Raw genomic sequence first — 576,716 nt, 5'->3', positions numbered from 1 at the left:
TAGATACACATTATTCAGCCACTGGATGATTTTACATATCATACTGTAAGCACTGTAATGCATTGGGCTAGATTAGCTAACAAAACCTTACTCACATGAGCAATCTTCACTCATGCCATACTCCCATTGGAATCAGTTAGACTTCCCATGTGAGCAAACAAGAATTTGCAGGGTTGGACTATTGATTTACACCCAATATTTGTTTACCTGCAGGTTTTAAGATGTGCATATACCCATGTTTCTGTCCAGGGTCTGTTGTGAGTGTACACTGATAGTATCTTTCTGTACAATTACCCATATTGCATGTATTGACATCTGAGTTTGCAAAAAAGTTGCCCTTACAGACTTGGAGATATAAATGAACAGTCTGGGTGGAGGCCCTTTGATAATGAAGTCTTTATCCAGAGTACAAGAGAAGGCGTTTTAGCTTTAACTGAGAATTCCTTTGTTTATGGAGTTTTGTTGCACTTTTAAACCAGAGAAATGTACTTTTTGTAGTTTAAAACCAATGGGCTCAAGTGCTGAGGTTTGTCCAAGTTGTGCTTAGTACATCATGGAACACAATATGGCTTTACGTTATCTCTATTCTTCCTCAAGCTGGGGGCCCGATGACCACTAGGGGCCTGTCCACACTAGCAATTTTTTTACTTTGAGATAAGTGATTGCTAATTAACTTGAGCTATCTAACACTTTTATAAAGACTAGTCTTGATACTGCCCAAACATTTCTAATAGATATTAGCCTGGATCAAACATTTGGGAAATATGCAGACTAGCCTTTACTAAAGTATTCATGACCTCAAGTTAATTACTTTAGGCTATGTCTACATTACACACCAGTGCCATTAGCATATAGGGTATGTGTAGCTACATGCTGCAGTGAAAAGCATTCTGCATCCACACTGTGAAAGGCTCTGGCATGGGAGAGACAGGAGGGAAAAGTTTCAGCAGTTCCCCAGTGCTGGAGCCTATCACTGTGGCTGGCCGTGAAAGGCTTTGACAGGGTGAGGCAGCTGGGATAGGCTTTTCTGAGCTGCCTCCCCCATGCCAGAGCCTTTCCCTGTGGTGGGGAAAGTCTCCCACAGCAGGAAGGCAACAAGACACTACACTGCTAAAAACAGCAGCATAAGTGGGGAGGCACAGCTTTGGCAAGTGGAGAATCATGAAGGGTATGTTCTCGGGCACATACCCTACCACTGCAGGTGTGTCCATACTCTACTCGCCTAAGCCATGCCTCACCAACTACACTGCTATTTATACCCATGCTAGTGGGGCTATGTGGGTATGAACACTACACACTGCTGAAAGCAGCACAAAGTACAGCTGTAAAGGTTAAAAATCTCCTGTGTAGACAAACCTTAGGATACAAAGTGTATTTTAAAATATGTTTGCTAACACATTTGAACTCACTTGATTTAAACTCTAGTGTAGACAGAACAAACTGGATTTGAACATGTCCTAGGTGGTCAAAGTGAACCTTGGGCTCTCCCTAGACTGCGCCTCACTGTAAAGTAGAGCAGCCTCTGCTGTATTTTTCACCAGCTGCCAGTATCCCTCAAGGGCCATTCCAGCAGTCAGGGATTTTGGGACCATAGACACCACACTCCTTTTACTTGACCATGCCCCACACACACTAGCTATAGAAGTCACTATTGTAGCCCTATACCAGTGGCTCTCAAGCTTTCCAAACTACTGTACCCCTATCAGGAGTCTGATTTGTCTTGCCTACCCTCAAGTTTCACCTCACTTAAGAACTACTTGCTTACAAAATCAAATGTTAAAATACTGAAGTGTCACAGCACACTATTACTGAAAAATTGCTTACTTTCTCTTTTTACCATATAATTATAAAATAAATCAATTGGAATATAAATATTGTACGTACATTTCAGTGTATAGAACAGTATAAACAAGTCATTGTATAAAATTGTAGTTTGTACTGACTTCGCTAGTGCTTTTTATGTAGCCTGTTGTAAAACTAGGCAAATATCTAGATGAGTTGATGTATCCCCTGGAAGACCTGTGCGTACCCCCAGGGGTACACGTATCCCCAGGGGTACACGTATCCCTGGTTGAGACTCACTGCTCTAAACCACTAAAGATTCCTTCAGACAGCAAGGAATCCAATGGCCAGATCTGCCAGGTTTATGGCTACCATGTGCAGCTGGAGTGACACAGTGTGGCCAGAAGTCTCCCAAGGATATGGCCCATTGCCTTTAAAAGTAAAACTAGTTTCGAGCATATCAGGCAGAGAGCAGCTTTTCAAATTCAAGGATGAAGGTATTTGGTAAAATAGACAGGACGTAAAATTAATCAGCCAAATTCATCCCTGGTGTAACTTCATTGATGCTGTTAAACTCCAGTCATTTTAGTGAAGTTATACTTAGGAAGAATATGGCCCAGTGTCTTTTTCATTGCTTGACAATTGTTTTCCTAGGAGTAGTTTAGTGGCTAAGGTCAGCAACAACATTCCTTGTGTTGTTCACAGCCAAAAGCTTTACCACTTGGACAATGAATGATTATATAATAAAAGAGACAAACTGTAAAAAACTGACAGTTGTGTTCTGTGGACAATCTCATTGACAGCTCTGAATAATCTGTATTACATAGAAATCTCCCTTGTTTCAACTATCACCAGAGAAAAGAGAATATACTAAAACCCCACTCTGAACAGTTGTATCATAATTGCTTAAATGTCACTTTTAAGATTCATACAGTGAATTTGGTTTTGTTTGTTTTCATGGCATGGATCGAGCATTTTTTCACGTGGCTAGTTAAGTAGTCCATCAGAGCACAAGCAACACACATAGGGTTTTAATTAATTTTCATCAGCATTGAACAGGATTTGGGAGATTCATATGAGCACTGTACAGGAAGGGATCAGTCCTGCAAGCTATAGAGTGCCTGCTGTGCGGTGTAGCGCCCTCGACTCCTGTAGAAACCTATACGCTTTGAGGGCAGTCTCCAGCTTGCAGGGTCTATGCTTGGCCAAATAGTATTTGCCAAACCAACATTTTGACATATTTAGGCCATTTTGGGGTCATGATACAGAAATCTTTCCCAATGTCTGTTCTATTATTATTTAAATTTATATTATGGCACCACCTAGGGAGCCCAAATGGGATTACATCCACGTTCTTCTAGAACTGCATATATGCATGAGACAGTCCCAGCACTGAAGGCTGTAATTGTAGTCAATGTTCACAAGTATTACCAGCTTGCTTGGACGAATAATTGTCAATGTCTGGTTTGTGATCTATTCATAAACTATTCACTGTAACTATGTGCTATTCATTATTCACAATCACTGGTATGTGATTGGTCACACAGTATTATTTTTGCTCTTTTGATTGGTCAATGAAGCAATAAAAGAAGGAGAATGAAGAGCAAACACCACATTTTTTGGGTAAAACTTTGAGAAGCTTTCTGGGTACTCACATATAATTCCAGGGTCATCTATACATGTTGTACATAATGAATACTATGACCCACTGAATTCAATGGGTTATTTATTTGTATATAAATATGATTTTTTCATTATTCAGACAGATCTAACTGGCCACAAACAATCCTGTAAAATTGTAACATCTTATTCATTATTTCATTAATCAAAACATATAGGCTATACTCACTATCTTGATAAACATGCTGATTAAAGATGAGTCAGAAATGGTTTTCCCCTCCCTTGAGGGTTTGAGATTTCACAGAAAATTTCCCATCCTGAATCCAGATGAACAAAAAGTGAAATGTTGGAATTTTTCATGAAACAATAATCCAAAAAAATTAAAAAATTGGATTGATCATTTTGAAAGGTTTCACTTTAATGTCAACTTTTTTTAGCCTTTTTTTCTTTCAAAACGAAAAATCATTTTGAACCCAAAACCAAAACTTTCCATTCTGAAAATGTCAAAACAGGCCATTTTGATCATTTCAAAATTTTTTCTTTCAGAATTTTTCAAATCAGGAGAGGTATCAAAATTGAACGTGTACCACAAATAGTATCAGTTTTGAGAAATCAGTATTTTCCAATGAAAAAATGTTTCATTGGAAAATTTGGAATGAGCTCTACTGTTAATGCTTCTAAAGCACATCAATTCTAGTAAAAGTATTCTCGTTCATTATAGAAGGCCCCAATCTTCTTATGGCCCAAAATAACACTGTCTATGAATCTTCTTGTTCTTGTCTAAGCTGTCTGTGGTAATCCCCATGTCTACCATTAACTGTATGTTTCAGTATTCCAAGAATTAGTTGTGCATTGTTCCGCCAGATGGATGCACATGTTATTCTGCCTCCACCTCCAGACATACCATTCAAATGCTGAGAATGGCTTGGAATGCTCTGCTGGTCCAAAACACCTAGTTATTTTTCCTTCCGTTTGTGATATGTGGAAAGACTCATTTATTTTGTATATAGTAATTAGAGCTGGTCAGAAAATGGTTTCAGTTTGTAAAAGCAGCTGCAATGTTTCGTGAGTTTTGTAGTTCAGGTTCCTCATGGTTCCTTTCTCCTTTATATACCAGGCTGCCTGATCATCTCCCATGATGCACCACAGTTTGGTGTGGAGAGTCGTGGGGTGGAGAGGCAGTGCAGTGTGGGAGTAACATACCCATGATGCATCAGAGGAGATGAAGTCGGGCTGAGGAGTCAGGCACACAGAGGAGAATGGAGACTAAGGTAACCAAACGTCAGTTCCCAGGAGGCAACACAGCAGCATTTTTCAATCAAACTATTTAGGTTTACAGCCTAAAACCATAAGCTTTTTGGGCATTTGGTTTTTCAAACTTTAAATTTTCCACAGAGAGAGAACACTTTCTGTGAAAAAAATGTATTTTGTAAAAAAAAAAAAATTTCCATCAAGAAACAGGTTTGATGGAAAATTTTCAAACAGCCCTAATAGAAGCATTTCCTTATGTTCTTATGAAATAAGCTGGCTTGCTGATTTCACAGCACTAGGTTGATCAGTGCATAAGAAACTGTAATTAACGTTTGAAAGAGCTTTGAATTATTCTGTATATTGGATATGACAAGCCTGGAGGTCCTTGTTCTCATTATAGACCCCATGGTACTTTTCTCAAGAGTAGGATTGTTTAGAGTAGAGGTCCAACGACTTGGCAGAGCATTGGCCGCTAAACCCAGGGTTGTGAGTTCAATCCTTGAGGGGGCCATTTAGGGATCTGGGGCAAAAACTGGGGATTGGTCCTGCTTTGAGCAAGGGGGTGGACCAGATGACCTCCTGTGGTCCCTTCCAAACATGATATTCTATGAACATTCCAGTATGATGCTGGCTCCTTAACTGTCCATTTTTACACACACAGAGTTTATTTTATATTTGTATATAATATCAATTACAACTGGACATTACCAATTACCAAATCCATTACTAAACAAATGTCAGTTGCCAATTAGAACTCTAATTACAAATAACTACTTAAAATACCAATTGAGCAAGCTAAGTACCAATTAACCAAAAGCCTCAATAAGCAATTAGAATAGTAGTTGCCAGTTTAGAATACCAACTACCACTTAAAATACCAATTTAAAAACAAATTACCAATTCACAATTTATAATATATAGTAAAAAAAATACAATGTAAATTAAATGGCAATAAAATAGAATATCAGAGTTGAAATTCTTTGACTCTATTATGTCATATCAGAATGTCCTGCCATGATATATAATATGGCATTGCATAGTATAAGTCAAAACATTTTGACTTTTATAATTAATAGGTTCATAGCGTTTAAGGCCCGAAGGGACCATTAGACCATATAGTCTGACCTCCTGTATATCACAAACCACTGAGTTTCTTCTAGATACCCTTACCCTAAGCCCAGTGACTTTAGTTAAACCAAAGCATTTCAGTCCTCAGAAGACTAAAGTGTTGTGAGCCATAGGCAGAGAACACAAGAGACTGAAGTACCACCAATGCCCAAGGCCCCTGCAAAGGAAAGAAATTGATTTGATGAGATGTGACTCTGTGATTCTAGCAGGTGATCCAAGCCCCATGCTACACAGGAAGGCAAAAACCCCAAAACTCCAAGATCTCTACCAATCTGACATGAGAGGAAAGCTCCTTTCTGACCCCAAATCTGGTGATCAGTTTGACCCTGAGAATGTGAGCAAGACACACCAGCCAGGCATCTAGAAAGAAGATTCTTAATATGGTACCACCTCAGAGCACTTTCACCCTGTGAGTGACCTATCCCCAGCTGTGGCCAATCTCTGATACTTTAGAAGAAAGGGGAGGGGGGGTAGGAGAAAGAATACATCTAGGCGATTGTGCATCAGGGAGGAAAAAATCCTTTCTGACACCTGCAAGTGACCAGTTGAAGCCCTGAAGGAGATTTGATTACAGTCATTGTCATAATGCAGAGTTGCAAGTGTTATGAGCATGGTGCAGGGAATCCAGGCAATCGATTCGGTTCTATCCGTTGCCAATGAAGGAAGGGGATGATCAGCGAGATTCATAAATTTGCAGATGCACAGATTCTAAGGCCAGAAGGAGCCATCACAACCACCCAGCCCAATGCTGGATTAAAGCATGTTTTTTAGAAAGCTCCCTGATCTGGTTTTAATGGTGATGGTGAATCCACCACCTCTCCTGGAAAGCTGTTCCAATGTTTCATTGCCATGACTACTAGGCAACTGTATTTATTTCAAGGTTGAATTGTCTAACTTCAATTTCTAGCTATTGGATCTTGTTATGCCTTTATCAACCAGGAGGAAGAGACCCCCACTATCCTATCTTTTCCATGTGTAAGTGTCTATACACAGATTTCGAGTAGCAGCTGTGTTAGTCTGTATTCCCAAAAAGAAAAGGAGTACTTGTGGCACCTTAGAGACTAACACATTTATTTGAGCATAAGCTTTTGTGAGCTACAGCTCACTTACTTGTTTTCCAGCCTCTGGATCACTGGTGTGGCCATTCTTTGACCTCTCTCTAGTATTCCCTCACCCTTCTTGAAGTTTGTGGACACCAGAACTGGACACAGTATTCTAGTAGCGGTCTTAGCCATGCTCTGTATAGACACAAGATTCCCTTCCCTACTTCTACTTGATATTCCCCTTTTTATATAATCAAGGATCGTATTAGTCCTTTTTGCCACAGCACTGCACTGAGCGCACATATTGAGGACTTAACTATAATTAATTAAATTATATTCTTTTATCAACTCAAGTTGATAATGTGAAAATGAAACTACTTTGACCTTATTAAAATGAAAATATTTTGATAAGGTTGAATCAAAATGTTTGTATTTTTCTAGTTTTGCAATACATTTTTTTATTCCAATTCAAAATCTTGCGGGGGGGGGGGGGGGGGAATTTTCCCTTTGAATGGGAATTTCAGGTTCTGACCAACTCTGCACTGGAGGTGGGTTCATTTCAGTGGCAAGTGACATGATTCCAGAATATTGTTTGGTAAGGCACTGTGGAATACCTCAGGATGAAAGTTATAACATAAATGTAAGTTGTTACTAATACTTGATCATATTTTCCCTCTAACATCGGTAGTCATGAGCCAGTGATCCACATTTTTACATTTTAGTTTCATATATTCTTTACCTGCCTTTCACAGGCTTGTTGGGAACTTTAATTCATTAATGTTTGTGAAGTACGTGGAAAACTGCATACTAAAAGCTGTACTGTTCTAAGGAGACCTGCTAATGATGATGGAGGATTCCAACTGTCACACGTTAGGAACAATGATAGGTAAAAGCATCAGGATTGCATACAGTCATAAGAGACAAATTTAAATTGAGGAAAGCTAATTATTGTTCCATTACCTGAACAATAGCATTAACTTGAATATACTGCTAGAAGAATTGCAGGTATAAGGTTTAAAAATGAAAGGTTTTCTACTGAAGTAGATAGGGTCTATAATTTTCATTTAAATTCTCTAGGTTCAAAACACCTGCAGTATATTTTACAGTGCCACAATACAAAACAAATATTCCTTCTCCAATGGAGCAGTTGATTTTTGAAATCTGTTCAGGATTAATGCTTAATGTTAATGTAAACATTTGGCATATCCAGACCCAGAAAAGTGTACAATCATATTTTAATGATAAAATTTTGAAAATCATAACGTTGGGGAAATGCTGCATATACTATGTTAGTACATTTACCAAACTCCTCCTATACACCAGCTGCAGAAATAGCCCAAACCTCACATTCAGCTACGATCAGACTCTTTAAAGCCAAGAGTCTCAAAGAGCTATGGCTTTACTACAAAAAAGGTGTGGTTTTTACATCAAGATAGTTGACTCAATGTAAAATCTTAATGGACACAAGCCCGGGGTAGATTCACATCTCAATATAGCTAGTTGAGATGTACTTAGAACCCCATTCCAGGGTTTATGCCAGCTAACTACACTGACATAAAAATTACCTGTGCCTTGTCTGCACTACAATTTACACTGAGGGCATGACTCACAGGGATTAAAAACCTGTGGTTGGTTCCGGTCAGCTAGGCAGCTCAGGCTCCAAGGCTGAAAAATTGCTGTGTAGACATTTGGGTTTGGGCTGGAGTCCTAGTTGTGGGACTCTCCACCCTCGCAGTGTCCCAGAGCTCAGATTCCAGCCTGAGCCCAAACATCTACACAGCAATTTTTAGCCCCACACCCTGAAAGCCCAAGTCAGCTGACCTCAGCCAGCAGCAGCCATGCCACAGGGCTTTTATGCCCATGTAGATGTACCCTAAAAGAGCTTTTTTAAGTTGGCTATCTCCATGTAAAAAACACATTTTTCTTTTTGCAGGGAAGGCAGATCTTCAGCTTTCTACTCCTGAATTATGACTCCACATAATTTAACACTGGAAGCAAATACATATGGGCCAAATTCTTTGCTGCTTTAACTCCAGTAAAGTTACCCATCCCCAGAGAATTTGGCCCAGTAAATCCAAGGGAAATCATTATTGTAATATCCTTTGTTTTACTGACATTCTTATCAATCTAGAAAAACAACAAGGAGTCCGGTGGCACCTTAAAGACTAACAGATTTATTTGGGCATAAGCTTTTGTGGGTAAAAAACCCACTTCTTCAGATGCATGGAGTGAAAATTACAGATATAGGCATAAATATATATATTGGCACATGAAGAGAAGGGAGTTACCTTACAAGTGGAGAACCAATGCTGCAGGCCAATTCAGTCAGGGCGGATGTGGTCCACTCCCAATAACTGAGGAGGCGGTGTCAATACCAAGAGAGGGAAAGTTGCTTTTGTAGTGAGCCAGCCACTCCAAGTCCCTATTCAAGCCCAAATGGATGGTGTTAAGTTTGCAAATGAATTGTAGCTCTGCAGTTTCTCTTTGAAGTCTGTTTTTGAAGGTTTTTTTGTTGAAGAATGGCTACTTTTAAATCTGTTACTGAATGTCCAGGAAGATTGAAGTGTTCTACTGGCTTTTGTACGTTGCCCTTCTCAATGTCTGATTTGTGTCCATTTATCCTTTGTGACGGGGCAAGGCCAGATGGCTATAGAAAAGTAGTGGGAGATACATATATTAGCTCCAGGCTAAACAAATCCCTGGTACCAGGATAAGTTAAATGGCTGCAGCTCCAGGTCAATTTAGACACCTGGGGCCAATTAAGAACTTTCCAGAAGGCAGGGAGAAGGCTAGGTGGATTGGGACACCTGAAGCCAATCAGGGACTGGCTGAAACTAGTTAAAAGCCTCCCAGGTGGGTGTAGATGTCAGGAGCTGTGGGAGGAAGTTATGCTGTTGGAGAGGTTGAGTAGGACACACCATATCAGGTACAAGGAAGGAGGCCCTGAGGTAAGGGTGAAGTGGAGCTTGAGGAAGTGGGGGCTGCTGTGGGGAAGTAGCCCAGGGAATTGTATGTGTCATGTCTCTAAAAGGTCTGCTACCATAGCTGATACTATTAGGGTCCCTGGGCTGGAGCCTGGACTAGAGGGTGGGCCTGGGCTCCCCCTTTGCTCCCCCTGATTAATCACTGAGACTGGGAAACAACAGAGACTGTACAAGGGAGGATAGTTTCTCCTCCCCTCCCTTGCTGGCTTATGATGGAAAATGGCTCAGTAGACTGTGACCCTTTTCTGTAGAGAGTGAAGGGTTATGTGGGGGGTCACAGTGAGCCTCTGAGGCCAGCAAAATCTGCCAGGAAATATGGGACCCATAGAGACAAGGACAGAGCTTTCTCACACCTTTTACATAGAGACTGTCTGGTTTGGCCAGTGGACATGGCAGAGGGGCATTGCTGTCACACAATGGCATATATCACATTAGTAGATGTGCAGGTGAATGAGCCCCTGATGCTATGGCTGGTGTGGTTGGGTCCTATGATGGTGTCACTAGAACCCAACCACATAGGACTGGACCTGATTCTGAAAATCCTCCTGTACAGAACTCTGTGACAACAAATTATATTGAAATTCTGTAAGGATCATGCTGGTCCAACTTTTTTATTTCATTTTATCAATTCCAATGACTCCTTATAAGATTTCTATTATTTCTTCTAATCTGTGTGAAGTTAAAACACTGAGTTTTACCCATCTCTGGATTAAGGTTATTCCAGATTTTACAATGACAATAAGTGTTTTTGAATTATAATTGCTACTTAAAATGAAACTCCCTCTGTTTGTGGACAGTCTAGTTCTAACAGAAACTGTCAATGACCAGGAAGGATTCAAACTCAGATGTGTTAGAAACAGGGAGGTAACTTGATAGTTAAAAGCACCAGGTTTTCTTTCCTTTTCATGAATTTGTTCTTTTATTTGTAATTCTCCACTGTTAACATATGGAAATCACTTAGGGACAGGTTTAAATCAATGCTGACACCCCATTATTTACCATTATTTGAACAAAAAGATGCATTTAAAGGTACTGATGGTAAAGCTGTATTTATAACATTTAAAGAAAGACATTTTATACAGGAACAAGGCTCTTATGATCCAAGAAAAATAATAGTGCTGGGCAAAGAAAGATTTCAAGATACTCTGTAAAGGTGGAGTCAGTGTTTTGTTTTTTTAATAAAGGCTGATGCATCCAATTATGACAGTGGCTCCTCAGTTTTAGGAAAGAAGCAATAGTGCAGAAAACCCTCTCATTTATAAGATAAAGTTAAAGAAATTAACTAGCCACATTGCTTACAGATTTATATATTAAACTGCTACTGAAATTTCATCCATTTACATCAATTGTTCTAATATTTGGCTGTGACAGTGCTTCTCTTCTGAAGATTTCAACACTTTACGTTGATGGACAAGTACAACTACTCCATTACTCCCAATTCACAGATGGGTAATAAGGCACAGAGAGCTTGAGAGACCACTTAGTTCAGAGCTGGGGATACAACTTCGGTCTTCAACTCCCCATCTACTGGCTCATGCTTCCTCCTTGATGAAAACACAATTAGACATCCAAGTACAAAGCCTTACGCTGAGTTAGCCTACTTCAGTGTACTGTACATTCCCATTAGAGATTAAAACACGTTATCCCATCTTCAGGCTTCCAGATGAGTTTTTAAGTCACAATGACCTTCCAAGTCTCTGAACACAAATAATGAAGTTATGGGAAGTAACATAAGAGGAGCCTACAGGAGACTTCCAATAATTTTTCACTGAGAACATGATTTAAAAGGATGTTGGCAAAGAAAGTGAGCCATTCTCGTAAGTGGAGAAGTTTGATAGGATTCCAGGTTTACCCCTCAGAGTTCGGAGTATTTTGTCTACGATAATTCAGAAACAGAAGCTATAGTTCTATTGGTACATTTCCTTTGTCTGGATATGGGAACAATGGGTGACATTAAAATATATACTAAATAAAGAAAGCCTTTTATCTGGAAAAACAGGTACATATGTTTTATTGACAGTTTTATTTTAGGGAGGCTAAAAATATTCTGCACATGAAACTACTGGCAACAGGAGGAAGAAATGAGATTCCTTGGAGGATTCTCTTGTTTGGTGTGGTTGTGATATCCAGGGATGTGATGTTGGAACTAGGATCAGATATGATGCTGACCATAAGATAATATTTACAATCACTAGCAGGATCCACAAGCTTGGAAGGAGTTAATTGCTTACCCCTGCAGATTAAAACTATCAATTTCTCATTCTACCTAAAAATCCAGCCCCAAATATTTCCATCATTACTCATCCCAAATTGAAGGGAGTGAAAGTTAAAACTATAGGACATGTTGCACATATAGACAAATGTTGCACTCTCCGTCACTTCTATCTGGTAATAATTAATACTAAAGAAATATTTTGATAATCAGGTTATACTTTTGAATCTTAGTTTGTGCAGCCATTAGAGCTTCAGCATCTGTCTTTGTGGCCCAGTACAAATGTATTTTGGCATCTCTCTCCTGTTTCTCTAAGTAGGGGGATCAGGATAGAAGGCCTTGAAATTGTGTGGGGTAGTTGCCTCACCCAGTAGCTTGCACAGAAGGTAAAAGATGGGGAGTATAGTGGCCAATTAACATAATCTCCTAAAGATCCAGGGACAGGCCATCAGAAGGAAGCTGCCTGTGATGATAGCCCAATGGGTCTGCAAATCTGCCGCTGCACTGACTTCCTCCTTGCAGATTCACAACAAGGATTGTATCTCAAACCAAGGCTTATACAGATGCCGAAGATACATTCTGTAGCTATTCTGCCTTGGGGTTGTCTATATTATGAATACATTTGTACAGTCAACATTTTAAATAAAACATAACATCCAGAAGAATCTTAGTACAGTGCTGTGAATACAAATCCTTGATCTCTGAGAAGGAGAATAAAACTGTATTACTTAGTATGAACTAGGGCTCTCAGTGATACAAAGTCATTAAAACACATTTTAAAAGGAGATTGTGTGGATAAGCCACACAATTTAGCTAAATGCTCCCCAGACGTGATTCTCTGTAATATATCAAAGAGGAAAGTACACAAAACAACAAACAGCTGCATTGTGTAGTCCCTAACAGTAAGTGAGCTGCACATTTATAAACCGGTCACACACATTTCACTGGATTATGCTTTTGGTTTCTGCATGCATGTTGGACATTTTGACCCAATTAATAAGTGGCAAGATACACAAACCCTCATCTACCAGAGACTGTTAACATTTAAATTGTTCAAGTTAAACGTAATTTGATCCAAGCCTTTCTGATTCACCTACATACACGTTTCTTGCTCACAGAACATCTGCACCACTTATTAATCAGGGAACTGATAGTAAAAAATCAGCCTTCAGCTTACTAAATAGCAACAGCCATCAGGTGATTCTGGCTGTTTTTCTTCAGAAGTTTTTTGGAAGCCGATCAGGAAATGGTCCTGAAGCATCACTGAGATGGACTTTCCATATGGTGGTGGGACGTTTCCTCGTTTTCCAGTCATGGTTATAAATGTGGTGAGCTGGAAACTGGTTTCCTATAAGTTAAAGCTCTCTAATCTTTGTGTAATACTAAGATTTATTCCTGATAGGATGATGAATCCCATCCTGCTAGAGCAGTTTGCATTCCTCAGCCACATAGGGATGGTGTAGAGCTGTCACATGCTCAATATGCACAGCCATTCAACTTTTTTTAAACAGACAGCAAAATCCTGGCTAAGCTCACCAAGAGTGTGCCAGAGTAATGGAAAGGTGGAGCAGAACAATAGCAATCAAGACTCTGGCACAGAGGAGGTTGCCTTAGAGGTGTGTGGGATCACTATGCTCTGCAGCCCTATCTCATCTCCTCCTCCTCTCCAGCACTTGCTATCCACCATAGCATGTGCCCAGAAAGCTTAGCCTCAAGCCATCCACTCCCACCCTCGTGAAGCTATAGGATGGTGTGAAGGTATATCAGCCAGCACTCTTCTAAAACTCAAGAGTGTATCCTCCTTCGTTCCTGAACAGATGCAGAGGGACAAAGAGGCTCTTAGACATCCCCTGCACCTCTAGTGCAGTCATGCAATGCATTACATGGATTTTACACACTAGCAAGAGTCATACATAATACAGTGACACTCTAAAGAGGGATTACACATGCATACTGCAGGACAAGTGTGCACAATTTTCTGTATTGGGTAGGGCCTACAAGACAGGGGAGGGAGGCTGCATTTCTGACATGAATGCTAAAAGTTAAGAGCAACATGAAAAAGCATACCCAATATGCCAGTTTGACAGCTTAGTCATTTTAGTACACGCCCTTTCATTTGGTCATCATTTGATGATGATCTAGGGAAGCAAATGCAATAAATCCAAATTAAATCCACAAAACCATCTGTTTTCTTATCTCTGTGAAGTCAGTGTATATGTTCCAATTATCTCTCTCAGTAAAGCCAAGAAAGTCTGGAAAATAGACTGAGCCCTTGATCATCTTAGTTGCACATTGCTTTCTAGGCAGCAGCCTGGCCTGGGGGATGCGTGTGCTCTGCTCTGCCCTGCCAGCCGGACCCAGACCCAGCTTATTTCCCATTAATGTATTTTGCCTTTGTTTCTTGGCTCCCAGATTTGAAAGGCACCATGGAGGCACCTTGCTCAGCCTCTGATAGGCAGAAGTCCCATGTCAAAGCACATTTTAATTTTGCTGTGAAATACTGCTTGGTTTTCCAAGATTAATTAAGATTAGTGACAAAGGAAGTCATCCAGGAAAGCCACAAGAGGGCTCCATAGGAAAATCTATTGGAAAATGAACCATTTAGGGTCCTGTTCTCATCAGCAATAGTACATTATAACTTCATATTTATATATAGGATTCTAAGTGCTTTACAGAGTTTAGGGATTACTTCTCCTACCACCTTGTTAGGATGGAATGTGCCAGCCATTCTGCATCAATAGGTCTTAAGAAGCAATGTGAAGAAGAATGCCATATCTAATTGAAATAACGGGGAATTTAAGTAGGCAGAATGTAATAACTCGCAATATAATTGGAATGCAGTAAAAACAGAGGAGCAACATTTTAAATTTTACCTGGAATCTTTTATGCCCACAAATGGCCATGGACACCGTTTTTATTTGATGTGAGAACAAGTCAAGTAGCCAGACCAATACAATGAATCAGTAGATTTGCTATGAACCTGCAAAACTCCTATGTGAATTAGGCAGCTTCATTTCAGGCTTGTGAGTATAATATTTTTGAATTGTACTTATTTCCTTTAAATGACATAGAAATAAAAGCAAAGATGCAGTGGCACTGACTCCAGAGACATTATCTGATGTGTCTGAGACATTATCACTCTACTACATTAAAATTTAAGAAGCCCATGGAATGACAAACGCATAGCTTTGTCTAACATATATTTGACTGATAGTATGCTTCTGGCATTCTGAAAAACAAAGGGAACTTTACCCATACTGAAAGATATTGACCCTCTGACCCAGGAGCACTCATTCACTTTGTAGTGGGAAAAAAATCAAAATTCAGAAAAGAGGCCTTTGGTGGTTCTTCCATGCTGGTGACCAACATCTTTGAGGAAAACACAGTTGTCTTATCTCGATCATTGCTGGCAGTGTGAAATATTACAGTTTGTGCTTTAGAAAAAACACTATGGACTCTAACTATGCTATTACATTAAAGCTGCACTCTGAGATAAGATGTTTGTTTCTTCAGACTTGCTCTCCTCCCAAGTGGTATAAAAATAGAACATAATATAGACATAACATAACATATAACATAATAACTGACATATTCAGAGAAGATTATTCCTATCATTTCTTTATGTGGGCTCTAATTTCACAAATTTTGTAGCTCAGATGTATAATAACACTTAGCACTTTTTATACAGACCACTGCTTAGCATTCTTGAATATTTTAACTCTGCTGCCACTGAAGGTGATGATAAAATTCCTACTGACTCCAATGGGAGCAGAGTTAAGACAATGGGAAGAGCTTTTTAAAATCCTACCTTTCATCTGTACATCTCCTAGATTCCAAGGACAGAAGGAACTATTGTGATCATCTAGTGGTCAGACCTCCTATGCAACACAGGCAGTAGGACTTCCCTGAATTGACTATTTTAACTAGGGCATCTCTTTTAGCAAATGTCCAATCTTGATTTAAAAATTTCCAGGGATGGAGACTCCACCGTAACCCTTGGTAAATTTTTCCAATGGTTAATTACCCCAGTGCTGAAAATTTGCATCTTATTTCTAGTTTAAATTTGTTATACCTTTCTAAATTGCAGATCCCTCTATTATCAAATTTCTGTTCCCAATGTAGGTACTTAGACTGTGATCAAGTCACCCCATAGCCTTCTTTTTGAGAAGCTAAATAAATTGAGTTCTTTGAGTCTTTTACTATACATTTACATATGTACATTTACATTTATATACAAAGCATTTTACAAAAGCGTATAAGTATTATCATCATCCCTATTTTGCAGATGGGAAAATTTAGGCACATAGGGAAAACTGACAGGCAATTCCAGAAAAACTACACTACCATAACTATTTCAGAATAACTCCCTGGGTGGACGCCCGATGCCAGAATTAAAGTGACTTTATCCCAGAATGACTACTCAACTTTGGAATAGTTATTCTGGAATACCTATGCCAGCCAATTTCCCTCCTGTAGACAAGGCCTACATAATTTACCCAAGATCACACTTCATTAGCATAGCAGGGGAACAGAACCAAGATGTCACTTCACATAGGTGCACACTGTATACATCAGTCAATCCCTAAATATATATATTTTAGCCTTTTAACTGGACTGTCAAAACTTTTACTACAGTGACATAACAAAAACATTATCATTATTACACTGTTTTTTTCTGTGGTCATTGACTCTAGAAGTTATTACATTTGATTTAAAATTTTAGTCAACATGTAAACATGATAAACATCAGTAAGCAAAGCAATATGCAGTACACCCGTTTATCCAAAATGTATGGTTTGTAATATCCAGAACATTCAGGAAAATGGTTGTGGATGGAAAGGGAACATTAGCCTCCTTTTGTTCAACGATTTTCTGCATAAAGGGGTTGTACTGCAATAAGGCTCAAATTACTTGTTCTTTGTCAGATATGAATTTCTGTGCAGTAACAGTTCATAGCAGTAATAAAATTACTACTATAAAAATTGGGAAAATATTAAGGAAAACAATAGGAACTCACTAAGGAACTTGGCCTCTGGGAGTAAATTGTCACATCACAGGAATAGTAGTCTTCAGTTATCTGTCTTATCCAATGTCCTGTCTTTGTACAGTACATCACAGTACTGTAAAATTGAGAGGGAGGTCCCCCCCCCCCCCCCAAATCCCATTATAGACAAGTATGGAATAACCTGCCCATAAGGGCAGTTACTTCCTAACCCCAGATAATCACTAGTTGGCATGCAATCAGCATACTTTTTGTACTGTTTAATGCAGATTTGGGATGTTCTTAATATCAATATCCATGTCCAATTCTTCTTTTGAATCCTGTTGACTTCTTGACCTCCATGATATCCTGTGGCAGTGCATTTAATGCTTCTATTTGACAAGCAAGTTCTGCTTATAGAATATTTTCTTACCCTCTCTAGTAAGAGAAAAGTCTATTTTGAACAAACAAAGGCATAAATACTTGGGACAACGCCAAAGGGACTGGGATTCAAAGGAAAGCCTATATTTTCATTAAGAACCGATGAGATGTTTCCTCTCCTCCTGTGAATATAATGACTCAATCTTCCTACTTCAAATGCTTACAATCAGAAAGGTTTTATGAAATCAGAGAAACCAGTGAATGAAGCAGTTTAAAAAAATGACAGGTTTCAGAGTAACAGCCGTGTTAGTCTGTATTCGCAAAAAGAAAAGGAGTACTTGTGGCACCTTAGAAACTAACCAATTTATTTGAGCATAAGCTTTCGTGAGCTACAGCTCACTTCATCGGATTAAAATAATTACTCAGACAATATGCAAAGGCATTAAGAATAATACAGCTTTTACATTTTATTATTGGAATCTTTTTATTCTTATCAAAGCTAGAAACTGCTCTTTGAAAAGACTCAAGCCCTTTATTTTTCCTCTTCCTTTTCCACTTACTGTGTCTGAACTTGCATTAGTGATGGGAGTATTTAAAATACCATTACTTATAGCTCATTAAAACAGAGTCTGTTTGTGTGTGAAGTGAGTGGGACTGAAGGAAAAAGAGCAGAACTTCAGCTTTGTATTAGCTTCCATAAGCCTCAGTGGTTCTGTCTCTCCACATTTCATGGCAACTTAGAGACTAAGAAATTATTGGAGCATAAGCTTTCGTGAGCTGTAGCTCACGAAAGCTTATGCTCTAATAATTTGTTAGTCTGTATCCATAAAAAGAAAAGGCGTACTTGTGGCACCTTGGAGACTAACACGGCTGCTACTCTGAAACCTGTCCGTATATCATGGTTACCATAAAAGCGATGGAACGGTGGCTGTACAATCATCATCAACGAAGCACTTCAGATGGAAAAATCCTATTGTCTATATCAAACCAAGCTTCACTCAGCAGGACTAAGTTAGTGAGTCTGAAGAGACCAGGCTGGCCTCTTTCTTTTTGAGGTGTCATCTAGGTTTCTAAGCCGCTGATCACACCTGCAGTTAATTTGTGTGGAAAGCCTGGATCTCCACTCCATTACCTTAGTTTTACATTGTGGCCACTGGAGTTACTCCCAGTTCACAGTGTGTAGTAAACTAGAAGAGAATCATGCTTTCTCTGCCTGATACCCACAATTCACATTTGTGTCTGTGCACTGGTCAAAAATAAGATGCCATCTTGGACTCTTAGATGCTCGGTAGCAAGGCTGCATTTGTATCATGGATTCTGTGATTTTTATATTTTAAAAAAGAAATCCCTAACTTTTAACATGGTGGGACCTTGATTGCATGTCATGGATAAAGACTCAAACTATTTCCCAACGGCTGCCAAGTTAAACTCTGGGCTACCTGGGAGGCTGGTAGGCCACACTGCGGTGACACAAAGGACCAGGCAATTTAACTCCCCGTGACCAGTTTCACTCCTCAAGGATGGTGAGATTTCCCCCCTCCCTGATAGTTGGGGGTGGGGGGGAAGGGATTTTGTTTTTAAATAGAAAGGAATTACTCAGCCCTTGAGGAATTCCACCATGATTTCAACAACTTCCATCTCACCATCAACCTCAGCCTGGTCCAGTCCACACAAGAGATCCACTTCCTGGACACTACAGTGCTAATAAACAATGGTCACATAAACACCACCCTATACCGGAAACCTGCTGACTGCTATTCCTACCTACATGCCTCCAGCTTTCACCCTGACCACACCACACGATCCATCGTCTACAGCCAAGCTCTGTGATACAACCGCATTTGCTCCAACCCCTCAGACAGAGACAAACACCTACAAGATCTCTGTCAAGCTTTCTTACAACTACAATACCCACCTGCAGAAGTAAAGAAACAGATTGATAGAGCCAGAAGAGTTCCTAGAAGTTTCCTACTACAGGACAGGCCTAACAAAGAAAATAACAGAATGTCACTAGCCGTCACCCCCAACTAAAACCCCTCCAACGCATTATTAAGGATCTACAACCTATCCTGAAGGATGACCCAACACACTCTCAAATCTTGGGAGACAGGCCAGTCCTTACCTACAGACAGCCCCGCAACCTGAAGCAAATACTCACCAACAACCACATACCACACAACAGAACCACTAACCCAGGAACTTATCCTTGCAACAAAGCCCGTTGCCAATTGTGCCCACATATCTATTCAGGGGACACCATCACAGGGCCTAATAACATCAGCCACACTATCAGAGGCTCATTCACCTGCACATCCACCAATGTGATATATGCCATCATGTGCCAGCAATGCCCCTCTGCCATTTACATTGGTCAAACTGGACAGTCTCTACGTAAAAGAATAAATGGACACAAATCAGATGTCAAGAATTATAACATTCATAAACCAGTCGGAGAACATTTCAGTCTCTCTGGTCACGCAATCACAGACATGAAGGTCGCTATCTTAAAACAAAAAAACTTCAAATCCAGACTCCAGCGAGAAACTGCTGAATTGGAATTCATTTGCAAATTGGACACTATTAATTTAGGCTTAAATAGAGACTGGGAGTGGCTAAGTCATTATGCAAGGTAGCCTATTTCCCCTTGTTTTTTCCTACCCCCCCCCCCCGACGTTCTGGTTAAACTTCGATTTAAACTTGGAGAGTGGTCAGTTTGGATGAGCTATTGCCAGCAGGAGAGTGAGTTTGTGTGTGTATGGGGGTGGGGCGGGTGAGAACCTGGATTTGTCCTGGAAATGGCCCAACTTGATGATCACTTTAGATAAGCTATTACCAGCAGGACAGTGGGGTGGGAGAAGGTATTGTTTCATGATCTCTGTGTGTATATAAAGTCTGCTGCAGTTTCCACGGTATGCATCCGATGAAGTGAGCTGTAGCTCACGAAAGCTCATGCTCAAATAAATTGGTTAGTCTCTAAGGTGCCACAAGTCCTCCTTTTCTTTTTTCAGGTAATTGGTATAACTATGGTACTGTGGTCACAACTCTGCATTGTCGCAGCCTGGTTATAGGCACTAAAATGTCAAAATAATGTTTATACGAAGCCCAAAACAATACCACTTTGCCAGTGTCTCTAAGGTTTCCATGTTTTCAAGGCAATGACAGAAGAGATGGCCACTCCAGCTGTCAGGAGATAAGAAAGGTTCCCACACTGCAGTTTAGCAGACATCAAGGCTGTGTGAGATCAGTGGCTCTTAGAACAGAAAAAAAGACCAGAGGCATGTTAAAATAACCATTTCAGGACTTTTTATGTTCATGTTTTAGCTGCTTAAGAAACTTCTGCTACATGGGGTTATTGCTTGTGTTGCAATAGTGATGCTGGACATAAATAGAAAGGACTTGGAAGCCTGATGAGAACTGAGCAAGATTACCAAGATGTTCTTTGCTGCTGGCTCTCACTTAGCACACTGGTGTTAGTGTCTGGCACAGTACGGTGGCTATTCAAGATCAGTAAGTTTAGGTGCTCAGTGTGCAGAAATAGCTAAAAGCGTGCTTGGACTGGGAGGGGCAGAAGCTGTAAAATCCAACCCTCTTATTGGAGTCAATAAGAACAAATTAAGGGCAGGTCACCCCTCAAGAAAATCTCTATTTTTAGAGCAGAGAACCCTTTTAGCAAGCGAAAATATATTTGCTTTGTTATGTATAATGTGAGACTATTATTCTTGCACTATCAAATGTTCATGAATGGGTAACTAAGGTCTAGACTTTGGCTAGTGCTAAGTGTTTGAGGAAGATAACAATAGGGTTTTTCTCATTCAGTTCTGTCGTGCTGAGTGTGTTTGTCACCAAGAACTGAAAAATTTAGTGGCTTAATGTATGAAAATGAAACATAAATTGTCATGACCTTATAGGAGGTTGGTACCTTCAGAAAGCTAGGTTGAAAAATATTTAAACTTAAGAAAAATATTATGGGGAATTCAATACATGCAGTTACAAAACAAACAAAAAGCCCCCAGCTGGACAGGATTTCATGGGCTTGCAGAATAAAAGCAAACCTTCCTGTTCCCTACTTGGCAGTTCTGAGTACAGTCTCATGGTTATCAGCATAGACTATTGTCAAGGTTCCTTCCCCACCCTGAACTCTAGGGTGCAGATGTGGGGACCTGCATGAACAACCCTCTACGCTTATTCTTACCAGCTTAGGTTAAAAGCTGCCACTACCAAAGTGTTACACAAAGAACAGGGAAAGTGCCCACTTGGAAACGTTTTCCCCCCAAAAAATCCCCCCCCAAGCACTACACCCTCTTTCCTGGGGAAGGCTTGATAAAAATCCTCACCAATTTGCATAGGTGAACACAGACCCAAACCCTTGGATCTTAAGAACAAAGAAAAAGCAATCAGGTTCTTAAGAGAATTTTAATTAAAGAAAAAGTAAAAGAATAATCTCTGTAAAATCAGGATGGTAAATACCTTACAGGGTAATTGGATTCAAAACCTAGAGAATCCCTCTAGGCTAAACCTAAAGTTACAAAAAGACACAAACAGGAATATACATTCCATTCAGCACAACTTATTTTATCAGCCATTTAAACAAAACAGAATCTAACACATATCTAATTAGATTGCTTACTAACTCTTTACAGGAGTTCTGACCTGCATTCCTGCTCTGGTCCCGGCAAAAGCATCACACAGACAGAGAACCTTTGTTTCTCCCCTCCCCCCAGCTTTGAAAGTATTTTGTCTCCTCATTGGTCATTTTGGTCAGGTGCCAGCAAGGTTATTTTAGCTTCTTAACCCTTTACAGGTGAAAGGGTTTTTCCTCTGGCCAGGAGGGATTTAAAGGTGTTTACCTTCCCTTTATATTTATGACAACTACCTCATACCAGTCTGTAATTCAGCCCTCTTCAGAACCTGAGGAATCAGGCTAACCTGGAAGTTGCAGGCAGTACCTGGGAGTTTTAGATGGTGTACATTGGTGTAGTTTCCACATAATGTGACAGGATCCTTAGCTCTGCTCCTTCCCCTTTGCGTCACTCTGGGGGTTCAAAGGGGCTGTAATGCTGGTTTAAACAGCTGGTAATTTCCCTTGGCATTGAAGAATCTCTGGGTGGCATAAAGCTGAGGTATGTCGCCTCACTCATTGGCAGCACAGCCCTATGAGGGCTGCTGTAGCTAGGCACAAGTTAGTGTAGTCCTGAGGCTGCCCTGAGCCAACCTGCCCTAAGATCAGGAGAGCCCCCAGGTGATGTAAAAGTACTTTCCTCCTACTCCATTTCCTGCCCCAACCATAGATTGCCTATACCTATGATCAGGCCAATATTTAATTTCCTTGAACTCCAGTACAATCCACAAGTATCGTGCTAACTGGAAACAAAGACAAGCTGTTTTTCCTGTGATTGTAACATTCTGCAGTGCTTGTTATTCCAGAAGATCCTAGAATGCCTTATAATACCAATAATCTAATCTTATCTATCTAATCCACTAATAAATTAATTCACTCTTACAATTCAGAAATTAAAATAACTCTTCTTTCTTTTTTATCTTCCTTCATCCGCAGGTGCATAGGGTGTCCACCATTTATTTTGGTCAAGTGCTGGTCTATTCAGGCTTCTGAGTGTCATGCTGATGGATTTAGCTTCTTTGTCTATTGTTCTGCATAATATTTCTCTAGGTTTCCCTCTTTTTTTTTTCTCTTTCCAAGTGGTGTCCATAGAACCAAATACTACTAGAGTTTTCTAATTATCCAAAGTTCTCAGGCTAAGAATTGTGTCCCCTTTGGTCACCAACTCATAGTCAGTTTGTTTTAATCTACAAAATGCATATTCAGTTTTGGTATAAACGTGTTTACTCAATTCCATTAGTTTTAGGTCATTCCAATCATGGGGATTTCACAACCTTCCTTGGAAGCCTATTCCAGAGCTTAACTACCCTTATATCTAACCTAAATCTCCTTTTCCTACCATCAGTGGATATAGAGAATAATTGATCACAGTCCTTTTTTATAAAAGATTTCAACACATTTAAAGATTATTATCAGGTCCCCCTCAGTCTTCTCTTCTCAAGACTAAACATGCCCAGTGTTTTTAACCTTTCCTCATAGGTCAGGTTTTCTAATTCTTTTTATCATTTTGTTGCTCTCCTCTGGACTCCTTCTCCAATTTGTCCACATCTTTCCTAAAGTGTGGCACTCATCACTGGCCACAGTACTCCAGCTGAAGCCTCACTGCCAAGTGCAGAGGGACAATTACCTCCATGTCTTTCTTAAGACATTCCAATTAATACATCCCAGAACATTAGCCTTTTCGCATCTGCATCACATTGACTCATATTCAATTTGTGATCCACTATAACCCCCAGATCCTTTTCAGCAGTGCTACCACCTTGCCAGTTATTCCCCATTTTTTAGTTGTGAAGTTGATTTCTTCCTTCGTAAGTGAAGTAATTTTCACTTGTTTTTACTGAATTTCATTTTGTTGATTTTCAGACCAATTCTCCAATTTGTCAGTGTTATTTTGAATTTTAATCCTGTCCTCCAAAGGGCTTGCAGCTTGGTGTCATCTGCACATTTTAGAAGCATACTCTCCACTCCATTATCCAAGTCATTGATGAAAATATTGAATAGTACCAGACCCGAGACTTACCCCTGCAGAACCCCACTAGATATGCCCACACCCATCCCCCAGTCTGACTGTGAACCATTGATATCTGCCATTTGAGTATGGTCCTTCAACCAATTTTGCATCCACATTATAGTAGTTCCATCTGGACCACACTTCCCTAGTGTGCATATGAGAATGTCAAGTAGGACTATGTCAAAAGCCCTACTAAAATCAAGACATATCACATCTTCTGCTTCCCACATCCACTAGGCCAGTAACACTGTTCTTGAAGGAAATTAGGTATAAAAATATGCAGGGGTGTAATCGGGAAGGCCAAGGCACAACTGGAGTTGCAGCTAGCAAGGGATGTGAAGGGTAACAAGAAGGGTTTCTACAGGTATGTTAGCAACAAGAAGATCAGGGAAAGTGTGGGACCCTTACTGAATGGGGGAGGCAACATAGTGACAGATGATGTGGAAAAAGCTGAAAGACTCAATACTTTTTTTTTTTTTTTTTTGCCTCAGTCTTCACAGACAAGGTCAGCTCCCAGACTGCTACACTGGGCAACAGAGTATGGGGAGGAGGTGAGCAGCCCTCAGTGGTGAAAGAACAGGTTAAGGACTGTTTAGAAAAGCTGGGCATGCATAAGCCCAGGGGTCCTGAGGGAGTTGGCTGATGTGATTGCAGAGCCATTGGCCATTATCTTTGAAAATTCGTGGTGATCGGGGGAGGTCCCGGACAATTGAAAAAAGCCATCTGTAGTGCCCATATTTTAAAAAGGGAAGAAAGAGAACCCAGGGAACTACAGACCAGTTAGCCTCACTTCAGTCCCTGGCAAAATCATGGAGCAGGTCCTCAAGGAATACATTTTGAAGCACTTGGAGGAGAGGAAGGTGATCAGGAACAGTCAACATGGATTCATCCAGGGCAAGTCATGCCTGACCAACCTGATTTCATTCTAGGATGAGATAACTGGCACTGTGGATATGGGGAAAGCGATGGATGTGATATATCTCTACTTTAGCAAAGCTTTTGATACAGTCTCCCACAGTATTCTTGCCAGAAAGTTAAAGTATGGATTGGATGAATGGATAGAAAGCTGGCTAGATTGTTGGGCTCAACAGGTAGTGATCAATGGGTTGATGTCTAATTGGCAGCCAGTATCAAGCAGAGTATCCCAGGGGTTGGTCCTGGGGCCAGTTTTGATCAACATCTTTATCAATGATCCGGAAGATGGGATTAATTGCACCCTCAGCAAGTTCACAGATGACACTAAGCTTGTGGGGAGAGGTAGATATGCTGGAGGGTAGGGATAGGGTCCAGAGTGACCTAGACAAATGGGAGGATTGGGCCAAAAGAAATCTGATGAAGTTCAACAAGGACAAGTGCAGAGTCCTGCACTTAGGAAGGAAGAATCCCATGCACAGCTACAGGCTGGGGACCAACTGGCTAAGCAGCAGTACTGCAGAAAAGGACCTAGGGATTACGGTGGATGAGAAGCTGGATATAAGTCAGCTGTGTGCCCTTGTTGCCAAGAAGGCCAACAGCATATTGGGCTGTATTAGTAGGAGCATTGCCAGCAGATGGAGGGAAGTGATTATTCCCCTCTATTCAGCACTGGTGAGGCCACATCTGGAATATTGCATCCAGTTTGGTCCCCCCACTACAGAAGGCATGTGGACAAATTGGAGAGGGTCCAGCAGAGGGCAACAAAAATGATTAGGGGGCTGGGTCTCAAGTTGCAGTGGGGGAGGTCTAGGTTGGATATTAGGAAACACTATTTCACTAGGAGGGTGGTGAAGCACTGGAATGGGTTACCTAGGGAGGTGGTGGAATCTCCATCCTTAGAATTTTTTAAGGCCTGGCTTGACAAAGCCCTGGCTGGGATGATTTAGTGGGTGTTGGCCCTGCTTTCAGCAGGGGATTGGACTAGATCTCCTGAGGTCTCTTCCAACCCTACTATTCTATGATTCTAGGTTGGTTTTGCATGATTTGTCCTGGACAAATCCATGCTGGCTATTCCTTATAACTCTATTATCCTCCAGGGGCTTACAAATTGATTGTTTAACAATTTGTTCCAATGTCTTCCCAGGTATCAAAGTTAGGCTGACTGGTCTGTATTTCCCCAGATACTCTCTGTTCCCCTTTTTAAAGATAGGTACTATGTTTGCCCTTCTCCAATTTTCTTGGAACTCACCCATCCTCCAGGAGTTAAAAAATAAAAGTACAGCAGCAAACATAGTATTTGCAAGGGCTTGTCGGGAATACAGGGGTACACTGTACTTATATTATACTATCTAACTTGTACAGTATAGGTTTTTATTAGATGTTTCCTCCCCATAATATATTTCAGCAATATGCATTTAAAAAATACAGTGGTATTTGTCACTTGCATCCATTTTGGTTGGTCATGCTGCTCTCTAGATACCTAATCCTGCAAAGTAAAAAGCACCTATCAACACTTAGCACCATCCAGGATGAGGCTGCAAAAGCCAGAGAATAGGCAATTTTCTGACTTTAGTTTTGCGTTATTTTTTTTCTCTGCTGCCTGCAGGGAGTGAATCAGGAGACTGATTACTCATGTTACACTAGCTGAATGTTTCCATATGGTGCCTGAGCAGGCTATATCTTGCGTAGGCAGAAAACTCCACTCTGATCACAGATTCATCTTATGCTGTTTAGGATGCCTGCACGTTATCTGATAGCTTATAAAATCCAATACTCTTTGGTACAAAAAAAAGGAAAACAACATATAAATAAAACATACAGCTGTAGAAGTAACTTCAGCCATTGCACAATGGAAATGCATACAGGAGTATTGGAAGTGTGCTCTAGCCTCCCAAACAGGCCCAAAGAGATTGACTATTAGAATTTTGATAGCTCAGCACTGTGGGCCAGAGTCTGCCACCATTACTCATGTTGAGTAGTACCTAACTCCACAAGTATCCATTTAGTTCAATGGGACTACTCACAGCCTTGGTTACTTTGCAGCACAAGTAAGGATATAAAAATCTGGCCCATTGATTACGGCTTATCTCATTACCAGCAATAGGATTGCATCCATGTCTGTTGCTTACATTTTGCACTGGGTGCCTTGCATTGCCACTGCAGAATTTGGTCTAATATGTAAGAACTGCAAAATTAATGCACCTTTTTTTTTTATTTTATCTTATTTGCTTTTTCGTCTCAGCAGTGGAGTGGAAGACCTCTCCCACAAAAGCCAAATACTCTGATATGCTGAGAGCAGTCTGCCTGATTCCTTCACATTCACTCTCTTCAATGAGCTGTAGCTCATGAAAGCTTATGCTCTAATAAATTGGTTAGTCTCTAAGGTGCCACAAGTCCTCCTTTTCTTTTTACTCTTGGCAGGGTTTCCAATACTTCCCACAAGCACGTGTTCTACTATTTACTAGACCCGACTCATAGGAAATTTTTCCTGATGTTCAACTTACATTTTCCTCTGCTCACCTTCACCTACTACCCCTAGATTGCCCCCTGGGGGAATAAGTGCCTCTCTGGAGCTTCAGTAAAACAACATGGAACTGATTCTCCTTTCACTCCCTACAGTAGAAAGATGGACCTGTGCTGGCAGATAAGAGATCTCTGTAGCACTGTCCCCCACCAAACTCACAAGACTTCAGCTGCTTACAGGGTCATCATTAGCTTACCCACATATCCTCTTCCCATTGTGGGACACCAGCTGAAGGAGTGGTTTCTGGAGACAATGTGTGGTGGGGGGAGGGGCAATCCTGGCAGCACAGCTTCTATTGGAACTAGGGTGTAGTGCCTCCTAGTCAGTGCAGGGTCACAGGGACTGCACACAGAAGGACCTGCCTTCTTCAGATTCTTTGAGATCTGGGAAAGTGGGAACAGAACTCCCTGCCACATCCCTGGGAAGAGAAAGGAGAAAATCAGGCTCTGCTCCATCCTCCCAATGGAATAAGGGGGGGGGGGAGGGGGAAACACAGTAAATACAAACTAGAGGGGTTTTCCATCTCCTCCATGGGAATGGAGAAACAGGGGATGTTAAGGCCCTGGGCTCTGTTGTAATTCACTTGAGAGCTAGTTGAAATGTCAATTCTGACAACATTTTATTTTGAAAAAAAAAAAAAATCTCAGAACAGTATTTCTATGAAGTTGGACTTTGTTAGAATGGATTTTTCATTTCAAAACACCTTTCATGTTGGCATTTATTTTATTTCCCATTCCAGTGCCAATCACCAATTATATTTTACATTGTATCATAATTTTAAAATTTTCAACTCTAATTTTGAAATGTTAAAATAAAATGTAAAAATATAAAATTCAAAATTAAATGTTCTGATTTTATCAAAACATTTCATTCACTCAAAACTAATTTTGTTCTCAAATTTCACTTTGTAGGAAATTTTGATTTTTTTCTTCTCAGTTTGGAACTATTTTATATGGAAATGCTGGAATTTCTTGCGGAATTGAAATTCTGAGATTTGACCAGCTGTAGTTCAGTCACATTAACAGAAATATAATATAGAAACAATGAAAGCTGATACTTTAGGCTTGTTTTTGAAGGAATTTAAGAGATTCAGGACTCCACTAACTAACTTTCAAAGGGATTTGAGTCTTTAACCCTCTTAGACTTATGCCTGTGTAGTGTGTCTTGCTCACATGTGGAGGGTCAAACTAATCACTATATTTGGGGTCAGGAAGGAATTTTCTCCCAGGTCAGATTGGCAGAGACCTTTGGTTTTTGTCTTGCTCTGTAGCATGGGGTATGGATCACCTGCTAGGATCGTCTGGGAATATCTCACCTAAATAACTCCCTACCACTGCAGCAGCCTCAGGAATTGGTAACCTTTGGTCTCTCCTGTTCTCTACCTGTGGCACGTTTAGCCTCCTGAGCAATTAAATGCTTTGGTCTAATTAAAGTCTTTGGGCTTAATATAGGAGTATCTGGGTGAAATGTAATGGCCTGTAATAGACAACAAGTCAGACTATATGGTGTGATGGTCCCTTCTGGCCTTAAGCTCTATGAAACTATGAGACTCCTTTGAAAATCAACATCTGAAAGCTCTTTTGAGCTAAAAACCCAGATTAAGTAGAAAGGAACAAGAATCCTCTTAACTCACAGTTTGACTCCTTTAGAGCCAAAAGGCACATGCTGTTCCTTTTGCCATTGCCGACTGGCTAAGTAACAGTTTCCCAGAAAAGGACCTGGGGATTACAGTGGACGAGAAGCTGGATATGAGTCAGCAGTGTGCCCTTGCTGCCAAGAAGGCCGATGGCATATTGGACTGTATTAGGAGGAGCATTGCCAGCAGACCGAGGGAAGTGATTATTCCCCTCTATTTGGCACTGGTGAGGCCACATCTGGAGTATTGCTTCCAGTATTTGCTCCCACTACCAAAGGGATGTGGACAAATTGGAGATTGCCCTCCAGTGGACTATGAAAATGATTAGGGGGCTGGGGCACATGATTTACTAGGAGAGGCTGAGGGAACTGGGGTTATTTAGTCTGCAGAAGAGAAGAGTGAGGGGAGATTTGATAGCAGCCTTCAAGTACCTGAAGGGGGGTTCCAAAGAGGATGGAACTAGGCTGTTCTCAGTGGTGGCAGATGACAGAACAAGGAACAATGGTCTCAAGTTGCAGTGGGGGAGGTCTAGGTTGGATATTAGGAAACACTATTTCACTAGGAGGGTGGTGAAGCACTGGAATGGGTTCCCTAGGGAGGTGGTGGAATCTCCATCCTTAGTTTTTTAAGGCCTGGCTTGACAAAGCCCTGACTGGGATGATTTAGTGGGTGTTGGTCCTGCTTTCAGCAGGGGATTGGACTAGATGACCGCCTGAGGTCTCTTCCAATCAAAATTCTATGGTTCTATTATTCTAAACCAAAAACCAAGGAGCAGAGGCCAGTGCCAATATTAACTCACTGCTAAAACTGTAGAAATGGCAGTTTACTGCCCTATTGCTTTGAAGCACACCCACACAAAGGGTGTGGTTTGACAAAACAAGGGAACCCACTTATTAACACCAAGGTTACAAAGATTACAAATGTTACTCCTGAGGGAATTCTGCACCTAAAAATTCTGCCCACAATATTTTAAAATTCAGCAAAACTCTGCATATTTTATTTGTCAAAATAACACAATCATAATTTTCAATTATTATGGTAATTTATTTCAAAATACCCATCAGCAAGTATGTCTAACAATACAGACAACAAAAGATTCAGGAAATGCCCCAGGTGTGGGGCATGCAGGCTCAGCCTGGCAGGATCCAAGCATAGAGAGGCTTAGTGTGTGGGGGATCTAGGTGTGGGGTTAGGGTTCTGTGTGGGGCAATCTGGGTGCGGGCAGCTTGTTGGGAGATCCAGGTGCAGCAGGGGATCGGGATGCACAAGGGCTTGTTGAGTTCCAGGTTCAGGGGAAATTGGACTCCCTGAGAGGATCCAGGTGAAGGTGGTTGGGACTGAGCAGGGAGTTGTAGGAGTGGGGCTTGGTGGGGTGTACAGCTAAGTGGGGCTCAGTGGGTGGAGGTCCAGGTGCAGGGAGCCCAACGGGGTGGAGCTTCCTGCAGCCAGACGAGGTTCCCAGAGGCGGGTCTGACGTGGCCTATGCAGGGGAAGAGGAAGTCCTGTTCCCCATCTTCCCCCCCCTCATCCCAGCTGGAACTCACAGTTGGAGCCCGGCAACTGTGAGAGGGACAGAGACAGCCCAGCCCTGCCCCCTGAGGCAGTGATTTATGTCTCCCCCATCTGCTCCAGATGCCCCTTCCCAGACTGCTGTCCAGGAGAGGTGTGTGGATCAATTTTTCTGCAGGGAAAGAGTAAAACCTGTGGGGGACATTAATTCTGCATTTGTGAAGTGGCGCAGAATTCCCCCAGGAGTAAAATGTCTGTGTGCATTTACAGCTCACTGGACATGAAAAGACAAGACAAAAATTGTCCCACCATAAACACCATGCTGATGTTGGTCACACCACCCGTCTGCTGCTGCCCTGTTACATTTTTAACCACATCATCAAACATGGCAGTCGCATATACAGCAGTATCAAATATGGCAGAAACACACATGACCAAGGGAATCGTGAGAAGTGGGATGCTTCACAGCAAGGAGTTAGCACAGCTTAGAACAGTTTTGAAATCCCAGTTTACCTTATGAATATCTGTAAATGTTTCTTTTTACTAATTCTTAACAATCTAAAAACTGAGCAGGCAAAGTCATGCTTGCATATCAGTGCCCAAGTAGAGACACCCTACAAAAATTTGGCCCAAAGCCTCACATTCTGGCTCAGTACACTCGTGCAAATTGACTTCAGTGGAGCTACTCTGGATTTGTCCCTGCATAAAAAGGATCAAAATGTAACCCAAAGAACCTAACATCTCTACACAGCCATTCAGGGATGGAAGGGCAAGCAAGAAAGCTTTCCCAATTTGTGTGGCTGCTCACAAGAGTAGTCCCTGCATCAAGGCCCTGCACCCACTCTGCACCAGCCCATGAAGAGGGACTAGAGGGAACAATCTGCTCTCCATCCAAGACCAAAAGCAGATGTGCAAGAAGTAGAATTTTGAAACAGTAGCAAACACAATGAAAAAATAACCCCTCTTTGGCTTTTTTTCTGCTTTTTCAGTACAGACTCTTTTGCTTATTGTTTCTGATACTAGTCTTCTCTCCAAGTATCCTTGCTCTTTTCCCAGAACAGTTGTAAGATTGAACCTAAATAAACATTAATCAATTTAGCTGGGGAAAAATTAATCAGTAGAGTTCTGAACCTATTTTTCTGGTTTACATTGCAGTGTTATACCCTGCAAATAATTCTGGTAAATTTCAAGTCTTTGTCTTTTTAACAGGGGAAATAAGCAATGCTTATTCTTTATCATAAGTAGAAGTACTATTATTTATAGTATGGTAGTACTGAAAGGCCCCAGGCTGCTGCTGGGCCCCATTGTGCTCAGTGCCATACACATAGGTATGGGCCGTGCCCTAAAGAGTTTACAATCTAATGCAAAATAAACAATAAGTGAGTAACAAACAAGAGGTAAGAAGTGGGAAAGAGAGCATGATAATGATGTGATCACCCAGCTACATAGGCTAACTATGTGCATAGCTGGATGGTTCTCAATCATTTAAGCATTTTATTTAAATTATCATTTTAAAATTTCCTGGTCTGACCACAACATCCTGTGCAGCTGAACATTTGAAACCTGTGCAACTCCCTGGAAAGTTATCTTGAGTCACCATTTATCTGTTTAATTGCTTCCTTTTTCTCTTCTAGACATACTAGTCCTCTACCTAGCATTATTAGTTCCGCATTTTAAAAAAAAAAAATCCCACAACTCATTCAGACCATGGGTCTCCTCCTTCTACATACAACCCCTCATGGGGTTGGGAGGCCCCTCATGGGGTTCTGCCCCTTATGGGGGTGGGAGGCCCCAGAACCTTGAGGGTTCTTCCACTTGCTGCTGCTGATTGGAGGGCAGGGTCACATCCTTTCAAATGTCGAGTATAAGAGGGCAGAAAACACATTAATCCGTTATGGAGCGTCCATTCTACTTCACTTCGCCCCTTTCCCACTCCTCCCACACCCAGTTATCTTTGGGGAGGGAGAGAAAATAGGATATTATAACCCTTGAAAGAGAGCGAGTTATGTCCCTTCCTCAAACCTGGCCAGTTACTCCCCTGAGATAGAATCCTGCTTGGAGCTTCCATTAGGATGGCATGGCAAGGTCCCCAGCACTGGGCAGTACCTACCAGGCACGCTTAACCCCTATGCTTGCTGCAGAGCTGAATCAGCATGACTGTTTCCTGGATGGATCTTTATTTCTCCAGAGCACAGATGACTGTTCATTTTCTTTATTTCTCCCCACCCTGTCCCCTACATCAGCAACACTTTGTAGGCTTCCCAGTTAAGCCTGACCCTTTGACCGTGTCCACTCCAGCATCTTTTCCACATTATATAAAAATTTTTTGGCAGATTACTGTAAACCTCACATCACCGGCATAAACAATTACCAAATCCAATAGACACACTGAAGCACCACAGGCAGACACTGAGTCAAAAACCTTGTGTAACCACATTTCTGGGGATATGCTTTAGTATACATTTTTTGCTACTGAACACATTATTTATTAGAAGCTTTCAGTAATTTAAAACTCTATCATAATGATTTAAGTCATAAAGGAATATTTATCCTCCTCACTTCCTTGTTAACACTGGTTTACGCACATTCTCTGGGGTTTATGTGAGATATTACAGCTGTGAGAGTTCAGGAAAATATACTGAGAAAACAAGGTCCCTTAGGAAAAGTGTCACAAATATAGACCCTGGGGAAAGGCTTTGTTGTTCACGCACAATTTTATTGCAAGTCTTCTGATTTCTTTTTTTCCTCTCTTTTTTTAAAGCCCCAGCTCTTGTAGTTGGAAGAATCTCGTCTTTCAGTATATTTCTAATCCTCTTGCTGCAGTGTAGACAAGGGCCAATGAAGATGCTGCCCTTGTTTGGTGAATCCCACCACTAGAACCTGGTACCAGTACTCAAAACAATTATTTGAAATCCTTAAGTTCTCTTTGGAAATTCAAACTTCTCCCTTTAAAACCATTTTGGTTCTCCACTGCCACAGCTCTGAGAGATGTCCATGCCATTTAAGCACAGGGGGTTCATTTAGCAAATGTTCTAAAAAGACTTAGGATTTGAAACAGAATTGTGATGCAGAAGAAAGGTAACGTATACTGTTGCTACTGCCTGGCTACAAATAGCTTAGCAGTGAACTGCAGAACTAATATAAACTGCGATAAGCAGGAATTTTTGTGCGGAATATCCCACTAACCAGGCTATAGGGGACATTCAGCATACACAAGCTTTTACTCCTCTCTCTAAAATTGTTTTTCCTCCCTTTGAAATCCTCTTGCTACTTCCAGTGTTACTGAAGATATCCCAGAATGTATCATTCTGTGACATCCCATGTATTATATGGCATTTGGAACGTCTCACTCTTGGATTCATAGCTTTCAGAGCTAGAAGGGACCCCAGTGATCATCTAGTCCAACCTCCTGCATAACACAGGCCATGGAATCTCACCCAGTATTTCCTGTATCAAGCCCAATATCCTGTTACTGTTGTAGAGCCTATCTTCTAGAAAGACATCCAGTCTAGACTGAAAGATTCCAACTGACAGCGAGTCCACCACAGCACTTAGTAAACTGTTCTATTCATTATTCTGACCATTTAAAACACTGTTTTATTTCCATTTTGAATGCGTCTAGCTCCTGCTAAGTCAAATCTTCAGCAAACCAGGAATTATCAAAAGCTGGGCTAATACACTCCCTACAGCTTCATACAGAAGTCTCTGTGTGTGAGTGTGTGTAAAATCCAGGTCTCAGTTTGGCAGCTCACCTTTAAGGGCTGTTTGAAAGGTGCTGACTGGATATTCCCGGAGAGTTAACAGGCAATAAGAGGTACAGCATGGACTCTGCCACTCCAGCTACAGTAAAGCAAGGTTTTCCACACCACGCTACCAATATGCATCAACAACACAAGTGCCAACTTTCCAAAGTGCTGGGGGGTGCTCGACTCTCGGCTCTGCCCCAGCCCCTGCCCCCACTTCACCTCTTCCCTCCCAAGCTCCACCCCTGCTCCGCCTCTTCCTGCCCAGTTCCACCCACTCCCCTGAGCGTGCCGCATCCTCGCTCCTCCCCACTTCCTCCCAGCCTTCTGCATGCCATGAAACAGCTGATTGTGGCAGGTGGGACGTGTGGGGCAGGAGGAAGAGGCATTGATCCATGGGGCCTGCTGGCTGGCAGGAGGCTCTGGGGGTGTGGGAGGGCTCTGATAGGGCAGCTGAGTACCCACCATTTTTTCCCCTGTGGGTGCTCAAGCTCTAGAGCATCCATGGAGTCGGCACCTATGCTCAACAATATGCTTCTTGAAGGCCAAGACAATATAACAGAGTTTAAAAAAGAACTAGATAAGTCCATGGAGGATAGGCCCATCAATGGCTATTAGCCAGGATAGGCAGGGATGATGTCCCTAGCCTCTGTTTGCCAGAAGCTGGGAATGGGTGACAGGATGAATCACTTGATGATTACCTGTTCTGTTCATTCCCTCTGGGGCTCCTTGCATTGGCAACTGTTGGAAGACAGGATACTGGGCTAGATGGACCTTTGGTCTGACCCAGTATGGCCGTTCTTATATTCTTAACACCAATCTGGAGGGAATCACCTCTTTGCATGAGAGGGCAGCAATAGACAACTGACCATGAACAACTGGTCTGAAGGTATGTCCACACAGCCTGCAGCAGTGAGCCTCCCAATCCAGGGTGGCTGACTCTGGCTTGCACTACTCTGCTAAAAATTACTGTGTAGACGTTTCAGAGTAGCAGCCGTGTTAGTCTGTATTCGCAAAAAGAAAAGGAGTACTTGTGGCATCTTAGAGACTAACAAATGTTGTGGCTCAAACTGGACCTTGAGCTCTGAAGCCTAGGAATGGGATGGTCAGTTCTGCTAGGCAGTGCAAGGTAAGACTGGGGCAATTATTCATCCTCTTTCCCACCCACTTTGGAGAGGGCTAGACTAACCACATGCAGTAGGACTAAATGGTATTTTTGTGATTTTTTTGCAACATTTTTTACAGGAAAAAGTCATTTTCATCTAAACTTCTTGTTTTTTGATAAAATCTCAGAACAACAAATTTAAAAAAAAATAGTTTCAGAATTGTGGGGAATATCCCCTTTTCTCTGGTTTTTGAAATTTTTGCCCTCCCTTTTTTTTCCCCAGTGGAAAAATGGAGACAGTGGGGGAGTAAGAGTGGGATTGTTTCCCCAAAATATTGAGATTAAAATTTTTATTGAAGGAAAGAAACCATGAACTCTTTTTTTCTGAACAGCTGTATTGTGCAGCCCTTGAGCCCACAGGCCAGATTTTGTTCAACCCTGCATAGACTGTTTTGGTTCATTGTTGGGAAGAGGAGAGAATCATAGAATATCAGGGTTAGAAGGGACCCCAGAAGGTCATCTAGTCCAACCCCCTGCTCAAAGCAGGACCAATTCCCAGTTAAATCATCCCAGCCAGGGCTTTGTCAAGCCTGACCTTAAAAACCTCTAAGGAAGGAGATTCTACCACCTCCCTAGGTAACGCATTCCAGTGTTTCACCACCCTCTTAGTGAAAAAGTTTTTCCTAATATCCAATCTAAACCTCCCCCACTGCAACTTGAGACCATAACTCCTCGTTCTGTCATCTGCTACCATTGAGAACAGTCTAGAGCCATCCTCTTTGGAACTCCCTTTCAGGTAGTTGAAAGCAACTATCAAATCCCCCCTCATTCTTCTCTTCTGCAGGCTAAACAATCCCAGCTCCCTCAGCCTCTCCTCATAACTCATGTGTTCCAGTCCCCTAATCATTTTTGTTGCCCTTCGCTGGACTCTCTCCAATTTATCCACATCCTTCTTGAAGTGTGGGGCCCAAAACTGGACACAGTACTCCAGATGAGGCCTCACCAATGTCGAATAGAGGGGAATGATCACGTCCCTCGATCTGCTCGCTATGCCCCTACTTATACATCCCAAAATGCCATTGGCCTTCTTGGCAACAAGGGCACACTGCTGACTCATATCCAGCTTCTCGTCCACTGTCACCCCTAGGTCCTTTTCCGCAGAACTGCTGCCTAGCCATTCGGTCCCTAGTCTGTAGCTGTGCATTGGGTTCTTCCGTCCTAAGTGCAGGACCCTGCACTTATCCTTATTGAACCTCATCAGATTTCTTTTGGCCCAATCCTCCAATTTGTCTAGGTCCTTCTGTATCCTATCCCTCCCCTCCAGTGTATCTACCACTCCTCCCAGTTTAGTATCATCTGCAAATTTGCTGAGAGTGCAATCCACACCATCCTCCAGATCATTTATGAAGATAAAAGGGAGAGGTTCCTTGTTCCCCTCCTTGTACTAATGTGCAGTGTTGCCCTAAGATTAATAACAGATTGACCTTATCCATTGCAGATCAAAAAGGTACTAACACTTAAAATATTAAAAAAGCAAGTTCCTCTTAAAGAAAAACAAGGCCAGCTGACTTTGCTTCTGTCAAATCCAGACACACCTCAGCTCATAGCTTTTTGTCTCAATCCATCAGTTTAACTGGTTTTGTAACTTGCATAACACGGTGAAAACTTTTTAAAAATGCTGTTGCATAAGCAGTGAGCATGTTTTCATTAACATCCATTTAATATGTTTTAAATGAAAGCAACTTTTAACTTCTTGAAGTGGTAATAGCAGCTTTAAACATCAGTAAATTTAGCAACATCATCTCCATTTAATTGTGTAAGAAAGAGAATATTTTAATTTCCTTACTGTAAACAGAGGGATGCTAAAAATACAGTAGTCATAATGTAAGACAACTTGCTAACTGAATACTTGAAAAATAAATTTATCTTAAGTGTTCCCAAGAAAAGACTTCTGTATTCTGCCTCGTAAATCTTGTTTTTGATAGAATGACTGGAAATCAGTAAGTGATTTCCAACTGTCATTTACAGGCTGTTAAGTTTCTCACAAACTATACACAAAATACCAAAATTATTAATCAGAGTAACAAATCAGAACATATTTTTTTCTGCATGCACCTGAAGTGTGCTTCGGCAAAGAAAGCAACAGAAAAACACATTCTTATGAGACAAAGGGAGACCAGGGTGTTAACTGTTTGAGCTGCTTCTACAGAATGAGACTGCAGAGTCTATGGGGAGATGGGAATAGGGAAGTGAGTTCTATGAAACTGACTATTTGGGACTTGACTTGAAAATACAAAGCCATTCCCCACTTCACACTTAGGGAGAACAATTTTTAAATCGTGATTTTAAAGGTCCATAGAAACTTCCCCAATAAAGATGCTAACATCTTTTTAATTTGCAGTAAGAGTGTGGCTAGACACGAGGCTACACAATCTGCAGGTCAATATAAAACAATTAATTATTCTTCATGTTTAGAGTCAGAGGTACCTTTTTTCCCAGTGCTTAAAGTGGTCTGAAAAAAGTGTAGGGAGGGAGTTTATCAATCTGGAAGCAGCATCTTTGTTAAGACAATCTTTAAATGCACTCCTCAAGCAACCTGGTTTGATTTTTTAATTTTTATTTACTTATTGTTTGCTGGGTCTGCAATCCCTGGCAACCCCTTCCTACCCACTTTAAACACTGCTTCCCCACCCTACATCAAATGAATATTCAATTGTTAAGCAAGTCTTTAGAACATCTACTGAAAAAATATCTTATTGATTGTATTCCATTCAGTCAGACAGTTTATAGAGGCAAACACACATTGGGATACAGCACATTAATTACATTAATTAATTAATTGAATTCATTTATTTGTATTGTGGTAGTGCCTAAGGATTTGGGGCCCCATTGTGCAAGGTGCTGTACAAACACTTAGAAAGACATGCTCCCAGACTGGAAGAGTTTTACAAGCTGTGAAGAGATGCTGATACCTTTTAGTCATGCAGTAGCACCTCATTCTACAACTGGTCTCCCTGACTTCAGTGCGGCTACTTGTGGAGTATTATGCTACTCAGCATGAGAAAGGATATCGGAATCTGGCTCTCAATACTGAAACAAAAATCATTACTAACACATAAGACTGAAGATGCTTAGGGCCAGATTGTTAACCTTTCGCTTACGCTGGTGAGCAGTTCTCACACCACCATGAGCGAGGGATTCACCATCTAGCTCTTTTGTAACAGGAGAAAGCAAATAACAGAAAAGCACAAGGAGCCATAGCCTAAAGGTCAAAATCTAATTAATCCCACCTGATGTGATTCAACAGGTACTTAGAGACCTTAAATTTCAACCACAAGTCTATCAAGAAAATCAAAATAAGTTTGAGACAGATCTCAAGGTACCTGCTGGGATCTAGCCTTTGGATCCTATAGTCTTACTTCCAAGTTTCCAGTTTCATTTTTCCCCTGCTGATCAATTTGTCTTTCCTGATATGTTGCCCTTAATCTTATCACAGTGTGGCTAACTATCAAAAGGTCTGGCAGTGAAAACCTCATGGGGCTCCAACCTTCCTACATCTTTAGACACTTCTAAATTGCATTTTGTATTTTTGTATTTTTTTTTTTTTGTCATCCCAGGAAAGAACACTGTCAATGCTACAAACATGACTTTGGTTAAAGAACTCTTAAAAAGGTTATCAGTAATGAACCTGTCGGCACCTTCCTCTACTCTGTAATCCATGAGCACATTGGTTCCAAAGTATTTCTGGTCTTCTTTCTGCAATATGAATAATCTTGTATGAGTCGTATGACACTCAACAATGCCTCCTATTGAATCAGTCTCTAATGTGTCTATTACTATGGTGTCTAGGTACCAACGTTACAGACAGCAGTAACTGCCATCCATTCCTTGCATCCCACTGGTGCCGTACTAAGATTTTGGGGTCGGACTTTCAAAGGAGCCTTAAGGATATGATTACCCAAATCCCACTGAATTCCATTGGTGTTCGGGCACCTAACTCCCACCTTTTGTAAATTCATTAAAGTGTTGGAATATTTCTGCATGCTGATTCCAGGGAAGGGAGAACAGAAATACAGATTTACATATATCGCCACATCCTTTCCAGCATTCAAATCTATTAGAAGACTTGCAGGAGCACTTAGCATGGATGCAGCTTATCATTTTTTTAGACATGTGATTCAATCAGACCCGTATCTCAAGTAGTCCAGGATTGCTAATGTAAAGCCCAGCCTTTCCTCCTTTCCATGTCAGCAAACATCTTAATCATCCAAATGACTGGATGTTTATGAATGAAAATCTGAGTGAATTGATATTCTCATCTAAGAGTCAGTCACACTGATTGCACTACCTAAGGTGCTAACTCATACGTTGACCCTCTTACCTGTCAGTTCTGCTATTCATGCCCCAGGAATGACTCACTCCTGTTCCAAAACCGTAAAAGGCAATACAAGCTGTGATTTCATGGCACTGTCTGCTTATATTTCAAAACAACCTTTCAAAATGATTTCCCCCCCCCTAATTTTTTTCTTTTAGCAAATGTCAGTGTTTAGGAGATAAGCAAGTGCTGGCTGCAGATGATGGAAGGGACTGAGGGGGCATGGATGGAGCGGACAGGGGGACTCATGTGGGCCATCAGAAAGGATGTAGTGTAAGGAGGCTACAGGAAAGGGAGAGATGCAGAGATGGAGACAAAGGAAAGCCTGTCTCTTTTCTACATTAAAAACTGTAATCATGTTCTATTTATAGTTTGTTGTTTTTGACCAGTGCATATACTATTTTTAATATGAGGGGACAAATTTAAGTTTGGGTGGATGATAGGGCAATTAGAATTGACTGGATTCTTTAACTGCTCGTTACCAGACTTCTTGACATTTAGGTTTGGGGTTTTTTAAGCTATAGAAAGTATAATTATTTTTGAAGTATTAGCTGGACTCCATAAATACACTTGCAACACTGACTGATTTTTATGCAGGGATGTGTCTGAAGTTTTAGTGGTAGCTGCAAGGGAACGTACAACTACACTTTGGCCCTCTACGTTGTAATGAAGTCACCAGAACATCCACAAGACCTTCAGAAACTATAATTTTTTACACCTATAATGAATTATTGATGTATTGACATCACTAATGTTAGTACCCTACCAAGGAAGCAAATGAAACACATTCATTATTTTGGTGTGTATATCATATTGGTCTGTGTTGTAAAGATACCAAGGGTCTTGGGGGAGAATCAATCTTTGCCACACAGAAAAGGAGAAAAGCAATGCAGAGAGTAGCATTGTTAATATCTAGGTGGTGGGCACACCACGGGATACCACATTTCAAACAAGGACAGTTCCCTTTAGTTCTCACTGCCCCCTGCTCTGCATGTACCTAAACAAGAGACAGCCAGAATGGGGCTCCTTGAGTGCTCAAGAACCAAGCTGAGGCATGAGTTGACAGGGAGTTTGGAAACAATCTCACCACCGCTGCCCCTCCACTGAGGACTCAGTCAGGTGCTGTGAAAGCCAAATGCTGCACTTTTTGAAAGGTAGAATAGTTGATGCATCTGAGCACACTCCCCACTGTGCCCTCACTCTCCCCTGCTTCCAGAGGCATTTGGCTTGCCTTTGCCCTCCACAAGTAGAATGCCTCTAGTGGCTACCACTTGGGTGCTACGCATCTGCACCTTCTTCCATTGCAGCTTTGGCTCCCAACAAGAGAATCAGAATGTAGCTCACTGGCCCAGTTACTGAGGTGCGCTTTGCACTCTGGATGGGTGAGACAGGCTGGCAGACAGCATAAAGTAGAGCAGCTTCAGGTCTACTCTCTTTTGTGCCTGCTGCCAACTGCTGCTAAGAGTTGCTTTGACACCCAGGGATCACTGGGATATACTAGCTTTGCTCCCCTTTACTGCAAATACCACCTATACTAGGAGCTGGAGGGAGATGGTGTAGGAGTGGCTGCTGTGGTCCTGTGCTGCCTGCCGTTTCCTCCCTAGATATGGAAACCTCAGTGTCCAAATCCATGGACTAACTGTCTGCTTGGTGCCTCTGGAGTGTCATGCAGAATGTGGACACAAGAACAAATGGATATAAACTGGCCATCAGAACAGCAACAGCACAGAAGTAAGGGTAGCAGTACCGCAAACCCCGCCCTACAATAACCTTGCAACCCCTGTCACAACTCCTTTTTGGGTCAGGACTCCTACAGTTACAACACTGTGAAATTTCAGATTTAAATAGATGAAATCATGAGATTTATGATTTTTAAAATCTTATGAGCGTGAAATTGACCAAAAGGGACTGTGAATTTGGTAGGGCCCTAAGCATATGGAACTTTGGTAGGATGGTTCTTCTCTAATTTTGTGCATCAGGAAATACTGATCATGTACAGTTGACCCATCTGATCTTTACAGAACAGCAAATATAGATGATGTGGACTTCTCTTTGCTTAATCTCACATCTTCCCTTACTGGGCTTCATTAATTGTTCATTCCTTTGTCTTACTCTGAAATTGTGAATGTTGGGATAGACTTTGTAGTAAGAATATATTAAAAAAAAAAAAAAAAACCCAACCAAAAGCAAAAAAACCCCAGAGACCCACTCTGAGCAAATCTTAAATTTGGATAAACCAACAACTTCAGAAGAACCAACCTGAATTTACATCAGAAGAGAATGTGGCCCCTGTGTTGTATGGTTTCTCGTAACTCATCAGCAACCACAGAAAAGGAAATCTCATTAAGCCAACTGGTAGGGATGCACATACTCTTAGCCCAGCAGAAGAATCTGTCCTATCTCGGGGCCTTTCCTTCTGCCCCTCCACCCCCACGAACATGATACAGTTCTGTGGTGACCTAGAATCCTATTTTCTACGTCTCCGACTCAAGGAATATTTCCAACACACCTCTGAACAACATACTAACCCACAGAGACCTTCCTACCAAGACTACAAAAAGAAGGATTCTGGGTGGACTCCTCCTGAAGGTTGAAACAACAGACTGGACTTCTACATAGAGTGCTTCCACTGACGTGCACGGGCTGAAATTGTGGAAAAGCAGCATCACTTGCCCCATAACCTCAGCCGTGCAGAACACAATGCCATCCACAGCCTCAGAAACAACTGACATCATAATCAAAAAGGCTGACAAAGGAGGTGCTGTCGTCATCATGAATAGGTTGGAATATGAACAAGATGCTGCTAGGCAGCTCTCCAACACCACTTTCTACAAGCCATTACCCTCTGATCCCACTGAGGGTTACCAAAAGAAACTACCCCATTCGCTCAAGAAACTCCCTGAAAAAGCACAAGAACAAATCCGCACAGACACACCCCTAGAACCCGGACCAGGGGTATTCTATCTGCTACCCAAGATCCATAAACCTGGAAATCCTGGACGCCCCATCATCTCAGGCATTGGCACCCTGACAGCAGGATTGTCTGGCTATGTAGACTCCCTCCTCAGGCCCTACACTACCAGCACTCCCAGCTATCTTAGAGACACCACTGACTTCCTGAGGAAACTACAATCCATTGATGATCATCCTGAAAACACCATCCTGGCCACTATGGATGTAGAAGCCCTCTACACCAACATTCCACACAAAGATGGACTACAAGCCGTCAGGAACAGTACCCCTGATAATGTCACGGCAAACCTGGTGGCTGAACTTTGTGACTTTGTCCTCACCCATAACTATTTCACATTTGGGGACAAAGTATACCTTCAAATCAGCGGCACTGCTATGGGTACCCCCATGGCCTCACAATATGCCAACATTTTTATGGCTGACTTAGTACAACGCTTCCTCAGCTCTCGTCCCCTAACATCCCTACTCTACTTGCACTACATTGATGATATCTTCACCCATGGAAAAGAAGCCCTTGAGGAATTCCACCATGATTTCAACAATTTCCATCCCACCATCAACCTCAGCCTGGACCAGTCCCCACAAGAGATCCACTTCCTGGACACTACGGTGCTAATAAGCGATGGTCACATAAACACCACCCTATACCGGAAATCTACTGACCGCTATGCCTACCTACATGCCTCCAGCTTTCATCCTGACCACACCACACGATCCATTGTCTACAACCAAGCGCTATGATACAACCACATTTGCTCCAACCCCTCAGACAGAGACAAACACCTACAAGATCTCTATCAAGCGTTCTTACAACTACAGTACTCACCTGCTGAAGTAAAGAAACAGATTGACAGAGCCAGAAGAGTACCCAGAAGTTACCTACTACAGGACAGGCCCAACAAAGAAAATAACAGAATGCCAATAGCCATCACCTTCAGCCCCCAACTAAAACCTCTCCAGCGCATCATCAAGGATCTACAACCTATCCTGAAGGATGACCCTTCACTCTCTGAGATCTTGGGAGACAGGCCAGTCCTTGCTTACAGACAGCCCCTCAACCTGAAGCAAATACTCACCAGCAACCATACACCACACAACAGAACCACTAACCCAGGAACCTATCCTTGCAACAAAGCCTGTTGCCAACTGTGTCCACATATCTATTCAGGGGACACCATCATAGGGCCTAATCACATCTGCCACACTATCAGAGGCTCGTTCACCTGCACATCTACCAATGTGATATATGCCATCATGTGCCAGCAATGCCCATTGGCCAAACTGGACAGTCTCTACGTAAAAGAATAAATGGACCAAATCAGACGTCAAGAATTATAACATTCAAAAGCCAGTCGGAGAACACTTCAATCTCTTTGGTCACTCGATTACAGACCTAAAAGTGGCAATTCTTCAACAAAAAAACTTCAGAAACAGACTCCAATGAGAGACTGCTGAACTGGAATTAATTTGCAAACTGGATACAATTAACTTAGGCTTGAATAAAGACTGGGAGTGGATGGGTCATTACACAAAGTAAAACTATTTCCCATGTTTATTTCCCCCCCACCCCCACTGTTCCTTAGACATTCTTGTCAACTGCTGGAAATGGCCCACCTTGATGATCACTATAAAAGGTTTTCTCCCCCACTCCCCCCGGCTCTCCTGCTGGTATTAGCTCATCTTAAGTGATCACTCTCCTTACAGTGTGTATGGTAACACCCATTGTTTCATGTTCTCTGTGCATATAAATCTCCTCACTGTATTTTCCACTGAATGCATCCGATGAAGTGAGCTGTAGCTCACGAAAGCTTATGCTCAAATAAATTTGTTAGTCTCTAAGGTGCTACATGTCCTCCTTTTCTTTTTGCAGATACAGACTAACACAGCTGCTACTCTGAAACCTGTCACAATGAAGAGTGTGGTTCTTGCTGTTCCAAGTCCTCTCTGAAACATGTCCACTCTCTCTGCTGCCCTCTGTTTCCTATATGGCAGTCAACATGAAATAAATTGTTTCTCCATAAGATTGGTAATGAGCTCAATTTTGTTAGTTCCCTGCCCTTCCAGAGTAACTAGAGGGAGCACACAATGCCAGCTTGAGGAAATGCTACAGAGTAGTGGCTATTGGTTTGCTACTGCCTACCATTTCTTAGTGCTTTTCTTTACAAGATTTCAAATCTTTTGTGGTAGGTCAGCTTTAAGTTCCAAACTACTCAACTAGTGACTGCTTCGTTACAGAGCTACATGTAAGATCTGTGAGCTGCTAAATTCAGCGTGTTGGTCATAAACTGTCTTTAGCAAAATCTGAAGGTAGAAAGTGTGGCCAAATTTAAAATGGCATCTGTCCAGTTTATTTTTGGACGGTCTATATTATTAAATACTGTCTGATAACAGGTCACTTGCAGGAGCAGCGGCTGGAAAATGTTGCCCATCCGGGCATCACTAATGAAAGGTATAATTTCTAACAGGGAAAAAGTCTAAATAAACATTTAGGTACTGCTGCCTGTTTCTTGCAGGTGGACAGGGCCTGAAAGGAAGCAGAATCAGATCAGTTCCTCTGTGTGTGAGATAGGAGCCAGGCTGCAGAGACTTTCCTTTGGGGCACACATGGAATACTCAGTAGCATCTCCCTCTGAAAGGCCATGGGAGGATGGTTTTATTTGGGGGTGAGGAGGGGATGTACAGTAGTGGGCCCAGGGAACAGTCATGGGTTTACAAATTATGTGGATCCATGGGCCAAACCCTCTAGGGGTGGGGGAGTGACTGCCCTGGTATGCTGTATGCTGCTGCCCAGATGAAGCTCTTCCAACACTCATAAAAAGTCCCCTTTGTGAAACCTATTCCCTCAGTCTTTGTGTGGGGGACAAACATTTGGCCTTTATAAGATGGATTGGGTTTTGTCAGTCCATTCAAGCTATCATAGCTGTAGCTCACGAAAGCTTGTGCTCAAATAAATTTGTTAGTCTCTAAGGTGCCACAAGTACTCCTTTCTTTTTGCAGATACAGACTAACACGGCTGCTACTCTGAAACATGTATATTATATTATCTTCTGGGCTGCTTGCTTATCTCTATCTCCCCATCCTGACAGTGAACCAAAGACAGGGAAATGAAGACCAATGTCTAGCTTGTGGCTGAAGGGGAATCAATCATCATGTGTCTTCTTTGACAATCATCTTTGCATTTCATTATATTTAATGAAGATGCAAATTGGTACAATTCATGACAAAAATCAATACTAGTTGTCTGTTGCATAGCCTGGTGGCAATTAATGAGCTAAAGCACTGAGAACAGATTGGCTTCTGTTCATGGAAATTCAGTAGGGTGTTGTATATCAGCAAATAAAACCTCAGTTGCTTCTGGGAACAAACCCTGCTCACCTCTTCTATGTGATAAGATTGATGGTGCGACTCAGGCAAGTAGGAGAGGGGTTTTCTCTAGCATTTTGATCCTGGTTCAGGGGCAATTTTTCTGGAAATATGTTTTCATATTCTTGTCATGTTTGTTTTTCAACATTTCTTGTGGATAGCTCTGCCTTTCTTCAGCAAACAGTCTGGGGGTGGATGTCTCATTTTTGTAACGGATTTGTTGCAGCACATACACTTTTGCATCCAAACCAGTGTTTTCGTCTGTCTGCAGTGACTCAGTTCATTTGTGTGCCTCTTATTAACTAAGGAAAAAGTCATATTTTCTGCAGGTGGCTGAGGCTTAACTAACTGTGCTAATATATACTTTTTGGAGCATTGTCTGTTTCACTTGTATGCAGTATAAGATATAATCACTAAACACTTTATTGTAGATACAGTTCTTTTGGTCCTTAATATTTGTCTTATGTAGAACTTCCTCCCTTGTATGTTTTCTATGTCTTATTAATTTCAGCAGTACAGTACATTTTATGATATATGTGTAATCATGGTAATTTTTCCTTTCATAACACTATTTAGCCTCCTTTTGTTATGGTACCCATTTACCACCTGCAATGTTGTGTCCAGATATGTTGCCAATGTGTGTCTCTGGAGTGTAATTTCACTATCCTTTCAAACAAGCAGCAACACAAATAAAGGGCTGAGCAGAACTTCTGATAATTCTCAGTATGAAATTCCTAGCAGCTCACTGTCACATTGTTTCTTATCCATTCTTGGCTTTGAACAAAAAATTCAGCACTATTTATTTCTGTTTTCACTGATACTTTCTCCAGTTACAGGACTTAAATGTCCATTAAGGCATTTCTGGTCCATATGGAAACATGACAATACACATTTACTGGACATTTCTGGCTCATATTGAAACATTCTGGCCTTGTAACCATGCTGGTTGCTAGCATATGTCTGTGGCTGCTTTTTTGTAAACTGGCAGCTTCAGCTGTAGTGGCTTTAGCAGGAGACTAAAGTCTGTCATATCTAGTTTTGAAAGTGTGTCCAGAGCATGTGTGCACATATGCACTGATCCCACTGTGACAATGTGTTTATGCACAGTACAGTAAATGCTATGCTGAATGACAGCAATGTTAACTAAATCTTTAAGCTTATGCATGGCTGGAGATTGTCTATCACTTTTCTTAGTCTGTATGACTTTGAGGGAATCCTCAACAGATATTTTATGGATCAGAAAATAGAATAAAAGGAATATAGATCTTCCTTGTTGTTCAGGCCCTGACTGTATCTAGTGAAGTCTTTGGCATTGTTTCCCATGGGTGATTTCTGAGAGTGCACCATGGACATTTTAACATAGAATTGGTGGCGGTTTTTTGTAATTTTTTAAAAATACACTCACTACTGGACAGGTGTGTTATTGGCTTTCTCAAGGATTCCTCATGGGGCTGGCAAAAGGACAATCCAGTGCTCCCTGGCTGCCCCACCCTTGGGCACAGAGACAGGGAGGTAATGCCCCATAGGCCACTGACCCCTTCTCCCCCGAAGACATCAAGGGTCTTTCTGCACTTATAACTCTCCCACTTAGTGTGTGTTTTATCCCTCTCTGTGTCCTGTCCGCAAAGTATATGCATTTGTTACTGCTCTCACTTCCAGAGAGTCTGGCATGCTAGCTCAAGCTATAGGGACTCATGCTTTTAGCACTGGAGATCACTGGTTCAATCAATGGGGTTGGCCAACATAGCAGCCCTGACACAGAATGTACTGTACATAGTAAGGGACGTGTATTCCTCTTGGTGTACGTTGGTAACTCGCAGTAGCTATTGAGAGTCAGTCACAGGTTACATCATTAGAAGAGTCTGATTTATGGGCAAAATGTTAGGCACTTCAGGATCCAAAACTGACTTTTATCTGACAAAAGTCTTCAGGATCATCAGAGCCAACCCTTCCCCTAGCTGGTACAGTGAGGATGAGCAGAGATGCTGCCCAGAACATCCCTCTGCCATAAGACTCCTGCCTTTCAGGCTAGGATTCCACAGGGCAGTCTGGTGAAGAGGGGGTGCTCTATATTATGATGAACAGAGCCCTAGCTGGGTGTTGACATCTGCTGCCTTTATACGTAGTAGGAGGCCGAAAATACCGCATCACCAATGGACCAAGCCCATGGGGATTTGGTGCACTGGCTCTAATGGCAGCAAGGTTCCCCCCAACACCTAGACCTCTCCTGCATTTGGAAACATGCTGCCCTCCTCCTTGCCTAGGGAAAAGAGGTTTCCATTTCTTCCCTTTCCCAGTTTGTGCTACAGCACAGCAGTGTGCAGGATCTAGCCTTAAATATCTGATTGTTAATAGAACTCCAATATTATCAGCAAGAAAAAGCTGATGTTTGTTGCAGCTCCTAATAATATAGTTCTGTCCTCTTTTACTGGTTCTTAAGCAGCAATTAACAAATTGTGTTATCAGATTAGTGTTGACATAACTGAACCTCACCGATTGTCTACACAAACAAGGAAGTAAATGAATGCAAGAAACCTGCCCTGTTAATATCTACTGTGTAGAAATCAGGAAATAATCAAACTGTGCTAACAGAGGCTAGACCAAATCAGTAAGCAAAATGTATTCATTATAATGATGACTTACAAAACAACAAAGAGTAAAAAAAAATCCTAAAACAAAACCTATGTGCTAGTTCTCTTTAGACCAACTATGATTAGCTACCTGTAAACATATGGGCAACACTACTTTCTGAGGTAGCAATTTTGCTAATGAGCGATAGTAAGAGAAGGAGGAAAGAGAGCCATGAGCAGCACAGTTATAGATAACGTTTCCAAAGCCACTGGTTGTGGGCTCATTTGAAGAGAGCAAGGTATATGGTATGATCTTGATTAAATCCCACTGAAATTGAGCCAGTCAGTTTTATTCATATAAAAGTCTATTTCCAGAAATGAAAATAGACACATCATTAATAAAATAAAATAAATGAATGGAAAATAATGTTTAAAAAAAATCAAACAAGTAGAACTGGCCTGAGATTTACTAACAGCCAGACTTTCAGTTGATCATCTACCTTCTGAATGTGAAATTCAGTATTATTAGGGCTGGGATTTTAAACATGAGTGAGATGCCAAATTCCCATTAAATTTGACTATTAGACTCTGAGGCAGGGGCTGTCATTTTCTGTGTCTGTATGGTGCCTAGCACAATGAGGCTCAACCTGGTTGATGCCTCTAAGCACTATTGTAATAAAAATCTGGTAATTATTTAACAGTTCCCCCCTTATACGCCCAAGGAAAATCCTAGTTTACGTAGGCTACCATTTCTCAAGCTATTAGTTGCTAAGTGAGAAACTGACAGGTGAATTCTTCTTGATTCCACCTGTGCAGTTCATCTGTTTATACAAAGCTTTCTGAAGGTGCAGGTATTATATTGACTGACAGGACTTCCTGTACTGTGCAGTTAGAGTTGGCATGATTCATCTAGATTTTCTCACGTCATTCCTGATTTTAGTAACTTGCTACCGCCAGGCTTGCTTTCTTTGTGCCATTTGTATTTGCAGTGACACAGTGTGCCTCATAGGGACTCGATCTAGGGAGTAAAAGACAAACACTTCTTTGGTATCCATATGAGATGGAGAAGTGGTTTCTCTGGCAACAATAAGCACTTAAAAGCTCTGAGACCTTTCCTTGCTAATGTGATAATGCTTCAGGAGTGAGTGTCAGTAATATGAATAATACAAACAAGCATCCCTCTCAAACATATTATGGCTAAGGGAAGCAGGGCAGGTTCTGTGGCTTGCCAGATATGTGCCTTATTTTGTGTCGTTTAGCACTTCTCTCTGGCTATGTCTACACTGATAAGTGTAAGACAAATTCTGTCATTCAGAGATGTTAAAAGAAAAACACACACCCCCGAAAGATGAAAGCTTTGTCAACAACAAGCACCAGTGTGAACCGTGCTTTGTCAGCAGGAGCGCTCTTTTGCTGACAATGCTAATGCTGCTCGTTGGAGGTGGAAGTTTTTTGCCATCAAGAGAGCTCTCTCCTGCTGACAAACAGCAGCTACACTGCACGACTTTTAGTGGCCTACAAGGAGTGGAAGATGGGAGTGATCAGAAAGGAAAGCTACCTTATTGAGGTCAGAACATGTAGGGATAAAGTGAGAAAGGCCAAAAGCCATTGTGACAGGTCGGGCCAGATGGCTACAGGAGAGTGATAGAAGGCAGATATATTAGCCCCAGGTTAAGTAGGTCCCTTTGCCCTGGGTAAGGTAACAGGGAAGGTTCCAGAACAATCAGGAACTTTCTGGAAACAATTAAGGCAGACAGGCTGATTAAAACATCTTCAGCCAATCAAGAAGCTGCTAGAATCAATTAAGGCAGGCTAATCAGGGCACCTGGATTTAAAAAGGAGCTCACTTCAGTTTGTGGTATACGTGTGAGGAGCTGGGAGCAAGAGGCACTAGGAGCTGAGATTGAGAAGGCGTATTGCTGGAGAACTGAGGAGTACACCAGGAGGAAGGTCCTATGGTGAGGATAAAGAAGGTGTTGGGAGGAGGCCATGGGGAAGTAGCCAAGGGAGTTGTAGCTGTCACACAGCTGTTCCAGGAGGCACTCTAGACAGCTGCATTCCACAGGGCCCTGGGCTGGAACCCAGCGTAGAGGGCGGGCCCGGGTTCCCCCAAACCTCCCAACTCCTGATCAGACTCAGGAGGAGTTGACCTGGACCGTGGGTTCATGAAAACGGGCAAACTGAGGGCTGCCATGACTCTCCGAGGTGAGCAAATCCGCCAATGAGTGCAAGACCCACCAAGGTAGAGGAGGAACTTTGTCATACCATGTAGAGTTGGACCTTGCAAAGGGAATTAAAACCAATAGTAAAGGATTCTATAGCCATATAAATAAGAAGAAAACAAAGAAGAAGTGGGACCGCTAAACACTGAGGATGGAGTGGAGGTTAAGGATAATCTAGGCATGGCCCAATATCTAAACAAATACTTTGCCTCAGTCTTTAATGAGGAGTTTAGGGATAAGGGTAGGATGACAAAAGGGAATGAGGATATGGAGGTAGATATTACCACATCCGAGGTAGAAGCCAAACTTGAACAGCTTAATGGGACTAAATTGGGGGGCCCAGATAATCTTCATCCAAGAATATTAAAGGAACTGGCACATGAAATTGCAAGCCCATTAGCAAGAATTTTTAATGAATCTGTAAACTCAGGGGTTGTACCGTATGACTGGAGAATTGCTAACATAGTTCCTATTTTTAAGAAAGGGGAAAAAAGTGATCTGGATAACTACAGGCCCGTTAGTTTGACATCTGTAGTATGCAAGGTCTTAGAAAAATTTTTGAAGGAGAAACTAGTTAAGAACATTGAGGTCAATGGTAACTGGGACAAAATACATGGTTTTACAAAAGGTAGATCATTCCAAACCAACCTGATCTCCTTCTTTGAGAAGGTAACAGATTTTTTTAGACAAAGGAAATGCAGTGGATTTAATTTACCTCAATTTCAGTAAGGCATTTGATATGGTTCCACATGGGGAATTATTAGCTAAATTGGAAAAGATGGGGATCAATATGAAAACTGAAAGGTGCATAAGGAACTGGTTAAAGGGGAGACAACAATGGGTCATACTGAAAGGTGAACTGTCAGGCTGGAGGGAGGTTACTAGTGGAGTTCCTCAGGGATCAGTTTTGGGACCAATCTTATTTAATCTTTTTATTACTGACCTTGGCACAAAAAGTGGGAATGTGCTAATAAAGTTTGCAGATGACACAAAGCTGGGAGGTATTGCCAATACAGAGAAGGACTGGGATATCATACAGGAAGATCTGGATGACCTTGTAAACTGAAGTAATAGTAATAGGATGAAATTTAATAGTGAAAAGTGCAAGGTCATGCATTTAGGGATTAATAACAAGAATTTTAATTATAAGCTGGGGATGCATCAGTTGGAAGTAACAGAGGAGGAGAAGGACCTTGGAGTATTGGTTGATCACAGGATGACTATGAGCCGCCAATATGATATGGCCGTGAAAAAAGCTAATGCAGTCTTGGGATCGCTGTTCCCCCTAAGCTGTGCGCGTGTGTGCGTTCACAGAGATCCTAAATCCCCCACACACGGCGAAACACTGTGAGCACAAAAATTTGCAGAGAAGCGCAAAAATTTGCACAGAAGAAATTTTTTGCGCACATGGTCTGTCAAAAATTAGAGGGAACATTGGGGATACATCAGGCGAAGTATTTCCAGTAGAGATAAGGAGGTGTTAGTACCGTTATACAAAGCACCGGTGAGACCTCATCTGGAATACTGTGTGCCGTTCTGGTCTCCCATTTTTAAGGAGGATGAATTGAAACTGGAACAGGTACAGAGAAGGGCTTCTATGATGATCTGAGGAATGGAAAATCTGTCTTATGAAAGGAGACTCAAAGAGCTTGGCTTGTTTAGCCTAACCAAAAGAAGGCTGAGGGGAGACATGACTGCTCTCTATAAATATATCAGAGGGATAAATACCAGGGAGGGAGAGGAATTATTTAAGCTCAGTACCAATGTGGACACAAGAACAAATGGATATAAACTGGCCAACAGGAAGTTTAGACTTGAAATTAGACGAACGTTTCTAACCATCAGAAGAGTGAAGTTCTGGAACAGCCTTCCAAGGGGAGGAGTGGGGGCAAAAGACATATCTGGCTTCAAGACTAAGCTTGATAAGTTTATGGAGGAGATGGCATGATGGGATAGCCTAATTTTGGCAATTAATTAATCTTTGACTATTAGCGGTAAATATGCCCAATGGCCTGTGATGGGATGTTAGATGGGGTGGGATCTGAGTTACTACAGAGAATTCTTTTCTGGGTGTCTGTCTGGTGAGTCTTGCCCACATGCTCAGGGTTTAGCTGATTGCCATATTTGGGGTGGTGAAGGAATTTTCCTCCAGGGCAGATTGCCAGAGGCCCTGCGGGTTTTTCGCCTTCCTCTGCAGCGTGGGGCACGGGTCACTCACTGGGGGATTCTCTGCACCTTGAAGTCTTTAAACCACGATTTGAGGACTTCAATAGCTCAGACATAGGTTAGGGGTTTGTTACAGGAGTGGGTGGGTGAGATTCTTTGGCCTGCATTGTGCAGGGGGTCAGACTAGATGATCGTAATGGTCCCTTCTGACCTTAAAGTCTATGATTCTATGAATTGTGAGCCAAGTCATCTAGGAGAAAGAATTGATATAGAATAATGTGAATGATCATTTGGAATGCTTTAAGAACTTTTTACGAGATATCCCAAAAACCACAAACCAGAAACAAGACTACACTGGTTAAAAATTCCAACCTGGTTTAGAGGAGAAATTAAAGCAGCTATCAAAAAAATATAAATCTAATAAATGAAAAAAGGGGAAACTGATAGCAATTTAAAGCTAGGAATTGTAGAAAATCAATAAGGGAAGCAAAAGGACATAAAGCCAAGTATATGGCTAGAGTTAAGGACAATAAAATCTTTTAAAAGGAGAGTTGTGGGGGTGGGGTGGGGTGTTAAGTATATTAGGAACAAAAGGAATCCTAACAACGTTACTGGTCTTTGACTACATGAAAATGGTAGAATTTTCAATAATGCAGAAAGGGCAGAAGTGTTCAATAAATATTTGTTCTGTATTTGGGAAAAGTTAGATGATGTATTCATATATGTTGATGATGATCAAATACTTTAACATCCTTCTGAGTTACTGTTGGAAACAGAAGCTAATAAAATTAGACATTTTACATCTGAAGGTCCAGAAAATTTGCATCTAAGTGTTTTGAAGAGAGCTGGTCAAGGAGCTCCCTGGACAACTAATGTTAATTTTTAATGAGTCTTGGAAGACTGGGCAATTTCCAGAGTACTGGAAGAAAGCTTATGTTGTACAAATATTTAACAAGAGTAAACCAAATGACCCAGATAATTATAGGGCTGTCATTGTGACGTGGACCCCAGGCAAAATAATGTAATAGCTGATACACGCCTCAGTTAATAAAGAATGAAAAGGAGGATAATATAATTAATACCAATTGTCATGAATATGGGGGGAAGGGTAGCAACCTTTATGTATGCAGTAGCATTAAATCCCTCCTTGGCAGCTGTACTGGATTGCCTTACCTGTAAAGGGTTAAGCAGTTCAAATAACCCAGTTGGCACCTCACCAGAAGGACAAATGAGGAAAGAAGATACTTTCAAATCTTGGGGGGAAGGATTTGTTTTGTTGTTCTGTGGGTTGTTCTCTCTCTGGACTGAGAGAAGAGCCAGCAGGTATACATTCTCCCCAAAACCATACCTGGAATAATTCAACTAAAACCATAGAAACTGTAAGTAGGGCAAGGAAATGTGTTACGTTATTTTTTATTTTGGCTTGTGAATTTTCCTAGGCTAAAGTGGTACTTTCATTCCAGTTTTGTAATTGTGAAGCTGAGCCCAGAGGGAAATCCTCTGTGTTTTTAAATCTGTTTATTACTCTGTAAAAGTTACCTTCCATCCTGATTTTACAGGTGTGATTCTTTTACTTTTTTCTTTATAAATAAAGTTTTTGTTTTAAGAACCTGATTGATTTCAGTGTCCTAAAGACAAAGGGTCTGGTTTGTGCTCACATTGCTAAGGCAATTCATTGGTATATTATTCTCAAGCCTCCCTAGGACAGGAGGTAAAGGGGCTTAGGGGGATATTTTGGGGGGATAGGGATTCCAAGTGACCCTTCTCTGAATATTTTGTGTAAATCACTTGGTATTGGCAGCAATATCAGTCTAAGGAATTAGTGCCTTAGAGAAGTTTTAACTTAAGATGGTAGAATATAAGCTTAGGGGGTCTTTCATGTGGGTCCCCACATCTGTACCCCAGAGTTGGGGGGGGGGAACCCTGACATGGTGGCAGCACAGTGGGATCATTTTGAACCAGAAGCACAGACCTCAGGATTTTAAAAGGACACATTTTTCCTTTTGGCTGCTTGAAAGCCAAGGAGTTGGGTTTTTTTTCTTTTCTTTGCTACTTGAGGAAGAACAGGAAGGTAAAAGGCTCAGCCTGAAAAAAACAAAAAACCAGGGAGGTTTTTTTAAGGGATACATTTATTTATTTTTTAGCTGAGAGCAGCTGGAGGGTTTTTTTCTCCTCTGCATGAGGGCAAAGTAGTTAAGCTTCAGCAAGGGAATTAAAAAGTTGGGTTTTTTTTTCTTTTTTCTTTTCCAGCTCTCGGGCTAGGCTACAGTAAGGGCAGGAAGGTTAGCAAAATGACTGAAAGTGAGGTCCAGAAGAAACTGGAATTAGCCAGATTGGAGGCTGAAGAGAAAAAGAAGGAACATGAAAGAGCCCTGGAATTAAAGGAGAAAGAATGGGAAGCTCAAAGAGTTGCTCATGAGAGCCCTGGAGCTGAAATGGCCGGAACAAGGCCGGTCTTGTGATGTGTGCCAAAGAGTGGGAAAGCCCCAAGACCAGGTCAAAGCCCCTCTCCAGCTTCTCCCCATAATTGAGGTTCCATTTCAGCAAGTAGCTGTGAATATTCTGGGTCCTTTCCCGAAGAAGACACCCAGAGGAAAGCGGTACATACTGACTTTTATGGATTTTGCCACCCGATGGCTGGAAGCAGTAGCTCTATGCAACACTAGGGCTAAAAGCGTGTGCCAGGCATTAACAGACATTTTTGCCAGGGTAGGTTGGCCCTCCAACATCCTTATGGAGTCACAAACTAATTTCCTGGCAGGGAACATGAAAAGTCTTTGGGAAGCTCATGGGGTGGACCACTTGGTTGCCACCCCTTACCACCATGAAACAAATGGCCTGGTGGAGAAGTTTAATGGAACTTTGGGGGCCATGATACATAAATTCATGAATGAGCACTCCAACAATTGGGACCTAGTGTTGCAGCAGGTTTCAGAGGAGCAGCCGTGTTAGTCTGTATCCGCAAAAAGAAAAGGAGCACTTGTGGCACCTTAGAGACTAACAAATTTATTTGAGCATAAGTTTTCGTGAGCTACAGCTCACTTCATCAGATGCATGCAGTGGAAAATACAACTGGGAGATTTTATATAGACAGAGAACATGAAACAATGGGTGTTACCATACACACTGTAATGAGAGTGATCAGGTAAGGTGAGCTATTACCAGCAGGAGAGAAAAAAAACCCTTTTGTAGTGATAATCAAGGTGGGCGATTTCCAGCAATTGACAAGAATGTGTGAGGAACAGTAGGGGGGAAAAATGAACATGGGGAAATAGTTTTACTTTGTGTAATGACACATCCACTCCCAGTCTTTATTCAGGCCTAATTTAATGGTGTCCAGTTTGCAAATTAATTCCAATTCAGCAGTCTCTCGTTGGAGTCTGTTTCTGAAGTTTTTTTGTTGTAATATTGCGACTTTTAGGTCTGTAATTGAGTGACCAAAGAGATTGAAGTGTTCTCCAACTGGTGTTTGAATGTTATAATTCTTGACGTCTGATTTGTGTCCATTTATTCTTTTACGTAGAGACTGTCCAGTTTGGCCAACATACATGACAGAGGGGCACTGCTGGCACAAGATGGCATATATCACATTGGTAGATGTGCAGGTGAACAAGCCTCTGATAGTGTGGCAGATGTGATTAGACTCTATAATGGTGTCCCCTGAATAGATATGTGGACACAGTTGGCAACGGGCTTTGTTGCAAGGATAGGTTCCTGGGTGAGTGTTTTTGTTGTGTGGTTGCTGGTGAGTATTTGCTTCAGGTTGGGGGGCTGTCTGTAAACAAGGACTGTCCTGTCTCCCAAGATCTGTCAGAGTGATGGGTCATCCTTCAGGATAGGTTGTAGATCCTTGATGATGCGCTGGAGAGGTGTTTTAGTTGGGGGCTGAAGGTGATGGCTATTGGCGTTCTGTTATTTTCTTTGTTGGGCCTGTCCTGTAGTAGGTAACTTCTGGGTACTCTTCTGGCTCTGTCAATCTGTTTCTTCACTTCAGCAGGTGGTTATTGTAGTTGTAAGAACGCTTGGTAGAGATCTTGTAGGTGTTTGTCTCTGTTTGAGGGGTTGGAGCAAATGTGGTTGTATCTTAGAGCTTCGCTGTAGACAATGGATTGTGTGGTGTGGTCTGGATGAAAGCTGGAGGCATGTAGGTAAGTATAGCGGTCGGTAAGTTTCCGGTATAGGGTGGTGTTTATGTGACCATCACTTATTAGCACCGTAGTGTCCAGGAAGTGGATCTCTTGTGTTGACTCGTCCAGGCTGAGGTTGATGGTGGGATGGAAATTGTTGAAATCATGGTGGATTTTCCTCAAGGGCTTCTTTTCCATGGGTCCAGATGATGAAGATGTCATCAATGTAGCGCAAGTAGAGTAGGGGCATTAGGGGATGAGAGTCGAGGAAGCGTTGTTCTAAGTCAGCCATAAAAATGTTGGCAGTTGCTCTTTGCCTACAGGGCTCTACCAATTTGGGCTTTTCACCATTTGAACTTGTGTATGGCTGCGAGGCTAAGGGGCCATTACAGTTGTTGAAGCAGCAATGGGAGGGGTTTACACCTTCTCCAGGAACTAACGTTCTGGACTTTGTAAACAACCTACAAAACACTCTCCGAGACTCTTTAGACCTTGCTAGGAAAAACATAAAAGATGCTCAGGAAGACCCCAATCAACCTGGATTTGTGGAAAAAAAAATCTTGGCAAACTAATTCATTTTAAAAAAATAAAGTTACAAGTTTGGTTGATAAAGGTAATAGTGTTGACGTAATATACTTAGACTTCTGTATGGCATTTGACTTGGTACCACATGACATTTTGATTAAGAAACTAGAATCATACAAAAATCAACACAGCACACATTATATCGATTAAAAACTGGCTAACTGATAGGTCTTAAAATGTAAATATAAATGGGGAATCATTTAGCTGATGTGTTTCTAGTGGGGTTCTGCTGGGGGATTGGTCCTTGGCCCTATGCTATTTAATATTTTATCAATGGCATGGAAGAAAAAATAATTACTGATAAAATTTTCAGATGACACAAAGATTGGGAGTGTAGTAAATAAGGAAGAGGACAAATCACTGATACAGAATGATCTGGATCATTTGGTAAGGGGGGGTGTGCAAGTAAACAGTATGCATTTCAATACGTCCAAATGTAAAGTTGTACATCTAATAAGCAAGAATGTAGGCCATACTTGCAGGATGGTGGACTCTATCCTGGGAAGCAATGACTCCCATCTCATTGACAGCAAGCCTAATGAGCATCCCTATATTCAGTGCCAATTAGGTTCATCTGCAGAGCAAGCACCCCTTCTCCATGCAGAGCATGAAAAGGTCACAGAGCAGAGGGGCAAGTTTGCCTTCATAGAGAGAGTGTGAAGGAGCCCAGCCTGAGGCAGTGACTAGCCTTCCCTCCTCCGCATCCTTTGTTTAGGGAAGACAGCGGCTCTAGATGTCTGCTCTCTGTCAGAGATCTGAGGAGCAGCACTAGGGACTGGAGACAATTAGTCTCAGAAGGACCCCAGGACTGAGCCCAACTCCTGCAGGAAACCGTGATCTTGCCCAGGAGAGGTGGTTCTGGAGGGAACTCAGGGCAAGAGATATACCTATATGATGGCCAAACCCAGATTGAGAGCTGGCTGACTACAGTGATCATGGTGGATCATTAACTGAACACGGGCTCCCAGTGCAATGCAGTGGTCAAATGTATGCAGTCATTGGATGTGTACACAGGGCAATATTGAGTGGGAGTAGAGAAGTTATATTACCCCTGTATTTGGTACTGGAGAGACTGCTACTGGAATTCTTTGTCCAGTTCTGGTGTCAACAGTTAAAGGGTGTTGATAAATTAGAGAGGGCTCAGAGAAGAGCCATGAGAATGATTAAATAATTGAAGATATGTCTTATAATGAAAGACCCAGGGAGCTTAATGTATTTAGCTTAACAAAGAGAAGGTTAAAGGCTGACTTGATCATAGTCTTTAAGTGCCTACACAGAGAACAAAAATTTGATAAGAGGGCCCTTCAATCTAGCAGACACAGGTATGACAAGATTTCATGGCTGGAAGTTGAAAAAGACAAATTCAGACTTGAAATAAGGAACTAAATTTTAAGCGAGGATAATTAATCATTAGACCAATTTACCAAGGGTTGTGGTGAATTCTCCATCACTGGAATTTTTCAGTCAGGATTGTATGTCTTTCTAGAAAGATATGTTATAGTTTAAACAGGTATTAATTCAGGGAAGTTCTATGGCCTACGCTATGCTATGCAAGAGGTAAGACTAGATGATCACAGTGGACCCTTCTGGCCCTGTAATCTATGCATTTGCCATGTAAAACTATACTAAACTCTAGCTGTCGACCAGCGTATGCCCTGCAGCATGATGAAGAATCAATGAAAAATAAGACTAAGTAAATTACAAATGGTTGTACTTTAAAAGCACTCATTTCTCAAGCCTCTGTGAGAACCATAACCTGAAAGCAAGTGTGTGCAGAATGTAACTGCACTGATTTTTGGAGATGGAAAAACAAGTCTGTGTGTGAGAGAGAATCTAATAATCTGCTGTTTTAATGGCTTCATGAAGAACGGAAGGTCACTGGCAGCAGGTGGCTTTCTCAGCCAAAGTGCAAACTACACATATAGTTTATAGTGAAAATTTAGCCTCATCCTGGGGCTTTGCTTGATTAATGTACAGACTCAAAATTCCAGCCCTTCTTTGCAGCTCTGGCTGCTCTAGGCTCTTCCCTGAGGACTATTCAACCCACACTTCCTGTTTCTAGATCTACCCCCACACTGCTTATATCCAGGGTAGAGCTTAATGAGCTGCACCTACAGCAGTGAGTCAGCAGTGACTTGCTGAGCATCCCTCATTAGGATCAACACCTGCTAAGGGGGCTGGCAAGGAGAACATACCATTCTGGAACAATAACAAACAAGCTGCAATTGCTCATTTTCATTTGTAAAGGAAACTTTACGTAGATAGCAAAAATGAATCCAGGCATTTTAAAACAAGGGGGGGACGGGGACTAAGGAATTCCAAAGAGCTGGCCAAGATGTTGGACTGTTTGTTTTCATTAGATTCTGTTCTATGAGTAGTACCCCTAGGAGCTAAGATAATACAAATCCATAAATAATAAGTAGCACCTGTCTGCTATTGTGGGTGCATAAGTAATGGTAAATATTAAAGCAGACTGGTTCAGTATTATAGACATACAGTTAAGGGTTGGTATCATTGTTTGGGGCATAGGGGGTGATTGGCATTTGATATTACAGTATGATATTGGGCTACAGATTTTCCATGTATCTTCCAGGGACAAAGTTGAGTTTCAGGATGTTGTGCCATTCATGACGTGGAATTGCACTGATGTGTTGTGATGCAACTTTATTTCAGAGGGCAAGATTAGAGGACACTAAAGCCATATGTAAAGGGCAATGTGGAGCTGCACTTCCTCAGGAGGAACATCACACACAACATCTTCTAGGGCTATTCCATGTGCACAATCAGCACCATTCATTCGGATGAAGCTTACTGCTCTCCTTGGTACGCTGACCCCTCTACAGGCTAGTGCAAAGTGAGAGGCGGTCACATGACTCTTCCTCAACCCTTTTTAGAACTTATTCCCTGAAAGGGGAGCAGGAATGAATGGTGTCTGTTCTCTCCAGAGAGCACTCAGTACAGGGGCTTCCACTATGAAAAGCCATTGTTCATCGATGAAAGGGATGCAGGGAAAGTAAAAGGCCTCTCTTACCCACAGAGCTGAACAAGAGCCATCACCATCTAACTCCTAATGTAAAACCATGTTGTTGCCGGCACCCAGTGCCAAGAGGCTAAACAACAGCCGAAGTTGGTTCGTTACCCGGTGTGCTACACCCAATAATCACAACGGGGTGGAGAAGCAGAAAAGTTTATTTGAAGCTTCAAATAGGTACAGGGAGATTTGAATCTCAAATCCTGTACACAGAGCAGGAAGTTACACAGGCTTTCATGCATCCTTTTTCCCAGCATACTTATCCAATAGCAAGCTGCCCCAAGTATCCATATAGCCAGCCAATCCAGTTCCCAGCTAGTTCCCTGGTTCTCTGTATCATTTATTAAACTATACATAAAGCTGCTTTATTCAGCATTGTTCTTCCATATCTGCCCTGTGTGGCCTTGTTGCAGATATTCTCAGCATAACTGCTGTGTGCGCCTCCAGGCGGGGGGGCCAAGGACACTGGGGCCTAGTACACAGAGCTGCTGCGAGTGCCTCCAGGCGGGAGGGGGGGCCAAGAACACGTGGGCCTAGTGCGAGGGGGCTTCATCGACACTCGTGGTCTTCCATCCCCTTGAGTTACCTAGTGGCCATGCCCCAGTGTCCCCAACAATGTCACAGTACTGAACTTCTTGAGCTCTTCAAGTAGTGTGTGGGTGGGATGATCCTGAAGATCTCAACCCTTTAACCACAGTCTCTTTGGGGTGTGGGATTCCGTAGTGGAGAAGGCAGGGATGGCTGCTGCCAGGGAACTGTAGCAGAAAGATTCAGTATTTGTTCTTTACCATTTGTAAGTCATTCAGTCCCTGGCTACAGCTTTTGAACTGTTTGAAAGAGCTTATCCTGCAATTAGGTGGAAATATGTGCTGGGAATGTCACATTGAAGGAGACAATACAGAGAAACTCTGCTAGTTAACTATTATCTTGGCTTGTTTCCTCATCAACATGCTCCAGAAATGCTGTCTGTATGCATACAAACTCAAGGTTGTACAAACAGTGTATACAAGAGCCACAGAACAACCAAATTCCTGGAACAGGGGTTGAATTTATTTGCTCAAGAGCAAAGATGCAACGTTTGGCCCAAATTTCTGAAGTACTCTTAACCCAGCCTTGACATTTATATGCCTAAAAACCAGGGTACACAATTTGGGGTCCAAATTCAGAGCCTGATACTATAAACACTTATTCCCAGGCATGACACTGCTACCAGTAGCAAGTGTTGAGAAATAAGTTGTACAAAGTGCTTTTTAAGCACTACACATGTGTTTATTACAATAAACATTGAAACATCAAAAAGGTCAAGGACAAATTAAGGCTGCTCAGGCTGCATTACAAGGATTAAGGACTCAAGTCACTCTTTAATTTGTAATTCAATTAAATTGAATGTCTGGAGTACCTTGCCACTGTGGTGAGAACAATGGTCTAGTGGATGGGACTCAGGACAGAGGCCTGGGTTTAATTCCTGGCTCAGTTACATATTTCCTGGGTAACCTTAGACAAATCCCTTAATCTACCCTATGGACTAACAGATGTATTGGAGCATAAAGTTTCGTGGGTGAATATCCACTTTGTCGGATGCATGTAGTGGAAATTTCTAGAGACGGGTATAAATATGCAAGCAAGAATCAGGCTAGGGATAACGAGGTTAGTTTAATCAGGGAGGATGAGGCCCTCTTCTAGCAGTTGAGGTGTGAACACCAAGGGAGGAGAAACTGCTTTTGTAGTTGGCTAGCCATTCACGGTCTTTGTTTAATCCTGAGCTGATGGTGTCAAATTTGCAAATGAACTGAAGCTCAGCAATTTCTCTTTGAAGTCTGGTCCTGAAGTTTTTTTGCTGCAGGATGGCTACCTTTAAATCTGCCTTTGTGTGTCCAGGGAGGTTGAAGTGTTCTCCTACAGGTTTTTGTATATTGCCATTCCTAATATCTGATTTGTGTTCATTTATCCTTTTACATAGGGACTCTCCAGTTTGGCCGATGTACATAGCAGAAGGGCATTGCTGGCACATGATGGCGTATATTACATTGGTGGACGTGCAGGTGAACTTGCACAAGTACAGACAGATATCTTCCTTTCCAAATGCAAACGGATGGACATCATACCAAATGGACTGAAGGTGAAAAATCCATTGCTATATACATACTGCACGGACCACAGTGAGAGATTATGCCACACACTATCAAAGAAACTGAGGAACCACCTGATCAGCATCCTATACAGCAAACAGGAAAACATCAAAAAAGAGCTCTCCAACCTGGAGGCTCTCATAAATAACCAATCTTCCATACAAACGGACTTTACTAAAATAAGACAGGAGATCTACATTACACACTTCACCTCTCTACAAAGGCAAAAGGACTGTAAGCTTCTAAAATCCTACCTGCCACACAGGGCCACAACAGTGGTACCCCAACTCACCCAGCAGTATCGTCAATCTATCCAGCTACACACTCAGCCCAGCAGAAGTCTGTCCTAAATTGGGGACACTCTCTTTCTGCCCCACCACCACCACAAACATGATACAGTTCTGCGGTGATCTGGAAGCCTACTTTTGCCGTCTCTGACTCAAAGAATACTTTCAAGATAACACTGAACAGCACACTGATACCCAGATACCCTCCCACCAACTGCACAAGAAGAAGAACTCCTCATGGGCTCCTCCTGACGGTCGAAATGACAGTCTGGACCTATACATAGAATGCTTCCGCCGACGTGCAAAGGTAGAAATTGTGGAAAAACAACATCTCTTGCCTCATAACCTAAGTCATGCAGAACGCAATGCCATCCACAGCCTCCGAAACAACCCTGACATTATAATCAGAGGCTGATAAAGGAGGCTCTGTTGTCATCATGAACAGGTCTGACTACCAAAAGAGGCTGCCAGACAACTCTCCAATACCAAATTCTACAGGCCACTTTCCTCAGATCCCACTGAGGAATACACTAAAACTGCACCATCTACTCAGGACACTCCTTACACTAACACAGGAACAAATCAACATACCCTTAGAGCTCCGACTGGGGTTATTCTACCTACTACCCAAGGTCCACAAACCCGGAAATCCTGGACACCTCATCATCTTGGGCATTGGCACTCTCACTGAGGGACTGTCCAGATATGTGGACTCTCTACTCAGATCCTATGCCACCAGCACTCCCAGCTATCTCCGTGATACCACTGATTTCCTGAGAAAACTACAATGCATTGGTGATCTTCCAGAAAACACGACCCTAGCCACCATTGATGTAGAGGCTCTCTACACAAACATCCCACACACAGATGGAATACAAGCTGTCAGGAACAGTATCCCTGATGATGCCACAGCACAACTGGTTGCTGAGCTCTGACTTTATCCTCACGCACAATTATTTCAAATTTGGTGACAATATATACCTCCAGACCAGTGGCACCACTCTGGGGACCCGCATGGCCCCACAATATGCCAACATTTTTATGGCTGACCTGGAACGACGCTTCCTCAGCTGGCATCCGCTCATGCCCCTTCTCTACCTATGCTACACTGATGACATCTTCATGATCTGGACCCATGGGAAGGAAACCCTGGAAGAATTCCACCACGATTTCAATAGTTTCCACCCCACCATAAACCTCAGCCTGGACCAATGTACACGGGAGGTCCACTTCCTAGACACCAGGGTGCAAATAAATGACGGTCACGTTAACGCCACCCTATGCCAAAAACCCACCGACTGCTACGTCTACCTTCATGCCTCCAGCTTCCATCCCAGACACACGACACGATCCATTGCCTACAGCCAAGCGCTGAGGTACAATCGCATTTGCTCCAACCCCTCAGACAGACGAACACCTACAAGATCTTCACCAAGCATTCTCAAAACTACGATACCCACATGAGGAAATAAGGAAACAGATCAACAGAGCCAGACATGTACCCAGAAGCCTCCTGCTGCAAGACAAGCCCAAGAAAGAAACCAACAGAACTCCACTGGCCATCACATACAGTCCTCAGCTAAAACCTCTCCAACACATCATCAGTGATCTACAATCCATCGTGGACAACGATCCCTCACTTTCACAGGCCTTGGGAGGCAGGCCAGTCCTCGCCCACAGACAACCCGCCAACCTGAAGCATATTCTCACCAGCAACTACACACCGCACCATTGTAACTCTAACTCAGGAACCAATCCATGCAACAAACCTCTATGCCAACTCTGCCCACATATCTACACCAGCAACACCATCGCAGGATGTAACCAGATCAGCCACACCATCACCGGTTCATCACCTGCACGTTCACCAATAAAATATACGCCATTATGTGCCAGCAATGCCCCTCTGCTATGTACATCGGCCAAACTGGAGAGTCCCTATGTAAAAGGATAATTGGACACAAATTAGATATTAGGAATGGCAATATACAAAAACCTGTAGGAGAACACTTCAGCCTCCCTGGACACACAATAGCAGATTTAAAGGTAACCATCCTGCAGCAAAAAAAACTTCAGGACCAGACTTCAAAGAGAAACTGCTGAGCTTCAGTTCATTTGCAAATTTGACACCATCAGCTCAGGATTAAACCAAGACCGTGAATGGCTAGCCAGATACAAAAGCAGTTTCTCCTCCCTTGGTGTTCACACCTCAACTGCTAGAAGAGGGCCTCATCCTCCCTGATTGAACTAACCTAGTTATCCCTAACCTGATTCTTGCTTGCATATTTATACCTGACTCTGGAAATTTCCACTACATGCATCGAAAGCTTATGCTCCAACACGTCTGTTAGTCTATAAGGTGCCACAGGACTCTCTGCCCCTCTTACAAATCCAGACTAACACAGCAACCCCTCTGATACTTAATCTACTCTTAATTTCACCTCAGTTTCCCTTTAAAATGAGGATAATAGTTCACTACATCCCTGTGAAAGAGAGAAGATAGAATCCATGATGCACTGTGAGTCACTCAGCTGCTATAAGAATGAGGAGTACTTGTGGCACCTTAGGGACTAACAAATTTATTTGAGCATAAGCTTTTGTGGGCTAAATCCCAAGTAAAACTATTTCCCCATGCTTATTTTTCCTCCTACTGTCACACCTTCTTGTCAGCTGTTGGAAATGGGCCATCCTGATTATCACTACAAAAGGTATTTTTTTCTCCTGCTCATAATAGCTCACCTTAACTGATCACTCTCGTTATAGTGGGTATGGCAACACCCATTTTTTCATGTTCTCTGTGTGTATATATTTTGTATTTTGCACTGCATGAATCCGATGAAGTGGGTTTTAGCCCACAAAAGCTCATGCTCAAATAAATTTGTTAGTCTCTAAGGTGCCACAAGTATTCCTCATTTTTTCTGATACAGACTAACACAGCTACCACTTTGAAACCTGTCAGCTGCTATAGTGATGAAGACCATATAAATACCGAGAGAGAGAGTGAAATAGCAACAAACTTCAACTGCTCCAACCAACTTCAAGCTGTGATGTTTTTTGTTTTTTTGGGGAAGGGGACACATTTTTCAGCAAGCACATGCATTTTTCTAGTTTATTTTGCATATTCTCAAACATAACTAATTGCTTTGACATCACTTCTGAGAGTGATTTTTCTGATCTATGCAAATTTAAACTTTGATATTCTCCCCACTCTGTTCTCAAATATCAAGGTGGGTGAATGTCTGCATTGAGGGGAAAAAACGGGAAGGGATGGAAAAGAAATGAGCAGAAGAGATAGTTGAAGGGCTAGATCCTGCAATCCTTTCTCAAGCGAAACTACTGAAGCAAGAGTTGTTCTAAGGGCCAGCAGCGCCTGCCCCTCTGCACCACTCCAGGAGTACAAAGGGGATAGGAAACTAAGTGAGCAGCTAAGATTCCCCTAATATGCAGGAACAATGTACTGCTAAAAGAGTTATTCCATTTGCAGGCAGGGGCAGTAACTACTCATGTCAGACTCTTCCCTGCTGCTGCTGCTCTATTTGTTGTGGGATTCAGCTGGAATCATCTTTTCATTTTACAGTTTTTATCACTAATTTCATTGGAGGATCCCTGAAGCATTAACTCCCCTCTGTTATCAATCATACTCTATTCCCCTAGCCCCTGTGGAAGGAGAGTACATAGGTGTGGTAGGGAAGCCAGTGGCTGGCTGGTTTGTGAGCATATGTTGTGGCAGGACAAGGTGGGTTGGGAGGCACAAAGGGTGACATCCGTTTTCCATCTCTAGCTGGAGAAGCTGAGAGTTTGGGTTAGATCTCTGAACTCTGTGCTCCTGGGCATTCCTACCCAACTGAAGGGATCATGTTGTTGCCGGCACAGAGTGCCCGAGGCAAACAGCAAGGTTCGTTGCCCGGTGGGCGTCACCCAATAATCACAACGGGGTGGAGAAGCAGAAAAGTTTTATTTGAAGCTTCAATATGGTACAGGGAGATATTCACCTCAAATCCTGTACACAGAGCAGGAAGTTACAGACTTTTATACATCCTTTCTTCAGCATACTTATCCAATAGCAAGCTGCCCTAAGTATCCATGTAGCCAGCCAATCCAGATACCAGCTAGTTCCCTTGTTCTCTGTACCATCTATTAAACTATAGATATAAAGCTGCTTTCATAGAATCATAGAAGGTTAGGGTTGGAAGGGACCTCAGGAGGTCATCTATAGTCCAACCCCCTGCTCAAAGCAGGACCAATCCCCAGTTTTTGCCCCAGACCCCTAAATGGTCCCCTCAAGGATTGAACTCACAACCCTGGGTTTAGCAGGCCAATGCTCAAACCACTGAGCTATCCCTCCCCCCTGTTCAGCATTGTTCTGCCATATCTGCCTTGTTTGGCCTTGTTTAGTTTCAGGCAGTCTGACTTTGCAACATATTGTTGCGAAATCCCCAGCATGACTGCTGCGAGTGCCTCCGGGTGGGGGGCCAAGGATACTTGGACCTAGTGCGAGGGGGCTTCATCGACACTTGTGGTCTTACATCCCCTCGAGTCACCTAGTGACCATGCCCAGTGTCCCCAACAATGTGGAGAAAACACACATGGCAGAAACTTGCGACTACCCTGAATCTCATTTTCTCTTGGGCAGTGTGACCGGTTTTAATCGGTCCACTGAGCCTCTAGGAGGCAGTGGAGAGCTACTGTCCCACTGGCAGGCCTTAGTCACACCTTTCGGTCACTGGGGAATTAGTGGAGAAGGTGCGCTGGCCAGAGTGTGCAGCGCGCCCCTCAGGTGGGGGAGCGCTGGCACAGGTCTGCAGCGTTCAGGATTCTGCTACCCAAGGTGGGTTGGCCGGGTTAGGGGAACGCAGGCCCACCCAACTCCACTGCGTTCCAGCCCAGGGCCCTGATGGTGGCGGGAGGAGAGGGTCCCGCCGCTGGGTCAGCAGAGAACTATCCACGCCCCACTGACCAAATACGCCCACCACACTGTGCAGTTCTGCCCCTGGGCTACTTCCTACCTGGTCTCTCAAGCGGGCCTCTCTGGTCCCTCCAGCTCGTCCGGGTATTCAGCTGCTGGCAGCTCCAGCTCCCACTCTGTGTCGGGCTCACGCTTGCCCGGGCTACAGCCTGGCCCCTCCAGGTCCTCCGGGCACTCAGCGGCTGGAAGTCCTGGTCACCTCCGTCCTTCCTCCAGGTCAGGTTCCTCCTGGCCCAGGGCCTGCCCTGGGTCGGCAGGAGGGTCTGGAGGGAGCAGCCTGTGTCTGTCTCCCTCCCTGGTGCTGCCCTCACTGGACAAAGGACCCCGCCCTTTGTACTTCCTGTTCCACCCCTCCCCTTCCAGGGATTGGAGTAAGCTTGGTCTGGTCCCGCCCACTCAGGCTGAGAGGGTGGCTCTTTACCCTCTGGTTCGGAGGGAAGCCACCCTGGCTCCCTACATACCCCCTCCCTCAAATCCAGCTCTCGACCATCGGAGCTGGCGTCCTCATCCTCTCCGAGGAGGGATAGAAAGTCCGCATTGGCGTTGTGCCTTCCCGCCCGATGGTGAATCATGAAGGCATAGGGCTGCAGAGCCAGATACCACCGCATCAGCCTGGCATTATTGTCCTTCATCTTATTAAGCCACTTCAGGGGTGCATGGTCTGTAACCAGTATAAAGAGGGCTCTGAGGACGTAGTAGCGGAGAGCATCGACCACCCACTTAACCGCTAGGGCCTCTTTCTCCACGACAGGGTAGTTCCGATCTCTGGGGAACAGCTTCCGACTGAGGTAAACAATAGGGTGTTCCTCCCCATCCACCTCCTGTGAGAGGACTGCCCCAAGCCCTACTTGGGAGGCATCAGTCTGAATGATGAAGTCACGATGAAAGTCAGGGCTGAAGAGTACTGGATCGCTACACAGCCGTTCTTTGATAGTTCGAAAGGCCGTCTTGCATTCATCAGACCAATGCACCCGGCGGGGGCTGTCCTTGGTCAAGAGCTCCGTCAGCGGGGCTGTAACGCTTGCAAAGTGGGGTACAAACCGCTGGTAATAACCAGCTAAGCCCAAGAATTGACACACCTGCCTCTTCGTGGTCGGCGCCGGATATTCCTGGAGTGCTTGGACTTTCCCGATGGGGGAGCGGACCTGTCCCCGGCCCAAGGTGTACCCCAGGTAAGTGGTTTTCTCCCGCCCGATTTGACATTTTTTTGGATTGGCCGCAAGCCCGGCTGCGCGGAGGTCCCGGAGGACCACCGCTATTTGGTTAAGATGTTTCTCCCAGTTATTCCCATAGATGACCACATCGTCCAAGTAGGCCGCAGCGTACTTTGTGTGTGGTTGCAACACCCAGTCCATCAAACGCTGGAAGATTGCCGGGGCCCCATGGAGGCTGAAAGGCATCTGGCTGAAATGGTACAATCCTGAAGGGGTGGCAAACGCTGTCTTCTCCTTGGACCTGGGATCCAAGGGGATCTGCCAGTACCCCTTTGTGAGATCTAAAGTGGTGATATAACAGGCCTCCCTGAGCCGGTCAAGGAGCTCATCGACGCGGAGCATCCGATAGGCATCAAATTTTGAAATGGCATTTACCCTCCGGAAGTCAATGCAAAACCGCTGGCTCCCATCCGGCTTTGGTATGAGGACGACGGGCTCTGCCACTCGCTCTGGGAGTGCTCAATAACACCCAGATCCAAATTGCCTGGACTTCCTCCTCTACGGCCTCCCGCATTCACCTAGGCAATGGCCTGGTTGTCTCTTGGACCACCACCCTGGGTTCAGTCTGGATCACATAGTAGGTGAGCATAGTCCGCCCGGGTTTCATGGTGAATGTCTTGGGGAATGCCCTTACTAAGCGGAGGGCCTGTTTTTGCTGCTCGATTGTGAGTGTCTCTGCTAGCTGGGGCTCACCATTATCCGACTCCTCGGGCGGTTGGGTCCCCAGGTCCAGTTCGGGGAGGTATGGGGCAATTAGCAGTCCTTCCTGTTCCTTCCAGGGTTTTAAGAGGTTTACATGATAAATCTGTTTTTCCTTACAGCGACCAGGTTGCTGAATTTCGTAGGTGACAGGCCCTACCGAGCGGAGGACCACATATGGACCCTGCCAGCGGCAAAAAGCTTTGATTCCCCCGAGGGGAGCAGGAGGAGTACTCGGTCCCCTGGCACAAATGATCGAGCCTGGGCGCCCCAATTGTAGTTCTGCTCCTGGGCTCTTTGGGCTGTGTTTAAGTTCTCCTTCACGAGCTCGCCCGCCCGCGCCAGCCGACCCTGCAGCTGTAAGATGTATTGTAAGAGACCCTGCATTGCAGACTGGTTGTGTTCCCAAGTCTCCCTCAAGAGGTCCAACACCCCGCGGGGTCGCCGCCCACAGAGGAGCTCAAACAGGGAGAACTTTGTGGATGCCTGTGGGACTTCTCAAATTGCCAGGAGTAAAGGAGGGAGCAGCTGGTCCCACTGGCGGAGGTCCTGGGTGGGGAAAAGTTGCAACATTCCCCTCAAGGTCCGGTTAAAACATTCAACCAATCCGTCAGTCTGGGGATGGTAGACCGAGGTCTGCAATTTCTTAATCCCCAATAGGGCACATACCTGACGGAACAGTTTAGAAGTGAAGTTGGCCCTTGATCAGTGAGTATCTCCTGTGGGAGACCCACTCTTGCGAAGATCTTCACGAGCTCCGCAGCGATAGTGCGGGCGGTGATATTTCTTATGGGGATGGCCTCAGGGAAGCGGGTGGCATAGTCCATCAGGACAAGGATGTATTGATGGCCCACCGTACTTTTGGGAAAAGGCCCCACCAGGTCCATTGCTACCTGCTCAAATGGTACACCTACGACTGGTAAAGGGGCCAGGGGGGCCTTCCGTACCCCTACTGGGGCTGCATGTTGGCAGTCCAGGCACGACACACAGTAATCCTTCACCTCACAGTGGACGCTGGGCCAGAAGAACCTGGCTAGGACCCTAGCCACAGTTTTTTCCTGCCCTAAATGGCTGGTAGCCGGGATGTCAAGTGCAAGCTTCAGGACAGCCCAACGATGAATGCGGGGGACCACGAGTTGGGTCCGGACCTCTTGGGTCTCAATCAACGCAGTAGAGCTGCTTGTGATGGAGTTCAAACCTAGGCCATTGAGTGGTGTGCTGGGCCTCCACGACCTCCCCATCCACCCAGGCCAGCTGCTCATAGGCAAACTGGAGCGTAGGGTCCTCCCTTTGATCTCGGCTAAAGTCCACTAGGTCAGGAGGGGGGCCAGCCATTTCCAGGACGTCCTGCCCGGGTGTGGGAACTGGGGCAACTCTGGGGTCGGACCTCGAGTTGGGGCCTGTCTTCGTCTCAGGCGGAGCTCCCTCGAACGCCTCTTCGGTAGGTAGGGATCAGAGCACCTCAATGAAGTCTGGCCAGTTGTGGCACAGAATAACTGGATAGGCAAGGGATGACGCCACTGCCACGTTCATTAACTGAGTTGCTCCGTTCTCTGTGATGGAGACCTGAACTGTGGGGTACAATTTCACGTCTCCGTGTATGCACTGAATCCGTACTTCCCCAATGGTCCACTTGGTGTTCAGGAAGAGCGCCCGGCAGACAAGGGTCTGCCCACAGCCCGAATCAACTAGACCAACCACGTGGGTCCCAGTGACTTCCCTGGGGGCTGTCAGTTTGGCCACGGAGGGCGGACGGGCCCGTCACTCCCCGGTGCACACCAGACCAAAGTTGCAGTCCATCGCAGGACAGCCCCGTTGCAGATGACCGTACTCACCACATCAAAAGCAAGGTCCTACCTCTGGGCGCCCTGGCCGCGTGTGTGCACTGGTGGGGCTGCAGAGTTGGCTGGGGCCCAATGGTCGGGGTAAGCATCCAGAGGCGGAGCGCGGTGTGGACTCGGGGCGTCGGGGAAAAATCGGTTCTGCCGCCATCTGGTCATCAGGTACGGTGTGGTGCGTCGGTTTGGGAGGTGGGCCCCCCCTTTCAAGTTTCTGTGCACTGGGTCCAGGGTTTGGGGGGCGGGCTGCCAGTCCTATCGGGGCCTCTGCCTCTAGAAAGTCCTCCATAAGCGCAACGACCGTGCTCAGACTTTGGGACTGGTTCTGCAACACCCAAGCCCTCTCCTGGGTCGGGAGGATGTGCACGAATTGTTTGAGGATGACCTGTTCAGTCACCTCAGCCGTGGTTCGACGCTCGGGTTGTAGTCATCGGCCACCTGCGTCCTTCAATTCCTCGGCCACAGCCCGGGGTCTGGTGCCCGGTGGGTAGACCTTTTCCCGAAACCATCGCCGAAACGTCTCCGTGGTAATGTCAAAGGCACCCAAGGTAGCCGTTTTCACTCAAGCATAAATGCAGGCCTCATCATCTGGGAGTCCACGGTAAGCCTTCTGGGCAAGCCCCGTCAGATATGGGGCGAGGAGGGTCGCCCATTGATCAGGTGCCCAACCGGCCACTGAGGCAACCCGCTCGAAGGTCACCAAATAGGCCTACGGGTCTTCCTCAGGCTCCATCTTGGCCAGACGGATCGGTGGGGCAGGAGGGGTCGGGGTGGCCGCCCTTTCCGGTTGAGCCCCACCGTGGCGCAGGCACAGGGTTGCAAGCTGCTGGAAGCATTGGGTTTGTTGTTCATGGTGCTGGGCCCCCAAGATTTGAAGCAACTGCTGCTGGTGGGCACCCAGCTGCTGTAGAGTTGGTTCTGCTGCTGTTGCTGGTTCTCAGCCAGGAACTGGATAAGCCTTTCCATCTCCATCTTTCAATTAGGGGAGCTACAGAGGCCCCCTCGTTCTAACCCCTTCCTGCAGGGATAGGGATCGCTGCCCACATTCTCCACTACTTGTGACAGGTTTTAATCAGTCCACCGAGCCTCTAGGGGGCGGTGGAGAGCTACTGTCCCACTGGCAGGCCTTAGTCACACCTTTCGGGCACTGGGGAATTAGCAGAGAAGGTGCGCTGGCCAGAGCGTGCAGCGCGCCCCTCAGGTCGGGGAGCGCTGGCACAGGTCTGCAGCGTTCAGGATTCTGCTACCCAAGGCGGGTTGGCCGGGGTAGGGGAACGCAGGCCCACCCAACTCCACTGCGTTCCAGCCCAGGGCCCTGACGGTGGCGGGAGGAGAGGGTCCCGCCGCTGGGTCAGCGGAGAACCATCCACGCCCCACTGACCAAATACGCCGACCACACTGTGCAGTTTTGCCCCTGGGCTACTTCCTACGCAATCTCTCAAGCAGGCCTCTCTGGTCCCTCCAGCTCATCCAGGTATTCAGCTGCTGGCAGCTCCAGCTCCCACTCTGTGTCGGGCTCACGCTTGCCCGGGCTACAGCCTGGCCCCTCCAGGTCTTCCAGGTACTCAGCGGCTGGCAGTCCTGGTCGCCTCAGTCCTTCCTCCAGGTCAGGTTCCTCCTGGCCCAGGGCCTGCCCTGGGTCAGCAGCAGGGTCTGGAGGGAGCAGCCTGTGATTGTGTCTCTCCCTGGTGCTGCCCTCACTGGACAAAGGGCCCCGCCCTTTGTACTTCCTGTTCCACCCCTCCCCTTCCAAGGATTGGAGTAAGCTTGGTCTGACCCCACCCACTCAGGCTGAGAGGGTGGCTCTTTACCCTCTGGTTCGGAGGGAAGCCACCCTGGCTCCCTACAGGCAGGTATTCCATTGTTTCCATGCTTGCTCTCCCTAGTTGCAGCAGTAACACCTGCTGTTTTATAACACTAGCGTTGTTAATACTGGTTCGTAAGAGTGCAAAGTTTATGGAATGAGGATCTTGACTTCTTGTGAAAAGGGATTTGGAGATTCCAACTCCAGCACTGGCTACTGAAATGTGAAAGAGACGGAGTTAGCATGGGGCAGTGTCTGTTGTCTCTACTTCCAGAATAATTGGGATCAGAAATCCAGTACATGACTTGTTGTTTGATTTGTGCAAACACCATAGTCCTACATATGCACACACGGATGTTTAATGTCCTTTACTGTTGCTTTTATGAGCTAAACAGACACTTCCTGTTAGACTTACTCCGAATAGAGGGAAGTGGCAGGTGACCATCACAGGTAAGATTTGTTTTGTATAAATCTTTGGAGTAGATTGTTGGTCTTCTGACCCAACATTGAGAAGCCTAAAATATTATTAGGGTACCTTAGGCCCTATGTCAGCTCCTCAGGGTAGCTGAGGGGGACTAAAAGGCATCAAAGAAGTAGAGAATTTCTCTAAATGAATGTCGATAACTAGCCATCTTTATAGGAAAGAGAACTATTTCACCTCCTGTCTCTTTCTCCTTTTTTTCCTTTTTAATTATTAATTTTTGTGGTATTGTGCTTGTTATACCCTAATAAAAATGGAAGAAATGTAAGCATTGTATAAGAGCTAGGTATTATTATTAATGTTTATAAGGGCCAAACTTGCAATATACAACCTCTGCCTTTATGTTTGAGCATCCGCACATGTAATTTATACATGCAAAAGGTGTTGATGCACACATTGTGCATAACTGTTTTCTGCGCATCCAGAGTCTATCACTCACTCCTGATAGCTCATGCAAAACTGTGTGCATAAATGAGTGTCAGGTCAGAATATGATTTTCATATTGAACAATATTAAAAATTAAGCATGTTTTTCTTCCTGAGATTCTGTTTCTGCTGCTGTTCCCATTTGATCCAGATTCTCTGAGGTAGGTAGATCAGCCTCACTTATCAAAAGCAATTGCACCTGTTGCACAAGAAGAAAAACTCACTGTTGTGGATCTAGATCAATGGCTCTCAACCTTTTCAGACTACTGTACCCCTTTCAGGAGTCTGATTTGTCTTCTGTACCCTCAAATTTTACCTCACTTAAAAACTACTTACTTACAAAATCAGAAATAAACATACAAAAGTGTCACAGCACACTATTACTGAAAAATTGCTTACTTTCTCATTTTTACCGTATAATTATAAAATAAATCAATTGGAATATAAATATTATACTTACATTTCAGTGTAGTAGTATATATAACAGCATAAATAAATCATCTGTATAATACTGTAGTTTCAACTGACTTCGCTAGTGCTTTTCATGTAGCCTGTTGTAAAATTAGGAAAATACCTAGATGAGTTGATGTGCCCCTTGGAAGACCTCTGTGTACCCCGGGTTGAAAACCACTGATCTAGATCAGTGGTCCACACACAGATCTGTGTAACCAGATGTGCAGATGAATTTGGTGTGTCCAAATGCATGATTGTTTTGGTACAAGTTTGCATGCATTTTCCAGGCACAAAAAAATTTCCCTCCTTGGGAAATATTAGCCCTAAGACCCTCCTCCGTGACAAATTCAACAATCAGCTCTCCTTGCTAACTGTAGTCACCACAATGATTTATTCCCTTATGCTATTTCTGTCTGAGTCATTAGACACTAGATACCTTACTATTCACCTAGTGGTTTTAGTCTTATGTCTTAAAATGATTAGTTCTGGTAATCTTAGGTGTTCAAAATCCACTGTCCTATTTATTTTTGGATTTGTAACAATAATAACAAAATGTGTTTCTCTTAATTTTCACCTATAAACCACATCTACTTCAATAAGCTAGTTGTTTTGTTTTCCCAGCGAAACTAAAGCACACACATACGTGGAGAACAATCTGATAGGGGTTGTGTGTACAATACATCTGCCTGCTTATGCTCAAAGAGCTTTCTATTGACTCTCACTAACAGCAAATGTATATAGATAGTTTCATTTAAAACATTGTTCACAATTAATTTTTTAAGGAAACACATTATGCATTCACTGAAATGTAGTAGGGCAGTGCTTGCAATAAACATGGCCCTGATTCAGGAGGGTACTTAAGTATCTGCCTATGTTTTACTCATATGCTTAAAATTAGTTTAAGTACCCTCCTGAATTGGGACATATGTTCAGAAGTTTGTATTTTAAAATTGTAACTATGTTTATGTCTACATTTGAGCTGGGAGGTCTGGTAGATGTCCCAGCACGAGCTCCACTCAAGCCACCCTGCTACAAATAGCAGTGTAGCTGGGGGCACCATGGGCAGTGGCTCAGGCTAGCTCCCGGAGTACAAGACCTTCTGGCCTTAGGCTATGTACTCAGGCAGCTAGCCCAAGCCTCCACCCAATATGGGGGGAAATGTTCTGTTATTCTCTATACAAATGAATACATTAATTGCATAATATATGGGGGTTTCAGAAACCAGGCATCTGTCTGTCAACAGCCATAGACGTTGATGTCAGTGGCTTCTGTACCTGTTTAGCAAACTGCAAATTAAAATCTCAAATGTGCCAGTCAGCGTCTGCCATCTCCCATTTCATTGTGTACACTTTAACCTGGTCTCCTGGGTTATGGAGCAGCCCAAACTCAATAGAAGGTTTAGAAGATGCCCAAACAAATGGCATGCAGATAGTGACAGCTCACCAAGGCCTTCTTCTGCAGAACCTTAATGTTGAGGTAGAGAAGAGACAATCACTGTTGAGCAGGAAGAACAAGGCCATAAGTAGGAAGGGGTGAGTGGCGCAGCCGCCTGGGGCACAGAGCTGCCAGGGATGCAAAAATGGGGCAGCCTGCAGAATCGAGTCCAGTGACCACAGCCAGAGCAGGCTCCCCAGGACTAGGACCCTGGCAGGGCGGCAGGCAGGCAGGGTTCTGAGTGCTGCTTAGCTTCTACTGAGCATGCTCACTGGGGGCAAATTCGGGGGGGGGGGAATGGGAAGGGTCTGAGCAGGGGGTGGAAACTGAGTGTGGAGGGGTGCCAAATAGCTGGAAGCAGGCACAGGAGAGGGGCTGAGGAGCAAAACTGAGGGAGAGGGCAGGAGCCGGGGTTCAGCTCAGGGGTGAGGCTCTGCCAGATGGTGGCAGAGGGCAAAGCCCTAACAGAATGAGCCATGTGCACGGTTTGCAAAAATAGGGTGAGGGGGCAGAGGGGCTTCTATGCTCAAGCAAGAAAACTGAAGGGGTTGCTTGTGATTTACAGTTAGGGGAAGCAACCCTAGAAAGAGAAAGTAAACATTGCACAAATAAAACATGCCTTTAGTCAACACTCACACCCTGCTCCCTCCTTGAGCTGTGTTTTCCTGTTACTGTGACCTGCCCTTACTTGTTGCTTCCCCAGCCTGATTCAGTTGTTATTACAGAGAACAGAATAAGGAGCCTCCCTCTGATCCACTGGTATAATGTTCCATTAACTGGTGCACTCACACGCCAGGGAATTGACACCTTCAGGGCAGACTGGGCCAGGATGCTCAACACACCCTGGCTTTTCTTTTTCAGTTGTGCCCAGACAGATAAAAAAACAGCCATTTCGTGTAGAGAGGAAGAGACCAACAGTGGAATCTGTCTTGGGTGGAGATCTAGAGTGGGGCTGCTGGTGAGCTATGCACTAGCGAAGAAACATATCCACTGTGACCTGTGTTTGTAGCATTCTGGGCTGTGGCCCAGACAGTCTGTTCCTGACACCCTTCTCCACGAGACCAGCGCTATCACCTCAGTGTTATGTCCACCTAGCCGCTATAACCATGGCATTGGCATTGTCACACACTGAAACACAGTATAACCTGATTTCACAATCACCACAGCCATTTACTTTCTTCTGTCTCCACACTTAGGCCTCTTATCAGCTGTCACAACATAGCTTCCCCAATGGAATGATACTTCCCACACTACCCTTATACAAATAAACTATGCTGCTGTAATCCTTCACCTTTAAAGGGGCATAATCACAATTTACTTGGCAGGATTCAACAGGAGAAATGATCAGGTATAAGCCAACCATAATATTGTACCAGGAAGCAAACAATAATCAATACTCCTCTTAGAAAAATAAAATCACAATGTAAAAGGTAAAAAACAGAAATCTTACAACCTCCCCCGCCCAAATGGCTGTCTCCCTTATATAAAGGCCAAAGACAGGGTGGCTTCTGCTTATACAGAGTCAGATGCTATGTTGGTAATTCAATTGCTAGATAATCCACCTCTGTGGTAAATTCATTTTTTGTTTACTTTTGGGACCCTCTTATTCTCAGATGTGTGATTGAGAGAGGAGGCTGCTTATTCTAGTCACAGGCTCCTGTGAGGTGATGGAAAACCACCTGTATCATTTGTTTATAAAACAGAAATGCAATTTTGTCTTTCTGAATGTTTCATGCTATTCAGCCATTGCAGTATCCATATTTATGTTACGATTATTTTCAGTCCATGTTTTTTTCCCCAATACCTATCAGTGAGTTTACTTAAAGGATATATACGAAGATATTATGGAGATGTTAAAGGACTGTGTGCAAATTAATGTGGCAACTAAAAGAATTATACAGTAGCTTCTTTGTCTACGTACTGTACCGATACACAAAAATAAGTGGATTATCATTACTCTATTATATCCTAACTCATATAATTTTAAAAAAACAGTAGGGGGCACAAATATGCTTGCTCACCCAGGGCACTAAAATGCCTGATTCAGCTCTAAGGAAGAAAAACTAAGATTCTGTGGCTCACCTGCTAAAAGTACTAGACAAATAAGAATAATTGGGAATTGGTCCTGCTTCAAGCAGGGGGTTGGACTAGATGACCTTCTGGGGTCCCTTCCAACCCTGATATTCTATGATTCTATGAATTCCCTATTCAAGACAAACCATCACAAGCAGTTTCTCAGACACTGAGAGGAAGCAGGTTATAGCGTGTATCCAGTGCTGCCTCCCCTCAGCTGCTCAGGCCTTGTCTACACAAGTTTGAACTGATTTAACTAAAAAGAGGTTTTAAAAACTGATTTAGTTAAACTGGTGCAAAATCTTGCTATGAAATACTCCTGAGTTCATTTAAACCTGGTTTATATCCAAATAGCTTAAATCAGTTTCTTACTGAGTTAAGCTAAATGGATATAACAAGCTTTTGGGGTTTGTCTTCTTTTTTCAGCTTTTATTAGCAGAAGGACACCTATACCTCATTCTTGCACTGTTGTTTTTTTAACTCCAACAGGCATCTAGTAGGTGTGCAAATAAAGGGAAATTATTTGAGAACAGTTCCTGTAGGATAACTTTTCAAACACCTAAAACAACCCTAGGTTAAATAATCTCACTTTCTATAACACTAGCTTGGAAAGATTAGATTTTTAATTGGTAAATGTCAGTAAACAGATTTTACCATACAGCAGGTGGGTATTGTAGTTGTAAGAATGCTTGGTAGAGATCTTGTAGGTGTTTGTCTCTGTCTGAGGGGTTGCAGTAAATGCGGTTGTATCTTAGAGCTTCGCTGTAGACAGTGGATCATGTGGTGTGGTCTGGATGAAAGCTGGAGGCATGTAGGTAAGTATAGTGGTCAGTAGGTTTCCGGTATAGGGTGGTGTTTATGTGACCATCGCTTATTAGCACCGTAGTGTCCAGGAAGTGGATCTCTTGTGTGGACTGGTCCAGGCTGAAGCTGATGGTGGGATAGAAATTGTTGAAATCATGGTGGAATTCCTCAAGGAGTTACACTACTTTCTGTTGTAGGGAAAGTCTTCTGAAGCATGATATCACGCAGGATGAAAGAGGCAGTGGATGTAAAGATTAGAGAAGAACAAGCTGGATTCAGGTGCAAGAGATCCTGGTGTAGATCAGATATTTAAACTGAAGATAATCATCAGAGGATGTATAGAATGGTAGCCTCCTCCTCATCTCCCCCACCCCATCATCAGTTTCAATGATTTTCAAAGTTATCTGATAGGCTGCATAGACATACATTGTGGAATATTCTTCAGACCTATAGAATCCCAGCTAAAGTTGTCAACATCATTAAGGCCATATATATATTCCTCATACAACTCACTTGACCTTTCCAAGCCTTAGTTAAAATTGATTAATATTTGAAAAGCCCTGTCAAAGGGAAGATATTACGCTAAAGTGTGCAGTATTATTTTTATTTTATTGCAATTATTGAACCAAGGGAGGTTGTGGAATCCCTGTCACTGGCGGTTTTGAAGAGCAGGTTAGATAAACATCTGTCAGGGATGGTCTAGGTTTAGTTGGTCCTACGTCAGTGGAGGAGAGGGGCAGGAAGATGGACTAGATGTCCTCTTAAGTCCCTTATAGTCTTACATTTCTATGATGCTATTTTTTCCTCTTACAGAGTCACCAAAAGAACCAGAAAGCAACACACTATAAACTCAACCAGGCTTATAAACAAGAGTGAATTACCAGGATCCTGACAAAATCTGCCCTGATTTCTGCTCTGTGACCTTGAGCAAAAGATGTGTGAGATCAGTAAAGATACAACAAAGAACTTAACAGAGGTTCACTCAATCCCACTAGGTCTGGGCCTGGGCAGCATCTCACTGATCACAGTCATCATGAATATTTTGGTCCTATATGCAGTGAAAACAGAAAGAAAGCTGCATACAGTTGGGAACCTGTATATTGTCAGCCTATCAGTCGCAGACCTTATAGTTGGTGCAGCTGTTATGCCACTGAACATTATGTACCTACTGAATGGCAGATGGGTACTGGGCAGACCAGCCTGTCTATTCTGGCTCTCAATGGATTATGTAGCCTCCACAGCCTCCATCTTCAGCCTTTTTATATTGTGCATAGATCGTTACCGTTCAGTTCAGCAGCCACTCAAGTATCTCAAGTACCGGACCAAAACTCGAGCATTGGTAATGATTTCTGGAGCTTGGCTGGTTTCTTTTCTGTGGATCATCCCAATTCTAGGCTGGCATGCTTTTGCCAATGATGGGAGATGGCAAGTGGAAGAATGGACCTGTGAAACAGAGTTCTCAGAAGTCACCTGGTTTAAAGTGTTGACGGCCATTGTCAACTTCTATATCCCATCTTTACTGATGTTATGGTTCTATGCAAAAATATACAAGGCTGTCCGGAAACACTATCAGCACCGAGAGCTCATCAATGGATCGTTTCGGTCTTTCTCAGAAAGCAAAAGTATACATCATGATAAGGTGCAGGAAAAGCAAAACATTCTCCACAAAAAGCCAAATAAAGGTATAAACACAGGTCTTTTGAAAGGAAGCTCTGCAGACCCTTGCTGTAATGTAAATCTCTACTTCCCTCAGCCCAAAGGTATGGGGGCGAAGCTTCAACACAGCAGCTTTGACAAACCCCCAAAGGCTCGCATTACAGAAGATGACAGCAAGGTAGTAAAACTGAGCTGTTTTCCCCTTGCCATTGCCCAGACTCAGCCAGGATCAGATAAAGTGGGACTGAAGTATGTGTCTGTCAAGAAGGGGCCTCGCTCACAGGCTCCAGAGTTAAGTGACACATCAGATGAGCACACTTTCATGGAGGGGGCCTCCTGTAAAAATGACTCCGATCCCACCCCGATCCCAGCAACTTCTAGGGCTGAGGAAAAGACTCACAAAGACTTTGCAGGCCTCAGTTACCTGAAGAGCACCTGGCTGAGACTGCGCACCCAGTCCATGCAAGGGGTGCATGTGAACAGGGAGAGGAAAGCAGCCAAGCAGCTGGGTTTCATAATGGCAGCCTTTATGCTGTGCTGGATTCCCTATTTTGTGCTGTTTATGGTAATAGCCTATTGTCAAAGCTGTTGCAACCACAGTTTCCATATGTTCACTATTTGGCTTGGTTATGTGAACTCCACTTTAAATCCATTCATCTATCCCCTCTGTAATGAGAACTTCAAGAACACGTTCAAAAAGATCCTTCATATTCACTCATAATACCACATCAGGCTGTTTTTATTTGGGGTAGAAAAAAAAGTGAGTCCATGATTTTTCAAAGAAAAAAACTTTCCAGTTTCAAGGGAAATTATGAATGAGGTAGAAAGGCTTTAAAAATGTAATCTGTAGAACTATCATGTGAAAACAGGAAACACGTATTTACATGACAAATAAGAGCTTTAAAGTTCAAAGTATTTAAAGGGGAACTGGCTTTGACCAGGATTCCTGAAAACTCAGGGCTCAGTCTCAGGACTGCTATGCTAATGTACATATTTTACAGTGAGTAAGACTTCCTCTTTCCATTATGTGGAACATAACTGGAGAGAGAGACAGAAATCTTCAGTGGTTATGAGCTAATTAGATATGGAAAGAAAAAAAGACTTCAGTTTATATATTCACTCTAATGTCTTCTGTAACTTACTTTTTTTTACGTTAACCTGGGAACATGCTGCTTGTTAAAGGCACTGGTCTCCTACAAGATATGGTATTTCATGTAGTCAAAGTATGACACTTGAACTGTTTGAAAATGTACCCTGTTTATTTATAAATTCCCCCAGAATCATGCACTTTTAGAGATACCAAGTTGCATTGTCATGTACTATAGAAACCTTTGATATTGTGTTTGTATTGATTTCCAGCAGCATTGTTCATTTTATTAGAAAAGGTATCAGTATTTTTTCTAAATGCTAAATATTTTTACCATATTTATAAAGACTTCTCTTCTAGCAAAGGTAACTAGAGTATGGTGGGTTTGAGAATACAATTGTTTCTAAACTTGCACTGTAAAGTAGATGGAGGATAATATACTTTTTCCTCCTTCCTACAACTAGGACATAGCCCTAGCAAGTTCCCCTAAAGCTGGAGCAAATATGCTGCACTACATTAGGTGAGCTCTTCACACAAAGCTGCATAAAGCAACTGATCTTTTCAAGGCAGGAAAGTGAATAATTAGAGTACATTTTCTCTTTCCCGTCATTTAAGTTTAATTGCATCTTACAAGCCACACTGTAATAGCTTAGTTCAGGAAATGTGTACTAGCCATGAATGGAACACTTGTGCCAAGAAAACAAACAGCTTGATTTGGAAGAACTGGAGAGGCTTGCAGTCAGAGGTGACACTAACAATCTGACACTTGCCTATGCATTGGCAGACTCCTTTTCCCCCTATAGCTACAGTGTACCAATAATCCCCAGAACCAGACATACCCTTCCACACAATAGGAGTGAACTCTGCCCCAGTGAGTGTATTTAGATATAGATTTCTAAATATGTATTAATTAAAGGTCAGAGGAAGACAATAAAATATAGTTCCTTAGAGCAGTAGTTTTCAACCTGTGGTCCGTGGAGGTCTGCAGATTGTGTCTAAGATTTTCAAAGGGGTATGCACCTCCATTCAAAAAATTTTAGGGATCCACAAATGAAAAAAGTTTGAGAACCACTGCCTTAGAGAATGTGTATGTGGTGGCATAAGTGAAAGGCTCGCTTACAGCCAGGCTTGAAGTGTACCCGAACAATTATACCAAAATTGGGTCATACAGAGGGTGGGGAGCATTTCTGGGCACATTTTATGTGACTATCACATCACGCTATGATGAGGGCACATCCTCCCCTGACAGGAATATTTGAAAGAATCTTTGCAAAGAGAATCTCATGTATTGTCCATCCCTTCAGGGTGGCTATTTCCATGTGTACTGAGATGGCTCTTGACCCTCTGCTATTATACTATGCGCTTCTATAAGAAATACAGTGACCAGACTACTTTAACAGGTGTAGTCACTGTTGTCAGTGCAGCAGCTGGGAAGGTGCTTCCCAGCACAAGCAGACAGACCCACACTACCTCTGCTCATGCGAGCGTGCTAAAACTAGCAGCATGGCTGCAGCAGCACGGGCAGTGGCTTGGGCTAGCTGCCCAAGTACAAACTCGCCTAACCCCCTCGGTAAGTACTTGGGCAGCTAGACCAAGTCACTGCAGCCAAAGTGCTATATTTAGTGCGCTAGCTCGAGCAGAGTTAGTACGCATCTGTCTACTGGAGCTGGGACTCATGCCCCCAGCCAATGTGTAGACATACCGGAAAGGTGGGTGTGTGGAGATGAAATATTTATGCATACCCTGCAGTCAGGAAGATGAATGGCCTCATTTTCAGAGCTATCTCCAAAATTCAGTGTAAAGTTTAAAAAGTGGCAGTCCTCCCCACTACTATCCTGGCACATTTGCCTGCCACAGAGAGCTGTTACTGTTTCCTGATTGACAAACAGGAGGCAGGTGCATTTGACAGTGTTCAATTAGCCTGTATTACAGTACAAGGGGAAGATTGTAGCTTAATGGTTAGAGGGTAGCTGGGAGTAAGGACTCCTTGGTAGTATTTCCTGCAGGGCCACAGACTTACTAAGTGACCTTGCACAACTCAGGACCTCTGTGCCTCACTCTCTTCATCTGCAAAATGAGTGTTAAGACTTACCTAGCTCACAGGGGTAATGTGTGTCTTAAGTAATGAGTGCAGAGTGTTTTGAAATCCTGAGATGAAAGGTGCAATGTAAATGCACAGTATTATCATCCTCCATCAGTTACCTTATCTGCCTTAAGATCCTTAACACTCTCAGATGTACTTAAAGAACTCAGTATTAAATGAAGACCCATTAAATGCGCACTTTACTAAATGGCTGGCTTGAGGTCCAGAAAACCACACCTTCCAATGAAAGACAAGCTAAATAGACTGAACTTATCAAAGAGGAGTGTAAGAGGTGACTTGATTGTGCTCTCTGAATATCTACACACAGAGAAGATATCTGATATGAGGGAGCTCTGTAATCTAGCAAAGGCTTCACAAGATACACAGACAGAAGTTGAAGGCAGAAAAATTCAATTTGGAAATGACAACTTTTTAACAGTGAAAACAACTTTTTAACCATTAGAACAGCTTACCGGGGCATGTAGTAAATTCACCACCACTTGGAGCCTTTCAATTGATACTGAATGTCTCTCTAAGACATGGGTGGGCAAACTACCTCCTGCGCCACTCTCAGAAGCAGCTGGCACCACATCCCTGAGGCCCAGGGGCGTGCAGAGGGCTCCATGTGCTGCCCTGTCCTCCAGGCACCGCCCCCCGCAGCTCCCATTGGCCGGGAACAGGGAACCATGGCCAATGGGAGCTTCGGGGGACGTACCTGGAGGTGTGGCAAGGGCAACACGCAGAGCCCTGTGCCCCTCCCTTCCCCAGGGGCCGCGCAGGGACATGGTTCTGGCTGCTTTGCATCGCGGCGTGGGGCCAGGGCAGGCATACAGGGACCCAGCCCTGGCCCCGGTGCGCGCTGCTGCCACCCCAGAGCTGCCTTAGGTAAACGGCACCAGGCCAGAGCCCAAACCCCTCCTGCACCCCGCTCCCCAACTCCCTGCTCTGAGCCCCCTGCCTGCACCTTGCACCCCTCCTGTACCCCAACCCCCTGCCATGAGCCCCCTGCCACACCCCGCACGCCTCCTGTACCCCAGCTCCCTGCCCTGAGCCCCCTGCCGCACCCCTCCTTCACCCCTGCCCTGTGCCGCACCCTGCACCCCTCCTGCACCCCACCTCCCTGCCCTGAGCCTCCTGCCTGCACCTCGCACCGCTCCTGCTCCCCAACTCCCTGCCCTGAGCCTCCTGCCTGCACCTCGCACCGCTCCTGCTCCCCAATCCTCTGCGGCACTCCGCACCCCAACCCCCTGCCCTGAGCCCCTTCATACACAACCACCCCTCCTCTGCCCCAATCCCTTGCCCTGATCCCATTCCTGCACACCACACCCTCTCCCGCACCCAAACCCCCTACCACAGATCTGCATACAATTTCCCCACCCAGATGTGGCCCTCGGCCCGAAAAGTTTGCTCACTCCTGCTCTAAAAGATATGCTCTAGTTCAGGGGTTCTCAGTCCTCCACAAACAAATGTCAGGAGGTTGTGAGCACTATACCCTTTCCATATTGCTAAAGGGATAGACTGGAGGGGGATTTAGAAGGGTCCTGCCTAAAGGCTAAGAACTAATTTATTGTGCTTGATATTGTTCTCTTATGCAGTGATGAAGAATAATTTCTTCCACTATAGGAATCACTGTGTTATGCAGAAGATCAAACTACGTGGTCGTAAAAAGAAAAGGAGGACTTGTGGCACTTTAGAGACTAACAAATTTATTTGAGCATAAGCTTTTGTGAGCTACAGCTCACTTCATCGGCTGCATGCAGTAGAAAATACAGTGGGGAGATTTATATACACAGAAACATGAAACAATGGGTGTTACCATAAACACTGTAACAAGAGTGATCAGGTAAGGTGAGCTATTACCACCAGGAGAGTGTGGGATGGGGGTGAAACCTTTTGAAGCGATAATCAAGGTGGGCCATTTCCAGCAGTTGACAAGAACATGTGAGGAACAGTAGGGGGGGAAATAAACACAGGGAAATAGTTTTACTTTGTGTAATGACACATCCACTCCCTGTCTTTATTCAAGCCGAAGTTAATTGTATCCAGTTTGCAAATTAATTCCAATTCAGCAGTCTCTCGTTGGAGTCTGTTTTCGAAGGTTTTTTGTTGAAGAATTGCCACTTTTAGGTCTGTAATCGAGTGACCAAAGAGACTGAAGTGTTCTCCAACTGATTTTTGAATGTTATAATTCTTGATGTCTGATTTGTGTCCATTTATTCTTTTACGTAGAGACTGTCCAGTTTGGCCAATGTACATGGCAGAGGGGCATTGCTGGCACATGATGGCGTATATCACATTAGTAGATGTGCAGGTGAACAAGCCTCTGATAGTGTGGCTGATGTGATTAGATCCTATGATGGTGTCCCTTGAATAGATGTGTGGACACAGTTGGCAACGGGCTTTGTTGCAAGGATAGGTTCCTGGGTTAGTGGTTCTATTGTGTGGTTGTGTTAGCCGACGGCCAAGGATGTTTGGTGAGGTGCCAGCTATGCCCGTTTATACCATCCGTGACTTTAACCGCTAGGACGCACTGTCCCTTCGCTGCGGGCAGCCCAGGCTAGGCTGACGGATGCCCCAAGGTCCTAACCACCCGTGACTTTAACTGCTAGAGCTCAGAGCTCCTTCGCAGCGGGCAGTCAATACTGACTGACAGGTGCCCCAATGGCAGCACTAAGAGCCTCTCCACACCCGTGACTTTAACTGCTAGAGCTCAGAGCTCCTTCGCAGCGGGCAGCCAGGATTGACTGACAGGTGCCCCAAGAGTTTGCCCCGTGGAGGCGGCACAACTCAACGCTAGGCTCTTAGTACTCTCACCTAATGGCCAGGCTTTAGAGCCAAAATGGCTGAGGTTCTTTAATTGTGTTGGCTGCTTTACAGTAAACCAGAGAAAACAAGTCAGGCTTATGCACAAATGGTTACCAAAATTTATTAAGCTAGATTCTAATCATGTGGTTACAAAATTGCTAGTGCCTATTTATTTAAATGTAGAGATGTTACACACACAAACAAGTTACAAAACTGAAGCCACAATCCCAAAGAAAGAAAACAAAGTATAGAGCTCTATTTCAAAATATGTGTACGCTAAAGATAGGAGATCAGGTGTGGGTGCTTCTTACCCTCCTTGCATCTCTCGATTCCAGCGGTGCCAAGCCAGGATCGGTCACTCAATTCTGCGGAAAGACGAATAAGGGACAAGGCTTAGGGACCCTCTTAGCTGCAGAAGCCTTGGGAGGCTGTCACTTATCTGACCAGCAGATAGATAGTGAAAAGCACTCAAAAATCATGGTGCTGTAGGTCCCCTACTTATACCTCTGTACTCCTTTATTCTCTTTCTCCTTTCTTATGCCAAATTGAGGCTGGTCTGTCTGGGTGACGCCAGCTTTCGCAAGAGTAGTTTACACTTGCAAAGAAGAGAAACAATAAGTTTCGACTACTGGACATTTCTTTTATCAGGGTAAATATTTTCCCACCTAGGATGTTGGTGTGTGTGCATCACGCTATTTAGTAGGGGCTAAGAGCCATGTCTGTCACAGGGCCTCTGCCTGCTGTGAGCTTAATCGTTGTATCTGTTCCCAGAGGCACATTGTAGCAGCACACCTGTGCTTTCACAGCTTCAAAGGCTGTGCTGGAATATATGTTAAGTGCCCTGTTCCGGCTTCCTCCTGTGTTTCCAGCAATGCTGGTCTGAGGGGGGGCTGGCTGTCTGGCTACAGGTTGCTGGTGAGTATTTGCTTCAGGTTGGGGGACTGTCTGTAAGCAAGGACTGGCCTGTCTCCCAAGATCTGTGAGAGTGATGGGTCGTCCTTCAGGATAGGTTGTAGATCCTTGATGATGTGTATGGTAACACCCATTGTTTCATGTTCTCTGTGTATATAAATCTCCCCACTATATTTTCCACTGCATGCATCCGATGAAGTGAGCTGTAGCTCACGAAAGCTTATGCTCAAATAAATTTGTTAGTCTCTAAGGTGCCACAAATACTCCTTTTCTTTTTGCAGATACAGACTAACACGGCTGCTACTCTGAAACCTGTCATTATACATGGTCATAGTGGTCCCTTCTTTTGAATCTATAAACCAGACATCATAGTAAAATAATTGAAAATTAAGGTTCCAAAATGATGTCCAGAATAGAGGATATACCTTTTATGAATTAGGAATATGTAAACAACCTTAGCAAATAAAAGTATATTTGTTAACTGTATTTTAGCATCTGGACATTTTTCCTGCATAAATCTCATTCATAATCTTATTGAATGGTAGCAAAACAATGAGACAGGGGCCAGTTGCCATCATCACCCTGGCTTTTATACTGCCTGGTACACAATGGATTAGAGTGCAATAGAAAAGTACGAAACTGTCCATTTTAAACTCCCTTTGATTTAGCTGAGTAACACCTCACTGTGCTAGTGGGATAGAATGTCTGCTGACACATCTATACAGCTGACTCTGGATGTAAGGGAGGTGAGAGTAGGCCTTAGGCAGAGAAAACTAGGGTTTGGGATGGGGATAGTCTGAGGGGAAGACAGTAAAGCCTGGTGTAAAGTAATTGGCAGCCACGCCTGAGAAGAAGGTTTTAGCTGCGGTGTCCTGTACTATTATTTTGAAAGAGTCTTTGTTAATAAGCCAGGCCCCATGAAGGGTGACTTTAGCTCTGAGTGTGTCACTTTGTTATGAGGGGAGTAGGAACCCTCACTTGCCTCCCAGCTGTCAGAAAATTATATCTGTGGGATTTCTTCTGTAGCAGCAGTGACATCTACTGGCTAGTTAGAAAAAAAGAGCCCCCTGGAGTACATTGTACATCCCACTATAGTACTGAAATGCAGAGGTCCAAAAAGCAATTGGATCCCAGCAGCTTGTTTGCATTTATTTTTCCTATTAAAAAGTTGAGGAAATACTGCCATGAAAAAAGTTAACCATCTTTGTAGAAAAGGAGGCTGCTACTTCCGCTGTGTGTGGCTGGGTTAGGGGATTACAATGTCACCAATACTCACACTGTTACTGCAAGTGTCATGATTCTGGCCCCTCTTTTAGGGGCTCTCATGAGAAAATGCTGATGGCCGAGGGAATTTTTCCTGAGCTGCGTGCTGTTTCCCTGCCCGTTGCTAGAGAGGGCCATCCGTACCCATACGCAAAGTACGCAGCTGCGTAGGGCACCCGGAAATTTGGTGCACCAAATTTCTGAGTGCCCTGCACACCTGCGTGCTGCTCTTCCGCAGGCTCCCGCCCCTGCTCTGCCCCAGCCCCGTCCCGTCCCCACCCCTGCTCCGCCCCCACTCCCCTGAAGATTGCAGCCAGGCCCGACCCTGCACTCACCGCGTGGTAAGTGGAGCGACCCGGTTCTAGCCTGCTCCACTCCCCTGGCTCCCAGCCGCACCGCCTGGCATGGCTGAACGCAAGGTGGGATGGGGAGGGGGCAGACTGCAGGAGCCACCCAGGGGATCTAAATGAGCCTGCTGGGACTGAGTTGGAGTGGCATGGGAGGGGCTATAGGAGTCTGCCAGAGGGGAGCAGAGAGGTCTCTGGGCAGTGGGAGGGGTGAGGGCAGGCGTCAGGTGCACAGTGGAACTGGTGCCTACATATTCATGTGTTCACATTTTGTATGTGTTATAGGTTGAAAATTCATCCTGTACTTGTCACATGCACACACCATGGGCAGGAAGAGGAAGTTCAAAAAAGTCAGAAAGTTGGCAAAAGCAACTGATTCTTTTTTAAGCTCATAAGTTTTAGGCCAATCATGATTTTTTTTGTGTTCTAACCCATGGTTTTCAACCTCTTGAAGTTGGCAATACTAGTTAGTAATGGAGTGTGACACTTTTCATCACTTGGACATTGATTTAGGTATTGATCAGATCACCAGCAACTAAACCTCATTACCACCTGTATGGGGTTTAGTTTGGTGGCCTTAAAATTAACATTGGCCCTATCTTGCAGGAGACTTCTTGCACTGCAAGATGAATTCCATTGAACAACATTGAGTTGTCCCAACATCTAAATGTCACGGAGACTAAACAACCTTCTCATGTGTAGAAACTATCACTCTGAAACACATTCACAGCGCAATTTGGAGAAAGCTTGCATTTGTCACTACGTATGTCATACCAACTGTGTCAAAGGGGTCTAGATCCTCTAAGGTATTTAGGCTTCTACCTTCCACTGAAATCATTGGGAGTCAGGTGTCTAAACACCTTTGAGGGTCTTGGCCAGGGTGTCTGCCTCCAATACTGCAGTCTGGCACATTTCTTAAGCACCAAACTCACTAATAGTTAATCAGCAAGTTATTGGTAACTGATCTGTTCTTTAACAGGTTTCGATTGCAGCAGGCACCATTGTTCTGAAGAAGTGTTGATATACACAGAAACTGTAATCCTTTAACAGATGCACATGTATAACAAGTGAGTTTCTATTAAACTTCCTGGATCTTTAAAGGTGATCCATCACATTTATGCTCCCTGATGCCATAAGGGAAATATTAAAAAAGCTAGAGTTGTGTTCTTTCACTTCCGACAAAAAAATAACTTTAATAAAAGTAACAATGATGAAACAAAAACTCATGAATGTGTGATTCTAAAGGAATTAAACTTAATACAATGAAGAAAATCTCTGCTTTTCCTTCTAAAATTGTCCTCTGCCAGAGAAATACCAGGTAATCCACCACAAAGGGACAATCCTTTACCTTTGAAGCCTCATCCCCATTATGTGTGCAGTTAAGTATGCACAACTCATCTCCACCATCTGAAACCATGTAGCCACTAAGCAGCCAATTGTCCATGTATTGAAAGAATATCACTTCTCTGTCAGATACAGTACATGTGCCACATGCTTCTTATGTGTCTGTTAGACAAAACGGACCCTCACTGGGCTTACTTTGGATAGAATCCCAAGTCATTTTAATTCATGTAATAGAGATTTTTACATAAGCAGCCAGGTTAAGTATGGAAGAATCATGGAGCCAAACACTTTGTACTCGTTTATACAGATTAGGTTGTGTAACAAAACCCAGTGAATGCACTTTCTGCTAGTAGAATCTTTACTGTCTTAATAGCTTTGGTCATGTAGATATAACATGTACATTTTCATATTAGAAACCTCAATAAAACCCATGGAAAAAAATTACATGATCTGTGGTCTGTTAACAGAATATTGAATCTCCATGAAACTGATGGGAGTCAACCCTATTTCTAACTACTATTATTTGAACACACTTCCTTTCTGGCAAAGAAGCAGGTGTGTGTGAGTGCATGTGGAAAGAACATGAGGAAAAGCTGTAAGAGAAAAATTATGAATCTATGCTATTATAAAATGTATTTCAGTGATAATACAAAGCTTATGACCTAGATAAGGACCTACAGTCAAGATTTTATGACTGTACCAGTTTACGAAGATAATACTAACAGAGGTCACACCCAGATAAAGAATGTTCCTGTATAGACTGTTTATATTCAGACTGCTACAGGACAAAGTCTATTGGATAAACTCTTTTGGAACATAGTATTAGCATGATTCTTAATCTTCTACTACCATTTTCATTCATTCATATATATATATATATAGTTATTTGAGAAACAGCTGCTTCATAAAAACGTGATTGGCTTACAATCTTGTGAAAAATGCTATGATTTCAATTCAGAACTTAATCATTAAAGGATGAGTTTTAAAAATAAGTTTATATAAACATAGTAAAATAATATTTGTATAGTCTGAAAGAAAGCTTTGGAAGTTCAGCAGGTAGGTGTAAGGAAGCATACTAGACATAAGGTGCATGTTACATTTAATTTGAAGTTATATGTTAGATTTAAGGCTAATTTCAGTCTTTTCATATGAAAGTGCAGTGCTGTGGACCCTGGAGCTATTCTATTTTTTTTTTTGTTTGTTTGGTAAATCAAATCACACAAATCATATTACTATTTATGAAGTGGGGGGAAGATACTCATCACTGAACCCGCATAGAGCCAGGATGTGGCACTGCCTGAGCTCTTCTACTCTCGGACTCTGGTTTTGCAGGGATTTGTTGTTTCTATAGCCCAGTCCTCCAGCCAGGTCAGTTTTCAGTTCAGTCCCCTTCCAGGGTAACAGAATAATCCAAACAAAGGGAAAAAAAACCCTAAAGTCTTACAACCTTTCTGCCAGGCCTTTAGCCCCTATCCGCTAGTCAGCCTTTGCCTCTTTTACTCCTGAGGCAGAGGCTTGTCCCCAGCCCACCGAGGACCATTACCACACCCAGAGTCTTTCTAACCGCAGTTTGTTGCTTAGATTTCCTAAACAAAACACAAAAACAGTTCCTCAGCCCACCCTGGGCTACAGCTCCCAGGGGATTTTCCCTTTTGCCTTTCGCAGTCCTTCCTGCTTCAGGGCCTATTACAGGATTCTTCTGTGCTCTTTCAGCTAAGCATCACTTAGGGACTTCTGGCGGCCATTTTTTCTTCAGCAAGGTCCCAGTTCTTTTCTCCCCTCCCAGGGAATTTCCTGCTGCTTCTGCTTCCTTAGTGGCAGGTACCCCACCCTCTTAACTGGCAAAACTGGGAAGCACCTCTCCTAGCACAGGGGTGCTACACCTGTTTTATTTAAAGGGACCAGCCACTTTGTGACACTTGTATTTCCTCTCTTGCTGGGGAAGGAGAACCGAGGCCCGCTCTCTCCTTTGTGTTCCAGCCCAGGGAGCCTGCATTCAGAAGCAAAGGATTATTCTTTACAATCCCTCTCTGCTTCCTTGGGCTACTCCTACTTCCTTGTTTTTTCATCATCATCTCTCACCAGGCTGCAGCCTCTATTACTCATACTCTGGAGTTCTGTATCTTCATACAGCTTCTTCCCCATTTGCTGATGGTCTCCTGGCTCCACAGTCCTCTCTTCTAGGATGCTTTGAGCCTGCCTTCATAGAGCGATCCCTCTCCTCCTAATTGATACTAAATTAGGTCAGACCTACCCTAACCCAGGTGTAACCTGGTGGGCTAATTAGGCCCTAAGGCTCCTTTTACCCCTTTATGTGCCAGTGTTAAGCATTACTTTCCCCCATTTTTAGCATCTCTATATTTCAGCAAGCAAACTCCAAAACAGGAATAAAAAAAAAACAAAAAAAACAACCCACAGGTTTACATTTAGGAATGAAGAACTGATATATGACCAAAGTTTATCATATGGTGGAGTGACTGAGTTGACGCTCGACACGCATACATTGATCTTCAAAAAACAAGAAAAGAAATTAATTATAACCAGATGAATGCAATAGAATTAAATTTACTTCAGAAGTAGAGTAAATGTTTGCAAAGTCAGACAAAATACAAAACCAATAACTATAACGTCATAATTTCGGAGGGTGGGGGGAACATGCATCATCAAAACCACATAATTATGTTATATGTATCCAGAAACACAGGAAGAAATCAATGTTTTTTGGAAGTAACAAGAGTGTCTCTCTGCCTCCCAAGTGGAAGAAAAAGCTCCTTTTCTAATACCAATGCCAATTCAACAAACATAAAATACGTAAATTGCCCAATTATTTGGCTGATGTGCGTATGAGATCTGTCAAGCCACAGGGTGGATGACAGAAAGAGGACAACAGATGTCATATAAGAAAACTATTGAGAAAGATGCCATGGTCATGGCAACCGACCATAATGGAGCAAGTGACATTAGACAGATGGACATGGAAAGACATTCCATTGCATGTCACAAGACACAAGAGGATCTAATAATAAAATACAGACACAGTAGGTGTGCTAGTTTAGACCAACTGCCAGTGTTTTCATAAGCAAATAAACTGTTTGCCCAACTCTACAACAGATGTACATTGTGTTTTATTATCTAATCATGCTTGCCCAACTTTGGAAAGCTCTTTAGAGATCCTTGAATGGTAGGCATGATATAACTGCGAAGCACCACTCGTTTTTTTTAAGTATTTCAAAGAGAAATTTGATCTGAACCACAAAGTTCTGATCAGGATCCATCCAAACTCTCCCAAAGTTTTGGTGTGTTCAGATTTAATGGGTTCTAGTTTGGATTCATTATAAGGCACAATATTCAGAAAGAAATTTAGACAGAAGTTTTCCCAAAGTTTGGAAGGGTCTGAATATGTTGGATTTGGAGTGCCATTTCATGCTCATCTTCAATTCTAGTACTTCATGTGTATTCAAGTTCACACCTAGGGACAATGGGCTGTTCCAACCCCTCCAGTCTCAGTTGTTGAAACAAGGCATATGGCAAAAGCCAGATTTATTCCCTGTTTATTTTTAAAGAGCTTGCCATCAGGTTAGATTATTATTCTCAAACCTTTACTCCAGATATTTTTCAATAATGAGCAAAAAGTGGTTTATGTCTGTCGGATACAAGAGACCAGTACTAAGAAATATACCTGTAACAATCCATCAACTCCAGCATGAAGCTAAACTTAGTTTTTGTTACAGTGCTTTTCCTAAACGTGCTGTGCATGAAGAAATCTGAAATGAAAGCTATATCGATTAGATTGTAACCTTTACTTGTTATACCAGAGATGAGAACTACATTCAGCGCTGGTCACCCACTGATCCACAGTTTCATGTGTATGTGGCTCTAATCTCACTTCCATTTCACAGTATGGATATTAAAAATTATATGCCAAGAAAATACAAACCTGCCAGGTGCTTTCCCCATGACACAGAGAACATATTGGTGTACAGAGTTCTGATTACTAGTGTTTGATTTCCTTTCAAGTGTGAAGGAACCAGCTGAAGTGACATGAAGAAGCTGGGTCACGCACGAGTGTCTTCTCTTAACTAGGGCAGCAGTATTTCTGGTAACATTTGAAATATGCTGACAATTGTTTGATAAACTATGTTATGAAACCAAAGAACTTCAGAAACTAAAAAGCTTAAAGGGGGCTATGGTCAGTTGGAAAATGGCTGACAAGAGCTAGTGCCAGCTGGCCAGTTTTGATAGGATGGTGTCAATGCGTCCACTCTATTTTGTGTAAAAAGAATAAATATCACACAAACAAGTATTTCATCAGATTGAGATAAAATAGATTCTTCATTTTTTCAGACCCAGGGAAAAAGGCTAAGACACTGGATGGTGACGTATCCAACAGGGTAGAGGTAACACTCGGTGCCAATAAAATAAACAGCCAGTGGAAGGAGAAACTAAAGAAGCAACATATTACAGATGGAAGGCCAGTAATGGGTTAGATTCAGGAAACAGGCTGATTGCCACAAGACTTACTGCTATTATTTTTAACATTGTGTTGTGCTATTTAATGTTTTTGAGGGATGCTGATTGTCAGCACTATATAGTGAGGTCCTCTATTTGCCCCATAACAGGTACAACATAATCAGCGGCATTTAAACTTCACTTGACACTGCCCCACCAATTGTCCCTGTATTTGGACTGATGTATGAAGTTGCTTCAGATAAGGGGAAGATGCACAGGTGACCATATAGTGAGACTAGAAATGGAGGTACAAAAAAGGATAAGGATTAAGAACTTTATGATAATAGTCTTCCTGGATGTTGAAAAAGAATGACATACTATGGAAGTAAGGCCCCCAGTATAAACTACCCAAAATTGGAATAAAAGGGAGAAAGCTTTGCTTGATAAGGGATTTTTAAGTGACAGAATGATACAAGTCAAAGTCCGAACAGCTTTATCAAAAACTTAAAAGCTTACAAATTGAACTCTACATGGGAGTATTATCAGCCCTATTTTATATTCCATTATGATAAATGACCTCCTGGAAAGTGGGCAGACGGGAATAGGTCTTTCCCTTTTTTCAAATGATTGTGCTAGATGGGCTAAGCACAAAAGACTTAAAATAGTCATGGAAAAGATAAATCAGGCACTCCAGAGAATTATTAAGTGGGGGAAATGACTGGGGATTTAAATTCTCACTTGTGAAAACAAAGGAAATGCTTTTAACTAGGAAAAACTGACTTATTTCTTTGTGGTGAGAAAAGTCAGATTGTTCAAAAATGTATGTTCCTAGGAGTAGTGTTTGATAATATATTAACTTGGAAAGGCCACATAGATAATATCATGCAAAAGTGTAAAAGTAGGATGCACTTACTTAAAAGTGTGGTTGGAAGCAAATAGGGTGCAGGTAAGAAGGTATTAATGGTATGTAGAGCATGGATATGATCAGTGTTAAATTATAGATGCCAAACTTTTGGTTCAGCCTGAAAAACAACTCTTAGAAACTTGGAACTGCTTGAGGCCCAAGTTCTGTGATTGGCATGTGGCACAATGATAACACCACCAGCAAGGACTGGCTGATATTGCATTGCCTTGCACCTAGTGTAGTCATCTTATGAAGAGTGGCTGACCAATAACTGAATTACTGTACTGCACTCTCAGTCTTGCAATATTCCTTTTATTAGAATATGACGCCCATAAATGGGCAGAATTTTTTTACTATGTGCACACCTAAGTTAAACTTTGCCTTTCATTATTTTGAGTATTTAGCTAAGACACTCTGCTTTCTTCCTTAGACCTAAAGAAGAGCTCTTTGTGGCTCAAAAGCCTGTACCTTCCCACAACAGAAGTTGAACCAATAAAAGACTTTACCCCATCTAACTTGTTTCTTTGCTTTTCATTGCAGTAATGGTCATTAGTACCAATGCACTTTCACTTTTGCTGGTACAGTATTTCATGTTTTCATTTGTTATAAAAAGCTAAGCAAGAGGAAATTACAAATCAAAAACGAAGCAAGTTCTGAACAGCCCGGCTACTAGAGTATTTCAGATTGACTGTGTTTCAGCAAGCCATGACATTTCCCTGGTGGCTGCAATTAGTGCTTTTCTTTAAAAAAAAAATATCCATAAGTCATAGCCCTTATGGATGCGAGGTCAGCATCACAACATAGCAACTGCTGCACCATGTCAGAGGCCCTGTCATGACATGATTAGTGGTGCAGGAATAGCTGGGACCTGCTGTATCTAATCAAGTACTGTGATGGCCTGGACTTTATTGCAATGCTGCAAGTTTTGTCACAAGCCAAGGCTGGGACCTGTCATGATGTCGCAAGCTCTGCAATGCACCCAACTGGTGTGTCACAACATGGTGAATTCTAGAATGTAAAAGGTTATCATGTCACAATATGCTGATTTCTGCCAGAGCAGTTCTATGTCACAATGCAATATGCTGAATTCTGCAGCGTGCCAAGATTACCATGCAGCAAATGTGTATGAGGGGGTGGAATGTTGGCAGTGACTGTTAGGCCGCCTAGACCTATAATGGGTGACAGTGCAATACTGCACCCAGTAAATGCCACACCTCTGTTCGGCGCAAACCCCAGGCATATGCACATCAGCTCACCATACTCCCTTTTGGTTATATGATCTACTTCAGTGTCATGGCTGAAAACGCTCGCCCTGTGGCACTTCAAGGGGTGGTGACATCATTTGACTGTGCCAGAAAGTGATGCCAGAAGTAAATAGCGGTGAAGCTGGTGAGTAGCCCGTAATGGGGAGGGAGCAAGAGTGGATCGCCTTCTCGCCTTTGATCGGGCTTGTTGGGAACACTGGGGCATGGCCACTAGGTAACTCGAGGGGATGGAAGACCACGAGTGTCGATGAAGCCCCCTCACACTAGGCCCCGGTGTCCTTGCCCCCGCCCCCTCCTGCCTGGAGGCACTCGCAGCAGCTCTGCGTGCTAGGCCCAAGTGTCCTTGGCCCCCCGCCTGGAGGCACACACAGCAGTTATGCTGAGAATCTGCAACAGTATGTTGCAGAGTCAGACTGCCTGAAACTAAGCAAGGCCAAACAGGGGAGATATGGAAGAACAATGCTGAATAAAGCAGCTTTATGTATAGTTTAACAAATGATACAGAGAATCAGGGAACTAGCTGGGAACTGGATTGGCTGGCTATATGGATACTTACTTGGAGCAGCTTGCTATTGGATAAGTATGCTGGGAAAAAGGATGTATAAAAGCCTGTGTAACTTCCTGCTCTGTTGTACAGGATTTGAGATTCAAATCTCCCTGTACCTTTTTGAAGCTTCAAATAAACTTTTCTGCTTCTCCACCCCGTTGTGATTATTGGGTGTAGCACACCGGGTAACGAACCAACTCAAGCTGTTGTTCAGCCTCTCGGCACTAGGTGCCGGCAACAGGCTGGTAGGATGGGAGTGGTGGCACAGGGAGCCAGGCAAGCGGATCCTGGGGGCCCTCCTAGGCAGGCAGTGCACCCCGTACCTGGCTGCAGGTGTCCTTGTCCTCTGGGGTTCCACTTTTCCTTGGCTCCCGTTCCCTGGGGGAGGGTGTTCCTGGTCCCTAGGGTCCAGCTACCCCCAGCCCCAGTACCTGCCCTTGTCCTGGCTATTCTGCTTGCTCAACAGGTGTTGGAGGAACCCAGGGTCCAGGCCCTAGGTCTCAGCGTGCCCCTCTGAGACAGCAGGTGGCGATACAAAGTCAGTGTCTAACTTTCCTAGCACTGCTCTGAGTTGGGTCTAGTTAGGCCTAGGTTGGAGAAGCCAGGAGGAATTCTTTCAGACCTCACCTGCAGGTCTTAAAAGCTACCTCTGGCACAGCCTGTCCACAAACTGCCAAATTACATTTATTTTCAAATTAAAATGTCTAAATCTTTTATAAAATCCAGGTTCAATAGAAATGTTTCCACTGTTAAAATGTCTTTAACAAAAATTAATTAACCAAACATAGCCATGCCAGCTTAGAGGCCCAAATCTTGCAGCAGTGAAAACTTGAATATGAGACTGGCATTGCTGAGTTTAGAGACAAGTTGAAAGAAATGCAAAAAGTGACAACTGGATGTTTTTTCATGCTTAAAAACATTGGGTGTTACTACAACACTTAAAAACATTGGGGAGGGATAGCTCAGTGGTTTGAGCATTAGCCTGCTAAACCCAGGATTGTGAGCTCAATCCTTGAGGGGGCCATTTAGGGATCTGGGGCAAAAATTGGGGATTGGCCTTGCTTTGAGCAAGGGGTTGGACTAGATGACCTCCTGAGGTCCTTTCCAACCCTGATATTCTATGATTCTAATAACAGATAAATTGGATTCTTTACAAAATCTGACTTTAAAGCTGAGTGTGTCTTATACATATGGTCTACCAGTGGTGTTCCTGTAAACACACAAGACTTCAGCACCTTGTCAAAATACTAGCTTTTTAACTGGAGAAGTGTTTGGATCATCTGGTGGCTGTAATCAAACATCTTTAGTTGCAGAGGATGTAGTGGTTGGGAAGTCAATTTAATTATGTCATGAATGTAGAAAAGACCTTAAATAGGTAAATTTCCATTTTTCAGTATGCTATAAATTTCTGTGGAAAACTTCAGTTTGTATCTCTATTCGGTTTATAACTTATTAAAAAACTTTTCACAGGATTGATTCTGAAGGCCCTTTAAGAAAACTATTTGCATTTCTTTAAAAGGAGTTGTTAATAACACAAGTCAAGGTGGAAAGGAATGTCTTGCAGAGGCTTTGTATGTTGCTTAAATGAATTACTTTCAATGTTATTGCTTGTACCATCCTATTAAATTGTATCCATCCGTATCTGGAGGAATAAGTACTCGAGCACAGATGTATTATTATTACTACTAGGCTGAGTAAACTAATACTTGCTTATTACTGTAGAACATCTATAGGATGAGCCATTCTTAGACTGATTCAGCAAGGTACTTAACGTGTGCCTAATTTCAAGCATGGGAATAGGCCTTTTTACTTCAAGTACCTTGCTGAATTGGAGTGTTAAGGAATTAAACCTGAATTTATTTTTTTAAAAGTCTTGATGCCTGGTTGCTTTATTTGGGATATTCTTAAAATAAACTTTTTTGGGACATTTCAGAGGTTGTTTAATATTATTTCTTTAAAAGAGTTTCCCAGTACGTGTATGCACCATCCACTAGATGTCTCTGTTCTGATATTTGCTGCACAGATATTGACAAATCACAAGTAATAGTGTTTGGCATAAATATATGACATTAGCAAAATATACATGTCTGGTAACCATGTGCCCAAGACATATCTAGGTTTTCAAAGGATGGGATAGGCCAAAAAAAAAAAATCATTCAGATAGACACTATGGTACACCATGCAAAATCAAGTAAAGCTGTCTTGATAGTGATAATTCCATAGTATGATAGAAAACCCACATTCTAACAAAATTAGAATATCTAAAAATAAGATATAGATATATAGATATTAAACCTTGCTGTATAACAGTAAATGATTTGAGACGCTATTAAATAAGACTTATCCATGGTACCAAAAAATCCAGCTGTTCCTAAAAATACATAAATGCAATGATACAGTCCTATATGTAAAAAGAAAAGGAGTACTTGTGGCACCTTAGAGACTAACAAATTTATTTGAGCATAAGCTTTCGTGAGCTACAGCTCACTTCATTGGAATGCATCCAATGAAGTGAGCTGTAGCTCACGAAAGCTTATGCTCAGATAAATTTGTTAGTCTCTAAGATGGCACAAGTACTCCTTTTCTTTCTGCGAATACAGACTAACACGGCTGCTACTCTGAAACCAGTCCTATATGTTTTCACAAAATTAATATAGTGTGGAGCACTATAAATAGAATGATGCAGCTTTCTCAATCTGAAATGAGAAAAAAATCAAAACCAAATAGAAGGATGCCCCTCAAAACTTACTAACAAGTAAGGAAGAACAGTTGTAAAGAGTAAACTGTGTGCGTGCATGTATATGTATGAGAAAGAGAGAGAGAGAAAGAGATTGTATACATACTCTGAACATAATGTTTGAAACCCTGGCAGAAATCACATCTGATGCTGAATCTGACCTCAATGGGTCAGAAGGGGATTGCATGATTTTACAGGAAGATACGATTTAGTGTTACATCTTTGCTGTATTTAGAAATAATAGAATAACTGAGTGCATGATACAGACCGGAAGGACTTTGCACGAGACAGATGTTGCGCAAAGAAAAGTGTAGCTGTGGTTTTCTGAATCTAGCTCTGTTAGATTTCAGAAATTCTCCTGGAGAAGGAACTGCCTTTCCAGACCAGCTACTGAAGGGGAGAAGAACTCAGAATCTTACAGAAGCCTTTCTGTTGCTGTCAGCACCCGTGAGTTTATGGGGTCCACAAACTAGAAAATTGTTCAATCTGAACAAAGATGTGATATAACAAAACTACAGAGCATTTTCTTGCAGTGTTGTAGGGAGATGGTGTTGGACGAGGATCATTGATCTGTTCACATAAGTCAGTGGGAGTTTTGTGAAAAATCAGTGACACAATATGGCCCTGTGAGAATATACTGTATAATCAAAGTGTCATTTTTGGAAGAAAAAGAAGAGTGCTTCTTAAACTTAGGGCTAGATTTTTAAAATTACTTAGGTGCCTAACTCCCATGGAAACCAACAGTGCTTGTATACTTTTAAAAATCTGCCCTTAATCTCTTAATTATTGCTATGTTTTCATTAAAAATATTTATTTCAATTTAATTGGGGATCTAAAGATTTTTCTATTTGGTATTTTGATTATAAGCTTTTTGCACTGTTGGTACACAACTTAAATGGAAGAGAGCTCATAAAACTACTTAGAAAATAGTGAGGTATTAATTTGATGAAAGGAAGTTTTGATACAAAAAGATATGAATAAGTGCTTTTGACAGTGGCAGGATGTGGCATTAGGTGGGTTGAGTGCTGATGATTTTGAAATAAAAGCAAACTCAGTTATCATGGTTGTAAAGTAATTTCTGAGATTTATAAAATATATTTTTTTAAAAGTAATGTCTGTTTTATATCTTTCTTATTTTTTTGTGGTTTCATTAACTTGTATTACAATGATTTTGTTTAATTTACCTAAACTGTTAAAGATGGAACACACAACTTAAAAAACCTCCCTATGTATTCAAATACTCCACACTGTTCTTTATGATTTCATGGGTTATAGCTTTGATATTTGCATTTTAGTGCCAATAGTGGTAGACATCAGGAGAAATGGCAAACATAAGAAATTGAAATTGTGGGGAGATCTGGTTCTGGGGTACAGCAAAGCTATGAATATTCTTCCTTGTAAAGGGGCTAAGCTGGGGCTTGACCCTCTCCGGGGCGGCGGGGAGCCACACCAGCTCGCTACACACAGTTGACTTTGGGGGAATTTGTCCGGCCACCGGAGTCTCCCTCAGCAGCCCTTGCGGTAACTGGAACGAGCACCATAGGCCCGGGCCTTGAGTCAGGGGGAAGTACCCAACAGTCAGTAGCTCAAGCCCTCAGGCCGGGGCTGAGCAAATAGTTCAGTGTTAACAGGCCCAGGCCCTGGGTCAGGGAGGGGCAACAAATAGTCAATAACTCAGGCCCTCAGGCAGGGGCTGAGCAACAAGCATGTGCATTAGCCCAGGCCTCCAAGGACCTGGAAGAGCGGGAGACTACCACCCACAAGTTGTGGGTGGCAGGGGGGACGCAGGCCCGCCCACTCCATTGCATCCCAGCCCGGGGCCCGAGCAGCAGCAAACGACCCGCTGCTGGGTCAGTAGGGATCCTGACCGCAACACACTGACATGGGTTCTGGCAGAGTTACAGCCAGACTAGGGTCGGCTGTCCCCGGGCTACTTCCTAACTCCCCTCCTTCTGGTACCTGGATCACAGTGGTGTTCTCCAGGGGGTCCAGAACCATAGGTTCCTCGGGGCAGGGGACTAGCGGCAGGTCCGGCAACTCCCCCAGATAGCTGGCGCAGGGCAGGTCCGGCAACTCCCCCAGATAGCTGGCGCAGGGCAGGTCCGGCAACTCCACCGGATAGCTGGCACAGGGCAGGTCCGGCCAGTCTTGGCGTGGACCTGGGGCCGCAGAATTTTCCCAGCCACGGGCTAGGCTGGCTATGTCTGGCCTCCCCCGAGGCTGGTCCTCTAGTGAGCTCTGAGGGCCCGCCCTTCTACTTCTGGGTCGCCACCAGTCCCTCTGAGGGGCGGGCTCAGAGCTTCCTGGCTCCGCCCACTCTGGTGTCTGGAGGGGCTTGACCCTATCCGGGGCGGTGGGGAGCCACACCACCTAGCTACATTCCTCAATTGTTTTCTGCTCTTAAATTAAGAATGATATTCTGGTTATTGTTCCTACAAATGTAAGGTGATGTCTTATCTGCAGAATGTGCCAAAACTCAGTATTTATAACACTTACATTTATTACACAGATTCTTAAGGGTCCATGATACGCACACATCTCAAGTTTTCCTTCTGTATCCCAGTTGGCTAATATAGAAAGAATTACCCTGCATTTATAAATTAGAAATGTCATATAGGGAGTAACCTTTATTAGTTCTGCTATGTTGTACTTCAAGCAGCGCTGGTTCTTTACTGTGACTGAATGTGATAATGCTACTTTTATTACAGAAATTATTCCACTGCAGTGGAATGGAAAAGAAAGAGGTCTCTGCTCTACCCCATGCCCACCCTCTTTTTTGCTTTCCTCCTCAACACCTGTTTTGCTGCTGCTCATAGTTTTCCCATGTAGCAGCAAGGAAATAAAACTGATATTATTTTTACAGTTCAGTTGTTTTCACCAGAGTTCTGAATAATAGCTGGAAGACAGACCAGAGTCTAGTTAATTTCATGTCACTGCTTGGCAAATCTGTGAGCAGCAACAGAGGCACTCTCTGCCTGAAGACTCAGGAAGACAACATAACGCCTGTTTACATTTGGTGTCTGGAAGGTCATCTTTCACAACCTTTTTAAATAAAAGTTTAAATTCTTCAGAAATTGGGTGGCTTCGGCTCCTATTTTCAGCAGGGGAGGATGACCATTTTCTAGTAGTGAGTGCATTTTTCAGGTCCTCTTTATAATGGAAAAAAACCTACAAAAATAGTAATAAAATGATATGCCTAGAAAAGCTGTAAAAACAGAAGAAAGAAAATTAGGCCATAAAAGTACAATTTAGATGGGATCCAGATGGAAGTAGGACTTAGAAGAACTCACAATAAATCTGAAAATAGTGACTACTGTGGAGGTGATATAAATGCAACAATTGGTCATAGTGTTACGAATTACACCTGGTAGGACACGCACACAAGTGCTACGAATTACACCTGGTAGGACACACACACAAGTGCTACGAATTACACCTGGTAGGACACGCACATAATCGCTACGAATTACACCTGATAGGACACGCACACAAATGCTGCGAATTATACCTGATAGGACACGCACAGCAGTGCTGCGAATTATACCTGATAGGTCACGCACAGTTCGAATCTAGGCTGAGGCACAGAAACAAAGTCCACAACTGCAGAGTTCCCAAAAGACACTAAGTTTATTACGCTCGAGCGTGGTGCCCCCCTGCTAGCCAGGAGGGGACCCTGAATGCAAATTATACAAAGGTTATATACCTTTTAGCAAAGCATGTTGCCCTCGTGCATCGGAAACCTTAGCCAATAAACAAACCCTTGTCTTATCTACCACCTATCCCTGCTTGGTGCATTCCTCGTGCTATACCAATATGTTAATTACACAGCATGGTCCTAAAGCTATGCATCAGTAACTTTTATTATCAGGATGGGAGGCCTCACATCAAGGCCAAGAGACAGGGAGTTAGAGACTGACAAAAACCAGATACTGGGAGTCAAGGCAGGCTGGAGACAAGGAGGAGGATTTTCACAGGGATTCGATATCTAAGGATTACTCCTCCTGGTGTATGATGTGCTGGCATTTAAACAATGGTGGGCCCCAAACCAAAATGGAGTCACATGTGCTAACTTTTCCTTAACAGTAGGTAGAACTAGCTGAAATTTTTCGCACAAAACATTTTCTATTCAGAAAGTGTTGATTTTGACAATTTTCTGATTTTTCCAATCAGGAGAATGAAAATGAATATTTTTATTTCAAGTCAATGTTTAAAAACAAAATTATGTTTTTCATTTCAACATTTACAATTCTTAACTGCTTGGGATTTTTAATTTGATACTTTCAATTTCCATTATGATTTATAATGGAAGCTAATTTGGAAATGTCAAAATTCCTTACAGCAGGAGGAAAATTCTGTTTCTTGATCAACTCTATAGTCATAGGCAGTTAATATTGCACTGTAGCTAGAAAGAACTGGGGCAGTGGGATAGCTGACTGCCTTTAAAGTTCGTATGCAGTGCAGGGCTGGATTAAACTTTTGTGGGCCTGGCGCCAAACATATTTGTGGGCCCCCATGGAGGCAATGAAGCATGGCGCGGGGAGGTCAGTCCCCAGAGCGAGGGGCCAGCCGGGGTAATGGGGCATGGCATGGCAGGGGTGGCCCCACTCCACCCAGCAGTTGCCAGACACACAGTGGCCTGCCCGGCCCTGTGCTGCCAGCCTACTCCTTCCCCTCTGGGGCAGGCCCATGTCACGCCATATAGCCGCCCTGCACAACACCCTCTGACTCCCGATGCCCAGCGCCCCCCCAGATTCCCCACACACAAATGCACAGGGCCCTGCACACCACCCATGCCCAATGCTCCCCTGCCCACGGCCCCACCACAATGGCCCAGCGCCCCCACAGAACCCCTACTCCCTAGTGCCCCAACACACACAGATCTTTCCCACCCCCTCACAGCCTAACACTCCCCCCCCCCAGACCTCCCAGAGACCCACTCCCCCAAACCCTCTCTCCTGGCTGCACTCACTGGCTCTTCTGGGAGGTGATTGTATCTGCTGGGCTGAGCCGGCAGCACAGCCAGGGCTGGCCCCGGGGCTAGGAATTGCTCCATCCCTTCAGGAGTGGTGCAATCAGTCAAGACACCTTGCCTGGAGGGGCCCAGCCAAGTCCCCCACACTGTCCCGTCCCCTCCACCTGGCTGAGACTGGCCAGGCTTCTGCACCAGTCCCAGGTGGCTCAGCTCTGGGAAGACAGATGGGGCCCCACAGGTGGTGGGAAGCAGAGACTGCCTGGAGCTGGGGTGCACTGGGTCCAGCCAGGGGGCCGAGAGGAGCAGGGGGGTGAGGCCAGGGGGCAGAGAGGAGCCCTCAGAGGACCAAGTGGTGGGCAGGGAAAGGAACGGGGTCTCACGGCGCAGTGCAAGCAGAGTAGGCCAGGGCCCCTTCTGAGCATGGGCCCAGCTCCATGGAGCCACTGGCACCATTGTAAACCCAGCACTGATGCAGTGTTGTTGTAATCATGTTGGTCCCACGATATTAGAGACAAGGTGGGTGAGATTATATTACCACATCCACTTTATCTCAGCATTTAAAGGGACACTATCAATCTCAAAATTGCACTTCTGCCTGTAAATATTTTACACACTTGTTAAATTACAATAAGTGAAAGAATAAAACCAAATTTTTTTTGCAGTCTGTTTACGATGTGCATTTGACAACAGCTTAATATACAATCATTTTCACCTTTAACTCTGTATATTCTGCTATCAGTTTCCCTTCTTCTTGATGTGGGGCTTTTGGGTTAAAACGGGGGAAAGAAAAATATGTAAAAATAAGTTGGTATGAGTGTAAAATCACAAACACTGGCAGAGGGGCTCAATGGATGGCATACTACTTTATTTTTTGGTCTAGATTAGATTTCAGGTTGATACCCAGCAGCAGGCTAAAGAGATGTCAGTTTTAAAAGTTGATTGTTATAAGTACGTCTTCACCTATGCTATATATACCATGATTGCAAATGAAAGCCTATTAATAATCAAATTGTCATTATTTGAGCTCTTAGTTGAGAATATACATTTCCCTCAGTTTAGAATATGAAAGTTAATAAAGTCAGATTTACATTCCTTTCCCTCTAAAATTGCTTCACTTTGAGATTCTTAGTGCTGTAAACTTTGTTTTAGATTTAGGGGGGGAAATGTTTATTTGCTGACTAAGCATTGTTTTCAGGGAGATTAGTGTAAAATTCTGAAAACATTAGTGTTTGCTTTTTTTGAAAGTTCATTTTTACAAAATTTTAAGTTTGTGCCAAATAAAAGTGGATAAAGGCCTTCTAAAATGTAAACATCCCTGGTTGTATGGTATAACTCCAATTTGATAAGTCTTCCATTATAGCAGTCAGCAAAATATTTTTCGGAACTGATTGTTTTATTCACAAATGAATAAAGGGTGGACACCAAGCTTTTTTTCAGACTTGCTATTTGTAGGTTTTGCTAATTTCACTCATTTAAGACAAAATGTTGAAATACATTAATGAAAGGTAGGGAGTGTTTCTTCCCCATCCAAATCAAATTTGTTTCAGAACTGGCTTTTTAGCAACACTTCACAGCTATGTTGATTATCAGGGTGGCCAAACGCTTTGAAGCGAGGCTGAGCGGGGAGAGGGACACTTCAGTCGGCTGCAGGCTGGCTCTTTACTTGCCAGGTGATTTTTGTTCTTATTCCACCTTCCCTTTCTCTTGGATTTTGTTGGCGCTAGACCCGTCTCTAGCTGACTCGAGCACATTCACGCATGGTAACAGCAGAAGCAAATGGAAGAAAGGGGTTGCTGCTCGCATGGGTGCTAAGCTGCGGAAAACAGGCCAATTGTTTAAATACGTTGGGCCGACCTTGCCTAAGATGGCGCCCCGGGCGAGGCTCGGGGTGGAGCTGGGCTGGGGGCGGAGCGGGGCGCGGTGATGGCGGACGGGGCTGATGGGGGCGGGGCGGAGCGGAGGATGTGGGGAGGAGTTGGGGCAGGTAGAGGCCGGGGGAGGTGAGACAGGCGGGCGGTGCTGGCGGACCGGGGCTGCGGGAGGAGTTGGGCAGGAGGCGGAGCAGGGGATGGTGGCCGAGGGGGCCTGGGGGAGGAGCTGGGCGGACTCGGAGGTGGAGCGGTCGGAGGGGCAGGCGGCGCGGGGGATGGTGGCGGACCGCGGCGGAGGTGAACAGGGCTGAGGGGCGGAGCCGGGCTGGGCGGGGGGTGTCTGTTGTTCTGACAGTCTGTAGAGGGAGCCCCCCCACCGCCTGTGCACGGTGCCCTGGGCGGGCGCGCAGCCCCCCCACAAGGCCGGCGCTGGCTACTGGGCCACATGTGGTTTCTGGAGTGTGCTTTGGCCACCCTTGAATCCGGTGTTTATTAGGTTTAGTTAGACCAGTTTTGTCTTTGCGTCTCTCTGGCACTGAATGAGCATGTTGAAGAAAAAATGTTCCCGAAGAAGCGAGAACTTAATTTACAGAAGGGGTGTGGGTGGGTGTGCGTGTGTCCTCTCTTCCGCAAATGAATTTCTCGCTTCTTACATAGAGAGAGGGCTTGGCTAGTATACTAAAGATTTTGTCATTTTGTGTGTTTGTTGTAAATGACATCTGTAGGTTTTGAAAAACAAAACACTGTTAAACCTCCAAAGCCAACATAATAGCTCTATAAGTAGCTATCAGGAATGACTCTTCTCACAGAATTTTTGTCTGTTTTTAACAGCTTTAATTGTATAAAATAATGGCAACTGCTGGTAGTGAGGCACATAATCCTCTGGAACCTGGAATCCCAAAGCTACAGTTTGTTCCCTTCACCAGTGCCTTGGATGCGGGATTCTGGCATGAGCTGACACAGAAGAAACTCAATGAGTATAGATTAGATGAGACTCCGAAAGGTATCAAAGGCTACTACTATAATGGTAGGTAAAAACTGAACTTTTTATTAGGCATACCAGATTTTCTCCCGTTGTCTTTTGTTTAATTATATTTCTGTTTATAAGAATTTGTAGTACATGTACAAAATATTCCACAGTCATAATAAGACACAGAAAAAAGATATGAGGGGTGTGTGTGTGTATATATATGTGAGTGTGTATATATAAAAAAATCTGTGGCTATATGAAAAACTAGAGATTCTTATTCTATTCATATTTATTTCAATGGGAGCAGGATTTTACCCTTGGTTCAGGAAACTATATTTGGTCTGTGAAAGCGGCAAAGAGTCCTGTGGCACCTTATACACTAACAGATGTATTGGAGCATAAGCTTTCTTCGGTGAATACCCACTTACACACTTTTTCAGATGTAAGAAGTGGGTATTCACCGAAGAAAGCTTATGCTCCAATACATCTGTTAGTCTATAAGGTACCACAGGACTCTTTGGTGCTTTCACAGATCCAGACTAACACGGCTACCCCTCTGATATTTGGTCTGTTGTTTTTACTGTGATATAGTTGCTGCTGCTGTTATTTAAAAGAAACTTTGTTTTTGTCCAGGTGATCCTTTTGGTCTACCAGCTCGTTTAACATTGGAGTTTAGTGCCTTTGATGTGTAAGTACTTTATGTGATTTTGCAGCTTAAAAAAAAGGGGGGGGATAATATAGCTACGCCTAATTTACAAATCACTTATGAATATGCTTGGTGTGCATCTTCTAAGAGTATTAGCAGAATTTTAATGAGGATCTACCCACATTTTGATATCTCAATTTGATTTTCACAATTGTCCTCACTAATGACTTTGAAAAGATAGGAGCTACCGCTGGAACTGTTTGTCTGCAGGAGATTGTAAATGTCACATTGAAACACAACAAAATCATCTCAGAAAACACTGTTTTAACATCGGGAACTGAAGAAAATTGTGGAGAACAAAAATTGTATGTACATAAGAATGGCCATACTGGGTCAGACCAAAGGTCTATCCAGCCCAGTATCCTATCTACTGATAGTGTCCAATGCCAAGTGCCCCAGAGGGAGTGAACCCAACAAACTTGTAACTTGATATCAGGGCTATTTTAATTTCTTATGGCAATATTACAACAACCAAATGTTCACTTATGCAGTGAGGAAGAATTCTACTGCGGGAATTACTGGGTGGAATAATTCTCCTACCTGTTTTTTGCAGGAATTCAGACTACATGATCAAAATGGTCTCTTTTGGCTTTAAATTCTACAGAAGTTGCATGTCCTGTATATTTATAATTTATCTTTTCTGATAATCATTAAGGCCTTGGTCCTACAAACACTGCAACTTTACACATGTAAACAATCTCATGGAAGTCATTGAACTATTCACATCCATTGAATGAAGCAAGCATAAATTATTTGCAGTATTGCAGCCTAATTTACTAAACCACAAATTTTACCAGTAAAGAAATTGAATAAAACACACTAATATATATAAGGAGCCTTGTCTAGTTAATGTTGCTATAGATAACAGAACCTGTGGATTTTCTGACTTTAACTGTTCAACATTAGTACTATGTTGTTTTATGTTCACTTTGGGATATCTTTATTTTTAATGTACCACTCTTGACTGAATCACCTTTTTTTTTTTTTTTTTTTTTTTTTTTTTAGTTTAAAAGAAAATTGATTTTTTAAAAAAGATGTATTTATCCCAGAGATTCCCCAAGGGGCTCTTCACTGAAAATCATAATGCTCATGGAAAATTTACATTATGATGTGACATAAGTTGGATATTCGGAAAAACTTTTTCACCAGGAGGGTGGTGAAACACTGGAATGCGTTACCTAGGGAGGTGGTGGAATCTCCTTCCTTAGAAGTTTTTAAGGTCAGGCTTGACAAAGCCCTGGCTGGGATGATTTAGTTGGGGATTGGTCCTGCTTTGAGCAGGGGGTTGGACTAGATGACTTCCTGAGGTCCCTTCCAACCCTGATATTCTATGATTCTATGATATTTGAACCTCCTTGCACCTTCTAGAGATAAGTGAGTAACTGCCATGATGTGGAAAATGCAGCAAGCAAGGAATGTCTTGCGGGCTTTTATGAATAATAGTAGTAATTTTATTTAAAAAGACCCTCAGTGAGCAATACACTTAATCAGATGCTTAAACTGATTCCCATTCGATAAAGCACTAAAGCATGTGCTTTGCTGAATCAGGGCAAAACGTCTCCATCTCTATTAGGGATCTGAAGTACAGCACAAAAATTTCTAAATTTAAATTTAAAGGCTATAAACACATAATGGAGTATTTGGGGAATACTCTTAAAAGGCAGAATTCTCATATGCTTTTGAAAAGTTGCGATGAATTCATTGAGGTAGGTCAAACCGTACACACGAGACTGTCTATCTTCATAATCTTTGTCAGAAGTATAAAACTAATATTTTCCGGCTCTTTCCTATCTCCAATACCACAGTGGCATTTGTCATTGTGTCATGAGGTGTCCTCTGCATTTCTAAGCCTTCAGTTGATCAAGTCATCCTAATAATTACTGAGTTGCATGTCTCTTTTGTCCCTGAATGCAAGCACATTTTTGTAACTGCCTACAAGCATTTTAAGTGGAACTGTCCTTGACTCACCTTCTGCCTCATTGTGATGTATATAGTCACCACTCTGCTTGGAAAACTCTGCATCCTTGGAGCTTAATGTGAGAGCTCCCATTAGTTACTGTTAATGAAAGCTCTGGCAAAAATGTTAGTATGTGGTTCCAAGAGTGTCATTGTCTCCTGTCTAGGAATGCTGCCACCCCAGCACACTGCTGTCCTGCTGTTGGAATGTTATATAACACCAACACTTTTGAATCTTTCAAATCCTGTGATAAGAAGTCACTTTTGGAAAAAGCAGCAAATGAGGTGAGGTTAACAATTAAATACATTTACAGAGAAAATAGGATTTGGGGAAAGCTAGTGACCATCCCCCACTGACCCATCTAACCCCTGCTTTGGGATACAGTTGCTTTTGGAGGAAGCAGTTTAGTGTCTTCTGCTTGCTTCTGATCACCTCTGGACAGCAACAGTGAGATGATGGTTCTCAGTAACCTCCATGCTGAGTGCCGCTCAGCGACACCCGCCCCCCCCATGTAATAACCTTGTGACCCCCTTAAGGATCCCGACCCCCAGTTTGAGGACCCCGATATATGAATAATCATAACATCACACAATATACAATAAATGAATGCAAAAATGAACTAATTGGCTACATTTGGGTTTGTTTAACTCTGCGCAGCATGCCACCTGTCTGCACTTCTAGACTTTTTTGTTCTTGTGATCCTGCCACTGGGATTTTTGTCAGTTTCAGTACCCTACATATCGCAAGGATGAGAGATCTAGGAGAACAAACCAACCCAAAGCTGCTGTGTTGGTTATGATTCATCCATATGAGGGGCTGTTGCTGTAGGAAAAACATGTTAATTGTTATCATTTTTATGTGAAATTATGTAAAACCTTCAAAATTTAAGCCTAGATATCTGCTGGTATAGGCTGTGTCTGTCATATGGGAGACGTAGTTCTGGATGAGCTCTGTGCTTCTGATCCTTACCTGGCAGAATGAAAGTGAAATGTAAAGCCTATAAGAGTAGAACTGTCATTTGTAATTCCCAAGACGCCAGGACAAACCAGAGCTTTGTTGAAATGCCTGCTTATGGGGTGAGCATTTATTAGAGCATGGGCTGAATTAAGTAGGGAAAAGTCTTGCCTAAATTACTGAGAATATTACTTAATCCTGCCTTGGCACAAGGGGGTGGAGTAGATGACCTCTTGAAGTCCCTTATAGCCCTACATGTCTTCTCTATGATTAGTTTGAGCTTTTAACATATATGGAAGAAGGAAAGGTGAATGAATCTCTCCATATGCTTCTTTTTTGTGATTTTTTTTGGTCCACTGACAGATATGGGAGACGATAAAATCGGGGACTGCCCTTGAAAACCCCATGCTCTTGAACAAATTCCTGCTTCTGACTTTCGCAGTAAGTAATGCAATTTATTCCATACTCTGAATAGTGAAACACAAATAATAATGAACCATGTCAGTGAAAAGTAGTAATATAACTACTGTAGTTACCAGACTGCATTTTGTACATTCATGTGCTTCTCTACAAATGTAAAGGATTCTTGGATTCCATATATAAAAATAAATAATGGCAATTAAACTCCTGGGTCAAGTGAGCACAATAAAAGTCAAGACTGATCAAAGAACCTGCAGGCTTGATTCACTTATTCCCTGAGCAATAAATTTGCTGGAGAGATGGGAAGATGAGAATAAGTGCTAAAAGAATATTGCTCAACTCTTTTATCACGGGTACAAGCACTCTTATCATAGTATAGCTCATTCAGTCACGGGCACCAACGTTTCGAAGTGCCAAGGGGTGCTCGACCCCCAGCTCTGATCCAGGCCTTTTCCCCACTCCACCTCTTTTCCCCCAATGTTCCACTCCTACTCCACCTCTTCCCGCCGCTGCTCCACCCCCTTCCCTGAGTGCGCTGCGTACTTGCTCCTCCTCCCCAGAGCCTCCTGCGTTCTGCGAAACAGCTGTTAGTGGCGGGGAGGGGGAGGCTCGAGGCTCTGTTTTGCGGGGCCTGCAGGTGGGCAGGAGGCGCTGAAGGTCAGGGAGCTGATAGGGAGGCTACCAGTGGGTGCTCAGCGCAGTGTTGGTGCCTATGCATTCAGTTAAATACTGCATAACAACAAGTTTATATTCTTCTTTTGCCTTTCAACCCAAAGGATCCCAAAATAATTCACAACCCACATACAAACACAAACTTTGCTTAGTAACAGTGAAGGTTGCATTAGAACACCCCAAGCACCCACCGTAGCCTCCAGTACTGCAGAAATACATGAATACAGAAATACAAATAATGAAAAGCAATACCCACGCTAACTTTAATCAACCTGCACTTGCAAAACCTTAATGGCCATCTCCTACTCTCTTGCATCAACAGATGGGCATGTGTGACTGTCCCACAGTCCGTTAATTTAGAAAGGTCTTCTGATTCAACATTGCTCAGGTCCAGTAAGTTAAAAGTTTTAACAAATATTGGTCTGGACAACACATACTAAAGAATTACATGCACTACACCTTAGACTGCTTGGTTTTATATTTAAAAGGGATTTGAAGAAAAGGTAGGACAGTCCAGAATTTTTTTTATCACATAGTGGTTTTTGGAATAGATTTAACTAAACTCTGGATGATCTTTCCCTTCTCTTTTCTCCCCACTCCTGCCCTTCAGAGTATTCAAATTAATTCTACAATTCAAAACACACAATTTTTAAATAACTTTGACATTGCTACGAAATTGAAAATTTGGCACAACCTTAACTGTGGTGTCACTTTTGTGACACCACACTGCAGAACTGAAATGTAGCCACTGCTGGGGTCAAAAGCAGCTGTTCGCTGATGCACAGCACACTGCACAGTAATGGAAAATGTTGATGAAGAGCAGCCGGCCAAAAATCTACACCTAAAGCAATAAATGGGACAGGATACTTATTGTCCGTTCAAAGCAGACAGAACCTTTCTGGAAACTGCACCAGGGTTTGCGCAAAGTAAGTTTCACTGTACTCCATTTGCCTACCTTTGAAGGGTGAGTTGATCTGATGGAAATTGAATGTTTCATTGCAAGTATCCTATGTGTTACAATGTTTAGATGACTAGACTAAGCTTCCTTCACTAAGTTGGGTACAAATGTTCCTCTTCTGATGTAGAGGAAAATGAGAAAATGGTTGTAATTATAAATATAGGTTGACGTTTTCAAAGCCAACTAAGTTTTAGCCATGCAACTCCCATTGAAGTTAATGGGAGCTGTGTTCCTAAATCCTCTAGTCTGCTGTGAAAATCTCAACCAAGTATCTTTAACAGTTCCAGTTAGCCTTATATGTCTAGGTTAAGTTTACTGCTTGCTGCACCTTCTCCTTGCCTTTTGTGCTTTCTCTCACCTAACTAACTAAGCATGTGCAAATATACCACTCCTGAAAACATATACACATGCACTGAATTTAAAGGACAGATATAGTCCTATTGAAGTTAGACCTGTGTGCATGTTTTTGCGGATTATGGCCATAGTTTCCTTTATTTTATAACTATAAAAAATTTGTTGTGGGTGTATTTCTCAGATTACAAGTACATACATTCTAAAATATCTGGTTGCCTGTGTTTCATTGGACTTCAAGGAACTTTCTTCACTATAGCTAAAAAATAGAAGTGTTATAATGTTTAATTTTTAAGTCTGATACTTTTACCTTCCATATGTTTGGCATAGCTCAGAAAGAGATTATTTTATGTTAGAACCTTTCCTTATATGAAAAAAATATACAAAATACTGGTATCAATTAAATGTCATGAGACGTTAATATATTAAACTGCTCTTTCTGATTAAAAGATTTACAGATTCCCAATATAAAAGCTGAATTATGCGTTTAATCAAGTTTCCGTATACTTTGTGTGTGTGTGTGTGTGTGTGTGTCTGAGAGAGAGAGAATGGATCTGTGTGGGTGTATCTCTGTTTCAAATATAATAATCTCTTAATTTACTATAGATACCACTGTATAGATTACAGAAAACCATGGCCTTTTTAATAAAGATATCCTAGAGCACAAATTATTTGATCTTTTAAAGATCAGGTCAAATTAAAACTGTGCAGAGATAATGATCTCATAAACGGTGCTTGCTTTCACTTAATGCCTGTCTGTGCTATAAGGGAATATTTAAATAAGGAAAAGTTCACCATGTTTATTCATGACAACTGTTTGTACAGAGTTGTCACTTTTGACAGCCTTTGGGATAAAAAAATGAGGATATGCAGACTCAGATGTTTTGGTCATGTAAAGCGCAGCTGTGTTGGTAAGAGAGACCAACAGATCAAGATGGAAGGAAAAAGACAGAGAAGCCAACCCAAGAAAAAGTGGTGGGATGTCGTAAAGGAAGACATGTTGGCATGTGGTAAGATGGAGGATATGGCATTAAACAGAGCACTTTGGTGGGAGAGGGCTTGTTGAGAGGACCCCAGTTGATGGAATTAACACGAAGAAGGAGAGAGAAAAGTTCAGAGGTAAATCGAGGGTGATTTGTAACTGGGCTGTACTCCACATTGGTCACACATTTGTGCTGACCATTTTAAAAGCTTTCATCCATCTGGTCTATTTAAGTAAAAAAAATAAAAACAAAAAAAACCCTAACCATATGTATGATAATGTGGCATATTTAAAACTCTAGCTTTGCTCAAAAATAGAAACAAAAACAGTTGGAATATGCAAAACTGATTTGTGTAGCTTTATAGTTTAACTGCATTATGGTGCTGTCCAATAAAATCAGTTTAACAGTAGAAGTGGAGTAAGTTATGTCTAGTGCAGGGATTCTGAAATATTTTATAGTGTCTCTCGTGAATACAACCTCTCCTTCCAATCTTGATTTGTGTGGAAATCCTTACACAACATATATCTGGCAACTGCAGCAATTGTTTACATTGAAAAGTAATATTAGGATGTTATTTCTTGTATGTTTGGCTGTATTTTAATGCAATTTAGTAACAAGAAAAAAAGAGAGCCAGCCTCATGTGACCAACCATCTATCCATGGACCACCAGTAAGTAACTGCTTCACAAACTTGCAGCAGTCCATGGAACACAGATTGGGAACCTCTCATGCAGCGGTTCTCAACCAGTGGCCCATGGGCTGCGTGTGGCCCAAGTAGCACACAGCTACAGCCCAGCTCAGCTGTATGCTAAAAGGCTGCATGGCAGGGTCTAGGTTCCCGGCTGCTCGGCGTGGTCAGGTCTGGGCTGCTGTGGCAGGGTTGGGGCTGCTGTCCCGCCCTGTGTGGCGTGCATCTGAGGCCTTGTTGCAAAATTCCAGGAGGTCTCTTGGGATCTGGGGCTGCATTGCTATATTTGCCAAGAAATTAAAAAGTATATTTAATAATAAAAAAATGGAATTAACTCAGTTTCCTATTGTGTAATTCCTTGACACAACTGTCATGGTCCCCTAGTCTGCAAACTACTTACACACATTCTTAACTTTACTCCAATGGGTCTGCATGAGCAAAGTTAAAGACCTGCTTAAGTGTTTGCAGGATCATGGCCATAGCTGTAACTGGGAGTGCTATAATCACTCAGTTTTTAAGTGGCTAGTTGGGTTAGTAATTATTTGTCTTCTAACATGTGCATATATATTTTTTTTCCTCTAGGATTTAAAAAAGTATCGCTTCTATTACTGGTTTTGCTACCCTGCTCTCTGCTTCCCTGATGGCATACCTATTGTTCAGCAGGCAGTCTGCCTAGGTGAAAGGTTCTCTCCAACTCAGGTACTCAAACACCCACTGTCAAATCTTTAGTACTGATCAATCTTCTTTATTGCTTGTAAAACTACATAGTTTGTCCTTGAACTTGGTGAGTTTTAAGTGGTGTAGCTAGTTTGTCTGAGTTATTGATTTTATACTTTTATTTCTTTTTTACATTATAAAATTCTCATTTTGATGTTTTATTGCCTCTTGCAACAATCCAGTTAGGTGAAGAAGTTGAGTATAAATCATGACTGGGCTCATGTTGGTATCTTTGGACAGAATATTGAATGTACAAAAGATTTTTAAGCATTTCAGAGACAGTGTGGTCTGGGAGAGTAGGTTGTTAATAGAGCTGATAAAGAAATAGTTTCCCCATCTTATGAGAACTTTTGAGATTCTGAAGAAGTTCCCCACTACATACTAGGGGGGAAAAAAAAAGTCAAAATTTTCACAAGATCTAAAATTTTTTTGTATTTCTAGCAAGTCGGTTGAAACATGTTCATGATTTTGAAATATTTTGTTTCAACTTTGACCATTTCAAAATGTGTTTGTACTTTTTTACTACAAATTAATGTAAAATTCTAAAGAAGAATCAAAAAACGGTTTTTAAAATGTCAAAACGGGGCAATTTAAAAAAAAATTCAATTTTTTTTAAAAATAGGCAGTTCATTGAAACCAATGTTTTTCCACAGTGGTTTTGGTTTATACAGATTTGGCATTTTCCAATGAAAAAATGTTTCATCAAAAAATTCCCAACTAGCTCTAGTTGTTAGCCTGGTGGGAATACAGAGCCTGGGGAGGGACTTGGTCAGCCTTAAGAGAAATTTATCTTGCTCTCTACTTTTGTGTGTTGTCTTTATTGAAAATATTAACTCTTCAGGGCAGTGAATGTTTTTTGTGTTTGCACACTACTTAGCACAATGGGGCATGACTGGGTACTACTGCAGTACAAATAATATATATTAATAACTTTTGAGTCTAGAGAACATCATGGCTATCCTGGAAAGAAGAATGTGGTTGAGGGTATTGTGGATGATGATTTATCTGACAGAAAAGGAGGCTGGTGTGATAGCAAGATTCTGTCATCAGCAGAAACATTTGACTGATGAACTAGAGGTCAAACTTGAGACAAGAAGGCGGTAGCAAAGAAAAAGCTGTTGCACTGGATTAGAAAGTGTAGACATGCAGAGGAATGGTCTCAGGAAAACAGTTTAAAAAATAGGGTGACTGTTTGGCAACAGCTTCAGGCTTCTTGGTTAGAAACTGAAAGTTCACAGGAATCCAATTATGTAATAACATTGATTTTAAATCAGTTTTCTTTAGAGTTATGTCTTTAATAACTGTTTCAAATTCTACAAAAAAAAAGCTAAACAATTATTTTATTATTCTGACTAAAATGATTGTAGATGGAGCATCTTATAGTGAAAGACGAAGATTGACATTGTAGGAGCATATTGAGGATACCGTAAGCCCTTTGTACTAAAAAGGGTCTTACCTGAATTTTGTAAATTGAACATGTATTTTTAAATGGTACTGTTTCATCTTAGTGTGTGGACTGTGGTGGAGCCCTTTTCATTGATGGCTCAAGGTGAGATTCCACCTTTCAGTTTTTTCTTTTGATTGAAAATACGGTGATAGGATAATCTAAAGCAGTGGTTCTCAAACTTATTTGATCGAGCCCTCCTTTTTTGTGTCTGTAGTCATTTACGCCCCCTCTCTCCCAAGTACATATACCTCCACCCAGCTCTGAAGGCAGAGCAGACAGTAGTGGCTGCTGGCTGGGCACCTAGTTCTGAAGGCAGCGCCACACCAGCAGCAGCCCAGAAGTAAGGGTGGCAATGTGAACAGTGATATTAGCGCCTCATTGCCACCCTTACTTCTGTTCTGCTGCTGTTGCTACTCCAGGGCAGATAGCCAGAGCGCTGCCTCCCCCACATGGGGGGTGGGAAGGAGAGCTTGAGCCTGGGGTTGCCTCCCGCTGAGGGATGGTGGGAAATAGGGGGAGAGCCCGAACCCAGGTGGCAGGGCTCTGGCTGTCAGTTCTAATGCGGTGGGGCTCCAACTTTCCCCTTTATCCCGACTTTCCGGGTGTGCACAGCTGTTCTGCACAAGCGCCAGCCACCTGGGGCTGACAGCCAGAGCTCTTAACCAAAAAAACCCACCCCACAGCTCTCACCTCCCTTGACACATTCCCATGCTTCTCAAACGCCCCATAGTTTGAGTACTGCTGGTGTAAAGCATTCTCATTGGAAATAAATCATCATCATCATCCTTCTAGTTCAGGAAAATGTTGGTTTAAAAGATATGCCTGGATTATTTGTAGAAGTACGGCAAAAAATGTTAACACATGACTGTGCAGGGAAGAAGGGAACTAGGTTATGAGACAGAGGGCAAGTAGGAACTCCTGAGGGGAGAATGAGTCTGTTAGTTCTGTGCTACTAAGGTAGAAAGAAATTGTAGAGTTACTCAGTTGTACCCTTTGTTTTAACTGGAGTGAGTTAGTGTTGAACCGTGAAGTGCTTTTAATGCCACTAGAAATTGGTGGGAAGCTGAGCCCCATAGCGAGGTATGTGGGAGAGAAGCTTGGTACAACAGCGCAAACATACTACACAAAGCATTTTATCATCTAACAGTGGAATACAGTTAAAATACACCTCTAGAAATGGTTTAGATGTAGTCTTACAGGAATGTTCTAGGTGGTTACTAATGAGCATTAGAAGAATTGGTTACTTTTACTATAGCAATTTGGATAATAACAGTTTTTGTATGTAGTGGTGTTGTTGTAGCCGTCTTGGTCCAGGGATATTAGAGAGACAAGGTGGGTGAGGTATTATCTTTTATTGGTCATGCTATTGTTGGTGAAAGAGACAAGCTTTTGAGCTACAGCTTATTTCTCTCACCAACAGCAGTTGGTCTATAAAAGATATTGCCTCAACCACCTTGTCTCTCTAATAACAGTTGAGTATTTTGAAAGTAGGAAAGAGAGTTTAATTTTTGTGGTTATTCGTACTTCCTTTTTAAACAGAATGGAGGACTAAAGACTGTTTCTCTCAAAAAAACATAGTTTATGTGGGATGGTAATCAATGGTACAGTTAAAGTGTAGATGTCAGGATATAAAGAAGCAATTGCAGCTGACCACTGAAAACCGATGTACCAAAGTAGATGGAATGGATGATGCTGATCATTATGCAGCATCATGATCAATGTTTACCAGCATCCGATCCATATTTTTGTATTTTAAGGACAAATCAGAGCTCTCAGCCCTCTCTCTCTCTCTCTCTCCAACAGTGGGACTATTATTATTTAGGGGACTTCCATATTTGCAAGTTGTTTTGGCCCTAAGAATAACACTGTAATTTTGTTTTGTCTTTTTTTTCCCCATATATCAGTTTGTAACAGTGACAGAAGTGCTTCTTCTGCCTGTTTTGCATTGAAGATTATATGGTTTTAACTTTTGCATATTACTCTCAAATGCTTGGTTATAAATTTTTTTTTAAAAACTACTGAATAAATGGTTAAAAACTGTTAGAATAGATACACTTGTGTTCAGCAAGTTAAAAGAAAAAAAGTATTACATATTCAGTTAAGGAAATATTTTTCGACTCCCACAAGCACTGCTGAATTAGGATAATTCCAACCATCTGTTGTGATGTCTTTTTTGCTTTCAGATTCAAGCGCTCCAGAAAGCATATGATGAACTTTGCCAGATGGAAAGAGTTACAGCCTTGCCTTACTTTTTAATCAAGTATAATGACAAGTCTGTTTTGGTGTCACTGCTTAAAAACTGGAATGATTTTTTCCAAGATCAAGAAGAAAAGGTAAGGGGAATTCTGTACATATGCTCGAATGCCAGAATATTTGTGCTGAATGTACAAACTGTTTAATCTCTGGCTAGAATACTATACTGAGATCCAGTGCTTGTCTACTGGTAGAGTAGGTCAAGTCTCTGTACACCAGTTGCTCCCATTGATTACTCCTGGACTTCAGAGAGTCTAGTTTTTAGGCATCTCAACCTGGGTATCCAAAAGTCCAGGCTTCCCAAATTAGTGGATGGTTTGAAAATTTGGTACTTGCGCTCTCTATACTCATTACCCCACCTATAAAAGAGAGATAATAAAACGTAGCTGTTATGAGGATGGGTTAATAATATTTCTTAGTCACTTTGAACACCTAGCATTATGTAAGTGCAAAGCCCACCTATATTATTATTTATTTGCTTGTATGCTGCATATAGGGGAGGAGTATGCAACAATTCATTTCTATAGATGCTGCACTAGCTTTAAGTACACCTGGAAATGTTATAACAGTGACCTTCTACGAAATAAAAATATATCGTCCCATTATAAATTAATAAAGAATGTTAATATGAATATATTCAGCTTGTATCTTTCAAAGTACCAGCAATAATACAAGAAAAACTGGCTCCTTTTTAAACTCTGCTGAAAAAGAAAATCTGTATTTGAACAGTGTAAAGTTAAGTCCTTCATAGTCCTGTAGATGTGATGCAGGCTAAACGTTGGTTAGATGAGGCTGGAATGATTTTTTTATGTTATGGGGAAATCATTCTCTGCATGTCTCCTTTTGAATGTGAAAAAAGCACTGTACGTTCCTTGGAGCCACAAGAGAATTTCCATCCTGATCATTCATAAAGCAGAAGGCATCAAAGCAAGGGTTGGCCAAGCTAGTTATACATTACGTAGTACTTATCTGTTTCATTTATCATCACGTTGTCCAGATGCCTAGCTTTGTTAGGTCCTTCTGAAATTCTTCAGAGCCCTCTTTATTTTGATTAACCTTAACTCAGAGCCTTGAATAGTTTTTCTTACTTTATAATCCTAAAAATTTACTGAGGAGCAAAGCTCCATAACAGAGGCTGAGGGAGAGGTAATTGTGCAGAATAGAAGTCTGTAAAGCAATTCATATCTCACACACAGGGAAGAAATTAAAATAGTCATTGAAGTAGTTCAACTCTGTTTTATAACATTTGAGCTCCTATTTCCTCTGTTTTTTCCATCCTTTTTCTAAAATAAGGAAATATTGTATTGTGGCTATGTAGGTATTTTGAAATAAGGAAACTTTAAAGACTGAATTTAAAAAGTGGCACTGTAAGTGTGATTTGAAATAATATTAGATCATAGATACAAGCATGGCCTGTCAGATGGGATCTCTCTCTATATGAGAGAAGCCTGTATCTTACAAAATAAAGTCCTTTCTTAGTGTTCAGTTTGGAGGGCAATAACTGAGTCTGTGCTTAAATCCTTGAATAAAGGATTGCCCTTGCAGTGACTTTACCTTTACATTGACTGACCCAGCATCTATTACCCTGTCTCCTTTTATACCATGATTATCCAGCATCTATTACCCTGTCTCCTTTTATACCGTGATTATCCACCATCGATCAACAGGAGGGCTTGCTTATGAATCAAGGCAATAATCTGACCACTTGGTAGGCATCTTAAGCAGTTTTAAAAAACCTGTTTGGGCTTAGATAGTTGAGGAAATGGATATGATGCAGTGCAGTACAAGTGAATGTTAGGTGGCCAAAATAAAGAAAACTGGCAGCTTTGGGAAGCATTAAACTGCGTAAAATGGCATATAATACGTCACAGTTTCGTAGGAGTTGTTAATTCTTTTTTAAATGCCATATGTGATTTCTTACTGACATAACATTTAAAATAACAAGATACACTGACAGCTATTACTGTGAATCTTGTGCTGTTATGCATAGAGTTTTCAATGGGGCTGTTTTGTTTGCAGGTGACAGTTGGAGTTTATGATCCCTGCAATTTTACCCAGTATCCAGGATGGCCGCTGCGGAACTTACTGGTCATGGTAGCACACAAATGGTACTGGTTTTATCTCTTATTAGATGAGGCCTTTTTTCGGCCTATCTGACTTACACAGCACACCCTGAACCTTAACTTTGCCCCGAAATATGGAAAACTATATGCAAAGTGAAAATAAGAAATTACTAGGAGTGTGTTGGAAATGGATCCCTTGAATAGGAAATGGGATTCCATAATACTTTAGAAATTTGTTATTTTGATCTTTCTGCATATTTTTGCAAATTTTAAGTGGGCAAAGGCAAGGGATGCAGCCTGTTGCTACTTCCATATAATCCTTCATTTCTTGGCTCCTTTCCCCACATTCTTAATGGTTTGTTTCTAGATTTTTGAGCCCTATTTTTAAATTCTTTCCACTCCAAATCTTTCTGAAATTTAATCTGCTACATCACATTCCAGAGCAGAGATTTATTTCTGAAAAGTTTGGTAAAAGTTTTAAAAAAAAATCATCTTTTGGGGGAATTTGGAGCAGAGGAGGTTTAATAACTGGGTTTATAAAGGGAAGCTGGCTTTAACTTAAACTAAGGGGCAGCTACTGTCACTTCATCATATAGCTGATTTCTACATGAGTAGAAGCAAAACCTGAAAGCCAGTCTAGTCTCTGGATTTATTTGTTGTGTGGTACAGAGTAATTGAGGATGCTAATGTGGGCAAGTGCCATTGGAAAGCTGTCTTGCTCTAGAGAATAAAACTGTCAAATGACCACCAATGGTACATGAGCTAAAGTCTGAAGAACACATACTCTAAAGTTCTTCTGCATTGCCAGGTTGAACATCTGTTTTTGTTTTATTTCACACTGTCATCTTTTGCATTATAAAATACCATCTATCTAACATTGGTTTGTTTGATTGGTTAACTTAAGCTGAAACGTCAAATTTTTGACCTTCTAGTAATGTGTAATGAGACGACAGACCGTCATTTAGCCACATTAACAGTGGCATTTTCCAGGCTGCTAGGTGAACGATAGCATAGGAGGGTATTTCCGTGTGCATATCACTTATCTGTGCATCCTGTGGGGATATGAGAATCCCCAATTCCATTATTTGCCAAACACCTAATTATTTTACTTTGGTGCTCAACCTTGAGTGAATATGAATAATGGGTGCAAAGCTAAGTTGGTGAAGGGGGAGGATACAAAAACTGAATCAGATGAAGGATTCTGAGGAGCGTGCTAAGTCATGGAGGAAGTAGGATGGCACCTCCTTCTACACTGTCATTGCAGCTTTATTGTACTCTGGGGCTTCTCTGGTCATTATGCCTCAAAACATATGTTGCTTCTAGTTCCCAGTAACATTGTGCAGATGGGTAGTTAACAGTGGGGAAGTCCCGAGTGCAATTTCAGGGGAGCTGCACCAGTTTCCATATAAGAGTGAACTGCTTTAGGTATTCATTAATCATATTGGGTTTCTTCATATTTGATCAGATAGAAGTATAGGCACATTATCATATGTGAATCCAATATCAATCGAAGATTTGTCATAGTCTGAGTTTCCAAAGGATTAAACCTCTATGACACCAGAGGACTAATAAAGCGAAGTTCCTGCTTGACTATCCTTCTTTTCTGCTGGAGGAGTTTCAGATCTTTTATAACTACCTTGCTATTTATTTATTTTATTATTTTAATGCCAGGGGTAGCCACCTCCATTCAGTTGAAGTGCTCTGCTTCAGAGACAGGACCATGCAAGGCGTGAGAGACCTAACACACAGCAGCATCTTTGAAATAAAGCTTCCACAGATGCCACAGAGCCCAGGTAATCCATTGTCAAAGGATGGCTTTCAGAATATGGAAACTAATGTTACTTGACTTCTCTTCTCCATGATCACTAAGAAGATAGAGGAGAGGTTAGTGCTGCTAACTTGTTGCTGATGTTAACCGCTACCTCAAAAATAGTGCATCTTAAGTATCAGAGGGGTAGCCGTGTTAGTCTGTATCCACAAAAACAACGAGGAGTCCGGTGGCACCTTAAACGCTAACAGTTTTATTTGGGCATAAGCTTTTGTGGGTAAAAAACCCACTTCTTCAGATGTATGGAGTGAAAATTACTCACCAGCAACTACACACCACACCACAGAAACACTGACCCAGGACCCTATCCCTGTAAGAAACTTCGTTGCCTTCTCTGTCCCCATATCTACTCTAGCGACACCATCATAGGACCCAGCCACACCATCAGAGGCTCATTCACCTGCACATCTACTAATGTGATATATGCCATCATGTGACAGCAATGCCCCTTTGCCATGTACATTGGCCAGATCGGACAGTCTCTACGTAAAAGGATAAATGGACACAAATAGACATCAGGAATGATAATGTACAAAAGCCAGTAGGAGAACACTTCAGTCTCCCTGGACACTCAATAACAGATTTAAAAGTAGCATTCTTCAACAAAAAACCTTCAAAAATAGACTTCAAAGACAAACTTCTGAGTTACAATTCATTTACAAACTTAATACCATCAGTTTGGGCTTGAATAGGGACTGGGAGTGGTTGGCTCACTATAAAAGCAATTTTCCCTCTCTTGGTATTGACACCTCCTCATCAATTCTTGGGTGTGGACCACATCCACCCTGATTAAATTGGCCTTCAATTTTGGTTCTCCACTTGTAAAGTAACTCCCTTTTCTTCATGTGCCAATATATATTTGTGCCTGTTTCTGTAATTTTCACTCCATTCATTTGAAGAAGTGGGGTTTTTACCCACGAAAGCTTATGCCCAAATAAATCTATTAGTCTTTAAGGTGCCACTGGACTTGGTTGTTTTAGTGCATCTTAAATTATTCAAATGTCTTTCTGAAGAAAATAGTTTTATCTTCCAGAAGGAAAGAGGATAATTTACTTTGAGAGTAAGATTTTTTTTTTCTTCTGCCATAATCACCGAGCCTTTATGCTCTCATTTTAATTACAAGCATGATACAACAACAGGTAATTTCTGTAACAGTGCATACATTATTCATGTATGTTATCATTTCTTATTAAAAGTGTGTTTAATCACTAGACTACCAAAAATACACACAATCGTAATAAGTGCATGAAACTCTCATTTCTGAGACTACAGAGTAGATTGATAAAACCACAAAAATCACAATTTTGGTATGTTTGGAGTTTGGGGTGTTTTTGTATCTATGTCTCGTGGTATGAAGACCTGAAGGAAATTAGAGCAATGCATTGTGAATTTGGGAAACCAGGACTCAGTTGCTATTGATAATATTGCATCAGAACAAAACTATTTATAGGTCCTTTCATCTGAGGGTCTGAGTATTTCACAAATAATAGTTAAAATAAAAGTCACCATGCATGCGAAGTCAGCAAGTGGGTTTATACCCAGGTAGGGACACCAAGGCATGGAGAAGTGAAGTGACTTGCCCAAGGTCACTTAGCCCCCAGTCCTGTGCACCACTTTAAACATGAGTGTAGCTCTTTGCAGGATCAGGACCTTAGCTAGTCTTTGTCAGAGCTGGGAATAGAACACAGATGTTCTGATTCATATGCCTCTCTTCTAGCTCTGAGAATCACACTGTTTATTACTTATAAGAAGCTTAAGAAATACCTGGGAAAGAACCGTGTAGATATTAAAATAGTTAACAAGCTTACAGATGGAGATAGAAAATGTAATATTAAATATTGCTAATCAAAAGAACCACACATTCTTATTCTTGTAAACTTTTTCCTCCCTTTCTCTCACTTCTTCCCATGTCTTTTCTCAGTCTCTAAAGTGCCTAGCACACTGTGGCTGCTCTGTGCTGAAAAAATACATCTGTAGATGCCAAATTTAATACTCACATACAGGAGGCTTCAGTTTAAAAGCTGATATAGGCACGTGTGTGGGTGAACAAGATTTTTGGTACTCTTGAGGGGATCTGGTGTTCTGCTGTCCCCTGCCCCAATGATGTCCTTAGGAGAAGACCCATCTGTCTTGACAATGGCCTGAGATTTTGAGGGTTAATTCCCAGCCAGACTCCAGAGACAGCTCAGGGAGACACTCACAGCTGGGAACTAATTAGGTGCAGCCAAGTCTGTTTAGGTTCAGTATGTTAGAGGTTATGTCCAGACTAGGAAAACAAGTTTAAAATCATGTTAGCTAAGACTTTTCAACTAACATGCTTTAAAACACTGGAATAAAAAGCAGTGCGTGGTGCACTCAATATGAAAAAAGGGACACTTTCTACCAAATTTTTGCCATATAATAGAATCTATATTGCAGTGAAGAGTTCAGTTATTTAACATCATTAATGAATTGACAGTTTTGGGAAAGGTGGTGGTAGGGCAGAGTGTGTGTGTGTGGTTTTTTTTGTTTGGCAAGGTGAAATTTGGGTTTTTAATATGGAGTTTTTTGTTTGTTTGGTTTTTTGAAAAGTAGATTGTCCAAAAGCTGTTGGATGGGAGAAAAACCAAAAAGGAGGCATGGGTCCAAGAATGGTGAATCTCAGTGAATGTATGGATCCTAAAAGGTATGTGGTGGTTTAAACACATTTATAATCTGATCAGGCCTGAAATATACCAGGCTTTGAGGGTATGGGGAATGAGAATGTAAGGTCCAAAGACTACCTGGATCTTAAATGTGCTTTGTCAGATAAGAAAATACAGTTGTGATAATCCTGCCGTCCATTTTTACCAGGTGCAATGTAGACTCCCATGAAAGGTCCCATTGAAGACAGTGGAACTTCTCAGAGTAGAAAGCACCATGCCTAGTAATAAGTGCTTCCAGAATGGGGCACTAATTTGGAAATCCAGATTAGTTATTTTTTAAAGTTAAATTGAATGCAAGCTGTATTTCTGTGTACCTGTGTTTCTGTGCATAGACGTATGTTTGTATTGTTGAAGTCTGTGATTTTACTTATTGTCCTTCCTTTTTAGTTTAACTTTATCAATGCAGACTCACAATGTACTTAATGGCTGGCAAGACATAAGAACAGGTTGACTGCTGTAAAGAATGTGGCCTTGGTAACTTCCATCATTGTGTCCCTTGGTTTTGATTGTGCAGGGTGCAGAATGGTCCTGTGAGAAGGTGCATGCCCTCAACTGCTGCTGAAGTCAGTGGAAGTTGAGGGTGTTTAGCACCTTGCAGTATTGAACAGTTTTAATTTTATGGATAGTTTTCCACTCCCTCTACTTCTGAGGTCTACAAGTGAATGATGGAAAAGGTAGAAAAGATACACACGGCCCTTCCTGAGGAGAAGCTGGAAGATGCAAAAAAATTAGTGTATGATGCATAGCTGTACTCAATGACTGGATGTGATGTAGTGGATCCCTCTGCAAAAATGAGGTGATAAAAACAAATCAAGACTTATGTGAGACTGAAAGAGGGGACCAGGCTGAGTGTAAGGAGGGCTGGTTCTGGCAGAAAGAAGGCTCCTGTTTGTTATGTGTCATTTATCTCCCTCACGGATAAGCTGCTGTGATCTGCTCTGCTCAGAACTTTAAAAGCCTGATGCATTGACCAGCGAGCAAATACAACATAGGCTGAAAATAAAATTGGTTAACTGCTTTGGTATCCTTTAAAGCTTTCACACAGTGATCAATACTGCACTCATGTATAATCATTCTTGTGCAGTGTGAGGGTGATTAGCTGAGGGGCATCAGAGAAAGAATTTAACAAAGTAGCAGGCTAGGGGATGGGACAGATTACCTGTGGCATTTGGATAGAATCTGAGGTGAAAGGCTGCTTCTCATTTTCAAACTTGGGTCAGAGGCTGTTCACCTTGAAATATAAAATGTGGGTCAGTGACTTGTCCAGCAGACTTTAGGGGCGTGATCCAATTCCATTAACTTCCATGGGCTTTGGACTTAATCCAAAATAATTAAATTATTTTTCCCCACCTTCCCTTACAGCATGGGGCATGGATTGCCTGCTGGAATCATTTGGGCATATCTCACCTCATCACTTTCCTGCCTTTGCAGAGGCCTTGAGCATTGGTGGCATTGTGGTCTCTCCTGTTTTCTGTCTGTGGCACACAGTAGTTTAGTCTCCTGAGGACTGAGATGCTTCAGTCCAACTAGTGTCACTGGGCTTAATATAGGAGTACTTGAGTGAAGTATCTAATGGTCTGCGCTATTCAGGAGGTCAGACTGGATGATCTAATGCCCCTTCTGGACTTAAACTCTATGAAAATAAATGTAATTTTCATGGACTGCCTTATTTGGTTTAAAGAACGGGAGTACTTGTGGCACCTTAGAGACTAACAAATTTATTGGAGCATAAGCTTTCGTGGGCTAAAGCCCACTTCATCGGACGCATAGAATGGAACATATAGTAAGAAGACATATACATATACATACAGAGAAGGTGGAAGTTGCCATACAGACTGTAAGAGGCTAATTAATTAAGATGAGCGATTATCAGCAGGAGAAAAAAACTTTTGTAGTGATAATCAAGATGGTCCATTTAGACAGTTGACAAGAAGGTGTGAAGATACTTAACATGGGGAAATAGATTCAATATGTGTAATGACCCAGCCACTCCCAGTCTCTGTTCAAACCCAAGTTAATGGTATCTAGTTTGCATATTAATTCAAGCTCAGCAGTTTCTCGTTGGAGTCTGTTTTTGAAGCTTTTCTGTTGCAAAATTGCCACCCTTAAGTCTTTTACTGAGTGGCCAGAGAGGATGAAGTGTTCTCCTACCGGTTTTTGAATGTTATGATTCCTGATGTCAGATTTGTGTCCATTTATTCTTTTGTGTAGAGACTGTCTAGTCTGGCCAATGTACATGGCAGAGGGGCATTGCTGGCACATGATGGCATATAGCACATTGGTAAATGTGCAGATGAATGAGCCCCTGATGGCATGGCTAATGTGATTAGGCCCTATGATGGTGTCACTTGAATAAATATACGGACAGAGTTGGCATCGGGCTTTGTTGCAAGGATAGGTTCCTGGGTTAGTGTGTTTGTGGTGTGGTGTGTGGTTGCTGGAGAGTATTTGCTTCAGGTTGGGGAGCTGTCTGTAAGCAAGGACTGGTCTGTCTCCCAAGATCTGTGAGAGTGAGGGATCATTTTTCAGGATAGGTTGTAGATCTTCGATGATGCACTGGAGAGGTTTTAGTGGGACTGAGGGTGACGGCTTGTGGCGTTCTGTTATTTTCTTTGTTGGGCCTGTCCTGTAGTAGGTGACTTCTTGGTACTCTTCTGGCTCTGTCAATCTGTGTTTTCACTTCAGGAGGTGGGTATTGTAGTTTTAAGAATGATTAATAGAGATCTTGTAGGTGTTTGTCTCTGTCTGAGGGATTGGAGCAAATGCAGTTGTATCTTAGAGCTTCGCTGTAGACAATGGATCGTGTGGTGTGTCCTGGATGGAAGCTGGAGGCATGTAGGTAAGTATAGTGGTCAGTAGGTTTCCGGTATAGGTTTGTGGTGTTTATGTGACCATCGCTTATTAGCACAGTAGTGTCCAGGAAATGGACTGCTTGTGTGGATTGGTCTAGGCGGAGGTTGATGGTGGGATGGAAATTGTTGAAATCATGGTGGAATTCCTCAAGCGCTTCTTTTCCAGGGGTCCAGATGATGATGATGATGTCATCAATATAGCAGTTAATTACTTATGGGCCTCTGGAGTATACAATTTTTCCTAGCATGAAGTATATGTTTAATGGCAATCTTGTCAAATACCTAATGAGTAAGTTTTTAAAAATAGGACAATTACTGATTGTCTTGTTGTTCTTGTTTCAGCATCTTTCTAATTCATTTGTAAGAACCACAGTAAACATTTTTATAAAAGTTTATTGTGTTACTATTTTTGGTGTATTGATTGATATATGAGAGGACAATAGGATAGAATGGCAAAATTTGCATAGGTAAATAATGCTGTAGGTAAACAGAGCTTCATCTTTTCCTTTTTTATTACTATATATCTGATTAACAAAATGTTTAGTAGAATTTATTCATAGTACCTTTAAGAATTCTCTGCAAGGGCCAAAGTATATGAGAGCAAATAGCATGGACTGATTAACGTCAAATCTGTTGACAAGGTTCTTTATTCATAGCAGGGAGTGTAATGCTGAAGCAGATTCTGTGATTTTTACTTTTCATTTTAAGTATTCTCAGAGATGCTTATACTGTATACTGATTTAGCTATTTTATTAGCTAGTGCAATGTTTCCCGACCTTGGATGTGCTCCTCTAAAGCTCAGTTAGATACAGATATGCAAGATAAATTGATCTCTCTGTTGTATATCTGCATTTAGCTCTGTAGTATCTAGGCTAGGGGTGGGCAAATATTTTGGCCTGAGTGCCACATTGGGTTTCCAAAATTGTATGGAGGGCTGGTTAGGGGAGGGAGGCTGTGTCTCTCCAAACAGCCATGTGTGGCCAAGCCCCAGCTTTCTATCCGACCCCCCTCCCCTCCCCTGACAACTCCCCCAGGACTCCTGCCCCATCCAACCTCCCTGTCCCCTGACCATCCCCGGACCCCCCATCCCTGACTGCCCCCACGGGACCCCTGCCCCATCCAACCCCCCATTCCCCGCCCTCTGACCCCCTCGACCCCTATCCACACCCCCAATCCCTGACGATACCCCCAAACTCCCCTGCCCCCTTACCGCGCTGCCTGGAGCACTAGTGGCTGGCAGTGCTACAGCTGTGCCACCCAGAGCACTGGGTCAGGCTGCGGTTCTGCAACTGCGCTGTCCGCCGCCCAGAGCGTGGCACGGAGGGGGAGGGGGAACAGTAGGGAAGGGGCCGGGGGCTAGCCTCCAGGGCTAGGAGCTCAGGGGCCGGGCAGGAGGGTCCCACGGGCTGGATGTGGCTCGCAGGCTGTAGTTTGCCCACCTCTGATCTAGGCACAAGTGACTGTGAGAGGAAGAGCTCACATGTAGCCTGCTAGCCTGAGCTTTTCAATTCTGCATCTGTGCTGCTTGGGTCAGCCCTGTGTGCACATTCACCCTTTACTAGAGACCCTTCAAAGGTGGCTATCTCCTTTTTGCCTGTAGAGAAGGATGATCCATTGCTTAGGATGCTAGCCTAACACCCAAGAGACCCAGGTTCAATTCCCTGTTCCACCACAGACTTCCTGTGTAACCGTTGTGACTTATTCTCTGTATGCTTCAGTTCCCCATCTGTAAAATGGGGATAATACTTTCCAACCTAAAGGATAAATACAATAAGGATTATGAATAAATATAGGCTAAATACATTCAGGATTGTGATGTAATCAGATACTTAATTGATGGGAGACATGTAAAAACCTCAGACAGGCAGAATATAGAAACAAAAACTAAAAAGTCAGTGAAGAATAAATTTAAAAATAGAGAAGACAAGGTTTAAAAAGAGAAGGAAAACTCATCTGAGATCAAGCGGACAGAAGGAGAGAGATGATCGCAAATGCTGGGGTATATCACAGAGGGATTTGGGGCAATGAGTTGGGGGGGAGCTCCAGCCCACCCCACCCAAAATAAATAAATACAAACTGAGAACCAGTGCTTAGTTGGAACAAAAGGCCAATGCTGCATTAGAGAGTATTCAGGAATGATGATGTTTGGTTTTTTTATTTCATTATATAGGTTAGCTGAGTCATCTGTGGATCTTAATCTTAAATTGATGTGCTGGCGGTTGGTGCCTACTCTTGACCTGGAGAAAGTTGTGTCTTCTAAGTGTCTGCTGCTGGGAGCTGGTACACTGGGTTGTTGTGTAGCCAGAACCTTAATGGTAAGTACCAGAGTTACTCCTGAAGGTAACTTGCTCTCTCTCGTAAAGTTTACTTTTTTCATCCTTGTGCTAAAGAATGGAAGAATACAATGAAATCAACATATATATGGGATGTGTGTATCACAGAAATGTTGCAGTTTTATGTTTTTTTTTTTTAAATTAAAAACTGCCCAGGTACAAAGTGAAATTTTGTCCTGAATAAAATAACACATGAGTTCACAAAATCAAATTCAAACCAAAATATTTGAAATAAATAATTGTGCCAGTGAGAGACAGTTCAGTGTGATCAAAAGGAATTTTTCTATAGCAAGCTTCTAAAACTGTAATAACAATCTGCAGTTAAACCTAGAATTTGAAAATGTGAACAAAAGTCTACTTACGCTTTTAATGTTATAGACTCAAAGGGGTTTCTGTTACATCCTTTGAACTAAAGTCTTACAGTGTTAAATTAGTCATTACCAATTACTTGGATTTTTTTATTTGTTTAGGGATGGGGAGTCAGACAGATCACATTTGTGGACAATGCAAAAATCTCCTATTCCAACCCTGTACGGCAGCCTCTATACGAGTTTGAAGACTGTCTTGATGGTGGGAAGCCTAAGGCACTTGCGGCAGCAGATAGACTGCAAAAAATATTCCCAGGGGTGGTAAGTAAAATATTTTGGTGGTTAAATCTCAACATATTAAGAAGACAGCTGACTTTAAATAGCTCCATAGTATTCCTTTGGTCTTCTCATGTTAATGCTTAAAGAGAAAAGGGGATCAGGAAACTGAAAGGCAAGGAAACAAAGTTTATACTGCAGTCACTGGCAAACTATAGGAGCTATTTTCACATGCAGGGAGCAAGGGAATGAAACTTGTGGCAATAAAAATATGTAACAAAATGAGTTCTAAGGGCTCATCTCAGCTGCCTTTCCACAGAGTCACAGTAAAGAAATGTTCTCCAGTTTCTCTTCTGAGGTGTGTTTTTAATGCGCTCTTAGAAATGGCTGATCTTGGAACAGTTCCACTGAATGCGTTTAAAAGCACTGAGCATTCCACACAATCTTGAGGCTCTTATCCATGTTCCCCTTTTCAGTCACATGTAAATAGTTTGGTGTTTAATTGCTTATGCACTTGCATTTTTCTTTCATTTTGAGACAATTAACACAAATCAAAACCATCTTGGTTATTGCCCTGATCTGTCTCCATTCATTTTCTGATATTTTCTCCTGCCAGACTTTCAAGTAATCATTTTTCTCGTATTAACATCTATTTGCAATTTGCTATAGAGAGAAGTCTACATTATATTTTCACAAGTGCATCTAAGACCATTGCTGCTGTTCCTTAAATGTCTGGTTTCCAACCTGTTGAAAAGCCAGAGAATTACCACTGGTAGTGTCTGTTAAATTACAGATTGGAAATTACCGGAGTGGGGGTTAAAAAACTAGTGGTATTGTATGTGTTCCATTATCAAGCTTGGGAATTTTAGATAAAATTATAATTAACAATATAGGCATCAATCCTGAAATGAGATAGCACAGGAGTCTGCTCACATGCAATCAGTGGGACCTTTTATGGCAGTATGGGTCCCTTCATGTGCATCCAATGGCCAGTGGTGCACAGGTTAGTACCATCTTTTCCCTGATCTTTTATGCAGAGTTTGGTAAAAAGTAAAAAAACTGGTAAAAAGTTAGGTGGTAGGAAGACTGGGATAACCTAATACCCGATCTAGAAGGGACTCTCTTACCTGCACATGTTTTTAATAAGAAAATCTTATTTTAAAATTATTTCCATCATTTAGAAAGTATCAAATTTTTCACCTTTATCTGGTAATAGTGCCTTTGGACTGAAATGACCTAGTGTTCTCGAGATCACCACAAGAGAACATTATTCATTTGGAATGATCAGTAGTGTGATTTCAGATTTGGAATTGTTTCCTTCTATATCTGAAAGTGTTTGTTTTCTTCTTGGCTGGTTTTCTCCCTAACTCTTTTTTTTTTTTTTTTTTTAATAGTAAGTAGCCTATTTGTCATTGAGTAGTCTGAAATACGTAGTTTTCTATTAGATCAAGTGATGAACTGCTGTTGTTTTTAGACATTTGGGAAAGGTTCAGAAAATGATTTGATATAACAATAGAGAATAGAGTTATAAAGATATAAAAGATGTTGATTTAAAATTGGAGCAGTTACATTTTCCCTACAAGCTTTACTGGAAATATATTCATAGTCTTCATCCATGCAAACACTTATCTACATAAGTTTATATACCTGATTGCCTGCATTGAGTTCAGTGGGGCTGTTCATATGTGTAGTTACTTATGTGCATAAGTGTTAGCAGGGTCAGTGTTTGCCCATATGAATAGATGAGACATGGCAACAAATGCTGAAGGTGTCCAAAAGAAATTGACCACTGTAAACTTAGTTTCTAAAGTATTAGAAATAATGATTTGGCAAAATATTTCAGTAAAGTTTGGTTAACATTCCAAAGAAACATCATTTGGGCTTAAATTTTGTATTTCGGCCAGTGTATCTAAGCTAGATGGAACACCACTGGACCAACGGATTTGGATCTTTTTGTTTGTTGATAGCAGAGTTAGACATTAGACATTGGAATTACAGGGTTGGAGTTCACAATAGTCAGTAAAAACAGCTTCTTCTGAAAGCCTCTTCAGAATGGAGGGCTGCGTGATGTTGAATAAATATGGGCATCTTTCCTAATATTTGCAGAAGAATCATGACATTCAAACAGCAAATGCCATTAAAAAGGAAGCATTGGGGGTTGCCAGAATGCATATAATGGAGGGGGGTGGGGGAAGAAAGTGAAATGTAAAGTAGTATAACACAATTCTACTAGGTGAGGTGAGAAGTTAAGGCAGGAGAGGATCTTGTGTATTACACTGAATATGTATTTTTATGTCTTATTCCTCTCTGTGGAGCATGCATTCAAAACTGTTCACAGGGTTTATTACCTATCTTATTAAAATGTGTTTTTTATATATATATATATGTGTGTGTGTGTGTGTGTATATTTATATTTTGCAGGTATTATATCTTGTAAATAGTAAAGCTTTTTTTAAAGTGTGAAATAGTATTATCCTGATTTCAGGTGTGAGAGCAAACTTCTGTATATTTTTAATGTCCCCTATTGTCCACATTTGCTTCTATATTATTTTTTAAGATTGATACTGAACAATTATGAGTAGAATTTGGCCCAATAATAGGGATTACTCGGGTATTCATTTCATGTGGATCCATGTAATTTAAAACATTGTTCTCAAAAGTGACATAGTCTCTTCTCTTCACAAAAGCAGTGTAGTGTCTTCCCTTCCCAACTCCTAAATAGTCTGTAATACTTCATTTATACTTCAGATGTCTGTATTTGTTCTTGGTTTAGCTGCTGCAAGTGATGACTTTTTTCTGAATCCCATAACCATGTGGGCTTTCCAGATATTTTTCTCACCTTGATCTGTGTCCTTAATATCTTCAGATTGTCAGTGTTCATTATTACTTCAATGAATTCAACTTCCTGTATGCTTGAAACCATTAACAATTCTGCACACTGTATCCATTGTGGCCTTGTTTAAAGGCCTGTACCCTGTTTGCTCTGATGTCCCACCTGACTTCCATTCTGTTATTAACATGATGTGAGAGAAGATGGCCTTATGACAAAGATAATTAAGAATATCCTGTTTCTGTAAGGAATATGAGAAGCTGAATTGTGAAAATGTCTGTTAGACTTTGGCATTTTTTTCTTCACTACTCTTTGGTTTTACGCCAGAGACTAAAAAGGCTGGCTCCAAAGGGGTGTCCCTTGTTTTAAGTGTCAATTTAGTATTTTGAAACAGAACACGTGAACATAAGATATTGAGCAGACAGTTGGTGAAGGGGGGATACTTTTAATAAAAGTATTCATGTGTCCCAAGACCAGTGGAGGAGCAGGGTAAGAAATGTGCATACGCACAGTGGCTATGCAGATTTCCATAAGAGATCAGCACTCACATCTGGGTCCAGATTTTCAAAAGAGCTCATTACATTGGATAGCAAATTCTTTTGTAGATCTGGCCATGACTGTGACAGTAGAAGCTGCAGAGCACATCTGAATATGTGGGTGTACAAGCAGTGTTGGGGGGGGCACAGTTCTGACACATGACTTATGGTGTCTTGCCTCCTGTTTTCTACAGAATCTTGCTGAAAGGAATTAACTATGGGAAAATATTGCTGTAAATGTATGTTTGAGATAATTAAACTTTACATTTAACCTTATGTGATGTCCAGCCAAACATGTAATGATTCTTTAATATATGAAGGTTTCAGAGTAGCAGTGTGTTAGTCTGTATCCGCAAAAAGAAAAGGAGTACTTGTGGCACCTTAGAGACTAACCAATTTATTTGAGCATAAGCTTTCATAGCTCACAAAATGAAACCTGTCAAATAAATTGGTTAGTCTCTAAGGTGCCACAAGTACTCCTTTTTTTAATATATGAATGTATTCAACTCCTTTTCTAATTATTATTAATTTCTCCTGTCCACCTTCATTATTAATAATAAAAATAAGGGTGTTTTAAATATTATTGAAAAGCATAAACTGTGAGACATTGCTCTGTTACAGCTGCTCATACCCTACCCAATTAAGTAGACCTTATAAAGAAGCTTCTTTCCAAATGTTCTGGAAATATGTTTTAATTATTCCAAGGACTACCATACTCAGCTGTACCAGCATATTTCTGTTCTGCTTCTATTTCTTGTTTGTAACGCCATCATTATTCATCAAATTCCCTACTGCCACTAAACTATAGTAATAAATTTGGCAATAGATTTGAGATGAGTTACTGAATTATAAGAAATGAAAGCTATGTTTGTATTTTATTTTAACTCTTAGGTTGCCATAGATGTTTACATGCACCCTATTATTATTATTTTTTATTTTGTTGTGCAGTACCACCTGAAGCCTCAAGGATCTCTGGTTCCACTGTCAGGCACTAAACAGCTGCAAAGACCTTATGAGCTAAACCTTACCAGCACGCTTTTTGTATGTGGCAAAATGGGAAAATACACAAATATTATACCAAATGAGTTTGTAATAATTCCACAGCACTCATATTAGTACTTTTTAAAATACAACAAAACCAAAACAAACACTTTGCCCGTGAAAGGAAGCACAAATTTGCTTCCGTTCAGATCTAACATGTGAGCAAAACGTCTCTTTATACACACAAGGACTTTCCTGAGTAAATATTTCCCAGTTGTTTGATTTTTGTTTTGTTTGCTGCTTTGATACTCTCATTTCCCCCCCCCCCTTTCTTTCTTCCAGGCAAAAGCAGTGTTTTTAAATGCTTTTGTAAACAGTATTAAAGTGCTGCTGCACCACTATAATTAAGTTTGCATCATGACTTCTGTTTAAAGGTTGACCCAAGTCCTCTTAAGAAATGGCACAATTAGTTGGATTCCTTTGAAATTGTGTGCGCTTCAAGAGGGTGCGGGATAGGATTAGTGACCCAAATATGGGGTTATTTGAGCTAGAGGTTGCAGAAATATAAGCCCCTGCAGCCATTTTTCAGAAAGTTTCTAGGTGTTTGTTTTTGTTTTGCACAGACATTAAGATCAGACTGTTGATGTAACATTGGTCAAAACAATCTCAATTGGTTGAGTTTTAGCCAACGTACTGCATAGCACCACTAAATCTTTGGTGGACCCAGGTTGAAAACAGTATTAAGGAACTTTACAAGTTCTGACACCCAACTGCTTCTCACCAATGGGGTATATCTGTTGGATGATGGTTGGACTATTTTTCTTTCAAACATAAATATTCTGGAACAGAGATCCTGGCTGTGAGTTCTCTCATTGGCCCTGCCACAAATTCCACCCTCCAACCATTTTGGAACATTACCAGGAACACCTTTCCACTGAAACTTAGTTGTCCTTTGTTTCAGGCACTGCATGTGAGTTGGGTTATAGAAGAGGGGGAAGTAGCAGCAATAGAGATACTTGTATACCTGATAGTGAAGACTTCAGGGAGATGCATTCCCTGCTTGTGGTGGGGGAGGCCTGGGTATTGTAGTGGAGAGGGAGCCAGGTTGGAGGGTAGAATGCAGTGAATGGGTCAGGGCAGGGTTGGGGAGGTTTGTTGAATCAGGGTCCAGCTGTGGCTGGCTCAGTATGCAGATTGTGGGACAGGAGATGTACAACTGCCTTAAGTGACTACTAATTTCTACCAACATTCTCATGTTAAAAAAATTGGAAATTTAGTGTCAAAAACTACATTAACACAGTTAAATTTGTTTGGTGGTAAGAGTGAATGGGTTGTAAAAGGAGATAAAGAATTGTACATTTTACCAGTTGGGGCTGGCAGAATAAAGGTATGTGTTTTAATAGGGCATATTTGGGCATTGCTGAAAGAGGGAATGGGCAACCTTAATTGTGAATTTCCTGGTTTTCAGAAGTTTGAATTTTGCTCAACACAACATTCTACAAAGGGATGACATACCCTCAAGTTATGTCAACTCTGTGTTAATGTATTTTTTTTGCTGTTGAATTAATAGATTAGTTTAATTGTTGTCTTAAGTTTATATTGTATATAAGCCTCTGTCTGTCACAGCTGTATGCCCTCGATCCAATTATAAAATATATGTACAGTGCTAAGAGTATGAACACTGAGAAATAAAGCGCATCAGAGAGTTGTTACTGAATATGTACAGTGTTGCACGTAGTACAGATGACATAGTACTGCCTGTTCTTAATTTCCAAGAGCCAAAATCTGGTCCTAGTGCACAGCCAAATTGACTGAGGTGTGTGCATGGGATCTTACTGTAAAGAATACCCCTCAGGTATTCCATGTCAGCTGATGCTTTCTTAGGGCCCTCAGTAGCCTTCATTAATCTTATGCCTTCCCCATTATTCCACCATAGGGGGAATGGACAAACCTGGCCAGCTTCCACCTTGGCCCCAAACCTAACCTGTACAATTTTGAGGCACACGGGTGGTGCAATATCCCTTTCATAGGTCCTGGTAAGTGTCCCTGCCTTGCCATGTAGTGGAACATTATTCGCTCTGCTTCAGTCAAGGAACTTCATATACACAGAGTGGGAGGGGTGGGGGTAGGAAGGGGTCACATTAACAAAAGATTTAAAAGGACATTGGCAAGATAAAAATCTACTTACTCAACAGCTATTCCTAGTCCAATGTTTGAGCAACATGCCAAGCACATATTCATCGGTTTACTGTAAATTGTCCTGGTGCTTTATCAAAATTCCTGTTCAGGCACATAAATACTTGTGAATAAATAGATTAGGTATCCAGGATTTTATATCAGTGAGGAAATAGCCAATACTGTCTTTGAGTGTTCAAAAGCCTGGACAATAATTTTAGGTTACTCTCTCCCTGTCTCTTCCCCAGTCATTGTTTCACTGCTGTGGGGAAGCTGAGGCTGGAATGTACATGCTGGTGCCATTGAAAAGGGAAGTATTGCCAGAATTACTTGTAATTTACATAGTTTTTAGAGAGGCATTTCTTCCTTCTGTTGTTGTGCAACATTTCTATAGTTTAAACTTACTAGTTGAGGTTTTCAAAGCCAGATAGAGAATTGAGACAAAGATGGTAAAATCCTGGTACCATTGAAGCCCTGGAAAAACACTGATTTCAGTGCCATCAGGATTTCACAGATTGCTCCTCCCATTAATTTTAGTGGGATTGAGTATCTATCCAATTTTCCTATCTGGCTTTAAAACTCTCAGCCACTGTTTCAACCTTTATGTCTCTCGTACTCATTAATTTTACATCCTGTCTCACTGAGAAGCAGAGTAACAATTTCGTACAAACTACAAATAAAACAGAAACCTTTGAAAAAGAGCTTGAGGTTTTTTTTTAAAAGAATATGTTCGATACTAATTATAGTGATCCGTTTAACTGTAAAGTAGGAGAGAGATTGATTAGTGGAATAGCAGGATTGATGGACTTTTGCCCTTTTGACAGATGTATGGTATGCATTGAATCATTCATTGACTGCTTTCCTATAGCCATGAAGGCTATTATTGGCCTATAGCATATAATTTTAATGTAATACCCTTCCCTGGACTAATCAAACATCAAATGCATATGTTTTCAGAATTCTGTCTCCAGTAAAAACATATTCGAGAAAAAGTGCAGAGTTTCATTTAACAGACCGGTTAGGTTAATGCAGAAATCCTGCTTTATATCTCTTTTTTTTCCAAAGGGTTTCACCTGTGACACTATCCTGTAGCTTAGATTTTATTTATGGGCCACATCAGAAGTAAGCATTTATTTTGGTGATGAGGGGGAATATGAATTGTGTGAGGCAGGGAATTAGAAATGCTACTAAAATGACAATGTTCCTGAAAAATTAATCCTAGCCTTCAGAAGAGGTGGTGGCTGTGCCAGAAATTATTTTTGATTAAGATTAGCTTTCTGTTTTTAAGAATATGATAGTTGAAACTAGATATAAAAATTTGATCAGCTGTGAAGAAAAGTATTGGAAACTCAGCATACATTACTCATTTTTATAATAGTGCACATATTAACAAAAGGCCAAATAACATGTAATGCAATACAATATTCTGATGTTTGTTTCATGTCCTGTTTCATTTGTACAGTTTGGGATAATTGTTCAGCTTTTAAAACTCACTTTTTGACACCTCAATAAACAATCGGTGAGCAGAGCTGGCCTTTTTTTTTTTTTTTTTTTGGTGGTGGGAAACAGTTTTCACCCCAATCACATTGTATGCACAGAGCCAGCCTGAAGTTTTGGAGTTTTGGGGAGGGTTGGTGATGCAATTTTTGGAGATACTTTTCTCCAGGAAGAATGAGATATTTTGGTTTGTATGTGTGTGACATCTTAAAGACCCTTCCTATCTGTTCATCCCAGCCTTCTGCTACAGAACTGGATTCCAGCTACTTGTGCTGAGGTCTGAGCACAGATGTTAAGATTTTAAAATAAATGTTGCAAGGGATAATTATTTAAATAAGATGAAAGTCTGTGGATACACTAGACATGCACATGCTTACGATCACCACCCTAATACTAGAGAGTTTTTGTGCATTGTGGTGGATTTGAGCATTTTACAGCTATTAACTACTGAATCATCACAACTTTTAGTGAGTTACCTATTATCACACCTATTTTGCAGATGGGAAAGTAATGGCAGAAAGGGTCAGTGCCTGATTTCCAGAGAGGCAGAGCACCCGAATCTCCCATTGACTTCAACTTGAGTTAGGGGCACTTCTACAAGTTAATTCCTAGATACCTTCGTTGATTCCTTGTCAAAGCTGTGATTAGCATGCAGACATCTCTTATCCTTGTGCTTAGTCCATTATACCATTTTGCTTTCAACTCCACTGAGTTTCCTGAGAGAGAGAGCCTGCAGGGGCCGCAGTGCTATCAGCAGCCCTTCCATGGCTATGTATGGATATGGGTTCCGTCCAGGTATATCAAAGGACTCGAAGCCATGGTTTTCATACCCAAATGGTTTGCGTCACTTCACATGTTCAAGGAGATCTTCAAGAAAAGAAGAATTAAAAATTCACCACCTTAAAAACAAAAGAAAACAAAAATTCTTTAAGATTCTCCTTTACCTGGTGAGGTTCCCCTCAATTGGGGAGGGGGAAGGAGAAGGAACCACAGCTACAGACTTTGTCACTTCTAGATTTTTGGCAGTACCATTTTCTTACTTTAAAGTGATATTGTTTTAAAAGCTAGCATGGGTATGGAGATACTATGTATATAATTTTTATTAATTATGTATATTATGGTTGTGCCTGTGGGCCAACCAAGAGTGGGGTCCCATTGTGTTAGGCACTGTACAAACGGAATAATAGACCGTCCTTGCCCACAACACACACAAGGAGAGTAAACAACATGATGGAGACAAAAATTGTGTGAGTTCTGAGGTTTTTTGGGGGAAAGGGGGCTTTGTGCAGGGGGATCAGCTAAATGGAAAGAAAATGGAAGGGGAGTGAAGAGGGCTGGGTAGGGAACAAGAGGGTAGGAAGGGCAGGTGTTATGTCAAGCGGAGGCAAAGAGACTGTGAGGGCAGGGGATAGGGAACAGTCAATCATCACAGGGTAGAGAAAGTCAGAACTTCCTACAGTCATGACTGGAACATCCAAAGGTGAAAGAGGTCCCTGCGTTAGCTGATTCTGCTCCTGTTGGAGTCTTTGGCTGTCTGTCCTTTACACTTTTCCCCATAAGCTCACATGGTGGAGGAGGAAGAAAGGGCACCTTGTGGGGCAGAGTTGGGGGTGAGTCTCCTGTACAGTTTTATATTACTCTGTGTATTTACTGGAATGTTTCATGAATGTGCTAGAATTTGAAGGCACTGTGTTTGAATTCAGTCAATTCATGTTTGCTTTTTCACATGACAGCAGCTTGGTCAGACAGGGCAATGAAGGTGGCACTCATTTCTGTAAAATACTGTGTATACAGGGTTACACCCAAATTTTGTATGTGTGGATGAGACTTTAATATGCTGCTCCACTATTTGTCATCTTATTTTATTCTCATTCTGTATTTTTATATAACTCTTGTTCTTCTTTTAATAATTTTTCTCTGCATTTGTAAAATTTTAAATGCTGTCAAATGGACTTTTGTTTTTCTGTATAATTAGACTTGAAAGGATTAGATTTTAATCAGTAAATGTCAGCAAACAATTTCACCGTACACACACAAACTGATGAAAAAATATTTCCGTTGATGATTGAAATTTACAGATAGGCAATGTCATAAATATAAAGGGAAGGGTAATCACCTTTCTATATACAGTGCTATAAAATCCCTCCTGGCCAGAGGCAAAACCCTTTCACCTGTAAAGGGTTAAGAAGCTAAGGTAACCTCGCTGGCACCTGACCCAAAATGACCAATGAGGGGACAAGATACTTTCAAATCTGGAGGGGTGTGGGGAGAACAAAGGGTTTTGTCTGTCTGTCTGTGTGATGCTTTTGCCAGGAACGGATCAGGAATGCAGCCTTCCAACTCCTGTTAAGTTAGTAAGTAATCTAGCTAAAAAATGCGTTAGCTTATTTTACCAGCCATTAAACAAAAGGAAATCTGTCTTTTTGTAACTTAAGGTTTTGCCTAGAGGGATTCTCTGTGTTTTGAATCTGATTACCCTGTAAGGTATTTACCATTCTGATTTTACAGAGGTGATTCTTTTATCTTTCCTTTAATTAAAATTCATCTTTTAAGAACCTGATTGCTTTTTCTTTGTTCTTAAGATCCAAGGGTTTGGGTCTGTGGTCACCTGTACCAATTGGTGAGGATGATTATTAAGCCTTCCCCACGAAAGGGGGTGTAAGGCTTGTGGGGGATATTTTGGGGGAAGACGTCTCCAAGTGGGCTCTTTCCCTGTTCTTTGTTTAAAATGCTTGGTGGTGGCAGCATATGGTTCAAGGACAAGGCAAAGTTTGTGCCTTGGGGAAGTTTTTAACCTAAGCTGGTAATAATAAGCTTAGGGAGTCTTTCATGCAGGTCCCCACATCTGTACCCTAGAGTTCACAGTGGAGAAGGAACCTTGACAGGCAAAGTAAGAAAAATGCTTCTTGAGAACTTACTAGTTTGATTTAAGAACACTTACTTTGTATATTTTGACCTGTGATGGTGACTATTTTTGTTTTAACGGTTATAAACCTTGAACTTCTTGAATCTCAACATATGCTGTTAAATAATTCTGACCCAGTTCCCATAACTTCCATCTACTGTTAAAATGTAAATAGATAATCAAAAACAATGCTTAAAAACAAACAGATATTTTCCATAGAAATTATATAAAAAAATTTGAAATCTGTCAAGCCAATATTTAAATATATGCTCTGCACCAAACTGAACACTTAGTTATTGCAATAGAAGTGAACATTGAGGTGCACCATCTACTGGTAAGTGAACTCAGCTACATTACCACCATCACTTAAAAGCACAGTTTTAAAAAAGAACATGTGTTTTAATAATCTTTTACACAGTCCCCAAATTTCAGTAGTTCGTGTACATGTGTGTACTTACACACTAAACTTTACACAAAATGTGTGGTGTATGGGTATATATACACACACGTATTTATAATGTGTTGTCATAGAAATTATAACCTACATTAACTTTGTATTTTGTCATGCCTGCCGTTAATCTTGTGGACTGTGTAATATTTCATTTGGACAGGAAAAATAATAGACAAAATTCAGCTAAAAATTCACTTCCCAAATACCACCAGCATCCTGCTGAAACAAAGCATTCATGTGTAAATGAGTATCTCATAGAAGCCTTTAATTTTGCAGGATTTCTTAGATGAGTAGGAGACATTTTGTGCTAGTTAATTCACAACTAGTTTTATTTTAAAAAAAGACAAGTGCAAAATGTTCTTAGTTATTTCCCATTTTATTTTTCAGATTAGAATATTAAAATCTATCCAATAATTATGGAAATCATCCATCCATAAAGATTCTGATTTGCATTATCCTTACGAGTGCGCATACATTTGAGGCCTGTGATACATTTGATACGTTATCTGTATTATGGGCAAAAATATAAAAATGACAGTGATATTAATAGGTTTAAGAAGGACTGTTTGATGCAATTTAAATAGCCATTCTTTTCAAAGACTTAAAAGATGAATAGCCAGTGTGCTTGAAATTCCATTATACCAGGAAGCAAGTGATTTGATTTTTTGGGGGGGCTATGTCAATGAAAAAAACTTTAGGTTCTGATCAGGGAAAAATTAGAAATTTCCCTGGATCCTGCTTTCGCACATGGCCAAATTATTTTAAACTAATGGAGCTGAGTCAGAGGATTCAGTGTTGATCAGAATTGCAAGTGTCTCCTGGAATGGAAACTTCATTCAAACTAGTCTCTTCACTTATTCTTCTCCAAAAGTTGTACACCCAGTTCTATAGGGAGGAAAAATTAGTCTTCCTCAGTCATGTATCATTTTGTAATGAAGACTTAAGTAATATCTGGATCAAACCTCCCTGAAACTGCTGTTCTGCAGCAAGTGCCTTTACATAGAATTCCCCTTAACAATGTGTGTTCATTTTTTTTTATGACAGGTTTCAGAGTAACAGCCGTGTTAGTCTGTATTCGCAAAAAGAAAAGGAGTACAAAAAGAAAAAGATGCATCCGATGAAGTGAGCTGTAACTCACAAAAGCTTATGCTCAAATAAATTGGTTAGTCTCCAAGGTGCCACAAGTACTCCATTTTTTTTTATGGGTATTTTGTTATAAATTCTTGAATTCTGCACTAGTCTATGCTAAAGCCTCCTGTTGTTTTTGTGCCTCTCCCTGCATACACACATGCTTGTTTGCTTCATCAGCTGTTATGTCTTGCCTTTAAACTGTAAGCTCTTTGGCGCAGGGACTGACATTTACTATATGTTTATACAGGGACTAGCACACTTGGACCCTGACCTGGTTGACTTCTCTAAGGCTGTGTCTGCGCTATGAGCTAGGGATGCGATTTCGCTGCTCATGTTCTCATCAGGCTGCCACGAGTATAAATAGCAGGGTAGCCACAGTAGCCCAGGTAATAGAAAATTCAAACCTGCTTGAAACTGGTGAAAAATAGCTGCATTGCTATTTATACTATCACTAGCTTGATGAGAACTAGTGCAAATATCTGTACAGGAGCAGGGGAATCCTATCGTTAGCACGTAGTGTAGACATAGCCTAAGTTGTACTGTAATATATATGGAGTGTCTTTTTCTATCTGATAGCAGATGTTTTACACCTTACCAGACAAGCAACGTGGTTCAAATGACCCTCCATGTATGTCCTTTTTGAACTCTCTAATGTATGTTCAGTTGAGTTCACCTTTTTCAAATATGGACATGGAGGAGACATGTTGTACGGTTCTGCTGCAGGATGAGGCTGCTGTCAGCAGCTCCGAAGTGGAAGCCTGCAAAGCATCTGACAATAGGAGCTATGAGTCTCAGAAGTGATTTCCTTCTATATCAAGTTAATATGTGGCCATTCAAATTATACAAGTATCACTGAAGACTGAAGAATTTTGTATTTTATAGAATTTGAAACAACAAAAGTACAGTGTATGATGCTTCCCATCTGTCTAACGGCAATTGGGTAAAGATTCAATCGCAGATAAAACCTAATAGAGGTCTTATTGTTCACTTTGTGTAAAGTAACTGGGGAGCTGATCTAAGACAAAAGCTATATGTGAATAAAATTAATTGCTCTAGTAGGTCAAATTTGGAGGTTGTTTTAAAGATACTTGTAAGGCATAAATAAAATGGTGCAGTCTTCTTAATCTTTACATTTAAGAAATGATGAGGCAAGACAATCCCCCGTGCAAAAACTTGGTACAAAAGTCAGTAGTACGGAATTTGATCTTCCAAGAGATACTAGGCTTAAGAATGGTTTTTATGAGGTGCAGCAGTTGCTAATGAATTTGCTGAAGGTTTAAGGCATTTCTGTTGGTGCCAGAAAAAAGTATTTAAATCAATAATTTACAGAAAGATGATGTGGGGTTTCAGAATAATTTGTAGAGGCAGGGTTCTGCAGCTAATATTGTACAGAATGATTTCCAATTTTGGCCTGAATAGTACAGTGGAGTTGTTCTAATAAAAGAAGAAAAATAGTGTAGTTGGTGAAGAATAATCAGCACAGTCTTTTTTTGAAAAATGCTCAAAATAGTGACTGCTTTAAAATGTTCACATTGTTTACTAATCACTGTGTTCAGCACTGTTCAAAAACTAATATCGACAGTCCCTGCCTTGATGATGGATTTATAATTGAAGGGTCCTATTTTGTAAACACATAGGCATATGAGTAACTTCATTCATTCTGTTGACATGCTGCGGGACTACTCAGGTGCGTGGTTGTAGGATCAGGTCCTTAAAGACATCAGGGCCATAACATATGGTTGAAACGTTGCATTGAGGTTTGTCCAAAATAGAGTTGCATACAGTCCAATCAACCCTTCAACGGTGAGATACACAAATATTTTTGCTTAGTATCTCTGTCCCTGTAAAAACAGGGCCACTGCAAAAGTGATTATTCTGTCTTGTAATTCTTGATTGTCCAGACTAGTCAAATGGAATGTGATCTTCTGAAAATCTGGTTGAAAAACGTTGGTTAAGTGGGCTAGTTACACAATAAATGGAACTATGCTGATTTGTGCAGACTGTTCTCTTCTATATAGGTTTTAGGGCTGTCAGGCAATTAAAAAAATAATTGGGATTAATCGCACAAATAAAAAAAATTAATCACTATTACTTGAGCGAGTAAAAAAAAGATAGAATACCATTTATTTTAAATATTTTTAATGTTTACTACATTTTCAAATATATTTTCAATTACAATACAGAATACAAAGTGTACAGTGCTCTCTTTATATTTTTGATTATAAATATTTGCACTGTAAAAACAAATTGTATTTTTCAGTTCACCTCATACAAGTACTATAGTGCAATCTCTTTATCATGAAAATTGAACTTACAAATGTAGACTAATGTAAAAAAAACCAAACCTACATTCAAAAATAAAATCTAAAACTTTAGAGCCTACAAGTCCACTCAGTCCTACTTCTTGGTCAGCCAATCACTCAGACAAGTAAAGTTCATTACAATTTGCAGGAGATAATGCTGCCTGCTGCTTGTTTACAGTGTCAACTGAAAGTGAGAACAGGCGATCGCATGGCACTGTTGTAGCTAGCGTTGTAAGATATTTACGTGACAGATGTGCTAAAGGTTCATATGTCCCTTCATGCTTCAATCACCATTCCAGAGGACATGCTTCCATTAACTTTTTTAATCACGATTAATTTTTTTGGGTTAATCGCGTGAGTTAACTTTGATTTAATTGACAGCACTAATAGGTTTTTATACTGCTTTCATTACCATAGTATGTGAGCCCGTTTTAAGTAGTGCATTAAACATTGTGACTATATATCTGTTGCATTGTGTTTTTTCTCTTGTCCTCCTTCCAGGGAAGAAGCAGTATGTGTTGTTTTGGCAGGGTATTAGGTTTGTGTTTTTGTTTTGTTTTGAAGTATACACGTTGCTGTGTATTTATATTTTAAAAGGCAAGGTTAAAGAAATGCGGGTCAAAGAAAACTGAAAATCTGACTCAACATGGTTACCATGTATGTGTATAATCTTAAAGACAAATTTAGCTTGGTGTAACTCCACTGAAATCATTGGAGGTATATTGGAGATTAATGTATACCATAATCCTTGTCTAATTTTTGAGTTTTTATTCTTAAAAATATTAATCTAAAATTTAAGCCAAGCAGAAATTAATCTTCCTGGTGCATTGTACTCAGGTGATGGAATGCTGGAGGTGCTGCACTGAAGCTATGTTTACTTACGTATGGTTGCAAATGATTTAAAATCAATTATTTTGGTGACACAGTTTTCAGCAGTCTTCTGTTTCCTGTAGTACTCTATTTCATTCCCCAGTATGATTTCTGGCTATTCATTCTAGCTGTTTTTTCCTTACATCTGAGAAATGTGGACTTTATCAAAGGCTGACTGCTCATAAGGACTACAGTAGTACCCAATTAACTCTTGTCTTGATCTTGACTGTTCCCACAATAATTTAGTGGCTAAGGGCATGAATAATTTGGCTGTTCTGTGAATAATATCCCTTCAGGTCTGTTTAATACATTGTTCTGAAGTGTCCATTTCCTATGTGTTTTCCCCTAGAATGCAGAAGGATTTAACATGAGCATCCCCATGCCAGGTCACCCCGTAAATTTTTCTGAAGTCACCATGGAACAGGCTCGAAAGGATGTGGCTCATCTTGAACGTCTCATTGATGCTCATGATATTATTTTCCTGTTAATGGACACTAGGGAAAGTCGCTGGCTTCCTGCTGTCGTTGCAGCCAGCAAGAGGAAGGTCAGTAGATATGCCTTGTTAATATTCCTGTAGTCATTCTGCAACTCTTACTTAATGACTTGCCATGTATGGTCAAAAGTACTTGACAGGAACGGGCAATCGCTGACCAATCGGCCGGAATTACATCATGCCATTGTAAGAGTTTTTGCACTAGGCATTTTATCAGTAGACTCAAAGACAAAGGTGCGTGATGAGGGGAAATGGCAACTTGTATGTTATGAAGGAAGACTGAAAGAACGATGATGAGAGTGGAAAATGATACAGGATGTCAAAATGTTGTTGACAGTTGCAAACTGCCTTTCCAAAGTAGACTTGTAACTTTTGAGACCTGAAGACAAACTATACATGCAAAAAAAAAAAAGTATGGATTAGCCAACATTTCAAAATCCAAAAAGCCAACCAACAACTTTGGATACTTCTCTGTAAACTCACCCAGCAATATACAATATCTGGGCTGATCATATCTATCCAAGGTATTTATGTGGCCAGCATTAGCATAACATCTGAGTGCCTTACTATTTGTAATGTAATTATCTTCACAGTCTCTGGTAAGGAAGTATTATCCCCATTTTACACATGGGAAAGTGAGGTCCAGAGAAAGTAAATGGCTTTTCCAAGGTCACACAGGCAGTCTGGGGAGGAGCAGGGAATTGAACCTGAGTCTTCTGAATCTCAGGCTAGTGTCACAACCACTGGAGGATCTTTCTTCCCTTGAAGGCAGTGGCGCTACATGTGTAAGTGTTTCCAGGATCAGGCTCTGAGACAGTCACTCTGTACGCGTTAGTTCTTTTACAGTCAGTTTACCTGCATCAGATTACAACATACAACGGAATCAGTGAATATGAACAAGTTTACCCATAACTACATGCTTTTAGGAATCTGTTCCTGTGTGATTCTTACTAGAATGTAATAAAAATTGAAATTGAGAATAGGAAAGAACCTAAAAAAGAGTGTGTTAAGTGAGAATTAACCGCCTCTCTGTAACTCATGGCCCTTTACCTTTCTTTTAGTCGTGCTCTCGAGTGTCAAACTGAGTTCAGGCTTCTCCTGAATGGAAGAATATCCTAAATCTGAGATTATAGAATCCTGCCACCAAAATTTTTCAACAAATTAATATTCCACACATTTGGTCAAATGGGTTAGTTAGGAAACTCTTAATTGCATTGCCCTGCGCATTTGATTCCTAAATTATTTTGAGCAAGACTTTGTTAAAGTAAGGTGTTTATAACAACAACTTTGTCATATTTTTAAGAGTTAATGCAAATTAAGTTTACACATCTAAAAGTTACAAAGTTGGAAAATGCACATGTTAAGGTTTTAAAAGCATGAGAATTGTACCACATTGCATGTTCCATATATTTTGTGGCCTAAATGTAATGACATTCACAGCAATACATTGTTACAAATTAAATACAAGAAAGAGTAAAGGAAAATAGTACATATATATGACACCGCCGAGTCTGTGTTAATTTTGGAACATTAACTTTTACACTGACTTTTTTGTGAATTTTAGCTGTGCAGTCTCAACTTTGCACGAACATAGTTTTTGCTTGTAATTTCTTAGTTGGTGGTCTTTTTTAAGAATAAGAAAGTGATTGGACAATAAGAGAGAATCCAGAATTGCTTGTGATACTTACAAGCAGGCTTTTTGTCTTGTAAGTTCCTTGAATGTGTGCATCTCCCTTGGAGTGTGCACCTGTAGACTTAACCAAACTTTCTCTGCACTTGATCCTGAACATTTTTAATGGCATTTTTAAATCCTAAACCAATTATGTTCCAACATAGCAATCCTCTTTGAGGATTATGTCCATGTCAAGTTTTTAAACGTCAACCCACTTTTCTATGCCTCTGTCTAGTAAGTGTGAGCAGAATTCTGTTTTGGTGGCATCCAACCATGGAATTTTTTTATTCTTTCATAATTAAAAATTGGTAAAATATTTTATTCTCAAAACTACAACAACAAAAATCACTTTAGAATGGAGCTCAAACATAAAAAAACTCCACAAAAATTGAATTCTTTAGGACTTTGTAAACATATGAACACTGGCCATTTATAATCAAGAAGATTTTGGTATCTCAACAATAGCCCTGATCGCCAGTGAGATCTGTGCAGTTGAAACTTCATGCCTGAATGGAGCCCCATTAAAGTCACTGATGTGCCTGAATCCTTTTATCCAGCTCCATCTTAAGGTACGGTGAGTAAAGGTCTGTGCCTAGGACTTCAGTTTCTGGAGTCTCCATAATGAGAGAAGATTCTTATTTTTCATTTACGAACACAATTTGTGTCTTGCCTCCTGGATGCAAAGAAAAGCTTGAAAATGTGACCAGAGAATAAGTGATGCTTGTTTGACTTTTCAGAAAGCTTGAAACCATAGGTCCAAGAGACATGAACTGGACCATTCATCTTAATGCTGAAACCAGCTGCCAGGCTCTGAGGGGATCGACCACTGTGGGAACCACACATGGTTGTATCTGGGGCTGCAGACTGACTTAATTCAAACCTGCCTCAGTCTGTGCCTGCACAAATATTTCTCCACCAGGAAACCCAGTAGTTTAATTACTTTTTGTTCTGAAATTGATTGCCACTTGTGGTTCCAAGATGTATCATTATTGTTTTCTTTGAATTCCTTGACAACACAGTACCCAACTGGTCACACCAGTTTCTTCTCAGGTGGCCTTTGTTCCCACATCCAAAGACATTAAAGAGCTATCTCAGACTGAATACTGTATTTAAGAATCAGCTGCATTGCTGTTTATAGGGAGGAACAGTTAGAGTAAAATAGCACGAGGACAAGTATGTTAATATGATATGAAGATAGAGGGAGGACATTTTTCATTTAAACAAGTCAGCTAAACTGTTTTGACTTTATTGTGGGGAAGGGAAAGAATCTAAAAGCTAGAATCTGAAGAGCCGCACTATACTGTGCGGTCTCTTCCCCAGCATTTTAATGAGACTATTGTGCGTCAAGGGACAAACTGAAGAAAATTTAGAGTTTAAAATAGTAGACAAACCATCAAATATGTCTCTGATCTGTCAGCTGGGGGTAAAGTCACTTATGGTCCACACTACTGAAAAATAAGAGGAATTTGATGAACGATTACGTCCTTTCATATTGACCTGCAAGTCTTCAGATGAAAATGAATGAGAAACTTAATGAGTTTTTGTATAATCCTCTTTCTTGATCCAGACTTTTCAGCAGTCCACACCGTGCTTTGGCAGTCGCATCTGAATTTCTCTTAGCTATTTAAATATTACACGCAAAAGACTACATTAAAAGACCATAATTAAGGTTGCAAATTCAAGTACTCAAAAGTTAAGAAATGGCAGAATTAAGGTTGCCTGTGCAACTGTAATTTGGCCACTTGTTCATATGCATTATCACATAGTCTTTAATTGTAATATCATACTATTTTTCCACGGGACCCCTCCCTCATTCAGTGCACAGAATGAACTGTGCTCACTTAATGAGCAGCTATTCAAAAAATTTTCACCTTGTCATTCAATATGTGGCCCTATGCCTTATTTACCATACACTCTTCAAACTGCTTTGGAGATGGAATTATTATACACTATCCAGATTCTGCAACAAATGAAGCAAGGGACCTACAGACAGCAGCTTTCTTTACTATGCAATCCTGATTTATCCCCAGAGCAGGTCCATCTCGTGCAGTGAATGAGTCCTCCCAGTTTCAATATCCCTCCCTGGATTCCTCTCCTAATCTCAGTGTCTGCCAGACTACCTATCTCTGCATCTTTGCTCTGACATTGCCAATTCTATCCCCACACTCGAGCTCTTAATCAGATCTGTCTTCCTTCTCCCTGCCTCAGTGCTTCTCCCCCCTACTTCCTAATCCAGTCTCATTCCCCCACACCCCCAAAATCTACTGCTCCTAGTCTGTCTCATTGCTAGCCAGTCCCAGGTCCACCCTTCCCAGTCCCATATTCTTTGTCCACCCCCGCCAGCCTCCAGTCCCTGTACCCAGGACTCCTTCTCCCAATCTGCTCCCTCGCTGCAGATCTGGTTGTTGTCCCCTCGGCATTCAAATCAGGTAGTGTCATCTTCCTTGGCTCAACAGGGGGTCATTGGGAGGACAAGTGAGATAAGCTCCTTCCTCTTAGTGCAGGTGTCTGGGCCTGGCCTGGCCTGTAGAAGCCCAGAGCTGCAGTTACTAGGAAGTCCTGCTCAGCCTGATGCTCAGTCTTTGGGGAATTTAGTTGCAAAAACTGAGAAGTCTATTGAGCATATACAAACTGTGATTTTTCAAAGTCTGATAAACTTGGCCAAATTTGGGTGGATTTTCACAGGCATTGTAAAAGGTGCATCTGTGACACAAAGGGCACCCCTTGCCAAATTTCAGCATACTTGCTCCGAGCTTTCTAAATGCTAGAGCTTTCAAAAAAGGTCACCAGAAGTTTTTAATATGGACAAAACAAAGTATTTTTCCCTAGCCTCATTCTTGAAAAGAGATGAGCCGTTTTGGCTGAAATTTTTCAAAAACATTCAGCTTGAGGTAGACACCTGACATTAAAAATTTCAGTTCAAATTGTTAAAGTTTGGAAAAGCTATAAGCAAGTGAAAACAGAGTCTTATGGTGGGATGTGTGAGGCAGCCTTAAAAATAGGTGGTGCTTCCAAGCCCTCCTATACTACTGGTGTTTGAATATGGGCTATTCCCTCTTATCAGAGGTCCTGTGTGCTTGATGTTGAAATGAAGTTGTAATCCTGGATTGCTTGCTGTTGAACTGGCTGTGTTGTCACAGATTCAGCACTGTGATGTCACTACACAGGATTGAGGAGGAAGATAAACAATTATATATAATAAGGAAGAAAAACCCTTGTTAGAAATGCACACATTTTTGAAAATCATCACATTCCTAGGACAATCTTTAAAATCATTACAGACTATTATTATTATTATTATTAATTGTATTACTATAGTGCCTGGAAGCCCTAGTCATAGACCAGGGTTATTTTATTTATTTTTTATTTAAATTAAATATAGGTTTATTTTATAAGATGAATGTATTTAAAATAAATGTGAAATTATTACAACATATGTCAAGGGCTAAACTTACTATTATCTATTTAAATAATTTAAATAAAATAACACAAATTTTAAGCAGGTTTCAGAGTAGCAGCCGGGTTAGTCTGTATTCGCAAAAAGAAAAGGAGTACTTGTGGCATCTTAGAGACTAACAAATTTATTTAAGCATAAGCTTTCATGAGCTACAGCTCACTTCATCAGATGCATTCAGTGGAAAATACAGTGCGGAGATTTATGTACATGTTTGCTGCTTAAGTTTTCAAGAAGGATTAGACCATTGAACTGGTAGAAGTCACTGGTGAAGCATCTGGAACCAGAGTTTGTTCAAGTGCTAAACCAGCTTCTGACAGCAGTTGCCTCTTCTGCTTGTGCAGAGAGAATATTTTCTTCACTTCATTTTATTCAACTAGTTCAGTTCAATCATTCAAAGTTAAGAATAAGTTAAGAATTGAAAAAGCAGGCAAGCTTGTTTTCCTCTCCAAATCTATGAATAAAAACTAGGTGTGAGAGGGTGAGATCTACTAGTTCTAAAATCTTGAAGGTCCTATTAACCAGAAACAATCAGTTCAATTCACTAACTACAGATAATACTTCCTTTGTTTAATAAATCAATTTTAAATGCAAAACATGTTTTGACAATTACTTTTCTTCTATATCCAGGATATTTAAGGTAGTTCTATTTAACTGATAAAAACCATTTTAAATGTTTTTTGTGCTTTTTAATCTAATTCAATTTCTATCCGAACAGAACTTGGCACAAATAATGAATAACAAAATTAATCATCATCTAGTAAATAAGAAATGTATCATTTAACATTTTCTAACATAAAAATGTAAAAAATAGGAATCTGAATAAATGTAAATTAAGCTACATAATTGCTTAAATAAGGTATGCACCTAGTTAACATAACGAAGCATGAAATTTAGTGTAAAGGCTATATTTTGTTGTAAATCAACATTTTTTTTTATTACCAACCAATGATGATCCTCTTTTCTTAAGGAAAATAACTACAATGTACAAATGCAAAACATGATTAAAATCAATTTAAATCAAGCTGTCCTGTTTGTTTGTTTAAATCATGATTAAAATTGATGAGTCAGATCACTTTGATTTAAATCATGTCACCCTGATACAAATACAGAATGTTTTAACACTGGCCATCTTTTCCTGAGGGCTCAAATCCCACTAAATAACTGACATTATGTTTACAATAATATACTGCAGATCCGTTAATTGCTTTTAGAACTACCTATCTAGAGTTGGTAACATTACAGTACTTGGCTTGGCTTCACAGTATGCCTTTCAACATGCTAATTGTGCAATTAACTTTACAGCCTGCTATGTCTCATCCATATTTTTAGTGAAACCTGCTGGTCTAGTTGTTGATCCTATAATCAGTCCTATTACAGGCATAATGGTTGTTTTCCCATATCCACGTAGATATTTATTTTTGATATTCGGTTCCATGCTCAAGTAAATCCCTGTTATGTGCTTTGAGGAGAGAATAGAATTGTGTGTATCCTGAGTGTTGGGTTCCTTTTCTGACTCTAAAGGAATGAGGGCCTTAAATAGGTAATTACTGGTATTGCTCATCAGAACTTCTCTTTTTTGGATGACAGATTGCTTTGTGTTGCATTTCTATTTTCACATAGGAGTGTTTAATGAGTTACATTTCAAATCACAATGAAATGAAAATACTGAATAGTATTTCAAATGAAATGAAAGACTGATCCTGCAAATAATTACTGTTCCTTAGGGTACGTCTACACTACCCGCCAGACTGGCAGGCAGCGATCGATCCAGCAGGGATTTGATTTTATTGCATCTAGTCTAGACATGATAAATCGATCCCTGAGTGCTCTTCTGTCGACTCCTGTACTCCACCGCCATGAGAGGTGCAGGCGGAGTCGACGGGGGAGCAGCAGCAGTTGACTCACCGTGGTGAAGGCACCATGGTAAGTCGGTCTAAGTACATCGACTTCAGCTACGTTATTCATGTAGCTGAAGTTGCATAATTTAGATCGATCCCCCCATGTAGACCAGGGCTAAGTAGTATTGCTTGAATCTACTGTTAAAAAAACAAACAAAAAAAAAAAAACCCCAAAACAAAAAAACCACAAATGGCATATTGGAAAACAAAAAAAAACACCCCAAAACAAAAAAAACACAAATGGCATATTGGAAAACACAATGTGAGTTGGAGCCAGAAATGATGTTGTTTAACTACAGTGCCTGATTTCAGTCTTAGTCACACCAGTGAGATCTGCCGTAATCCCGCTGACTTTGGTAGATCAAAATCTGGCCCTATTATTATAAATGTTACATTAGTTTATAAATGCTCCAATTCTCCCCACTTCCTTAAGTGAAGGGCCGTCTGTCTGTTCTGGAGATAGTGATATGAGGAGTGCCGCCTCTATGGTATGTTTCCTTAAGGAAGTTGGCAGGACTCTACTAGAATTTTGTGTCTGCTCCACAAAAGGACCCGTGGGGAATCAGGAACAATTTAATGCAAATTGACTTTCACTGCTTTTTTTTTTTTTTTTTAAATATGGAAGTCCATCTGAGAGAAGTTCCAGGGTCAGCAGCAACTGAGTTTGGTGCAGCTCCTGTAGGAGCTACAGTGGCCAGAGACCACTGAAAGTTTCGGTCACTAGGTAGCAGCATGCAGGCAAGGAGCCTTGTCATGTATGCTTGTGCCTCTGGGAAATGCAAGCAGTGAAGAAAGGACTAACCCATCTCCTGACGGAAGAATTACCAGGAAATTCCAGCATTGAATTACCAGGATTGAAACTTCTGGAATTTTCCACTCCTAGGCAGGCAGGAAGAACCTATGGGAGGCAGCATTTAGCACGCTGTTAATGATAATCACCTTGTTATGGAGTTTATATCACTTCTAAATCCAGTTCAATTGTTTCAACAAGTGAGAAACTAATTTTGCCATGGGTTTGTGAAAGAATCCTGCCAAAGTTCTCGTAAAGTAAATAAACAATAAATTGAAAACCTGTATACAAATGTATGGCTACTGATACTATCTGGGATGTGAAGCTGGCTGCTGTATTTGTAAACAGGCATACACATAAATTATGCCTTTTCAAACATTTTCTTAAATATAACATCTATGCTTGTGTTTGATATAAACAGAAGACTCAGGCTCTCAAAAAATACTTTAAAACAATTGGGTCATACAAGAGCCCTTTCCAAGTTGGAGATAAGTATTTGTCTTAACTAGGGGTCAGCCAATGAAATTAATAGACAGCAGGTTTAAAACAAACAAAAGGAAATACTTCTTCACTCAAGGCACAGTCAACCTGTGGAACTTGTTGCGAGGGATGTTGTGAAGGCCAGAACTATAACTGAGTTCAAAAAGGAATTAGATAAGTTCATAGAGGATAGGACCATCACTGGCTATTAGCCAAGGTGGTCAGGGATGCAACCCCTAAACATCTGACTGCCAGATGCTGGGAGTGGATTATTAGATGGATCACTTGATAATTGCCCTGTTTTGTTTGTTCCCTTTGAAGGATCTGGCATTGGCCACTGTCAGAAGACAGGATACTAGACTAAATGGGCCATTGGTTTGACCCAGTATTTATGTTCTGAATGTCTCATGGGGGGGGGTGGGAGAGGTATTTTTTTTACACTTTTTCCCCTTTTGTCTTTGGAACACAAATACACACAACTTCTTCTATAGAGAAGCTTGTTTATTGTTTACCCTTTCAGAAAACTCAATCCCCATCAAGTCTGAGCACAGCATTTCTGTAGGGCTCAAACTCAGCAATTCAACTCGCTTCATTAAACCTGGTGTCCATGTTGATGATGGGATCATTTTTGTATGTGTTCATCTAACTCCAGATAGTATTTCTGAAAATATATGAAGAAATTTGACATTCTTTAACAGTTTAACTGTGGTTTGTATTTTATTGTAAGTAATAAAATTCTATTTATAATTATCAAAACATATAAGCTGTTTTTTCTTCGGCTACATGTGCTCTTCTTTATTTTTTTTATAGCTGGTCATCAATGCTGCGTTGGGATTTGACACCTTTGTTGTGATGAGACATGGACTAAAGAAACCAAAGCAGCAGGAGTCTGGTGATTCATGTTCCAACAATGCCTCCAGCTCTGCTGATCTCCTGGGATCATCGCTCTTTTCAAACATCCCTGGCTATAAACTTGGCTGTTACTTCTGCAATGATGTTGTAGCACCGGGGGATGTGAGTAGAGATTTGTGCAAATAGTTATCATGGACCCATTGCATGTTTGTTTTTTATTGCATTAAAAATTATCCCTTTATGAAACCTCATTTGTCCCTGTAATTGATGTTTGTTTATAGCAAATCCCTTTTACTGATATTCAGAGAAATACTGCCACCCTGTATTCATTGAATGATGGGTATTAAAAAATGTCTTGTGTAATGGGGTAGCTAAGTACTTTCAAGTAAGTGTGTGTGTGTGTGTATGTATGTGTATATATATATATATATATATATATATATGTATATATATATATATATATATATATAATATAATTGCTTTTCTTTTTAGTCCACCAGGGATCGGACATTGGATCAGCAGTGCACAGTCAGTCGACCAGGATTAGCAATGATAGCTGGAGCCCTTGCAGTAGAGCTAATGGCTTCAGTTTTACAGCATCCAGAAGGGTGAGTCATATTTGAGGGAAAAGGGTGGTGTTTATAGGACAAAAGGTATTTTGGGGAAGGAACAGTTCTCTCTGGTATTTTTTTATTACACATTAAGTAGACTTAGAGAAGTCCTGTAAGTTCTGAATATTAATAAACATATACAGGTATATCATGCAATGCAGACTTCATTATTACAATAATACAGTTAGGTTTTTGGTTAGAAAAATTTGCTAATTTCTTGTTTGAAGAGAGGACATTTGACTTGCCTATTGCTTTTGTGCATTTGTTATCTTTAAAAGAAGTTTTGAAAACACAACATTTGCAGTAGGAAAAAAATGGTTGCTAATAATCTTAGTGTTCCAGCTGCATATTTCTTTGTAATGAGGACCTACCATAACTATTTGCTATGAAGCCCATCAGGGGTTTCATTGTAAGCCAAAAAAATTGCGATCTTTTTAGCTTAACCCAAAAGTTATTGGGCTCAAAGCAGAAATCACTGGGTGAAATTCTTTGGCCTGTGTTATGCAGGAAGTCCGGCTAGCTAATCATAATAGTCACATCTGACCTTAAAATCTATGAAAAGAAAAATAAATAAAGGAAGTTATGATTTAGGTCTGAGTAAGTGATATGTCTCTGAGGCCTTGATGCTGGAAAGGGATCCTTGCAGGCCTGTGGTGAGTCTGATAGGGACCTTCCAAGTGGGTTCCCTTGCAAGATCAAGGTTCTAAAGCGTAAGCTGGTTATGGAAGGAAATGTCTTAGAGCTGGAAAGGAAATGATGTTTTTTCCCCCATGAAAAATATTAACACAAATGAATTTTTCTCTCCTGGTCAACAGTTTTCTGCAATTTTTTAGGTTTTCAGGTTTAAAACTGGAATGTTTTGGTTTTTAACAAAAATGTTTTGTGAATATGTATGTCATTTTCTGTCAGACATTTCAGAAGATGATTTTCCACCAGCCTTAGGCTTAGTCTTTTGTTCTAATTTTCTTTCTTTGATTTTTGCCAGTGGTTATGCTGTTGCTAGCAGCAGTGATGACAGAATGAGTGAACCACCTACCTCTCTTGGGCTTGTGCCTCATCAGGTCAGTGAGCTAGGAATAAATAAGCTTCTTGATACATGTAGGTGTGGGGACTTATTTTGTGTCTTGATAAAAACATGACATAAATGTGCAAAATGAGGTATCCTAACTGAATAAGGAGATATATGGCCCAAAGCATTCTGGCTGCTTTGTGCTGTTTGGATCTGTGTGGAGGAGTCTTGTGTCTTTGACCCAACAATCCCTAGCTGCCAGGACTGCCTTCAGGGAAAGGAGGGATGGCCCTGGGTAGCCAGCATAAAGTAAAGCAGTCTTGAGACTGCTTTGCTTTACACAAAGAACCAGCAGCCAGCTAGCTTCAGTATTGATGGAGAAGGAAGCTAAAAAGATGCCTCAAAGTCACCTCTACTCACCCCTCTGACCCCCACTGTTCCTGAGATAAAACATAGCTCAGCTGCGGCCCAGAATCAGGCATATAATATTTCACTTACCATCATGTTCTTCAGAATATTTGAGTATATGTGGAGTAACCACCTTCAATTGTTTTCTACTTAACACAAACTCCATTATTATAAATTCCTCAGTAGTGTCCTGTAGGCTCTATTGCATATAGAGAAATCATCTCGATCTTCACTTACTGCATTTTAGGGCTTGGGACCCATAGTCCAATCCTTTGTAAAGCTTGATACCACTCTACCAAACTGGCCATTAGTCTACCAAGCTGGCCTACAACCCCTCTTGACTGTGATGCAGTGCTGGGGACTTAAAGCACAGCATTTCCAACGTGACAGCCTAGTTTCCTCTTTTGTCCAAAATCCTGTTTGTTCAACTGTTCCCAGTGTCTTTCTGAGAATTTTGGCTAATTGAGGTTGTGTGGTATCCTGAATGACATTAATAAAGGGTTAGATCATGTATTTCAGTGGCATTTGGGGGGTCTTTGTAAATTGTAAAATCAGACTGGACTTTAGTTTAATGTCCCAGAAAGAGAAGGTAAAATGATTGGTTTGTTTAACATCCAAATAATTAAAGGGAATGATCTTTACTAAAAGTACATATTCAGTTCAGTTTATATATTTTAAGTGATAAAAATATCCATACTTCCTGTTTGATAGTTGTGGAGTTTTAGGAGATGAATTGAAACAACTCACTTTCTCCAGGGATGTTTTTGTATCTGTCTCCTAGCACAGCATGCATATTATCTGAACTGAGTGCAAATAAAGATTTCTACATTTATCCAGAGGGGATTGTTTTCATTTTGAGATGATAAGGAGAAATAAAAGCCAAAGCAAAACCTCATTCTCTTTATGATCAAGGCATTCGTTTCCAACATGAAAACATATATACTCACAAATATTTGCTTTCTTAGTTAAAAAGTCCTGCCTTTTATTCAGAAAGATTTCTCTTTGTAATATTGTGGATATATCTCCTTCTAAGAGAAACGGGATAATATGGTGAAAACAGTATTTAGTTGAAGATGGGAGGAGAGGGAATGTGTTTAACAGTGACCACCATTTTTGAAGGTTAAATCTTCAATAAATAGTAATAGATTTGCTCTGACTTCATTGTGTATGAGTTTTAACCTTACACTTGTGACTATATGTATCAAAATATCAATCTTATGCTGGTGTACTCTGTAAAACAAAATTACATTTCCACCTTCTCTTAATACCGAATCAGTATTAATATGAAAATAATTTCCTGTTCACTGCCTTCCATGTTTGGATGCAAAGAAGATTGAAATTTTTCTTGTTTGTCACTAATGCTGTATTCTGCATGAAACCTGCTGTTCCTGCGGGTATTCTCCAGCCATTCATGTAGGTCAAAAATAATATTTTCTGTAAATAAAAATTGTGTATATATATCCTGTAAGTAGCCCATAGTTTGTGTTGCAAACCTTGCATGTATTCATTTGCCTCTTTGTCCTTTACTGAACTGTATTCTTAAGATATGCTCTTCATAAAATATTAGACTTGAGACTGAGTAAAACCTTAATTTAGTTATTGTTCTTGTGTGAGACATGGTTTTGCTTCTACATTTTATGTTAAATTTGTCTTTTCCATCCAGATACTGTTAAGCAAAAGTTTCTTCATTGGGTGTCAAATGTCAAAATAAAGGACTCTAGGTTTTCTAAGTACTATGGCAACTAATCCTATTGTGTATTTCTTATCTCTTTGAGCAATGCAACTGTCCAGCCATTCACTCATTTCATTGGATACTTTTTTCTGATTTTTAGTGTCTAAAGAATTACTTTATTGGCCACTCCTTTGTTTTATCTTCTTTAAGCCCAGTGAATATGCAACCGTATGTGGGGAAAGTATGGTAGCAGTATTTGTGTAGTTACTTGCTAGCGTTATTGCAAATTTTAGGATTTTTGTCTCCCTTCCAAAGGAGGAAATGCATTAAGTCAAGCTACTGTTCTTGTGTCTAGTAAAACTATTTTTTACAAAGTGGTCAGAAATCCTCTTTATTACAAGAGACATTTGCACATATAATAGTTAGCTGTGTTGCAATGTCTTCATGCAAGGTCAGCATTTTCTTTCTCACCCTGTCTCCCTGTGTTTGGACAAAGAGTTCCCTGTTGGTTAAGGAGATGTAATCCTATCATTTTGCCCCCTTTGCCCATACCATATTCCTTTAGTATAAAAGGAAGGAACTGCCTTAGTTTCCCAGTCTAATTTCTCATTAGGAACATTTTAGTTGGTATTTCTTATAACATTGCTGCATCTCTTTTTTTTTTTTCTCTTCCCTAGTTATACTTTTTCCTGTGGCTTTTAAGGACATCTTGGCTTCATTTTTCAAATAATTTTCTCTAATTTTGGGTGCTTCAGTCCCAAATTCTGATTGTTACTTGCATAAAATAGAAACTTACTTCATGAATAGTCTCAATTCTGATGGCAATAGAACTGCTCATAGCGTAAGGCATTATTATTCTTAGAGTAGTGTCACACACACCTTTGATCGGAGATTTTCACTAGCGGTGTCCGTTCAGCCTGCACATGCACTGCTGATATTCTCATGACCCTCACCAAGGCTATATCAGACTGCACAGGTGAAGTGTCCTCAGTTCCTTTTCAGCCATCTCTGCCTGAGACAGGTCTTAGCATGTCTGCATTGTGCGTGCTTTGGCTATTTGCTGGCTGCAGTCTAGCTTGGTATATTTTATTTTTTCGTTAGTAGTAGTTAGTTACTGGTTATTTGGAAGATTATTTTATTTCCTCCCAGTAGATCCTCCCTGAGAGTGGCATGCCTAGTTCAGCAGGTTTAAATACTGCATTATGGGTAGAGAGGGTAGCCCAGTCAGTAACGGACATGCTAAGTGCATTCACTGCCAAGGGGAGTCTCTTATCCCACAGAAATGTAATTTCTGTTTAGTCTTCAAATCCAGGGCATAGAGGAGCCAAGCTGTGACTGTTAATGATGGACTACTGCCTTTGCTCCACTTCAGAGTCAGACCACAAGAACCACAACCTCACTTAGTGCTGCAACTCGACTTGGTAGCACAACTCTGCTTGGTACTGCAAGACTTTAGGTACCCGAAGAATCCATTGTGATTGCTGAGCCAGAGTCTCCATTGCTTCTAAGTACGGATGGTCTCCTGGTATGAAGAACCGTTTGGTCTCCAGACCATTATACATCTTCAGTAATGTCTAACTCATCTCCCTTTTCATTATCATCAACCTCTGTTCAGGCCTCTCCTGCATACCCATACAGGAACCCCCTTTCTTGAAGAGACAGGGAGAATCATAGAAGATTAGGGTTGGAAGAGACCTCAGGAGGTCATCTAGTCCAACCTCCTGTTCAAAGTAGGACCAACACCCACTAAATCATCCCAGCCAGGGCTTTGTCAAGCCAGGCCTTAAAGATCTCTAAGGATGGAGATTCCACCACCTCCCTAGGTAACCCATTCCAGTGCTTCACCACCCTCCTAGTAAAATAGTTTTTCCTAATATCCAACCTAGACCTCCCCCACTGCAACTTGAGACCATTACTCCTTGTTCTGTCATCTGCCACCACTGAGGACAGCCAAGCTCCATCCTCTTTGGAAACCCCCTTCAGGTAGTTGAAGGCTGCTGTCAAATCCCTCCTCACTCTTCTCTTCTTCAGACTAAACAAGCTCAGTTCCCTCAGCCTCTCCTCATAAATCATGTGCCCCACCCCCCTGATGATTTTCATTGCCCTCCGCTGGACTCTCTTCAATTTGTCCACATCTCTTCCATAGTGGGGGGACCAAAACTGGATGCAATATTCCAGATGTGGTCTCACCAGTGTCAAATAGAGGTAAATAATCAATTCCCTCGATCTGCTGGCAGTGCTCTACTAATGCAGCCCAATATACCGTTAGCCTTCCTGGCAACAAGGGGACACTGCTGACTCATATCCAGCTTCTCAACCACTGTAATCCCCAGGTCCTTTTCTGCAGAACTGCTGCTTAGCAAGTAGGTCTCCAGCCTGTAGCGGTGCATGGGATTCTTTCATCATAAGTGCAGGACTCTGCACTTGTCCTTGTTGAACCTCTCAGATTTCTTTTGGCCCAATTCTCCAATTTGTCTAGGTCACTCTGGACCTTGTCCCTACCCTCCAGCATATCTACCTCTCCCCCCAGCTTAGTGTCATCCGCGAACTTGCTGAAGGTGAAATCTATCCCATTATCCAGATCATTAATAAAGATGTTGAACAAAACCGACCCCTGGGACACTCTGCTTGATGCCAGCTGCCAACTATACATCAAGCCGTTGATCACTACCCATTGAGCCCAACAATCTAGCCAACTTTCTAGCCACTTTATAGTCCATTCATCCAATCCATACTTGCTGGCAAGAATACTGTGGGAGACTGTATCAAAATCTTTGCTACAGTCAAGATATATCACGTCCACGCTTTTCCCATATCCACGGAGCCAGTTATCTCATCATAGAAGGGAATCAGGTTGATCAGGCATGACTTGCCCTTGGTGAATCCATGTTGACTGTTCCTGATCACTTTCCTCTCCTCCAAGTGCTTTAAAATGGTTTCCTTGAGGACCTGCTCCATGACTTTTCCAGGGACTGAGGTGAGGCTGTAATTCCCCAGGTTCTCCTCCTTCCCTTTTCTAAAGATGGGCACTATAATTGCCTTGTTCCAATCGTCTGGGACCTCCCCCCGATCGCCACGAGTTTTCAAAGATAATGGCCAGTGGCTCTGCAATCACACCAACCAATTCCCTCAGCACCCTCGGACGCATTAGATCTGGACCCGTGGACTTGTGCATGTCCAGCTTTTCTAAATAGTCCTTAACCTGTTCTTTCACCGCTGAGGGCTGCTCGCCTCCTCCCCATACTGCGTTGCCCAGGACAGGAGTGTGGGACCTCACGTCCAGGGACCTCATCGCTTTTGGTGAGAACAATGTTGGATGTCACCCCCTCCCCCATATGGTCCTCCATGCTCATATTGGGATCCCTGGGCAGCTAATTGGCAGCAGTTCTCCAACCCTCTCCCATCAAGAAGGTAGGAATCAAGATTCCACTTCCCAGCACACCACTCAACAGGAGGAAATGTTCAAGGATCAGGAGGCTAGGGCAAACAAAGGAGCTACCCCTCAGACTACCATCTTGTCCCCTCATCACTTGATGAGGCGGTGATGCCTCCACCTCCATCAAGGGCTGATGATTTTTGGCAGTGTCAAGACCTCATTAAACATGTGCAGACTCCCTGCAGATACCTATTGAGGAGGTGAAAGAATCTCAACACAAGCTATTGGATGTTCTTCACTCTGCAATGCCATCCATAGTTGCCCTTCCTATCAGGCTGTGCTGGAACCTGTGCAATGCTTTTGGCACACACTGTCCACAGTAACACCTATGTGTAAGAGAGCCAGTAACAAGTAGTATGTTCTCACCAATGCATCTGAGTTCCTCTTTTCCCACCCTCCACCCAACTCTCCAGTAGTTGATTCAGTGAATGAATAGAGCAACACTGGTGTCAGTCCATCCTATATGACAGAGACCAGAAGCACCTGGACCTTCTGGGGACAAAAACTTATTCATCTACAACCCTACATTTCCACATAACAAATTATCAGGTGCTGATGGCCAAATACAACTTTACAAATTATGCAAAAATTTGGTTCTCTAATTCAAAACCTCACTCCAGACCAAAAGGAACCATTTCAGGCTGCTATAGCTGAGGGATGGTTACTGGCCAGACCATCTCTCCAGGTGGCTTTGGATGCAGCAGTAATGGTAATGCATGGGGGCATCCTGGCTCCAGTTGTCTGATTTCCCCAGAGACATCTGGAATACGGTAGAGGATTTCCCATTTGATGGACTGAAGTTGTTTGCAGAGAATACTGACGAATTGTTGCATACTGTTAAAGATTCCAGGGCCACTACACTCCTGTGAACAAACAGTAGATTACAAACAGCCCAAAGATCCCACCTGGTGCAATGGTCTGGGTTTCAGAGACCAATAGTACCTCCTAGAAAGACACACAGGTTCTGGAGAAATTCTCTAATCCACCTGACACAAGTTTGCAGCATGCTTCATCTTTTTGAAGCACCAGTTTTGACAGGATGGTTAAGGGTTTGAGCCCTCTCATCTCTTCAGTTTGTCAGCTGCAATTGTTTGCCTCCTCCTCCTCCCACTGGAGACTGACTTTTCCATTCCTGACAAACATGGGAGCATACCACCTCAGGTCAAATGTGTGCTGGAAATATCACTGGGCTACATCATCCATTTTACCTCCCTCCCTCATTTGCCTGCCCTGTCCCTCTTCAGAGACCCCTCTCATAAGTTCTTACTAAGACAGGAAATAAACACCCTTCTTTGTATTGGAGTAATAGAGCTGGTTCCCGTTCAGCACAAAGGAAAGGACTTCTACTCAAGGTACTTCCTTATGCCAAAGAAAAACAGAGGGTGAAGACCAATCTTAGGTCTAAGACTCTTAAACAAATTTTTGAGGTCTCAAAAGTTCAGGATGGTGACTGACAGCTATTATTCTGTCTCTAAATTCAGGGGATTGGTTTTCAGCCCTTGACCCTCAAGACACATACTTCCACATAAAATACAACCATTCCACAGAAGATTCCTTTGTTTTGTCATAGGCTGGGATCACTTTCAGTACTGGGTACTCTCATCTGGACTTTCCTTGGCTCAATTGTGTTTTCAAAAGTTCTGTTGGTAGTGGCTGCCTACTTGCATCATCAGGCAGTCATGGTATTCCTGTACCTTGTTGATAGACTGTTCAAGGATTGGTTGTGCCAAGAGGTGTTGATTGCCATGTGGACAGCACGTTCTCTGTTCTTGGACTTGGGCCTTCAGTTGAATGGGGGGAAATTGACACTGACTCCCATGTAGAACATACAATTTATAGGGGCATCCCTGGATTCCTTGGCATCCAAGGTCTTCCTTCCCATGGACAGGTTCATGACACTATCAGACCTTGTCATAACTATGAAGGAAGCCCTCAGACTTCATCAGAAACAGTCTTTGACTTCTAGGTCACATGGCAGTTTGCACTTTTATGACAGAAAATGTGAGATTGTCTCCATTGTTTCCAGGGATGGCTCAGGTCAGTGTACTCACCAAAAAGAGACAACTGCACAAACAGGCATCAGTGCCTCAGCATGTGAGATACTCCCTAGGCTGGTGGAAGGTTCATCGCAGTGTAAGTTCAGGAGTTCCCTTCCTTCAAGTGGTGGTAACCGTAACGATAGATGCATCTCTTTTAGAATGGGTGGGAGCACACCTTGATGCGCTCAAGGTACAGTGCAGATGGGCACCCCAAGAAATCAACATCCATTTCAATCGGTTGAAGCTCAGAGTGATCAGAAATGCCTGCTTTCATTTTCTGCCTCTCATACAAAATGCTATCTATTCTGTTCAAGAGGGAGTGGGGCATTTAGGTCACAATTCCTTGGGGAATGCCTTCCTTGGATGAAGAAACTGTTTTACATGTTTTCTCCGAAGCCTTTGATCCTCGGAATGAACAAAATCAGACAGGACAAGTCCAGAGTTATCCTAATAGCGCCAATGTGGTTGAAGCAGGCATGGTTTTTTTCAGTTTCACCTAGCTCTTTGTCCAGCGGTAAGTCTTCCAGTCACTCCTCAGCTCCTCTCCGAGGACACCAGTCGACTGCTGCATCCCAATCTGAGAATTTTTCACCTTAAGGCTTGGCTCCTTGATGGTTCATAGGATTAGTCAGCCTGTTCTATAGAGGTACAACATATATTACTAAATAGTAGGAAAAATTCTACCAGAAATACTGACCTTCAAAAGTGGAGAAGATTTAGTCACTGATGCAAACTGCAGGGAGTTGTTTCCAAATCTGCCTCACTTCCAGTTATTCTGGAATATATGCTGCAACTAATGAAAATGGGACTGTCAGTTCTCTTAAGGTTCATTAAAAATTTTGCATACCACAGTTGAGGGGTTCTTGCTGTTAGCTCACACTACAACTCTAAGGTTTGTGAAAATCTTTTTTCACAGGTGAAAGTCCACTCTCCAGTTTGGGACCTTAATTTAGTTCTTAAAAAAATCTCATGAAACCTTCCTTTGAACCAATGGCAACCTTCTCCTCACTGAATTTATCTGTGAAGACAGCCTTCTTAATGGCTATTACATCAGCCGAAGAGTCAGAGAAATTGGGGCCTTAATGGCAGGCCCCTCTTATACAATATTCTACAAGGACAAGGTTTCCTTACAGCCACACCCCAAGTTCCTTCCTAAGGTGTCTTCTGAGTTTCATCTGATTCAGATAATTTACCTACCAGTTTTCTTTCCAAAACCACATAATTCCAATCTGGAGACTGCTTTCCATACTCTAGATGTCAGGAGGGTGTTTAGCCTTCTACCTATGTAGGACTAAATCATTTCAGAAATCTCTTAGACTGTTAGTTGCATTTGCAGATCTAAAGGTTCTGTGGTTCCTACCCAAAGACTATCAAAATGAATTTCTGAATGTATTATTGCTTGTTACGGTGGTGCGAGCATTCCACCCCCCTCTGGTGTGTTCGCTCACTCTACAAAGTCGCAGTTTACATCTGTAGCTCTACTTGAGAATGTTCCAGTATCTGAGATCTGCAGAGCTGTTAAATGGTCATTGGTACATAGGTCTCCAGACACTATATTCTAGTCAGCGCCTCTAGATCTGATTTTGGCAGTTTGCAATGCAGTTCTGGACTTGATTCCAAAGTTCCCTCCTGTTTATGTGGGATACTGCTCAGGAGCCATCTGAAGTGGAGCACTCAGAATCATTACTTGAATAAGAAAGAGGTTACTCACCCTGTGCAGTCACTGTAGTTGTTTGAAATGTGTGTCCCTATGGGTGCTCCATTACCCGCCTCCTTTCCCTCTGCTTCAGAGTTTCCTTCTGAGACTCTGCGGTGGAGAGGGAGCAGAGGGTGGTTCATTTGTGCTGCTTGATATATCCTCAGTGCAGGGCACAAGGATATCAACAGTGCATGCGTGGGCTGAACAGACATTGCAAATGACAAGCTCCAACCAGAGGTGCATGAGTCATGTGCACACACCTGAAATGGAGCACCCATAGGGAGACACATTTTGAAAAATTACATTTAGTGAGCAGAGTGAGTAACTTCTCTTTCAGTTTGACTAAGAGGATTGGAGTGTAGTCCTCAGTTTTTGGGTGCCCAATTTGAGACTTCTGTGACCTGATTTTCAATTATGCTCAGTTCCACACCATTCATGTGTAAAGTCTGGCTGCTTGCATAAATCAAAGCTGACAATGTAATAAAAATTAGGCTTAATACAAGAAAAGAATATTTGATATGGTATCTATTTTTAATAGAAAATAAAAGTAGCAAGTTAATGTAGTTACTTGCCTATATATAAATTCAGATATTGTATGTCAGTGCCACCAAGTGGTTAATTGAAATAATAAGCAACGCAGTGCAGAACTGAGATTGAAATATTCTCCTTAAAACTGAAAATACTGATAGGACCACCTTCTGCCTTCAGAGGAAATCCATCAACGTACATCTGAAGGCAGAATATGGCCACAGACTGCATGAGTACCCTGAGTTTGGAGACTCTCTATCATAAGAGGGTGAGTTCAGGATAATCTCCGCATAAGATCTGAATTTATTTGTAGTATTCTTATTTGTTTGTTCAAAACACAGAAGAGGAGGTAGTCCCTGCTACAAGGGCCATGTGATCTAAGTGGATAGACAAATAAACCCAGAGCATGGTCCTGTTGTATAGGTTATTATGGGTTTTAAATATAGTTTTATGATCAGTGCATGACACGTTTCTTTCTTAGTTAACTTAGGTTTGATCCTTGGAAGAAGGGGTTTGAAAGAAGAGAGGGTGATTGCTTTGTGCATGAGGCCATAGGTGAGAGAGAGGTGCAGAAATAAGGAATACCATGGAAAAAATAGGAGAAGGAAACAAAATGGGCGATAAGAGAGAGGATTCGGGAGAAAAAATCATTCCTTCCTGATCTGCATTTGTAAGCCTGTGTCAGATCATTAAAGTAACAACTTGAACCCAGGGTCCTGCGGTTAAATTAATTTGTTTTATTGTAATATCAAAAAAGGAAAAGTCAATAAAACTTTTAAGTGTTTATAATAATTTTGGCAGGAGGACACCAGAGTTAATCCCTGCCCACCACTCACAATGTACCATTGTAGTAATTCTCAGATAAGAGTGTAGTCTAAAAGAACATGACAGACCATAAATAACAAGGACCCAAACGGACACAGTACAGGCTCAGTGTAAGGGCTGGTCCACACTGAAAAGTTACATCAGCATAGTTACGTCTCTCAGGAACGTGAAAAATCCTCATCCTTGAGAGATGTAGTTAAGCCAACGTACCCCTTGGTGTAGACAGCAAGAGGTCAGTGAAGAATTTCTCTGTCAACCTAGCTGCTGCCTGTGGGGGAGGTGGGATTACCTACAGCAACAGGAGAACCTCTCTCATCGCTGTACTAAGTGTCTTCACTGTAGTGCTACAGCAGCACAGCTGTATCACTGCAGTTGTACCACTGTAGCTTTTAAATGTAGACATAGCATTCAGTGTCTATTTGGGCTCTTGCTTTTGCAATGGAGCTGTCAATTTATACCAGCAGAGGGACTGTCCCGTTGAGTCTTCGTGCAGGTTTATACTAAAAAGGTAAGTTCACCCAGCTCTGTCGCTCAGGGTTGTGAAAAATCCACACCCCTGAGCGAGGTAGTTAAGCCAATCTATCCCCCAGTGTAGACAGGGTTAGGTTGACAGAAGAATTGTTCTATCAGTCTAGCTATCTCCCTCTAAGGGAGGAGGATTAACTACAGCAGCGGGAGAACCCCTCCCATCGCTGTAGTGAGTGGCTACACTGAAGTGGTACAGCGGCACAGCTGCAGCAGTGGTTTAAGAATAGGCATAGCCATACTCTTACCCCAGGATTGTTGACATAGCAGATTGTGACTGCTCTTTTTATTTTAGAGTAGGGATTTACTCTAGTAGGTGTCATTGCTCCCGCTTATTCTTGTACATTCTTTTGTGTGCTGGTTGCTTGCTGCTGTGACCGCTAATAGCTCTATTTAAGCTATGCTTCATTTGCAGTAGGTATTTTGAAAAGCATTTAGGCTCTTCTCCTGGGTTGGCGTGCCTTTTTTTTTTTTTTTTTTTTTTTTGTAGTTAGTTCCCAGGAGATGCTGAGAACAAACGGAAATCAGGAGCCTCTGAGGACAAATTCAACTGTCATAGGTTATGTATGTTGCCTGATATCTGGCTTGCCCTGATGTCATTTTCCTACAGCTGTATAAAGTTCACTGTTTAAAAAGTATCAGATGTAGCCATTATGTAATTTAATGTGCAGTTATGGCTTTGAAATTATGATTCAGTGCTTAGTAGACAGGTTAACCTCTGCCAGTCTCTTGTTAAAGTGAAGTGTCTAGACTAAGCAAGTCTGATGAAATTGATACCATAAATGAATTGCTCTGCAGTCATTTGGGGCCAGCTGCTGTCAGTATGAAATACAATATTTTTATGTTGAACTTATCTTTTTTTTTGTCTGAAAGGTTTTTATTTTTGTTTGAACTGTATTCTATCTGTATTGGTTTTTAATGTAGCTCCCCAAAATCCAGTAACTGGTGTGAATGTGGGACCAGATTTTGACTCCCGCAAACCTGCTCACTTCTGTTAGATTGTTTCTGTAGTTTGGATAATATATTTTGTCCATCTGTTACTGTTACTTTTCACCAAAATAATAGAGCATGGATCCTCTTGATAAAGAATGTTCTTGGGTTCAGAGCTTTTTGCACAAAAGTCGTATGAGTACAAGCCGTCCAATTTGCCAGTTCAGACCTTTCTATATGTTACTTAAAAATGTGGCCTTCCTTCAGTTGCAACGTATGTTTGATGTAAAGGTGATTTGAGCAATGAGAGGCACTTTTTTGATAAACTATTGATTGTGAGTAATTATATTGTCACATATGGCTAACTTAATTGTATTGTTACAGTAGTTACCAAAGTACATGGCAAAATCAATGTAGTTTACACTGGAACGATGCTGTTACTTACTGTTCTCTGTTAGTATTAATCTATTACTACTGACCTGAGTGTACTCTGTGGCAGTGTTATGGGTTTCCCAGCATAACAGAATTACAAAATGGCCAACATAATAATGGTGAAAAGCAGTAATAATGTCAGTACCTCCCAAGCATTTTGGAAGCATCTATAGGAGGACTAACCATCAGAGACACGAAGGTGGTAGTGGGGTAAGGTAATAATAATAATGTATAAATATTAATGCAATGTAGAACCTGCTAAATAATTAGAATGATCTTGATATAAACAACTGATTTCCAATTCTGTATGAAGCAGAACATCCAGTGAGAGACAAGGTGAGTGAGGTAGTATCTTTTATTGGACATGTTGTGACATTAGACTTAATTTTGTGGCCCCTGCCACATAATTTATGTGGCACTGACTCCCTCTATGCCTTTCTCTCACCTCTCTAGTCAGGTTCAAACAGCAGCATCTCCTTTGTGTTTTGATTTATATTTTGCTAATGAACAGTTTAGTCTATGCTGTCCTAAATTTTCACTGTTCAGCAGGTTGCTGATTTTTATATTGATAGTGAATAGCAGAAGGTCTTGGGGGAAACTGGAGGCTTTGACAACCTGGTAGTGGAAATAAAGAAAGTGTGGAAGCTGTTTTTTGTTTTCTTTTCCCCATGAGAGAGACTGAGGCTTTTGGCATTGGAGAAGGGATGGGTCTCCTCTTTCCCTCCCCCTTTGGGACAGGACCAGATTTGACTTAAATTTGGGAATATGAGGGCTTGAATTTCCTGATCCCCATGCTGGTCACCTTTGAGAGCAACTAGCTGCCCCTCTGCATCCATCAATGACAAATAGGCATGTTTCTGCTAAAATGCTCAATAGTGAAATGGTTAATTACATTTAAATTGTCGTCATATTTCAGAAATAATACCCACTGAGATGAATAGGATAGTTCACATCTCAGAGAGCTATTGTTTCAGACTATCTGCAGACAGGTTAACATTTCCATTTACGTCATTATTGTATAATCAGATCTCATGCGGAAGGTTATCTTTTTAAAACATAATGGGTGAAATTCTGGCTTCACTGAGTGTTGTCAGTATCTACAATGGGGCTCAGATTTCATCCAATGTCTAGAGATGAGACATTTTTCACAAATGAGAAAGTAGACTCTGAAGCATAGTTGTGGCAATTTAAATATAATGGAATTATGTAAACATTTATGCAGCCTCACAAGCATTGTTTTGTGTGTGTGTATAGAGGGGGAAGAATATGTTGCACAATGGTCAGCTATAATAAAAAATGTTATAAGAACTTCTTTAAAACATTGAATTAGTTATTATTTTATTGTATTTTATTGTATTAGTTGTATAGCAGTGGCACCCAGTCACAGACCAGGACCCCATTGTATTAGGCGCTTTACACACGCACAATAAAGAGATTGTAAGCTCTCTGGAGCAGAGACCATCTAAATGCTTAATCCACTTTAGTTCAAAAACGTATTCCTGGTCTGAGCCTCTCCTGGAAACTTCATCTGGGAAAGCAAACTAAGAAGATAATAGAAAAAAATTAGTTCTGTATAAAAAATTCCAGTGTTCAAGCAGTTGATTACTTTAACAATTAGTCAAGTACAACATGACGTTAAGAATGAACTGCATTTACCAAAAAAGAGAAGAAAAAATGGGGAGAGAGGAAAAACACTTGTGTTAATTATTTGTACTGTAATAGTGCTAAGGTTCCTCAACCAGCATCCAGGTCATTCTGTTGGGTTTTTTGCAAACATATTGGAAGACCCAGTCCCTGACCCAAAGTCTGTACAGAGTGTATATCTTATCAGAACCAATTCTCTGGAAATTGTGTGTGTATTAGTTTTCTTTATACTTTTCTAATATGTCAAATAGGTCAGCAGCTGCCATTTGGTACGGGAATGCACAATACTTACATTTTCAGATTGAAGTCTTTATAAAGAGAGAGAAGGTAGGGAAATGCACAGGAAAAGAAAGTTATGACATGGCTGGCTGTTTTCTCAACATTAACTAAAAAGTTCAAACTGCAGGTGGTGCTGTGCCTCCGTTCATATTTAAATATTATCGCATTTGTATTGTCCTACCATTACATGTGTCTGTAGAAAAATCAACCAATTCACATATTGTACCAGTACAGATTTAATAGAACAGACTATTGAGGTCATTAAATTAGCACCCCTCTGATTTTGCAGAGGTATAGGATGATCATTCCCTTGCTGAACATGTCTAACTCAGCTAGAATTTTGGAAATACGCATGCTATAATTACATGATATGAATGTACATTTTATTTCTTTCCAGATTCGTGGTTTTTTATCAAGATTTGATAATGTCCTTCCTGTCAGCCTTGCATTTGACAAGTGCACAGCCTGCTCTCCCAAAGTAAGTCTGAGTTGCTTGTATTTTATTTCTGAATATGCAATGTTTTACAATCAGGTCATGTGGCATCTAAGGTTGGTTCACTCAAAGACGCTTCTTTTTCTTGTTTCTTTAGGATCTGGGATCTAACACAATACTTATTCCTATGTCCTGGGTACAGATTAAACCATTTTAGTCTGACTCCCCTCTCCCTACACTATTTTCTGGTTTTCCTTGGGTTGCGTAGAGATGTCAAGTCTGTCACCTACTGTCTCTCTACATCAGAGTTGCATGCTGACATCTAAAAAAATAAATACATTATGGGCAAAGTTAGGAAGCCAGTATAATGGGGCTTTTCCCTTTATCTTCAGTGAAAAGACACCAGGAACAACATGCTGCTGTACTGTTAATCCAGAGACACTATGACATAGTTTAAAATGTACAGTTGAAGAATCTTTCTTTTTTAATTATTTGAGAAATGATTTCTGAAGTCTGCTTCTGCCTCTTTTTAACACACTTGCACTGGGTGCCTGTTGCAATTAGGTAAAGTGTGAATAGCTGATCTTTCTTGATAAAAACTTGTATGTAGGGATAAAGTAAAAATTACCTTTATAACTGTGTAGTATTAAAGAGGTGCTTAGTTTTCATGATAGTGCTGACATCCTGACTTGACTAATGGATTACAGGAGTTGCTGGGATTCTGAAGTGAATCTTACCAGAAAACTGGTACATACCACTCATGTGTCTGTGTGAGGCCTCTTCCTTGCTGGATTGTTTTCCTGTATTGTATCCTTGAAAACTGTCTTTGGCAACATTTCTGGGACTGTGTAGTGTAAGTCCTAGTGGTCTTGACTGGGATATCTCGATATGAAGAGTCAGTGGTTTAAGTCAAAATTTGGCACACATGGAAATTCTGTTAATTCAGTCAAGTTTTGTGTACCCAGAGACTCACTGCAGGAATTTCTTTCCATTCTCTACACTAAACTCATCCTTCATATTTAAAAATACAGATCTTGAGGGGCTGAGGATTCTTTTTTTTTTTTTTTTGAAGTTTTAAAGTTCTGTCTTGGAGAAACTTCTGTTGATACAGTATACCGCTCACTCCTGTAGTATAGCTTATATGTTAGTCCAGGCCCTCAAGGACTTTTATGTGCATATTCTCTTCAAAAACTCCAGTGCTAAATTTACAAACTCTTAGTTCTGTTGGGAGCACATCTCTACTCTCTTGAGTGGCTAAGCAATATAGTGGTCATTAAAAAAAGTCATTTTCTCTTTATTTCCACTAGTATGTTTTTGCAGAGGTACTCTATGGGGGGTCATCCTATGTGTTTTTTTTATAAAAGAAAGATAATCAGTCTATCCTGTTTGTTTTGAAAGTACGGAATCTGATATTTCATACTAAATTTGTCTGTCCACCTAAGTAGCCTTTTCACCTCCTGTTCATCTACCCTATGACTAGAGATACTGACCACGTACAGCTTTGATGTACACATACTTGTGTACACACACAGAGACACACACACACACCGCCACCATTAAATTAAATGCAGGTATCCGTTTTTGTTAGCAAATGATTTCCTCTTGGTGGTCATTTTAAAAGAGCCCTGTTTTACATAAACAATCCTGATGATTTAATAAAAACTGACTTGGATTTTAGCAGCTGTGCTATTCCCATAGAGATCACTTTTCATGCGGTTTGAGTATTAAATTACTTTTGTGCTGAAAAGGTTGCTTCATTGGTACATGTATTTCCTTACAGTAGAAACACAGCATTTGTTTATTTGGCTAACTCCCTTTATTAGCATAGGAGTATGTCACCCCCTATTATCTGGATATCTGATACTAATACTTCGAAATGACAAATCCAATTATATTTTCATGGTTTTTTGTATGTGAATTTTTCTTAATGCATAAACTTAGCATAATTTCATCATGGCTCAGATCAGAGATGCCATTGATTTTATGTTCACTCTCCTGTGCTGTAAATGCTTTTGTAAAAGCTGTTTTTTGGCATTATTGCACCGATTTTAACATTATTAATTTTTATTCTTCTGTCCCCAGTCCCATTCTTGCATTATCATTTTACACCACCTTTGAATAAAAAGAAAAAAATTAAACAGCCACAGTGTTAAATTTTAACAGGTACAGCTGGTAGATGCTGAAGAGGCAGCTAAACTGCCTTAACATTTGGAGTTTAGATTTCATTTCACTTCACTTTGACCTAGAAGAGCCCCAGACATTCAAGCATCAAGTTATCCCTTATCTGTCCCAAATAGGCTGCATGCCAAGGAGGCTTTCATTTCTCTGAGGCAGTTGTTCAGGAATATTGGGATGATCACAGCAGGAAACCACTGGGTTTTTTTTGTTTTTCTGGGGGGAGGGCTGCTTTTTCTCTCCTATGATCTCCTCCAACCTTTATTAGTGCTGCACATGCTGGAATGGCAAGCTGACTACTGCAAAATTAGTGACCCTGCACTTTCAGTTTGATAGTGGGTACAAAAGAGCAGTGTAGGGGTACACTCTCTGTAGTATCTAAAAGTCTCACCACCACTGGCCTGCGGCAGAAAAGTCCCAAGTTCTTCAATACAGAATAAATCAGTTTATGATAACAAGTGTGTTTTTCGTGGGATAAAAGGTTACAGTTTATTAAATGTTGTGGAGATAAAGCTGTCTGTTTATTCCTCAGTTGAAATAGGGAGGAAAATCAGGCCACCTGCTCCTGGGGAGTGTTCAGATACTATGGTGAAGAGCACTATTACAAGTGCTTAAGTAGGTAGATGGAACAAGCAAGCAGTAATGCTTGTGTGTATCTTTGGATGTGCTAGTAGTTCCATTGACTTCAATGGCATTATTGTGCCCCGTGTGGAGCACCTTATTAGCTGATTGCTCGAGGAGACTAATGAAGAAGCATTTATTCTATAAAGCTATTACATTTCCTTTTTAATTATAACATCAGTGTTTACAGTACTGTTCGGTCTTCATTATTTTTTATATTTCATAGCAAATAAATAGGGCCCTACCAAATTCACGGTCCATTTTGGTCAATTTCACGATCATAGGATTTTTTAAATTGTAAATTTCATTATTTCAGCTATTTAAATATGAAATTTCATGGTGTTGTAATTATAGGGGTTCTGACCCAAAAAGGAGTTGTGGTGGGGTCACAAGGTTATTATAGGGGGGTTACAATACTGCTACCCTTACTTTTGCACTGCTGCTGGCAGCAGTGCTGTATTCAGAGCTGGGCAGCTGGAGAGTGGCAACTGCTGGCCGGGAGCCCAGCTCTGAAGGCAGAGATGCCGCCAGCAGCAGTGCAAATGTAAGGATGGCATGGTATTGCCACCCTTACTCCTGTGCTGCTGATGGTGGGGCACTGCCTTCAGAGCTGGGCACCTGGCCAACAGCCGCCACCCTCCGGCCACCCAGCTCCAAAGTCAGCCCAATACTGTGACCCCCCACTAAAATAACCTTGTGACCCCCTTGCAACTCGCTTTTGGGTCAGGACCTGCAATTTGAGAAATGTTGGTCTCTCCCCGTGAAATCTGTATAGTATAGGGTAGAAGCACTCAAAAGACCAGATTTCACAGGGGAGACCAGATTTCATGGTCTGTGACGTGTTTTTCATGGTTATGAATTTGGTAGGGCACTACAAATAAGCTATCTGAAACATAAACTTACTCTCAGCTGCCCTTCACCCATCAAGATCGCTGCTCATGCTTATTCCTAGTGTTTCAAGTCCATACATTTCGCATTTTTTTATTTTCTAAAAATAGGACTTCATTGTATCCTTACTAACGGGGTTGCAAACAGAGAACAACCCTTTCAACTTTAGTCTATGATAGCAGACACAATTAGGCTGAAAAGCTTTCTGGTAACACAAACAAGATAGTGCTGCAAATGTTACTAAAGGAATATGATTAAAGTGAGGAAAATGCAGTTAGGAGGCATTGATGAACCAGAGCCCTGATTCTGGACTTTGTTTCCTCTGGAACCTTGTTGACTTCCAAGAATTTGGTATGGCGGAGTATCATCCTCGTGTCTCAAGATATCTCTCAATCTTTCCTGATGATCTCTTAGAGAAGTGAAGATGATGATGACATATTTTATGTTTTAAAATGGTTGAATAAACATTATTTAACAAACATAACATTCCTGTGAGGTAGGTAAGTAGTATTTATCTGAAGGAAATTAAACATAGTCTGAAGCATAGTCTACACTGATGTGGCTACACTGGCAAACCCTCCTAGTGTATACACAGCTTATACTGACAAAAAGGTGCTTTTGGCAGAGGGTTTAATGCTGGTTTGGCAAGAGTGTGTGAGATACATACAAAGAGTCCCAGATAACACATACCAAGAAAATATGAAGACAGGAATGTGAGTGTGACACCTCCTGGAGGTACCCAAAGTTGAGGCATCTCGCTAACACCTGCCTTTAGCATGAGGAAACCTTGGGTGTGCCTGCTGGGGGGTCAGTTCCCCGACTCTACCAACCTCTGGCAACACAAGCACTGCATTCCAGGCCTCTACAGGCCCAGCTGTGTCTGTACATGTTAACAATAAGCACACTCGAATGCCTGAGCATTCAAAGTGTCCCCCTGCAGTTACCAACCCCATTCCACTGGATACTCACAGAATTCACAGACCCGCTACTCCCAAAGGAATAGTACACACCTGCTTACCAGTTATACCTCAGGATCACCACACTGCTCAACGCACAGTATTTAAATATTTTTTAGTAAAAACAAGTAGTAGTTTATTTAACAAAAAATTGAAGAAGCATGTAGAATTAATGGACACAACTGATTACGTATAAAATAAAATCATAACATGCTTTTTAGAGCCTAAACTTAACAAACAAGACATTTTTTCTCAAAAAGGTTAGCTCACCCAAAGTTTCTCTCCCAGTGTTAAACAGCCGGACCAGCTGTGGTCCTCCGCTGGCAGCTTGTCCCCTGGGTGAAGGATAAGTGGGTGTACCTCTGCACCTCCAGATGTATTTCCAACAATCTGTTGTCTTTGCTTGTAAAAGGGTAATTTTGCTTGTTTCCTGTCTAGAATCTCCGTCTAAGCATCTCCTGCCTGAAAGACCCTTGTTTATCACCTTCTTGTGACCAGCCCCAACTCAGACCTCAAGAACATAATTTACAGTATATAAACATAAGTTCTTACATATTATCGGTACACATATTTTGCAGTAAGTATGATGGGCACTGGCACACTGGTTTCAGTGGAGAACTAGTATGTGGATACCAGACTCAGGGAATCCCTGTAACCCTTAGGCACTCCTGTACCCTCTGCCTGTTGGCACCAGGAGGTCCCTGCTTCACAGGGTGAGCAATGGTGAAATTTATTTCTTTAGAGTTGAGTACTGGCAAACATGGTTAAAAATCTTAAAACCTACATCAGCACATAACATAACTTTAATGGTGATGTGATTATACTATGGAATGGAGGAAGAGGGGAAGATATCAATGGGCAGGATCAAGTTTTTCTTATTTGTGCAGGGGAGAAATAGTGGGCAGGCTAAACATGAGCATGAATTGGTAGGAATTTGGGAGTTAAGTCACTTTTTAATACACAGTCTGAAAGAGTGGGTCTCAATCAGGGGTACACATACCTGTGAGGGTATGCAGGGGTACATCAGCTCATCTAGATATTTGCCTAGTTTTAGAACAGACTATATGCAAAGTACTAGCGAAGTCCGTACAAACTAAAATTTCATACAGACAATGACTTGTTTATATTGTTCTGTATATTATACATTGAAATGGAAGTACAATATTAATATTCCAATTTATTTTATAATTTTATGGTAAAAATGAGAAAGTAAGTAATTTTTCAGTAATAGTGTGCTGTGACGCTTTTGTATTTTTATGTCTGATTTTGTAAGCAAGTAGTTTTTAAGTGAGGTGAAACTTGGGGTATGCAAGACAAATCAGACTCCTGAAAGGGGTACAGTAGTCTGGGAAGATTGAGAGCAACTGATCTAAAAGACTCTCTGGACTGTATAACAAAGTACCATATAGAGTAGAATGGGTGTATTTTGTTCCATAATTTCTCAATTAATCCATAGCAATGGGTGAAAACAATGTGATATGGTATGCACGCAAGAATCCAAGCAATTATACCAGATAAGCCTCCTTACCCATAAAAGCCCCACACTAAATAAGTGTGCACACGCAATATGGGATAGGGCACAATAAGCATATGCCCAATCTCAATCCCCACTGCTTGCCAGAAACTACAAACCAAGTGATGTTCTCACAGCATTTGTTGGTTGTTCAGGGAACTGGATACCTTTTGGAGGCAGTTGTGGAAGAAGTTTTTATATCATAGCAGTGAGGTCTATGAATGCTCTACACTCAAATCAAATTCAGACAGAGTCACGAAGATGCAGATGTATTTACTACTACTAGATGATGCAGGTTGTTACTATGAAACCAGGTAGCATACCAAAGTCAGCAATGCAAGACCAAAATTTGGGTTTCAAGTTACAGTGGTTTATGCTATAAAGGAAGTATGTTACTTTTTAAATATTGGTCAGATCACCATCAGGAAGGCTATGCAAAATATTTACAAGTAAGTTTTGCTAATAATGTCTTATTTGCTATAAGTCTCATGACAATCATGGATTCTTTCCAAGCTCTGAAAATGAGTACTATAAATATACTCTTTTTTTGTAAACAGTTGTTTTAGATCCCCTTTTCCATCCAATTTACCTAGTAGTTACACCTTTGAACTACTTATGCCATTCACAAAAATGTATATGTAGTAGTAAAATTCTAGTTGAGGAGTATTTTAAGTCATGTATTTTAACTATTTTAAGTCTGTACACCTTTTCTTTTCCTGAACTCATCTCTGTTATTTTGATGACTGTATTCCACACTCTGCAGAAGTGCTAAATTACCAGACACAAGGATCAGATTAATTCCTGGTGCAACTCTATTGACTTCAAAAGAGTTACATCAGGAGCAAATTTGCTGCTGAGGCGAGAAACTGGTATGCTTCTCAACGACAAGTTAGTACGAGATCATTCGATCCCAGTCGATGGCATCATCTTTTTATGTAATATCCAGAGATGACATGGTTCGTGGAAGGCTAGGAGTCATCTGGCATTTTGTGAGATTAAGCTACCCTCAAAAATATTTTCATATAGTCAAGGCTTGTTTTGAGTTCATGCAAGACTGCTCTGGGCTTTCAGTGAGGAATGTGTATTTTCAAAGCTTCTGACTCCAGGATGAGTAATTCCCACTCCCATAGATGAGTGGCTGGATTTGCTGTGCCAAATAGGGTATATATTTACGAGATTTTTAATTTTGTAAACTAGAGGGTCACATTGTTCACCCACTTAAGAATGCTGAGCAAACCCAGATCTTGTTACCTAACTCTGCCAAGATGAAAATAACTCTCTTTACTCCAGCAGTTCCAATTACTTTCAGTATAAGAGGCTATTTCCACTATGGAAGGCAAATGTAACAGTTGGATATGTGAGATAAGAATAGAATTTTAAATGCTGCTTGGAGTATAAATAATGTTTAAAAAACAACCCATCCCACAAAAAAGAACTTCTTGGTCCTGGATCTGGGCCCTATTGCCCAAGAGAAATGCAGGCTCTGTTCCCATTGAAGCAAATGGACTTATTTAGGAGCATTGAAAAAGCAAGTTAGAAAAATTGACATTCTGAAACATCATAATCGTAGAAGGCTTGATTCTGCGGGGGCTTATATTGTTAATTTTCTAGATGTTTATTGCTGGGGATTGCAATCCAGAAATAACTATTATTAAATTTATTGTCCCAGTATTTGTTCTGATATGTTAACTATTGAGAAATTCCTAAGTTTTTAAAGTGTTTTGCAAACAGTATCTTTAAGGGAGAAACTTCCTATCTTTAGTTATGATGTTATGCATTCTGTTTCGGCCTTGGAGTAGGAGTGTGGATTTTGTCTCCTTTAAGTGATTAAAGATGAAAATTGTATACTTGGTCTTGATTGCTTAGCAGTAATTCAATATTGTGTATATTTAGGGCTCAATTCAACTCCATTGAAGTCAGTGGAGAGACTTCCATTGACTTCACTGGGAGTTGGATCAGATTCTTATAGTGGAATTTTGAAAAACTCCTGAATCATATACTCTTTTGAAAATCATACCTTTAAATTGCCTTATATTTCTTCCCCACTCCAATTAGTGGATGACATACGGAAATACTCATTCCTGGTCATAGACCATTCCTATTGTGTAATCTGTCAGTGCTCCCCCATGTAAAACCCTTCTTTTGTGGGAATGGGAGTTCAACACTTCACAGGCTCAGGCACTTTAGAAGGCTTCAATGAGGTAGAAAACCAAATGAGAGACGAGACTATGGGTCATGCCCAGTAACAAGGATTCCTTTTCCCTCCCTCTAGCTCTCATTCACTTACCTCACCACAGGAAAATCTGTAGTAGTGTTGTTATCTTTACTGCTTGGGGCAGGCTGTGATTAGCAAAGCTACTAGACTGAGAATCCATCTTTAGCAAATGAGTAACATATTTTTGCCCTGCAGGGCAGATCTGAGGAAATTACTCTAGTTATTTGTTGTTTGTAGTTTTTTTAATCTGGTGAGGTTTTTAAAAGCTCCCTGATATATAAATGATATGAAGTGTCAGTTACACTTATACAGTGATAAGGGACAATCAATGACTTATTGCAGAGAATCCCAGATTGCTGTTAACAGAGCAGCTGCTGGAGCTGACTGGTCACTTGGTGCTAACTGGTTTCCTTGTTTCCAGCTGCTAACTTTTTATTAAGAGAAACTAAAAATATATAAAATGTTACTGTAATTGGCCTGATCACAAATGAGGGGAGGAGGTCACCTCATGCAATTGTGAGGTGAGAAGGGGATAGTCCAGGAGGCAACCTTCCTATTAAGTAGTAGTCCACACATGCATAGGAAACCCTTATGTAAAACTATGGGAGTTGGCAGTTTTCAAAGTTAAATAGCTTATTAAAAAATAACAAAATTACCCCTGCCAAAAATAATTAGTCCACATTATGGAGTAATTACTTTAAAAATTTTGTTTAACTAAGCTTGGTTTTTAAGTTCTGTCCTGCAAAAATATTATATTACTTCTAATGTAAAGATTTGTGTGGTATTATAAGCTCCACAAGGAAGCAAATTTTTCACAGCCAAGTTATAGAACATTGAAAAACTAATATTGTAAGAGACAACAAGCATGCAAGCTTTACTAGAGTAGTGCAAATGGCCTTGATACAATATCTTCATACAGCGTTTACACCACAATTCAGTCTCTCAAGCCCAATGATGTATTGTGCAATGTATGACGGTGTGTTTGTATGAATTCTTTTGACTCATGATTTCCTACCTCTGTCTTGTCTTCTCTCCCTGAAGCTATTGTGTTTCTTTTTGGGTAAATGAAAAATATCATAAAAACTCACTTTGATTTAAAGTACATTCTTACTGTCAAAGGTCTTTGAAGCAGGCACATGAAATAATAAAATCAGGGAGTAGTGAATGATTGTCTATAAACCAGTAACATATGTTGTGCTGTGACAGGGTTGATCTCCCCCCTCCCGTAATCATCCTTCCAAACTAGTGCCAAATGCAAGAGAAATAAGGTTTTGAATTTCTGTAGATTTCCTTTCCAGAACTCATAAAGTCAGATTTCATCTCACTGGATACAAGTCATTTATAACTGTTCCTCTCATTTCCTCAAGATTTTTGCATACTTAGGGGCTGATGCATTCTGTATGTTTTTATTATTACTTTTATTTGTCAGTTGGACCAGGATTCTTTGTGTGATTAATTAAGAAAATATGGGCAATGTGTGTGCATCAACATGGAAGCAATATTCTGGTGCAGGGTTGGTTTTTTGTTGTTTGTTTGGCCTATTGAATAATTTTTTATAAGAAATAACACTGGCCACATATTCACCAGCTGGAATTTGAGATTCCATAATTCAAGTAATTATTAATAACCACCATTATATTGATGCCTCTAATATAGCAAGAAAACATTGGCACAAAATAACTACTTATATCAAACACAAGCTGTCTTTCCTAACTGCACAGAGTGCCATCACTTTAACATCAAGGCAGGGTGCATTTGATTTAACTTAGATTGATTTAAATCATTATTTAAATCACTAGTCAGAAAGACTCTATTTAATCATGGATTTCTACATAAAAGTGCATTCCTGTTGGTTGTTATAACCTTAATACATATTCTTCACAATTCAGTGATAGATGTAGGTTTCATTTTTAGAAGGTACACAGTATACATTTTTAAAGTGATTTATTTTGAAAACTTTTCTGATTAGTTTTACAGCTATATCAGAAAAGGAATGATTGTTCGGTTATTTCATTTACCGAAAGTAACTGAAGCAGATATTTATGAAGTCATTGGGAGGTGAACTATCTCCAATTCAACAGGTTAATCATTAATATTTGGAGGATTTTCTTGCCATGTTGTATTAGGAGGAGAACATCACCAGACAGACATTAAAATTGTTTTATTTAACGAAAACAATATTATGTATTCTGGATTTTTTTCTTTAACCGAAAACATAATATTTTAACAAAACAAGCATATGAATTTTTGCATTTAGTTAAACGTTCAAGTTTTTTCAAATCAAGTTTGTTTTTGTTAAAATTGTTTTTAACTAAAATAGTTAAATGAAATATTTAAAAAAAACGCAGAAAATAAGACAGTCAGCCAGGTCAACTTGAGAAACTTAAAATATTGGCTTCTGCAGCCAACTCAGTCATCTTCACCTTCATTTTCCTGTTTGTTCTTCATCTGGAAAAGAAAAACAAGCTTTCCAGCTTTTTCAGATCCCAAATGATTTCTCAATTTGGAATGAATTAGTCCAAAGGAAGAAAATATTCTTTCTACACCGGCAGAAGAAACTACTGCAGTTAAAAGTGAGATTATCGCTTCAACAGTCTCTGAATCCAAGTGCTTAAGTGACTTCCACCAGTTCACTGGCGTGACTTTCTTTAAAACATTATCAGCAAACCTATATTTCTTGACTGGTTCACCCTTAGCTCTGAAGTTTATTATAGTTGGCATTATGGAGGGATGATTGCTGGATGTCCATGTCATAGCCAACTCCTCTTTTTCAGCAGTTTGACCCTAGTACCGAGTATTGAGATGTATAAATACTAGTACCGAGTATTGAGAATATTTGCAATAAAATGAGCTGGAGATAGTGCCTGTCCTATTCGTTTTTTTAATGCTTGAAATTTAACTGTCATTGCATATTTCTCGTTTTAAGATCTCTCAGTTCCTTCCAATTTCAACAGCATCGGCAATAAAACAGCTATTTCCCTGCATTTTGTTCAACGCTACAGAAATAGGCTTCAGGATACTTGGCACGTGTTCAACATTTCTCTTAAGCCCAATGTTGAGAACTTTGTCTGTGACAATGCCATCTTTTTTTGCATGATTTTGTTCACAGACTGTCATCAGATTAGGCCAGTTCTTGATATAGTGCTCAAAACAGTCCACTACTGAGTTTCATTGCATGTCTTGTGGGAGAGTTAGCTTGGTTCCTCCCGTTTTTTTCAGAGCAGCTGCTGCAAACTGGTTGTTTATGGAAGTATTTTGCAATTTCAACAACATTAGCCTTTATTTCTGGAACACTGAAGTCTTTGGCTAGGAGGTGCATCAAATGAGCACTGCAATCATATGTTAGCTTGGGACTCTCTTCATTCTCTCCTAAATTTCTTTTCATCTTGGATACATTTGCAGGATTATCTGTGAACAAGCTGAGTACTAGACATTTGAATTTCCACAGTTTGTTATAGCTTTCACTGCTGCTACTTGTAAGTATTCTGCTATGTGTGCATTTCCTGATGTATTAATTGTTTCATAAGGAGGACATTCCCTTATTCTGTTGTCACAAAAGCATATACAATGGGAGCATTGTGGATATTGCTCCTCCTAACAAGATTCAGGTTAATAATTTCACCCTCTAGACCTTTTGCACACTGCTCAATTTCTTTCATACACTTTATCCAGCAATTTGCCTGTGACATCTGTTCTGTTGGGTGGACTGTATCTTGATCTTAATGACTGAACCATGTTAATGAAGTGTGGGTTCTCAATCATACGGAAAGGAGAGTTTGTTACATAAACAAACAGGGCAATTTTTTTTATCAATTACTACTTTTTTGTAGTCTGCTGGTTCTTATCACAAACTTATCTGTGGTTGTTTATGGATGATGGAGATGTTTTTTCTTTTTGCTACAGGTGATATACTGTGGCTATGTGACATACATGATGTGACTGAAACACTATCATTGGCAGATAATTCTGAAACTATAGAAAATGATTGTGATCTTGAAGGTGGATAGTCTTCATAGTCCTGTATGTTGAGGATGGATTCTCCTAAACAAAATAAGTCAATGCAGTTATTTAATTATTATTACCATAATGCTTATTTAGTATTACTCATTGCATTCACTGACACTCAGTACTACTTTAAAGGTGAAATTGTAAAAGGAAGATCTGCCTATTTCAGCTACTTATTTTTTATCACAACTGCATCTAAAATGATAGTACCGTAGAGTAACAACTATATTTTTAGCTCAAACATGAGAATTCAAGAATAGTCTAGAAGGAAGACAGGCAGTTCTTAAAAAAGTATGAAATAAAAAAGTTTACCAACCTGAAGACCTGCGTGTTCAGACATGTTTCTTTCATCATCTTCAATGCAGTTTCCTCCTGAGAAGGAACACGTCTCATGATGTTGTTTCATTCGGGTAACCAGGCCTTGCATTTCTTTCTTGCACTGTTTGCATTTTGCATGCATTCCTGTCTTACCCACAGGTAGAGGAACTTCATTAAAATATTCCCAAACTGGGTCTCTCTTACAGCCTGCTGCCATTATAGGTTTTCCCTTCTAGTGAGAGAGTGGAATGGTAGAGCTCAAATCAATGACGGCTAGAAATACCTCAAGACTTCTGGAATATGCTGCTCAAACAGTTTCACTTTTGTTTTTACTGCCTGTCCCTCCCTTCTCACATTTATCTCCAGGCTTCTTCTCCTTGTCCACATCTATTCTGCCCCCAACAATCTTCTATTCATTCAACTTTTTGAAACTTTGCACTTCTAGAGAGAGGTAAGGGATTGACTGTGTGTACACAAAGTTTCAGGGGGTTGAGGTCTGTTATTTCACACATCTACATTTTATTTATTTATTTATTTAAAAACATTTTTGCTGTTAACAAGCATGTTCTTTCTGGAGACACAAATCCGCAGTTCGAGAACTGAAAAAGTAAGCATCTCTGATGGTATCTTCTAGACTGAGCACAGAGTCCCAGTGGGTAGATAGAAAGATTAACCTAAATAATCTATACAGAAGCCCCTGGAACTCCATAAGATTGGGTGCCTAATCAATGAACTACTGGAACTCATTTACAAAACTTTTCTTAAACATTACATGAATATATTGTCTCTTACTAAAAAAATTAGAATTTATAATCCCTATTCCATGATGAGATATCTTTGAGCTATAATGTATCTTAATTAAAAATATCTTTAGATAGGTTTTTTCCTCAAAGCATTTTATCAAAAAATCCAATTTAAATAAAAGAATCTGATTTATTTTTTGTTTTAGTTTTTTTAAATCATTGATTTATCCACGCTACATCAAGGCGTTCACATGAATAGGAAACCAGCTTCTCCGGGAGAAGAAAATCCTGTCATGAAGCTATTTCAGGATTATGGCTGTGTTTTCTATGGAGGTGATAAGCAATAAGCTATCTGATCACGGATAAGGCTCCGTGTTTGTCATGGAGATCACGGAAGCCACGGATTCCGTGACCTCTGTGACTAGTGCAGGAGTCCATTCAGCTGGCCTGGGAGCCACCTGAGCAGCTTGGGCAGCTCCTGGCCTAGGCACACTGGCTGCTGCTGGGGCAGTCTCTGGGTCTCACACCCCTCAGCAGCAGGTGTTTCGGTGTGGGGGGGGCTCAGGGCTGGGGATTTGGGATGTGAGGTGGTGCTTATCTGGGGGAGGGGGCTCCCCAGAAGGGTGACAGCAACTCCCCTCCCTCAGCTCCTAGCTCCATGTGCCGCCTCCACCCACAAGCACCACCCCCGCAGTTCACATTGGCTGTGGTTCCAGCCAATGGGAGCTGCAGAACAGGGGCTTGGGGCAGAGCAAAGGCAGCACATGGAGCTACGAGCTGGAGGTGCTCAAGCACCAGTGGTGTCTCCCGGGCCAACCCCCCCCGCCCTTGAGCACCCACAGTGCCCTCCAGACCATGCCTCCTCGAGCACCCAAGGCTCCCCCCGAGTAACCAGGCCACGTTCCTCAGCACCTGCAGTTGCCCCAGAATTGCACCCTCCCCCTTCAAGTTTTAGTGAGGGGTATATAGTAAAAGTCATGGACAGGTCATGGGCTATGAATGTTTGTTTGCTGCCTGTGACCTGTTCGTGACTTTTACTAAAAATACCTGAGTCTAAAACGTAGTCTTAATCATAGATCTTGGTGTGTGATGTTTATGCTTTGGAATTTTTTTTTTAATTTAAACTCCGTAGATTGGCAAGTTTACATGTAGGTGATGATTTTAGTCATAGACTAAATTTTCAAACATGTAGGCACTCTTGTGTATGGGCAGTTTCACCTCACCAATCTCCCAGGCATAGGCGCATACTCCAGGGCTGGAGCACCCACAGGAAAAAAATAGTTGGTGGTCAGTGCCTACCAGCAGTCCCATGGATCACCTCCTCTCCCTCCCCCCCCACCCCTGAGTGTCTCCCACTTGCCAGTGGCCCCGCTAATCAGCTCGTCCCCATCCCTCCCAGCACCACTGCAGATCAGCTGTTCAGCGGTGTGCAGGAGGCGCTGGGAGTAAGGGGGCAGAATGAGGGTGGGCCGTGCTCAAGGGAGGGGCCGAATGGTGCAGGAAGAGGTGGAGAGGGGTGGGAAGAGGTGGGGGATGGGGTTGGGCCTTGGTGGGGAAGGGGTGGAGTGGGTGGAGAGTTTGGGGTCAAACACCCCTGGGAAAATGAGGAAGCGGGACCTCTACCCCCATGTATGCATACAAATGGGTAATGCCTTAGTTAGATTTGTATAGTGTGCAAGTTTAACAAGTTAGGCCAAAATAGCACTGAGGCAGGCTCTGCAGCTTTTTTTATAATGGCACCTGTGACAGGTTTACCCCCCCCCCCAGGGTGCCACCTCATGTACTGGGATTCTATTGAGTCCACCCATTCCACCAGCCTGGGCTCCCTCAGCTTGTCCTGCTTTGCCAGGCCCTCAGGCCTCCTCTAGCACACACAGAGGTAGGGACACACCCAGCTGCAAAGGCATACAGACACTGAGAGCAACTCTGTGTGGGAAGACTCCGCTCGGGGATTGCCCAGCACTCAAGTACACCCCAGCAGGAGAGTAAACCCAGAATTGTATTGTCTTGCACTGCACAGAAATCTATATAGCATAAGCTCATGAAATCCATTCCCTCCCCCAATGTAGAGGAAGATATGCATAGCTTTTTGGCCCTTTCAGTTATGACTTACACAAACTGGTTTTAGAATAAACAAAAAAACAAGTTTATTAACTACAGAGGATAGATTTTAAGTGATTATAAGGAATAGCAAACAGAACAAAGCAGATCACTGAGCAAATAAAACAAAACACGCAAACTAAGCTAAATACACTAAATTAACTGGTTAATAGTAGCAAATTCTCTCGCTAAATATTGTTTTGTGCAGGTTGCACAGTTTCTTGAAGGTAAACTGCACTGCTTGCAGGTTAAATCTCTGAGTATTTGTTTCACAGGCTAGACCTTTCTCGCCTTGGCTCAGCCCCCCCAGCACCCTGCTGTGCCCTGCACTAGCTTAGTTCCTTTGTTTCTTCAGGTGTTTTCCAGCACTCTTCCTTCTTGGGCAGGGAGGCAGTGGAAAAGAACCAAGATTAACTCACTCCCCAGCCTTAAATAGGATTTGCATATGGCGGGAATCCTTTGTTTCCCAGTTTGAACCCCACCCTCTCCTACTGCAAAAATACCAGCCGTTCAAGATGGTGTCCAGCACCAGGTGACGTGATCACAGGACCCTGTAGTGTCAAAGCAGCATCCCAGGAAACTTCTCAGGAAGGAGGGAGATTAGTATCTTAAAAGTCCAGTTGTCCTTCCTAATGGCCCATCCAGGCTTATTGCCTACTGTCTGGTGGGCGTTCCCCAGGTGCAAGCATTTTTGTAATTGATACATAGTCCATATTCCTAACTTCGGATACAGAAATGATACACGCCTATGTAACACCGACAGACCCTGGTCGTAGGTGGGCGGGATTGAACCGGAGACCTCTGGAGTTTCGTGCATGAGCCTCTACTGTATGAGCTAAAAGCCGACTGGCTGTTAGCTCAGGCTGTAGCGCATACTCATTTTATCTTTCTCTCTTTAAGTGGTCTCAGTGTCACTAGATGGGACATAACACCACACCCAGAAGGTGTGTGGGTTACACATACAAATAGGATAATCACATTCCGTAAGTCATAACCTTTCCAATGATATCTCACATGACCCGTCTTGCATAAAACATATCTTAGTTATGCCATATTCATATAACAATATTTCTATGAAGAATATCGGATGTAATGTCACAGTACCATTATTTCTCATTCAGTGAGGCACCACTTGTTTTAGATCCAAATACGTCCAGTATTAAATGTCTCCAGATAAGTCTAAGGTTTCGTCAAACCTTAGATCCGGGAGTTTTTCGGTTATATGAGAATCTCCACTAACATAGCAATACAGATATAGATATAAGTAAGTTTCTGGCTCTCCTGGTAGTCGATGAAAGCTTCAAGATGTGATCCAATTGCTCCATAAAGACTCAGAAACCAGAAGAAAATTAAAAAGAACATTTAAAAAAAAGTATTTTTTTTTTTTTTGCAATTACATGATATTTTGTGGCCTGACTCATGATTTTTGAACTCTTAGGGTTGGTAAAACTGTACCACTTTCTCAGATGCCCTTTTGCTATTTCTTGGTGTTTTAACTATAAATTTGCAGCATAAACCTCGTATCAGTTCATGCATTCTTCTGCATTTCTTGTTATGTCCCTCATTTGGAATTTGTAAACATCTGTACCTGTTTTTCATATTTGAACTTTGAAAACTGAAAGCCATTGTCTGTTGGACAAATACCATTTTAAAAAAACACGCATAAATATGTATTTGCACAATTCAAGCTATACATTATATTAATAAGGTGTTTTGGGGAATTGTCTACATCTGTTTTTACTGGAGTAGGCTGTTAGAGTTCAAGCTTTCAGGACACATTTGATTTAAAAAGAAAATAGAAAAAAAGAGCGAAGGAAATTGAATTAAAAACTAAGATAAAATGTCATTAAGGATCTGGCTGCAACTGATGAAACTTGGTAAATCGATATGGCTAGGATCGAACTCTGTTCCTCAACCCTGTTTGGTCTAGATATTGCAGCTCGTCCAGATTATAAAATCGATTGTTCTTTGGTACCCTTTGCAATACAGATTTTAAATTATTGGCTTGATTTTTCAGTGGTTCTGAGTGCCCTCAACTTTAATTGAAGTCAAAGGAAGCCTGGGGCCTTAGAATCTCTGAAAAATCAGGCTATAAACCTTGGTTTTTTGGGGTAAATAAATCACCTCATATGGGCAGCAGGGATTTTCCTGTTGGGTTGACTCAGCATATGGAGATCAAAGACTGACATTTCACTTCCCTCTGCTTAGGGGACTGGTTCTGTGCAAGATAAAATTTGGTTCTTCTTTGAGTGCTTGTTCATGTCCATTCCAATCAGGTGTGTGTGCGCTGCGTGCATGCCATCCGGAAGATTTTCCCTTAGCAGCATCTGTAGGGTCTGCCTGGGTGCCCCCGGAGTTGTGCCTTCATGGTGCCCAATATAGCGCCCTGCTGATCCCCCCCCCCATCCCCTCAGTTACTTCTTACCCTCAGGTTTCAGAGTAACAGCCGTGTTAGTCTGTATTCGCAAAAAGAAAAGGAGTACTTGTGGCACCTTAGAGACTAACCAATTTATTTGAGCATGAGCTTTCGTGAGCTACAGCTCACTTCATCGGATGCATACCGTGGAAACTGCAGCAGACTTTATATACACACAGAGAATATGAAACAATACCTCCTCCCACCCCACTGTCCTGCTGGTAATAGCTTATCTAAAGTGATCATCAGGTTGGGCCATTTCCAGCACAAATCCAGGTTTTCTCACCCTCCACCCCCCCACACAAATTCACTCTCCTGCTGGTGACAGCCCATCCAAAGTGACAACTCTTTACACAATGTGCATGATAATCAAGTTGGGCCATTTCCTGCACAAATCCAGGTTTTCTCACATCCCCCCCACCCCCATACACACACAAACTCACTCTCCTGCTGGTAATAGCTCATCCAAACTGACCACTCTCCAAGTTTAAATCCAAGTTAAACCAGAACATCTGGGGGGGGGGTAGGAAAAAACAAGAGGAAATAGGCTACCTTGCATAATGACTTAGCCACTCCCAGTCTCTATTTAAGCCTAAATTAATAGTATCTAATTTGCAAATGAATTCCAATTCAGCAGTTTCTCACTGGAGTCTGGATTTGAAGTTTTTTTGTTTTAAGATAGCGACCTTCATGTCTGTGATTGCGTGACCAGAGAGATTGAAGTGTTCTCCGACTGGTTTATGAATGTTATAATTCTTGACATCTGATTTGTGTCCATTTATTCTTTTACGTAGAGACTGTCCAGTTTGACCAATGTACATGGCAGAGGGGCATTGCTGGCACATGATGGCATATATCACATTGGTGGATGTGCAGGTGAACGAGCCTCTGATAGTGTGGCTGATGTTATTAGGCCCTGTGATGGTGTCCCCTGAATAGATATGTGGGCACAATTGGCAACGGGCTTTGTTGCAAGGATAAGTTCCTGGGTTAGTGGTTCTGTTGTGTGGTATGTGGTTGTTGGTGAGTATTTGCTTCAGTTTGTGGGGCTGTCTGTAGGCAAGGACTGGCCTGTCTCCCAAGATTTGTGAGAGTGTTGGGTCATCCTTTAGGATAGGTTGTAGATCCTTAATAATGCGTTGGAGGGGTTTTAGTTGGGGGCTGAAGGTGACGGCTAGTGGCGTTCTGTTATTTTCTTTGTTAGGCCTGTCCTGTAGTAGGTAACTTCTGGGAACTCTTCTGGCTCTATCAATCTGTTTCTTTACTTCTGCAGGTGGGTATTGTAGTTGTAAGAAAGCTTGACAGAGATCTTGTAGGTGTTTGTCTCTGTCTGAGGGGTTGGAGCAAATGCGGTTGTATCGCAGAGCTTGGCTGTAGACGATGGATCGTGTGGTGTGGTCAGGGTGAAAGCTGGAGGCATGCAGGTAGGAATAGGAATAGCAGGTAGGAATATTACCAGCAGGAGAGTGAGTTTGTGTGTGTATGGGGGTGGGGGGGATGTGAGAGAACCTGGATTTGTGCTGGAAATGGCCCAACCTGATGATCACTTTAGATAAGCTATTACCAGCAGGACAGTGGGGTGGGAGGAGGTATTGTTTCATATTCTCTGTGTATATATAAAGTCTGCTGCTGTTTCCACGGTATGCATCCGATGAAGTGAGCTGTAGCTCACGAAAGCTTATGCTCAAATAAATTGGTTAGTCTCTAAGGTGCCACAAGTACTCCTTTTCTTCTTACCCTCAGTGACAGCTAGCTGGAACATTGCTCGCTCTTGCTTGCAAGCACTTTGGCAGTGTCCTCTGTAGTTAATTGTACAGTAATGTAAATAGTTAGTTTGTTTGGGGGGTTCCCCCCCATCCCCAACAACATCTTCCCTGCCTCCAGGGTATGCCCTGGTCCCCAAGGTTTAAACTCTGTGAGGACTGTGGCAAGCTTATACCCAAGAGTGACCCACACTCTTCTTGTCCGTGGTGCCTTGGAGAGAGCCACCAAAAGGACAAGTGCAGGATCTGCAAGGGGTTTCAACCTAAGACCCTCAAAGACGGGGAGCAGAGACTTAAGATCCTGCTGATGGAAGCGGCACTACGGCCACATTCCGACCCTGGCACCGCAGAACCCGCGCCAAGTACTTAATCTTTGGTTTGCAGTGCACTGGCACCGATGGTGTGCGAGCCGGTGCTGAACAAGGACCGTAAGGCCCCTCGGCACCGCCACGCCTCCAGCCATAAAAAGCCGTCTTCTGTGCGGCACCACAGTCCGTCCCCGGTGTCACTAAAGAAGAAAAGGCCGGATTGGGGTCAGTCCCCCGCCGCTAAAGTCCAAGGGACCTGTGGTATCTGCGATCACTTCGAGCCAGGCTACCTCATCCCTACAGCCCTCTAGGGTTTCGTTAACTCCTGCCCCGGCTGGGGTTCAGTTGAGTCTGAACTCCCCACAATCCCTGGAATGCCAAGGTCACCACCTCCAGCTCCCATCTACACCGGCAGCATTTGAAGTGGCTAAGGACTGTATATGCCTCCCAGTGCCATCCTCCCTGCAGAGGAGGGACAAGTTGGTGGTGACTGCGTGGCCCTACTTTCAGTCAAGGGGCAAACCAGCACTGATGGCTCACCAGTCCATCTCCCCGGCGCACCTCTCTCTGGCACGGCCCATCCATGCAGGGGAGCCACACCAATCCCCGGCCTCTCGGCACCGCTCTCCGGCAGCCCAGGGCACCGCTTCTCCATGGTGGTCCTGCTTGGAGACCTTGGAGATGGACTCGTATCGTTCCAGTAGGACCAGGAGCAGGAGGTCCAGATCCTGCTATAGCCATCAGCCGTACCTGACACCGTGGCCTCCGCAGTGGCAGCCTTCATCACAGTGGCCCTTTTGGACACCCTGGGCATATCACCAGAGCCAGGGACAGGTCCAGGGGCCAAGGTCCAAGTTGGCATCTGTGTCCTCGTCGTCCTTGGCTCCCCCGCAGGCAATGCCGGCATCACTAGCAGCAGCACCACTGACCAAAACACCGATACTGCTGTTACGCCCCACAGCTCCGGCACTGACCCTCCCATCAGCAACACCGCCGATGGCTTCAGCTTCAACTCCACTGGCGTCGACGAGATTGGCACTGCCGGGTCTAGCAGTTTCAGCACCAACCTCGGCACCAATATTTCCAACTCCAGAGGCCCAGGCACCACACACCATGGAATACCACGTGCCATGAGACCCACAGGGCGCTGAAGTCAGTGAGCAAGGTCCGCTGCTAGGCCTCTCTTTCTCATCCTCCCCAGATGAAGCAGTCGTGGGGTTGTCAACGGCCCCAGCTCTGGAGGATAACAGGGCACTCCAGCAGCTCTTATACCGTGCTGCCCCAAACCTGGACATACAGGCAGAGGAGGTGGTGGAGGAATCTGACCCAATTGTTGACATACTCGCATCCTCTGGTCCATTGCGGGTTGCCTTACCTTTGATAAAGACAATTGTTGAGATAAGCAAAACCCTGTTGGAGACCCCTGCTTCTCTGTCCCCTTCGGCCAAGAGGAATTAAAGGCGGTACTTAGAAGGGACAAAGGGATATGAACATTTATATACCCACCCACCCCCGACTCACTGGTGGTTGATGCAGCCAATCAGCGGGAATGCCAGGGCTTCCAGGGCCCCTCCCCTAAGAACAGGGAGGCGAAAAGATTTGACCTGTTCCGCAGGAAGGTCTGTTCTATCGGTGTCCTACAGCTCCGCATTGCAAACCAGCAGGCAATCGTGAGCAGATACGCACACAACACCTGCACTGTGATGGCCAAGTTTGCGGAGCTCCTGCTGCAGGACTCTCGTACTGAGTTCTCTGCATTAGTGGAGGAGGGAAAGCTGGTCTCCCGAGCTTTCCTACAGGTGGCATTGGACGCAGCAGAGGCAGCCTCAGGTACAGCAGCCACGGGGGTTGTAATGAGAAGGGGCTCCTGGTTGCAGGTCTCTGGTCTGCCCCATGAGGTCCAGTAAACGATCCAGGACCTCCCCTTTGAGGGTTTGGCCCTCTTCTCCGACAAAAGAGATAAGAGACTCCATAGTCTGAAGGACTCAAGGGCCACCCTAAGATCTTTGTGGCTCCATACACCAGCCACCCAGCATAGGCGTTTCCAGCAACAGCCTCCCTCCAGGTTCTATCAACCCCAGAACTGCCAGGACGCTTCTCGTAGGTGGAATAAGAATGGTAGAAGGAGGCAGCACCTCTCCTCGGAGCAGAGCTTTGGCCCTAGACTCCCCTTTTGACGGTACGGTCGAGGACTGCACACCAGTACCACAACTGGATCCATCCCTTCTTACCTTCTCGTCCCGTCTATCCCCTTTCTACCATGCTTGGTCCCGTCTCACCTCGGACCTCTGGGTGCTCCGCAAGGTAGAGAGGGGACACTCCATCCAATTCTGTGCCCTCCCACCCTTCCACCCCCCTTCCCCATCCCTCTTCAGGGACCCCTCTCACGAACAACTTCTAATGCAGGAAGTGCACTCCCTCCTCTCAGTAGGGGCAGTGGAAGAGCTTCCTCAGGAGCAAAGAGGCAAGGGCTTCTACTCTCAGTATTTCCTAATACCAAAAGCCAAGGGTGGCCTCAGACACATCTTAGACCTCCCGGAGCTCAACAAGTTTGTCAAGAAACTCAGGTTCCGCTTGGTCTCCTTGACCTCCATTATCCCCTCATTGGATCCAGGAGACTGGTACGCTGCCCTTGACTTGAAGGACACATATTTTCATATAGCAATAGTTCCACCTCACAGATGATACCTCATGTTTGTGGTAAACAACAGCCACTATCAGTTTTCCGTCCTGCACTTTGGCCTGTCAGCAGCACCTCATGTTTTCACCAAGTCCATGGCAGTCGTTGCAGCGTTTCTGTGCAAGTGGCAGATACAGGTTTTCCCGTACCTTGACGACTGGCTGATCAAAGGCTACTCCAGATCTCAAGTGGAGGAGCAGGTCAGCTTCATAAGAAGGACCTTCCTCAAACTAGGTCTCCTTCTCAACGAGGCCAAATCCACATCGTCCCTGGTGCAGAGGCTAGAGTTTATAGGCACAGTGCTCTACTCGACTCAAGCCAGGGCATACCTCCCAGAAGCCAGATTTAGGTCTCTGGGGGGACATCATATGGGGCCTCAGACAGTTCCCTACGACCACAGCAAGGAACTACCTGAAACTGCTGGAGCATATGGCTGTGTGTATCTATGTAGTACAGCATGCCAGACTCAGACTTCACTCACTCCAGCCATGGCTGGCATTGGTTTATTGACCGGCTTGAGACACTTTGGATAGCATTGTAAGCCTGCCCTGCCCAATATTAGACTCCCTCCTGTGGTGGCTCGACCCACAGGTACTCTGTTCAGGAGTGCCCTTCACCAGCCCCCAGCCATCCCTTTCGTTAGTGACAGATGCCTCAGATCTGGGATGGGGAGCACATTTGGGAGACCTCAGGACACAAGGTCTCTGGTCTCAGGCGGACCTAGCTCAGCATATCAATGTCAGAGAGCTGAGAGCGGTGTGCCTGGCGTGCCAGGTTTTTCGAGCTCAGATATCAGGCAGATGTGCATCAGTCCTTATGGACAACACCACTACGATGTTTTATATCAACAAACGGGAATGCAGTCTCCTCTCCCCTGTGCCAGGAAGCCCTCATGCTGTGGGACTTCTGTGTAGAGCATTCGATACACCTACAGGCATCATACCTCCTTGGGATACAGAACGAGCTGGCGGACAGTCTCAGCCGATTTTTTTTCACAGCCTCAAGTGGTCCCTCTGGCCGGACATAGCTCAATTTTCCATCTTTTGGGCTTTCCCCAAATAGACTTGTTCGCCACGTGCAGCAACAGGAAGTGTCAACTGTTTTGCTCCTTCATGAATCACAGCCCGGGTTCCATCGCAGATGCTCTTCTTCCATGGGGGGGCCGTCTGCTTTACGTGTTCCCACCAGTTCTGTTGGTCCACAAGGTGCTCCTCAAGATCCACAGGGACCGTGCCCTAGTCATATTGATAGCTCCGGCCTGACCACGCCAACACTGGTTCACATCGCTCCTGGAAATGTCTGTGGTGACTCTGGTCACCTTACCGCTTGTCCCGGACCTGATCACGCACTCAAGCCTAGAGTCGCTCCACCTCACAGCATGGATGGTCCATGGCTAAATGCCATGCAACTGTCCTGTTCTGATCAAATCAGACAAGTTCTCCTTGGCAGTAAAAAGTGCTTTGCCAAGTGGAAGAGGTTCTCTCTCTGGTTGGAGCAGCACCATAAGTCGCCGATGCTCGCCTTGGTGCCATTTATACGGGACTACCTCCTCCATCTTGAACAATAGGCTCTGTCTGTGTTGTCAATAAGGGTACCGGCTGCCAACTAGACATGGAGCCATTGATCGCTACCCGTTGAGCCCGACAGTCTAGCCAACTTTCTATCCACCTTATAGTCCATTCATCCAGCCCATACTTCTTTAACTTGCTGGCAAGAATACTGTGGAGGCTGTGTCAGAAGCTTTGCTAAAGTCAAAGAACAACACATCCACCACTTTCCCCTCATCCACAGAGCCAGTTATCTCGTCATAGAAGGCAATTAGATTAGTCAGGCATGACTTTCCCTTGGTGAATCCTTGCTGACTGTTCCTGATCACTTTTCTCTCCTCTAAGTGCTTCAGAACTGATTCCTTGAGGACCTACTCCATGATTTTTCCAGGGACTGAGGTGAGGCTGGCTGGCCTGTAGTTCCCAGGATCATCCTTCTTCCCTTTCTTAAAGATGGGCACTACATTAGCCTTTTTCCAGTCTTCCAGGACTTCCCCGGATCGCCATGAATTTTCAAAGATAATGGCCAATGGCTCTGCAATCACTTCCGCCAACTCCTTTAGCACTCTCGGATGCAGCGCATCCGGCCCCATGGACTTGTGCACATCCAGCTTTTCTAAATAGTCCCGAACCACTTCTTTCTCCACAGAGGGTTGGTCAACTCCTCCCCATGCTGTGCTGCCCAGTGCAGTAGTCTGCGAGCTGACCTTGTTCGTGAAGACAGAGGCAAAAAAAGCATTGAGTACATTAGTTTTTTCCACATCCTCTGTCACTAGATTGCCTCCCTCGTTCAGTAAGGGGCCCACACTTTCCATGACTTTCTTCTTGTTGCTAACATACCTGAAGAAACCCTTCTTGTTACTTTTAACATCTCTTGCTAGCTGCAACTCCAGGTGTGATTTGGCCTTCCTGATTTCACTCCTGCGTCCCCGAGCAATATTTTTATACTCTTCCCTGGTCATTTGTCCAATCTTCCACTTCTTGTAAGCTTCTTTTTTGTGTTCAAGATCAGCAAGGATTTCACTGCTAAGCCAAGCCGGTCGCCTGCCATATTTATTGTTCTTTCTACACATCGGGATGGTTTGTCCCTGTAACCTCAGTAAGGATTCTTTAAAATACAGCCAGCTCTCCTGGATTCCTTTCTCCCTCATGTTATTCTCGCAGGGGATCCTGCCCATCAGTTCCCTGAGGGAGTCAGTCTGCTTTTCTGAAGTCCAGGGTCCGTATTCTGCTGCTCTCCTATCTTCCCTGTGTCAGGATCCTGAACTCGACCATCTCATGGTCACTGCCTCCCAGGTTTCCATCCACTTTTGCTTCCCCTACTAATTGATGGGAGGCCACCACTGTTGGCAGAGCAAAGGAAATGGGTGGTGACATGATGAGATAAGAGAAGCACTTTGGAGGTAAGGACCAGAAGTTTGTTTGGTGTTAGAGAAGGGAGAGGAAGTGGAGGGTCTTGAAGAAGGCAGTGAGATGATCAGATTGATTGATCTAGGACAGTGGTTCTCAAAGTTTTGTACTGGTGACCCCTTTCACATAGCAAGTCTCTGAGTGTGACACCCCCCCCCTTGTACATTAAAAACACTTTTAAAAATATATTTAACAGCATTATAAATGCTGGAGGCAAAGCGGGGTTTGGGGTGGAGGCTGACAGCTCATGACCCCCACATGTAATAACCTTGCTACCCCTGGGGGGGTCCCGACCCCCAGTTTGAGAACCCCTGATCTAGGAAGATTATTATGTCAGCAGCATTTTGAATGGATCTGAAAGGGTCAGGATTGCAGGAGTAAAAAGAGGAGATGAGGGCCTGGATAGAAGTTTTGTCAGTCTGGACACAGATGAAAGGGTGAGTCATGGAGGTGTTAAGAGAAAAGCATCATGGTTTGACTAAAATCTTATTGTGAGGGAGGGCAAAGTTAATGATGCCCAGATTAAAAGAGGAGAAAGGGAAATTTAGAAAGATAAAACTTCCAGTTATTTTATATAAAGAAAAAATCAAAATATTATAATACAATAATGCAATTAATTTTATATACATAAAATACAGCATATATTTTAATATGAAATTTAATTTTAAATATGATCGGGCCTCAATTAAGAGGCTTTATAGTGTGTGCCCTTTCAGTGCTATGGGTTACTCAAAAATATGGGACATTATAAAGAAATTATCCTTCTGTAAGATGGTCTTGTGGCCTTAGAAGCTGACTTATAAATGCATATTTACTATTTAATAATGACTTTTAAAAATCTACTGATAATGCATTTATTAGTTATAAGTAATCTCCCATTTTATTTTCCCCAGATCTTTTAATATACTACTGTTTCAGGCTTTGCAGCTGTATTATTAATTTTAAAAAGCTTAAACATCACAAAAGATTAAAACATGATGTGATAAAAATGAACATCTAAATATGAGCAAGTTTGTACATCAGTGGTGGACATGGGGACTCTGGATATGGATTCAGTTCCGGACTCTGTCACAAATTCCTATGTGATTTTTAGGGCCAGATTTAGAGGTATGTACAGTGTACTGTATGGATAGTGCCATGCACAGAGAGATTCCATCCCAGTTGGGGAGGGGAAGAAGAGTTAAAAGTACTAGTAGCACTGTCTAGTTAAATTCTTAGGCCATCAATTTTAGATGTCATGAAAGGGTTTCCTGTAGGTGAAACATACAAGGAATCCATTTTAGAGATGGGACAAGCACACTAGGTTCCTGAGAACTTTACACACACAGGCATAGGTGAAGGGGGAAAATATTGTTGGGGGAAGGTTGGGCCAGGCTGGGAGAGACCTAGAGAGTGGGGTTCGAGGGCAAGCCTGCTCCGCACTCACCCCAGGCAGCGCTGATTCCTGTCTCATGGGGCTGGGTCCAGCTGTATCCGGACCCAGTGCAGGGGGAGGATTGGAGACCGAGCCTGTCCCACACTTACCCTGGGGTAGTGGCTGCTCCTATCCCTTGGAGGTTGCAGAGTGAGCTTGTCCAGGACTCATCCCAGGCAGCAGCAGCTCGTCTCCTGTCCTGTGGAGTTGGGCCTGGGGATTGCAGATTGAACCTGCACTCACCCTGGCTCCTGGACCTGGTGCACTGGAGAGCTAGCTTGGGCAGCAGAAATTCCACATGTTCCCCAGTGCTGGTGTGGCCCTGGCTCCCCATTCTGACACACTGGCTCTTGTCACTAGGAAGAAGCTGGAGGAAACCACTATAGTGTCATGTTGCACATATCAGGGCATGCAGACCTGGACATGCATGGGGGCAGGGAGGAAGAGAGCCAGGCAGTTGGGGAGTTGATATGTAGTTCGATTTGGAGGGGCTCGGCCCCCTCTAGCCCTAGCCACCTGCTACCTATACATACAGGGCAAGTTTACACAAACAGGATACATTAGTAACTTTAAAAATGTTTTCCTTCTCTTCTCCCAATCCCCTAAACTAAGGATTGGAATCTGAAGCAATCTCATAGTAGGATAAAAACAGCCAAACTTGGCAAGACACCTTTGAGGACATGCTGTATAGGAGGTTAATACTTTGTTTGCTGTCAATCACACACCCAAAGTAATCTACTTTACATTTAAATATTGACATTTATGAACACTTACAACCTGTAAGGAACAGACAAAACATTTTCAAATGGCTACAGATCCTTCCCCCCAACTCTAAATCAAAGTAACAATTTCTCATTTAGATGAATTTTTAACATAAAACATTTATACTTACATGAGCTGAGAATATTTTTTCCACACTGATTGCTTTCCTTTTAAATATTAATTACAGGAAAATAGGGAGGCAGTTATTTATACATATGGTATTTTCAGTAATTGGGCACCAGCCAAAAATGATGCCATAGCTGGCTCTTGGTCTATAACCATCCAACTATTTCAAAATAACCCCCTCAGGCTTGCACCTGGACTGCAGTCCTTTTCAGAAACTTAATTTTATGAATGAGATCATAAAAATAGTATAATGTATGTATGTAGGTGTATGTGTGTGTTTGTGAGTGTGTACTCAAACTCACTCTCATCCATAGTGGTGTGGTATGATGATTTTATTGGCATAAATTTGGGATGGTCACAGTTCAATGAGTGGTGCGGTCATAAGTTATTTATGCAAGTCATCATTAGTGATTTCTGATAAACTCTTCTATCACATCATGCATTTTTATATGCCCCCCACATGTTACAGTAACCGATTTTACAAATGTTTCAGTTCTTCTTCAAGTGCTTGCTCATGTCTATTCTACGTTAGGTGTGCACATGCTGTGTGCACTGTTGCCAGAAATTTTTCCCTTAGCGATATCCGTTGGGCTGTCTCAATTGCTCTCTGATATCAGGCGCTTATATGACAATATAAGGGGCACTACCTGTCCCACACTCCCTGAATTCATTCTTATTGCCCATGACGGTCACTAGAACAAATCCTCTTGCTTTGCCAAAGTGTTATTCAGTGGTTTCTCTTCAGCTTAGTTTATTAGTCTTAGTTTTAGTAGTAGTATAAATATTGTAAATAGTATTAGTGTAGATAGACCCTTTAACGTAGAAGGACTCCCTTCGCCCCTGGGGCTGGGCATGCCCTGGGCTTCAAACCCTGCACCTCCTGCGGCAAGCCTCTGCCGGTGAGTGACCGACACTCCAGTTGTCTGAAGTGTCTGGGAGAGGCTCATGTACAACAGTGTTGTGATATCTGTTGGGACTTCAAGCCTCGTACAAAAAAAGACAGGGAGGTTAGACGAAGGGCTATCTTAATATAAGCCACACTTAGCTTGGTGTCAGAGCCAAGCTGATCGAATCTGGCACTGAGCACTTCAGCTTCAGTGCGAAGTGCCCTTCCGGCACCGTTGGTTTCTCGGCGCCATTCTCCATCTCCGATACCGAGAAAAAAAGATAAGAAGAAATGGTCCAAGTGGCTGTTCTGGAACCTGTGGGGCTTTCCCCCAGTGCCAGGACTGCCGTCCAACCGTTCCTATTCAGTTGTGTCCGACTTTGGCACCAAACCCATACTCTGGTACTGAGCTCAGTAACAACACGTAAGACAATGACCTGGATAACATCCCCCAGGCCCAAGAGGAGGAAGGCCCCCCACCAGTTCAGGCCTCTTCCTTCTCCTCCCCAGATGAAGCTGTCTTGGGACCGAGCAGCTTGCTGCCCCAAGATGACTTTAGAGTCCATCAGCATCTTCTAAAAAGGGTGGCTGTTAACCTGGGGCTGGAGGTGGAGGTACTAAAGGAGTCATCACATAGCCTCATTGACATTTTGGCCACAGCAGCCCCATCCAAGGTTGCCCTACCTGTCAACAAGGCTGTTCTAGGTCCGGTCAGGTTCCTGTGGCAGATTCCATCTTCTCTCCCTCCCATGGAACCTTTGAAGTTGCACCTGAGGGTACTATATCAGTTCCCACATAAGATCCTGCCCCCCTTTTTGTTTTCTGACAGACTCTCTTACTTCAGCCCAGCAGGATTCCTCATCACCTCAGACTGCTGGGTGCGGTGGTGGACGATTTTCAGTTTTCTTCCACCCCTCCCTCTCACCATCCCATACCCATCCCTGTTCTGGGACCCTTCTTACAAGCAACTTTTAGCCCAAGAGGTTCAAGCCCTCCTGCAGATAGGAGCTGTTGAAGAGGTGCCTCAGAACTTGAGAGGGAAGGGGTTTTACTCCCAATATTTCCTAATCCTAAAAGCCAGAGTTGGTCTTGGACCTATCCGAGGCCTGTGTTGTCTCAGCGGTTATCACAAGAAACTGAGGTTTCACATGGTCTCTCTGGCCTTCATCATTCCCACCCTGGATCCAGGAGACTGGTACACCACCCTCGACTTCAAAGACACCTATTTCCACATTTCCATCTTTGGAGGCCACAGAAGTTTCCTCAGGATTTTCATAAACCAGACCCATTATCAGTTCACCATCTTTCCCTTTGGTCTGTCTGCAGCCCCTCGGCTTTTTATGATATGCATGGCGGTAATAGGAGACAAGGCGTTCAGGTCTATACATAACTGGATGACTGGTTGATCAAGGTTCCGCTCAGAGGCTCAAGTGAAGAACAGCATGAGCCTAGTCCAAACCACCTTCCAAGCACTGGGCCTATTAATAAACAAGCAGAATCAATTCTTGTTCGAGAACAGAGTTTATCAGGGCAATGCTAGACTCAAACCAGGCCAGAGCCGCCTTTTCAGAGGCTCAATTCCAAACAATGTTAGATCTGATATCCAGGGTCAAGGTCCACCCTGTTATGACAGCCTGGTTTTGCCTCAGACTTTTGGGTCACGTGGCCATGTGCGTTTACATGGTACGGCATGCAAGATTGCGCCTCAGACCCTTGCAGACTTGGTTGGCCTTAGTGCTTAGGATTCCCGCCCTGGTCCTCGCTTACTTCAACTTGTGGAAGGACCCCTGTCAGTAATTATGAGTGTTCCCTTTTTAACCCCCCAGCCTTCTTCAATTTTGGATGCATCAGATTGGCGTTCGATCACCTTGGGGCCTGTGGTCCCAGGAAGAGCTTTTCTTACACATAAATGTCAGAGAGCTCGGGTCTCGGAAATCAGGGCCCTTATATCAGAACCACTGTATGTAGTGTTCTTTAAGGACAAGGTTCAACTGCACCCCACCTGGCGTTCTTTCCAGAGGTTATCTAGCAGTTCCATAGTAACCAGGCTATTTTCCTGCCAGTTTTCCTCCCAAAACCACACAGGAATTCATAGGGGTCCTTTGGACATTAGACAATCCCATGCTCTCTACATTGAGAGGATCAAGCCTTTCCATAAATACATGCAACTCTTTGTGGCAATAGCGGATAGGGTGAAAGGCCTATCAGTTTCAGCCCAGAGAATCTCATCCTGGAGAGTCTCCTGTTTTCATGCATGTTACGAGTAGGTGGACATCCCTCCTTCTGCCATCTTGATCGCTTATTTTATGAGAGCTCAGGCCTCTTCAGCAGCGTTTGTGGCCCAGATCCCAATCCAAGACATCTGCAGGGCTGCAACCTGGTCGTCAGTGTTCCAATCCTCATGTCCATGAATTCTGAGCCCACCTCCTTCGGTACCAGGGCTCAAAATCCAAAAGGCAAGAACCCAACTTTGATTACTTTTTAAAATCTATTTCTTTTTAAGCCAAACTCACTATTTCGGGGGACCTGACTCATGATTTTTGAACACCTACGGATGGCAGTATTGCAGGAGTGCAAGGTGATTATAACCTAAAATCCCTGCTCCATCTAAAGGGCAGTAGCTGGCTGCCACTGTATGAAAATAAAGTATCCTTTTTATAACATTGCACCCACTAATCTGTCACCCCCCAGACTCCATTCTCCCATCCAAAGCCACAAGCAGCCTGAAAAGGCTCTTTTACAAGAATAATCAAACTCCACAGAAGTGTTTCCTCCTTCCCCATCAATATTGCACCTGCCTAAGGCCGAGGAAATGTTCAGTCTTAGACAAAAAACAGATTTTTCTAGACATGAAAACATCACAGCTTTAAGGTTTGATATTTCCTGTTACTGCAGGGCTAGAAAGAGAAGTGTCATACTATTGGAAAGAGAGGATTCCGACCTCTGGGATCCAATGGGATCCAGAACTTACTTCTAGAAAAGCTATCCTATGTCATTTTAGAGCTTTTCATGGCTTCCTCTGAGACTTGTGCAGTTAGCCTCTTGGTAACTAAGGTATTTGGATTTATAGGCAGATGGATATGAAAAATAAACCCAAGATTTTTAAAAAAACAAAACCAAAAAAATGGATACAAACCTTTCCATAACTGTTGTTCTTTGAGAAGTATTGCTCATGTCCACTCTACGTTAGGTGTGCACGTGCTATGTGCATCATTACTGGAAATTTTTCCCTCAGTGGTATCTGCTGGACCAGCTCCAGCACCATTTGGTGCTGTGCGCTGTTGGCCCCACACCCTCTCAGTCCCTTCTTGCTGGATAACTCTGACCAAGGGGCAGGACAGTGGGTTGTGGAATGGACATGAGCAACACTTCTCAAAGAACAGTTATAGAAAGTTAATCACCATTTTTTTCTTTTTCGAGTGCTAGCTCATGTCCATTCCACATGTCGCTTCTCAGTGAGTTAACATTTATAGTAATCTTAAACATAATTATATATTTGAAAACATAAAGCATCATGGTACCTGTTCTGGCTAGCTGACTTGCAGGTGCCTGCAAAACCTGCCAGTTTGTATAATTTTGTCTGACAAAATGTAACTTTCTGTGACCTTCTTTTCTTGAAATGGTTAAACTTTTTTCTATTTTTTGTAGGAGGGGTGGGAGACAGACAGAGGAGAGTTATAACAAAGGACCAAGACAAGTTCTTTACTCAAAACCGGTATCTGTTATTTCGAGCACAGCCTTAGAAAGTGACTTACAAACCCAATTTATGATTTAATAATGACTTTTAAAAATATAACTAGTAAATCCATTATCAGAAGAAGTAATCTCATATTTTATTTTCCCTGAAGCTTTTAATATACCATTGTTTCAGGCTTTGCAGCTGTATTATTAATTTTAAAAAAAGCTTAAACAGCACTAAAGATTAAAAAATGATGTGATAAAAATGAACATCTAAACTTGAGCCAGTTTGTGCATCAGTGGCAGGCAATTAAAATCAGCAGCTTGTATTTCATATTTTTACTTAACCATATGGTAAATATGATTATATGATATAGTACAAGAGACAGAGATTCTCTGATTGGATCTCTTTCTATCCAAGAGTTCAGACTTCTCTGTGAAACAGACTGTTAAAAGCATCTAATACCACAGTTATACATCTGTTTTGCATTTCAAAACAAGCTCTTTTACACTAAGTCCCCTATATTATTCCCCTATCATCAGATTCAATTCTTCTACTTTAGTAAAGAGACTGGAATATAAAGTACTGCTAATAAAATGTATAAGTTTCAAAAATAGTTTCGGTACTAGACTAATTAATCCTGGTGGTTATGCAGATCCACAACTTTTTATTCGATTAAAGAGCCATCATGTAAGCAGCTCATATGAGGCCAAAGCTCTGCAAAGTGAAGACTGGAAGGGAGGGTGTCTCATCAGCCTAGGAGAAAAGCTACAATCATCAAAGACACATGCAGATGCATTTGAAAGGGAAATTATTTTAAAAGATGGTGGATCGCTCTAACTCTGATAGTGGAATGGACGTGGAGTGCAAATAAGCATGCTACTTTGCTGGTCCCTCTTCTACAGGGGTCTGAAGAGGAGCGTGCTGTGTGGGAAAGAAATCGGAAGAAATAGAAGAAGAAAGGAGGAGGTGATGGGATAGTTCCATAGTTTCACAGTAGCTCATATTGGTGGACAGAAGAAGATGGTCTTTTTTTTGGTTGGTTGATTGATTGAGAGTGCAAAAGTACCTTAATAATAATAAATGATAATAATAATAATAATAATAAAATAATAATAATAAATGTCTATTTCACCATACAGACAAACCAGCAACAAAATATTTCCATCAACCATCGAAATTTACAGATATGAAAGTGAGAGAAATGCTGCTTGAGAAATTGTTGGTTTGTTTTAAGGATATTTAAAATAAACATCAATATTATCTGTTGAAATTATCAGAGAAGAAAATAGAATTTGTTCAGGCCTACCTACCACCAGTCTGAACTGAACACAAATGAGGGATTGTGAGAACTTCAGAAAGAAATTACGGGAAGAAAAAAAACAGCAGGGGAGAGGGCAGAAACATAAGTTGAGGGGCACTTCAAAAGTTTACTCTGTAATATTTGGTGGGTGAATAAAGAAGACACCCTGGCATCCCTCACTTAGGGAGTAAATGGACAGTGAATTTGTTTCATGAAAGTGGGATCTCAGCCGGGCTTGGCTGATAATGGCTCAAGGGAACTTTGCGTGAGATAAACTTCTTTTGACAGGAGGTTAGCCTGTTAGTTAAGTTTAGTCTCTAGAAAGTATGTTATGAGTTTGTTTTATATGTAACCATTTGTTTTATATGTAACCAAGAGCTATTACTCACTATCATTTAAATTCTTTGATAATAAACTAATACTTGTTTTCACTATAAATATATCTGAGTGCTCTGGTGTTAAGCAAAATGATGATCCTGCGTTCACTCTTACAAGCTGGTGGATACTGTTCCTGTAGGAACAGCAGGCCTGGTAATACCGTGAGTATTCCGTGGCTAATCATTGAATTGTAGGGCTGGAAGGGACCTTGAGAGGTCATCTAACTCAGTCCCCTACATTCATGGCAGGACTAAGTATTATCCAAACCATCCCTGACAAGTTTTGTCTAACCTGCTCTTAAAAATATGCAACGATGCAGATTCCACAACCTCCCTACGCAATTTATTCCAGTACTTAACCACCTGGACAGGAAGTTTTTTCTGATGTCCAGCCTAAACCTCTCTTGCTGCAATCTAAGCTCATTGCTTCATGTACTATCCTCAGAGGTTGAGGAGAATAATTTTTCTCCCTGTTCCTTGTAACAACCTTTTATGTACTTGAAAACTGTTACCATGTCCCCTTTCAGTTTTCTCTTCTCCAGACTAAACAAACCCAATTTTGTCAATCTTCCCTCTTAGGTTATGTTTTCTAGACCTTTAATAATTTTGTTGCTCTTCTCTGGACTTGCTCCAATTTTTGTGCATCTTTCCTGAAATGTGGCACCCAGAACTGAACACGATGCTCCGGTTGAGGCCTTATCTGTGTGGAGTAGAGTGGAAGAATTATTTCCTGTGTCTTGCTTACCACAGTCCTGCTAATACATCCCAGAATAATGTTTTCTTTTTTGCTGCAGCAGCAAACAAAATGTTTTTTTTTTTTTTCAACAGTGACTAATATTTAGCTTGTTCCTTTATAACCCCCAGATCCCTTTCTGCAGGACTCCTTCCTAGGGAGTCATTTCCCATTTTGTTTGTGTGCAACTGATTGTTCCTTCCTAAGCCCTGGTCTACACTAGGACTTTAGGTCGAATTTAGCAGCGTTAAATTGATGTAAACCTGCACCCGTCCACACAATGAAGCCCTTTATTTCGACTTAAAGGGCTCTTAAAATCGATTTCCTTACTCCACCCCTGACAAGTGGATTAGCGCTTAAATCGACCTTGCCGGCTCAAATTTGGGGTACTGTGGACACAATTCGATGGTATTGGCCTCCGGGAGCTATCCCAGAGTGATCCATTGTGACCGCTCTGGACAGCACTCTCAACTCAGATGCACTGGCCAGGTAGACAGGAAAAGAACCGCGAACTTTTGAATCTCATTTCCTGTTTGGCCAGCGTGGCAAGCTGCAGGTGACCATGCAGAGCTCATCAGCACAGGTGACCATGATGGAGTCCCAGAATCACAAAAGAGCTCCAGCATGGACCGAACGGGAGGTACGGGATCTGATCGCTGTATGGGGAGAGGAATCCGTGCTATCAGAACTCCGTTCCAGTTTTCGAAATGCCAAAACCTTTGTGAAAATCTCCCAGGGCATGAAGGACAGAGGCCATAACAGGGACCCGAAGCAGTGCCGCGTGAAACTGAAGGAGCTGAGGCAAGCCTACCAGAAAACCAGAGAGGCGACCCGCCGCTCCGGGTCAGAGCCCCAAACATGCCGCTTCTATGATGAGCTGCATGCCATTTTAGGGGGTTCAGCCACCACTACCCCAGCCGTGTTGTTTGACTCCTTCAGTGGAGATGGAGGCAATACGGAAGCAGGTTTTGGGGACGAAGAAGAGGAGGAGGAGGAGGTTGTAGATAGCTCACAGCAAGCAAGCGGAGAAACCGTTTTTCCCGACAGCCAGGAACTGTTTCTCCCCCTGGACCTGGAGCCAGTACCCCCCGAACCCACCCAAGGCTGCCTCCTGGACCCAGCAAGCGGAGAAGGGACCTCTGGTGAGTGTACCTTTTAAAATACTATACATGGTTTAAAAGCAAGCATGTGAAAGGATTACTTTGCCCTGGCATTCGCGGTTCTCCTAGATGTAGTCCTAAAGCCTTTGCAAAAGGTTTCTGGGGAGGGCAGCCTTATTGCGTCCTTCATGGTAGGACACTTTACCACTCCAGGCCAGTAACACGTACTCGGGAATCATTGTACAACAAAGCATTGCAGTGTATGTTTGCTGGCATTCAAACAACATCCGTTCTTTATCTCTCTGTGTTATCCTCAGGAGAGTGAGATATAATTCATGGTCACCTGGTTGAAATAGTGTTTTTCTTCAGGGGACACTCAGAGGAGCCCATTCCTGCTGGGCTGTTTGCCTGTGGCTAAACAGAAATGTTCCCCGCTGTTAGCCACAGGGAGGGGGGGAAGGTGGAGGGGGTAGCCACGCGGTGGGGGGAGGCAAAATGCGACTTTGTAATGAAAGCACATGTGCTATGTATGTAATGTTAACAGCAAGGATTACCCTGAAAGAGTGTAGCCACTGTTTTATAAAATGTGTCTTTTTCAGTACCGCTGTCCCTTTTTTTTCTCCACCAGCTGCATGTGTTTCAATGATCACAGGATCTTCTCCTTCCCAGAGGCTAGTGAAGCTTAGAAAGAAAAAAAAAACGCACTCGCGGTGAAATGTTCTCCGAGCTCATGCTGTCCTCCCACACTGACAGAGCACAGACGAATGCGTGGAGGCAAATAATGTCAGAGTGCAGGAAAGCACAAAATGACCGGGAGGAGAGGTGGCAGGCTGAAGAGAGTAAGTGGCGGGCTGAAGAGAGGGCTGAAGCTCAAATGTGGCGGCACCGTGATGAGAGGAGGCAGGATTCAATGCTGAGGCTGCTGGAGGACCAAACCAGTATGCTCCAGTGTATGGTTGAGCTGCAGCAAAGGCAGCTGGAGCACAGACTGCTACTGCAGCCCCTCTGTAACCAACCGCCCTCCTCCCCAAGTTCCATAGCCTCCACACCCAGACGCCCAAGAACGCAGTGGGGGGGCCTCCGGCCAACCAGCCACTCCACCACAGAGGATTGCCCAAAAAAAAGAAGGCTGTCATTCAATAAATTTTAAAACTGTAAACTTTTAAAGTGCTGTGCTTAAAATGCTGTGTGGCATTTTCCTTCCCTCCTCCACCACCCCTCCTGGGCTACCTTGGTAGTCATCCCCCTATTTGTGTGATGAATGAATAAAGAATGCATGAATGTGAAGCAACAATGACTTTATTGCCTCTGCAAGCGGTGATTGAAGGGAGGAGGGGCAGGTGGTTAGCTTACAGGGAAGTAGAGTGAACCAAGGGGCGGGGGGTTTCATCAAGGAGAAACAAACAGAACTTTCACACCGTAGCCTGGCCAGTCATGAAACTGGTTTTCAAAGCATCTCTGATGCGTACCGCGCCCTCCTGTGCTCTTCTCACCGCCCTGGTGTCTGGCTGCGCGTAACCAGCAGCCAGGCGATTTGCCTCAACCTCCCACCCCGCCATAAACGTCTTCCCCCTACTCTCAGACATTGTGGAGCACACAGCAAGCAGTAATAACAGTGGGAATATTGGTTTCGCTGAGGTCTAAGCGAGTCAGTAAACTGCGCCAGCGCGCCTTTAAGCGTCCAAATGCACATTCTACCACCATTCTGCACTTGCTCAGCCTGTAGTTGAACAGCTCCTGACTACTGTCCAGGCTGCCTGTGTACGGCTTCATGAGCCATGGCATTAAGGGGTAGGCTGGGTCCCCAAGGATACATATAGGCATTTCAACATCCCCAACAGTTATTTTCTGGTCTGGGAATAAAGTCCCTTCCTGCAGCTTTTGAAACAGACCAGAGTTCCTGAAGATGCGAGCATCATGCACCTTTCCCGGCCATCCCACGTTGATGTTGGTGAAACGTCCCTTGTGATCCACCAGAGCTTGCAGCACTGTCGAAAAGTACCCCTTGCGGTTTATGTACTCGGTGGCTTGGTGCTCCGGTGCCAAAATAGGGATATGGGTTCCGTCTATGGCCCCACCACAGTTAGGGAATCCCATTGCAGCAAAGCCATCCACTATGACCTGCACATTTCCCAGGGTCACTACCCTTGATATCAGCAGATCTTTGATTGCGTGGGCTACTTGCATCACAGCAGTCCCCACAGTAGATTTGCCCACTCCAAATTGATTCCCAACTGACCGGTAGCTGTCTGGCATTGCAAGCTTCCACAGGGCTATCGCCACTCGCTTCTCAACTGTGAGGGCTGCTCTCATCTTGGTATTCATGCGCCTCAGGGCAGGGGAAAGGAAGTCACAAAGTTCCATGAAAGTGCCCTTACGCATGCGAAAGTTTCGCAGCCACTGGGAATCGTCCCAGACCTGCAACACTATGCGGTCCCACCAGTCTGTGCTTGTTTCCCGAGCCCAGAATCAGCGTTCCACAGCATGAACCTGCCCCATTAGCACCACGATGCATGCATTGGCAGGGCCCATGCTTTCAGAGAAATCTGCGTTCATGTCCTGATCACTCACGTGACCGCGCTGACGTCGCCTCCTCGCCCGGTATCGCTTTGCCAGGTTCCGGTGCTGCATATACTGCTGGATAATGCGTGTGGTGTTTAATGTGCTCCTAATTGCCAAAGTGAGCTGAGCGGCCTCCATGCTTGCCTTGGTATGGTGTCCGCATAGAAAAAAGGCGTGGAACAATTGTCTGCCATTGCTCTGACGGAGGGAGACTGACGACACGGCTGTCTGTCTGTCTGTCGCGACTGACGACACGGCTTACAGGGTTGGCTTCAGGGAGCTAAAATCAACAAAGGGGGTGTCTTTACATCAAGGAGTATTTCAGGCAGGACTTCACGGAGGGTTCCAATAAGAAATGGTGCACCTAAGTTATCGTTCTTATTGGAACAAGAAGGTTAGCCTGGCCTCTGATTGATACATGGCTAGATTTACCTCGCTGCACCTTCTCTGTGAGTGACTGCAGTGTGACCTAGAGGAATGAGTCCCCTAGACAGGGGAGGGAGGGAAGCAAATGAGTACAAAACAAATCTGGTCTATTTCTTGTTTTGATCCACTCCATCTATGTTTTACATCTTTGGCTGGCAGCAGACGGTGCAGAAGGACTGCATGCCATCCACATCTCATGGCTGCTCGGCAGAAGATGGTACAGTACGACTGCTAGCCATCCTCATCTCTTGCCTGCCTGGCAGAAGATGGTACAGTACGACTGCTAGCCATCCTCATCTCTTGCCTGCCTGGCAGAAGATGGTACAGTACGACTGCTAGCAATCCGTATCGCCTGCCTGCTCACCATAAGATAGTTCAATAGGACTGACTGCAGGACTAAAGAGAATGACCTGTTCAAGTCACTCCAAATTTAGTCCCTGCGCCCATGTCTGTCCAGGTGCTCCCAGCCGACGTGGCCAGGAGCACCTTGGACATGACGATGACGGCTACCAGTCGTACTGTACCGTCTGCTGCCAGAAGGCAATGGGTTGCTGCTACTGTGTAGCAAAGCCGTACCGCGTCTGCCAGCACCCAAGAGACATAGGGTGAGCGGGCTCCATGCTTGCCGTGGTATGGCGTCTGCACAGGTAACTCAGGAAAAAAGGCGCGAAACGATTGTCTGCCCTTGCTTTCACGGAGGGAGGGAGGGAACGGGGGCCTGACGATATGTACCCAGAACCACCTGCGACACTGTTTTAGCCCCATCAGGCATTGGGATCTCAACCCAGAATTCCAATGGGCAGCGGAGACTGCGGGAACTGTGGGATAGCTACCCACAGTGCAACACTCCGGAAGTCGACTCTAGCCTCGGTACTGTGGAAGCACTCCGCCAAGTTAATGCACTTAGAGCATTTTCTGTGGGGACACACACACTCGAATATATAAAACCGATTTCTAAAAAACCGACTTCTATAAATTCAACCTTATTCTGTAGTGTAGACATACCCTAAGTGGAGTACATTGCATTTGTCCTCACTGAATTTCATTCTGTTTTCTTCAAGACCATTTCTCCAGTTTGTCCAGATCATTTTGAATTTTAATGCTATCCTCCATAGCAGTTGCAACCCCTCCCAGCTTGGTATCTTCTGCAGACTTTGTAAGTGTACTCTCTGTCATTATCTAAATCATTGATGAAGATATTGGATAGAACAGACCCAGAACTGATCCCTGTGGGACCCCACTCAGTATGCCTATCCAGCGTGACTGTGAACTACTGTTGATTACTTTCTGGGAATGGTTTTCCAGCCAGTTATGCACCCACCTTTATAAATAGCTCCGTCTAGGTTATATTTCCTAGTTTGTTTATTAGAAGGTCATGCAAGATGGTATCAAAATCCTTACTAAAGTCAAGATATACCCCATCTGCCATTTCCCTCCTGTCTATAAGGCTTCTTACCCTGTTGAAGAAAGCTACTGGGTTGGTTTGGCATGATTTGTTCTTGACAAATCCATGCTGTTACTCATCACCATATTATCATCTAGGTGTTCGTTGATAGTTTAATTATTTGCTCCATTATGTTTCTGGGTACTGAAGTTAAGCTGACTGGTCTGTGATTCCCTGGGTTGTCCTTATCCCCCCTTTAATAGATGGGTGCTATATTTGCCCTTTTTCAATGCTCTGGAATATCTCCTGTCTCCTATGACTTTTCAAAGATAATTGCTGATGTCTCAGATATCTCCTCAGCCAGCTCCTTGAGTATTCTAAGATGTATTTCATCAGGCCCTGGTGACCTGAAGACATCTAACGTATCTAAGTAATTTTGAACTCGTTCTTTCCCTATTTTAGCCTCTGATCCTACCTCATTTTCATTGGCATTCACTATGTTAGATGTCCAATCACTACTAACCTTTTGGTGAAAACTAAAACAAAGTCATTTAGCACTTCTGCCATTTCCACATTTTCTGTTATTGTTTTCCCCCGGTCATTGAGTAGCGGGCCTACCCTGTCCCTTGGTCTTCCTCTTGCTTCTAATATATTTATAGAATGTTTTCTTGTTACCCTTTTTATCTCTAGCTAGTTTAATCTTGTTTTGTGCCTTGGCCTTTCTAATTTTGTCTAATGATCTGCATACTGCAGCAGGGGCACTAAAAATTTTTGTAGTGAGGGTGCTGAGAGCCATTGAAACAAACTGTAAACCCTGTATAAAATGGAAACCATTCCAAGTCAAGGGGTACGGTAACACTACCAGCACTCCTAGTTCTAGCACCTATGAACAGCAGGGAATGCTCTGAGGACTCGGGGGGGTTGGTGTGTGCTTATTACTTCCTGTACAGAGAGCAGGGCCTGCAGAGGCATGGAAGATAGTGCTTGTGTTGCCAAAGGCTGGTGGTTTCAGGGAGTGGATGCATCTCATCACCACCTGCTGTCTCTCTCAACCCTCGGTATCCCTGGTGAGCGTCACAGTAATATATTTTAATAGATAAGTGTATATTTACATACCATATCTCAAATATTTGTCCTCCAGTAAAAGTCCTGTTCGGACCAATCATCCTGATGTCCTGAGAACTGTATTAGCAGCAAAGGAAATAATTCTAGTGAACCAAAAAAGAAAAACCACACCAACCATAGAGCTTTGGATTCCTGCCCTTTGGGACATCGCTAAACAGGAGAGAATTCCCTTTGTACGCAACAACAAATTGGGCACTTATTTAATCTGTAAATGCTTTTTGGAATTATGTTGTGATTAGCTGATGTCTGGACTGGATTTATTCCTGACTACCTGCAGAGTATGCTTGTGTGGTTTTTTGGCATGGGAGTTTGGGATGAGTAATTTTCTTCCTCAGTCTGTCTTCTACTTTCTTATTATGTTCTATAGCTACAAACACATCTGATGCTTCCACCTGAGGGCATGGGATATCTGCTAATAAGGATAACATGTCCTCATTGCATTTCTGTAGTACAGTGTATGTTGATCAGATACTGATGCTATGTCAGATACCAGTTGCTACCATTTCTCCCTTTTATAGTTTAATGTTTACTTATTTATTTTTAGTTCAGAAAACTGGTACAACTTTTAATTATAAAGGCTCTCTTGTGGTGATGAAATTTCAGGTTGCCTTGTGGATAAAATCCATGTGGCTCAAACCTCAGCTAACTGTATCTGAGGAGGAAGAACAATATTTGGAAGGGACAAATGCTAAGTCTTCCATGTTTGAGCTCAACCCAGCTCAAACATGGATGTGCTGGGAGAACTTCATGCCATAATCTCTGTTTTGGGTCTTTTTTCCTTCCTGACTGGCAAAGGCAAGTGGGTGGGAATTATAGAACCTTTAGTGGTGGAAACTGTCAGTGACACCTCTGAAGACTGTATGAAGTGTTGTTGTAGCAGTGTTGGTCCCAGAATATTAGACACACAAGGTGGGTGAGCTAAAATGTTGTTGGACCGACTTTTGTTGGTGAGAGAGAAAAGCTTTCGAGCTTATACAGAATTCTTCTTCAGGTAAAGACAGAGTGCCATTTAACTGGAGAAAGCATGTGCTTGGGCTCTGTATCTCCTGATGCTGACAATATAGCCGCCATTGACCACTATCTAATCTTCCATATTTGGTTAAGTTTAGGGACAAGTTTGTGGTAAGAGAACTTTGTGTACCTGGATACCTCTGACTTCCTAGATTCTTGTCAGTTGTGTTTCTGACCTGGGTACAAAATAGATACCATACTTGTCACATTGATTGACAGTCATCTTCTGGTGATGGATAAAGATCAGATGTTCAATTATTATGTTTTTGACACTGTGGGTTAAAAGGTGTTTAGTGTCTTGTTTCTGGCTGTAGTGGATAAGGCTGCTCTTGCATGGCTTTGTTCTTTTCTCTCAGAGAGCTCCCAGAGAACAATGTTGGGTGATAGCTCTTGAGCTTGGAGGTTTCTCTCTTGTGGAGTACCAACAGGTTCTGCACTGTCATCCCTCCTAATCACTCTGTAGATGAAGCTGTTAGCCAAGTGAGTGAGGACGTGCATTTTTATTTAGTGAGCAATGCAAGTTTTGTTACTCTCTTGCTTCAGTTCAGCTAGTGCTAAGAGTGGGTAATTGTCAGAGTCTATTTAAAATTAATTCTATTTTAAGAGTTTTAAAGAATGGCCAGAGCTTGGGATGGGCACTCTTTCATGTGATAGTTTATAAATTGAATAAATAAATATGGGCTGGGAATTTCAGGTGGAGTTTAAGGTGTTGACTTTGACCTATAAATAAATTCTTAAATGGTCTAGGTCTATCCTACCAGAAAGACCATTTTTCTTCCTTTGTGTGGTGCTACTACTGTTGAGATCAGTAGACATGGAGTTGTTGCAATGGCATTCTCTATGATAGGTTCCTTGACTTACCAGTTTCTTTTGGTCTAGTGCCTTGGGTTGTGAAACTTATAGACTCTATTCTTAGTTTGGTCCAAGGTAAAGTTTAATTTTCTGTTGTAATACTAGAAATATGCCAGTAGTCAATGAACTATTCAACTTAAAACATATTGTGTTAGCTCTTTTTTAGTTTTGTTGTTCAAAATCTTAGGACCTGTTACATGAATCATAGAATTATAGGACTGGAAGGGACCTTGAGAGGTCATCTAGTCCAGTCCCCTGCACTCATGGCAGGACTAAGTATTATCTATACCAGAGGTGGGCGAACTATGGCCCGCGACCACATCTGGCCCACGGGACCCTCCTGCCCGGCCCCTTAACCCCTGGCCCCACCCCTGCTGTTCCCCCTCCCCCGCAGCCTCTGCTCACTGCGCTGCCAGTGCAATGCTCTGGGTGGTGGGGCTGCAAGCTTTTGCTGGGCAGCACAGCTGCAGAGCCTCGGCCTGACCCGGTGCTCTGTGCTGTGTGGTGGCATGGTTGGCTCCAGCCGGGCGGTGTGGCTGCCTGTCCTGGTGATCTGGGCAGCTCGGCTGTAGTGCCGCCAGCCACTGGTGCTCCTAGGCGGCACGGTAAGGGGGCAGGGAGCAGGGCGGGTTGGATAGAGGGCAGGGGAGTTCGGGGTGGTGGTCAGGGAGCGGGGCAGTCAGAAGGTGGGGAACGGAGTTTGAATGGGGGCAGGAGTCCCAGGGGAGGCAGTCAGGAAGGAGATGGGGGTTGGATGGGGCTGCGGGGGGGCAGTCAGGGAGAAGGGGTGGTTGGATGGGGCAGGGGTCCTGGGGGGGCCCATCAGGGGAGAGGGGACGGGGTGTTGGATGGGGTAAGAGTCCTTGAGGGGGCGTCAAGTGGCAAGAAGCAGGGGGGATCGGATGGGGGCAGCGGCTGGGCCATGCCTGGCTGTTTGGGGAGGCACAGCCTCCCCTAACTGGCCCTCCATACTATTTCAGCAATCCAAAGTTGCCCTCAGGCCAAAAAGTTTGCCCGCCCCTGATCTAGACCATCTTTGACAGGTGTTTGTCTAACTTGCTCTTAAAAATCTCCAATGATGGAGATTCCGCAACCTCCCTAGGTAATTTATTCCAGTGCTTAATCAGCCTGAAAAGTTAAGAAATTTTTCCTTATGTCCAACCTAAACCTCCCTTGCTGCAATTTAAGCCTATTGCTTCTTGTCCTATCCTCAGAGGATAAGAAGAACAATTCTTCTCTCTCCTTCTTGTAATAACCTTTTATGTACTTGAAAATTGTTATCATGTCTTCTCTGTCTTCTCTTTTCCAGACTAAACAAACCCAATTTTTTTCAATCTTCCCTCATAGGTCATGTTTTCTAGACCTTTAATCATTTTTGTTGCTCTTCTCTGGACTTTCTCCAATTTGTCCACATCTTTCCTGAAATGTGGCTCCCAGAACTGGACACAATACTCCAGTTGAGACCTAATCAGTGCAGAGTAAAGCAGAAGAATTACTTCTCATGCCTTGCTTACAATACTCCTGCTAATACATCCCTGAATGATGTTTGCTTTTTTTTGTAACAGTGTTACAGGGTTGACTCACATTTAGCTTGTGATCCACTATGATCCCCAGATCCCTTTCCGCAGTACTCCTTCCCTAGGCAGTCATTTCCCCTTTTGTATGTGTGCAACTGATTGTTCCTTCTAAGGCCTGGTCTACAGTACGTGGTTATTTCAGAATTAGCTGAGTTACTTCAAAATAAAACTGATTTGGTTCACACGACCAAACCAGTTTTTTCGGTTTAAAGGGCTCTTTAATTTGATTTCTGTACTCCACCTCGGCAAGTGGAGTAGCGCTAAAATCGAGATCGCAGTTCCGGGTTACAGGTACTGTGGATGCAATTCAACGTTATTGGCCTCCGGGAGCTATCCCAGAATGCCCCCTTGTGACCGCTCTGGACAACACTCTCAACTCTGATGCATTAGCCAGGTAGGCAGTAAAAGCCCCAGGAACTTCTGAATTTCCAGTTTGGTCACCATCAGCACAGGTGACCATCAGCACAGTCCACCATCACAGGCTATCATGCAGAATCCACCATCACAAGAGACCACACAGTCCCGATTCGCAGACGAGCTCCAGCATGGTCCAAACGGGAGGCACTGGATCTCATTGCATGTTGGAGAGACGAATATGTTATGGCAGAACTACGTTCCAAAAAAAGAAACGCAAATACGTACGCTAAAGTCTCCAGTGCCATGACGGAAAGAGACGCAGAGCAGTGTCGTACAAAAACCAAGGAGCTCAGGCAAGTGTACCAAAAAGCCAGGGAGGCAAATGGGCGCTCTGGATCAACCACATACATGCCGCTTCTACTGTGAGCTGCATGCAATTATGGGAGGTGACGCCACCACTACCCCATCACTGTCCGTGGACACCTGCAAGGAGGGAGTAGCATGGAGCGAGGAGGATGAATTTTTGGAGGTTGAAGAAGAGGAGGAGGAGGACAGTACACAGGCAGCAAGTAGGGAATCTGTTTTCCCCCCTAGCCAGGAACTATTCTTAATGCTGGAGCCAATAGCCTCCCCCCACTCCCAAGACATGCTCCCGGATCATGACCCTGGAGAAGGCACTTCTGGTGAGTGAGAGCTTGATCGGAGCCATGTGATGGGGGGAAACCCAGCCGCGCTGGGCTGTTTGCGTTTAGTTTAATGGGCTCACCCCTGCTCAGAGTCCCATCAGAGCCACGCAGTGTGTGTGGGGCGGTGGGGAGGGAGGGTGTTGTGTGAAGCGATCATTCCAGAGAGCCCGCAGGCCCTCCTTTTATATGGCAAACCCACCAGGCATTGCTTGCTATGGGAAAGGGGTCCTGGCAGATTGAAAGCATTGAAATGAATGTGGAAGAAACAGAACCCCACGTGCCCCTAGGGCTTACAGTGGTTGCCTGCAAGCGGAATTCTGTTGCGCAGCCACATGTGATGGCTTACTCACACCAAAGTGGCAGGCACTTCAGTATAAGAGGAAAAATGAGACCTTGTACAGAAAGAACATGTGCTGTGTACTATGAATTGGCTGTTTCACTGAGAAAGTGTCCCTTTTGTTTTCTAAAATATATGTTTTAAAATACTACCCTCCCTTTTTCTTCTCCCACAGCAGGTGCAAATGTTTCAACATGGCCCCTATGTACTCCTGTCCCAGAGGCTGGTTCAGATTAGAAGGCGGAAAAAACAAATTTGGGATGACATGTTTGCCGAGCTCATGCAGTCCTCCCGCACTGATAGGGCCCAACTGAATGCGTGGAGGCAAACAGTTACGGAGTTGCATAAAGCGTTGCATGAATAAGAAGAGAGGAGGAATGTGCGTGATGAGAGCAGGCAGGATGCTATGGTCAAGCTCAAGGGGGAGCAAACTGACATGCTTTAGACAGGTTCTAATGCGGGAAAGGCAGTAAGACCACAGACTGCAGCTGCAGCCCCTGAATAACCACCCTCTCTCCTCCCCAAGTTCCATAGCCTCCTCACCCAGACGCCCAAGAACACGTGGGGGTGGGAGGCTATGGGGACCCCCACAGTCAACCCCAGAGGATTGCACAAGCAGCAGAAAGCTGACATATCCTAAATTTTGATTTGGTTTCTGGACTTGTGCTTCCCTCCTCCTCCACCCCCCAACCCAATACCCACCCACCCACCCCCGTCTAGCTTTTGATTTCTCTCAATGTTTTGTGCAACAAATAATAAAGAACGTTTTTTAAACAATTGTGACTTTATTTCCTTTCATATGTATAGGGGGTGGGTAACTTTAAGAGAAACAAACACAACTGTCACACTGTACCCTGGCCAGTCCTGAAACTGGCTTTCAAAGATTCACTGACGTGCAGCGTGCCCTGCTGCGCTCTTCTAAGCGCCCTCTTTTCTGGCTGTGCGAAACTGGCCGCTAGGCGAGTTGCCTCAACCTTCCACCCCTCCATAAATGTCTCCCCCTTACTCTCACAGATATTGTGGAGCACACAACAAGCAGCAATTACAATTGGAATATTGGTTGTGCTGAGATCTAAACGAGTCAGTAAACTGCGCCAGCGTGCTTTCAAATGTCCAAAAGCACATTCTACCACCATTCTGTACTTGCTCAGCCTATAGTTGAACTGCTCCTTACTACTCTCCAGGGTGCCTCTGTACGGCTTCATGAGCCATGGCATTAAGGGGTAGGTTGGGTCCCCAGGGATAATTATTGGCATTTCAATATCCCCAACAGTAATTTTCTGGTCTGGGAAGTAAGTTCCTTCCTGCAGCTGTTCAAACAGCCCAGAGTTCCTGAAGATGCGAGCGTCATGTACCTTTCCCGGCCATCCCACGTTGACGTTGGTGAAACATCCCTTGTGACTCACCAGTGCTTGCAGCGCCATGGAAAAGTACCCTTTGTGGTTTATGTACTGGCTGCCCCGGTGTTCCGGGGCTAAGATAGGGATATATGCATTCCGTCTATCGCCCCGCTGCAGTTAGGGAACCCCAGCGCATTAAAGCCATCCACAATAGTCCGCACATTTCCTGAAGTCACTACCCTTGATAGCAGCTGGCCAATGATTGCATTGGCTACTTGCAGCACAGCAGCCCCCACAGTAGATTTGCGCACTCGAAACTGATTCCCGACTGACCGGTAGCTGTCAGGCATTGCAAGCTTCTACAGGGCTATGGCCACTCGCTTCTCAACTGTGAGGGCTGCTCTCATTTTGGTGTCTGCGCTTCAGGGCAGGGGACAGCAAGTCACAAAGTTCCATGAAAGTGGCCCTACACATACAAAAGTTTCTCAGCCACTGGGAATCATCCCATACCTGCAACACTATGTGGTCCCACCAGTCTGTGCTTGTTTCCCAGGCCCAGAAACCTTGTTCCATGGCATGAATCTGGGCCAACACCACCATGATCTCCCAATCGCCACATGTCGTGCTTCTAGGAACGTCTGTGTCCATGTCCTCATCACTATTGTAATCGCGCTGTCATTGCTTTCTTGCTCGGTTTTGCAGGTACTGCACATACTACTGGATAATGTGCAAGGTATTTACAATGGTCAAAATTGCAGCGGAGATCTGACTGGGCTCCATGGCTATGGCGTCTGCATGGGTAATCCTGGAAAAAGGGCACGAAATGTAGGAGAGCAGAGTGGCAGTGGAACAGGTGCTGTTTGGTTCACGGTAGCCGAAAAAAGGCAGGAAATGGTTGTCTTCTGTAGCTTTCACAGAGGCGGGAGCCCAGGACAGACAACATGGAGAAGCTCGGAAGCGCGGCAGTAGCGGGAGACCAGAGTTGGCAGCGGAAGCTGTGCTGCTCGATTCACGATGGCCGAGCAGAGTTGGCAGCGGAAGTGTTCGATGAGGAAGAGAAAGAGTGGATAGTAGAGAGGAAATGACAAGTGGATTCATAGTAGCAGGAAAGCAGCGGTGCACCGTCTGCTGAAAGCAGTATGGCGTCTGTACGCCAAAAAGGCGCGAAACGATTGTCTGCCGTAGCTTTCACAAAGGGAGGAGCAACTGACGACACCCAGAAACACCCATGAGAATATTTTTGCCCCATAATGCACTGGGAGCTTAACCCAGAATTCCAGTGGGTGGCGGGAACTATGGGATAGCTACCCACAGTGCACCGCTCCGACATTCGATGCTAGCCTTGGTACTATGGACGCACTGCGCCGAATTCACGCACTTTAGTGGGGACATAGAAGACCAAATGTATAAAATAGCTTCCAAAAATTCGAATAGAATAATTTTGAAATAATTTCATACTGTAGACGTACCCTAAGTGGAGTACTTTGAATTTCTCCTTATTGAATTTCATCTTATTTACTTCAGACCATTTCTCTAGTTTGTCCAGATCACTTTGAATTTTAGTCCTATCCTCCAAAGCACTTGAAACCTCTCCCAGCTTGGTATTGTCCGCAGACTTTATAAGTGTACTCTCTATGCCATTATCTAAATCATTGATGAAGATATTAAACAGAACTGGACCCAGAACTGATACCTGTGGGAACCCACTCGTTATGCCCTTCCAGCATGACTGTGAACCACTGATAACTACTCTCTGGGAACGGTTTTCCAGCCAGTTATGCACTCACCTTATAGTAGTTCCATCTAGGTTGCATTTCCGTAGTTTGTTTATGAGAATGTTATGTGAGACAGTACCAAAAGCTTTACTAAAGTTAAGATATACCACGTCTACCGCTTCCCTCTCATCCACAAGGCTTGTAGAAGAGTGCTCTAGTAGCGATGTCTGTCTAGGGTTGATATTATAGATTTTCAAGACACTGACATTGTAGTGTCATGTTTGCCTTCCTAACCTAAATATATCATCGTAGGATCATGTGAAGCCATCAACATGTTCACAGGAAAGAGTGTATGTATAACAGAATTGAGTTTCAACTCTAGAAAAATAAAATTTAAGATCAATTTATAGCAAAAGGAGATTTGGTCATAATAGCATAACATTTGTATGCAATTTAAATGGGTTCTGTTATAGTTTAACAGATCCCAAAATAATATACCCTAAGCTCATAGTTTTATGAATTAACATACCTTATTTTATTAATATTCAAATTTTATCAACAGACCTTTTTTTAAAAAGTACATTTAATTGGAACTTTCATACTGATCACATTACAAAGAAGCATTACAACAACATACAAAAAAATTCCTCCACTTCCAGGTCATCCATCGAAAACCAATACTGTGCACTGAAAATGTCAGTACAATCATGCAAGCTGCTCATTTGCAAGTGCACATAATGCAAACATAAGTATTCATGCATAGCTATCCTGGCAAATATAAAAGGGCATAGAGGCATACTTGAAATAAAGCAGGGCAGTTTGTATACAGAACTCTGGCTGCTGAAGGAATGATACTGGGCCCAGGAGGGAAGCAGCAGCAGGAAAGGTTCAAATCTGAGTTGAGTCACAATTCCTGGGAACTTTGGAGATGGGCATTTGGCTAGGATCTAATGTTGTCTGGGTTTAGGAGGGTAGAAGTTAACAGAACTTGGGAGAGGGAAATTAGGCTGGTGCTGTATTTCACTGAGGGCAAGAGGAAGCAGCAGGGGGACAGGGATTTGACATGTGTAACTATTTGTTTATAGCTTCCAAGTTGTTAGTAGTAACAAAAGAAAATACACATGATTTAAAAACTGATTTAACCCTTGAGAGTATCCTTTTATTAATATCAGAGGGGTAGCTGTGTTAGTCTGGATCTGTAAAAGCGGCAAAGAGTCCTGTGGCACCTTATAAACTAACAGACATATTGCCACAGGACTCTTTGCCACTTTTATTAATACTTTGTTACTTGAGCCTGTATTACCTTTTTCCACTTCCTTGACATTTGATTATCCAGAAGTAGTGTACATCCTTCAAATTTTAACTGTGGGCAAGGACCAATATGTTATGTTATCATCTGCTTTGTATTTGAGATGCTTCTAATTTTTCAGGATAATGCTAATTTTTCAGTTTATGGCAAGTGGACTGTGTGTTGCTGTTACATACCATGAATATAATTTGGCCTATATCTTTAAAGAGATGTCATATAAACTTTGTATTGTGGTTCCAACAAAGTAAATTAATAACAACACATATTGGATAATGATGATAACTCTGCAGACTACATGTCTGAAAGCAGTTCAAGTTTATAAATTGACTTCTATATGCAGTGTTTTGCGAAGAGCCAGATGCAAGAAACTGCTGCACATCTGGTTGTTTTTAATAGACTTTTGGAATGGAGAATAGTCATTAAAATATATATATGTATATTCAAAGAGTAGTTTGAAAAGGTATTGCAGTATATGCTAGATAATGTTAAGAAAGGCACATCTCAAATGGAAGTCTGTTTCCCAATTCTCTTCGTATACATTGTGAGCACTTAGCTAATAGTGTTGTTTTGATTTCTAAGGAGTGAATTTTGAAAAGATCATTATGTAAGAAAGGAATACTTGTACATTTGTAAGCAGTTGTCTTCTTACTCAGATTAACTTCTCACACAGACCTATGGACTGAAGAGAAAACACAAAACCCCTGGTATGATGGAATACATCTCTGGAGTATTAATAACAGTTTCTCCAGATTTCCTACTAGAACATATAGTGCTATTAACGTCTCAGTGTTTAAATGTGTATGGCTTGATTTAAGAAAAAGCTTAATTCTTCATTCTGTTGTATCCATTTATTTGTCCTTCCTCAGATTAACGCTGTTAAGAGATTATTGATGTCAGCATTCAGAGATTTCCATTTCAGTTCATCTCCAAAAGTACCACCTCCAGAACTGTTTAACTCTTTGATTTTTGCACCAGCTTTTCTCCTCTTTAATATAATATATTTTTCATTCTTTCATAATTGTCTGTAATACTTGGAAACCTAAGTATGCAGTAGCTACTTGTGCTGCTAAATAAACATCTAACAATAAGATTTGAGTCAATCTCCCAGGCTCCTTAGCCAATTAAACTTATAGTGCGGTCAGCAGAAAACTATTAGATTCCCCTGGGGCAGTTTGCCGGAAGTTCTAGAGTACAGTATGGGAAAGCCCTGTAGACATGTTTTGCTGCATCTCTAATGATGAATGCTGACAGTTTTGCAAGTTCCCACAATTTCTGCTACAGCAATGCAAGGCCTGTTTGTGCTCCTATGCTTCTGAGGAGGGGTTGGATTAGAAAAGAATGAAGTTATTGAAGAGGGGTAAGAGGTGATTTTGGTTTATTTTAAGTGGTTGGGCAAGAAGGACTTCTTTTCTGAGTTGTACATTTTTTTAATAGTACATATACTAGGAGCATTGAATGGATGCTTCATTTAAAATAAAACAAAATATAATCACTTACATTGAGTCTCACTTAGTTGAATCTATTTAGTGATTATTAAAGAGTACTAGCTGCAGCACTTCCAGCTTCTTTTGCAATCCAGGGAGAATGAGCTACTTCAGTTTTAGGGGAAGCTACCTACCTTCTGAAGCAGAGTGAATGTGATTCATAGGAGTTAACAGTACAGTTTCCAGTTGTTTCACCACAAAAACATTGAAAAGTGGAATATGAACAGTACATAACAGGATAATTTTTTACTAAACATTTCAGCTTTGCGTCATTCTCTTGTTTCTTATCCAAAAGTGCTTAGCATTTTACTTAAGATGTGGTGATTGGGAGGACTTTTCAAAATGGACAGGAAAAAAATATGTGAGAGAAATGGTATATGCTATGTATGTATATCAGATATAGGAAGAAATATAGTATTTGATTAGTATGTGATTAAAAAGTCATACCATTAGGAAATTAAAAATCCTATGTAAAATAGAACTCTTGTCAAAGGAATGACATGTACACTCTGTTGCGATGGCTAAAAATTTGGTCCCAGTTGCACACGACATACAAAACAGAACAAATAAAGTGTAATGGAGGTTTCCACCAGGTTCTACAGAATCTGCAAAATTTTCCTGCATGATTTTAAAGGAGAATACAACTTTTTTTATTGGCATTTCTTGTATGGGTAGTTCTGAAATGAAAGATTCTCTGCAATGGTATGAAAATGTTTGTAATACTGTCAATGCTTCTCCTCATCCCTACCCCACTGTGATTTTCTTCATTAGACATTGCACAATAATTGTATGGGTGTGCAAAAAGCTTGTCCTTTATTTCATAGACTATATGTAGCAATGAATAATAGTAAACCTTTTACATGTTATCTTTATATCCTTTTCTGTCTGTTTACTTCACAGGTCATTGACCAGTATGAAAGAGAAGGGTTTAATTTCCTTGCAAAAGTTTTTAATTCCTCACATTCCTTCTTAGAAGATCTAACAGGTCTGACTTTATTACATCAGGAAACTCAAGATGCTGAGGTAAGAAAATACACTTCAGACTTTAGAGACTAAACACATAATGGCAAAAGGTACCTCATCCTTAATATTCAGCTTTATAAACATGGGAGCAAATGATTCACTGTTAGAATTCATCAGTGACATTTGTGCGTGTCACACTGTGCAGTGAGATAACAATATAACATCTTAGGGTTACAGGGTCATAAATACCCTTGCAAGAGTGAGATAACCAGTTCTTCTAAGATCACAAGACCTATAGTACAATATATATGTTCACAGCCAATTAGACTTCTGTTAGAGGAAAAATAACCACATTTCTCCTTGAGTTTTTGGGGAAGTTAATTGTAAGAAAAAGTAGCTGCCTAGTGAGTAGTGTCAATGTGTGATCCTTCCTAAAGAAATCAGTTGTCTCTTAAGTCAATCAAAAGTTAAGTTCTATTTTGTTATGGGGGATGTGGAAAATATGCCACTACTATCATAGTGACCAAGAAAAAATGAGACACTTTTTGGCTTATGGGAAAATGCAGTGGATAAAGATCTATAAAATTTTGACTGTGTGCCACTTAAAATCAGACAGATAAAAGTTCTGAATAGTGTGTTGTTTTGATGATTGGTGACCCTTTTGATGCCTATAAATGTCTATACTGTTGTACATCTATAATTAATCTTGCAGTATGGTATAGTAATACCACATGAATGTTTTTAAGGTTGGCTGTAAGAAGTGATTATTCAGTTATTGTAGCCTGTATAAAAGGTTTTAGCTGTTTTTTCAGCTGGAAATGGCTCATCAGTTTTGCTTAACAAGTTTGCTGGGATAATGATGACTTGGCTCTTGGTCTCATGTTTTAACCTTTTGAAATAATTGCAGCAGATGCTGGAGACAAGAAACCATGTAATACCTGATGGTTTATTAAATCAGATTGTTAACCCCCCAGAAATCATTACTTGCAATGATAGGATCCAACAAAGCGAAACAAGCACCGTACAGTTTTTCAGATGCTACTTATTAGCACAATAGTGGTGATGCCTTGGTCTAATTGCCATACATCAGTAATTTTTTCAGTTTGCTTAGAAGACTGTGTGGCTCTAATGACATCATTAAAGGGAATAGTATTTGAATTGATTTAGAATGTATCCTTTCACATTTATTAGTCCATGAGTATCGTCTGCAAGTTTCAGAATGTATTCAGGTGTTTCCACTTGTCAGTTTGTGGATATTCTATAATCTGCAAAATTATATAGAGTGATACAGATTACTATGAAGTTGAGGCAGTTTACAACTTCATACATCTATAACTATAATTTTCACTTAAATTGGGTGATTATTATAAAAGCAGAAAGTATGTGATTAAAAATGTGTGGGCAGCAGAGTAGATTACATGCATAAACATTTAATAATATGGAGCATAACATGAACTGTAACTCACAGATTTTAAAAACTGGTTTTTGTTATTGCATTTCAGAGTAATTACGTAATATCAATATTTTCTGGCATAAAGAACTAATAGCTTCTTCCAGCAGAATGATTAATCCAAGAACTGTGATAGTATATTAAATTGTATGCAATAATTAAAGTAGTATTAATTTTTTATTTCAGTTAGTGAACTTTAAAAAGTCTCCTCAGTGCCTAATGTTGGCATGAATTATACAAACAGACCCTTTTCATGAAAGGAAAAATAAAAAAAAAACAGATTTTTAAAAATGTTGTTTGTGTGTGTTTCTCTTCTGAGCAAAAAGAGTGACTCAGCATAGGCCACACCTTTAATTCTTATTCTGGACTGTTGTCTGGTGTATTGAATTTTTAAAAAATTCTCTTACAGGTGAGACTTTTTTAAAGTGCTATTTTACATTCATTGTTTCTATTTATGACATGATACTATCAGATACAGAGCTCAGTTTAACCCTATTAATCTCATGAAGAATCATGACTGAATCCTGTTTTCCAGTTTGCTTATATTGTCCTCATATTTGCGCTAGAAATCTTGCTGTTCAGAATGGAAGAATCTTAGCATTATGGTTTTGCCCATACGTCAGTACAGATATCATTTATTCATGGGGAGCCAGTGTGATCTCAATGAACAATCCATTGCACTGCAGTAATTCCCATTGCTTACTGATTAGGGCCCAGATTCTGCAAAGACTTATACATGTGCTTAAATTTGACATCAGTGGAATTACAGTATGGAAAGTTAAATTTATTAAGCCTGGATTTCCATAAGCTCCATTTTATATAGTAGGTTCATTGAGGTTGCTGGCATGAAAATTAGTTTATGATGTGAAAGCGTTGCAGATGTTACAATCAGCTCAAGTACCACAGTACTGTACATGCAAATAAACTTTTCCTGATTACTTCCCGCTCCTTTTGAGAGACAACAGAAATTCTTGGATAAAATTAGAATTGCTAAACTTTGGAATAAATAAGATCTCCTGTATTTTATGAGAACCTCTGTGGCTTGTGGTGGTCAAAACTGTGTTTCTATTACCCCAATGAAATCAGAATGTTCATGAAAAAGAGGGTCCAACAGGCTGAAAATTAGAACTTAGAGCCTGTTTACCTGGAGAAATAACTGCTAACACCTTTCTTTGATTTGTAATTCCTCCTGTCTTATAATGCTCTCTTTGTTGCATTTTTGCCACTGCTGACATTTTCATGATAATAAGAAAGGATCTTTTTTCAGAGTACAAGGTTTTGTAAAAATTGCTTTACAGAATGTGCACAACTGAGTTTGTGTTACTATTTCTGTTAATGTTTTTTACCCTTAATGACCCGCCTGTGGAAACTGTTTGTCTGAGGTCAGTTTACTTGAACAACAAGGCTGATATAACTTGTTCTGGGGAGCATTGCCTGATGATTTATGAGGCTCACTGAGGGGCATGGTTATTGCTGAGCTACCTTTTGGGGAGACTGTGCTATCCTAATCTTCATATGTGTTTGCATGATTATTACATGTAAATATTATTTTTAGATTGACTCCAGGTAGTCTTATATTTGATATGACTGTATACAAGGCAAGACTAAATGGAAAATTTTGTATATTGTAAGATATGTGTGTTAGGGTTTTTTCCTGTGAGTTACAGAACTTAATTTACATAAATATCTTCTCACTCGTAACTATACATATATGATTGCTCCTGTTACAGGGCTGCTTATCTTCCAGGACTCATTAGACTTCTCATGGAAGTTTTGTTAGATACTATATGGTACTGGAGACCATAAAAATCAGCTTTTAATAACTAAAAAGATTTTCCTTCCTTCCTTGGTAAAGTTAGTCCATTGCCACAGTTGCAATTGAGGATTAATGTATAAACAAGTTTGAAAGCTTAATAGGAAATAGTTTTTGAGTTTTATGAATGGACGAAAAATATTGTAATAATTTTCAAACTATGGATAAACAACCACTTTTTTTCCAAAGTCTCAACAGCTGATCAGCTGTTGTGATCTGTACAGGATGTCATGTTTGTCTTTCTCCCAGAGGATAGAAGTGACTTCATCTGTACAAAGTGCAAACTGGTCTCCATATTGGAAAAGAAGGTTAAAGGACTAGAGACACAAGTATCAACCTTGCGTTACATCAGAGAAAATGAAGACTTTCTGGACAGAAGTCAGCGTTTGGTTCTGGAGGCACAACATGTTGAAGAATCAGAGAGGGCAGCGCAGAATGCGGAAGAAAATTGGCAGCATGTGACCTCCAGAAGAAGAATGAGGAGAACCCATGTACCCCCTATGCAGACAGTGGTAAGAAACCATTTTCAGGCGCTCTGCACAGGTAGTACTGCAGCTAATGATTTGGAAGAGCCATCTGAGGGAAAGGATCAAAAGGAGACCCCATCGACCAGAAGGCATGAGATGCATTGTCCTAGGGATGTGGGTTCCACAACCACCACTCCCAAGAGGAGGAGATGGGTGGTGGTGGTCGGGGACTCCCTCCTAAAGGGGACAGAGTCGTCCATCTGCCGACCAGACTGAGAGACTTGAGAAGTGTGCTGCTTGCCTGGAGCTAGAATTCAGGATATGATGGAGCGTCTACTGAGACTGATCAAGCCCTCGGACTGCTACCCCTTCCTACTTCTCTATATGGGCACCAGTGACACTGCCAAGAATGACCTTGAGTGGGTCACTGCAGACTACGTGGCTCTGGGAAGAAAGATAAAAGATTTGGAGGTGCAAGTTGTGTTCTCATCCATCTTCCCTGTTGAAGGAAAAGGCCCAGGTAGGGACCATCGAATTGTGGCGGTAAATGCATGGTTACGCAGATGGAGTTGGAGAGAGGGCTTTGGATTCCTCAATCGTGTAGAAGGATTGCTAGAAAGAGATAGGATTCACCTAATGAAGAGAGGGAAGAGTATCTTCGCAGGCAGGCTTCCTGACCTAGTGAGGAGAGCTTTAAACTAGGTTCGCCGGGGGACAGTGACCTAAACCCTGAGGTAAGTGGGGAATTGGGATACCGGGAGGAAACGCAAGGAAGAGGGTGCAACGGGTGGGGGGCCTCCTGATTCATACTGAGAAAGCAGGGCAATCGTCTAGCTATCTTAGGTGCATGTACAAGAATGCAAGAAGCCTGGGAAACAAGCAGGAAGAATTGGAAGTCCTGGCACAGTCAAAGAACTGATGTGATTGGAATAACAGAGACTTGCTGGGGTAGCTCACATGACTGGAGCACTGTCATGGATGGGTAGAAACTGTTCAGGAAGGACAGGCAGGGGAGGAAAGGTGATGAGTTGCACTGTATGTAAGAGAGTGGTATGATTGCTCAGAACTGCAGTATGAAACTAGAGAAAAGCCTGTTGAGTCTCTTTGGGTTAAGATTAGAAGTGAGAGCAACAAGGGTGATGTCGTGGTGGGCGTGTCCTATAGACCACTGGACCAGGAGGATGAGGTAGACGAGGCTTTCTTTGGACAATTAACTGAAGTTTCCAGAACACAGGCCCTGGTTCTAATGGGGGTCTTCAGTCACCCTGACATCTGCTGGGAGAGCAATACAGCAGTGCACAGACAATCCAGTAGGTTTTTGGAGAGTGTTGGGGACAACTTCCTGGTGCAACTACCTGGAGGAACCAACCAGGGGCCATTCTCCTCTTGACCTGCTGCTTACGAACAGGGAAGAATTGGTAGGGGAAGTAGAAGTGGGTGGCAGCCTGGGCAGCGGTTGAGTTCAGGATCCTCACAAAAGGAAGGAAGGAGAGTAGCAAAATATGGACCCTGGACTTCAGAAAAGCAGACTTTGACTCCCATATGGAACTGATGGGCAGGATCCCCTGGGAGGCTAATATGAGGGGAAAAGGAGTCCAGGAAAGCTGGCTGTATTTCAAAGAAGCCTTATTCAGGGCTCAGGAACAAACCATCCCGATGTGCAGAAAGAATAGCAAATACGGCAGGCGACCATCTTGGCTAAACAGTGAAATCTCTGGTGAGCTTAAACACAAAAAGGAAGCTTACAAGAAGTGGAAACTTGGACAGATGATTAGGGAGGAGTATAAAAATATTGCTCAAGCATGCAGGGGTGTAATGAGGAAGACCAAAACACAACAGGAGTTGCTGCTAGCAAGGGATGTGAACAGTCACAAGAAGGGTTTCTACAGGTATGTTAGCAACAAGAAAAAGGTCAGGGAAGGTGTGGGACCTTTAATGAATGGGGGAGGCAACGTAGTGACAGATGATGTGGAAAAAGCTGAAGTACTCAATGCTTTCTTTGCCTTGGTCTTCACAGACAAGGTCAGCTCCCACACTGCTGTCCTGGGCAACACAGTATGGGGAGGAGGTGAGCAGCCCTCAGTGGTGAAAGAACAGGTTAAGGACTGTTTAGAAAAGCTGGACATGCACAAGTCCATGGGTCCAGATCTAATGTATCCGAGGGTGCTGAGGGAATTGGTTGGTGTGATTGTAGAGCCATTGGCCATTATCTTTGAAAATTCGTGGTGATCGGGGGAGGTCCCGGACGATTGGAAAAAGTGCCCATCTTTAAAAAAGGGAAGGGAAAGAGGAGAACCTGGGGAACTACAGACCGGTCAGCCTCACCTCAGTCCCTGGAAAAATCATGGAGCAGGTCCTCAAGGAAACCATTTTGAAGCTCTTGAGGAGAGGAAGGTGATCAGGAACAGTCAACATGATGAGATAACTGGCTCTGTGGATATGGGGAAAGCAGTGGATGTGATATATCTTGACTTTAGCAAAGCTTTTGATACAGTCTCCCACAGTATTCTTGCCAGCAAGTTTAAAAAGTATGGATTGGATGAATGGACTATAAAGTGGATAGCAAGCTGGCTAGATTGTTGGGCTCAACGGGTAGTGATCAACAGCTCGATGTCTGTTTGGCAGCTGGTATCAAGCAGAGTGTCCAAGGGGTTGGTCCTGGGGCCGGTTTTGTTCAGCATCTTTATTAATGATCTGGATGATGGGATGGATTGCACCTTCAACAAGTTCACGATGACACTAAACTGGGGGGAGAGGTAGATACGCTGGAGGGTAGGGATAGGGTCTGGAGTGACCTAAAGAAATTGGAGGGTTGGGCCAAAAGAAATCTGATGAGGTTCAACAAGGACAAGTGCAGAGTCCTGCACTTAGGACGAAAGAATCCCGTGCACTGCTACAGGTTGGAGACTGACTGTCTGAGCAACAGTTCTGCAGAAAATGACCTGGGGATTACAGTGGATGAGAAGCTGGATGAGTCAGCAGTGTGCCTTTGTTGCCAAGAAGGCTAACAGCATATTGGATTGCATTAGTAGGAGCATTGCTAGCAGATCGATGGAAGTGATTATTTCCCTCTATTCGACACTGGTGAGGCCACATCTGGAGTATTGTCTGGTTTTGAGCCCCCACTACAGAAAGGATGTGGACAAATTAGAGAGAGTCCACCGGAGGGCAACAAAAATTATTAGGGGACTGGGGCACATGATTTAGCCTTCAACTACCTGAAGGGGGTTTCCAAAGAGGATGGAGCTCGGCTGTTCTCAGTGGTGGCAGCTGACAGAACAAGGAGCAAAGGTCTCAAATTGCAGTGCGGAGCGGTTTAGGTTGGGTATTAGAAAACACTATTTCACTAGGAGGGTGGTGCAGCCCTGGAATGGGTTACTTAGGGAGGTGGTGGAATCTCCATCCTTAAAGGTTTTTAAGGCCTGACTTGACAAAGCTGTGGCTGAGATGATTTAGTTGGTGTTGGACCTGCTTTGAGCAGGGGGTTGGACTGGATGACCTCCTAAGGTCTCTTCCAACCCTAATCTTCTATGATTCTATTATACATAATGTGAAAACAGCTTGTCCAGTTAGCCTCAAACTTTCTACTGAAAAAAACCCTTATCTGGGCAGAGAGGTAAGCAACAGAGGTTTTATGCAAAAAAACAACCATGTATGAATATAAAGTTAGTCTCATGAGTGGATCTGTCACAATCAGATTTGTAATGTAAAATGTCTTCCAGCCTTAACTATGTAGCCACTTTTGTGACTCAGTGATATGATTTCATATGCAGAATAACCACAACTGTCAAATTATATATTGATGACATCCTGTAATATTAGCAGGCCCTCATCTAATAAAATATATCCAGTCACGTTCTGTTTAAGGCCCTGATTTAGGAAAGGCATTTGATCACATACTTAAATTTAAGCCCATGCTTGTGTCCCTTAAGCACATGCTTAAGTGCTTTCACTGCATAGGAATGGACTTAAAATCACATGCCCTAGTGCTTTCCTGATTCAATACCTAAATGTAGCTTAAACAAGTTGCTTCTTAAAGGTTTAACACATTTTTATGTACCCAGAGAAATTTTGCGTCTTAACATGCAAAAGAAACAGGTAAGCGGTTGATTTTCTTCAATCAGTGTATGTTCCATTTAAGAAATATATATCCATTACGTCAGTTATACTCAGACCTCAGTGGTTCAGGAGCCAAATTAGTGATCAGCATTTCTCAAAAGAACCACAGTAGTGTGAATTCATTTTTCATTTCCTATAATACTATAGATTCAATTTAAACACTATGATGGGAAATATTTAGTGTGTGTATGTGTGTATAATTAATATATATATGTGTGTGTGTGTGTGTGTGTGTGTGTGTGTATGTATATATATGTGTGTGTGTGTGTGTATGTGTATGTGTATATATATATATATATATATATATATATATATATATATATATATTCTCACAGCAAAATGACTGACCAAATATTATTATTTCATTAATTACAATTGGTGAATAACATAGTAAAATCATCCTGATTGGTTAATAACTTAATTGTTTAATAATTAAATCACAGTGTTTTAATATCATGTGATGTAAAGAGCTGCAGGAGACACATTAAAGAGCCACTTGCAGCTTGCAAGCCTTAATCCGAGTATCGCTGCATTATGTGAAGCATTTCAGATGACATTTAGTTTTATGAATGCATTAGAATCATAGACTCATAGAATATCAGAGTTGGAAGGGACCTCTGGAGGTCATCTAGTCCAACCGGTTGCCCAGAGCAGGACCAATCCCCAACTTAATCATCCTAGCCAGGGCTTTGTGAAGCCTGACCTTAAAAACTTCTAAGGAAGGAGATTCCACCATCTCCCTAGGTAACGCATTCCAGTGTTTCACCACCCTCCTGGTGAAAAAGTTTTTCCTAATATCCAACCTAAATCTCCCCCACTGCAACTTGAGACCATTACTCCTTGTCCTGTCATCTGCTATCACTGAGAGTAGTCTAGATCCATCCTCTTTGGATCCACCTTTCAGGTAGTTAAAAGCAGCTATCAAATCCCCCCTCATTCTTCTCTTCCGTAGACTAAACAATCCCAGTTCCCTCATCCTCTCCTCATAAGTCATGTGTTCTAGACCCCTAATCATTTTTGTTGCCCTTCGCTGGACTCTCTCCAATTTATCCACATCCTTCTTGTAGTGTGGGGCCCAAAACTAGACACAGTACTCCAGATGAGGCCTCACCAATGTCGAATAGAGGGGAACGATCACGCCCCTCGATCTGCTGGAAATGCCCCTACTTATACACCCCAAAATGCTATTGACCTTCTTGGCAACAAGGGCACACTTTTGACTCATATCCAGCTTCTCATCCACTTTCACCCCTAGGTCCTTCTCTGCAGAACTGCTGCTTAGCCATTTGGTCCCTAGTCTGTAGCGGTGCATTGGAATCTTCCATGCTAAGTGCAGGACTCTGCACTTGTCCTTGTTGAACCTCATCAGATTTCTTTTGGCCCAATCCTCCAATTTGTCTAGGTCTCTCTGTATCCTATCCCTACCCTCCAGCGTATCTACCTCTCCTCCCAGTTTAGTGTCATCTGCAAACTTGCTGAGGGTGCAATCCACACCATCCTCCAGATCATTAATGAAGATATTGAACAAAACCGGCCCCAGGACCGACCCTTGGGGCATTCCACTAGATACCGGCTGCCAACTAGACATGGAGCCATTGATCACTACCCGTTGAGCCCGACAATCTAGCCAGCTTTCTATCCACCTAATAGTCCATTCATCCAGTCCATACTTCTTTAACTTGCTGGCAAGAATACTGTGGGAGACCCTGTGAAAAACTTTGCTAAAGTCAAGGAACAACACGTCCACTGCTTTCCCTTCATCCACAGAACCAGTAATCTCATCATAGAAGGCAATTAGATTAGTCAGGCATGACTTTCCCTTGATGAATCCATGCTGACTGTTCCTGATCACTTTTCTCTCCTCTAAGTGCTTCAGAATTGATTCCTTGAGGACTTGCTCCATGATTGTTCCAGGGACTGAGGTGAGGCTGGCTGGCCTGTAGTTCCCAGGATCCTCCTCCTTCCCTTTTTTAAAGATTGGCACTACATTAACCTTTTTCCAGTCTTCCGGGACTTCCCCCGATCGCCATGAGTTTTCAAAGATAATGGCCATTACCTTCCCTACACATTGTATGATAGCTATGTGTAGATCTGCTTTTATTCTTACTGTAGAGTGTAAGTGCAGTAAAGCATGCAAGATTTCTGTATTTACTGGATAGGTAGTTTGCAATGTTTATTAATATTATCCATCAGTCCTGTAATATTTGAGTGTTAACAATACCACTTTATAAATGTTATAATTCATCTTTTTAAAACTACAAATATAAAATATAACATTAATAACTCAAAAAACCCGAGGAGTGCTTGTGGCACCTTAGAGACTAACAAATGTATTTGGGCATAAGCTTTCATGGGCTAAAATGCACTTCATCGGATGCATGCAGTGGAAAATACAGGAGGAAGATATATATGCACAGAGGACATGAAAAAATGGGTGTTGCCATAACAACTGTAATGAGACTAATCAATTAAGGCTATTAGCAGGAGAAAAAAAACTTTTGTAGTGATAATCAGGATGGCCCATTTCAAACAGTTGACAAGAAGGTGTGAGTAACAGTAGCGGAAAAATTAGCATGGGGAAATAGTTTTCACTTTGTGTAATGACTCAGTATACGATAGGAGCAGGAATTTGAATTGCACTAAACTGGTAAATAAATTTTACTCCACTTTGGAACAGAATTTGTCATCCAAAGTACTAGCTTTAATATTTTAGACCACAAAACATTTCCCTCTCTAATAACATAAAATACATAAGAAAAGTATTATAGCCATCTGATATGACTTCATTGGAATGGCAATTTACTGCTTGGCAAAGTAAATAATACAATTAACACATGTTTCTGCTGGGTCTTTTGAAATGACACTAGGTTTCTGGCTTCTGCATCTCACATCTGGTTTTAATATGGGTCCTGTGGAACATTTTTTGTTTTTTAACAGTTAGATATTTATGTACAGCTTCATCAACAGTCCAGATGACACACATAGCTTTAGAGGCCAATAGAAGCTGTGGGAAACTCCCACACCAGCACTGAGATCTTATTTCCACAGGAGACAGTTCACTTTGGGAGCAGCCCTGAAGCACTTTTTCTGTCCATTCCTAACCTGGTACTGGTCTGGGTTTGTGAGCCTTGCTCAGCATGCAACTAGTCTTTATAGGCAAAGAGGAATAGTCTGAGCAGTGTTTACTCATTATATCAAAATTGGAGGCATAGGGTCAGAGGCAAAATGAACCACTTCCAGGATTTACCTTGGCCTGGCCCTACAATAAATGGCTGCATATTAGAGCGCATCTCTAAAAACTGCTACTTACTTGCCATCCAGTTCAGGCATAACTGCAGTGTGTGTAATGTTTAGTTGGTTTAGAAAACTTATTGGATTTAATATATTCTAAAATAACAGTTTTCTTGATAGAAATATGACCACTAGGTAGTGCAGAGTAACCTGTATTGATGTGCTAGCGTGCAGAAAGTAAAGACTGACTCTTTAGTAATGTTCATGAGTGGGATTATCACACTGGAATAGAAGAATTAATAACATTTGTAGAGGGTTTTTGAGATCTTCTTGGTAGTCGCACCCCACCCCCAAGAGCTCACTCACATGTAGTGGCCATCTCTTTCAAAATCAGCTGCCACTGTTTGTTAAGCAAAACACTTAAGCACATGCTTAACTTTAAGCATGTACTTAAGTGCAATGTAGTCATTGGGAGTAAAGCCCATATCTAAGTGCATTGCTGGATTGGAATGGGATAACTCAAATGCTTAAAGTGAAGCATGAGTTTAAGATGTTTGCTAAATTATGTCCTACAATATCTCGGGTTGTATTAGGGCTGTCTGGAAAAACAGGAATTCCATTTAAAAAAATTTCAGAGGTTTTGAAATTAGTTTTTATTCTGCATCACAAGAAAAATAAGTCCTTTTGAATTTTTTTGTGAAAAAAGGAGAGAGAGGAGGGCACCCACCCCAGACTAGCCAGTAATTCAATTATGAGGGCACTCATGTGGTATGTGGGAGACCCTGGTTCAAGTCCCTTCTCTGCTTGATTTGGAGTGCCCTAACTGCCAGGCTATAGAGTCAGACTGTGTGAGTGTCTCTCCCTCTCCCCCGCTTCTGGAACTGTTCCACTGTAATTAACTATTTATTGAGCCAGAGGGAGAGAGAGACCGTCTTTGCCTGACAGTTCTTCAATATTTAAATCCTCTGAATCTTTGTCAGAAGATTTTTATTGTATTGTACATTATTGTTATTTTCCTTTCAAAGCTGAATCTGGCTATAAAATTAAGTGTCAGCTGAATGTTATCTATTACTTTGTGAATGGTACTACTGCTATTATACAGCTGAAATAAATATTTTCTAAAGCCCTCATATTGCCCAATCCTCTTCCTGTATTTTCACAGCTATTCCTTCTGTTTTCATGCACACGCGAGCATATACACATATGCACACGCGAGCATATACACATATACACACACATTTTTTGCTTGAGTTTTCATTTTTTGAACATAATAAAATTTTACATAGGTTCACTGCATTCAGAAATCTTGCAATGAAATGCTGTTTGACTTGCTTCCAGATTAAAGTTTAAAAACAATTGGAAGCCCTCCAAGTTATGTTTTTAATAGTTCTGTAATGTGCATGCCTAGATGTTGTTTGCTTATACAGTCACACTCCACTGAAGTGTTTCAAATCCTGATTAGATTGTTATTACTGCTGTCATTGGATAATGAAGTAGTCCAGAAGCTTGGTGCTCTGTAAAAGTAAGGTGTGTCCAACATTTGCAAAAATGTCAGGGTGGTAATTTGTACATTTCCCTTCAACAACGATTCATGAAATATTGACATTATTTAATTATTCCCTTGCAGTAGCAGTGCATTCTTCCTGTTGTGGTTTGCTATAAAATGACTAGAACAAAAAAGATTTATATCTACCTTTTACATATCCTCACATTGTCATATCTACAGTATTTTTGTTGCTTACATTTTTACAAGAAACTAAAATTTTTCCATTGATATAAAATACAGTCCTTATTGATTTTAAGTGTTTGCACAAAAATACTGTGAAGAATGTTATTTCTGCTGATAAAACCATTCTCTGATCCCATTCCACTGTTATATCTGACTGTCAGAACAGTAATCTAGCCAAGAGTTTTCTAGATATTAGCAAAATGTGATGCTTGTGTGTTCCCTGTTGACTTTACAGTAGCACTCAACCAATGTAATACTTAAATACCCTTCCCAGAGCTGCAGTGATATCAACAAATAATGTTGAGCACAAATAGTCATCTTTCATGATTTGTATGAAGTGTGTGTAAACTGAAATATTTGTTGTCAATAGGGCTGTGTGAACAGCAAGGTAAATGTTTGGTAGTGTATTCAGGTGGCTAATCGTTGCTGTCTGCTGCAGATTGAGAGGGTGAAGGGAGTCAAATGGTTCTGTAGAAATGCAGGTGGAAAGGGTTACTGGTGATGGAGCACACCACAGAAATCCACCATGGCAGAGCTCAAAGATAAGGCAGAATGGCAGGGCAGGGGGGAATAAGGATCCTATAAAAATGAGAAGGCCAGAGCCTGGGGTGGGATAGACAGGACAAATATTCATCAGCCAAATCTCACTAATATTTAGCAAAAAGAAAAGGAGTACTTGTGGCACCTTAGAGACTAACCAATTTATTTGAGCATGAGCTTTCGTGAGCTACAGCTCACTTCATCGGATGCTGTAGCTCATGAAAGCTCATGCTCAAATAAATTGGTTAGTCTCTAAGGTGCCACAAGTACTCCTTTTCTTTTTGCGAATACAGACTAACACGGCTGTTACTCTGAAACTAATATTTAGGGAGCAAAGTTAGTCTAGCAGCGAAAGTTGTTGACCACAACAGTGTTCGCAGCTATAAAAATAGCATACGGAGATAGAAAGGTAAGAGACTCCACATTCCTTTGAAGTGTGAGATCTGTACCTCTTTCAAAAGCAGATCTAGGAAAAATGGAAATTAAATTTAGCCTTCCCCGATGGCTCAAGCCATGCAATTAGCCTCTGTTCCAAGTCTGGAAAAACAGTACATCAGCCTTGGAGTACACTTAGTGCCCTGTCAACATCCACATCCTGGTCACCGAGATCCTCATGGGAGAAGAGCGCGGAAGGTACCAACAAAGCTCTAAAGAGTCGGGGTCCTGGATCTCCTAACAGAGATTCGAAGAGAAACTAGTCATTTCAGAGACCATCTGATCTGGAGACCTCAGGACCCAGCGCAAAGCTGGTCCAGTACCAGGAGTTCTTTGAAGACTACAAGCTAGCATCTGTCCCTCACCAAGTACATGACTCACTCAAATTGTGGAGGGATCCCTCCAAACTCTGTTCTAGAGTCCTTTTCACCCAGCCTTCTATAACATTACATGCATCCCTTGTGGGATATCGACTGCACCGAGGGACCATTGCATAATTTAGGGCAGGTGGTCTGCCTAAAAGTGCTTCCTGCATATCAGTATCCTGCAACTGAGAGAAATCAGGAATGCCTACATCCACTCTTTCTGTTAATCAGGAACGAATCTGTCAGAGTTGTGACAGACAACGTAGCCTGCATGTTCTACATCAATCATCAGGGCAGCATGAGATCTCCCTCTCTTTGTGACTAAGCAATGAAGCTTTGGAACTGGTGTGCAGCCAATCACATTCTCATCTCAGCCTCTTACCTTCCAGGCATACAAAACGCCACGGTCAACGATCTCAGCAGACACTGCTGTCAACATTATAAAAGGATTCTCATAACTGTTTTTCTGATGTGAGGGTTTCCAGAATTGGCCCTACTGCATCACCACTGCCAACAGGATGTACAAAAAATTCTGTTTGAACGGAGGACTGTTCAAAAGGAGGTCCTTGTTCCCTAAGAGATCCCTTCCTCACTCCTTGGATGAAGGTAGTTCTCTATTCATACCCTCTGATACCGTTGATTTTGAGAGTGTTGAACAAGATCAAATGATAAAAAGTATGCCTGCACTTAAAATGCTACTGTGTAGATGCTCACTGCAGTAACAGAAGGTGTTCTCCCATTGCCATAGTTAATCCACCTCCCCAAGAGTTGGTAGCTAGATTGAAGGAAGAATTCTTCTGTCAGTCTAGAGCTGTCTACATCAGGGGTTAGGTTGGCATAGCTACGTCTCTCAGATGTGGATTTTTCACATTTTTGAGAGATGTAGCTATGCTAGTGTAAGTTTTCAGTGTAGACTAGCCCAAAGCTGGAGTCATTTTAGTTGTACAGAACTGGACAAGACAAATCTTGTACCCTTATCTGATCTGCCTAGCTTTCTGTCTAGCATTGAAACTTATGTCTGTTCGCTATCTGCTGCCTCAGGACTCTGGTTGGACTTTCCATCCTGAGAATTCATCCACTCTTAGCCCTGGTCTACACTGGGGTGGTGGTGGGGGGATTGATCTAAGTTACATGAATAACGTAGCTGAAGTCGACGTACTTAGATCGACTTACCGTGGTGTCTCCACCGCGGTGAGTTGACTGCTGCCACTTCCCCGATGACTCCGCTTGCGCTCTCGCTGTGCTGGACTACAGGAGTTGATGGGAGAGCGCTCGGGGATCGATTTATCATGTATAGACTAGACGTGATAAATTGATCCTCGCTGGATTGATCGCTGCCTGCCAATCCGGCGGGTAGTGAAGACATACCCTTAGTTTGGTTCTTTAATTGTTCTTGGGAATATAAACTTCTTGTTTGGCAGAAATACAAGTAGCATCGTTAACCAGCAGAAAGATATCTATGCAAAACATTTACTTTCAAAAATGGAAGAGATTTCGCTGCTGATGTGTCCAGCAACAGGTTTCACCTGTTCAGTCTTCCCTCTCCACTGTTCTCAATTACGTGTTGAAATTTAAAAAATCATCTGTAAAGTGTTTCTCAGTGTTTGCCCACCCTTTGATGGCAAGATTCATCAAGGGTTTCATTAGACAGCTTACCCCTGTATGGGATTTCAACCTGGTCTTTAATTATGTTATGACACCTCCTTTTGAACCACTGGCTACCTGTTCTCTACTTCATCTGTCTCTAAAGACAACTTTCTGGGTGACAATCATCTCTGCCCGAAGAGTCAGAGAAAGGGTTATAGGCGTTGTAATGACAGATTCTCCCTTGACGGTATTTTTCAGGGGAAATGTTTTAATATGATCGTACCCTAAATTTCTACTTAAAGTATCTTCTGAATTCCCTGTTTACCAGGTATTCTTCCATTTTGTTCTGCAAAGCCACACCTGAACAGGAGGGAGGCTGCTCTTCACACCTTGGATATCCCAAGGACATTAGCCTTCTACCTGGACAGAACCAAACCATTCAGAAAGTCTCTCAGACTGTTTGTTTTGTTTGATGACAGATCCAAAGGATTGACAGTCTCCACTCTGAGACTCTTAAAGGTGGATCTCTCGGTATATTATTGTGATGGGTTGGACCCCCCATCCGGGATGCCCCCAATGTTCTGAGGTCTCACTGAGCCTGCCCATTCCACCAACCTCGGCTTCCTCACTGTGTCTATGCTGTACCAGGCCCTCAAGCCTTCTCTAGTAAGGTCACACCCAGCTGTTGACACAGACTGAAATTAGCACTGTGTGGGAAGAATTAGATCAGGGATTTACTCAGCACTCACATGCACACCCCCTTTGGGAAGCAAACCCAAAATAATATTGTCTTGCGCTATATAGAAAAATCTGCACAGTGCAAGCTTATAAAAATCGCCCTCTTCCTCAGTGTGAAGAGAGATATGCACAGCTTTTTGCCCCCCTTCCCTCTAGATATGAATTGCACAAACTGGGTTATGTTATAAACAAGAAACAAGTTCATTAACTGCAAAAGGTAAATTTTAAGTGATTATAAGAGATAGCAAACAGTACAAAGCAGATTACTGAGCAAATAAAACAAAACACACAAACTAAGGTTAATACACTCAAGAAACAGGTTACAAAATGTAATTTCTCACCCTAAATGTTGTTTTAAGCAGGTTGCAGAGTTTCTGTAGCTTAGAGTTCCAGTTATGTCTCTTTACAGACTGGACCCCTATTTCAGCTTGGACTCAACCCTTCATTTCCCTTCAGGTGTTTTTAGCAGTCTTCCTTCCTGGGCAGGCAATGGAGGAGAGTCCTGATTGATTTATTCCCCAACTTTAAATAGAATTTACCTAAGCCTGGAACCCTTTGATTCCAGCGGAAAAATACTACCAGTGTCCAGTACTCCGTACCAGGTGACATCATCAGATGACCCTGCAGTGTCAAAGCAACATCCCAGGAAGCTCCTCATCAGGAAGGTGGGAGATTAGTATCTTCAGAGTTCTATTGTCCTTCTTAAATGGCTCATTCAGAATGATTGCTTGCTGTCTGGTGGGTGTTCCCTGAAGTACACACATAGTTGTAATTGTTACATAGTCAATATTCTTAACTTCAGATACAGAAATGATACATGCATACAAATTGGATAATCACATTCAGCAAATCAAAACCTTTGCACTGATGCCTCACATGACCCATTTTGCGTAAAACATATCTTGGTTATGGCATATTTATATCATAACAATATTTTTATGAAGAATTTGGGGTGCAGCATCAGAAGTATCTCTTGTTATGAGGCTGCCAACATTCAACCTCCTTCTTTAGTTACTGTCTATTCCACAAGGTCCCAATTTATTTCTGTGGCATTGTTGAAAAATGTTCCATTTGTTGAAATTTGCAGGGTTACAAATTGGACTTCAATACATACTTTTGCCAAACATTATGACTTGGTTCATGCTTCTAGATCAAATGCTGTGGTTAGCAATACAGTTCCATCTTCAATTTTAGAGCCAACTCCAAAGCTCCCTCCTCCTGGGGATATTACTCGGGAGTCTGCTGAATTGAAGTACCCATAGGGACACTACGTGAAGGAAAGGTTACTTGCCTTGTGCAGTAACTGGAGTTCTTCAAGATGTGTCCCCCTAAGGGTGCTCCACTACGCACTCTTCTTCCCCTCTGCTTCAGAGTTCCATCTCACAGGACTTTGTGATAGAGAAGGAACTGAGCACAGTTCACTTGTACAATGCTATATATCATTTGTATGAGGATGTCTGGAGTGTACTGGTACTGAAAATCTCTGATCACAGGTGCTGCACACCTGAAGTGAAGCACCCATAGGGGGACACATCTCAAAGAACTCCAGTTACTGCACAAGATTGAGTAACATCTTCTGACATGAGCATTGTAAGTGGCCTTGTACAAGTCAGTTTATCTATTTATGCCGTCTGTAAAATGGGGGTTACAAACTTCAAACAAACCCTTCAAAGAACTCATTTGTTTATAAATATTCTGAGATCCTCTCATAGAATTCTGGGAATGAAAGGAACCTCGAGAGGTCATCTAGTCCAGTCCCCTGCACTCATGGCAGGACTATTATCTAGACCATCATAGAATCATAGAATATCAGGGTTGGAAGGGACCCCAGAAGGTCATCTAGTCCAACCCCCTGCTCAAAGCAGGACCAATTCCCAGTTAAATCATCCCAGCCAGGGCTTTGTCAAGCCTGACCTTAAAAACCTCTAACGAAGGAGATTCTACCACCTCCCTAGGTAACGCATTCCAGTGTTTCACCACCCTCTTAGTGAAAAAGTTTTTCCTAATATCCAATCTAAACCTCCCCCACTGCAACTTGAGACCATTACTCCTCGTTCTGTCATCTGCTACCATTGAGAACAGTCTAGAGCCATCCTCTTTGGAACCCCCTTTCAGGTAGTTGAAAGCAGCTATCAGATCCCCCCTCATTCTTCTCTTCTGCAGGCTAAACAATCCCAGCTCCCTCAGCCTCTCCTCATAACTCATGTGTTCCAGTCCCCTAATCATTTTTGTTGCCCTTCGCTGGACTCTCTCCAATTTATCCACATCCTTCTTGTAGTGTGGGGCCCAAAACTGGACACAGTACTCCAGATGAGGCCTCACCAATGTCGAATAGAGGGGAACGATCACGTCCCTCGATCTGCTCGCTATGCCCCTACTTATACATCCCAAAATGCCATTGGCCTTCTTGGCAACAAGGGCACACTGCTGACTCATATCCAGCTTCTCATCCACTTTCACCCCTAGGTCCTTTTCCGCGGAACTGCTGCCTAGCCATTCGGTCCCTAGTCTGTAGCTGTGCATTGGGTTCTTCCGTCCTAAGTGCAGGACCCTGCACTTATCCTTATTGAACCTCATCAGATTCCTTTTGGCCCAATCTTCCAATTGGTCTAGGTCCTTCTGTATCCTATCCCTCCCCTCCAGCATATCTACCACTCCTCCCAGTTTAGTATCATCCGCAAATTTGCTGAGAGTGCAATCCACACCATCCTCCAGATCATTTATGAAGATATTGAATAAAACCAGCCCCAGGACCGACCCTTGGGGCACTCCACTTGATACCGGCTGCCAACTAGACATGGAGCCATTGATCACTACCCGTTGAGCCCGACAATCTAGCCAGCTTTCTACCCACCTTATAGTGCATTCATCCAGCCCATACTTCCTTAACTTGCTGACAAGAATACTATGGGAGACCGTGTCAAAAGCTTTGCTAAAGTCAAGAAACAAACCCTGACAAACATCCCTGACAGGTGTTTGTCTAACTTGCTCTTAAAAATCTCCAATGATGGAGATTCCACAACCTCCCTAGGCAATTTATTCCAGTGCTTAACCAGCCTGAAAAGTTAAGAAATTTTTCCTTATGTCCAACCTAAACCTCCCTTGCTGCAATTTAAGCCTATTGCTTCTTGTCCTATCCTCAGAGGTTAAGAAGTGCAATTCTTCTCTCTTCTCCTTGTAACAACCTTTTATGTACTTGAAAATTGTTGTCATGTCCCCTCTCAGTCTTCTCTTTTCCAGACTAAACAAACCCAATTTTTTCAATCTCCCTCATCGGTTATGTTGTCTAGACCTTTAATCATTTTTGTTGCTCTTCTCTGGACTTTCTCCAGTTTGTCCATGTCTTTCCTGAAATGTGGCACCCAGAACTGGACACAATACTCCAGTTGGGGCCTAACCAGTGCAGAGTAGATAGGAAGAATTACTCTTGTGTCTTGCTTACAACACTCCTGCTAATACATCCCAGAATGATGTTTGCTTTTTTTGCAACAGCGTTACACTGTTGACTCATATTTAGCTTGTGGTCCACTATGACCCCCCAGATCCCTTTCTGCAGGACTCCTTCCAGGGCAGTTATGTCCAGTTTGTCCAGATCATTTTGAATTATAATTCTATCCTCCAGACCACTTGCAACCCCTCTCTGCTTGGTATTGTCCGCAGACTTTATAAGTGTACTCTCTATGCCATTATCTGAATCATTGATGAAGATATTGAACAAAACCAGATCCAGAACTGACCCCTGCAGGACCCCACTCGTTATGCCCTTCCAGCATGACTGGGAATCACTGATAACTACTCTCTGGGAATGGTTTTCCAACCAGTTATGAACCCACCCCCGTCATAAAAGAGGTTACTGAGCAACTCCATAGACTGGAAAATTTATTATTCAGTTCATTAATCTCCAGTTGTTGAAATAGTTAGACTAATTAAAACTTTGGACATGCTATAGGGAAGAATCAGTGTGTCATATGCTAGAGAACTAAATTAGCACAAATTATGAACCTTTCATACAAGCATTAGCAATTATTTGATCTGATGAAATATTTTACCTAGAAGTATTGCAGTTTATTCTTGATAAGAAGAATAACAGAAACTGTAGCTAGTTAAAAATTCCAAATATATGAAAATATATTAAGAACAGAACTACCAGAAAAAAGGTGGAATGCTTGTACAGTATTAATGACATACAGGTCAGCAGCAGGTGGTTGTTTGAGGTTTTTTCATGGGTTATGGTAAAATTGTAAATTGCTGTCATGAGGCCAGAACACTGATAGAGTTTAAAATATGTCTGTATAAAAATTCACTGTATATCATAAAACTGTATAGACATTTACAGCTGTTTAAAAGTAACATTTTTTATCTCATCAGTTTGTATAGAAGGGAAAAACAACTATGCCACAAATGGCAGTCACTACCTCAGTTTATATGAGGTGTAAAAAATTAGTCTTAGTAAATGTAACACTATTCCTGGTGCTGTGAAAACTATAGCACATGTAACTCCTTGCAAATTTAGTGTGGTTAGTCTTGATTCTTTATAATGTGTTGTATTGCTTTTGAGTACTGTTTTTGTCTGTGTTTATATCTGGTATTTTGTATCACCTTAAAACAATAATGCATGTTGGGTGAAACTATTATTAAACATTGGACATTTTCTACCAGTAGCAATTAAAGTTACTTCTTTCTTTTCCCATGGTAACTATAGAGAATACCTCTAATACCATAGCAAAGGAAAGTACTGTGGTATACTAAACATCCATTTTTAAACGTGCTCACTGAATAACTAAGATGAACATTTAAACTGAAAATCTGAAACTTGAGTTTGTCATCACAGTAAATTGGTATTTTAAGGGCCAGGGATATTTTTAGCTGGTGGTGAATAAAATATAAAAAAAAATTCTTTTCAGTTTCTTTGGCAAATAGTTTGACTGAATTTCCTGTGGAAGCTAATCACTCCTTCAGAGCACAGCTTCTTCCTTGGTAGTAGTTGTATAATTCCAGTTCAGGCATTAATCATGCTTAGCACCATCTTCTTCCAAAGGACTAAGACTATGACACTCCACTGCTCCCCAATTGTCAGTATATAACAATCTGGCAAAAAGGAATGGTGTTAATGGGACTGACCACGCCTAACAACCTAACATGAGTTCTTTACTGACTCTTGATATTGTCAGAGAGGGAAGAATGGTTTGAGCAACTGAAAAAACAATCTGTATAACAGGGCAGGGTGTCCCTTTAAGGCAAACTTGTAGTCTAGCTCTAGCCCTACCAAATTCATGGCCATGAAAAATGCATCAAGGACCTTAAAATCTAATATCCCCCCATGAAATCTGGTCCCCATGTGAAATCTGGCTAATGTAGGGAAGGGGCAGGGCTGGGGATTCTTACCATGCGCCAAAGGCTCCAGATGGCATTCCCGGCCTGGGACTTCCTGTTCCCCTCCAGGGACTGTTCCTGGGGCCGGGTCAGACCCATCTCCGGGAACATCTTCCAGCTGCAGAAAGCTTCATGGCTGCTTGCTGGGAGCTTAGAAGTAAGGACGATAATACTGCCACACCCCCCCCCCCATACAATAGCCTTGCAAACCCCTTCCCCCCTCAGCTCCCTTTTGGGTCAGGATCCCCACTGTTACCATGCCATGAAATTGCAGATTTAAGTATTTGAAACCATGAAATTTATGATTTTTAAAATCATATGTTCATGAAATCGACCAAAATGGACTGTGAATTTGGTAGGGCCCTATGTATAAGGGACTCTTGTAAACTATGACCTGAAGGTGTAGGGTAAGGGATCTGGATGTATAGGCAGCTGGGTCCATCCCTTAGAAGAGCGGGAGACTTTGAGAGAGCATGGTCTGTTGGTAGGGTTCTTTGGAGGGAGGGCCTTGAAATGTGCCTGCAAATGGCAACTCACTTAAACCTCACTTTGTCTCAGTTTCTCTGTCTGTATTCTGCACCTGACATGCTTCACTGGACCCTTCTGAGAAAGTTTTTTACAAGGCTTAAACAGTCCCTGGGTATTGCTGCTGTGAAAGCTGGATTTTTCCCTCCTTTTTTGACTTTGCACAACAGGCTATGTTTTCCCATTTTTAATATAGGTGAGTTGTTGCTCTGGCAGAACACACAACTTTCTGGTGCTTGACTGGCCCAGACATCAGTGCATATTTCTGCAGCATAAATTACAAAAACTTATTTCATGTCTTCATTTCACCTGTTCTGTATTCAAATGAGGAAATGTTGCCCAAGGTTGTCAAGGTTCCTCCCCCACTCTGAACTCTAGGGTACAGATGTGGGGACCTGCATGAAAACCTCCTAAGCTTACTTTCACCAGCTTAGGTTAAAACTTCCCCAAGGTACAAATTAATTTTATCCTTTGTCCCTGGATCTCCACTGCCACCACTAACCTCTAACTGGGTTTACTGGGAAACGTAGTTTGGACACGTCTTTCCCCCCCAAAATCCTCCCAACCCTTGCATTCCACTTTCTGGGGAAGGTTTGGTAAAAATCCTCACCAATTTGCATAGGTGACCACAGACCCAAACCCTTAGATCTGAGAACAATGAAAAAGCACTCAGTTTTCTTACAAGAAGACTTTTAATAGAAGTAAAGAAATCACCTCTGTAAAATCAGGATGGTAGATACCTTACAGGGTAATTAGATTCAAAACATAGAGAATCCCTCCAGGCAAAACCTTAAGTTACAAAAAAGACACACAGACAGGAATAGTCATTCTATTCAGCACAGTTCTTTTCTCAGCCATTTAAAGAAATCATAATCTAACACATACCTAGCTAGATTACTTACTAAAGTTCTAAGACTCCATTCCTGTTCTGTCCCTGGCAAAAGCAGCATACAAGACAGACACAGACCCTTTGTTTCTTTCCCTCCTCCCAGCTTTTGAAAGTATCTTTCTCCTCATTGGTCATTTTGGTCAGGTGCCAGCGAGGTTACCTTTAGCTTCTTAACCCTTTACAGGTGAGAGGATTTTTCTTCTGGCCAGGAGGGATTTTAAAGGTGATTACCCTTCCCTTTATGTTTATGACAGAGGTGTTCTGAACATTCTCTTGTCAAGCATTGCAAAACTGTCATGATCTCTACCAGCCCAGGCACAGACTCTGCTCACTCACCGTTTGCTGTGGTGATTGATACTTAAAAATCTAATAACTTTCGTTCTTCTTCGAGTGCTTGCTCATGTCCATTCCATGTTAGGTGTGTGTGCTCGCCACATGCACTGGTGCGGGAAGTTTTTCCCTCAGCAGTATCCATAGGGGACCGACTCTGGCGCCCCCTAGAGTGGCACCCGCATGGCACAGTATGAGGGTGCTGCCGGCTCCCCGCACCCTCGGTTCCTTCTTGCCACCAGTGACAGTGCTGGAACATATGCTGCTTTGGCTAGAGTTGTTTTGGTTTCTGTTCTTGTGAACTTTGAAAACCTGTAATACAGTTGTATATAGTTAGTAGTTTCTTAGTTACCCTTAGTAGTAATTCTCAACTTTTTGTTAGTCCCAAACTGGACTCAGCTGGGGGACGGGGCACACCCTAGTCCCTGGGCTTTAAACCCTGAGATCATTGCAAACAGCCTATGCCCATCAGTGATCCACATTACCAGCTCCCTAAGGTGCTTAGGCGAAGGGCACATAAGTGACAAGTGTCGTATCTGGAAGTCCTTTAACCTAGAATGAAGAAGGAGCACGATATCCATCTGAAAGCGCTCCTAATGGAGTCGGCACTTACTCTGGCACCAGAGCACCATGACCCAGCACCAGTCCCCCTCCACGGCTCCGGGGAAGAAGCCAAAAAAGACTGGGAGGGGAAGATCTCCTACCTCCCGTAAGGAAAAGGAGAGGGCTGGGGGTGAGCCACGACCCGTGCTGGGCAGCTCAACACGCCCTTCGGGAAGTCGGGCCCGAGCTCAAGTCAAGCGGTGCAGCCCATTCCATGCTTCATCTGTCACCACAGATAGTGGTGCAGGCCCTAGCCAGCTTCAGGTGCCATTGACGCCAGAAGTTCTTCGAGCAGCTCAAGAGATCCTGACACTCCCAGTGCCAGCCACACCAGCTCCAGCGGAACTGCTCCCCATCTAGAGGGACGTCCCGCCAGTGTTCGTCTGCCCAAAGCCATCACGCCTCATGACTGGAGAGGCAGGCTTAGCAGAGCCCTTTTCGGTCCCCGCACTGGGGGCACTGATCGAGGGACTCCAGGTGTACCTTGCCGGTAGATTGGCGCACACCCTCTGAGGTACGTGCCACCTGGCAAGGATTCCAGGACTGGCCCCGACAGTCTCCAAGGGCCTGGTACTGATCCCGGGACCGATTGAACACCAGAGACTGCCAATCGCCGGGCTGTCATCGCCTGCCTTCAAGAAAGAGGTCACCCTACTCAGGACGATCTTCCTGGCAACCAGCCCATAGTAGCTCCCGGTCCTGTTCGACGTCCCAGTACCAGTCGAGTAGCGTGAGGCATGGATTGCAGGTATCTGACACAGATCCGCCAAATGCCGTTGGTCCCTGAGAGCCCAACCAAGACAGTCTCGATCAGATAGCTCGGCTTCGGGACACAACAACTGGCACTGGTTGGACAAGAGCCGCCGCTCAGCCTGATCCTGGTTCACCCATACCAACCACTCTGCTCAGTACCAACTGCTCCTGCTCATAGCGAGGTTCCCTGACTGCGGGATAAGCCCTAGTACCAGTGGTGCCGATAATGTAGTCAAAACCTGTCCCATGGCCCCAAGCACAGTGGCCGTCGCCATGGAATCCATGGAACCCTTGGGGGTTCACCCAACCTTCCCATGCTGCCCAATTGGTGTTGGGAGCCTCGGAGAGGCCAGCAGCCTTGGTACCCTGTCCTGCTCCGGTGCTCAAGGGTTTGGGGAGGGTAAGACCCCACAGGTCCAGGAGGACCCAGGGGAGCAAGCTGCTGGACAACCAGTGGGTGTGCAGGTCCCCGTGGCACCGTCCTCATCATCGCCAGACAAGGCTATCACGGGGCCCGCTCACCCAGTTCCTCAGGATGATGCCAAAGCACACCAGAAACTTTTGAAGAGGGTCGCTTCTAACCTGGGGCTTCAGGCAGAGGAATTGGAGGAGCCCTCAGACTCTCTGTTTGAGGTCCTCTGCTCCTCGGCTCCTGCCAGGTTGGCTCTACCCCTTCATGAAGGGATTTCTAAAATCATTCATGACCTGTGTCAGACTCCCTCTTCCCTGGCTGTTATACCAATAAAATAAAAACCAGCAGGAACTTATTAAAGGGGAAAAGGCAAAATGCCACATTTATTGTGAGTACAGAAAGAATCCTAGTAAGCAGTTATAGCTATAACATTCCATTCAATCTCATATTTATTCACACATTCATTCATACACACACAGGTTCTGCAAGGTTGTTATCATAGTTACCAGCCTTAGAGTTGCTCATGCCAAGCCACTGGCCAGGTGGCCTGGACATGAGGAGGGAGCAGGGCCTTGTCAGATGCTCATCTGATGCTCCTGGAAGTTGGTTTGCAGAATCAGACCCCAAAGTTCTCACTTTCTAGAGTCCATTTTTATAGCAATTTCTTCCTATGCCAGTCTATGGGAATTGCTTCATCATGCTGTTGCTGAATCAATCAGCAGATGGCACATTCCTGACAGCTCCATGCTGCCAGATGTTATCTTGTTCTTTGGTTCTCCCATTCTTGAGGGTGTTGGGTGGATTCCAGTCTGCCCTCCGGGCGTCCTCTGGTTATTTCCACTTGACGCCTTCTTCGGCTGATGGACACTGGATTCTTAGGCTGGCACCTCCCTGATCATTCAGTTATTATCCACACCAAGCATCCATCCACATGCATCCTCTATCTCTATTTTAATCACAATTGTTAACAAAGCGAGATGAATACAACAGAAGGGTGGGGAGTCTCTGGGTGCTGTTTCTGTTGTTACAGAGTATTGTTTTGAGTCTCTCTCTGTGTGAGTAGTTGTTGTTACAAAGAATTGCTTTGAGAACAGACTCTGTCTTAGAATGTACTAACACAATTAGCAGCTTGCAAGTTTCACACATAGAGGGAGAGAAACAGTACCAAAAACCAAGAGACCTCTTAATTAGTAATACCCTGGAATTTAAACTATGGGGAATCAAACTCATTTGTGATTTTAATACAGAACTTCTTTAATGTGATCCAACATGGCCCCTATCTCCAAAAGGGCCTACCACAAGTACTTTATGCCAACCAAAGAGCATGAGTACTTATACTCCCACCCAGCCCCCAGTTCCCTTGTGGTTGAGACGGTTAACCACAAGGAGAGGCAAGGACAACTGGGGCCACCCCCCAAAATGAAGATTCGAGGAGGCTGAATGTCTTTGGAAGTAAGGTTTATTCATCTTCCAGCCTTCAGCTGAGAGTGACCAACTACCAACTCTCCTTGGCTGATATGACTTTAATATGTGGCAAGCTGTGGCCAAGTTTGAAGGGTCGCTCCCTGAAGCTTCCAAGAAGAAGTTCTGAGCAATTCTCGATGACGGCACGATTGCAGCCAGGGCAGCCCTCCAGGCAGCGTCGGATGATTCCTGCACCACCTTGAAAACCCTGGAGTTCTACATCCCAGCCCTGGCGTATAAGTGGTTCAAACTGCAGCAGCCTCAGGGCCAGAAGAGCCAGCCTCAGCAGGACCAGCCTTGTAAACGAGTCAAGGGTTACAAGCGCCTCCCGAGCCACCGGCCTCTGCCCAGTCGGGCTCAACCCGTAATAAGCAGGGGGTCAAATAGTCACTTTGAGGGTGTGTCCGAGGGCAACCTACCAGACTATTCCCTGGATCCATCTTTCCCAGTGTTCTCCGACTGCCTTTCCCCTTTCCTTCTGGCGTGGACCGTTATAACTTCAGACTGCAGGGTCCTCAGCACAGTGGAATGGGGTTATACCCTCTAGTTCCTTTCTACCCCCACTTCCCACCCACCTTCCCTGTCCCTCTTCAGGGACCCCTCTCACAAGTGTCTCCTCATGCAAGAGGTAAAGGGTTTACTGCACCTGGGTGCAGTGGAAGAAGTTCCTCTCGAGTACAGGAACAAGGGGTTCTATTCCTGGTACTTTTTAATCCCAAAGGCCAAGGGTGGCTATGGCCCATCCTGGACCCGCAAGACCTCAAAAAGTACCTACAGAAGCTAAAGTTCTGCATGGTCTCTCTGGCTTCTATTATCCCCTCCCTGGGTCTGGGAGACTGGTATGCTGCCCTCGACTTGAAGGATGCATACTTCCACATAGCGATCTTTCAAGAACACAGACGCTTTTTCCGGATTAAGGTGGGGCCCCACCACTACCAGTTTACGGTCCTCCTGTTCGGCCTGGTGACCGAGGTTGTTTACCAAGTGCAAGTCAGTGGTAGCAGCTTACCTCAGGCGCAGGGCTATCCAGATCTACCCGTAGTTCGACACTGGCTCGTCAAAGGTGTCTCCAGCTCTCAAGTCCTAAGGAATGTTGCGGTGCTTCAAGCCATGTGCCACTCTCTGGGCCTACTGGTGAATGACAAAAAGTCAACATTAGTGCCAGTGCAGAGGATAGAGTTCATCAGAGCAGTCCTAGACTCTACCTGCGTCAGAGCATTCCTGCCGCTGGAAAGGTTCCACACAATGGCGAACCACATCGCATTCCCTCTGACTACAACCAGGATCTGCCTGCACCTGCTGGGCCACATGGCAATGTGCACTTGTGTGGTCTGCCATGCCAGGGTCCAGATGTGGCCCCTGCAAAAATGGCTGGTAATGGTCTATTCCCAGTCCCGAGACCTCCTGAAGAAGATCGTTACCATTCCCCACGCGATACTTACCTCACTGCGATGGTGGACTGACCACAGGACAGTCCTGGAGGGGGTTCTGTTTAACAACCCCCCTCACTCTGTCGAGTTGGTGTTGGACACCTTGGAATTCGGCTGAGGGTCACATCCTGGCAACCTCCAGAAACATGGGATGTGGTCCCTGGAGAAGGTGCGGTTATACATAAACGTCAAAGAACTCTGAGCGGTCTGGCTGGCATGTGGAGTCTTCTTGCCCCACTGTCAGTCAGGCAAGGTGGTACAAGTCCTAACGGACAACACAGCCTCGATGTTCTACAACAACAGGCAAGGGGGAGCACGCTCATAGGCTCTCTGTCAGGAGGCGCTCTGTCTGTGGGACTTCAGCATCAGCCATGAAATCCACCTGGAAGCTTGTCACCTTCCCGACATCAGGAATATGTTGGCAGAACAGCTCAGCAGAGACTTCTCCTCTCACCACGAATGGTTGCTCCATCCAGAGGTAGCCTGCATGATCTTCCAAAGGTGGGGAACTCCGCAAGTAGACCTGTTCGCTACCAGACAGAACAGGAAATGCCACCGATTTTGTTCTCGACAGGGTCTGAGCAAGGACTCCCTCTCTGGTGCCTTCCTCCTCTTGTGGTCAAGAAGCCTGACGTGCGCATTCCCTCCGATTCCACTCATCAGCAGGGCACTGGCAAAGATCAAGAGAGACCAGGCATAGGTTATTCTGGTTGCCCCGGTGTGGCCTCGCCAGCACTGGTTCAGCATTCTCATGAGTCTGTCAGTGGCCCCTCACTGGCCACTGTCCAACCGACCGGATCTGCTGTCGCAGGACCACAGTTGGCTCTTACACCCCAACCTCGGGTCTCTCCACCTGTTTGGAAGGAATCTAACGAGTCCTTGTGGAAAGTAGGAAGCCCTCAACTAGACTGACTTACCTGGCTGTACTGGACTACCTGCTCCATTTGAGGAACCAGGGCCTGGCACATTCTTCCGTTAGAGTGCATCTTGCGGCCATTTCTGCTTTTCATCTGCCGATCCAAGGACAGACCATGTTCTCCCATGACATGACGATCAGATTCTTGAGAGGGCTGGAGAGAGACTTCCTGCAGGTGTGGGTTCCTGTCCCGCAGTGAGATCTTAACTTGGTCCTCTCTAGGGTCACTGGACCATCCTTTGAACTGCTGGGTTCCTGCTCACTTTCCCATCTGTCATGGAAGGTCCAGTTCCTGGTGGTGGTGATGTTGGCAAGACAGGTCTCGGAAATTAAAGCCTTGACCTCAGAACTGCCGTACATGGTCTTCCACAAAGATAAGGTTCAGTTGCGGCCCCATCTGGCGTTCCTGCCCAAGGTGTTCTCCACCTTCCATATGAACCAGGACATCTTCCTCCTGGTGTTCTCTCCCAAACCGTACAAGCCCTGGACGTCCGGAGGGCCTTGGCTTTTTACTTAGAGCATACCAAGCCTTTCTGTAAATCGACTCAACTGTTCATCGCTACAGCGGATAGGATGAAAGGTCATCCGGTGTCCTCGCAGAGGATTTCCAATTGGATCACCTTGTGCATAAGGACCTGTTACAACCTGGCGAGGGTTCCGCTGGCACCAATTGTCAGAGCCCACTCAAGAGCTCAGGCATCTTTGGTGGCCTTCCTGGTGGACGTCCCTATCTAGGACATCTGTAGAACCGCAACGTGGTCCTCTGTCCACACATTTACCTCTCGTTATGCCATAACTCAGCAGGCCAGGGATGACGCTGTGTTCGGCAGAGCTGCGTTGCAATCTCTACATGTCCATGAACTCCTACCCACCTCCAGGGGTACTGCTTTGGAGTCACCTAATATGGAATGGACATGAGCAAGTACTCGAAGAAAAGAAAGTTACTTTTTCTGTAACTGGTGCTCTTCGAGATGTGTTGCTCGTGTCCATTCCATGACCCGCCCTCCTTCCCCACTGTTGGAGTTTCTGGCAAAAAGGAACTGAGGGTGTGGGGAGTTGGTGGCGCCCTTTATACCACGCCATGTGGGTGCCACTTCAGAGGGTGCCAGAACTGGTCCCCTACGAATACTGCTGAAGGAAAAATTTCCAGCACCAATGCATGTGGCGAGCACACACCCCAAGTATGGAATGGACATGAGCAACACATCTCGAAGAACACCAGTTACGGAAAAGGTACTGTCTTTTTCTCATCTAGCAAATATATTACCCTATTCATATCAGTAGAATTTTGCTATGCTGTCTTAATCTCTACACCCCGAAAGATATTTGAACCTTGAAAGTAAAGTAATATCCATGAATATGTCTATAAACTGATGTAGAATTAATAAATTGCATTCAAAAACTGTAAAGAACTTTCAGGCACTTAACTCATACCTTAAGTTGTGGGTTAAGTCTCTGGAAATCTGGCCTTTCAGAACAAATGAGCAACTGGAGTTCTAAAAACTCTGTCTACAGTGTCAAGTCCAAACACCTTCTGCTCCTCAACTTGGTCTGTAACACCTTTTACTGTTTTCCCTCTTTTCCCTTCTTCCTCCCTCGTCTCTAATATGCTAGACCATCTAACCACATATGTTCGAGATATAAAATTGCTAACTAGCCACTAAGGGCCAATGATAATAGCAATAGACCTATGAGTGTAATAAAAACATAACTTTTATAACATTCTTACCCCCATCTAAAATTGCTAATATAACATTTTCACATCTTCATCTTTAGGCCTGAACAGCAAAAATTTGGTGATATGTTGCTACAAGAGGTATAAAGTAGTAATATTGGCAGCCCTTTCATTTTTAGTACTGGGTCACAGTTCACAGCAAGAAAAATGGGTAGCAAAAATGAGATTTTTGCCAATATCAATAAGTACAGTGGTGTGAGAAGTCCTATCCTATATATTTTTAATCTACGAGAAGTATATTCTGCTTCTTATTATTATTTATGTTAGGGGCTTATTCCTTCACCTGCTCACTTCCCTGGTCCTTCTCGCATGAACAGAGAGCAACAATACCCGAAGTCCAAAGGCGCAAACAATTTGATGTTTATTGGGGTGAACTTCCAGCAAGCAATGACTCCAGTTTCCTTCCTTAGTGTCCCCCTTCCCAGCTCTGACACCACAGAACCTTGCCTATGTCCCTGTTCCCATTCTCCCCTTTAGCAAAACATGATTCCATTTCCCCCACCACCATTCCCCATTCCCCACCTTTCCTCCTGATTGACTGCAGACTATATAGTAAAACTTGAGTTCTGCTTAGCTATACCTTAACCAATCATTTTACTGAAATTTAACTAACCAATCCTAACATATTGTAACATGATTATTTAATCAATTATATCCCACCACCTTAATTTATATGTTAATTTTATATTTATAATTTTTATGTTTATTTTAAAATTAATTATACAGTAGACAGAGACCATGCAAATAAACAATAGCACAGTGGGAACTATAATGATAAAATAATACAGAAGTAAGGATTTCACAACTACATCTATAAAGACATAAGGGTTTTCCCAGCTGTATCTATTGATAAGTGAGTTCTTACCAAACAGAAAACTATCAAACTAAATTTCCTTTTACATCTTCTAGGCCAGTGTTTCCCAAACTTGGGACGCCGCTTGTTCATGGAAAGCCCTTGGCGGGCTGGGCCGGTCTGTTTACCTGCCGCGTCCGCAGGTTCAACCGATTGCGGATCCCACTGGCTGCGGTTCACCGCTCCAAGCCAATGGGGGCCGCAGGAAGCAGCGGCTGGTACATCCCTCTGCTCGCATTGCTTCCCGCAGCCCCCATTGGCCTGGAGTGGCAAACCGCGGCCAGTACGTCCCTCGGCCCCGTGCTGCTTCCCGCAGCCCCCATTGGCCTGGAGCGGCGAACTGCGGCCAGTGGGAGCTGTGATCGGCCAAACCTGCGGACGCGGCAGGTAAACAAACTGGCCCGGACCGCCAGGGGCTTTCCCTGAATACGCGGTGTCCCAAGTTTGGGAAACACTTCCTAACAGCCCCAGATTGCCTTATTTCAATATGACTAGTTTGGAATGTGAGGATGTGACCATATACTTCCCAGTTTATGGCTGCCTCTGCTGCTTGGTCAAAGGCATTAGCCTAAGAACAGGGCCTCCGACTGTCACAGTGAGAGAAGGCCCTTACACAGATTCTTTCTTTTATACCTCTTTTACTAGCTAAATGATAAACATATACCTAAATTCTTAACATATAGGCCTTTACAGACAGGCCTGAATATCTATATCCTAACAATTTATATATCATGAACTATGAACTTACATCTCAGTGACAATGGAGAATGAAAGGGGGTCGCTAAATGCTTTGTAATTCATTAAAATTTAGCAAACATAATGTTTGTGCCACAATTTTTGTGAATAATTTTTTTTTAAATTTGGGGGGTTTTTTACAGTATTTTATTTTATTACAGATACCAATAAGACTTCACTGGATGATGTTGGAAATTGTTTTGTAGTGACTGACACAAGGCTAGGACTTATCAAATATAAATTCTGTTCTTTGTTCTGCTGACGGGCAGATTGTGTAAACTTGGGCAACTCTTTTAAACCACGCTTTGCCTCAGATTTGCTATCTGTATTCTGCTCATGATATGCCCCACTGAACCCTTTCAAGAAAGTATTCTACAAGGCTCAAAAAAGTCCCTGGTTAATGCTTCTGTGAAGTCTAACATCTCTTTTCTCCTTGGTTATTAAATTAACCCCATGCAGACCACCAAATCCTCCCCTCTTGAATAACAGTGCCACTATTGCCTGTGTTCCACAAACACAGAGATAACTGTTGAAGGATCTAGACAGTGATATACTGTTGAGAGTCTCATCTATACACAGGTTTCAGAGTAGCAGCTGTGTTAGTCTGTATTCACAAAAAGAAAAGGAGTACTTGTGGCACCTTAGAGACTAACAAATTTATTTGAGCATAAGCATCCGATGAAGTGAGCTGTAGCTCACGAAAGCTTATGGTCAAATAAATTTGTTAGTCTCTAAGGTGCCACAAGTGCTCCTTTTCTTTTCATCTATACACAGTGCACCCTGCCTGACCCTCAAGTATGTGGCCTGGTAAATTTGAGTATCCAGGTAGCCTGTGAATCATGCAGTGCAGACCTGGCAAAGGGGATAGCCATGGCCTGACCATAGTAACCATTAGGGGCCAACTGTTTGGGTGTGTCTACACAGCCCACAGGAGTGAGCCTTCCTGCCTGGGTTAACAGATTTGGACTAGTGAGCTCACGCTAGCTGTCTAAAATAGCTATGTAGACAGCACTTTGAAGGCTAAGCTGCATCTTCAAAGCACTGTCTCCACAATTATTTTTAGAGCACTAGTATGAGCCCCGCTAGCCCATGTCTGTCAGCAGGCTGTGTAGACATAGCCATAGGGGCTAATGGGACTAAGCCCTGGTAGTGTCACAATTGTGTATTGACATTGCAGAGTTGGGACAATATTATCATTTGGACAGAAATAGGAATTGTTAGATCAGACTAATATCCTGTCTCTAACAGTAGCCAGTACCAAAAAACTTGCAGTAGACAGTTGAGGAATAATTTGCTAACAAAGAATGATTCTTCCTAATCCTTATTAGTTAGAGGTTTGCTTGTGCCCTGAAGCATGAGGGTTTGTTTAAATAATTATTACAGACTAATAATTATTAGTCTGTTTCTCTCTAAGCACAACGGTAGGCGCTGTATTGCACAAATGGAAAGGGCAGCAGCTGATTAAGGCTTCAGTCCTGCAGAAAGGATGTGTTACAGGATACCTGTACCTCCATAGACTCATTTGTGTGACCTTTAAATGATAGGCATACTGGAATGTGGCATTTTCATGCCAACAAATCATTTTTTTTGCATAGCAACGAACAAAAATGGAACATTAGAACATGGTGAAAGTAAAGAACTCCAGAAACACGCTGAAATAATATTCTGAAGCATATGTTTTATTTAATAAAGAAAATGTCAGAGTAAACAAACTCTGTCAGCCTCAATTGTACTGGTGTAGTTAAGTTAATGTTGGATATCACTTTCTAGTACCAACCCCATCTTTTCATCGTATGAGAAATTTGTTTAGGCATTGTATCATATTGTGTATTTCAGGAGTGGGCTCATTTTATAAAATGTCCTGCTATTTATTTACAGCTGTTTATAATTCTCATTTGGCCTGGGCCACAATTTTGGTGTGGTATCTGAAGCACAGATGAGAATTTAAAATGTGCATATTTAGAATATTTTTAATAGTTCATTCTAGATGGGGGTTTCAAAAAAAAAAATATATATATTACCTTTTTACATAGTAAAGAGTCATTTTAAAAATTTGAGATATTTAACGGGGGGTAAATCTATCCTATTCCAATAAGTTCTATTATGGTGAATAATGAATAGGTTGTTTGAGACACATTCTGTTACTCTCTTGTGAAGACTAAGAAATTACACAACATGCAGAAACATGTTGATAAACCTTTTTCTATAATTAAGAACATAAATTATACAATGCGTGTCTGAGTGCAAGTGAGCAGTTGCGCAGTATATGAGCCCCTGTAGATTATTTGATTTAGGGGGAAAAAAAAGTTGGTTGCTGCTGAACAAATTGCGACCAGATGTAGATTTCAATAAGCACAGACCGTTGCTGCCTTACCCAAAGGTGCTGTGAATTTCTGCAGGCAGGTCTGCATCCAGTAAACTGCTGAGGGTCTGAATGTTAATAGAGTTACTGTATTATGTATGAATATACCCACAGCGCCTGGTGTTTAATGTACTTGAGAACTTTCCTCATCTTATAAAGTCTTAAATGTTGTCCTGAAGAGTATTTAATTGTTAACAACCATGTTTGCATTCTTGTGACCACACTGTGTGTATTTCATCTGGAAACATCTGTAAGACTTCTCTTTGGGATTTCATGCTAGAGTGAGCTATGTGAGGGTTGTTACATTATAAATTACATTATCAACTAAACAAAGTGCATTGACATTTTATTATAATTACCATCCGGTTTTAACCACAATATTTTGCTACACGTGAAGGAGCAATTTTCTTATGCTTTTTGTCAGTTTTATAATCCGTACCAATTTTTATAGGAATAAAAGTATAGGTAATGGTAATACACAGCGAAGCTACCTTATTTATATAAATATTGCAAGATTGAAAAGTTTAAAGAGAGATTATTCAGAATTATGTAAGAGCTCCCTTTAACACTAAGGCTTACTATGCATATTAATTCCTGGACATAATGTAAACATGTAAAATATGTATGATTTAACTTTTCAACTGCAAATCAAGACCAATTTCTGTATTAAAAACCCAATTTGAAAACTCCTTATGAAACTCTTCTTGTTTCACTTTGAATTAGTGTGGGATTCTGGTTTTTAGAATGTGGAATAATTTCTCACTAGCATGATTTGTTGAAAGGTTTACAGTATTGCATATACTACAATAGTACAAAAATCAATTGAAAATTAACACTAATTTTGAGATATTTCTCTGATGTTAATGAAGCAGCCACTCAGCAACATAAAATCTGAATTCCTTTGAAATGAATACTGACTGCAGTTATTCTTGTATAATGATTTCTTTCTACTTGACTGTATAATTTGCATGGTACTTTGTCCTTTTGTGTTTATTAGTTCCATTAGTTCCACAGCAGTTCCATTTGCCCTATTTTTGTGGAGGTTCTCTTAAAGTTTCCTATATAAATGCAGTGTTGTAGCTGGATTGGTCCCAGGATATTAGAGAGACAAAGTGGATGAGGTAACATCTTTTATTGGCCCAACTTCTGTTGGTGAGAGACAAGCTTTTATGCTACACACAGCTCTTCCTCAGGTCTGGGAAAGGTACTCATAGTGTCACAGCTAAATACAAGATTGAACAGATAGTTTAGCATAAGTAGTTAGTACCTATTCTAAGAGACCATTCCAGATGAAGTGGTGATGCATAAATTTGGTAAACTGGCTTCTACCTGAAACTTTCGATACAGTGATGTACACACTGATTTGGTTTTGTTGTAACAGAATTGGTTATATCCATCAGAGCCCACCTATAAGCATAAAAGTTGTAAAGTAGATGGCATGCTTCCATAGTCGAGAACCATTGGCATAGGTCAGTTATTCTGGTTTCTCTCAACAGTGACTACTGTTGGTTGGTTTAAGTATTAAGTTGCCTAAAAGGAAAGGCCTTGTCCTCCTCAATGTAAGATGCGCCTGACTTCTTGGAAGAGGCGTTAAAAATGTTGCAAAAGGATACATGTCATAATCCCATCCAGGGAAGAGGTAGAGCATTAAAACTGGCCCCGTTATTAGGTAGGGGACAGTTGGGTAAAGAAAATTTATTTAGGTTGGTTTTGCATGTGTTTTGGATGACTTACCCATTTAAAAAAAAAAAAAAAAAAGGTCTCCAGGTTATTAATTAAATTTAGAGAGCTTAACTAATTGCTTTTGCTATTTATTGAAAAAGTGTAAAAGTTATTTAGTCTTGACAGTCAGCCTCTAGACATGCAAAGCATAATTCTTCCATCTATTTTTTCCTACTTCAGCTTATTGCATTCTTATTGATACCATAGTGGCTCATATTGCTCACTGATACAACTTATGATTATTGTTGCTATGAATGCCAGTGGCCTTTTGATTAATGGGTCCAGAGTACCCATTGATACAGTACATCAAATCTGTTGTGAAATATTCCATTTTCTCTAACGGGGTGCTAGTCACTGAAGCAATAAATCAGAATTATTCCTTATGTACGATATATCATGGAGCAAATCAAGGCATATTGGTGGGGTGTCACAAGGATATTATGATACAGTTTTCTTAGAGCAGTAAGAATGTATAACCTTAAAAGAGAAGCATATCTCGGGTCTTAGTATATGATTAAAATATCATCTTTTGTTCAACCATTTTAATTCTGCAAAGCAAACTGTTAAAATACTGTGATATCACTGCATAGATTATATAGTGAATGGTCTTAGTGAGGGGGAAACTGCCAATTCCTCTCAGCATGTTAAAAGGAAGAAGAAATAACTCCTAACTTAAGAATATGTACTTTCATTGTTTTTATAAGAATTCTGCTGGGTTGAAAGCCTGAGAATGGAGTGAAAAGGGTTGACTGAGATGCAGTCAGGAGGAGAAAATGGATCGGCCAATGGAAAAACCCATGTGTGCCTGTAACTAGACAAGGAGCAGAAGGTAATGGAGATCAGAACTTGAAGCTCTAGAGCTATGAAAGGATAGGCATATTTTTAGAAGGGCTTCTGTATGCCATTTTGTAAGCAAAAGAAGAGTCTACAAAGTAAACATTGCTAAATAAATATTTTTCAGAACAAAAAACCTTTACCACAATCACAGACTGTCAGTAAATCCTGGATCAAAGAAGGGAGGGTGGGTTGAATGCAGTGCCTTAGACTTTGTTCTTTTAATTTTGTTGCTCTTTGAGCATATTAAAAATTCCTGGATATACAGACAAATGGATGTCAGTGGGAAAGGTTACATATAGAGAAATAGGATGGGGTAGAGAACCATTTCAGGGTGACCTACCCTGAATTCAGCAGAACCAGAATGGCCTCCTGTCCTGTCAGTTGTAAACCAAATTCAACAGCTGAAACCATTTCACAATCCCATTGCCAAACAGAAGGTAATACATTGCTCCTGCAGCTGAGGTTATTGCAGTGGGAAGGAACACTATGTAGCTTGAATGTAGTGAACAGAGCTACCAGGGTACAGAAATTTGGACGGATCAGTTACCATGGAAGAGTATTGGGCTGAAAGAAAATGAGACTTGAGAAACCACTACTGGAACCACAAGGGCAGGGAGAAAGCCAGCACAGAACCAGAACCAGACAGAGTTTAATTTAGAAGCCAAGAGGAGAAATGCCAGGGGACCACATAAGCCATGAGAAATTAAACCAATACCATTTTGTAAGACATACAACAGAGTCTGCAGTGTCAGAAAAGAGAGATGAAGAGGGAAAACCAAACAAAGCTGGAAGAGTTATTCTAGCATAGAAGTTGAATTAATAGGAGCAACTACCTAACTTCCATTAGAACACGGCTTTATATTGCCAGTGTGCAATGCGTAAATATCAGACCTTATTTCTACATTAAAATTATGGACATTAAACTTGATACAGTTGTGATGATGCACTCCATATTTTTATAAAAATATGTTTATAAGTGTGGATATGATGTAACTGGAATATACTTTATGCAAAAGGTCTCTTGTAAGGTATCATTACAAAGCTTATAATCTACTGAGTGTGGTCATCCTATTTGTATGAATGTATTATTCTTGTATCTGAAACTAGGAATATAAAATATAACTCTGAGGTCCTATTGTAATTATGCAAAGTGTGGGCCATTAATGGTGGTTTGGAATCTTGATGGTTCCCATTAACCAGGATAATTGGTTGTAAATGGCTCCGTTTACTTCTAAGCCTTCCTGTTTTGCTGGGTGCCAGCAAGTGAGTAATGAAGTTTCACAGGACATGTCACATGATACTGGAATCCATCTTAAACCTGGGGCTTTTCCATTTAGAAGGAAGGGGGGAACCCAGAGAGAGAGACAAAGGATTCCCACCTTGTGCCAAAGCCATAAAAGGGGGTGGAACAGAACAAAGGAGGTCCCAGACATGTGAAATCCCCTGCTTTTCACCTTAGGGCTTGGCTACACTTGCAGATGTAGAGCGCTGGGAGTTAAACCAGCCTTCGGAGACCGCAGCAGGGAAAACGCTGCCGTGTGTTTACACTGTCAGCTGCAAGCGCACTGGTGTGGACACATTAGCAGCTCTTGCAGTGCCACAAAGAGCAGTGCATTGTGGTAGCTATTCTAGGGTACAAGTGGCTGCAGCCTGCTTTTCAAATGGGGGGGTGGAGTGTGACAGGGAGTGTGTTGTGTGTATGTGGGGGGAGAGACAGTGTGTTTTGGAGGGCAGAGAGAGTGTCAGCATGCTGTCACGTAAGTTCAGACAGCAGCAGACCCCTCTCTCCTCCCCCCCGCCTCTCTCTCTCACATTCACAGCAGCAGCATTCCACAGTAATGATTTGCTTTGTCCCGGAGCAGATAAGCATGCTGGATGTCAGAAACGGAGCTTTGAAAGGGGATATCCGCATGCCTGCAGCTGAGTTCAAAACAATGAGAAGAGTGGCCACTTGACTTCAGGGGATTATGGGACATTTCCGGAGGCCAATCATAGTGTAGTTATGCAACTTAATTTCCTGTTGCAAGTGCTGGAGGAACCAACTAGGGGCAGAGCTCTTCGTGACCTGCTGCTCACAAACTGGGAAGAATTAGTAGGGGAAGCTAAAGTGGATGGGAACCTGGGAGGCAGTGACCATGAGATGGTAAAGTTCAGGATCCTGACACAAGGAAGAACGGAAAGCAGCAGAATACAGACCCTGGACTTCAGAAAAGCAGACTGACTCCCTCAGGGAACTGATGGGCAAGATCCCCATGGAGAATAACATCGGGGGAAAGGAGTCCAGGAGAGCTGGCTGTATTTTAAAGAATCCTTATTGAGGTTACAGGGACAAACCATCCCGATGTGTAGAAAGAATAGTAAATATGGCAGGCGACCAGTTTGGCTTAACAGTGAAATCCTTGCTGATCTTAAATACAAAAAAGAAGCTTACAAGAAGTGGAAGATTGGACAAATGACCAGGGATGAGTATAAAAATATTGGTCAGGCATGCAGGAGTGAAATCAGGAAGGCCAAATCACACCTGGAGTTGCAGCTAGCAAGAGATGTTAAGAGTAACAAGAAGGGTTTCTTCAGGTATGTTAGCAACAAGAAGAAAGTCATGGAAAGTGTGGGCCCCTTACTGAATGAGGGAGGAACCTAGTGACAGAGGATGTGGAAAGAGCTAATGTACTGAATGCTTTTTTTGCCTCTGTCTTCACGAACAAGGTCAGCTCTCAGACTACTGCACTGGGCAGCACAGCATAGGGAGGAGGTGACCAGCCCTCTGTGGAGAAAGAAGTAGTTTGGGACTATTTAGAAAAGCTGGATGTGCACAAGTCCATGGGGCTGGATGCGCTGCATCCGAGAGTGCTAAAGGAGTTGGCGGAAGTGATTGCAGAGCCATTGGCCATTATCTTTGAAAACTCATGACGATCAGGGGAAGTCCTGGAAGACTGGAAAAGGGCTAATGTAGTGCCCATCTTTAAAAAAGGGAAGAAGGATGATCCTGGGAACTACAGGCCAGTCAGCCTCACCTCAGTCTCTGGAAAAATCATGGAACAGGTCCTCAAGGAATCAATTCTGAAGCACTTAGAGGAGAGGAAAGTGATCAGGAACAGTCAGCATGGATTCACCAAGGGCAAGTCATGCCTGACTAATCTAGTTGCCTTCTATGACGAGATAACTGGTTCTGTGGATGAAGGGAAAGCAGTGGACGTGTTGTTCCTTGACTTTAGCAAAGCTTTTGACACGGTCTCCCACAGTATTCTTGCCAGCAAGTTAAAGTAGTATGGGCTGGATGAATGGACTATTAGGTGGATAGAAAGCTGGCTAGATTGTCGGACTCAATGGGTAGTGATCAATGGCTCCATGTCTAGTTGGCAGCCGGTATCAAGCAGAGTGTCCAAAGGGTCGGTCCTGGAGCCGGTTTTGTTCAACATCTTTATTAATGATCTGGAGGGTGGGATGGATTGCACCCTCAACAAGTTCACTGATGACATTAAACTGGGAGGAGAGGTAGATACGCTGGAGGGTAGGGATAGGATACAGAGGGACCTAGACAAATTGGAGGATTGGGCTAAAAGAAATCTGATGAGGGTCAACAAGGACAAATGCGGAGTCCTGCACTTAGGACGGAAGAATCCAATGCACCGCTACAGACTAGGGACCAAATGGCTCGGTAGCAGTTCTGCAGAGAAGGACCTAGGGGTTACAGTGGATGAGAAGCTGGATATGAGTCAACAGTGTGCCCTTGTTGCCAAGAAGGCCAACGGCATTTTGGGATGTATAAGTAGGGGCATTGCCAGCAGATCGAGGGACGTGATCATTCCCCTCTATTCGACATTGGTGAGGCCTCATCTGGAGTACTGTGTCCAGTTTTGGGCCCCACACTACAAGAAGGATGTGGAAAAATTGGAAAGAGTCCAGCGGAGGGCAACAAAAATGATTAGGGGACTGGAACACATGACTTATGAGGAGAGGCTGAGGGAACTGGGGATGTTTAGTCTGTGGAAGAGAAGAATGAGGGGGGATTTGATAGCTGCTTTCAACTACCTGAAAGGGGGTTCCAAAGAGGATGGCTCTAGACTGTTCTCAGTGGTAGCAGATGACAGAACAAGGAGTAATGGTCTCAAGTTGCAGTGAGGGAGATTTAGGTTGGATATTAGGAAAAGCTTTTTCACTGGGAGGGTGGTGAAACACTGGAATGCGTTACCTAGGGAGGTGGTGGAATCTCCTTCCTTAGAAGTTTTTAAGGTCAGGCTTGACAAAGCCCTGGCTGGGATGATTTAATTGGTGATCGGTCCTGCTTTGAGCAGGGGGTTTGACTAGATGATCTCCTGAGGTCCCTTCCAACCCTGATATTCTATGATTCTACGAACACATCGTCCACACTGACACCCGGGTGTTTCAGCCGGGGCACAGCAAGCTTTATGCTTCTTGTGGAGGTGGATTTCCAGGAGCGCTCCAGCTGCAGAGTCCAGGCGCTCTACACGCCTTCACAGTGTGGACACCTCAGGAATTAGGGCACCTGGGGCTGATTTAATGTGCTCTAACTTGCACGTGTAGCCAATCCCTAAGATGCCTGCTGGAACTAACGAGGCCTGTACCAGGGCATAGGATTGGGCCCAGACTAGGAAGGTGTCTAGTCTGTGAAAGAAGCTTATTGGAACATCTCTGAGGGTGAGATTTTACCTGTATTCAGTTTCTTAACTGTATTAGGCTTAGACTTCCGTGTTTTGTTCTATCTTCCTTGGTGACTTACTTTGTTCTGTCTGTTACTACTTGAAACCACTTAAATCCTACTTTTTATTCTTAATAAAATCACGTTTGTTAATTAATTAACACAGAGTAAGAGATTAATACCCGGGGGAGTAAACAGCTGTGCATATATTTCTAAGAGTGCTACAGAGGCTGGACAACTTATGAGTTTACCCTGTATAAGCTTTATACAGAGTAAAATGCATTTATTTGGGGTTTGGATCCCATTGGGAGGTGTGTGTCTGGGTGCTGGAGACAGGAGTACCTGCTGAGTGGTTTTCACTTAAAGCCTGCAGTTTTGGGGGCGTGGACCAGACCCTGGGTCTCTTGCGTGTCTGGCTCAACAAGACAGGGTTCTAGAGTCCCAAGCTGACAGGGAAAACGGGCTCAGAGGTAGTTTCAGCATGTCAGGTGACAGTCCCGAGGGGGTCTCTGTGACTGAACCCATCACAACAGTATTTGTGTATTTCACAAGAACAGTGAAAGCAATGATATGACATTTTCACCACTTGCCCTATAACTTCTGGGTACATGGGTGCTGTCTAATTATGATTCAGATTCCTGACACCTGTAGCCACCTCACAAGCATAAGGTCTCACCATAACTCTCACCAGCCTAGTTACTCATAACAGGGTGACACCAAAACCCCTCCAGTCCTGAGTCTCCCCAGATCCGTCTTTCCCGAGTTCTTAATTACCAAACACTTGGAACCCCCCCAGTTATCAGTTCACTTTGGGATACACAGTCCACAAAGTTTGCCCCCCAGAGACCACCTTGGGTTGAAAATAAACAAAACATTTATGTACTAGAAAAATCACAGATTCAAATATGAAAAAGTAATGGAAAGCAAACATATACAGAGTACACATAAAATAAACATAAAAACACAACCTCAAGCTTTGCATTTCTATATTAAATAAAATCCCTTTTCTAATACAAGTTACCTATTGCCTTTGAACAGTTTCCCAGTGCACCCCTTAGCTATAGAGGGGAACCAGCATGCATGGACAGGTTGCCCCATAGAGGCTGTCCCACAGTTTCTGGATGGATTTCACTTCAAACCCCTTTTATTTTAAATGGGTTTGCAGTTTTTTTTCCTTCAGTCCCTACAGTTATTCAAAGTGGGTAAATTCTCAGTTGTCTCAATGTCTTTCAGTTAATTCTGATGGTCCATCATATGTCTCTTCCTGTTTTGTACAATGGATCATTAGATTAGTCTGGTTTTCTATAAACACTTGGCTTGGGAGGTTCCTCTTGCTCTCTGATCCCTCACCACTATGCTGTAAGGTGAAGCTGAGGTTTGTGAGCACAATTCTCTAAGTATAGAAATTCAGAACCATAACCTGAATACATATCTCATAATGATTATTAAGTTTAGAACATTACAAGCTTTCATAAAGTACTTTACTCAATATATTTTCACAGTACAATAAGATTGTATACAATCAGTTGATTTAGCTGCTTATTTGGAGGGTTTAAACCTTCAGTTCTCCTCTTGGGCTGTCTGGAACCTGATTTTTCACAGATATTCCATATAGTAACATGAAAAGTATTTAATCTGCTTTGAGCTGTTTATATATTTTAATCTTTTGGCCTGGAATTTTTCACTACATTATTAATGTAAAATCATAATTACAATAATTTCATAAAGATGGGTATAAAATCAGTGTGAATTGCAAGTCTCCAGAGGTAGTAAGATAGTTATCTCTATTAATTACTTGCACTGGATAACAGAAAAAAACTAGCACCTTTAGTAATAATTTATATCTTACATTTATATAGCATCTTTCATGATAGCTGTTTAAAAACTATGGCCTTAATTCAGGACAGTGCTTAAGCATGTGCATAAATGCTGACCTGAATAGGAATGCTTTCCAGAATTAGGGGCTATATGTAGATACGACTTCATACACCTTTTCAGAGGAACACAATAAATATTTAATGGCACACAGCAGCTCTGCACAACTGCTGCTGATGAGAATTTAAGAGTAACTGTCGTCTTGAGAAAAGTGTCAGGGGATCTGTAAGTGGTGAGGACAAGGAGTTCTCAGTCACTCATATGTTGTCATTTTAGCCAGGTATTACTCTCTCGCACCATGTTAGGTCATCAATTCATTAATGACTCTCGGAAGATCATCATCTGCTGAAATAATACAACTTCCTGTAGCCCAGTGGAAGTCTCCAATTATTGACCGAGCCTGATTCCCATATATTATCAGATCTGACAAGCATAAAACAATATGGCAGATGAATAATACAAATACTATATTTTAGAATAGCTGTAAATATATATGTAGATGAAGTTTGAAATTCCAAGATGCTTGTTTCTTCTGCAGCTAAGCAAGCAAGAAGAAAAGTAAGACAAATAGAGAAGGGGAGCATCTGATGAACCTGAGAAATATTAAGTCATTACTTTCCCCCCCAAGGGATGGAGTTAGGAGATACTGTTTAGAAAAGGGATATATTGTTGAAAAGATTATTTGTCTAGTGTCTACTGAAACTGTGAGCCAACAATAGCAAAACTAAACTAAAAGGATGGGGAAAAAATAGAAAAGGAAAAAAGAAAACTACTGCTGGACGAGTATGTGAAGGCATAACAAAGCGATTCAAAAATATTAGAGTGCAACAGCTGTTTTTGCTAATATGGTTCTTGGACCTTTTTTTTTTTAATTTCATCGAAGTTTCTAATTCCTTTTGTCTTCTAGCTTTGGGTAATTAAAGTATAATTCTTGCTATCCCATGAGTCATTCTTCCCACAAATAAAATCTCCTTGAGTAGCACTTGTAAAAACACACATTTCATATTCATTGTATTAGTTGGCAATTGTGTAGCTTTTTTTTTTTTTTTGTGGGTGGGTAATTTATATGCACTAATCTCTTGATCTGTCTGTGCCACACATACTGCACGCTAAAACAGTGACAGTGTATATAGTGTGTGATACTTATCAACTTTGTATCAGGCAGTCAAGAAGTATGTATGTTCTTTGTAAGAATAGAATGCTAATTATGTATGTTCGATAGTTGATGAAAATAATGTTTAACTCTCCTCCGTCCCCGCCCCCCGACTAACAAGCCAATGATTATAAGTTCCAGATATCCTCCACATGTCTTCAAGCGCAGTCACTCATATGGTAGTTATCTTACATTCTTAGAGGTTTGGCCTCCAATGATGTATGAGTTAAACTCCCAGTAGTATTAATAGGAGATAATGGTTAGAGGCTTGTTGAGAGGAAAATGAGCTATTTAATGTTTCCAGCCTCTCAAAAATACTGTCTAAATGGGCTGACTCACCCCAAGACTGTGGAATATTAATCAGAACAAAAAATCCCACACTCAGCTATGTGACTCTTGGGTGTTTCAGGTAGAACAATTGAAGAACATTTATTTTACTTTCCATGTGGAACTGGCTGCTGTGCGGTCTATTCTAATAATCTCATCGTAGGAAGTTATGGAAGTTTTATTATGGAATTGTCATGGCGGTAGCCTTCTTTGTTGCTTGTACAGTAGCCAAGGTTTGTTCTGATAGAACAGCACACCAGGCAAGCTCCTGTGAAGGAACTACATAGTGAACCAGTGTTGAAGAGCTATAGATTGGAACTCACCCCATGAGTCTTAGGCCTTTCTATGACTTCAAATCCTTGTGGGATTAACAGGCAGCAGAAAATATTATTTTCTTGGGACTTTTATTCCCACCCCAAGAGTGGGAGCCAGAGCCTGGTTTGGGTAGTGCGGATCCCTTTCCATGTACAGATAGGGTACCATACGTCTGAGTTTTCCCAGGCATTGCCTCTTTTTTGAGGCTCCATCCTCTGTCCCGGCGATTTTTCAAATAACAGGAAATGTCCAGGATTTTTGCAGAGCAGACATTTCAGCTCAGAAAGAGCCTCAATTGGTCCACTTCCTGATTGGTCCCTCCCCTGCCTCCGCAGCTGATTGGTCCCTTCTCCTGCAGCAACAGGTACCAGATCCCGGCCACCCAGGCACCGGCTTCCAACACAGAATACAAGTATACAGTGCTCACTTGATATTATTTTTGATTAGAGATAGTACACAGAGCTCTTCCTCAGGTCTGGGAAAGGTACTCAGATTGTCACAGCTAAATACAAAATCGAACAGATAGTTTAGCGTAAGTTGTTAGCGCATATTCTAGGGACCATTCAAAGTGAAGTGGCCTGTTAACACCCCTGTAGTCATAGGACAAAGTGGAGTTAGTGGGTTACAGATTGTTGTAATAAACCATAAATCCAGTATCTTTATCAAAACCATGATCTGTAGTGTCTAGCTATGTCTAGTTATTAATTGGTCTTAATAAAGACATTGATGTTGTCGGTAGCTACCGGTGTGGTGCTCTGCTCTTGTTTGACAACAATAACAGTCAGCTGCGTGCATGTTCCCTCTGTGTGCTGCCCCAGCTCTGCACAGATAGCTAACACAGCAGACTCCGAGAGAACCCCCAAAAACCACAGACTTTAGTAAGTTACGGAAGCACCCGGCCAGGTTTATTATCAAACGAAGCACAGTAGTAGTTCCCTATAAACTCTACAGGGCATACTACGAATTTGTGCTCCATGGCAATGGACACAGCTCAGTCAGTGGCGGGACACTCCACTGCCCCCTAGGCTGGACAAAGATATGCGCTGCTTGACCTACTTTTATACTGTTGCAGGACAGATTACTCCTCATAGTTCAAATGAATCTATCCATCAGGTTGTCCTTTTGACCCTGTCTTTAAGATGCACCTGCCTGTTCCTTGTTATGTCTGTGGAGTGTTCTGATGCCATCTTGGTGCAAGTTCCTCTCATTAGCACTTATGTGTGTGTGTGCATGTGCTTCTAACAACCTTTTCTTGCCAACTTCTATGAGTGGGACCTGCCTCTGGCTCACAGCCCAGCTTTGCTTATCACTGCCTGGAAGTACTTTCGTTCAGGCTTTACTTTGGTTCAGGCTTCAGGCCTCAGATTGGGCCTCTGATACAAGAATTTATGTTTTAGGGCCTCCTCTTACTACGACTGGATTTATGGCTGGATTTAAGTAGGTATGTGTTCAGGGCTCACATGCAAAAAAGTTAAGCAGATACTGTAAGTATCCTGGTGTTAATGTATCAGAGAGTTTGTTATTTTTTGCTGTTGATTATTTGTATTGCAGTAATTCCTTGGGGCCCCAATCAGGGTCAGGGCCACACTGTGCAGGTCACTGTCTACACATAACAAAAAGGTTTTGCCTGACCCAAAGATCTTCCTATCCAAGAGCAGCAGGTTAATACAGCAAACTAGTGATAGGCAGGCAGACACTAGACACTTCAAGTACTTTTTGTAATAGGTTTTAACAGCAACCATCCTGTATAGTCTTAGTATCTCAATATCATCTTTGGTTCTACTAAAGATATGTATGAGGCTTCTTTTAATTATAATATTGATGGCTATACCTTTATCTAACGAATACTATTTTCAGCCTCAGCATTTTTCCAGTGAAATGAAATTTTCCAAAAAGCTATCTAACCATCTGTAGCTCAAAATTAAATCAACAAAGCAGAGAATGTGTTCTTTTCATTTTGCCTATGAATGTACATTGTTGCTAAATAATAAAATAGACCATTTACCTCCCTGCTTATCTAGGTTCTTGTATAGCCACATCTTAGCACTTCTCAAAAATTAATATTATCATTAATTCCTCCTCTTCTTCGAGTGCTTGCTCATGTTGATTCCATTCTAGGAGTGCACGCACCCACGTGCATGGCTGTCGGAGACTTTTGCCTTAGTGGTACCATAGGGCTGGCTGTGGCGCCCTTTGGAGTGCTGCGCTCATGGTGTGGTATATCAAGTGCCACCGGCCCTGCACCCTCTCAGTTTCTTCTTACCACCCGTGGTCAGCAGTTTCTCTTCATCTGTTTACCCTTGTGCTTCTCTGTAAATAGTTTGAAGCGTTGTTAGTTAAGTACCTATTAAGTGTTTAGTTAGATAGCGTCCCAGTGGGGACCTCGCCCCCGGCGGGGCATGCCACCATTTCTAGGTTTCAAGCTCTGCTCGTCCTGTAACAGGCCTATGCCTATTCGTGACCTGCATGAGAGTTATTTGCAGTGCCTTGGGGAAAACCGTATAAAGGAGCGCTGTTGTATCTGCCAGAACTTTCGTCCATGGACTCCGAAGAAGTGTGACATCCACCTCAGGGCCCTTCTGATGCAGGCTGCCCTGCGTCCAGCTTTGGAGCCAGCGCGGCCCGAACAAGCACCCAGTGCTTCAACTTCGGTGAAGGGTTCGGCCACAGGGGGTTCCTCCCCCAGAAAGGACCTGCCACCGACTCTGGGGATCAGTAAAGGGCCTAAGCAATTGGCACATCTGGCCCCCTCTTGGGCCCAGCAGTGGGAGAGTCCACAGCACCTCCGCTGCGTGCAGCAAGGGACCCGGCTAAGGCTCCCTGTGAGGGCAAGCACACCAGAAAGGCCTAGAACACATCACGTATGTGTTGCCGGTCTCTGGACGCACAACAGAGCCAGAGGTCGCCACCTTCTTGGTCTCCGCGTTGGCCCAGGTCTCTGGCTAGCCGCTACGAGTCGCTGGCACCACATGTTCAATCTCTGTTGTCGCACCAAGGTTCGCCCAGGCATAGTTGATCACCCCAGTACTGGTCCTCGTCTCGCCGTCGGTCAACGTTGCCGAGACCTCGAGGGTGCTCCTCAATGTGCCGCCACTCCCCCTACTTCTGGCACCAATCGGACTGGTCCCAACAGCAGTCTCTGGCAGACTCAAGCCTCCACAGCCCCGCCTTGGTCACCGGAGGGAGACAACTTCTTGGGCTCAGAGGTGCAAGTCAGTCCCTCACCCAGACAGCATGAGTGGGCTCCGGAGGGCACATCAGTGGCTTTAGTGCTGACCTGGCACCAAAGCCATCTTGGAACACATGGGGTGTTCTTTTCATGCCGGTGCCCCACGCTCACCAGCCCTTGGTCTCTGCATCAGATAGACCACAGGCAGCGCTCCTGGCACCTGTTGCAGCAGGCTCAGTGCAGGACGTCCCGGTGACCACCTCGGGTGAGGAACCAGTACTTACCCCAAGGCCGCCCTCCCTAGTGAGAGGAGACACTACCGAGGCCTCCCTGACCATCCAGTCATCTTCCTCCTCCCTGGAAGAAGTGGTAGCTGGACCATCCAGAGCTAGCCCACTGGACAGTTTCCACAAGCATCAGGCTCTGCTGTGCAGGGTGGTGGCTAACATGGGCATCAAAGTAGAGGAGACAGAGGGGCAGACGGACACACTTTTTAATGTTCTCTCTGTGTCTACCCCTACCTGGGTCATGATCCCGGTTCACGAAGGAGTCCTGAATATTGCCAAGGCCATCTGACAGACCCCATCTTCCATCCCGCACACCTCGAAAAGGGCGGAAAGAAGTATTTTGTCCCTGCAAAGGGGTTCGAGTACTTACATACTCATCTGCCAATGGGTTCGTTGGTCGTGTCAGCGGCCAGTGAACGGGACAAATGGGCCCACCAGTTCTATCCATAAGAATAAAGAAGAGAAAAGACTGGACTTATTTGTCCGGAAGATTTATTCTACGGCTAGGCTCCAGTTTTGGGTGACAGATCACCAGGCCTTCTTGAGCCACTACAGTTTTAACTTGTTTTAACTCTCTCCTCAAGTTCAAGGACTCCATGTCCCAGGAGGTGGCGCACGAATTCGCCACCCTGGTGGAGGAAGGGACCGTGGTTGCTTGGTCCTCTCTCCAGATGGCCTGGGACACTGCAGATTCAGCTGCCCAAGCGGTTGTCTCGGCGGTAGTCATGTGGCACAGCTCCTGGCTCCAGACCGCCGGCCTGTCCCAGGAGAAGCAGGCCTCGATTGAGGACTTTTCATTCAGTGGTGTCGGCCTGTTTTCTGATCAAACAGATGTGTGTCTGCACAGCCTAAAGGACACAAAGGCAACCCTCTGCTCCCTGGAGATGCACACACCTCAGTCATCTAGGCAGCAGTTCCAGCCTCCCCCACCTCCTAGGCAATGGCAGCCTTGGCAAGGGCCTACAAGGAAAAGGGACACTGGGTTCAACTGCCGCCGCCCTTCATCGTCCCTATATCTTGCGCAGCCTGGCCCAGCGAAACACCATGGGGGCCAGAAGCACTCATTTTGAGGGCGTGCTTGGGAGCGACGCACCAGCCAACTGCCCGGATCCTTCCTGCCATTTCTTCAACCACCTTTTCTCTCACCACTCGTCCTGGTCGTGGGTTACCTTGGACCGTTGGGTCCTGGACATGGTGGCTCGGGGTTACATCCTGCAATTTTTGCCCCCCTACCCCTATCCCTCTTCAGGGACCCTTCTCACCAGCAGCTTCTTGTTCAGGAGGTCAAGACGCTCCTACGCCTGGGGGCCGTGGAGGAGGTTCCTCGGGATATGCATGGAAGAGGATTCTACTCCGCTATTTCCTAATCCCGAAGGCAAAAGCGGGGCTCAGACCCATCCTGGACCTGCAGGGCCTCAACAAGTCTCTGCTGAAGTTGAAGTTCCACATGGTATCCCTGGCTTCCATCATCCCTTCTCTGGGTTTGGGGGACTGGTATGCCGCTCTCGACTTAAAAGACACTTACTTTCATCTTCCTGGGGCACAGATGTTTCCTGAACTTTATAGTGGCAGGGTGCCATTTCCAGTTTACAGCAGTGCCCTTTGGCCTATTCTCGGCCCCCAAATTCTTCATGAAATGTGTGGTGCCGGTGGCAGCTTACCTGAGTCATCGAGGGGTCCAGATCTTCCCATATCTCGATGATTGGCTCATCAAGGGTAGATTTCCAGAGGAGCGTTGATCTGGTGCGCTCCACCTACAGCGGCCTGGGTCTCCTAATAAACACAGAAAATCCACGTTAGCACTGGTTCAATTTATAGAGTTCATCGGTGTGGTTCTCGACTTCTGGTGGGCCAGGGCATTGCTGCCAGAAGCACGTTTTCAAGCCCATGTCAGACCTGATCGCTCACACCACGGCGCACATGTGCCTGCGGCTGATGGTCCACATGTCCGCTTGCACCTATGTGGTAAACCATGCCCTGCTTCATCTGAGGCCCCTACAAACGTGGCTGGCCTCAATCTACATTCCCAGCAGGCACCCCCTGGACCGAGTGGTCACGGTGCCGAGCCAAGTCCTCTCATCTCTCCACTGGAGACAGGATCCCAGGTTGGTGCCACAGGGTGTCCCTTTCGCGACCTCGTCACCCTCGCTCCTTTGGTCTCGGACGCGTCGGACCTGGGCTGGGGGGCCCATCTGGGCGACCTCAGCACCCAGGGCCATTGGCTGCAACATGACCTAGCCCTTCATATCAATGTCCGGGAACTCAGAGCAGTTCGCTTGGCATGCCAGGCTTTCCTGCCCCGCCTGCTTCTGTCCCCACATGTCCCTGCATCCCGACTCAGCCACCCCTACTCTCAATCCTCATGTGTCCCTGCACCCCCATGCAACCTCCCCTCCTCCCACGTCCCCATGTGTCCCTGCATCCCCCACTCGGCCACTCCCTGCCCTTGTCCCTATATGTCCCCCACACCTCCTCAGTGGTCCTGCACCCCACACGCCATCTCCATGTGTCTTTGCACCCCCACTCTCTTTCAGCCCCCACACTAGTGTGTCCCCCCCTAGCCCTTCTGACCCCAGTCTGTGTGACCTCCCAGCAGCCCTGTGTGGCCCTCTCTGTCTGTTCCCCCCTTTCCCCCCAGTATCCTGTGCTTCCTCACCTGGCCCTGTGGACAGGGTGCTGTGAGCAACACAGCCTCTCCTCCTCCCTACGCGTGTCTGTCTGAGCCAGCTGCCTTCTGGTCTGGCACCACAGCAGCCCCTGTTGGGAGAGTGGCATAACTGCAGCACCTCTCCAGCAGAATGTATTTTCTGCTGAGGGGGAAAAAATCTGTGGGGGACAGAGATTCTGTTTGTGCGCAGTGGCGCAGAATTCCCTCAGGAGTAATGTTATGTCTTTGTTAATGCAACCTAAATAGAAGGTGGAACGTTACCTCACCCATCAGTCTCTCCAGTATATTTTAGAGCAGGAAACCAATGTTGTGTGTTTAATTGACTGTAAATGGGAAATAATTGCTGTTAAATGTGTGTTGTAGTAGCCACGCAAGCTACTAACAAACTTCAACAGGACTTTATTTTTTAAAGTGGACCCCCCCTTCCTGTTTCCTGTCCTTTCAGACTCCCAACAGTCTGTGCTCCGAATTCCAATAATTACAAGCAACATCTAAACACTACGAAGTGCTCATTTATATTGAGTTAATCAATAAAGGTTTGCCAATAAACAGGATTTTCCATTATATGAGTTGAAGTTAAGTGAACTTGGCTGTGCAAGTGTCATTTTTTTGAGATTTAACATTGGAATTATCCTTTCCTACTCATACATAACTAATAACTAGTGGAATAGGTCATTTGAGTATGTCAGAAAGGCCTTGAATACAACATATCTTAAAATATTTGGAATTTTTATAGAATTTTAACTTATTAAACAAAAAATATTTTCTATAATTAAGAAATGTTTAATTAATTGAAGACTGGATCTTGTGAGCAATGAGCCACTTCTTTGTTTTGCAAAAGTGAATGAAAATTTGCCAACCCTGTCATAAAATTTACTCATCTGTCCTTCACTGTGATTATTAAAAAAACAAAAAAACACCACACACAAAAAACTAAAACTTGAACTAAGAAATTTCCAGTTCCCTAGCAAAAACAATATTAAACTGAAAGATTTAATGGTTTGCTCTGGTACTAAGAAGATGCCTTCTCGCTCTAGATAAATATTGTAGAAATATTGATATGTCTTTAAGTATATGCACTATAAATGACCAGAGACTTCATCTACCTTTCTGTTTAGTGTGAGACTGCATTCTGATTAGCATGTCTGTTTTGGAAAGAGTACGCGAAGCATTCTAATTTCATGCTTAAATATGGAACTGTGATTAATACTTCAGGCATGTAAGGGAGAACAGTAACATTAAGACTTGTTACTATAGAGAGACGCTGTTACAGACATCACAAGACTTGTTATACAAGGAAACATGATTACTGTGGATTAAAGAACTTGCCAAATGCTTGAAGGATTTATGAATGCTGCTACCCTGGGTGTTACATAGTTATAGTGTTATCATTTAGTTATTTAAACCATATTTAGATGCAGATTTAATTAAGTGCAGTAAATGCGAATAAAATGAATCAGCAAATTTGACAGCTAGTAACTGAGGCCAAACTGATGATGATTTTTTATTTTATTTTATTTTATTTATATAGCTCCAAAACCGTGCTAGGCAATTTACAGACAGCAAGAGTACAGAGCTGAAGAGCTAAAACTCCATTAAATAAACAATTCACAAATGGGCAAGGGATGCAACAGAAGAAGTGGTAGAGCCATAAAGTTTAGCACATTTTGTAATGGTTTTTTGTTTGCTTTTTTGCTAGTTTGTTTGTTTGTTTGTTGATTTTGTCTGCTGTCTGACTTAACATTTCTTTCAGGATAGGAGAGGAAATAGAGTCTTTAGACTTCCTAGAAGAGTTTTTGAAATACTTACATTCTTACAACCATATTTCTGTTTCCCAGAGACAAGACTACTGCTTACAGTGTATTTAATAAAAGTAATATGCTCTCAACTATATTAGATGCTAGGTCAGTAGTATGATTCAGGAATTCAGCTGTCAAAACATGACTTTCAGGTCCCCTTTGCCATTGAGGTATAGGGCTGGATGAAACCCAGTATGAGATTGGATTTCAGTAAGTCCAGAAAGGTTCTTACCAAGTCATTTTTAGCCTTGTGGATGTAGGGCAAAAGTACATCGAGAATTGGAAAAGACTACACATACAAGCATGGATGATCATTTAATACCATGTTTTTCTCCACAAATAAAATCTGATTATTTACGGAAGGCCCCCAACATTTTGTTTGCTTACAAATTTTATTCTGTAGGAAAGATGTCTAATTTATAGAGTATCTTGTACCTTTTTAAATTTCAAGATTTGTGAGTACAGCTACAACACAAGCTCCTGAATCTAGGTAAATAGATGACAGAGTGGAATCATGGTGCATGTCTTCTGGTTTTAGTGAGGAAATGTGCATAAAATACCATTAAGAATATTTGAAAATAAAATATTAAATACAGTTTGGAAAACATCAGAAATGGGATACTTCCTTATAAAAAGGCAATTGTTTTCTTCTTTTACAGTCTGTCAAATGAGTACATATTTCAAGCCTACAGTACATATAAGGGGATCCATCTGGTGGAGCACATTTGAGATGTAATTGTTCAGAGTTGTCTGATTAGGCACAACTCTAATTGTCTAATTAGGCAATTAGAGAATTGGACAGGGAATACTGACGAACTTCATACTACATCAACTGCGGCACTGCTGTGTAGCTACCAGGTAGTATATATAGCTAAGCACCTCATTTTCATAAGAATTGTGTTTAACACTATCTCATCAGAGATATCCAAACATCCTGCTATCTAGACAGGAAGGAAACAGAGTTTGACTTATGGATGCCACTGTGGAAGCAATCTAATGCACATGTGCATGCATGCATAGCCTGTGTTCCAACTAACGTTAGAATGCATTAACTTTGCACTCCTTGCTGCACAGCATCCAGTGTATTGCAGAATCAAGGTCTTAGAGTACCAAGAGTCCATTTTGGGAGTAGGATTTGTGTAGGTATATGTAGATATGTGTCTGACACAATTACTGCCTAGCAATATGTTCATTAGTGTCAAACAAACAAGTCTGTCGGATTACTGGGAAGAAGGAGAAGAATAGTTGGCAACAATTTAAGTTTTTAGACTTTCCACTCCTTACCCTATTTCAAACAGACTAAATTTGCACTACAGTATTCCACACAATGCTTTTAAGATGACATGGTATTTTTTAAACTGTGTGGATTAAGACCCTGGTTCTCTCATTTATGCTTTGACTGAAATAATTACTGAGTTTAACATTATGAAATCCATTGTAATTTTATATATTTTTCTGAGGTGCTTTAATAGGTGGCTTATGTCTAAACGGTTATATTTTTTTTCTCATTGGTTTTTGCTTTTCTTTGATGGCATCAGCCTCAAGCTTTTCTTTTTATCTGTATAATATGTTACGTCTCCTTCTGATATGCTTAAAAGTATCTGCATTGTTTTACTACAGATGTCAATAAAATCAGATTGTAGTGTGTAACCCCTTATCGTCTTGTACAATTCGTTACCAATCCCTATATCCCAACATTTTCTTACATCTCAATTTCATCAGCTATTTTTAAAAAGTCTAATTTTCTCTTATTCCAGCATTTTAAAGCTTTTCTGCCTTCCCATCCATTTACTTCATTCCCCATCTGTTTTGAACCTTTGATTTGAACCTCCTATATATTTGTTACCCATGTCTAATTCTTTGATGGTTAATATTCTCCATCATTCATGCAACTTAACTGCATCTCTTTTCCACTCTGGATTGCTGTTTTGCATCACTATTTTACAGTTATCTCCCGTCTTTCTCATTTAAAGAATTATATAAACAGATACAGAAAATTTTCTTATATTTTACTGTGTGACTGGATCTGTGATCTTTCTTCAAATCTTCTCTTTTCAACATCCAACTTTACAAAGCTTCTAGAGATATTTCATGGTCAACTCTGAATCTAGCCCCTGTGAGTGGGCCGAGGGTAGAGTAGGTGGTGGGCTTTTTTCTGGACTGGCTGGCAAAAAGGTAGTGGTTCCTCTAAGGGTCCCCACCACCCTCAGGAGTAAGGAGGGGATGACTGATGGGCTTAGGTAAGCCATTATCTCCTGCATCCTTCTAGCCTGAGCACCCTCTGATGTACCTGAGTTACTCAGGGACATTGGGGTACAGCTCTCTCAGTGGAAAGTGGAGATAGGTAGATAGATATATAGTGACTGATGTTTGGGACGGAATTCTTAAATATATAGGAATCTCGCTGGGGTTGTGGGGGAGGCAGTCAAACTAATTGCTGGCATTTCCTTATGGCAGGTGCTGAGTGCAGATATTCATTTCATAGGTGGGCTGGTTCCCTGATAAAACCAGAATTGGAAGTGGACTTAGGGGAAGGCATCCCCTAATTCAGCGGAGGAATGGGCTTGGGTCTCCTAATACTGTAGTGAGGAAACAACTGGCTAATAGGTATTTTGATAGTGCTAATTATCACAAGTACCTAAAAGGAAAGTGTTATCTAATGGTTCATAGGCTCCCTGTGAAATTTAAGGAATTTGACTCAGAGTACCACAATATTTGCATTCAACTGAAACTGTGGATAAAATCCTGGTCCCATTTATGTCAATTGGAGATTAGCTACTGACTTAACTGAGAGCAGGATTTCATCATGTGTCTCCATTTTGGGTCAGGAAGACAAATGGAACAATTATTAAACAAAAGAGAGAGAAATTATCCATTCAAGTTTCTGAGGCATCAATGAACCTCATCTTTAATATGTCCTATAAATACCATAATTACAAAACTATAGCAAATGTGGTATAAATCTTTGGTGGGTTCCACTATTTGCTTATGGAATGATGGTAGAATATTATAGTGATACTTGGGAGATATGTGATCCCTAAGTCTGTCTGTCTGTCTCCTTTATTAACCCCCCCTCCTTTTGTCCCCAAAATAAGATTTAATGGAAATGCTGAGGGATTCTTAAGACACTAGCAATCATTACAATTTTAGATCTTACTGGATTTCAGATCTCAGGCAGCTTGTTAGATCTATTCTTTGCTCCGCTTTTTTACTGGTTGTTCCAAACCAGTTTATATTTTTACCACATTATGAAATTCATTGTCAATGGCAAAACAGCAGCATTCACTCTCATTGGGAGTGAATTAAGGGGTTAAGTGGAACTTAAGTGGTTGTTATACCAATAAAATAAAAACCAGCAGGATCTTATTAAAGGGGAAAAGGCAAAATACTACATTTATTGTGAATACAGACAGAATCCTAGTAAGCAGTTAGTTATAGCTATAACATTCCATTCAATCTCATATTTATTCACACATTCATTCATACAAACACACACACACAGGTTCTGCAAGGTTGTTATCATAGTTACCAGCCTTAGAGTTGCTCATGCCAAGCCACTGGTCAGGTGGCCTGGACATGAGGAAGGAGCAGGGCCTTGTCAGATGCTCATCTGATGCTCCTGGAAGTTGGTTTGCAGAATCAGACCCCAAAGTTCTCACTTTCTAGAGTCCATTTTTATAGGAATTTCTTCCTACGCCAGTCTATGGGAATTGCTTCATCATGCTGTTGCTGAATCAATCAGCAGATGGCACATTCCTGATGGCTCCGTGCTGCCAGATGTTATCTTGTTCTTTGGTTCTCCCATTCTTGAGGCTGTTGGGTGGATTCCAGTCTGCCCTCCGGGCGTCCTCTGGTTATTTCCACTTGACGCCTTCTTCGGCTGATGGACACTGGATTCTTAGGCTGGCACCTCCCTGATCATTCAGTTATTATCCACACCAAGCATCCATCCACATGCATCCTCTATTTCTATTTTAATCACAATTGTTAACAAAGCGAGATGAATACAACAAAAGGGTGGGGAGTCTCTGGGTGCTGTTTCTGTTGTTACAGAGTATTGTTTTGAGTCTCTCTCTGTGTGAGTAGTTGTTGTTACAAAGAATTGCTTTGAGAACAGACTCTGTCTTAGAATGTACTAACACAATTAGCAGCTTGCAAGTTTCACACATAGAGGGAGAGAAACAGTACCAAAAACCAAGAGACCTCTTAATTAGTAATACCCTGGAATTTAAACTATGGGGAATCAAACTCATTTGTGATTTTAATACAGAACTTCTTTAATATGATCCAACATGGTGAAAAGATCTTGTGCTGGCTTTCCACATGGGATGAATTTCACTCATAGTGAACAGCAGAAATATATTTTATAATTTTAAAGATCAGAGAAAAAACAATGCAAACAATGTACAAAAAAGACTATCCGAGTTTGGGTTATTTTCAAAGTTAAGAGAAAACTAGGATAAACACAGGGGAGGAAAAAAGGAAAAATAACCACACAATATTTGACTTCCCTTTTCCAGAGGCATAAGAATAAAAGGTTTGTTTGGTCTATGAAACTATTCATTTCAGATCCTTATCTGTACTTCTGTCCTTTTATATCTTTTACATTTGTTTTAAAATTAAATTTCCATTGAGATATCTTCCTCTTTACTTTCTTGAATTGCTTATGTTGCCACCAGCTGTTGATTGGATAAACACAAGTCTGAACTCAACACTAGTTAGTAAGTGAAGATGGAAATAAATTTTACAATATATTTATTTGTAATGTTTATATATACACAGGTATAGGTCTATATCTGGGGTATTAAATATCTTAAAAGAAAGACTTTAAGAAAATCCTTGCAGTTAATCTTCAGGAATTCTGTAAATGCCCTAAATGATTTACAGTACACAGGCATAAAGAGGTAACTAAAGAACAAAGCAAAAAATATTCTCTCTCTTACGGGTTTAAGTAAAATGGCATTTTTAATATAGCTTTTTCATATTTAATTGTCAAATCTATAAAGTAATAGGACATGAGTACATTTGCATTAGAATAATGCTTTAGTCACAAACAGTGCCAAGTAGGATTATAGGCAAACAGCACTGCAGAAAAAGGGAGAAGGGTTTGAAAGTGTGTTTCTCGAAATTGAACTTTAAACTATGCCTGACTACGAGCTATCGTAAGTAAAACAAGTATGGACATTTTTCCTTGCTTAACTAGAGGATAATTACTGGAAAATACATGTCTGTACAAGTAGTATTATAGGTCATTCAGTATTTTTCACTAGTAAGAGTTGATTGTAAAGGTAACAAAGGGATAAACACTGGTATAAGTCAGTTTTTGTTTTGAATTTCTACAATACCATATACTTCATCTCACATTTGAATTAATCTTGAAGCAGTAAAGTATTTGATCTTAATCTGGAGGTGAACCCTTTATGAAGGAAAAAATTTCAAATAACGATTTCTGCTGTTAAAATAGTTTACAGTTTGATCACAGTAATTGTTTATGTAGTGCATTTGAGTTGCCAAAGTAAGCGGTAAAGATAAAAGAGCTCATAAGTATCAAGACTACTTTGGATGTCATCTTAATTACTTGCACAGTTGCAGTGTGAAATAAAGGTAATAGTAAAGTAAGAGATTCAGTTTGTTTCTGAAAATATTTTTCTCAACACAAAAATTGCCAAAATAATAGCAAACTTTACTGTGTGTCAGAGAGCCGAGTCTGTCATTCAGAAATAAACTGTTCTGAAGCATTTATTTGTTGATTTTCAATCCTACTGTTGTAACATGAGTTATCTAGAGTTGTTTAGTGTCCTGGTCATGCAGGAAGAAAGATAAGAGCAAGGGTTGTGATTTAATTAGGGCACAACTTTATTACTTAACTCATCTGGGAACTAATTTGCAATAACATGTACGGTGCAGGTTATGATTCCTTTTCTTAATCACTTGCACCTGGTGGAGGCCTGCCATCAGCCTCCCATCCCTCCATGGCTGGTCCCAAGGCCATTGCTGGGACACACTGCCCCTCTCTCCATCCCTATGTGAAAGTTAAGGGGATGGGGAAAAAGGGGTTTTGGGTATCCTCTCTATCTAGGAATTAGCTAATTCTATCTAAGGATGTTTTATGGCTCAATAATGTGCATAGATCAGCATGAGTGATAGTTTTAATTTACGGTGAGGTGAGGTGGGATGGGGACCACATAAGAGTCCAAGACTCTCTCTAGGCTGCAGAAATCTTTCTCATCATCTATCCTGTTTCACAAACTGCAGCGGGTCATGCTGGAATTGCTATGGGAAGATGACAGGTTTCAGAGTAACAGCCGTGTTAGTCTGTCTTTGCAAAAAGAAAAGGAGTACTTGTGGCACCTTAGAGACTAACCAATTTATTTGAGCATGAGCTTTCGTGAGCTACAGCTCACTTCATCGGATGAAGATGCTGACAGTGTTGGAGGGAGAGTGGCTGTGAATGGGCCCACTATGCTGGGGAGACATCCTGGCACTTGATATGGGAGATTAGGAAGAGTTAGGGAGGAGGGTGCTGTAGCTATGGTGTTGTAACTCCGTTGTGCAGACTTAGACTGTAGGAACATTCTCATACCTGAACCCTAATCAATGTGACATGCGTATTGACTCTTTTAACACACACTACTAAGTTTTATGCACTTCATAGCAGGTGATATGTGTAGGCTAGATATGTATATGCTGTAAAAATCTCCATGTATGTTATGTGACTCAGAGTTAAAGATACAGGATTGTTCAAGGTGAAATTTTTACAGGCACTTGTTGTTAAGTAAGTACATGAACTGCAAGGGCAATCTAAAATTTAAGTAAGTTACTGTAATACATTAATTCCATATTTTTGAATTGTTGGTTATTTTTCCATTTGGATTAGATTATTTACTGTGGCAACCTTAGTGCCATAACATTCATTTATGGGTTATGTTTGTTTCGCTCCCCTTTTTTTGGGTGAAGAAACACAGTGATTGAAAGATTCAATTTGTTTCTCCATATTTGTGTATTCACATTTTTGTGTTAAAAAGAGAAATTATTTTTCCTTGTTTGTGGTACTGCATTTCATCAGTTTATACAGTCCCATAGTCATTGTGAAAAGTTTAGATTTACTTTATATAATTTGAGTTGATTATACATTCAATGCATTGGTTAACTGGGTTTTTCTGCCCCCCCACCCCCTTCCCGAGTAACTTACTTATCTTTGGAGTCTTCAATTTCTAAAACTCATACAACTCAAATTTTAATATTGGAGCTGGCATAAATGTAGCACATTATATGTTTTTAGACCCTGTAATCAGCTTTCATGGTTTATGTTCTTTTGTTGTGCTAGCTTTAGCATGTCTGCAATATTAAAGATCTCTTTCCCCGCCACCCCACAAAAAAATTTAAGCCAGCTGCCTTTGTTGTGGAAATGTTCTTATCTACAATTCAAATCTCTGTATATCCTGATACACTAATCAGTGTAGTAGAATTTCTAGACTCTTAGGGAGGAGGTAAACTTTTGGTTACCCATAGTTCTTCACAGCATTTACTTTAGCAAAGTCTGAGAATCTTGTTTTTTATCTCTGGCAAGTGTGTATCTGTTCATAGAAAAATACTGGAAGTTCTTGGAATTGCAGAGATTTCAGAAATTTTCCTTGGCTAAACAGTGACAGAAGCTGCCAGTTGATCAGAGTTTTACGTGGTATTTTTCTGATGAGAACTTCTCTACATTCTGAGCTGAGGTCATCCAAAACATTTCAATAAGGACTGTGTGTTAGACTTCAATTGTTGTTACAGAGATAGGATATGGATTTGCGACTTTGGTGGAACACTGATCTGATTTTATATAGGTTCATATGCCACTCTTATGACCATAGTATCTAGTATCTGAGCACTTTCATAGCTACATTTGTTTCCCTGACACATTACAATGGAGAGAAAACTCTTTTGCAGCATATTAATAATTTTAGGAGACTATTCTAATCTAAGATGAAAATCAAATGTTCAGCATGTAAACAGGGCAGTCCAGACAATGGGTATTGTATTTAAGGCAGTCTTATCTAAGGTGGTTTGTTGTCCTTATTTTTTCTGATTTTCCATGTTTAGTTTTTGCTAATTTTTAGGAGTAAAAATTGTTAGAAGTAAAACTATTGGAGTAAAATAAATTATTTTAATTGGTATCCAAAGATATTTGTCTTTAAATTACATTTGAAAAATCAGGTCCTTTTGAAATCCATCATTCTCGTGAATGGACTCTCTGTGAGTCTGGGACTTTTTAAAGACCCTCTTAAAAAACAATTGTCAGCATCGCACAAACAGTGCAGTAATTTCAGGTCATTTTGATATCTATTTTACAATATTCTATTCTCAAGTATTTTCTTCCATGTGGGACTTTGTAGTGCTTTATCTAATTTAACCTAATTTAACACATGGAAGTCCTCCTGATCGTATCCTTATACCAGCAGATGGGGAAAGGAAAGCGTTCGGAAGTCAGTTCCATAGAGAAGGACTGTAATTTGCTGTGCAGTTGAGCTCACAAGGGGCCTGATCCAAAGGTTATTGAAGTCAATGGAAAGACTTCAGGCCCTTCACGCTTTAGCAACTGTCAGAGCCTCTTCACACAGCTCTGTTTCTTCTTTCATTTGATTTTTAGATGTGGGGTTTTTTTAAGTTAATTTGTTGTCTTACTTTATTTTGCATTGGCAGGATTTAATAGGTAAATTTTCTCTCTCTCTCAATTCTTCTAATTTTCCTTGTCTTTCCTGATCCCTCTGGAGTTATCCCTGTGGATCAACCCACTGTATCAGTATCTTCAGTCAGTGTTGGCTTCTCTTGCTATCCTTGGGTAAACTATTGCCGATCACAGTTTGCATGGACATAGCACATCTAGATTAGGGGTTTTCACCAGTGCAGTTACATGAGCATAACTACAGCAGTGGCTAAAACCCTATTATGGCTGAGGCCTTAATTTTGTGGGCTTTGCAGAAATATGTGTCTTAAGGAGAGAGGTGAGGATTGGCACAGAGGGATTGTTAGCTTGTGTAGTGTACAAGGGGCAGTGCTTGTGTGTCTATTCAACCTCAGACTGTTGTTGGCTTTTGGAGAAGATTTCCTTTAGTTACTTCATAGAATTAGAAACAATATTCTTTCCAAATGCCTTCCCTCTCACCACTGGAATACCTTTTCTCTCAGTGGATAGTCCAGGATATACTAGGGTCACCGGTTTGCTGTCAGAGTGATGGAGACCGCACTCCAGAGATTTCATACTCTGCAGTTTGCAGGATAAAAATGGCCTTGATCTTGCATCAAACTGTACTAATGTCCATGGACTGAAATGCATTCTGAAGTCATTCAGAAAGCTGGTTTGTTGACTGAACCACTGACAGACCTGTAGCGGAACAACAGGCAGTATAGATCAGGTTTGGGAAGAACAGGAAACCTTGTATTCTCTCTTGGCATAGCAGACTTTGAATCTTGGACAGCTGATTGTATCAGAGTATGAGCAGCTTTAAGACTTGTAGGATTAAGGAAGAAGGGACCATATCAAAATTTGGATGGCCTGAATTTGGATAGTGTAACAGTGAGCTACAGGCCAGGTTAAGCCAAAAACCTCCTTGGGTTGCTGTTGATGCTGTGCACCAGCCATAACATTCATGTTGCCATTCAGAATCTCAGAAATATGTTTTATTGGATCAAATTCTGTTGGTGAGAGAGAGACTCTTTTGAGGTTACATGGAGCTCTTCTTCAGGTCTGGGAAACATACTCCAAGTGTTACAGCTAAATACAAGGTGGAACAGATTGTTTAGCATAAGTAGTTAATACATATTTCAACATGCTACCCAAATACCCCAAGAGAACCTGCTTCAATACAGAAAGAAAACCACCACTGACCGCACATCCCTAGTTGTCACCTACCCCCCAGCACTGGAACCCATATGGGGTATCATCAAACACAACTTGATGGGGACTCCATACTGAAATAAATCTTTCCTGAAACCCCTCTTCTGGCCTTCAGACACATCCCCAACCTCTGCAAGCTCATCATCAGAAGCAGACTCCCCACAGACCAGGACACACCAACTCACAACAGCACCAGGCCCTGCCAGAACAACAGATGCAAAACCTGCAGACATATCTCCACTGCTACAATGATCAACACCCCCACAACACACCTTTCAAGATCCATGGATCCCACACATGCTTATCACACTATGGTGAACCTCATCCTGTGCACTAAATGCACCAATAAGTATGTATTTGAAAACAGATAATCAGTACGCTCTTCCATGAACTCAGGCAGGAAAATGGTAAAAGACAAAAACACCCTATCACCTGTGGGTGAACACTTCCCACAAAGAAATCACTCTGTATCTGACCTATGAGTCCTCATCCTCAAAGGAAACCTGCACAACACTTTCAAAAGATGAGCCTGGGAGCTTAAATTCATAACTTTGCTAGACACTAAAAATCATAGACTTAATTGACTTAACGTATGGCTTATTACAAGAAACTATAGCCCACTAACAACCCCATGTCCTCCCCCAGCTGCCTTTTCCTGCCATTCATCCTTCAATTATAGGGGAGGGGAAACAGGCACTTCACCTTGAATGGTCCTTTGAAATATGTGTTAACTACTTATGCTTAGAGCCCTGTGCAGATACAGAATTTATATCTGCTTCTGATCTGTGATCCACAAAAATGGTCTGCAAATATAAAGTGGGTATATACAGATTTTCAGGGCTCTACGTACAAAATTTGTATTCGCATCCAATCTGCGTTTCGCAAAAATGGTCCGCAGATATCTGCATCCATCTGCGGATATAAAGAGGATATCCGCGGATCTGCAGTGCTCTACTTATACTAAACAATCTCTTCCACCTTGTATTTAGGTGTGACACTGAGAGTTTATTTCCCAGACCTGAAGAAGAGCTTTGTGTAAACTTGAAAGCTTCTCTTGATCAACAACAGAAGTTGGTCCAATAAAAGATTCTACGTCATCCACCTTGTCTCTCTAACATCCAGGGACTGACACAACTACAACAATATTGCAAACAAAAGATAATATTGTAACAGATCTTAGTGAGTGCCCCTTGACAGCCACCCATTACTAGGACTACTGTGAAGGGAATCCAAGATTCTGTGCTGTGGATCCTCAGAGTTTTTCAAACTCCTGGAGCCTGAATGTAGTCCAGTTACTGCCCCAGTCTCAGGATTCCTAGACACATTCCCAGGCCACAGACCGTCTGTCTGGCAACCGCCTCTGGAAGTTGAAACTCACTGTTCAACCATCTAGCCCCTTGGGCACAGCACTGACTCTTCAGACTCTCCTATATTTGAACACACCTGTCTCACAGAACTCCATCTGATGTTACAAAGCTTCTGGTTCAGAGTTTCTTCAATGCTTGCAGTAACTTTTGATCATAACATGACTGTACTCCCTTGTTTAATTCTGACCATATGGATTAGAGGTTTGTCTTAATCTTAGATACAGATTAGGATTCTTTCTTTTTAAACATACTGCCATAACATTTTGGCTGATTTCCAGTTTTCCTCATTAAAGCTTTCTTTATTATGGCTTTTCAAGACAGCAGCCATTAAATGGTCGTTATGTTTAGTGGGCACTTGATTATAATTATTTGCTGAAAGTGGGAATCAGTTATTGCTATAATTCAGTACTGTAATTAAAAGAAAGCATGTTTGTACCTGCCAGGCTCTTTTGAGAGTTCTGATGTGGGGCAGGTGGGTGAGGGAATCATGGAATACCAAGCTCAAGTATTCATGTTAATAAGTTGTTTTAAACCTTTAGTCTGTCAATACTTAAAGTTCTATATGATAGAAGTGTTGTTATTGGCTCAATAACTAAGGTTTAGCCAAGGTTTGCAGTTATAATGGGGATATAAGGACAGTTTCAGTAGTCAAAATACCTTTCATATGTGTGTTTTTGTTTAAAAAGGGAGTATGCAGTTACAGTTTGGGATGGCGAATCAGGGCTTCTTGACTCTAATCCACATCTGCTATTGCCCCAGGGTATGGCATTTGTCAAGTCATTGAATTTGCCTTCATCAGTTTCCCATCTGTAAAATAGGAGCTATAGAAGGAATATTACTTGACTCACGGGTTTTGAGAGATTTATATTATTATTAATATATGTGAGTATTTGGGGCCAGGTTTACCTGTAATGCTCTGGCTGCTTTTGTGCTGCTCCAGCAAGGCAAAACAGATATAAACCTGTTATACCTGTTTGGCTAAACTGGGATTATGGCCATTTTCTGATTTTGGAATACCCCAGAATAGTCGGAATGTATCAGTGAATCTGGCCCTTGTATCCATTAATGAGTGGTGTTATAGAAGTACATAATATTGCTATTAGAAAACATAGAATAGATATTTGGTGTGTTGAAATTATGCTACTTAAATGATTATTATTTTTTCCACACTCATGTTTGGGCCCACCATCTGAACCCTCTGCTTTCAGAATTCGTCTTTGAAATTCTGTGCCTGGAGGACTTTGACTTCTGTGTGTGGAGGGCTTGTGGGGCCATTCCTTTTATTTATACCTTTTCATTTTAACTTTGATAAGCATGCTTTTGCTTGAAAACAGTTTTACAATACTACCATAAAACAAGTTGCAACACAAAATATATCAAAATAAACATCAAAATGATATAAGCACTGTATAGGAGAGTTTAAATTTAAATTTAGCTAGTTTAAAGTTTAAATTTAGTTGTTTAAATTTAGCTGTGTCTGCACTGACTCATACCTGTTGTAAAGCTTTCCATGCTTTAATGTACACACACGTGTGTGCATGCACACAGACAAACAATTATATAGGTTTTTTAAGTTAAAATACCTATACAGTTCTGACAGAAGGTATTGGAAAATAAAACGCAAAATTAATTGTACATGTCACAGTTTAACTAAGGTAGATTACATTCTTGGCTCTACGATCAGCAATGCAGAACATCTGCCTCAGATTGCACCAAGACGTTTAAAAATTAATGTAAGCAGCAAATTTAGAGAGAGAGGGATTAAAACTCAGTTCACATGATCTAATCAGCATTGCTGATGGGGTAATTCTGAATCAGCACTTTTCCTGAGCAAATGGGCAAGACAACCTTTAATTTGCCAACCCCTCCTTAAATAAATTCACAGTTTCCTATCTTTGTATTTATTTAATCTTCCAAGACCTCAGTGATGTGATGCTCTGAGTACTTTTGAGATATGTAAGCCTTTCAGGATAAATTAAATAACTCTGTAAGACAACACTACCTGAACAATTTCTTCCTTCTTTTATACAAACTTTTTTTTTTAAGAAGTTTGTTGATTTTGGAAGAAGTAAAAGGTGTTTCTTGTGAATCTAATCTTCTCAATGGCAAGCTGTTGTGCTGTCTCTGCCAACAGTTTATTTCATAGGTGTTCAGTGCCAATTTTCTTTTCACATATGTGCAATAACAGTTTGGCACATGGTAAACAAAACATACACAGCAACAACAAAAAAAGATTTTGTATTTTTTAAAGGAAAAGATTTAGTTTATAAACTATTTTTTTCATTTAGGCAAACAATTAAGGTTAAAATAAGATATTATGAGATATTCCACAGTAAATATGTGACTTTTGAGAAATGAGAGTTCAAGGTAATGAAGTATTTTCATTTTATTAGGTTTTTCTTGGAAAAGTACAGTATCATGTGATAACACTCCACAGTGTGTGAGAGCAGTTTGCCAGTACAAAATCCAAACATCACAAAGTAATTTCCAAAGACCAGATGTTTATCAGTTCCCTCTCATGGAACAGAACAGCAAGGTCCTTATTCTTAGTTTGTCTACTGGAACTCCAGCTCACTTTCACAGTTGGCTTTCTTATAGAATGACTCTGAGAGCGCTGATGTATGAACCACAATAGAATTACTGTACATTATAAAGTATAACTCTGTGAGAAGTGAAGTGAGAAGAATGGTTGTATGACTACATCTTCAAAAGTCAAAGCAATAGCCAACAGAATATAAAGTGAGAAAATCAACTGTAGTTATGGCTCTATTCAACAAATACTGCATTTTGTGTGACTGTGACTCTCGTCCCAACGAGGCTTGTCTAACTTTTATGAGTTAAGAATGAATGGTTCCTTCTGTTTTTTCTGGAAGATCCTCCGAGCCTGATGACATCATCTTCCCCCTCCCCTACTTTTCTTGCTTTTCTGCCTCCCATACTCTCTGCATTCATTTATTTTTTTATTTTCTGTATATTCATAGATTATGAGGCCAGAAGGGACCATAGGGACATCAGATGGGGACAAAAGCATTCTTGGCTGCTGATGCTAGCAGGCTGTCCAAAGCAGATGAAGCTCTAACAGGACCAATAGGTTGCAAACCTGTGTAGGCAGGGGCTGCGAGTTATATACACTCATGGTGCCCAGGCTCCAGCAATATTCAGGGCCCGAGGGCCCAGCTCCACCAATGTTTGGGGCCGGGTCTCTCCCCTGCCTGCCACCGCCCCCACACCTCCCCCGAGTGTCCCCCGGCCTCCTCTTGCTGCCCCCGCGCACCTCCCCCGGCCCCAGAGCCTGCAGCTCACACTGACTGCTCCACCGGCTCCCCGTATCATCTGCTGCTGCAGGGTCCTAGTACCCCCATTCACTAATGGCAGAGGCTGCCCTTACCCTGCCCTTCTGCCCTACCCCTGAGCCTCTCCAATGCCCCAGAGCCCTCAACCCCAGCCCCAGACAGAGCCCTCATCCCCCCCACACCCTAATCCTCTGTCCCAGCCCTGAGCCTCCTCCCACACCCCAAACCTCTCATCCTCAGCCCCACAGCCCTCACCCCTGCACCCCCTCTATCGCCAAACTCCCTCCTGCCCACAAACTCCCTCCCATAACCTGCACCCCCTCCCACCCCCAACCCCAGCCCAGAGCCTGCACCCCTCATCCCCTCCTGCACCCCTGCCCCAGCCCTGAGCCTGCACCCAGCACCCAAACTCCATCTCAAAGCCTGCACTCCAGACCCCCTCCCCCACTCAAACTCCCTCCCAGAGCCTTAGGCAGGTGGGGGGCAGAGTTTGGGGGGGCGGGTTCTGGGCACCACCAAAATTTCTACAAACCTGCCACCCTTGTGTGTAGGTAATAAATGGCATTCATACTTTCCCAATCAACCCAGCAAAAATAACTGTTGCTGCTAATTCTTTAAGTTCTTACCCCCAATTTACAAACATTACTTCAGCCTTCTTTGAATTATGTCTCAACTAGTTAGCTCTCATCTTAACTCTATTCTCTGACAGGCACTGAGTAAGCTGCTAAACTGCACCAATGGGTCAGATGGGACAGAAATACAGAGTTGGATGTTACCACACACCAAAGGCACTTTCACAAGCCTTAATATAGAGTTGCTGTGTTTGAGCCATTACACTTGAAGGAATGTTTTTATGCATTAGTTGTCATAAAAGTAAGAGATTTTATTTAGCATTCACATTTTCATTTTTCTCCGTTTGCCATGTATTTTAGTTATTCCCATAAATCGACACACACAGTAAGATGAGCACAAAAACAGAGATTTAAAACAGTACTTTTATTGAAAACATTGTTTCAAGTAACTGCAAAGTGATTGTTTTTCTTTTCATTTGCTCACTAGAGCACTAACTCTGCCATAATAGGCTTTGTACTAATCTTGTAAAACAATTCTAGAGAAAACTCTTAATCACTAATAGGCAAATGCATATTTCAGTAAGCCTTATATAATGAAGTCTTCCTTAACTAGAGATTAATAGTACAGGTAAATAGGTTAATTTTTTTCATATTCTGTTTTCTAAACTTGGGAACATTCTTTTGAATTGGATACTAGACTAGGAAAAAGTTTTCAGTCACTCTAGTTGCTCTGTAAAAGAAGACGAAGAAGCTTCATTGAGCTGCTGTGACCAAAACCATAGAATTCACCTTTTGGTTATAAGCTTATAGGAAGTAACTCATAATTAATCTTTAGTGGAGCTGGAGAGAAACCCAGATTGGCAAAAACAGCTTGCAAAGTTTGAAAATCTCTGTTAGGGTGACGTTACTGATGACTTCAGAGGGCCCCTCCTTTACAATCCTGTGATCTCTCTCCTGCACCCTGAACTAATGTAGTTCTACAATTAATCTAAACTTGTATGAAATCAATTCGTCATGGTCATGCTATCATATAATTTCCTAAAGATGCACTCAATCCCCAGAAGTTATGTTTTGCTCTACCAGCCCCTCTTTCTTTATTGAGGCAAATTTTTTCTCTTTCATGTAGTACCATTCGCATCCAGCCGTGAGCATTCCTTTCAGGAAGTACAGAATTAGTATGACCCAGGAAACTCTTGATGTGTACTGACGGCAGGCACAGGAGGGGATACATAGAGTTTTACAGAGATCCCCTGGGTCACTTATATGCATAATAATTCACTACAGGGTGAGATGTGAGGTGTCTACTGAAAGCCAGTAACACACTTGTCGTCATAGCCATTGTGAAGTTATGTAAGGATAATATTTGAGGAGTTATGTACCAAGACTGGAAATTATGTCCTTAAGATCTCAGAGTTAAAGCAGGTCACCAGGAGGTGACAAACATGTTCCTTTCAGATAGGCAGGAGACACTTGTCTGTCTGTCTGTCTGGTTATATGCAACTTGTGTATTGTGTTCACAAATGATGCCTACTCACATGCTAAAACCACTTGCTAATCAAGATTAAGAAATTAACAAGATTATAATGATTTTAATGTAGCGTGAACCAAAATTATTTTAATAGTGTAGTACAAGTTTTATTGTACCAATGATGCATATTTCAAGGCAGTCTCAGTTGACAAATTAAACTACAACTAGAGCTGTATTATCAAAGCCCAGTGTGCATATTATTCAGCTGGTTCTTTGCTTTAATGCAGAGCTTTCATTGAATCTCTATTGCATTTTCCTAAAAAACTACTGTACTTCTGTAAAATACAAATCAATCACTTCGCTTAATTCTGAAAAAGCTATCATTATTACTCCTAATCTAAAATATTTATAGGTTGATATAGTCAAAGAGAATTTTGATCATGGTACCACCTCTCTAACTCTACAGAACAACCAAGGGACAAAACTAATGTGGTGGTGGATTTATAACACCAGCTGACACCATAATTATGAAAATAAAAAAAAAATCAAAGGTGGACAGATGGGTTAATGCACAAAAGTTTTATACGCAAAGGAAAATTGAATTTTGGCTTTGACTTCACTCTAAGGTAAATTCAAATTGTATATTGCACTGTGAGCAAGTATCTAACATTGAAATTACAATTTCTCACACACAGACCTTATTTTATGACTTTCTGCCATTTCTGTGGTGATTATTGTGTACACTAACACACAGCTAAATTTGTTTGACATTGGCAGCTGTGTTTTAACATTAACAGAAAAAAATAATTGGAATAGGCTGGGTTTTGGTTCATTTTAATTTGGAAAAAACAATCCTAACACATAATTTCAGCAAACAGTAAGGACACGTTTTATACCAACATAAAGGATTCTATTCATAATCAATATACTAAGGTCATTTTCATGCAAATATCATTTTCTTTCTCACTTTCCACCCCTTTTCCATAAGCCTTTTTTTCTTATGAAGCATATGGAGTGACTACCTGAAGGATACTGGTTCAAACCTTCTTATTGCAATATTAGAATTACTAGTTTATTATTGACTTCATTTATTTATTTTATTATTTGATGTTTTCCAGAATGATTAAAGAAAAAAAATGGTCACTTAGCTTCTCAGTCCAATGCTAAAAATCTAATGTATTTTTTTCATTTAGTAATCATAACAATCTCAATATTTTTAATATAAATAACTAATATTATTACAGCTATTTTCAATGGGCAGATACTGTTTTCTCTGCTTCTTTTTAGGGGTATTCATATTTTAATGTATCCTTGCAATTCTACACAAAAGCATTTGGTAATAATCCTGCTTCATGTCAATAACTGAAGTTACCTTGATAACTTTTCTTTTATGAGCTAGTTCAATAATTATTACTTTTTAAAAAATTTAAATCCCTTGTGTACATCCTTACGTTTGAATTCTCTTGAATGTAGCTCCAGACGCTTGGTTTTGTAGAAACGGGGGGGGAAGACTCATTTCATCTAAAGTTGTGCGTGCTGCCCTTAGCAGCGCTCTTCACACTTATTAGAAAAACAATTGAAAAACCTTAAGATCTTCAAACTCAAAGCCTTGAAGAATGCCTCAGCCTATGTAAAGGTGAACTACTCTGTTATGCCATGATTTCATAAGGATACTATTCTAGTCAAGCAAAAAAAAAAAAAAAAAAGATTTTGACAGACGACTGATCCAATTTCTTCTTGATTTGGGAGAATGATTTCATACCCCAGAACTGTCTTTCAAGGACATCATACACCAAACATCTTCAGTATAAAGGTGCTCTTTAATGAATTTAATGTAGACTCTTTAGACATGTATGGCCAGCTCTTCAGTTGATATAAATTAGTGTAACTTGATTGATTTCAGAGGAATTATGCCAATTCAGACCAGCTGAGGATCTGGCTGAGAATGTCCCTCAGCTCTTTGCTGATATGACGAAGCAATGACAATTTGCTACACAAAGCCAAGGAGAGACAGTTATTTCTCTTTTGTCTTGTAGTCCTTGAGTTTGAGCAATGCCGGTCAATATCTTCTGGATTGTGAATTAACTTGTAATGAAGGAAAACATAACTGAACATTTTTGAAAAAAATAACATCTTACTCATCTTTTGAATGCTTTTGCTCGCATAGCTGACCTTTTTTGAGCTGTCCACAGTAACTTTTCCATGGTATATTAAAAATGATTCAGACTCCATTAGCTTTTATGAGTATTTGAAATGTTCTTCCTGTTGTTCATTACCTTTTGCTGCTTGTTATTGAATTTCATCAGCCACCAAGCCTAGATTTTTATTACTTTCTTTGGGGAGTTCATATAGTTCTCTTTCCTCTTAGAGAGACAAGTTAAGTGAGGTGATCTTTAATTGCACCAACTTCTGTTGCTAAGAGAGATGAGCTTTCAAGCCATATAGAGCTCTTTTTCAGGTCTGGGAAAGGTACTCCCAGTGTCACAGCAAAATGCAAGGTGGAACAGATTGTTTAGCATATGTGGTTAACACATACTGTAAGGGACCAGTCAAGGTAGAGTGGCCCGTTAACACCTCTGAAGTCATAGGAGGTGGGTTAGAGATTGTTGCTATAAGCCATAGATCCAGTGTCTCTGTTCAGTCCATGATTTTTAGTGTCTAGCAGATTTATGAATTTAAGCTCCCAGGCTCATCTTTTGAAAGCGTTGTACAGATTTCTTTGAGGATGAGGACAATAGGTCAGATATAGGGTGATCGCTTTGTGAAAAGTGTTCACCCACAAGTGATAGTGTTTTTGACTTTTATCATTTGAAAGTGTAGTGATTGTGTGGTTGGCCTCCCCACAGCTGCCAGGGCTCCCTAAGTGGCTCTTACTAGAGCCTACGACAGTGGTCCCCAAACTGTGGGGCACACCCCCTAGGAGGGCACAGAGGAACGTTCGGGGGTGTGTGTGTGCGGTTATCGCCCACAGGGAGTGGGGAAGGAGCACCACCTAGCCCTGCTCTGCCCCCAGACCCACTCCAGCACCACCCCAGCTCTGCCCCCAGATCCAGCCATGGCTCTGCTCCAGGCTGCTTCTCAGCCACACCTCCGGCCCCGCTGTCGGCTGTGGCCCCACTCCTGGCCCCTTACCGCAGCACCCAGCCCCACCGTGACCTCCATCTCCCACTCCTGGCTCTGACCCCGACTCCCAGGGGTGTGCGGACCAGGTAAGGGGGAGGGCACAACTGAAAAAGTTTGGGGATCTCTGACCTAGGGTAACCATATGTCCTGTTTTGGCCCCACATGGCCCAATTTTTTTGGCAAAATTGGGCATTTGTCCTGTTTGCTCTTGCTAACTGATCACCAGTTGGCAAGAGCAAACAGGACAAACACCCAGTTTTGACAAAAAGGGGGTTGCGGGGGAGGATGAGTGGCAGGGTTAGGGCCAGCCCTGCGTTGGTGGGAGAGGACTTGGGCAAGTGGCTCAGGCTGGCTCTATGCGGGAGGGGGAGGGGGTTGGAGAGGAGGCTTGGGCCAGCTCTGCATGGGGAAGGGTGCGGGGAAGATGATAACACTACACAGGCTCCGTTTTCTGGCCTGGCCAGGGGTATGACCTCAGGGGGGAAGAGGAGGAGCAGGGAGGGGGAGTGAAGGAGCAGCAGGGGGCAGGGTCAGAGTGCTGGTGCTTCTGCTGGGACCCCTGGGAACGGGTCCCATGGGCCTGTGTGGTGATCCATGGGTTTCTTGTCTGTAGGGTTCCATTATTTAAGCTGATTGTGGTGTCCAGGAAGTTGATGTTAGTGTGGAGTGTTTCAGAGAGAGTTTAGTGGACGGGTGATGGTTGTTGAAGTTGTGGTGGAAATCTTTGAGGGAGTTTAAAGCATCTGTCCAGAGGATGAAAATATCATCGGTGTATCTCAGGTATGTAATTGGTTTCATGCTGCATTTGTCCAGAAATTCTTCTTCAAGGTGACCCATGAAGAGTTTGGCACATGGGGGAGCCATCCCGGGTACCCATGGCTGTTCCCATAGTTCGGACAAAGTGTTTGTTGAATGTAAAATTTTTATGAGTGAGGATGAAATGGATGAGTTTGTTGATGTGTTTGGGGTGGACATCTGAGGGTTGCCCATTGTCTTGTAAATATTTGAGGCAGGCAGCTATGCCATCATTATGAGGGATGTTGGTGTATAGGGAAGTAACCATTATGGTGGTGAGGATGGTGTTATGAGAGAGGTTGTTAATATTGTGGAGTTTGTGGAGGAAGTCAGTTGTGTCACGGAGGAAGCTGGCCCTTTGTGTGGTGAGTGGTTTGAGCATGATTTCTATGAGTGCTGATATTCCTTCTATAAGAGTGTCCTGGCTACATTTGATGTTGGATTCTCTTGTTTGTGTATCTTGGGAAACATGTGGAAGGTCCTTGGGGTGGGTTCGTGGGGGATGAGTTTGTAGAGTTTTAATTGGATTTCTTTGGAGGAGGATATGATGATATCCTTAAATTCCTGGGTAAATTGTGGTGTGGGGTCGTCTTTGAGTTCTTTATAATAAATGGTGTCAGAGAGTTGCTGGTTGCCCTTGTTAACATAGTCATCATGGTTAAGGATTACAATGGCGCCCACTTTGTTTGCTGGTTGGATCCTATCTGGTGGTTAGATTTTAGGAACTGTCTGGCTGTCATCTTGGCTGTGGAGAGATTACGGTGGATGTGATGTTTAAGGATTTTGCCGCCAAGTTTTTTCTTGAAATAATCAGTGTAGTGTAGTTTTGTCCACTCTCAGGTATCCAATCAGATGATTCTTTTTTCTTATGATTGTCGGTGGGGATGTGGTAATTGTGAGTGGTGTCATTGTGGTGAAATAATTCTTTGAGGCAGAGACAGCAGAAGAATTCTTCTAGTTCTCTACCTAATATTATGTAGTGGTTCTGTAGTGGGGCAGAAGTTCAGTCCCTTAAAGAGTACAGATAATTTGTCTCCAGTGAGGGGAACTCTTTTTCTTTTGACTAACCTTAACAAAACAAAACAAAACAAAAAAGTGTCATCAGTAAATCAGACCACCTCACTCTCCACCCCAATTCTGGGCCATTTGAATAATGCTGGTTCTTGTACAGCTCTACAGAGACTTAACTGATAATTAAAGCAAAGAGAAAGCTCATGCAAAATACCTGAAGGTAATAAATTAACTTTTGTATTTATGGTTTGTTGTGTTTTGTTTCTAAGGAAAGAATTTAAGAAATCAGACTACAAAAACTGTGATGGGGAATCAGCTAAAATTTTTTTTCTTCTCAGTCTAATATTCAAACTCCATCCCAGTGCATCTATCTTCAGTTCCATGTAGTTGAAAAATAGGGATAAAATATCTCACACTGCAAGCAAAAATTCACATTCAGGCAGTAGGTATTCTCCCTTTTGAAAACATTTAAAATCCTTATTTTTTGCATGCAAATAGCTGTATAGGTGCCAGTCTAACCATGTGGACACACAAATCTCAGATTTGCACAAGCAGTTAGAGTTGTGTCCGTAATGCAGGGGTGCATTTATACATTTGTTTACCGATATTTCTAAAGCAAGCGGGAGAGAGACAAAACAACTTTATAAAACTAACCTTGCAAATCTCACTAAACCAGCAAAAACAAGATCCTTGCAAAGATTTTATATCATTGTAAGGATCTCAACAGTGGGTCTGAGCTCTCTGCTATGAAAGATGGTACATGAAAAAAAAGTGTTAACAGAACCCAGTGGTTAAAATAGTGGAGAATCATGTGTTCCGTCTCTGGGCACAGTAGATATTGATACTTGGAAATATTTATTCTTTCATATTGGTTCTACTTCAGCAGTCTTAAAAAGAAGGAAAGATAATCTGTGGATAGTTATTTTCTGTTTGCAAGTTTCCTTTATAGTGATTTTCCTAATTAAATGTGTTGGACATTTTTGGCATTAGGAACTGAAATTCATGTCACTTGGCTCTGAAACTATTCTTTTGCCTGCTTAGGGGAAAAATCTTTTTATTGTTAAATTCAATATTCTTATTTGCTTGTTTAGCCTTGGTCTTAATAGCCTCTTAGGCATTTTTAATTGAATTTTGCCTTGTAATCAAAAATGAAGATTATACCTGTTCATTGTTTCATTCTTCTACAGTTCACTTTTGTTGGAATGTTTACCAGTAAGTCACATCTTTGAACAGCCGTAGTGAAATCCAGATTCTAATTAGGAAGAAGGTTAGCAAATAGTAAAGGGGCAATTGCTCAAACAGCTCTGATTATGAGGCAGATAGGCTTTATTTGTGTGCAGCCAAACATGAATAATTCTATTCTGCTCTGGGAATAATTTCTATGCCTTTAATGCACTGTATATGCTCTTACAGAAAAGCAGGCTAACATCTAGTGCAGTGGCTTTCAACCTGTCCAGGCTACTGTACCCCTTTCAGGAACCTGATTTGTCTTGTGTACCCCTCAAGTTTTACCTCACTTAAAAACTACTTGCTCACAAAATCAGCCATAAAAATACCCTAGTGTTACAGCATACTATTACTGAACAATTGCTTACATTCTCATTTGTACCATATAATTATAAAATAAATTGATTGGAATACGAATATTGTACTTACATTTCAGTGTATAGTATATAGAGCCATATAAATAAGTCATATGAATTTTTACTTTGTTCTGGTTTCGCTAGTGCTTTTTATGTAGTCTGTTGTAAAACTAGACAGCTATCTAGATGAGTTGATGTACTCCCGGAAGATCTCTGCGTACCCCCGAGATACACATACCTCGGTTGAGAACCACTGATCTAGTGTACACAGTGGAAATGCAGTGTGGCATCAAATATGTATTTCTCCCTAGCTATCTCATTAATCAGATATATCTAATAAAAAAGTAAACCAAACCAATGTCAAAGGAGCTCTTCATTTTTTTTTTAAATTGAACAAGTTATTATGGAGTAGCCCTAGTAGCTCTATAGTTTAGGTTTTATTAAGATTTACACTTAAATCAGAGCTTAAAAACTTTTAGTTTACATACATTAAATACCCACATTAAACTACCATTGGAAAGGGAAGGTCCCATTTGAATTGTGTTCAGTACAAACATACATAAAAAATTGTTTGAGTGATACTAGTGTTAAATTAGAGGGATCCCCTAAAAATATGCTTGGTTGATAAGAGATTGAGGGAGAATATACATCTTATTGCTGGCAAGTTTCTCTTGATAAATATTCTGAATTTTCCCTTTCTCAAGTTAGTCCCATTGCTATGGGTTATTGCTCTCACTCGCCCACCCCCCAAAATGCTGCAGTTAAACATTCCTCTCCCTCCTTTGTTTGCAGACTGTTATAGTGACTTCTGAAATAACCTACTGGTTGTCACTACCCAAGGTATATGTGTATATTGAGGCAACAGTTTTCAAAGGGGCCTAAGGGAATTAGGTGCCCAAATTCCATAGAAGTGCAATTGCATTCCAGTAAGCTAAGTCTTAACTTTTTAAGTATCTTTCTTCATAAAGAAATCCCTCCAGCTCCCTAGTCATTTTTGTTGCTTTCCTCTGAACTCAGTCCAAATTGTCAGTATCCTTCTGGATGCCCAGAATCCAGTGCTGTATTCAAGAAATGCTGGTGCCCCATCCTACAAGAATGTGAGTCTGTCTCAGCTCTCAACTTGAGAGCTAGTCTCTTTAGCTCAAGCTGTAGATACTCATGCTTTTAGCCTTGGTTCAATCCTTGGTGTCTTAGCAAGATGGCATCAATCACACTTGCACTATAGCTGCATACAGAAAAGGTTACCTCCCTCGTCTGTGATATGAAGCTGTCAAGGTTCCTTCCCCACTCTGAACTCTAGGGTACAGATGTGGGGACCTGCATGAAAACCTCCTAAGCTTACTTTTACCAGCTTAGGTTAAAACTTCCCCAAGGTACAAATTAATTTTACCATTTTTCCTTGGAATTTCCACTGCCACCACCAAACTTTAACTGGGTTTACTGAGAAAACGTAGTTTGGACACGTCTTTCCCCCCAAAATCCTCCCAATCCTTGCACCGCACTTCCTGGGGAAGGTTTGGTAAAAATCCTTACCAATTTGCATAGGTGACCACAGACCCAAACCCTTGGATCTGAGAACAATGAAAAAGCATTCAGTTTTCTAACAAGAAGACTTTTAATAGAAGTAAAGGAATCACCTCTGTAAAATCAGGACGGTAGATACCATACAGGGTAATTAGATTCAAAACATAGAGAATCCCTCTAGGCAAAACCTTAAGTTACAAAAAAGACACACAGACAGGGATAGTCATTCTATTCAGCACAGCTCTTTTCTCAGCCATTTAAAGAAATCATAATCTAACACATACCTAGCTAGATTACTTACTAAAAGTTCTAAGACTCTATTCCTGTTCTGTCCCCGGCAAAAGCAGCATACAGACAGACACAGACCCTTTGTTTTTCTCCCTCCTCCCAGCTTTTGAATGACCTCATTGGTCATTTTGGTCAGGTGCCAGCGAGGTTACCTTTAGCTTCTAACCCTTTACAGGTGAGAGGATTTTTCCTCTGGCCAGGAGGGATTTTAAAGGGCTTTACCCTTCCCTTTATATTTATGACAGAAGCCGTCACAAAAGCATCCCAAGTTGATGTTGATATTCTCATTTGTAATGATACCCCATTGCAGACTTGTCTGATTTTCTGTGTGCTACTCTCAATACATCTCTTCCAATGTTAATTCTTCCTGTGTTTCTTCACCCTTGAGTATACTGCACAGGCTTGGAATGGGTTGTCCCCCAGATGTGTAAGCCTTCTTTCTTCCAAGTTAAATATGTTCATTTTCTGCCTCTGTTTCTAATCTCTTTACATCCATTTGTATGATTTCATTGGCCATGTCTACACTACAAATTTATGTTTACTCAAGTTATGTCAACATACAGCTGCTGCAGTTATTACATTGTTTGTACACGTGGACACTTGGCTCCTTGTGTTGATGGTGCACACACCAGTCATGCTTGTGTTGATGCAGAGAGCAGTGCTGCACCATGGGTAGATAGCCCACTGTGCAACTCAGCACCATCCAGCACACTAGGTCTTTTGGGAAGTTTTTGCAATGCATGATGGGGATGACTGGGAGCATGGAGTCAACTTCCCAATTGCAACTGTCTCCATCCCGTAATGTTATATGTATCCCATAATTTTCGCACCTTTTTTGCTTTTTATCAAAATCCCACAAACCTGTGTGGCCCTCGTCACTGTTCACCATTTCTGACAGACTCATGGAGCCTGCACAGCTCTGCACTATTATCATGAGCATTGTAAGCACAGGGTGAATGATCCTAGAGTATTTGCAGAGCTGCAAGAATGTCCAGATGAGTGGGGAACATGACGGTTTATTGGAGAACAGATTGCTGTGGGACATAGAGAGAACCAATTCAAGGTTGTTGGTGACATTTGTGGAGCACCACTTCTGGACCCAAGAAACAAGCACTGACTGGTAGGATCGCATCATAATGCAGGTTTGGGATGATGAGCCGTGGCTGCAGAATTTTTGAATGCGCAAGACAATATTCCTGGATTTGTGTGCTGAGCTCGCTCCAGCCCTCCAGCACAGGGATACCAAAACGAGATCTGCATTGACGGGAGAAGCAAGTGATGATCACACTGGGAATATGCAATGCCAGATTGCTACTGGTCAAGTGGATATCAGTTGGGAATCGAGAAATCTGCCCCAGGGGCTGTGGTGATGCAATTGTGTAGGGTCACTAATTGCCTCCTGCTACTCAGGACTGTTACTCTTGGTAGTGTGCAGGACATAGTGGATGGATTTGCAGCAGTGGGGTTCCTGAATTGCGGTGGAGTGTTATGTGCATGCCGTCTCCCTATTTTGTCACCGGACCACCTTGCCACTGAGCACATCAACAGAAAGGGCTACTTTTCTACTGGTGGATTACAAGGGGTGCTTCACTGACCTCACTGTGGGCTGGTCAGGAAAGGTGCATGATGCTTACATCTTTAAGAACTCAAGACTGGTCAGAAAGCTACAAGCAGGAACTTCCTTTCCCAAATGGCAGATTACCACTGGGAATGTTAAAATATCAATAGTAATCCTGGGGGACCCAGCCTAACCCCTGGCTCCCATGGCTTATGAAGCTGTACATTGGCTATCTCAACAGCACCAAGGAATGATTTGACTACTGGCTCAGCAAGTGAAGAATGACAGTTGAATGTGCTTTTGGTCGTTTGAAGGGACACTGACACCGTTTACTCACAAGATTGGATCTCAGTGAGAAAAATATCCCAATGGTTATAGCTGCCTGCTGTGTCTTGCAAAATATCTGTGAAGCAAAGGGGGAAAAGTTTCTGTTGGGGTGGAGGGCAGAGGAGAAGTGCCTGTCCGCTGAATTTGAACAGCCAGATACAAGGGCTATTAGAAAAGCTGAACACAGAGCTATGTGGCTCAGGGAGGCTTTGAAAGACCATTTTAACAGAGAGCTTGAGTAGTGTGTGGTGTTGTAGTGTGCTCTACCTGGCCCTGCTCTTTTGTGACCTGAGAGGAATCATGTGGTGATTGGTGAGCATGTAGGAATATAACCTTATCAATGCACTTATTAATTTTGTTTGTGAATGAGTCTGAGTTGTGTGACAGGTAATTAGTTGCTTTCAGCACAGGCAGCATATATTGTAAACTAATACGATGAACTATGTTCCAAATAATTGAATTTTATTCTATAACAAAATTAGTGGGGGGAAAAAACCCTGCATAATTTTAAAACAAATGCATTAAAACCTTAATAAAATGCAATAAATTAAGAGACCAGAACATATGAAGGGGAAAGAACATTCATGCCCTTTTCAGCTACACATACACCAACCATGGCTTTCACAGGTCAGTGTATGTGAAACTGTGATTGTTTTTAATGCAGCAACCCCTGATGCCCTTGGAATGTTGGGAGGGGGAGGGGTTGTAGGGAGGTCCCAGTATTGAGTTCTCAATGGGCTGTAGAGGGAGGAGAGCCTGGGATTGTTGAACCTTGTGTTTGCTGCCTGAGAAGCCCCATTATGTCCTGGTGCATCTCCCTCTCCTTTTCCTGCTGGGACTTGTGTGCCTTTCTTTCTTATGCACTTTCCTTCTGCAGCCTGTCCACAGTGTTCATCTTCCAGGCCCTCTGCTGAAAGTTTGATGCAGCACTGGCTTTCAGGATCTCACTGAACATGTCATCCCAAGTCTCCTTCTTCCTCCTTATCTGGCTCAGGCATTCCATGGGTGTGGAAGGGGAAACCCTGAAGGCCCCAGTGGCAGCAGCTGCAGATAAAATATGTGCCATTGTCAGTGTATTCACTATGGAAAGCAAAACTTAGATCCTAAACTCACTCCCCTTGCTCCCCAAAAGTCTTAAGCACCACCTTCTAACTTATACTTGGAATTGCTGGTGAATGACACCAGTCACAACACCATCCAGGATGAGCCATGGCCTACTGGGGAAATGAGGAGGGAATTGTTTGGTTGCATGATTCTAGTAGTATAGACCAATGGCACTGAATACTGGCACCATTTTCTACAGGCATTGGTGATTTTAGCTGATATCTCACTCCTGAGTGTAACAAAGGCAGAGAGAGGCTACTGCTGTCCCAAAGCTTCCCTGGCCCATATGCTGCTAGCATGTGTACTGCAATGATGTCTGCTGAAGTGATTCCCCCCTGAGTGGCGTGGGGAAGTGTCCTACCGTGGAGGAAGAAATAAGGTAGCCCTCTCTAGAAACCATTGGCAGAGGATTGCAGAATACCTCCAGGAAAGTTTCATAGAGATCTCTCAGTAAGGTTAAAGGGACATCCGTGTGTACATAAACAAACTGTTCTGCATGCCCCCCACTGCCTAATTCTAGAGGGGAATGAAAAGCAGATAGCAACTCTGCCTCTCTTGGTCGTACCACTCCCTTTTCTAGCACAAGTAAATTAATAAAAAGTCAAAAGCTGTGTCATGCTACCTTGGGGATGCCATCCCTGTCACTGAAAATTTGTCTACAGACTTACCTGAGGTTCCTTCCCCTGCATTGGACTTGCCTGAACTTGACTGGCAGGATTGGCTTGACCGTTGTGGAGTCAAAAACAGTTCTTGGCTTGCTGGGCAACTGGATTTCCTAGTCATCTGTCCCACAGAATCCTCTTCCTTCTTCTCTTCCTCACCCACTACTTCCTCCTTCTCACTGTTCATGGCAGGGGCCTGTGACTCGGGCTCCTTGGAGGCATCCACGGTGCTGAGGGAGTGGGTATCCACCAAGTATGCCATACAGCTCTTTGTAAAAACAGCAGTTCTGCGACTCGGCACCAGATAACTTGTTGGCCTCCCTGGCCTTCTGGTATGCCTGCCACAGCTCCTTGACTTTCACATGGTACTGCTGTTGGTCCCTCGTACCCCTTCTGCATCCCCGAGCAACCTGCTCATCAATGTCACTGTTTGTATGGCTGTTTCGGAGCTGTGCCTTCGGAGTCTCTTCTACCCACAGGCCCAGAAGATCCAATATGTCCTGTCTACTCCAGGCAGGAGAGCGTCTGAAGCGTATATCCAGCTTGGGCAGTTGCACTCCGCAGATGAGAGGGGCTAGATGTCCTCGCCAAGCCTAGCAATCAGGAAAAGGAATTTTAAAAATATGTGGGGCTTTAAAGGGGCGGGGAGGGTTGGTGGGGGTTACCAGTCTCTGTGATCCCGCGGCAGTGGGACCCACAGGGATCTTCCACCAACACTACAAAAAGAAGGATTCTGGGTGGACTCCTCCTGAAGGTTGAAACAACAGACTGGACTTCTACATAGAGTGCTTCCGCCGACATGCATAGGCTGAAACTGTGGAAAAGCAGCATCACTTGCCCCATAACCTCAGCCGTGCAGAACACAATGCCATCCACAGCCTCCGAAACAACTCTGACATCATAATCAAAAAGGCTGACAAAGGAGGTGCTGTCGGAATATGAACAAGAGGTTGCCAGGCAGCTCTCCAACGCCACTTTCTACAAGCCATTACCCTCAGATCCCACTGAGGGTTACCAAAAGAAACTACACCATCTGCTCAAGAAACTCCCTGAAAAAGCACAAGAACAAATCCGCACAGACACACCCCTAGAACCCGGACCAGGGGTATTGTATCTGCTACGCAAGATCCATAAACCTGGAAATCCTGGATGCCCCATCATCTCAGGCATTGGCACCCTGACAGCAGGATTGTCTGGCTATGTAGACTCCCTCCTCAGGCCCTACACTACCAGCACTCCCAGCTATCTTAGAGACACCACTGACTTCCTGAGGAAACTACAATCCATCGGTGATCTTCCTGAAAACACCATCCTAGCCACTATGGATGTAGAAGCCCTCTACACCAACATTCCACACAAAGATGGACTACAAGCCATCAGGAACAGTATCCCTGATAATGTCACGGCAAACCTGGTAGCTGAACTTTGTGACTTTGTCCTCACCCCTAATTATTTCATGTTTGGGGACAAGGTATACCTTCAAATCAGCCATACTGCTGTGGGTAGCTGCATGGCCCCACAGTATGCCAACATTTTTATTGCTGACTTAGAACAAAGCTTCCTCAGCTCTCGTCCCCTAACGCCCCTACTCTACTTGTGCTACATTGATGACATCTTCATCATCTGGACCCATGGAAAAGAAGCCCTTGAGGAATTCCACCATGATTTCAACAATTTCCATCCCACCATCAACCTCAGCCTGGACCAGTGCCCCCAAGAGATCCACTTCCTGGACACTATGGTGCTAATAAGCAATGGTCACATAAACACCACCCTATATAGGAAACCTACTGACCGCTATGCTTACCTACATGCCTCCAGCTTTCATCCAGACCACACCACACGATCCATTGCCAAGCTCTACGATACAACCGCATTTGCTCCAACCCCTCAGACAGAGACAAACACCTACAAGATCTCTATCAAGCGTTCTTACAACTACAATACCCACCTGCTGAAGTAAAGAAACAGATTGACAGAGCCAGAAGAGTACCCAGAAGTCACCTACTACAGGACAGGCCCAACAAAACAAATAACAGAACACCACTAGCATCACCTTCAGCCCCCAACTAAAACCTCTCCAACGCATCATCAAGGATCTACAACCTATCCTGAAAGACGACCCGTCACTCTCACAGATCTTGGGAGACAGGCCAGTCCTTGCTTACAGACAGCCCCCCAACCTGAAGCAAATACTCACCAGCAACCACACAACAGAACCACTAACCCAGGAACCTATCCTTGCAACAAAGCCTGTTGCCAACTGTGTCCATATATCTATTCAGGGGACATCATCATAGGGCCTAATCACATCAGCCACACTATCAGAGGCTCGTTCACCTGCACATCTACCAATGTGAGATATGCCATCTTGTGCCAGCAATGCCCCTCTGTCATGTACATTGGCCTAACTGGACAGTCTCTGCGTAAAAGAATAAACGGACACAAATCAGACGTCAAGAATTATAACATTCAAAAACCATTTGGAGAACACTTCAATCTCTCTGGTCACTTGATTACAGACCTAAAAGTGGCAATTATTTAACAAAAAAACTTCAGAAACAGACTCCAATAAGAGACTGCTGAATTGGAATTAATTTGCAAACTGGATACAATTAACTTAGACCTGAATAAAGACTGGGAGTGGATGTGTCATTACACAAAGTAAAACTATTTCCCATGTTTATGTCCCTCCCCTACCCCCCGCCACAATTGTTCCTCACACATTCTTGTCAACTGCTGGAAATGGCCCACCTTGATTATCACTTCAAAAGGTTCCCCACTCCCCCTGCTCTCCTGCTGGTAATAGCTCACCTTACCTGATCACTCTTGTTACAGTGTGTATGGTAACACCCATTGTTTCATGTTCTCTGTGTATATAAAATCTCCCCACTGTATTTTCCACTACATGCATCCAATGAAGTGAGTTGTAGCTCACGAAAGCTTATGCTCAGATAAATTTGTTAGCCTCTAAGGTGCCACAAGTCCTCCTTTTCTTTTTGCGGATACAGACTTACACGGCTGCTACTCTGAAACCTGTAGTTATCAGTAGTCTGTCAGGAGGGCTGAGACTTGTTGTTAATGGGCTGGGAGAGTAGGGTCAATTTACAACAGCTTTAACACTGTGGTACCCAATAGTCACTTTTCTCCAGCACAGTACATTGCCATTTATCATACATAGTTTTCAAGTCGTGTGGCAGTTTTCCTCTTCAATGGAATTAATTTTTCAAAAGATAATTTGCAACACATTATGAAATGCTTTACGAAAATCTCTCTCTGTATTACATCTGCTATGTTTCCTCCATCCACTAATTTTAAAATTCAGGTTTCTCTAGCAAAAAATATGCTTTGTGAAACAATTATGCTTGTTCATAGTCCATTAATCTCACTAGATATTTAGATTTTTTTAATTTAATATTTTTGCATTATTTTACTAGGAATAGAAGAAATTAAACTAACAAGAAGGTAATTACTCAAAATACCTTTTTTTCCTATTTTGAAAGTTGGTGCTTTGGCTTTTTTCTAATCCTTCAGTATCCTTCAGGAGGTTATAACCATATGAAATATAGCTAGCTATATTTATAAAGCACTCATTATTGTGTGAAACTAGATCCATATTCTACTAAGTAAAGGCTATTATAATTCTGACAGAAACACATTGGCATTATAATTTTTGTATACTATTTTTTTATAATGTTCAATTTTTAAATCTTAATGCTCATAATTTATTTCAACAAGCCTGTAATTCCTGAATCTATTTTAATCATTAGCAGCATATTTAAACGGCACTAAACTCTCATATCAGACTTCCTGCTTAAAACATAATGACCAAATCATTCTGATAAGAATCTTAAGTGTATATCCATATGGAAATACAAGAGTTGTCCGTGATTTTATCGCTCAAATAAGCTTTTAATATCTACTTTGTAAATCAGTTGAACATTGTTGTTTATGTTCATGGATTATTCACAGAGTATTATCATACAGCATGGATGGGTAACTGATCTTGATACAGTATGATATAAAAATAGAGACGTTCCTTTGCAGATGGTTATTTACATAAATGAGGCTTTCTGAGTTGGTTTTCTCAGATGTTCTTGTCAACTGCTGGAAATGGCCCACCTTGATTATCACTACAAAAGATTATTCCCCCCCACCCCCCGGCTCTCCTGCTGGTAATAGCTCATCTTAAGTGATCACTCTCCTTATAGTGTGTATGGTAATACCCATTGTTTCATGTTCTCTATGCATATAAATCTCCCCACTGTATTTTCCACTGAATGCATCTGATGAAGTGAGCTGTAGCTCACGAAAGCTTATGCTCAAATAAATTTGTTAGTCTCTAAGTCACAATACTCCAGTTGAGGCCTAATCAGCACAGAGTAGAGCAGAAGAGTTACTTCTCGTGTCTTGCTTACAACACTCCTGCTAATACATCCTAGATTCATGTTTGCTTTTTTTGCAACAGTGTTACACCGTTGATTCATACTTAGCTTGTGATCCACTATGACCCCCAGATCCCTTTCCGCAGTACTCCTTCTGAGGCAGTCATTTCCCATTTTGTATGTGTGCAACTGAATGTTCCTTCCTAAGCTGAGTGCTTAGCATTTGTCCCTATTGAATTTCATCCTATTTACTTCAGACCATTTCTTCAGTATGTCCAAATAATTTTGAATTTTAATCCTAACCTCCAAAGCACTTGCAACCTCTCTCAGCTTGGTATCATCTGCAAACTTTATAAGTGTACTCTCTATGCCATTATCTAAATCATTGATGAAGATATTGACCTGAACCGGACCCAGAACCGATCCCTGCGGGACCCCACTCATTATGCCTTTCCAGTATGACTCTGAACCACTGATAATTACTCTCTGGGAATGATTTCCAACCAGTTATGCCCCCACCTTATAGTAGCTCCATCTAGGTTGTATTTCCTTAGTTTGTTTATGACAAGGTAATCCAAGACCGTATCAAAAGCCTTACCAAAGTCAAGATATACCATATCTACTGCTCCCCGCCCCGTCCATCTCCATCCACAAGGCTTGTTACCCTGTCAAATAAAGGTATCAGGTTGGTTTGATATGATTTGTTCTTGACAAATCCATGCTGACTGTTACTTATCACTTTATTATCTTCTAGGTATTTGCAAATTGATTGCTTAATTACAGAATTAAGCTGACTAGTCTGTAATTTCCCAGGTTGTCCTTATTCCCTTTTTATAGATGGGCACTATATTTACCCTTTTCCAGTCTTCTGGAATGTCTCCTGTCTTCCATTACTTTTCAAAGATAATTGCTAATGGCGCCGATATCACCTCAGTCAGCTCCTTGAGTATTCTAGGATTTATTTCATCAGACTCTGGTGATTTGAAGACATCTAACTTGTCTAAGTAATTTTTGACTCATTCTTTCCCTATTTTAGACTCTGATCCTACCTCAGTTTCACTGGCATTCACTGTTTTAGATGTCCAATTGCCACCAACCTTCTTGGTGAACACCGAAACGAAGTCATTAAGCACCTCTGCTATTTCCACATTTTCTGTTATTGTCTTTCCCCTCCTCACTGAGTAATGGGCCTACGCTGTACTTCGTTTTCCTCTTGCTTCTAATGTATTTGTAGAATGTTTTCTTGTTTTCTTTTATGTCCCACGCTAGTTTGATCTCGTTTTGTGCCTTGGCTTTTCTAATTTTGTCCCTATATACTTGTGTTATTTGTTTATATTCATCCTTCGTAATTTGACAGAGTTTCCCACTTTTTGTAGGACTCTTTTTTCAGTTTTAGAAGATCTCCTGGTTAAGCCAGGGTGGTCTCTTGCCATACGTCTTATCTTTCCTACACAGTGGGATAGTTTGCTCTTGTACCCTTAATAATGTCTCTTTGAAAAACTGCCAACTGTCTTCAATTGTTTTTCCCCTTACACTTGCTTCCCATGGGATTTTACCTACCAGCTCCCTGAGTTTGCTAAAGTCTGCCTTCTTGAAATCCATTGTCTTTATTCATAGAATCATAGAATATCAGGGTTGGAAGGGACCCCAGAAGGTCATCTAGTCCAACCCCCTGCTCAAAGCAGGACCAATTCCCAGTTAAATCATCCCAGCCAGGGCTTTGTCAAGCCTGACCTTAAAAACCTCTAACGAAGGAGATTCTACTACCTCCCTAGGTAACGCATTCCAGTGTTTCACCACCCTCTTAGTGAAAAAGTTTTTCCTAATATCCAATCTAAACCTCCCCCACTGCAACTTGAGACCATTACTCCTCGTTCTGTCATCTGCTACCATTGAGAACAGTCTAGAGCCATCCTCTTTGGAACCCCCTTTCAGGTAGTTGAAAGCAGCTATCAAATCCCCCCTCATTCTTCTCTTCTGCAGGCTAAACAATCCCAGCTCCCTCAGCCTCTCCTCATAACTCATGTGTTCCAGTCCCCTAATCATTTTTGTTGCCCTTCGCTGGACTCTCTCCAATTTATCCACATCCTTCTTGAAGTGTGGGGCCCAAAACTGGACACAGTACTCCAGATGAGGCCTCACCAATGTCGAATAGAGGGGAACGATCACGTCCCTCGATCTGCTCGCTATGCCCCTACTTATACATCCCAAAATGCCATTGGCCTTCTTGGCAACAAGGGCACACTGCTGACTCATATCCAGCTTCTCGTCCACTGTCACCCCTAGGTCCTTTTCCGCAGAACTGCTGCCTAGCCATTCGGTCCCTAGTCTGTAGCTGTGCATTGGGTTCTTCCGTCCTAAGTGCAGGACCCTGCACTTATCCTTATTGAACCTCATCAGATTTCTTTTGGCCCAATCCTCCAATTTGTCTAGGTCTTTCTGTATCCTATCCCTGCCCTCCAGTGTATCTACCACTCCTCCCAGTTTAGTATCATCCGCAAATTTGCTGAGAGTGCAATCCACACCATCCTCCAGATCATTTATGAAGATATTGAACAAAACCGGCCCCAGGACCGACCCTTGGGGTATTCCACTTGATACCGGCTGCCAACTAGACATGGAGCCATTGATCACTACCCGTTGAGCCCGACAATCTAGCCAGCTTTCTACCCACCTTGTAGTGCATTCATCCAGCCCATACTTCCTTAACTTGCTGACAAGAATACTGTGGGAGACCGTGTCAAAAGCTTTGCTAAAGTCAAGAAACAATACATCCACTGCTTTCCCTTCATCCACAGAACCAGTAATCTCATCATAAAAGGCGATTAGATTAGTCAGGCATGACCTTCCCTTGGTGAATCCATGCTGGCTGTTCCTGATCACTTTCCTCTCATGCAAGTGCTTCAGGATTGATTCTTTGAGGACCTGCTCCATGATTTTTCCAGGGACCGAAGTGAGGCTGACTGGCCTGTAGTTCCCAGGATCCTCCTTCTTCCCTTTTTTAAAGATTGGCACTACATTAGCCTTTTTCCAGTCATCCGGGACTTCCCCGGTTCGCCACGAGTTTTCAAAGATAATGGCCAATGGCTCTGCAATCACAGCCGCCAATTCCTTCAGCACTCTCGGATGCAACTCGTCCGGCCCCATGGACTTGTGCACGTCCAGCTTTTCTAAATAGTCCCTAACCACCTCTATCTCCACAGAGGGCTGGCCATCTCTTCCCCATTTTGTGATGCCCAGCGCAGCAGTCTGGGAGGTGACCTTGTTTGTGAAAACAGAGGCAAAAAAAGCATTGAGTACATTAGCTTTTTCCACATCCTCTGTCACTAGGTTGCCTCCCTCATTCAGTAAGGGGCCCACACATTCCTTGACTTTCTTCTTGTTGCCAACATATCTGAAGAAACCCTTCTTGTTACTCTTGACATCTCTGGCTAGCTGCAGCTCCAGGTGCGATTTGGCCCTCCTGATAACATTCCTACATGCCCGAGCAATATTTTTATACTCTTCCCTGGTCATATGTCCAACCTTCCACTTCTTGTAAGCTTCTTTTTTATGTTTAAGATCCGCTAGGATTTCACCATTAAGCCAAGCTGGTCGCCTGCCATATTTACTATTCTTTCGACTCATTGGGATGGTTTGTCCCTGTAACCTCAACAGGGATTCCTTGAAATACAGCCAGCTCTCCTGGACTCCTTTCCCCTATTGTGCTGTTCTCCCTCCTACCATTCCTTAGAATCGTGAACTCTGCCATTTCATGGTCATTTTCACCCAAATTGCCTTCCACTTTGAAATTCTCAACCAGTTCTTCCCTATTTGTCACGTAACTTAGCAGAAAAAAGTAATAACTACTTAATGTAAAATTTCATCATACTTTAACTCATACAATTACAACAAGTACTTCAGTTTAATGGGGCAAATTATAATATATACAACTGAAGTTTCCTTTGGTTTATTTTTTTCTATGGGAGCAGAATTCCCTTTAGATTTTATTTTATCCTCTTAATCCTTTCCCAGTCTACCTTATATCAACCATTACATCTTTTTCCAGAGCTGAGTCAGTTCTGTTCTTTAACTCATCAGCACTGTGGGATCATCTGTGTTAAAGTAGGACATTCTAAAATGACAAGCCAGTTTGAATTTAGGGTTAATGTACTTTCTGTCAGAGCCTACAGATCTCCCAGTGCATTGGTGAGGAGCACCATAAACACAGTGCCCACACCTGTTCCTATTGAAGTCAATGGGAATTTTGCAGCTGACTTTATAAGAAGTAGAATTTGGCCTTCAGAGAGCAAACTGTTGAGCCTGAATTTTGGACTTTTAATCTTAATTAATATCTGTATGATTGTCAGATTGTCCTCTGCCAACGTAAACTCAAGCAAATACTGTGCTATCAAAGCTAGGAGGCTCATTAAATTAAACTAGTGTTTTAATTTCAAACCCTTCTGTTGAAGTGGAGATAAAATAAAAATAATTGCATGCATTTCTCTCCTACCTCACAGTATTTGTTGTGGTTAGCCTGTGTAATAAAATATATAGCTTGTTGCTCAGAGAGAGATTAAGAACTGATTAGAGACAGAATTAGCCAAAATCATGTATAAAGTCCTGTAGTTCCCCTATGCTTTATGTTTAAATATGTATTATTTTTTAGTTTTCTCTGTGAAGAACTCTGTACCTACACTGTAGAGCATAGTTTATATTAAATGAGACACATTAAAGTGCAGTATTTTGAATGTGAAACATGTAGATTTCAAGAAGTACTCTACAAATTAGCAAGTATGGGTACAGTGACTGAAACCATATAGGATCGTATTACCTATTTTGGAGAACCTTTTTACATATTCACTTTTTTGTTCAATAAGCTGTTTTGCATAGTTCTAACAGACCATTTAATTTATAAACGCCTTGGAAAATCAGGCTGAATTTTCATATCTCCTGCTCTCCACATGAAACTTTAAAAATTGATTGCAGCTAGGGCTCATGGAATCTGAATATGAGTCAGCTTAGTTTTTCCAGATCAAATGGTAATCTTTAGAAGGGCTTTAGAAAATATAATTAAGAGAGTAAGCCATGCTGCGTTTGTTATCGTAGGCTTCAGTATGAAAAGCATACACAATACAGTAAAAGCAAAAAAGGATATTTTACAAACCCATTAGCCACTAATGCCCAATTTTAAGTAGACATTGGGCATTCCTGCAAAAGTTTCATTAGAAACATCACTAGTGTACCTATATGCGCTGTTTGTGAGTGCACGAATTCACGGAACTTTGAAAGCTTGAACTTGTGTGGTCAATAAGCACTATACAAAAGGGTGCAATAGTTCTTACAGTTTTTCGGTGAAACTTCAGGATGTGTTATGCTATTGTAGTGTAGACTTTTTGCAATATGGAAATGCTAAAAAATCATTTATTCAAGGTTTCTGTGGCCTTTCTCAACCTAGCACAGTGGGGACATTATTTTGTGGAACCAGAAATATAATTGACTTTAGATACTTTTAACTGTTTTCCTTGGGCTAGAAAATTAACTTTTCCATACTCTAAATAGTAACCCTATGAAGAAGTTAGTGTTTCCTGTTGTTAATTCGAGTTCCTCTCTGTTGATTGAGTTGTGTGATTTAACATTAAGATGAAATGATGTGTGTTCTTTCTCATGCTTGGGATGTGTGTTCTTTGTGTGTTCTTTCTCATGCTTGGGATGTGTGTTCTTTCCCTCCCAAGCATGAGACATATTACCCTGTTACAGGAAACACCACCCACTATTGTTTCCAAGACTTTACAGCTCTTATGCATATTAGGTAATTTAATTGAGATATGGTAATTAAAACCAGATGTTATTCTGGTCCATGAGAAGAACTCTATTATGCTTTTTTCAAATGTATGTTCATTAAAAATAAATAAATAAATAAATACCCGGGGGGGAGGCATCAACACACTTGTAAGATCAAAGCCATTGAGTATACTGACTCTTCTAAAATGATACATGTATTTATACTACCTGTTGTGTTAGCAATTTTCCATACTACCATCCCCGCTCTCCCTCCCCAAAGTATTGATTTCTTAGTAGTCATCTATTTAAAGATGCTAACTCTGTTGTACTCTTCTAGACTTACTGTAGTGGCCTGATCTGAGAGGGCATTTAAATTTCCAACATACTGCAGAAGCATACTGTTTGGCTCCTTTTCCAAAAGAAGACTGTGTTTATAAGGCAGGAGTGACTTTAAGATGGCTATAATGTCAAGGGAATTAAGATATCCTATGGAATAATCATTTCTCCATCTAAAAATGGAGACAGCAAGGGATAGCAATAGGTAGAACACTGTGATCTCTCAGAAGACCATAGAAATCAAAATTTTGAGGCTTGTCTACAAAGTGTACTATGCATACTATGGGGGTATGATGTCTAATTTGCATGTTGCACACTAATTGGTCCATTTGGACCCAGCTGATGCACACTAAAAGTTCCCTAGTGCACTTTAACATAGTACTGCCTCAAACTACTTTTTCAAAATACTTTGCTGAAGCTCACTGGGGAACTCTTAGTGCATACCAGCAGGTCCACGCAGACCAATTAGTGCATAACCTTAGTGCACTTCAGCAATCACAGCTCCGGAGTGTATATTGCCGCACCGTGTGGATAAGTCTTTGGTGAATTAATGCATGCAAATCATTCAGTGAGATCCAAACATGATTACAAGGAATGCAGGACTTTGTAGAGGATTAATTAAACATGTTCAAACAAGACTTTTAAGAACTTCAAATAAGCTACACAAAGTTTCTGCTTTAGACTGACCTGTACACCGATCAAAATACATTCTGCTGCCAATGAATAAATCAAAATGGGAATATGTGACAAAGACCTGTTGCCTTAGTCTACTTTCTGGAAGCCCCCAAACACCATTCATAATTTACCCTTTATCATTTCGTGTTCGGTGCTTACTATGGTGTGGTCACCATTGAATTCTTTACAGATACATTTGCAAGTAACAAAATGTTACTGTGGTATTGTAAAATGGGAATATCACAAATACTGTTGTAATATTTACCACCAAGAGCCAGATTTTAAAAATTGAATAGCAAATTGGATTAAATGATCAGTCTTGTTCTCAGGGTTATTGTTGACTTTGTATTATTGGAAAATACGAACAACAAAATCCTGAACAATTTTTCCAGTTTTGGGTTTATAATCTTTAGCTCTAATTTTTTTAAAATAAACAGTAGAATTAGTTTTGAGAAGATAATTATTGTTCCTCTAGTACTGTAGCTTAGCTTAAACTGGGGGTAGGTTTTTTTGTCAAGAGGCAGACTGTGGTAAATTCAAGCTGTTTCCAAGTTATTTATTAAGAAGACTTACAATTACATTGCTCCAGACTTACCAAAACTTTTATTCCATTATTCAAATGTTTCTTGTCTTATTTAGTAATGTTTTAGTAGTGTTGAGCCTTCACATGCATCTGTTTCAAATGTCTGCATTGACTAGACTGTAATATAATGAAACCTATAGGGTGTGTTGTAGCCTTGTATTACTTCAGCAAAGGAGCATCGCTGCATAATTGAACTCAGAAAAACTAAAACTGAGACAGTGAGTTTGAAAATAGATGTTGTGACTGGCCATATCATTTCTTATCATTTTATTTTATTGAACCTGGTACTTTTCCAAAGCTGTTGCACAAGTAACTGAGTATCTGATCCTACATCATTTACGTGAATTACAGAACTCCTGCTTACTTCAAAGGAATCTGAATCAAGATCTGAGTCACCATAGGACATGCTCTGATTTTCATAGAATCATAGAATATCAGGGTTGGAAGGGACCTCAGGAGGTCATCTAGTCCAACCCCCTGCTCAAAGCAGGACCAATCCCCAATTAAATCATCCCAGCCAGGGCTTTGTCAAGCCTGACCTTAAAAACTTCTAAGGAAGGAGATTCTACCACCTCCCTAGGTAACGCATTCCAGTGTTTCACCACCCTCCTAGTGAAAAAGTTTTTCCTAATATCCAACCTAAACCTCCCCCACTGCAACTTGAGACCATTACTCCTTGTCATATCCCACAAGCTAAGGAGAGTTAAGCATGATCTCGGCTTATTTGAAAATCAAAACCTAAGTGCTTGTGGTATTGTCACTTGAGCAAATGGGACATTCCTTCTGAATCAGCACTGAAGCAATATATTAGCATGCTGTTAGAAGGCAGTGTTCTAGTGAAGGTGCCATCTTTCATGACACTGATTACACATTCCACTGTAGTTTCTGCAATACTGGGGTTCTTATGGTTTTCCTGATTTTTAACAAACAAGAAAAACTACTCCTGAAGTTAGTTGTCAAAATTGTTCATTTCCGTATTTAAAAATTATTGTGCTCTCTGTCTTAGTGCAATGCAGAATGGTTACTACGTTCATGGAGGTGGGTGTATTTCATTGGTTTTGTGAGTGCTCGCTGTAGAGCCTCTTCTGGATCCTTTGAGGGTGAAAAGTACTATATAAATTAAGATGATTATTAATCAAAGTACTTTTATCCCATTCGCTACCAGAAGCTGGGACTGGGCATTTGGATATGGATCACTTAATAATTGCCCACTTCTGTTTAGTCCCTCTGAAGCATTTGGCACTTTCCACTGTTGGAAGACAGGATGCTGGGCTAGATGGAGCATTGGTCTGACCCAGTATAGCCATTCTGATGTTCTTATGTTAGGCTTTTATGCTACCCTCCCTCCTGTTCACACCTACTCCACTCCATCAATGATACTGCCTAGTCCACCTATTTCTCAGCTTTTGGCACAAATGTATCATTACCTTTTTCCAAGCCACCTTTCGCATAGCGTACCCTTCATGAATTTATATGTGAAGACACTAACCCTCTCCTCCTTCAAATCCCAATTCAAGGACTATTACACAAGAAATCAACCAACTGATAATCATAGAATCATAGGACTGGAAGAGACCTCGAGAGGTCATCTAGTTCAGTCCCCTGCACTTGTGGCAGGGCTAAATGTTATCTAGATCATCCCTGACAGGTGTTTGTCTAACCTGCTCTTAAAAGTCTCCAATGATGGAGATTCCACAACCTCCCTAAGCAATTTATGCCAGTGCTTAACCACCCTGACTGTTAGGAAGTTTCTCCTTATGTCCAACCTAAACGTCCTTTGTTGCAATTTACGCTCATTGCTTCTTGTCCTATCCTCTAAGGTTAAGAAGAACAATTCTCTCTCCTCCTTGTGACAAGCTTTTATGTACTTGAAAACTGTTAACATGTCCCTCTCAGTCTTCTCTTTTCCAGATGAAACAAACCCAATTTTTTCAATCTTCCCTTATAGGTCATGTTTTCTAGACCTTTAATCATTTTTGTTGCTCTTCTCTGGACTTTCTCCAGTTTGTCCACGTCTTTCCTGAAATGTGGTGCCCAGAGCTGAACACAATACTCCAGTTGAGGCCTAATCAGCATGGAGTAGAGCAGAAGAATTACTTCTCGTGTCTTGCTTACAACACTCAGAGGCTCGTTCACCTGCACATCTACCAATGTGATATATGCCATCATGTGCCAGCAATGTCCCTCTGTCATGTACATTGGCCAAGCTGGACAGTTTCTATGTAAAAGAATAAAGGGGCACAAATCGGACGTCAAGAATTATAACGTTCAAAAACCAGTCAGAGAACACTTCAGTCTCTGGTCACTCGATTACAGACCTAAAAGTGGCAATTCTTCAACAAAAAAACTTTAAAAACAGACTCCAATGAGAGACTGCTGAATTGGAATTAATTTGCAAACTGGATACAATTAACGTAGGCTTGAATAAAGACTGGGAGTGGATGTGTCAACAAAGTAAAACTATTTCCCCATGTTTATTCCCCTCCCCCGGTGTTCCTCACATGTTCTTGTCAACTGCTGGAAATGGCCCACCTTGATTATCACTACAAAAGATTCCCCCCTCCCCCCTGCTCTCCTGGTGGTAATAGCTCACCTTACCTGATCACTCTTGTTACAGTGTGTATGGTAACACCCATTGTTTCATGTTCTCTGTGTATATAAATCTCCCCACTGTATTTTCGACTGCATGCATCCGATGAAGTGAGTTGTAGCTCACAAAAGCTTATGCTCAAATAAATTTGTTAGTCTCTAAGGTGCCACAAGTACTCCTACTCTTGCTAATACCTCCTAGATTCATGATGTTTGCTTTTTTTTGCAACAGTATTACACTGTTGATTCATATTTAGCTTGTGGTCCATGGTGACCCCCAGATCCCTTTCCGCAGTACTCCTTCCTAGGCAGTCGTTTCCCATTTTGTATGTGTGCAACTGATTGTTCCTTCCTAAGTGGAAGAGAGAACTTTGCATAATGATGGCTTGAGGAGCCTATATGGACAGTTGACATTCACATTTTCTCTCTCTGAGTAACAGCAATTCAAATGTATATGTTTATCAATAAATATTGTCTGTATTTTATTGTATCCCTCTGTGCTGCACCCTTTATGTTATTTGCATTCTACTGCCCCAGTTCTGCGATATTTTGCACAAAGACATACTGCTATGCTCAAGGAGAAGCTCACTGACTTCAATGGGGTGTCACACAAGCACAGCAGTTCTACCCACGTGGATTGCAATGTAGGACTATGGCCTTAGATGGTAAGCTTTTAAGGGTGAAGACTATGTTTCGGCATGTGCTTGTACAGTGCATAGCAAATTATGACCCATATTCTGATAGGGTGCTACTGTGGTATAAATCTAAATTTGAAACTGCATCCTCCCCTCGCTGCCATATACCATGTAGGGCACGAACCAGGTTTCTCCATCCCTGAATAGAATGGCTAGCTTGTTGTGTTTCTATAACTTAACTTTTTTTCATGAGGATAGGTGGTTGGCCTATCATTCGACTCCCAACCTGGAGAACCAGTGGATTGTTTTTCATTTGCTCCCTAACCTTTGACCTTTCCAGCTTGGATGGCCCCAGTGGAGTTAGAGCTCTAAGGATCACTGGTAGATTCTTAAATTCCAAGGCCAGAAGGGACCATTGTGATAATGTAGTTTGACTTCCTGTATAACACAGACCAACAGCAGGATAGCTTCCCCAAAACAATTCCTAGAGCAGATCTTTTAGAAAAACATCCAGTCTTGATTTTAAAATTGTCAGTGATGGGGAATCCACCACAACTCTTGGTAAATTGTTTGAATGGTTAATTGCTCTCACCGTTAAGAATGTATGCCTTTATTTCTAGTACACATAAGCCTTCTCACTACATTAAGGTGCAGTCTCCAAGGAATGATTACACTATAAATATTAAATACTGGTAAAGAGCTTAGCAAACATTGGGGAAGATATCAGCTGTATGCATTTGGATTTGAAAGTAGATTTTCATTCTACTTTATTTTTGCCCTTTTCATATTTGCTTCCTGTGAATGTCATTTTTCAAGCTTCACTGACATGAAAAATAAACTCAGCATGACTGCTCAAATGTTCACCAAAATATGAATTGTCTATAGAATTATATTAAAAATTCATGCTGTATTATTTAGTTGTGTAAGTCAACTATTCAAAAAATGCAAATAAATATAATGCAATTTATAACTAACATACAGGTCAAATCATGAGATTGGATTTGCAACAGACTATTTGCAGGCTGTTCAAATAGGGGTGGAATTTTAATGAAGATGTTGGTGAATAATGTAGAATAACATAACGTTGAAAATTTGCCATTTGCTCACAAAGAGGCAATATTCAACTAATTTTTGTTAATTTTCTTAGTTTATTAATAAAATAATACAAAATATGATAGTGCCCCCTAAAGAACATTTCAAGTCTTTGAGCTCTAGCATTGGATTCCAGTGGGCCATTCTTTTCTCTCCTGTTGATTGGAAAAAAAGAAACCAAATACCTTCTAACCGGGAGTCACCATTGCACATCTCATCGCAGGTGCCAGTTGTGCCTAACAAGCGAATAGATAGGGCTTACCTTTACTCTGCTGTATGGCTGTGTATAGCAGAAATAGCTGGGAGGATAGAGGACTTTGAGATGTAAACTCTTTCTGTCATCTGCCCAACCCATCAGCTGAGGCTCTCTGTCCTGCCAGTGTGAGAGAAGACCACCATCCCAACTCACCTCAGGAGCTACAGAGTGGAGAAAAGCCTGCTCACATCCCCAAAAGATAAACAGGAAGACTCTACAAGATTATTGGAGAATCCCACAAAGTCCTGCCAAGTGAAGAGAGATATGAAGTAAGCACAGCCAAATGTAGTGAGGTGGCCTTTTCTCCTTTGAGTCTGCCTGCTCCAGAGGTAGCAGGCATATTTAATCAGTGTAAAAAGAAAAAAACCTATTGACTTGCACTACATATGTTTTATGGAAATATGCTTATGAGTATGAATATGATGTAACTGGAATATGCTTTAGGCAAAAGGTCTCTTGTAAGGTATCATTACAAAGCTTATAATCTACTGAATGTGTTCACCCTATTTGTATGCATGTATCATTCTCGTATCTGAAGCTAGAAATATGAAGTATAACCTCTGAGGTCCTGTTGTAATTATGCAAAGTGTGGGCCACTAATGGCGGTTTAGAATCTTGATGGCTCCCATTGCTTGGACAATTAGTTGTAAATGGTTTATTTACCTGCAAGCCTTGCTGTGTTCATGTGAGCCAGCCCAGGAAGAACAGAGGCTGGGTCTCACAGAACATGTGAACATGTCACCTGATACTGGAATCCATCTTAAACCTGGTGCTTTTCCATTTAGAAGGAGGGGTTGGGACCCAGAGAAACAAAAGATTCCCGCCTTGTGCCAAAGCTGTAAAAGGGGGTGGAACCTTTGTTCCAAAGGGATTCCAGTCATGAGAACACCCCTAGAGTACACCTAAGATGTCTGCTGACACTAACAAGGACTGTATCAGGCAAAAGGATTGGGCCCAGACTAGGAGGGAGTCTAGTCTGTGAAAGCAGCTTATTGGAACATCTCTGAGGGTGAGCTTTTACCTGTAATCAGCTTCTTAATGTATTAGGCTTAGACTTGTGTGGTTTTGTTTTATATTCCTTGGTGACTTACTTTGTTCTGTCTGTTATTACTTGGACCCATTTAAATCCTACTTTTTATACTTAATAAAATCACTTTTGTTCATTAATGAACCCAGAGTGAGTGATTAATACCGGGGGGAGCAAACAGCTGTGCATATCTCTCTATCAGTGTTATAGAAGATGGACAATTTGAGTTTACCTGTATAAGCTTTATACAGAGTAGAACGCATTTATTTGGGGTTTGGATCCCATTGGGAGCTGTGTGTCTGGGTGCTGGAGATAGGAAACCTGCTGAGCAGTTTTTAGTTAAAGTCTGCAGCTTTGGGGGGCGTGGACCAGACCTGGGTCTGTGTTGCAGCAGGCTAGCATGTCTGGCTCAACGAGGCAGGGTTATGGAGTCCCAAGCTGGCAGGGAAAATGGGCTCAGAGGAAACTTCAGCACATCAGGTGACAGTCCCAAGAGCCTCACGAATGTTACTGTTTCCATATTCTTTTCAAATCGTTTCTGTCTTGTCCCTGAAGGGACTTGCTTTGAATTAGCAAATCCATCCATTTAGCTTCTGTGTTACAGACTGACCCATTCAAGTCTTATGTGGAAAAAGCAGAAGATTTCAGATCTTCAGACTCCACTGCTCTTTTGTTGTGAAGGATCCAAACGAGCAAAAAGCTGTTAGATATTCTATAGCCTGGTGGGTAGATTTGGCTACTTTGAGATAAAAGATAGATAGATAAAAGGAAGAAGCCTGTCTCAACATATTCTGTGATGGCCATGGCTGCTGCTTCTGCCAACAGAGAAGCTGCCACAGTGTTCAGAATGTGCAAAGTGGCCACATGAAAACCATTTGCAAAACGTAGACAGTGGGGCTTCAGCAGACAGCTTTCTTGTTCAGTCACAATATACTTAGAGTGTCAGTAGTTTAAAAACAAAAGCAGGGTCCTTGTTACTGTCCCATCTTCCAGTTTGTAACTTTCTGATTCATCTTGCTACTATGATAGTTTAGAACTTACTACTATGGATTGCTAGTGCTCAGAACTCAGAGGGATTTTTGTTTTTATTGGTTTAAAAACCCAGCTACTTTCCAAGCTGTCTGTCATTGTCTTTAACTTTACTAATTGGATTACCTAATCTTTTGTAATTCAAGTGGATAATCTACATGTTCCTTGAGAGAGGTTCAGTAGTGAACCCTGGTAGTCAGGAAATTCTTGTTTGATAGGTCTGTTTGCCAGCTAGTGAGAGGAGCAAAGAAGCCTACTAGTGTAAACTGCTAGAACTCTATCCCAGAAACCCATTTCACAGGAAGGAAAAAAATATTTACATTACTTCCCAGTCAAAGGACACAGTCCTTTGTGCCATGGAAGATCATGAAGTTTTGAACCCTAAAGAAGCAGATTCTAAAACAGGATTCCTACTTTTTGATCACTTTTTGATCAGAAATGAGAAGTCTTCGTATGGTTAGCCAAGAAATGGTATTTCATTCAGCTGTAAAGACAGGTGATCTCTTGCCTAGCGGCAAAATGTGTTGAAAAGCAGACGTCCTAAAAATGAGAAGTACTTGGGGATAATATAATTGAAATTTCCAGATGAGAGTATATAGATATAGTATGTAAAAGTTCTTTGAGTGCTTGCTCATTTCCATTCCAGGTTAGGTGTGTGCATGCGGCATGCACCATTGCCGGAGATTTTTCCTTCAGTGGCATCCATCAGGCCGACTCTAGCATTCTCTGGTGCTGCACACTTACGAGCCAGCGTAAGGAGCACCACCAGCCACACACCCTCGCAGGTCTTTCTTACCGCCTGTGATAGTTGCTGGAGCAACCCCTCTTGCTTCAGCAAGGCTTCTTCTCAGTGATTTTTGTACTCTATTTTCATAGTTTGTTAGTTTTAAGTAGAGTTTAGTGTATATATATTGTAGATAGTGTTAGTGTAAATAGTTAGAAATCCCTCTCCCTATCTTTGAAGGCCTCTCTTTGCCCCCGGGGCTGGGCATGCCCTAGTTCCTGGGCTTCAAACCTTGTGCCTCCTGTGGCAAGCCTGTGCCCATTAGCAACTCACACTTCAGTTGTCTGAAGTGTTTGGGAGAAACACACTTGAGAGACCAGTGCCAGATCTGTCAGGACTTTTGACCCCGTACAAAAAAAGGACAGAGAGCTCAGACTGAAGGCTATCCTTAATGGAAGACGCACTCAGACTGGTCTCAGAGCCAAGCTGCTCCAATTTTGCACAGAGCACTTTATCCTCTGTACAAAGTGCTCCACAGGCACTGCGCACTTCATGGCACCATTCCTCAATCTCCGGTGCCAAGGATGAAGCACAAAAAGCAGCTTACCAACAGAGGGTGGTCACTGGTTCAGAGGAAGGACAAACATGGTGAAGCCAATGGAATGTAACCTGCACAGGGCCGCCACTCTATCACCGGTCCCACAGTGACACCATCAGCTCCACCCAGAGCATCAAATCCAGTGCTGGACACTCCACTTCGGCACCAGCAGATTGACAGTACCATCAACCCCGGAGGCCTTTGTAGCTGCCAGGGACTTATTGATGCTCCTCGTCCCACCAATTCTGATGTTACAGCCGATGGCTCCGACAACTGTGAGCAGGAGGAAGCCTGGGGCTCCAAGCTCCTTCCCAGCACCAGGCCTCCCAGGATTTTCTAGGGGCAAGCCAAGTCTGATACCATCTTCATGACCATCTCTGGTCCACCGCTTATCTCCAGACCCTCGGCACCGAATGGAGGCAGAGGTTACCTCTCCAACGTGGTCACCTCGGGGGAACTCTTCATCCGAGACCGAAATAGAACCCTTTGTCTAGACTAAGGGCCACCACTGGTACCCAACCTATGTGCCGCTGGAGCTCGGTACAGGTCCTCCCACCTGCATCTGGCCAAGTGAACAGTGCCATACTGGAACCCTTAAACTAGCAAGCCCTCGTCAGGAGATATGACTACAATCTCTGGAACTCCTTGTCCAAGTTCAAGGATTCTCTGACTCAGGGCAGGAATTCTCTGCCCTCTCAGAGGAGGATAAGAATGTAACTAGGACCTCACTCCAGGTGGCACTGAATGCAGCCAACACGGCAGCCAGGACAATAGCCTCCGCTGTCACCATGAGACAATACTTTTGGCTTCAGTCCTTGGGACTCCCTCACGAGGTCCAGGAATCAATCCGGGCTCCTCATTATTTTCGGAGCAAATGGACACGAAGTTTCACAGCCTGAAGGATTAGAGGGCCACCTGGGTCTCTACGCTCCGTCTACTTCAAGGAAGCTCTTCAGGCCCCAACGGACACCACGCTTCTTGGCTCTGCCTCTGAGATAGGAACCCTATTAAAAAAAGGGGGGGAGAGGTTACGAGAGATGTCAGCCCCTTCCTTCCACCTTAGCATCTCAACTGGGGTTGCACAGATACTCTTGTGGGCCTAAGCAGGCCTTTTGAAGGTGCACCTGAGGGTGCTATACCAGTTCCTGCCTCCCCTTTGTTTTTGGACCTGCTGTCCCATTTCAGCCTGGTGTGGTCCTGAATAGCATTGGACTGCTGGGTGCTAAATACAGTGGTATTGCCACAACAGACATCTCAAGAAACTGAGGTTCCACATGGCCTCCATTATTCCCTCCCTGGATCCGGGGAACTAGTATGCAGCCTTCAACTTGAAGAATGCTTACTTTCACATTTCTGTCTTCCATGACCACAGAAGATTTCTCATATTTATTGTAAACCAAACTCACTACCAATTCACTGCTCTTTCCTTTGGCCTGTCCGCAGCCCCCTGGGTTTTTGTGAAGTGCATGGAGGTGGTAGTTGCCTTCCTCAGATGGTGAGGCTTTCAGGTCTACTCAGACTTTGACAACTGGCTGATCAAAGGTCATCGAGAGGCTCAAATAAAGAACAGCATCAGCGTGGTCCACGCCACCTTCTGAGCACTGGGCCTGTTGATAAATGAGCAAAAGTCGACTCTTATTCCAGTTCAGAGAATAGAATTTATCAGGCAGTGTTCGACTTGATATAAGCCAGAGTCTTCCTCCCGACTACTGATATCCAGTGCCATGATTCTCCCCATCACAACAGACCAAGTTTGCCTCCAGTTACTGCAGCACATGGTCACAAGCACTTACATGGTCTGGCATGCAGAGCTGCGCCTCAGGCTCCTGCGGACATGGCTAGCTTCAGTTTACTCCACGAACAGACACCTCTTGGGCTCCATGCTCACTGTTCCATCCCTGGTCCTTGCCTCCCTCAACTGGTGGAGGGACCTGAGGCTGGTGATGATGGGAGTTCCCTTTGTTGCCCCCCAGCCATCAGTGTACGTAGTCTTGGATGTATCAGATCTAGGTTGGGGGAGCCCACCTCAACAGCCTCAGGACCCAGGGCCTGTGGTCCCAGGAAGAACTCTCCCTGCAGGTAAATGATAATCTGCATTCGGGCATGTTATGAGCAAGATAGCTCAGTGGTTTGAGCATTGGCCTGCTAAACCCCGGGTTGTGAGTGCAATCTTTGAGGGGGCCATTTAGGGATCTGGGGCAAAAATTGGGGATTGGTCCTGCTTTGAGCAGGGGGTTGGACTAGATGACCTCCTGAGGTCCCTTCCAACCCTGATATTCTATGATTCTATGATAAGTGATTGTTCCACCTCTGGCCATCTTAACCTTTCACTGCACAAAAGCTAGGGCCTTTTCAGTAGTGTTCCTTGCACAGGCTCCATTCCAGGACATTTTCAGGGCCGCAACCTCGTCATCAGTGAATGCCTTCACATCCCGCTACACCATCACCCAACAGGCTCGAGAGAATACCAGGTTCAGAAGAGCAATATTGCAGTCAGCATATCCTGAGGTATTGCTTGTGGGTCACCTGACAGGAAATAGACATGAGGAAGCAAAAATGGTTACTAACCTTCTGTAACTGCTGCTGTTCAAGATGTGTGGCTCATGTTCATTCCACAACCCACCCTCCTATACCTCTTTCAGAATTGGCCGGGAAGAAGGAATAGAGAAGGTGTGTGGCCAGCAGCGTCCCTTATACCAGCGCATAATCACATGGCACCAGAGGGCGGGTGCTAGAGCCGGCCCAACGGGTACCACTGCGGGAAAAATCTCCAGCAACTGTGCACATGGCGTGCGCACACCTACCATGGAATGGACGTGAACAACATGTCTCGAAGAACAACAGTTCCGGAAAGTTAGTAACTGGTTTTTGTCCTTGGAAGACGAGTACCAACATCTTACATTTATATATATAGTAAATAAAAAATTGAGATGACTGTACCCTTTTCTAGTACCTCGAAGAATGTATGTCAAACCCATGTAATTCACATTATAGTTCCCTATCTTGTTTCAGTATCTTTATACTATGACACAGATCATTTCAGTCATTTTCATTCTATTTACATACAGTGTTATGTTTGTGTATGTAAAATACAAAGATGAAGTAATGCTAAATCTTAATTTTTAGTACTGTTTGGGTTTTTCTTCCAGGATGTTTTGACTATATTCCTTTAAGTGTTTTCCGTCCTTAGATGATTGATGTCAGCAAGAGTCAAAACATCACTGAAAAAATTCAAAATGGCATTGAAGGACTATAAAATATTTTTGACAATCAAAACCTCCAAGAAACTCTCTGAAATTTGTATTATAAAACATGACTAACAACATGACTGACATTGGTAGCTATTAGAACAATTCTGCATTCTAAGATAAAATTTTCTTAAGATATTCCTATTTAACTCAAAGAGCAAGGCTATAGTTTTTGAGAGACCAAAATTCCACACCTCTTTCATATGATTATGATTTGGTGATTTGAAAATAGTACATTTGAAATTATTTGGACATAAATAGAATAATTCCTGCATTGATGCAAGATAAACTTCTTCCTCTCTAATGTACTCCAGTTGAAGTGAAAAATATGGCCACCTATATATGACACATTATCCAGACAACCTCGCAAATGTTCCTTTAAAATGAAAATTGTAGGGCATTACCAAGTTTCTAGTTTAGTACCTCAAGAATGAACCAAAGTATAGTGTGCCTTGGGAATGACGTTAGAGAGAAATGGGTGCTTTTAATAGGGAAAATCTCTTTTATTCATATGGGAGCATCAAATGTTTATTTTGTTTATTTTTTATTTTTGTCTTAATGAAACATTATTTACAGTGTCACCTTAATTCTTATTTCCTTTTACATACTATGAAAGACATACCCTGATTACATTAACACAGAGCATACAACAAAGACTTTAAGATGGTCCTGAAAACAAATCTTCACCTTATGATGTAAGAATAATTATACTGAACTTGATCTGTAATTAATGCCAAAGCACCAGTTACTAAATCCAGCTGACATATAGAAAGTAGAAAACATAATGAGGTGAGATAAGGCTGTGCTTTGATTGGCTAGAAAGTTTCTGTTCCCACTTGTCTGGTACTAGCTGCAGGTCTTTTTCTCCCCCTGTAGCCATAAGCACTTTGTCATGTTGACACTGGCAATTGAACCATCATGATTTAAAATTAAGTATGAAACAACTTATTTTATCATTTCTGATATGCAGCCTAGGGCCAAAACAAGCAAAGCAATTTTAAAGGACTAGGTTCAGAAGTAGATTGGAATTCCCATTGTACAGCCCTTGGGAATATTACTTCAATAATCAACTCTAAAGCAAATATTTATTATAATGACATCTGGTGATCTTCCTATAATTGTTCAAATGAGCTCCCTATTATTTGTTAGATAATTAGCCCTCTTGCCATCCATCCTTGCAATATGAAAATTAGTTATAACCTCTTGAGACATCGGGAAACAACTATATCATCTCATCTACTATTTGAAATTACAATATTACGTACCTTCTTACCTGCAAACTCAGGCTAGGTCACCATTTGTATGCTGCTTTAGCAGAAGACAATATTTGCTGATTTTATTCTGCTAGCAAAAGAAATCCCAACATAGAAAAACACTTGTAGGAAGTTTAGAACTGGGGTTATGTATTATGTACATTCCAATTGTCATACTCTCCACTGAGATTCTCCTGAATGGCATTAAGAAAGGAAACATACAGAAAATTGAAAGATGCTACTGTAACAGTGTTAGTTAGGAGCTATTGTAAAGATGTGTTCTTGGGGTTGCTTTGTGGAGGACAGAGGGTTGGGGGATGGAGACGGAAATTAGAATTCCTAAAAGATGCTGAATTGACAGCCCTGGAGAATTAAGTCTACCGCATATAGACAGAACAGGTATAACATAGGCAGGAGCAATGCAAATAACTCCGCAATGCCTCATCAATGTGTTTAAACCATAACAAGAAAACGAACATCTGTAGGAACCAAATCTGTAGGAACCAAAGGGTAGATGATTCTCCTTCTCTACAAGGCCTTGGTTCCTCTGCTGAGACTGCCACTGAATGCTGCCAGTTGTAGTGGTGGATTTTTTTCCCCCAATATAGACACTAGTCTGCAAGAGCTGGACAGAGGTGACCAGAAGTTTTTCTCTTTAGAATTATCAGAGGTATGCAAAAGTATCGGTAAGTCATCCATTTCTTTAAGTGCTGTGACAAAGTTCCTCCTCTACCTTGGTGGGTCTTGCGCTTATTGGCGGATTTGCTCACCTTGGAGCTTCATGGCAGCCCTCAGTTTGGCCATTTTCGTGAATCCACAGTTCAAGTCAACTCCTCCTCTGTCTGACCAGGAGTCGGGAGGTTTGGGGGGAACCCGGGCCTGCCTCTACTCCGGGTTCCAGCCCAAGGCCATGTGGAATTCAGCTGTCTAGAGTGCCTCCTGGAACAGCTGTTCAACAGCTACAAATCCCTGGGCTACTTCCCCATGGCCTCCTCCCAGCACCTTCTTTATCCTCACCATAGGACCTTTCTCCTGGTGTCTGATAATACTTGTACTCCTCAGTCCTCCAACAGTATGCATTGTCACTCTCAGCTCTGAGTGCCTCTAAGTGAGCTCCTTTTAAAACCCAGGTGCCCTGATTAACCTGCCTTAATTGATTCTAGTAGCTTCTTGATTGGCTGCAGGTGTTCTAATCAACCTGTCTGTCTTAATTGTCTCCAGAAGGTTCCTGATTGTTCTGGAACCTTCCCTGTTACCTTACCCAGGGAAAAGGGACCTACTTAAGCTGGGGCTAATATATCTGCTTTCTATTACTCTCCTGTAGCCATCTGGCCTGACCCTGTCACAGTGCATATTTGAAAACTATTTGTTCTTTTAAGTCTGAGGACTGAAAACATGCCTACCAGAATCATGATAGATTTCATGATTCTAAGGAAAGAAATGAGTGAGAGCAGCAGAATAAGGACAGTGGACTTAAAAAAAACAAACAGACTTTAGCTATGAAAGGTATAACTGCAAATTATTGCAATATGATAAATGAGAGGAAGAAATACTAAGAGGCCAGTATGGCTCTATAAGGAGCTCTTACCTGAAAATGCAAATGGAATCCTACAAAAAGTGGAAATATGGACAAATTGGTAAGGGTGAGTACAAAAGAATAGCACAGCATGTAGGACAAAATCAGAAAGGCTAAGGCAAAAATGAATTATACTTAGTAAAAGACATAAAAGGCAATAAGGCAAGATTCTTTTAATGCATTAGGAACAAGAGAAAGATGAAGGAAAGTATAGGTCCTCTACTTGGCGGGGAAGGAGATCTGATAAGTGATGGACATCAAGAAGGCTATGGAGGAAATATCCATTAATGGTGGCTAGCCAAGATAGCAAGGGACACACCCCCATACTCTAAATGTCCCTAAACCTTTATCTGCCAGAAGTTGGAACTGGATGACAGAGGATGGATCACTCAATAATTGCCCTCTTCTGTTCATTCCCTCTGAAGTATCTGGCGCCGGCCACTGTCGGAAGAGAGGATACTGGGCTAGGAAGACCATTGGTCTGAACCAGTATGCCATTCTTATGGTAAAACGCTCCTCATAATGCCTGTTGTGATAACATTTCTGTTAGATTATTTTCTCAAATTCCTGCATTTTATACAATGAATTTAGCTAAAGGCTAACCTACATGCTTCCCACTGTTCCCTCCTTTTCCAGTAATATATATAATATGTGTGTTTTTAGAACTCTTTCACTGAAGTGCTACACACATTCAACTAAATGCACATGGAGACCAATAATAAAAACAATGAAGTTTTAAAGATTTGCTGTAATGAACAAATGTGTACAAAATCAATAGAAGAATTTTGTTGACATTTAACAATGTCTTACTTAAACCTTGACTATTCTAAAAAAAAATTCGTGTTGTGATTTCACGTTTTGAAATTCCAGGATCATTTAATGGAAAGATCAAAACAGCTCAACTATTCCTTTTCAACTACTCCTCTGGACTGGTACTGTATGACAGGGTATTTGGTGCATCAGTTTAACCTGTAACACAATTAGATTTTGATTATAATCTACATCCTATTCACTAAAGAGTAATCATTTCTTTTATCTGTGACTGCAAAAGCATTTATGGACTTGAAATGTGTAGTAATTTTTCAAAAATGTTTATTTAACCTGTAATTTGTTCCCATAAGAAATCTGATGCCTGGGGTCTTTCCCTTATAACATAAATACACCAGGTCACTGTACTGAAATTAACTCTGAAGTCAGTGTTCGTCTTCTGAATATTGGATCTATCTGTCTGAATGTGGGTGGGTGGGTGCTGAGAAATGTTTAAGAACACTTTATAAATATGTCTGAAGTGAATATATTTGAGAGATCCTGATTATTAACTGTTCTAAGTATCAAAGAGGCCTGTGGCACCCTAGAGACTAACAGACGTATTGGAGCATAAGCTTTCGTGGGTGAATACCCACAGGCATCCAACAAAGTGGGTATTCATCCACGAAAGCTTATGCTCCAATTCGTCTGTTAGTCTATAAGGTGCCACAGGGCTCTTAGTCTGGATCTGTAAAAGTGGCAAACACAGCTACCCTTCTGGTACTGTTCCAAGTATGTGAGAATTCTACAATCTCTGATACCACAGACTGGTTAGTATTGGTAGATATTGACCTGCCAATGACTGTGTGTGTGTATTAATCATACCTTGCAAAATATTTTTTTAATTGGGCTTGCACCCTTCTTTGTTGCCTTTTTTATTTTTACGGTGCATAAATCTGACAGGGTTTAAAATGTTTTGTTTTAACCTTAGGCTAGGTCTACACTAGAAACTTTTGCAAGTATAATAATGTTGGATGGAAATGTGATATTTTGTCATTTTATAACCAGCAAAAAGCCCTAGTGTAGAAAACAGTTATACTACTTATATAGGCAAGAAAGTCCTTTTGCCAGTACAGCTTATTTTGTTTGGGAAATTGGTACAAGCTATACTGGCAAAATAATTCTTGCTATACCCTTGCTATACGCCAGCAAACCCTTTCTAGTGTAGACAAGGCCTTTCAAATAGAATATGAAGTCTGGTCTTCTCTGGAGGAACTCTGGCTGATCTTACGGGTTGCTTATTGTGAGCACTTCACACCTTGCGGAAGGAGTGAGGGTGGGGAAACTTTAACAAAAGGTTATTAGGTTAATAAAATTAAGTTTTATACAATCTGATTAAAAAGCTTTTCCTTTCTCAGCGACTCAACTCATCAGATCTTGTGATGTCACCATTTCACTAGGCCTCCAGTCATTACAGAGTCTTTCAGCCTAGACAAGTCCTAAATTTGTAACGGAAAAACATGTCATAGTATTTGTTTTTGGATAAAATATGTTCAGGCCCTCTTTGTGTTTCATAAAGGAAAAACAAGGATACAAGCCCATTTTTGTTTCCTTTGCAGGACACTTTTACTTTAAAATTCATAAACCCCTGAGGTGACCTCTATATTATAATTCATCACACATCAATTTGATACAATATATCATTATAGAAGAGGATGGTATTAGCACTCTTTTTTTTATATTCAAACTGATTTCTCTTGCTGTGCTGCAAAATTATGTCCATAAAATACCCAGGCTTGCTGTTTATCTGTAGAATAAAGATACATGTGTGTCAAACAACAAAAATGCATATTATAAATTCCTAAGGTTTCCGGGGCCTGTAACCAAATGTTCAGACTGCTTGGCTGTCACTAGCCTAAAAAAAAATCCCAACAGCATCATATCAAAAATGAATGAATGTGCTGGGAACCTCTTTGACAAACACCAATAGCCAGAGCTTATTTAAATATCTATAAAAAGAAAAGGAGTACTTGTGGCACCTTAGAGACTAACCAATTTATTTGAGCATGAGCTTTCGTGAGCTACAGCTCACTTCATCGGATGCATAGCTGTAGCTCACGAAAGCTTATGCTCAAATAAATTGGTTAGTCTCTAAGGTGCCACAAGTCCTCCTTTTCTTTTTGCGAATACAGACTAACCCGGCTGTTACTCTGAAACCTGTCATTAAATATCTATATGATCAAGAGTGGGGCCACCACTTTTCTAAGAAGTTCATTTGCCATTAGCAGATCTCCTGCTTGCTGTCATACATACAATAGATACACAGATTCTTACTGAAATCAAGGATACCAAGGGGAGGGGTGGTTATGATTGGGACGATGATTATATGTATTTTTAAAAGGGGGATGTCTTTTGAAGGATCTGGGTGCCCCTGCCCTGAATTAGGAAAACAAATTAAATCACCCACAGAACATGAAATTCCCCTCTTCCCTACACATCTGATTTTTCTCAAAGGTCCAGCTCTGCCACAGCCCATATAAATAGATGTGCCTTGTAATATGCTCTGAAAAGTCAATAGATTTTGGCTACTTTGGCTCAGAGAAGGAAGCCGGTTCCAAAGCTGGGGACCCCTCACAGAGAATGGTCTACCACCAGCTCCCTTTCTTTTTAAAGGGAACAAAGGCAAAGCCAACTCAGGAACCGCTGCAATTTGCATCTGTGCTAGTATGACATGAGGGAAGAGATGGTCTCTCAAGTAACAAGATCCCACATCATTATGTGTTTTAAATATTTAATTGTTATGTATTATGTTATATTAAGACTTGTTTGGACTTTATTCATGTTGAAGTTTTTTAACTCAAAGATACCCAATAAACAACACTCGCCACATAACAGTGACAAGCACTGCATGTCTCATGGGGCTCTGAGACTATTCTTTGATTATTCATTTGTTAGATTCCATTAAAGAATTGTTTGCATATTAGCCAGGTATAAGGACAGTCTGAGTGATCATGCCTGTGTGTGTGTTTTGTCTGGAAAGGAGCTGGAAGGCCAGCAATGAGAAACACACTGCACAGATGTTGTAACATCCTTCCCATTTTAGCAGACATGACTAAACACACTTTGTCTGTTCTGAACAATTAAGATGTTTGTCAAACCAAGTTCTCAGAGTGCGTAGGGCCCTGTGCAAGCTCCAGCATGTTCAAGAGTGTTAGGAGAGATGTTACTCTGTGTAAAAAGTATTACCTGTCACTCTTCTCTGCTTCTTTCTTGCACAAGGAAAAATACTTCTGGGCTGGTGTTGATTCCAGTTCCCTTAGCGCAACACTTACACTGTGAAACAAAGCAAACTTTGCTTTACTTGAAAATAAATATAAGAAAAAACAAAGATGTTTTTATGACCTCATAGCTTTCCTGCTAGCATGACTCAGAATACAGCTTCTTCTGCTAAGAGTGCTACATAATTCTAGCTTAGTGTAAAAGCCATTACAAGTAAATTTAGAGATCTACAATGATAATCCACATGATATAAACAGAATTTAGGACAGATATTACATCAGTTGAAGTCAGTGGGAGTATTCTCATTGAATTAAATGGGTGCAGGTGAAGGATCGTTACCTGTACCAGGAGAAAGAAAAGGAGTATTTGTGGCACCTTAGAGACGAACAAATTTATTTGAGCATGAGCTTTCCTGAGCTACAGCTCACTTCATCGGATGCATTCACCGAATGCATCTGATGCTCAAATAAATTTGTTCGTCTCTAAGGTGCCACAAGTAGTCCTTTTCTTTTTGTGGATACAGACTAACACGGCTGCTACTCTGAAACCTGTACCAGGAGAGTGCTTGTAAACACTTAGCATGAGTAATCATGAATTCTGCAGAGGTTCTCAAGAGCATTAAGAGACAAATGAAAATTCAGTTTATCAGGATGAACAATATCTTCAGTAATATTCAGCGAGGCCCTGATCTGCATGACTGGACCATTATGCCTTCCTGGAGCCTCAGTGAGGCTAAACATGGGTTCAAAGGTGCTCCCACACACATCCACTTACATGATAGGGGACCTTTACTTTACAATAACAGCAGCAGAATTACCCTAATATTTCAATGACTGAGTATGGAATGTAGAATAACATTGAATTAGTGCTTCCCTGTGCATTATTAAACCCCGTTTAGTACGGTTTCGCAGTCATGGAACCCTGCTGAACACTGATACAGGAAGTGAAGTGAGGATTGTTGCTTGGGTAGACATAAAAACTTTTTAACATTTCCTATAAAAATTAATGCTGCTTATTCATTTCAGCTGTGAAGATTGAAATCTGTAATTTAATTCAGCAGAGGTGTAGCACAGGCAGTGGCTTTTTAAGCTTTCCTGTATAGTCCCACCAACGTGTTTGTACCCTAATCTAAAGCGATCACTTTTATTAGTGGGGAGAAGAACAGTTCTTGATAGCCATTCAACCCTGACCATTCTGCTGGGGCAATGGTGTCTAACTGGAGTTGTGTGGTGACAGTGCTGATATAGACATGTTTCCATTAGGACCTGGAAACAGGCTACCTATCCACCATGTAAAACATGTTTATAGAGCATGGCAATAGGAAAACTAATGTTGTGAAACTTTTATCCTTGGGTAGGGAGATTTTGAAATATCAAGCACTTTCAAAAGAAGCAACTTCAGTTAATTTAGCATCCAGTATCAAAACTAAGGTAAGACTGTTGTCATCTATTTTAAAAATCCATCAGTGGTGGTGATTGACACTATAGAATTCCTTTCTATTTTGTTATTTTATTTGTAGCTTTGTAATGTACATTGTGAGGATACAGAACCAGAAAGGTCAATAAGAGCACAATCTCCCTGTTAGCAACGCCAACCCCCGAGTACCGAGAGCAACAGTAACCAGAAACCGGATTGTTTAGGAGGCAGCCATATGGGACTACAGACGTAGTGCTCACCTCGCTTAGTTTTCAGAAACCACTCACTAGAGTGAGAGAGGCTTGGTGCAGGTCTTTGGACTGAGCATAGGGCACCGGCTGAAAGCCAACAGATCCAGGGGATCCACAGGGAAGGCACACCAGACTTCAAAAGCTACAGCCACCCTGTAAATATGAATTAATTCATGCACTACATCTTTTCAGAAGTCTGGGCCTGATCAGAAGAGCACTGGTCCTATTCCCCAAAACTCCATGGAGAGAAGGCTCTCTGCAGATTTGAGTTTAGAGGAGAGTTAGATAGCAGGACATCTTCTCTCTTCTAGGCAGCCATGGAGTTTCACCCACACAGAGTTCACCTTCTGTAAATGGAGGAGACTGTCCTGACACAGAAAGTTAATGGTTACTTTTAAAAGCATGTAGATGAGCAAGTTATGCTGCATGACTCAGCCCATCCTCAGCTCATGTGAGGACTGTCAGTGCCCTCCAGAGGGTTCAAATATTTATACTCCCACCCACCCCTTACTCTCTTGTTGTGGACACTGCTAACCAGCATGAGAGACAGAGTTTCCAAGGGCCCTCCCCAAAAAATAGGGAGGCTAAGTGTCTAGACCTTGTTGGGAGAAAGGTCTATTCTACAGGGAGTCTGCAGCTCCGTATCTCAAACCAACGTGCCTTTGTCAGCAGATACTCATATAACACCTGTGCAGTGATGTCCAAATTTACAGAGCTCCTCCCTTTGGACTTCTGAACTGAGTTCTCGGCCTTGGTGGAGGAGGGGAAGCTAGTCTTCCGGACTTCCCTCCAGGCTGCATTGGACGCTGCAGATGCTGCCACTAGGATCATGGTGACTGGGATCACCCTGTGGACCTCCCATTTGAGGGTGAGACTCTTTTTTTCTGAAAAGACAGACAAGAAGCTGCACAGTCTGAAAGACTCACAAGCCACCCTCAAGTCATTGGGCCTGCACACCCCTGCCACACAGTGGAGACACTTCTGACCGCAACCTCCTCCAAGATTCCAGCAGCAGAACCAACAGGACGGTTCTTGGAGGAGGAATAGGAGTGGAAGGAGGAGGCAACACCCATCCTCAGGCCAGGGCTCTGGCCAGCCCAAACTGCCTTCTGGCCCCAAACCGGCCTTTTGAACATGTGGTCAAGGACGGCTCACCAGATCAGAGACTGGATCTACCCCGCCTTACCTTTTCTTCCTGACTATCCCCTTTCTACTGTACATGGTCCCATATCAGTTCATACCTCTCAGTGCTCCGCATGGTAGAGAGGGGATACGCTATCCAATTCTGTGCCCTCCTGCCCTTCCACCCCCCTTCTCCGTCCCTCCTCAGGGACCCTACTCATCAGCAACTCCTCATCCAGGAGGTGTAGTTGCTCCTATGGCGTAGGGGCAGTGGAGGCGGTTCTTCAGGATCACCGGGGTGCAAGGGCTTCTATTCCTGGTATTTCCTAATATTGAAAGCCAAAGGCGGTCTCAGGCCTATCCTGGACTTGCAAGAACTCAACAAGTTCATAACGAAACTCAAGTTCTGCATGGTCTCCTTGGCCTCCATCTCCTCACTAGATCCAGCAGACTGGTATACCGCCCTTGACTTGAGGGACGCGTACTTTCACATCGCAATCACTCAGACCGACAGGTAGTACCTCAAGTTTGTTGTCAATGGTACCCACTACCAATTTACTTTCCTACTGTTCAGCCTCTCAGCAGCACCTTAGTCTTCACCAAGTACACGGCAGTCATTGCCGCTTTCTTGTGGAGGCACCAGGTACAGGTGTTTCCGTACCTCGACCACTGGCTGATCAAAGGCCACTCCAGGACCCAAGTGGAAGCTCAGATCACATTTATCAGAGCCACCTTCAACAGCCTGGGTCTACTCATAAACGAGGCAAAATCGACTCTGTCTCCTATCCAGAAGATAGAGTTCATAGGCGCAGAATTGGACTTGACCCAAACGAGGGCATACCTGCCACAGGCAAGGTTTCAGGTCCTCAATGACATAATCGGAACCGTGATGCAGTTCCCCACCACAGGAACTACCTGAAACTTCTTGGGCACATGGCTGCCTGTACCTATCTGGCGTAGCACACCAGACTCAGACTTCGACTGCTCCAGTCGTGGCTCACATCTGTGTATCGCCTAGCGCGAGACAGCTTGGCCAGGCTCATTACCCTGCCTTGCCCAGTCCTCGACTGCCTCCAGTGGTCGATCAACGATCAGGAGGTGTTCTCAGGAGTGCCCTTTGCTGCCCCACAACTGTCTATGTCATTGGTGATGGACACATCAGACTTGAGCTGGGGAGCTCATCTGGGAGACCGCAGAGCTCAAGGCCGTTGGTCGCAAGCAGATCTGGGTCTCCACATCGATGTTAGAGAGCTGAGACCGGCGTGCCTAGCATGTCACACATTCTGTCTTTACCTACCCGGACAGTGTGTATCAGTCATGACGGACAATATGACAGCAATGTTCTATATCTACAAACAAGAGGGTGCGTGCTCCTCTTCCCTGTGCCAAGAAGCCCTCATGCTCTGGAGCTTCTGTGTAGAACATTCACCTGCAGACGTCGTACCTCCCTGGGATATAGAACAAGGTGGTGGACCACCTCAGCAGGTTGTTCCACAGCCACGAGTGGTCCTTCACCTGGACATCGCAATTTCAATCTTCCAGAGATGGGGGTTTCCCCTGGTAGACCTCTTCGCCACACGATGTAACAGGAAGTGTCGGCAGTTCTGCTCCTTCCAAAATCACAGCCCAGACTCCAGCGCAGATGGGTTCCTCCTCAATTGGGGAGGTTCTCTCTTATACGGCTGTCCACTGATACCGCTCATTCACAAGGTGCTGCTCAAGATCCGCAGAGATGGAGCTTGGGTCATACTCATAGCACCGGCCTGGCCCTGTCAGCACTGGTACATATCCCTCCTAGACATGTCCGTGGGAGCCCCGATTACCTTGCCGCTTTCCCCGGACCTTCTCACACAAGATCATGGACGTCTCCAGCACCCGAACCTCCAGTCGCTCCGTCTCATGGCGTGGAAGCTCCATGGTTAAATCCGATGGAGTTTTCTATTCAAACCAGATTAGACAGGTCCTCCTTGGCAGTAGGAAACCCTCGACGAGGGCCATGTACCTTGCCAAGTGGAAGAAATTTTCAATCTTGTCCACAGTGCTGGCTTCAGTGCCACACATTCTGGACTACCTTCTCCATCTGAAGCAGGAGGGTCTCTTGTTGTCTTCTGTAAGGGTGCACTTGGCCACCATCTCAGCCTTCCACCTAGGAGTGCAAAGCTGCTCTGTGTTTGCTACCCGCATGGTCAGCCGATTCTCAATAGGTTATACCCTCACGTCTGTCAGGCGGTCCCTGCCTGGGACCTCAACTTAGTCCTTTCTAGGCTCAAGCAACATGCTCCCTGCACTACCTCTTTTAGCAACATGCTCCCTGCTCTACCTCTTTTAGCAACATGCTCCCTGCTCTACCTCTTTTAGCAACATGCTCCCTGCTCTACCTCTCTTATGAGGTCACGTTCCTGGTAGCATTAACCTCAGCCAGGAGGGTGTCTGAGCTCAGGGCCCTAACATCAGAGCCTCCGTGCACTGTGTTCTAGAAGGACAAGATTCAGCTCAGGCCTCACCTTGCTTTCCTTCTGAACATTGTGTCGCAGTTTCACACCAACCAGGATATCTTCATTACGGTTTTCTACCCTAAGCTTCATTCCAGCTGCAGGGAGCAGAGACTTCACTCTCTGGATGTCCACAGGGTGCTGGCCTTTTACATTGAGAGGACGAAACCATTCAGAAAATTGGTCCAGTTGTTTGTGTCAGTGGTGGACAGGATGATGGGTCAGCCTCTGTCATCCCAACTCATCTCGTCATGGATAGCGTCCTGTGAGTGCTATAACCTGGCAGGTGTTCCTGCACCTCCACCAGGGCACAGGCTTCACCTACAGCGTTCCTGACTCAGGTTCCCACCCAGGAAATGTGCAGAGCAGTGACGTAATCCTCCATACACACTTTCGCCACTAATTATGCGATTACCCAGAAGGCCAGAGACGATGCGCCCTTTGGAAAAGCAGTACTCCAATCAGTGGACAGCTGCGACCCCACCTTCTGAACTTGGCTTGTGAGTCACCTGATTGGAATTCTTCAAGATGTGTTGTTCATGTCCATTCCAATACCTACCCTCCTTCCCCTCTGTCGGAGTAGGTGGCAAGAAGGAGCTGAAGGAGTGGCGGGTTGGCAGGGCTCTATATTGAGCGCCGTGAAGGTGTGACTTCAGGGGGTGCCCAGGCCGACCTGATGGATGCTGCTAGGGCAGAAACCTTCTGGCCACCATGCACGTGCGCGTGCACACACCTGATTGGAATGTACATAAACAACACATCTCGAAGAACAACAGTTATGAGAAGTGAGTAACCGTTTTTTCTTTTCAGCAAGAGACAGTTCATTTATAATTTTTTTTAAAGAAAGATGAAATCACTGTTGTATGTAATAATACAAAACAGTTCATCTTAAATTGGGTTGGGTTTGAGGCATCTAATGTTTTTTTAATTTTTCGGGGTGTGGTTTGCAGGTTGTTGGATTTTTTTAAAAAAATTTATTTGGTATGGTTTTGGTTTGTTGTTTAACTATGAAAATTTTGTTTCTATGTATTCAAAGAGGATTTAGTATGACCGTTCAAAGGAGGACAAAATGCCAAGGGAAGGTCATGCCTGACTAATCTAATCGCCTTTTATGATGAGATTACTGGTTCTGTGGATGAAGGGAAAGCAGTGGATGTATTGTTTCTTGACTTTAGCAAAGCTTTTGACATGGTCTCCCACAGTATTCTTGTCAGCAAGTTAAGGAAGTATGGGCTGGATGAATGCACTATAAGGTGGGTAGAAAGCTGGCTAGATTGTCGGGCTCAACGGGTAGTGATCAATGGCTCCATATCTAGTTGGCAGCCGGTATCAAGTGGAGTACCCCAAGGGTCGGTCCTGGGGCCGGTTTTGTTCAATATCTTCATAAATGATCTGGAGGATGGTGTGGATTGCACTCTCAGCAAATTTGCGGATGATACTAAACTGGGAGGAGTGGTAGATACGCTGGAGGGCAGGGATAGGATACAGAAGGACCTAGACAAATTGGAGGATTGGGCCAAAAGAAATCTGATGAGGTTCAATAAGGATAAGTGCAGGGTCCTGCACTTAGGATGGAAGAATCCAATGCACCGCTACAGACTAGGGACCGAATGGCTAGGCAGCAGTTCTGCGGAAAAGGACCTAGGGGTGACAGTGGACAAGAAGCTGGATATGAGTCAGCAGTGTGCCCTTGTTGCCAAGAAGGCCAATGGCATTTTGGGATGTATAAGTAGGGGCATAGCGAGCAGATCGAGGGACGTGATCGTTCCCCTCTATTCGACATTGGTGAGGCCTCATCTGGAGTACTGTGTCCAGTTTTGGGCCCCACACTACAAGAAGGATGTGGATAAATTGGAGAGAGTCCAGCGAAGGGCAACAAAAATGATTAGGGGTCTGGAACACATGACTTATGAGGAGAGGCTGAGGGAGCTGGGATTGTTTAGCCTGCAGAAGAGAAGAATGAGGGGGGATTTGATAGCTGCTTTCAACTACCTGAAAGGGGGTTCCAAAGAGGATGGCTCTAGACTGTTCTCAATGGTAGCAGATGACAGAACGAGGAGTAATGGTCTCAAGTTGCAGTGGGGGAGGTTTAGATTGGATATTAGGAAAAACTTTTTCACTAAGAGGGTGGTGAAACACTGGAATGCGTTACCTAGGGAGGTGGTAGAATCTCCTTCGTTAGAGGTTTTTAAGGTCAGGCTTGACAAAGCCCTGGCTGGGATGATTTAACTGGGAATTGGTCCTGCTTCGAGCAGGGGGTTGGACTAGATGATCTTCTGGGGTCCCTTCCAACCCTGATATTCTATGATTCTATGACACTCTAAGTCTCCCTAGAAAAATGCTGTTCAGTTGCTACTTTATATAGGCAAAGAAGAATCGCTGCTATTTAGAATCTAAACAGTTCTCAAAATTTTGTAAGCTGAGGACCTCTTTTTTATTTAAAATTTTGTCATGGACCCCCAAGACTACCTCTAATCCCCCCAGGCCCTGCCCCCACTGCACCCCTTCCCACCAGCCCCAACCCGCCCACCCATTCCAGCCCCCGTTCCACCCCTGCCCCTCCTCTTCCCTGCCTCTTTCCACCCCCTCCCTCGAGTGCCCCTTCCCTTCTCCTTCCTCCCAGCACTTCTGGCTTGCAGGAGGCACTGAGAGGGAGGGGGAGGAGTTGATCAGTGGGACCCAGTTTGAGACACACTGGTTTAGATGATAAAAAGGTGATGTTAAAAGTTTTTGAAAAGAGCAAAATAGCTATTTGAAGTGAAATATATAAAATTAGTGAGATACTCTCACTACCTAGAAGATTATTTTCTGTTGCTTTGGATTTACCCTAGTGTAACTGAGAGCAGAATTTCTCCCATTCTTTTGTAAAATAATATCCTGGACCAAATTGTCCTCCCAGCTACATCAGTGTAAATCTAGAATAACTTCTCTGAAGTCTGATGTCAGAGAATCATAGGAGAGGATGTCCAACCTAAACTGTCCTTGCTGCAGTTTAAGCCCATTGCTTCTTGTCCTATCCTTAAGGATAAGCTGAATAATTTTTCTCCCTCCTCCTTTTAACAACCTTTTATGTACTTGAAAACTGTTATCATGTCCCCTCTGTCTTCTCATTTCCAGACTAAACAAACCCATTTTTTTTCAGTCTTCCCTCATAGATCATGTTTTCTAGACCTTGAATCATTTTTGCTGCTCTTCTCTGGACTTGCTCCAATTTGTCCACATCTTTCCTGAAATGTGGCACCCAGAACTGGACACAATACTCCAGTTGAGGCTTAATCAGCGTGGAATAGAGCGGAAGAATTACTTCTTGTGTCTTGCTTACAGCACTCTTGCTAATACATGCTAGAATTATGTTTGCTTTTTTTCCCAACAATGTTACATTACTGACTCATATTTAACTTGTGGTCCACAATGACCCTCAGATCCATTTCTGCAGTACTCCTTCTTAGGCAGTCATTTCCCATCCCACTGATGGTTCCTTCCTAAGTGGAGTACTTTGCATTTGTCCTTATTGAATTTCATCCTATTTACTTCAGACAATTTCTCCAGTTTGTCCAGATCACTTTGAATTTTAATCCTATCCTCCAAGCACTTGCAATCCCTCCCACCTTGGTATCGTCCGCAAACTTTATAAGAGTACTCTCTATGCCATTATCTAAATGATAGATGAACAGAATGTTGAACAGAATGGACCTAGAACTGATCCCTGCAGGACCCCACTCATTGTGCCCTTCTAGCTTGACTGTGAACCACTGATAATTACTCTCTGGCAACAGTTTTCCAACCAGTTATGCCCCCACCTTATAGTAGCTCCATCTAGGTTGTATTTCCCTAGTCTCTGTTTCCAAAGGCTGACTTAGCTAAGTTTCATTGGCTACGGGTATTTTTTGAAAGAGGAAGAAACTGCTCTTGACTTACAGAAAAATTCTTTTACATCTTCAGTTTTAGTGTTATTGTTAGTGCCTAGGAACCCCAGTCAAAGATCAGTGTGCCATTATGCTGGATGATCTACAGACATGTAACAAAGAAAACAGCCCCTTCTCCCAAGCTTATGTGCCAGAGGGGATGCAACTGGTAGTCTGAACAGACAAATAGTTTTGGAAGGATAGTTTTGGAAGGATACCTAAATCTTGGCCTGCCACTTGTCTAACCAGTTCCAGATGGAAGTGATTTGTAGGCATCACAGCAGCAGATTTAAGATTTAAAGAGGGATTTAAGAGAACAAGGTATATGAATTTTGGTAGAGAGCTGTTCCTGTGCATGTGGGGCAGCACAAGGAAAGTGCAGAGGTGACTGAAGAAGAAGTGGGCAGTTGAGAGTCTCATTAATGGCAAAAAGAAAAGGAGTACTTGTGGCACCTTAGAGACTAACCAATTTATTTGAGCATGAGCTTTCGTGAGCTACAGCTCACTTCATCGGATGCATGCCTGCCGTTCCACGGCATGCATCCGATGAAGTGAGCTGTAGCTCACGAAAGCTCATGCTCAAATAAATTGGTTAGTCTCTAAGGTGCCACAAGTACTCCTTTTCTTTTTGCGAATACAGATTAACACGGCTGTTACTCTGAAACCTGTCATTAATGGAAGTAAACATGGGGGTCAATAGCTCGAAAATCTAGTAAGTCAGATAGGTATTTGGAGCTAAATGGCGAAGGGATGGGGTTGCCAGGTGTCCAGTTTTCGACCGGAACACCTGGTCGAAAAGGGACCCTGGCCGCTCTGGTTGGCACTGCCAACCAGGCTTGTACAAGTCCAATTGGCGGTGCAATGGGGGCCCGGGGCTAAGGCAAGCTCCCGACATGCCCTTGCCCTGTGTTCCTCCCGGAAGCAGGCGCCAGGTCCCTGCAGCCCCTATGCGCTGGGTGGGGTGGCCAGGGAGGCTCCACGCACTGCCCCCACCCATAGCACTGGCTCTGCAGCTCCCATTGGCCGGGAACTGCAACCACGGGGGGTTGCACCTCTGGGCACAAAGGCAGCGTGCACTGCGCAGAGCTGCCTGGGCCCATTCTCCTAGACCTGGCGGTCGCTTCCTCAAAGCCACGGTAAGCGCCGCTGGGATCCTGCATGCCAGTCTCCTTCCCCAGCCCACAGTCCCCTCTCGCACCCCAAACCCCTCATCCCAGGCCCAACCCCAGCTGGAGGGGGGCCCCCCCAACCCCTGCCCCAGTCCGGTGAAAGAGAGTGAGGGTGGGAAGGAGGGAGGATGGGGGCGGGGCTTTGGAGAAAGGGCAGGGGTGTTCGTTTATGTGTAATTAGAAAGTTGGCAACTCTACGAAGGGACTGAAGTCAAGTACAGGAACCTTGTGTTTGATATGGTGTAAAAAGTGGAGTCAGAAGAGAGGGATGATACGGTTGGAATGCAGAGCCCAAAAAAGATGATACTAGCTGCAACCTTTTGAATAGATTTGAGGGGGAGATGTCTGTAATCTTGGCAGAAGATAATGTGGGCTTTTAGAAACATGTTAACAGTCTTGACGGTCAGAAAGTCATTCCCGGAAATGTTTGTGTAGATAGAAGCGGCATGATATATGGCTCCAAACAGAGAACGAAGTCAGAGATGATGTCCTGATTATGGACTTCAGTGACTGGAAAGATGGTGGTGTTCGGGGAGATTTTCAAAGGCACAAATCTTCTCCAACATCACAATTTTCCCAGTAACGCAGGCCCATAATCTGGGCATCCTCTTGACTCCACTTTCTCACCCGTATTTATACCTTTTGAAAATCTCCTTCATTATCATTATCAAAATCTTTCCTTGTTATCCACCCACAGAGAAATGGAGAGGGGAAGTCTTGGGAGTTGAGAAGATCACTAGCTCAGTTTTGGCCTTATTGAATTTTTTATAACACTTTTTTAAAGGTTATATAGAATAGTAATTTATTTAAAATACCCTAAGTGAGGCATCAGAATGAAGTTTCTCAATTACAACGTGTTAATAGATTTTAAAAAAATATTTTTTTTACAATTTTTGTAACCAGTTTCTGGACACCAGAATGTTTAACCCATAGAAGGTGTGTTCTGTTTTGCAGAGAAATGAAAGAAGTACAACTCCTCTGATCTGCTAGTGATTATGTTTTTGAAAAGTATTGACCTGGGAGGAAAAAACTTACAATGCTCTAGTGTTATTAAACCTTTTCCTTCACACAATTGGTGAATAAAAACTTAATTCTGTATGCCTTTCTGTAAGGGTAGTACACAAAACAAGATCTATATTTAGGGAACTGGGTTATATGTTGCCAAAGTAAAGAGATACATGATCAGAGTCGCTCTTGTAAGCTGTTTATTTTGGATAGAATCATTTGCCAGGGTAAGTCCTCACATTGCAGCTATACAGTACAATCTTCTGCTTCCCTGAATCCCACACATTCAAATTAACATTCTGAAAATGCTTATTAGAAAATTTGTCATTTTCAACAGAGAAGTCACAAATGATAGTCTTCTGCTTCTCTTTTTGGTACATATAAAGGTTCTTCTATGGTTTAGATGACACCAATTCTTCGGGTTTTGTTCTGAACAAAAAATACAATCACACAATCTTTTTTAATTTCCATCTACAATATTAGTATTTCAAAGACCCCAAAGCTTTTTACAAATTGATAAACAAGTATCACTTTATTCACTATTAAAAAGCAGCTCAGTCTAGCAAAAAGTGCAATGGGATCTTATATGACTGGAAATGATTAAGGCAGGGATGTCAAACTCATTTCATAGAGAGGACCTGATGATACCCTGCCACTTGGCATGGGCTAATTTTGCTAGACAGCTGAACAGCGATCCTGGTTGGTCATTAAGTACAAACTATTGTTACTCGCTGGGATTCAGACCCAACGTCATGTAGACATGAGGAGGAGACCGCTATGGGTCGACCACCATCATCTTAAAAAAAGAAATGTATATAAGTCTTGTCTGGACTACAAGTGTATGACTTGTAGAGTGCACTGGTATGTTGTGCTCTAACTCCCCTGTATGGACCCTGCTGGCACAAACTAAATATTCCTTAGTATGCATTGATGTAATCCTGTTTGAAACCAGAACAACATTAATGCACACTATCGGGGTCTACATGTGGGGTTGTTAAGAGCCTGACACACTGATGCGCTTTACAAATCTCACCCCTGTAACCTCCTGTAGTGCAGACTCCAGGGTTGTGTAGGCAATTCATGGCAATTCAACAGGCCAGATGAAACTGTTCCACAGGCCAGATCTGTCCCTTGGGCCATATGTTTGGCATCCCTGGACTACTGCCTTCTTTTTGAATATCATCTGAAAGCCAGTATCCCGAGCAGTTTAGTACTGAACCAATTCCTGAGCATGGTGGTGTGGACGCTATCTCAGAAGGAAAAGTGCTATCTAGTGAATCTCCAACAATGCTTTCTGGAACAGTAGAGTATTTTCTGGAGATCTCCCAATCAAATGCTGGCTTGGCCTTACACGCCCTCAGGTGAATGAGCTGACAAGGTCACAACCCACAATGGTGTAACTGCAAGCTCTGCTATATTTTGTATAATGCATACTTATAAAAAGATGTTTGGTAAAATATACATCATGTTTAAATTATAATACTGTTTCATGGAAAGTGAGGGAGCATCATTTTGCAAATTTATTTCCATTCTTTTGAATTAGTAGGGGAGTGGGAGTGGTTTGTGAAGGAAGTGGGAGATTGAAGATAACATGGAATTAGGGCTGCAAAGAAGGAACAACAGTCTTAATAGTGCAGGATATCTGCTGGCAATATTCTGATGTATTTTTTAGAAAATTCATGTAGCAGCCATGGTGCATATTTCTATTTCATGCACACACTAAATACATTTGGAGCCCTCAGCTCAAACCATTAAAAGTAGCTTCTCACACCATCACTCACAGTGGGATTAATGTGTTCTTTCTGCATTCCCTGTTGATCCAATAAAATGAATATAATTGCATTCGTATAACAGTCAAAAAGATTAAAGGAGTCCCATGTGGGGGAAGGAGGATTCTGAGCCAAAACAAGCTGTTTGGCTTGTAAGCAGTTGGAAGCCTTTAAGGTGCTGAAGCACATCTGCAACATACTCTGCAATACAGAGCTACGAAGCGTGGTTTGTTACACAACGCACGTAACTATGATAGTGTAGAAATAGTACATGTGTTACAGCACCTCAGTAGGCTTGTGTGCACTGAATAGATTCAGTTTTAATAAAAAAAGAATTCTTCAGCAAGACAGTTGTTACTAATGGATTGGGTCTGTTTCATTTCTCCTCTTGAGAAATCAGTTTCCAATGTAGTCCAAATAATGTAGTATGACAAAACACGTAGGTACCTGTTAATTCTTAATTGGTAAGTTAGTCACTACAATTAAAGGAACAAATTATTTAGGGTGTTCAGAAAGGCCGTATCTGAATGCATTAGAAGAAAAAATGCTGACAGTCTGAAATAAAGTTAATCTATAAAACCAGCAACTGGTTAAAGAGTAGCCTTGCTAGTGCACTCTGGAAATGAAAATAAGACCAACAGGAGAACAAGTGGGTTTCCACTTTGTTAAAACAGCTCTAGGGGGACAGATAAAGAAAGGAAAGGGAACAGGGGAAGCTTTGTAGCTAGGTCATATAGAGAAAGTATTTGCAAAAGACCTGTTAATCCTACAAATGTTGAATTTAACAGATCAAAAAATCTGAAGCAATTTTAAAGAGGCTATAGAGTCACGTTAGACTCTCCTGTGTTCAATACTGGTGTGGAGATAAGTGTCTTGCTACTAATTTTCAATGGCCACGTTTGTTTAGTGGTTTCCCTGTTAATGGAAATGATTTATATAAAAGCAGATCTGTGAATTGTGGAACCTTGCAATTGATTCTATGATGGGCTTGTGGCTCCATACCCTGTCTCCTGAGGCGATAGCGAATTTTTTTAGTAAACTTGAGGTTGATTATAATCTGTAGAAAATGCTATTAAATAGTTTGTTTCTAATACGTGTACATAGCAAATATTCCAGATAGTGGACCTAATGTCCAAAGAGGGTTATATTACACTAATGCACAATATGTTCTTTCATGTTAATGTTCTATTTAAAGGAATAGGGGATGCAGTAGAACTAAATCCAATATAACTCTCAGTCTATAGTATTTCTAGATATTACAGATATTTGAATTGTGAGCAATGGCCCAATGGGGGCAGGGGATGAGAAGGGTCCACATTATTATTATTAAATGATTTAAAAAACGTTTTAAAAAATGCATTTGTTTCTACATCTCCATTTTTATGGCACATAGAATGTAATTGTCCAAATCAGAAGGCAGCCATGGCACAGGGTTGACATCCTTGTTCTTGGGGGAAATGACAAATGATCTTTTTTAGTTCCTTCCATCATTACCTTTGTTTTGTGTTTTACCTGAAAATTGCCCTGTGCTCCCTACTTGATCATCACCACGTCCTGAGGAGCCTGTGGGTCTTTGTTTTTAGATGGGGATTTATTATTGATGGGGAGGGCAGAAGAGAGATGCTTCCCATCCTCCCATTCAGAGGGGTCTTTACAGTGTAATACCTGGCACTCTTCCTTTACCACACCTTCATCACAGGGGCTGACTACGTGGGTTGACAGTATTGCAGAGACAATGTCAATCTCTACCCCCAAGTCTGCCACATCCTGCTTGTCCCTCCAAGATATAATAATTGGAATGTATGGCTGGAAGCGACTTGGGAAGTCATCAAGTCCAGCTCCCTGTGCTGAGGCAGGACCAAGTAAACCTAGACTATCTCTGATAGGCGTTTGTCCAACCTGTTCTTAAAATCCTTTGATGATGGGGATTCCACAACCTCCCTTGGAAGCCTATTCCAGAGTTTCACTACTCTTGTAGTTAGAAAGTTTTTCCTAATATCTAACCTAAATCTCCCTTGGTGTAGATTAAACCCATTATTTCTTGTCCTACTTTCAGTAGACAAAGAGAAAAATTTAATTAGAGTCCTCTATATAACAGACCTTAATATATTTGGAGATCCCTCCTCAGTTTTCTCTTTTCAAGACAAAACATGCCCAATTTTATCACCCTTTTATCATTTTTATTGCTCTTCTCTGGGCTCTCGCCTATGTGTCCACATCTCTTCTCAAGTCTGATTTGGACCCAGTACTCCTCACCAGTGGTAAGGAGAGCAGGACAATTACCTCCCCTGGCTTACACACAACACTCCTGTTAATACACACCAAAATAATATTAGCCTTTTTTGCAACTGAATCACATTGTTGACTCTCAATTTGTGATCCATTATAGTCCTCAGATCGTTTTCAGCAGGACTACCACCTAGTCAGTAATTCCCCATTTTGTAGTTGAGCATTTGATCTTTCCTTCCTAAGTGAAGTACTTTGCTTGTATTTATTGAATTTCGTCTTGTTGAATTTAGACCAATTCTCTAATTTGTCAAGGTCTTTTTGAATTTTAATCCTGGCCTCCAAAGCATTTGCAGCAGCTTCCAGCTTAGGGTCATCCAGCAAATTTTGTAAGCATACTCTCCACTCTGTTATCTTAGTCATTAATGAAAACATTGAATAGTACAAGACCCTGGTCTGACCACTGTGGGATCCCACTAGATATGCTCTCCTGATTTCACAGCAAACCATTGGCAATGGTGATGGACAGTTACATGAGCTATCAAGGGTTTCCATTCCCTTCCTGGCTACTTCATTCCTTGTAGCCATCACCTTGGCGAGGAGAGTAGGGGAGCTTGGATGGCTGATCCACCATACGCAGCGTCCTAATAAGATAAGGTGACACCACACCCTCACTTCCTGCCTAAAGTTTCTTCAGAATTCCACATTAATTAGGAGATTCACTTACGGGTGCTTCACCCCAAGCCTCTATACAATGCACATAAAAAGAATCTCACTTTTTACCTACACTTTGGGGCTTCTCCTCAACTCTTCATCTCAATTGCACAAAGAATTAAAGGACATACAGTATCCACACAACAGCTGTCTGTTTGGGTTTCCGGGTGCATCCTGTCCTTCTATGAAACTGGGGTTTATCCAAGGGTAATTGGTCACTCCATTAGATCTTGATCTATATCTGTGACTCTCCTGAAAAATATACCTATCTCAGACATCTGTAAGGCAGCCACCTGCTCTTCATCACGCACATTTTCTCATCGCTACTCTCTTCTGCCTGCTTCCGGAATTGATGATGCTTTCGATGATGCTGTTCCATGATCTGTATTGAATCCACTACCTGAGCCTCCTCCTCCATGACGAGGTACTGGTTGGGAGGCTCCTGAGCACCAAAGGGACGCTGCTCAAAGGAGGAAGAGTAGTTACTTGCCTTACGCAGTTTCTGGAATTCTTCAAGATTCGTGTCCCTGTGGGGGCTCCACTACCCACCCTCAGCCTCAAAGTCTCTTGTTGGACTTGGTTGAGAAGAAACTGAAGTGGTGGCAGGTCCACTCCTCCAGTATACTCTTGTGTTGGAACACATATATATCCAGGATGCAGACACAGTTGACAAAAATTTCCAATCAATAGTGCATACATGTCCGGACATCCTGACATGGAGTGCCCATAGGGGGAACACGTCTCAAAGAACTCCAGTAACTGTACAAGGTAACCTCTCCTTTCTATGTATATATTTCTTTTCTTCCCCCTTAGTTATTTCCCTAATATTTCTCTGGAATAAGCCAAAATTCTGATTTATCCTAAGGACCAAAGTCTGTGCTGACTGATGCCCCGCCCCCCAATCTCATTGAGATTGATGGGATTGCACACTGCAGATCAGGTCAGAATTTGGCTCTAAGTATTTTTTCATGTGATGTAGACATCCTATTTTTTTCTTAATTTGAGATTCAAATTCTCATTAGAGTTTTAAGGAGAATGTCAAATGAGAAGTTGTCCTAGATGGATATGAAATTTCATAATACCCCTTGTATATGAAAGATATTAGTTCATATTCCAGTATGTAACATCGTTAGTTTCATAAAAACTATATGCAAGGGTTGCTTACCATTTAGGTGATAGGAGGATGGACAGATCCCATATTGGAATAGTAACCACTCATGTTTTCATAGTCAGCGAGTCACCTTCATTGATTAAATCTGAATAATTTTTTTCTGGAAACCCAACTGTGAATAGCCTTTTCATTGATAAGGATTCTGTGCTCTGAAAAACAGTTTGCAGGTCTCAGACGAAAGGTGTGTGTCATAAAGTTAGTTTCAAAGATGTTGTGAAAGAGGACAAGTCCTTCCTTGATTTATGTGAAAAACAAATGAAGTGTGTTATAATTATAATGGAAAAAAAGGCATTGCACCAGATCTGTTTCCTCTGTAGAAGTAGTAATAATGTAGTTACACTGATGTATTAATTTACCTTCAAAATATGTTATAAGAGCCCATGGACCATCAAAGATAAGTTTGTATTCGCAGCTACATTATTCATCTTTTTTTTCTTTCAGGCTTTATGTCCGTAGTAAAAACAGTTCAGTAAGTTCAGAGTATTAATATTATTTACTTTATTTATTTTGATATATGAAGTGGACACCCATTAGAAGAGGAATGAAGTGAAAATTTGAATATGTGGAAAGTTCATACTACAGTATGTTATATATGGCAATGTTATAAATAAGGAAAACTCCAGCTCTTGTAAGATCTGTCTATTTATCTGTCTTGTGTTTTTTCTAGTTCTCATTTGATTTAAATGTTCTGATGCCAAGAGGATTGTACTTGGACACATGGGATTGAAACTCTCATGGACTTAAGTAGAGCCAATAGTTCACCTGTGTGGTATTACAGGTGATGTGTTATATATAGATTTTAGTTTTTCTTCTTTAAACCAGCATGGCACATCTCCAGTGTAAAGTATCTGTGGTAGAAACATATAACCCTTGCATTATCTTTTTCTTTTTGTTTAAATGAGTCAGAGTTTGTGTTCAGAGGGTCTGTATAAGGACTAAGCTTAATAGTAAAATTCTTTTCATTTCAATCTGACTTTGAATATTGTTCAAAGAAATGTTCTGATTTGCTAGTTGACTTCTTTGGCGATATCATAGCTATGTTTAAAATTCTCCACAAAACACAATTAGAACATCACCAGATCATCAAATCTACTTGAGTTCTGTGTGACTCCAGGTTTTGAGAGCCAGCATGATAGACTCTGTACTAGATACAGTTCCTATTAAGAAAACATCACTCCAACAAAATAAACACGGTGCCCTGGGAAATGGCATTTTCAGTACTAAAGCACCCCTGGATAATAAGTCCCATCTGTTTTCTGGGTGTTTTGCTTTTGTTTCTGTGGTTTTGGTTTGGGATGGGGGGGGCGGCTTGTTTTCATTTTGTTTTTTGGTTTCTTTGCTTTGATTTTCCTGTTGTCGTAAGATGTTAGGGCGGAAACGTTTAAAAAAATATTAGGGAAAGGTTAGTAGGCGTATTTTTCACCTCTTTGTCTATTGAGGTCTTTTAATGGTGATTTTGAAGTAAAGAACACTCTTTTTTGTAAATGTATACTTGATATTATGACACCATGAAGCCCAGGCTTTTCTGTATTTTGTATAGAAGTGATTGCAGTTAAAGGACATACAATCACTTCTGTACATTTAGATTTCTCTCCTATTCCTAGCCTCTCTGAGAGCTTCTAATGTGGAGAATTAGAATTCAAATTGTTATAGCCAATGCTCAGATGGATGAACTAATGCCACTTAGGTACAGCAGAAATGCCCATCATGGCTGACAAGTCATGTCATAGACTCTGTCGTGCATCGGGTATGAACCCCATAACAAAGCTAAGCACTTTATATTTATGTCATTAATATTCCTTTTACAGCTGCCTTCTTGCTGCTCATTTACTTTTGTTCCTGGGGGCAAAAAGGGGATAGGGGAATTGCAAAATATTTAATGTGCTCAAGACACATTTTCAATGCTAATAAGATTAAGTGTCATGCTTCTTCATGTGGTAAATATCCATGATAGATGAAAGCAGGGTGCTGAATTTGATAATTATTTTCCCTTAATCCATAATATGAAGTTCTGAAGAGATTTAATGTTGTAACTCATATGCATTTAATTAATTTTAAGTTACAATCTCATTTGTGCTGCTGTTTCTGAAAGGTGATATCGTCAATTAACTGAAAAAAACATATTGTTAGAATCACACCAGGATTGTTAGCATAGCCCAAGGTGTATAGCATACTGTGAGGGATCACAGGCCTCGACTGCAGTCCTCCGGCTCCGCAGTCAGTGCTTACACTGTGGCTGCCACGCAGCACCTCACCCAAATCAGTGGAGAAGGGGGCTAGCAAAGCTCTTGCTCACAAAGAGCCATGCCCATGAAGCTTCTGATGTGGGGAGACAGATTTATAATATTTATATGGAGTCCTTGTGGCACCTTAGAGACTAACAAATTTATTTGGGCACAAGCTTTCATGGGCTATAACCCACTTCATCAGATGCATGGAGTGGAAAATTCAGTAGGCAGGTATAAATATACAGCACATGAAAAGATGGGAGTTGCCTTACCAAGTGGGGGGGTCAGTGCTAATGAGGCCAATTCAATTAAGGTGGAAGTGGCCCATTCCCAACACTTGACAAAAAGGTGTGAATATCAACACAGGGAGATTCCACAACCTGCCTAGGTAATTTGTTCCAGTGCTTGACTACCCTTGGGGTTAGGAAGTTTTTCCTAATGTCTAACCTAAATCTCCCTTGCCACAATTTAAGCCCGTTGCTTTTTGTCCTGTCATCACTAGATAAGGAGAACAATTTATCACCCTCCTCTTTATAACACCTTTTACATAATTAAAGATTTATGTCCCCCCTTAGTCTTCTCTTCTCCAGACTAAACAACCCCAATTTTTTTCAGTCTTGCTTATTACCTTCATGCTACTACATCCCAGAATGATGTTCATGTTTTTTGCAACAGTATTACATTATTGGTTCTTATTTAGTTTGTGATCACTATACCCCCAGATCTTTTTCTACAGTACTCCTTCCTAGGCAGTGATTTCTCATTTAGTATTTGTGCAGTTGATTATTCCTTCCTATGTGTAGTACTTTGCATTTGTCCTTGTTGAATTTCATTCAGACCCCATTTCTTCAGTTTCTCAAGATCATTTTGAATTCTAATCCTGTCCTCCAAAGTGCTTGCAACTCCTCCCAGCTTGGTATCATCTCCAAACTTTTACAAGTATACTCTCCATGCCATTATCCAAATCATTTATGAAGATATTCTATATAACTTGATCTAGGTCAGATTAAATGGGGGTCTTTCAGGGATATGCCCCTCCAGGTTGTGAACCACTGATAATTACTATCTGAGTATAATTTTCCAACCCAGTTGTGCACCCACCTTATAGTAGGTTGTCATAAATATAAAGGGAAGGGTAAACCCCTTTGAAATCCCTCCTGGCCAGGGGAAAGCTCCTCTCACCTGTAAAGGGTTAAGAAGCTAAAGGTAACCTCGCTGGCACCTGACCAAAATGACCAATGAGGAGACAAGATACTTTCAAAAGCTGGGAGGAGGGAGAGAAACAAAGGGTCTATGTCTGTCTGTATGCTGCTCTTGCCAGGGACAGACCAGGAATGGAGTCTTAGAACTTTTAGTAAGTAATCTAGCTAGGTACGTGTTAGATTATGATTTCTTTAAATGGCTGAGAAAAGAATTGTGCTGAATAGAATAACTATTTCTGTCTATGTATCTTTTTTTGTAACTTAAGGTTTTGCCTAGAGGGGTTCTCTATGTTTTTGAATCTAATTACCCTGTAAGATATCTACCATCCTGATTTTACAGGGAGGATTTCTTTATTTCTATTTACTTCTATTTTTTATTAAAAGTCTTCTTGTAAAAAACTGAATGCTTTTTCATTGTTCTCAGATCCAAGGGTTTGGGTCTGTGGTCACCTATGCAAATTGGTGAGGCTTTTTACCAAACCTTGTCCAGGAAGTGGGGTGCAAGGTTTTGGGAAGTATTTTGGGGGGAAGGACGCGTCCAAACAGCTCTTCCCCAGTAACCAGTATTAGTTTGGTGGTGACCAGTCCAAGGACAACTGGTAGCGGCCAGTCCAAGGACAACGGGTGGAATATTTTGTACCTTGGGGAAGTTTTGACCTAAGCTGGTAAAGATAAGCTTAGGAGGTTTTTCATGCAGGTCCCCACATCTGTACCCTAGAGTTCAGAGTGGGGGAGGAACCTTGACGTAGGTTCATTTAGGTTATATTTTCCTAGTTTGCGTATGAGAAAGTCATGTGGAAAAAGAGAGAGACTGAAGGCCCATCAGAGACCACAAAGAGTAGGAGCACTGAGGGGGAAGAGGATAGTGTCATTAGACTGCCCAAACCAAGAGACCGGGGAATGCCTCAGGCCCCATACTGATGTTATGCCTGCTGGGAGTGGGGACACATAGCTGCACCGTGTCCCGATGCCAAGGAGCCTATGCAGTGTAACCTGGGGAACCAGGCAGACCCATGCTCCCTAATTCACCTGGTGGAGGTTGCACTAACCCCGCATATATACACCAGACCACTAAAACTGAATGGGGCAAAAACCACAGCACTGGTTGATTTGGGGAGTGCTATCACGCTTATTTCAGGGAAGCTTAGTCAGCTGCTGCAGGCAAAGTGCACAGCGGTGACATGCATGCATGGGACAGTTAGTTATTACCCCACCATCTCGGTAAAAATTGAAATCCATGGGAACACTACTGAGGTAGTAGCAGGTGTAGTCCCTAAACTCCCATACCCGGTGCTCAGAGGGAGGGACTTTCCAGGGTTTGGAGACTTATTCCCGGTAGGGGGATTGGAGAAAGGGGGAAACCCTGAAGTTAGTGAGACATCCACAGTAGACTGTCAACCCCCACTCTTCTCTGAAATATCCTCAGATTTGTTCTCCACTCCCAGGCAGGATAGAAAGACGAAAAGGGAAAGGAGGGCAGCTGAGGCCTTGGGAACCCAAATACTGACCCAAAGCCAGAGGGTTGCTCTGGTAGGTAGGTGGACCTGAGCTGCTGAAAAGGAGGCCGCCCAGGAGGGAGAAGCACCAAAGTCTGATCCCCACCCTAATGCCTCTGAACCAGTAGAGGCGACAGAGACTGGCCCCCCAGATCTCAGGCAGATTAGCCCCAGGAGAGAAAATTTTGGACAGGAGCAGGCTGATGACCCAAGGTATTACAAAATTAGGAAGGAGGTAACGGAAATAGATGGGGTCCCTGTGGAAGGGAAAACCCAGGGACCAGGACCCTACTTCATAATGAAGAAGGATCTCTTATACCAGGTTGCACCAGTACAGGGGCAGAAGGTACAGCAGATCCTAGTACTTCAAAAACACCAGAACACTATATTAAGCCTTGCCCATAGTCATTTTTTGGGGGGACATTTGGGGGTAGAGAAAACCCAGGCATGGGTCCTAAGACAGTTCTTCTGGCCCAGAGAACATGAAGAAGTGCGGAGGTACTGTGCGTCTTGCCCAGAGTGTCAGCTGCACAGTCCCCATCCCCACTTGAGGGCACCTTTAGTACCTCTTCCCATCATAGAGGTCCCCTTTGAGTGAATAGCCATGGACCTGGTGGGACCCCTGGAGAAGACGGCTTGAGGCCACCAATATATATTTGTTGTTTTGGACTATGCTACTTACTACCCAGAAGCCGTCCCCCTGCAGAACACGGCCTCTAAAACGATAGCCAAAGAGCTGGTGGGGATCTTTGCCCAAGTGGGGCTACCAAAGGAGATATTAACAGACCAAGGAACCCCATTTATGTCAAAGCTAATGAAGGACCTCTGTATCCTGCTCCATATACTTACCCTGAGAACTTCAGTCCGTCATCAGTAGACGGATGGGCTGGTAGAAAGGTTTAACTGTCTTGTCTGTTTAGATTGTAAGCTCTTCAAGGCAGGGACTGTCTATTGCTCTGTGTTTATACAGTGCCTACCACAGATAGTGGGGTCCCACTCTTGGTCGGCCCTTAGGCACTGCTATAATAAACATGATTAACAATAACAATTGAATGAGGATGGTTTCCTGAATCAGAGCCTATGGTTTGTTGTATCTGAAGTTTGAGTAGAGTTGTGTGCTCTTATGTGATACTCAAGCATTACATTTAATACTAGGCTGAATTTCAGCCTTAACATTCAGTTTAATTCTGTTCATGTTGTTTTTTTTTATTCTTTAACATGTTTGTAATGTGTATATATATGTATACTATGATACATATTATACACTTAACATTTGCATGTATATATGTGTGTGTATTTATATTACATTTTCCTGAGCAGTGAGTGCATTATATGAATGGAAATAGCCACTTTAACATTCAGTTGATCATTTGCATGAGCAGTTACAGTAATACACATGCACGCGCGCATACAAAATCTGTGAGGACAGGCTTGTGTTCTTCCAACTCTGCCTATAAGGCCATAACTAGCTATATATATTTGCATTATATATTTTAATCCCATCAGATAAAAGTCACTACATATTACCACCCATGTACACACACAAAAAACCCACCTAATACTTTTGTATCTTTGATCTCACCAGAAATGAAGTTACAGGTACCTTTTTTGTGAGAAGGAAATAAAAAGTACTTATTGTCCCTTTAATGTTCTGAAATTGTTTTGAATCAGTGACTGAGAAATGAATGAAGAGTTAACCTGATACATTGGGGGGGTTTCCCCTTCCTGTTATGCAGGAAAATAATACTTGTCATTTCAAGAAATCAAGTGTGGAAATGCTTCTCTAATCTTGAATAGATTTAATTTGCATCTGAAATTTAAGAATCCCTAAAGTGAAGTTTAAACATAAAGTAGGTACTTGAACATAACAGGTGCATTCAGATAATCTGTTCAGATCTGTACAAACTGGGTAGGTTTGACAGCTGGTTCATTATTTGCCTATTTTATTACCTCCCCTGTCATTACCTATAGCTTCACGTAGATTGATTAACCCAGGTGTGCTGTAGGAGAAAGGGAGCTCAAAACAAAACGCAAATTCACAGCTTTTATTGGACATAAGGTGCGAGGCATAACACAGTCGTTTAGACACTCCTCTTTTATATCTTTTCTCTTTTTAAAATGCTGCTCTTAAAAAAAGTCACAATAAACTAGCTCCTTTCTTCTTGCCCATCAATGAAGGGAATGTAGCTGTTTGCGTTTAGCATTTTAAACAAATACATTGAATTTGAATTTTGAAAAGGGTAGTAATCATTCATTTGCTTTTTTCCACAATATTTGGATTTCCATCTACTTAAAGCACATTTTCATGGGAAGATCTGTTGCTATTAACTAAGAGCATATGACATTTATAACTTTGCTGTCAGGGTTGATGTTTATGTAATTCAGGTCTAAACATAATATAGTGCTGCTTTCCCTCTAGAGGGATATTTTGCCATTACAGCTTGACATGCTTGACATTAGCCCAGCTAATGTGCATTTTCCAGCTTGCTGTCATTTAGTTGAGTTTTAAAATGTAGTTATTCATTTTTGTATAAAATTATCCTTCTCCTCTTCTAGTTCACCACCTGCCCCTACATGCTCAGTTTCCTTAGAAATAGCTTTGACCCAAGCAGGCCACTCCATTCTTCTGTAACCCTCAAAAATCAGGCTGTGACCATCTTAGAAGCTTTTCAGTGAGAATATATACACCAGCCTAAGTGTCGACATTCAGATCAAGATCCATATTATGCTGAATGATTCTTGCACTGTTCGTTTGTTTTTGTGCTTTCTCTCTGCAAGCTTTAACTTAGTGTTGAGCTACTTTATTATTGCCTCATCCTTCCTCCTGATGTGCACATCATCTTCCTTTCCACTCATTTTCCCAGGTTCCTTACAAAGATGAAGCTGCATAATTGTCTAGCCTAACATATTGTGTCTAATCTGGGCTTGATGAGCTTGCTCCGCCTTTGAATTATGAGCTGCCTTGAGGTTTGCTTAATTGTTCCCCCACACCAAATCCCCACCAAATTTTTTTGTTGGTGTGTTTTTTCTTTTAAAAACCTAGCTGTGAAAGATACTGAAGTGAATCATGGTGGCGCAATATCTGGTACAAGCAGAAAACTAGTCATAGCAGCAGAGCACCTTAGTATAGGACAAAATTCTGGCTGCTCCCACAGTCTGCCCAGGGGCTGGCCAAAATTTTGTAATGCTATGATCCAGACACAGGGTATTCTTCTGGACTAAGTGATCTGTCCCTGCTGTATATAAAGCCTATTCTTTTGGGAGTAAGATATTACCATCCTTTTCAAATATATTCTGTCTCAATCCAGGATGTTTGCATAATGGTTTAATGTCTGTAAAACTCAATTCAGATCTTTTGCAAACATTTTCAGAACTTCTAAAAAGAAACTTATTTTGGTAGGAAAATATGTAATCATCTAGTTAAATGTAATTCTTTTATATTCTTCAGCCTTTCATCTCAGTGGTTTCTAAGAGCATGGTTTGTGGAGAGATTACAATTAGGAAACATTACCCTCTTTAACTGAGTGTAATTGGATGCATTCTACAAGTAAGAAATGTTACTAAAGTACTCTGCATTAAAGCATTGTAGATATGTAAAGCTGGGCACATGTCCAGATATTACCATCCAATGTCCTTCCTATTACTATGTCATAAGATTTTACACTTCCTAGCTTTCCATTGAAGCATCTAATTGTCAAAAACATGTGGAAGACAGTGCCCTTTCCCCAACGGCAGAAGAAATAAACTGAAATGCAGTTGTGAGTATTTTTATTTGTATTGTGGTAGAGCTTTCAGGCCCCATGTACTAGGCACATTCTACTAAGAGTCCCTGCCCCATAGAGCTTATGGTCCTAACAGAGTATCAGTTGGTATTTTAGCTTATCAGGATGAGATAAGAAACTCAAAATCCTGACTCTCTAGGCAAGTTGTAGATTCCACTATACTCTTTAAGAAGCAGTGGTAGGATGTCCAGTCTTAGATCCTGGCTATTTTCTATTTTTACCAATTTCCAAAAAAAATCGCTTCTTCTGCTCTTTAGTTAAAACACAACTTGGGGGCAGGTGGTGTTAACTGAGCAAATATTTTGTAGCATAGAAGAAAACTTAAGGTTCTTTTAAAATGTACATTTTAGAACCTTGTATAGAAGATTTAAGATAAAATAAATTATAGTATAGAAAATTCAGTATCTAGCTTTACCTGAGAGGAGCTAGAAAATAAAAAATTAAGGCTGAGCAAGGTGACTGGAAAGGTAATGGGATAGGGAGCCTTTCACCTCTAAAGTAACAGTTAAAATCCACCCTAGGTCAGGAGCGATTAATAAAGATGGCTTCCTAACAGCTGTCCAGAGGCCTGTCTGAAATGAGTCAGAAGTTTCAGTCCATTTCCTAAAGGAGATATGTCCAGATCATAAAAATCTCCAGTACAGCTGGCACCCTTGCCATCTACTCTCAGTAAAGAGGTCAAGAAAGCATATAGGGCAAACTTACTTGGAGACAGTGAATAAGGATGTGTGTTTTTTACCCTTTCACATAACACAAGAACCAGGGTCAGTCAGTGAAATTAATGGGCAGCAGATTTAAAACAAATGTAAGGAAGTACTATTTCACACAGTTCACAGGCAACCTGTGGAACCCATTACCGGGGATGTTGTGAAGGCCAAAAGTATAAATGGATTAAAAAAAGAATGAGATAAGTTAATGGAGGATAGGTCCATCAATGGCTATTAACCTCTGATAGCCAGAAGCTGGGAGTGAACGACAGGGGATGGATAACTCAATAATTGCCCTGTTTTGTTCATTCCCTCTGAAGCACCTGGTACTAGCCACTGTTGGAAGACAGGATACTGGGCTAAATGGACCATTGGTCTGACTCAATGTGGCCATTCTTAAGTTCTCACCTGCACTGTTCAGAAGAAGAAATGAGATACACTGCTAGCACAGTGAGGGGAAGCTGGATAGGACCATGATATATTCCTTCCGTGGACAAAGAAAACTTTTGGAGCATTTAGTCTGGCTTCCTTCACTATGTTTGTTTAAAAGAAAATTGTGGACACCCTGTCCTCAACTCATCCCACTGTGCAATCTATAAATGTGTTTAGTATCTTTCTTTAACACACAGAAGAGTGAGGGTTAAAATCTGTCCTTGTTGCTATTACAAAGTTTGAAAAACTCAAACTGGGGTTAGTTGAGGATGGAATATCAGCCTGAACTTTGAATTTCTTGCCTTTTGTCAGCTTGATTCATACCATAAACTCTATTTAAAGATAATTCTTTCATATTTATTTTCCACATCCTTGACCCTGAATGGTGAATTGGACATTTGTATTTTCATTGGCAAACTCTAAGTCGCTCATCAACTCTCTTTTCCTTTTGTAAACAAACTGTTCCTTCAGCATTTTCCACAAGGATTTTTATACCACCATTTTGCAACCACTTTTAGGAACTGAGAAAATCTTACCATTTAAAGAATGTGTTTTACAGAGAGCTGTGTGTAGACATTACTAGGTCCAGATTTTGGTGGGGCTTTGTCAGTAAATATCCAAATTCTAGAAAAGTCATATTTTGCAGGGTTAGATTTTATGGAAATTATATGTAAATGTCAATTACAGTCTGTCTGAAAATACAGTTGTTTTTATTTATTATTTGTATTGCAGTAGTGCTTCAGGGCCAACCAAGAACAGGACCCCATTGTGCTAGGCACTGTAAAAATTCAGTGATAGTCAGTGCCCTGAAGAGTTTACAGTCCAAATAAATGTTGGCATCTTACGCTTCTGTTGGCACATGTTTTTCCATCAGTCAGGATGGAAAAGTAGAGAATAATCTTGTGGCCAGCCTAATGTCAACACACAACACTTCCAGGCAGATAACCTCGGCCTGATACTCGATAGAGACAGCTAAGAAACAGAAGATCACTAAGGTGATGCTCATAGTTCCTAGATTCAGCTATTATGGTGGGCTAACCTTTTGAGGTCCAAGGCCTGTGCCTTGGAAATGCCAATCTTATTCTTGTAGTCAGAAGAACCTGACATGGTAGTCTGTCTATGGGATTTAGCTGGGACATGCATTGAATGGTCCAAGTTTTAGATTAATTTCTCGCACACTTAAGGGTAAAATTATGACAGCCTTTCAGTAAAGCCAAGGACAACCTGCTAGGTAGTCTTGCTACATTCCTTAAAGTCCCGCTTTAAGGTATGATTCCTACAGGACCAAATTCATTCTCTGATATAACTCTTTTAAATTAAATGGAATGAATTTGACTCAGTCACTGTAAATGGTAATCAGACAGGGAGAAATATATAAAATCTACAGCTTACATTCAAAGAGCAAGGATTTGGGGAGGACATTTTTTTTTAGTGTAAATTATTCTTATTCCTTTGCAAACTAATTTACTTTTCATGAAAATGGCCACACTGGGTCAGACCAATGGTATATCCAGCCCCGTATCTTGTTTTCTGATGGTGGCCAGTGCCAGGTGATTCAGAGGAAATGAACAGAACAGGCAATCATCGAGTGATCCCATCCCCTGTAGTCCACTCCCAGTCAGAGGCTGGGGACACCCAGAGCATGGAGTAGCCATTGATGGACCTGTCCTCCTTGAACTTATCTAGTTCTTTTTTGAACTCCATTATAGTTTTGGCCTTCACAATATCCCCTGGCAACAAATTCAACAGGGTGACTGTGTGTTGTGTGAATTAGTACTTCCTTTTGTTTGCTTTAAGCCTGCTGCCTATTAATTTCATTGGGTGACTCCTGGTTTTTGTGTTATGTGAAGAAGTAAATAACACTTCTTTATTCCCATTCTCCACACAAGTTGCGATTTTATGGACCTCTATCATATCCCCTCTTAGTCATGTCTTTTCCAAGCTGAAAACCCAGTCTTTTTAATATATCCTCATACAGAAGCTGTTCCATCTTTGTTGCCCTTCTCTGTACCTTTTCAAATTCTAAAGTATCTTTTTTGATATGGGGTGATCAGAACTGCATGCAGTATTCAAGGTGAGGGCGTATCAAGGATTTATATAGTGGCATTATGATATTATCTGTTTTATTATCTATCCCTTTCCTAATGGTTCCTAACATTCAGTTAGATTTTTTTGACTGCAGCTGCACATTGAGTGGATGTTTTCAGAGAACTATCCACAATGACTCCAAGATCAATTTGTTGAGTGGTAACAGCTAAGATCCCATAGTTGGGATTATGTTTTCCAATTACTTTGCATTTATCAACACTGAATTTCATGTGCCATTTTGTTGTCCAGTCACTCAGTTTTGTGAGATCCCTTTGTAACTCTTGCCAGTCTGCTTTGGACTTAACTATTTTGAGTATTTTTGTATTGTCTGCAAATTTTGCCACCTCACTGTTTACCTCGTTTTCCAGATCATTTATGAATATGTTGAACAGCACTGGTGACAGTAAAGATCCTGGGGGATACTACTATTTACCTCTCTCCATTCTGAAACCTAATAATTTATTCCTACTGTGTGTTTTCTGTCTTTTCACCAGTTACTGATCCATGAGAGAACCTTCATTCTTATCCCTTCGCTCAGTGGTTCTCAAACTTCTGCACTGGTTACCCCTTTCACATAGCAAGCATCTGGGTACAAGCCCCTCCCCTTATAAATTAAAAACACTTTTTTATATAACATCATTATAAATGCTGGAGGCAAAGCTGGGTTTAGGGTAGAGGCTGACAACTCGTGACCCCCGGAGGGGTCCCAACCCCCAGTTTGAGAACCCCTGCCTTAGTTCTTTATCTTTTCACATCTCTAATTGCAACTTGGGGGGGGGGAGGAGGGGAAGGAGAATGGTTATTTAGTATAGCAGACTTATTTTACAACTAAAAAAATTCAAACATAAGTTAGTGGCCTTTACAGTAAACCTTAGACCAGACCTATGGTACTTTCCACTATTACGGCATACTCTGTTGTGGGGTTTCCTTTTCGATTATTCCATTTTGTTATTTGAAACTCCATGAACTTTTCAGAAAGAATGCAAAGATTTTGAACTTATGGGTATGAAGTCTGGGGCATCCACTCACTGACCCTCCAAAATAAATGGTGGTAAAACCTGCTAAATGCACCAGCATTTCCATGAAAGAACAGGCATGTCTCTAGTGTGCACTCTAGTGAATGTACACAGGTGCCATTGCAAGTTTTTGCATTTTTTAAAATGCAGCACTCTGTGTCCTAACAACTGATTGAAAATACAGAACTTACCCTCAATTTGTATGGCCTCTAGGACTCCAGGTTCCATTGAGATTCTGTGAATATGTTAACCTTGTTTTCCAGGTTGGGTTTCCAGGATATGTCTTGGTCATAACCAAAGTAAATATACAATTACATCTTGCTGCATAAAATATGTTTTTCAGTAAATTATTGAATGGTTAATAGAACTTCTTAAAAAATGAGGAGGAAAACAAATTCACACATATATATATATATATATTATATCTTGAATTAAATTTGCTGTTCTTTGTGGGTCATACTATTGGTTATTCTCAGATATATGCGTGGCCACTGATTTTTCCAGATGATATCACAAATTCCTAAAGTTTTATATTGAAAATGTATTCTTTATTATTCAACATTTGTTATTTTCCTGGTAACAATTTGTCAAGCAATCAGCAAGCAGAAACAATATCAAGTGACCAGCCACACACCCTACATAATGAATAGCAAACAGCCAAAGGGATAGCTTAGAAACAACCAATGAAAATTATTCATCCAGACTATTATAGGAATAAGTACAAGTGCCAAAATGTGTGTGCAACTAAAGAGATTGGTTTGCAAATGATTTACTGATCCAAAAAACCTAGACTCCACTGATTAGTTGTGGATTGGATTAGTGGTTTTATAAGGTATTTTGAAAGCATATTTGAGTGAAATATCGCTTGTTTTCTCATTATAGATTTGGGACATGAGTGATGATGAAACAGTCTGAAAACCAAATGAAGTGGAAGATGACCTGCTTTAGGCTGCAATGATGTCTTTTATCCATCATTTGACAAGTTAATGATTGCTTACACATTTTGATTTACAAATATAAACAAATATAATCTACATCTGTGCTATGAATGGGACATTATCTTGAACTAAAATAATAGTTCTACTGTGGATGTAATTCTCCCCTGCTTTTCATTTTTATCCTATGCATGAGATAACTATCTTGCTAGAGCAATGTGGTTATGTTTAAATCCTCTTTCTATTTTTTTTTCAGTTTCTAAACATAGCTTACATATAAAATATGCCACTTTAAATAGCCTTTGGTGTTTTCATTTGCCCCAGTTTTCATTTTACTTGTCAATATATAGGCCTAAATAACATTGTATTTTTCATGTTTCGATGATTTGTGGCATTTTATAAGTATTTAATAGTCAGGCTATAAGAAAATTCCCCTATAGATGGGAATTAAATCACATTGTTATTTAAGGGAATTGGGAAAAGGTAACCGAACATCCACCTACAAATTTTTAATGTGTTAGATCATGTTGTAACATGCTAGCCCCCCTCCTTATTATAATGGAGTTGGTCTTGCATGTGCAGATGGGAACAGACAAAGCTTCAGAATCTTCTTAGAGTCCTGTAAAAGACTTGAGCTTTAGCGTGATTCCACACTGTGGATAAAGCATCATTTGACATTGCGTAGCTAGTGAAGACCAAACTCTGTTTATATCCTGATTAGGGACTATCATGCTTATAGCAAGATCCATTACACAGTGAAAATTGTTTTGAAGTTAGGTCCTTAGCTAGATAAAAGTGTATAATGTAATTGTTTATATATATATATAAAGGCAATGGTTCTCCAGCTTTGTCATTCTTAAATCCCACCACCTAGCATGTTCATAGACACCAAAACAGTCCTAACTCTAATCTTCCATTGGAGGCATCTGAAATGTTTCATTCTTGCTGGTGCACAAAACCATAGTTTGAGAACCACAGAGAAAAAGTATAATTTATGAAACTCAAAATTTTAAAATATCAAGTGTATTACTACTCTAAATGTAAAGAGAAATATATCTATTGTTTTGCATCTTGAAATAACTAAAAAAAAATTGTTTTAAGCCTCTTTTACAGCTTAAATCTGGTTATTTGCATTGTTTCATTCATGGAAACTGCATTATTGTTTGTTGTCTTCCAACCATTCTTTCCTTTGCATATAAAACCATTCTGTCCTTAGCCTTAAGAAAAGGTAAAGCAATCCATCCAATTAGTCAATCTGTCAAATGAACTTGTGTTCTTCCTCTACCTTTAATTAAGTTCCAAGTCCCTGAATGTAGAAGTCAGATCAACTTGTTCATTTGCCTGCTAAGCTGACATACCATTTGAGGGAAGTTCTTTTAGGGTCAGTTTACCCAGGAGGGTCAGTTCACCCAATTTTGAACATAAGTGACGTTTTAATGAAACACAGCGCCCTCTTCATGGGATGTCTAAAATGTTATCTCCTCTTATGCAAACTTACATTTTTTTCAAATAACCATAAACAAATGTCTCAGCTAACTAATGCCAGTGTAGTATAAAATATATTCTATTAATCTAGCTATAAAGTAAGTTATTGAGTCATACTTATACACACACACACACATCTGATATCTTGACTGTTTGATCATGAACAGTAACGCTGGGAAATTGCAGCTTCCATTGGTATGCATGGGAAAGTATGGTCTTTTGATGAACATAAACTAACAAAATACATATTCTAAGGTTATTTATAAGTCCCTGATTCTCATGCATTCGAAGGAGCTGTAATTTTTATAGTCTGGCTGTCATCAGACTGGAGTTTGGGCTAGGAAGTATCAGTATGATGGCAGTTTGCATAGAGAGACCAGCATCTACATCATTCATAGTTACAGAGATTGTGAAAAAGAAAAATCTAATTTGAAATTGAGCAGACTTGATTATCTGAAACTCCAAAAAGGGTCTCGTCGTCCTCCCACCCCCCCGGTTTTATTAATAAAATTGAAGATTCCCTCAATTATCTGAAACTATGATTGTCCAAATAAAGTTGCACTGTATTTTTAGGTAGTAGGTATCCCTTTAACTATTGAAGTATAAAGATCTAAAACTCAGGGTTAATATGACATTTCCTTACCTCTGTAATTTCAATAACGTACAACTGTGTCAGACTGTGCTTCTTTCTGAACATACGCTTCCCAGATGTATCTGATGTTCCAAAACACTCCAGTTTGACTTGGAAAAACTTCCGTTGTCTAACTTTACTGTTTTCTTTCTCCCTGAAAACCAAAATTGTTCTTATTTTGCTTCTAAAATGTTTTAAGCATTTACTGAGGAGGGAAATTGTGAAAACATATATTCACATGAGTGAAAACATATATTAAAATAGTATAAGCAGCTAAGTACTGTTATTTACTGACTTGTACACACTAGCAGCATGGTTTTGGCTTAGCTCTCCCATCTGCTGCTGTTGCTGCTAAATGGAGGAAGTTGAAATTTGAACTTCATGCAGGGAGTGGGAGGGTTAATTTTATTTTTGCTGGAATGAGCTCATAGGCAATGAAAGGGCAAAACTCATCCCTTCATTCTACAGGCCAACAGCCCACCCTTCCTTTAGGACATTTACGCAGTCTGGCTGGGGTGGTAGAATGTGTAGCTTCCTCTGAGGTTGCTGTTATTACCTCTTCACAAAACTTCTAATGTAAACATAGTGAGATCATAAGGCAGTGCAGGCAGCACCCTAGAGAGCAACTGTGCCATCTGCACAACACATCTGAGGCCAAATTTAATTCTGTTGTAACTCCACTGACTTCCATAGAGATTCATCAGATATGAATTTGGCCCTCGGAGAATTAACATCTGAAAATTGCAGCCTAGATCTCACTTTCAGACATCATCAACTAAAGATAATTTTTTGTTGGTACCACCCTGTCAAAGATGTATTTGCTGGGTACAGTCAAAATGCTATCCTGTCTTAATAGTACATTAATGAAAAGGAGAAACCTGATATTTTCCGTTTCAGAGTACATTTTGGACACAACCTATTTTAAGATATGGCTAAACCTACACCCATCAGGTTAATTCCGAGTGCTGTAATCCCAATTTCATGATTTGCTGCTGTTCATGCACTTGCCATATGTGTTTGTAATCTGTGTTTTAGGAGTGAAATTTACCCACCAGGGCAAATCTTCAGCCGGTATAAACTGTCATCGCTCCATTGAAGTTAGTGGAGATGTGACCACTTGAACCAGCTGAGAATCTGCCGCATGGGACTAGCTCAGGGCCCTTCACATGGCGACATTGCCATAATAAATAAGGCACAAATACAACGTGGGGACAAATAAAAGAACCTCTTTGCACCGTGGAAAGACTCTCCGTGCCAGCTTCCATAGGCTGGCCTGAAAAAACACAATGGAATGGACCCACGGGGTCTGTGTTCACACAAATCCAGTGGCCCCAAGATCTAGGGTGAAATCCTGGCTTCATTGAAATCAATGACAAAACTCTCATTAACAGAATTTTCACTCCCAGTGCATCTGTTGCAGAGGTGCTCTGGCTGCTACCCCTGCCCATGGGCTTATGTGAGCTGAGGAAGGTAGGTTTCAACGCCCTCTGCTTCCTGCCTATATAGAGCCTGGTTACCCATAGCTCTATGCAGGAGGGAGGGATTTGACCCTGAGTGAACTCCAGTGCTATAAACTGACATATCCTTTTTGCTGATTTTGACACTCTTGTTCCTCTTCTTTCACTGTGCCCTTTCTAAATAAATCTTCTGTGTGTAAAGATTGACTATATTCACCTTTTATCTGAGATGCAAGTACCATTAATAGAATATAGCAATATGTTATATGTTTCTTCCCCATCCATCCTACTTGCCTGTTAATTTTTAAATAACTATTATTGGTGTGGGGGGGTTGGACATAAAAATTTAACATACATAGTAGAATCCTCTTGTAGTGACATAATTTTTTCCCCTCACAGAATAACTTCACTCTAGGTTTAGCTAGAATTGCAATTTGCACATTGCAATACATTGAAACTGTGGATCATAGGGCTACTTCACTTCGAAGAGTTTCCCTATTTCCAGCTTCCCGGTGAGCTCCATTGCACTTCCTCCTGCTCCATCCACCACACATCAAAGCATGTGAGAGTGCTAAGGAATCAAATCCATAGAATGTACAATTAGCTTTAATTTCCTAAGGCAGAAAAGGATCTTCAGTTACGGTTCTGCTCTGAAAAGTGGCACCTTCTTCTTCAAGTGATCTGCTCTTTCTGTGTCTATAGCTTTATGAAAGCACTAGGGACAAAGATAAGTTTTTACTCTGGCTAACGCTGCAGCTCCACCACTACTTCAAAAAATGAATTGAATTCAGTTGTTAACCAGGTTCCAATTTCGGAGGCAGATTCTTCCCATAAGGACACCTGTGCAACTCTTTTGAAGTCCATCAAGGTGCACAGGTGTCACTGAGAGCAGAGTCTGTATACAGTAGAATTACTAAGATATGACCAAAGGCAGATTTCGAAATGATAGGATTGCTCAATTGTAACTGAGTTCAGAATTTGGTTATAGAACCTCTATTAATGGCAATAATATATGAAAAGATCTGTAAGATCCCAGGAGATATTTCCAGAGTTGGTGAGCTTGGAAAAAACCTGACCACATTTGCAATGGAATCACTGAGATCCATAAAGATTGTAAAAAAGGCTCTGTTGGACCATTGATCATAGCCGTTTTTCAGAGTATAGCCACGTTTTTAAGTGTTCAAACCTAATTTAGTCTCCTCTCAGTTATTAGAGGGACAGAAGGGATAGGTCACATTCTTTCAAAAATAAATGTGTTCCAAATAAAAATATAATTGACCTTTCTTCTCATTCTGCCAATATAAAAGAGATGTTTCTATTCTATATATAGAAAAAGAAACACATTTCTCTATCATGGGCGCAAGTAGCCATTCAGTTACCTTCCGTTGATTCAAAGTTTGCTACACTATATCTTCATGTGTTAGGAGCACCTCAGAAGGTAAAGAAGGAATAAACACTGTGATGTGTATTTTTCTTGATGCATTATCTGTATTTTAAAATCTAACATTTTTTTAAATGGTAATGCAATAGTTTGCTTAGAGACAAATAAGGAGCCATAGTCCAAGGAAAGCAATTAAAGAAACATGGGAAGGTTGGTAAACAAGAGCAGGCTTGATAAGAAATATAGTCTGCAAGACTTTCCTAGTCCATTATCATTTCTGTCCAAATCTTTTGACAAGGATGGGATCCTCAGCTATTTTGTTTTTCAACATTTTCCAACTTCATTGCAGAGGTTATTGTCCTTGGGGAAAATCCTGCCAAATGATAATGAAATTTCCTGTCTAGGAGACTTCTTGCACCTTCTTCTGAAGCATCTGGTGCTGGCCATTGTTTGAGACAGGATTCTGGACTTAGATGGACCTTGCGTCTGATCCAGTCTGGCAATTCCTATCTTCCTAATCAACGGAGACCAAATCTAGATGTCCCATTCTGATACCAGGTTTCTTTCTTGCAGCTGATCAAAATCTCTATGGAGGCTTGGTAGGGTTTAAAAATACCATGGTGCTACATGCATGTGTGATGCATCTTTCCAAATCAGTACAGGGTTTCTCTGCCTTACTTCAGGAATTCAGCATGATCATTAAAAAGAATTGCATATTTATTTTCTCATTTGTGCAGCATGTTCAACTACTGAAATGAAAAATATATTCCATGGAGAACGCACCTTCATCCATTATCCTTAGTAGTACCAACCTTTGGCCCCTTGCCATGGACAATGGCTAATCTTCCAAATATTTTTGGACTTGTTTTAAGCATTGAGTCACTGAGACATTGGCCCAGATAGCTCTTGTGGAGCTCTTTACTTTGTGGCAACACTAACTGCTTGTCTAAGATAGGCATTTTAATTGTTATTTTAAATAAAATACTAAAAATAAAAATCCCTAATTAAAATATGTTCAGTAATCTAACAGAAATGCCAATAACACATGCATAATGCTGTATTGCTAAGCAAATGTGTGATCTTGATTTGTATCCTTTCTCTTCCCGTCACACTCCCTTACCCTACCTTCTGTTTTCCTCGTCTTTAGTTGTGCCATGTCTCTGTTTAGTCTCCTATCTTGCAAAAACTTAATCAAGTGATTAACTTTAACTTACCTTTGCAGGATCAGGGCCTTAGATTATGAGCTCTCTGGGAAAGGGGGCAAGTCCTTTGAATTTTTTGTGAAGCACTTTGCCCGCTTTTAGGCACTATGTAAAGAATAATAGGAAGAATGAAATCCAATCTCGTTCTCACAGACCAGGTCAGTAATGTTTCCTTCCCCCTCTTCCCTGCCCCCTTTTCTTGGACTTAGTATTGTGTGAACTGTGTTATTTAACTTTGATTCATGCATCCCTGCCAAGAGTAGACAGTGCTGTAGGAAGCTAATTGGTGCGCCTGAAGGTGCAGGATGGCTTCTCATTGCTCTAGTTTCCAAATCAAACCGGTATGGGCTGGATGTGGGTGTGGAGGAACACATCAGGAACTGATCCCAGCTAATGGAAACATGCCTAACGTAAGAACTGAGTGGTTCCAAAACCAGTTCAACCTTGGTGGAAATTAACCCTTAGATTGTGTTTTGACAGCTTGCACACTGATGCCCAGTTACTTCACTTTTTTCCTCAGTGATTACTGGGTTGAAGCAGTGTCCGTTCATTGAAGGTAAAATATGAATGAATGTGTGTGTGGGGGGGAATATTAATAACCTACATTTATATTTTAGCCACATTCCCCTCCCAAATTAGTGCAAATAAAGAGTAAAGGGATTCTCTTAAATAGATTTGTTTGGTTTGCATGTCCTTTTTTTAAAAAATTGTACATATTTTTAACTCTCTGAAGTCTCCCTCTTAAACAGTAGTTCTGTAGGAGTTGCCACTTCCTCAGGAATCTATGACTCAGAGAGTGTATAAATAAAATGACATCACTGCCAAGCTTTGTTTGTATTACCCATTTCCTAAATGGAGACTCTGTTGTTCTAACTTTAATGCTTGCATCAGTTGTTGTTGGTTTTTTAAATAGTAAAAGCATCCTTGCCAACACTGACTAATACATGTTCAGTGCATTTATCTTTTTGAATCCTTTAAATCACCTATTTTGAAGTTCACTTAAAGCAGTAGACATCATACTTTAATTCAAGATATTATTCATGACTAAAATAATTGTAACATACAAGATATTGTTACACAGTATTCCTAATATACTATCAATGTGCAATGGAGGAAACAGCTGAGAGTGTGAGCATAATTTTTTTCCATTATTATTCTAACAAACAATGAAAAGAAAAACAATTGTTTCTTCTGAATCAACTTATTTTTACCATGGAAAACAGGCAATAGGTCTCTCTGGAGGAGAAGTGTCATCCAGTAGGTAGAGGCTTTCACTTTTTATGTCCCATACTTTAGCTTCTCATTCAAATATTTGTAAATATTTCTACCCCCTGCTCCCAATGAGCATGTAGCCTCAAACCACTGAAGGGTAAGAGTTAGATCCCAATTGTATTTTTCCTGAAAGCAACACTTTTCAGTTCGAACTGCCTTTTAATACACCATTGACATAGATAGACCCCAAATACATCCTACTTCTTTGTTGGGAGTCACAGGTGCACCGAGGAAATGAGCTGTTCTCCCATGGGATTCCTGTCTGCTGCATTCTTCTGAGCTCAAGGCCAAATCTGCACTTCCTAGGCAAAATACCCTGTGATACCACTGCAGAATGTGGCCATCAGACTATCAAGGGCAATTTGCTCATTGTGAAGAGTTAGATTGCTTGTCCAGGTCATTTTATTCACTGCTTTCAGGAAAGAGCATGTTGCACTGGAGTAACATGCAGTGATTTTTGTTGTAGAGTAATGAAGCAGTGTTTCTTTGTTTAAACAGCAGCAAAAAATGCTATTCCAGGAATAGATGGACTTTAGTAAGGCAGAGTCTGTGCATCCTCTGACTGTCCTCTGATTATGTCAGTTCTCACCAACTAGGAAGGGCTAGCCTGGTTAGAGCTTAATAGGTGACCTCCAAAGAAAGCCCAGGTGCTCCTAGGTGGTGATCTTTCTTCTGAGTGAGTACCTTACCAAAGTACCTTACTCAGTAGCTTACTCAGTACCTTACCAAACCCTGGCACAGTGTTAGGAAGAACTGTGCTGTCACAGCAGTTATCTTTCAGATGAGAAACAAAACAGAGGACCTAAAAACATCCCCTAACACCTTCTGTAACGTAAGGGGGATTTGTCAATCCTGGTGTCCTAGCCAGGTTCATTTTGGGCAATTTCATTGTCTACCCGAATTGCTGCTGCAGTTTCCCTGGTGTTCTTTGCTGTCTGTCAGACTATCATGTAGGGTTGCTGTGTTGTTAACAGAAAAATATCTTAACAATCTTAATTAAATCTGCTGCATTCCACTCCAAAGATGACTGTTTTTCAGTGATTGTTGAAGCAATAGTAGTATATTGTCATTTGTACTGTGCTTTAGTATCCTTTGAGATGATAGGTGCTACATAAATGTAGTAATCTGATTATAGTTTGGTCACACAGATATGAAATAGTGCTACATATTTTCTGTTCCAAATAAGAGTTGGGTAGTTTAGGTTGCTATCATACAGCCAGGTTAAACTCTAATCAGACATTTCCTTAATTTGTACATGAGCATAACCTATCTTCTTCCCAGGCATTTATTGCAGGGTAGTGCTCACTGGAAATATCTTCTCATTCCACCCTTGGATAAGCACCCTAGAAAGTTCACTGGAAAGGAAGATGTGCCTTGACAAGGACAAGGAGGTTTTATTGTGTATTAATGTGAGCAGAGGTTGCTCTTGCATGTTGGGCTTCTGAGCCTCAGCATTTGTGATTTTATGTACAGTAGCATGTCAGTTTGTGGAATGAATGAATGAATGTCAATTTTGCAGTATTAAATCTACTAGGCAACCAGTATATGGAATCCAGTCAAAATATTATTGCTGACGTATTATGATGTACACCATGCATAACTAGTGCTTTCACAAATCCTAGCAGTAAAGTACTCTAGTTTCTTAAGCACTGTACTGCATTGAGTGGTAATGCAATTGCATCAACCAGCTCAGATCCAGCTTGACAGACTTAAAATAGGCTTCTTGGAAATTGCTTGTTCTTGTTTGTAGGGATGAGAAGGAGAACAAGTCAAATTATGCTCACGTGATAAAATTATGTTGTGTACAAATAGAGTTTGCCTGTGTTGCTGTTGATGTTCTAGCACTGTTACCGACAAGTGAGAGTATCTGTTACGTTAGTCAGCTGCCTCATAGAATGATAGCAGCTGTAAATCATGCATAGAATCTGATGGGGACTAGTGTCAAGCACCTGGATGCCTAAAAATGACTTGGAAATGGAGATGGAAATATATATTAACTTGAGATGCTGAAAATGAATGTGATGTAAATGTCATCTGTATCTTGCACGTAGGAGGCAATCAGTCTTCCCACTATGACAAACAGTGTTGTGCATTGTTTTTAACCATGATCTAATAAGATTTAGTCATTATATTGTTATTCAGTGTTTCTGATTTCCTGAATGATTGTGACTTCAGAAAATTTCTCAATCAAGCTATTGTACACTGGTATTAACAGTTTTGAGATAATATGAATTGTTCATTTCTGTGACTTCTAAAGATATATTTGTATCCAAGGTAACTTTATCATCTCCAAAAGCTATTACAGAGTTGGGGAGCCAGCATGGCCCAATGGATAAGACACTGAACTGTGAGTAAGAGACTCTGCCTCCTGTTCCTGATGCTGCCACTGACCTGCAGGGCAAGTCACTTCACATCACTGTTTCCCCATCCTTTCTTTTTCTGTCTTGGGTTTTTAACTTGTAAGTTCTTTGGGGAAGATACTGTCTCTCACTATGATTTTTATAGAGTGCCTAGCACAATGGTCCCCCAATCTTGGTTGGGACATCTAGACATTACTGTAATATAAATAATAATAGTATAAATATCTCATCTCTAACACAAGTCTATTAATGCCTTTTAATTCACTTATTTTAGCCAAGATTTTCCAAAGTGACTAATGATATTAGCCGTCTCAATCTGTGAATTCCCAACTTGAGACACCTTACAGGATCTTGATTTTCAGAAAGTGCTGCTGAGCACTCACCTAATGAAAACCAGCCTTCTTAAAAGGTGTCTCAAGTTGGGCACCTAAAATCACTAGCCACTTTTGAAAATCCTTGGCCTTCTATTTTATGTAGGGTGACCAGATGTTCTGATTTTATAGGGACTGTCCTGATATTTGGGGCTTTGTCTTATATAGGTGCCAGTTACTCGCCCCCACCCCCCGTCTTGATTTTTCACCTTTGCTATCTGGTCACCATAATTTTATGGCTCAAAGAGGAGCATGATCTCAGATTTGAAGACAGTCTTACCATTTAGTATGTATTTTAAAAATTGCAGTCTATGTTTAAAAGAAGATTGAATAAATGAATCTACTGTTAACTTTTAATATTGATTCCTGGTTTGTATTGCCGTTTGTATTGCTTGAGGTGTTCTATTCTCTGGATGATGCTCTTTCTGGAGTGGTCAGGGAGCTACAAGTAACTAATCAACTGAAAAAGTGAGGAGCTGTAATAGAATTTTTACTAGCCCTGAGTGTGTAAAAGTGCCACAATGTAGACTGTCATGTTGCTCATCCAGGTTATATTTCCTACCATCGTCATCTTTAAAATCGCTGAGTATGTTGAACCTCTTAAATGATTGGGCCAAACTCATCTCGAGGGTAAGTTGCTTCAACTCCCATTAAAGTCTTTCGGATAAATTAATTGAGGGTGTAAATGTAACTTGCTCCAATTTGGCATTCACGTGAAGAACTAATGTATTTTCCATGGCAAGGGGGCAGAAAGAGTGCAGTGGGAAAGATAACTAACAGGAGCTTATAACATCAATCTCTCTTTCACATGCCACACGTTATTCCTACTCTGACTTTTGTTTCTTTTGCCACCTCTGCATACACCTTACACTCATTTTCCATAGCGAGTGAATGCCAAATTGGTGCAAGTTACACCAATTCAACACTTATATATATTTTTGACCCACTGATATCTCATATGTAACTTGCTTTGCATTTAAAGCCACCAGTGAATTTGGACCACTAGCCAAATTGATCCATCTCCACTGACTTCAGTGGACTTAAGCCAAGGATGAATTTGGCCTATGTTGTTTGAACATGGGGGGGGGAGGGGGGATGTGTGGAGGTTTGCTGGAAAACGGTGCTTTTCAAACAGAGAAATACCCTTTCTAGCTATTTTGGTCTGTGTTACAGTTTTGAAACACTGTGCCCAGGAAAAATGAACAGCCAAAGAAACCCTATCTACATAGATCAGGGAAAGTGTTAGAACCTCGGAAGCAACAACCTTGTGAGCCTGCCTGCTGTTAGCACAGTTTGCACAAACATAGTTAGATGTTGTCTGCTCACAGAGATTGATCTGGTCTCACTGTAAATCTGACAAAGAGAAGACAACTGAACCCGAGTCAAAGGTTTGATTCTCAGAGTGAAATCCTGGCCGCATTAGCCAGGGTTTCAACTTCAGTATCTATAACCAAGCTATGAATTTTCACCATCAAGTAATTCAAAATGGACTTGGAGAAAATCTTGGCATGGGGCTTCTCTTTAGGGTTCTTGTCCCTTCAAGTGAAAGAGCTGGGTCTCTCAGCAGGAGAAAGCTGGCATGTTGACTTTGACAGTGACAAAGCAGAAGGACTAAGTAGCAAGAACAGATGAAAACTGGTGTTTTCAACATATTTTGGTGTTCCCCTTCTTTGTGGTTGATCCAGAGGCCAGTACGTCCTCTCACCAAACATAAACATGCTTCCAAAACACCTGCATCAAATATGTCTCTCCTCTGCTGCAAGTCAAAACATCAATTCTTTTTATATACTTAAAATCTAAATGAGCAACTTCGTAAATTCCTGAAAGATGCATTTGGCTTGTGGTAACTATAAACAGTCTATCACCTAACACAGCATACAAGGATCTAGTGCTTACATTTGGAAATTCACATTCATCATCCTCATTTAACCTTTTCTCAGTCAGTCGGAGTTTTTTTTTATATAACTATATCATTCTACATCGTATCTATATGAGAGAGAGAATAATAGTCCTTGAGTAATGATATGTTGAATGATTGTTAGATAATTGTTTAGATTGTTAGATAGATTGTTAGATAACTACAGAGATGTAAATAAGGTGTGATCAGCTGTAATATGTTGGAATTCTTCAGATTTTATCAGATTTTATAGCATAGCTGATGGCTAAATGTCCCCCAGTTAACCTCGTGAAAAAAAGAAATGTGGAAGAAATTGATCTTCATAAAAATATGCCTGAAAACAAAATGGCCACTTATTTGCCAAAGCAGTAAGGTAACAACTTCTTTGAGTGATGATCCTGTCAGGGTTCCCTCCCCACTCTGAACTCTGGGGTAGAGATGTGGGGACCCGCATGAAAGACCCCGTAAGCTTATTTCTACGAGCTTAGGTTAAAAACTTCCCTAAGGCACAAATTCTTCCTTGTCCTTGGATGAGTGCTGCTGCCACCACCAAGTGAGTTAGACAAAGATTCAGGAAAAGGACCACTTGGAGTTTCTTTTTCCCCAAAATATCCCCCCAAGCTCCTTCACTCCCTTTCCTGGGGTGGCTTAAGAATAATCTACCAACTAGATAGGTAAACAAGATGAGCACAGACCAGCCCCTTGGGTTTTTAGGACACTAAAAACCAATCAGATTCTTTTAAAAAACAAAAAACAAAAAACAAAAAAAAAACCCACCAGAACTTTATTATAAAGAAAAAAAAGTAAAAGAAGCACTTCTGTAAAATCAGGATGGAAGGTAATTTTACAGGGTAATAAGATTCAAAACACAGAGGATTCCCCTCTAGGCAAAACTTCAGAGTTACAAAAACAGGGATAAACTTCCCTCTTAGCACAGGGAAAATTCACAAGCTAAAACAAAAGATACTGTAACGCATTTCCTTGCTATTACTTACTATTTCCGTAATTTTAGATGTATCATTCAGTAGGAGCTGGATTACTTGCTTGGTCTCTCTCTGTCTCCCAAGAGAACAACAACCCAAAACAAAAACCTTCCCCCACAGATTTGAAAGTATCTTCTCCCCTTATTGGTCCTTTTGGTCAGGTGCCAACCAGATTATCTGAGCTTCTTAACCCTTTACAGGTAAAGGAGGGATTTTATGCTACCCTTAGCTGTATGTTTATGATAGGTCACTGTTGTGTTCTACTGAGGGTTATGTGCATCCACCCTCAGTGGAATATAGATAGGGACTACACATCTTGAGGAACCTCCAGTTACAGGCAAGTAACCGCCTCTTCTCTCAATGTACGCACAAGAGCTATCCAGACTGAAATCCTTCACTACCAGCAGGAGGCATGCGTCTTCAATGTACCCACTGAGATTATTTCTGGTGGAAGAGCCATATCACCAAAGTGCCAAGCACTTCTGGAAATAAGGCCCTTTTTGCCTTAGGTTCAGTGTATACGATTTACCCTAATCAGCTACTTCTTTCCCAGAGTTATACACCCTAAAAGACAAAACTCCTAATAAAGCCTTTCTGACCAACAGTATAATCTGCCTCACAGCCTCCACCATAATTGGATCCCCACTAATCTTTGGTCTGTCTTCCCTCTTCTAGCAGAAAGACAGGAGACATAACGAAGGGGCAGAGTGGAAAGGAAAAAAGAAAAAACATGACACAGAGAAGAAAGAGCCAGGAAAAAGAACATCTGGAGAGGGTCAAGAAGGACATCAGTCATGAGAATCATTATCTTCAGTCTTTGCCCCAGACACCAGGGATAGTGGACCAGGTAAGCCCTAATTTTGGGGATTCCCCACCAAATGTGTTGCCAGAGGTTTTGGGCAGTTTGGGACCCATTTATTTTCTTTTCATACTTTTGCTCTAGAGACTTTTTTTCCACTGACATGATTCTTTCCTTCCCCTCCACCCTCATTGCATGGTTGCTGGCAGGTGTCAGCACATTCACACCCCCGCTATGCCAAGCTATTTTCGGGCCTAGTCCTGACTTCCTCATCTGAGTTCCCCCCACAAGTTGCTCAAGCCCTGGGGATTTTAAAGATCTCTGAAGCCCAGTTGGAGCAGTCTCTGTGCTCTGCCCAGCCCACCAGTCCTGGATCTCCCAGGTCAGCCAGCTCTCTGCTTCTGCCTCTCCCTTGCAGCAGCAGAGCACCACTGCACACTTCTCACCCCTCACATCAAACACTTTAGACCAGGAGGGAAACACTGATTATTTGTATCTAGAGAGGAATTAGACCTTCTGCATCTTGGTCCTGACGGATCCTCACACAGAGGATATTCCTGCAGTACCAGAACCCTTTGTTCCCAGGACCTGGCTGCTTTGGAGCTTGAGGTTGTGAGCTTGCAGCCTAGTGAGAAGGTTTTAAAGAGGGCACTTACTCACTTCAAAGGCTAGGCAGCTTTGTCTTGCATTGTGCATTTCCTAACTTTGGTGTGGGACCTGATGGACCAGCATTTAATTCCCACTCTGGCCATATATCTTTAGTAATTCACAACCTGGAAGAAGGTCTCAATGTATATGAAGTAGGTGATAGATCTCTGACTTAATTTGCAGCTGTCGTTCAAATACTGTTATGTTTTTCCTCCTAACTGATGCATAAACTATTATTTTATACATGCTATATTTTCCTCAGAAGCCAAGGAAATTAAGACAGATGAAATACAGTTGTGAGCCCCTTTAACCTTATCTAAAATTACCTTGTCCCCCTACTTTGAATTCCTGACCCAACCTCCTCCCTGTATCTGAGTGCTTTTGATGGCCCTGAATTGCTTTAGATTTCACTTGTATCTTAATCAAATTCCATATTTACATTTTCAAATCCTAAAATGCAAGCGCAGTTTATTGGTTTTCCCAGGACTGTACTGCTACCCATTTATCAATCTGTGTGCTTGACTAGTTGGATAGATCACAGTTTTGCCAACTTTCACAGTTTTACCACCAATCTTATGATATTTGGTCCTTTTCTAAAAGCCCCAGCTCCTGGAATCATGTTGTCATGTGAGAATCTCAGGTTTTGTCTTCTAAAAAGTACATATCTGGCCCTGTGGTTTTGGAGAAAAGTTTGCAAACAGAAGTCAAAACAAAAACAATCCCAGATTTAATGTTTTTTTAAATCTCAGAATTTTAAAGCTGGTCTCATGATTTTGGGGCCTAACTCGTGACTTCAGAATGTTCTGGATTGACGGTACTGCAGGATATACTTCCAATTGTGTGCAAATGCATTTGCAAACTGATCACTGATATATCGCAAATTACTAGTACAATGATGGCACAGGTTAATTATATAGTTACTATGAGACAGTACGTGCATGTAGATGATGATGTTTTTAATATTCACAGAAGCTACTACATTACCTTCTGACATTTATGCAAATAATTTGTCACCAATATACATAGGTAGGAGGTTAGACTGCTCAGCTGTTTGAATGTCTTGCCTGGATATTGATCTATTTTCCACCCCTTCCTACTATGCAGAAAAAAGACTAGACTGAGGCGAGTGCAAGTAATACAGAAACAGTGCTATTGCTTTTTCCCCAATAGTGTAAAGACAGGAAATCAGTTTGTGAGTGGCGGTATAACAGTGCAAAGAAGTGCTGAAGCTGGGCTAAAGTGGTGGGATTTTCTAGTAGCAGGATCACATATTTGGCAGTAATTATGCATTATTTCCTTTCTATACCAGACAGCTAATCAGATTGGATTAACTGATCATTTTATTTCTGTTGAGTTCTGGAAATTGGCATTCTGACTATAGACTGCTAAACTATTAATAGTTCAAAGGTGAAACTTATTTTTTATTCAGAAAGTCAGTTCAAAGAACTAGTGAAATACTGTACATGAAAACTATGACAAGTTTTGATAGGAACTGGTTTACAGGCAGTTTGTTTGCAAAGCAGGTCAGGAAAATCTTTTAAAGTTGTATTTTTTGGACATAGTTTGTAATATAAGAACTCCTGAATTGGCGTTGGTTAATGATCAGTGTAGTGGTTAGTACAGCTCTTTATAAACTCCTTATTAATGATGGGTCAGTTTCTGCTCTCGTTATCACTGGCCAGTGCAATAACCACAGGTACTAGACCTGAGGGGGATAAAGGAATTGTTGCGTTTCCATTGCAAGATGAAGATCCTGCCAGCGCTGACCACTACCCCTGAGGGCTGTGTGGAGATGCTCTCCCATCTCCTTGGCTGGCCCACCACCAAGCCTGTGTAGGGGATGAAGAGGAGGAAAGCTCTGTTGCAAACTCCTTTTGACTGCTCCTCTGCCTGTTAAGGGGATACTGAGGGTGAAAGAAGGTTGAATTGATCTGGTGTGAGGCAGGTTCAATTGTATTGATGATATGGGGATGAAACTGATTTTTCTCAGTTCTCACTCTCCGCTCTGAGTGCCTCTTGCTCTCCGCTCCTTACACGCACACCACAAACTGAAGTGAGCTCCTTTTTAAACTCAGGTGCCCTGATTAGCCTGCCTTAATTGATTCTAGCAGCTTCTTGATTGGCTGCAGGTGTTCTAATCAGCCTGTCTGTCTTAATTGTCTCCAGAAGGTTCCTGATTGTTCTGGAACCTTCCCTGTTACCTTACCCAGGGAAAAGGGACCTACTTAAGCTGGGGCTAATATATCTGCTTTCTATTACTCTCCTGTAGCCATCTGGCCTGATCTTGTCACACTTCTCTTTCCTTAAGGATGTGTTTAGTGGGTGTGGGCGGGCCCACTATTGACTCTGACCTTAAGCATTCCCTCAGGCATTTATCACACTTCCTCTGAAAATTGGTAGGGTTCAGACATCAGCTAACAGGGTGCAGAGTCATGACTGGGAGTTGCAGCCTCCCCAGTGAAGGTAGGAGGTGGCCCTGGATGAGAAGGGGCTGGCATGGGTGATGACTTGATGCCTCCCCTGCCCCCAGTAACCTGACTGGGACCTGGTGGAGTAGGGTGGGCCCATTTCCTCTACCCCCGCTGTCAACCTCCCCTGGGGTGGCAGCCTCCCCACCTTAGGCCAGGAGGCCTGCATTTGTCTGCCTGACCTAGGACAACAGGCGACAGTCTGGTGCTCCACCCTACCTGAGGGCCTGAGCCTTTGGACTGTTGGGTGTTCTGCCCTACCTAAGGGCCAGAGCCATAGACTACTTGTTTGCCAGACGCAGCAGCACAGAGTGGCCTCCCTCCACACCTGAGTCTGAGGGACCAGTGCGTACCCACATTAGTACACCTAGTCTGTAGCTTGAGGACTTTGACTTTGAGTTCTCAATCTTGTACCTTTAAAAAAAGACAGTTATTCACCTCTTGTAACTTGTTCTTTGAGATATGTTGCTCATGTCCATTCCAATTAGGCGTGCACAGTCATCGGAAAGTTTTTCCTGTAGCAGCATTCGTCGGGTCAGCTGTGGAGCCCCCTGGAGTGGCGCCTTTATGGCACTCAATATCTAACCCTGACGACCTGGCACCTCCTCAGTTCCTTCTTGTCGGCTACTCTGACAGAGGGGAAGGCGGGCAGGTTTGGAATGAGCAACACATCTCAAAGAACAACAGTTATGAGACGTGAGTAACCGTTTTTTCTTCAAGTGATTGCTCCTATTGATTCCAATTAGGTGACTCTCAAGCCTTACTTAGGTGGTGTTGGAGTTAAGAGAAGAACGCTGATTGCAGCACCGCTCTGCCGAAAGCCGTGTCATCTATGGCATGCCGGACGATGGCGTAGTGAGATGTGAAGGTATGTACCAAGGACCAAGTTGCTGCCCTGCAGATTTCTTGGATTGGGACCTGGGCCAAGAACACTGATGATGAGGCCTGGGCCCTTGTGGAATTTGCCAGAAGAGCCAGTGTCAGTACTTTGGCCAGATTGTAGCACGTGTGGATGCACGACGTGATCCAGGAGGATATTCTTTGAGGTGAGACCGGGAGCCCTTTCATCCAGTCTGCCACTGCTATGAACAACTGGTTCAACTTTCTGAATGGTTTAGTACACTCGATGTAGAAAGCTAGTGCTCATCAAACATCAAGGGAGTGCAGCCTCTGCTCCCAGTTACTGGCATGAGACTTAGGGTAAAAGACAGGCAGGAAAATGTCCTGACTGGCGTGGAAGTGTGACACCACCTTGGGGAGAAAGGCCGGGTGCAGCCTGAGTTGCACCTTATCCCTGTGGAAAACCGTGTAAGGTGGGTCTGAAGTGAGGGCCTTTAGCTCAGACACCCTCCTCGGAGACATAATAGCGACCAGGACAGATACAGTAGGGAGCAAGTTGCCAGTGGTACGAATGGGGGCCCCATGAGCCTGGAGAGGACCAGGTTAAGGTCCCACACAGGAACAGGCTGCCAGATCTGGAGATAAAGGCAGTCCAGACCTTTGAGGAAGCGGCCAACCATAGGGTTGGCAAAGACGGATCAACCAGACACTCCTGGGTGGAAGGCCGAAATAGCAGGAAGGTGTACCCTTATGGAGGATGCCACCAGGCCTTACTGTTTCAGGTGTAGGAGGTACTCCAAGATGAGAGGTACAGGCGCCTGGAGGGGGGTACGACACTGGTCACGCCAACGTGAGAATCTTTTCCACTTCGCCAGATACGTGGCTCTAGTGGAGGGCTTACTGCTGCCGAGGAGGACCTCCCTTAGTTGTTCTGAGCACAGAAGCTCCATGGGGTTCAGCCATGAAGCTTGCAAGCCGTGAGGTGGAGGGACCACAGGTTGGGGTGATGGAGGCGACTGTAGTCCTGAGTAAGTTGGGGAGGAAAGGTAATGTGACTGGTATGTCCACTGACAGCTCTAGTAGCGTGGTGTACCAGTGCAGGCGAGGCCATGCCGGAGCTATCAGAATTACGTTTGCTTCCTCCCTGCGGACCTTGAGCAGGACCTTGCGCATGAGAGGGAATGGGGAAAAGGCATAGAGCAGGCAACATCTCCAGGATAGCAAGAATGTATCTGTGAGTGAGCCCGGGCTGTGACCCTGGAAGGACCAGAACGTGGGGCACTTCCTGTTGTATTGAGTGGCAAACAGGTCAACCTGGGGAAATCCTCACCTTTGGAAAATGAGGTGTATGACATCTGGCCAGATGGATCACTTGTGTATGCAGAAGGACCTGCTGAGGTAGTTTGCCAGCATGTTCTGAACTCCTAGTAAAAAAGATGCTTCCAGGTGAATGGAGTGGGCTATGCAGAATTCCCACAGCTGGAGGGCCTTCTGGCATAGGGTAGAGAACAGGCTCCACCTTGCTTGTTGATGTAAAACATGGCAGTGGTGTTGTCCATTAGACCTGCTATGCACTGGCCTTGCAGTTGGGCCTGGAAGGCCTGGCAAGCTAGGCACACTGCCCTCAGCTCCTTGATGTTGATATGTAGGGAGAGCTTGTCCTGTGACCACAGGCCCTGTGTATGGAGGTCCCTCAGATGTGCACCCCCTCCCAGAGCCAATGCATCTGTAACCAGGGACAAGGAAGGTTGAGGGTTGTGGAAGGGGACTCCTTTGCACATCACTTGGGGGTTGAGCCACCAGCAGAGGGATGTGAGGACCTGCCCTGGTACCGTGACCACTGAGTTCAAGCTGTTGCGCCCCAGGCGGTAGGCCGAGGCGAGCCATGCCTGCAACGGTCTGAGCCCCAGCCTGGTGTGCCGGGTCACATAACTGCAAGCAGCCATGTGGCCGAGGAGACTCAGGAACCCCTTGGTGTTGTGGTTGGGAATTGCTGTAGGCTTTGAATTATGTCTGTGATGGCTCGGAATCGGGACTCCGGCAGAAGGGCTTGCACCTGAACAGAGTCTAACACCGCCCCAATGAATTCTATTCTTTGGGTTGGTTCCAAGGTCGACTTCCCCAAATTGAGGAGGAGACCCAGTCGCTCGAATGTGCACCTGACCAAATGGATTTGTGACTGCACCTGTGCTCTCGTGCAGTGCCCGAGCAGCCCGTCGTCAAGATAGGGGAATACCTGCACCTGCTGACAACGGAGGAAAGCAGCCACAACCGACATGCACTTGGTGTGGAACACCTATGTGCTGGACGAATCGCTATGTGGAAATATGTGTCCTTCATGTCGAGAGCAGCATAGCAGTCTCCCCGATCCAGGAAGGGGATAATGGTGCCCAGGGAGACCATGCAGAACTTCAACTTTACTATGAATTTGTTGAGTCCGCGCAGATCTAGAATGGGTCTGAGACTCCCCTTGACTTTGGGGATTAGGAAGTAGAGCCCCTTGCCCCTTAGCTCCTGAGGAACCTCCTCCACCGCTCCCATGGCGAGGAGCGCCTGCACCTCCTGGATAAGGAGTTGCTTGTGAGAGGGGTCCCTGAAGAGGGACGGGGAAGGGGGGTGGGAGGGAGGGCAGGAACAGAACTGGAGAGAGCATCCCACTTCCACCGTGCGGAGGACCCAGCGGTCTGAAGTGATTTAGGACCAAGCACAGTAGAAGTGAGACAAATGATTCAAAAAGGACGGGGAAGGATCTGGGAATGAGTGTGGTGCGCCATCCTTTGGCACCCCTTCAAAAGGCCTGCTTAGAACCTGACAGTGGTTTGGTCTGTCCCTGTCCCTGTCCGGAAGGGGGGTTGGAAAGCTTCCTGCCCCTTCCTGTAAAATTCTTGCCTTGATCGAGGAGGGTAGGAGCGCTGCTGTTGCTGTTGGGGCTTGAAATGTTTACGTTGGGTTGCCAGGGTGTGCATACCCAAAGATTTCATGGTAGCCCTTGAGTCTTTTAGGAGACCAGAGTCGGTCTGCTCCACAAACAGGCCCGCCCCATCAAAAGGCAGGTCCTGCATCGTCAGTTGAACCTCGGGCGGTAGGCCTGAGGCTTGCAACCATGAGATGCACCTCATGGCGATACGTTTCGTGCCACCAAGTCTGCAGCATCCAGTGAGACTTGTAAAGAGGTCCATGCCACCACCTTGCCCACCTCCACTGTAGCTCCAACCTCCTCCCTGAACTCAGTTAGCACAAGCTCCTTGACCTTGAGCATTGAGTTCCAGGAGTTGAAGTTATACCAGCTCAGAATTGCCTGCTGGTTGGCAATCCTGAGCTAGAGCCTCCCCGTGGAGTACACCTTAGGTCCAAACAAGTCCAGGCGTTTGGCCTCCTTGGACTTAGGTGCTGGGGCTTATTGCTCCTGCCTCTCCTTTTCATTTACTGCCACCACCAGTGAACAAGACTGCGGGTGCGTAAAGAGGTATTCATACCCCTTTGAGGGTATGAAGTACTTCTTCTCAACGCCCTTGGCAGTGGGAGGGATGGAGGCTGGGGTCTGCCAGATGGTCTTGGCATTGGTCTGTATAGTTTTGATGAGGGGCAGAGCCACCCTCAAAGGACCTCTGGGGCCAAAATGTCGACCACCAGGTCCTCTGACTCCACCACCTCCTCATCCTTCTGACCCATGTTGCATGCCACCCCGCGAAGGAGGTCCTGGTGGGCACAGCAGTCTATGCGAGGCAATCCGGAGACAGAAGTGCCTGCAACGGCCTCGTCTGGGGAGGAGGACAAGGAGGCTAATGGGGGAACAGGGTCCTCCCATCTCTCCTGCTCATTGGGAACCTCTCGACTTGTCTTTCTCACTGGACCAGTCTCAGAAACCGGAGTTGGAATTGGTTCTAAGGGCAGGTGGGGGCACGGCACCTCCTCAGCACCCCTAAGGATGGGATTCCAAGTGGTGCCGTGATTCTATCAGTGGCAAGGACTGGAGCGTCACTGCTTTGCCTCAAGACGGTGCTGTACGATGTGGTACCGGAGGCTTGGCGCAAATTGTGGGTGACCTCAGCGCTATCATGGCAATGAGGTCACTTGTAGCCGCAAAGGTGTCCAGGATGGATGGCAGCTCCACCTCCTTGATGATCTGGCCCGGGGAGTCAAACAGCACTGACTCAATGGTCCCCCTTGTGGGTCTGAAGTTGACGGTGCCGTCTCTGGAGACTTTGGCACTGGGTACTCCTCACAAGGACGTGCCCCATTGGCTGGGTCCAGAGGGGTGGGGCTCTGGGACGGAGAGCTGCTCCTCCCTTGCTTCCGGTGCCGCTTCTGTGCCGGATCTATCCCACCGATTTTGGCGCTGGGGAGCGGCGGTGCCATGGGTCTCTGCCAGAGTCCGTCCACAGTGCCACTTCCACCACTGGGTGTTATGCACCGAAGAACTTGGCACTGGGTCCTGCCGCGCCGGGAGGGTCTACGTGCCACCTCCATAAGGAGCTGCTTGAGGCAAAAATCTCACTCGTTTTAGGTTCTGGGGCGAAACCTTTTACAAATCCTGCACCGATCGGCTTGGTGAGCCTCCCCAAGACACTTCAGACAAGCATCGTGGGGGTCGCCCATTGGCATGGGCTTGAAGCAAGACTTCCAGGGCTTGAACCCCTGGGACTTGGGCATGAAAGCCCTCCCAAGAAAAAGCGGTCGGGATGGAGGGTAAACCCCCAGCCCAACTGCTAAGTACAACACTAAATAAAAATTAAACTAATTAAACGTATAACGAACAAAGAACAAACTAGGCTAGGGAAATGTGGTAGAACTTGCTGAGCAAGAAGCCACAGTTCCAACGATCGTCACTGGCAGTAAGAAGGAACTGAGGAGGCGCTGGGTCGGCAGGGTCATATATTGAACACCATGAAGGTGCCACTCCAGGGGGTTCTATGGCTGACCCGATGGGTGCTGCTAGGGGAAAAACTTTCTGACGACTGTGCACACGACATGCGCACACCTAAATGGAATCTATAGGAGCAATCACTCGAAGAACTAAAATGATTTCATGTTTGCTTAGGTCGCTACTCATTCAGGACATCTCTTTTAACACATGGTCCAAAAGTCACATCTTTATCATTGTTAGGAAAGCATTGCGCTGTTCCTGTTAACCAGTGTTTCTAGTTAGACTAGCTATTCTTTATACTTTCACAAGATCCAATCCGTTCATTCTCCAGAGTCAAAGGTGCATACCTTACAGAACAACATCTTTGTTCAAGTTCACCTGAAGACGTTATTGTTTTGCTTTAAAATAAATAGGATTACTGGTTTCGGTTACCCATTTGCTAAAACAGTCCCAGTGGTTAAAAAGAAAAGGAGTATTTTTGGCACCTTAGAGACTAACAAATTTATTTGAGCATAAGCTTTTGTGAGCTACAGCTACCGTGCTAATAAACAATGGTTACATAAACACCACCCTATACCGGAAACCTACTGTCCGCTATTCCTACCTGCATGCCTCCAGCTTTCACCCTGACCACACCACACGATCCATCGTCTACAGCCAAGCTCTGCGATACAACCGCATTTGCTCCAACCCCTCAGACAGAGACAAACACCTACAAGATCTCTGTCAAGCTTTCTTACAACTACAATACCCACCTGCGGAAGTAAAGAAACAGATTGATAGAGCCAGAAGAGTTCCCAGAAGTTACCTACTACAGGACAGGCCTAACAAAGAAAATAACAGAATGCCACTAGCCGTCACCTTCAGCCCCCAACTAAAACCCCTCCAATGCATTATTAAGGATCTACAACCTATCCTAAAGGATGACCCAACACTCTCACAAATCTTGGGAGACAGGCCAGTCCTTGCCTACAGACAGCCCCGCAACCTGAAGCAAATACTCACCAACAACCACATACCACACAACAGAACCACTAACCCAGGAACTTATCCTTGCAACAAAGCCCGTTGCCAATTGTGCCCACATATCTATTCAGGGGACACCATCACAGGGCCTAATAACATCAGCCACACTATCAGAGGCTCGTTCACCTGCACATCCACCAATGTGATATATGCCATCATGTGCCAGCAATGCTCCTCTGCCATGTACATTGGTCAAACTGGACAGTCTCTACGTAAAAGAATAAATGGACACAAATCAGATGTCAAGAATTATAACATTCATAAACCAGTCGGAGAACACTTCAATCTCTCTGGTCACGCAATCACAGACATGAAGGTCGCTATCTTAAAACAAAAAAACTTCAAATCCAGACTCCAGCGAGAAACTGCTGAATTGGAATTCATTTGCAAATTGGATACTATTAATTTAGGCTTAAATAGAGACTGGGAGTGGCTAAGTCATTATGCAAGGTAGCCTATTTCCCCTTGTTTTTTCCTACGCCCCCCCTCCCCCCCCCGATGTTCTGGTTTAACTTGGATTTAAACTTGGAGAGTGGTCAGTTTGGATGAGCTATTACCAGCAGGAGAGTGAGTTTGTGTGTGTATGGGGGTGGGGGGGGGGGGTGTGAGAAAACCTGGATTTGTGCTGGAAATGGCCCACCTTGATTATCATGCACATTGTAGGGAGAGTGGTCACTTTGGATGAGCTATTACCAGCAGGATAGTGAGTTTGTGTGTGTGGCTTTTGGGAGGCGGGTGAGGGGGTGAGAGAACCTGGATTTGTGTAGGAAATGGCCCAACTTGATTATCATGCACATTGTGTAAAGAGTTGTCACTTTGGATGGGCTATCACCAGCAGGAGAGTGAATTTGTGTGGGGGGCTGGAGGGTGAGAAAACCTGGATTTGTGCTGGAAATGGCCCAACCTGATGATCACTTTAGATAAGCTATTACCAGCAGGACAGTGGGGTGGGAGGAGGTATTGTTTCATATTCTCTGTGTGTATATAAAGTCTGCTGCAGTTTCCACGGTATGCATCCGATGAAGTGAGCTGTAGCTCACGAAAGCTCATGCTCAAATAAATTGGTTAGTCTCTAAGGTGCCACAAGTACTCCTTTTCTTTTTGCGAATACAGACTAACACGGCTGTTACTCTGAAATCTTCCAGATGATGTCTGCAGCTGTAAGTACACAGAACTTAAGTCGCTAGCTGGCCCATTTCTCCGTCCAAATCATAAAATCATCCCAATTGAGTCTAATTGGCATCTTCTGGGCATCTCAGCAGAGCAGGAAAGAATTAAGGGGGCATGGAAACAAAACTAACCTTTTACTCCTAGACGGGATCCCTCCACGAGAGGGTTAGGGCAAGTTGGCAGATCAGGGAAATGTTCTGTTGAGGGAAGAAGGCTGGCTGTCATTCTGACGTCTTTCAAGTTAGAAGGCACAGCTGAGGTGAGAAGGCCTCAAATTTAAGCTTTTCTTAGATTTCTTTTTTTAATTCTTTTTGTGTGTTTTATTTTCACAACAAATGCTTCAATGCTCATATCTGTATTTTAAAAAATAAAATGAAATACATGGCAGTATCCATAAGCAACCCTACAGTAACAAACCTGGGAATATGCATGATGCGTAAAACCGTCAGGTTAAATTCATGGAGTTCAGCTTCCAAAAGCTCTTATAAATAAAATAAAATTTTTGCAATAGTGTCAAATCTGTAACAGTGTTCCCCTTCCATTTGGTGCCATAGGTTAATGAATGCAGTATTTCTGAAGAAATGAATGATCTGGAACTTCTAGCAGTCCAACCTCAATCAGAGCCTTGAGGAAAATGTCACTTAGAAAGTAAATTTTGATCATCGTGACATTAATTTCAGGATGTACTTGATTAATTAAATTATAGACAAGCATATAGGAGTGTATACTGGTTCAGCACAGAACAGATTTTTTTTCCCCAGCTATGGAAAGTTTTCTTATTAACTGTAAAATGTAGTTCTCAGGAAACTGTAATTGCACCACTTAGTTTTCAAGAAATAGGATGGCAGTTGAGTTGTATATTGTTTATACAACTTATATTAAATGTCATAGCTATACATATGGATAACAAATAAATTACTTCAGTAGTTCAAGATGTTGAGGGTTTGTCTTCTCATTGTTGAACATGAAAAGGCAGTGTTGGCTCTAATCATGAGTTGCAACACACACAATTAGACGTATGCTGCTTGCATCATATTTGCCAAAAGTGAGTAAACAGTTTTCAAGATAAGCAGATTTTCAACTACTGAATACAGCAGATGTGTGGCTTACTCAACTTCATGTTGACAGATGCCTTTGTATCTGTCTTTGTGTTAGAGAGAAGACAGATGTCTTGCTTGGCATTTATGAAAGCTGCTTCATAACAAAATAAAATGTAAAACCAGAGTGAATAATCCAATAGTGAACAGCCTAACTAGTCATCCTATAAGCAAGAAAGGCTGAAATGGTTTTATGTCAATCTTATGAAGTGTGTTCTTACTGGAACTGAGTAACTGCTTTGTCATAACTTAGAATTTCTCTTTCAGTAGACTACTTTTGTTTCTCCACCTCTGTTGAGCCATAAATTCATGAAAATCACAATGTTCATTTATGATTAATCCCACGCCAGCTGTGGCTAACAGAGACACATGTTAGTTGGTTATAAATACTCCTCTGAAGTGATACAGTAATTAGCAAACTATGAAAGACCATATATTAAAGTAATGTTGTATGATAAATTGGTCTCCTAATTCTACCACGAAGAGGAATGTGAAAATTTCATATTTAATGACTCCTGGGGATACTTTTGTAGGCTATCTTCAATATAATGTTTTGTACTCCTCTGAGTCCTGCACTGGGAGTGGGACATATGAGGAATAATCTTAAAACCAAATGCAACAATCCCTATACACCCCTCTACGGGGCAAAGGGTTTAAGATGAAAAAGTCTGTGTATATTGCAGCTCCGTGTATTTTTTGGGAAAAGGGGATTGTTCATAGGGCATGCTTCCCTCTAAGCCCGGCCCATTTTAAGGATGAAATCTATAAAGGCCTATTAATGGTAGTCTGACTGCAGCATTCATTCCCCTTCATGGATGGAGCCATGAAGAAGAATTGGCGAGGCAGCGGTACTACAGAAAAGGATCTAGTGGTTATAGTGCATTACAAATTGAATGAGAGTCAACAGTTTGCTGCTGTTGAGGAAAAAACAAGTGTCATTCTGGGATGTATTAACAGAAGTGTCATATGTAATTGTCCCGCTCTGCTTGATGCTGGTGAGGCATCAGCTGAAGGAAGCACTGTGTCCAACTCTGGGCACCACACCTCAAGAAAAATATGGATAAATTGGAGTCCAGAGGAGAGCAACAAAAATGATAAAAGGTTTAGAAAGACCTGTGAGGAAAGGTAGAAAGAATAGAGTATATTTAGTCTAGAGAAGAGATGGTTGAGGGAAGACATAACAGCCTTCAAATATGTGAAGGACTGTTGTAAAGAGGAAGATGATCAGCTGTTTTCCATGTCCACCCAGGGTAGGAAAAGAAGTAATCAGCATAGTTTGCAGCAAGGGAGGTTTAGGTTGGATATTAGAAAAAACTTTTTAACTGTAAGGATAGTTAAGCACTGGAACAGGTTACCTAGGGATGTTGTAGAATCCCCATCAGATTAGACAGACACCTGTCAGGGAGGTCTAGGTTTACTTAATCCTGCCTTCGTGTGGAGGATGGACTAGATGACCTCTTGAGGTCCCTCTCAGCCCTGCATTTCTGTGCCTGCCCAGTAAGAACCATGTCTGATATTTTTTTTTAAAAATGGTTACATTAATATTTTCTATTCTGGAAGTTATGCTGCGAGTCTGTAGGTAAAACTAAGTAATTGTGAGCAGATCTGGGAAAGGGGGCCATTGCCCTGCACATGGTAACAGGAGAGCTTCCTTCATGGAACTGGGAAGAGAGGGAACCCTGATTCTCATTTACACCAAGGTCCCTTTACAACACGTAGACAGTGTGACTTGCAACCATGTCTAGATCCCTTTTCTCTGGAAGGGCAGTGTAAAGAGGCCTTTGTGTTAATAAGCACTGCGCTCAAAGTATATTAATTTTGCAAACGTGATGGTCAAATGTAGTCAGTGGAATGGGGCAAGAAAACTTATTAAATGCAAATCAATATACTTGTAAAACTTGTAACCAGAAAAATCAAACCTAATCTAGGAAAAGACACTGAGAATGCCTCTGTTATAGTCAGTTAACCTGTCCTGAAACTGGAAAAAATGGCCGTTGACTCAGAAACAAAGATGACATTCAATGGTGTATGCTAAATGAGTTAATAACAAGGAGAGGGAGAGACCTAGGGTACATCTACATTGCAGCCTTGGGTGTTAATGGCAGTGAGTGAGATGTGCTGGTAGCGAAAGAGGTTCACAGAGTAGTTGTGTGCGCACCAAATGGCCCTGAGATCTGGAACAGTGGATCCATACGTACCTATGGATTCCATTGACTCTTTGAGGCCTGAAGGCAGCACTTGCTATGCCCCCCACATGGCTATAAACTTCTCCCCTTTCCTGCACAAGGAGAGCATATATCCCTGAAACATGGTGACTAGTACTTGCTCTCCTCCCCCTGGATACACAGGCCCCCTTGTGCATGTGTCATGGGAAAGAGCCCAATGGAACCAGAAGGGAGCATTCTAGGACTGAATGACAAGAGAGCTATTAGTTAGCGATCCATACATGACAAAAAATGAAACCCACAACTAAAGACTGTTGCTCCTTTTAGATGCAGGAAAACACATTTAAAGGAGAGAACCCATTTGAACTTCCAGTAAGGGATAGTTACAACTCCTATTACTTTGACCTTGTTAAAATATAGTAATTCCTTGCTTAACATTGTAGTTATGTTCCTGAAACAATATTAAGCAAATCCAATTTCCCCATAAGCATTAATGGTAAAAAGGAGGATTAGGTTCCAAAGAAATTTTTTCAACAGACAAAAGATATTATGTATATACACACACAGTATAAGTTTTAAACAAACAATTTAATACTGTACACGGCAATGATTGTGAAGCTTGGTTGAGGTGGTGGAGTCAGAGCATGGGCCATTTCTCAGGGAATGCCTGGCTGCTAAATGATGAACTAGCAGTTGGCTGAGCCCTCAAGGGTTAACACGTAGCCTCACACTCTACAAGGTTGCAGAATGAGGGGAGGAGACACAATAGACGCATGGCAGTGGCTGCAAAATTCCCTGAGGAAATGGAACATGATGATGAACCCACGCTATCCCACTGGAGCGCACCATTCCCTCCACTTTCTAAAGTCGTGGGGTGTGGTGCATATGTGTGTGAGAGACACACACGCATTGCCCCTGTAATTACACTGACCCCACTCTTAGTATATTGCCTTTTTAAGAAGATCAGGAAGTTGACAGCTGCTGCCAGCAAGCTCCCTCTGTCCTGAGCCCTGTCTCGTGTGTCCCCCCTGCTATGTGGAGATGGGGCACAGGGAACTTAGGGGAGCTGATACAGGGGCTGCCAGTCCACCCTGGTTCCAAGACCCCACCAGCTAGCTCCAAGGGGCTGCTCTTCCTGCAAGCAGTGAACAAAGCAGGCAGCTGCCAAACAATGGTATAAGGGAGCATTGCACAACTTTAAACGAGCATGTTCTCTAATTGATCAGTGACATAACGAAACAACGTTAACCGGGACAATGTTAAGTGAGGAGTTACTGTAGGTGCATTCTCTGATGTGGGACTTGGAGTGTGCATGAACAGTATAGATAACTAGTTATATCTAGCATGGCTTTGTCCTCTTGGGAGGCCTTGATTAAGTGTTTACTTTAGAAAAACCCTTAAGTACATATGACATGCTGTTAGTTAAATATATATTTGGATCTGCGGACAGTCAGTATTCTCTCTCCCCTAAAGGAGATGGCCTAGCTGAAACCAGGGGCCTCAGTTTTGGAGTGGCAGTTTCCTGTAGTGCTGGAAGATGCAGATTAGATCCTTGTTGAGGAATGGTGGGATTTGAAACCAAAAATAATGACAAGAAGCAGATTCGTCTCAGCTGAGAATGACTGGGCCAGCCCTGGTGAGTAGAACTCTTACGCAGGCCATTTAAAGTCCCTCTTACATGTCTTGTCATGAAAGTGCTAGACAGGCAGCTTTCTGCATTGCCATGGTATTTAGATATTGGGGGAAGTCACCATTCACACAGCCATTGTGGATTTTAATTCAAAATATGGTCAACCTTCTATAATCTGTAAATGACAGTTACTACTCTGCTATCACAGGGGTGATTTAGGAGCAGGGTTAAAAGAAATCTAAAGGGAATTCTAGTGAAATCTGATCCCCTCGTGTAAGGACATGGACAGTTGCTAATGGAAAAGTTGCTGGCATCTAAACTAGAACAGAACTTGGTCTGTGTCTAAACTGCCCCAACATTCAGACTACAGGGTGTGAATAGCAGGGCACACCAAAGTGCTGTGCTATAACTCTGCCATGTAGATATTACAGGTGCAAACTAAAAGGATCCTAGTTACTGTAGTCTTGTTTGAAGAGGATTAAAGTTACGCGAACTAGGAACCTTTTTGTTTGTGCTTGCAGCATCCACACAAGGGTGTCACAGCACACCACTTAGATGTGTGCTGCTATTCACACACCCATAGTCCAAACTGCGGGGCAGTGTAGACAAGCACTGGGTATTTACTTCAGTTACTGCTGCTGTATTTGGCTACAGCTTTATATGGAATATTGAGACTTGCCAAATGCATGCTGCCCCACTGGAAAAGCATAATTTGATGGATAGGTGTGATAACCATTCAGCAGTGACACTGTTAACAAGTTTGACAACTAAGAAGGTATAATTAAGGTTAAAAGTTTCACTCAGTAAGATGGGGGAAGTTCACACCTGTCCTGGTGCTATTGTTTCAATCTGTTGCTATACTGTTGTCAGCTTTTTAAAGGTTGCTTTTGCAGCTTGAAGAGGTAGAAATATTTAAAGCTTAGATGCCAGTGAAACATTCAGAACAATCTGAATTTGATGGGTAGCCTATATGTTTGTCATCCATGATGTCTTAAATTAAAATTCTGGTATGAAACTAATTTAGCAGAAGGAGATGCAGATTCATATTGTGTTTCCTTGGGGTCTATAGAATAGCAACTTGAAGATGCAATTCAAAAAAAGCAGCAGTAAAATTAAAGAGAAAAATGCTCTTCAGAACCATGCTGTCGTCACCAAAAGGAGATACAAGCAATAGACAAGGAGACACGTCATGGTTTCATTGGTTTTTGTTGTTTTAGTAACATAAAGTTACTAAATATATTGTTGCGTACAGGTTCTGTTTGTTCATTCTTGAATAGGCAATGACTGCCCCATCAAATAATATGACTTTAGGTATGTCTGTATTGAAATCAGACTGTGACTGAAGCTCAAGTAGATATATCCAAGCTAGCTTAACCTAGTTATCTTGGGTCCTGGAGCAGTGAAGCTGTAGAAGCCCCCCTAAAATTTCAGGTAGGTAGTCAGGTGGCCTGGGCAGAAGCGTGCACTGCTTAAAGCTAGTTCTGCAATCATACCCTGTGATTGAAGTCTAGACATACTCTTTGTTGACTGCTGCTGTGGTTCCTTGATGCACATTATTATAATCCTGTATGATATAGTACTACACTAACACACACTAGAGAAGGTGTGGTGTGCACTAGCAAGGTCCATATGGGCCAATTAGTGCACATCGGGATTTTTACACCCCTTCAGTGCTATCTAAAGTGCTGTTCAGACAACAGACCATTGTAGCTGGCTCCCCTTCCAAAGGTCACTTACTTTGTGTATTTAGGCTTCTTTCCATGGGTACAGGTTTCAGAGTGGTAGCTGTGTTAGTCTGTATCAGCAAAAAGAATGAGGCCATCCTGATTATCACTACAAAAGTTTTTTTTTTCCTGCTGATAATAGCCCACCTTAATTGATTAGTATCATTATAGTTGGTATGGCAATACCAATTTTTTCCATGTTCTCTGTGTATATATATCTTCCTACTGTATTTTCCATTGCATGCATCCGATGAAGTGGGTTTTAACCCACGAAAGCTTATGCCCAAATACATTTGTTAGTCTCTAAGGTGCCACAAGTACTCCTCGTTCTTTTTCCATGGGTAGTTACAGAAAGGGATATTTTTCAAATGTATTAAGCTAATTAATTTTGGTGTGTTCTCATAGTCTCCTACACCCAGAAATATTTAACAACCATGTTTGCATACTTAATTCCTGGCATATTTTTTCAGAAGTTTAGCTGCTTTGAACACAATTTACAACACTGTTTAACATCACTCCTATTGAACATCTAAGGCAACATGTCCTCAGTGAAATAACTGTACTGTTTTGTTCTTCTAGGGCAGTATCTTTTTTGCAGACACACTTCCACTAGAGCCTGAGCTGAAATTTGTCTCAGTCTCTGAAGAACGTTATTGAACATCAGGTACCAGCACATTTATTTTTAGGGGATCAGCTTCCAGTCAAATTATTTTCCACTAAAATCCCCTCCTTAGATCAGAGCAGATTTTAACCACATTTTTTAAAACTGTACTGAACACAAGTATCCTCCTCTCTATACTTCTGGTCAGCAGGGGGAGAGTTTTACAGTGTAGATAAGCTCCAAGAATGTGACGGATGGGACAAAGTGGAAAAAAGAAGAAATGAATTTCTCTTCGCTGCTTGTATAGCAGAGATATATATGTGACTGGCCCATTCTCTCTTGCTAAAACAGTGGCTGCTACTTGTTAAGCTGCATTAAATATGAACAGCTGCTTTCTAGTCCCCTATGGAAATGATATGCTGAGATCTCGGTGACTTGATCAATGGGAATTGTGCCAAAAATATTTCAATAGTTTCCCTAGTTGCAGGCCTAGCCTCCATTCAGAATGTAGCTATCTTGTTCAGGGCTGTAAAAAATTCACATCTCCCGAGCATTGTAGCTATGGTGACCTAACACCTGGTGTAGACAGATGGAAGAATGCTTCTGTTGACCACCACCACCACTCAGGGAGGCGGAGTTCCTACAGCGACAGAGAAACCCCTTTCATTGCTGTAGGAGGTGTCTATGGGTTATAGTGGCAGTGCTTCTGCCCCCCCTCCCCCCCAATGCACACATGTCCCTAGTGATGTGCTCACAAAACTGTTGGCATTCTTAAATACTGCTGCAGGAACAAGCCTTTTTTGGAGTCTGCCACGCAATGGTCCATTGCAACCACCATAACTGTGGAAAGTGTTACCTGCCTGCAACTAATTTCCCTTGCCGGAGGGAAAAAACAACAGCTACCCAATGCCATCTCTGCCGGCATGTCTCAAAACGTGGTGGGTAAACAACTCTTGGTGCAGGTCAGAGCCATGGCATCTTTTGTATGATCAATATCGTCCCATATACGTGTCCCTAACTGCTATTTGTCACTGGCTATGTTCTCAGCAGGATATATATGCTGCATGGAAAAATGGGGTGCAAGAAGGACAGAGGTCTAGTAGGTCTGACTCCATCTACCAGGGAAAGATCACAGTTTGATGCATTGTTCCCTTACTCCAACCCTAGCAAAGGTAAGATGGTCATTTTCAATTCTTCCTTTTTAACCAAATTACAAAGAAGAGTATGCACACACCTGTGATTTAAGAGCACTTTATTGTTCTTTAAGGCTACTTTTTAAGTACAAAAAAAGATGGCCTGCCAAACCTTTTTTTCTTTTCCCCAGGTGAAACAAGGCCACAAAAGAATGGTATATTTACAAACACGGAGAGAATCTTTCAGACTGAACTGTAGCAGATAACATGGCTCTGTGAAGAAACTTCACTATGCGTTATTATGGTGAGTTTACTTTCCCCCCCCAACCCTTTGGCTTTCATGACATAATTGTGTTTAATATATTTGTTTTTACTGGACATATCACATTAAATCTTTATTGCCCCACATCCATTTACCTATCTCAGATAAGTAAATGTGACCTTGTAAAACAGCTATTACTGAAAATATTAGCTTTAAAAACATGTGTGTTTACAAAGAAATGTAGAAGGAGTCACATTTTCCACAGAGTCCATCTACAGTATTAGTATTTTACTGTTATAATGCTCAGTAGCCTGTAGCAATAACAAACTAGTGGCTATTAATGCTAATGCAGTGTTCTCATAGAATAACTGTGTTCCTGCACTTTTTTAATGTATTACAGACAAATCTACAACAAAAAAAGATCAACTTTTTTCTCCAAACAAAAAATGAATGATTACAATAAAGGAAAGGGAAAAATTAAATAGCTACATATCATTAACAAATTAATTGTTCCTCAAAAAATACCTACAAATTTCTCTGTACATTCTTTACGCACAGCGTAACGATGGTCTTAAAGTTACCTATATAAAAAAGTGTTCTTTTAACAATTTTCCTACAGAGAGTAGGGTACTGAATGCCAAAGCAGGTAAGCGTTGACTACCCAGTAAGATGGTAGTGAAATGTGTGAAACTGGGGGCTTGTTTGTGTGGTGTTTGTTTTTAAAAAAAATTGAGCAGCCACCCTCTCAACATGAGTAAGAGCCAATCTTCTGATATTTTCTCAAATTAAAATAGCTTAACATCAAAACAATTTAAAATAAAAGCCACAATGGACCCAATACTGTAACAGTCCATAATACATCACATGTAGTTCATCTTCCAACTAATCATAACTTGCTCTATTGAACCAGTCTCTTCAGGTAACCCAGTATTTAAAAAAAAAGCACTACTTGTAACTGTACTGGGATGATGGAATGTATTGGGGGGGGGAGAATAGTTACATTTAACAAAAAGATGAGAAGCACTTTTATTACTAACACAGCTGTGTTTTTATGCCTGCCTCTATTACCTAATGTCTAGTTAGTAGCTATTTATACAGGTATTACTGCATTTATTATCATTTGCTATATTAAGTTTTCTACTGGAGGAATGTATGCTGCCTTGGCCTAGGTTTATGAGTAAGCTTAAAAATTAAAGCTCATATTTCACAAACTGTAACAATCTGTTGTCCAAGATATTTAAAGGTAGCCGTTTCTGTAGCTAATTAAAGTTGGATTACACAGACTTCTAGTTTTAGGAAGCAAATTCATGTTAAGCAGACAGTAATGCAAACATAAATGGTTATTCACTCATGCGCAAAGCTATAGCATCCTGTACCACGCATCATATATTTCTAGACTGCTTCATTTATGAGGCCTGTCCTGAGGCTGTCCTCTCTTGCTGGCTGCTAATAAAGTGAATCAGAGTACAACTGTACCAGCAGTAAGTAGATCTAGGACTGTTACTGACAAAAATAAACTAATTCTGAAGAAAAGCTAATAAGTATTATGTTTCTTACGGTCTATACATTAATAGATACCAGCTATTTTTCATAACATGCATCTTTAAGCACTATTGAACTCTCCATCCTCAGCTCTATTCTAACAAACTGCAGTGTTTAGAAAAAAATTAAATGCCCGTGTGGTCTGTAAATTATGCAGTCCAGTTGCAAGCACTAAGCACCTGAAATCTAAAGAAAGACCTATAACCTGTACGAGACTTCCCCTTCCAAAGCGGTTTAAAACAAAAAATAACTGACAGAAATGTCACTTAAACCCTTTTTTTCAGCAGTTTGCCTTCAGGATATTAGCATCATGCATAAAGTTGCCATGCAACTTTAGTCCTCCTCCAATAGTGCAAATCATACATGACAGTTCTTTTCAAGTATATACATACAAAATTACTTCACCGGGGGGGGGGAGAATGGAAGCAAACCAGGCAAATTGTAGTGTCAAGAAGCTAATAGAAGCAAAAGCATTTGGGTCAACCAACTGTGTGTAATGGCTTTTTTGTGGATTAGCATGCTTTTTTTTTTTTAAATGGGTAGCAGATGCTTGCATCAGAGGTTTCTTTGGTAACTGAGGCAGGAAAAAAAGGATGCTACATCATATAGATCTTTATCAAATAGTTCCTGCTATCATCTTTAAGGGCACCCTTGTACAAATACCAAACAAGTACACAAAAACGTGTTGAAAACTAATCTCCCCTCACCCCAACACAATTCAAAGCTCAGTCAAACCATGCAAATTCAGAAGTTTGATGATCTTCATGAGACCACAGAGGGCGAATGATTATGATTGACCATGTGGGAAGAAGGGGAAGATTGGCCCCGCCTTGAGGCAGACTCAGGACTGCTGGACACTCCATCCTTTGCGGCTTTAATCTGAAGCCATGTATCCCCAAGTGCTTTGGCAAAGTGGTCATCAACTGATCCTGTGATGGACACAGAGTTTGCCACTGGCTCCGGCTCCTTGTAATTCTTGCCAAGGCTTCTGCGGAAGTGCTCTTCCACCACTGGATCACAGGCAGTGGTAGCTAGATGGGAAAAACAGGCAAGGCAAAAACAACATTTGAATATAGACTCTAGCTACTAGATGCTGCTTCCAGATTCTTCCTTCCTCCCATTTTGGTACCAGCTGGACTTTTTTCATCATTTTATTGGAGGACGACTTAAAAATGCAGAAGCAGATCAAATGTTAAACTAGAAAACATTTTTCTTGTTACCTGCACCTGCCAAAATTTGGCCTAGCACTTTTTATACAGAGGCCCCCAGCTTTCTGATAACGTCCTTTAGTCTGGTAATATAAATTTTAAATAGTTAAATGTCCAATTTTATAGGGAAAAAAAATCCCATGGAAAAAGTGTTCATTTTCCATTAATTCCACTCGAGCCCATCCTTTAAGGACCTGGTGCACAGTCAGTTGAAGTCAATGGACTTTGGCTCAATCCCTGAATTACTTATGGGTGAGCTGAAATGCTTTCTACAGTAGCTGCCAAGAACTAGGTTCAAGGTTCCACTTTTCAAGTAAGTCAGTGAACGGCAGGAACACTCTGCATTGCGTTACGCATCAGTAACATAAAAACCCACTGTAGGAGAAAGCAAGCATCTGAGAACAGATCTTTGCAGGTAAATAAAGGAGGAATCATTTTAAACCTTCTTGTGTTAAAAAATACATGGTTTTGTACATAAGCTTTTAAAAATAGGTTAAAAATCTCATTCTGTGTTGTCTTATCCTGCCCAATTCCTTTCAAAACAATGGGCTGTTGTTTACAATGTCACCTGAAAGTGAGAACAGGCGTTCGCATGGCACTGTTGCAAGACATTTACGTGCCAGACGCACTAAAGATTCATATGTCCCTTCATGCTTCAACCACCCTTCCAGAGGACATGCATCCATGCTGATGATGGGCTCTGCTCAATAATGATCCAGAACAGTACAGACCGATGCATGTTCATTTTCATCATCTGAGTCAGATGCCACCAGCAGAAGGCTGATTTTCTTTTTTGGTGGTTGGGTTCTGTAGTTTCTGCATCAGTGTTGCTCTTTTAAGACATCTGAAAGCATGCTCCATACCTCATCCCTCTCAGATTTTGGAAGACACTTCAGATTCTTAAACTTTGGGTTGAGTGCTGTAGCTATTTTTAGAAATCTCACATAGGTACCTTCTTTGCATTTGGTCAAATCTGTTGTGAAAGCGTTCTTAAAACGAACATGTGCTGGGTCATCATCCGAGACTGCTAGAACATGAAATATGTGCAGAATGCGGGTAAAACAGAGCAGGAGATGTACAATTTTCCCCCCCAAGGAGTAGAGTCACAAATTTAACTAACTCTCTTTTTTTAACGAGTATCATCAGCATGGAAGCATGTCCTCTGGAATGGTGGCCAAAGCATGAAGGGACATTTTGCAACACTGGCTACAAAAGTGCCATGCGAATGCTTGTTCTCACTTTCAGGTGATATTGTAAATAAACAGGCAGCAGTATCTCCCATCAATGTAAAAAACCTTGTTTGTCTTAGCAATTGGCAGAATAAGAAGTAGGACTGAGTGGACTGGTAGGCTCTAAAGTTTTACACTGTTTTGTTTCAGAGTGCAGTTATGTAACCAAAAAAAAAATGCATTTGTAAGTTACACTTTCACAATTGCACTACAGTACTTGTATGAGGTGAATTGAAAAATACTATTTATATTATTTTTTATTACAAATATGTACTGTAAAAATGATAAACAAAAGAAAGTTAGCACTGTACACTTTGTATTCTGTGTTGTAATTGAAAATGTAGAAAAACATCAAAAAATATTTAATAAAATTCAGTGGTTATTCTATTGTTAAGTGCAATTAATTTTTTGAGTTAAGTGTGTGAGTTAACTGCAGTTAATTGACAGCCCTAATTATTTCTTATCCCTGCCCTGAAATGAAACTAATATCTCAGAAAGGCATACATATTCAGGTGTTTGATAGTTACAGTATTTATATTGGGTAAAATTTTCAAAAGCACCTGAAGTAACTTAGGCTCTTCCTAAGTCCTGTTTTCAACAGTAATTAAGGCCTGGTCTACACCTGTACATTTTGTACCAGTATACCTATTTTGGTTAAGAAAGACCCGATGCCCCCATAAAGGTGCTTCCACTGGTATAGTTATTCCAATGCTCATCTGGGAATATCTATTTTGGTAGATGTACTTGCATATAACTGAAATCACTTCTGAAAATGGTACTTGGCTGCTTTTAAAAATATTACCTATTATGTTTACTGCCTAATAAACACACCATGTAAGATAAGAACAGGGGGATAAAGGGAGCCATCCAGAGAGCAAGGCATTTACATTTCCTTTTTAACCCCAAAGGAGGATGGATGAAGTGGAGCAAGCTCACACCACTAACACAGAAAATTTGAAGGATTTAAACAAAAATTTTAATCAGGGGTGAGCAAAGTGTATGGAGGGCCATGAATGCTCACAAAATTGGGGAATGAAGGCTCTGGCTGGAAGTGGGGCCAGAAATGAGGAGTTCAGGGTGCAGGGCATTCAGTTGTTTGGGGTGGGGGCTCTGGCTGGAGGTGCAGGCTCGGAATGAGGGATTTAGGGTGTAGGAGAGTGCTCCGGGCTTGGGCTGAAGGGTTCGGAGGGCGATGCACGGAGCCTCCTTGCTGTCCCTAAACACAGGAGCTGGGGAGGGGACATGCTGCCGCGTGCGGAGCAGCCGCTGACCCCGTTTCCCAGCTGGAGTGTGGAAGCGGGGCAGACCCCATTCCCCAGCAGGAGCTTGAGGGCCAGATTAAATTGGCCAGCGAGCCGTAGTTTGCCCAGCCCTGTTCTAATTGAACTGAAAGTAGAAACCTACACTGGGGGAATGTTTAGACTGCCAAGCAAAGAAGGTAGCTTCCTTTCTGCATTTATACACAAAGAGGAAGCTTGAGAGTACATCTAGCATCATCAATCCGGAGTGAAACCTGCCTTCTGTAGTTGCAAAGGCCTGTGTCCATAGCAGAAACATAACCATTCCATGGTGCAGTAAGGGGAGAGCCTGGGAAGCCTGTACTGCGCAAAGTGAGTGGAGGGCAAGGAAGGCTCCCTAAGCGTGCATGCTGCTTTACAAACAGATCACTGCGCTAGACAGTTTACAGGGCATGAGAAGGTGGTTTAGGATTTAATGCCCACCTCCATTTGCTGCATGTTTATTCTTGTTTTTAAAACCTTTGCCAAACAGTGCCCCTGCTCTGTTGTCACTATTTGATAAATAACTATTTAGAAATGGCACCCACTGACTTGAGGCACAAAACTCCTTTAATGGTGCTCTTGCTTGCACAAGGGGCTGCCTATACAAATCCAGTTGCAACACAAGGCCCCATATTTTTACTGCTTTTTATTCCTGCTAGCGCTGCAGCTCCAACACAGCTAAGAGGGAGCAAGCTGGATTTTGTTCCATCTTGCACATCAACAGAACTGTCTACCAATTTCCAATCAGTTACATTTCTGCAACACCACTGTGGAATGGAGAGAACCCAGCCTGGCTCTCTGAGGCTAGGTAGAGTTTGTAGAGCTAAAAGAAAAAAACTTGTTTTCATTTTGATACGGAAATTAGTGATAAACATAGAATCCCATAATTCTATATTAGAAGGATGGAAAGTGATCACAATAAAAAGCCCTTCCACATAGTTGACTGTAGCAGAAGGGCTACCTCATTCATATCTACTGCAAGATACAATAAGCCATAGCTCCCAAACCCTGCCATTTATTCAGTACAAATGGTGAAGTTTTAAAACAGGTTTGGATAATTTGGCCATCTAGGAATGTTGAAGCTCAAAGCCCCAAGAAAGGAGAGAAAAGGTGAAGCATAACTTACTGCTCGATGGTCTTCTATAACTGGCTGGCATGGCTGAACCACAGCTACTGTGGGCTATGGGGCAGTGAGAGAGGTTACAGTTACGGTTGTTTGCAGAGGCACATGTGATTACAGATGGACGGTTCTGAGAGGGAAAAGAACAGAATTGTTATTCAGCAAGGTCACTGGTACAGACAATGCTAGCAGTTGTTCATCACTTAAAAGCACACATTAACTGAAATAATCTTAGCGGGGGCCTGTCAGCTGTGAGCAAATACATTTCATTATGTAAGAGAGGAGGAGAGAGTTATCTGGCTACAAGTAATCCCTAAAATATCTAATAGATTAACGCCAAAATAATACGCCACACAGCAAATCCCATTCTGTACATGATACTGCAATATTAGAACAAAACCTGGAATGTTTTCTTTTAGAAAACATTTGTGAAGACAAAGGTCTAAATATCCTGATAAAAAATAAAATTACATCATAAAAATGACTGTGCATGCAGCAGAATTTGACCTACCTCCCTTCACAGCAGACGTACTCATTTTAACTCTCTCATTAAGTAAAATACCAAGGCTCCTCATATTGGTCTCTCTCATTTTAAAAGAGTCAAGCTCTCCTCTTCCAGGACTGCATCTCAACACTTAAAGTAATCAAAACACAAAGTCTTGATCTCACTTTGGTATGAGTGTAGTGCAGAACTGACTGTCAACAACATACTGGGGGGAATTTTATTAGCTGCTGTAAAGCTTCCACAGTATCTTCCTTCTGAAGAACCTGAAGTACTTTGCAAACATTATTAATAGGTTAACCCTAGTAGTTAGGTAACCTAACTTTTATATTTGAAGAAACTGAGGCAATAAAATCAGCTGAATTACTCGCCCAGAATCATGAATTCTCAATCCTGTGCATTACTCCCTATATTGATGTAAAGCATGAAGAGTAGAAAAAAACTCCAAGCGATATCGGAGTCCTGAAAACAGTGGAACAGAAATAGACCAAAATGGCTCGGAAAAGTTTCTCTGGCTCAAGAAGCCATACCTCTTCTGTTGCTGTGGCTTTCCAGCACTGCCTCATAAGCAACACCCTTTCTCCACTTCCAAAAACGCATGCAATTCCCCAAAACTGTTGTCACTGGGCAACCCTGGTAACACCATTATTAAAAACTTCAAACTGGTCCATTTCTGAAGTACTGAGTCATTTCAGTTTAACATTCAGTGGGAAAGGGGGGGGGGGGGGCGCCTTATGCAAAGGAATGGTCCTGGTTTCTCTAGGTGGCTGCCTGAAGAAAGGTGTGATGAAAAACACACACACTTTAAAATATTTTTGCTTAAAACTTTTGGTATATTTTATGATGCAAGTTCATTTTGCTATGCCCAACTTACATGAATACCGCATTTCTGGAGCACATGACTTGGCTTGCCTGAATCAGCGCAGTTGGCAAATAATTTTCAGTTCATGCCTCACTCTCAATCAGTCGATATGCAAACTGTACTAAACCTATCCTCAACAGAAAGTCAGTGGAAAAGAGAAATACCAGGGGAGGGAATGGCTTTCATTGTTTAAAATACGTTCAGTTTAGGCACACTGAACAGAGATTTCATTTCACTGCGAGATCAAAGTAAGACTTTCTCTGAGTCAAATGCCAGCTACATAAAGCAAAGCAATATTATTTTTTTCACTATTTTTCTAGACATAATGAGCTAAAATGTCCATTCACATCCTACTGCATTGATAGCAGGGGGGAAAGCTTCAGTTACTTGACTCCTTTGTACGCAAGGCACAGTGGACACAGATTTCATTTTACATGCTGCATAGTTGGCAGTACTGTGTTTCTTCACCTTGCCTAAGATGATATTTCCCCAAAAAACTGTATTTTATACATATGCAGAAAAATCTATATATGGCTACATGAGTTTAAGAATGGATTTATGGGTGAATGAGTTTTCTTTCTGCATCTTTTCCAGACTTCACAAGAATGCCTGTGCTTGCACTGCCTATTACCACTGTGAATATATTAAAATGAGAAGTACAGAGGAATTAGTAACATAGTGACTACAGTTGCTGAACCTCACTGGCCAAAACCTGTGTTTCTATAGCCACATTAGACACAGAAGCAGATACAGAAACGTGAGCATGTATTACAGTTGTATGAACTTGGTTAAGGTGTAATCAAGCCACAGCCTCCTATTGCTATTTTCCATACACAGTTTCTATACTGTAATCTTAGCAAGGACTCGCCTCACCTCACCATCCCATTTCCCCAAGACACTAGATTGCAACTAAGCTCAAAATGTCAAAGATAACAAAACAAAAATCTGGCCAGCGTGCTTGGGTATTATCCAGTACAAACACCTCATAAGAAACAGCAGAGTATGTCAGTGCTGGCTGCCAGGTTGAGAAACAAGAGTGATATTATCAAAGAGAACCAGTGTCGTCAATGGAAGCCTGTCCCTTCCTTCTCTGTCATCACTGAACAAACTGTTAAGAGGCAGAGAAGAACTGTTGTACATAGAACAATAGCTGTAGAATCTGCACATTGAGTTATACAAGATAGCGGCAAACCTAGGGACAGTCAGGCCATTTCCACACAGCAAGACTTTAAAAATAACAGCCCTGGTTGGATGCCTGCACAAAAGCTGTCGAGAAAGAACTGCAGTGCCAGTCTACAAAAGGGAGAAGAGAAAAACCACCGCACCGACCATAAAATATGAGCTGGTCATCCAGCCAAAAGCTTATTTGTAAGTTGTAGTGGAAATGTTCCCCACTGAAAGATTCATTCACATATATGGATTTACTCTTTGCAATAAATCATGATAGGGGAGCAAGGAATGGCTGGGTACATGTGCCAGCTTATGTTCCCATGCTGCAGCTAGCCACAACTCACTACGGTACAACTTTTAATAAGTCATTGGCTGAACAAGATAGAGGCTTTTGATTCCCACTTGAGAGAAGGGCTATGGTGTTGGGGTGAAAGTGGCTTTTACATATAAAAGAGAGGGATTATTATGTAGCATGCATGAAAATCCACCTCTCTTCACAATGCAGGGATTCTTTAAAAGAAGATGTTGCTCCCAAACTGACAAAGAACAACGACAGAACTAGAATTCCGTGCTTGTGCGAGTGTGTGTCACTGCGTGACCTACCTGCTTCATGCCTTCTCCTTTATGTGGCATGGGGTGGAAAGTAAAGCCATTATGGAGAAGAAAGAGATCTCCAATAATAGTTGGGGAACAGTATTAGACAATGGCACAACATACTATGTACAGAGAAGATGGTGTCATTAGTTCCACACATAAACCTTTTCACGCTGATTAAATTTGTTCAATGACTTTCTGCATTCAGGGTGGGGCTTTAATTCAGTGATGAGAAGAGCCTTTCAGCAATCTGTATCTCATTGGGTTACAGAGTTGTATGTTATTCCAGCCTCTTCCTCTTCTTTTCATGTTTCTTTCCTTTCCTTCCCCTCTTCAGTATAGCCACAGCAGAGAGATTTTCAAAGGCACATAGGCATCCTCAAAGAGAGTGGAGCGCCCTTAGTGCTTTTGAGTTGATCAGTTTTATCTAGGGCTATTAAGAGCCCTGCAAACTATTATTTGAACACAGTGAATCAGATCACTCAATAAGTTTGCATCTCTAATTCAAACACATGCACTTACAAGCTTATCAAAATATAAAATATGTGGGTGAATGGAAGAGAGTTTAGGGAAGCGATTTGCTTTCAAACAGCCAGCCATTTATCTCATGGAACACACTGAATCTTAACAAAATTAACTGTGAAACTTAAAAATAAAATCAAATAAATAAATAAAAAACCCGACAACCAACCATGTTTTGCCTGAACAGTATTGTTGCCTACCTATTGTAATTCATAACATACTTTGCTTATGTCTGGGAAGTCATACATGTGTGTACAGCAAGGTTTCCTACAACAACCCAGAGAGTCTTATCCATCTAGAAGACAAGTACCTGCTGCCGTTCCACAGAAGTCAGCGCAGGTGTCATGCTGACTGTTCGCGTTGCATCCATGCTGTTTTTGGTCAGTGCTAGAGGTTGATCCATGGTCAAGCTTGGGATTGAGGCATACATGTGATTGGCATGAAGGCTCATTGTTGGGGCAGCAGCCCGTTCTATTGGACTGCGACTCCTGTCTCTGTGCTCCTTTCGATAATCCCCATTGGCAGTCTTGTTTCTAGCAGTTTAAAAAGAAAAAGGCAGTCAATTGTTTTGTTACCACCATTTCATAAAACCACATCACATAACTCTGGGAAGTGCCCTGCACTCCTATACAGCTGAAATGACATTTGCAAGACAGAGGCCTTTTCAAAAACACCAAGAGACGTGTGCTGCTCAATTCTTCGCGATAAGGTATAAAATAGATCAACCCATCCCCTGTCCATCCCACCATCTCCTGTAAAACACACACTTTTATTAAAGAGTGATTTATGCTTCCAAGCTCTGTCAGGAGATAGTGTCGCATTTTCCCCTAGATTTCCTGATACTTATTTAATGCTTTAAGAATTGAGCCATATTCTGGCTACTGATCATACTTTAAGGCCAGAAACCTACCAATTTAGAATCCTATAAAGTCTACTCCCCTTCCCCACCTCCTAGCAATAGCTTTCCTTAAGCAATGCTGAAGTGTATGGAAAGAACATGTATCAATCACTGCCGTTCTCTGCAGTGGGCAAACGCTCCAGCAGCCGGACACTACACTGCTAAAAACAATAGAGTAGACACTGGGGCACTGGTTGATTGTGTAAAGAGCCATATACGGTATATATACCCTGGGGATTCAGGCATGTAGGGCAGTTTACTCACCTAAGCAGTGCCTCACCATCCACACTGCCATTTAGATCTGTGCTAGCTGGGGTATGCAGTGTGTGTACTCTGCATGCTGCCATAAGTGTAGATTACCTTAGGGCCACCTAATTAACATCAGAAGTAACTCCGCTGGAGGTAGTGGGGTTGTTGAAACATGGAACATTTAAAGAGCAGCATCCATTGTTTATTTCTGTCTCAAATGGTTGTATTTTCTTTCACCACGTTTCTTTAATTAGCAAGAGCAGTTCCCACAGAAGATTAATTACAACCAACTGGTGAATTGTCTCCTCAACAGATTCACTCACGTAATTAAGACTTCAACATTTATTGCACTTTACAAATAAATGATTTTGTATCTTCTTTTGCTTAATAGATGTGTATTTGCTATTCATCAGGGGAAGTTGCTAAACAGACAAACCATTCAAAAGGAAACTAATGTGAGAGAGAGAATTGCGCTTTCAACTTGATGAATTATGACATACAGTAGGACATAATCACACATCCACATAAGCATTTGTTTGATTGGCATTCTGGAAAGATCAGTATTTTAAAGGTTAAACTTTATCAAAAGCCCTGTACTGTGGTTCTGGCACATCAAGTTCATACCAGGGATGAAAGAGAGTTAAAAGAGAAAAGTGGCTTTATGAAAAGGCAGGAGAAAAACTTAGAGCAAGAGCAGATCTTATGGAACAAGACTGCCAGATACTCAACAGGGATACTTATTAAATAAATCCATTTAAAAACTTTGTCTTACCCAATCATAACAAAATAATACACAAGAGAGACTTTGCAGAAATGCTGGTATGACTGGAGGGTTGGGGCTGCGAGGGGTGGGGAAAGAGAGAAAACAGCTTTTACCATAATGGTGAGATTATGCCAAAATCAAGATGTGAACATTATTATTCAATGCTGAAACAACTGACCAGTACAAGAAGCCACTGCATCTTCTAGAGGTCTGGTATGGTTAGAGCTAGCAGGAAAAGGGAAGCTAACAATTGAGAAACTGAAAGTTAAAATCCCACATAACAATTGTAAACAGATGCAAATAAGGAATCCTGAGACCCGCTAACAAGCAATTTAGCCAGCCTTCTTACACAAAATCTAATAGAAATAAAAATGCAAGATTTACGTGAGAGGGTAACCTTTACTTGACTTACCCCTCTACCTGTTTTTATATAGGATTTTTTTTATATTTTAGTTTGTATAGAGGTATTTAATAACTCTGTTTTGACGCCAACTTCTCCATAGTATTCAGAATCAAAACTACACTTAGATTTACATTATTGTTCTGAACTGTGGCTACCTTTTGTTCACATGTGTGCCAGTAAAAGATGGCTGATTACTCCTCTGGAATATTTAACATATAATATTTAAAGTATAGGAGGGACGAGGAGGTGGGGAAGAGAGAAAGAGAAGGAGAAGGGTATCAGCCACCTCTTAATGGACTGCAGCATCCATCTATGTTAAGAAATGAAAATTTTTTTTCCTTCTAAACTTTCTGTATTTATACTGACCTAACTGTGATTGATGATGAAGCTAGATATTGGCTCTAGGGCCTCATTTGGTTGAAAAAGGCTGTTGTACTTTTTCCATGAAAGAATGGGATTCCTGGTGAGAATATGATTAGCGACTTCAGCACCAATTCTTCCTTGCATTCGGACACAGTGTAAAGGAGCAACCGGCTACTGCTGCCCTTATAACCAAATACTTAAGAGATCTCATCATAGAAAGCAGTACACAACACACTGGGAAATGTATTCTTATAGGTCTGTGTTTGTGTGCTTTGGTCTATGGCTTTGCCAGCCTAGTAACATTTCAGTACACAAGACAGTCTGCAATATCAGCATTCTAAAGAAAGACGTTTCGGATTGGATTATACTGAGCTAGTGACTGGTATGAGTAGAGACTGGATGGGAAGCATAGCAGTTTCTATATTTGAAGTACAGTAAACTGCTCTTAAAATACAGTACTGAAAATGACCACTGAATGCACAACACAAACAAGCTATGATCTTTCCTTCTGTCTGAAAAGTTTAAACACTGAACCTTATACAAAGTCTCCACTTAATGAGATTTTTTTGTTCAAAAAAAAAAATCAATGTAATGAGTTAAACCTGGGCAATAGCAATGAAATGGTCTCGTCAATAAATCATTACATTAAAACACGTTCTTAAAAACAGATTAAGTCTAAATACAAATTATGAGCTAACCTCTAATTGCCTTGCTCACATAAAATAGTCCCTTTGAACCACAACAATACATTTAAGCCAGTGAAATTACTTATGTGATCAGTGTAAACAGAATTTGGCCCTACATTATTTTCAAATTTAAGGAAAATCTCTAACGTTAGATGCCAACAGAGAGGGATAATTTTTCCTGCTGCAGCACAATACCATCCACAGCTGCAAACCAGAAAGGCTACACTTGGGTGTATGATCACAACTAAAGCCTATATGGTCTAGTACAGTTTGAAGTATTAGCGTTGCTTGGTACAAAACCAAATTCTTCCTGCTGATAAATTCAGATTTTCACTGGCTGAAGAGAATACAATATTATATCCCCTAGATTTTATTTGTCTGTGTAATGAAGACACATCAATTCTCAAAGGCAGAAGTCTCTTCACCACAAAGAGCTGTTTCTGCTGTGAAAATGGAACTGTAGGTTCACAGTTTTGCCCAATGTTTGGGATTTCCATGCCAGAATATTGAATTTGCTGATCAAAATGGCAAAACTTGACCAGTTATAGGAAACTCAAAAATGTCAGGTTTTTCCATATATTTACATGCAACTCAAATAGCATATATATTTCTATTCATTTTATATAAAGCTTAAATGCAAACAAACATATTTAACATATATAACTTCCTGTCTGTATGTTTCTATAGAACTTCATACCCATTTATACAGGATTCCAACAGAAAAACCTGTCCAGAGGTGGTGGGCCATAGGCTACAGACTTGGAGGGTAAGTAAGTATTGCTAAATTCCACTCCAAGTGAGGAAAGGGAGCAAAACCAATGTGGCATTATCCCTCCCTATGATGAGGACCTCCACAGGCTTGGGGGAGAAATAGGAAAGGTGGGGATGGAATTGGGAGCATCTGCTATATGTGGATAACAACTCTACAAAATTTCCATAGGAAATGTCTGCCGGAGTTAAATTCTGCTCCTTTAAGTGTCTGCACCTGCTCCACTCCTTCTACCCCTCTTGGGCACGGAGATAATGCACAGCCATAAATGGTGAGAAATTGGTAGGTAGCATGGCTCCAGAATGAGCCTTGCTGTCAGGCAGGATTTATGGGGGACTATGAGGAGCAAGAAACAGCAGCACAGAGACTGGCCTGAGAATATTGGGATATCCAGACAGAGAGGAAAGCCATGCCTCATGCCCCTCTGTGGACCCACATCCCCTTCTCACACTGTGAGGATGATCACCTCTGGGCAGGGTATGCTTTGGCCCATTGTATTTAAAAATACTTTTCTTAAGTAATTCACATGAAAATCTATGCAGCACTGACAACGATGAGAAATTTTTGCTACTTCTAGTTTTACAGAGGAAATTCACCATTTTTGTTTGAGTCCAGCACAGATCTTTAAGTACCACACAGACTAGTAACACAAGAGCACTACACAGGCTAGAGTATACTTCCATTTCAGTACTCCCAGGATTAAGATTAACACTAAATTCTTCACTTCACTTATCTTCTCAACTCCTTTTTCACAGGATCAGAGGTGCCCATGATTTTTCGCTGCTCCTTCTGGTCCATGGTATGGGTTCTTAGGTCTTGGAGTTCCAGTCTATTTCTCCTCAAACATCTCTTGACAAAGTCTTTCCATCATATCCTTGGTCCTTCATGTCCATTCTTGCTGTCTTCTTCCTCCCATGCTTTCTTTGTTGGTCATTCTTCTCCCATCCTTATCGCACGTCCAGCCCACCGCAAATGTGTGCTCACCAGCCTATCACTAAGAGTCCAAAGTTCATCTCTCCCCCTGCCCAATTTTTTTCAGGTGCACTCTGTTTACTCTCTGCTTGTCTGCCATTCTCCATTTATGTATTATTTTCTACTACCTAAATCTTCTTTTCTTCCATCTCCTTAAGACCAACTGTCTCCATGGAGCAAGCATGGACAAACACACACAGCATACACTTTTCTTTTCAGTTTGTTACCTAATTGCCAGTCCAACAAGTACTCTTGCCAGCTTTTTCACTGCCACCCATGCTCAATTTCAGTTCTCCAGATCGCTCTCCGGTGGCACTAAGAATACTTCCCAAGCAAACAAATTCATTCTTCTGATTCAGCTTCTTTCCTGAAACTTCAATGAACAGGTCTTCTACCACCTTCCCTACTTGCATAACTTCAGTTTTCTTTGTGTCTGCCTTTAAACCATGATCTTTAAAAACACAGATGCCCACTTTGATATCATATTTACCAGTTCCTCTTTTCAGCCATCGAGGCCAGATCGTCAACATACATTTGTTTTCTCTGCATCTCCACAAGCTCCGTTCTCCTACAAATTAACGCCATAACTAAGATGAAGAGAAGCTGAGTACACTGCCTTGTCTCAATGCCGGTCACCTCAAAATCGTCCGAAATTCCATGTATTGGTACCTACCACCTTAGCTCTTGACCCTTGATACAGTTCCTCAATCATCTCTACTTGTAGTCCCCTCCCATCCATCTCAATACTCTAAAAACCAGCTCCGATAGAACCAAGTCAAATGCTTTTGCAAGATCAATTAACGTTGCATAGCAGTTAAGCCCTCCATTTATCATTCTATCAAACTTCTGTCTCATGGCAAATATTAGTACTCCTTCACTTCCTAAAGCCACATTGTTCCTCTCCTATATTCTCCTCCTCCTTGAACCTCAACCTTGGCTTTCAAAACTCTCTCAAGGACTTTCAGAGCCTGACTTAACGTGATGATGCCCCGATAGGCATTTGGATCATTTGCACCACCCTTTCCCTTCTAAAGAAGCACAATCAATCCCGTTCTCAGGTCATCTGGTATCCTAGCTTGATCCCAGCAAACACACAGTAATCTGTGAAACTGCTTTATTTCAGTATCTCCAACTGCGTGATCTTATTAACAGTTATCTTGTCTTTGCCAGCTGCCTTACCATTCTTCATCTTATTCAGTGCTCCTTCGGTCTCCTCTACAGAGATCAATACCCCCAAAATTGTCACGAGTGCTTGCACTCACAACTCTCTTGTTTAACAGTCTTTGGAAATATTTTTTCTTTTTAGGGTTAGTCACTACACAATTCCCATTCTTCACAAAAAGATTTCTTCAGATCTTGATTTACACTAAATTTTAGCAACTTTAAATTAAACTTATGGCAGGAAAAAAAAAACTATCTAACCATATAGATCTCTTAGATTCCATTGGTATGGTGACTGTTCATATACTTGATCTGAATACAAGATTAGCTTTATTGATATTAGTACAGGGAATGAATCAAAGCCCTTCACATTACTATTATGTAATTTTAAATATATATATTTTGAAAAATTTACATTTACAATGTATTTGTGCAACTGAAAACACTTCCAGTTATGAAACTAGAAAGAAAACGGGCTTGATATTCTCATTACTGGTAACTCAAAGATGTTTCAAAATTTGGAAAGCTTAAATTTCACTTCATTTGTAAAGTTTAGTAGCACAAGCAGAAACATCTTATACAGGAAATAGTTGTTTTGTTGTTGCTTACAAGCAATGTTTACACTAATAGTATGAAAACAATTATTCTAATAAGTTACACGAAAATAGTATTCAATGAATATTGTATTTATTTCTTTTGATTTTTTTTACTCCCATTTAAATTATATTTTGGAAAACTGCTCTATGCTTGTTTAGATACTTAATGCTCTTGCCAAAGGGGCCATCAGAATTGCTTCCATGTCTGAAGATAATTGTATTTCACCAAAATGAAGTAGTTCTGTATATCCAGGCTTCTTAAACTAGTAGGGGTAATTGCTGGCTATCTTTGAAAGCTAAAGATTTGTAATGCATAATGAATGACACTATTTAATTGACCAAGCACAGAATCCCTCACTGTCTCCAAGCCTCTCCACCCCTTACAAAATTATTATGGGTCAAATCCTCAGCTGGTCTCAGTGTAGCACAGAGGTGAGCAAACTACGGCCCATGGGCCACATCCGGCTCACAGGACTCTCCTGCCCAGCCCCTGGGCTCCTGGCCCAGGAGACTAGCCCCCGGACCCTCCCCCACTGTTCCCCCTCCCCCGCAGCCTCAGCACACCATGCTGCTGGTGGAGTGTATTAAACTGCTCCGCGTAGGAATGTGCTACTGGTAGCAGTTACGGAGAGCAATTTACTACACTACACCAGCACAACGCTCTGGGCGGTGCGGTTGCAGCGCCGCCAGCCACCAGTGCTCCGTGCTGTGCGGTCAGGGAGCAGAGGAGGATGGACCGAGGGCAGGGGAGTTCGGGGTGGTGGTCAGGATGGAGTCGGGGCAGTCAGAGGGCAGGGAACGGGGGGTGGTGGAATGGGGGCAGGGGTCCCGGGGGGACAATCAGGAAGGAAGGGGAGTTGGATGGGGCGGTCAGGGGCAGGGGTTCCAGGGGTCAGGGAGCGGGGTGTGTGTAGATGGGGCAGGGGTTCTGGAGGGGCAGTCAGGGAACGGGGGGGTTGGATGGCCCGTCAGGGGGTGAGAAGCAGGGAGGGCGGGCGGATAGGCAACGAGGGCACAGCCTCCCCTAACCGGCCCTCCATACAATTTCCGAAACCCGATGTGGCCCTCAGGCCAAAAAGTTTGCCTGCCCCTGGTGTAGCATCACTGATTACAATGGAACAACTCTGCTTTACTCAAGCTGAGGTTCTGGCCTGGTGTGTGTAAATTTCAGTGACAGAATGGGTTAGGGTTAGGGTTAGGGTTAAAAGAGAGCACCCTCACCCTGAAACCTTCTATCTGCTTTCCAGATAGAAAAATTATACATTGCTCAAATCTTCAGTCCTTTTTCCCAGTGCTTAAAAACAGACATTGTTTTCCATGTTTCTCCCCAGTGAATCATAACCAAGGCTCCAGTGCTTACCAAGCATCATGTGCTTAGATCGATGTCATACCAAAACCACACACATCCTGACTGTTCGATGAAAGTCTGCTTCAATTTGGTTCTAAATAATGTTTGCTAATTGAAAGCAATGTTTCAGTCCTGTGCGTTAAGCAGTTCAAAGGTAGTTACCCCACATTGTTCTCAACGATTTTTGAATTGTATAACCTTTAAATGCTGCTGCTGCTCTGTGTACTGGCAGAGAACTGTGGTAATTCACACCCATCCTAGAGGAACAGACTAACTCTGCCAACTGTTTAAGGAAAAGAGAAAAGAGAGGCCCAGTGAAGGGGACAGCTTTGCTTACACTGACTTCCAGCATGCAGTTTCTTAAGGAATGGATGCCAAAATGTTACTGTATCTCCAACTGGAGAAATCACAAATGTCCCAGAATCCCTTTGGCAGAAAAAGTTTTTACTTGAAATGGTTGTACTATAAAAGTATATGGCACACGCAGAAAGAACAAGATTCCACTTACACAGCTTTTTAATTTACTTTCCAAGATGTTCTTCCTTATACACGCACTATGCATTCTATGGCTAAAAGTAAACCAATGTCTATACCTTGACACAAGACTCAAACATTATTTTAATGTTTTGACAGGAAGTTTCAACATCTTTCTTTGATAGTCAAATTGCTAACACACAGGGGTTGCCATTAAAGAGTCAGCATTTACTACCAATTACAACGGTCACATGACATTACCACTATTAGAAAAAAGAAACTATTGTAACTGTTTCAGAGTAGCAGCCGTGTTAGTCTGTATTCTCAAAAAGAAAAGGAGGACTTGTGGCACCTTAGAGACTAACAAATTTATTTGAGCATAGCATGCATCAGAGGAAGTGAGCTGTAGCTCACGAAAGCTTATGATCAAATGAATTTGTTAGCCTAAGGTGCCACAAGTTCTCCTTTTCTTTTTGTAACTGTGTAGTAATGCTGCACAAATGTTGACATTTCAATGGTTACTACTGCACACACAATCTTTTGAGTGTTGAAAGAACCCAAATGCTTCTGTTAAACATTATTTAAGGAATTCCGATCAACTGGTAGAAAATATCTTTCCACAGTGTTATTAATGCAGCTTGTATTCCCCCCACCCTCTTCAAAATATACCTATTTACATACTTCACCTAAAACATAGCCAGGTGAGGAAAGGAGCACCTCGGTGCCATTTCACTAATGAATAAAACTTGGGGGGGGGGGGGGGAGGAGGAAGTGTAACATTGTTCCTCACTAATTAAGAACCTTTAATTAAAAGGAAAATTAGATAAGTTGCACTATAAATGCCAACCTAATTATCAGAAGAACCACTACAATCAGCTAACATAAGCAAACATTCTTTGTGCCTGAATAGAAAAATACAGCCAGGTCTACTTTGCATGGCTAGTAGCCCATACACATTCCTGTTTTCCCTAACATGCTACAGAGATTTTTTTCCCCCCTTAATTCTAAACATCTTTATTCTTCCCTGTTATTTCATTTCACAGCTTAGTAGTCAACCCTAAAAAGCCTCAAAAGTAGGCAATTTACACCAGTCTAGGAATTTGTGGGTTTTTTTTTTTAAAGCATCACTACCCCACAGAATCTGAACTTCAGACTGGTTTTCTGAGAAGGATAATTTTATTTTGTTAGCGAACAATGTAATTTTTGTTGTATATTGTTCCCTTGGGGAAAATCTGCTGATCTACCCTGAATTTAAAAACCCTGTTCTGTACTGGCCAACGCATCCAACCTGAAACTAACTACTGATCTTCCACAACGGTTTTCTTGTAGCACCACTGTGGCAGTTCTGCCTCTTGCCACATTTTCGGAGAGTGAATTTATACTGGTGTACTCTTCTAGAAGTGCAGTTTGTGGCTCAAATGGATACAAAGATGGACTTTAACTGTAGCCAGCAAATTTTCCATTTCTTCTCCAATTCAAAACCATTTATAAGGAAAGAGGCAGGTGGCTCATTTTCATTTTATAGCATCAGGCTGGAAACACCACTCAATAAAAGGCACCTAGCATTTTTAGGTGCTCTCCAGAAGCTTGTCCAGCAATCAATAATTAAATTTTACTTTTCCAGACTAGAACTTTGATTATCTTAGACTGCCAATCAGATTTTTCCTATCTTGAATGTCAGATTCACTTCGGAGATTTGACCATTACATTAGTGAACTGAACCAAAAACAAAATATGGAATACAAAAAAGATGAGGCTAGAGGTAAGGATCAATGAAAGTTTGTGGAAGACAGATGTGTCCTTTTTGCTGAAGCAGAATTTTATGGTTTCTACCTTCTATTACTTGTACTTAGCACACTTTTCCTGTGTTGCCGCCATTGGATGTCAGTAGCCATTTTAGTGAACAGTGCATTTCTATGTAAATATGGAGTGTCAAAATACTGAGACGTGAATGTGTTTTCTGTCATGTATTTTCATATTACTTAGACATCCTGTAATGCAGCAGCTATTTCAGGTTATTCTTATCTATTCACTGAAACAATCAGCTCATTAGCTGTTTGGAATCATGATGTCCAATTGGATACTTAGATGCAAACCTAATCTCCCTTGGGAATAATTTCACAGCAAAAATAGAACAGATTACCATGAGTTGTAAAAAACAGTAAAGAGTTTTCCATTGCCAATATATGCCATAAGAAAACACTTTCAGGAGGAATGAGGAGCTACCTATTCATGATGAGTTACTATTCATAAAAAAAAGTATGTAAGAAATGCAGAATGCACAGAAGCTGAAATACAAATCTAAGGTACAATAAAACAATGGACACAATCGTGGATCCCAACTCTAATTTCATCATAGAAAATATTGTTTCTTTCTCTTCAGTAAGTGCTGGTAGACTGACAAATGTTTTAAATGGATGTTTTTGCTACATGTACTGACATTCCCATATACAGTAAGTAAAGCACTATGTCCCACTAGTTGATAAATTATTTTGCTTTTTGTTGATTCTTGTAGAGTATGGCTAGAGATTCTCTAGGACATACTGTAATGTTATGGTGTGTGGATATGTGTATTATGCCAAAATAATTTGAAATAACAGGGAAAGAGCTTCAGAAATAATGAGCGCTGCCAGGTTTGCTGAAGGAACTGCAATTAAAAAGCCTATCTTGACAGAGAGTCTATCTCGAAAGGAAGCTCCCAGTCTACTCATTCAAAAGGTAATGGAAGAGTTTGCAAGAGGATTTAGTTTTAGGCCTTGGATAGAATTTGATGTTGTAGGGGTGTACTGCCCTCTTTCCACTATAAAAAGGGGACCAAAAAGCAGCTATGGTTTGACTCTTGATCACTTCCTGAAGCATGGATGGTACCATCACATGGCATTTCAATATTATCACATCAGTGAGGAAAAGTGTCTGAATACAGTAGGTCATTGTTGCAGATAGTTTCCTGAAATGTAGGACTCCTCCAGGAGAGTACCCATACCCATAACCCTGTTACTTAGACTGCATCCAGATGGAAGTCAACAGTTGGCCATGACTTTCATCTCTCTGAGCCAGGGAGATGGGATGGGGATGAAGTTTTGCTGGAAATTTCTAGTTATCACATGAATTGTAGGGGTGGAAGGGACCTTGAGAGTTCATCTACTCCAGTCCCCTGCACTCATGGCAGGACTAAGTATTATCTTTCTAGACCATCCCTGACAGGTGTTTGTCTAACTCCACACGGGAAGAAAATCTGAATGTGTAAGTGGCACGCAGGAAGAGCAACGAGAGGCAGAAAAGCAGTTAGAAGCTCGGAGGGGTACTGGAGAGTTCCCCAGGGACAGCTGTAAAATGATTAATCTGTATACAAATGCAATGCCTCACAAATACCTTCTGCAGGCATCTCCTCTTGCATTCTACCCGTCATGGGTCATGGGCCGTCTTTCATAATTCAGCCACGTTAAAATCCTTTTGAAGTCTTACTCTTGGCTCATGCAACAGACATTTTACCCCAAGTCACTGGAAATTACTGTAAAACAGCTTATGATCACACAGAGAAAACTGTTGGCCAATCCAAGGAAGCAAGTTTACATATAAAATACACACAGCAGTGCTGTATCTGATTGCAGTAAAATTAACTGCATGAGTCTGAGCTCCACATTGCCAAGACAGGAGGTATGTTATCTGTTCTAGAGGAGCTGGGAACCCTGGTGTGGTAAGCTGCTGTTAATAAAGCCAGAGAGTAGAATTCTGTACAATGCTGTTAATGGACACCAAAAACAGTGATTATTTCTCTCATTAATATTTTCTTAGGCTTTGTCTACACTAGCATCTTTGTCAGTATAACTTATGCCACTCATGAGTGTGAAAAAAACCAACCCCTGACCAATATAAATTACACCGACAGAAGCTCCAGTGTGTACAGCACTATTTCGGTGGGAGACACTCTCCCGCTGACATAGCTACCACCACTCGTTGGAGGAAGTTTAATTATGTCGACGGGAGAGCTGTCTCCTGTCGGCATAGAGCAACTACACAAGCGATCTTGCATTGGGACAGCCGTGCTGCTGTAAGCTCTCTAGTGTAGATATAGCCTTAGTTACACTAGTTTGGTCTAAAATTTCTCTAACATAGCCACTGTCAACCCTCACACAACCACTTATACAAATGTAATGCACCAAGATAGTGAGCTTATTCTAATCAGTTTATGGGCCCACTCCCTTAGCATACAGAATGCCTTTTCAAGTCTATGGGAGTTTATTCAATTTTTATGCAGGTAAAACACTGCAGGACTAAGCCCTTTTTTGTCCCAATCTTTGTGGAAGCATATATTATGGAAGGTCAAAAGGTAACAACAAACAGGACTTGGCAAATTTATTAAACAAGAACTTGATCATGAATAGGAAAGCAGGTGTATGAAAACCATGGCCACTGACTGCCTTTGAAGTACTAAATCTGGTAACTGAGCAAAATTTATTGGCAGTAGATTATAGCGATTCTTATCTCAACCTAAAACTAACAGTTCTTACAACACAGAAAAATAGCTCTGAACCATCCAGTTCTTAGCAAGTACAATCTCTATTCACCAGATGTGCGAGTAGCATTAGTTGGTGTGAACAAGAGACAGCTCAGAAAGTATGCAAGCCCTTATGGACAGAGATTTAAAAGATAGTCCTAAAAGAACAGGCTATATATTAAAATGTATTTTTAAAAGCAACTGGTTCAGTAGCCTATGAGCTCTCTCTGGCCATCTCATAAAATAAAGAATAAGCTTTTTACTAAAATGTGATAAAATCTGTTCAATATTAAGACCACACGTTTACTCCAAAACTAGAAACTGAAAGACTATATGGATCACACTGATACAGAACCAAACATGAGAATAAGATTCTTTTTTTACCTCATATACTAGGCTAATTGTTATATGTGACTGCAAGTGAAAACTGAATTACTGAAGGACTATGGAAACATTCAGTAACACAAAAAGGCTTTGTCTGTATTTTGTAAAACTCTCCACAGCAATGATGTAAGTAAACATTGAAAAAGAAAAAGCAAATTGGTCACCATACTTATACCTGCAGTAGCCACACTGGCAGATTATTCTGTGTTTAGTGCTCACATGGCCTAGTAGCAAAGGATGTCTTAACCCCACAACAAATGTCTTAATAGAGAAACCTCTGAGTTTCATAAGCTTCTTGGTCAGAACAGCAGAACTCCAGCAAAAACAAAAAGTGTTTATTAAGTGATCAATTTCTTTTCATTGCTTGGATTTTAGTTTTGAGTAAAATATGATAATCCATATGAATGCTGAAAATGTTTTTGACTGGCAGCCTGTGACAATATGAATCAGGAAGTTTCATGCCTTATCACTACTAATAGTAAAACAAACAAGCAATAAATTGTTTACATACAGTTTACACATTCAGGCTATGGACACAGTTTCTATAGACAATGACTCCAAGGGCAGGATTTTGGCAGGAACACATTAATTAACTTTAACTTCACTTTAATATTTGACTCCTCCATTATTAACAGTAACCGTACATCTGTGCCACATTAAAGAATACATGAAGCAATCATTAGCGTGTGTTCTGTTTTCTCATTCTGAGACTTTCCCCAGACAGTTCAGGAAAAGTTATTATCAAAGTACACAGAGTTAATCACACATATCCCATTATTTATCACAGGTATTCTGCACTCAACTCCCAAACCAATGCAAGCAAACACAGCTACTCAATAGCTGATGAAATGGGCAAGTGTAATCCAATTCCTGAACATTATTCCTGAATAATAAGCAAATTTGGTATGCAGGAATGCAAGTTTCCTATGCATATAATAGTGTCTACTGCATTTTAAAAACTATAATTTCCATGGGAGAATGAGAGGACTCTTAAGTTGCAGAATTCACTTACAGCACAGTAGGAAATATAAAGGATGGTTCAATTTCTATCAAACAGTATGGGAGCTGGTATCTCTCTAAACTATTCTGAACTGAGGCAACTACAAAGAACAGGATTCAAGCAAAATTTCCACTGAGGAAAGTGATCAAATAATTGAGGTTAGAACCTTTAGATTTCAATTGTTGTATGCATCCAATGAAGTGAGCTGTAGCTCATGAAAGCTTATGCTTTAATAAATTTGTTAGTCTCTAAGGTGCCACAAGTCCTCCTGTTCTTTTTATTTCCCTTGTAATTTTCTTTAAGGATAAATACTAAACTAAAAACATACCCACCCCCTTTGGAGGAAATGTTGGCAAAATAATGGCTCAAAAGAAAAGCACAGTGTACTCCTAAATCAGCAACCTGTTTAAGAAGAATGCATCCGATGAAGTGAGCTGTAGCTGACGAAAGCTTATGCTCAAATAAATTGGTTAGTCTCTAAGGTGCCACAAGTACTCCTTTTCTTTTTGCAGATACAGACTAACACGGCTGTTACTCTGAAACCTGTCTGTAGACTGTCACATGATAATCATGAATGGCACTAACAGGTCAGGCTTAACCTGAAACTGTTACTTCCAATGAATTAGCGAAACAATGGCCTCTGTTACATTAACCCTTATAACACCAGCTGAACTGGTTATCAACAACTGAATGCTGCAGTTATTGCTCTGGCCTCTCTGTAAAGCAAACTACAGTGTTAGCAATATGGGTCTGATGTGCAGTTGGGAAGGAAGTCACTTCTGGCCCTCCTGAGCAACTAATCGACTCTCTACCTCGGCAGAGCACTTGCTGCCTCACAGCTTAAATTAAGTACAGCTGAAAGTATGGGGTTGCCATCTGGTTTGAAAAAGCAAGGATCAGGGAATAAAATGAAAGGGTTTTTTGGTACTAACCTCACTTTAATCATTGCCAAAGAGCATGAAGACAGCCCAGCGTCCTCCCACAAGAAAGCCTTGGGCCTCACAAACTTGGCAGCAGTCTCCTGCACAAAAAAGCTGGGCAGGCAGAAGCCTTGTCAGAATAAGAGTCCTCCCAGGAAAGCTGTGGTGCAAGGTACATGGGTCTGCCCACATGTTGAAAATAAAACGTTCCCTACACAGTTCTTGGGAAAGTTTAACACATTACTGGAGGGTTTATTTACAATTAAGTTCTTGCATAATTATGAAATGCATCAGCACAAATGTGCTTCATAGACAAAGGACACGTATGTGTTTGTTATTCCTAGGCATTAGGTTTGTTTGAACTTGTTTCTACATTTTTTTAAAAAAGGAATACAAAGGATAGGAAGTTCCTTCGTGAAATTCACTGCAGGAACCCTCTTGGCTTCTGAAGAAACAAAACAGCAGACTTCAAGGCATTATTATTCAGGAAGCTGGCTCTCGGGTTTCTAAAGGGTGGCCAGATAAGACACACACAAAAAACTCAGCTTTCCTCCCAAAGTTAATGTTCTTTGGAAACGTCAAAAATAAGACTGGTGGTGCTAGAAGTAATAGATTAAATTGCCCTCTGTCGATTTTCTCTCTTAATTTCTGAGTATCCAGTTTCAGATTAGGTACTAAAAGGGTAGAGGGACATTCGTTGCTGGAAATGCTTGAAAGTGGTTATTGGAATTGTAAAGATGGATCATAAACTCTTAGAAACAGCCAAATGAACACTTTTCACCTTTCAGCACTAAGCAATAATACCATTTGTTGGAAGTCAGCACTTCAGTAATTTGGAAGGAATGAGTTAAAGCCAGTTAGCATGTTTTTGTAGCAGATTACAGTATGAGAGGAAAATGAAAGGAGATTGTCCAGTCCAGCATTTTTAGTCTGGGGAGAAAAATTTACTTATTCAACCAGAAGTTAATGTAAGTTTTTATTCCAAATCCTGCCCTTAAAGAGTCATTGTCTATAGCAACCGTGTCCATAACATTCTAATTCTCAAGAGTGCAACCTTCTAGTAAATGGTACATCTGTCAAACAGCAGGAAACATCTGGGAAAATGGTTAAATGAAAATAAGAGAAACAAATATGCAAAACCTTTGTGTTTTCATATGCTTATAATATACATCTAGAGTATGTTTTTGAATGTGTACTCGTTCTTTCCTTGCCTCTTGGTTAGCTATCAGGCTCCGGTAGCTCACGAAAGCTTATGCTCAAATAAATGTGTTAGTCTCTAAGGTGCCACAAGTACTCCTGTTCTTTTTACGGATACAGACTAACACGGCTGCTACTCTGAAACCTGGTATATGTTGGTGGCTCTAAAATTCACCACAGTGTAGATATGGGATAACTTCTTTTCCCAACCTTGCCACAGACTTCCCTGTGACCATAAGCAAGTCAATTATTTTTTGTATTTGTATTTGCTCATCTGTACCATGCTTCCCTACTTCACAAGGCGGTTGTGGGACAAAGCACTAATGTCTGGATAATGTTTTGTGCTCTTCCCACGGGAGGCACTCCATGGGTGGAAAGTACCACCAAATAAAAAGCAACCTATGGAGTTGGATAACAAACCCATTCTGCTTACAAGTGAACAGACTCAAACTGACCAATCATTGCCTATAATATCAGAGAGTAAAGGTTTGTGGTACACAGACAAGGTTTGAAAGGATCAAGTCTCTGGCTCAATCAGGATTTTGAATCATGACAGAAGGTGGACCAAATTCTGGTCCTGATTCAGGAAAGCATCCTGCTCAGGAAGCACTTAAGACTATGCTTGATTGATTTCCTAAACACAGGTGGACTTAAGCATGTTCTTAAATGCTTTCCTTGGCTTCTGTGAGGTTGTGATAGTGACTCCATTACTGATCAAACAGCTTACCACATGCTGGGCCTTTTCCTACTAAGAGTGCACAATACCACAGTTAAGGTGGACTTGTTATTTATTCATTAAAGGTTAATCTGCATTTCTTGGCAGGAGTTTGGGATGAAGAGTTTGGGGAGAGATTGAAAGGGCCTTAGCAGTCATGAAAAATAAATCTGGTTTATGGTTTTCTGTTCATTCAGCAGAAGTGAGGTGAAGGGAAACACGTTAGGTTTCAAATTGTCCTGTTCCTGCCATGTAGTCTTTTGAACAAATTGGTGCCTCTTTAAAAGAGTGAACCAGTTCTAATCAATACGACCTATGCTGTAAAAGTGCCACTGAGAGCCCGGAGAATTATAGATTTGAGAGGATCCATTTGAAAATGCTGAGTTGGGTTCTAAGACACTTCAAAAAGCAGCCTCAGACTAGGAAATAAATTCTGGTAGCTCTGGATTGCTTTTTACATTCTGGTTAATCACCCTAAAATAACGATCTCAACATATTTTTAAACACTAAACAAAAACCCAGAGTTCAAGTTAGGGCTCCCCATGCCTCCCTGTTTCCATTTTAATGCTTTTTTACTCTTTCCCAAAGGTCCCTTGAAGCTACCATGTCATCTGCATCAAAAAGACAATGGACATGATTCTCTGTGGAGCCCCTCAATGCTTCTTTTCTGCAAAGAATAGGAATAGCTAGAAAGCAACATGAAGTACTTCCTTCTTTCAGGTGATCCAGCACTGCCCTGCCCTGCCCTGTAGAATTCAGGATCTCACTTGAATTCCTGCTTTGAGCTACTTCCAGGTAACCAGACTGGGCAAATCAGGACATCTTCAATCCAGTCTGCTTTGAGAAGAGTTGAAAAGGGAGGCAAATATACAAACCACTGTAATTTCCCACTGAGGGCTCTACAAAGAAGAGAAAATGCATAGGATTACGATAGTAAGAAATCTACAGTGTCCAATGGGATCTTGCAAACTGCAGTGCAGAAATCCAAGGTAGCTGTATGAACCATGTATGACACAATCCTTCAATAGAAGAACAGAGTGGCAGCCTGCCCTCTGAAGTTTCTTGCTTTGGTCTCAAACTTAACATTTTAGAAGGTATTTGTATGTGCAGAGTTATAAGTGTGAAGACCTGAGCTTTGTCTTATTATGATAAGCCAATTCTTATGTAAGAGATTAATTTTTAAAACTGTGCTGAACAGCTGCAACAGAACGACGACATTTTCATATGCAAGTTCATGTCCACAACAATCTGAATGCTGCACGTCTGAATGAATTGTAACTAAGAGTTAGAGGGGGAAACCGTTTAATATTTATACGTATTTATCATGGTCAAGTCCCAAAATAAAAATATTAAATTTTAAACTGGAGTAATCTACAGGCAGAGAGAAAACAACAGTCTCTCGCCAATATATTTTAAGATGGTAAGACTCACGTATAACTTTAACAGTAAAACAAAATCTAGATGACCCTTCCAAAGAGACCAAGATCATCAATTAACACCTTCATTTTACCACAAAATATACTGATTTTTCCCTACAGTTTGCTAAGATGGAAAACATTTTTACAGTCACCACACTGTAATGATTTTACCTACTGTATAATGCCAGCCACAACCATCCTCATGCTGCAAATACAGAGAAGAGCTATGCACATGAGAGTTCCTAGTAAAAGGCAGAGAAGTAAAAAACTGACCAGTGTCACTTTTTTCCAACCTCTTTAGCTCTCGGTGCACTGGGCATTTACTCATTTGATTTGTTAGCTGGCAAAAAAAAAAAAAAAGGCCATGAAAAGAAATTGCTATCAGGCTTCCCAGCTCTCTGCAAGGACTCTTAAGGCAGAAATGATGCCTGCTGGGAAAAGGCTGATGTCAGCTCTTAAGAGCTCCCTGCAAGGATAAGGAGGCCTTTGTTTTCAGCTGAACTGTGAAAATGAGAAAATGCCTCCAGCCTGACAAACAAGAAACCCACACAACACAGGTCAGGCCTGAGACCTTTACTTAAAGGTACAACACCTCATTAGTGTTATACTTGCATCACAACAGCCAGATCCATTTAAAATTAAACAGAAGGAACCATAACAATAAACCAATTTTCCCTTAAAAGATAATATAAAGAAGGTTACACTTCCCCTGCCACTCCATGGAAAGGTATGGCATTTGCAGGCCCTACATAAATCAATTTCCTAATTACTCTCTATAAAATCACAGGGATTTAGTATAAGAAAACAGTGGCACTTTCCACTTTTAGGTTTAAAATGACGTGGCTCTTTAAATTTTATTAGAAAACAAAGCACCTTTCAATCCAGCAAGGATTTTAATACCCATAATATGTTACAGAATGCTTTTAGAAGTAACATAATAGAGAGATATTTAGAGAGTAGAAAGTGTGAAAAATAAACAAAAAAGATTCCAAGCTTGTCATATTTCATAGAAAAAGCTGCAAGATACTGGTGGAAGGGAATCGGTTTTTCCCTTTCACCCCTACTAGTTAATTTTAGCCAAAGAAGCATAACAAAGTTTGGAGCTGGCTCCTACAGAGAAGTTAATAGGTATGATTTATTCCAGATCATAAAGCAAGTGGCAGATAATGGTCTTAGTACATCCCAATACATTGCAAAGCTGAAAAGAAGGACAGACATTTCATTCTGGAATATCATGTACTGAATTTTAAATACTCAGCTGGAAGGTCCCAGCCATGCTTCACTTCCCATGCAGCAGAAAATCAGTTCCTCCAAAAACTACAACCTTTGTTAAATTAAATCGTTGTCTAGTGTTGAGGGAAAGGGATTCCATTACACATTTTATAGAACACGGCAGAGTTTCCAGGCTGTTTTGACTCATTCCCTCTATCCCAGATGTTGAAATAAATATACCTGTACATACCATTCAATAATCAAAAACCTATCTACGGGGTATTATTTAGTGCAAATGGGGAGTTACACCTAAGTAGGGAGAACGTATCTCCAGACCCATTCCAAAACAAATTGCTGCCAACCTCAAGTTTCTATCAAACTACTTCTGCAGTCCCCAGGTGTTCAGATGGATACATTCCATCTGATGTCAAGTGATGGGGGGGATGCACCGGCACTCCTACTTAGGGCTAACGACAAACTACGAACAAAAGTTCTACCCGTCATAAAATATATGGTACTGCTGCAGGTCTAATCTGATTCAGTCACATTCACTGCCACGGTATACTCCCATGGCAAGGATGAAAACATGCCTACTTCATGATTTCAGCAAGCAAGTGACACAGGCACACACAAGATTGGACAAGAGTTACAAAAACAGATGGCCCCTCTAAAGTACTTTAGAAATACACTGTGGTTGAAATGTCTGCAGTTGATGCAGGGGGTGTAATATGCACCCACTGCACCCTCTGTGGCAGCTGTGCCCAATGGAATTCCTCCTTGTAGTGGGTGGCTGTGTGTGTATCAGCCATTCTCATGGGGTTCTGCCACAGGACGGTGGCTTTATATCTACAGCATGGGCTCTACACATAGGCTACCTTGGGGATGTGTTGAATTAATGCACCAGGAGTCCTGGCCATGCCTTCTCCCAGGACAAAGCTGCACACACTTAGACTAGCCATTTCAAGGAGCCTGCAGGCACAGCCCAGGTTCCACTGGCAGACGCCTGGGAGTACATCAGACCAATTGTCTGTGGTTTAAATAGGGGTTTAATACCAACTCAGAGCAGTGGAACAATCTTCTATTTTGTGGCACAGAAAATATATATCACTTTCCCGAATTCCAAAACCTACATCTTTTTCTTTTAAATTAGTTCCAATAGGCCTGAGCAAAACTGAAATTTTATAATCCTCTTCTCTATCTTCTTGTCTATGTTTAATACAATTAATCTTGCCATCCAGTCTTCAAAAGGACAGAATTTCCATATAACATGATATTGGCAGCAACAGCAGCTAAACATGAATTATTTGTTTTTCTAAATGAAATGCTGCCAAATTATCTTTTCCAGACCCTCCAAGCCAGTAAACTGTTACTGCCAATAGTAATCAGTACAACACTTCTTTCCCCTAATATACTATGATGTCTTTAGTGATAAAGTAACAAAAACAAGCTTTTACTGCAGATGCTTAATTTTTTTTAAGTCAAAACTTTGTCTAAGCCTTTTACAAAGTCTTATATAATGCATTTATATTGCTAACTCAAGATCAAACATAACCAGAGACAAAGAAAAAGGGAAAATCTGGAAATCATTAGAGAAATGTAACTTTTTTGTTTACAGTGCAAAATTCAGGGAGTGTTTGTTAATTTTTTTTATTAGAGACATCTGAAATGTCTGAGTTTTGTGACATTTGGTTCAAAGAATTGAGTATTATCTGCTAGAAATCTTTTAGTTTGAAGATTAAAAACAAAGTGAAAGAGGGTACAGTATGTGTTGTGATAGATTTTTTTTCCTCTCTGAACTAGAGAGTCTTGTTAAAATGTATGATTTGATTCACACCATGGGACCACAGGGCAGACAATACCTACACCATATTATTGTAGGGGGAGACACATCTTTCCTACACTAAGACACTGAAAGAACCAGTCTGCTGAACAAAAGTGCTTTGCAGAAAAACAAGACTAAGAAAACCTGGATTTGCGCTGGAAATGGCCCACCTGATGATCACTTTAGATAAGCTATTACCAGCAGGACAGTGGGGTGGGAGGAGGTATTGTTTCATATTCTCTGTGTATATATAAAGTCTGCTGCAGTTTCCACGATATGCATCTGATGAAGTGAGCTGTAGCTCACGAAAGCTTATGCTCTAATAAATTGGTTAGTCTCTAAGGTGCCACAAGTACTCCTTTTCTTTTTGCGAATACAGACTAACACGGCTGTTACTCTGAAGACTAAGTACAGTCACCTTTAAGATCCATCTAAGCCATGGGACTGCATGAAGGAACTGACTTTACCTTCTCATTTCCAGAGCTTTAGCTTTGAAGCCAATTTAGGCTGCACATGAATGTGTCAGTTCAAACTCCACCTTTTTTATGGCCTGCACTGTATAAAGTGGCACAATATACATAACTGCTAGTTATGTTTTATTATATTTCCACCATGTCAGTTTTGAAAATTACACATTTTCCATTAAATAACATTATAATACAAAAATGTCATAAAAATTCTCCATATATGTTTTTGTATTGCCTCAGAAACAAAGTACTTCATTTTTTCCAAGGCTAGCATTCTCATTTGCAAGAAAGAGAAGGGCTGTAAATAGTTAAGTTAAAGAGAGAGAGAGAGAGAAAAAGCCATGCTGCAAATGAGAAGTCTTTCTCCACTTGTGTGCATCACTGTTTTGCATTACTTCAGCGCTGGATTCCTGATTTGTAACAAATTCCAAGACTGCAGACCCAGCCTCTGACTAACACTATGGTGATTTATTTGAGGATAAATACCTCTGTCCCTATCTTGTGACTGAACACAACAGTCCAAAGCAGCGTGGAATGTGAGGAATGCAGAGGGCCATTTCAGCTGAGGCAGCAGGGAACAGTATGCAGTTATCAAGCTACCTCTGACTGCTGAAGTACTCTGATCACTTCCTCCAGTCAAGAATGAAAGGAATTCTCTAAGCCTAGACTTCATGCCAACCAGAACAGCATTCCCAAGAACAACAAGAACACAGCACAAACGGCACCTCGATGATATTCTCTCTCTCTCTCTCTCTCACTCACTCACTCACACGCACACACCCCTTCTCCATATATTACCTGTTTCACCTCCTAATGAAATGCACTTTTGGGGTCTGAATATGATCACATAAATAACTTCTAGCAACAACTGCAGCCTGTCCAGTTGTCACGCTGGAATCTACTGAGCAGCTGGGCTCAGAGTCTCCTGGCCTTAGAAAAATGTGAAGCACTTTTACCTCTTTTTCTCCACAGGGTAAAAAGCTTAAGGGTGTGGGATGTGAAGGGAACAGGTTAAAAAAAAGGGGGTATTATTTTAAAAAAGCTATTACCTAGATATAAATATTATGATGTACACAATCAACATAATTCCTACTACCTGCTATAAAAACAGTTTTAAAGTGCCATGTAATCCTCTTGATCGTCATACAGACAGACCTACCTCTCACGATAGGAAGAGTCTGGCCCTAAATCCAAGGTATACTATAATTTTCAACATGCAAATTTACAAAAAAACAACACATTGTAATTAAAGGGACAAAAGTGGCATTAGATTCTATTTGGCTAGGAAATAAAGGCATTGAAAGAGAGAAACTTACAGGTGCGGGTTGAACATCCGACTCATTTTAGAGACATGTTCATTTTCACAGTCTAGCTCATCTTCCCCTTGGTCCATGCTGAACTTTCTCTTGTTGGGGCTGATGGGAGGAGGGCCTGTTCGATGGTTGGTTAGAGCAGAGGATACTGGAAGAGACTGCATTCTGGGCTCACCTCTTAGAGCTGCTTCACCTACACAAGAACACAAGGTAAAATAAACACAGGGAAAAAAACATCCCCTTTTAAAAACAACTCTTAAGGGGAAGTTTTTGACACAGTAATGGGGCACAAGCCACACAGCACATTCAGGACACACTGAAAGAGTGGTTAGAAGCCAAGTATTAGGCATCATTCAGAAGACATGTCTTTCAACCAAGAAACTGTTTAAGATCCTGTTTAAAAATAAAAATATTGGAATAAAGTAACAGCTGAAAAAATCCACTACAGAAAGGGTAGTTTACTCACCTTGGGTGAGCCTAAAGGTTGAGCCAGTGCAGTCTTAAAAAATATTTTTATTCAGAAGCATTTCTTTTAATAGAATAGGCCAACTCAACACTGAACTTACATTACCTTATGATACAAAGCATGACTGACTGTTTTTGTGTGTGTGCGCTATGTAGCCTTTGTTCCTTCCCATCCCAATGTCTTTAAATTCTGGGACTACAGTTCACATTTGTGCCAAATACTCAGGATATAAATTATTTATTGACTAAACTTTACATTTATATTATATAAAATATTGCCTGAATCAAACCTGTCAAATATATTAATCTAATTACTCTTGGTGAACATTAAGGGAAAAATTCTGCTCTTGCTGACACTGGTGTAAATTTGGCCCTTTAAAGTCATTTTAGTGCAATGAACAAAAGAACGTGCCTGCCTGGCACAAGGATCATAAAAATTCAATCCTAAACAAGTTAACTTTCAACTAGATAAGCTAGCAGTAAACCCAGGAGATATACCTCATCACAGCATCTGAGATTTAGCAGGAAATCTCATTTGCACTATACAGGAGTTGTGTATACAAATTCAAGAAATGATACATTTATATAGCATATCCCTTTGCTGTAATTAAGCATGCCTTAAAATGGGGCTGAAAACTTCTTCCCTTTACAATTAAATGCCAGTGTTCACCAACATTTACAGCTTCCATTGATATATCCACCTCTACTACAGTAAATCAGATTTAAACCTCATATGGACTTTTAGATTAAGAAAATCACTTTGGCGGGGGGGAGATTTGTGGGAATCTGAAGGTAATCTGGGCTATCAACTTTACCTACGCTGGTAATGCTTCTGAAACACACACTTTTGTTAAAGTATAAAATTGGTATTTTTCCTTCAGTGTCTGAAGCATTTTAGTTTCCACATGGTCACAATTTTGGGAAATAAAATTAGGATAAACGCAAATCCATCTATAGCAATGCGGTACCTAAGAAAGAAATCTTTGTCTGCCACTACACATTTTGAGATCACCACTGTTGAACAGATGATTTATAGAAAGTAGCCCTAATTCACACGGGTGACAAGTACTATTTTGTTGGAAAAAGAATGAGTGAGAAGAAAACCTCCTGAAAGTTTACCAGTAAAAATAAACATTTTGCCAATTGAGTCAGTAAGATATAAACTAGCAAATATACTGTGACCTATATTACACCACAAGTCATGATTTCTATTAAAGACCCTGGCATCGAAGCTAAATGGGAATTTTCCATCTTGAAACTAAATAGCAGAAAGTATGTTCTACAGCAGACATTCTGAAACTGGACATGCAGATCACATGCTGTATTAAAACAGCCAATTGTTAATGTCAAAACCTCCTTTTTGTAAAGACTTTTTCTGCTGGAGTAGGGGGTTTGCAATTAAGAACTTAACCATCTGATTAATAAATTCTATACTGCATTTTTCAACCTTTAACGTTGACAGTAAAGAGCTCCACATATATCATGCTCACATTCTGACACAAGCCGGTGGCTACAAAACAGCACTAAATCATACCACAATCAGCTACTCCCTACCTAGCACATCTCCCTCATTTCTATCTTTGAAGTGCAAGTTGACACCCACTTCAAAAGATGAAATCTTGATCATTCTGAAGAGTTTGATACTTCCCTTCCCCACAAGCCTTCCTCCCTCCACCGTGTTCAAGGTCACTTTTGAAGTCTCAGAGTGGATGCGAAAGGCAAAAATCTACCAGTACCATTCATTCGCCAACCTAGAAACTGTTTTGGTTTTCAGGGAGTTTGACACAGTATCACATCAAAGAGACACTAAGTAACATTTCTTAAGTTGGTTGTACCTTTTTCTATTTTTCCAAGTATCAGGACTTTTTCCCCCCCTCAAAAATCGTGTCTGTGGTGGCAACAGCACCTTAGCTCCTAATAAAACCAATCAAGCTCTACAAAGATTCCAGCGGTCCATGTCTCTCAGCCTCTTAGATGCACTTAGCAAAAAATAATGGGATCATTATTCTAAGAGCAAATAAAGTAATCAGCTAGTTTGGAGCGTTCTAGCGATTTCATCCACGGCATGACAATGCCACCCAGCAAAACTAAATCAGATGACTCTCACGACCACTACAACTTCATGAAGATATTGTTACTGAGGCCCTGGGTATCAGAAGGTGCTGAGGACTTTCTTAGTGAATTGGATGACCATCAGCATCTTGCTGGAGGTGCTCAGTACTTCACAGGGCTGGAACCCTACAGGGAGATAGGGCTGGCAGAAAGAACCCAGAAGAAAAGGCCGGGGGACGGGAGAGGGTGAGATCCATGATGAACACTAATGGCCTCACCATCAATTGCAGGGATAAACTGTTTTATAAACATAACCCCTGCCACATGCATTATGCTGTATTTATCCCCCACTGCAAATTCAGCCTCTCATGTTGCCTTTAAGACTGATTAGGCCTATAACTGGTTTACATTAAAAAAAAAACTGAAATAAGAAAAAAAAAGATTTGTTTTCAACTCTTTCCTCTTTACAGCACTTTAATTTAAATCAGGGAGAGAGAAACCACAACTCAGTCTACCAAACAAAATGCTGTTTTACTGACTGGATTTGTCTGTCTCTGTCTGACCACACTCTATGGTAACCAGACTGACATCATCCTACTGGCAAGACAACACTCTGATAAAACTGTATTTCATAAAATTCCACAAGCCTGTACCCAATCTTTAAAATTCATTACTGTACAGGCCGGTGTCTGGGCTGCAACTGAAGCACCGATAGCCAATGCACGTTCATTATGCTTCTCATAATACTTCTCTTTGTTTCAACCAGCAGCTGGGCTAAGGCCCTGCGTATCTGCCGCTTTCAAATAGTTCTGCTTATGGCTATTCATCCCAGTCAACTTTTTTTGTTTTGTTTTCTTTTCAATTAGAATGGTTAGGCAACATGAGAGTACAGACAAGCTAAACACAGATCATGACGGGACGCACCATCTGCCTATAGTACAAGTACTGCAGTAACATGCAGCTCTGTTAACAGGGTTCCATGCACTCAGCAAGAATGCTCCCTCCTTTACCAACTTACAGGTTTAAATCTGAGGTTTGTTTGGTATAATGGATCTAACCTAAGCTATATGTTTAGAAAATACGCATTCCACATCCAGTCATGCTGATCAGTACTACAATATCTTGCTACTGTCCCGTAAGTACTGGATCATTTATAGTATTTGTGTTTTCTCCTCGAGTTCAGCCAGCACTGTGTCTCCCTGCCGAAATGTTACACACAATACAAGCTTCATAAAGGCGTAATTCATGTTTTTACAAGTGCTGATTTGACAGCAAGATAGCAGAGAAATCTTAAAATGCATCATATAAAATCTTCTGAGAAGTTCATGACTCACTGAGACTAGAAATAAAAAAAATTAATACACACACGTTTGTCAGCCTGCTTCCTTCCTCCCTACCCCAGCATCTCAGTGTAGGCTGCAGCATGCTTATTCAAACATGGCTACTATGTCCTATTCCCCCTCCCAATTTCCTCTTTCCAGCTGGCTGCTATTAAGTCCATAAAATCTGAGCATTAATTACACTCCAGAAATGAAAGTCTTCATCTTTCCAACCAAAGACTTACAAGATACACTCCTCGACACAAGGCAGACTAAAATAAAATTCTGAATCTGAGGAACGTGCAGATGACAGAGCAGTGAAATTTAACCACCACTTTCTGTGTTTTCTACTCCATTCCCCTACCACCTCAAACATACAGGGAGAAATAAAGTGCAGGGAGAAGTGATCATAAATGGGAGTAAAATTACAATCCATGTGATTACAGAACAAGAACTGTGCAATTCATAACTACTCTGTACAGAGTAGGGGACCTATAGCAAGGTGCTGAAATCTAAGAATTACAACTAAGTGAACAATACTAAACAAGGATATTGGATCACAATATGTACCTTGTTCATCAATCTTGTCAACTGATTATAAATCATTACAATATTTCATAGTATGCTAAATGTTGTAAACAAGTGAAATCTTAGCAATATGAAATCTAGCAGATATTAAGTCTTCACTGAGATCTGAGATTTTGTGTGAGATTTCTAAGGTACACAGTTTAGCATAGATCTACTTTAACGGCTATTTGACCAAAGGGAGCACACGCATCCATTTAGATTGTTCAATGGAAAGTCTTGATTTAATGATAAAAAGTCTATAAATAAATATTCAAGCTATCAGAAGTCATGTTATTGATACAAGCGTCGTATACTTTTAACAAAAAATGTATGGATTGAAAAGAAGTTGATGGACTGGAGAATAAGTTTTTTAAGACAATTTGAATACAACTACATTCCTAATAAAACAATGAGAAAAAAAATCAGTGACTAGATACAGTCTAATTCTAACGTATGCTACGAAGGTAGCCGCTGGAAATGGTTTAAAATTGATTTTATGGTATAGTTGGGAGTGCCTCCATTTCCCCTCTTGTAATAGAGCACTCTCCTCAAACAGGAATCAATTCAGGGAAGTTCTATGACCTGTATTATGCAGTAGGTTGATTGATTAACTAGATCAATCACAGTAGTCCCTTCTGGCTTTATAGTTCATAAATCATTCATTTATGTGGCATTGGACCCGATCAGCTTCCTCACAAGACGACACCAGGCTAGCAAGAACCCAAGCTTCAACGTATAAAGTACAGCAGAAAAATATTGCTGGGAAACATTTGCCAACATCCAAACCATCACTGAGAACTTCTGGCTAACAGTGTGAAGAGAGGTGTGCCAGAAAACACATGTCCAGAAGCTGAAACATGGCCATTATGTTGCCTGTCATATTCTGGCTCCTGCATCCGATAAGGAAAGGGTTTTCTGCAGGTCTGCCCTTGATGGTGGAACACTTAGGGCCTGCCACAGGAGGAACATACCATAATTTAGTGCCCCACTGGGCTGTTGCCTCGGCACACAGTTCCAGTCACACCACAGACCCCGCCCCGGCTATCTCTACCCTTCATGGGGATAGACTGTATGGAGGATGGGAGGCAGTGCAAAGGGCTGCTTTGGGCCAGAATCTGGCTGCAGCGATATTTTCCTCCTGCAGATGGTGGGTGTGCTCACTGGAGAGATCATCAAGGCAGCAGCCTGTATTTGACCCACACACCGTGAATCTGGTTCAGTAGCACTTGCTAAGACTGACTCCAATGTGAAAGGCATTGAGAGTGCTATATTCCGTAGAAAGCACTTCATTACTATAGCTTAAAGGGTGCATGGTTAAGCGCTCAAGGGCCAGGAAATGTCAACATTAAGGTTGCCTGAATAAGTCGAGCTTGTACATGCACCCTGTGCATATTTCTCTATATATTACACTTCTATAGAAACAGGTATGTAGTAATTTTAGTAGTTTGAACTACTCTGTAATATGCAGGAGCAGGGAAAGGTACATGGTAAGCTAAGCACCTAAACTCCAGTTAAGAACTTATTAGAGAGACATGGTAGGTGAGGTAATATCTTTTACTGAGCCAACTTCTGTTGGTGAGAGAGACAAGCTTTCAACCTTTAAGAGAGAGGAGTTCTGCAGGCCAGGTGCGTTCCTGTGCTGTGGCACTCCTACGGTGTGCAGGAGCAGGGCTTCATCCTGTGTACCTTTGGTGATCAGCCAGAGTGGCGGTAGGGCAGGTGGGTAGGAGGAAATGAAGCTACAGAGCAGGCGGGCTGGAGCTAACCTGCATGCTTCCACTCCATGGAGCTCCTAAACACCATATGTCAATCTTTAGGGACGCCTATTTCTGTCAAATTTCACTTTTCATACCTCAGCAGTTTTGGCTGTACTGCAGTTGTAGGCCCCTGTTCAGCAAGGCACTTCAGCACGTCTAATTTTAAGCATGTGACTAGTCCCGGTGAAGTCAAAGCTAGCCATTCAAAATGGGATCCTTTCTGCATTCTCTCACACTTAGTAACTCCTGCTTCCAAGGTGCTGAGCAAGATAACGGAAGATCTTCTCTCTTTCCAGCTACAGTACATGAATCCAGACAGCCTGCAGCTAAACAAAAGTGTCCACATTAGCTTGCCTGCAAGACCTAATTACAACCAACGTTAATTAATATATTTTCCAAGTCGCAGAAGACAAGCGGGCTCCAAAAGAAACAGAAACCATCTCCCAAGCAATTGCTGCTGTTTTCTGTGATGAAGAGAGGGCTCTTTCCTTGCAATGTAAAGGGACTAAGATGCTTCTTTTTCATCTGGCTCAACACAGAAGGAAGAAGGGGTACTCTTAACTGACACACTTTCTGACCCACAGGCCACTCTCCTAGCAAAAACATACATTAAACATTTAAAATGGTACAGAAGAACCACAAATGAATGCAACATATTTTTACTTGCTCTCTCCCTGAATTATACTCTCACTTTATTCTTCTCCCAGAAGTATAGTGGTTAAGCTCATGAGTAGAGTCACAATCCACTCCTGCTCCAGTAAAAGCAATGTTGATCAATATATTGCTATGTACCAGGGTCACAGTCAGGATGCACAGGGTCTAACAGCCCCAAGTATGTGATCTTGAGTATGCTTCCAAACCTATGGCATTGTAAAATGGGCTGCTGATGGTTCAACTGCCGAGCTCTCCAATTAGCAGCAGTATTTCCTTAATGACTGCAGATTATTTTTATTGGGTGCAGCACAGAGTGGAATAACAAATTATAGCCTCCAAAAGAGAAGAAAAAGGCATTTACCTGCTCCAAGAAACAATAAATCCCATATTTCTTGCTTAATAAAACTATATTACTGTTGACTGTACTAGATGCATGTTCCATTTAACTCACTGGCAAAATACCCAGTATTCTAAATGTAATTAGAAGTGCTTGTTTACCACTAACTGCACTATGTGTTGTAATATTGCTCATGGATGAATCACTGAACACTTAAAAAGGCCTATTTCAGATCTAGACAATGATTTTTCCCTCCTTGTGAAGTTTTAAATCTCAAAAACACCTCCATGGGCTGCATTAAAAACTCACTGAAGTCAATGGGAGACCTTCTGTTAACTTCAGTGGGGTTTAATCAGGCCCAAAATTGTTTTCATGTGACACATTAGCTGTATATTTCCATTTCCAATATAGAAAATGAATACAGATTTGTTTACTCAAAACTGTGGTCATGAAAAACCTGAGTAACAAATATCCTCTTAAATTCAGCTTAATTTTGTTAATATTTAGAGTACTTTACATGGAATATCATCACACTTGTGACTGGAAAACTTCAGGACTGACGTTGGTTAAAAGTTTCTACCTTTGGTTTCCCAAATCTGAACTCAACATCTACATTAAAAAAGGAAAGATGAATAGATAATACCTAGTGAAAAATTCTATCTGTGAAAAGTCATGAATGGCCCACCAGTATCTCAGTTCTGGAGTTCAAACTACCACTCCTTTTCAAAGTTGTGGCAGTTTCTGGGTCTCTCTCTTCTTTCCTCTGTCACCAAGGTAAGTGACTTATCCTGAAACATAAGAGACAGGAAAGCAGAGCCAATCAAAGGCCAGTCTGTCATTAGGTGAAAATGATCAAAGCTTAAAGATTTGCCATCCACTTCAAAAGTAAATCTGAGTGAGAGTAGGGTTACAATAGGAAAGATTTGTTAGATCAGGTGCTTAAGCAGTATTTTAAAGGGCTGAGTGGTATCGAGAGACATCGTAAAAAGTTAAATTAAATGTAATGACAAAAAGAGGCAAATAGGAGATTCAATTTGTGAAAGTCCAAAACTGAATAACTCCCTCTGAAAAACAAAGTTAAATATTTGCAAAATTGACCAACATTTTATTAATGGACTGTATGTATACATACTACTCAAATCTGAATGTATGTCAGCTAATATGGTTGGCATTCTGTCCTCTTAGAAATAAGAGTGTGCTGTTTGGTTGCTGGTTTCTTTTCTTTTCTTTTTTTTTTTTTAACCTTAGGGCCATGTGGTACTCTTATTTGCTCAGCTAGCTCATGCATTTTCTGGGATTTATATTTTTAGATCAATGTATTTGTATAAGGTCTACCTAGTTGTTCTATTTCCCTGGTGTGCAATACATATGAAATCCTGCAATTTCAAAATTCCACACTGGTCAAATCTTATAGGAGAACAATACTGGGGTGAGATGGGGTTCTGTAATAATACATGTCGGGGGAATTTTAAACTGGGTAGTTCCATGTAAAATTAAGTACTGTAACATAACTGTAGCTTTTGGCTATTGCATCTGGTAGCTCTTGGACACTCCATCTGCTTCCCGGATATGGCATGGGCAGTATCTCCTAAATGCAAACTTTTTGGTCCAACCTGAGCCCGAACATCTAAACTGCAATTAAACAGCCCTGAGTCAGCTGAAACAGGACAGTCATGGGTATTTAACTGCAGCATAGACATACTCTCAGGCTCCATGCAAAGAATACACGCCTGACTGACACTGGATCCCTTCAGCCTGTTGATTCTGTAGTGTTCTTTACTAGGGGATGTGAGCCAGTATTCTTCCCCAGATGCTGCTAACATGCAGCGTTTGGACTGCAACAACGCTTTTTTCATGGTCCTCTTGACAGAAATACTGTGCAGTCCAAGGCTAAAGAAACAAACCTTAGTCCAAACACTAAAACAACAAACAAAAACACTTGTAACTTCTACCACAGGCAACAGATATTGTGGAGCTGAGGAAAGAGTCAGCTACTCAAGAAGTACAGACCTCTTATGCTGGAGAGCTAATTTCTAAAACGTCAGCTCATGGACAACGGTGTCTTTAGATCAGAGTGTAGAATCATGGGAGAGGAGAAGGGGTAAAGGAGGCAGAAGATAATGCCTGTCTACAGATAGCTGAACCAGGCTGGTCTGCATAATCGCTATGGTGTTGGCTGTGTTCCCATGCACTTTGAGTACCATTTTGTGAAGCTTGCAAGCTCTTTCCCTTACTGAAGCAAAATGACAGGGATTTTATCTGCTAAGAGATATGGGACAAAGGCCTAGAAGTCTTGCCTCACAGCTATGGCTTTATTTCCTGGAGATGTGTCTGCACCTTTAGGGATAGAAAATGTGGACACAGAAACTATGAAATAGTCATAGGTAACATGGAAAGGGGGGGCTAGTGGATGATGCTGATCGGTCTCCGCTGATGAGGAAATGCAACAAGTTTCTACCCTATCTTCAAAACTCAAACAGCCTTGATGAAGAGCAGCCTGGGTAGTACCACAATTCCTCTGGGAAACTGAGATAGAACAGTTAGCTTTATAACAAGGATACCTACCTTGACTGTAACAAAAGGAATACACAAAATTCTGTCTGTATAACATCAGAAGGAAGAAGATTATTTTGACCCAGCAGGCAATATGCCCTTCTTTTTGAGCAAGGGTTTGACATAAAGGTTGCCCGTGCAGTTTCCCTCAAATTACAAAAGAACAAGCTTGAATTTAGCAGCGTCTTCTCCTCCTACCATATAAATCAAGAGCGTAGCAAAGGGAATGGTAAGGATACAGATACAGGACTGAGATGCAAAGATGCTCTCATGGAGACAATGGAAGATTTCATCAGAGAAGAATGACACCCTTTGGGTACATTAAGATGTGGCTTTCTTGGAAGCATCAGAAGTTCTCCCAGCCATTTCATTGTGTATTGGGTTGCATAAAGGGAATGAAGAGAGAAATGTTGGTGATCAAGAACTTGTAAAATCATTCTTTTCCAGGGAATCTCAGGGCATGCTGTTCCTCATGAGAGCTAGGCGAAGGATTTGTTTGAAGAACAGATCGTCACAGAGTTTACTTTGGAGCCCGGGGAACTGCGATTCACAGTTTCAACTTAGCTAAACTTTATATGCTCGCAGCTGCACTATGAGGGAAGGATTAACTTAATATCAGGAGCAGTCCAGGCATTATTAATGTCAACATACACTAGCAGATAGAAGGGATCTATAATATTGAACTTTCCTTCTTCAACAGTAAAGAAAATGGCCAACATATAAGTAATTTGGTTCCTCTAGCATAGTGGTTTTCAACCTTTTTTCATTTGTGGACCCCTAAAAGATTTTGAATGGCGGTGCAGACCCCTTTGGAAATTGTAGATATAGTCTGCGAATCCCCAGGGATCTGCAGGCCATGGATTGAAAATCACTGCTCTAGCAGAAGTCATTCCTCACTTGAAGATGTAGAGCACTTGTGAGTTAAACCGCCTTTGGAGAGCGCAGTAGGGAAAGTGCTGCTGTTTGGCCACACTGACAGGAACAAGCGCACTGGCATGGCCACATTTGCAACACTTGTAGCGGCATTAGGAGTGGTGCATTATGGGCAGCTATCCCACAGAGCACCTCTTCCCATGGTGGCACTGTGGCTTGTGGGAAGGGGGCGAGATGCGGGGCATTCTGGGTCCTGTCCCAATGCCCCACGATGCATCGGTTCGCATCCCAGCAATCTCTGTACTTCCGTCCATATTTTGCACCATCTTTGAACATTTTTTGTACTGCGCACTCTGTCTTCCCTTTCAGTCTGCGGGAATGGAGCCCGAACTGCTGAGGAGTATGCTGACGAGTCTCGCCAACATGTCACGTTTGGCAGTTGAGTTATTCCTTATGATCCAAAGTGACAGTGAGGGCTCCGACGATATCGACTCGAGTAATGCATGTGACACGAGTTTGCTTGTGGCATTCACGAACATGCTCACCACCAGGGAAAACCGCTTTTGGGCTTGGGAAACAAACACTGAGTGGTGGGATCACATCGTCATGCAAGTCTGGGATGACGAGCAGTGGCTGCAGAACTTTCGGATGAGAAAAGCCACTTCTATGGGACTGTGTGATGAGCTCGCCTCCACCCTGCGGCACAAGAACACGAGCTTGAGAGCTGCCCTGATGGTGGAGAAGTGGGTGGCTATTGCAATCTGGAAGCTGGCAACTCCAGACAGCTACCGATCAGTCGCTAACCAGTTTGGAGTGGGGAAGTCGACCGCTGGAATTGTGTTGATACAAGTTTGCAGGACCATTAATCACATTCTGCTCAGAAGAACTGTGACTCCGGGTAACGTGCATGACATTGTGGATGGCTTTGTACAAATGGGTTTCTCTAACTGCGGAGGGGCAATAGATGGCACACACATTCCAATTCTGGCAGCAGCCCACCTAGCCTCTGAGTACGTTAATAGGAAGGGGTATTTCTCTATAGTTCTCCAGGCGCTTGTAGATCACTGTGGGCGTTTCATTGACATGAACGCAGGCTGGCCCGGAAACCTGCATGATGCACGCATCTTTCGGAACACTGTCCTGTTCAGGAAGCTGCAAGCCGGGACTTTTTTCCCAGACCAGAAGATCACCGTAGGGGAAGTTGAAATGTGTATTGTGATCCTTGCAGACCCCACTTACCCTTTAATGCCTTGGCTCATGAAACCCTAAACAGGGAGCCTTGACAGCAGCAAGGAGTGGTTCAACAACAGGCTGGGCCGGTGCAGAATGACTGTGGAGTGTGCTTTTGGCTGTTTTAAGGGCCACTGGCGCTCTCTGTATGGGAAGCTGGACCTGGCCAATGACACCATCCCCGCGGTTATATCCGCATGCTGTACCCTCTATAACATTTGTGAAGGGAAGGGTGAACGATTCACTCAGGCATGGAACTCGGAGGTTCAACACCTGGAGACTGAATTTGAACAGCCAAAGAGCACGGCCATTAGAGGGGCCCAGCACAGGGCTGCAAGGATTAGGGATGCCTGAGGGAGCAATTTGAGGCTGAAAGCCACCAGTAATGTCTGGTGCCCTGCACGGGAGTGAAGTGCAGTGGTTCCAATGTTAGTAGGAATCTGTGTTTGCTACGCTGACTTGCAGTGCCTGTTTCTTTCCTGGGCTAAGGTATCTTTTACTTTATGCAATAATAAAGAATGTTTTCAAAGCCAAAAAATCCATTTTTTGAAAAGAAAATTCATTTATTGAAAAGAAACACAACTGCTTGGGAAACAGAAAGGCCAATGGGGTGGGGAAAGGTACAATCACAGATTTGCGTATGTCCTGTTATCATACTCAGCCTTCCTGTCTGGAGTGCTGTGCAATGAGTGCTGCACTTCAGGATGGCTATACTGCATGGTGATGGGGGCTGAGTGCAGTGGGTAAGAGTCGTAGTTTTCAGGGCTGGGTGGTGAAGCTACAGGTGTTGGAGGCAGCTGGTGGCGGTAAGAACCCGGATGTTGGGAAAAGTGGGTTGGAGGTGACATGGGGGCACAAGGGAAAGAGTTTTGGGACAAGGGCTGCAGGGGGGCTCGGGCAGTGCTTCGCCTGCATGGCTACGAGTGCCTGGATCGAGTCCGCTTGGCACTCCATTTTGCTTATCAGCCGATCCGTACTTTGCTGCCAGAGCTCCGCACTTTTGTGCCGGCGGTCCTCATTCTGCTGGCAGATCCTCCTTTCACTGTCCTGCCACTCCTGCACTTTTCGATTTTCATTACTTGAATGCTGCATTACTTCATGCAACATGTCTTCCTTGCTTCTACGTGGCCTCTTTCTGATTCTTTGGAGTCTTTTGACCGGTGATAACACGGACGGCTGAGATCTCAAGGTTGCAGCTGTAAAGGCAAAATGCAACACTTAACAGAGGCAGCATTGTTCACACCAGACAGAGCAATGATTCCCCCGTACTTACGGGCAAGCACAGTCTACACAATAGCATAATGTGCCCATCCCAAAGCGTGCGCACATAATCCAAGGGAGCCCCAAAATAGTAAGCAAGCACAGGGTCAAGCGTGACTGATTGTTTCACAGCTGTACTGTCCTCTGGATTTCTGTGCCTTGGGGAGAGCCAATAGCGCCAGGGCGCCCCTATACTGAACACTGTCCCCACATTTTCCACAGGGATTCGTCCTGGAAGATATCTCGCTGCTGAGGGTGACCTGGGAAGCAAGAGAGGGTCTTCTACTGTAATGCAGCTTGCCTGTGTGCAGCAATGGTCCCCCCCGCCCTTCACGGCACAGTGGTGTGGACAAGTTAGTCTTACTGGGACAAGGAACACAGTGATTCTCCTGAGAAACCTGCGCAAGCGCATTGCCCAAGTTCTGGATGAGACCTTTGAAGAAATCACTGAGCCGATTACCACGATGTGAGAGAGCACATCAACGCCCTATTCCACATCTAGGCATGCATGCAGCCCTAACCCTCCTCACCCCGAGATCCCACACTGAATAACTTCCTTCCCAAAATAAAAGCTGCTTACCGGGAACCTCCTCTGGTATTTGTCCTTCCCCAAGCACCAGCCTCCACAACTGGCTACCTTCCTCCTGGCTTGAGAACAGCTCCTGGCTGCATGCATCTAGGGATTCCGGAGTGTCTTCCTCCGCCTCAGCGCCCTTGCTCCTGCTTTGCTGCTCCTCTTCCTCCTCCCTCCTTGTTGAACTGGGCTGTGAAGTGTCCATGTTGTTACTGGGAGTGGAGGTGGGGTCACCCCCAAGTATCGCGTCCAGCTCTTTGTAGAAACGGCAGGACCCAGGGGCAGCACCGGAGCAGCGGTTTGCCTCGCGGGCTTTGCGGTAGGCATTCCGCAGCTCCTTCACTTTAATCCTGCGCAGTGCATCCTTGTAATGGCCCCGTTCCATCATGTGCCTTTGTATGTGCCCGAAGGTATCGTAATTCCTTCGGCTGGAGCGCAGCTGAGACTGGACAGCTTCCTCCCCCAAAACACCTCGCCATTGCTCCATACTGGGGATCACCTGGTGCGTGGAAGCATGGTCACCTGGAAAGATTCGATGAGAGCACTTCACGCCTGGCTGAGCAAACAGGAAGGGGATTTTCAAAATTCCCAGAAAATTTAGAGGGCGGGTCTGATGGTTGGTCACCTGAGGGCAGGGCAGTAGAGTTCAAAGTGATGACCAGAGTGGCTAGAACAGGCATTATGGGACACTTATGGAGGCCGATCAGAGCGCATTAACAGGCCAGGGCATCCACACTGGCACTGCAGCGCTCCAGTGGGGGCGCACAAAACTTTATTCCACTCACTGAGGTGAAGTACCAGGAGTGGACCAGCCGCGGAGTCAGAGTGCTCTGCGTGCCTTGCCAGTGAGGACTGGTAGTGAGCTAGTGTGCTCGGGGCTCCTTTTATGCGCTGTAACTCGCAAGTGTAGCCAAGCCCTCAGTCTCAGAAAAAGAAGCTGGCTATTCCCTCTCATTAAAATGAACCTTTTCATAGTGACTGTAATAGATGTTATCAGAGACTAAGTGAGCTGCAGGAAGCAGTCTGTCCTGGGGTGTTAAAGGACTGATGGGACTGTACTTCAGAGAAAGAGCTGGCCAATTTAGTTTAAGCAGAGGATGGTGGTTTGAGGGCCCATGTTACAACCTCACTTCCAATAAACCTTTCACAGAGAGGAAGCTAAGTCAGACAGGAAAGATAGAGGAAGGGCTGTGTCTACTACTGAGAAATTACACGCTGACTGGACAGGATTTCCTACCACCGATCAGAGATTTCTGGTCAACCAGGATAAGTTTGTCAGAGCTCCTGGAAACTGAGGGAATGAGCATAAATCAGAGCCTCTGAGGCACTCTGGGTGGATGGTCTTGATATCAGTGAGGGCGCATTCTACATCTCAAAGGACTTCAGCCAGGACTCCATTGTCTTGCTCTCTCACCCAGTCCCTAATTCTTATTAGTCCTTTGCTGGTGCACTCTTTTCTTGGCTCACCTGCCTTCAGGCTCACAATTTCAACCTTTCCCTATTTCTTCCAGTCAAAGAAGCAGAAACATGCCTCCATCAATCACCCCTACATTCAGCACAGCAAACACAGGGATCTCTGGACAGACTGCTAGAAACAAGATCCAGATTTCACTGATGTTTCTGCCCATCACTCATGTGAGAACAGCGACTGATCCAAGAACTCTAGCAATCAAATCTCCAACTATGCACTATCATAATATTACATTCCAGCTAATTACTTGCTTCAATAGTTCTGGACTACTAGAAAGTATACCAGTTCCAACTCTCTTAGGGTAACACTTCCCTGCATTACCTTAAAAGTGCATATTTAAAAACCTTGGTGTACCTCCACCGTCCACCACCTATTAAATATGGCATATGCTCCAACCTGCAATAGAGCTTGTGCTGCTCCAAACTCCAGTTACGAATTAGTGAATGGGAAAGCCGTGGTCATTGGACAGCATGGGTGATGTCTTCAGCTGGGAGACTGGTGCCACTGGCCACAGAGGTAAACGTGATCTTACCCTGGCTTTTGTGGAACTCTGCCTCGTTGCAGCACGCCCAGGATCCCACAGCTGGATAGCAACTTAGCTGGAGTCTCCCCGCCCAACACCACCTCCAGTATTTCAGATGTATGGACAGATTTTTGGAAACAAACATAAAACAAACTAGCAGTGTGTCTGGCCACATTTTTTTCTTGAACCTCACAAGTCTCTAGAACATGGAACACAAAAGTATAAACAAACCAGCTGATGTCTGCAGAGCACCTGCCCTGGTTCACGTTGTTGGGGAGAGGGACGGAATTCTGGCTCCTTTCAAGGCCACTCGGAATAATCTTTTTTTAGGACAGCTAGCACCCAATTAGTAGGAATCCTAAAACTTTCCTCAGTTATGTTCAATTCAGGGAGACACCAGGGTTCATTATAGCTGGGAGGCAGGGCCCCTTTGGGAGGCACTAAAGGCTCTGTTTATCCCATCCCATGCTAACAAGGGAGAAAGGATTTAGTTCAGACACTGAGCTTTAAGACACATGCTAAATTTTCCTGACATAGGTGATTCACAGGAATTTTTATTTGCATATTTCAAAAGCAGATAATTGAAAGCATATCTAGGTCACTAACAGATTGAGATCATGATATGGTTTACTGGTTGAGGCAAAGGACTGTAAAGTCAGGAGTTCTGAGTCCCATTCCCAGCTTTGCCACTGATTCACTGTGTGAACTTGACCAAGTCCCTTAACCTCTCTTTTCTTCACTCTCCCCATCTGTAACTAGGGATAATATTTGCCTATTTCACAGGCTTGTTGGAAGGCTGAATTAGAGCCTATCAAAAACTAAGATCCTTTGGATTAAAGGTGCTGGAAATGCAAAATACCTCACAAAGCGTATTCAAACATTTGTTTCACTAATCACATTCATTTCTATATAGACTCAGTGAGAGCCACTTGTAACCAATTACGGTGGTGGTGAATTTAATCCACTGCAAACATAAATTCTGTGCTTCCTAAGGCAAGTGCTGTAGTACTGCCAGGCAGTTACCTACACTGCTAGGAAGTAGGACTTTCAAGATTCTCAAAGAAGAGGATTTCTAATTGTTGGCTAATAAACTAAGCTGTGTCACAGATACCTTAGTTGCAGAAATACTGGAAGGAAGGGGGACCCTGGAGAGAAAGAACCAACCATGCTGCTGTAAGGGTCAGTACTAGTGCTGGACATCTTCATTGCTCCAGCTCTGGAGTTCTCTGGTGAATGATGCAGTCTGCTGTCTAGAATAGGGCAGCAGTGAAAAGTTCACCTCTTAACTGTAGCCACTGGTTTCAGACTGTTCAGCAGGAAAACTGTGCATGTCAGCACTCTCTCAGATGGCTCCATGTGATTTAATTTAAGCTGACCACAGAGTGACTGTGATAGCTTTCCCAAGATGCCACAGCATGAAAGCTGAAGGGTGGGGGTGAAACAGCAGCAATGCACACCAGATGTCAGAAGAGCACATCTAAAGGCCTTTAGCAGGAACCACCATATTAAAAAAAAAATCCCCTTACACGCTATAAATATTTATACCAAATCCAAGAAACTGGCTGGGTTTTAACTAGTTTGGTATGAATCATGTTGCACTTCCCCTTCCCTCTCCCCATTTAAAATGCATATAAAACCACCACAAAGGAGGTGCTGTACTCTCATGTCTATTTCTTTTTAATGCTAGGAATATGTTTTTCTAAAGCTTCCGCTTCTTAGCAGAATACTTTCCAAACAATAAATATTCAGCACAATTGGATATTCCTGTTTTAGTTGGCTAACTGTTGTATGGTATTTACTCTTCTTCCTAGGTTATTTTAGGGTCACAGAAACAAGATATTTTTGCTTTTTCTTATGACCTGCTGAATTAAAATTAGGAAGATCAAACATTGATCATGAGGGGTGGAACAAGTCTGGGGACAGTCTTAAGACAGTAATACAGATCAACAAGGGCAAATATCTTAGTATCTGATTTCGAAACCCCTCAGAGCTGCAGAGTTTAGAAATTTCCAAGTCTGGATGTTTTACAAGTACGAGAATGGCTAAAACATAGTGGTGGTTAGGTAAGTTGCCTTTCAGTGAGCCACGGGAACAGTGTCTGTCTAGCCATTTCTGAAGTGCCCACCATCATAGCATCCAGGTGCCACTCTCAAAAAAATCAATGAGAATTTCTGCCAGTGAAAAAAACACATTCTTCACACCACCTTTAACTGCCTTCACTTCACGGATTTTCATTGTGAGCTTTGGTTTTGTTTGTTACTATATGAAGCATTGCTGGGCCACACTCCCACCCTTGTTAACAAGAGATGGTACATGTCCAATCAGCCCTTCTAAGTTTTTTGGCTGAGAAAGTACAATAATCATTTGTATATTGTATATTTCTCCTTGTCTCTTACATCTCTTCCCCATCTAACTATTACCTATGTTGAAGAGCCTGCTGTTAACACACAAGGGAAAAGTTCTATTTTTCTGTATTAATGTTAAGCCCTACAAACTGGGAAGGCATCATGACGACCAGCCTGCATGGCTGTCCTGCCAATCCTGTATCCAGGAACAACTACTGCTTTTCAAACACAGTCAGCTCCAAACCTTTTCCTTTGAGAACAAGATATTTCTTGGCACCTACTAACAAAGTTTGGAAGGGTGAGGGGAAAGTTACAATGCTACGCACTAAGTAAGCCATTGAGCAAGGATCCCTCAGGAAAGAAGGGCAGTGAAAAGTAAAGGTATGATGATGCACTTAAAAAAACCCAAAAACCAAAACAAAATAAAAACAAAGCAAAGCTAGGGTTCTTGCCACCATGCATGCTGCAGAAAGAAAGAAGGCAGAACAGTGGTGAAGTAACTGGACTGGTAATTATCTGCTGCAACGGTGGATTTGCTATGTAATGCACAGCTTCCTTCTCTTTTCCTGCTGTGATACAAGAACTATAGACCCTCAGCATTATTCATAAACATTTTACTACTGGCCACATAAATCCTCTAGTAGGAAGCATTACCCTGTGCATGTTATTTTTCCTCCCACTGATACAGCAAGGAAGACACACAAAACAACAATATGCAAGATTTGTGTAGGGAAAGGCTGGAGAGGTGCACAGTAGCCCTGTACTTCCTTGTACAACAGCTTCCTGTCCTCTGGGACATGGACATTTAGTTAAATCAGTGGCCAGGAAAAACAGTGCTCTAATTTCAAAACTCAAACCAAATAGTGACAAAAAACTTAGGAGGAACAAACCTTCTAAACCAAATTCTGCTACACAATTTTCTTCTGTATTTTTCACAAACATTCATTATTTCAACATGGCTACTAGGTGGCTTTGGAATATCTCAGCCCTAAGGGATTTAGGCACCCAGTTTCCATTAAAATTATGCATCCATATCTCTTTGATGGCTTTGAAAATCTCAGCCTCAGTGTGGTTCCTGCTAGCATAGACGACTGGCTAGAAGTGATGCTTCTACTGTCCCAAAAAGCATCATTATTTTCCCCTCGCCAAACTTACACAAGAAAATCTTTATTCAGACTTTCCCTAATAAAATACTAACATGACGATCTTATTTTGGGACTAATTTGAAAAAAAGATACTGGTGACCCAAACTAACATTAGGATTATAACCTCTCATAACCCCACCCATCCACATGGGGCTGACAAGCTGACATTGATAACCTTAATTAAGAGTTCAGCCATCTATTTTAAATTTCTATCTTTGCTAGATGATCCACTGCCACCCTTCCCTGCCCACACCACCTTCTCCAAACAGTACACTCCTAATAGAGACTACAGAGCACACCAAGATGCCATTATACATACATCATGATGGTTGTCACAGATCCATCGCTTCCTGGCCACCCACACACTAGGACTGCTGTATGGGGAATCCAAGGCTCTGTGCTCTGGATTCCCGGGGGTATTTCAAGCTTCTGGAGCCTGAATGGAGTCCAGCCATTGCCCCAAACTCAGGATCTGTGAGCACACTCTCAGGGCACAGATCTTCTATCGGATACTCACCTTCAAGTGTTTAGACTTGCTCTCCAGCCATCTGGCTCCTCAGGGCACAGCACTGACCCTTCCAACTCCCCAGCACTTAAACACCCCCATCCCAAAACTCCCACCCAAGAGGTTTGAATCTTCTAGTTTACCATTTAACTCTCTCAGGTGCACGCAGCAGTTGTTGTAAGTCAACAGGCACACTCACTTTGTTCAGTCTCTCAGCTTTATGCTCTTTCTATTTAATCATGGAAAGCACAGGAACGTACAGATTGCCCAAAACAATAAAACATCCTAAACACAATGTCCCTCCTCACGGGCTCTCCCTTCCCTTGGCAGACCATCTGTGTTCCAGCTTCCAAGGTCCTCCACTCTCTAGCCTTATTCTGCTCCTGAAGCAGCCTCCCTCATCTTAATCTTGTGCAAAATGGCTCCCCTTGGCCCCCCGCACCCAACTTTCCTCTTCCCCTCCCCCCCCCCAGCCCCTTTACAGACTCCTGTTGGGAGGTCACCTGTTTCTTTTGTTCTGCCTTTTGGTAATTTTGCATTACTCCAAATTCCCCACTTCCCTTCAGACATGAGGAGAAAGCGTCTTCTCCCAGGAGAGCAAACCTACTGTCCAAAGGTGTTTTACTTTGAATTTACAGTTGAGCGCTGATCATTCACCATTGTTTCTGGCCTGTCAAAGACATGACAAGCCTGCAAACTCACAGGGGATCCACCTACATATAGGCTTTCCAGGACACAGTTAATTTCATGACACAATTTCATAAAATCATCCAAAATTAAGAAGTGGTACAGACACAAGCCCCTATGGATCACAATAGTCACTTATACAACCAGGGCAGTCAGAAGGAGCATTAGCAATGCCTTAAAAATATCTATGAAGCACCAGCAAGAAAGCTGCCCCATAGAAGTTAAAACTGCACTGTGGAAACACACGGCGTATACGTGACTGCGCCCATGGATGGTCCTAGCGTGTCAATACAACAGCCAGCAGTGCCATATCATGCAGTCAATTACCTTCCAAAGCATATGGCTTTTATTGAAAGGGAAAGGAAACAATGGCTCTCTGTGTATCAAGCAACAATTCCATGCTGATTTGCAAAGCAATATTTGAGGGAGATGATACAGACTGTGTGTAAAAGAAAAAGTTGGCTGGCATTAAAATAAAATTAAAAACAAAACTGAAAAAGCACAATACAATTTTTGTAAATACTCCTCCAGAAACTTGTATTCATCACTACCTCGTTCTATTATCAGTGAAGAATTATGGCCTCTGTCCTGCTGGATTATTGTTACTGTAAACAACTTCGCTAAATTGCTTGGCACACTGTCTGCCTGCAGCATGTTAAACTCTAGTGTCTACTCAGCCAGAATCAAAACATAAAGGTCCATCTGTATTAATCCTCAAAAAGGAATTAAGAGGCAACTATTTTCATGCAAAGTAGATGTTTAAAAAAATGCAAGACCAATACATATGGATGAACTTTTTCCATTCATAATTTTAGATGCCACACAATGTGGACTGTTGTTTAAGTTTCTAGTTGCTCTCTAACAGCCCTCTGTACAATACAGTGCATTGTTTGAACTTTGGAGCAATTTAAGCTTTTTCAGTGTATTCTAAAGTCCCTGGATTTACATCCAAAGAAACCTGGCACTGAAACAAATTTCACTTGTGAGTAACAAGTCACAGCCTTTAACCAAATTCCTCATTAATGCAATGCAGTGGAACATTTGCTTCTATAGACGTTACCAAACTTTATCTCTGGAAATGGGCTGCGTATCTTAACCCTTTGAAAGTTGTAGAATACCCCCAGTCCTATATTTATTTGTTCATTCCTGATTTAAGGTCCTTCAATAAATGTTAGAGGGCCTTAGAGGCTCAGAGGAACATCAAAACTTCAGGGAAATATTGTTCAAACCCAAACTTCTCCTGTTTTGCAGGACCAAGGAGGAAAAGAATCTTGAAGTTCACTGAAGAGGACACTCCCTGTCAATGATAGGAGATACTGAAACAAACACTGAAAATAAGTCTATAATTCTTTGTTTTCTGATATGAAAAAAGGTATTTAAAAATAAAAATCTTATTCAATGTTCTATAAATGTAGGGAACTCTCTAGGTGTGTCCCAGTATATTACTTTGATTAAAATAATGAAGTTAATCCAGAGGGAAGCAGTCCAGTGCAGTGTAAATAAAAGGGAAATTAAGATATTTTAGTTCACTATGTAAGGGGGTTTCCATAGGGTTCAACATTTCCACTCATTATTATTTGAAGGACAGTGTTGTAAAGCTATTTTTATATATTTAGAAACTGAAACAGGCTTTGGAGTTGATATGAGAAGCTGATTATACAAATCTAGAGTGAAATGCAAGATCAGCAAAAAAAACCCCAACCAAACAAAAAAAAACCCAACCTGGTGGAAACTATTCTTTAGAACTTAAAAGAACATGTGGTATTTCATTTTAAAAAGCGTGCAAATGAAGTTAGCAGAATTACTTTCAGGCTCTGCATTTGATATCTTATATCTATACTGGGCTTTTTGGAAAACAAACATTTAAAAATAGCTTGCTTTGCACTAAAACACTACACATCTTTACTAGTTGGAAATTGTAGCCAAGTAATTACAGGAAGTCAGTAAAGTAATTATGTAATATGCAACTAACTAGTATAAACTGCCTACATTAAGCTAGGAAACAAAACAAAGTGGTATTTTTCTGTAAATCTGGATCTAATTTTCTTGATAACAAAGTCCAGTTTTCTTGACTGTCCATAAGACATTGCAGAACAAAAACTATTTTGAGTGCTCTGAGTCTCATAACATGCCTGGAGGGATTTCTCTGTATCTTATTGCATTTTTAATACCTTTCCCAGTGCAGCAGTCCAAGCCCCGAGAACACAGTAATAATGCAAAGCATTAGACAATAGAAGAGGGAGGAAGGAAGACAGAAATCTGCCTTCCAACACAGAGCCATCTGTGCACTCCATGAGATAAACAACAAAGTGAAACAATCTTCCACTGGAGGACTGCACCTTCCCGTAAATATTTAAGTTGCAATTATCAGGAGCCAAAGTTTACCAATCCACTGCTGGCATTACCAAAGGACAAGCTCACCTGTGATTTGTTTTGTTAACTTAAAGCTCTGCCTGCATTACCTCACACAAGACTCCCAGAGAAAGAATATGAAACTAAAGTAAATTGAGTTTCCACAGCAAAACAAGATGCAGATGTTATACCTCAGAGTACAACCCCAGATCAAGTGCTTGTCATTTGATATGCAGCACTAGGAACTTGAGACTGTTACAGAATGGGTCTGCTTTATGGCCTTTTCACCCCAGTGAGGACACCATCTCCCATGAGTTTCCTGATAACTCTGAGCTCATTAGAGAGAGAACAATGAAACTAAAGGACTACTCTATTAAACTGGCAGTTGTTGATAAATGTCACAAGGAAGATAAATATACATGAGTCAGATTAAGCATCAATATCAAGCATTTGAATCTAGAAGCCTTCATTTTTTTCTTATCTCTAATTGCACCAAACGGACTGAAAAATAATCTGCTTGAAACAGCTGATCATCAACAAAATGTCTGCCATCATTCCCCTGATGGAAGTGTGAATAGCTCTAGACTGAAGAATTTGAGGCATTTGTCTCTCCATCTAATGAGAAAAACTACATAATTATCAATTATGTTGTAAAATTAAAATAATTTTGCTGACAAGCCATACGTTGATTGAGGCATCACTAACTGTTTAAAGCCAAGAGAAACTACTGAGAACATTCAAAAGAATGAAGGTTACCCACACAAAATAGTTACCCCGACAGACATTTCAGCCATCTTGCAGGAAGTAAATGGCCCATCCAAAGGTAAATTCATTTCTGTTTATACCATAGGTTCCGACTCCATGAGTGCTCCAGGGCTGGAGCACCCACAGGAAAAAATGGTGGGTACACAGCACCCACTGGCAGCCCCCCCAATCAGCGCCTCCCACCCACCGGCAGCCCCTCCAATCAGCACTTCCCCTCCCTCCCTGCACCTCCTGCACACCGCAGATCAGCTGTTTAGCAGCATGCAGGAGGCGCTGGGGGGGGGGGGAGGGGAGGAAGAGGAGCCAGGACAGGGCACGCTCAGGGAAGGGGGCGGAACGGGGTGGGAAAAGGTGGGGTGGGGTAGGGAATGCTGGTCTGGGGAAGTGGTCGAATGGAGGCAGGGCCTGGGACAGAGTGGGGGTCGAGTGCCCCCCAGGAAAGGACAAAGTCACCACCTGCGATGACTTCTAGATATTTTAAGATGATAGTATCTCTCATACTTGAAGCATGATGGTTCACCTGGTATCTACTCCTGCTTCTGCCACTGCTTTGCTGCATGACCTTGGGCAAAGTCATTTCTCATCCCCCATACAACTATTTTCCCTCCCACTTTGTTGTTGGTTATAAAGCTATCTGGGGCAGGGATTGTCTTTTATCATATTTTGTAAAGCGTCTAACAGTAATGTGCCAATTTAAGTTCAGATTTCTAAGGCCTATTATAACACAAATTAATAACAATAGTAATAATAATAATTCTCAGTTGTGCCATCCATTTGGCTAACCCTGTAATGCACACACACCCCCATCCGAACCACCCCAGAAGAGGAGGACCACTTTTTGTTGGAAGATCACAGCAAACTTTCATTTAGGGCATGTCTACACTGGCAAACTTACAGCGCCACTCAGAGAGCGCCGAAGGGAAACCGGTGTTGTGTGTTCACACTGTCAGCTGCCTGCACAATAGCGTATTCACACTTGCGGCACTTGCAGCAGTATTCGGAGTGGTGCACTCTCGGCAGCTATCCCACAGAGCACCTCTTTCTCTTCTGCCGCTAAGGCTTGTGGGAAGGCGGAGGAGGTCACTTGACATTCTGGCACCTTAGAGACTAACCAATTTATTAGAGCATAAGCTTTCGTGAGCTACAGCTCACTTCCTCAGATGCATCTGAGGAAGTGAGCTGTAGCTCACGAAAGCTTATGCTCTAATAAATTGGTTAGTCTCTAAGGTGCCACAAGTACTCCTTTTCTTTTTGCGAATACAGACTAACACGGCTGTTACTCTGAAACTTGACATTCTGTGTCCTGTTCCTATGACCTGTAATGCATTGCTTCGCATTCCAGAAAACCCTGTGCTTCCATCCACATTTGACATCATCTTGCAACGGTTTGTGTACTGCGCACCCTGCCTTTTTGGGCTGCAGGAATGGATCCCGCACTGTTGACCAATATGCTGCTCACTCTCACCAACATATCACGAGTGGCAGTGGAATTATTCCTTAAACTACAAAGGCAAGAAAAATGTAACATTGATCTCGCCACGCGTAGTAGCTACGACACGAGATTGCTTGTGGCATTCACGGAAGTGCTGACCACATTGGAATGCCGCTTTTGGGCTCGGGAAACAAGCACTAAGTGTAGGGATCACATCATCATTCAAGTCTGAGATGACGAGCAGTGGCTGCAGAACTTTCGCATGAGGAAAGCCACATTCATGGGACTGTGTGATGAGCTCGCCCCAGTCCTGCGGTGCAAGGACACGAGATTGAAAGCTGCCCTGTCACTGGAGAAGAGCTTGGCGATTGCACTGTGGAAGCTGGCTACTCCAGACAGCTTCCGATCAGTCGCTAACCAGTTTGGAGTGGGGAAGTCGACCGCTGGACTTGTGTTGATGGAAGCGTGCAAGGCCATTAATCGCATCCTGCTCTGAAAGACCGTGACTCTGGGCAACGTGCATGACATTGTGGATGGCTTTGCACAAATGGGTTTTCGTAACTGCGGAGGGGTGATAGATGGCATGCATATTCCAATTCTGGCACCAGACCACCCAGCCACTGAGTACATTAATCGCAAGGGGTATTTCTCAATGGTTCTCCAGACGCTTGTGAATTACCATGGGCATTTCACAGACATTAACGCAGGCTGGTCTGGAAAGGTGCATGACGCATGCATCTTTTGAAACACTAGCCTATTCAAGAAGCTGCAAGCAGGGAGTTTCTTCCCGGACCAGAATATCACCGTAGGGGAAGTTGAAATGCCCATTGTGATCCTTGGAGACCCCGCCTACCCCTTAATGCTATGGTTTATGAAGCCATACTTGGGGCAACTTGACAGCAGCAAGGAGCGGTTCAACAACAGGCTGAGAAAGTGCAGAATGACTGTTGAGTGTGCTTTTAGCCATTTAAAAGCCCACGGGCGATGCCTGTATGGGAAGCTGGACCTGGCTGATGAGAATATTCCTATACTTATAGCCGCGTGCTGTACGCTTCATAATATTTGTGAAGGGAAGGGTGAAAGCTTCACTCAGGGCTGGACGGCAAAGGCTCAGCGCCTGGAGGCTGAGTCTGAACAGCCGGAGACCAGGACTATTAGAGAGGCGCAGCGCGGGGCCATAAGGATCAGGGATGCCTTGAGGCAGCAATCTGAAGCTGAAAGCCACTAATATTTGTTGCTATGGTTGGGATTGCAGTGCTTGTAATGCTAGGAGGTGATTGGTGCATATGATGCAAGAACGGGGTTTAACATAATTGTATGTTACTTTGCAGTACTCTTTTTGCTTTCAATTAATAGAATAAAGATTACTTTCAAACCAACACAATTCTTTTATTAAAAGACAACAACCAGAGGAGAGAATCAAAAGAAAAAATACATCAGTGGAGGGGGGATGAAAGAAGGGAAGGTCCCAGGAGGAGGAGGGGTCCCGGGATGGCTAAAGATTTGTCCAGGGATCATATCCAACTTTCTCCTTTGGAGTACGACACAGCGGGTGCTGGACTTCAGCAGGGCCAAACTGCAGAGGGATGGGTGTTGAGTGCAGTGGGAGTCCACACTAGTGGACTGTGAGGAGGGAGGAGTGGAATGCTGCGGGTAGAGACTGGAGCCAGGAGGTTGATAACAGTGTGTTGGTGGTGTCTGGGGGGCGCATGGGAAAGAGTTTTGCGACAGCGGCTGCAGGGGAGGTCGGGCACAGAGCTGCTCAGTTTGAAGAGCTAGTATTGCCGGGAGCGTGTCTGCTTGGTACTCCATGTTTAAGAGCCACTCCCTGGCTTCTTTTTGGCGTGCCGCGTTCTCCTTTCAGTCCCTCTTCTCGCTGTCCCACCACTCCTTCAATTCCTGTTTCTCAGCGGCTGAGTGCCTCATAAGCTCACGCAGAAAGTCCTCCTTAGTTCTTCTAGGCCACTTTCTAATTCTATGCGGTCATTCTGCCGCCAATAAAGAGGGAAGCTGGGCTTCAAGGTCATCTTGGTGAAGTTTAAATGCAACATTTTACAGAAGCAGTATTGTTTGCAACACAGACAACACAGACTCGGTGCTTTAAAACACAGCTACTACTCATACACCTGTCACTAACTGGCTGACTCCAGGCAAGCACACATGAGCCACAGGACCCCCAAAATGGTGAATAGCCACAGGGACAGGGTAAATCACTCTTCCTGGACCCTCCTGTACACTGGGCCCGTGGCTCTTGGGGAGAGCCAGCACTGTAGTGGGGGGCCTGATAATTATTCCTTCCCCCACGCTTTCCACAGGATGTGATCATTATGGAAGATATCTCGCTGCTGAGGGTGAGCAAGGAATCAAGGGAGGGTCTCCTCCAACCCTGTGGCTTCCGCCTTGGCCCCTATGTGGCTTGCCTGTGTGCGGCAACGGTGCTCTCCCACCCACCCCATGACGGCACAGGAAAGTTACCATTAATGGGACAAGAAACAAAGCCACTCTGCTGAAGAACCTGGAGATCTCTGAGGGAGATTCCCGTGACGTGAGGGAGTCAATCAACAGCCTTTTCCGCCACTCAGACTAGGCATGTGGTGGGAGACAAGCCTGCTTTCTGCAACCCTCCTGTCCCCAACAACTCGCTTCAGCGATTCCCAAAATCAGATGCACTTACCAAGGGCCTCCTCTCCTGTTTGCACTTCGCCAACATCCAACTGCTGTGACTGGCTAGGCTCCTCTGGGGTAGAAAAGAGCTCCTGGCTGCATGCATCTCTGGCCTCTGAGTCATCCTCTGCCTCTGGGTCCCCATCCCCCACTCCCTCCACATCCTTGTCCAAGACTTCCTCTTCCTGGCTCAGTCCACTCTCGACTGGCACGCAAGCCAATGAAGTATCCACAGGGGCCTTCGCAGTGGAGGTGGGGTCACTGCCGAGTATTGCGTCCAGCTCTTTATAGAATCGGCAGCTCATGGGCGCAGCACCGGAGCAGCGGTTTGCCTCCCGTGCCTTGTGATGGGCATTCCGCAGCTCCTTCACTTTGACTCTGCACTGCACTGTGTCCCAGTCATGGCCCCTTTCTGTCATGCATCATGAAATCTGTCCATAGGTATCATAATTCCTATGGCTGGAGCACAGCTGGGATTGGACAGGCTCCTCTTCCCAAATGCTGATGAGGTCCAGCAGCTCGGCATTGCTCCAAGCAGGGGATCGCCTGGCGCATGGAGAAGACATGGCCACCTGGAAAGTTGCGTTGAGACCACTGCACGCATCACTGAGCACACAATGGAATGAACGGGGGGTGGAGATGACGGTTGGGCAGTAGAGTTCAAACCGATGACCAAAGAGGCGAGAACAGGCATTGTGGGACACCTCCCGGAGGCCAGTCGCAGCGCTGTACTCGACCAGGGTGTCTACACTGGCACCGCAGCACTGTAGCCCTGGGGCAGAAAGCTCTATGCCTCTCGTCGGGGTGGGTTTTTTACAGCGCTCCAACTGCGCAGTTGCTGCACACTAAGTGGCTTGGCAGTGTGTACACCTCGGGAGTTACAGCGCAGAAAACTGCTTTACTGTGCAGAAACTTGCCAGTGTAGACAGGGCCTTAGCTTCCTTCTTTGGCTTTCATCATTCTCACCTTTGTCACATAGTAGAGTGGCTCACAGTTAGGAACAGCACCTGTGACATAAGCAACTCAGAGACCAAAGATTTACCTATTTTGCTTTGGTTTATGGCAGGCAACCCAATTTCTCTCTAAGGTCTCCCTAACCACTAGACTAGCTAGAACACACTGCCAGCCAAAATATTCCCCTAATCATGGCTGTATGACAATGACAATGCCGTGGAGGGCAGCGGAAGCTCTTCAAAGGCATACTGAAAGTACATCTTAAAAAGAGAGGCATCAGCCCAACAAACTGGGAGGACACAGCGCGAAACAGAACAGTGTGGTGCCATGCCATACACCAAGCCACAGCTCACTTTGAGGAGAACAGACAGAGAAGTGACAAAGGAGAAAAGAAAGGGCACAACAGTCCAACCAACCACTACGTCTTCTCCAAGATCACACCTGTCACTGCTGTGGGAAAATCTGCAGGGCACAAATTGGGTTCCTCAGCCACTTAAAAACCCACTAATGAACCCCCTTAACAGACATCATCCACACACCCAGGGATAGCCAAAGAAGAAAGAAGAAAAAAAATGACAGAGTGCTGCGTAAGGACAAAATGAAACCCCTCTGAAGGGCTGCTCTCATCCACGAGTCATTAAGCACCACCACAGTACTGGCACTGCTTAGCCATCTGACAGTTGTGGGCGCCAGTTTTCTGGGCAAGGAAAACAGAGACTAAGCTTGGAGTCCAAATTATAGTCCTCTGCATCAGCATAATACACTGTGCTGGGCCACAGGGCTGGCCTAAGACATCCTTGTTGGGGAAAGAACCTGCTTTTACTTCTGAAGGGCCTGATCCTATCACCAGTACATCCATGGAACATGCACTAAAGTCCAGGGTGCTGCGCCTGCAGATACATGGCCAGTCACTACCTTGTATTGGCTTGTTTCTGCTAGAAGCAAAATTACCCACAAAGAGGAAAATGGGCAAATCCTCTCCAATGATAACAATGCCCACATTTCACCAGTCCATAAATTGCCTCAAAAAGCGGGGGCAAACAACATTGTTCTTTTAATAATGACTGAGACAGAAAATGAAATGGATAAAGTCAGCATTATTCCATTCTATTTGAAAGGGATAGTTGAGGCATCTACTCAGGAAAAGCAGCAACATGCTGCCATTTCCAAAAGAGCTTCAGGGAGTAAAGGCACCCACTTCCCACTGAATTCCAATAGGATGTAGGCGCCTAATTTTCTCCATCACTTTTGAAAATCCCAACCTATTATATAGATCTAATAATCACATAGTGTATTTGTATCTTATCTTATATCTGCAAAAGTACTTTTCAGGAGACTGTGTCTGTGTAAGTATTTCAAGTATGATCCTAAATAAAGACTAATTACTTGAATCTGAAAAACACTTTGTTCTCAAGTATACATATTACTGCAGCGGTGATTTTGAAAAGACAAGATCCATCATTGCTGACACAACTCCCCTGTAAAATAAATACTTTGGCATTGGCATGGCAGATCTGCAGGCATCTCTAAAAACACCCTTCAGAGCTCAGTGCAGATGTGGTCAGTGTTTATACTTTTTAAACCACTTAGATATAAACACCTCACTATAAACACTGCTCAAGTTTTGCTTTTGCTTTTTTCATTTCTTACATGTTTATTTTAGTGTTAAAAATAATAACTTCCATAATAAGGAAAATTACAACAGATGTTTAAACTAAACAAAAGCTGCTATATTGTATTAGTGTGTGTTCCTGGAGCTGTGCTTTTGCTTTCAAACTATTAAAAGGATGATCTGTCCAAAAAAAGGTAGGAAAACGTCTAGTAAGCAACTTCTATAAATATTAGTTAATAAATACAATTGACTGAAACTAGTAAGACCCAAAGCAACAAAACTTTTTCCCTCTAGTCAGCAAAACCCTCAGAAAAATCCATCAAGTAAGCAAAAATTCTATTTATAATGTTTGCCATTTTTCACCAGGAGCCAACAGTCACAGTCACATCATAATAAAGCATTTGATTGTTAATGCAGGACAATGATGAGATTAACAAAAAAAGATTAGCAACATTCCTTTATCCAATCACTCTTGCATCCACAGAGTTTCAAAAAATAAACAGCACCATGGGAAAGAGCATGGAAGTCTGATTGGCCATGCACAATCTGCACCATATTGTTCAATACTGACTGGCAAGCCTGATAAATCTGCTGTGGAAATAATTAAGTAAATTTCTACATTAAGATATTTGACTCTGTTCAGATGGAACCTCCCCCTCCCTCCGGAAGTATTAATAGTTCTACATGCAACCTCTCTGCTCCCCCTGGCACTTTGAAATGTGGTCTTTCTGACTTAAAACAGAGGGGGGAAGGGAAAGATCTATTTCTAGAGTGAGCTTCCTGATTTTTGGGTTAGCCTTTTATTAAAGCATGTAAGTGGTTAGCTCTTGATCAGATCTATACATTATTTACTGCTCCTTCCCTGACAACTATAGCAAATTTACTTTCCAAATGAACTCGAAAATGTTGCTGCTGAATTAGAAGAGAGACTTCTGCAATGTTTGTATGTGGCTACAGGAAAACTTGCACTCCTGCCAAGCTGAATTAGCTCAGTGGTGCCTTTCTTTCCACTCAAATCCAGGCCATTGCCACTTCTTCAAACTGCACGTAGATAAAAAGCTCAAGTAGATGGAGAAGCTGATTTCCCCTCCCCCACGCCGCCCCTAACTTAAGGCACCCTCAAAACAGGGCTACTATTACCTACAGTCTCAGAAGTAACTGAAGACCTACGTCAGCTGGACACAAATAAGAAAACTCAGAGCACGGTGAAGAAAAAAGTTTCAGTTTTCCAGGGTGTTGTGTAATTCTTTCCACCAGGACTATGTGGAGGGCTCTTTGGGGAGGAGGTGTGTTTGTGTGTGGGTGAGGGGGGAGACATCCTTCACTGTCAGGGCTTTCTCAGAGCTGTGCAGGAAATGAGAAGTCAAACAAAGAGCCACTCTGTGCTCTGTAATATGGGTGCCCTTCAATTGCCAAAGTTGAATAGTAAAAATTAGTTATTGTTCAGGATGTACACTAAAAACAAAAACTTCGTCTAAGTCTCATTGTCCAAATACATCTACACTATGTGTTTAAGCGTATATATCTATTTACATGTAATGGTGTAGATTACACATACACAATGTACATTACAAATTAACTCATACACCATATTGTAAAGTGACTTTAAAATGTTTCCTTTACAACTACATTAACACTGGCAAAAAGTTATCCGGGTATTGCTGCTTTAAAGTACTTCAATCAGTACCATCTTTGCTTGCGGGGGGGAAGGAGGAGACAACCTACACTTCATATTAATATTGAACAGTAAAATTTCCTTTAAAAAGAATTCAACTTCCATTTCACAAATCCCATTAAACCCGTAGACAGTACAAAATGCACAGTACCTTGTAACAACTATAAATAGAAGGGAGAGAGAATTCACACTGAAAACAACAAAAAACACCCCATAAAAAGCATTTTGCAAAATGAAACAATTACCTTCGTAGCACAGCATGCCAATATTGTTGTTCATCTTGTCCAAGTATTGGTAGTTCAACAGGTCCATCTTCATAAATAGCATTTATCGGGCTAACAAAAAAGACCAGCTTCTTTGCTTTTGCCCAGAAACAAGGAGAAGGATGCAGGACAAACGCTGCCTGACTAGCTCCTGGCTCTTTCTAAACTTCACAAGCTCAAGGCCCAGCCTTTGATTAATCAAAATAAAGTATATTAAGGAAAGTTGGATGGGGAGGGAGGAACCTTTCCAGGTTTTCAGAGACTGAGTTTAGAGTGTATTTTGTCCCACACCTACAAAGAAAACCAGTTTAAAAAAAACAAAACAAAAAACTTTGCAAATCTTTCTGGAAATTTAAGTGGGGGGGGAGGGAAATTAGGGAAGTGTCCTAGGACAAAGACAAGCTAGTTCTCCTCACAGCCCGCTGCAAGTTAACTGCACTGACATGCAGGCTATGCTTGGTATGAGTCGTATGTAAACTAGCTTCCTCTTTCTATCAGGCAGAGAGCACTGAGCATGCTCACTGAATCCCTGGAGCTCTTCAAATGTCAGGGATATTTTCTGCACAAGATCAGTCTCTAAATGTATTGAGTGTTTGAAAGAAAGGAGGAGGAGGAGGTGGAGAGTCTTTACAGAAGGGCCATGTCAGAGTTGCTCTTGACAGGAAGCAGTGCTACCACTGCAAAACTGAAAGGAGGGATGAGAGAGAGCAAGAGGGAGAGAGGGGGAGGGGGAGAGAGAGAGAGAGAGAGAGAGAGAGAGAGGTCTCTTTTCAAGTACTGGGAAGAAGTCTACCAATCTAAACCTGAAGGCAGGCTTCACTTTCCAAGTGACAGAACCTAGGTTAAACTTTTATTTTAAATTCTCCCCCATCCTCCAACTTTAATTCAAGATACACAGCTGACACTTATTTTTACTTGATCATCAAAATGTTTGCAGTTCCTATTTGATCTGGTTTCAACATATTGTAATAGGTGTCGTTAATATTAAAATCTTACTATTTTTCAGCGAATTAACAAAATGGAGTTCTAATGGCTCCAGGATGGAAGAATGAGAATTACAACCAAACCACCATATCAACTCTTTGAATAGTGCTGGTAGATATGCACACACAGCTTTATACTACAGTTTAATCAGTCTACCGCTACATTTTAAATCCCTAAGGGATGTCAGTAGTTAAACATTTCAGGTTATGGCTTTTTAGTGCCTGGAGAATTCATTGTTCAAACTCTGGTATAAATGACAGAAATGAAGGGGATTTTTACAACAGTTTTTCTCATCTCAGGATGTGGCTTGTTTTGCTGCAGTTCGAACCTTGATCTTAAAGGCTTCTCATTTATACAGTTGTATGTAGATCACCACAAGAGGCAGACCATGTGTATCAGTGCTGCTATGGTATGTCAACCTAATGGGTATCAACTGGTGTCTCCTGCAGTCTGAAATCTGATTTGAACGACAAAGCAACGCCAGTACAGAAGCATGGTCTAAAGTAAACACATAACTAATGGGGTTCTAATCCTACCTCTGGTACACATTCCCCCTGTGGTCTTGGGCAATTTCACCTCACTTCTCTGCCTTAGCTTCCTTGGAGGGAGCCCAATTCTCACTGCCTTTCAACAGAAGTCAGGTGCATAACTTCAATTTGTTCCTTAGAAAATCTCCCCCTTGTGTCAAAGGGGCAGACTAGGGTTGCCACCCAACTGAGTTTTACCTGGACAGTCCAGTTTTTGGCTTCTGTGTCTGGGTGCCACTGAGGGTTGCCAGATGTCTGTTTTTTAATTGAAAAGTCCAGTCGAAAAGGTGACAACTCTAGGGCAGGCACTTGTCATACAGGAGTGTTCCATGGAGTGACATTCTGCCAAAGCACTTGGAAGAGAGTGCAATATAAATCCCAAGGAATTATTGTTCCACTGAGGTTAGACAATTTAATTTAGGATACTGTTTCCATACAAGTGAACTCAATTTACCTTCCAAAAATTACTTTACTTGGAATAGGAAAAGCAGTGCTGTAAATACCTCCTTGTATGCAATCTCAACTGAAGGGGCACACTACTAAAGTGATCCTAAGAACAATGCAACAGAAAACAAGTTAGTGAAAAGAAATCTTGTTTCATTGGGAAGATGAAATGTAAAAGCTCTTCATTTTATATGGATCACTATTAAGAAAAACAGATGGACTCTCTCTATATTAAAAGAATTATGGATCTCAGAGACCATTGTGATGAGCATGGCACAAAAACATACCCAGATACTTAATGTTCAAGTAACCACTTTCTTGTATAATAAAAATAATTTGCTAATTAAAGTTTACCATGATGTTTTTTGGTGCCCAGAATTTGAGACAGTTAAAGCTGCACCCACCTACCTACAGGCTAAAAATAGCATAAGGTACTTTCTAAAAAGGGGACATTTTTAAATGAAGAAAATGACATTTTTAAGTTTAAAGGGGAATAGGCTGGAATCATTACTCAAGCACTGTAGGGGCTACCCTCTCTGATGCAAAAGCCAGAACTCTGAAGTAAACCTTGAGTCCCACTACAACTAGGGGCTACACTGGTGCATTACTGTCTTTCAGAGCATGTTCATTTACTAAAAGCAAAACAGTGTTTTAATAAATATTGCAACAACAGGATAACAGGAAAAAAAGGCTACTCCGTACATTTGTAAATATAGAGGTAAAGACTGCACAGTTACAACAAAGGAGACAAAGGAGAGGCAAGTACCTCCAGCCTGAAGTGTAAATTTCATAGAGCCGGGACACCACCACTTTGAGAAATAAGGAAAGTATTTACACTATGTGCAACTACAGTAGCGAGAGCATTCCTGAATTTCCATTACTACAAGCTAGTTCTATGGGAGAAAAGAGAAGTATTGGCATATTCCAACATACAATATTTGAACTGCTGTTTGGAGTGCTGGGAGAGGGGGAAGCTAGTGTTCTATTTTATTCTATAAAGGTTCTCATGCTGCACTCATCACTTAAGTACTCGAACACCTTCTAGTACTACATTAAGCAAAGTGACTAACATCTGTCACACCTTCCAGCTAAATAATAGCTTGGTATCAAAAGTTATATATATTATAAAAAGAAATGCATTCCTAGTGAAGGGACAGGAAGAAAAAAATTCTTGAGGCAAATATGAGACAATCAATCATGCCCTACATCATTCCTAAAATCCCTCCATACTCAAGCATTGTGGGTACTAATACTAAGCATTCCTAGACTTTACATCCCTGTAATGTGCTCAATGCACTCTTTCGAGGAAAGACTTCCCAACAGTCTTATACATGATTCACTGAGCATTTCACCAATCTGGAATAGCTCAGGTTGAAATGTAATCAATGGCAAATGTATGTCATCAGGTTACATGCCAAGTATATGGAAAAGCAAACATTGCTAATAGCATATTCCATGAGTTTTGTTATTTATGGATTAATATCACTGCTTAAATGTTATAACACTTGTAAGTACCACTAAGTACTATACTTCCTGCATTACATGTGAGCTATACGACTTACTATGACACCACAAAATACTTTTCTTTTGTAAAACAGGCCATTATATATTTATTTTCCACACACTCAAACTTTTTAGTACAACAGCATCCCCTGGAGGTAATAGTGAAAAACTGCACACACATTTTCACCAGTAATGCTATAACTCTGCAACAAAGTGCATGGACTTTGATTCTGGCTAATCCCTTAGTAGACATTCTAGTTCAGCTTCCTTGCAGTGCTCAATTCATCAGTTTATTAGGGATATGCTCCTGCAAATTCAATAGCCACCTCACACCATAAGCTTGTATTTTTGGATGAAGAAGGCAAAGAACAATCAAACAGTGGCTTTAATTAATGGTTATATCAAAATTGCCAAAACTAGAAATTGCTGATTACAACGTCTGGACAAGGTAATGCCTCAGGAATAGTTTTAACTTGCCCTAGAGGCAGAATTACTCAGAATTAGGGAATTATGAATTTAATCATTGCAAGATCTCTAGCACTCACTCTTCTAACAACTTTAACAAGAGAACAACAACACATCAGAAACTGTTTACTGCAGGTCTTCTTTAAAGCACATTGTGTGTCTGGCAAATAGCCAATATAAAGAACAAATCACAATGGACAGTTTGGCCAAACCGGACAGTCTCTACGCAAAAGAATAAATTATAACATTCAAAAACCAGTAGGAGAACACTTCAATCTCCCTGGACACCTAATAACAGAATTAAAAGTGGCAATTCTTCAACAAAAAAAACTTCAGAAACAGACTCCAACGAGAAACTGCAGAACTGGAATTAATTTGCAAACTGGACATCATCAAATTAGGCCTGAATAAAGACTGAGAGTGGATGGGCCACTACAAAAATGAATTTCCCCCTGCTGATACTCACACCTTCTTGTCAACTGTTTGAAATGGGCCACCTTGATTACATTTGCTGTCTCAGCACTACAAAAGTGATGTTTTCTCCCTTGGTATTCACCCCTTCTTGTCAACTGTTGAGAATAGCCCACTTCCACCTTAATTGAATTGGCTCGTTAACACTGACCCCCCACTTGGTAAGGCAACTCCCATCTTTTCATATGCTGTGTATTTATACCTGCCTCTGTATTTTCCACTCCATGCATCTGATGAAGTGGGTTTTAGCCCACGAAAGCTTATGCCCAAATAAATTTGTTAGTCTCTGGGGGTATGTCTACACTACGAAATTAGGTCGATTTTATAGAAGTCGAGTTTTAGAATTTGATTTTATACAGTCAGTTGCATATGTCCACACTAAGCGCATTAAGTCGGCGGAGTGTGTCCTCACTACCGTGGCTAGCATCAACTTACGGAGTGGTACACTGTGGTTAGCTATCCCACAGTTCCTGCAGTCTCTGCCGCCCATTGGAATTCTGGGTTAAACTCCCAATCCCTGGTGGGGCAAAAACATTGTCACAGGTGGTTTTGGGTACATGTCATCAGTTGCCCCTCCCTCCATGAAAGCAACGGCAGACAATCGTTTCACACCTTTCTTCCTGGGTTACCCATGCAGACGCCATATCACGACAAGCATGGAGCCCGCTCAGCTCACCGTCACCGCTGCTGTTGTGGGCAAGTCTACTGTGGGAGCTGCTGTGTTCCAAGTAGCCAGTGCGATCATTGATGTTCTGTTATCAAAGGTAGTGACTCTGGAAAATGTGTGGGCCTTTTTAGATTTTAGGTGCATGATATTCCTGTCCTTTGTCACTGGTGAAGAAGTCTTGCAGCCATACATTCCAGTCTGGTCGGCGCTGTAACACCCCATAGTACTTCTGTGGTTGACATATGTAACAGCTCCAGGGCTCTTGCTCTTTTGCCTTGGCCAAAGTACCTTGCCCTACTAGGACCTCCAAGCATTTGACACGGAAGCACCTGCAGCAGCTGGCATTGCTACACAGCAGCAGCTCCTGGGTGCCTTCGCAGCAGACAGTGCAGTAGGACTGCTAGCCATCCTCATCCATGGTGTATGGCTCCACCGCTTCTGCTGCAACTCTGCTCTCCTGCGAGCTGGAAGCTTCTGCCTCAGGCTGCTCTCCCAGCCAGCAGCACCGCACGGTCGCACCTACCCCAGCCCACCCCTTGCTCCCATGGCTCATGAAGCCTGGACAGTAGTGAAGAACAGTTCACCTATAGGCTGAGCAAGTGCAGAATGGTGGTAGAATGTGCCTTTGGACGTTTAAAAGCTCGATAGCACTGTTGGTCAGACCTCAGCGCAACCAACATTCCCATTATGACAGGTTTCAGAGTAACAGCCGTGTTAGTCTGTATTCGCAAAAAGAAAAGGAGTACTTGTGGCACCTTAGAGACTAACCAATTTATTTGAGCATGAGCTTTCGTGAGCTACAGCTTACTTCATCGGATGCATACCGTGGAAACGGCAGCAGACATTATATACACACAGAGATCATGAAACAATACCTCCTCCCACCCCACTGTCCGGTTGGTAATAGCTTATCTAAAGTGATCATCAAGTTGGGCCATTTCCAGCACAAATCCAGGTTTTCTCACCCTCTACCCCCCCACACACAAACTCACTCTCCTGCTGGTAATAGCCCATCCAAAGTGACAACTCTCTTCACAATGTGCATGATAATCAAGATGGGCCATTTCCTGCACAAATCCAGGTTCTCTCACCCCCTCTCCCCTCTCCAAAAACCACACACACAAACTCACTATCCTGCTGGTAAGAGCTCATCCAAAGTGACCACTCTCCCTACAATGTGCATGGTAATCAAGGTGGGCCATGTCCAGCACAAATCCAGGCTTTCTCACCCCCCCCCCTTTTTTTTTTCCCAGGGACACACACACACACACACACACAAACTCACTCTCCTGCTGGCAATAGCTCATCCAAACTGACCACTCTCCAAGTTTAAATCCAAGTTTAACCAGAACGTCTGGGGGGGGTAAGGAAAAAACAAGGGGAAATAGGCTACCTTGCATAATGACTTAGCCACTCCCAGTCTCTATTTAAGCCTAAATTAATAGTATCCAATTTGCAAATGAATTCCAATTCAGCAGTTTCTCGCTGGAGTCTGGATTTGAAGTTTTTTTGTTTTAAGATAGTGACCTTCATGTCTGTGATTGCGTGACCAGAGAGATTGAAATGTTCTCCGACTGGTTTATGAATGTTATAATTCTTGACATCTGATTTGTGTCCATTTATTCTTTTAAGTAGAGACTGTCCAGTTTGACCAATGTACATGGCAGAGGGGCATTGCTGGCACATGATGGCATATATCACATTGGTGGATGTGCAGGTGAACGAGCCTCTGATAGTGTGGCTGATGTTATTAGGCCCTGTGATGGTGTCCCCTGAATAGATATGAGGGCACAGTTGGCAACGGGCTTTGTTGCAAGGATAAGTTCCTGGGTTAGTGGTTCTGTTGTGTGGTATGTGGTTGTTGGTGAGTATTTGCTTCAGGTTGCGGGGCTGTCTGTAGGCAAGGACTGGCCTGTCTCCCAAGATTTGTGAGAGTGTTGGGTCATCCTTTAGGATAGGTTGTAGATCCTTAATAATGCGTTGGAGGGGTTTTAGTTGGGGGCTGAAGGTGACGGCTAGTGGCGTTCTGTTATTTTCTTTGTTAGGCCTGTCCTGTAGTAGGTGACTTCTGGGAACTCTTCTGGCTCTATCAATCTGTTTCTTCACTTCCGCAGGTGGGTACTGTAGTTGTAAGAAAGCTTGACAGAGATCTTGTAGGTGTTTGTCTCTGTCTGAGGGGTTGGAGCTAATGCGGTTGTATCGCAGATCTTGGCTGTAGACGATGGATCGTGTGGTGTGGTCAGGGTGAAAGCTGGAGGCATGCAGGTAGGAATAGCGGTCAGTAGGTTTCCAGTATAGGGTGGTGTTTATGTGACCATTGTTTATTAGCACTGTAGTGTCCAGGAAGTGGATCTCTTGTGTGGACTGGACCAGGCTGAGGTTGATGGTGAGATGGAAGTTGTTGAAATCATGGTGGAATTCCTCAAGGGCTTCTTTTCCATGGGTCCAGATGATGAAGATGTCATCAATATAGCGCAAGTAGAGTAGGGGCTTTAGGGGACGAGAGCTGAGGAAGTGTTGTTCTAAATCAGCCATAAAAATGTTGGCATACTGTGGGGCCATGCAGGTACCCATAGCAGTGCCGCTGATCTGAAGGTATACATTGTCCCCAAATGTAAAATAGTTATGGGTAAGGACAAAGTCACAAAGTTCAGCCACCAGGTTAGCCGTGACATTATCGGGGATAGTGTTTTTGACGGCTTGTAGTCCATCTTTGTGTGGAATGTTGGTGTAGAGGGCTTCTACATCCATAGTGGCCAGGATGGTGTTATCAGGAAGATCACCGATGGATTGAAGTTTCCTCAGAAAGTCAGTGGTGTCTCGAAGGTAGCTGGGAGTGCTGGTAGCGTAGGGCCTGAGGAGGAAGTCTACATAGCCAGACAATCCTGCTGTCAGGGTGCCAATGCCTGAGATGATGGGGCACCCAGGATTTCCAGTTTTATGGATCTTAGGTAGTAGATAGAATATCCCAGGTCGGGGTTCCAGGGGTGTGTCTGTGTGGATTTGATCTTGTGCTTTTTCAGGAAGTTTCTTGAGCAAATGCTGTAGTTGCTTTTGGTAACTCTCAGTGGGATCATAGGGTAATGGCTTGTAGAAAGTGGTGTTGGAGAGCTGCCGAGCAGCCTCTTGTTCATATTCCGACCTATTCATGATGACAACAGCACCTCCTTTGTCAGCCTTTTTGATTATGATGTCAGAGTTGTTTCTGAGGCTGTGGATGGCATTGCGTTCCGCATGGCTGAGGTTATGGGGCAAGTGATGCTGTTTTTCCACAATTTCAGCCCGGACACGTCAGCGGAAGCACTCTATGTAGAACTCCTGTCTGCTGTTTCGACCTTCAGGAGGAGTCCACCTAGAATCCTTCTTTTTGTAGTGTTGGTAGGGAGGCCTCTGTGGATTAGTATGTTGTTCAGAGGTATTTTGGAAATATTCCTTGAGTCGGAGACGTCGAAAATAGGATTCTAGGTCACCACAGAACTGTATCATGTTCGTGGGGGTGGAGGGGCAGAAGGAGAGGCCCCGAGATAGGACAGCTACTTCTGCTGGGCTGAGAGTATAGTTGGATAGGTTAACAATATTGCTAGGTGGGTTGAGGGAACCATTGCGGTGGCCCCTTGTAGCACGTAGTAGTTTAAAAAGTTTAGTGTCCTTTTTCTTTTGTAGAGAAGCAAAGTGTGCGTTGTAAATGGCTTGTCTAGTTTTAGTAAAATCCAGCCACGAGGAAGTTTGTGTGGAAGGTTGGTTTTTTATGAGAGTATCCATTTTTGAGAGCTCATTCTTAATCTTTCCCTGTTTGCTGTAGAGGATGTTGATCAGGTGATTCCGCAGTTTCTTTGAGAGCGTGTGGCACAAGCTGTCAGCATAGTCTGTGTGGTATGTAGATTGTAATGGATTTTTTACCTTCAGTCCTTTTGGTACGATGTCCATCTGTTTGCATTTGGAAAGGAAGATGATGTCTGTCTGTATCTGTACAAGTTTTTTCATGCAGTTGATAGATTTCCACTCCATACGGCTAAATGCAGTGCCTTGCATAATGACAGGTTTCAGAATAACAGCCGTGTTAGTCTGTATTCGCAAAAAGAAAAGGAGGACTTGTGGTACCTTAGAGACTAACCAATTTATTTGAGCATGAGCTTTCGTGAGCTACAGCTCACAAAGAAAATAACAAAAATAACAAAGAAATAATGGCCCACCTTGATTATCATGCACATTGTGAAGAGAGTTGTCACTTTGGATGGGCTATTACCAGCAGGAGAGTGAGTTTGTGGGGTGGGTGGGGGGGGTGGAGGGTGAGAAAACCTGGATTTGTGCTGGAAATGGCCCAACTTGATGATCACTTTAGATAAGCTATTACCAGCAGGACAGTGGGGTGGGAGGAGGTATTGTTTCATGAGCTCTGTGTGTATATAATGTCTGCTGCAGTTTCCACAGTATGCATCCGATGAAGTGAGCTGTAGCTCACGAAAGCTCATGCTCAAATAAATTGGTTAGTCTCTAAGGTGCCACAAGTACTCCTTTTCTTTTTGCGAATACAGACTAACACGGCTGCTACTCTGAAACAGGTTTCATATTCTCTGTGTGTATATAAAGTCTGCTGCAGTTTCCACGGTATGCATCCGATGAAGTGAGCTGTAGCTCACGAAAGCTCATGCTCAAATAAATTGGTTAGTCTCTAAGGTGCCACAAGTACTCCTTTTCTTTTTGCGAACATTCCCATTGTTATTGCTGCTTGCTGTGTGCTCCATAATATCTGTGAGAGTAAGGGGGAGACATTCATGGTGGGGTGGGAGGTTGAGGCAAATCACCTGGGGTCCGATTTTGAGCAGCCAGACACCAGGGCAATTAGAAGAGCACAGCAAGGCATGCTGCGCATCAGAGAGGGTTTGAAAACCAGTTTCATGACTGGCTAGGCTATGGTGTGACAGTTGTGTGTGTTTCTCCTTGATGCAAACCCGCCCCCTTTGTTGATTTTAATTCCCTGTAAGCCAACCACCCTTCCCCCTTCAAAATAAAGTAACAATTGTTTTGAAACCATGCATTCTTTCTTTATTAATTAAAAAAAAAAAGAGATAACGGACAAGGTAGCCCGGGTGGGTGGGGGAGGAAGGAAGGACAAGGCCACATTGCTTATTGTAGCCACACTAAAAATCAAACTGTTTGAATGACAGCCTTCTGTTTCTTGGGCCGTCCTCTGGAGTGGAGTGGCTGGGTGCCAGGAGCCTCCACACCCCCACGTTCTTGGGCATCTGGGTGAGGAGGCTATGGAACATGGGGAGGAGGGGAGGCGGTTATACAGCGGGGGTCTGTGCTCTTGTTGGCTTTCCTGCAGCTCCAACAGACGCTTCATCATGTCCATTTCCTCCCCCAACAGACACTTCATCATGTCCGTTTGCTCCTCCATTAGCCTCAGCATTGTGTCCTGCCTCCGCTCTTCGCACTCACTTAATTCTTTCCTGGCCTCTGCCACCGAATGCCTCCATGCATTAAGCTGTGCCCTATCAGTGCGGGAGGACTGCATGAGCTCAGAAAATATGTCACTGCGAGTGCGTTTTTTTCACCTTCTAATCTGCGATAATCTCAGGGATGGAGATGATAGGGGGAGCGTAGAAACAGTCTATGCTCTACGATTCTGGGGGGACTGCATGGTCACCTGTGCTGCTAAGTTCACCACGCTGCCCAAACAGGAAGTGAAATTCAAAAGTTCCCGGGGCTTTTTCTGTGTACCTGGCTAGTGCATCAGAGTTCAAAGTACTGTCCAGAGCGGACATAATGGAGCATTCTGGGATAGCTCCTGGAGGCCAATACCATCGATTTGCGTCCGCACTACCCCAAACCTGACCCAGCAAGGTCAATTTTTTAGCGCTACTCCCCTCGTCAGGGAGGAGTACAGAAGTCGATTTTAAGAGCCCTTTAGGTCGATGGAACGGGGTTGGTTGTGTGGACGCAGTCATTTTTAAATCAACCTAACGTGGCTAAATTCAACCTAACCCCATAGTGTGGACCAGGCCTAAGGTGCCACAAGGACGCCTTGTTTTTTTTAATGGTTCTAAATATCTATGGAATTTTTCCACAAATTGAGATTTTAATATGCCAAAGAAAGTTATAAAAAATACCCTTCTCTGGCAAAAGTAAGTCCAGACCAATATTAGTGTCCAATTTTGAAGTGAGCTGTAGCTCACAAAAGCTTATACTCTAATCAATGTTAGTCTCTAAGGTGCCACAAGTACTCCTTTTCTTTCTGCAATTTTATCAAATGGCCACATGCAAATCTGTATCTAATTTGCACACAGTTACCCTGATTGCAAGGAACGAAATGGCCAGTTATTCCTCTAAATGGCCATTTATAGGTAGTAATTACACACACAAATTAGCTGCCCAACTGTAAGATCGCCTACATGCAACCTTTTCTAAAAAGCAGCTCCAAAATGACTAATAATTAAATATGGCAGCTTACTGTTCTCATTCATCACCAATATTTGTTTCTACTGGAAAAAATATTTAAATGTGCTCATGAAAGATTATCAGCTGAAATGCATTTTGGTTTCACTGTCTTTCGAAGATGCGTGGAGAAAAAATAAGCTGTGTATGCTCTCAAAAATCAGATACCAGAAACTTTCCATCTATTTGCTATTTTTTATGCTTGCATATAGCTGAAAATATTAGACTCCTTCTAATCATATGCAGCTGTACTGAGTCCAGCTTGCCATCTATTGATATTAATGATTTATTGTGAAATTTTCAGTAGTATTTAAGCACCTACTCAGGTGATTTGGAAAATGGTATTTGAAGTCCAATGTCACATAGGTACTTTTGAAAATTTTACCCTTCATGATCATAGAATTATTGTCCAGAGCAACCAATTTGCTCTTTAAAAAAATCCTCTTTAAAGTGCAGAGAGACCTTATTCCTGAGGTATGTTTTTGTATTCCCATTTTTATATATTTCATATTCGCTCATTACCATTTCTAACATTAGACAAGTTATTACGCCACTTGGAATGCATATTCATATCAGCTGATGACCCTCTCCTTGTTCTACTCCTGGGGGAATTCTGTGCCGAAAAATTAAAAATTCTGCAACAAACAATTAAAAAATTCTGCACACAATATTATAATACATACAGACAACACAAAAGATTCAAGAAATGTTTGACAAATAGATTCCTTACTAGGCATTTTAATACAGAACTCCTGAGCAACAAATCACTTAAAGTACAATACAGAACTGTATTTCCCATACCCCTCAGAAGCAGTGCAAAGGCTTTGGGGAGTCAAGGGTTGTAGAGGAGTGGAGGAAGAGAGAAGTAATTACTGGGAAGGAGCCTAGGTATGAATTTGAAGGGTTGTTGGGTATGGGTGGGGAAAATGTGTGGTCCTGAGCCTCCACTCCCATTCAGCCTCTGCCCCAGTCTGTCCTCACCCATTAACCCTTATGTCTGACCCCCAGCAACCCCACACTGTCTGTCTCCTGACCTGGACCAACAAGCACTGTGAAGAAAGCAGGCTTTTTCTTTTCCCTATTGTAGCTGCACTGGCCAGGAGTGGCTGCTGTGTTCTAGCACCACAGCGCCCTCTGGTAGGCACAGGACAGAACTTCAGATGTTATTTTCTGCTGGGAGCTACTGCTCTATTCTAGCTCCACGCTGTCCCCTGGTGGGCAAAAGGCAGAACTGCAGCAACTTGTCAAAAGAAGCTATTTTCTGGGGGGGGGGGGGGGGAAATGCACGGCCCATGAAATATGCACACACGCAGTGGCACAGAATTCCCCAAGGAGTACCTTGTTCACTCTCAAGGTGAGAAGCAGGGGCACAAAGCATGACTACTGCTCAGGAACAGATTTAACTTTTTTCTCCACATTAATTAAAATTAATTAAATTAATTAATTAAAATTAATTACTGAATAAATACTAGATGATAGCTGCTAGGTGATAATGTGCCTGAAACTAATATACTGCATTTCCTTCTCCACATACCCGACTGTATTAAACAATCTAAATTAAAACATAGCCCAATAAAAATAAAAATATATGCTTAAGGCAAAAAGCAAACAGGAATTCTAATTTAAGTAATTTTTTTAAAAATGGAACAAAATCTAATTATATGGAAGGATGTAATTATTCCAGCAACAAGCACTACAAATCCAGGAAATTCAGAGTTAAGGTTAAACTTTAAAAAAGTCAAAACATGCTAAGTTATGGAACTGCACAATTAGATAGTGACATGATGAGAAGAAAAAGAAATTAGTGTCTTTAAACATCAGTTCCATCTAAAGTAGGAGCACACACACTAAAATGCTTTCTCATAAACTGGGGTAGCCAATAGGCGGACCTCAGGCCAAATCTGGACAACCAGACACTTTTGAATGAACCCCAAAATCTTATCATCATTATTGTTGTTTTGTTATGATGTTCTCTGGAGTCTATCCTTGTTTATACCTTGACCAATAAATGTGGACCCTGACAAAAAATAAATTGACTACCCCTGTTATAAACGTATAACTATTGTATGGTGAACCCAAGCTCAGCTCGAGTGATTTTAAGGTCTGATAGGAACATTATTGGTAGTGTTATAGTAATGATGAGGGTATGTGTAGGCAGGGGAAAAAAACAGAAAGAGAAAGAAAAAGTTAAAATAATGAAGACACTACTTTTTAAATTTACATAGGAACTGGAAGGGACCTCAGACAAATGGCGTACATCTTTCTACTGTGTGACATCTAACTTCCTTTTGAGCATTCCTATTGTGCCTATTAGCAGAATGTGCTCCTGTCCAATTGCTCTCACCATCATCATAAAGAAAAAGGTACTAACTGAGGGTAGCATAACCCTTATGGGCCAGATAAATGCTAATGTGGATAATTATATTCTGTCTAATTGCTATTGGATAGGACAGCATTCTTCACTTCCTGTCCTAAAATGCTGTATAGTGTTCCTGTGTGCTGTTTAACACCTGCTGCGTTCCACTCTAGAGACAGCTGCATGACAGAAGTGATTGTATGTAAAACTGATATCAACTTCAGTCAGTTAGTGAAGTAATTATCCAAGTTGGAATTTGGCCAAGAGATCAGTATTTATGCTTATGAAAAGCACTTTGGGAACTTGAATGACTGTAAGTGATTAGGACAGTGAGGGATTGGGAGATTATTTTATTTTATCCTAAAGATGACTCACTTCTCGCAACTTGCACCAGGCTAGAGCATTGTTACCATACTAATTCAGAGGGAGTAGCAAAAGTTATCATCAACAACAGCACTTCCTGCAAAACCCTAACTTTTCCTTGGCTATTGCTCATTCATGTATTTTCTTGGTCTGTTTAGTTTGTGAAATGTGATCACATCTGGCAGTGGCATACTATGCACAGATTCTTTGTGAGGTATGTTAGATAGTGCAACTTTCAACAGCCAGGACTTTAAAGAAAACGAGAAGCAACCCATTACAAATCTCAGGGAGTCAAACTGACTTGTTTGCAACTCTTTATTTTTTGATCACAAGAAGTTAAAGGCAAATAAATGAGAAATCCTCGCTGTCAAGAATCACTTATGATTTTACCACTTCTCTTCATACTATACACAGAGGAGAATATTGCACTGATATTTAGAATAAAAGATGATGCAGGAAAAATAACAAACATTGACAGCTGCTTCTGTTTGTAGTCAGAGTATTAGACATACCTTGTTTTACAGCTAAAATTAACTGGCTTTCAACTCACACTTAGATTTAATCAAAAAGGAGAGCATATATACATATACACATCATAGTTTGAGTGAATATGCAAAATTAAGACATAACTCATCAGGTTTCATTGCCATGAGACTACAGAAGTTCCTTGCTCATAGCTGTTTCAACAGCCATGCCTCTGAAACTTGCATAAATAAAATATGACTAACTGAATTACTACTGTGGGAGCGGGACACCACAATGTCTACCAACTTAATATATTTTGCATGAAGTAGGGCACAAAGAAAAGTTTACTGCAGCAATGGATCTGAGACTTCAACACACCAATTCACCGAGCTCATTTAATTAACTTGCTGATATATGCAGAAAATTCATTTTCTGAAAACAAACTCTTACTTCTCACTTCCACAAAATCTAGATTAAATACAAAAATCATATTAACATAACATTTTAAAAGGTCAGACAAACCCAGCAGGGGAAGGAACAGTGCAGCATATCTAATTTATCTGTCCTTTAAACCTACAAGGATTCAACACTGGCCAATATTACGTCACGTGGGGAAAATGACATTTCATTAGTATGACTTGATTTGTTATTAAATATTTCATACACCTGAGTTACGTACAGAATTACCCAAAGCTGTAAATCACAATATTGTGTCTCTCTGTTCACCTAGGCAATCATGAAGTTTAAACACAAGAGACTCTTTAGAATATAAGGTCAAGGCTGACATCCTGAATGTGATAACTCCCAACATAATAAATACCTTTTCCCCCCTTCTTCCATCATTGGTGCAAATCAAGTCTTGTCCCAATGTTAAGATCAACATCAGTGCTGGGCAACCTGTTGTGTTTGCAGATCTGGATGTCTGTACTATGCAGTTTTCAGTCTGGCACACTAACTTCATTCTAGTGAGCTAGCGGGGAATTGAAGTTAACAAGTTTCCTACTCTCTGAAGCTCCAGACCAGCAGGAATCTTGTCAGTTTCAATCCCCTGCTGGCCTACAAGAATGGAGCTAGCCCAGAGAGACTAAAGGGACAGGGTAACATGCCTATGCATATTTAAAGCTGCAAAAAAATTTGTGCTCAGGAATTATAGTTAATGGATTGTTCAGCCTAGCAGCTGGGTTTTAATGTCTATTGCAATCCATGACACTTTTTAAACAATACATCATTGAGATATGGCAAAAAGTGTACGCATGCATGCATGCTGAGGAAAGAAAGTATAGTAGCAACTTTGACATGATGTGCATTTAAGTAAACCCTAATAAATGCTTTCAAAAATTCCAACAAACCTGTAACTTAAGCAGCAGGTGAAGATTTTCTGCTCATGTAGCAGTAAAGTTAGATCACATTATTATTCATAGTATTATGGTGGTATCTAGATTGGGGTCTCTCCAAGCTAGGAGGTGTTTCACAAACACAGTCAGCTACAGCCCACCCCATGAAGAGCTTATACTCTAAACAGAAAAAAAGACAAAAGGTGAGGAAAATAAAGTATTATCCCCATTGTATAGGTGGGAAACTGAAGTAGAGAGGAGGAGATGTTCAAAGGTACAGATCGGAGATTGACTTTCAACAGCAGTTAAGTGTCTAAGGGATTTAGGCACCAAACTGCCATTTGTGCATTTGAAAATTTCCCCCAGAAAGATTAAGTGATTAGCCCAAGATCACATAGTCTGTGACTGAGTTGAGAACTGAACCCAAATACCCTGGGTCCCAGTCCAGATCCTTGACCAAAAAAAAAAAAAAAAAAATCCTCCCTCTTTATACATTTGTTTAATATGCATATTTCCCTTTTTATTTCATTGCACAGCAGACAACAGATATATAAACATTCTTCGCTAAGGGATAGTCTCTGATTTTTGACAAGATACACTCATGTACACGTACAAGTGGGTCATTGAAAACTAAATAAAAAGGTTTCAGATCACTAGGCTTCTTCTTTCCAAATATTATTATCTTATAACAAATCAATTCATACCAAATAAACTCAAAGAAGTTTTACAGCCTGAACTTTTTAACTAGTAGATATGAAACACCCATTTAAAGCTTTAGAAATTAAACACACTTTAAAAATGTCTGACACTACCAGATTTATTCTGCCTTCATCTTACACATAGTTACACACACGTATGCAAAGTAGAAGAGTGAAGGCCAGGAATAGCAAGATTGCCTATCAATAGGCTGTTGATAAATGTGGCTAATAGATAAAGCTAATTTTTGGAGGGAGGAATGTAAAAAATAATTTTCTAGCTAAGATTCTGCACAATCATCCCTGATACTTTAAAAGATACATTAAACTCCTACATAGGTAGGGCCCTACCAAATTCATGGCCATGAAAAACACTCACTGACCATGGAATCTGGTCTCCCCCTGTGAAATCTGGTCTTGAGTGTGCTTTTACCATATACTACGCAGATTTCACAGGGAGACCAGCGTTTCTCAAATTGGGGTCCTTATCCAAAATGGAGTTGGAGGGGGGTTGGAGTTTTGCCACCTTACTTCTGCGCTGCTTTCAGAACTGGACGGCCAGAGAGCAGCGGCTGTTGGCTGGGCATCCAGCTCTGAAGGCAGCACCCCTCTCTGAAGGCAGCACCCTGCCAGCAGCAGCGCAGAAGTAAGGGTGGCAATACCATACCATGCCACCCTTATTTCTGCGCTGCTGCCTTCAGAGCTGGGCGGCCAAAGAGCGGTGGCTGCTGACTGAGGGCCCAGCTTCGCAGGCAGCAGTGCACAAGTAATGGTGGCCATACCATACCCTGCCGTCCTTACTTCTGCGCTGCTGCTGGTGGCAATTCTGCCTTCAGAGCTGGGACCCCGGTCAGCAGCAGCCCAGAAGTAAGGGTGGCAGTACCGTAGCTCCCCCACCCCGTTCCCCCACCACTCCTTTTTTGGTCAGGACCGCTACAATTACAACACCGTGAAATTTCAGATTTAAATAGCTGAAATCATGAAATGTATACGTTTTAAAATCCCATGACTGTGACATTGACCAAGATGGACTGTGAATTTGGTAGGGCCCGATAAATAGGGGATAACAATGGTAAGCCTAACTCATCATTACTGCAGTAGGTTTGTCATGATGGGGGGGAAGGGGGGAGAGTCACGGATAGCGTGATTACCTGGTTTCTCCGTGAATTTTTTGTGTGTGTCCGTGACTCACCCGCAGAGGCAGTTCCTGTTCTGTGAGGATGGGATGGCTTCTCTCTCTGGGCGTTGCAACCAGGTGTGCAGGGTCACAGCCCCTCTCAAGTTTGGTTCACCTGCCCTTCTTTAAATCTTGTTGATGAATACTTCCAGTTCTTCCTGTTTATTCCCCTTGCTTTTGTGTATAAACATGTAAGATGCTGAGCAGATGCCACCATCGTTATCCCTCTTGAAATGCAATACCATCACAAATTACATGAGGGGGCAATGTGTGCCTGCATTCTGCTATGGCAGGCCCTTTAGGAATTGGCAACACTTCCAACCCTTCAGTAGCATGGACCTTGGGGAAAATGGGGAGGCATGGTGGTCACTAGCAGACTCTTCCCTCCAGAAGCTTTGGATCCCTTCCCATTTCCACTGTGCCTAACAAAGGCTCTCTGTATTATGGATGGAGTACTCCACTTCCTTGAAACAGATATTGTCTCCGTCTTGAAGATGGCATCATTTTTTCCAGTTGAATTAGTGACGAACAGCTGCATTTGATGTGATTAATGTGAACATTTTTGTATTGTTCTGCTACAGAATACTAATAAATGAGTACTTGTTGAAGTACTGAGATGGTTAAATAAAGGGCATTTGCCCAAATTCAGAAAAATCTGTAAGAACTCACTAGATGAACAATACCTTCAAGCTGAAGAATGTTTGCTATATGAGTTCTTGACCTTGATAGCAAGATATTTTGATGCATGATTTTTCAATTAATTTAAAATAAAAATAAGAAATCAAAATAAATCTGAAAGAGTTCGTTCATCAGTTAAAATAAACCGTACACAAAAATGACAATTACCAATGCAAAACACTTCTGTGCTTGAATCCAGTTGTAATTGAATACATTCGTCAAAGTCTTCCACAGCCGCTTCAACTTGGTCAAGTAGGATTTTCAGCTGTATTCTCATTCCCCCCAAGTTAAAATAAAATGTATTGAGACAAGTAGCATGAACCTAGCTCTCTGGTCATTTAAGAACACTATTTTGCTTTATATCAAATTGAAATTAGGCACTCACAATATTTTTTCACTTAGAAAACCCATGAGCCATTCCCTGTTCTGAGGCTAGATTCCAATTAATAAGAGCATCTCACTCTTTTCAGGAACGAAGTAAATCCAGTTACCAGGAACTGGTAATTATAGGTGTCATAAATATAAAGGGAAGGGTAAACCCCTTTGAAATCCCTCCTGGCCAGGGGAAAGCTCCTCTCACCTGTAAAGGGTTAAGAAGCTAAAGGTAACCTCGCTGGCACCTGACCAAAATGACCAATGAGGAGACAAGATACTTTCAAAAGCTGGGAGGAGGGAGAGAAACAAAGGGTCTGTGTGTGTCTGTCTGTATGCTGGGTCTTTGCCGGGGATAGACCAGGAATGGAGTCTTAGAACTTTTAGTAAGTAATCTAGCTAGGTATGTGTTAGATTATGATTTCTTTAAATGGCTGAGAAAAGAATTGTGCTGAATAGAATAACTATTTCTGTCTGTGTATCTTTTTTGTAACTTAAGGTTTTGCCTAGAGGGGTTCTCTATGTTTTTGAATCTAATTACCCTGTAAGATATCTACCATCCTGATTTTACAGGGGGGATCTCTTTATTTCTATTTACTTCTATTTTTTATTAAAAGTCTTCTTGTAAAACACTGAATGCTTTTTCATTGTTCTCAGATCCAAGGGTTTGGGTCTGTGGTCACCTATGCAAATTGGTGAGGCTTTTTATCCAACATTTCCCAGGAAAGGGGGGGTGCAAGTGTTGGGAGGATTGTTCATTGTTCTTAAGATCCAAGGGTCTGGATCTGTAGTCACCTAAGCAAATTGGTGAGGCTTTTTACCAAACCTTGTCCAGGAAGTGGGGTGCAAGGTTTTGGGAAGTATTTTGGGGGGAAGGACGCGTCCAAACAGCTCTTCCCCAGTAACCAGTATTAGTTTGGTGGTGGTAGCGGCCAGTCCAAGGACAACGGGTGGAATATTTTGTACCTTGGGGAAGTTTTGACCTAAGCTGGTAAAGATAAGCTTAGGAGGTTTTTCATGCAGGTCCCCACATCTGTACCCTAGAGTTCAGAGTGGGGGAGGAACCTTGACAATAGGTTTAAAAAGGAAATGAAGGACCTCATAGTCCTCAAGATTTTGAAAAGGTCTTCTCTTTATATTTAGCTTGTTCAGACATACGGTACATACAAAGCCGACATTAATTTTGGCATTTCTGAACTTTTGAGTGCTAGACTTTGAAACCCTACTGTTATTTTAATGTAGATATTTTCTATGTAATATTATACAAGTAGTTATTTTAATGTATTATTTCTGTGTCAAAATCAGTTCGAACACAGTTGCAATGTTTATACTGTAGCTCAATATGCTTTACCCATCCTTCACCTTTTTCAATTCAACATATTTTATCATGTATAATTAACTATAATAATTAAAAGCTTAAGAAAAGGATGTTGCATATCTACAGATTTTTTACCCTTAATTCCAGTTGCAAAGAACTTCTCTCTGCTTCTGTTAATGGTATTAATAATGAGGTGACAAAAACTTATTTTGTAGGTGATTGGCTGGCTCAGTTCCCATTGCAAATTAAATTATTTTCATGCTGCTGGGATATTATTGTATTATTCATGTGGTAGGGCACCTAGAACCTTGTCTTGTTATTTAAATCTAAGCGAACAAATATCATTGGCCTATCAACCAAACCCAATCCTCTGTTGACTGCAGCAACATGCTCCCTTCTCCTTACACATTAGGAAGGATGGTACATAGCCTTCAGCAAGGCATTGCATTATGATCGCTACTTACTTACAGCAGATGTGCATCCCCACTGCAGAATTCAGACCTAGACAGACAAAAATTCAATGCTGTTCAAGTTCAGACTTGTGGTTCAGCCCCTCAACACAGAACAGCACTTAATGGGAAATATGGAACCACAACACATACCCCAAAAAGTTTAGGTGTGCTGCAATCAATGACTTAATAGAGGAACCAAACTCTGTATTGAAAAATAATGGAGAAAAAATACAGAAGAGTGAGCAATAGAGAAAGGGACTAAGGAAGAGCTTGCAGATAATCTTGGCACTTCTCCTATACCATCCCCATGCTCTACTGGGAAACATAGTTCAATGTTGCCCACACTGCTAATAAAATCTTTACCTCAGCCCTGAATGAGGTTCAGGAAGACAAGCAAATATCTCCTTCCTGATGCTCTCTGGCACCACGCAGGGGCCTATGAAGTGTAGGAGAATCCCTGGACTCCTCTCCTCCCTCTCCCCAATGCAGCAAGTTCAGAGAATGAAGGGGCACCATACATGGCTCCCCATGCTTTCTGGCCCCATGCCACAGTCTGGGAAAGTGAAGACGTGGTTCCCCCAGCCAGCTCCTTCCTCCCTCGTTTCTAGTGCTCCTCAGCCCCACATAGGGTGCAGGGAAGGAGGTGACACCCTCTTGGCTAAAAATGTTAAACAGCAGCAATTCCGCTTTTGTATTACAACAAGCAAGCAGCCTGTTGCATGGCTTTGAGCAGAATTTCCACATGAGCTTCCCCCAGAGTAGCACTGAGCATGAACTCATCATGCTGGTGCATGAGACATGGAGTGCAATCAGCCACCAACAGAACCCTGAAACTAGCTATTGCACAACAAACCTGTCAATCGCACAGAGAAACTGATTCTTTAAAAAACAAAAATTGGATCTTGTTCAGTTAGCCTTGGGTGATATTTATAAGGATATGAGCCTCCAGGCAAGGACCATGTCTTTGTATACGGTAGTCTAGTGCCCAACACAATGAAGCCTGATTCCAATGGGGGCCATCTAGTTGCTACTGTAATATTAATACTAAATAATACATAATAGATTATTTTCAGGCAGTAATGTGATTTTTAAGATGATGTGTCCCTTTAATCGATTTTCTCTTTCCTTTTCACAATGTAGTTGAATGAGTGGCACCCCAACTGCAAGGGCTTTTTAAAACTTAAGAAGTGTGTTTTTAAATGGTAGATATTCACTGCTGAAATACAGAATGGGTTATCCACAGTAACCTGATACAAACCCAAGCCACAAAATTCAAATCCAGGTTTTCAAGCCACCCAAAGTTTGAAGGGTATGTGGATCTAGCTTTAGTTCAGGTCTATGTTTAGCTTCATCTCCATTTAGAACTGGCAATAAAGGACAAAACAGTTGGTTCTTAATCTTCAATACAGTAGATATGGAATCACAGATGTGGCCTTCAGAGAGAAAGACCCATGCATCTAAAGAAAACCCAACCTCATCAGGAGTTAAAGCATCTAAATTTCACTGCTGTAATTTCAACAACCACACAGTATAGTTATTATTGTTTTGTAATAAAAATTATAACTTTGTTTTTAAAATGTGAAAGACTATGAATGCATCGTACTGAAGAATGCGTACTTACCTCACAGACAAAATGTTATGTACCACCTATTGAAAAGCCTAATTCTATAACTTTCAATTGACCTTAACTCCACATTAAAATAAATAAATTATGCTGTACTCTTTTCTAAATAGATTTATAGTGGCCTATTCCAACTGAGGGTCTAGTTCTCAGTTCTCTTCCAAGTTAAAAAAAAGAAAAAAATGTTTTGCCAATTTAAGAAAACTTAGTCCCAAATTTCTCACAGTCTGAAAAACCCTCAAGCCATGAGGGAACAGTACTCTCCTTGCAAGGCACTGGTGAATCTACTCTCCTCTATACCAGGCAGAAGAAAGCAGGCAGGCAGAGCCAACAAATGCAGTTAAATACTCCTCTGTCCACGTGTAGCACTTGCTCCTACTTTCATAATAGTGTACCAGTGTTGCACTTGGCAGAGTTAGAGTTAATCTAGTTTTACTATGTGTATGTACATGAAATACACTATCGTGTGGATGGAAGAAAGCTTTTATAGATATGAGTTTGGAGGGCACATTGGCTACTCAGGAGTAAAATTCTTCAGGGCTCAAAGGGAGAGAAAACTAAACTAATAAGTGTGAAATCCTCCAAAAATTACTCAAGACCAACTGGTCTAACCTCAGAAATATCACAAATTCAAAGACCATTATCTCAAGCCCTTTGGAGACTAGAGATGAATCATGTGGTCTCAACGGGAAGCCAGGACCTCTATTTTCTAATGAGATAAAGTCCCCCCATTCCTAGTCCTGCATGAACACAAGATGCGACTTTTTCATATTTAAAAAAGCAGTTACCAATACAGAACTCAGAGTAACAGCCGTGTTAGTGTGTATTCTCAAAAAGAAAAGGAGTACTTGTGGCACCTTAGAGACTAACCAATTTATTTGAGCATAAGCTTTCGTGAGCTACAGCTCACTTCATCGGATGCATACTGTGGAAACTGCAGAAGACATTATATACACAGAGACCATGAAACAATACCTCCTCCCACCCCACTCTCCTGCTGGTAATAGCTTATCTAAAGTGATCACTCTCCTTACAATGTGTATGATAATCAAGTTGGGCCATTTCCAGCACAAATCCAGGTTTTCTCACCCACGCCCCTCAAAAAAAACACACACACACACAAACTCACTCTCCTGCTGGTAATAGCTTATCCAAAGTGACCACTCTCCCTACAATGTGCATGATAATCAAGGTGAGCCATTTCCAGCACAAATCCAGGTTTTCTCACCCCCCACCCCCATACACACACAAACTCACTCTCCTGCTGGTAATAGTTCATCCAAAGTGACCACTCTCCCTACAATGTGCATGATAATCAAGGTGAGCCATTTCCAGCACAAATCCAGGTTTTCTCACCCTCCAACACCCCCCCCCCCGACACACACACAAACTCACTCTCCTGCTGGTGAGCTATTACCAGCAGGAGAGTGAGTTTGTGTGGGTATGGGGGTAGGGGGGTGAGAAAACCTGGATTTGTGCTGGAAATGGCCCACCTTGATTTTCATACACATTGTAAGGAGAGTGGTCACTTTGGATGGGCTATTACCAGCAGGAGAGTAAGTTTGTGGGGGGGGGGAGGGTGAGAAAACCTGGATTTGTGCTGGAAATGGCCCAACTTGATTATCATACACGTTGTAAGGAGAGTGATCACTTTAGATAAGCTATTACCAGCAGGACAGTGCGATGGGAGGAGGTATTGTTTCATGGTCTCTGTGCATATAATGTCTTCTGCAGTTTCCACAGTATGCATCCGATGAAGTGAGCTGTAGCTCACGAAAGCTTATGCTCAAATAAATTGGTTAGTCTCTAAGGTGCCACAAGTACTCCTTTTCTTTTTGCCAATACAGAACTGAATCTAGGGCTAACTGAAAATTTTCTATTGAAATTATTTTTCTATGGGAAATTGGGCTTTAGTCTCAACTGAGGAGTTTTGTTTCCCTTTCAAAAAATGGGCTTTTCATGGAAAATTTCAATTTTTTTGTTGAAAAAACCAAACATCCCAAAACACCCAAAAATAAAGTTTTTGGTTTTCAGTCAAAAACCAAAATATTTCAATTTGGAAACGCCACTGCAGTGCCTCACTGGAGATGTAGTTTGGCTCCCTCACATCCTTATTCTTCTGTATGCATTGGGCCCTGGACTTCATAGAATCATAGAATATCAGGGTTGGAAGGGACCTCAGGAGGCCATCTAGTCCAAGCCCCTGCTCAAAGCAGGACCAATCCCCTCATCTCTCATGGCTAGAGCCCTACCAAATTCACGGTCCATTTTGGTCAATTTCACGGTCACATTTGGGGAATGAAGAAAATATTTACCTGGCAGATTGAATTTTTTTTTTAATTTAATTTCATTTTTAAAGCTGCACAGGGAGATTGGAGTGTTAGGTTAAATCTCATAGTAGATGAATTTGTGGGCAGATGATGCAATCAAATTTATTTAACACACACCTGTGTAGTCTAGCATGCATGCACATGCACACACGCGCACACACAGTTAAAAAATAGTTACAACTGAAAGAGTGTTAACATTTGCTTCAAATAGCCAACCAAATATTTGAAAGACTTCCTGTAATAACCATGTTAAAAAAAAATTGTTTGACCAATCTCCTTCTGTCATTTAATAGCTCACCCCAACCACTTTCTTCTGCCTATTCAACCACAGCTCTGCCATTTTGTTCAGTTGCTTATTGTTTGCGTGGGTGTGAACTAGGGTTGCCAGGCGTCTGGTTTTCGTGAAAAGTCCGGTCAGCGGCGCAACAGGAGTCCAGGGCTAAGGCAGGCTGTGTTCAGTTTTTGCAATTAGAAAGTTGGCAACCCAGTAAAAAGCAGAATCTACTACACTGAATTTTTCAGTTTAGCCTAGCACCTCTCTCCAAAAATATAGCTCTCACTTACTGAGAGAAATTCCATTTGGAGACATGGATAGTGATAAAAACATTCCGATTCCATCGTCAAATAAGGCATTAAAGCAGCACTAAATGTTAAATTAAGCCAAAAACAACTAATCTCTCTGAAAAAAATGCCCTGTTGATGGGACATAATCAAATAGAGCAAACACACATTATATACATGAAAATATTGTGTACAAGTTAATCAAAGGTAATACAAACTGTATTTATTATGGATATCAGCCAAGCACAGCTTCTAGCAAAGCTAAAGCTAAGCTATTTCCGTTCTTATCAAAACCAAACATTTTTGCAGATTGCCCAGCAATTTACTGGTCAATTAATATTACCAAAGTGTCTACCTTGGCCATTATCTTGTATAAACTAAAAAGTAAAAAAATTTGCTCATTCACAAACACAAACACTCAACTACAAGTCAAACTGGACCACTTTACTTTTCTGAAAAAGTGGACAGTGAACCCTATTAAAAGAGACTAATCCTTAATCAACATTGTTAGGCTGGCAATTTATCATTTCCATATGGTTGCAGAGACTTTTGTTTTCTTTGATGGGGAAAGATGGCGCAAAAGGTGGCTACTACATAAGCAGTATTGTTACCTAAGGCATCCTAGCCTGCTGTTTCCAGAAGTAATAATTTATTAAACAAACAGTTAAATTATCATCATTATTTGGGTTTGGTTAAAATAACAATTGTGACAGCCAAGGGGTGAATTGAAATCTCCAGTCATAACCACTGGTCATAGCTATTGATTTGACACAGTGATGGCCCATGGCTATGCACATATAGACATCACAATCATCATTTATATCACAGATGAAAGGAAATAAAACTCGTAATCTTCTCCCCCTAAATCAAAGGCTCTAAATGTATGATCTAAAGGGGAAATCCATTAATTGTCAGTAGTAAAACTGAGTTTATGTCCTCTTAGTAAACCAACCAAGATGTAAGTCTCACGAATGCGCAAGCAGCTCTGATGCTCTACCAACCAGATGGCACTAAAACGCACACATGCACGTACGCAGGTTCTTGCTAGCATTTCTGGCAATGCTGATTTTTTGTTAGGAGGAAGCCACTGCAAAATCAAAAATCTAGGCGGATCTAGAAGCTAAGCAGTCCTCAGTTGCAGTCGTTTTATGGCTTACATCACATTTTCTTGAAGGGACACTGATAAGGTAAATCTCTCTCTCTCACACACACACACACACTAACATTGTTGAGGGCCTAACTTTGTACCTTAAAAGTTAGTAAGTGCCAGAACTAAGCTTTTCCAAGCAATCAAAATTCAGTCCCCTTGTTCACACTCATCATCATATATGGTCTTTAGTTACATGATCACACACCGTTTCCCCCCCCCCACACACACACAAAGGACCCCTGCCTCATTCAGTGCACAGAAAGGACAGTGCTCAGTTAACATGTAACTATTCAGTATTTTTTCTCCCCATTGTTTAATGTGTGGCCCCATGCCTTAATTTCTGAACATTATTCAAATCCTGTTCTGAATTATTTATTTTCTCTCAGTTTTTTCTACGGTGCTCATCCCTATAGTATCTGAGTGCTTCACAAACATTTATGAATTTATCTTCACAACATTGCTATGAGTGGTAATTAGTGTCCCAATTTTACAGATGGTGAACTGATGCACACAGAAATTAAGGTCAAAACTATCCACCAATTTTGGGTACCCAATTTCCGACACCTAGGACCTGATTTTTCAAAGTTATCATCACTATATAGTGCTTTATATGTTCAGAGCACAGCTCCCATTGACTTCACATGCAGCTGTGAACGCGCAGGACTTCTGCAAGTCAAACACCCAAAAACCTGAGACTGGCTAGGAACACACAATTAGTGCCCACCTGTGAAAAGTCTGGTGTAAGTGACTTGACTCATATTACACAGGCAGGGACAGAATCCAGCTCTCCAAGGCAGCATTCAACTGCCTTAACCATGAGACCATTCTTTCTCTTCCTGCAGTCTCCTGCCACATTCACTACACACCTTCCAACTTCCACCACAAAATGTCCTACAGACAACAGCCTCTCTGCTACACAACCATGATTCATTCCCAAAATACCATCCATCCCATGCACTGAATGAGGCAGGAGTCCTGAGGGAAAATAGCATATCATAATGTAATTGAAGTATATATTGTAAGGCATATGGACAAGGAGGCTGCATTAGCAACCTTAATTCTGGCATTTCCAAACTTCTGAGGACTTGATGTTTCCATTTACACCATTATTATTGTAATGTCATTTGTAGGTGTGTAATTTCCTAGGTTTTTTAAAAATACGAACTGACAAAACAAATTCCTTCCTGTGCCATCATACTGACACCCTCATGGTTCATCAGCAGGACTGGAGCCTTTAGATCAGGGTGGGCAAACTGTATGGAGGGCTGGGTAGGGAAGGCTATGCCTCCCCAAAAAGCCTGGCCTCCGCCCTCTATCGGCCCCCTCCCATTTCTCACCCCCTCAGAACCCTTGACCCATCCAACCCCCCTGCTCCTTGTCCCCTGACCGTCCCCCCGGGGCCCCCCCGCCCCTAACCGCCCCCTCCGGGGCCCCAATCCCTATCCAACCCTCCTCGCTCCCTGTCCTGAGTGCCCCCCCACCCCCTATCCACACCCCCGCCCCCTGATAGGTCGCCCAGGGCCCCACTCCCTATCCAACCCCCGCTGTTCCCAGTTCCCTGACTGCCCTGCCCCCTGACTGCCCCAAATCCCTGCCCCCTGACAGGCCCCCCTAGGACTCCCATGCCTATCCAACCCCCCCTGCTCCCTGTCCCCTGACTGCCCCCCCCCAGAACCTCTGCCCAATCCAACCGCCCCCTGCTCCCTGTCCCCTGACTCCCTGCCGGGACCCCCTGCCCCTTATCCAACCCCCCCACTCCCCGCCCCCTTACCACGCTGCTCAGAGCAGAAGCAGCAGCCCCACTGGAACCAGCTATGCTTCCTGTGCTGCCTGGCAGGAGCGGCGGGCCAGACACTGGCGGTGCGGCGGCGGCACGGAGAAGGACGGGACGGGGGCTAGCCTGCCCAGCTGGGAGCTCAGGGGCCGGGCAGGGAGCTCAGGGGCCGGTCCCATGGGCCAGATGTGGCCCGCAGGCCATAGTTTGCCCACCTCTGCTTTAGATGCACCGCACAGACCTCTGCCACTTCAGCTAATAGAGTAACTGACAGCAGTAGTAGGTTGTCATGCCCCTCTTGGACAAGCTCTAGAGGAGGATGAGATGCACACTTCTCAGTGGGTTTCACAGATATTTTCTGACAGTACAGGAATGGTGAGACTCAGAAATCTTGGGTTCCATTACAGGTTCTGGAGGAGAACATGTGCTTCTGCCCATTCCTTCCAAGCTTGACCCCTCCTGTTCCATCTCCTCCAATTTGTTCCTGGACCACTCATGTCTCTTCCCCACGTCTGACTCCTCATCCCAGTCCCCTTTTCCCCTTAGCCAGCCCAAGTTTCCACTTTTCAGCTTTCTCATCCCATTCCTGTCTCTTTGCCCAGCCAGTTCTAGTCTCCCCATCTGAGCTTGCTGTCCAACTCCCAGTTTCTCTTCCCCACTCTCAGTCATCCTGCCCAACCATTACCAGTTCCCATCTCCATCCCCTAGCTCCTTGTTTTTGGTCTCCTTGCCCAACCAGTCCCACATCTCCCCTCCCATCTCCTCATCTGTCTCACTCCCTAACCCTGGCCCCAGTCGCACCCCCCCACACCACACTTCCATCCTCACTGGCTCCAGTTCCAGCCTAGCTCCCTTACTCCTTGTGCCATATCAGTGTCCTATTCCACCCCTCAACGTCAGTTCCTTGTACCGATCTCTTTGCCTAGCATCAGAGGTGACAGGTGGGTAGGGGCATGAGGGGTCAAGTGCCCCTCCGCCCAAGATTTGCTGCTTGGCTTGTACTGAGCATGCTCAGTAACACTGCGGAGGCCGGCTGCCCTCATTCAGCCCCCCATTATCAGCAGGCACAGCTCATCTCTGCCTAGCCAGTCCCAGTTCTTCCATGGCATCCTGGCTCCTCATCAAATCTTTATACACTCCGCCATCACTTTCTTCCGCAGTGGTTCTCTGTTCCAGCCTCCTTGCCCAGCCAGTCCCAGTTCTTCTTGCAACTCCCAGTCCCAGTTTCTGCCTCCCCAGCTCCTCATCCCAATTTATTCCCCATGAAGGTCTGGCTCTTTTCCCCTTGTTATACCAATAAAATAAAAACCAGCAGGATCTTATTAAAGGGGAAAAGGCAAAATGCCACATTTATTGTGAATACAGAAAGAATCATAGTAAGCAGTTAGTTATAGCTATAACATTCCATTCAATTTCACATTTATCCACACATTCATTCACACACGCATACACACACACAGGTTCTGCAAGGTTGTTATCATAGTTACCAGCCTTAGAGTTGCTCATGCCACGCCCCTGGCCAGGTGGCCTGGACATGAGGAGGGAGCAGGGCCTTGTCAGATGCTCATCTGATGCTCCTGGAAGTTGGTTTGCAGAATCAGACCCCAAAGTTCTCACTTTCTAGAGTCCATTTTTATAGGAATTTCTTCCTATGCCAGTCTATGGGAATTGCTTCATGATGCTGTTGCTGAATCAATCAGCAGATGGCACATTCCTGATGACTCCATGCTGCCAGATGTTATCTTGTTCTTTGGTTCTCCCATTCTTGAGGCTGTTGGGTGGATTCCAGTCTGCCCTCCGGGCGTCCTCTGGTTATTTCCACTTGACGCCTTCTTCAGCCGATGGACACTGGATTCTTAGGCTGGCACCTCCCTGATCATTCAGTTATTATCCACACCAAGCATCCATCCACATACATCCTCTATCTCTATTTTAATCACAATTGTTAACAAAGCGAGATGAATACAACAAAAGGGCGGGGAGTCTCTGGGTGCTGTTCCTGTTGTTACAGAGTATTGCTTTGAGTCTCTCTCTGTGTGAGTAGTTGTTGTTACAAAGAATTGCTTTGAGAACAGACTCTGTCTTAGAATGTACTAACACAATTAGCAGCTTGCAAGTTTCACATATAGAGGGAGAGAAACAGTACCAAAAACCAAGAGACCTCTTAATTAGTAATACCCTGGAATTTAAACTATTGGGAATCAAACTCGTTTGTGATTTTAATATAGAACTTCTTTAATATGATCCAACACCCTCTCCATTCAAATTAGGCAGCTTCCTCCTCCATGTTGTCTGGGACCAGTGAAGTGGTGGCAAGGGAGGTCACTGAGAGCACCGGAGAGACAGGCTGGCTGGGCAGTAGTCAAGACTTGCAATTGCAGGGAAAGTCTAGCTGAGCTCCAGGATGGAACATACTAAGAGCAGCAGAGTCTTTGGGAATATAGCTGCTAAAAAGTCTCTACTGAGCATGTGTGAACTACAATTTTTCAAATTGCTCATAACTTGGCCAGATTTGAGCGGATTTTCAAGGGGACAGCAAAGACACATTCCTGACAAAAATGCCACCCCTTGGCAAAATTTCAAGTCCCTGCTCCAAAGAATGGGGCTGCTAGAGCTTTTCAAATAAGGGTTTGTAAGAACTTTTTAAACATGGGCATAACAATGTATTTTTTCCTAGTCTCATTCTCAGACACTACTGATTTGATTTGGCTGAAAACTTACCAAAACAATTCAGCCTGAGGCAGACATTTCACATGGAAAATCTCTGCCAAAACAGCTCCAATTTGGCAAAGTTAGAAGGAACTAAAAGCCAGATCTTATAATGAGAAAAATCTCGCAACTTGAATATAAATTTCAAAATTTTATTTTTCATTATATTATTACCAAGACCATGCCTTATTAAAACTGAATTAAAGTAAAAACCTAGTATACGTTTCACCATTCAGCTATTCACTTACCTTTTTAAAAGAACATATACAACTGAGCTATGAATATCAACGAGCCATTTTCATTTGTGTTTATAGTCTGCTTCCGTTTCTGCTTTTCTTGCATTAGCTGCATTATCACAATGCAGTAATTGTGTGAACTGCAAACACTTCTATTCATTTCAATTTAAATAGAATATTTTTCACAAAAATTATTTTGGGCCTAAACTAATTACACCCTTTACATTGCAGCAGTGCAAGAATGGAGAACTGTGTTAAAAGTTCTTGCTCTTTTTACATTCACTTGATCTAAACTTCTATAAATAAATCCCTCCCACGGCAGCTTTAGAATTGTGCCTCACAGAAGACAATGCAAGTTTTGCCACCAATCAGTAGGGTGACCAGACAGGAAATGTGAAAAATCGGGACAGCGGGTGGGAGGTAATAGGAGCCTAAATAAGAAAAAGACCCAAAAATCGGGACTGTCCCTATAAAATCAGGATATCTGATCACGCTATATCAAAGAACAAAACTTTGTTGATCTATACACAAGCTAGAGTCCACAGAGCTCACTGTCGGCTTTTTCAAGTTAAAACCTAACTGCAACGAAAGGCAAACACGCTCTCTCCTTCCAAATGTTATCTGCCTCCTTCCTCTCTTTTGCATGTGGATTACGAAAATGTAAATCCTGAAAACAAACCTACAGAAGAAGAGCAACGCAGTAGAAGAGATATCTCTATGCAAAGACAAACTCTGTCTGGGCATTGCTCTGCTAAACTGCATAACCAGCACCAACTTCAATTCCTAACATGTTTTTATTGGCTTGTGTGTTGTTGTGCCAAAACCAATTGACAGCATGCAATTAGCAAATAACCTGTAGGGCAAGGTGGGAGAGACCTTCTACAGCTGAAGAAAACGAGGGAAAAAGCACCGTCCTTCAGAATGATATCACACACACTCCTGTCTGCACTTGCAGTCACACAAAATGCAAGTCACAAAATATGTTAGTGGATCATTAACAATTTAATGCCATAACTATTGAATTAATTAAAAAAGCCAAAAACAGAAATGTCTTAATGGGATTTTAAAGTATTATGTACAAGTTTCCTTAGGAAACAAAGCAGAGGGGAGTTGGAATTCTGTTGGAGCCCAGAAAACAAATTTCTGATGTATCCGGAGCAATACTCAAGCTTTGTCTCTCCAGTGACTGATTGTATCCTACAGTACTAATAAAAAACTACAACCTAATAGTGACCTTGTCCACTGTGTTGCAACCATGTATGTGTAGTTAACTCTCATGATATTGGTGTTTTTGTTAAAGCTTCATCTCCTGATGGCATGTGAAGCAGAGAGAATGTCAGCTTTCATTAAAAAAATCCTCACAATCGAAGAGTAAAGCCTGAAATATGTGACCCCGCGTCTCCTAAATACTCAAAACCCAGGAGGCAAATACAAAGAACCTCAAATTATTTTTTTCATCTCATGATTTTTTGGAATAACTTGGGGTTGGCAGTACTGGACTCTCAGAATTAAAAATTTTATTAAGATTATGTTTTTAAAAAGTGAACGGTACAGAGTTTAAGCATAGAAGTTTCTGATTATCAGGGAATAACATACAGATTATCAAGCGGTGCGAAGTTCAGTTTAAGATCAGGTGGCGTAAGGAATACATAATCTGCAATATCCCCGATTGTACTATATAGCGACAATATCCCTTACATTTTAGGATTTCTTGACTCCGTCAGTTACACTAAGTATACATTCAAGATACTATGCCGTGACAAAATTCTCTGTTCCAATGCAGATTTACTTTCCAGAGTTAGCTCTGAAGCCAAATAATCAGACAGGCACCTTAGATAACAAAACAATATGTTTCCACACAATGATTTATCTCACAGATGTCCCAAACAGAGAATCTACAGGAGCCGTGGGAAGATGGCAAGAGACTAAAGCAAGCTAAACTGGAGCCACATGATCCACATTTTTGTAAGTTAGATGGTTCTCTATTAAAAAATATGTGTTGTCATTTCTTATTTGCTGTCAATACTGGAAAATGCACAATGCTTTCATGTACACAGCAATTTTAATTTCCAAAGAGTTTTACAGACATTAATTGTTCTCAACCTCGTGGCGAAGCAAGTATCAGACCCATTCCACAGAGGGTAAAATTAAGGCAGCGAGATTATGAGACTTGCCTACAGTCACAGAAGAGAGTCAGTTCCTGACTACAAAAACAACAAGGAGCCAGGTGGCACCTTAAAGACTAATGACTTGTGCCCAAGACCACACCGCCCTCACCTCTTTCATCCACTTTAGTAATTAAAAATAAAAGAATCCTTGGTCCATGTATCCTTTTCAGGCAGAACTTGTCTGGCCTGCTAATTTACTGATAGTGTATTTCAAAGCAACAAGACTGGCAATAAAGCACCTCTTTACAAGAGTGCTACCACAATGTCTCTCTTGCAGTATCCAAACTCTACTTCCTTGCTGTTTATCACTGTGCTCATTCTGAGCACTGACCTCTATAAAAAGTTCAGATCTGGAAGACATAGGACACACATGGTGTAGTGGATGGAGTATGCCTTTTATAAAACATGGCTTACAGGAAGTGAGACAAACTAATGCCATCAACAGCAGCATTAAAGACTTTGGGCTGGCTTCCTCTTTTTGTAGATAGAGGTAGGCTGGCAGGGGCTAGGGAGAGGCTGTACTGCAGCAGGAGTCCTCAGGAGGAATCCTAGCTGAGTTAAAATTCCTCTTGTGGCTAGTAGGGCACAGACAGATCTGACCTGCTTGCAATGAGCACGGTATGCATTTACTCCCTTTGCAACCAACTAGCTCAGGGGTTCTCAAACTGGGGTTCTTGACCCCTCAGGAGGTCGTGAGGTTATTATGTGGGGGGTTTCGAGCTGTTAGCCTCCTCTCCAAACCCTCCTTTGCCTCCAGCATTTATAATGGTGTAAAATATATAAAAAAATGTGTTTTTACTTTATGTTGAGGGGGGGTTGCACTCATAGGCTTGCTGTGTGAAAAGGGTCACCAACACAAAAGTCTGAGAACCACTGAAATAGCTCCACTGGCTAGAGTGGAAAGGGACATGTCTCCCCCTGCAACCATTTTGTGGGTCAAGCTCTCATCAGTGCAGACACTGCCTATGCTTCGCAATGGGATTTCTGCACAGCCCCTGTGAAGTCGGGTTGGAGGTAGGGTTGCCAACACTGTTTAGATACATGCCAGGAGGTTTCACCACATGACATAATGGCATTTAATGACTAACCTACTGTACTCTATCACGCATTTAGTATGGAACCATCATTTTGCCTTTAGTGGAAATAAGGAGCGTCGTATGAATCATACAAAGAAAAGGAGTATTTGTGGCACCTTAGAGACTAACCAATTTATTTGAGCATAAGCTTTCGTGAGCTACAGCTCACTTCATCGGATGAATCATAATTTCACATTTTCAGCATATTGCAGAAATAAACAGTCTTGCAAAATCTCCAGTTGTAATGTGAATCATATTTTTAAATAGCGAGATCGGGCTTAGGTTACTTTGCTTGTTAATGCACGTTTAAATGTTTGTGTGTATGTGTCCATTAGTTAATTCCATTATTTAAAAATACAGAAAATAAAATACCATTAGAAAATGACAGATACAGCAAAAGCTCATTGATTAGACTTAAAATAAATTTCTGCTGCCGTCACTAGATTTTCTTGAGGTGTGTCCCCTTTTATAAAAAAAGGATGTAACTTGAGGTGTTTGTTTCTGATTTTTCACAGATTCCTTATGTTTTGTATATTTCACATGGATGTTAACAGCTCATCACCCTTCATATTTAACGGAAAATGAACGATAAACACAAAATGCCTTCGGCTATAAATTCATCAACTTTGTGAAGCCAGTTTTTATAGTCCGGGTCTTTACACCAGTTGTCACTGTAACAAGAATATTACTTTTTTTTTTTTTTAACAGTATCTTCAGAGCTGCTATGTTTTGAAGAGCCCCCACCATCATCCATTTCTGTTGGGTCTTTTTAAGTGCAAGGCAGTTGCAGCTCAGTGTAGACTAAAGAGACAACATGAACGTGCTCATGTGCGTGCATATATCAGTCAGAGTGCACAGACTTTACATCACAATGAAGTCACAGCCGCACAAGGTAAAGAAATGCCTGTACAGTGCAACTGTTGGGCAGTTGTATGCACATTACCATGGCATTTTAAAACACTGGCTGGTCTACTGCATAAACTGGAGTCAACATTCACTATTCATGTTCAGAATGCCGAGGGAAGTAGTGGGGGCAAAAGATCTATCTTGCTTTAAGATTAAACTCGATAAGTTTATGGAGGAGATGGTATGATGGGATAACATGGTTTTGGTAATTAAATATTCATGGTAAATAGGCCCAATGGCCTGTGATGGGTTTTTAGATGGGGTAAGATCCAAGTTACCCGGGAAAGAATTTTCTGTAGTATCTGGCTGATGAATCTTGCCCATATGCTCAGGGTTTAGCTGATCGCCATATTTGGGGTCGGGAAGGAATTTTCCTCCAGGGCAGATTGGAAGGCCCTGGAGGTTTTTCGCCTTCCTCTGTAGCATGGGGCACGGGTCACTTGCTGGAGGATTCTCTGCTCCTTGAGGTCTTCAAACTACAATTTGGGGACTTCAATAGCACAGATATAGGTGTGAGGTCTTTTTTAGGAGTGGTGGGTGAAATTCTGTGGCCTGCATTGTGCAGGAGGTCAGACTAGATGATCATAATGGTCCCTTCTGACCTAAATATCTATGAATCTATGAATCTATGATTTATCTCCCGGGTTGCTTTCAGCAGTCTCCTGCAGATTTATATTTAATTCCTGGAGACTCCAGGGCAATCCTGGAGGGTTGGTAACTCTAGTTGGAGGCAAGAGCCTTGTGGTCTTTCCCCCTCCTCCTTGTGAACCTGTGCAGGTCTGGGGACACAACCTGGCCCTTAACTTTGCCTAGAATGATCACAGATTGAATTTAGGCTGAAAGAAACTTCCTTCATTTTGGGTGAATTAAAATTGGGATATGTTTAGCTCCTACATTTACGGGATCTCCTAATTGGAATGGATTTGAATTTTGGTCCATAAGCATTTCCCCAACAGCTTGCATTTGAAAAGGTTTCTGAAATTCATCCACTATTTTAGCAAAAGCATTAGCTTGTTGGGGTTAATAAAATAGCAATAGTTTGGATAAATATGATACAAGTCTAAAAATTCTCTCCAAAAAGCTCAGTAGGGGTTGGAGCACGGGACAGGCCTAAGGGGTGAACTGTATGGAGTTCACAGCACATTCTCTCAAGAGGAATTTACAGGCCCTTTGAGGACTAATATATATTCACTCCCAACTGTATTGGTAAAGGATACATTTAGCTGGTGCTTTCTCCACAGCAGAACCACCACTTTATAACCTGGTTTCAGCCTGACAGTCCTGCTATAGTTTTCAGAGTGGCAGCCGTGTTAGTTTGTAACAGCAAAAAGAACGAGGAGTATTTGTGGCACCTTACAGACTAACAAATTTATTTGAGCATAAGCTTTTGCGGGCTAAAACCCACTTCATCGGATGCATGCAGTGGAAAATATTACACACACACACACACAGAACATGAAAAAATGGGTGTTGCCATGCCAACTATAAGGAGAGTAATCAGTTAAGGTGAGCTGTTATCAGCAGGAGAGAAGAAAAAAACAAAAAAAACCTTTTGTAGTAATAATCAGGATGGCCCATTTCCAACAGTTGACAAGAAGGTGTGAGTAACAGTAGGGGGGAAAAATAAGTATGGGGAAATAGTTTTACTTTGTGTAATGACACATCCACTCCAAGTCTTTATTCAAGCCTAATTTAATGGTGTCCAGCTTGCAAATTAATTCCAATTCAGCGGTTTCTCGTTGGAGTCTGTTGGAGTTACAAAACTGGACATGAATCTTGAACAACCTTATCCATGTGAGAACTCCATATTCATACAAGTGATCTTACTTACCTCAACATGACCATTCGTGTGAGCAAACACTTGGCAGGATTAAACCCTTGGTAAGAATCTGGAGTGCAGTGGATTCCTAAAACCAGAGCTCACGGCAGAGTCTTGAAATAATTACGCTTATCTACAGTGGGGAAATTTACTAGACTAGTTATACTGCTGTAACTCCTCATGTAGACACTCTGACTCCAGAATACAAATGTCCACATGGGCATTTACAGCAGCATACCTAGACAGTGGTATAACTATGCCAGTAAAATTTCCCCTTATAGACAAGGACTAAAGCACTTTACATTTTCCACTCTTCAGCAAACATATCTTGTGTACAGTAATAAATATTTACATGTCATTAACAACACTATATAAAATATACCAAAACATCTTTCCCAATTTTTTCCTTCCATTAAAGCTGTAGTAAAAATCTCACTCAGACTTTGAGAAACCAAGAACAACTGCCTCAGGTAATTCCATACTAGTATTATCAGACTACATTCTTTACAACTCCCCATTTTTCCTTTACTATGAAGGCACACTTCTGGGCCAAGTCACAACATGTCCAAACACCTCACCCGCTGACTTTCAGTACAGCTTTCACATAATAATTACTCTCTACTTGCACTGTGGGCAGTTCCATCACTCCCATACTGTGATAAGTATGGAATATGTAGAATATTTGAGATCTACAAGCGGAAGGAGCTTTAGAAAATAAAGTGCTTTACAAATACTCATAATTCAGATCTTGCAATATTTGAGCATATGTCTTCACTGCCGCGTTAACTCAGGTTATCAACGTTTCAGTTAACAACTCTCAAGTTATCCTTAATCATTTGTATTACCATAGTGCCTAAGCGTCCTTGTCAAGGACCAGGACCCCATTGTGCTATGCCCTGTACAAACACAGAACGAAAAGATGGTCCGATTCCAAAGAGCTTTCAAGCTCCGTAAAAGACAAAAGACAATAAATACAGACAGACTGGGAGTACAAGGAAACAAAGAGATTATTATCTACATAGACAAGACAAACACAAGGCTGGGAAGGGGTAAAAACACACACAGATAACAATGTGATGGCAGCAAACACTAAGTGAGAGCAGCCACACTGCAAAACACTCAAGCTACACAGAGCCCTCATGTTCGCAGCTGATGAATTGTGGTAACTCATGCTGTAGCTTGTACCTCTGACAGGCCAGCCAATTAGAGTTAAAAGTACCTCAACACTCAAGTGTCGCCATCAAATTAACTCTGCAGTGAAGACAAGCCCTGAGAAACCAACTCTTCCCATTAGCCAGCACAGCAGTTATATCCAGATTAAAAGAAGACACTACTTTAATAGCAAAGGATGCTGCCTGGATAGCTTCAAGGCACGCTGTGTATGGATAGGTGAGAGGTCAGCAAACATTTTTAGTAAAAACCAACTCTGCCATTTTTATTTGAAAAAGATAAAAATATTTTGATGCTTTCAGATGCGAATTTGTTCCCTCTTTGGCAAAAATAAAAATTTTTAAAATTTTTCAATTTGTAAAGCATTGATTTATGAGGTTTTTAAAAAAGGCTTTACATAAAAATCAGAAGCAAGCAATGTAGAATGAAGCACATTGTATAATACCTATCAAAATAGGTTCTAATAACACTGGATCTCAGTACAGGAACTTGCATTATGTGGCTTACCATAAACTTGGCACAACAGTTCCTCCAAAAGAAAGACCTACATTTTCAGAGTGACAGCTATAGAAAAATGAGGTTTCCCCATTAAAATACTCACATACATCAACTCCAACAAAAGCATAAGGTAGGTTAAAAATAAATATCAAAATCTTGTCTATCCACACACACCCCAGTTTAATTAAAGGTGACTGATGTAGTTAAACTGGTAAAATCCCTGTGTGGACAAACCGATTTATAATGAGCCTATATTGGTTTAGGTCTGTCCACCAAGAGGTTGCACCGATTTTTAAACAGGTTTTATAGTTATACTGGTGCAACTTCGACATGTAGCCTAAATCTGATAAACTAATAAAAGCACGAGGAGTTCACAGTTGAAAGTCAAAGGTTAATTATTTTATTGTACTGATGCTCAGAGTTTAGCTTTTTTCCATTGAATGCATCCGATGAAGTGAGCTGTAGCTCATGAAAGCTTATGCTCAAATAAATTTGTTAGTCTCTAAGGTGCCACAAGTACTCCTTTTCTTTTTGCGGATACAGACTAACACGGCTGCTACTCTGAAACCTGTCAGAGTTTAGAGGCATCTATGTTAAAAATAAATAAGCCTATGACAGTGAGACACAACAAAACACAATATTCTACTTGTGTCTTCAGACTGATACTTAACTATAATTTCCATCATTTTACTCATTCAAACCTCAACTTTAATACTCTGAAGGGCAATCTGTATGCAGATAATTCATTGGTGGTTTCATGGCAACAAATGTTTCATAGAATCATAGAATCATAGAATATCAGGGTTGGAAGGGACCCCAGAAGGTCATCTAGTCCAACCCCATGCTCGAAGCAGGACCAATTCCCAGTTAAATCATCCCAGCCAGGGCTTTGTCAAGCCTGACCTTAAAAACCTCTAAGGAAGGAGATTCTACCACCTCCCTAGGTAACGCATTCCAGTGTTTCACCACCCTCTTAGTGAAAAAGTTTTTCCTAATATCCAATCTAAACCTCCCCCACTGCAACTTGAGACCATTACTCCTTGTTCTGTCATCTGCTACCATTGAGAACAGTCTAGAGCCATCCTCTTTGGAACCCCCTTTCAGGTAGTTGAAAGCAGCTATCAAATCCCCCCTCATTCTTCTCTTCTGCGGGCTAAACAATACCAGCTCCCTCAGCCTCTCCTCATAAGTCATGTGTTCTAGACCCCTAATCATTTTTGTTGCCCTTCGCTGGACTCTCTCCAATTTATCCACATCCTTCTTGAAGTGTGGGGCCCAAAACTGGACACAGTACTCCAGATGAGGCCTCACCAATGTCGAATAGAGGGGAACGATCACGTCCCTCGTTCTGCTCGCTATGCCCCTACTTATACATCCCAAAATGCCATTGGCCTTCTTGGCAACAAGGGCACACTGCTGACTCATATCCAGCTTCTCGTCCACTGTCACCCCAGGTCCTTTTCTGCAGAACTGCTGCCTAGCCATTCGGTCCCTAGTCTGTAGCTGTGCATTGGGTTCTTCCGTCCTAAGTGCAGGACCCTGCACTTATCCTTATTGAACCTCATCAGATTTCTTTTGGCCCAATCCTCCAATTTGTCTAGGTCCTTCTGTATCCTATCCCTCCCCTCCAGCGTATCTACCACTCCTGGTTAAAGTCAGGTCAGTCAGAGTTTATGCAAAACGAAAGAAACAGTATTTTGGCATCACTAAGCATTCGAATATTAGACATGCAAACATCCACCCATCATAGCAACAAATTTCAGGCAGGTGTTTTTGAAGGATGGTGAATTTTGCCTTAATTATGCTAAGAAATTCTGCATGATTCACTCATTCAACATTGTCCAAATCAGGAGTAGAACCAGCTCAGTTAATGGAGTGATTGTTTATCATCATCAACTGAAGAAGATTATCTATCTGCTCTAATTCCATAATCTCCTTAGCAAAGGCTGCTGAATTATCTTTTAACGCTGCCCCTCATGCCTGTAAGGCACTTTTTGTAAACATTCACAAAGCTTTCTCATTATCCTCCTTCAAATCCCCCCTAAAAACTCTTTTGTAATAACACCTACAAAAAATTTTGACAACTATTAGGTAGTGGAGTGCTGAGAGTACTGTCTACCATGCTAACCAATACTGTCTCACTGTTTCCTTGTACTTTCCTGTATCTGTCTGTATCCATCTATTGACTCATGCCTTATACCTCAATTGTAAGATTATGGGGGTGTGGCCCGTTTTTTGTTCTGTGTTTGCACAATTGGGCCCTAATCCTTGACCAGGGCTCCTAGGCACTATGGTAACAGAAATAATTTATGATAACTTAAGAGGAGTTAACTCATGTTATCTGCGTTTGGGTTAACTTTGCAGTGAAGACAGCCTCAGATATTGCAGGGTTTGAACTATTAATATTTATAAAGCACTTCATTTTTCTATAGCATCAAAACAATAATAGTTGTATCAAATACTCATGTCTTCTCTGGATTTGTAATGTACATGAACATTTGTTCTCTGGCTGAGAGATTTTGCCAAATAGGTTTGATTTATGATTAGATGACTCAGTGGAATGTAGGTAATCATCACAGCTTACCCTGAAACCACTATATATATTGTACAACGTTCATAGCCTTTGTGCAGAAGTACTTTGTAGCCAACTTGTTAGGACGTATCCAAGGGGGTCCTGCATGAGTCTGTCTTGAGCCTGATATTATTTAATATTTGCATTAGTGAGTTGGATAGTGGAGTGGAGAGTATGCTTATAAAATTGCAGATGACACCAAGCTGTGAGGGCTTGCAAGCACTCTGGAGGACAGGATTAGAATTCAAAAGGACCTTGACAAATTGGAGAATTGGCCTGAAATCAACAAGATGAAATTCAATAAAGGTAAGTGCAAAGAACTACTCTTACAAAGAAAAAACCAAATGCACAACTACAAAATGGGGAACATCTGACTAGGGGATAGTACTGCTGAAAAGGATATGAGTGTTATAGTGGATCACAAACTGAGTATGAGTCAACAATGTGATGCAGTTGCAAAAAGGATGAATATTCAGGAAAGATGTAACCAGTATGTAAGACACAGGAGGCAATTAGTCCGCTTTACTGTGTACTCGTGAGGCCCCAGCTGGAGCACTGCCTCCAGTTTTGGGCTCCACACTTTGAAAAAGATGTAGACTAAATGAAGAGAGTCCACAAGGAGAGCAACAAAAATGATAAAAGGTTTGGAAAACCTGAGCCCTGAGGAAATGTCAAAAAAACTGGGCATGTTTGTTCTTGAGGAAAAAAGACTGAAGAGGGACCTGATAAAAGTCTTCAAATATGTTAAGAGTTGTTATAAAGAGGACGGGGATCAACTGTTCTCCATGTCCACTGAAGGCAGGACAAAAAGTAACCCATTTAATCTGCAGCAAGGGGCATTTAGGTTAGATGTTAAGAAAACCTTTCTAACTAGAAGGGTAGTTAAGCACTGAAGTAGGTTACCAAGATAGGTTGTGGAAACCCCATCACTGTCAGGGACTGTCTAGATTTACTTGGTTCTACCACATCTTGGGGGGATAGGCTAGATCAGAGGTGGGCAAACTATGGCCCGCGCGCCACATCCGGTCCATGAGACCATCCTGCCCGGCCCTTGAGCTCCCAGCTAGGGAGGCTGGCCCCCAGCCCCTCCCCTGCTGTCCCCGCTCCCGTGAAGCCTCAGCTCGCTGCACCACCAGTGCTCTGGCCCGCCACTCCTGTCGGGCAGTGCGGCAGGCTCCGGCCAGGAGGTGGGGCTGCAAGCTCCTGCTGCTCTGAGCGGCATGGTAAGGGGGAGGCAGGAGGGATTGGATAAGGAGCAGGGGGTCCCAGGGGGCAGGGAGCAGTTGGATGGGGCAGATGTTCTGGGGACAGGGAGCAGAGGGGGTTGGATAGGCGTGGGAGTCCCGGGGGGGCCTGTCAGGGGATGGGCAGTTGAATGGGGGGGTCCTGGGGGGCAGTTGGGGAGTGGTCCCAGGAGGGGGCAGTCAGGGGACAAGAAGCGGGGGAGGGGGGTTGGATGGGTCAGGGGACGGGGGGGTTGGACAGGCGTGAGAGTCCCGGGGGGCCTGTCAAGGGGGCGGATAGGGGGTGGGGCAGTCAGGGGACAGGGAGCAGGGCGGGTTGGAGTCCCGGGGGGGTGGGGGAGTGGTCAGGGGACACTATCCCCATATATACCTTATGTGCAGAATTACACACATGATCAAACATGGTTTTGTTTCATGTCTGTGCCTTTTTCTGTAGCTGCCAGGATTTCAACTGAAGTGAGTGATTTAGCTCACATCCAGTATGGACACTCATATGTTTCTAATTTATCTTTCTGGTGCCAAATTTGAGATAATACTACAAATGCATTAATCCACTTTTCACTCTTCAGTGATTGCTATTGCATTTTTCCATAATTACACCAACTCTATTTTTTTGTAAATAGGTGAGATCAGAATTTATCCATAACTGTGGTCTACAAAGAACTGAAGGAAATAATGACAAAACTGAGATTAATCACATACTCTGAAACTTCCATAAGATCATGCATCTTCTAGCAGCCTTCAACTTCAGCAATCATATATGACCACCATAAAACAATGGTTGGGATGATAACAGAAAACCAGTCTAAGAAGAAACACGAGTCAACATCTTTGTATTTAAACAAGAGCAACCTTTGAAAAGCATATCACCTCATATTAATGGTGACTGCACTAGCTCTACCAAACAAAGGTACTGATATTGCAGGTAGCAATTTACTAGGGTACAGACTTAACAGACGCCAGGGACTGTGTCTGTGGCTACAAAATTTCTGCTCAAAAAATGTGTCAGTTCATGTACATTCCAAGTGCTATATTATTTTTATTTTATAAACTGTGTTAAATTAAGTTGAAATATAAACTCTGATGGCACAATATTTATGGGTTTTTCTTACCAAAGCACCTGCCTCACTTTACCCAAGACAACTAGTCTATTACAGATGAAGCTATTCTGAATATATTAGTAGGGCATACAGGACAGTACATGAATCACAGGGCACAGTTCGGTCAGTGGGGCACACAGAACACTGTCACCAATTACAACGTTGGGTTTTCCCCCAGGGAGGGAGATCTCATTATAGTGAAGAGCACTAAAAGTGTTTGAGGGTATTAAAAGTGATGGAGGTTTAAAACAAAAAGACAGCCAGCAACAAGTACATGAGAAATGACCAATGGAGACAATCATTGCAAGTCAAATTATTTTAATACAGAGCACATGGAGAAACTGACAAAGTTTAAAATATCTGGGCCCAAATTCTCATAATAGTATGTGTATGCATGCATGTTGTTGCTATGTTTGTGCGATTAGCTACATGGCTAATCGGTCACCTGTATGTGCAATGGAAAATAATCAGTTTATTTTAGTTTGGAGCTGGGAAAACATGCACAGATTTAAATCAAAATTAAATACGAACATGGATTATGCTTCAAACATCTTAACACAATGTCCATTTTCTACCGCAACATTAGTTGCTCCAGATCTCTTGATTTTTATACTAAGCTCTCCTCAACATTGTGCAAAAAAGAAATGTTGCTCAGAATGTAGCATACTGCAATTAATGTTACTGATAACTCGACAAAGCAACACTGCAGATCAAAATTCCATTTGATGGACAACATTCAGTCTATTGCAGGTTAACAAAAAATGTTATTTCCATAACACGGCATGTATTTAGATAATCATAATAACATTTGCTGTTATCTTATCCAAGGCACAACAAAGGATTGGCAAAACAGTATCAAAAGTAAGCTAATGAATGTTAAACCAAAATATCTACATATCAATATTGTCAAGCCAAAATGTTCAAAAGTCAGAAGTCAGGCTCCCCAAAATCACACCATTGACTTAAGACTCAAGATTTAAAAGAAAAGAAAAGAAAAGAAAAGAAAAGAAAAGAAAAGAAAAAGAAAAGAAAAGAAAAGAAAAGAAATCTTTGACTACCCTCTTAAGCCGTCTAACACCAGTTTGTACAACCTCCCTTAAAATGGATTCAAAACCATTCTCCCCACCCTTCATAACACAGCTGCTAAATTTCACTGTTTAATATTCACCAGCTTTGAAGCAAAACACTGTACAATGCAGATTCATTCGTTTTTACGGGGTGGGCCAAGCCAACAAAACAGTGCATTTGGGCAGGATTACCCACTTTGAGTACCATCCAAATACCAAACTTGTCTTCCAACAGCGACATTCAGGAAAGGCAGGGCCCATGGGGAGTGCACGCTTGGGTGGGGGAGAGGAGAGTATGAAGGAGAGAAATGTCTCTCTCAAAAGTGCACTCACAACCAAATAGAGTTTGTTTTAAAGAAGACTGAAGTAAAATTATTTCTCTTCAATGCAGAGTGGCTGTGTTAAACAGAGGTACAACATAAAGAAAGCGAGCATGCCAAAGATTTTGTTTTTGACAGGGAGAGACTGGGGTGATTCAAAGTTATTGTTATTTAAAAAAAAAATCATTGCACTTTTGGAATTCGGGAAGAAACATAAAATAATTGTGGCAACAAAAAGTACCAAGAGGGGAAGGACACTGACCCTATTGCCACAAACTTGGCCATCTCTCAGGACATTCAAGAATGAACAGCCAAGTGAGCAGCAGTTGATAATACAAGTAAAATTATTATGCATGTTTAGGTAAGGGGTGTGGGATTTACTCATTGGTGTGGAATGGTAGTAAGGCAAGTATTACCATTTGTATAATAGCAGCATTTAAAGACCCCACTCCAGGATCACATGCTAAGAACTATACACACATGTAATTAAAAACAATCCCTGCCCCCAAAATTTATAATCTTAACATTTGACAAGAAACATGTGGACACAAGCAAACAGGGAGGAGGGCAATGTAACAGTGAAATCATCATGTTTAGCACTATAAGGAGCATTAACACTAATAGCAATACTAGGTTTCGCTATGAAAAGGCACAGCATTTGGTGGGGGGGGGTTCCACTTATATTACAGAATCTATTCCTTATGCTGGACATCCCATTTCAAAACTTTTAGACAGGGGATAACTGGTATTGTGGTAAATTTGGAGAAATTAATTTCATTCCACGTATTTTTCTTTGGGGAGGGGAAGAAAGTCACAAACTATTGTCAGTTTCTGGAAGAGTTTTTCTTTAGTACTCTTCAAATTCTTCTTTGAATCGTTCCTCACAATATCGTTTTTTATTCTTATATGTAAACGTTCATTATATGATCTTACCACTCTTTACTGAAACAAGTCAGAGAATTACTGTGAAAATTACACAGAGTAGCATAAACCCAGCTGGAGAAAAGATAACTATTTTTATTCCTAATCCACATTCAGCTGTGCAGCCTTCTGTTAATTTTTGCATATAGTTCATATACCAGCGCCACTGAAGTTAATGGTAGTCCATTGGACGTCAGTGAGCACTGAATCTGAGACATGAGACCAAAAGCTATTCAAAATGAATTTACAACAACAAATTTCTGACTGACTTCAATAAGAACAATACTAATTTAACACAATAATCCCAGAGGCAACAATAGTAATGCACACTTTTTATTTTATACTGGGTTTGATTTCACATTAAGTGCCTGTCCTTTGTTACTTGGAAAACAACAATATAAAAGATTTATTCACCAAATCTGTATATACATTTTTAAAGAATGTGTGTTTAAACACAGGCTCAGGTATAATGAGCAATAGCTGTTGTCAAAGAAAAAAAACCACAAGGAATTTCCAGAAATAGCACACAATGAAAGCCAAGTGGAGAAGTGTATAAACTATGTAAAATATCTGCCCTCTAATATCTTACTTTAATACATGCATTTTGGAAATCCAAGAATACATGAATATACTCCTGAAACTCACTGACAATACAGAATAGAACAAGTTCACTCATTTGACTATACAGAATAGAAGCTCACTCTTCTCGGCAGTTTTTTCTTGTGATTTAAAGTTGCCACACATCTCTCTGAATCCATACACTAGCTCCCATTTTGCTACTGCACCAAATACAAGTTTTTTATCATTGCCTCAAAGTCTTGCATATTTCTGCCCCTCCCTACACACCTATCTCTGTCTTGTTTCACATTGCCCTCCAACACCTCTGCTCTGACAAATGATTCCAGCCCTGTCTTCCTTTTAGTTAGGTTTCACATAATCATATCTGTGCAGCCCCAATGCATGCATCACCCTTCCTATGGTCATCCACAAGGCCCCTATTCCCTCCTTCTTGAAGACCCACTTCTACCAACCTGCCTCAGAGGGAATCTAGCTAGCTAGAACCATATTGCCCAACCACCCCTTTGACTACTTTTATATAATACATCTTTTTGCCCTTTACTTTCTAAAATCAGACAGAAGGTAACACCTTGGGGCAGTGATTATGTCTTATTTATATTTGGAAAATGCCTGAAATATCTTGGGCACTACCAGAAACAACCAACCACCAACACCATATTACTACTAATAAAAATATACTAACAATATTAACCATACACTATCCATAACTGAAACACAGACTCCTCTGGATAGAACACAGTACCTGTTTAACAGTGCACAGCAACATCACACAGCTATTCAAGAAACAAAAGGAAGTGTGTTTCAATTGAAACTTCAGAAGGAATTTAGGTAAGTAAAATGTAACTGCCCAACTTGGAACTGGCCAGAATAATGCAGGATGGAGTGGGGGGAATATAGCCCTACTTTAATGGCCACAAGTGGTGAAAAGGACCTACATTTTTCTATCTTCACTGTCTTCCCCCTTAACATTTGGTGTATGATTAAATTCAGAAAAACACCAAATACAATCTGTTTGCATTTAGGTCAACAGAACAGCTCATAATAAAACAATGTCATATTTCTGAAGAGTAAAAAGCAAATCCATTTTAGATGTATCCAGCCAGATTAGCAAAAAAAAAACAAAAAACCACACCACACCAGACATATGCACACAAATATGAACTAATCTTCATTACCCTACATAACGGAGTTATAAAGATTTCTTTAGCCTTGTGGAGAAAGGCATAAAAACAAGAACCCATGACAGAAAGCTGAAGCCAGAAAAATTCAAATTGGAAATAAGAATTAAAAAAAAAAACAAAAAAACAGTGAGTGTGAGATTAACCATTGGAACAAACTACCAAGGGAAGTGATGGATTCTCAGTCCCTTGATATCTTCAAAATCCATTCTGAATACCTTGCTGGAAGATATGCTTTAGTCAAAAATAAGTTATTGGACTCAATACAAGGGTAACTGGGTGAAATGTAATGCCCTGTGCTCTGCAGGAGGTCAGACTAGATCTAATGCTACCTTCTGGCCTTAAACTCTATGAATCTATAACGGACATTTCACCAGTGTTTATTTTGCTGAAGGTAGCAGCCCAGCAAATTCACAAAAAAATAAAGATTTAAATCATAGATCTATTCATACCTCTCAAGCATACCTCGTTTCAAGTGACTCACTCATTAGTTCCAAAATGGTGTAAGTTACAAATAAACTAAGAGTCCCCACATTTTTACGGTTGAAAATTAGCATCAGAAATAAAAAAAATATGAAGCAGAGGTTATAGAAAGTGATTTGCCCCAAAGCAATTAACCCCACGGCATTTTAAGTTTCCTGCAAAAACAACTATTGAGTGTCCTTCATGTTGGTTCTCTGCCACATTACTACAGTGACAGATATGGCAATTTCCTGCGGTATCCTTGAGAGACCTTATTAATGTAACTTTAATTATCATTAGGGGGCCATTGCATCAAATTAAAGCCTTCCGTATTATTGTGGGCCTAGTTTATACATAACCTCTTGAAAGGGGAGATGTGACAAGCATGACAGCTGGGGTTTCAAAGGACTATACAGAACAATGTGCCAGCCAAGATTGGACTTTTGGAACAAACAGTGTGAAATGGTTTTCATGGGGAATATCAAGGGAGAAGTCAATGCAAATCCCCCACCTTTGATTATGTAAAAACCCAACCTTTTGAAGCTACACCCTTTGTCTGCTGATCACCTGTTACATGAGGCCAAGATCAAAGGTGCAAACTGTATAAAGAAAAGACTGAACTATTTATGGTTCTGGTTACAAATGTGAGGTCTGGTCTACACCTTGGGGGGGGGGGGAGAATCGATCTAAGTTACACAACTTAAGCTACGTGACTAACGTAGCTGAAGTTGACGTACTTAGATCGACTTACCGTGGTGTCTTCACCAGGGTGAGTCGACTGCTGCCACTCCCCCGTTGACTCCGCCTGAGCCTCTTGCGGCGGTGGAGTACAGGAGTCGACAGGAGAGCGATCGGGGGTCAATTTATTGCGTTTAGAGTAGACGCGCTATATCGACCCCCGCTGGATCGATCGCTGTCCGCCAATCCAGCGGGTAGTGTAGACATACCTTCAGAGACAGTTATGAACTTGACTGACACCTACCAGAGCCTGAGATTGGAGCTGGCGTGAACTCGAGATTTTTATCATGAGTGTTTGTTCTTTTACTGTTTTTAATATTTTTTTCTGTAACACTTCCACCTTAAGAATAAATGTGCTTGCTTATAAAGAGCTGTATGGTGACCTGAGAGTCCTGTCAGTTACAACTGTTCATAGTCTCTGTAGTGAACACAAAGAGCAGATGCTGGCCTCTTTAGACAATCTGGCTTGCTGGGAATATCACAAAGTAGGGAGGGAACTGTGCAGCTCAGACTAAGCCCAAATCAGGAGGGAAAGAGACATGGGTCTTCACCGAAGAGAGTTGATGGCTAAGGAGCAAGGAGCCTAGAGTGGGAGCCCTCAAGGGATCACGGAGGGGCAATACAGTTGCAGCAGCCCTGAACCATGACAGTTACATCCCACATTTGGACCAATCATCATGAGACACTGAACAGTCATGGAATCGTAATTTGAGAGTGACATATGATGAACAGCACACAAACAATAATAAAAATTAGACTGGTCATCACGTAAAAGCAGCTGGGCACTGCCATCCTGGATCAGACCTGAGATCCATATAGTCCAAAAACCTGTCTATGACAAGAGCTTCAAAACAAGGTCCAAGAAAACCCACTGACAGACAATTATGAAATGACCTGTAACATCTTACATTTTCCTGCTTATGCTCCTTTCCATTGGCTTCACTTCAGCCAGGTTTCCATTTTCTGAAAGATGTCTGTTTGGCTCAGGTAACATCTTGAACTTTGCCATTTCACCATTCTGGCTTTTTTCTTGCCTGCTCACTTTTTTTTTTTGTTTTGCTTTGTTGTGGAGATGCTTACATAGTCCCCACACTGACTCTATGGCTTTTAGATTTTTCACTTTAGGGCTGTTGTCTTGCTTTGTTTTGTTTATAAACTCCCCATTTTGAAGTTCAGGGTCTCAGTTCCAATTTGTGAAAAGATTCCTCTCCATAAGATGTTTAACTGAATTATGCTGTGGTCACTATTCAGAGTGGATAAAAAAAACTGATAACTTTAAAAAAATCAATTTTTTAAAATTAAAATCAGATTTTTAAAAAATTTAAATTAAATTTTACTTTTAATATCTGTGTTCCATATTGTAATGTAATACTTGACAGGTTGTATTGTGAGCCTCCGTGATTGTATGAATCGCCATACAGGAGAGGGACATTAATTAGGGTGAAGAGCTGCTCTTCTACAGAATTTGTTATGCCCCTCCCGAAAGAGGAGAGACATTAATACTAGAGGCTCTTGGATCTTACAACAGGAAACTCCCTGTATCTGGATTAAGAAACTGTCAACAAAAGGACTAAAGACTATTATTGTTCTGCCGTCTTTCCCAAGAATAAGAATTATACAAGTGGACTCCTTCCATCAGCTGAGTTTGCAGCTCAGCACACATGGCAGGAACTAAACCAAAGGAACTAAACCTGAACTAAGTATCTCTATGTAGCTTGGACTTGGGGAGGAGGGAAGGAGGAGGAAATTTTTCTAGGAATAAGCAAGATAAAGGACAAATACAGCTTGCTGACTATAGAAGCCTGTATTACCTTTTGAAACCTAAGACGAACTTATTCACGTGTCTACATTTGCTTGCTTTAACTTTGTGAATAACTCTCTAATTTCATTTTCCTATTTAATAAATCTTCATATAGTTTACTATAGAATTGGCTACAAGCATTGTCTTTGGTGTGAGACCTAAAGCACAATTAACCTGGTTAATTAAGTGATTGGTCCTTTGGGATCAGGAGTAGCCTAAATATTGCTGAGATCTGTGGTGTAAGGGGCTACCTGTCACAGAGATACGCTCACCTGGATGGCAAGACACTGACTGTCACTCCATGTTGACTGTTAAAAGTGCCTCAGGAGTGAGCATCTTTTAAATTTAGAACTCACAACCAATTAGGAGTTAGTGTCCTGGTTTTAAAGTCTGTCCTGCGGTTGGTATTCATCCTCTTGACTCATCGTTGGGAGTGTTACGCAGTTCATTTTAATTTCCATCCAAATAGAAAAGGAGTACTTGTGGTACCTTAGAGACTAACAAATTTATTTGAGCATAAGCTTTCGTGAGCTACAGCTCACTTCATCGGATGCATGCAGTGGAAAATACAGTAGGGCGATTTTATATATACAGAGAACATGAAACAATGGGTGTTACCATACACACTGTACAAGAGTGATCAGGTAAGGTGAGCTATTACCATCAGGAGAAAAAAAACAACCTATAGAGTTTGTCGTAAATCACAAGTAAAAAAATTAATCATCTAGGAAATAAGTGCAGCATTCACCATTTCCTAACATAACAAAAAGATAAAAATTAATAATATGTACATTAAACTATATAATTGCATAAATAAATGTGACTAGATATAGTGTATCCTCAAGGTTAGTAGAAAGAAGCACCAACTTTAGTATAAAGGTTATTTTAGTTGCAAATCAACAGGTTTTGATGTTTACCAACGAATGACAATCAAGCAATCTTTCTTTAGGAAAATAATTAGAAAGTACAAATGCAAAGCATAGTTAAAATCAATTATTTAAATCTAGATTTCCTGTTTGCCGATAAAAAAAAAAATCACAAAATTAAATCAATCCACCCTTGTCACTACTACTTAGTTTCAAGTGTGTGGTTTTTTTCTTGTTGATTGTCAGTGGACATAGAGTAAGAAAAGGCAGCTCTCATTTTAACGGGCAGGATTAGTAAACTGTTCCTCTGCTGATAAATATTATTTTATCTGTATACAAGTTATTTAATATTAAAAATATTTTAAAGAAGGAGTTAAATATTTTGGGATAATGAAAGCAAAAAAACAGTCAGTACTTGTTTCTATACCAATCTCACATAACCTACTACAAGTAGCAAATAGAAACTGTAATATGAAATTTGTTACAAGCAGAAAATTTAGATAATTCCAGGGCTTCTTTCTTTGTTCCCCTTTTCTCTGTTAAGTCCATGCTTCAATACTTTTTGGGATTGTCACCTCTCCAGAAAAAAATTCTTTTTGTGAAGTTACAGGCTTAGGGCTTGTAACACTTGAAACACTACAGTTGCGCTACTGCAGTGCTGCAGCTGCACTGCTGGAGCACTTCAGTGTAGACATTACCTACACCAGCGGGAGTTTTCCCATCAGCGTAGTTAATTCATCTCCCCAGGAGGCAGTAGCTAGGTCAACAGAAGAATTCTTCTGTCGACCTTGTGCTGTCTTTATGGTTAAGTCAGTTTAATGACATCGTTCAGAGGTTTCACACCTCTGAGAAAGGTAACACACTGATGTAAGTTTCAACTGTTGACCAGCCCTAAGCGTAATTACATGCCATGTCATTTTACTGCTGTCCTCCCCTTCGTAAAGTATACTGGTGGTATAGCAGAGAGACTACTAGCATTCCAAAAGATTCCAGCTCTTTTCTTCAATGCCTTAACTCATGGAAGGAAGGAGGGGATGAAATAAACACTTAACTACAATACATTAGAATAGTGGATCTCTAACTTCTTCATTCTGGCAACTCTGTAAGACATATCCTCTCTGCCTAACTCCCAGTGCTTCCTCTTCTTCTCATTACACCTCTCTGTGCTGGTAATCTTGTGATCCAGTGCTAATCCCTGAATGAAAGTTGGGAACCGAAGCATTAAAGGATTTAAACAGACACAAAAAGACGCACACATGCAGTTACAGAAAGATTACCTCAACCCCTTAAATTTTCCATTTTTGAGAATTAACAGACTATGCTAATACAGTAATATTTACTAACCAGATGTAGTCCAAATATTTTGTTTAAATGTTATGTTTAAATTATGTTTTTAATTTAAAAAAATCTACAATCAAAAAACAAAAAACGTAAATAGTGAAGGGTGGTTGGGCAGCCCCCTTTCTCTGAAATTGGTTTCTCTTTCTGATGGGTTCGGTGGATCTATGGAACCTGGAAAACTGAGCAGGACATTATCTCTGAGAAGTTTGTGACCTACCAAACCTTTTCTTATTTTGAGGTAAATATATGCCCTGGGATTGTAAAGTAGCCCAAGAGTCCTTTAGACAGCGTGCAAGGACTCATCCATGGTTTCCGAGAACAGTTTACAATCACCGAAGGGGAGGTCCTCCATGGTGTTCTTTACTTCTCAAAGGAAACCAAAACAAATGGAGCCATGATGCCCTTTGCATAACCACTGCCATGGAGGTTGACCCAGTAGCAGTGTCTGCAGCATCTAAGAATGCTTAAAGACAAGTTCTGGCCATCAATTGGCCCTCTGAGATGATGGACTGGAATTGCCCCCTTGGGTCTCATGACACATGTTCAATAAAAGCCATGAATATGTTATAATTAGTAAAATTTTATTTGGCCATGACTGCCTGATACTTTCCAATCCTGAATTGCAAATAGGCCTTTCACACAAAGAGATCTAGCAGTTTCTGGTCCTTATCATATGGGGTAGATATAAAGTGCTTCCTACCCTGCTCATTTACCACATCCACCACCAGGGATTTAGGTGGAGGGTAAGAGAAAAGTCAGAATTCTTTGGGGGAACATAATACTTTTTATCTGCCCGTTTACATGTGGGCAGAATAGTGGCAGGTGCCTGACAAACCATCTTAATCAGATCGAGGAGCATCTCACTGATGGGTAATGCTACTTCAGAAGGTGTTACAGATGACGAGAAATCCAACGGTTTGTGATATGAATCCTTGACCTCTTCAAGAGGAATTTGAAATATCGGCTGCCCACTTTATGAGGTCTAGAAATTGCCAAAAATCATTGGCCATGGATGATGATGAAGGTATAACTGTCTCATCTGGGACAAGGATGAAATAGGTGTTCTTATACACTGTAGCCTCCTGCTCCTCAAACATCTCTTGCGGGTGAGCTGGTTGGGGAGAAGAGAGCTATACAACTCTGGAGTCCCTTTGAGATGGTACTGGTGATCTGGCAAATTGTTGTCAACAGGCAGCCCAGGGGTCCCAGTATGATCACTGAAGGTCCCATACAGAAGTGGTGGTGGCATGCAGGATTGGTTCCATCCTTAATAATGAGCACAATCTTCCCTATGACTTTAAGAGAATGGGTTCCTGAAGCACTATGTTAGAGAATCCTGAACAGAAAGAGAGGAGATGACTGGAAGTCTCCTTCATCCTCCTCCACCTCAACCAAAGCAGTAGCACCCCCACAAAACAGTGGAGAGTCCTGTAGTAATGGAGGATGGTAGTCTGGAGATGAGGGTCTCAGTACCACAAGGAGGAGGAACTCTGGCTCATCAGTTATCAGGAGGTCCTTAGTTATCTGAACTCTTGTGGCACTAAATAGGGGATCAGTAGTGACACAGTAGCCAAAGCCAACAGGACCACAGATGGTGGGTGTACATAAGCAGACGCCAATGGGGTCTAGTGCCATTGCTTGTTTGGTGCAGAAAGTGCCCCATGCATGGGTACTGACGGCTGGGCTGAACTTGATGGAACTAGTCCTGAATGTTCATGCTTGACCTCTTTGCTGGTAGAAGGTACCAAGACCCTATCGAACCCACGTCTCCTCTTCATGCTCTGGGATTTTACAGCCCTGCCAGTACCAGAGGAAGAGTCATTGGACTCAACAGTACTGAGTCAAGAGGTCGAGGCTTCACACACCGTAGATCTCACCAAGGACCTGGACTTTTTAGGAGCTGACTCCTTAAGATGAGAGTCCATGCTCCTCTTTCTGGAAGCCTTCACTGAAGCCTCCAAAGACTTCCCTTTCTTAGGGGAAGTCTGCACTGAGATAAAAGGAGCACTGGATCTGTCCAGAGACATAGGGGTTTTTTTTGTTGTTGTTATTGGGGGTTTTTTGGGCGGGAGGGAAGCTTCCAATCTGACCCAGAGACAGTTTAATCTCCCTGTTTTTCTTTCTCTAGACTTGAGGGCCAGGCAAAACTTGCTCTTCTGGAAGATGTGGGACTCCCCCAAGCAACAGGACACACAGAGTAGCTGTCACTCACAAGTATAACCTCTCAGCAGGAGAGGCAACATATGAAATCTGGTGAGCCAGGTATACCATGACAGGAAAAAAAATTAGTCTCCCCCAGGGGAAAGAGGAGTAAAACAATCCTCTCACTAAACTATACTAACAACTAGCTATGTAAACTATATTAACCATTACAGAAATTCTAGAAAAGCCAAGGTATGCTCAAGGTGGACACAGGAGGGCTTCATCTCAGGCTGAGGTGGTTGAGAAGAAACTGAGGGCCACTTGCCTAGGCACACCTATATAGTTTCGTTATCTGGCATAAGGAAGCACACGGTGCATGCATGGGTTGAACCAACGCTGCTAACTGAAAATCTCTGATCAAGGGCTTGAAGACACATGCGCACCATTACTGGAACACCCATAAGGACACTACTTGAAGAAGAACCCATGGTTAGGAAGAAACTTTATATGAATCATCTAGTACTTGGCTTCTATCAGTGACAAGATGGAGCACTGTTCTGCTTTGCTAGAACAGTCCCTACAAAACATTTATAAATTACCCCCAAAATAGACCATTACATAGATGTTCTGAACAATGATCACATTTTAGAAATTGAAGACTCCTTACCAAGAGTTTCTCTCTGAAACGTGCTTCATGTTCATTCCTTGTGTGCCCTCCTGAGACACAAATTTTTGATGCTGTCCTCCTGAGATGCAAATTTTCCTTACTGCCTCCACTTTCAAGATGGGTAACCTAAATCCCACTAACTGATCAATCTCCTGTGCCCACCTCTTCCTCCTTGTATGAAAGTTGTCTGTACAGACTTTAAACTTTTTGAAGCAGGTTGTTCCTTACTGTGGGTTACTACAGTGCCTACACCACAGGGACAAAGTCTTATTTGGGGCTTTTAAGTGCAGCTGTAATACAAATAAATATTATTAATAGTACATATAGATGTGTAAGAATTTCTTACTGACCCTGTCTTTATTTCATATTGTGTTCATATTGACTAGTTTTATTTTCCCCATTCTCTTTTCCTTTTATCATTATTAACACCTCTTCATGCCATTTATTACATTATTAATATGGGTACCTAGAGAGAATTTCTTAAAAACAAAAAATATAAAATACTAAGGGGAAAAGACATTTCCTTGTGTCAAACAAGCACATTCCAGTTCTGAACTATGCTGGCATGCTTTGGGAAGCAAGGAGCAAGTCAGTTCAGCAAGTTAAATTGACCTTTAAAGGCAAAACATCTGTTGAGGGTCATGAGAAGTTCAGTGGAATGGATTAAGGCAGCTGACCAACTCTCTTTTGGCAACAGAAGCTATTGATGTCGCCAGTGATTATTATTAGCTCAGACAAAACGTATCTAGTATTTCAGTCAAGAAAAGTAAAAGAAAAAAGATTCACAGAACCCCAAGGTTTCTCTAAAATTATTTCCCTACACGAAAAATACTTTTGATTTCCATAGAAGAATTGTTCAAAAAATTGCTTCCCTTTTCACACATCTAAAAAGAGGCAGTAATGCATAGACGAAAATCCTTTTTTTTCCCCCCCCATACCAGAGCTTTGGAAGTGACATTCCACCTGGGGAGTGAACATTAAATCCAAGTTTCTTTCTTAATTTAATCAAGAGAATTGAAATCACAAGTTTCCAACAAAATATACGAACTGACATTTAGATAATATTTCAAAAGTAAATAAATCTGTTTTACAATAAATGAATTATTCAGCTATATTACTTTTATGTGATATTTATCATTTAGAAAAATATAATTTGCTTAGGTGAGTATGACAAAACAGAAAATGTTATTTATTATATGTATTATGACAATGCTTGCATTCTGAATAATCATATTTTAAAGTCCCAATAAAAATCAGAGTCCAATTGTGCTAAGTTTATAGGCCTGAATTAAACCCCAGAACCAAACATACCTAGACTTTGGCATGTTTGAAATCCAAAACTAGATTTAAGTTGCCTACTGAAAAGAGAACTTTGTTAGCCTGAGAGTTAAAAAACTATTTAATGGAACAGTTCCTCCATAACTTGTAAACTGGAGTGTTATTTTACAATGCAGAGTAAAATATATATTGTTTTAAAACTGAACACAGAGAATGACTCGGGTAAAAGTGCCATCCATTTCAACCTGAACGTGAGTCCTGCATTTTAGTGTATAAATACTAGAACAGAAGAGACAGACAGCCATTGCTGAACTGTAGCCCTTTTGCCATTGTCAAACGTCTAAACCTGGGCTGTAAAGAAAGCAAATAAAGGATCAAGATTAATAGTGGCACAGTTACTATTGTGGTGCACAGCTGTTCTCTGATGAAGATATTATGGACGTGACCTAGAAAATGAAAGCCATTTTAAATTACTGCCACTTTCAGGAGATCTAGAACAAGTTTATATAAAATAAAATAATCTGGTTGAATATAAATGAAAGACAAAACTATTTCCTGACCTAAACCTAAACCTATTTACCTAAACCTAAAACTATTTCCTGACTGACTAGCATTCACAATTTCTATTACAGCAAAATAACATAGGTGTCCAAAACAGAACTGATTCCAGTATCATTTGCTAAAACAGCTCCATCTTTGTAGCAGATGAAATTTTAAATCAACTTTTATTGGATATATAGTACTTTCAAGCTCTCAGAAAAAAAACATAAACCAGACCAGGAAATATAAAAATCACCTTTCCCTTTTAATACAGTTCAGCTCTTAGAGACCAACTTGCACGTGATATTCAAAAAGCTTTTTAAAAAACGTAAAAATAAGGGTGAAAATATAGACATGCAATTGTAATGATTTACTGACCCAGAAGTAAAAGTCCTTTGTGTCTTCAGAATATCAAATATAATCAGCTCAGGTTACTCTCTGTAGTGGAAATTCATAGCCCGGCCTACTTGGAAAAGCTGGATCAGGATTGAATGTGGGAGGGAAGCACATCGAAGAAATAATGGCCCCTATCCATCCCTGATTTTTTTCCTTTAGCTACCTGCCCTGAAAACCTAACCTGGAATCTGAGAATTCTAATTATGTTCTCTCTCTCAGGCTTGTTCAAGGTTTAAACCTGGTTTATAAGAGTCCACACCCAAGTTCGCACCAATTTACCTATCAGTAGATCAGTAGAATCAGTAGAAGATCATGCCTTTACCAGCATAACTATGTATGTTCTCCAGGCCTTGCACTGTAAGAGTATATCTTACACTTACTCTTAAGAGTATATCGTACAGGCCTTGCATATAGTTAAACAGCTCTGTAGCCCAAACCCCTGAGCCTGAGTCAGCTGACACAGGCCAGCTGTGGGTGTTTAACAGCAGTGTAGATATACCCTAAGACGGGGTGGGCAAACTTTTTGGCCCGAGAGCCACATCGGGGTGCAAAACTGTATGGAGGGCCAGGTAGGGAAACCTGTGCCTCCCCAAACAGCCTGGCCCCCGCCCCCTATCTGCCCCCTCCCACTTCCTTGCCCCCTGACTGCCTCCCCCTGATCCTTGTCCCCTGACTGCTCCCTCCCGGGACCCCTGCCCCTAACTGCCCCCTGGGTCTCCAGCCCCTATCTAACTGCCCCCCCACACCCCGAACCTCTGCCCTATCCAACCACACCCTGATCCCTGTCCCCTGACCGCCCCCTCCTGGGACCACCCGTCCCTAACTGCCCCGCACCAGGAACCTCTGCCCTATCCAACCTGCCCCCTACTCCCTGTCTGCCCCCAGGACCACCTGCCCCTTATCCAACCCCCTCAGCCCCGGCCCCCTTACCATGCCGCTCAGAGCAGCATGTGTGGGAGCCATGCCACCATACCGGAGCCAGACACGCTATCACGCTACCCTGCATGAGCACGCAGCGCCACTGCCCGCATGGCGGCGGGGAAGGGGGGACAGCAGGGGAGGGGCAGGGGGCTAGCCCCCCGGGCCAGGAGCTCAGGGGCCAAGCAGGACGGTCCCGCGGTCCGGGTGTGGTCTGTGGGCCGTAGTTTGACCACCTCTGCCCTCAGAGCTTAGCTAACATTTTTGTATCATCGGGAACAGAGCATTCTTGGTAGTGGTACTCTAGCTACAGAACTCGTTGCCAGAAATGGACCTAGCTAGGTCTATGTTCCAATAAAGATATAACACACGCCTTTTCGATAAAGCGCCCCTCAAGGATCAATGCTCTTTAAAATAAATCTTACACATGCAATATTGTGCTCCTTAGCCCCAAGAAATTAAGAAGGGAAAAAATTTTTTGTTTTTTGGGCTCCTTAACTGTGCAGTGCTTTAGTAACCAGGTGAAAGGAACAGTATAAAAATCTACAATACGGTAAATGAGTAAATGAGAAGAGAATACAGCTCATGTCCATAATGTGAGTGCCACTAAAAAAATCCACTGGCCACCTGCATCAAGGGAATTTACAGAAGTATTTCCCATTTTTAAACATAGGAACTTCTGCCATGTTGTGTTACTAGCCTATTGTGGTAAATGACTTATTTTAATTATGCTCACTCTACAGGTTCTTTATAGCAGTAGTAAAAGCTTGTGTGTCATCAATTAACAAGTTTTGACTCAAATATGCATGGGGAGCAGAGAGGTTGAGTATGAACTTGCCACTTAATGAAGTACTGAACAAGCACAAACAGAATTACAAGAACTAAATACTTAACGGTGAGTAAGACACACAAAATGCAGGAGGAAGTTTAAAACAGAACCAAAATGAAGCCGGGGGTGGGGGGGAGGGAGAGAAAGAGGATAGCAGCTGGGAGAATTAAAGTACCCACATTGATCTAGTAAAAATAAAAGCTGTGTGTCATCTGATTTTTACTACTGGTTGACTTTTCATTAACCAGATTCAGACACAAAGTGAAAACAAAATAAAGCTGTACTGCAACCTAAATTTAACAATGCCTTATTGAAAAATATCTGGAAAAGGAAATCCTCGGACAATTGAACAGAGGGAAAAACTCATACAAAATACTACAGTTTAATAAAATAAAAATGCAAGAAATAAATATGAGGAAAAGCAGAGCATCCATAATACAGCTACATCTAGGCCAAACCTAATTATATAGCCAGAAATAAAAATACGATCAAAATGATAAAATCCAGATTATAGGCTACAACCCCAAAAGGCAAGGTCCCCGAACAGAAAACAAAATCTTACCTTTACACTGAGAGGGACTGGGACCCAATGGGAATGAGGAACATGGACAATGGAGACCAGGAGAGTGGGGAGAGACAGATCAGTAAGTGGATGGGGGGGGGGGGGGGAAGGATTAGAGAACTTGTTGGACAAGATGACAATGATAAGAAGTCTGAGGAGAATAGGACCGGGACACAGAACCAGGAGTGGGCATGAGAGGTTGGATAAGGACAGGTTGGGATGACTGGGCAGAAGAGTCTGTTCTCATTAAAAAGAAAAGGAGTACTTGTGGCACCTTAGAGACTAACCAATTTATTTGAGCATAAGCTTTCATGAGCTACAGTTCACTTCATCCGATGAAGTGAGCTGTAGCTCACGAAAGCTTATGCTCATATAAATTGATTAGTCTGTAAGGTGCCACAAGTACTCCTTTTCTTTTTGTGAATACAGACTAACACGGCTGTTACTCTGTTCTCATTAAAGTACACTCCCCTCTCGAGCCTGGAATAGAACCCAGGATCCGCGAATGTCAGCACCCCTCTGCTGTCAGCAAACATCCGTGGAACCCATTAGCAAAGTGTCCCATCCCTCCTCTAGTGCTGGTCCACACAGAGGATGAAAACCTGCTATTGCTATCAGTTACTCCTTTAGCTCAAGTAACAGAGGTCTATGTGGTGAAGCTAAAGATTCCAGCCCTACTCATGTGTTGATACAATGCCACATGATAACTTTTTTTTATTTTTCAGTTTGCTTTTTTTAAAAACGTAGGAAATCACTCACACAAAACTATGTTTAGAGAACTGTATTAAGGTTTCACATTCAAGTACTCTAAAGTTAGGACATGTCAGATTTTTTTCATGGGACGTTTGCCTCATACATTGCACAGCCATGGACAGTGCTCAATTAAGGAGAAGCTATTTATTATTTTGTTCTCTCTGTGTTATTCAATGTGCGGCCCCAAGCCTTATTTACTGCACAAGATTCAGCCTTTACTCTGAAGACAGAACTATTAGTTTCCTCATATTCTTTTCTATAGTGTGCATCATTATAGTAGCTGATGCTTCACAAATAATTAATTTATGTTCACAACACCCACATGAGATGAGTGGGCATTACACATTTTACAGATTGGGAACTGATGAACAGAGATTAAGGTCAGAAGCATCCACTAATTTCAGATGCCCCAATTGAGATGCTTAGTATCTGACTTTTCAGAGTACTTAGAATTATAAGCACTTTATACGTTCAAAGCACAGCTCCCATTGACTTCAGGTAAAACTGTGAGAGCTCAGTACTTCTGAAAATCTGACCCAACGTTCTCATACTGTTTACCCAGAAATGGAGTAGCCACCCTGTGAAAAGTTGGGTCTAAGTGACTTAACTAACTTCACACAGGAACTCTGCCACAGACAAGGACAGATCCCACTTTTCCAGAGCCGCATTCAACTCCTTAACCATGAGAGCAACCTTTCACTTCCTGAAGTCCCCAAACTCATGAGCTTCCAACTTCTGCAACAACCCCCTTCACCACAACCCTAATGTGTACATTATATACACACACAACCCTGATGAAAGCTTTAGAAGTTATCTAACAATTTAAAGACCACCAACCTAAAGAGAGAAAATGTAAGATTTAACTAGTTTGTCTCTTAGTTTGTCTGTGGAAAACGGTATATCCGGTTTGCCTTTTGGAACAAAACATCCAGTCATATTACACCAAAGACATGCCAAGTCACAGCTCATGTAGAAAACCATCTCAAAAATGAATCAGAGAGACACCTCAGAATCCGTGGAATCTGGGCGATATAATCTGAGTAACTACAACAGCAGCCTTTTGGGAGGAAGCAACAGGGAGGTTGTACAGCACCGTTCTGCAATAGTAAGATGTTTTCCACAGTCCCACTAATAAAAATGTTGCAAAAAGTAACTAAAAACAATAAAATAAGAAAAAAAGGTATAGAAGAAAACTGAAAATACCCCAAAACCTACGGTATTAAAGATGTTTGAAATATTTACACCTCCCATTGTGCCCTCCACCCCCAAAATAAGGAAGAATAACTTTTCACACATGTAACAAAGGCTTCCAAATTTGTCCTAAATATCTATGTTCCTAAAGCTGTGGAAAGAACACAGTTCTGGAAAGCTCACTGCATTTCATAAGCACAGTGTAAGCCTGAAGTATTCTCAGTTGAGTAAGCCAAGCTACTGTTTGGCCCATTTCACTAAAAACTAGGAGTCCGATTAAATTTAAATATGTTATAACACCTGTATACTTGTTTTATACCGTAATGTACATAATGTATATTCCTATGAAACAAACTACACTGATGCAAAAATTTAAAGCACTTCCAGAAATACACCAATTTAAGAGAACTGTGCATTTGCAATTTCCAAGCAATTATTTATATGTGAATCTGTTTACTAACACAGTATTCAGTCAGCTAAAACTTTCACAGCTATGACTGGTATCTGACAACAAATTCCATACTAGCAAGAAGCAATGTTCCCCCCCACCACCACCACCATGTGCCAAGTGATGTGGATTTAGATGGCATTTAAGAGATAGTATTTCAATATTTAAATTTTTTTTCCCTAATACGAACAAAATTTTAGCATCAATCAGGAAAAAAACTAATTTGGAAAGATAAACAAAGTTGCAAGGCAGGCATCCTTCTTTGTGAATTACAGCAACATAAATAGCCTGACTGCAGAGCTGGCACAGCTTGAGTAGAAACTTCTGCTACCTTGAAAGATGCAAACTTTCACAGACTTTAGACAATTGAAAAAGTGTTCATAAGAGGTTCAAAATTAAGTTGAAAAAATGTTTAAGCTTCTTAATTTCTGGGGGCTTTACCATCGTTCATTGATTATACTAGTGGCATTATGTTAATAAAATACATCTAGACACCAGATGGACAACTGGCCCATTTTCCAACTTATTTAACAAATTGAAAATGTAACTCTAGTCTTTAGTTCTCTGCTACAAAAAAGTTTGAGGAATGGAAGGTGAAGGTTTTCAGGCCAAATAAATAAATTAATCAAGTATACTATGGTCTTTAACACTCCTCTTGCAGGGTTTCCCAACAAAATCCTAAAAGCGTTTAATGGCCCCACCACACTTTCATTTTCTACCCTTATAATCTGCTTTCCAGGAAAGCCTCTCCATTTTGTGCAAGCTGACCTGCAAATAAGTAGTATGGTCACCCACACCACTGTTGTTGGAAAGTTTTAAACACAAGCAGCACAGGCAGGCTGTTTGCATGCATTCAGTCATTTTGCTATTACTATAACAACCTGATCAAGTCATTTTAAAAAACGGAAGAGAAAGTGCCAGACGGAGGCTATGATCTGCTGGACTGTCCACAAAGTGGCCCAGTGGCATGCAGTGGACTAGGACGCAAGAAACCTGGGCTCTATTCCCAGTTCTACTACTGGCCTGCTAAGTGACTTCTCTATGCCTCAGTTTCCCCATCTGTAAAAGGTGGAGGATGATACTGACCTCCTTTGTAAGTGCTTTGAGAGCTGATGATGTAAAGTACTATACATAAGATGTAGGTACTATTAACAGTGGCAAAGACGAGATAATTTACATACAGGAGACTAAGACGGATGCAGTCATGAAACACTGATGACTCAAAACACAAATCCATTTTCTGAACAATGGGGTGTTATTTATGTTCTTTTCCCAAAATATCACAAGCTAAACTGGGCTCTCTTTTCAACTTCTCACACTACCATGGCAAACACAGACCAGTTATGAATTGCTACCCACTCTCACCCAAAACTTGTGGGAAAACCCTTACGTACTAGGAACTTTAGGCTAATCCTGTTATATAATGAACGGTGTAAAACTTCCTCTCGCCAGCTCCCATTGCATCTTCTGTGGCTGTTGTGGTTTTACAAATGCAAATCCTTGCCAATGCCATTCATCAATTAGCCTTTGCCAAATCAGTGCTCCAAGAAACGTCTTAGTTTTTATTTTGCCTTGCACAGATCAATATACAGATTACTTGTTGAGCCAATCAGTGCATAACTGACAACAGTTCATTTATTCATTGACCTATTTTTTCTTTGCATGAATTCAGCAAAAAGATGGAAGTTATTTAGTATCTGAAATTACGTTTAATGTTTTGCAACTTTTTTTCATTCTGTGGACTGATCATAAAACAGAGCACTATGAATATTATTTGCTATTTGGGCTTTGGTTGTTACTGTTGAAATCAAACACATAATATTGTTTCTGCTCCCTAAGGCATGCTGCAAACACTTTAATTGCAAACATTTGCATGTATATATCTAAAATTTTGTTTCCATAAATTACTATCACACAAGACTTTCAAATTAATTTCCCACAAACGCAATCACACACATATTCACAGAAAAGAAACTCAAAAGGAGCATAAGCATGGCTTTAGGAAAAAGAATATTGTGTGTCAGACTATATACTCAAAAAGAAAAGGAGTACTTGTGGCACCTTAGAGACTAACCAATTTATTTCAGCTTAAGCTTTCGTGAGCTAAGTGAGCTGTAGCTCACGAAAGCTTAAGCTGAAATAAATTGGTTAGTCTCTGAGGTGCCACAAGTACTCCTTTTCTTTTTGCGAATACAGACTAACATGGCTGTTACTCTGAAGACTATATACTGATATTTTTTGCAGTATTTGCCCGACCCTATATTGTATACACACGATTGCCTTGCATAGAGTTGGCATTGCTCTGAACTACGCAAGATAGAAATGGGGCCTCCAAGGTTACAGAAAGTTTAAAACCAGTTTACAGTGGATCGGGAAATTAGTCTGGAAATCATATTTAAATATGGTTCCACCTCCACCAGGTTCTAACAGAGTTTGAACGATCAATACGGACAGACAGAATCATGCTTTGAAAATGTGCCTAACAGGCATAAATAGTATTTAGAAAACTGAAGACCCATGTACACTGGTCTTAACTTTCTAGACTAGAACAAGCTCTACCAGTTGTTTCTCACTGGTCAATAAGACAGTATAAGGGAAGCAGATGTTCCAAAAGGAACACAGGACAGATTTGATTTCAATAAACAACAAAACAAATGATCAAATCCAAGTCCTATATCACATCTATTTTTCCAGAATATATCTCACCTATACCACAAGCCTCAATTTCTCAGTTCTCTCTACCTCTGCCAGTTACCCGACTCTCCTCTAAATCCCTAGATTTGTTCTACAAATCATCAACCTGATAGCAGTTCTTCCTAACACATTAATTCACCAAGATTGAAAGAACAGAATTGTCAGACATGTAGATGAACATAGTTTGTTGGAGAAAAGTCAACATGGCTTTTGTAAAGGGTAATCATGCCTCACCAATCTACTAGAATTCTTTGAGGGGGTCAACAAGCGTGTGGATATAGTGTATTTAGATTTTCAGAAAGCCTTTGACAAGGTCCCTCACCAAAGGCTCTTAAACAAAGTAAGCAGTCATGGGACGATAGAGAAGGCTCTCTCATGGCTTAGTAACTGGTTAAAAGATAGGAAACAAAGGGTAGGAATAAATGGTCAGTTTTCAGAATGGAGAGAGGTAAATAGTGGTGTCCCCCAGGGTCTGTACTGGGACCAGTCCTATTCAACATATTCATAAATGATCTGGAAAAAGGGGTTAAGAGTGAGGTGGCAAAATTTGCAGATGATACAAAACTACTCAAGATAGTTCAGTCCCAGGCTGATTGCGAAGAGCTACAAAAGGATCTCTCAAAATTGGGGGACTGGGCAACAAAATGGCAGATGAAATTCAATGCTGATAAATGCAAAGTAATGCACATTGGAAAACATAATCCCAACTATGCATATAAAATGATGGACTATAAAATAGCTGTTACCACTCAACCAAGAGTTCTTGGAATCATTGTGGATAGTTCTCTGAAAACATCCACTCAATGTGCAGCAGCAGTCAAAAAAGCAAACAGAATGTTGGGAATCATTAAGAAAGGGATAGATAATGAGATAGAACATATCATATTGCTTCTATATAAATCCATGGTACGCCCACATCTTGAATACTGCATGCAGATGTGGTCGCCCCATCTCAAAAAAGATATATTGGAATTGGAAAAGGTTCAGAAAAGGGCAACAAAAATTATTAGGGTATGGAACGGCTGCCATATTAGGAGAGAGTAATAAAACTGGGACTTTTCAGCTTGGAAAAGAGATGACTAAGGGGGGATTTGCTAGAGGTCTATAAAATCATGACTGGTGTGGAGAAAGTAAATAAGGAAGTGTTATTTACTCCTTCTCATAACACAAGAACTAGAGGTCACCAAATGAAATTAATAGGCAGCAGGTTTAAAACAAACAAAAGGAAGTATTTTTCACACAAAACACAGTCAACCTGTGGAACTCCTTGCCAGAGGATGTTGTGAAGGTCAACACTATAACAGCGTTAAAAAAGAACTAGATAAGTTGATGGAGGATAGGTCCATCAATGGCTATTAGTCAGGATGGGCAGATATGGTGTCCCTAGTCTCTGTTTGCCAGAAGCTGGGAAATGGGCAACAGGGGATGGATCACTTGATGATAACCTGTTCTGTTCATTCCCTCTGGGGCACGTGACATTGGCCACTGTCGGAAAACAGGATACTGGGCTAGATGGACCTTTGGTCTGGCCCAGTATGGCCATTCTTATGTTCTTGTTTTTCTTATGAAAAAATGTCTCATGCCATATGGGGAGTCTACTACTTTTCAAGAGATGGAATGATCTCTAACACTGCACATTTTTTGTCTAAATAAGTGACAACCTTCTAAAAGGAGAAAATGAATTCAGAATTCTAGATTATACTGAACTGTCTAACAGGCACAAAGTAAGAAAAGAGCTCTTTTGATTTAGAACACATACAGCCTATCTATGCATCATCTATGTTATTATGCTTCTGGTACAAAAAAGATCCTTAGTCAATCTGCTGAAGGACCATGGAAACAGGAGTCATAGTGAAAACATTTATAGAATGCAGGGGGAATTTCTTTGTTAATCTGATTTATTTGTCCACTTCTATCAACCTAGACAAGAGTTCATCAGCAGCATTCCACAAAATAAATATAGAGTGAGATATTGCTACAGAACCACAGCCAATAGGATCAGGCTTTCAACACCAATATTTGCAGAAGCTGCCACACCAACTGTACTGTAGTAAGTGAAAACAGGTAGTGAAGCCTGGATGCCTGCTCGGTGCACCCACTGTTCATGATGCAGAGACAGCTCTGGTGGAATGAGCTCTGATACAGACAGGAATGTGATATACTGTCGTACCTACTGGGACACAGACCCGTGACAGAGATGGTAAAAGCTTTTTAGCATCAGCAAACAAGACAAACAAATTGTCAGACTTCTTATTCTTTGGGGTCATCAGAGGTAAATTTTGGCAGTTGTTTCCAGGGTGAATAAAATCAACGATTTAAAAAAAAAAATCAGATGTTTTTATTAAAATGCTTTTTGAGGAAAAAACCTATCTAAAGATACATTATAACTCAAAGATATCTCATCATGTAATAGGGATTATAAATTCTAATTCTGTAGTATGAGACAATAGATTCATGTAATGTTTAAGAAAAGTTTTGTAAATGAATTCCAATAGTTCATGGATTAGGGACCAATCTTATGGGGTTCCAGGGGCTTCTGTATAGATTATTTAGGTTAATCTTTCTATCTACCCAATGGGACTCAGTGCTCAGTCTAGAAGATACCATCAGAGAGGCTTAGTTTGTAGTTCTCAAACTGTGGATTTGTGTCTCCAGAGATAACATGCTTGTTAATGCAAAATGTTTTTAAATAAATAAATTATATATAGAGGTGAGAAATAACAGACCTCCACGCTATTGTCCTGCTGCAAATTTGTGTACACAGAATTAATCCCTTACCTCTCCTTAAAAGTGCAAAGTTTCAAAAAGTTGAATGAATAGAAGATTGTTTTGGGGACGGAATAGATCTGGAAAGGAGAAGAAGTCTGGAGATAAATGTGAGAAGGGAGGGACAGGCAGCAGAAACAAAAGTGAAACTGTTTGAGCAGCATATTCCAGAAGTCTTGAGGTCTTTCTGAGTTGATTTGAGATCTACCATACCATTCTCTCACTAGAAGGGAAAACCTATAATGGCAGCAAGACATAAAAGAGACCGCAGTTTGTGAAAAAGAACCATTCAAGAAATATATGTTTGCTGATGACGTTTTAAAGAAAGTCACACCAGTGAACTGGTGGAATTCAGAGACTGTTCAAGTGATAATCTCACTTTTAACAGCAGTAACTTCTTCTGCCGGTGCAGAAAGAATATGGTCTTCCTTTGGACTAATTCATTCCAAATTGAGAAATCATTTGGGACCTGAAAAAGCTGGAAAGCTTGTTTTTATTTTCCAGATGATGAACAATCAGGAAAATGAAGGTGAAGACTACTGAGTTGGCTGCAGAAGCCAATATTTTAAGTTTCTCATGTTGACCTGGCTGACACAGTTGATTTTAATTTTGGAGTTTTTTTGTTTTTTTTTTAAACTATTTCATTTAACTATTTTAGTTAAAAACAATTTTAACAAACACAAACCTGATTTTAAAAAAATATGAATGTTTAACTACATTCAAAAATTCATGTTTGTTTTGTTAAAATATTATTTGCTTGCTGTTGAAGAAAAAAAATCCAGAATACATAACGTTGTTTTAGTGAACAATGAAAAGATGGCAACTAAACAATATAGTTTTAAGTAAGGCATTTCTTGGATGGTTCTCTCACAGGCTCAGGAGGAACATCCTAATGTTTACTACTTGACTCAGCTTACAGAGGCCCAAAGAAAAGGCAGAATCTCTAGTTTAGCTTGATAAATGTCCTGAAGGAACTGGGACTACCCTTCCACCGTGACAGAGGTGAACACTGTCGTCCCAACAAATCAAACTTTATCCTTCACAATCCTCATGGCTGTGATCTGAGCCATCCCAGCACCACAGGCCCTGCAGGCTACCCTGGAAACAGACATAAGTCAGAGGTTTAAAAATGGCTGTGGAAGTAGACTGCTCACATGATGTTACCACTCTAACAACTCTCTGTGGACTTTGTGAAGTAGAGTGATCTATTGGATAGGGCTCTGGACTGGGAGTCAGGAGACTCTAGGTACTACTCCCAGCTCTGCCACTAACTTGCCGTGTGACAATGGCCAAGTCACTTCACCTCCCCTCCAACCCTATCTCTAATCTTGTCTATTTAGACTACAATCTCTTTCAAGCAGGGACTGTCTCTCTTGCTGTACAGCACTAAGCACAATGGGTCCTGATATCAGCTGAGGCCTTTAACCTCATATTCATACTGGAAGGACAATGCACAAACAAAATGCACAAAGGCTGTGGTGCATTAAAAGTTACTGCTTTTGAAAAGAGCATTAGCAGCTGCAGGACATGAGGGATTTAGCATGAGGCAAATATTCAAGTGTAAATGCTGTCAACAACAAAGAAAACCTGCACGTTTAATAAAGAAACGTACACTAAAGTGCTTATTTGCATAAGCAACTCCAAGTTTTCTCTAACTTCTCTTTAATTGAAGAATTATATAGAACAATAAAACCAGATAAGCACATTTTATGAGAGAGAAAACTGAAGTAACCTTTTCCAACTATATGGTATGTCCACAGTTCTTTCCATTTATTTCCTTATTGCAAGTTTTGCTACTTTGTTCATGTATTTGCAAAATAAAAATTATGGATAGCAAGTTACAAATTCTTATTCTGTGGGAAATTTTACTAATCCCATATCAAATAATACAGTGGGGTGGAACATTTGTTCTCCTTAATACACACACTTATAACTCCCACTGATTCTACTGGGAGTTGCATAAGCCTGTCAAGAAGAGAATACATACACACTCTGTGACAAAATTCTATTGTAATATTGTGCTACTCATTTTCCATTTTCCTTAAGCATGTGTGTTGGGTTTTTTCCTGTTTGTTTTTTAAGGAAAAGATCACCTTACATTAAAGTAACTTTAGGGATTTTTTTTGAACTAGTTTAACTTATTTAGTTAAATCGATCCCCTATTATTTAGTTAAATCGATCCACTTTTAAAATCCCCTTCACTCAAGTCAGTTGCAAGCCAAGAGTCCAAGAGGGGTGTGTTTTAACACGTTGTGCTCTAACTGCACTGGGTGCATTCTAAAAAGGTAAAAAGAAAAGGAGTACTTGTGGCACCTTAGAGACTAACCAATTTATTTGAGCATAAGCTTTCGTGAGCTACAGCTCACTTCATCGGATGCATACTGTGGAAAGTGCAGAAGATCTTTTTATACACACAAAGCATGAAAAAATACCTCCCCCCCCACTCTCCTGCTGGTAATAGCTTATCTAAAGTGATCACTCTCCTTACAATGTGTATGATAATCAAGTTGGGCCATTTCCACCAATTTATTTGAGCATAAGCTTTCGTGAGCTACAGCTCACTTCATCGGATGCATACTGTGGAAAGTGTAGAAGAAATAGCCCAACTTGATTATCATACACATTGTAAGGAGAGTGATCACTTTAGATAAGCTATTACCAGCAGGAGAGTGGGGTGGGGGGAGGTATTTTTTCATGCTTTGTGTGTATAGAAAGATCTTCTACACTTTCCACAGTATTCATCCGATGAAGTGAGCTGTAGCTCATGAAAGCTTATGCTCAAATAAATTGATTAGTCTCTAAGGTGCCACAAGTACTCCTTTTCTTTTTGTGAATACAGACTAACACGGCTGTTACTCTGAAACCTGTCTAAAAAGGTACCCAACCCAGTTCACATAGAATTAGGTTGATGTGAACTAGGTACCTTTTAGGAGCACCAGCAGCATCTACCCAGGGAAGTTATAGCTCAGCACATTATTGCACTTTACAAATTGCACCTCTTTGGAGTGCTTTTCCATGCTGTATAGACAAGCCCCAAGATCCTTAACTTATTTAAGACACTCTTAAACCGATTTAGGAGTGTGTTCACACTAGGGCATTGCACCAATTTAACTCAGTGATCTGAGAAAAAAAAAATGTGATGAAAAAAGTACAGGATGCTGTCCTAAATGTTTCATTGTGTTACATTGAAAATCAAACAGGTGACTTGGAATTTCGAGCTAGTGAAATCATTTTGTGAAGCTGTCTGCCTGCAAGTTCTTCCTTATTATAAACTATATCAATTTTACACCGATAATTCCATAAACATTACACTTCAAAATTAAAAGTTAGTAAAGGAGCAATAACTACCAGGTTCAGGGTTTTTTTTGTTTTTTTAAAACAGGTTCATTTGCATAACCAGTACTACCAAGTCATTTCATTGCATGGAACCTGATTTGCAAATCAGTTACAACATAGTAATAGAACACAATTATATTTGATAATGTTTCTACTACGATAATGACAAAAAGATTACAAGCGAACATGTATACACAGCTATTTCAATAAGCCTCACTTATGTAGGCTGCATCTCTGAAACATTGAAAAACAGAAAAGCTCATTCTGTTGCAATTATTGTTCAAATTCTTACACATAGCTTACTTCCAGCACTGAACAGCTGCTCAAAAGCAACACCGACTTTCAGCGTCCTTTTTCCTCTTGCCTTTGGCAACCACAGTGATTAGCGACAAGACTGCAAGGTGATTGGTTGGTAATGACATCATCTTATTGTTTTCTTTCAAGTGGAATAAAGGACTTGGAGTGCAGATAAGCCAACAATGAATTCAGTAGGAGATGCATCTCTGTGCCCTCTGCCTTAATTATTATGGCTTCTCAAAGAGAATTTCTGTTTATAGTATACGCGCCTATTTTATTTAGTTACTGTCATCCCCCTCCCCCTGCTTTTTCTTAAGTCCCAATCCACCGTAAAAGAGGACTATATACCACTGTGCTTATGTCACAGTAGCAATACTTGCAAATACAATTAATTACCTTGGTCATTTATCCCTCCACAATTCATCATTTTCAATGACTCAGGTACATTTGTTTACTAAATATGCTTTGATAGCAAGAAGTGTTTTGCATGTCAGAATGATTTAAACTAGTAGCTGTTAAAGTAACTGCCAGCATTTGTGATCTAACCAAAAAGGGTTGACACTTTTAAAAGTACTGCAAACAAAATACAGTGCAAACACATCACTATAAAGTTCAACTTTATTGACATAGGGGCAACTGCAAAAGAGTCAGTCAAATTTGTTTAAGGACACTAACAACAATCCCGGGAAATCTAAACAGCTATATGCAATAGTTCTTTTAAACTATTTTACAAGTTCAATATAAGCCCCAATTCTCATTACACTAAAGCCCCTTTTCATCACCCTAGCGGTGTAAAGAGGCTTTAAAATGGGTGTACAGCAGTATTAAAGGGCCTCACTATAAATAAGAATCAGGCCTATAAGTGCACTGATAACTTTTCTGCTCATCCTTTCTTGTGTTGCATCTTTGAATGCAACAGATGGACCAAATGCTAACGACAGGTCTTATCTGCACTAGGAAATAAAAACCATTTTTAACATGGTTAAATGTCTCATGAAGCTGAATTTCTGTACTGAGCAAAAACATGTTCTTGGCTTATTGTAAATCACCCAAAAGGTCATTAAATAAAATCTTTTCCCTGTGGAGGGAAAAAAAACGAATTAAAAACTTAAAGGGGTGAACCTTCCTGCAGAATGGTTATTACACAGCAGTCAGAGCCAAACAGAGCTCATTTTGTACTGACACTCACTCTACCATACCAGGTCCCCAAAAAGAATTGAACAGCTGTAGCAATTGCTTTCCCTCGCAGATATGAAGATCAGTATCCTCACAAAATTCATTTCCCCCCAAATGATTTCTTGTACAGTATTTTTCCACTACAGCAAACAAGTAAAGAGAGTTGCATACATCTGGAAAAACAGTATTTTAATATTTGTTTCATCTGGCCACTTAGGAGAGCTAGGGGAAGCTGTAGGAAGATCTGTTTCTGCTTGATAAAAGCAGCAAACTAGCTGAAATGTTGATTTGTAATTTTAAATGTGCCAGGGGACTCAGAACCGATATACGGTACTTAAGTGAAAAGGAAATAAAAATTATGATAGACAGGTATAGATGGGATGGGAAAGCTCCAATAGTTTGAGCTTGATTATGCCTGAACTAGAGGCATAAAAAGTCTAAGCTATTTTTGCTTTAAAAAAAAATTTACTATGCATTACACACATGCACATGCGTGTATATATTTCTCTCTGCAAAATCAAATAGTTGGAAGAGAAGGTAAAAAAAAGATCAGAGGAATTTTAATTGCCTACAGTGGAAAACTGCTCCGGAGGTAAGCAATTTTGCATGAGACTAGTTAAGATGAATAGTGTCTTTAATTCCTCAGACAATATTATTTGCCCATTTTGCATACCAGGTGTGTAGTCAGTCAGCTGTTTTCCAGGATTATAAAACAAACTGATTAGATAAGAATACCTGGTTGATGCGCAGTAAAATTACTTTTATGAACAAGTTTACTTCTTCACTGAAATCTAATGAATAGCTATTTGATAATTGCTATTGCCATTTCTATATAGTATTATCAGGCTATATTTCATTTGTTCTCCATTTGTAAGCAAAATTAAATCTTGACGATAAAAGCCAGCATTTGTCAGTTACACACAATTCTATTCCAGTACTAAAGCAAAACTAAAGAATCAATTTCGGGCAGGAACATGTTTCAGGAAAGATAACACATTTGGAATCCCTGTTCAAAATTGGGAAACGGGAAACTAAATGTGATGTGGTTCATTTGTCAATGACACAAAACAAAAATGAAAAAAGGAACCTATTAGACTCTACACCAATGAACCAGCAGTAAAGTAACCACAAGTTAGTAGATACATTATAAAAAATAATTTTAACAAATAAAAATGCAGTGATTCAGTCAGACTATGAATAACTAGAAAACTTGATTTAAGACAAAATAAGAAGATTCCATTCAGAGCAATCTTCACTGTAACAAACACTTTACAGATTTTCCATTATGTATAAATATTCAGTACAGAGTACTGGTGCAGTGTAGATGTGTTAACCAACAGCAATATTTATTTATTTTTTGTGGAGCACCGAGAATAAGTTAGGCACCTTACTGACAAGCATGAAGATAATGGGCCAAATTTAGAGTATATTCAGTGGTGTAAGCTGTATTCCTCACACTCAGACTAACTTAGATCTAACAACACCCTTTTAGCAATATTTAAGGAAGTCTGAGTAAATTATAGACAAACGAGGTGAACGTGTAAGTTAAAGTGGATCATTAGAGCTACTTATGCCATCCTACTAGAAGTTTTTTCTTGGTCCACTCTCCTCCTTTGGTTCCTTGACATGCAAGTTACACCCACTGATGAGCTGCCAAAATCTTAACAACCGGTTCCCTCCGGTTCACCTCCGCCGGTTCAGCCCCAGCTCACCTCCGCCCCACTCTGCTTCTCTACCCTCCCCCCGGCTTCCCACGAATCAGCTGTTCACGCGGGAAGCCTGGGAGGGCTGAGAAGCAAGCTGCGACTTCGCGCTCAGACCCAGAGTGGCAAGCTGGGGCGGGGGGAGGTTCCCCTGCGCACCCCACTGGTTACCTGCTGCGGCATGGGCAGCCCTCCTCGCGCCCCCTCCCCTCCGCCCCAGCTCACCTCTGCTCCGCCTCCTTGAGCCTGAGTCCGAAGCTGCCGCTTGCTTCTCAGCGCTCCCAGGCTTCCCACGTGAACAGCTGATTCGCGGGAAGCCAGCGGGGAGGGGCGGAGAAGCAGAGCAGGGTGGAGCATAACTCAGGGGTGGAGGTGGAGCGGAGGTGAGCTGGGGCGGGGAGGGGTGCTGCACCCACCAAATTTTCCCGAGGGTGCTCCAGCCCCAGAGCACCCATGCAGTCAGCGCCTAAGGCACCACTTTTGGCCAGTGGTTAAATTTAGAAGCCCTTTTAAAACCAGTTGTCCTTCGCGAGACAACCGGTTCTAAAAGGGCTTCTAAATTTAACAACCGGTTCCAGCGAACCGGTGCGAATTGGTTCCAGATCACCATTGGTTACACCCACTAAGACTTCCTTTCACTCAGTGGGTCAAATTCAGAGGTGATGCAAGTGATATGTTGTAAAAGGCGTGTAAAACTCAATACGTCTAATTGGTACCTCTAAGAGGATGTAAATTAGTGCAAGGAACACTGAAGAAGCCAAAGTGTAAGTAACGTCACTTCAGATTTCTTACCTAAATCCAACTCAAGATTCCAGCCCCACAGACTTTAAAATCCAAACCACAGCATCTGCTCAAGTAGATGTTGAACCACCGTAGATATAACTAAAACTTCAAGGAATTCACATTATTAAAAGAGTTCAAACAAAAGCATCCAATGAAAACTGCTTTAAAGCTTCTGCACCTTCTACAAGTGTGCAAGTTACTTCAAAAGATCAACCAACCAACTCAAAAACATTGTTAAGATAATTTTCTCAAGACTCTTGCTCCTCTTTAATTCATCATTAGTAGGCAAGAACTCCTGCATTTCTTTGATGTACCTGATGTTTTTGAAAGTTACACTGTTTAAATATTTTTTGGCAAGGACAAATGGTATTGCACTATAAGGTGGGTAGAAAGTTGGCTAGATTGTTGGGCTCAACGGGTAGTGATCAATGGCTCCATGTCTAGTTGGCAGCCGGTGTCAAGTGGAGTGCCCCAGGGGTCGGTCCTGGGGCCGGTTTTGTTCAATATCTTCATAAATGATCTGGAGGATGGTGTGGATTGCACTCTCAGCAAATTTGCGGATGATACTAAACTGGGAGGAGTGGTAGATACGCTGGAAGGCAGGGATAGGATACAGAGGGACCTAGACAAATTGGAGGATTGGGCCAAAAGAAATCTGATGAGGTTCAATAAGGATAAGTGCAGGGTCCTGCACTTAGGACGGAAGAACCCAATGCACAGCTACAGACTAGGGACCGAATAGCTAGGCAGCAGTTCTGCGGAAAAGGACCTAGGGGTGACAGTGGACGAGAAGCTGGATATGAGTCAGCAGTGTGCCCTTGTTGCCAAGAAGGCTTTTGGGATGTATAAGTAGGGGCATAGCGAGCAGATCGAGGGACGTGATCGTCCCCCTCTATTCGACATTGGTGAGGCCTCATCTGGAGTACTGTGTCCAGTTTTGGGCCCCACACTACAAGAAGGATGTGGATAAATTGGAAAGAGTCCAGTGAAGGGCAACAAAAATTATTAGGGGTTTGGAACACATGACTTATGAGGAGAGGCTGAGGGAACTGGGATTGTTTAGTCTGCGGAAGAGAAGAATGAGGGGGGATTTGATAGCTGCTTTCAACTACCTGAGAGGTGGTTCCAGAGAGGATGGTTCTAGACTATTCTCAGTGGTGGAAGAGGACAGGACAAGGAGTAATGGTCTCAAGTTGCAGTGGGGGAGGTTTAGGTTGGATATTAGGAAAAACTTTTTCACTAGGAGGGTGGTGAAACACTGGAATGCATTGCCTAGGGAGGTGGTGGAATCTCCTTCCTTAGAAGTTTTTAAGGTCAGGCTTGACAAAGCCCTGGCTGGGATGATTTAATTGGGGATGGGTCCTGCTTTTGAGCAGGGGGTTGGACTAGATGACCTCCTGAGGTCCCTTCCAACCCTGATATTCTATGATTCTATTGGCCCAAGAAGGCATCCCAATATGATGGGGTGGATTACATTATCTTTGTAATGTAAGGAGACAAAGAATCAAGATAAATTAATGTTATATACTAAGACCCAACAATTTGTTAAACTATATAGCTTCACATCCTAAGACATTAGACCAAACTTCTGTGATACTGAATTTGCATGATCTTGACTGTTTGTGAACACTCCAAATCCCCAAGCCTTCTGAGCTGCATATTGGCAGTGATTTTATTTTCAATTGTAATTATTTTAATGACCTGATTAGAATCGGTAAAGCTTTGTTTCAGTTAACAGAGAGAATCAGCCTTCACTTTCCAAGAAAAATATGTGGATTAATGCAATAAAAATACAATTAAAAGACAGAAAAAGAAAAGTTTCATTCCTCTCACAAGGTGATGTCATATTGAGAGCTCTGAGCATTCTGTGATTTGGCAACAGGACTTTGTTATAGACCACCAACTATTCACAAAAGCAATTTAAAATCTAGAACACCAGATTCTCTTGTCAGCATCTGCTTAGGCTAGTGCCTGTGGTCAGCATTAGGAGCAATGGTCGTCAGATGCTGACCAGTCTCACATTGTACAGTAAAACATCAGAGTTACGAACACCAGAGTTATGAACTGACCAGTCAACCTCACACCTCATTTTAAACTTGAAGTACTCAATCAGGCAGCAGCAGAGACGGGAAAAAAAAATTTAAAAAGTAAATTTAGTACAGCACTATATTAAACTACTAAACAAGATAAACGGAAAGCAGCATTTTTCTTCTGCACAGTAAAGTTTCAAAGCTGTATTAAGTGAATGTTCAGTTGTAAACTCTTGAAAGAACCAATATAATGATTTGTTCAGAGTTATGAACAACCTCCATTCCCAAAGTGTCGATAACTCTGAGGTTCTACTGTAATACCACCCACCACATGCTCTACTAAAAACAAAGTTACTAAACCAGTGGGGAGAACAATCTGTTCTACACCGTGTGGCTACTACTTGGCATATTCAAAATGCCCTTCTAAACCCAATCATACTACCCTTTGTGATTCTATTTTTAATCTTCCCTGTATGAATGGCAACACAGCCACCTTCGATTAGCAATTGACATCCTTTATGGTGTTAACATCAGGCACCCATGTTAAAGAAGCAGTCGAAAGAAAATCAAGTGCTTATGGCTAAATAATGCAGCCTACATCTGTGATATCAATATGTGTAAGGGGACTGTTGCCCCCTCACTAACATTCAGTGAGGGTGTTTTAGTTGCTAGCTCCCAGTACTAAAAAGGGGGAAGGGACGATGGGGAATCAGGACCCTTAGACTGACAGCTCCCAGGAACAATGGGGAGAAGCCAATGCTCCAGGTCAGCCTGAATGACAGGGCGGGCAGGCTAATCAGGGAATCAGGAGGCCAGGGAGGTCCCGTCCTCCATGTGAGCTGGACTTGCCTGGGTCAGACAGAGTGGGGCCAGGCTAAGGAGAAAGCAGAGGGCCCAAGCTAAGCTGGGGAGCAGAGCTGTGCCAGATCCAGAGGGACCAGAAAAGCAGCCCAGAGAGAGCAGAACTGCAGCCCCAAAGCCAGAGGCACAGCCCAGAGAGAGCAGACTTGCCCTGGGAGGAGAGCTGCAGTGACCAGAGCCAGAGGGGCCAGAGAAGCAGCCCAGGGAGCTGGAGCTAAGACAGAGTGGAGCTGGGGCTGGAGCGGTCTGGAGTCGGGTGTCATGAGCAGCTGGGGAGAGTGAGGGGGGACCCTGGGCAGTGGACCCAGCACAGTGAGACGCCTCAGCCAGGAGGCTCTGCAGACCAGACTCGGAGGGGGATTGGTAACCCTGACAGGGCAGGGGCAGCGCTGGGAAGAAGGGCCCTGCCACCTAAAGCCTGTGGCCACCACCAGAGCGAGTGTCCAACCCACAGCATCCCTGTAGCACAGCCAGGGCCTGAGAAGAAGGCCCTGGGACTTACAAGGAACAGACTGTGAACTGCCCGGACATCCCAGAGACACTGTTTGTGATGTTCCCTGCCACAGAGCGGGCTGACCTTTAACCTTTCTCATTTTCCCTTATTCTTTTTAAATTTAATTGTTGATTAAATAACTTGCATTTGCTTTAGCTTGTATGTAATGGTCAGTGGATCAGAGAAGTGCCCAGTGCAGAAAGAGTACCCCGGAGTGGAGACACGCTAGCCCCTGTCCTAGGTGACCATAGCAGGGTTGGGGGTCGAGCCCCCCAGGAATCCTGGGCCCAGCCTTGTTGGGGTTACAAGGACTCTGCCAGACAGGAGAGTGGAAGGGGAGTCCTCAAGGGCAGGGAGGCCACTGGGTAAAGGAAGTGGGAACGAGGACTCAGATCCTTTTGCTAGCCCACTTCACCGGGGTAGTGCAGAAGCCAGGAAAGTTCCCCACGATAGCGGGACTATTCCCCCCTTACATATAGGTTATGACAACCCCTTCAGTGAATCCACATCACAAAACAAACCCAAGTCAACAACTACAGAGGCTCACGTGTGTGGAATCTTCATTTCTGGAAACATTCTAATGGGTCACAGTATGATCCTTCGACATTAGATACACAGGAACAAAGGTCAAAATTAGGTTCTCTTGGAATTCTGCAACTGACTTCACATTTTGAAGATACAGAATTATGAGAGTTAACATGCTATCAGCAAAGCAGAGTTCACTGAAAATTATTTTACCCTTTGTGAAGAAATTAGCTTTGAAGGATTGCGGAGTTTCAGGAGCCGTGATCAGAATTTATCATTAACAGCCACAAAAAGTACATTGCTTCAGTAATAACGTAGCTTTTATAGTAAAAATCCATATTTCAAATTTATGAGTCTTTGAATTAGCAATTTCTGTATGTGTGTTCCATTGCTTATTTCATAAATAATATAATTAATTAAATGAGGTCAGGATTATAAAAAATACCTATACTGCTAAGAGGAGGTTTCATACTTCCAAACTAAGTTTCTGGACCAGATCCTTATCTTCAAGGGTGTTACACTGCTAATTTAAGCTAGCTGAATGTATTGCTTAATGTGTACAGAATAGGGTTAAATATGCCTCTATAGAACTTTGAAGTCCATTTCTGTAGAGACACTGCTGAATTTATGGAATGTCAAAATATGACTGTCAAGGGAAAAGATGAAGGCTACAAAATATTAATGAGGCACAATTTACATGTGCATATTTTAAAACATGTTATATTCTATGAAAACAAATGAGAAAGTTATGTGCTATTTTTCTTTCATGTAGTTCCATCTTCCTCTCATCCCCTCATGTGGGAGCCAAATCATTTTTGATGCAAGTTGCCAGTGTGTCTCAGTTTTGTGTTCTTCACATATATAAAAAATTGCTTTAGACTGTTAATAAATTATTTTGCTTTTGTTTACTTGTATCCTAATTCATATTAACACATCCTTTTTTAATAGTTTGCTTGAAAGTGGATTTGCTTTCTGGAAGCATATAAAAAAAAACCCACAAAAATCATCACTTAATGGTTACCTAAGTCTAAATACACATACTGCACTTCCTTTGTGTTCTTTGTCTATTTTTCTGTTTTCATTGCTAGGCAAAAGATTTTTTTTTACATTTATTCATTTTACAAACAGTAAGTATAAAGTTTTCTAGATCACGAGTTCTTCACCTGAGGGTCAGGTACACCATCCCTTTTAATGGTAGGGTGTCCTGAATTTTTTCTTTTCTCCCTGTTGTAACACAGGAAGATGGTATGGAAAAGATGCAAAGCACTGACCCTGACAAATGCTCAATCACACTAAACAATGCCAGTTATGCTGTAATCTTTTCTAACAAGTTTTACAAAAACCCTATATTCACCAAACAGAATTTCAAATGTACCTCTATGTCAAGCATCCAATTGACAAATGGGTCCCTACTTCAGGTAGCATGATCTTCAGAGAAGAAACCACTTATCTATACTTAACCCACAATACAAAATTCCAAATTAAATGCATTTAAACCTGCAGTCAAATGAATGTATTGTGGAATAGGTCTTAGTACACTTTTTACAGCTCTCCCAAGCTTAACAGAGATAATCTCTCTGCTTTTTGTCAACCATTATCTTTTCCTTGAATTCTGAAGTGTTTTTAAGAAGAGTCAATTGGATATAAAAGGTAGGTTGGAGAGTGAATAAAACATGTTATTTCACTACATTACAAAAAAAGGCTTTGACTTTTATCTTAAAGTAGTAAGTAGTGAATACTGGCAGATATCGAGTATAATAGTGATAGGTGTTTTTTGAACACTGAAAAGGAAGTTTTGTGGCCCATCTTCATTGGCTGAGTACCTGTGAGCTTCTTAGGGGATGGACCTAACATACATCAGAGATGAAAGAGTCCTTAGTTTGTCAGAGACTCCACATCAATTTACTACCCAAGAGCAGAAAGAGGAACATGCTCCTCTGAAACCTTGAGCGCATACCAAAAATCAGGAATGTTTGGTTTCTTGGACACTAGATGTTAAAAATGCATTGTTCGGTTTTTCCTTTTGGGAGACTATGAAGGAGCTCATGAAGAGTGCCTAGGGGATTTCAGAGCACAAGTCCCATTTGTACACTTAAATTACAGTGGCACTTTTGAAATTTTTCCTCTATAAACCTTAGATACAGAAAACTGAGAAAGACTAATTAATCCAACACCTAAACTGAGATCCAATATGCAAAAGTAAAATGGCTGCACCAAAATAATGGCAGAGATGAAGCACAGAATTAAATTTTAGACTTACGTTTCTCATCATCAGCATGTACTAGAGATGCTGCTCTTGACAAAACATCCAATGGAGTCTCCATTCCTGGCAGGATCCTATAATATAAAAGAGCCAGGTTTTCTAAGAGTTTCATAAAATTATGTTTATAAGAGGTGAGAAGTTGCTTTGTCATTAGATAACAAATCTAACTCCCTATAAACACACACACACACACACACACAAACACCACCATATAAACTACTGTAAGACAAGGAAAAGGAAACATCACTTTCAGAAACATTATACCATCACATATAGAATAAATAAGGCTGGCTTCAATTATATATTAACACCAGGGAACAGCCACCATTTTATTAAGATGAACACAATCATGAAGACAGATGCCTTTTACTTCAAGATGCCTCTGCTCAGGGAATCTCAGTTCCATCCCTGGGAGGTAGGCGGCTATAATTATCTCCCTTTGACAGATGGAGAATTTGAGGTACAGAAAAATTAAGTGACTTACTTGCCCAACATCAAACCAAGTTTGTAGCAGAACTGAAATAACCCACAGTCTCCTGAATCCTATTCCTGTGCTTTACCCACAAGATCATCCTTTCACACATCAAGTCCAGATGTGACTGCATTTCAGTACTGGGGAATTGATATGCACATCTATGCTTTGGGTGGAACTTGTCTCTCTCTGTCCCTTTCTCTCGCCCAAACCCTCTCTTCTTTTATCCTTTCTACTGTGATCTTTTAAAAGTCATACAACCAAACAAGCAACCTAGTATCTAAACAGTCCGTCATCCCGCCTGTTGGGCATTTATGCAAGTGTCAGGTTCTGCAGAAGAGCGAAATACTTTATGACTGAAAAAAAATCAAAAAGGAACTGGAGAAAAGAACCAAGGAAGTCAGATGCTTGCTGCCCTCTGAATATTAAGTTCACACTGGATTGGTTTTTGTGGCCCTTATAACTTTTCTTCCTCCCGCTGCCTTCCTCCCACCCCAGTCAACCGCAACATAAAGCAACATTCAAAGATGCAATTTGTTTGAAGACGGGAAAAAAGTCAGTATGCCCAATCACTTACAGAAGAGTGACTCCACTGACATCAACAGAGTTAGACCCCTAATTCACACTTGTCCAAGTGAAAGACAAACCCATCCAAAGATGGAAAGCCACCAAGACATTTTTATTCTATCAAAGGTATTTTTTTTAAAAAAAGTCAACTACCAATTAATATTGAGAATATGCACAGTTGTATAATCAAATCTGAATTTTTGTATTTCCCTGTGTGGCTGTTACTTTCATAAATATACACTGATATAAATCTTCAGAGCACAAGCCAACATTTAGCATATGGGGATTAGGAAAGAAACTTTCCTTAACTGCCTTCTAAAGAGTTTCTTGCCCCTGGATAGATGGACCTCTGGTCTGACCCGGTATGGCAATTCTTATATTCTTTTAAAAGGTAAAATTCAAAATTCCCAAGCTTAATCTGAAAATTCCTTGTGGAAGGGACATACGTACTTTATAGGTACTGCGATGTACCTGCCTAGCACAACTGTGAGCACTGTAAAATAATATTTCTAGATACACACAAATTAACACAGTCCATCCAACAGAAATACCATGCAAAAACCTGTTAATGTTTCACTTTTAAATAACTTAATATTAAAAGTGTCTTCAAAACTGAAAAAGAAAGTTTCAATATAAATAAAACACACGAGATATGAAAGAGAAGACTAATATGTGATTGTATGTGTACACTATGAAATTAGGTCGATTTTATACAGTCGACTGTGTATGTCCCCACTAAGCGCATTAAGTCAGCGGAATGCTTCCTCAATACCGTGGCCAGCGGAGCGGTGCACTGTGGGTAGCTATCCCACAGTTCCTGCAGTCTCCGCTGCCCATTGGAATTCTGGGGTAAGCTCCCAATGCCTGATGGGGCAAAAACATTGTCACGGGTGGTTTTGGGTAAATGTCGTCAGTACATGTCCCCTCCCTCCCACCCTACCTCCATGAAAGCAAAGGCAGATAATCGTTTTGCGCCTTTTTTCCTGGGTTACCCGTGCACATGCCTCAGCTCACCGCTGCTGTTGTGAGCATTGTAAACACCTTGCGCATTATCCTGCAGTATGTGCAGAACCTGGCTAAGAGACACCAGCACAAGGACGATTGGGAGGAGGACATGGACACAGACGTTCCTGAAAGCACGGGCTGTGGCAATTGGGACATCATGGCGGCACTAGAGCTGGTTGATAGAGTGGAACGCCGATTCTGGGCCTGGCAAACAAGCATAGTGTTGAGGGTATGGGATGATTCACAGTGGCTGCGAAACTTTCGCATGCGTAAGGCCACTTTCCTTGAACTTTGTGAGTTGCTTTCCCCCCAACCTTAAGCGCAGGAATACCAAGATGAGAGCTGTCCTGACAGTTGAGAAGCAAGTGGTGATAGCCCTGTGGAAGCTTCCAAAGCCTGACTGCTACCAGTCAGTCGGGAATCAATTTGGAGTGGGCAAATCTACTGTGGAGACTGCTGTGATCCAAGTAGCCAATGCAATCACTGATGTTGTTATCAAGGGTAGTGACTCTGGGAAATGTGCAGGTCATAGTAGATGGCTTTGCTGCAATGGGGTTCCCTAACTGTGGTGGGGCGACAGACGGAACACATAGCTCTATCTTGGCACCAGACCACCTCGCCAACCAATACGTAAACCGCAAGGGGTATTTCTCAATGGTGCTGCAAGCACTGGTGGATCACAAGAGACATTTCACCGACATCAATGTGGGATGGCCGGGAAAGATGTATGATGCTCGCATATTTAGGAACTCCAGGCTGTTCGAGCAGCTGCAAGAAGGGACTTACTTCCCAGATCAGAAAATTACCGTTGGGGATGTTGAAATGTCAGTTGTTATCCTTGGGGACCCAGCCTACCCCTTTCTCATGAAGCTGTACACAGGCAGCCTGGACAGTAGTAAGGAGCTGTTCAACTATAGGCTGAGCAAGTGCGGAATGGCGGTAGAATGTGCTTTTGGATGTTTAAAAGCTCGCTGGCACTGTTTGCTGACTAGGTTAGACCTCAGCGCAACCAACATTCCCATTGTTGTTGCTGCTTGCTGTGTGCTCCATAATATGTGAGAGTAAGGGGGAAGACATTTATGGCAAGGTGGGAAACTGAGGCAAATTGCCTAGTGGCCAATTTTGAGCAGCCAGACACCAGGGCGATTAGAAAAGCACAGGTAGGTGCGCTGCGCATCAGAGAGGCTTTGAAAACCAGTTTCATGATTGGCCAGGCTATGGTGTGACAGTTGCGTGTGTGTTTCTCCTTGCTGCAAACCCTCCCCCTTTGTTGATTTTAATTCCCTGTAAGCCAACCACCCTCCCCCCTTCAATCACAGCTGGCAAAGGAAATAAAGTCACTATTGTTTCTTTATTAATTAAAAAAAAAAGTGAGATAACTGACAAGGTAGCCCGGGTGGGGTAGGGTGGGGGAGGAGGGAAAGAAAAGGCCACATTGCTCATTGTAGCCACACTACAAATCAAAACTGTTTGAATGACAGCCTTCTGTGCTTGGGCCATCCTCTGGAGTGGAGTGGCTGGGTGCCAGAAGCCTCCCCCCTCCCCCCCCCGTGTTCTTGGGCATCTGGGTGAGGAGGATATGGAACTTCAGGAGGAGGGCAGGCGGTTATACAATGGATGCAACGGGGGGGGGGTGTGCTCTTGTTGGCTTTCCTGCAGCTCCACCAGATGCCTCATCATGTCCATTTGCTCCCCCATTAGCCTCAGCATCGCCTCCTGCCTATGCTCTTCATGCTCACTTACTGCTTTCCTGGCCTCTGCCACTGAATGCCTCAATGCATTAAGCTGTGCCCTATCAGTGAGGGAGGACTGCATGAGCTCGGAAAACATGTCATCGTGAGTGCGTTTTTTTCACCTTCTAATCTGCGATAACCTCAGGGATGGAGATGATAAAGGGAGCACAGAAACAGTCTACGCTCTACGATTCTGGGGGGACTGCATGGTCACCTGTGCTGCTGAGTTCACCACGCTGACCAAACAGGAAATGAAATTCAAAAGCTCCCGGGGCTTTTCCTGTGTACCTGGCTAGTGCATCGGTGTACAAAGTGCTGTCCAAAGTGGTCAAATTAGAGCACTCTCGGATAGCTCCCGGAGGCCAATACTGTCGAATTGCGTCTGCATTACCCCAAATTTCGACCCAGCAAGGTTGATTTTAGCGCTACTCCCCTCACCAGGGAGGAGTACAGAAGTCAATTTTAAGAGTCCTTTAGGTCAACAGAACGGGATTGGTTGTGTAGACACAATCATTTTTAAATCGACCTACTGTGGCTAAATTCTACCTAACCCTGTAGTGTAGACCAGGGCTTAGACAGTTATCAATTAAAAGAGTTCATTCACAAGCCAGCGGTAGCTAACAGGTCCGTTTTTAATAAGAGGGCAGGCAGCAGTGCTAAGTAAACAAAAGGACAGTAAAAAGCTCAAGCTGTTAACAATTCCTATTGATTTTTCAAAAAGCAGAGTGTGATCCCATTACAAGAATCCTTTTATTTTAAAATATCATTTCCAATCCTGACCAAAGCAGGGTGGTGGCAGCAGGCGAAATCTCAAACACATGTATACAGGCTTAACAACAAACATATGTTTGGGGACTAGTTTTCCCTGACTTTACTAATAAATCCCTCTGCTCTCCCACTCCCTGCCTAAATAATGTCAAAGACTATAAAAACTAACCTAAAGTTTTTAAAGCATTAAGGGAAGGAGTGGGGAGGAAAACGCTTTCTGTTGTAAATTTTAAAACCTCTAGTATGTATTTTCAATGGAAGATTCAGAGTCCCTTCCTGCCCCCATTAATTTCACAGGAAAAAGGAAAACATCTGAAAACAACTAAGTACACTAGTTTAAAAATGATGAAATGGATTCTCATCCTCTAAATTACAGAGGTTCTCAAATTGTGATCCGTGGACCACCAGTGGTCTGAGAGCTCCATTCAGGTGGTCCACGGATAGTTCCCTCTAAGGTGCATGCCTGAGTCGCTGCACAGGATAGAATGAAAGGCCATGCGCAGGCATGGCTCCACTAATTAGGTGCCTGGATCCTGGAAAAGACGCACATATAAGGCGAGGTGGTGGCCTTGGTGGGAATAAGGGGAGGGGGAGTGGGGTGAGCAGAGAGGATGGGGGGAATTTGGGACACGCAGGGCTGTGGCCACCAGAGAAAGAGACGACATTCCCCAGCTTGGGGGCTGCTGCAGTGGGGGGAGAGACCCTCCTCCTTCCCAGTCCCAGCTTGGGGTCTGCCACAGCGGGGGAGAGAGGGAGAGACCCCTCTCCTTCCCAGCTTGGGGGCTGCCGCAGCAGGGAAGAGAGGGAGAGACCCCTCTCCTTCCCAGCTTGGGGGCTGCCGCAGCGGGGGAGAGAGGGCACATCCATTGCATTAGAAAGATAAGACTACTGATATTAAAATAAGAGTTGTGTGCTTTTATTTGTAGAACAAAATAACGTTAATTATAATTACGGTTTTTTTATCCAAAGCGCTTTACAATAGTTAGCTAATGGTACAAACAACGTTTGGAAAGATCATTAAGTGGTTCACCAAGACCCTCAGCAATTTTCAAGTGGTCCACGAAAAAAAGTTTAAGAACCACTACTCTCGAATCATGTGCAAACAAAACATGAAAAGCATAAAATTTTGCCTGAGTCCATAAAAACAGCTGACTTGTTAAATTTGAATAAGAAAACCTAGCAGGGAACATTTATCAACAGTTTTTAGTTCTGGAAAATTTATCTTCAGTAGAACTTTCCCTGTATCATAACACAGACCTTCCCACCTCCACCACACCTCTCTAGTGTCACAGCTTTCACCTCTCCTCTCTATCTCTCGGACTCCATGGGGCCTGTCATAAATATAAAGGGAAGGGTAAACCCCTTTGAAATCCCTCCTGGCCAGGGGAAAGCTCCTCTCACCTGTAAAGGGTTAAGAAGCTAAAGGTAACCTCGCTGGCACCTGACCAAAATGACCAATGAGGAGACAAGATACTTTCAAAAGCTGGGAGGAGGGAGAGAAACAAAGGGTCTGTGTCTGTCTGTAGTCGTCTTGGCCAGGGATAGACCAGGAATGGAGTCTTAGAACTTTTAGTAAGTAATCTAGCTAGGTATGTGTTAGATTATGATTTCTTTAAATGGCTGAGAAAAGAATTGTGCTGAATAGAATAACTATTTCTGTCTGTGTATCTTTTTTGTAACTTAAGGTTTTGCCTAGAGGGGTTCTCTATGTTTTTGAATCTAATTACCCTGTAAGATATCTACCATCCTGATTTTACAGGGGGGATTTCTTTATTTCTATTTACTTCTATTTTTTATTAAAAGTCTTCTTGTAAAACACTGAATGCTTTTTCATTGTTCTCAGATCCAAGGGTTTGGGTCTGTGGTCACCTATGCAAATTGGTGAGGCTTTTTATCCAACATTTCCCAGGAAAGGGGGGGTGCAAGTGTTGGGAGGATTGTTCATTGTTCTTAAGATCCAAGGGTCTGGGTCTGTAGTCACCTAGGCAAATTGGTGAGGCTTTTTACCAAACCTTGTCCAGGAAGTGGGGTGCAGGGTTTTGGGAAGTATTTTGGGGGGGGAAGGAGGCGTCCAAACAGCTCTTCCCCAGTAACCAGTATTAGTTTGGTGGTGGTAGCGGCCAGTCCAAGGATAACGGGTGTAATATTTTGTACCTTGGGGAAGTTTTGACCTAAGCTGGTAAAGATAAGCTTAGGAGGTTTTTCATGCAGGTCCCCACATCTGTACCCTAGAGTTCAGAGTGGGGGAGGAACCTTGACAGGGCCCATCTTTTTCTTACCTCTTTATTCCCATTGGATTACTAAAAGTACCACTTCATCTGCCTCCTGACATGTTGTTTGTGGGCCTGAGCACCCAATGCCCGCCCCCCTCTCCCCCACAACGCAGTCAAAAATCATATTGACAAAGTTATAGAACTATAATTGCCAATTAATATACTATGTGGATGTATAAAAGTGATAGTTAAAAGCCTCTAAATGCAAACCTGTGTACTAAATTTGAAGGAAAAAAAACTTGAATCCTCTATTAAGCCTTTAGCAAAAGAAGTGTTCATTTTTCTCTCTCGTTTTGATAGTGCAGGCGATATTATGAATAATTTGATATTGAAAGTACAGTTTGCTTTTAATTTTTCAGTAACTTTCAAGACATTGGCATGGCAGACGCTCAGCCCGTTTCTGGAACATACTTTTAGTAAGGTTATTAACTGGGGACACAAATCCAAATTGAGGGAAGGTAACAGGAACCTGGTATTGATTCTGTTCAGGATATTAGATATTTTAAAAACATACAGCTTTCAGCAAAACTGTGTTTAGTACATTACTATCTTGAGTATCTCTCAAAGTTTATTTCATAGGTGAGACCTACAGAAGCGATAAAAATAAATAAATAAAATCAGAAATGCATTTTGCGAAAGTTAATATTATACTATACTAATGTTACGTCCATTAGAAAAGGGGAACTTCTTTAATGGGATACTCTTAGTATTGAGATCTGCAGACTTTCAACATTAGCATGGTTAAATGTGTCTGGATTGTCCACATAAATTTTAGAAACTTACTTGAAAATTATCTAGATAAAGCCATACATTTACAGAGTATTTTATAAAGAGAGCAAGGCATGCTTCTTGTCGCAAACATCTCAGTCTAAAGACAGACAAGACAAGACAAGACAAGACAAGACGACATGGGCCCATTGTTCAGGAAAGGAAAACAGTACAGATTACTGATAAGAACAAGCAAGGTATTGAAAGGAATCCTTCCAGCTAGTACCTTTCATTCCACATGTAGTCAAAAAGTAGAAGTTTGAAAGCTCAGGGTGAGGCAGCTCCCCTGGCTTGACGTGGTTTCCATCATATATGTTTGGTTTAATGGCTCTCAGCAACCTCACTATAAAAACTGTTCCAGCGCCACTGCCTTATTATGAAATTTATTGCTAAAACGTTCTTACTATTTTTGCTGTTTTGGTGAAAGATCCAAACCGCAGTAAGATTTAAAGGGACACAATCACCTTAATAACATTTCTGTCTGAATTTTATCCTTTGTACCTACTACTGATCTAAGTAACAACTAAGATTATTGTAACAAATAGATTAGAACAGAAATAGATATCTTCCCCCCTACCCCCACTAGTTTACTCATCACACTTCGGCAGTACTTTTGTACATAGTCAATTTCTCTCTTTCTGCTCTGTCAATCTGTGTGTCTCAATTACACAGCAAAAGGGAAAAAACACTTTGATAGATATAAAAAAAAGTGTGATTGTAAAACTATAAAAATTAGCAAGTTGACTCAGGACCATATGTAAAGCTACTTTCAAGGTTTTATATAAATCAGCTAGGACTTCATGACAATGACCCACACATCACATTACATTCAAACTTCAGAGTTTAAACTGCACATTCCTCAGATTTAGAATTTGTATTCATCCATATGGCACTCACTGGTAAATAATCTGACTAAAGTACCATGGTTGTTAAATGTAAAAGATAAAGTGTCTGAGGTTTCACAGGATTCCAAATTCTTCATAATGAAGGAGCTGTGGAATTCAGTAGACAGGTTCCGAGACTTTTTCAAGGCTACATCACCAGTTAGGGCCTGGTTCTCATTCACTTCTCACAGTGACCTGAATTACTACCATCTTTTTGGCTGAATGCATGCTTAAAGAATTTTAGTGGCCTATGTGAAATGAGTTGGTGATCTCTGCGGAGCCTAATGTAATGGATAACAATGAGATATCACTTTTACTGAGAGTTTGTTTTGAGAAACCAAAGAGCAAATGGGCATGGAAACCTTAAATACTACCCTCTTTCCTCCCAGAGATGGTCCCCCCAAGTCAAGGTTGAGACACGTTGGTACATTCCTACATTCAGTGGGAAACATTTTTTTGAATGTTGTTTTCTCTCAATGTCAGATGGATCAATACATTTTCAGCACACAAACACACTTTTCTGGAAGTGGAAGATACAACTAAGTATGCTTTTCCTATGATTTTTTTTCATAAATGCAGTAAATTTGGTTTTAGAAATGTTCAGCAATAAATTGGGTATCCACGTGAATCATACATGAATGATTCAGATTCCATAGCAAATCTCTCTCAATTTAAATATTTAATAAAACTGAATGGGTAATAACCGATGACTGATTTTAGGCCAATAAATTTCCCATTTTCCTTGCATTTTTTCCCACTACAATATTTATCATCTCTCCCCCTCTTCCAACACTAATCAATGCCATGATAGATTAAACTATTATTACAGCACATAAACAATTAAAAGACCAAGTTAAACAAGACAGAATTGTTGATACTTTGATCAATCTAATGAATCCATCAGACACATCAATTTCTGGGAGTAAGCAGTGGCTCCTTGTAAGTCATCTTGGTGGGTAAATATCTCATGTAAAATATTAGGATCAAGTCTGTTTTTTTACAATGTACACTACCATTTTTGGTGCTTGAACAAAAATAAATATACAGACAACCACCTTTTGACAATGGGTGTTCCAGATTATAGACTGGACCTTCTAACCTGGTATTCATGTGGTCATTGGATAGATACCTGAGACCCGCTTGGTTCTTTGCAAGTTAAATAATGTAAAATTAGAAGATGAGAGTTGGAAATTTTAATAACTAACATATATAATGCTTGTGCTAGTGTTGGACCATACTAAAGAAGTTCTGTATTAAAATCACAAATGAGTTTGATTCCCCATAATTAGTAATACCCTGGAATTTAAACTAAGAGATCTCTTGGTTTTTGGTACTGTTTCTCTCCCTCTATGTGTGAAACTTGCAAGCTGCTAATTGCATTAGTACATTCTAAGACAGAGTCTGTTCTTCAAAGCAATACTCTGTAACAACAGAAACAGCACCCAGAGACTCCCCGCCCTTTTGTTGTATTCATCTCGCTTTGTTAACAATTGTGATTAAAATAGAGATAGAGGATGTATGTGGATGGATGCTTGGTGTGGATAATAACTGAATGATCAGGGAGGTGCCAGCCTAAGAATCCAGTGTCCATCGGCTGAAGAAGGCGTCAAGTGGAAATAACCAGAGGACGCCCGGAGGGCAGACTGGAATCCACCCAACAGCCTCAAGAATGGGAGAACCAAAGAACAAGATAACATCTGGCAGCATGGAGCCGTCAGGAATGTGCCATCTGCTGATTGATTCAGCAACAGCATGATGAAGCAATTCCCATAGACTGGCATAGGAAGAAATTGCTATAAAAATGGACTCTAGAAAGTGAGAACTTTGGGGTCTGATTCTGCAAACCAACTTCCAGGAGCATCAGATGAGCATCTGACAAGGCCCTGCTCCCTCCTCATGTCCAGGCCACAGGGCCAGTGGCTTGGCATGAGCAACTCTAAGGCTGGTAACTATGATTCTTGTCTTTAAGCTTTTCAACTTGTCTTGTATCATTTTCTTCTTTTGATGTGCACAATCCCCCTTTAATAAAGTAACCTTTTTAAAAGGAAACTATTAGGAACTATGTTTGAAGTATAAGCCAACAAAAACAATGTAATTCAAAGTAAAGCTGAAATTCCATTCTTATAGTTATAGTCCTGTTTTTGGAAGATACCGCAGCTCACTTTCTGTAACATAATACACTGATCTGACACCTGCAATATATAGTGACAATAAGGTGAATTTAAAAACCTTTTCTTTGTAGGGAACTTTCAACTTTATCAGAAAGCAATCTACTTAGCCTGTCCATTTTTTCCCAAATGTATTTTATTTGCTATTTATCAAAGGTATGCATGTTTAAAGAAGAAAGTCCTCCCACCTTCAGAGCCCTGCTTTTCTTATTTGATCCTACAACACAGTCTGAAAGGCCTGAGTACACTAAGAAATTCACCAAGCTCTACCAGCTCTCTATTAGCCATGCTTGAAACTATTTGGGCTCACCTACACTACCAGTTAAACTGCTTTCAGGACCACTTCAACGAAACTCAAAGCATGCCTACACTATCGGCACTATAACAGCACACTTGTTTTAGTTTAGCGCCGTAGCGTAGATGCTTCCTCCATCGACTGAAGGGATTTTTCCACTGATGTAAGTAATCCACTATTCTGAGCACTGACCTAGCCACACGTACACGGGAGGTTAGGTTGGCTTAATCTATGCCCTGACTGATGTAGCTAAGCTGATCTACATTTTAAGAATAGATCAGGGCTCAGTGCTGAGAACCGCTGACATCATCTGGTCAATTTCCTTAGGTAGATGGATGTATGGTCTACTGAGTGCTTAACAGAATCAGATCCAGAATGTTGCATTTATGACCTCCAACATTTTCCATGCCAACAGACTGATCCCAAATGCAGGTTTTGGATTTAATTAATGGATTGATCAAGAAGAAAAGCTAGGATGAAAAAAAAACTTATTGACGACAAATTTCCTCAATAGCAGACAAACAGGAAAATATAGGCCAAGAAAATTTGTAGAGAAATGTTCTCATCTAAGTTATAGATTTTAAGACTAGAAGGACCATTAAGGCCAGATTTTATAGATTCTAGGGCCAAAGAGGTCACTAATCTAATCTCCTGCATAATAAAGACAGGCCACAGAATTTCATCCCGAGCTTCCCATGTCTACAGTTTCCTGTACTTTGAGTGAGACTCTTTAATCTCACACTCTCACTTTAAAGATAGAGGCAGACAGTTAAAGTGTAGGTCTACTCAAAAAAGTTACTTTGTAAAACCAAAGAAAACAAGCTCCTTCTTACTTAGTGATACCTGTTTACTTTAGTGGAAGCAGGGGGGAAAAATCACTTTTTCCCTGCTTCTTACACCTGTCCACCTTCTAAAGCCAACACAGCTAAAGTAAGCTGGATTTTGTATCAATAGAAAAAAGTTACTAAATTCCCATCAGCTATACATGTGAAAGCTCACTGAATGCAACAGGGTTGCCCAGGTATCACTGAAATCATAGTTTAGCCAGTGGAACATTATTACTTCCAATTATGCCTGAGGAGAACAAATTCAGTATGATGCCAATCACAGGCTGAGTTCACACAACTGGGAAATAGAGAGAAATCTCTATAAATGGAATATATTTTATACAGAGTCACTTAGATTTAAACAATGAATCCAAAAAGCATTCTTACAGACTTACTTTTCAATATAGAACCACATTTTACGGAAGAAATTTCAGGGCTTGTCTGCAAGGGAAAGTTATACCTCTAAGTTTCATAGCAAAGTTTAAATCAAGGTGTGAATTAAGCTGGCCAAGTATAGCTATATGAATGTAACTCCCATGTGAACACTCTTATTCCAGAATAAGAGCATTGAAAATGATAGTTAGACTGGTACAGATATATTGATATAATTGTATCAGTATAACTAGTGAAACTTCCGCATGTATGTAAGCCTTCACCCTGTGTCAACTCAAATATTAATTTAAAATGATGGGGACCAACAGTTTGCAGGGCAAAATTTGGATCTCCAACCACTTCCACATAGACTGGCAGAGCATGAGAGCATTGTAGAAATAGTACAATCATTCCAAGAGATGGATGTTGGAAGGGGTATGAAAAAAAATCACTTTGCATCCCCTTAGTAACACTCCTGCCTGACTCAGGAGTGGCACTGATGGCCTGCAGAAGAAGTTCCATCCATCCCCTCGTCTGCAAGGAGGTGTCAGTCCTATATGGAACTGAGGGCTAGTCTACACTCGCAATGTTAAAGCGCTGCTCCCAGTGCTGGTGCACAGTCTATACAGATGCTTTACAGCGCTGAAATTTGCTACACTCGGGGGGGTATTTTTTCACACCCCTTAGCGAGAAAGTTGCAGCCCTGTAAAGTGCCAGTGTAGACAAGCTCTGAGAGGTATGGGACATCAGAGGGAAGATGAGGGGATCACAGAAAACCCACCTTCTGAAATAGGGTGGCGAGTTTTCCTTCCCACCCTCACTAGGATTTAGTAACTAGGATTACTAATAGCATGACTGGTCCTAATAAATTCTGCAAAGTGATCTGCTTAGAAGTGAGGCAGGTTTGCTTGGCATTCCCCCCTCAGAATCCAGCATTCCACCACGCTGCCAATTTCCCTGATGATGGAATCATCTGAAATCACTTTGTTTGAGAAACTAAACTTAGGTTTTCAATGCCAGATGGAATCAATGCATTCTCTTCCCATTACACCACAAGCATTACACAGTAGCACAAGAACGCCAACACAAGAACAGAGAAAGGATGAGCGTCCCTTCCACATGCACGCTACATGGAGCTTGCCGTGCTACAATCCCCAAGTTAGGTCCTTGGTACCAAGGGAGAGCTCTGGCCAACCTTCTCAGTATGTTGCATGACTGCCAGGGAGCCCAGGAGATATTCTGTGCTAGGAAATCCCCCACACCACAGCACATGCAGGAAGCTCAAAGCTTCCCCAGCTCACATTTCCTCAGGACTATACAGAGGAGGAGTCTGTGGGATGCAGAAGAGAGGTGGCTGCAGTCAGTGCCCGCAGTAATACAGCCATGCTCCCTTGGCCCCCATAGCAAGGCAAAGACATGGACACTACCCAAGTATTTGCACTGCACTCATCACTGGAGTAGCTGAAGGCTCATGGGCCAGGGAAGGGGTCACAAAAGGCAGCCAAGGGCCCAGGACAAAAGGAGGGATGTGGCAGAGTCGGGCGTGGGGAGCCAGAGACACAGGGCAGGTGTAGCCCGGGGTGCGAGAAGGCCCAGGGGGCCCAGGGCAGGCACAGCCGGAGCGGAGCGAAGTCAGGAATTGGGGGGCCGGAAGCAAAGGGGGACAGGAAGGCCAGCCTAGGGCACAGCCCAAGCCAGCCCCGAGCACCCCCCCCCTCCAGGTCCAAGGGCTCCTCTGGTGCAGCCACGGAGGAACCAAGGCACCAGCCGAACCGGCCTCCTCGGGCACCTGCACCCTCTACACTTACCCCCACGCGCGCCGGGACCCAGCAAGGCTCTAACCCTGCGGCGACGGACCTGAGGCCACGGGCCCTGGCCAAGCCGCTCCCGGGGCCAGATCGCACCGCCCGCCGCTGCGGCAGCCTCCCTCTCCCCTCCCGCCCAAGCGGCTCACTCACCAGTGTGCAGCGCGCACCCCACGCGGCAGGGCGGGCGGCTGCTCCCCCCCCCCACAGCGCCGCGGCGGGACACGCACCGTGGCCGGGGCTCCAACAAGTGCCAGGCTCAGCGCGCAGCGGGGCTCCGGCTGCAGGAGGAGCCAAGGGCGTGGGGGGGGGGGGTTGTTTGTTTACAGACCCAAACAAGGCGAGTCCGGCAAGGGAGCTGGCGCTGCAAGAGCCCCGGCCCGGCCTCCCCCAGCGCCACTCGCTGCACTGGGTAGCCAAGGGAAAAATCCTAGGCACGGCGGAATTCTCTTCCTAGCAGGTGGGGAGAGCCGGGCCGCCCCATTGGCTGAGCCAGCCCATGAGATCAGCATAGATTAGGATAATGAGACCCTGACATCACATCCTCAGCAGGTAGAGAAAAAAAACAACACACCCACACACACAGGGAAAGGAGAGGGAAATCCCCCCTCCTCCAGGGAGGAGGCAGGCAGGGAAATCCAAGCAGGGCTGAAGGTGGGAGGAGCCCTGGGCTGCTGCTTTACACACAAAAGCAGCCTTGCTATGTTTGGCGAGCTCCAACGGTTCACAGCACTGTTTTCAATGCAACGTGCTGTTGTGGGAGGGGTTGGAGCGGGCTTTGAGTCGTGCAACTGCTGGAATGAAGGCTAGGATTCCTGGGGGCGGGGGGAGAATCTCTGCTCTTTAGATTACGCTTGTACTTGGGTGTTTCACAGGCAGAGGGAAGGAGGGATTTTACAAAGGATGTTAAAGACTGTATTAAGTATCAGAGGGGTAACCGTGTTAGTCTGTATCCACAAAAACAACGAGGAGTCCGGTGGCACCTTAAAAACTAACAGATTTATTTGAGCATAAGCGTTTGTGTGTAAAAAAAACCACTTCTTCAGATGCATGGAGTGAAAACTACAGAGCTTGTGATTTGTAAATAAAATATATATTCTATCATTTTCACTCCATGCATCTGAAGAAGTGTTTTGTTTTTGTTTTTTGTTTTTACACACACAAACGCTTATGCTCAAAGAATGCATTTTCATCTGCCCTTTTGTTAGGCAACAGATCCTAAGCACTAGGAAAGAAAGCTGAGATTTCATTGTCTTGTACTTTATGACAAACATTAGAAATATATTTTTCATTTTGCAAATGACGAAGCAGAGAAAAAACAGTCTGTTAAAGCAGAGATTCCCTATTGATTAAAAGTGTCAAAGTTTGACTCAGACTAACAATTTATCAGACCACTCTGTTTTATTAGCAAAGCTGCTCTGCTAATACATTTAGAAGTGACCCCCCCCCCAATGGGGCTTGTGTCTCTTAATTTATACAGCTTGCTGGAGAACAAGTTACAGAGAAGTTACAGACAAAAGAAGAAAAAGATTTTAGTCACCACCCTTCGAGATCCCTGAGACCAGTCACGTATCTTCAATTACCTGCCACCCTTAACAATCTCCTTTAACAGCTTCCAGTTAACTTAACTAATTGCCCTTCACACCTTTCATTCTGATGCCTGCTTCTTAAAGGTGCTGGCTCTATCTTAATTGCTTCTCCATTCAAAAGCTAACTGTCCCTACGTGTGCTCCCTCAGATACTTTGTAACATGTTTTGGCATGCCCTCTCATATACAATGTATCCAGCATGTCCCCTTATACGAGGTTATACTTATACAATGTTACACTTCCACAATCCCCCCTTTTGGTCAAGGCTATGCCCATAACCAATGACTTACTGGATTCCATACATCAATCGTTTTTTTTTTTCCATTACTTTCACTAGTGACATTTAACAACATTAGATTAGCACTCTGGTTAGGGGTAACCTGATGGATGGTGTGTCTTGTGCAGTTTTGGATACAACAAGAAATCAATTGAAAATTTACGAAGGAGGAATAGTATCCCCCAAAGGGCACAGGATGATTTTCACTGGGAGAAGAGGTAGCATTCACATGACATTTGTAGATGGTGCTGTTTTTCTCAGGGAGGCTGTAGGGGGAGCAAGAGATTGAATCTTTGGTTTGGTCCCAGGTTGAGAGGAAGTTTATCTTTCCATACCCGGTTCACCATTCTCCAACCTTGTTTGAATAGTCCCATACACCATGGGACACGATGTATTGGAGACAGCTGCTCCTCCCTAGATTCAGCCCTGTCCCATTACACACCCAACACCAGTGGCCCTTTCCTTTCACCACACTTATATGTTTAGGAACATATGTTTTTCCCAGCCCCCAAGTGTCATTTTCCTTCCATGTCCTTTTAAGTGGATAGGGTTTTCCAGCAAGCTCTGAGGAATTCAAAGGGATTGCCATGATGGGGATACTAGCTTGTGAGTGAGCTGGGATGTGGCTGCAGACCCAACAATTAGAAATATTCAGGATCTGGGCTATCTGCACCTGTTGTTGGATGAAAGAATTGTCACTGTCGCTCTGGATTCCCCAGACCCTCAGGACACAGTAGCTGAGGATTAAGCTTCTCAAAGGACACATGTTGGAATCAGGACCCTTTCTGGTTCCGACAACCCCTTTCGAGGGAACCGCAGTCACGGTTTTACGTCCACCAGGCAGCAGGCGCTAGGCTCACTACTGCTTCTTGTTTGTTGGGTCCTGCTGTCTGCTTACCCTCTGCTTCTGGCAACCCTTACGAGAGCGCAGATTGTAAGGTATTGCAGGCTGTTCCTCTTTGTCTTCTGGGGTTGAAGCTGGTTCTGTGTGGTCTTGCAGAGGTGCTTGGTCCTCTTGAGGTGGCGCTGGCTTACACTGTGAGGTGTGGATCCATGCAGCGATGCCGGATAATTTCACTGCTGTCTGGATGGTGAGCAGTACCTGGTATGGACCCTTCCACCGGGGTTCCAAGGCGTGCTTCCGAAGGTGGTGCCGCAGGTAGACCCAATCACCAGGCTCAAGAGTGTGACAGGCAGCAGAGGTGGGTTCCGTCGGCCAAGCTGCTCGCACCTGCGAATGGAAGGAGCTCACAGCTTGCATTAATCCTTTGCAGTACTGGAGGAGCGTGCTGTGAGTTAGGTTTAGGTCTGGGGCTGGGGTAATAGTAGCCATTGTTTGCATAGGGCGTCCCATGATGATTTCAAATGGACTCAATTTGTGTCTCTGGGATGGGGATGACCGAATTTCCATAAGGGCCAGTGGTAAAGCAGCTGGCCAGTTTAACCCTGTGGAACTACAGATTTTTGCCAGCTTATTTTTAAGCACATCATTTCACCTTTCAACTGCCCCTGCACTCTGTGGATGATAAGGGCAGTGCAACAGGTGGGTGACATGTAATACCTGGTTTAGATGTTGAACAATTTTTCCAGTAAAATGTGTTCCCCGGTCACTAGACAAAGTGGCAGGAATTCCCTTGGTAGGAATAATGTGGTTTAACAGACATTTTGCAATGGACAATGAATCAGCTTTGCGACAGGGAAAGGCTTCAATCCAACCCGAAAACAGACATATTATAACTAAAATGAATTCATATTTCTGACACTTTGGCATTTGTACAAAATCAAGTTGCCAGTGTAGGAAAGGTGCTTGAGGCAAACCCTGGAACCCTTGTGTTACTTTTACAGATTTGCCTACATTGTGGCTTTGACAAGTAACACAAGCGGCACAGTGGCGGGTTGCAAAGGAGCTGAAATGGGGAGCCCACCACCCCGCCTTACTCATAGCAGAGACCATCCCCTCCTTGCCGACATGTGAAACACCATGTAGCAGGGCGGCTAGAGACGGGTAGAGTGAGAGGGGGGCTACAAAGGTACCGGTGGGCAATCGCCAAAGGGAATCAGAATGCAAAGAGCAACCCAAAGCACTCCAGGAGTCTTTCTCTGTTTCTGGGGCAGAATCCTGGAGCTGAGCGAGATGAGACAGGGATGGTGGCATTACAGAGACAGAGAGGGGACCAAGAAACACTTCTGGTGAAGGTTTTATAGTGGTGGCATGTTTTGCAGCAGCATCAGCAAGTGCATTACCATTTGCCACCTCGGTGTCTGCCACTGAGTGGCCAGTACACTTAACAATTGCCAAGGCAGACGGTAGTAAAACTGCATACAGGAGGGTGGCAATATAGGAGCCATTCTTGATAGGGGTACCAGTAGAGGTAAGAAAACCTCGAGCCTGCCAGAGGGTGCCAAAGTCATGCACAACCCCAAAGGCATACCGAGAATCAGTAAAAATAGTGGCAGAGAGCCCCTCGGCTAGCAAGCAGGCATGGGTTAGAGCAATCAGTTCAGCCACCTGGGCAGAGGTCACAGAGGGTAAGGGCACAGCTTCTATGGTCTCAGAGAGGGAGACCACAGCATACCCTGCAAGAAGGTGGCCTTGGTCATTTCTATAATAGGACCCATCAGTGAATAATACCAGGTCAGAGTTAGGGAGAGGTACATCTGAAAGGTCGGGGCGCGGGACAGTGATAGCGGAGACTGTTGCAAGGCAGTCATGGGGTTCACCATCACTAGATAAAGGAAGGAGGGTAGCAGGGTTTAACCGGGAGCAGCGCTTAATAGTGATATGTGAGGCTGAAAGCAGCAAAAGTTCATACCTAGTGAGGCGAGCAGAGGAGAGGTGAGCAGTGTTGCGTTGCAGAAGGAGAGTTTCCACAGAATGGGGAACCATGAGAGTGAGAGGAGACCGGAGGACAAGGGACTCAGACATCTCGACCAGGCGCACTGCAGCAGCTACAGCGTGTAGGCAAGGGGGTAAACCCTGGGCTACAGGGTCCAAGGTTGCAGAAAAATAAGCCACCGGGCGATTTCTGTCACCGTGCTCCTGAGTAAGAACCCTGAGGGCACAAACAGATTGTTCGTGACAGAAAAGGGTAAAAGGCTTGTCATAGCTAGGTAACCCTAAGGCAGGGGCAGAGGCTAAATTCTGCTTAAGGGAGATGAAAGCAGCATTTGCTTCAAGTGGCCATGGCATGGGGTTAGGTACAGAGGATCGAGTGAGTTCTTGGAGTGGTTTAGCCAGAGAAGCATATTGGGGAATCCATTGCCTACAGAACCCTGTCATGCCAAAGAATTTTCTGACCTGGCGTGGAGAGCAAGGCTGGGGAAAGCTAAGGATGGCTTGTACCCGGGCTGGATAGAGTGTACAGGAGCCCTGGGAGAGAAGGAAGCCTAGGTATGTGACAGAGGTTTGGCAGAGCTGCAATTTTGTGCGAGAAGCCTTATGACCCTTGTTTGCTAAAGCTGTGAAAAGTGTTAGTGAATCAGTTTCTGAGGCAGACAGAGAGGGGGAGCACAGGAGTAAATCGTCCACATATTGGATCAGTGTGGATCCTGATGGAAAAACCAGATCAGCGATATCCCTGGCTAGGGCTTGAGAAAAATAGGATGGACTCTCTGTATACCCCTGGGGAAGGGTAGTCCATGTATATTGCTGACCCTTGTAGGAGAAGGCAAAGAGATACTGGGATTCAGAGTGAACTGGGACAGAGAAGAAAGCGGAGCACAAATCTACAACAGTAAAGTGGGTTGCATTTGGAGGAATAGACGCTAGTATTGTAGCAGGGTTAGGAACCACTGGAAAAGAAGGTATGTGATGGCCATTGGGAGGAAGGAACCTGAGAGATTAGGTGCTCTAGGCATGGAGTTAAGGGACAGCAAGGGACCGGAGTGGAGAGGGAAGTTTCAGACAGCAGGGAGGCTACAGAATCACATTAGGAAGACTGAGGGATTTGCAGATAGACACCATCTGGGAAGCAGTAAATAGAACAGCCAAGTTTGCATAGCAAGTCCCATCCCAGAAGGTTTGCAGGGGTGGAATCAGAGAGGAGGAATGCATGCTCCTCAGAGAGGGGACCGACCTGAACAGACAAAGGTTTTGAGAGGGGAAAAGAGGTAGAGATCCCTGTAATGCCAACAGCAGACACAGATTTTCCAAATTGGGGAACCTCAGGCAAGTCAGTGGTGCGGATTGTAGAAAGAGAAGCTCCAGTATCAACAAGGAAAGGGAGAGAGAGATCATTTACAGTCAGGACACATTCTCCAGTAGGGGACAGAGATAATAAGGGAGCTAAAACTTTGTGAGGTTCCCCAGCATCCTGTCATTGTTGGGGTGAAAAATAGGGTTGGAGATCAGCTGGAGGAACCAGCGGGGGTTCACTTGATTTCCCATACAATTATTAGGTCGTCTTGGACACTCTTTTTTTCAGTGTCCAGGCTGTTTACAGTAGTTACAAACCCCAGTTAATCCAGCCCCCCGCCCCCTTCCGCAACCCCGTCCCTGTCCCCAGTGTGGTCTGCTTAGTCCTGAATAATGCTGTATCTGCACAGCCATTAACTTTTGGGAGGACTGTTCCTCCTTTCCTTTTAAAGTGCGGTGGCAATGCTCTGCTACTGCCAGCAATTTGTCCATGGTTTCAGTCTCCCATCCCACACTTATTCGTTTTAACATGCTGCCTGTGACAGGGAGAAGACCATCAACAAATGCATGTGCCAAGGCCCCCTGCCCATTTACATTGGGCTCTTGTATTCCTGAATGTTGTAGGAAAATATCAGTTAGCCGGGACCTATAGTTGCCTGGGCTTTCTCCTTGCCCTTGCTTACAGCAACGTATTGCTGTCCAGTTTGTTTTAGGAGATCACACTTTGGGAATGGCTTGATGCAGGCGCTTCCAAAGAGCCATACACCGGTCTCTGTATGCCGAATCTGGGCCAGTACTTTTTATGGTTGAATGGCGTGCCTCAGCTGGCCAGTCTGCGGCAGCCAACCATTTTTCATAATAACTGGCAGGAGCTAACAATTTACACAGTTGGAGGAGATCTGTCTCAGAGGGTTCATAGGTTTCACAGATTAACAGAAACTCCTCAGCAAATTTGACAGAGTTTTCCTGGGGTTTGGGAAAACTTTTAACTATAGATAAAAGCTCCGTACGAGTCCAGGGCTTATAATCCCATATGGACTCACTTTCTCCCATCTTAAGGACTCGTAAGGGTGCCACAACAGTTTGATCAGAGTCTCTCATTAACCTCCCATCAGGTTCTCTTTTCCAAGAAGAGATGTCAAGAGAATCTTTGCAGACTGCTTTGGATTTCTTCTTCATAATATTTTGCAGAGCTGCGAGGTCAATGAGGGTATCTTCTTCACTTTCATTATCTGTAGTCACTGAAGATTTTTTCTTTTCTGATTTCTTATTTGCGCAGGAGTATGGTGCGGGTCGGGTTTGATCCGGATCATTGCACAGGACTGGGCAAAGGGGAGCGCTCGGACTAGTGGTGGGAGAGACTGCATCCAATTGAACTGTTAGTTTTTTGATAGAATTTTTAAGAGAGGTGAGTTTTGACTCAGTCCATCTACGATTTGCCTCTTCCCACCACTGCATGAAGCAGTCTACTTCTCCTCTCTCCAATTTGGTTTTTGGGAGGACGAGTTTGCTTTTTAAAGCGTCCACTCGATCCTTGTCCCAAGAACCTAACAGTGGCCACTGTAATTTGGGGTTCTCTAGAGCTAATTTGGATCATTTTTCAAGAAACCTACAAGAGTCTGGACCCCTCCTAAAATACATAAAATAAGCTGGAGTTCCCTTAGGGAACTGTTCTACCTTCGACTTCTGATTACCCATCCAGGAGGACTTCACACAGCACTCACACAAGAAGGAAATTCGGGCTCAGCAGAGCGGTGCCCGGTGCAACACACAGAAAGAAGCCCACAGGCTACTGCCTCAACTGCCCTTGCTTTCACACCAGGGGTTATACCCAAGGCGTGGTGCGGCTGCAGCTGTGCAGATTCCACTTATTCAGACCGTGGGGACGGGGACCCCTTGGTCAGCCAGTCTCCGGACAGAGATGGCTCCCAGATTCACACACACACACACCACGGGGAAGACTGATAGACACAAAGACAAGACAGTCCTCAAACCGGTTAAAGCACAAAAATAATAATTACCTGAGACGTCTGATTTCAGAAGCTGGATCCAAAGACCCCTACCCGAACAGAGTGGGAACCAACAAGTTCAATGGCGTAGACTGCGCTGCTGCTGTGTACCTTTCTGTCTTGTGCAGGATCGCTTGGACTAAGCGTCCAGGCGCCGGCTGCCACGATCGTCCTGCAAGGCAGTCAGGGAACACACAGCCTCAGTGAAGCCGCTTGCCATCTCGGTGGAACCTCCAAATTATCAAAGTTTGACTCAGACTCACAATTTATCAGACCACTCTGTTTTATTAGCAAAGCTGCTCTGCTAATACATTTAGAAGTGACCCCCCCCCCCCAATGGGGCTTGTGTCTCTTAATTTATACAGCTTGCTGGAGAACAAGTTACAGAGAAGTTACAGACAAAAGAAGAAAAAGATTTTAGTCACCACCCTTCGAGATCCCTGAGACCAGTCACGTATCTTCAATTACCTGCCACCCTTAACAATCTCCTTTAACAGCTTCCAGTTAACTTAACTAATTGCCCTTCACACCTTTCATTCTGATGCCTGCTTCTTAAAGGTGCTGGCTCTATCTTAATTGCTTCTCCATTCAAAAGCAAACTGTCCCTACGTGTGCTCCCTCAGATATTTTGTAACATGTTTTGGCATGCCCTCTCATATACAATGTATCCTGCATGTCCCCTTATACGACGTTATACTTATACAATGTTATACTTCCACAAAAGCAACATACCTTCATTCCAACTGCTGTTGATAGCACCAACTATATGTGCTCGCTAAAATACATGAACAGGAAGTTTTCTAAAGAAGAAAATTAAGACCCTAATTTAAATTTAGTAAAACCAAGCTTCTGTAAAAATGAAGGCCAGTAGAATTTATATACATATAAAAGACATAATATTTTTAAAACAAACAGTTTGTCGTGTTTTAAACCCAAACATTGCAGCATTAAAAGAGCTGAAAGTCAAACTGGCCTATTCGTTGTCCAAGCAGATAGAAAAGCCAAAGAAACACAAGGTAACAAGCATATTCATCACTGGCCAAAAAAACCCCTACATTATTGCAAGTTAAGGTTGTTTGGTGGTATGCCATCCCTTGTGGAATGCTGAACTGAGCAAAACTCACTTTTGGAAACCAGGAGATACAACCTTAACTCTGCCCTCTTTCAGCAATGCTCCAATACTCTCCGTTAATGCACACTTTTACGCTGCCTACTCTACAGTTGCTAACGTACAAGCTCTTCACCTCCTTTTACAACCCATTCACTCTCAGCCATAGGATTGCATCTAATACTATTAAAGGGCAAAAGAGAGAGAGAGAGAGAGAATATGAATGTGGCACTGATGGGTGCCACTGCCCCTGTTCTCCAGTCCCCTTTCTACTCACCCCCAAATCACCCTTACCTCTGTCCCACCCGTCCACTCCTGCTTGCCCCAAAGCCTCCCTTTCCTTAGCCCTAGCCTTTCCCCCCTACTACCCATCCCCATATATCCCCCTCCCCTCACTGCAGCTCCAAACCCCTCTCCCAGGAAGCATTGATATGTCTAAGTAATACCACAACTAAGGACTTTAGGAGTATTGGGGGGGGTCGGGGGCTGGGTTGGCTTGCACTGGCAGAGCCGTGGGGGGCATTGGGAGACTTGAGGTGCACAAGTTCGGGGTGCACTGACAGACCTGTAGAGTGCAAAGTGGCTGGCATGCAAAAGATGGGATGCACAGGCATAGCTAGAGATACAAGGCATCCCTCACCTGAACCCCCAGGCTGTCTCCCCTTCCCTACCACCCATCCCATTTATCCACCTTCCCATAAGTCCTACCCCTTGCTGCAGCCCCAAATCCTTCTATCCCATTCCCCCCCCAATACCGTAGCCCTCCCAGGAAGCATTTACATGTCTGTCTAATTTTTTTCCCTCCCAAACACTTTCATTACATTCCGCAAACTAAAATTGCTAATGGTTACTCACAAATCATAGCAACCTCCAGCCACTCAGTTCAAAATGCCTTTTGTCTTAGGTTGGGTGTTGTGATTAATCCTTAGATTAGGTTAATGGAAGGGTGAATTCATGGGCATCAAGGTATGACTCATCCAGGGCTTATCTACATGTAAACACTGCAGGTGCGCCGTTGTAGCACTTTAGTGGAGATGCTACTATGCGATGGGAGAGCTTCTCCCATTGGTGTAGTTAATCCACGGCCATGAGAGACGGTAGCTATGACAATGGGAGAAGCTCTCCTGTTGACATAGCGCTGTCTACACCAGGGGTTAGGTTGGCATAACTACATTGCTCAGGGGTGTGGATTTTAACCTCCAGGATTTAGTGAGTGCCATATGCAACCTTGGATAAAATTTGACAGATTGAGACCATTTTGACCCACATTACATCAATAGTTTGATTTCTAGGTCTGGCGGAGGGGGTGGGGTGTTAGCCATTTAAAAAAAAGTTTCTATTGCTGAGTGACGTGTCTCTGGAACCTCTGACTCAAATGACTCCAAATGTGGGTCACTAACCCTACTCTGCACCCTCCTGAGACACACCAAATTTCAGAGAAATCCAATTAAGAAATAGAATTTAAAGGATTTAGCAAGGTCCACAGATATCATGATGCAACTTTAACTAGTGGCATTCCCATGCCACTGTTTTTTTTTTTTTTTTTAATTCTAGAATTTCTAGAAAGCTATGGGGCTACGACTAACAAACTTTTTTTTTAAAAGGACATGATTTTTAAGTTGACAGTGTCCCCATAATACTGGAGAGAACCATACAAGTATATTAGGACTGAAAACAAGCCTCAACATCTATCACATTTTATTCCATGATTC

At 42.0% G+C, this 576,716-nt stretch overlaps 4 protein-coding genes and 1 long non-coding RNA gene across 23 annotated transcripts; 3 read left to right on the top strand and 2 right to left on the bottom strand.

Annotated features, from left to right (window-relative positions):
- The first annotated feature begins 80,289 nt into the window (after positions 1–80,289).
- HRH1 (histamine receptor H1) lies at positions 80,290–81,843 on the top strand. The gene has a single exon (XM_084635653.1). The coding sequence runs from the start codon at positions 80,397–80,399 to the stop codon at positions 81,837–81,839; it is 1,443 nt and encodes a 480-aa protein (XP_084491779.1). The 5' UTR covers positions 80,290–80,396; the 3' UTR covers positions 81,840–81,843.
- A 19,401-nt stretch (positions 81,844–101,244) lies between these two features.
- ATG7 (autophagy related 7) lies at positions 101,245–371,467 on the top strand. 10 transcript variants are annotated; one of them, XM_084634637.1, is made up of 19 exons: positions 107,930–108,001; positions 108,536–108,731; positions 109,308–109,362; positions 111,504–111,621; positions 112,655–112,732; positions 116,945–117,061; positions 120,710–120,859; positions 122,799–122,887; positions 124,514–124,635; positions 127,242–127,335; positions 132,377–132,521; positions 133,010–133,168; positions 149,152–149,346; positions 158,403–158,606; positions 158,937–159,052; positions 160,041–160,116; positions 174,879–174,959; positions 228,018–228,140; positions 371,170–371,467. In XM_084634637.1, the coding sequence occupies exons 2-19, from the start codon at positions 108,554–108,556 to the stop codon at positions 371,200–371,202; spliced, it is 2,133 nt and encodes a 710-aa protein (XP_084490763.1). In that variant the 5' UTR covers positions 107,930–108,001; positions 108,536–108,553; the 3' UTR covers positions 371,203–371,467. The 10 variants fall into 10 exon arrangements, with proteins under 10 accessions (XP_084490761.1, XP_084490763.1, XP_084490764.1 ...); XM_084634638.1 differs by having other exon boundaries at positions 127,245–127,335; positions 371,170–371,466; XM_084634639.1 differs by lacking the exon at positions 371,170–371,467 and adding an exon at positions 326,718–327,009.
- Positions 371,468–400,790: 29,323 nt separating this feature from the next.
- LOC311523585 lies at positions 400,791–404,753 on the top strand. Of its 5 annotated transcripts, none has more exons than XR_014712374.1 (5): positions 400,791–400,977; positions 403,275–403,359; positions 404,084–404,234; positions 404,347–404,468; positions 404,621–404,753. It is a non-coding gene; the product is annotated as an uncharacterized lncRNA (long non-coding RNA). The 5 variants fall into 5 exon arrangements; XR_014712375.1 differs by having other exon boundaries at positions 404,344–404,468; XR_014712376.1 differs by having other exon boundaries at positions 404,084–404,468.
- On the bottom strand, positions 404,534–566,265 carry VGLL4 (vestigial like family member 4). Of its 6 annotated transcripts, none has more exons than XM_084633728.1 (6): positions 566,040–566,265; positions 551,947–552,023; positions 438,352–438,541; positions 415,031–415,253; positions 411,077–411,200; positions 404,534–407,264 (listed from the first exon to the last, which is right to left on the bottom strand). In XM_084633728.1, the coding sequence occupies exons 2-6, from the start codon at positions 552,008–552,010 to the stop codon at positions 406,996–406,998; spliced, it is 870 nt and encodes a 289-aa protein (XP_084489854.1). In that variant the 5' UTR covers positions 552,011–552,023; positions 566,040–566,265; the 3' UTR covers positions 404,534–406,995. The 6 variants fall into 6 exon arrangements, with proteins under 6 accessions (XP_084489854.1, XP_084489855.1, XP_084489856.1 ...); XM_084633729.1 differs by having other exon boundaries at positions 566,117–566,265; XM_084633730.1 differs by lacking the exon at positions 566,040–566,265 and adding an exon at positions 565,890–565,906.
- Positions 450,756–452,731, bottom strand: LOC311523106 (uncharacterized protein). The gene is made up of 2 exons (XM_084632825.1): positions 451,996–452,731; positions 450,756–451,351 (listed from the first exon to the last, which is right to left on the bottom strand). The coding sequence occupies exons 1-2, from the start codon at positions 452,474–452,476 to the stop codon at positions 450,915–450,917; spliced, it is 918 nt and encodes a 305-aa protein (XP_084488951.1). The 5' UTR covers positions 452,477–452,731; the 3' UTR covers positions 450,756–450,914.
- Positions 566,266–576,716: the final 10,451 nt, after the last annotated feature.

Source organism: Lepidochelys olivacea (genome assembly GCF_965140295.1).
Source record: "Lepidochelys olivacea isolate rLepOli2 genome assembly, chromosome: 7".
Lineage (NCBI taxonomy): Eukaryota > Metazoa > Chordata > Testudines > Cheloniidae > Lepidochelys > Lepidochelys olivacea.
Note: the sequence above shows the minus strand (reverse complement) of the source record. Positions and strands in the feature narration are given on the sequence as shown.

Bases quoted from the DNA above. Each gene is read 5' to 3' on its own strand.
- ATG7 (XM_084634635.1), top strand. From the start codon at position 108,554: ATGGCAACTGCTGGTAGTGAGGCACATAATCCTCTGGAACCTGGAATC. The intron at 117,062-120,709 runs GTACTCAAACAC...TTTTGCTTTCAG, and splicing joins AAAGGTTCTCTCCAACTCAG to ATTCAAGCGCTCCAGAAAGC. The intron at 122,888-124,513 runs GTACTGGTTTTA...TTTTAATGCCAG, and splicing joins GTCATGGTAGCACACAAATG to GGGTAGCCACCTCCATTCAG.
- HRH1 (XM_084635653.1), top strand. From the start codon at position 80,397: ATGTGTGAGATCAGTAAAGATACAACAAAGAACTTAACAGAGGTTCAC.
- LOC311523106 (XM_084632825.1), bottom strand. From the start codon at position 452,476: ATGGAGCAATGGCGAGGTGTTTTGGGGGAGGAAGCTGTCCAGTCTCAG. The intron at 451,352-451,995 runs GTAAGCAGCTTT...TTGCCTTTACAG, and splicing joins AATACCAGAGGAGGTTCCCG to CTGCAACCTTGAGATCTCAG.
- VGLL4 (XM_084633727.1), bottom strand. From the start codon at position 470,446: ATGCTATTTATGAAGATGGACCTGTTGAACTACCAATACTTGGACAAG. The intron at 438,542-470,364 runs GTAATTGTTTCA...GTTCTTGTGTAG, and splicing joins TGGCATGCTGTGCTACGAAG to GTGAAGCAGCTCTAAGAGGT. The intron at 415,254-438,351 runs GTAAGTTTCTCT...TTAAACTGCTAG, and splicing joins CGGATGTTCAACCCGCACCT to AAACAAGACTGCCAATGGGG.